This window comes from Neolamprologus brichardi, chromosome 8 (assembly GCF_056152115.1).
Source record: "Neolamprologus brichardi isolate AB-2024 chromosome 8, ASM5615211v1, whole genome shotgun sequence".
Classification (NCBI taxonomy): Eukaryota; Metazoa; Chordata; class Actinopteri; order Cichliformes; family Cichlidae; genus Neolamprologus; species Neolamprologus brichardi.
Genome location: NC_142111.1, coordinates 16,048,385 through 16,599,532, shown reverse-complemented (window position 1 = coordinate 16,599,532; position 551,148 = coordinate 16,048,385). Strand labels below are relative to the sequence as shown.

The following is a 551,148-nucleotide window of genomic DNA, read 5'->3' as shown; positions in this document are numbered from 1 at the left end:
TCGCTCCAAATCTTCTTTACTATAAGACTTTATTATAAGATTAAAGATAAGATTATAAGATTTTACATAAGATAATGCATCTGAAGGCCTCTGCTGTCACTGTGGAAATTCTGCACTATAAAGTCAGATGAAATGTAATTAGATGTCATAGAGACTGAAAAGTGAAATCGTACATGTCATGTCAGGCACCGCTTGATTTTTTTTGTTTTTGTTTTTGTTAATTTACAGGTTCATTTGTTCTTGAACACATTCTCTTAGAAATAAAGGCCAATTCTCTATCAGTCCGCACTATGAATACATAACAACTGACTTGCGATCACATCTGTGTAAAATTTTGTTTTTGTTTTTTTCTGTGCAAGAGACAAAACACAAGTTAATCTCTTGAAAGAGTATCTACTTGTTTGTATTTATATAAATGTTGGGGGTTTTTTTGCACAGCCATATCTGTACTATGGCTCATGCACAAGAGCATAATACAGTATGTTTCTAATTTTGTTGAGTTCTATTCAGTGCATGCATGTATGCATTAACAACAATGAAGAATACACAAATAATAGGTTTCTTCAGTCTACCCTGCTGTTTTCTCCATTCTTCTTGTTTGGCTAATAGCTTGCAACCAAGGTGCGATACCTTCACACAAACATGATTTGTGACTGAGGGTCTTCTCAGTCTCTTCTGTAGTCCATTCATTTGGCTATCCATAACGTCTTCTGAGAAAATGTGGCTTTTGCCAGTAGTTAGGTAGCATGTTTTTGTGAATTACTGAAAGAGCTCTCATTTTAACTTTAATTTATAATGTTGTACTTTAAAGTTTGTCAGTCTTTTAGAACCAGACCTAGAAAATTGTCTAATTTTGACACAACTTCTAAAAGTGGCTAAAAAAAAATAGAAATGGCATAAAATACTGTTTTGTAAGGAAAGTAATGAAAATGGAGACAACTGCAGACCATTATTACCCTCCCAGATCTGTTATGTTCACTGGTTCATCAGTCCAATTCAGTCTCTTAATAAATCAGGTTGAAGTCTTCCAAATGATCTCTTCTTATTGGGATTAAGTTGGCTCATGCAGTTAAAGTGACGCAAGCCCTTGGGGATAATTGGTAAGGCGTATAGCTATGGGATGCTTGAGAGGTGGTTTAAGTTTTAATGGACTAGAGAGAATGTAAAAAAACAAAATTTGAAGCTCATTTTGGCCAGAGCACTAAAATGTGTCCCTGAAACACAAGGATTATAGCTGCCTTGTAAGGACAAATGTCACGCTGATAAACCACAAGTGGTCCAATCAACAAAGATGATTTGAACATAACGGTATGCAAGAGGAGGTCACAAAAGTAGGGCAGCTTTTATCAACTTAATCCTCTCTCAACTTGAGTAATGGTGCTGTTGATGGTTTTTGAATCCACAACTAGAACAACAATGGTGTTTATGACAGAGATGGGAGGAAAAATCTGCTCTTTACAAGGAGTTTACAAATAGTAATTTGCTCCTTAACACTTTCCATGTCCACGAGATAGCGAGACCACTCCCTATAACATAAATTCCATCATCAGACAGTGACCCCAAGGGTTGGCGTGGAAGTTCCTGTGCCTGCCAGTTTTCTGTGACCACTAATCACCACCGACTAGTCCACGGATAGTTTACATTACAATACATATTTTTTAAGACTTGGGTCCACTGCATGTCAGTGATATGTCAGTGATATGTAAGTGATATGCAATATGAGATTATTTCATTTCATCATCATCACCATCATCGTTTATTTGTATAGCACTTTAAGAACACACCAGGCAGACCAAAGGGCTGAACAACACAGATCAAAACTACTAGCAAAATTAAAAATGCAATAAAATTATTAAAAATACAATACAATTAATAAGAAAGATGTCAGTTAAAAGCAAATGCATTTGGAAAAAAGTAAATTAAAGAATGCAGTGCTTCACTTTCATTTGTTCTTCTGGGCTTTATTATTCTACATCTGGAACTTGTGTTAAAATCTGACAAGCTTTAGATGATTTTAATGCAGAAGTACAGAAAATTCCCAATTCTGGATCAAGACTATAGACAGGTCTTTTTTTGAATGTTTATTTTTTTTTAATGGTGAACACTGTATGTTTAAATTCAGTGGAAACGTATTTTATTTCATCACTCAGCCTTTCATTGACTCATTGATTTTTTTTTCAGTCAATTCATCTTTACCAGCACCTATTTCACTGGGAGTTGTTGTATAGTAACCATGTATATCAACATTGCATGTCTTAGTACATTTTTACATATTTCGAAAGAGCATCAGTGATATCAATCCTAACCATTGCAGTTATCTTGTCTGTGTATTTAGTTTGAATTATTTTATGCATCATTAAAACACTGGGTCATAGTAGATGCCAGAAAATGTTGTCTCTGTGCATTGATTTTATTATGTTTAATTAGTTTTAATTCCAGCAATTTACTCAAAGCCTCAAAACTGCCTTTATTTTCAGGGATTTTCATATTCTTTCTTCTAAGTTGTCTCTTTGGGATGTGGGAACTTCATAATCTCATATTAGAGGGGGGCTCCATCTGTCTCTCATCTTATGATATGAGTTACACTGGTGAGGTCTCTGTGGATTCTGTGTGGATGTGTGTGAGTGAATTGCTTTCATATCTGTAAAATATTTGGCAGTAGGCCCAGTGTCTCCCTCTCTTCTCAATGCTGCCTTGCAGTGTTGCTGATAGAGCACTGGCAAACAGCTGCCTCTTATCGCTCCAAGCCAACAGGTGTCCTTGTGAGAAGGATTGATGACGTAAATGCTGAACTTCTCCCGTTGACCAGGCCAGCAACCTCAAACTGCAGTCACACCACCAGGGAAGATGTGGTATATGGTTGTAAATTGCATGGATGACCTTGGAAAACATCCAAAACTTTGTTTTCAAGATTGGCCTTCATCACAATTTGTGTGCTATGCCAGAAAACTATTTCATTCAGATACTTTTTGACCATGAAGCGATGCTCAAAGGTCTCTTTTGGCACAGTTTATTATTTTACACACGTATTTTCATGATAGATACATAAATGGTCAGTTTGCACATAAGACCTGTACTCACCAACCAATCAGTACTTTCAATCCTCAGGTCAAAGGGTTTTTTTGTTTGTTTTGTATTTTTTGTCTTGTCATGCATATTGAGTAATATAAAGAAAAACAAAGGTAAATTTTAGAAAACAGAACATTACGGCACAAAAGCAGAAGCTTGATAAGCTTGAGACTCACCAGTGGTAACTATGGCAACATATTGGTATGGCTTTATATTAGTGATTTATGCATACATTAGTTGCACTGTTTATTTCGAAGCCTTTGTTCCACTTTCCTAGCTCTCGAATTTTAATACAATAAAAGGAAGCTGAAGTTAGATTTTCTGAGTGTCTTCTTACATTCATGTGTTTCATTTTTTGATTTGAAATAATTTTGAAGCCACTGTTCTGCGTGGTTATGGCTGGTCTGTTTCAGTCAGGATACATCCACAAAGAGATACATCTCCTTTTCATGAAACTCATATACAGTTAGGTTTTTTCTCTTTCATTTTTCCATTGTGCATCACTGCAGAAGATTTTGAAAATATTAGGCTGCGAATGAAGTGCGACTTCCAGCTTTAATAAGGGGTTTAACAAAGGTTTTAAATGTACTTTTTAGGAATTACAAATGTTTTTATACACTGTCTTCCATTTTTAAAAGCTCCGAAACATTTAGACAAACTAATAGTTTTAAACAGAGAAATTGTTCTTAATATTTATAACAAATTTAAGAGGAAAATACTTTGAAATACTTTGAAATCAGTGACTAAAATGTGGAACGAATGAATCTCCCTTGAGATACTCTGTTCAGTTTTGTCTTCAGTAACTGAAAACCAGCTTACATGGGTTGAAATTAGATAAACCGACTGTTCCACTCAAGAATATACCATATTCTATATAACATACCATTTCATTTACCTTGAGGAACATTTGGTTCGCTTTTGCAGTGTTTCCATTTGCACTGGGGAATGAGTGTATTCCACTACAGAATACATGCCCCAAAATGTATTTTGTAACCTATTCCATTACATTACTCAATGAGAGTAACGTATTCTGAATACTTTGGATTACTTAATATGCTATCATACTTTTTACAACTACATGAATGTACTATTGCTGTGTAATTTCTTACTTTTGCTGAAGGTTATTCGCCATAGTAATACCAACTAGATTTTTAAATCTTAATTTAAAATGAGTAACAGTAGGGTGGACATTAGGTAAGGCTGCACTTTTTGCAGCAATCTCATATAGAAAACTATTCGTATATAAAACAGGTCCGCGGCTCCGAACTGTAAAGGCATAAAACCCTAAAGGGACCTCTGGCTAATATATCGGGTTCTGTGTCGGCCTCGTAGCCGAAAACTAGCTTTACTTTGTTGTCTGGGTCAACTTTGCTAGCGAGAGACAGAGAGAGGCGTTGAAAGGCTGCTCCAACGGACCTTGTTGTTTTGGAGGAAAACACAAACACAGTGTACAGTCGAGTCTTAATAGCTTACTTACAACTGGGCTCGAGGCACTCTTCTTGGCTGCAGTGGTTATTATTATATTTACATGCTTCCAGCTCCCGTTTCTACCGAAGCGTAGAGCTGCCACCCAGGCAAAAGAAAAATAGAAGTATATCACGTTATAACGTGGAAAGTTTATTGTTCTAACAAGATACTTTCCATGTTTGTACAATATACTTTTCACGTTTGAACAACATAATATCACATTATTACAATATACATAATTATCACGTTCGTACAATATAAATATTATATTGTATATTGTATTATATAAGATACCACTTTAGCAATTTTTAAGCAATAAGTGTGATTGTACAGGATTTTGTTAGAGCCTTTTTTTTTTTCCTGCCAAAAAGAGAATGCAAATATCCCAGCTGTTATTTTTGAATTTTAACATGCACTTAATCTCCAGCCTACTACTGTCAATCATATGTAGCAAAAGATCAATATGGTTAAAAATTCAGCCAGGCATTAAGGATTTTTAGTCAGGTTTAGACTGAAATATAACTCAACGACTATAGGGCAGGTTACTGAAAAATTTACAGTAATACAGATGTTGACTGAACTGACTTCGCCCTTTCAGCCGGCCAGCTTTTTTACTTAATCTGTAAAAAAAAATCTACAAATTGTTTTGGGAATTTATATTAAAAATATTATAAATGATCTTTTAATCTACTTGTGAATTTGTTGAACCTTATTTTAATGTGGCACTCGGTTTGGAGCAGAAAGTGACCATCCTCTGGAGCATAGTCAGAGACTCTGTAGAGATGAACAGTGTAATAAATCACTTTGACAGAGCATGCAAAAGTGTCCTTGAGTCTGTGTTTAGCAATAGTAAAAATTCTGTGTTGATGTAGATTTATGTCACTGCTCCAGCTTAGGAGTGGTACTGCTAGGGGGCTGGGTCTGTGTTGAGATTATTTTGTGTTTATGTTTTCTTATGTTATATTGGACTAATGTTAAATTCTTGGGTTGTTATTATTAATTGGGGTCTAGTTGAGTTTTAGTCTAGTTTATGTTTAATCTATTTCTCATTGTTCATAAGTCTTCTTCTGTCCTCTGTGTAGTCTGTCTGTTGCGTCTCCAGTATCTGTTCTCGTGTCTCTCCTTGTGTCTCCCCAGTCTGTCGTCTTATTCATGTCTACATGTTCCATGTTGTCAAGCTTGTGTTGTCTCGTCAAAGTCCCATTATGTTCCTGTTTTATTTTGAAGAGTCTAGTGTTTCTATGTTCAGTGTGTTTAGTTTTACTTCCCTGTGGCGTCAGGTTCATTTGTATCAGCGGTGTTTCTCCAGGTGTTTCCACTTCCCTCATTACCCTCCTGTGTATTTAAGTCCTCTGTCTCCTTCTGTTCCGTGTTGCTTCATCTGTCCAACTCGCTTCATGTAACATCAGGTCTCAGGATTTTCTTAGCTGCTGTTCAGGTTCATGTTTAGATTCCTTCACGCTAAAGTTTTACATGTACCTGTTCAGTTTCATGTTCTCGTTTTTATGTTTAGTTTAGCTGTCCCCAGTTTAGTTTAGCTTTGGTTATGCCCCTGTTCGCCTTGTCTTGTTTTCTTTTCTTGTATTCAGCCTAATAAATGGCTCGCTTTGTGTTAAACTTAGTTTTTCTTTCTTCCGTGTCCACTTTGCAAACACACCGGCCGCCCGGCCGTAACAGGTAGGTTAAAAATTGGTCTTTTAAACCTACTAAGTACTGAAACTGCAGGGGGGTTTGCTTTGTTTTTTGTTTTTATTTGAACTATTTGACCATCAAATTGTCACTACTTATTAATCAAGATCACTTTTATCACTGTGACTTACACTGAGCTGAGAAATTTCTGAACGAAGGCACTCCCGATGGAATCCAGTGTTAGTTCGTAACAGATCTGAGTTATTGCTGTTATTGAAGACCAAACTCTCACTTCAGGCGTACAGGGACCAAAAAACCTATAATGTGCCCTATGCCTCCTACTCTTGAATCATCCTCACAAAGGTGACTTCTTGAAGTCTATACGTCATATGGTTGAGCTAATTCTCACCTACCCCACAGCATCCTTGAGAGGGTAAAGAGCTTTTCCAGTTTAACACAATCATGATGAAAGTAACACTTTCATTCCTGAATCACAGTTTTGACAAACAGGCAGGCTAAACTCCAATAATTATGATCTCCCTAAGGTTGGAACACACTGTATGCTCCTTATTGTTAAATATATAAATAGACATACACTCATCAGCCACTTTGTTAGGTACACCTGTTCAGCTGCTTTAGATGGCCTGCTGTGGTTCAAACTGAGCACCAAAGGGGGAAAGAAATGTCTTCATGGCATGGTTGTTGGGTTTCAGCGCTTTGATTCAAGATGCTTTCAAGCTGATATAAAGTAACTCAAATAACTACTTTTTATAGCGAAGGTATGTAGAAGAGCATTTCTGAACACCAAAAATGTAGAACCTTGAAGCATATGCACTACACTTCATATGCGCTCACCAAAACTGGACAATAGAAGAACGGAAAAATGTTGTCGGGTCTGATGAGTCCTGATTTCTGCTGTGGCATTCTGATAGTAGGGTTAACATGAAAGCCTGGATCCCTTGTACCAGTGGTTCAGGCTGTTGGCTATTGTTTAAACACCACACGCAAGTCAAGTATTGTTGCTAACGTGTTCATCCCTATATGAGCACAATGCAACAATCTTCTGATGGCTGCGTCCCCCAGGAGAACGCACCATGCTACAAAGGTTAAATCATCTTAAATGAATCTCTTGAACATTACAGTACCTTCACTTTATCCAAATGGCCTACACAGTTTCAATTCAATAGCACTACTTTTATGAACAAGAGATTCACATGAATGTACAGCTGATTAATCTGCAGTAACTGCATGATACCTTGAAAGCACAAAGAATTCAGGCAGTCCTGAAGACAAAAAGAATAGACAGATGAATTCAAAACTAGCAAAGCGTAAATAATGAAATGGACAGTGAGCGCAACGCAGATCTGTTGGTCCACACTGGTCAGATAAGGTGTTAGTAACGTCATTGTCTCAGAGGATTAAATTAAAGGTTAAATCACATGTCGTTGTGACTTAATTACACAAATTGATCTTTAAAGTAATTTGTAACTGTAAGCAATATGAAACCTAAATTGAAAAAATATTTAATCTGTTAGCTGCATAAACTAAAGGCTTTGCAGGTGGGGGATCTATTTTCTTTTTTTCTTAACTTTTTGTCTATGTTTTCTTCCCCTGTGCTGTTACAGTTAGGTTTATAACAGATGAAAAACAAAATTAAGGCAACAGGGAGTACTTTGTTGGTTGCTAATGGTTTCAGAAAACATTATGCAAGATTTTATAATGGGCTTCATTACACACAAAAACTTGTAAACATGACAAAATGCAGGCATTCACCACACAGCGTCAATTATGCCTTAGGGGGCAATATTCTTGGGCATGTAGTGTTTGGTAGACACAAAGAGGAGCGAAAGCAGCGGCACTGAGCTGCAATGGTGAATGTGAAAACTCTGACTTCTTAGAGCTTCTGAAACTTACTTTCTTCAAAGTCCTTGGTTGAAAAGGAAAAGCATGGCATCTATGTTAGTTTTAAAAGAGGAGATATAGAAGAAAGGCTGGTTCAGGACAGAAAATCTTATTAAGCATAAACTGTTAAGAGTATTCACTATCATATCTATATATCATAATTTTTGTTGACCAGTTAATGACTCTATTGCCTTTTTTTGCTGCAAAAAATAAAATAAAAACAGTTGATAGTTTTGTATATCACTTAAATGTATTGGCCTACACATTAGCGGATAATTTAAAAGGAATGCAGTACATTATGTAGCGTAATGTATATTAAAGGCTAAAATTATGATAATGATGACTTAGTCATAGGAGTAGTTGTAAAAGATCTTTGCACATTAATGCAGCAATAAATATTTTGGTATATATAAAATTACAGGCACACTTACCAAATAGGTACTTTTACACATACACATTATTTTGTCTGGTCAATCCTATATGTTTATATGTTTTATATATAAAATCAGGATAGCTAGGGTAAGCTCTTTGACTTTTTTCAAAAAGAAGAAGATAATTTCTGCTATATCTCCATTTATGGAAGGTTTGCCACCCTGCCAAAAGTAAACATAATTTTTATTCTTTACACAGACATTTCCTTTTTTATTGCTTTATTTGAAAACTAAAAAAAAAAAAACTGATCAAATCTTCAGATTTATATATATATATATATATATATATATATATTATTTATTAAATGTTGCTACAATCAGTTTCTAACCATGATACCTTTGAAAGCTAATAAGCAATTATGTAACAGTATCCACAATTATTACACCACACAATCACATCGACAGTATATAATCCTATTGATTGACAAATGAAAATAAAGATAAGCTAACTAGGTATTAGGCTACATTTCTCATAGCACAGAAATAATACAATATAGCTAATTTCTAGGAAGATTATTGAGCTCTATGCATTATCCCCCTCCTGAAGTGAAGGAACCTGAACACTTTCGGCCTCTGAATGGACTGCCAGGACTTCTGCATCACCAATCCGCTCTGCAAAGAACACTCCAGTCAGATTCATGCTAAGAGAGTAATTTTCCACATACTCCAGATCCACATATCGAAATAGCAGATTTTAAATTTGCTCTTATTTGAGCTGCTCAACATTAATATGAATAATTGGATCCCTTCTAAAATGCATTACTTATTTCCGCAAATCCCTTTCCCTTGTAACATTTTATAAGAAGTATCTGCTTTAAATAGGGCATTATGTTTTAACTTTCACAAAAAGGAATCATTTAAAGAAGCCTAAGTCAAGTCAATCAAGACAAAATCACTGGAGGAAAAGGAGCATTTATAAGAAAAGGCTGGCTGAGGATGTCAGTCCAAAAAACTCATGCCAGCAAAAGAAGCTCAGAGAAGAGCTGCCATTCAAGCCAAGGACAGACATAAACAGTGTGGCTTAGGGTGGCTTTGTAAAATGTAAAGGCCAAACTGTATATTAAATATACTCCAAAAGACAGGAAAAACTAAACTGCGCAAAACTTTACACGTTAAAATAATTTTAAAAAATACATACGTAACAGAGAAAGTCAAGCATAATCAAATTACCTGGTTTTTCATCAATGGCAGTTTGATTGACTTGGTGTGAACTGTGGAAGTGAATAAACAAGATTAAAACACATTTAGCTTGAAACATTTCTGCACCAAAAAAGAGAGAAATCTGACACTTCACTCTAACCTCCTCCTGTGTGTTTTTCCCCATGGCTGCTCAAATGATGCCGCATACACAGACGGAGACGCTCCTGGATGAAACGCCTGCAGCTGCTGGAAGTTCCGCTGGTTACGGACAGAGAGGTCGACACCGTCCAGAGCTTGTCTGATCATCCCCATCACCAGATCTTTTTCTGCAGTTGAGCAACAGTACAACAAGAGTAAAAGCAAAATTTAAATATTTACCGTAAAAGTGAATTAAGGTAATTCTATAACCATTATTTTTGTGCTGTCTCCTGCCCCACCCTGAGCCTGCTTCTGTCTGAGGTTTCTTCCTGTTTAAAGGGAGTTTTCTCCTTCCCATTGTGGCCAAGTGCTTACTCACAGGAGGTCGTCTAATTGTTAGGGTTTTCTCTTTATTATTGTATGGTCCTTACCATATAATATAAAATTCCTTGGGGCAATTATTGTTGTGATGTAACACTATATCAAAAACAAGTAAATTGAATCGAAGAAAAACAATGTATGTACCTTTAAGCACCAGGTGGTTGTGTGTTACAATCTTTTTCAACAGCATTTGAAAGGTTTTTAAAGCTGATCATCAGGCTGGATCATGTGACTCTAAACCATCCCTTTGCTATGCTGCAATAGCCCGAGTCCACCAGAGAGGCTTCCAAATGTACACTGAGCATTTCTTCCCAACTAACTTTCCCTCCACTACTGTATTTAAACATTAGTAATCATTCATCTCTGGCTCTCCTACAGTGTGTCTGTCATCCTGTCTCTCTCTGCTCTCTTTCCCCTCACCCCCAACCGGTCACAGTGGATAGCAGCCCCTCCCTTGATCTCGTTCTGTCAGAAGTATATTCATGTCAAAACAAGCTTTTTGCCCCTCTCATCAAGTAAATGCTCATAGAGGGTCATGTGATTATTGGAGTGCAGCAGTTTCTGAAATATTCAGACCAGCCCGTCTGGCACCAACAACCATACCATGTTCAATGTCAAATAAATGACCCAACTCTGATGATGAGATATTGGCATTACTAAGCAGTTAAAAGAGCAACCTAAATAAGTGGCCAGTGTGCATAGAAAAAATCCAAAGTGACAAATGAATTGCTAAAAAAGTAGGAGGGGGATGCAGTGCCAGACTCTTGAAAGTGCATGTATTAGGAAATGGTTTAAAGAACGCTTATTTTTAACTGGAAATGGTAGTGTGCATATCTCCGCTGTGTATGTGGAATGAGGATTTTTACCCCTTTGGCCTGAAAGAAGAAGCCACTGCTGCACTGTGGAGAGAGAGTCTGTCTGCAGGATCTGACAAAGTATCTCCAAAACCTGACAAGAAAGCGACAGACCGTCACAACAGTAGCCCAAAGATCACATGAAGTTTTATTGAACTTATTAGTGAACTTCTCAAGAAACTTGGTGACAGTGTTTTGCCAGAGGATATTTTTCAGATATCTAATTAAGTGGAACTTTGACCAAAAGCTGTACCCTCTGTGATGTTGGATCTTGACTTTTTAACCCTTTTTGTTTGTTTGTTTGTTTGTTTGTTTGTTTGTTTTAACCCTAAAACACCTCATATTATACAGTACAACTCAGGATCAGTTAACCAGTATTTTACCATGAGTTCTTGATCATGGAAGGGTTGAGGATGGCTCATGCGCTGGTATTGAGATTTGCGCAGGTAGGACTTGGAGGATGGAGGAATAAGTCTGCCAGTCTGAGCTGAATATTGAGTCTTTCGTCGGACAAACTTTTCCTCTGGTTGTTCCTGCAGTACATGGATACATTTTTCCAGTATGAAATCTTCTTGAGTTAGAAAGAAACTGAACAACTCTACAAAATTAACTTAAATTAGAAAATATGTAAAAAAAAAATAATGAAAAACATTAAGGTATTAAGTAGACTGTCCATATAGTGTCACAACCAATCTCTAAATTCCCTTTACTATCAGGCACTGGATAGCCATAATCAAACAAAGGATTTTTTACTGTGTGTCAAGTACTGTAAAAATACATGAGAATTCAACTATTAATACCTCTCTTTTGTCCTTTTGTGTTTGGGAAGTTAGACTGATTTTTGCAGCCATTTCTTTGAGTTCATCTCTCCAGGCATCTGACAATAGTGCTGTGAAAAAAGAAACAATTACAAAATGATTAAAGCCATTACTCAAAATTGGCTTCTTTGGGGACCACTAGAAAAGAAATAAAGACGTTTAGGTGTCATATATGTTAGTACACATACCTGATTTAGTTTTGTCTCCGCAGACTCCATAAAGATTTTGAGCAAGCTGAAAAGCTGGCTCTGCTGCTTTCCTGTTTATGTGGCTCTTGAGAAGTGGATGAGGAAATAACGACGACGTGACACACCAATCATCTCTTACCATGCAAATTGGTCTGCCCGTGAATCCTGTGGGAATGAGAATGCTCAGTATTCACCCTGCTCACAGAAAAGTGCTTTAGAGGCACAAATCCATCGAAGCAGTACCATTTAAAAAAACTGGAGCCAGCAGAATCCCTGCTGAGAATAAACGTGACAAGTTCATGGGAACCTCAGGGATGTAACCTTCTTTTCTACCAGTAGTGCAGTAAATTGATCTATTCATGTTACATATTAGCATTCCAGGTGCCCAAACAGCTGCTTGAAATATTTCATATAGAGCAGGTTGTAAAAGAAGGAAGACTTCAAGAATGAAGACCTTGTTAATGGCTTTAGCTCATATATTAACTTTAATTAGCTCTGACAGGTAATCACCTCGAGCCAGAATTAATTAGTACGCAAACAGATTGTTATTCAGTGTGTCCCAGGTAGATTAGATAATAACCTCTAAATTAATGCAGCAAAGAGACTTTGTAGTCTCAAGTTGAAAAGCATTTGGTAATGACAAAGGGAAAATGCTAATTGAGGACAGCAGAATAAGATGTTAACACAACATTATCACATTTAAAGGTTTGTAGGAGATACACTCTAAAAACGCTGATGTACTATAGCTAACTTGCAAGACACAAAAAATATAATTTGGTATAGTTTTGTTTGTTTTAATCATATTACATTTGTATTTATGATGCAACTAAATTTTACTTATGAACACGAGCTTATGAAAAAGCCTCACAAACCACTACACACTTCTAACATGTTGTGGGAGAAGTTTGCCTCCAGCACTTTCTGCCAGGCTTTCTAACACATGGTAGACACGGGAAAGGGTTTTACTGAACCTAAATTTGGATGTTTTTTTTTTCCTTTTTCCCCAAACCTAACAACCTGGATCAAAGTGGAAAAAGATGAAAATAATAAGCCAGCACTGACTTTAATTAACAAATACAAACTCCAGTCTCCTGGGTGAAAATATCTTTGAGCAATTATTCCAGCACAGTCTCCTACCTTCGTAGACTTTATTACTAACTGAATTTTAGTGATGGATGGATACTTTCTTGGGCACACTTAATTTGATTCAGTTAAACAGTTATTCAGTTATTTGCTATGATTTCTTCAATAAGTTGTTTACTTCTTGTTTGCATAAACAGTGCAAAGCATTAAGCTAAATATCACTGACAAATTATATATAGTGTGTCCAATTATCAGGGCAGCTTTAATAAAAGCTGCCTCTAAAGATAGATAGATAGATAGAATTCAGTTTTATTTATATGGATCACAACAACAGTTCTATTAGGGCTCTTTACTTTGCAATGGAAAGACCTGACAAAAATACACACTGTGCCACAAAAGGCATTTACACCTATGTATGCTAAAAGTGGCAAGTCAATTGTCCATTGTCTAATACATAACTGACTCATCAACCAGATACTGTCCACTCCCATAATGAAAACATGGCATGCAAAATTTGAATATACGGTGCACCCATGCACAGTTGTGGTCAGATTACATCCACTGGTCACAGGCATAAATTGGTAAGTTTGGGCTTTAAGTGAATTCTTTGAATCATTCATTCGGGGTGGAATGATTGCACAACATACATATTTGATGATGTTAATAAACTAGAATTAAGTGCACAAAAATCTGGGTGATTAAATGTCTAAATTAAATGGTTATATGCTTAGGGACATTTAACCAGATATAATGAACAAATCATTAAAAATCGAAACTTATCACAACATTACATAATAAGTTTGTATAACATTTTGACCAGGACCGCAGTACAAAACACCTTATTGTTTACCTATGCTTAACAGCAACATGCACCTACAAAAATGCATATATAAAATGGCATGTAGGTAATTTTGTAGACTGGACTAATTCACATAAGGTCCCTTATGTACATTTATACACTAAGTTATCCTATATTACAATTTTGATATAGTTGCTAAACACAAATAATACTGACATGGGAAAAATCACAATTTGACATTGTTACATCAAAAATGTGTATATTCCATATTTGTTAAATTATTTTATTATTATTGTTATTGTCTTTCACAGTCACACCCAACCCATCCTCTCTTGGGTGTGGCTTTAGGAAATCCCAGACAGGCACCCCTGTGTTCCATCCATCCTGTTGGATGCTGCTGTAAGACATACCCACAGACCAGCCTGACCCACTCTTCCCCACCTGACATAACCACTTACCTGCCAGCCTGTCTGACCCACTCTCATCCCACTTGCCAAAGTCACTTACCTTCATAGAGCATTAAAGCGAAGCTCTTAGGAAAGGAGACGAGCCAATTCTGTTTTTTAGAGACTTACCTCAACAGCTCTGGCCAAGGAAAAAGAGACACAACTATTTGGTAAATTCTGAAGTCATTTATCTGGGCTTGTGTTTGGTTCCTGCTGAACAACTGCTAATAGACTGATTCAAAGACTTTATTGAAGTGCCTTGTAGTCATTTTATTTGAGAATACTTAGCATGAATACTTAATATTTAATTACAATTAAATTATTTTATCATAAGGTGTTTTAAGTCCATAAATACTAAATCACCTGCAATTTAGTCTGTTAGCAGGTAATTGCAAGGCAACAACATAAATACAACATAATATGTGTGTTACAGTTAGATCATTTGAATCAAGATGGGAGCTAGAGTATTGTCTTAATTTCTTAAAGATGCTTCTTATTTATAGCACCTCAAACACACATGTAAAAAAACATATCTTAGGCTTTATTTGAAAATAATACATTTAATAAAATAAACAGATATCTTCCGCTTACCCAGATGTTTGCTCACCTTGAATATGCCTCATCCTGTGTGGATGAGGGTTGTGCCGGGAGAAGAATGAGTGGTGACTCAAGGCACCAAAACATGGACTGCTTTTTGTAAGCGTCTTGGTGAATTCAGGAGTGAATGGGAAATGGTTAATCTGAGCGAATTTCCCTTCAGCTGTCATCCCCCTCGATTCCAGGCTGTGTGCTCTCGACATGTCTGGGCTGAAAGCTTTGTCTCAGTCTGTATGAATGAAGGAAAAGTTGTTGAGTAAAGTCCTATTTTGAAATAAGGTGACAGAATGTCAAAACCCCGACATTCAAAACTACTTTGATTGCAAAGTTATGAACATACATGATAAACATAATTAAATAAATAAATAAAAATCAAGAACTGAGACCGGTAGAACCCAAACTTTCCTTTGAAACCCACCTCCCACGCCCTTAAATGTATAACATGAAAATAATTAAAACTTTAGCCAGAAAATTGCTCAGAAGAAGCACCCTACCTCTGAAAACAGGCACCAGCTTACAGCCTAAGGTCTGCAGTGCTATGTGTTGTTTTTGTTGCCAAGAAACCTGAACTAAACAAAGGTGTCTGAGCACTGCGACACTGAGCCACTTCATTCAGACACCGTTTTCATATGCAAAGCAGAATATATTCATGCTATTCTGCAGTGATTTATGAAAATCTCAAAGAAAAAAAAGGGGAAAAAAAGCACCACTTTGTTTTTACCACAAAATTGAATTTACTTTCCTATCTTTGACAGCTGCTTTAATGTGGTCTTGCTGTATTGTTCTAGCAAAAGAACTATTCACTTTAGATTCAGATTGTGATGTATACAACCTTCTCAACACTCGTAAATAAAGAACTGCGAGCCAAGGGTCATGTGACCTGATGTAGGCGCAGCAGTAAATCTGACTGCAGGACTATTACTAAAACTGAAACTCTTAGTTTTGCAAATTGAACAATAGCAACTTGTTGCTGTACATGACAGTCACATTAAAGATCAAACATGAAAGACAAACCACTTGCATTTCTTTAAGTTAAATTATCTTTCACTTCTCTAATAATATTTTTATTAGCAGTTCTACTGCACAGTTCTCCCCTGCAGGTAAATCTGTTGCATCTAATAAGACGAGCATCAGATTAGTTTACAGTAGCTAGAGAGGCATCCCATGGGCACTGCTTATTGCCAATATTAGACGGATATGAGAGTTTTCAGCAATCAGTCCCTCCTAAAATCTTGCATTTTTGTTTTATTTCTTAGAAAATAAAACTCATTCTCAGCCAGTGCGGTCTATTAGTGCTGAACATCTTGCATAGCCATAAATAATTAGCAGCCTTCTTTTAAATTCACAGTCTCTTGTATATATATGACACATCTTTTAGAGGTAGAAGTAAGTGGGTTGGTCTGTAGAGTGAACCTCAAGGCAATACACAATGTGCACAATGCTTATTATTCCTTCCTCTTGTTGTTTGTAGGTGAGGTCATAGCTCTGTGTGCTTTGCTTTGTATTAGCTTAATTTAAACTACTTAGGTGAATATGTTGTCCGGTCTTGAGAATGATCCATCAATGGAGTTGTCATTTTGCAGCCTCAATTTTCAATAAACAGTTGAAGAAATGTGATATAACCCAATCCATATCTCAACTGTCAGTGCAAACTGTATTTGGATACGCTTCACTGAACACAGACAATGTGCAGGGGTATTCAGAAACATTAGTGATTCATACCACTGCAAGAACTTTAAGAGAAATACAGCAACCTTTTATTCCCGCCAGGTTACACGGGGCAGTATTTCAACAAAGGCAGTTGAAAATATGTCTAAGCTTCTTCCTGGACTCGGGGTCAACCACATAATCCAGAAGCAGGGTCAAAGTGCTGTTTGATGTCCTTTTCAAGACTGAGTTAGATAAAATAGAATAGGAAAGATACAGACAGTGTAGGACGTTTTCACAGTAAAGCAGGTGTGAACCTTGATCAACCGATCCTCATTTATTTAGAATATAAGGCAAAAGACAAATAGTGAATGAGTATGCTTTTCATACACAATGGAAATGTTTTTATATTGACCATATTTATTTATATTTCCACTTATATCCTAGCAGTATTTACCAGCAAGTATAGCGTGGGTGGTCACCAGCTGACAGCAGAAATGGCCTGCACACGTGCATACAGACATATTGATTCTCTGGAGCGTTTAATGATATTATGTGTTGCAGATGAGAAAATCATTTGCAATTTTCGATTGACTTACTGTTAAAATGCAGAAACATTCGTCTTTCAGATGGGTGTGTTCATGTTTATGTTACAAACCTAATTCATTATGAGATGCTCTAACACACACATTGTTTCAAGGCTTTGCTTGACCATGCCTCTATCTTTTTCAAACACGTTGATGGCATCAAAATTACTTATCAAAATAGGAGGAACAAGCTACCTCGGCAGCTGTTGCCTCCATGTTTGATTTAGCAGATTGTTTTTATGCTGGATGACCTTCTTAATGCAACCTCAAATGCATGTGTGTCTCCTCACATAATTAAAGCAGGGATCTTTCGGGAATGTTATGGGAATGTTACCGATCTATATTGTGTTGTGTTATGATAAATGATTTCTTTTTGGTTCCTATTACTGTTGCTTTACTGTAAGCTGCATTTTACTGCCAGATTAAGTTAAAGTGCTTTGAACTTAATCTGGCAGTAAAATTTTTTAGACTACCTGTTATAAAAACAAGAAAACACCATTTTTTTTTTTTAGAAAGCATTCATGAGAATTGTTTAAAACCGAAAACTATTCTTAGTTATCAGACAAATAAGAAAACAAATTTACTTTTTTATGCACAAATTTGAGCTGGCCCACTGAATTTCTGTGAGAAGTCAGAAATTAATCGAGCATAACATTCAACCACTAAAACATTTTTTTTATGTTGAGGAATGCCAGTAAAAATGCAAGTAAACAACTGTAATTTGGCACAGCTTGAACATACAGTTGCAGTAACTATTATAGAAACATTAAAATTTTAATTTATTAATTAATTAAAAAATTATATGGCCAACTTATGGCTGAGTATAACAAAAATGTAATCCCAAATAAAATGTCCACCACTGCAACAAATCACTCAGCACAATGCGACATATCACTGCTGTCTAATGTATAGGTTTTGTGTTTGCTTTCCATCAGATAGAGATGCAGTTCTATGGGTTAATCTCCTGTCTGGTTGGTGGATGGAACTTAATAAAAACTAGATATCGCTCTCTGAAGGTAAGGGCATTCATCATCACAGGCCTCCAATACTTGCTGAGACATCTTTTTTTATGTAAGTCTGTCCTTGAAATAGTTGAACGAGGGTGTACACCAAACTAGGACTCAAAAATCTAATCAGAAATCTTATTTCTATCAGTGGGTATAGATTCATAGATTGAATTTTTTATTTCTTTTTTTGGCTGATTTGCAAACTATGCAGTATTTTATTGCATGTACTGACTTTATGCAGTACTGGGAGCAAATATTTCCCCCTTCCTGATTTGGTTTTCTTTCTGTCAGATAAAATTCCTCCAAAGCAAAATTAGACTTATTGCCACTTATCACACACACTTTACTCCTACCAACGGTGTCACAACCAGTTATGACATTTAGGGGGCAGTTATTTATTTATTTTATTCCGTTAATAAATGACTCAGGAAACTCAGGAAAGGGGGGCAAATACTTTTTCACAGAACTGTAGAGAGACATCAAAATCATAATCTGGTTGGTAAAGTCGTCAGGAGAGCTCAAAGTTATTTTTACATAAATATTCAACAAGTCAGTTAAAAATCCAGTCAGACAAGATTAGAAATGAATCATTAATCAGTATTTGTTTCATCCCTGTCTGGTTTGAATAGGACAGTTGTGTGTTTCTACTAGAGATGGACCGATCCGATATTACGTATCGGTATCGGTCCGATACTGACCCAAATTACTGGATCGGATATCGGCGAGAAATAAAAAATGTAATCCGATCCATTAAATATCAAAAAAGCACCTCACAAAGCTTGCTACACGGCGTAACTCTGCTCATAACCGTAGCACGTCGCAGCAGTATGCCTCACGTGATAGAGCCACTGTGTGTATTTGTAGTCTTGCTAGCAAACCAGCATTTCATCTCCGAGGAAGTTTTCCCAGAGAGAAGTAAAGCAAGTGTGTAAGTTCATCTCTGAATGTTTGTAAAGCATTCCCACGTTACAACAGATATATGGAGCGACTGCCTCTCTCTCTCTCTCTCTCCTGCTGCTACTTCAATCGTGAAACTGATCAATGATCAGCTGATCGGCTTTTCTGTCGCGAGTCCGTCTCTCTTCTTAGTTTTTGGCCCACTTCTCACCAGAAAGAGGAAACCAGCGGCTGAACAACAGCAGCACGTTTAATCTTGATAAGCTGTTGTTAGAATGTATTTAATATTACTTTCTAGACCAGGATCGTTTTCTACGTAGCTGACGGCTGGTAACTGTGCAGGGGCGGATCTAGCAAAGTTTAGCCAGGGGGGCCGATAGGGCATGAACAGGGAAAAGGGGGCACAACGACATACTTTTCTTTCTTATTCTCATTTAAAATATCTAGCTTTTAATAAATAATTATCTGACTCTTACACCCAAAGTTTTAATCTGATGTAAAATATATAGAAGTCCATTACTGTATATAGTAACTATTAAGTCTAATATACCCTAGTAAGCTATACTACTTTTTCCTTTGGGAAGATACCATCTGTGAATTCTGCAATTCTGTTGAAGAAAGATGTTGAATCTATTTAATTATTCTTGAAAAATAATTTCTTTCTGTGCATTTTTCCCCCTGCATCAAATTAAATTTGATTACATCGATTAAGCATCATGAGCTGGAGGGTGGGGGGTGGTTCCCTATTTTTTTTTTTTTTGCTGGGAGTTTGCAACCCTATTAGTTAGGTTGCTTGATATTTCTGCTAAGTACTCTTTAAAATACCAGAATAGGGAGGATGGAGCAGGTTTAAGTTTATTAGATTGATCAGTGTTGCTGAACTATGAAATATTTTGGGCGCAGTGTATTTTTTACATACAGGTATAACAGAATAGCTTTAGTGTTGTTATTTATTTAAACTTGAGTATAAACTTATACAGAATGCAGCAAGATATTAAAAAAACGTTTTATTGATTAAAAAACACACTATATCGGATTCATATCGGTATCAGCAGATATCCAAATTTATGATATCGGTATCGGTATCGGACATAAAAAAGTGGTATCGTGCCATCTCTAGTTGTTGTAGGAAGTTTGCAATGCCAAACAAAAAACTTTAAAGGTCTTCACTCTGGAAATAAGACAGTGAAGTTCACAGTGAAGCTTTAAAGTAAAGCTAGTCTAAGAATGTGTTAGTAGTATGAATTCTGTGTGTGTCAGTCTACAAAAATAACAAAGGTACTGAGTGGTGTTCCCTGAGGAGACTAAGCTTACTAGTGAAACTAAAAATGGTGTTAGATGAAACAAATAAGAACCAAAAAATGGGATTCCTCTGAAATGCAATTCCCAAATTTCATTTCAGTTCATTTAAAGCTAATTTAATAAGAGAAACGTGTGAGCAGATCAAAGTAATGCCAGAGAAAAAGTCATTAGGTGATTAGATGACATTGTCTTGAATCCACAAAGGTCTGTAAATCCATCCATCAACAAAATCCATCTAGAATTTCAGGGATATTTCAATGTGGACAAAAGTATTGCATTAAAGTATACTAGTTTCCTGGCAGCTGATTGTGTTTTAGTTTTAAAAAAAATTCTTTACATTACAATTCCCTATTTCTTTTTCAGCACCAAAAAAGTCAGATAAGATTTCCAGGTTTTACTGAGAATGATCCAGTAGAAGAGTGAAGGATGGTATGGAAGTGGATCATTTCAACTGAGGGGGGTTGGGGGCAATCAGAGAAAGCTGTGCAGGGGATGCAGGCAAGCAGGCAGACGACAGAAGAGTTGTACTGAGGTTGATCTAACCACAAGAGACTCAAAATAGCTAAGATTGTTTTAAAAATGAAAAAACATTAACCACACTTAAATTATGAACCGAATTTCAAATAAAATGTTGTGAAACTGTGTAAAATACGAATTAAATAAATGGAATAAATTGCAAATCTCATTTGAATTACAATGAAACATAGAAAACATATCAAATCTTATCCAATCAGAGATCTGAAAGTTTATTTCAGTAAAGCAAAAAGTTAAAAAATAAAAATAAAAAAACACACTAGCATCCCCACAACAACAGTGGATGTGGACTTTTGCTGCAATTCCCAGCTCCTCAGCAGGAAACAGAGGCAGCCAAGGAAGCATTAAAAAAACAGACACAAGTGGCTGAGCTGGACAGTGAGTTATGACAATGTTGGCTCAAGGAAGGTGGGAAAGGCTGGTTACGGTCAATCACAGAAGTACAGCCCCAGAATTTGGTTGGCATGTGGTCTTAGCATGTTTAGAAAATCTGTCAACAATGGAAGTATGATTGATTAGTGTCGCAGGGGGGCAAACCCCTGACAGAACAATGAGCACTATGTGACCACGGTAGATCAAGGTTGGGAAAAGGCGTAACAGGCATGCAGGATTAATATAACAACTTTTGCACAAAATCAATAAGGAATGTTTGCTTTCACTTACCTGCCTCTATTCCATTTCATTGCTTTTACCTTCCCACATTGTTTAATTCATCACTCTGGTCGACTAGTTTTCTTGCCTATCATCTGAGAGTCAATCGGTCTCTGTTTTCTGTGCTGTTCTGTCACTTTGGATTTTGGAACCACCTCCCAACCTGGTTGCTTAGAGTTTTCTACCCATTTCATCACCACCCCATGTTTTACTTCCTACTCCTGTCGGGATTCTCTATGCTGCTTCATCAGTGTCTAGTTGCCAAATAATTTATTGTAATAAATTTAGTTCAGTTCTTTTAAACAATCTCTTCTTACTGTGTTTATGTTTTTCTGTGGCATTATTGGATGATGGAGATTATAAAAGGCAGAGTTACACTATGCTGTGAAGTTTGTGAAGCTCTGCCCTTACTTTAAACACCCAGGGACAGTAGATGGGCAAGAAAGGAACTCTGTAAAAGCGAAAGCACAGATTGCAAACAGACAGCTCTGTCAGTGGTCTTTGAAAGTCTTTGATTCCTAGAGACCAGTCATCCTGATAACCCTTACATACTTTCTGCATTTTCGAACTTTGTGTTCAAGGTTGTAAAAAAGATTGTTATTAAAGATAAACGTGTACTTCTAGGAAATGTGTGTAAAGCATGAGGTATTTTTCACCATCACAACAAAACAAGACAAATGTAATATTTGTATGCATTGAACACTTGAACCAAGACCCTGATCTCAAGGCTGTTTCTTTACAAATTAAAGAAGGAGCTCAGGTAAGGCGTTTTTATATCTGCCAGTCATAGCCACCTATGTGATTGTTATGTAAAACAAATACATGCTTGTAGCTGTAATATTTGTAGCACTGGGTTAGCATAAACCCCAGAAAGCTTACTAACATCTAAAAAATTTATAATACACTGCTCGTCCTTTCAAACAAGCCCTGTTTCTTACTCACACATACTAAAACACAGGGTTTTTTTTGTTGTGCTGAAAGTAGAGAAGCACCTGCTGTGTATTTTTAGTTTAGTCTTTCTAAGCTCAGCTTGCCACATGTACCCAACACTTTCATTTCAGCCTTCACCGTTACTCCACCGTGCATGGATGTGTTTTTTTTAAATCAGACTATTTATTGGTGCTTGCATCTCTGCTTTTCTATGAATAAAACAAAATCATTACCATCTGGGGATTTAAATTATGCCGGTCTTATATTTTGTCAGTTTTATCTTGTAAACAGCACGACTACATGGATGACTAGTGTGAAAGCAGTTTTTTTTTCCCTAACACCACCAGCATTGACATTTCCAAATGTTGCATTTTTGATTAGCATCATTATTGTTAGCTTGCTAGTTGTCCAGTATTTTTTTAATAAAAATAAATGACATTGTCATCAGTGCATATAATTAGCATAATTGGCATGCTGAAAAAAATAATAACAATCTAAGATGATGATGATCATTAGTACCACCGGATTCAAGTACTATTTTACATCATATACCATAGGCCTCTAAATGTACCGTCCAAATTTATGTTCACCAACTGGCCTAACCCCACGAATGTATAAGGTATTTCTAATATTTCATGTTGTGCAGACCACTATAGCACAGCTCAAAGTGAAAACAAGAATAAAAACTCATATTCTTCCTTACACTGAGACTTGAAAATTGCCAAGTAGTGGTTGATGTGTCTGTTAGGTATGGCAGTTTTGAACCCAACTTCTTCTTCTTTCAGCTGTTCCCACAGCAGATAATCTGCCTCCATCTCACCCTTCTGTCGCACCAGCCCTCAGCATGTCCTTCACAACATCCATTAATCTTCTCTGTGGCCTTCCTTTTTCTCTCCAGCCTGTCAGTTTCATATTCAACATCCTTTGAACACCAAACCCATTTATCCTGCTCTGCACATGTCCAAATCATCTCAATTTTGCCTCTGTCCTTTCTGGTCACAAAAAAACTAAAAATGAGATATTAGTTTTGCTACCCCCAGCTTTGCCTCCTGTCTTTCTATTAGTGCCACCATACATCAGGTCTCATTATTATCTTGTAAACCTTCCCTTTCACTCTTGCTGCTATATGTCTGTCACAAATCGCCCCTGACAGTCATCTCCATCCACTCCACCCTGCCTTCACTCTCTTCTTTACTACTCTTGTACACTTGGATGGTTAACCACAGGTATTTAAACTCATCCACCTCCTTGCTACCTGGTTGTATCTTCACCTTCACAAACATATTTTGTTTTGCTTCTACTGGCTTCATTCCCTTTCTCAACAGAGCATGCAGTACCTCCAACTCTCCTTTCTCTTCTTTCACCTCCTGCCTACACTCAGTACTGCTCACAATGCTTTCTGCAAGCATCATAGTCCATGGACACTCGTGCCCTTAATGTTCGCAGACAGTATTGTGGTCTGTGAGCTAGATTGCTGTTTTATGTCCAAAAGGTTGTCTTGCTGAAATAAGCCTGACCTTTCATGAAAAGATGTTAGCTAGATAGCAGCACATATTGCTCCCCCATCCATATTTATTTTTCGCTATTAATGGGACATTCTGGGATGTACAAGTGTCATCCGCACTGATGCACAGTCCTGCTCCCTTTTTAGCTTGGAGGAAGCATGAATTTCAAATTTTGATCCATCAGAATGTCTTATCACTTCCCCTCAGTCAATCTTGAGTAGAGATTACAATTGTGAATGCAGTGGTAAACTGTGATCACAGACAACACTCCTCAGAAGTGTGGTTGAAGAGATACTGTTGTTCCCAATCAGCTGTGTCTGTCTCCTATGCACTGCTGTCTGAAGAGCTCACTGATAACAGCTGTTCAACAATGTTTTTGTCTCTTTTCCTTGCTTCCAGAGATTTCTCGTAACTGTCCATTATTTTTAATGGCTTTATGTAACCTAAATAATATATCCTGGTCTTCTTTGCAGCCTTATGGCTCATATTTTCTCAGGCAGTCTTTGTGAGTGGTGAAACGTATTTACTTTTAAAAGACTCCAGAAGCAGCAAATGGTTTGCTCCATCCCCAAACGCCTTTACTATGTTGTGAAGAAAATGCAAGACCGTGTTAAAGTTTTTTGAAATCCTTTTCTGACATCAAATTTCCAAAGCAATACAGTTTTTCTCTATGAATGTGTTGGCTTTGAACTATTTTCAAGCAAATATGGGGTTTCACTGAATTGCAAATGACTGTATTTTGCATCTGGGTTTTAGTTTGCTTCATGGAGTTGCCAAAATGGTTTTAAAAATGTCCAATTAATTTTCTTAATTAGCTCCCTGCATGGAGTGTTAACTAAAAAGAGAAAGTTATAGACGGGTTAATTGTTTTAAACTGCGTGTGTTTATAGTTTAACAGGACTAAACGATCTAATTTGAGGATAGAAGCATTCAGAGAGCCTATGGTACAACTTCGTCCATTGGCCTGTCACTTTGTCCTCTGACCAGCTCGTTTCAGACGGACGGGCGCACACACTCACCCGTACGCACACACGGAGCACACATCTGCAGCAGCAGCAACAGCATCGGGGTCTGGTGGATGAACGAGGCGAGTCAGCAACACCCAGATGCGCACCTGTAGGTTAAAAAAGCAGCTTTCCGCTGAGAGCTCCCGCAGATTGATTTCTTTATTTTACTTTCCCCGTGCAGCCAAGTTCGTCTCAAGGTTGAGGACACAGTTCAGGATGGCCGCAGCTTCGACAGATTCGGGGCAGGGCTCCACTAAAATAACTCCTGAAGTGCTGCAGGAGATGCTCCAGTACTACAACCTGAGCCGTCGGGACTTTATCAACGCCTACAACATCCAGCCGCTCGTCTACATCCCCGAGTTACCGTACAGCGCCAAAAGCACCTTCGTGATCATGTATGTGGTTATTTTCGTCCTGGCTCTGGCTGGAAATAGTTTGGTCATCTATATAATTGTGAAGAAACGGACGATACAGACGGCGACAGATATTTTTATTTGCTCTCTGGCGGTCAGCGACCTGCTCATCACTTTCTTCTGCATACCGTTTACTTTGCTGCAGAACATATCCTCTGAATGGTTCGGCGGTGAGTTATGAACTTATATCAAGCCGCCAACTTTTTTTTATAGTACCTCAGGCACGAGGATCGTTTTCTCGATAAGAATAAGATTTAAATATTAAATCGCGAGACTGCTGCTGTGAGGGATACAATGTGTCATTAGGTTACACCTCGGATTATCCATGACTTTAACTAAGCGCACAAGCTGAATAATAATGATACACGCTGCACCTCAGAAAGATGTCCCTTTCTTACAATAAGCCACAGTACAGCTTCAAAAATGCAATGAATGAAATCTAGTACAGCAGCACATTAAAAAAAGAAATGTGCACATTTCAGGCACCAGAGAGAGTCAGAACAGGGTGGGGAAAACATCCTCGGAGGAATGAACTTTTAAAGAGATTCTTGGAACCCCACCATGAGCTAATGCCTTTAAATGACAGCTAAAGACCTCCTGTCTCTTAAAGGCTAAAAAAAACCCCAGATGGTTATGAGTCAGAAACCTGAAGGGAGTCACAGCGGGAGGCAAGTGAAGCACCGCTGGCTCCAGACTGCCAGTTGATCATATTTAGTCCCCCAAACCATGCACTGAAGTATTTGTGGATAAGTGGCTGTCGATGTGGACATTTAAATAATTAAATTAACACACTTACATTGTATAATGTTTTATTCTAAAATTACAGATTGTTTTCTTGATATGTCCACTTCTTTTACAGCATAGATAATGAAAGCTCATGCTCATATCAACATTTATTTAATGCAATGGATACTGAATGTAATGAATACTGGATAATGGATATAACTAGAACAATTTGTTGTTGTTGTTTTTTTATTTTTAAAAGTGGTGATTCCATTTGCAGAGTCTTTAAAGTGCTGTCTCCTCACAGTGTGATAGGGTGATTTCAATGTCTTATAGTATCTTAAGGCTTGTACATAACTGTATTAACTTTCAGTGATATGAAGCATTAAATCTACAACCTCTAAAAACACTGTATGAATCATTATCTCTTGGGCTCGATGTTAAAAATCAGCATGTGGTTACTAAGTGGGAGCTGTTATATTAAACAGTTTTTAACACTGACCTGCAGAAATATTGGTAAAAGCTGACAAACAACCTATCATAGCAAGAACATAGCCAGGTCTGAGCTTGTCATTTTAATAAATAGTCGTCATAATTTGTAAAATGTTTCTTCTGCATGCTGCATTATATTCATTATTATTATTTTTTTTTACTTGCAGGGGTTCTGGTTTGCAAGACTGTTCCGTTTATACAGACTACAGCCATAGTGACAGGCATCCTAACAATGACCTGCATTGCCATTGAGAGATACCAGGGCATTGTATTCCCACTGAAAATGAGGAGGCAGTATTCGTCCAGAAGAGCATACAAGATGCTAGGTATTGATTGTTTACCAGAGTGACATGTTGTACTTATACATCCTCTGTTATGTGAGAAAGCTCAGAATTCTGCATGCCAAATTGACAAGACACTTATCAGAGATTCAAATAAAGCAAGTGTTACTCTCTCGAGCAAACATGCGTGTGAAATCTTTAGTTCCACTCACTCTCAGTTGTAAATGGAGTTAGAGTAACCAAACAGTTAGCCTGCTCCCTGATGCACTGTTGAGTTGATGGGTTTTGCACATCAGTTCCTCAGCATGTTTTTACAGTGGTTACTCATCACCTTCAGCTAGTTTAAGCTGCCAAGAGCACAAAGAATCTTTACAATTTAATCAGAGAAAATGACCATGCAAATGTCTCTGCACACCACCTGTGCGTATTTGAGTGAGGAATTTGTTGACGCCTTAAGCAAATGAACTGGGGGGGGCGGGGGGGCTACAAAAATAGTTATATAAATGGAAAGTAGTGGACAGAGTAAATTTGAGTGTGAATGCAAAAGTGAGTATGAACTAAGAGTATAACTTGTACTGGAATGATGGGAAAATCAAAGTATGAAAGAAGGAAATGAACTGCTTTAAGTATAGCACATTGCATAGGGTGCCAGGTCACTGGTGTTTAGTGATGATATGATTGCTGATAGAAGTATCAGGATGAATTCTGAAGTGCACGGGCTGTACTCTCTTCTCAGATTCAGCCAGATGCTGAAAAATTGATCAAACAGCACTTTGTAGCGCAAATGGATAATGATCCAAAGTACACTGCAAAAGCAACCCAAGAGCTTATGAAGGCAGAAAATGGGATATTCTTCAATTGGCAGGGGGCTCACCTTATCTCAACTCAACAGGACATTGCGTTTAGTTACTTTAGACAAAACTAAAGGCAGAAAGAAGCACAAACAACTGCAGCAACTGAAGATGGCTGCAGCAAAGTCCCAACAGAGCATCTTAAGGAAGGAAATGTAGGATTTGGTGATGTCCATGGGTTCTAGATCTCTGGCAGTCATTGACTGTAAAGAGTTTTCATCCAAGTATTAAAAAATAATCCTTATATCTAAAAGTGGGTACCCTGTGGGACAGGGTATAAAAATATCTGTAATTCAACAACAGTTAATACAAATCCTTCCTTAAACCTGTTGAGTTAAACCTGAAAGTATGTACACCAATCACATCCTGACTGTTTAATTTAAATCTACTGTGGAGGTTTACAAAGGCAAAAAAAGGCCTCCACAGTAGCATGCTTTCACTAATTTTTAGGTTCATTGCTGTAAAACGTATATTATTAGCATAGTTTCTAGGGGAAATAAATTCCCACAAGTCTTCAGTGTTGAAGGTTAAGTATTGCCTGCCATTATTTTGTTCTTAATTGGTTATTCTAAATTGGTCACAGGTCTGTAAGTGCGGTTAAGTAACAACCCCCCACCCACACACCCTCTTTAAGAAATACTCCTTTTAAATTTAAACCATGTCTAAAAAAGTCAATACATCATGCCATACAATGTCTGGTGTTATGGGTTGGGCTTTGCATTATTGGAATAAAGAAGAAAGGAAAATGCAGGTATCTCGCAGAGAGTCCACATGATTGACAGATTATGAATTATGTAAGAGAGGTATTTAATTGTAGGGCTACTGCTGTTTGTCACTAAAAAGTTGCTCTCCTTGAAATGCCTTAGCAGACAGTATTAAAGTTATAGGTTTTCTATTTGATGGTATTAAATACTTGTTTGTTTCTTGCAGGACTTGTATGGATTGCCTCAGTGATAGTGGGCTCACCAATGCTGTTTGTGCAACAGTTAAAGGTAAGTGCCCTTCAAAAAACACATACGATTGCCTTTTTTAGCTTGAAGAAGGTTTACATTCCTGGTAATCCCTCTGAACACAACAGATGAAAAGACATGTTGGCTTTATCTTAATTTTCCACCTGAATCAGGCTCTAAATTCACTCACAGCAGAGCCATAAATGTTGTGAATAGATGCTTTTTAATTGAGATTTAATTAAAATTTTAAACTACCCTAATTTTAATCTTGTGTTTGGGGTTTGGTTTTATTAAAGCTGTAAAAGTAATTATTTTTAGTTGGTGGGATGGCATAACATAATTATACCATATGTTATGTCCTCTCAGGGAAGCCTACTACTATCAGATGGCCTCCTTGGCACACCAAACCTGTCAGAAAAAAAATATGCATCAGTGTGAATCAAATGTAGCAAAGCATTGGATAAAAACCACCCTGTCAGTCAGACCTACTTCAGCTGTCTTGACCGTTCTTCCATGACTAAAAGCTTTTCTTTTTCCATATCTCAGGTGAAGTACGACTTCTTGTACGATCACTACCATGTGTGTTGTCAGGAGAGCTGGAGCTCGGTGACTCACAGGCAGGCGTACACCACCTTCATCATGGTGGCCCTTTTCCTGCTCCCCTTGGCAGCCATGCTATTCCTCTACACATGCATTGGCATAGAGTTGTGGATCCGCAAGAGGGTGGGTGATGCCTCAGTCCTCAGCACCATGAACCACAGGGAGATCAGTAAGATATCAAGGTGGGTTAGACGGAAGTCTGATGGAGATATTTAACCGCCATATTTATTTGTAGATGACATTTCGTTTCAGTTTAGCCTTGTTTGCATTCCAATTAACAGAACTGAACTGTCAATAGTTGAGGGTGGAAGGTCAAGAGTGGGGTCACTGTTGTTGCATTATTGCCCTTGCTGCATGGTCTAGTCATCTTTACAAAACGAAATGAACCTGCTCTTCAAAAAAAAAAAAAAAAACCCCAAAAATTTCAACTATAAACTTTTATTTTATTATTTATTATTTATTTATTATTTTATTTTTATTTATTTTATTTTTTTTGGTTAAATCAACAGTTAAGCAAAAAAAGAAGAAGAAAAAGAACACCTGTATTTAAAAAATAAGGAGATAGGTGACATCTACTTGCATGCCACATTAGTTGTTAATTTTATGCTATTAATATCAGTGCAAGACTGACAGAAATCCAAAGAAATTACAGTTAGATTTAAGGGAAGGACAGAACATTATCTTTACTGACTGAAACTAACATTAACAGGTGGTTTGCAAGAAGATGCAACACCTGCTCTCCGCTGTACTCCACTCTACTCTCCCGGACATAAACTATTAGTCATTTGAGCAATGTTGTTGCTCTTGTGGAGAGAACATGTGAAAGGCAGAGACTGAAATGGGTATATGTTTATACATTTAGGGCCAGGAGAATCGTTAGGGCACTGCGCTTAAGATACTTTTGCCACCTGGTAGCATAGTTTGGACCTGCAATATGTGATACTGGCTGAGTTGATTTCATTAAAGATATATTGTATTGTGAAAAAGAAAGCTTTCATAGGACTCTAAGTAAAACTTTAACGCTTCCATCAGAATTAAGAGATCGAGCAGCAGCCAAGTACTGCTAATCAAATACACTTGATTAACTGACTATCAGCTATGTTCGAGCACCTTATAAAAGATGAGGTTTTGGGAGTTTGGTGTTCTAAAGTGTTACAGTGCCGATTTCTTTACAGCAAATGAAACCCAAGGTCAGACTGTGCAATGCTCAGGGAAACTAGAAAAGATCAAGGAACTACATCTCAGGCTACGGGCCTCAGTTAGCATGTTAAATGTTAATGTTCATGACAGTAGAATTAGAACCAGATTGGATAAATGTGGCTTGGTGGAAGGGTTGCCAGGAGAAAAACTCATCTTTCTAAAAATAAGTTAGGTTAGTTTTTCCAAGGTTTCATCTAAAGAAAGCACAAATTTCTAAATAATGTCCTTTGCACAGAGGAGAACACACAGATGTTTGGCTATAATGCACAACACCACATTTGGCAAAAAGCAGAGCATATCAGAACAAACACATCATACCAACTTTCAAGAACAGTGATGGAGGGTTGATTTGGCCTTTTTTTACAGCTACAGGATCAGAAAACCTTACAGACATCAAGTCAACCATGAAATCTTCTGTATACCAAAGATGATGAGATGAGATAGCCTTTATTTGTCAGTTGCAGGTCTTTTGCCCACAACCGAGATGACAGACCTTGCCGACCGTACATACAATACAAACATCACATTGGCGACAGGTCAAGTATTCTAGAGTCAAATTTGAGGCCATTTATCCAACAGCTAAAGCTTGGCCAAAACTGGGTCATACAACAGCACGATGATCCCAAGCACAGAAGCAAATCTCCAACAGTTTTGCTGAGAATAGAAATTACTCAAGGTGTCGCAAATGCACAAAGTTCAGACCTCTACCTTACTGGAATGCTGTGGTGGGACCTTAAGAGAGCTGTGCAGGAACAAATGTCCAAAATCCTCAATGAACTCAAACAACGTTGTAAAGAAGAATAGGCTAGAATTTCTCCACAAAGATGTGAGAGATCAGAAAAAAAAACGCTTCTTCGAGGTGCTGCTGCTAAAGGTGATTATGCAAGCTACCGAATCATGAGGTGTGCTTAGTTTTACACATGACTGCATGCAGATTCAAGTAAAAACCCTCTTCTTCATGTGACATAGAAAGAAATGGAGCCTAAGATTTACATTTGAGAACAGGGAGCTTGCTCTAAGCAAACTTTTAAGCACGTCTTCTGAAGAAATTCACACAAACACAGACTCACTTCCACAGTGACTCACTGTTGCATCTCTCTGGTACATTCCAATGCAAGAAGAGTGCCATGATTAATGTTCCTGGTCACACCTGCTTTTTCCCTGCAATAAGACATGTGTTACATTTGTGTAGTTTACATTTGTTTATATAACGATTTTGATTTTTTGATTTATTTTTTTTTTAACCTTCTACAGGAAAAAGAAAAGGGCTGTGAAAATGATGATCACCATTGTTCTGCTATTCACAATTTGCTGGGCACCCTTCCACACAGTCCACATGCTGTTTGAATACTGTAAGCATTGCCTGGTGCATTAAGGCATCTGTGGATTCAGGAGTAAATAAAAAAAAAATCTTGCTTAAGTTCCATTTATTAAAAGCCTCAATCCTCTTTATGTGTAATTATCCTGTCCTCCAGATGACCTGGAGAAGAAATACAACGGAGTCACACTCAACATGATCATCGCCATTGTTCAGGCCATCGGGTTCTTCAACAGCTTCAACAATCCCATCGTCTACGCCTTCATGAACGAGAACTTCAAGAAGAGTTGCTTTTCCACCCTCTCCCACTGCGTTCGAAAGCCTACCCAGCAGAGTGGCGCTGTGGCGGCGCCTAGACTGAGTGTGCAGTTCATCAAACCCCAAAGTAGAGAAGCCTTCCTGGAGCCAGACGAAGGCAATAGCCTGGAGCTGCACTCAGCAGAGAAGGGCCCTTCGACGTCATCACACGGAGAGAGCTCCCTGGAAATAATGGGAGAGAAAATCCCCACCATTCAAACGGAGCTCCCTGCAAACAGCTCCTCTCAAGTAAAATGAGAAGGAACTGTCCCAGATCTGAGGTGTTTTAACTGCTTACCTTGGATTGCCACGCTTGCTGTCAATTACTTTCACTTGAGGCCAGCAGCTGCAAGGACATCAAATGTGATTTCAAGTTTCACTGATGTGGCTGAAAGATGCAAAAGTCCAACAGCTTGATAACTTATCTCTGCAGAGCAAGGAGTTAGGGAATGTATTCCCATGCTGGTCAGGAGCGCAGAAGAAAGATTGTTAACGAATATCACAAAGAGACACTTTAACTATAAACTGAGTATCATTTCCGCTTGTCTCTAAAATCTGGAGGACATTCAGCAGTTCTTCGTGAAAGCATAATGATGCATGAGTGTTCAATGTCACCCCAAATGACCTGAAATTGTATTAAGGCACAGCAGGAACTGTTTGGAAATGAAAATGTAGAGGACTTTGCAGAGCTATGCTTTTAGAAGAGATGCCTAATCTTTCACCGACAGCTAAATTCGCATTACGTTGGCATTTGCATTCAAGTAAAAACACCTCGTTTCAGGTTAATTCACTTGAAAACCTTTAAGATCAGAGATTAACCTCTTTCCATGAGTCACCATCCTTTAGCCTATTTTGGACTATTTAATCATAAGCTGAGTAAAATCATAAGAAAGTAAATATAGCCAATGTACAGTTTAATAAGATAAAATCTCACAATACATGAAGGGATGAATACTAATTTTCAAACCTCTTCACACTGTCGGCTTTCTTAATACACTACTTTGCAAGGTTGCTGCTGCATACAAAAATAATCTTCGTCTGAGCTCACAACAATGGGTGCGTCAATCAGAACACACAAACATGGCAAACACAACACATGCACAACACATTATGTCAGCATTTGAAGTTGAAGTTCCTTATGTCTTAATCACTGGAAGAAATCTGCACAACGTGTTAAACACCTTTGAAATACAAAATACAGATCTTCCCCTCTTTGTAGAAACCAGCATCCTACAGGAACAAAGTCACAGAAACGCAGCAGGAAAGGGATCAGTGGGCTTTGCTTTGATGCTTTGACAGAATGAATCCCCGTTTACACAACTGTTCTAACTGTGGAACAGTCAGACTGGGCTGTATCCCCAGTTCAGTCTCTCACTGGCCATTGTTTACACCATGATCCATTATAGTTGCCCTAATCTAAAAGGTTCTCTCTTCACCACGTCTCCCTCTGTGAGCCGTTTTAAATCTTCTATCTTATCCAGCCACTACTACGGTAAACAGAATTCTGCTTTGAGGAATATAGATGAAAATATGAACAATAGCACCTGAATAAGCCTGCAAAGTGTGTTTTAACAAAACATACAGTCATATTTAATTTCCTAAATGGCTGTCCACATGACAACATCAATGAAAATTGGAATGGAAGTGGGTGGTCATAAATTTAAGGCTTTCTTAATGACTCAAAGTGCTTTGGACTACAAGCCAAATCGACTCCATTTAAGTGATGCAGACAGAGTAAAACATTTAGAGTAGGGTAAAACATACTCCACGTTTATTCACAATGTAATGTGTGAAGGCTGATGTTTTTTGTGCAAAAAGTAATGCAAACGCGAACACAAAGAAAGTGATCAGTGGCTGTTCTGTTGAACGTCTGAAGAGTTTTAGATATGCATACTGAATGCTGAACAATGAATGTAAACAAAACGAGGTGTAATCATGACAGGAAGTCTGTCTGCCTTTTATTTTATTTTATCACTCACCGTGGAAGAATGAGATGTTCAAAAGAGTGAAACAGCCTAAACCTGCTGGATATACTCGAGCGAGTAAGTGAGGTACAAGTTGTGACTGTGGACTTCTTATAAAAATACAAACAGAAGAGTTTGTAAAGTCGGTCTGTGTAATATTTTTGTGACTCTGATGTCTTTAGTGTTAAAGTTTAAGTACCTGTTCATTTTGGTGTTAAACTTTCTGTCTTTCTAAGGGAAAATACATATATATATATTTCTAGGTTATCTATATTTGGCCTAGATTTGATTTGCACATTTTTAAGTATTTCATTCAAAAGCCTTAAATAATCCCTGTCAGCGCAGAAGATAATGGTACTGTATATAGACAGGGTCTGCAACGAGACCAGGTTTAGTCTTTAGTGCAGCCCCGGGTAGGGGAGGAGCTTAGCTTCTCTTAAACCATGGCTGTTACCGGTACTTACCGGTGTACTCTTGTGAAACTGTGGAAGCTTTAAAAATATTATCAATATGCTACTTTTAGCATGCATTTTGAGTTTTCATGAATCATGCTAAATTTTGCAATAGAGTTCACTACTGTAAATAAGCAGCATCTCTCCGCCTCAGTGGTACTGAACAATCAGACAGCCTTCTTATCTCATTGCTGACAACATGTTGGATATAAAACTGCCCGTTTCTACTATCTAACACACACAACCTTTACATGACAGGATGCGCACAATCCACAATCCTAAACACAAGTTTCATGCTACATATGAGCGTGCTCACCAGAATCAAATCAGGGTTTCAGAAAAGTTTTAATAGGAGCTCAAGTTGTGTTTATTCCTTGCAGCCACTTGTAAACGTGTCAGCTGTGGTTAAATCTGTGAAACTGGAGACGGTTATTAAACTCTGAGGAAAGACTCCTACAGCAGCGTACAGCAACACACGATTTCAGCTCCTTTTAATCTTTTATCAAACTCAGATTACATGAATTATTGGTGAATCCCATTGATAGCCGCCTAAAGGTGCATAGTATGTGCCTTTTGTGTTCTCTGAGCATGAAGTTCAGGCTTTGCTTCAGTTTTAGTATTTTTCTGATTTTTGACTGATTGTGATTGCCCAGATTATCAAATGTAATTGGATGATGCTTTGTGTGTGCTTAAAGCTATGTTTAGTTTAAACAGCTGGGCCCTAACGATGCTTTAGGCTGTCTGGATAATTTTGATGTGTTCTGCAGCCTTTTTCAATCCCTTCAGCTGTTGAAACATCACTGTCTTTGTGTCATGGGACCTCTTTATTTACAAATTTACACAGCACTGAGCAATGCTCTGATTGATAAAAGAGTAAATCAGGAGAAAGCCCTTGCTGTTTTTCTTTGGAGAGTCACAGACAGAAATATGCTGTTCATTTTCAGTAGTATTTCCACTTTATATCTTATTATCCTGTAATTTATGGCTTTGAAGTAAAAGGCTATGAATGTCTGTCAAATCTTAGCTCTTGGAGAGAAAGCTCACATAAGCAGTAGTATTTTATGCTCTTGATGTAGTAAAATATTCCTCTCTATGGTTACTAAAGCGCTCTGTGGTAAGTAGTCTGTGCTGGTAACAATAGATTGGCTTTACTTTTTACAACTGTGCAGGATTTAAAGATTGCATTGACAATCAACCCATCGTTCATTTAAAAGACCGTGACTGGACTGAAGGATGTTACCAGACGAAGCTTAAAGGAGTGAACGGGAATTACAGGAAACAGGTGTGTGTCATAAAGTTTGACTGGCAAAATGCTAGAAAGAGACAAAAGGAGGACAGACACAGGCTGTCAAAGAGCATCCGGTCAGTGTGGTGCTTCACTCTTTGTGAGAGCAGATGTGAACCCTTTTCATGCTGTGAGCGACATGTTGTCACATAAGCCCGAGGGGGCTATATTTGTGTATGAGGAGACCGGATCGATTACAGCTTATTTCATGAATTATCATGAATTAAAAAATACATAACATTAAACATGTTAACAACACAAAAGCCATATTAAACGCAGACTACTTTAGGCCCGGAAGTAGGATTCGTCACGTCCCGGATAGTTCGAAAGGTTTTTCGAAGGTCTTTTGGACGTATCAGGACACTGGCTCCCTTTTGACTCTTTTATAGTCCAGTCCATGAAGCTAAATATTTCTGGAGGAATGTTTATTGCTTGTAGAACCAGTTAACACTTACCTATGAATCATTCAAGCATAAATAAGGCTCCATAGTCAAGGCATGAACCATGGTTATAATTACACACAGCAGACAACTTAGCAAAAAAAACAAACAAACAAAAAAAAAACATTTTAAATTGCATCTTTAGGCACTTAATTATAAACAGCTTAGATAGATAGAAAAGCTTATACATAGATTTAGAAGCAAAATAAGTAATTTTCATAGCAGTGTATTAAGTTTTATGCTTAAGTCCCCTTTTCAGTGCTAAATTTAGACAGTGTGAATAATACTGGAGAGAACAGGCTGGGTATCAAAGTGTAACTACTTTGTTTTCACCTGTTGCTTGAAGAAAGGAAACACCTACTTGTGATCTCAATACAAAGAAACGCAATGATAAAAAATGCAAGGAATTGTGTTACTGTGAATATGTAAGCAAAAGAATATGAACAGTGAGACCTTATTGTGATGTTTCAGTTTTTTCTTCCCCTTCTACTCAGAAGAACAGAATTTCTCTTCCAGAGTACTTATGTGCTTAAGGACACACGCAGAGGGGCAAACATTTCTGAAAGAGGTTATTAATGGGACTCATCAGAATTCAGCTCAACCTGATATCTTGCTGTAGCACCTGTAATGCTAAGCAAACTAACAGATGCCTTGCAGCAATATGAAATACGCAAGTGCTTAGTTATATTTGAAGAGTCAAAAAGAATATGCCACCTAAAATTAGTCTTTTAAATATCAAATATTTACCCCATATAGACAATAAATTCTGTTATTATTAGTTCTCAATTATTCTATTCATGGAAGCCATTAAGGATTCCAGTGTTAACCCAAAGTCACAGCAGGGGAGGGGAGAGGGGGTGTAATTGGTCATCGGAGATAAAACGATAAAGATTTCGCCTGCAAGCTCCAGGGATCTTCTGAAGTTCACAGCTGGGCTTCCAATGAATCGGAGAATGTGACTGGCATACACTGTTACGGGCAAGAAAAAGGTTAAACACAAACCTTTGGTTGTTGCATTCAGATTAAAAGAACTTTCACTGGCAAAGGCTGCCACAACCAATGACAAGTTAAAAGGATAAAACAAGCCAGCTGGGCCCCAAAAAGCATTTTGACCATATTACTGTATTTTCCATTATAGCACTCCAAAAGCCTTTTATTTCCTAATAGCACAGAGGTAGGAATGTTTCTTTTAACTACTGAGCACACAAGTACTTACCGGTGTATTGGACTGAACTTTGATCTGAACATCTCTATATTTGATGTCAAACCTCTTTCTACCAACAACATGAGTAAAATTCGAGGCTTTTCCTTGAAAAACAAATTTAACTACATGGGGAAAAGCACAAAGATAACTCATTAGCCATTACACATTAGTTTCAGGGAATGCAACTGCATTCAAATTCTTAATTTAGAAATATAAGGAGGCCATTTAAAAGTTTTTTAACCATGAGCTTTTAGGTTATAGTCATATGAGTGCTTATTTGCAGCTACTTCAAGTAACAGACATTCAAATGAAAGAAACTGGGGATCAGCCAAGCTACAGCTGCCATCAGAGCAGCTTGAGTGAATTAATCAGTTAAAGGTAAACTAATAAGGAGGTGCCAATTTACCTCACTTGTTCAGCAGGTGACTGTATGCGTTAGGTTATCTGGTGAGTCTCAGTGGGCTATAGCTTTAAGTGTGAATGGTGCAAAGTGGAACTTCTTTTTACCTCTCCTCATATATAATGCTTCCACTGGATGGCTGGACTCTGCACTAGATACAATGAGAAAATACTAATAAGGACTCTAAAAAGACACAGTTGTAAATTGATGCTACTCAAATAAAAAAATAGCACACTAAATTGGATGGTATGACCCTAAAACACTGCTGTAGAAATCACTGTAAATACCAAAGAACATGGCTTTGAGTAATTTATTTATTACATTATTTACATTATTATAAGAACAGGTTTCTTACAAGATGTAAAAAGATGAACAAGCTGAACTTCTCTTGAACTGAATGTTGAAGAAAAAATAAACCCAATAAAAATGTCAAACAACCAAATATGAGCTTTGCCATGTGGGAGAAGCTGCAACGCTAAGATGCAAGCAGTTCACACATTATGCAAAACTAAGTACCAGCACAGAAGAAATCCATTCTGTTTCATAATTAAGAGGTAATCTTTCTCATGTTAGCAAGACACCTGTTTATAACAATGTTTTTCACAGTGTGATCAGTGCAGTAACACAAGATTATGACTTTAAAGTTTAAATGTTTGCTTTTTTTTTTTGCTGTTACCCAAAATTTAACTTAAATAAGTAATTCTATCTGGAGCGCTGCTAGCTTTTTAAAATGAAATTCAGTCTTCTCACAGTTTATCAACCAACAAAAATACGCAATCCCATTTTCTGTTAAATCCCCAAACAGAAAATGATGTGACACATTGGCAGGCACTTATGTACTAGTTGAAGATAATATTTGTCAGCTATGAAAAAAAACAACAACCTTGAAACATCCCTGCTGTTTTGTCATTTGATGCTATGTGATCAAAGGTAAATGGAAGTCTGGACTGTCAAAGAGGAGAGGCCTTTTGACTGGAGAGGGATCTCTGTCAGCCTTGTGAAGCAGTTTAAATAGTCCTGTTCCAATATTCATTGGAATCCCCATGATGATACACTCAGACACACCTGAAATAGGAACACAGGGGGATGTTAACAGGCCAGTCAAGCCACGAAGATCAATTTCATTATGCAGATGAAACAGCAGTTTACCACAAACTGAGTCCTTCTGTCCAAAATAGGCAGCATCAAAGAGATGATCGGCTGTCTTCTCAAAAGAAGCCAGCATGAGGACACTCTCCTTCATTTTTGCTAAACCAAACCTGGTGATTCCCAGGATCTCACCCTTTAAGGATAGAAGATGGTTACATTAGTTCCCCTACAAGGAGATGAAAGGATATTAATTCATGTAATGTATGTAGATCAGCGGTTCTTACCTTATAGGACATGAGATCTGCAAGAAGCATGACGTGACGTCGGTCAATGCTCATTCCGTGGTTCACCATGGTGTACTGAATTTCATTTATGATTGTGGATCGAGCAGCCTCAATGCCCAAGGTCTTCTCGACCTATCAAGTGCACAGAAAAGCTCGTTTAAAAAACAAACACATTTTAAAAAGCCCTGGTGCAGACTCCCCACAGCCAATTGAAAGTGTTCTCAGTTCCTGCAGCTGGCATCATTTATGCGATTGTTTTCCTTCTTTCTTTTTTTTTTTTTTTTACAGTTGACATTTTAAAATGTGTCCGTTACTTCATGCACTTTGAGCCAACAGGTTCATCATAGAAATTCATTTATTTATTTTAAACGCACAAGAGTGGATGTATTAGAAAACTTAGTGCTCCACTTGAGTGATGGAGATATCAAACACTGCCAGCCTACAAGGACAGCTGAATACTGAGTGTAGCAGCAGCAACAACTTCCAGCTCTCAGAGTCCTTTTGTCTCACAGCCTGTGTGTCATGGACCAGGCTTTGTGTCGTTAGATAAAAGCATTAATGCAAAGTAGTGAGAGCTGATCTAGGCTGAAACACTTTTAAACTAGCTTTGCTTATCTTAAATAATTAATTAATTTATTTATTTAACTTGTATCATATAACAAGAAAACTTGATGAGCCTCTAACACATATTTCTACTCATTTCTAACCAAACGATAACACTTAGGGACAATATTAGATACAAATATGATGACAATTTAATTCAAAGTGAATGAAAAACTGCAAATGTTGTTGCCCATCAATGACAGCCAAAATGCTTCAGTTTTGCAGTTAAAGCTTTTCTTTGTTTTTAAATCTTCAGCTTCGATTTTCAGAGTGATCCTGCTCTCATCATGGGAATGAATAGCCTGGTAATTTTAGGCTTCTAATAATTTTTTTCACTTGCTATTTTTCCAGGGTAAATAAGTGTTCAAGACACATCTTTAATAACTTTAAAAACAAAAGGAATTGAGCACACAAACACCCATTTCTGAGCATTTAACCATTCCAACAACAAGAAAATCAAAGAGCGCTGTAACAGCTGACAGGTGGCAGCTAACCCTGGTGGCATAATGGCTGGGTCTGTGATTTCTAAACTGTGCTTAAATGTAGGGTCTGTGCAGAAAACCAACCAATTTCAATCAACTCTACCAATTCTCCCAAGAGGCAGATATTCAGCCAAAATTGTGGTCAAGATGCAATTTGCTAAACGTTATTTTACCAAAGGTTTTTTGGTAAAATAACTTATAGCAAATTGCAAAGGTTATATATACACAAGCCCCTATATTGTATAAGGTGGCTCTACCATCGGCTCAGATAGTAGAGCAGATCAGCTACTGATTGGAAGGTTGGCGGTTCGATCCTTGGCTTTCCCAGTCTGCATGACAAATATCCTTGGGCAAGATACTAACCCCAAGTTGCCCTCTGATGTGTTCATGTTCATTAGTTTGCACTTTAGAAGTTTAGAAGTGTTTGTATGAGTTGGTGTGAATGAGGCATGTTGTATAGAGCGCTTTGAGTACTCCAGGAGAGTAGAAAAGTGCTATATAAGAATCGGTCCATTTTACAAGCCTGTGTATATATTTGAGCCTGTATGTATACTTTTGAGCCTCCTGTGTGCATAAAAGAAAATTCACCATAAAACTTCTGCACCCCGTTCTTCTTTTTTTATATCAATAAAAATGTATGATGTACAATCATTTGACACTGGGGGGAAAAAAGAATCATACCTCATAAGTATTGTTTGAAGTGGTCCTACTTCCGTTCACGCCATGTGTTGCCATAACCGCTCTCAGGTTGTCCCCCTCCACCAGGAGTTTGTACTTACTCTTGCTGCTCTGTTCGTCAATATGAATGACAGCTCGGGCAACCTCCGGTATCCCTTGAACCACCACCTTTCAAGTGAGTAAGTGCAAACAGTTAAGACAAGAAAATACACAGGACTCCATGTTATCCCTGCTTTGAGTGCACTTTAAGCATTAAACAGTTCAGAACATGTACTGAAAAGTATTTTCTGTCATACATTCACAGTGATATGTTAAATCTTTACCAAAATAATAATGGAAATAACAGCCAAAAAATTCAATTATATATATATATATATTTTTTTTTTAAACCGAGAGGTTTATTGAGCCTTCAGGTAAAAACAAACACAGAAACAAAACAACACAATAACAACATCAACAATGAAGTTAAATGCATATATTGGTTTTATGGGTCAATTTATTTCTCAAAAACATAATGGCGGTCACAGTTAGGGTTAATAAATAATCACACTGATGATGTAGGGGCCTCAAAAACCCAAGACATGATATGAAATATGATACACTTTATGTTAAAGGTTTAATATGGTTATCAGTTTCACAGCAGCCTTCCCCACCTGCTGCTGAGACTATCTGTTTACAAGGGTAAGCCAATGATAAGAAAGTCAGCTCAAAGGGAAGGAGGAAGGCAGAGAAAATAAAGTTGATTTTTGCTCTTAAATAGAGGATGAACTAAAGGTTTCCACCAAGGCCAAGAACACAATAAATATACTTTAATGGAGTAACGCTGCATGACTCAGTGCTTAAACCAGAGTGAAAAAATAAAAGTAAAGCAGTGAAAATGAGCACAACAGGTCCACTGTAAAACACTCTTAAATATTTTATTGAACAGAGCAATTAAACTACTGCTCAATTTACCTATGAAAGGCAATTCAGTGTAATTTATAAAGCCCAGTATCACAAAGGAACAAATTTGCCATTCAGTGTTCAGCTGCTCCACATCCATACAGTATTCTCAGACATCGGCAGAAATCACAGTGCAGCATTTGTGCTTTCTAAACATGAATTTTCCATAGGTAAGAATCCCTGACCGGCCTTGACCTTGAATTCAATTTGCTCACAGAAAGCATGTGTGCACAAAAAAAAAACCAACCATTGCACATGTGACATTCTCACCTTGGGAAGTTCTGCTTTTAGTGACTGCAGCACATAGTACATGGAGCTTTTGCTGTTCTCTCGAGGAGACACGCACACCACCGCCTCCCCGTGTACAGCGATGTCTGCCGGTTTGACTCGCAGTTTAGACATGCAGATGGAGTAACGCACCGTTTCTGCATTTACCTGAGAAGAGACGAGAAATCAAAGGCACAGCTTGTTATCCACGCCGCACAAAACGCACTTATCTTTAACCTACAGACACTCATGAGTCAGAGCACTGTGCTGTAGCTGCTACTATTAAAGAAATGCAGTGTTATCATATTTTAGTAGGTAGAGAAAACAAAGAATTCAGTGTTCCAATGGTTTAAGCTATGCAGACTTATCTGTAACTGCACATAAAGCAAAATATGAGAGTATAAAAACATACGTTTTGATTTTCCCTTATTCTAAAGCAGTTCAACCAAAACCCCAACATGTACTGAAAATATGCAGGATGAATTACATCTTGAAATCAACCTTGAAGGTATAAAAATGAACATTATTTCTTCTTCAAATATAATTGAGAAGCTAAAAATTGTAGAAATGAGGACACAACGAAGTCTAAGCAGCGCTGGACAGTCCGTTTTAACATTATCCCCGAGTTCCCAGGCCTCATATTTACTTTTACAAGCACAACGGTATCACAGCTGACGTAAAACGACAATTAAAACTATAGATTAATATCCCAGGTGCACTAATTCAGAACTAATCTAGAGGTGTGAAAGGAGGGGGAAGTGTCTGAGATGTTCACACAAAGTGGGAATAAAAGTAATAAAGCTGTGGTACCTCCAGTCGCAGCAGTCTTATTCTCTCCAGTGACAGCTTCACCAAGATGAAACAGTCATCTGGAAGGAAAACCTCTTCTATGTACTCAGAAATCTGTAAAGGACAAAATGAGAACCTACCTTATTACAGCTCTGTACAGCTTGTTCTTTTCTTTTTTAAAAAACAACACCTCTACTTGAACCACTGACACCCCTTAGTAATGATTTCAAAGCTTTGATTTGTAAATAAAAGGGGGGCAAATCTGATTGGTTCAGGTTACCTCTCCTAGAAGAGTCTTCTCAATTCTCCCCTTCACCAGCCTGGCAAAGTCAGCATCATCTTCCACATCCAAATGAGCCGTGATTATAGGAGTGCTGAGTGGATTTTCAATAGATTATTCAAAACAAATTAGGGATGTATTCACTACTGTGACACAAAACACCATGGGCAAGCATAGCTCACTCTGCTAACTGCTCTAATTCTGTGTGTAAGCCATGGATTGAAGCAAGTGATCAAATATATTCTCACAATAAAAGTGGAATAGGCAGCTTTAGAGCTGCAAAATCCAGCACTGACGTCTGACAGTAAATGTCAAACAGAAGAATTGCTTCCATTCAGGAAGGCGGAGGTCTTGAAATCGTTCTTACTCCATCTTGCAGCAGTAATTTTCAGCGATGTTTCAAAGACATCAAGACAAAGCCCCTGGCCAACTTTGAATTGTGAGGTATATTTGGCTTTTTGTCCTTGGCGCAAATGACAGAGGGAATATAATGAGACATCTCTATAATTGAATGTCATACCTGATGTTCTTGGAGGCGTTGATGATTTCTTTGATGCGAGGCACTCCTAGAGTGATATTCATTGATGCAACACCGGCAAAGTGAAAGGTTTTTAGTGTCATTTGAGTACCCGGCTCTCCAATGCTCTGGGCACAAAGGGCCCCAACTGCTGATCCTGGCTCCATCTGAGCTCTATCGAGAAATGAAAGAAAAAATATATATATATTACAAGACAGAGTCTCTAAGCCGAATCAGCTTTCATCAAACTGACAAGTGAAACTGGAGTTGCACTCAAACTAATGTCATTTTAACAGCTCTCAGAAAAGATGAATGATCATTTGGGAAACAAAGTCAACCACTTAAAAAAATAAATCTAAATCTTAACCCTAGGCTGATTCTAAAAACAGAAATCACAAAAAACATGGTTAACACAGCACGCTATTTCAAGCTCCAGCAGAGTTTAGCGCAGTGCTGTCACAGAACAATGATGGCCAGTCACTCCGTCCATCACAGTGGTGCAGATTAAATTTCTCAACAAGTATTGGATGAATTACCAGAAGCCTGCACGGTTTCTGATGGCATAAAGCCTTCTGACTTTTTCTCTAGTACAACCATTATAGTTTGGTTTTGAGTGAATATTTCTGGCACCTCCACATCCTTACCAAACCTTCAATAAACCTTTCAGTACACTTCTAAGTGTTTGTTGCATTGCCTTTTCATTTTCTTAAAATAGATGAGCTGTTCATTCCTCCCCAGCTTCAACTACTTTAAAGCTTTTTGAAGCACAATCAGAATTGATTACAAATTTCCTCTCAATTGTTCTCTATATTTCGGGCTGCGTATGTAGTAACAGGGACATTTTTTATGATTAAAAACCAAAGATCAACCATTTTTGGCTCCGTGGTTACATAATCGAGGGATGGACGGACAGATGGAGCCGAGAAATAAAAATAAGCCTCAAACTTGGATATGAGTCTTGTACCTCATGTATTTGTCTCTGCAGGTTTCAAGAAACTTCTCCAGCTGGGTAGGAGTTACACGATCCAGCTGATAAAGAACCTTTGGCTGTAAATACAAGACAGAAAGATTACCAATTAGGATTCAAATGCTGTGAGGCTGAAATTTGTTAAGCCTTGCGTGACACCTACCTCACTAGTCCCATTGTCATTGATGCCGTACTTGTCTCTAGTCTTCTTGATCCTTTCTGAAACGCTCTTAATGAATTTCTTTATCTCCTAAAGTAGAGAGGAGAGAATAAATTCCACCTCCAAACTCAAACATCAAATGTGGCTGTCATGCAGCTGTTAGAAATCACAAACTGTTAAGGAGTGGAGAACTCAAGCACCCAGTAAAACACACTGACAAGTCTTTTTTTAAAAATCAGCAACACTTTAAAATGAGCAATCAGATGTTGGAAAATCAGTACAGAACAACATCAGGCGCTGTTTTATTATACAACAGCATCAGCAGGATTATTCCATTAATGATTTCCAATTCTCACTGACACGCCATTCAAAATTCACCGCATGCTTGATAACTGTACCTCCAGGTACTTCTCTGCGCCTGTGTCAGTTAATTCCTTCATAAAAGGGAAAAGAGTCATGTTTGTTACCATCAGAAAACCCATTAACTGCATGCAGCTGGCTTTGGGTTTGGATGACAGCATGTCTCTGTATTTAATTAAAAATTATTATTATTCATTTGTGCTTCTCTTTTTAGTTTTAATACTGTCAAAGGGTACTGAAGCCCAAGTGAGCTGAATCGATTTTTTATTGTGTGGTTAGTTTGTGGTAGCGGTGCACCATGGCCGCAGGAGGTGAAATACATTTTCTATTCACAGAGTAAATCAGATTCTTAAATTAATGATAGGCGACTAATACATGACCCCGAAAATAAACGGAAGTTTCATCAATAAAATGTATTATCGACAATAATCATGCATTTTAAACGGCAAAACTTTTCGAATTGTCAAACTGCTTTAATAATTTAAACACTCACTATTATAATTGTTGTTATCCACAATCATTTGTCCTAATACCAAATCCTATAATAACTTCTTTGTTTCAATCCCACTAAAAATACATTGATTTTTTTGCACAGAAGGCCATAATAAATGAATAAAGAATAAAACAAGACTCACAAAGGCATTAACTGAATTATTCGGTTAGTCCAGGGGTCAGCAACCTTTAACACCCAAAGAGCCATTTGGACCCGGTTTCCACGCAAAAGAAAACACTGGGAGCCGCAAATACTTTTTGACATCTAAAATCAAGATAACACTGTATGTATTGTTTTCTACCTTTATGCTTTGTGTGAACAACTAAGGTGTGTTGCTTATGAAATCCATGAAGTGCTACAGAGAAAATTACATTTTATTTATGTAATTAACACATTTGGAACTCTTAAAGAAATATAACAAAAGGAAAGACACCCAGCTGAACTAAAATGATCCATGTAGCAAAGAAAAACTGTTGTGAGGCACCACCCTTATATCGCCTTTGGGCTTTTGGAGCCTGACTTTTAAAAATAATTGGAAAAAAAGCCCTATGCTGCTACAAAATGCACCTGCGCCGCTGCAGGGGAGGCGGATGCACCACAGCAACACCCGCAATCACGCCTCGCCGCCTTTACGTCTGTGCTATCTATGCTGTTGTGTTGGTGTGTGTCGGGCTGTGAGCTGCAAAGCTACAGCCGGCTGTATGCGTCAGCAACCATGTGTGAAAAGTGGTCAGTAAAGAGATGCTGAAAAGCATGTTCATGGAAACATCGTCGGGTCTGCCGTGATATGTTTACAATGGGACTTCTGCTCCTGAACCTCTGCGCCCACGTCTGCAAATCGGGGCTTTCATCTTTACGCAGGACTGTAAGCTGTCATCTGTGAGGCGTGAGCGGTGTTTGTTTTTAACAGAGTTCACGGTGGAGAACAGCTGCTGACATAATGTGGATCCAAAGATCCATAATTGGCCTACCTGGAGTTGAAAGTCTCGATAAATGCACGGCGTTTCGGCGGGGACACCGGCTTCCGCGAGTGTGACACTTATTTTGAGCGATGAAAAAATAATAGAATATAATTTTATTTTTATATTTTAATATCACAATAATCTTCCAATTTAGAACTACAAGTTAAAATGCTGTGTCTCCGGAGCCGCAGGTTGCCGACCCCTGGGTTAGTCCACAACAAATTAATTATGCATTCTCATTTGGTATCATTTGGTAAAAACTACTTTTCAGCTTTTTCTGGAGAATACTTCATTTTTTAAAGACTCAGGCTGTTAAATATTAAGGCTCCCTCTCACTTCCAACAGTGAATGATTTAATAATTGATCAACATATTGATTCATTTTGTCTTATAGGGTTACACCTGGCTGCAGAACGAGGAACAGAGCAGTTTAAATGATTTGGCACGCCTGACTCATTCCAACCGTCCGACTCCTCTAAGCACAGACTACAAAGGACAAAAAACACCAAACAAAACAAAAATAAATAAATAAAAACATACTCTTAGCCTCTCATACCCTAAATAAAAAACACAGTTTGTCGTTGTTTATTTTGAATTTTTATCTCAGTGTATTTGATATTGTGGCCTCCAAGCGTTGTGCTATATCATATCAATCCACCATAATACCAGCATAAATTCTTATGTTTATTCATTTAAAACTGTCATATCACGATATCACAAGTGCTATAGCAAGGCCATTTGCCTAGTGCACAACCTCAGGCATGTCTGCGAATAACAGTTATGTGTCAGCCTCTGATAATAACTTGGTACCTAAAAAGGGAGCTTCTTCAAGAAACTCCAACTAAGCATAATACTTTGTAAAATACGCAAGTAACCTGTTCTTGCTAAAGGTGGAAACAATTTCTTTCCATCACCTGACGAAAAACAGACTACAAGCTAGTGATATGTGACCCAAATGACTATAAATCGGGTGGTGCAAAAGCCAAGGATGGATGGAGGTTACTGCTGCAGTTACATGGCAGAAAAGTGGTAAGTAGTCATGATTTACAGTTCCCAAGAAAAACACAACCCATCTACTTTAGTGCTTATTTTAACATCTAATATAACAACTAAGCTTACTGTGAATCAGTTTCAATTGAAACTCTATTCATAATAAGCTACGCTATAATAAGCATAATAAGCTATGCCATAATTTCCCAATTAAAAAAATCTATACAACTTTGTTAACCAAATACTGTGATGGGTTTACCTCCAAGAAGCTGTCTCTACAGCATAAGAAGTCGGCTCTTTTCATGATAGCGTCTGCAGTGAGGACCAGCTCGTTTTGACTCAGTGCAGGCTCATCTGGACACGTGTAGACCGCCTGGGAGGAACAGAGAAGATCAGAAGCACTCACTCACAGTTCAGCTGTAAAAAGCTCATGATGGTTGATATTAATAGCAGCTGAAAATGCTTCAAAGTGAACATGAAGAAAATGTACTATATACTTTCTGTCCCAGTTTAAGGGTCAGTGCTTTGAGCATATAATATCTAAAAGACAGCCGCTCTAATTATTGTTTCATATTTATTCAAGCTCCTTTAAAAATGTGTCTACAGACTGCACAGCCCTTGGGAATGAGCTGGTCAAATCAGAACACCTTTCCAGTAACAGATTCATATTAAATGCATTAAACTCATTAAATTATCGTAATTATTTTAAACATTACTGACAAAAAGCTGTATTTATTCTCTGCTGGTTATCCTAGTTAAAAAGACCTCGTTTAAGAGATGTGGAACCTCTAATGCTGCAAGTTTGTGATTTCTATTTGGATCTTAGAATGTGATTTCAGAAAAACAACGCTTTTAACCTCAATGACAAGCAGCAGATTGTGTACACATGAGACATGACCTGACGGTGAATCGAGTAATTAATCGTTAATCGTACAGGTCAGTTCAAAAATTCTCTGCCCGCTAAACTGCCTCCCACAAAGTAAACTGATCTGAGTCATTTTAAACACTTACAAGGTCAGAAATGATGGAAAATATGTTAGCTGTTTGTTTTTTGCCTCTCTAGCTCAAAAGCAGACTGTTTACAGTAGCAGGAAAAGAAAACAGCAACATTTTAATATTTAAAGTTTCAGCACTGCTGAACAAAACCAGTACTCCAAACCATAAAATGTGCCTTTTTTTAATTAAACTATGTTTGCTTTTTGAGACACTGCTTTTTTGTGTGTATATTTGACAAAGTACACATTAAAGATGGACGTAGCCAATGTACATCCACTGCTTTGTGGAATCATTTTAAAGTCTCACAGTTTACACTATGGCCGACATTACGTTGAGTTCTTGTACCCTGGAGTTACCATGTTTAGTGGGTGGAGTCTCAGCTAATTCGCTGAATTCAAGTGGTCAGTTGAGCCTTTAGTTTGTGTAACACCCAATTTCCCACAAGGTGGTAACAAATTACCTGCACAGTCAAGGTTTGGAGAGCAGAGATCAGACTAGTGTCATTTGACCACAGCCCATCTGTTACCTTTACATAGTTTGCGCTTTATCTCAGTGCAAGACGTTTTTTCATTACTTGAAGGACTTTGATAAACATTTTCTGTCATAGTATTTGGGTTTGCGTTTCACTTTTGTCTGTATAGTAGCCTATAACATCAAAGTACCTGTCTTTTTAAACAGATAACTTGTAATTAGTAAGATGTTTTTCTGTGGTAACCTGTGGGTGCATTACTGCCACCTTCTGGAATTAGTAACACATCATACCAGTCACCAGGTCCAAGAAGGAGTTGCAGAAACCATTAGATTTTTCAGAAACTTCATGTCTGCTTTAATATTAAAATATCATGGTCATTGCTACAATAAAGCAATGATATTAACACTGACAGCTGTAGGAAGGAACAAGCAATTGTTTTTAAAAGTTTAAACGGTTGAAGAGCCAAAGTAATCTTTATCAAGTTGAATACAATGAATAGAAAAGGCTGATTCTAAATGGATGATGTCCTTTACGCAACCCTAGAAAATGTAGCTAAAATAATGACTGTGGGGGGGCTGACAGTTGTCAAATATACTATGTCTACATTATTGACTACAATAAAATAATAAGGTCCCAAAAAGTTGATTCTGTTCATCTGGACGTAGCATTTTTGGTAGGAGAAACATTTCGTTGCTCATCTAAAGGACGAGTGATGAAACTGGGCACGAGCATGCGTCAAGGCAAAACAATTAAAGGTTACATTACATAAATCGTATCACTGCTTATATAAATGCATGAAATCATCAACACATATCAGATTGAGATTCTAAAGGCTGGGACGTGCTTACGCCTTTTTTACCCCATTAATTCCTGCACTGAATTTTTTAGCTTTACCGTCAGCTAGGAAGATAAATGAGAAGGACTCTTGTTTATCCAGAGTAAGTAAGCATCTTAAAATTACTCCTTGAAATAAACCAACTGAAATAAGGAGATCTTCAACTATATGAAAATGGCCAACAAATATTAAATTAAAATGTGACTGCAACAGAAACAAAGAGTAAGGGTTATTTTAAGGCTGAAGAAATTAACTTCTACTCTGGTTCGCACATATTTTAGTGCATTTGGTGTGTTTCATACTAAAAATGAGTAAGACTAGAAACACCGTTTGTCAAGCTGTCGATTTCTGATTAACTGACCCGAATGTTGTCCAGGACTCTCTTAAACTCCAGCGGCTCATCCTTCCCCTCCATTGCAGCGGGGTCCAGGCCATCACCACCATAAATGAACTGGATGATGTCGCCTGTTGAACTGCGTACTGTGAGGTCATACTGTGAGCACAAATCCTCCAGAGACTTCACCAGACGCCTCTATTAAAATACAGAGAAACGACACAAAATAATAATGACACTGACACGTCTGATAGAACTGCAAATTGCATCAACACTGCACTATGAGTGTGTAACCACAGTCCGCGTAAATGAATAAGAAACCCTAATAAGCTATGATGAAAGTGCTCCAGATATGATTATATAATAATATTACATACTATGAAATCTTAATATTTAATGTGCAAAGTTAGACTGATTTAAAATATAAATTAAATTATGGGAATGAGGCTTTTTTAACATGACGTACTGTAAGGAGAATGTCGTATGACATTTTTCCTTTTTTCACAATTTTATATGATCTCATGGATTAATAAATAAAACACTGAAACAGGCAATATTACTTTGTGCAATAGGAAATTTACTGGAAAAAAAAAAAAATCAATAAAAACTTAAAATATAACACGCAAAAAAATGCTAGCATCATGGGGACAAAGTAAAGACCTGCAGTGATTCAGTGTCAGCAGTAGTCGTCAGAAGTGAACTGTGTGAAAAGGCCCAAAAAGCCTTACCTGCATGTACCCAGTCTCTGCAGTTTTCACCGCAGTGTCCACCAGACCCTCTCGACCAGCCATGGTGTGGAAGAAGAACTCTGTGGGCGTCAAACCAGAATAGAAGCTGTCGGCCACGAACCCTTTAGCAGCAGGCAGCTGTAGAGAAATTATCAGTGAGCTATTAACAGAGCTTTGAGTACTCTAAGAAACTGTTATCCAGTTGCACTGTTATTTTCTCAGAGACTAAACATAATGAGACTAGAATTGATGAAAGCTTTTGGAGCATAGGATGCAGGAGTCGCACAATGAAATAATACTACGAAATAATCAAAGTGTATCAGAGCCTTGGATGCAACACATCAGGTCTACAGTCAAACACCAAAGTTTGTAGCGTATAATCTCCAGTTACAAGAACAAGCCTCAACAATTAATTGATTAATAAATCACAAAAAACAGATCCAGAACTACAACATGAGTGGCACTTGAGGACTACATAGTAACACAATTACAACAAATAAATAAGGTCTTACTTTTGAGTGTTTTTCAAAGTGAGGCAGGGAGCGATTCTCAAACCCATTAGGTACTCGAGAGCCGCTTATGGCCTGCTGGCCCACACAGGCAATCATCTGAGATATATTAATGAAGGATCCTGCGTTACAGAGCGGGGACAGATGAAAAAGTGAGACACACTAAACAATTTAGCACTTAACAGGTTGGCAAGCCCTGAAAAATAGAAACACTGTAGTTTAACGGTCTCTTTATTAACAGCTTATCAAGCCTACTGAGTTTTGTCATGCAAACAAGAAATATAGCAATCTTACATCCACCTGTTCACATGGTGACGCAGGGCCTAGTTCATGAACAGTGTTATAAAATGTTAAATGTAACTGATGCTACTAAAGTTAGTTCAAACATTAAAGATTAGGGCTATAACAGTGCTGTGACAGGGCTGTAACACACTTTATTTGAAGACAAAGTGTGTCATTATTTCCAATGCTGTGTCTGCAATACCCAATATATTGGACTTTGTTTGAAATCATATAGTAAGAAAAGAAAAACCAAAACACTCAACTAGAGCCAGCGGTGGACAAAAGTGTCCTTGAGCCTCGTATTTATGCTCAATGCGAGCTCCACTTTGTGATTTTTTGTAGCTGATTTGTGAAGAGAGAACAGTCGCAGATTCTGGCTGTGCAGTGAGGCCAATTAAAACTGTCATTTAAAATGCAGTGTCTGTTAGCATATCGCACATTTAATAAAACTCCTGTGTCTGCCCACCTTTCAACGCCATCCTCGCTAGAATGTTGTAGCTAACGGACAACACTGCCGGCATATTCCTGGATTTTATGGTGTATAAGTATGTTAACATAAATTGTCTTCTGACAGTAACAATCAGGCTCAGAGTGCATATGAATGCAGGAAATTTTACTTCTTTATTGCCTTTGAGTTAAGATTATGTTTTCTTGTCCTGGCAGCAATGATTATGAAATTTCAATCATAATATACACATAACTGTATAACGTCTATAATAGCTTTTTGTCCTTTGAGTCCTTGAGTGTCGTTGTAAGTCTGTTAGTGCTAATAAGCCTGACAAAAATGTGACTGTTGTGGTATTATCTGATTATGTAACCAGGCTCTTTTGGTTTCTGTCTTACAGTTTTTCTGTCAAGTCCTTCACTATTTACCATTACAAAGAGCTAAAAAAACATCCATCCATGTAAATATTGTATTGACAACAAGAAGAAGACACTTTGTGTCTCAGAGCTCTTCAAAACATTTTTTTCCAGCTGCACATAGACACGGCAACACCTTCATCAACCATTTATATGAAGATTTTACGATTTGTTTAGTTTGCTTTCCAGTTAGCTTACCTTTGGACCCGCAGAGAGCCATAATTAGAGGGCTGTTGCTCTTGTCCAGCTCCCTTAGACAGGCACTACCAGCTCGGTCTCTGATGACAGACAGCTCTTTCAAGATGAGAGCCTTTTAACAAACACACACAAAATGATCTTGAAAGATGGCACACCAACATCTATACTTTTTTCTTCTTCTCTTATACACAAAATAAAAATTTTATATCACACTTCCTTTTCTTCAATACCTTCAATGAAATCTTGTGAAACTTTCTGAGCCTATAAATATGAACAGAACAAATCACAGCATTCAACATTACTTTTTAATCTTCCACAGACAAACTGGATGATTTCGTGCTGTACTCTCCAAAAACTACCCCAGCCCAAACACATTGCTCTTTCTCAGTCTATGAAAACCCCGATGATTGGACAGATCATCGTTGGAAATGGCCCCTCTGCGATATTATGACTATCTGTCAGTGAAGATCTTATTTAAGGTCAGTGGTTGCCAATGTGCAGCCTACTACAAGACTGAAGAAAAGTTTTGGGTTTTACTGGCAGTGCTTATAATTAATAACATGAGAGAAAATAATGAAATCACCACATTTGGATGATGTTCATTCAGCTTTCTTCTCAGGTTTTTAGCAAATAAATAACAGATATGACAAAAAAGGACATTGGTTTAATAACCTCAAACAAATTATAATTTAGATGTATCAATTAATGGTGTGTTCATTTCCAATCAAGCAGAGGAAGAAAAAAGGAATAGGGATTCATAAAAAACAAAAGACTTTGTTGCTCCTCCCTGGGCTTTTATAATGACCTTAACTGTTTGAGTTAAGGCCTTAATCAAACTGATTCCAACTTTCTCAAACAAAAGCGGTCAGTTCAAGCTTTGCAGGATGGAGCCTTGTCATGGACTCATTTTTTTTTTTGGTAGTTTCCACATCTGCTGGATTGAGAGCCAGACTGCTTGTTCGCCATGTCACTCTGTTAATTTGCCAGTGCGGAAGAAAAACTTTAATACTCAGCAACATGAATTGCACTGAAAATAGCATCTTTGTCACCAAACCTACTTTCTATCTATTATCCATCAGTGGAATGAGAGAAGACTAATATTTCTGTGTGCATCTGGGCCTTTACTACTGAGGTAATGATTGCCATCCCTCTTTGGTATATTACCTGTAATGTAAACCCATAACATAAATGAATTGAACAATTTGCCTCTTTTCTTTGCACACCCACAGACCACTTTGTTAGTTACATCTGTCCATCTTCTCATTAATGTAAATGTCTAATTAGCCAATCATATGGCAGGAACGTGATGCATTTAGGCATGTAGAAATGGTCAAGATGATCTGCTGAGAGGAAAAGCAATTTAAAACATCCAGTGAGCTCCAGTTCTCTAGCTGAAAATGACTCTTTGATGTCAGGACAGAGGATGGCCAGGCTGCTTCAAGCTAATAGGAAGGCAAAATAAACTTTACATTACAACCAATGAAGGCAGAACAGCATCTCTGAATGCACAAACCTTGAACCAGATTGACTATAGCTGCAGGGGACAACACCAGGTGCCACTGATGTCAGCTAAGAACATGAAACTGAGCCGACAGTTCACACAAATACTAACCAAACCACAGCTGTAACACTTGATTAATTCTTCTGTTCTTCTACAACAGCTCTACTTCCAACAGCACATGCTCGCTTTTGGAAGATGGAGTTAAAGACTTATTATTATGCTAACAGAAGTCTTCATTCTCAGACTGCAGGCTTACTGGTGGCTCCTAGAGTTTCTAAAAGCAGAGTGGCAGGCAGACCCTTCAGCTATCAGACCCTTCTGCTGTGGATAAATCTCTAGGTTCAGGAGACACACACCCTCTCTACTTTTAAGATTAGGACTCAAAACTTTCCTTTTTTGATAAAGCTTATACTTAAAGCTGGATCAGGTGAACCTGAACCAAACTGCTGCTGCCGAGCATTTCTTCTTCACTGAACTCTTCACTCCCCAGGTGTTTACACACCACTGCAGCATGTCACAAAATGTTTGTTTTGTCCCATCTCGCTTAGCTCTTATGTTTCTTTACCTTGCCATATAAAGTGCCTTGAGCCAGCTGTTGTTGTAATTCGACACTATATAAATAAACCTGGATTGAATAGAACTGAATGACTCACAACTGGTGTGGTGTTCAAGAAGTAGTGGGAAGGTATCAATTAAATGAAAAAGCTTTCATCTCGTGCGGTGATGAAATGTTTCAGCAATGATGCAGATTGTCCATGCCTACCTCCAGGGTTTCTTCTGCTGTGCAGCCTGGCTGCTGCTGCAACTTGCCCGTGTCCAAAGCTTCGATGTATTCGTCACACTTCTTGTAGCCATCATCCAACAGGTCCTGCTTAGCCTTCAGCAGACCCTGGCCTGGTGTAACATCCCCGATTCCAATAGAGAAACCCCTGTTTGCTGAAAGTTGAGGTTCAAAAAATAATTCTGCATTACTTCAGGCTGACCCTTCTGTGTTATCTTTTATTGTTCTTAAAGGGTTTTGAATTTTCTAATATAAACCAAGACACTAGAAGATATCTTGGCATATATCCGACCTAAGAAATAAGTAGTAAATTCCTTGTAGACCACCTACAGAGATACACAGGAGCAAGTCTTGCCAAGCGAGACATGGCGTTGGCAGCCTCCAGCTGTCCCCAGTCCCTCAGCAGGATGTAGAAAATGTTATTCTTCGAGCCAGATCCCAAGGTGCCCTTATCCATGCTACCACACATCAGCTCACTGTTGTGAATCACCACAACTGGGGATATGACACAAGAATTGGACAAACAGCGATGCTATTAAATCCAGAATAGAAACACCAGGTGAATAAAACATCGCACCCTGTTCGCCTCAAGACACCTGACACCTATCTGACGGGACATTCTCAAACCTCAAAGGAATTTCAGGAACGTGCTTACTGCTTCTTGTTTTTGCTACATTATCTGGAATCACACTAAAATTTGATGAACTCTCCTAGCGACGGGCAGTTACTCAATTTTATTTTTTGCTCATATGTTACTGCTCATACAGGCTTCATTAAACGTTTCTAGGTAGTTGCTGACAAACAAATGTAATCCATTAAATGTATTTCATTTCAATCACAATCAAACTTTAAAGGCTCCTCCTGAAACGTCATCGCTATAAAGACGTGTTTGTAATGTGAGATGTAGTCAAACAAAAGCTTTACAGTTGGTTTCATTAGGTGGACGTCTTTATTTAAGAAACTCACACGAATCATTGTGACAAAGGTCCTCTCCCTTGCCGCAGTACTGTTTGCCCTTGGTGCGTAGGTTGGCATTGACTGGACATTCCTTACTTGGCTTCAGGATTAGGCTGAAGATTTGCTTTCCTGTCCACAGAGCCATGGGCTGACAGACACAGAATAGATTATTAGTGCTGGGTCACAAATATGGACTTATATAACCAGCTCAGCAGTGTGGAGTACCTTTATTATGGCCGGGTGAGGGAGAGAGATCCTAACTCTTTCATCTTTACCCACAAGGATTGACGCTACTATTTGGCAGGCTTTTGATCTGTCAAAGAAGGTGTCCTTCAGCGTCAAGAGGTAAGCACCTAGGCAGTACAAACACATTGTTAATTCACGGGAAATTAAAAAACAGGTGCCTTTCAAATATTGCAAAACTGCACACCCATCTGGTAGAGAATGGATTTTTTTTTTTTAAATACCTCCCGATTTTTTAACTACTTTCTTAATATTTCCATACATTATACATCTATGTATGATGCTTTTGAGAACCGGGACACTCGTATCATACAAAAACATCTACAGTTGGCTACCACACATCACTGCACTGACCTGTCAGGAAGTCCTGAATAGCAGCAATCAGGGGTTCGCCATTTCTTGGAGTGACAAGATTAGCTTTGGTCTGAAAGAAACGATAATGAGTTGTCTAACTGCAGTTTCCTGTAGACAGCTTTTCATGTGTTCAAAAACACATCGGTCTGTGTGCAGTTTGTTTAAACACCATGTAGTATAATGACACATACCCCCATGAGGATAAGAGCCTCAGCTTTAGCTTCTTCAGTTTGAGGTAGATGGAGATTCATTTCGTCCCCGTCAAAGTCAGCGTTGTATGGCGTGCACACACACTCGTTAAACCGAAATGTCCTGTGAGGTTTGACCCTGGCCTGTGTGTGAGTTTGAAAAGTGCCAAAAACTATGTCATTCAAAAGGATCCAACTAAAATATTTCTCATTAGTCAAGTTTTTTTTTTTAAAGTAGAGAGAAAACTAAAATGCAAACCATGTTCAGGAACCATGTTTTCAGTGTGTAACAGGTAATTATTAAAAGAGAGAAAGTGCAAATAGATTATTTTGACTGCACCTGTAATCTACTTTGACTTTGACTTGACTTAGCACTGGGTTTAAAAGAACCTTTGCAAGTAAAAAGTAAGAAATAACGTCAAGTAAACTATACAAAAAACTACAATCTTTGTAGATAAAACACGAGGAGTCCTAAAACCTAGTTAAGATGTTTTGTGTGTGTTTGCACACCAGCAAAAGAAACGTATGAAACATTTTCAATCTTGTTTTCTTTATCATTTTCATTAGAAAAACAATACGTTAATAATTCTCTGTGTGGCTGTGAAAATTATGGTTACAATACCAGTTTAACAAGTATTTAGGGGGAAAACCCATCTTACAATGTGAGCCATGATGCTGAGTTTGTGCAGAGAAGGCTGTCGATTGAAGAGGACGATGTCTCCATCTATTAGGTGCCTTTCCACCAAATCACCAATCCTCAGTTCCTGGGCAATCTTTTCACGGTTTCCATATTTTAAAAACCTGACAAACAAAATGATACTGTTGGTTTCCAAAAAACAGTAGATTCGCACTTCTTTTTCACCAAGAATTATTTTATCAACTAAAAAAGATTAATTAATTTAAAAAAACTAAACAAAAAAGGGAAATAAAAGGAAATTCAACAACAATTCACAAGAAAACTTCTCAGCTGCAGTCATTAAATGAAAGTTTTCTACTCAGATTACATTTATGCCTCAGTTCTTCAAAGGATAAGTTTGGAAGATACAGATCTTGAATTCTGACAAGCAGCTTGTCAGCCGAAACTTTACATGCAGGATCTGCTCTTTCTAGTTAAACAGCCCTCAGGCAGCGATGCTGAAACACTTTGCTCCTTTTTCAGACATTCTCACATCATATCAAGTTTTAATCACATGATCATAAATTAGATTATTACTGTTTTTCCATTTTGTCAGTGTATAAACATTTGGGAAGTGGTACTTTTAAACCATTTAAATTCCACGTGTGCCCACTAAAGATTATCATCACATAAAATAAATAGAATAATGAACTTGAGCTGTATAGACTAATAAAAAGAAAGGATATTTTAAATATTAAAGCAGAGAGAATACAACAGAGTATGGTGTAAAATAAATACAAAGTCCTAAGCCTCACCTTTTTATCTGAGTGTGTCTGTTCTGTATGAAGTTGGCTCCAGGGTGAACATCAGGACCATTACGGACCAGTTTCCTCATTAGCTCCAGATTGGCTTTGTTTACCTTGAGATAAGCCAAATTCAGATCCAGTATTACACACACAAGGATTAAAATCAAAAATGGGTATTTAGTGTTATTTCTGCTAATCATGGGGAAAGAGTTACCCTCTCTGGGTATGTCAGGATTTTGGCCACATGCACAGGGACAGCCACCTCATCAATCCTCAGGTTTGGGTCTGGAGAAATGACAGTTCTGCCAGAGAAGTCCACTCTTTTGCCAGAGAGGTTTCCTCTGAATCGACCTGAGTCGCCATTAGAGTAGACAAAATCAGTCATTTAGATACTTAAACTCTTCATTTGTCAATGTGATGTACAAGCAACGTAAAAGCAAACATCTGCCAAGTGCCAAAAAAAGTAAAAATTAAATTAAATGTTGCTAAATTAGCCAAAATTTTATTACACACTATACCTTGCTTTCCCTTGAGCCTCTGCACAAAGCCCCTAGTCCACTTTTTAGGTGCCATATTGAGGGGGATACCAGAAAGTTCACTATTAATGTAAAGGGCACACTGCAGCTGGAGGAAGTCCCAGTCCTCCATGATCATCTGGGTTTTTGCTCCTGTCATACGATGCTGCAAGAGAAGAGTTTGTTAAGTGGGACATCTCCAATTAAACAATACATTTGATAACTCTATTACAGACAGACTGTTTTTTAAAGGATTGATGATTTGAAGATGAATCTTAATTGCCCCTGCTGTTAACCTGTACAGGTGAAAGATACCTTTTTAATGACATCGTTAAGGAAGATTATCTCTGTTAGCTTCATAGTGAGGTCGTCTTCATTGGTGCCAGACTTGAGGTCGCTGACAACAGACGGTCGGATGCAAAGAGGAGGCACAAGGAGACGGGTGATGATAAGGTCTGCGGGTTTCCCTGCTTCGGGGTTCATCAGCAGCAGAGGGATGTCCTCATCGGGAATCCTCCTGAACAGGTTCAGCACCACCAGAGGATTCAGGTTTTCCTGAAAAGGGAATTAGAAATGAGTTCAAAGAATACATCAATTTTTCTTAGGAAATAAATAAATACATAGAAAGAAATTTTAAAAATCCCTTACATCTAAAATAATTGCTTTTAATATTTTTCTAAATTATCCATAAACCATACAGTGACTGTAAGCCACAGCCATGTCGATATATTAGGTCTACTTTTTGGTCCTTTTTAAAAATAAGACCCATGTGTTGCCATATGATGAAATTAGTAGTACAAAAAACTTCACCTGTGCTCTGGTCAGCAGTGGTTCAACCAGTTTGTTGTGTTCAATGGCAATATCAAAGGACTGCAAGAAATCTGACACAAAAGCATCCACCACTTTCTTGGTCGTCTTATACTTCTCATGGATGATCTTAAGTAGGCCACACTTTTTGACTGGTCCTAAAGAGTAAACACACACACACACACACACACACACACACACACACACACACACACAGATTGATTTAGCAATCAAGTCAAACAGTGGGTGGCTTTTAAAAAGAGCCAGTTATGAAATGGAAAGGTCTCTTCTCACCATTGAAAGCAGAACAATTTAGACAGACTGTCCTTTTGCGGCATTTATCAGAGATTTTCTTCTTCAGCCCACGTTTCTGGAGGTAGGCCAGGTTAGGCCGTTTCAAGTGATCCATGAACTGCAGCTTCTCTTCTTTCGTCAGCATTATCCTTGAACATGTCTTACAAATCATCTGGATACACAACCCGTCAGAAAGAGGGAACTGAATTATCTTTTAAATTAAATTAAATTATGAAATGTATTGCATATCATTTCACCTTTAACATTTGGCAATACAACAAATGATAACTCAAGAAATAAAGAATCTCTTTATTTCTCGCCTATTTATGGCACTCTAGTGACACCTAAAGGAGAAATACAATTTTAAAATGTGCCTTGCCATTCCTTAAACATGTACTCTTGGAACAATGAAAGGTTTGTAAGATATTTTAGTCACTACAACAAGAAAACACTGGATTTACCTGTAAGATTCCTATCGTGGCTTTGAAATAACCAACATGAAAACAGGGCAGCTCAAGATCCAGGTAGCCATAATGTCCTAAACAATCTGCCAGATTCTTCCCACATGTCAGGCACGGTCTGTCTTTCTCACTGGTGCCCTGCAGGAAGCACGAGATCGGAGAAATAAGGCTGAAATAAATATTTCAATATTATATATTTAAAGTTAAATGTTTAAAGATGTCATAATAAAGAGTGAAAGCTCTTAAAACAATACCATTATGTTCTTATTTATTCATAAAGTAACTTTCCTTTATTTAATTTTAGAAAAGTAGAGACAAACTATATAAATACAAGTGTATACACACGTGTACACAAAGAAAATGTCTCTCTCATATGCATGCCTTTATACCACAACTTCCATTAAGCCTTGAGCCTAAATCTCAAAATGTATATTTAAAAAAGTATAGTATAAACGATATCTTATATCGTTTATGGAAATGGAAACTGTAAATTAACTTTCACATAAAAGGCCTTTTAGCAATCCCTTCCAAAAAAAAGTGACATATTTTATGGCCATGCCCTGTATTTATGCATTTCTCAGGTGTTTTCTTGAGTCACTGCAAACAGAAGTAAAAAGTCTTCCATGTCATACCATACGGTGGTCCAACACTCCATAGGCCAGTGGAGTGTGTTTGGTGTCCTGGCTGTAGAGATTTTTACTGACCACCTGGATGTGGGCCTGCTGCCGCATCTGCTCAGCAGATTTCATGCCGAAGCAGATGTGGCTTCTGTAAACAATGACATAAAATAAAGCAAAAACAAATTAAAGAGTTTAATACCTCCAGTTGGTAACAAGAAGAAACATAAGCAGGACTGCTTGAGCTCTGGTCCAGCTTTGGTCAGAAGTTTATAACCAATGTCATAGCCATAGTAATCTTGAACTTTAAATGATTTCTTTGAACTGTTCTTTTTCCAGGTGATAATGATTATACAGGACGCATCTTTAATGGATTTAGTGGATTTAAAGGCTTTATTACTCCATCCATTTTGTACATTGTCAAAAAGTGGATGAAACTAGTAGCAAAAGGTTCTAGAACATGATGCTGCCATTATTATGCTTGACAGCTGGTACCATGTTCGTAGGTTTGAAAGCCTCACCTGTCCTTATCCAAACACACCTTTTGTCATTCTAATCAAACTTTTCTCCATAAAGTATTTGGCTCGTTCGTGTTCTGATCACAGCTGTATTGTTGTTGGAACCACTTTTTCTAGCATATCACAGGCAAAGCTTACAAGAAAACCTATAAAATCCCATCTTGAACTTACTGAACTATTGGGTGACGCAAGCTTACAGGGTGATACTAGCGTTTACGTGACACTTAGTTGCCAGTATGCAGATTCAATGAGGCATATTTACTCATTTATCACACTTTTTAAATGCGTCCATAAAGGCTTTCAACTCTATTCCACAATTACGTTATGTAAGTACGACTAAATTATCCGGCAATTCAGAACTATTCTTATATTAACTACCTAAACAACTTGTGTGGATAACCGGCGAGCTAACCAGGCTAACAGGATTCCTCTCTCGGTCATACTCACATTTTTTTGGCCACATCTGTCTCTCTGAACTGCTCCTTCACCATTTTGGCTGCTTCTACTACATTAATAATATTACACGAAAGTAAATTGTTATGTTGTCCTCATTGCAGGATGCTAAGCTACAGAAATAGCCAGCATACTGTCATGTTGTGAATATGCTAGCAGTCAGCAGCATGCAATGTGTTGATAGCATGCATGGGGAGCCACCGTGCAGTGCTGCCTTCAGGGTCTATTTGAAATTTAACAACACGTACTCTGATTTTTTTAGTCCTTACTATATGACAGATTTAAAAAGCAAAACTATATGAAACTTACAAAAAGATGCTTTCACCGAATATTACTGGATATATTTAATTGTTTAAATATGTAGACATAAAAATCCACTTTTTTTCTAAGCTTCTTAGAATATAGACATAAAAATACGCATAGTATCTCCTTCTTAAAGAAATGTGGCGATCATATGCTGAGTTAATTTTAATTAACAAAGGCTAATTTTATAATATTCATATTGTGGGTTTTTGTTATTAAAATTTACACTCGATTTTCTTCTCAGCTTAGTCCCACAAAGCTTGTTTTTAATTGCCTATTTATTAAAAATAATAATAATAATACTAATCTGAGTATATAAAAGCCATTGAAGGCATCGTAAGCATACAACCAACAACAGGCGGAAAGAGAAGTCACGGAAGTACGGATACAGCTAATATGACCTGTATGCTGACACCTAGCGGCTAACAGGAGTACTACTTCCAAGGGGATTTGTGGTGAATTTAGCTCATCTTCAAAAATGTAATTAAATTAAATTGAAAAACACTATTTCTGAAAAAAAAACTCCTTAATTTAGAACTATGACTTTTTGAATGGTTGCTTATATGATGAAAGGGAAATAAAGTAAATGAAGAGAAGTATATTAATGGACTCCAGATGACTGTTCAGAAAATTAATGTACTCTTAAATGTTTTTAAATATAACAACATAGGGATTCTCATGTAAATCCATCAATCCAACACACACACACACACACACACACACACACACACACACACACACATATTTTTATATATATGGATGGATTTGCATGACAATTTTTCTCAAATATTTCCTCAGTGAAAATGCATCAATCTATGCTCTTATATCACATAATGTATGTTTAACAATTCAGCCTCTAGATGGCACCAAATGCTTTTCCAGCCGCTGGAAACAGTGTGAGGGAGGCAGCTCGGGCTAAACAAACCTGCTGTTGTACCTGTGTGCTTTGATGCGTTGCCATTGAGGCACTGATGGCGACTGATGACTTCCTGATGAAAATTTCCTCCCACAACATGCTTGCGTTGATTAATTGTTCTGTCAGCTTATAACCACTGACAGCGAAAATTGCCCAACTGAATCTGATTTGCAATTTTCTAATTCTGCTGACATGTGAATCTAAGAAGGCCTCTAATTGAACCTCTAACACAGTGTTTAACAAGGTCTGCCCTTTTTCAATCTGCCTTTCGTGACAACAGCTTCCTGAAAAGGTTGGTCTCTAAAAGGATAGTCCAGTACTTAAAACATATACATATACGTACACAGCATGAGAAATGATCCAGATAAACACTTGAGGGACTTCTGCTAACAACGCCTTCAGCTTAAGGGGTAACACAGTAATCGCTCTTTAAAGTGCCCCTTGAGCATCTATGTGTACAAAACTGTGTATGAAATAGAGTACGGTTGGTTAATCGTCCAATCATGAGCAGAAGCACAACCTCACAAACGCAGCACTCCCCATGGAGGAGTTGAATATCTCAGACTACTCAGATCCGAGGTCTGCTCAGGGAAACCATCTCTCAGGAGGGAGGATCCAGGGATTTGTTTATTGTCACTGTGCTAAATTGTGATAGATTTAGTTTCAGAGAAAGGCTTTTAGATGAATTATGCAACTTTTTCCCTTGTATATGCTGAAGCTCTAGGGTCTGTAATGACCAGATAATGCATTTTGCCAATTTCCACAAAATCTGCAGGATTGATGTATACTAAAGTTGAGAGAGTCCCTAGATTATTATGTATTTTATTAAGACTGAAAATGGTGAAAAGTCTAACACAATGAATTGACGTTATTAGTATTCAGTATTCACAGCAACAGTCGTCTCGAGGCATTTTGTACTGTAAAGTAAACCTCATACAATATTAAAGCGAGCGCTCCAATGAATAGGCAGCCGTCTTTGAGCAAGCACTCGGGGATGGTGGAAAGGAAGAACTCCCTTCTAACAGGACGAGACCAACAAAAAGGTGGGGGCAGCCATCTAACGCAAGCAGTTAAGAGGTGAGGGTAAAGAGGAGCGAAAAAAGGAAACAATACAGAGACCAAGGACAAAAATCCTAATATGGTGAATACACTATATAATTCAATTACATCAAAGCTAAACAGACGTGGTTAATCTTTACATTTAAGAAGCTGATACAAAGCAATTTCATATATTTTTATTTGATGATCTAAATATTAGTAATATCCAAAAATATCTAAATTATTTATATGTGTAAATAGATGATTACAAAGCACTCATAAGCCCCCCTATAATACTAATTCTTGAGCGCCACACGTATTTGTAGATCAATGTAGCCACCAACTTTGTGTAATTAACATGAGTAATTACTGTGCTTAATTTACAGAGCCACCCAAGGTTCATAATCAGGCTACAAAACATTGACCCAAGACAATTGATTGATCCCTTCCTCCTTTAAAACCATGCCCCTGCTAATGACTAAGTAATGAGGAGATAGTGTATGGCTAGGGTGGCTAATACAGCTTTCACTCTCCATATCCAGACTGGCTGGTGCCCCTCCCTCCACCCTATCCCCTGTACTCCATCTCCTCCTCCTCACCATGTTTTCTGCAACGGTGTCATCTCTTCGCTCAGAGGCCCCTCTTCCTCTTTCCGCGTGTGTGTCTGCACGCGTGTTGTGTGTACTGCTCGGTAATCAGCCACACAGACTCGCCTTTGGTGGCTGGAGACTGATTCAATATTCCACTGGGTAATTTATGCAGAACTAATTCTCTACAGGAATGGAAGGGCTTGGAGGAAGGCTGAAAGAGAGAGGGAAAGAAATGCAGGGAGGAAGAAATCTGTGGTGAAATAATTATCCTCGGTGTCACTGTAGCAACATTCTGTGAAGTTGATGTCAATAATATATTGAGCTACCCAATCCATTTCAATTTCACCTCAAAAAGATGCTGCAGAGGGCCACGCGGCCGCGGGAATAAGGAGAGCGCATGCACATCGACACACACACGCGAGCATATTTCTGTTAAACTCACAGCAATGTGGCGACTGCCGACGTGTGCTGCTTACAGACCGGCTGGGAAGCACATCATTGCCTGTAGTCATTTAACTTGTCAAAACAGCAGGGCTCCGTGTCTACTCATATTTGGATTTAGTAGCTTTGAATTACTGAAAATAAAGTGAAAGAGGATGATGTGAAAAATGAAATGAGGGGAGAGAGCTTCCCAGGAGGGCCATTGGGAGAAGAGTATAGATTATGGTCATTTGTGACTGACGGGTTTGTAATAAGAGCCAGGTGTCAGAGTGCGTTTCTGTATATGTCTGTGTATGTACCAAGGGTGGGGATGGGGGCAGGCTTCATTGTATTCTTCTCACAACTCTCATTGATCAGCACAGCGCACACAGAGCTGCATATCATTACATTTGAAAGACAGTAATGCTTGATCTACAAGCTCTGGTTGACCATACGTCAGTATGAATCAACACATACTGTAGTTTGTGACCCTTAGTATAGGCTATTACAGTGTACAGAACTCTATGTGAGATTGAGCTGTTAATGTAATCGCAGGGTGGTCCAGGAATACCATAAAAAAGACATTCTGGACAGCCATTCTAAGTTCAAAGACATACAATCATCTTTCCTCAGGTAAGTAGTGAACTCTAGAGCTGAAAACTGAAACCAAGGTCCATGTGCCATATGTGCAGTTCCCCTACTGGCCACTTGAGGCTACATCTAAAACTGAGTAAATCCCCATAGACTCCAATGCTAAAATGCCCAATTTTGCACCACTAAAAATCATGTTTACAGCCTGACAGAAAAATTGGGTCTAGCCTCTATGGACGGTTACCCCTTTTAACCAACGCTACAGGGTGTGATTTTATTAAGTCATCAATGTGGGTAATGCAGTTAGGGCATTACGGCTTAGATTGACAGACAGTGTAAATGATGGATGTTGCTGCCTTGATGTCATCCACTGGTTTCTGGAATCCTCTTATTTGAATCCACTGTCATCATCTTGGCTTCAAAAAAACTAGATGTGATTAAGAGGCGCAGGTGTGACTGTGAAATCACTTGCTCGTTTGATGATTGACGGCCAGTGAAGCACAAGTCAGTAGCCAAAAAGCATACCAGAGATACTCGTCCTTTTTTAAATACAGTATGATCAAAATTTGCCAAATGAACTTCATTTTGTAGTGTAATGAAGTGTATTGAACCAAAAGTCTTTTTACAACCACGTCTGTCATCTTCTGGAAGCCTTCAGCTAAAATTCAGTATTAAGGCTCTGCTGTATTGACTTAATTTTTCTGACCAGGAAGCTACAGCTATGTTATACAGTCTATGGTATGTATAAAACAATGTAAAGGCTGCTGGAGCCGATGTGTGTCTGGTAGTCTTCACTTCTGTTAATCTGGAGCTGCTGGTGACTTGGTTAACATGGTTGACAGTCTGCATGCTGCGAGGCAACAGTGCTAACGATCGCTCCATGCCAAGGCTTTTCTGTGTGGAGTTGCATGTTCCCCCCCTATGTCTGTGTGGGTTCTGTGTGGGAACTTTAGCTTCCTCCCACAGTCCAAAGACATGCATCAGGTTAGAATAACTGGTGATTCTGAATTGCCCATACATGTAAATGTGAGTGTCTACCCCAGCTCTCATCTTATGGTAGCTGCAGGCCCCATCCCCATTGCAACACTGCAATAAGGGTAGGCAGAAGAGAATGGATGGATGGATGGATTTGTACCTGCCTGCTGAAAACAGTATCTTATAGCCAGCAAGCATGATTGTGACTCCTTATGACTGATGTAAAGAGTTGTTGCCTAGCACTACATGTAATAATATAGCATTAGTTTAGAACTACCTAGACCACAAGTGACTCAAGCCAGAGTCTTGTCTCATTCCCAGTGCTGATTTGGGAATGAGACCACATTGTGCCAACGCTAAAATGACTAACACTGAAATGTATTCCCTTCCAGCCAGAGTAATGGAATATAACCTTCTGTATTTGTCCTATTTCTGTAAATGGCACGATAGCAAACAGGTAAACGTGACTAATAATGTGACATTCTGATTCAGTTGTCATCACATATTAGTCAAGCCATCAGCTGCATAACAGTTTAAAAATGTTAGGACTATTCAACCCTGAGTGCATGGTGGATTGCTGAAACATCAAAGAATATGACGCAAGTAAACAATGATTAAAATTCAACGCAAAATACTTTAATGATTGTACAATTTGTTGTCAATTTCACGATATTACCAGCTACTATTTTCGTGGCATTCTTTGTGTGCACACAGAGGTCACAAAGACTCCCCAAAATGAGACCATCACTCACTATAATGACTTTACACGTGACACTGCAATTACTGATGTTCCCATCAATACATGCGCCAAGTCTGAAGTAGATCAGATGAGCCATTGTTGATATAGGTGAATAGAGACATAGCCACACATGCAGTGGTTTCATGAGATACAATAGTGTGGTGTCACAGCCATGCTAGCATGAGCATTGGTGCATGCTTTCACAATCAGTGATGTTAACGTAGCAGTTATGTTGCTAAGTTCATTTCACTTTACCAAAGTTATTGCAAGGTCGCAAAGCAGTGCCCTCACTCTTCAAGCTTGAACTTACAGAGTTACTTAGTAATACAGTGTGTTAATTTCAGTTGCAAATGTGCATCACTGGGTATTAATAAAAGGTAAAAATGTAGCAGAATTTGCTCTAACTGCCACACGCTGAAGAATAATGTTACTTTCTCTCGTCCTCTCAGTGGACATGTCTGCACTGCTCCCAGACATCTCATTATTTTGCATCTTCGTCACTCTTATTAAAGTCATATATCTTAACTTGAGGCCAGTGCCCATCGATGTAGCGGAATACATACATGCCAAAACATCTGCATGTGTGAAACTGCGCTCTGTCCTGCACTCAGGAGGGCCATGTGCAAAATGAATAATTTATCCAAATGAATTATAATAGCTGCATCTCCCTGCCAAGGCTTTTGTCTGAGTGAGATTCCTGCTCACATTTCAGTTCATACAGTTGGTCTTGCATAAACTAGATACTTCTCTAGACAGATTTGCATAGAAACACCCTACACTGTGGCGAAAAGGGAGCAATTAGGATTCATGGCGGCACCTCCCCTCTGGATGCTCTGCTGCCATGTGAGACAGCAGCAGCTGATTGAAATGGAGGAGCGTGGCCTTGTTCATGCGCCTCTGTCTTCCTTCTATCTTTCTGTCCTCCTTGAGGGAAGTAGGGCCGACTCCAGCCTCCAGCACAGATCTGGTCTTCCTCCTCTCTCCCTCCATCAAACCTTTCATTGTCCAAAGCACAGATTAGCAGTTGCTCAGGGCTGGCTGTAAGTTAAAAAAAAAAGAAGAAGAGGAAAAAAAGCCCGAGGCTGGGAACCTCACAAGGAGTGGGTTAACAACATCATCAAACATGGTGTGATTAGTAGTTAACGAATGCAGCGGGTCACATTGTGCAGTTGTTTGAAACAGGTGATGGAGTCCTTGCTGTTGGTGTCTGGCTCCTCGGAGCATGTGGGAGGTGTTTGACACAAACAAGGCTTCCAGCTCGCAGAACCAGGAACAGATGGTACTGGAAAATGAGGCACCTCTCTGAAGCATTGAAACCTCCTCCAACGACCCTCCACACACTTCTCCCTCACTCTCTTACTCCTGAATGCGCAGTCTATTTTTTCCTCTGTAAACGATCTGTGCTCGCCGAGATTCCTTAAAAGCTGTCGCTGCTCTGTATATAAGTGTATTTTTTTTCCTAATGATAATCAAACTCATGCAAAAAGCTGCTGGGAGATGGGAATGTCTGGCATCTTATCTTCATAACACCAGGTGCTTTGGGTCATCTGCCGGTATGAGTTTTTGTTCACCTGGATGGAGCCAGCAGATGGCAGGGTTGGGTTCGGGCATCTCCAGGGAAGGACGGCAGAAAGGCGAGGAAAAAGACACTTTTCTTCACTGGCACTCGCTAGATGTGTTGCTTTGATCCACCACATAGTGTGGTGGCCAGATATTGTAAGAGCGGGAGTATGGAAGCATTTCAGTGTATATCTGTCTGATTTGTTTAGGTCACAGTTGTGGTGAAGGTTGTTGAAGTCACAGTAAAAAAATGAAGCTATTCATGTAATTGCCCAAGAATATCTGGGGCATATGGAGGCACTCATTTCAGCAGCAGCACAACACAAGAGATGGAGGCTTTGCAGGGGATTCTTAGGGTTACTCTCAATTTGTCATTAATGAAAAAGAGACACACACATAATGGACTATAGATAATGGATATATACAAAGTCTTCTAACACACTGTAATAAATGTATTATGGAAGATTTAAATTTAAAAATCTGATCATTTTATTCATTATTTTGTGAGTCAGTGCAGTCTAGGTTGCTAAGTTCATGTAAAATAGTTTGTTTTTTGTACTCCTCATAGCCATAATATAATACTAATAGTAATATATGCACATGGATTCCTTAATGTGTCTTCACTCAGTATATCTGCTTGTTATTTACTTGCAGCAATTATTATCTAAAATAACCTTGCTGACCACTTCATTAGGTACACCTTCCTAGTACCAGATTTGACCCCCTTTTTCCTTTAAAACTGCCTTAACTGTCCGTGGCATAGATTCATGGCAAGAATAATAATCAACAATAACAACTATAGTCAGGGAGGCTGTGGCATTTAAACAAAACAAAAATCCCCCATGTCATTACAACCCCTCACCAGCTTGAAATGTTGATACAAGTCAGGATGGATCCATGGTTTCATGTTGTTTATGTCACATTCTGACACTATGTGATTTATCGCAGATTAAGACTCATCAGACAATGCAATTTTTTTCTGCTTTTGGAAGTGTGGCCTCAGTTTCCTGTTCAGAACCGCTACCCGGTGTTGTCTTCTGCTGCTGAGGCCCATTCGCTTCAAGGTCCAGCATGTTGTGCTGTCAGAAATGCCTTTCTGTATACCTTAGTCGCTTCTTCTTATTAGCTTCAAGCAGGCTGGCTATTCTCCTCTGACCTCTGGCATGAAAGTGGTTCCCAGTTGTGTGGGAAAATCCCAATAAATCAGCAGTTTTTGAAATACTCAGACCAACCCATCTGGCACCAAATACCATGCCATATTCAAAGATACTGCATAGATTACCTTTCTTCCCCATTCTGATGCTCAGTTTGAATTTCAGTAGGTTATCTTTACTTTTTTACATGCCTAAATGCGTGCGATTAGCTGATTAGGTGTTTACTATTCTATATCTATATGCAAGAACAAACATGTCAAGAACCTGATGTATTCATTTGGTTCTTTATTTCACTGTCTCAATGAAATATGAGCTTAATTGACATATATGAATCTTTTGCAAAACAAAGACAATAAAAACTGGTTGATTAGCAACAAGGAACCCATATAAAGAGTCTAATATCAATAAAGCAGTTTGTTATGTACAGTATTCATTATGCATTTCAATATTTAGCTCAGACTGCAATGTTTGATCTGCACACCTTGAAGTCCTCAAGAAAATGGAACGCTGTGAAAATGATATTTGGTAATGGTGTCTTGCTGTATAATTCAATACGGGACTGCATGACACTCACTGTAATGGTTTCACATTTATATTATGCAAATAAGGTACAGTAGCAGTTTAAGGAGTCAAAGATACAAAGTGGTTCACAGTTTCTTGTATAATTGCTTGAATAGCTGTGTGCGATAAATTAAGTGGCTCCACAGTGTAGCAGTCTACGCATTCACCTAACCAGTTAAAGATCCCTGGGTCGATCCCGGGAGGAAAAACAAATGCGTTTGTGGTTGCATCAAGAAGAGCATCCAGCGTAAAAAAAAAAAAAAAAAATCTGCCAAATCAAACATGTGGTGCTACCTGCTGTGGCAACCCCTTGTGAATACGGGAGCAGCTGAAAGTAGCTTTGTGTGCAATAAATGAGCAACTACTGGAAGCTCATTTGAGTGAACCAGTAGTCATGGTACACCAAAAACGAGCTGCGCTTGTGAGAGTAAAAAATTTTGGTTATAAAAATGTATTTTCCTCAATCTTGGGGGGATAAAGGTTTCACAAATGTATAAAAATTACTATTTTTGCTGTGTAAAAATATGAAGTGACTGCAGCTTTCTTTATGGCCTGCCCTGTGGTTGGCTTCATTCAGCAGAATATGGTTTGTGTTTCATTCCAGTCGTGTTTGCTCCGCCCCCCCCCCCCCCCCAGCCCCCCCCCCCCCACACACACACACACACACACACCCACCCCCCAGAGCTCCTGTCTCCTGCAGCAATCTGTCTGAGAAATGCATACATAACATCCTGTGAAAATAGCTTTCTGCAGGGACTCCACGAAAAAGCTGCGCTGCATCAAATGTTACTGTCATTCTCCGCTGGGTCGAGTCGATGGCAAAACATTTGCATACTTCACAATCTGAGAGATCAGAGTTGTGTGAAAGTGTATGCGTGAATCCGCATGTGTTTATTAATGCGCACAGCTCTAACCTACAGTATAATCTCGTTTTTTTATTGCACGGGGCATTTTAAAATGTCCACTAATGTCCACTAATAACAACCAGTTTCCCCCCCCCAAAAAAATCCTCATAATAACTGTTATTAACATCTCTGGTTTCATTATCCATATTACGTAGCTGCTAAGTTTTAAAAACTCCATCTCCTTGTATCACTGTCATTGCAGATAATGACGAGGCAGAGACCTCTAATACCTTTGTAAATAACTCAAAACTACCACCGTGCCTAAATGCTACAATATAAAAGAAAAATAGGATTTAAAACGTTTAAAAACATCTAAAGTGGCATGCACTTCCAAATCTATTGATAGTATCAAGCCTGCACATTTTTTTGGCTTGATTAATTAGAAGCTTGATAACACATACCCTCGTCGAGATTAATTAAATCATTTTCCGTAATCCCAACATTGAAAAAACAACAATAACACCACTTAAATCTGTATGCCACTGGCCAAAAACACAATTAAAGCAGGGAGGAGGGCTGTTTCTTTACAAACTCTTCTCCCTTGTGGACCAGTAGTGTGGGAGATTTGATTCTCTGGCTGTGATTACCCAGCCCTCAGCTATGAGATAGATAACTATGAATCAATTGTGTTCAAGGGGATTCTCACTGGAGCGCTGCAGTAGTTAAAGACGAGAGGGAGTCTACTAAAAAAGCAGCCGGCCTTGGTTAAACAGACAATCAGGTAGTTTCATTGACTGCGTGCAGCATTTTAAATATTCATGCGTGAGGCCGGGGTACTCAAGCAAATGCTCTTTTGCTTTAGCATCTGCCGTGATTAAATGAGCAATCGCTACGACCGGATGGGAAATGTTTAGTCTTGTTCTGTGTCATCCAATCAGGACTTAATAGGTGTCCAAGATAATACTAATCACGCCAGGCGGCTCCTCGTTACAGGTTTGCGTAATGCCTTTGAGAGAACTCCCAGCCATGTTGCTGCTATGTTATAAACCGGAGAGCAGCATATAACATCATGTCTACATGAGAGACTGTGAAAAGGTGTGTCTGTTGCTGTGGGGCAACCATGCAGTGCAAAGTCACACCACGGATGCGCTTTTGGGTTCGAAACTAGCATTTCTTTTTCTTTTTTGGGGGGGATGAGACAATATTTCTGACTACCTCTTGACTCATCTTTACTCTTGCTTTCTGCCCAGCCGTGCCTGGCCTTGATTTTTTTTCTTCTGTCTTGGAATGGATATATTTGGCCGGAGGAGACCTGGATCCCATCCTCTCTGCCGCCACCACTCCACCTCCCTGAGTGAAGTTCTTTTCTTTGACACATTCAATACCACCAACACTATTGACCTGACATATTGATGCGAAGGGGCTTGGCTGCTAAGAGGCATCTGGCCGCAGCATATTGAGCATGCAGTTGGCTGAAAAGAGAGGACTCACGCTGCAGTCCAGGAGAGAAAGATTACCACACACACACGCGCGCACACAAAATTTAAAACAAAAACGGCAAAACAGATTAATTTCAAAAATGTAACACTTGTGACTACTAACAACAGGTGGCACTAGTTCACCAGTCATCAAGTTCATATCAGCCCTTCAAGCTGACACACTGAGCAGCATCAGTGTGTTATGATGACACATGAATGAAAACATGGACTGCTACACTAGGAGCAGTGAGAAATTGCATATTTTTCCCCCTTGCTGACGTACAGAAGCTGACACTGAAATGAGCCATACCACCTCCCAACACACACACACACACACGCAGACACACACACACGCACCCAATCCCATCTCCTGTGGAGCTTTCTCCCTCCCCCATCCCCTTGAGGAATAAGAGGGGATTATGTCAAAGCAATTCAATTGTATGAGTGGAGGTAATGAACTCTTTCTTTTATCTATTCATTTCTGTATTTAAGTATTGTTTGCACCTCTTATCTATAGATATTAATTAGAAATGTGAGGGGAAGATGTTTTTGATGACAAAATAATTGGCAGGAATTTCAGATCAGATTTTTTTTTCCCTGAAAAGAATATATATTGAACTCTACTGTTCTTCCATTTCCATTAAAAGTGTGCCTTGAAAGTAGAGACACAATCTCAGTGAACTACTCTCAATGTGCATACACTTTACCCGGACATTTCCCACTTTGACAACAAGAGAGCTACTCCTTGTTTAGAGTCGTCCTTTTTTGTATTTAGGTCAGTGGTCTCCAGTCCATTTCATGTTCTGTTGCCTCTACAGTGCTGAAATTGCCCAGCAGGCAGGTGCCATTAGAGCAGTTTGTTTGCAAGGTAAGCAGCTATGAGAGGTGACAGCAGTTGAATTACTAATGCACTTTGGCTGTCATTTCTCTCTGAAAGCCCCTGCAGGGAGGGACTGATTAAATTGATATTCAACCTTCTGCATGTTGTGTGCCCAGGCTTCATTAGCATTGGGTTTAGATGACACAGAGAGAGGGCTGGCATTAGTGATGTAGGAAGCAGTTAGACGCTGTTCTGTAACTAATTTTCCAATTACAATGGGTGCCTACAATGTAGCATATTAATGATTCAAAGCACATTATTAACAGAGCATGTATGTTTAAAAATCAAGGGAGAACATGTTAGATTGCAATTCACTCTGTGGTGGTTCACAGGAAGCACCTACACACGAGCCCCGTGCTGCCTGTGATAAATAGACAGAAATATCCATTATTATTCCGCATAGATGATAGGAAAAACTTAACTAAGGCCTTGTTGACCAGAAAAGTACCAAAGAAAATTTGACTGCCTAAATAGTGAATAACACAAGGTAAGCTATCAGTGGTGTTAAACAAGAAAACAATTACAGTTTAGAGACGTGTGTACTGCTCTCTTGACAAAAAACAGAGAAATTGTGATCTGTGTTAATGTCCGAAAAATCCACTTCAGGCGAAACCTTCTTGTTTTAATGATTGAAGGGAACCAGTCGTCCCTTCTGGTCCTTCTAGTCACAAGTTTGTCACTTGTGCCAAAGAGCCCGTGTCCCTTCCTGGCATTTCTGGCAGTAATTGTTTAGACTTCCAGTGTAGACTAGTTGTTAATTATTCATCAAGACTGATTTTCTTGGTTGCACAGCACACTACTGCACTGTTGCCTTGTGGTAAGAAGGTTGTGCATTCAAACCTGCTGCTAACCTCATCACCCCATGCCTGCGTGGGTTTTCTCCAGGTGCATCCAGCCTCAGTCCACTGTGGGAGGCATTTTTGGAAGGTTAATTAGGGATTCTGAAATGGCAGAAAAGGTGAACGTGAGGATGGATATTTTTCTGTCTCTTTCTGATGGCCCTTCAGCAGAGTGTTAACCTGTCTGAGGTGTCAGCTGGAGTAGCCTTTATAGTATCCCGTGATCCTCTGACGGATGGACAGCTGATGGACGGATGGAAAACACTGTATTCTTCAATCTTAAGAGGATATTTTCCAGATAAGGGTAAAATCAACTCAACTGTGCCTTTGATGTTTACAAGTTTGTGAACTGAAGTTCAGTTACCTATAGTTAAACTTATAAGCTTAGTGCTGTGTCACATAATTTGGCATAATGTCCATGAGAGGAAACTTCATGTGTGCCATTTGCAGATTATTTGTGAAGTTTTTACAGTAGCCTTTCCCATACTCACAAAAAGCTAGATATTAAAAAAATAAATAAATAAAATTTAATTTTGTCAAATCTGTCATCACAAATTAAATGGTTTAACATCAAACACTGGCATCATGTTAAGGTGAAACAGCATTGCTACAAATCCACTAAAGGTTTGCCACAAACATCTAAAAATGTATCTAAAAACATCACCTTGCACAAAATGTGCATTAAATTGCAGAAGATTATTAACAAATAAACAATAAAAGGTGAATCAAATCGACCATTACGGCAAGGCTTTACGGATTACGGATGGTCCATTTGGTAAAGTAAATCCGTTGGGCATCTTTCTTCGCCTTTAGACAATAATTCTGATGGCAAAAGAGCCAAACGGGACAGGCAAGAAACTGTGTTGCTATCTCAAATTGTATAACTCAGTAATTTGGAATAAAGGATAAATAATAAAAAAAAAATTCCTATCCTGTTTTTTTATTGCTCAGTCCTTAAAATATTGTGGATGCATTGACTGATGGGTTTACTGAACCTGACTGTATTGTTACTCTTTGGTCAATGTACACCTTGTCCTCTAACTTGAACCTTGCCACGTACGGCAATACGCTGCAGTGCAGTGGGAAACCTATTGCTCGCTGACCTCTCTTTAACCCGAGTAGTTGTTTTACTGGCCGCACACTGAGACAAGCTGTCTATCAAGTGTGCACTCAGAGAGGACAAATGCAGCCTGACCCACCCAGCTTTTAGGGGTGGACAGAGCACAGGTAAGACTGATGTTGTTTACAGAAGATTTACTGTACTGTTTATCCAGTTTTCTGGCAGCACAGATACAGATTAAAGGATTTATGAAGAAATAGAAGCAAAAAAAAAAAAGTACATGTCGAGAGTGTTCATTTGTATCTTATGATATGTATGGCTTACACTCTGTTTACTCTGTTGATGTATGTTTTGCTGTGTAGCATATTAACAAATCTTTAAAAAAAAATCTTAAGTCCTCCAGCATTAGCGTGTTAACATCAGAAAACGGTGATGAAAGCTGCAGTTAGCACTGAGCAAATATTTAAAGTCAGTGCTAAAGACATCATCACCACTGCAAATAAATGAATTGAATTCTGCTTATAGCCCAGCCCCCCTTTACCTAAATGGATATTTGATCCCTGGGGAACACCTAGTGCTTTGCAATCTGTGCTGGCTTCCTGGTGGCGCTTCCTCATCGCTGTGAGAAGCAAACACTGACTTTGAAGTCTGTGAAGCTGATGATAAATATGCTAATGTGTCTGGAGGTGACTCGACGTAGCAGATAGAGCTATGAGGGGAAAGTGCCACCCCTCGTTTAATATATGGAGAGCGGCAAAGACAGGCGGAGGATGGAGGATGATGCTACTGATAAGGTGTAACAAGGATAAACAGTTGAAGTGAAACAGGACTTAAATTGTTGTTTTGTCTGATGAAACTATGAATCTATGAATTTAAGACTGTTGAGCCCATGCCCTGCTGAACATGAAGCAAAGATTAATAAATAAATACATAAATTTAAAAACTTTTTTTTTTTTAATGTATCTGTTTGAGCTAAATTTGACCCCATGATATGGACTTCCTGAGGTTACTTTAAAGGTGTAACGTCCAATGGGGCAGCCAGGACAACATAGGGGGCCAAGAAGGCAGGAAGGTGGGAGGGACCTCGCCAAAATGTCTATTAAACAGTACCTTAGCACCCTTTTTCGGCACCCTTAACTTTTCTTATACAGTATGCAGTTTCCCTATTAAATGTATCTTTGCTGCAAATATTTACTTATCCATTTTACACCCCATTGACTATTCTGAAAGCTTTTTATGGTGGAGTGGTATGCCTAGAAATATATTACTTGTACTTCCTGACGTTGCTCCCTCTCATTTTAACAAAATGCCTGCAAACCTGATGACGTCAAATATGCAAGTATTTATTGGCGTGTCTTATAGAGTAAATTATGTTTAGCCAAAAGAGGAAAGACAGAAGAGAGCAGAAGAAGAATAGGGCCTGGACTTGGGCTTGAGCAGTGTTGTTAATGACGTTGCTGAGCGCACTGCCTGAAAAGTGAAGTTCTGATTGGTGGGTAGCTGCTGGTGTTTTTGTAAAACATCCATTTGATGTCTAGAAGCTACTCCTCCAGAAGCAGCAGTTGAATGAGGAGATCTACAAATGAGTGTTTGTTCGGCACCGTGACCACGCAGTCAGTCTGTGAGGACTCCTCAACCCCCGGGGATTATCACAGAGTTGTTACACCTGTTTTTCTGATAGTAAGAAATACCAAAATTGCAAAGCGCTAAATTATAATTGTAGGGATGCGATATTAAGCATCAGTGATGTCGCAAAAGTGTCATGAAGAAGTTATTTACAAAAGAAGTTATTTAAAAGCACGTGTGAACTAGAGTGAAAAAGGCATATATTTCAAAACAAAAACTTTCACTTCAACCCGAGGCTTAAAAAAGTACATGTGCTGGTTAATGGAATTCTGCAATTCACACATTTTATGCCTCTGGGGTGTTTTTTTTTCTATTCTGTGTGCTCTTACCACTGTTTACATCTCTGAGAGAGACCTTCTACTTGGCAAATACATGCAAACTGTCTCCTTATGTCTGTAGTGCAGAGCACGCCAAGCTGCTGTCTTTCAGCCTGAACACAGATTTGATACCCTCAAGGTGACAGCACCAGATCTGTTGCAAGTGTCAAAAGCAGCATCAGGGTTGTCAGAAAGCATCTCTGCACATGACTCAGATCTCTGAGCAGCTCAGACATATTTAGGATACAGGAAAACAGGTAAACACTCCAAATTCTGGGCACATTTCTCAATAAACTGTTTGGTGATGATAAAATAAGTAGCTGTTTTTAGTGTAAAATCTGCCTGCCTTCATCCGTTCTGCAGAGGGATCTCATCCCCTATCAGCTTGGGTATCTCAAGGTGGCATTTGATAGTAATCCCTCAAGAACAGCTACTACTTTAAGTGTGTGTGGACAAGCTGTAGGTGTCACTGTCGACGTGGCTTTGAGCTTTACCAGCCATGGCTGTTGGGAGTCCAGAGCACCACCCAGCCCCCTTTGTGGGAGACATCGTAAGTCAGATGTTCAGAATGCATGGGGCATTGTCTGCCTGGATGTTCGATGGGCTGGCAGCAAAAGGTGACATCTGGTGACTAATGTGCTCAGATGTGAATGCTGCTCCCTCAGTTCTCTGGGCAGCAGCTGCTCTGCAAAGGCATAAATGAGACAGGGGGAGCGAGAGAGAGACAGCCAGGGAGAGATAGGAGAAGAGGGGGTGGTCGCTGGGCCAAGGTGGGGGGTAGGGCTCTGGGTTTAAGGAGCATGGTTTTTTTTTTTCATGTGAGATGGTGTGCATGTTCACCACGCCAGCCGTCTGACTCTGAAGGGTGTGTTTTGGGGGGGTTGGGTATGTCATGGGAAAATCAATGACTTTCTGTCTGATTTTCGAGGAGGTGAAACACGGCAACCTCCCCCCTCGCTCCCCGCTGCCTCACCACGTCCGCCGCTCCACAAAGAGACCACACAGATCAAAAAGTGCTTGTTTTGATTTGCTTTGTGTTTCCTGCAACCAAGTGGCTCTTAGTCACTGTGTCAGTGGCTAGTTGAGTCACAGCTTCTCCACAAATACCGACTGAGTACATGTTTGAGGCTTAGCTTGTTAAAAAGAGGTAAAGGATGTGATGTGGTTGTTGAAAAGGTGACAACGCTCAAATGGCTTTAAAAAGGGCTTTTTTTTTTCCTCTTAACTTGCCTCTAGTGGTATCTAACCATGTGGATCGGATAGGTTTTGTGCGTTTCAGCTCCATCTGTCAGCTATCTTTTGCCAACTCACATAAATTGAGATAAAAGTGGATTTGATTTAACATTTTCATCATTGTGGTACTTCAGTTTTATCTTTTTGCCAAGAGGTAAGCCATTTTCACTGCAGTCAGAACTTTTGCAGACATCACTGGATGGAGGTACTTTTTACAACTCAAAATAGCCTTTGAGCAGACATTTCCCTGTGATGATGTTTTAGTTAACTAAATTAATACACTACTAGCAAGTGTTCGGCCTCCTGCATAAGCTATCGTTGTCTTACCCAAATCAAGCAGTGTGTTTCTGAAGCTGTTGCAACTATTTTACTGTTGTGCACTACACAGCTTTGAAAACAGTTATTCTTGTATGCAAGTACTTGCTAAGTATAAATTAAGCGGTAGTTATACTTGAAGAAGTGCAATTGTCAACCAGAAAGGATAATATTCATTCAGTTTCTGGCTTGTGTTGCACTTTTCACAGTTTCACTGCTGCCCGGACAGAAGTTGGAGACTGTGAGCAGTCAGTCAGTATCTTCCCTACAAATTATGGGCAACTATGTCAATCACAAGGAGATATTAACCAGTAATCAGTTGGGTAATACATATTTTTACCTAGCGAGTGGTGGTTTCCACTCACTAGTTAACCATTGTTTTGTGTCTTTAGGAATTGATTTTACAGGCGCTGCCATCAGCCTCAAGTAACCACGCATCAACCAACCAAAGAACATAAATTATTCCCCTCAGTTGCAGGATGATAAGGGCCTCTATCTCAGGGGTCTTATTCACTTAACACTATATTGTTACTCATCCAAAATGTGATTGCAAAACCTTAAAGGCTGGTAATTGTTTGATTAAGTTTGGCACAAAGACTGAAACAGGTGGTAACATTTAGTTTGACTTTGCCCAATTGAAAAAGAAAAGGTTTCTAAAACTGGCTGTTCCAGCTTGTTAAAATCTACTCTTTTTGGTTTTACCAGGGTTATGCTATGCTCCCTATTTCCAGTTTCTATGCTAATGAAGATAACTTTCTAGCTCTAGCATCCATAATAAAAAGTGGAAACCGTAAAATAATCCATTACCACAGGTTTTACTGCTACTGAAGAAATCCTAGCACTAAAAACTACTGACAGTGAGTTTTGTAGCTCATTCAGAGTGACTAATACTGTGTGTGATAGCACAATGCTGTATGATTTGGCCACTGAAAATTAAAATTGAATCAACAGTAAGTTTGTGGTCAAATAAAGGCAGCACATTTTCAGTCATTTGAATGAAGTGCACATTAAAATAATAGCTCTTATGTGACAAAATGCTTTGAAGTGATATAGCACATTTAAAACAAGATGCTAATGAAACAGCACCACTACCATCATGGTGTCCATCCAACATTTCCCATTAGCCACTTGGATATAAAGTGAAAATCTACTGTATGACTTCATCCTTCTGTCTTTGAAATATCTGCATATGATTGACAGCTGAATGATTCCCAGTCCTGTGTTTAAACATGCATGTTTGCCATGACCCTCACAATGTTATCCCGTGTGTTTCTTCAGTGCAGAGGTCCCTTGATCTCTGGGCTCCTTCACTTTTCTAAGCTTGAAATTGCCCCTCAGCTCTGGAATGCCAAAGAGCAGGGTTAAAACATCGAAGACGGAATAAGCTATGATAGAGAAGAAAAACAAAACCAAAAGAATTTATAGAAAAATACAACAGGAGTTTGATTTTTGAGACACAGTTAGTTAATTGGTGCTAAATGTTTGATAGTGATGCGCGCATTTACATCGTTTCTGTGTCATAATCTCGCCAAAATGATTTGTATCATTTCTTTCTCAGGAAGGGATCACACGAAACTGGTTGTGGATCAACACCCTTTAACATGTGGTCATTTGTGGCATTCATATGGACATGCTGCTTCTTAGAAGACACTTGAGCCCCACTTAAAAGGCGTCACGGGCTGCTTTTGATTAGAGAGGCGGTGGGCTGGTTTGGATTTGATGAACAAGAAGTGCATATGCATTCCACAAAGAATGTTAATAAAACACATTCCTCCCAGTTTCTCATGGAAACCAGCTTGGATTTAGGGATAAGAAGGTGGAGAGAAATGAGGTCCTGCATACCACTCCTCAAAAACAAAAAAATCAAAAAACAAGATGCAGGAGGGAGTGACTCCTCTGAGAAAAAGGAAAGGAAAATGCTGTGCAATGAGAGCACACTGAGAGGTTGGATGAAAGCATCAAATATTGCAGACAAATGAAAAGATGATAACTTTCTTGCAATTAATACATTTTTAAAAAGTAGAAGAAAGAGGATTGTGTTAGACACTTTGCTGTCAGCTCTCGTCTCAGAGGTGCTTTTCTGTTATTGATGATTAGCTGTCCTTCCATCTCAGCCACTTTGTAGAGATGGGTCAGCTCTTAATTTGATTCCGCATAATGTGTTTAGCCATGAATGTCCAGTCCAGACTTTTGTGCCTGCTGCGGCGATATTTATCCTAATCATAACGACTGGAAGTGAAGGCAGGCTCTGTCAAATTATCCATCAAAAGCCGATGCAAATTCACGTTGGATAAAAGGTGCTTTTGAGAAGAGCCAAAACATATAGGCTACGAGTCACTGTGCATAAAACAATTAAAAGTAATGTGAAGCTGCATTAGAATGGTTATCTTGCTGCTCAGAACATTTTATAATCATAGACTTTGATGACAGTAACTAGTCTTATATTTTTTGCACATCACACATCACATGCGAGACCTCCTTCATGCATGGGGGCTACAGCAATCTTGTTAATTAGAAAAAAATGGATAATTCCAACTTACATAAGAGAGACTCTTTTAGCTCATTAAATATTAGTCATGCAATTCAAGTTTTGCCAAAATTCTATTTCACTCTCACACATACATACACATCATGTTTCTATATGTGCAGACATTCAATATGCTGGTACATCAGTATTTCAGATAAATAGAACTGTATATGCAAAACTACTTATTATGACAATTTAATAGAATATTGTTTTTGTGTTTGCATGAGCGGGTTTATGTAGTGCAAAAATTACAGCTATTTTTTATTCATGCCATACGACACAGTATATATACAATTACTATGCACTGTATTTCTGCTAGTCCTACTGCATATATTTGCCATCATCTTGAATAATGGCAACAGAATTTGCATTAAGCTGCTGTGCATTCATTTTATTTATCACCAAAGAAGTGTGTTTTCGTTACAGGCAATCACAAAGGCTCCTGGACGATGCAAATGAGACTCATTGCCAATGAATAATGCTATTGGTTTGAAAAAGGCTCAACATCAACCAGCAACACTATACCTATGTTTACATAGTGCCTAATATTTTGATTAGTATTGGTTTAAAAGCTCAAACACAATACAGTTTTTCTATATTAATCCCTCTTAAGAAACAGGTACAAACTGAATGAAATCAGTTCCAGAGGAGAGCATCAATATTTTTCATATATATAAATTAAAAGCAAGAACTGCTTGTCCAGTGAAATCTAAAAATAATTCAGTAAAAAGGACTAGATGTTACAGTCCTTGATAATGCATTGCTTTAATGTAATATAATATAATATAATATAATATAATATAATATAATATAATCTCAAACAGCATTCTGCTTAAACAAGTTTCTCCTCTTTGCATTCATCCTGTAAATTTCTGCCATAGTGTGGCGACAGTTGGCTATTGTCTCTGGAAGTAGACTTGAGGCATTGGAGCTTCTGTCATGGACATGTGGATGCTGATTACATGAAAACACGTAGTTAGGTTCTGACATCCCTCATTGGTTTCTGAAGTCCTATTTTGAACCCTTATTAAGATGAACATTTCTGTACCCACCATCGTGATTGCAGAAAACATGTGAATCCGGTTGTTAAGTGATGACATGACGAATCCTACTTCCGGGCCTAAAGTAGTCTGCGTTTAATATGGCTTTTGTGTTGTTAACATGTTTAATGTTATGTGTTTTCTTCTATTTACTCTCAAAAAGCTCCTAAAACAGTCAGTGATCACTGTTGACCTCCCTCGGCTTTTATTACCGCTAATCATTTATTTAAGCTCAGTTTTTAAAACCTTAGGATGTAACTACAGCCCAGCCCATGCAGCAGTATATGAATGACTAACCTCGTATTGTGGATGGATTATCTCAGTTGTTCTCCTGGCTGAAGTTTGGTCCTTTTACAGCATCCTGCCATGCGATTACATTTGTTCCTGACCACCGAGAACACTCACGTTAACTTTTATCGAGTGGAAAAAAGTTAGCTTGTTTATATTATGCTAACATAGCTGTGTCGCTAGCGGTCACGTAGCACATCATTATATACCAGCTAGCCAAACTTCAGTAACCCTACAAACGTCACTGCTGTTTAGTTTTCTGTCTTCATTTATGTTGGAAGTGATAACAGAGCTGTACGTTTTAATTTGTTTCCAAAACCCCGCAGTCAGGACATGCTATATTGTATTTAGATAGAAGCTAGCGAGCTAACTTCCTGCTAACGTCTAACTCCGTTAAATGTCATAAATTCCGTTTTCATGGATGCCTGGATGTTAAACTCAATTGTTACACCTGGTAGAGCAGAACGCTGATCATTTTATGAAAGATGAAAGACTTTAGACAGTTTTTCAACTCTCAGTAATGCGATAGTGATCGTTTGACATATGGACCTGCAGCAGAGTTTAGGCCCAGACACGGCTAGTGACGTCAGACTTAACGACCGGATAGAAGGGCTAATCTGACAGTGACACTTTATGTCGTTAGCCAATGGGATTGTAGGGTCATACCAGATAAAATTGTCAATTTTTTTTATAATTTTTGATTCAATATGACCTGAAATGAGAAATCAAGTCTATAAACTCAAATAGCAGGAAAATATTCACATTGCAGCACAGTAGACAACATGCCGCTGGAACTGCTTTCAGTCCTTGCTGCTAGCATTAGCATGAAACAAGCCCTCTGTCAATTCTCATCATACCAGGTAAGTTCCTCTTATAAAGAGACATAACAGGTAAGAAACCACTTTGACAGAAATGTGCGATGGAGGTAAAAAAAAATGCAGAAATTTTAATAACTCCTTTAACATGTTAGCAAGGAAAGTCTTGATGATGGAGCAAGGACTTTAACTCCTTCTGAGTCTAGTTTAACATTAATAAAACAAGCAGGTTAAACGGGTGCAGGTTTCTCCAGCACAATCAGCTTAGCATCAACTATGCTTTATAGCATAGTTGCAACTGCATTCACCTTGTGTTTCTCTGTCTATTATAATAGCTTCATAACTAAAATCTGGTCCTGAAGACACCAGCTGTAGCACAAGTGCTACAAAGGTAGGTCCAAACACTTTGGAGCTCGAGAGTTGGCCAGATGAACTCTTGCCGGTAGAGCTAAATTTTGCACTGGTACTTGTTTTATATTTATTGATAAGTATTAACACTGTAAAATAAATGTAAATTAAATGTAAATGTGATTACAAGTCTATGTCTGTGGGTGGATTATGTCAACATATTGGCAAGATGCCAGCATGCTTTTCACAAAAGTATAGTTACCATTAAAAAAACAGACAGACCTGGATGATGGGTGTTCTTGGAGAACTCGCTAAAGTGGTCCCATTACTAGATGATGTGTAGTTTTCTTTCCATTTCACTGATATTTATGCTAAATATATAGCCATGCCATTATGTACAGCTTTAGTACTTAAATCCATAACTCATAAGGTCATTTGTGTGGCGTGTCCTGATCGTAATTTTATTTACCAGAGCCACTGTAATGCCGTATTGATTGCCAAACCATTAGTATTATACAACCATCAATAGTGAAAAGTAGTGCTTCTGCCCTCTGCTTTATTCTACCATGTGGTAGCAGCTATAAATGGCCATGTTATTGAAAATTCCCTTTTCCTTTCAGTGCAGAGGGGAGAAGAGGCCAGCCAGATCTCTATTAGCAGAGTGGGATTTTCTCCCATGTGTCACGGTGAGTGTAATTGCAATGTCACACTTCAAGGACTTCATGGGGGTGGACGGGTGGTCTACCACAAGAGAGAGGACTGTAGTCAAAATACCAATTAATGAAGGCCAGAGAAATATGACCTGGAGCGCTTCAGGTCTGTACCTACCAATGACTGAGGCTGTCGATTGAAATTGTATCCCATCAGACCTTGGTTGTGGGTCAGTGCTCAGTGTCAGTGCTGGCAGATTACACTTTCCTTTGCTGGATCCTGACTCATGGCCTTGAGCACACATCCAGCAGTTTATCCCATACTTATTTCCTGATGATGAATGCAAAACTTTAGAGAAAAAATAAACTCTAGCTCTTCAGAAATTCTTTGTAATATTATTATACAAACCGCCAAGTCAAGCTGTACCTTGACATTTTTTTTACTGGGATATGGCAGTCCTCTCCTGCCATTTCAAATCCAGTTCTGTGCAGGGGCGCAATAACCACTTATACTGAGCTCGCTGAATGAGCTTGTCTGTGGTTTCTTTGATTCTTGTAATGGTCAGTTGTGGCGTATTATTACTGCTATAGCCCTGGGCTGCAAACTGTGGCTACTCTTAGACTATCTGACCACACATGTGAGCCCAGAGGCGTGGCACATCCAAGCCATGTTAAGATACAACTACAACACACTGCAGCCAAAATTAATTACCAGAGCAGGCTGTGACCTTGCCTCGCTCCGGTACCATTTGGAGATAACTTCCCATTTGCATGTGGCGCCAAGTGAACCTCAGATATTCAGCTTGCTGTACACAAACTGACTGGAAGCACCCTGTAGAGTGAACAGACAGGGAGGCCCACTGATTCACTTCAGCACTTTACAACATTGATTGTCACATTTGTCCTGTGTATACCCACAGTGTGGTAGCTATGCAGGCAAACAAGGGTTGTGACTAACGAATAAGACATCCAAATATCCAGCTCAAGAATGATATATTTGTCACAGACAGAAGCAGAGCTGAAAGGAGAATAAAAAAGCTTCACAATATGGCCAGAAAGGTAATTCTTCTCCATGGTTGCTTGGTGTGTAAATCGGTGTTATCTAAATTACAGACTGTAAACTGATTAGCTCATTGTTCTCTGCTTCCAGTCAATGTTTCTTCAGGGAAACACTGACTAGAAGCCCAGGGGCTGTTATATTTTAAAACTCATCATACAAAATGCTTTATTTTTTATCAATACAATATATAAAATCCTTAACCACAACAAAGGAATTTAAAGTTTTGGAGCTTTTCTCTCTTCAGTGTACTCCCACCTGAACTTTGACAACCGCTTCCTCCCTCTCTCCGCCTCTTTTGTCCTGCAGTCAAAGCAGACAAGACATTAGACCTAGACTTTATTAATCCCATATGGGGGAATTTACCTGTTACAGCAGTACAAGGGTAACAAGAAAAAGTTCAAAGACAAAGTCTCAGAAAAAAAAAGTAAAACAAAATAGTGTACAAATAATAAAAACAACAAACTAAAAAACTATACAAGAGTAATTTCTATTTTTTTAGAAATGGTTGCTATGCACTCATAGATTTCACACATGCACATAAAGCGCAATGGAAGAAGTCCACGGGACTGTCCAGCACAGAGCTGGCCCTTTCTACCAGTCTGTTAAGCCGTTTCCTGTGTCTCTCCATGCTGCCACCTAAAAGAAAAATCTATTAATGCAGTTTTAAAGTTACTTTTAGCGAGTGGAAATTTCCTCCTGTTTTTAGTATTTTCCTGTGGTTCTGCTCTGAAATGTTTGGCGTGCAGAAAACTGCGATTTTATTACCTGGTGGTTAAAACTGCGTCACAAAATAAATAAATAAATAAATGTAAAACCCACAAGTCAAATCCTTATAGCACAGCAAGAGTCACTTTTACATTACACTTTTTTTTATAGACCGGAAGAGTGATACACATTGAAATAGCTTTTCTAACCGGTGTTATTCAGTGTTCAGAAATGGGCAGCTTTTACATTCAACAGTCATGGGTGTGACTTACATTGGAACCAAGGGAAAAATACTTTCGGTGACAAAAAGTCTGGATTTTGTTTCTGACAGCTGGGTCCCATTTTGATATGAAATCAGAGCCTCCTCGGAGTGCACTGTGAGGACTCGCACTGCCCACTTATCAAAACACAGCAGGGAAATCACTTAAGTCTCCTTGCTGCCCACGATTCCAGCAACCACATGTAAAATAGAAAATACAGAAGTGGCGGGAGGTGATGAAGTGATAGAGTTGCAACTTACAAAAGCAACTAAAATGAAATGGCAAAAGGAAATAGATGGCAAAACGGGAGGCAGTATTTTCATTTACGTGCAGAGTGAAACACAACCTTTACAGAAATATTCTGAATTAGTGTTTACATTGGAAAGATGAGCCAAACAAACATTTCAGCCATCACTCTGCTTCCTTAATACTGCACAGGGAGTTTTGCTTATATAGCACGATAATAATCATGTGCAAATACACTAAACGCATGTCCCTTGAGATTAATACATTTATTTTGCGAAAAGCCAACCACACATTTCCTGAGCAAACAAGGTTACATATTCCATGATGTTCCAGATTTCTTTACACAGATTTACAAATCCAGGTCATGGCTGCGACTCACAAGAATGCACCATCTAATGATTACGTCTAATTAAATTAAATGTCACTTAGCCTTTCCGCACTCTGCGTGGCAGCAAGATCTGACAATAGGAACTACAGAAATTTTAAAAAGCCTTCAAGATGCTGTGGAAAAGCGGATTTCAATTCATTGTAGAAAAAATTAAAGAAACCTATTTCTGCTTTGAAAGACGGTGAAAATTTTAAAGCACTACAGTCTGACCTCAGGTGATCCTCTGTAGAGACCAAGATACTCAGATATATAAATGATGCATGCAACTGTACACAACACTGGAAGGTCCCTGAATTAAAATAACTCCCAGGAGTGTTTGAGAGAAACCAGCGGGGACTTTTCTTTGGAAAGCAGTGATGAAGATTGCGGTATCCATGATTGGATGATTCACTGAAGCCAGTGATAGTCTAACTGTGTGGGAGGAGACCTGGCGCTATCTTTACCCTTCTCTACACCTCTGCCCATGTCTCACACTTCTCTATTTATGGAGCACTGCAGTGTGTACGGTAGTTCAGCACTGGACTGGAGCCCACATGGAACCTTTTTAAATCCGTACAGCCTGCACCTTTTCTGCACAAAGGCCCCTGGGAATGATAGGGTTAGGCAGAAACAGGTACGGCCTTTTACACCCAACGGCCCACTGGTGGCAAATTACTACAAATACTTAACCCGCATGTACGACATACATTCAGATGTGCATACAGAGTGTAAGATGTCACAAGACTCTTTGTTTCCTTTGCCTAACAGAAAAGCCATGTAGCCGAGAGACAAATTGCTGCGTGGCATTAGCACTACAGTGAAGGATGAAAGTGCACCGAGCAAGGCAAACAAGCATCCCATTACAACCGCCACTTAGCAACAAACACATCTATTACAGCAGCTGAGCAAAGCTGGAGGTGAGCCTGCACGCACCTCCAACAAGCTGCTATCCAGGGCAATGAGATTCAGGATGCATCATGCTGGGAATTTCAACAAGAATGAGAAAAAAGAAAACAAATAGCCCTCCCACTTTCTCTCCCCACTAAGGAATCAAGGGCCGTAGCCAGTGTTTACATACTCGAAGAAAGAGCCTCTTCATCAGATGATGTTTTATGATTTTTTTTGCGGCCCTGCTGAGACTCAGAGCAGTCCCTTTTCCACCATCATTTTTTACTACAGACATGGGCATGACATCACTTCCACCGAGAAGGGCTGCTCAAGTCATTGCTTCCACTGTATCACAGTGATTAATGGAGATCTTAATACACTGACCTAGACTTCTGCTTTTCTCTTTGTGTACAACTGGAGCTCGGATAGTTTTCACTCCCTCATTTCTACCCGCAGGTTCGTCCCTGGCGTTTCACTTCACACGCCAATGTGTGACATACCAGTTCTCATAGAAAACACATAATTTCCTCAATTTTTTAAACACGCTAATTACTGCAGTTCAAATTTTGACTGCTGTTGTCATGGTAATTGCCTTTCGGGGATTATGGCGCCACTTAAACTCAAGTGACTTAGAGTGAGAGAAAATGAGAGCAAGTTAGGGGGAAGATTGTGACGGAGATCCACACCGCTCCATTGTGTGCCAGCATATTTCATGTTTCATCTTGTTTCACGGCGTGTACTATTGGCAGTTTACCTTGACTCAAAATGATCTGACCATGGTGCTGCCTCGCGTCAATGCCAGAAAATGAATTTGACGTGGGTGAGTGGGGATAAGTGTTCCTTCAGCACCGAGCCGAGTGCCAAGAGGTCCCAGAGCAGAGACCTGCTACCCACCATTTATCCACCGCATTAAATGGACGTGTTGAGTTCAAGGAGGGGTCAGGGAAATATAGGGGACAACATATGTCAAACAGTACAAATTGGAAGAGAAAAGTAGGATCATAAAAAGCCTTTTATCATTTGGCAAACAGGGATCCGAGCAAAAGGAAAAAAGACAAAAGCGTCGTGGATTGAAGTACTTGATCATCATTATAGAACAACAAGCGCCACCTCTGACAGTTGGCAGAGGCATAATGCTGAAATGAGGATGGTTTAGTTTCTCCAGAGTCTTGAGGTGAGGAGTGAGTGTGTGCGCCTGTGTGAGTGTGTGTGTGTGTGTGTGTGTGTGCTCGCTGTAGCTGTTCCAGCGTCCTCAGGATGTCCTTGTGTCGTGTCAAGTGTCCTGCTGGACCTCAAGCATGACTGGCTTTCTGCTGTTCACTGTTGTTATTTAGACGCTTCATCATAATATTTGTGCTATTAACACCTTAACTTTCTTTCTCAGCAAGTTTCAGTTTTGTACAGCATGTGCTCATTTATGCATAAGATGACGTGTGTAGTGCAAAAATAAAACTCAAAACAAAGGTGAGAAATAATAAAAACAGATGTATGATGCACACGACGCACACAGATTAAAGGCGAGTTTAAAACGAAAGAATTAGCGCACTGAAATAATAATAATAATAAAACAAGATTGCACTGGTTTACCTTTAATTAGCAAGTCTTTAAGCTCTGAGTCTTCTGCCCTCACCACAATACAGCTGAGATAAATGTACATTTGATTGTCATAGTCAGAGCACCAGTATGCCTTTTAGATATAGCTGAACGATTACCATATTTTCATTTTATTATGTGGCAATTCATTTTGTGCTTTTATTATTATACTTATAATTATTTATAATTGTTATCAGTATAATAATTTGATTTTTATTTATAAATATTGTTACGATTACCAATACGAATTAACAATTTTTCTCTTAAAATACAGCCTGTGCATATTTTAGCTTGTAGGGATTTAGGTGCTATTTCTTGGCAGAAATCAGTTTTAGTAAAGTCTAAAGAGCCATTGTCCCGACCTAGTTTGCACCCCTCTCTCACATTCTTTTCAAATTTGCTGGTTTTCTTTGATTAAAGTCCGTGGTTAAATACATTTTCTGTCTTCCGTATCTTATAGTAGACAGCTGACATATTGCTGCACTTATAGTCTTACTTATAGTCTAACTGTCATATTATTAAAAAGATTAAACTATTAATGGTACGGACCATATCATTAATATTTTATTCTTTATAGCGGGACTTTTAAGGTCATTTCCTGTGTCACATTAGCACACGTTAAGCCAAATGACCAACTTGAAAGAAAGAAAAAAGTTTCAGTTCTTAACCCTGTAGACTTCCAGATAGCATCTTCCTTTATTAGTTTATTTTAGCCAAATATTACAAGCGCTGTTTACATGACTAAGCCGTTACACACAAAGAGATCTGTCCTCTTTATGAGTGTTGTAAAAATCAAAAACAGAAAAAAAAAACCTTAAAGTTGAACTCTGAACCTTCCTCGTGTTAGTAATAGCTGTGTCATTGCCAAACATGTATGCACCACACATGCTAAAGCAGTGTTTCAGCCACCATTTGTTTAGTCATGGACAAACAAATGGCTGTACTGGCAGCTTGTTGGATTGAATGGGATTTATTTCACTGCGTTTGAAAGGTATTGTCAAGAAGGTATTTACAAATCAATTCTATACACAGAGGCTCAACTCCGTGACAATGCACACACACAGCACTCTAATACAGTTTTATGGCTGGCGCAACTTCTGCAAAATCCTTGCAATCCATGGCAGATGCTATAGTGATGTAACTATATGGTCTTTGAAGTTATGTTGATGTCATAAATAATTTGGTTTGTGCCCCGTGTGCAGCATGAAGTAACTTAAAGGACTGTGTGCATTTCTAAATCCTAAAGTAATCATCAGATTTGGAAAATTGCTACAAAGTACTTATAAACACATAACAGGGGAAAATAGAAAAAACTGCCAAGCGTTGAAACTAAAAATTATAGAATTTACCGCATCATTAACATGCTGTTTTTAGGCTTTGGCACTGCAGGCAATAACATGTTTGTTATTGCACAAGACAATTTTGTGATTTGGGGGCTATTTGCTCCTCCTTTTTCATGCCTTCTTTTACACTACTGGAATGAAAAATACACAAAATCCAAAACACACACCTCAGGATTTATTTACAGTGATGTTTATTTAATGAGATATTGCCTTCTTTGCATATTTGCACATATTTGAGAAAACTAGATTGTAGTTAGTAGTTGTCCTAATGTAAGTAATCACCTGGGGAACCTTTCATGGGAATATCTGATAATTTTCCTACCAGTAAGCTGAGTTTTCCAGTACAATGTATCTAATTTAAAGTACAGGCATAAAGGCTGTGTGAAGGTAAATATCTTGCAAAATGTGAGAGCTTGTAGAAAACAATATGGGACATATTTTTCCTTCTCCTTACCAGCTTTATTCTTTACCATATTCTAAACATTTTAACATTTTATTAATGTATATTCAAAATCTATATTAAACATTGACAGTTCACATTACTTTCTAATACTCTCTTATTTGTGATAATTTTAATAAAAACAGAATATTAAAAAAAAAAAGAAACTGTGTGAATATTAGCACATATTTACCACGCATACACCCCACTGAAATACAGAATTCCAGAAAATTTGTAATGCAAAAGTAGGATCTCAGTGCAAATTATCTACTGGTGAAAGTTTTGTAGCTACAATTTTTTTTACCCTGCTGACCTGAACATCCAGACAGTATAGACACATTTGCATAAAATGTATTCTTTAAAAAATATCGCAAGTGAATATAATGACAGTTTAAGCTGAAAATATAATGAAAGAGTTAAAACTGTTATTTTCTAATAGGCTGGCCATACCGTATGTCTATAGTACTTTTCCTTTACTTAACTGCTTTTCTTAGTTTTTACATATTTGTCGTGTCATGTTGTAAGTAAAATAATAATAAGTGCAAAGTGACATATAAATTTTGTCTTTCACTCGTTGTGCATGCCATTAACAGAAGTGGGGGGAAAAGGCTTTGTATAATTAGTGAGTATTGATCAGACCCTAAAGTGTCACGGAGCTCTTGTTCAAAAACCAAATAAACTTATAAATGATTAGTTCCACAGAAAGTTCCAGAAAGTTCAACACATTAAGAAGCACCTCTAAATCTCATTAAATTTGCTTTTTATTCTGATCTCTATTTTTAAAAAATGCATAACACTGTATTATAAAAATTGTCATAAATGCCAACCAGACAGTAAGCTTGATTATTTTACCTATGACACAAAAACTGGCAGTACTGTAGAGTATACAGGCTCACACCTATACAGGCTACTTATATTCATATACACCTGGAGCAACAACCACATCATGTATTATTTTCTTACCGAATTAAGATATTGCTGACAAGTTCGTTTGTATGTAATCTCTGTCAAAACGGAATAATCACTACAGCCACTTTATTGAGATATGAAATTCTGCAAACGCATTCAGCCTTCATGAACGTTTTGACAATGTGTTAGAAATAGAGGCCAAGAGGAGTGTCAGCCCTCACAACTGCCTAAGCTATCTTTCTCCCCATGTTTTTCAGATTAATTCAAAGCATCCCACTGCCTGGGAAATGACAACACTGCGGAGACAGCCTGAAGTTACACTTTGATGGACACAGTGGTCTATCTCTGCCGTTGACTTCAGTGGTGAAATTGTGACCCCCTGGTCATTCTGGCGGGGCCTTATCAGTGCCAGCCAAATGCAGGGCGCCTGATGGAAGAGCTAAGGAGATGATTTTTAGACAGTCTAGCACACTAATGGTTCTAAAACCGTGTGCTATTCACATTGTGGAAGCAGAATACATCGTGGAAGTGGGATGGACGATGCACCTAATTTAATCAGGCCAAAAGGGAAAATACAATATTGTTGTTGTTGCTTTTTACTCAATGAACTAAAAAGGAGCAATTCATTAACATTAGTTTTAGTGTTAGAAAACAGGATTTCAGGCCTACTACAAAGATAAATGTCAGCTTAAAGTTTATATAGTGCAGTGTAACCTTTTATCCTACAGAGCACAGAAAATCCACTGGTTGCAACCTTTAGAAGCAGAAGATCCTTGGCCCATCCTAACAGCTTGAATCAGTGGCAGAAAATCCATATCCTCTTAAAGAGGAGAAGTCACATCAGATAATAGATATATGAAATCCATCTTGTTTCTGAACTCTGTCCTTTGTAGGAAACAGATCAATGAAAACCCTTCCCTTGAATCATCCATAACACAAAAACACAAAATCAGGTTAACAAAAAGTAAAGTGTACAAGTGGTCAGTAGCTAATTATTTATGGGAATAAATGTAATAGATTAAAAAGTAAATAAACAACTAAATGCAAACCCCCTATATTGATCATATATGACCACTCCAGTGTTTTTAAAACTCGTGTTAATTTATCCAGGAGGTAATTAGCAAATAGCTGTATACAACTGCATGACCATTGTGTGTCTATAGGGCAGATTGGATATCAGAACTAAATAACATTTCCTACATGCATATCTTGAGATTGCTCAGTAGTAATTCTACATCTTTTCGGCCTTTAGTAGATACATGAATATGCAAATCTTCCACCTACCCTTCTGCTGCACATGGGCAGCTTGAGCATACCTTCTCATCTTACACACTGTTAAACAACCCAACATGAAACAAAGGCAAAGTTGCAATAAATCTGCCAAACGTGTAAAAACCAATTTTTAAATGAGGGGTGCCAACATATCTGTGTAACAGAATAGTCAGGTATTTTATACAATTTGCTGCTCTCTTTAAGGGTCGCCCCAGCAGATGATCTGCTTCCAGCTCACCATATCCCCATCATCCTCCTCTGTCACACCAACACCCTGCATGTCCTCTTTCACTACATCCACGTGTCTTATCTGTGGTCTTCCTCTTCTCCTCCTGCCTGGCAGCTCCATATTAAACATCCTTTGTCCAGTATGTCTGCTCTCCCTCCTCTGCACATGTTCAAACGATCTCAGCCTTGCCTCTCAAATTCTCAACCGCTCAATGTGAGCTGTCCCTCTAATCCTGTCCTTATTCATTAGTCCCAAAAACATCTTATCAGCTTCAGCTCTGCCACCTCCAGCTCGACCTCCTGTGTTTTTGTATTAGTCCCACCATCTCTAAACCATACACCATAGCCGGTCTCACTACCATCTTCTTTCACAAATCACCCCTGACTCTTATCTCTGCCTACTCCACCCTCCCTGCACTCTCCTCTTCACCTCTCTTGTGCACTGTCTGTTGCTTTGATTGGTTAACCCCAGGTACTTAAACTAATTTGCCTTCACTACCCCTGCTTGCTGCGTCTTCACGGTTACACCTGTCTACCCCTCATTCAAATGTATTCTGTCCTGCGTCTGCTGACTTTCATTCCTCTTCTCTCCAGAGCATACCTCCACCTCTCCAAGTTCACTTCCACCTGCTATACCCTCCTTTCACTACAGATCACAATGTCAGCGATGACCATCATAGTCTCCTCCATGACTTCATCTGTCAACCTGTCTGAAAGTGCAACACAGTGACGTAAAGGTCACAGGTCACAAGATCAAAGGTCACATTTTAACACATTTTGCAGACTTTTTGCATTTCCAAGATATATGAAAGTCTACATAAAGTGTTATATTTTGGCCTGAAGTAGTTACTCTTAAAAGTCTCATAAACCACAAGCCTGACTAATCTCATAATAAACTGGCATGAAACCCACAACTTTGAGTATTTTCCATTTTAAAGTATCAGAAGCTCCTCAATATCCAATATCAGTGTGACAACATTTAAATACCCGAACTACAGCCCATGTTGCTATCTGTGATAAAGTTATAAAGTATCTACCACTGCACAACCTCTAACCTTCATTTGTTCTCTCTCACATGAACACAAATAAGGTCTTAGATACCACCTCTCATCTATTAAAACTGTGCTACATGTTGCATAGGCAGCACAAATTATTTGGATATTCATTTCCCTCCTTGCCCTCATATCTTTTACCAATATACTCTTTTGCTATTATGAGTTCAGGATGGTGCAGTACACTGTAATAGGACACTAACGTGCAACTTAAAAACACAGCAACATAGTTTGTATCTCCATAACTGCTACACGGCTGCATTAGTCCTGACAGTTTAATATTTCCAGACTAGTTCAAATTCTGTGAGCTTTTTTTACTTTTTATTTGCTTGTTTTCTTGAACTTTGAATTTCATTTTTACTCTTTTATAACTGTGGTAAATCTTCTTCTCTAAAACACAGTATGTAACATGTGTGGAGGCTATAACTGCATTTTTCTGCTCTTTTTGCGCTCTTTACATGATAATAAAGCTGCCCCCAACCTTGATGTTGAATAAAAAAATGGAAATACTGAAGTGATTTACACTCTGCACTCATAAAGTGTGTGTCTGTGTGTGTGTCTGTGTGTGTGTTGAGAGAGAGCGAGGACAGGGATCTGTAAGCACATTTCAATAACATCCATGCATTGGAATAAAACCTGTACTGTTGTGATAACAGGTCATTTTTTGTGTGTTTTTTTGACTTAGATTGGACATAAAATTCAATTATGATGATTCAAACGTTACCTGTTACTGATGCTCATCTATTTTAAAACACTTGACATTGATGACTTTGAGTTATTCCAGCATTTATGCAAATTTGTAACTGTACCATGTGGGCATATAGGAGAGTTTCATTTTTCAGCATGATAAGAGAATGGCTTGTTGCTCTGTCTTTCAGCCTGTCAGGTGCCAGGTTTATGTAGCCTGTTGCCCGGCAACCTCTGCCAAACAGACATGTGGCTAAGAGAAGCTGCAAAGCAGCAGAACTATATCGTGTCATGGGCTTGTTTGTACAAGTGTGTGTCTGCGTGTGTGCACATATGAATAGGTACTACTGCTGCCCTCCATGGGGCTTACCAAGGTGCTGCACCTTTTGAATTTTTAACCTCGCATTATCTAATAAAACACTGAACATCATAGGGTTGTATTGTATTTAGATTGCCTCTTGTTAGGCAAAGTTTAATTAAACTATTTTTGGAATAAATAGAATCAGGGTTACTCATACCAACATATGGTCAGATTCTTGGCATTTTTTTTGTCTTGGGGATTTCTCTATGAGACAGTGGACTAATCAAAGTACATTTAAGTGTACTTGATGTGATTTAGAATTGCCCTGCCTTTAATCAGGAAGAAACAAACAGAATGTATACTTATGTTGCATGACATTTCAAGTGCACTGTCAAAGAAAGTACAAGCCAAAGCCTGTAAAGGACTGACACTCTCTATTCTTTATTAATGGCAGAATTACATAACAGACAGTGCTGTGCAAGTTACTTAAAATATTATTTACATGTTGCTAAATGAAGCAGTTTTCATAGACAATAGCTGCTATTTATTTTCAGGCTGGCTCAGGGTAAAAAAGCCTTTAAACAGCCCTAAAGTTTCCATACCTATTCATTACATCTTCTCTTGTTAGGGCTTGTGAAAATGAGACAAGTCTGTGGTTTAAAAGTTCTTTACTAATTTACTGTCTGACTCAGATTTAGCAGATTTTAAAAATGATAATGCACTGCAACAGTTGTCTTTTTTGTTACACACCAAAACCTGTTGGTCACATTACCCATGATGCAAGGTGGCGTGCAACAAGTCAGCAGAGACTCTGACGTTTTATGATAGTGGCAGCACATGAAGCATTCTGTTTTCTGTTTTTTGTCGTTTTGTTTTTTTAATCAGATAATACAGTTATCAGATTTCACAAACCTGCATTTAGAAATAGAAGCGGTTCTCCACAATCTCTGTAAAACTTCCCATCATCAATTATGAACCAGTCTTATCCCAAAGCAGGGGCGTAATGACGTAACCACCTCTATTGTTTACAAAAAACACGGTGATGCAATATATAGTCAGGGTTTTTCCAGCATACAAGAGATGCCGGGAAAATCACTAAGACTATGATAGAAACATTTTTTATCTAATGTACAAAAAGTAACTGGAAAAAGTGTACAGAAAAAAACGCTTAAGTGTTTGTAAGGTAAAGTAACACACACACTATGCTTATGGGAATAGTCACTCCAAAAAGGTTCATTTTGAGCCAGGATTAACTGTGCTTGGTTACAAGTTTACTGCAAAAGTAATTGACGATAACTGTACAAATCATGATATATAGTTCCTGAGGCTACTGACAATGACTATTCCAAACACATACATTCACTTAAGAGACATTAGCACTGATGAATGATTGAATCCCTCAAATGTTTTCATGAAAGCACGCAAGAAGCTTTGGGGCTAAATTTAACTTCAACTTAGGAAGTGTGAAGATCCCATAAACCACAGAGTTGCCATTCTGCTGCTGTGTCCACAAGTACATAAAAGGAAAGAGGTGCTGCCCTCTCCAAGAGCAGATGGATGCTCTGAATGTTTGCTGAGAAACATGACCACTCCAGCTGAGAAACAAAAATGCTAGAAAACAGAAAATGGGACTTATTTGGTAAGATGTGCCAGCCCTACTGTTTATAGGTGTTTCTGGTTTATCCTTATATGTTGCACCAGCACCTAATTACCAATCACCTCTGTGTATGTGTGTGTGTGACCACTTCCTTCTCTTGTGTTCCTCCTGCTTCACATGTTTTCTATTTTGGATTCATTATAGAGTAGCTTGAAAAAAAGAAGAAGCTGTGTTTTGTGTCCTCTCTCAGCTACTCCACACGTTTTGGTGATAAATCACCATTAGCACATCCCCTTTATTTAACACACAACTGTTATATTTTCCATTTCAAATCTTCTCTTGCGGTTTCCTTGTGCATTTTTCTTGTTCTGGTAATTAACTGGCCAAACATTTATGCAAATACCCAGCAGCAGACGTTTGTAGAAAAGGTCTTAAACATCAGAGGAAAAAGGAAGCTGTTAGTGTCAGTTCCCTGAAAAACAACAACAGCTTCTTTGTGCACTCAATAACACTGGGGGGAGATCTCCATTATAGAAGAAGCAGAACCCTAGCTTCTCGGGACACTGTGATGCAATAAAGCAGCACAATATGTTGAATTTCCCGTGCTTTTGCTCTAATGGAAAAGCTCTGCTACATATATTGCTTTGTCACCTACAAGCAAGACCTATTGCAAGTTCACAAGTTCACAAATGGCGTTCTGGTGCGACACTATGAAAAATGAAAAATCACTAACTGACAGTGGATGCAAGCAGGTGTAGAATAAGGTAGGCATTCTGAGAAACACTTAATCCGTCACATCTTGGCAAATCTATATCAGTGTAAGCATATCCTGGGTTGTATTTTACCTTTTGAATTATGCTGTAGATCGGCACCATCTCAGTACAGGTATGTCGATAATGTAGACGCACATTATCATAAGAGAGAATCACTAAGCTCTTTTGATGAAAAATAACTGGAGAGATTCAACCTGACCTTAAAAAACATGTGACATTTCCCAGTCGAGGAGCTGAAACCCATCCGCTATGATAAGGAGAGCATCTTACTTAAATGTCACAGGGCTGGACAGACTGGCTCTGATATTGTTGAGAAACTGCCATCATGGTGAGATACTGGTGTGTATGAAACTACAGTGCAATTTGCTCTGGTATCTCATTAAACCTTGTAATGTCTTGCTAATAATTAAACGCCTGCACTTAGCAGAAAATGATTCAGCAGGGTATATCACAAGCATGGGATTCCAACAAACACAGTATGCTTAGACTATAATTGACTTTTCACTCTGCCCTGGAGTTATAGAAGAATAATGGGGCTGGAAATAGCTAGTTAACCTCCTGTCAGGTAATACATAAAAGGAAAACAAAAAAGTCTCCATAGCACTGAAATACACCTAAACTGTCTCCTCTGAGAGAAACAGAGAGATGTCAAGGTGGGAGTTGTTATACTAAGTGATTTTATTAAGTGGAACACCCGCTGTGAGCTCAGTCAGCCACGCAGGGATTGTTTGACGCAAATTAAACATAATTCCTACTGCATGACAAAACATCTATATCCCACACATATAGTATGGATCGACTGCATGGCACCGGCATTAAAGAACATAAAGCACATAAACTGAATTAAATCCATAGTCAAGTATTAGTTTTAGTTTATTAGGATTAGTTTATTAGGGTTTTGGTGTATGTTTATTTTTCAATACTTTGAAAAAGTATCTTACTTACTTTGCTAAGAGGAGTATGCAGTGTAGTAATATTACTCCTCACTGGTTATTCTCACGCTGTGGTGACTCAAGATTTAGAGCAGCTGAACCCCAAGTACGAACATCAAAAATGTGTCTATGGATGCCACTTGTAGATTTAAAAGTGCGCGGAGTGCTAGGTGAGAGCAAAAGAAGCACTATATGAAGTGAAGTCCATTTACTGTGGACAAAACTAGGAGAGGGTAGAACACAGAGAACACAAAAATCACAAATTTCACAGTGTTCTTTGATTAGTTAAATGAGTTAGCCAATATAACAATAGCTGGGCAGCACAGAGGTGCATCGGTCACCTCGCAGCAAGAAGGTTCTAGAGTTCAACTCGTCCAAAGACATGCTTGTCAGGTTAACTGGTAGGTTAAGTGGCTGTTGGAATGATGGTAAATGGTTATCTGTCTTCCTGTGTTACCCTGTTAAAAATGCCAGGGTCTGCCAGCATGAGAGAGTTGAGCCAAGGATAAACAGTGAAATTATAAAATTATTGAATCAAACAGTCATAAAGTGTTGTTAAATGACGATTGTTTAATGTTTACCTAAGTGTATGCGTCAAAAGGTTAAAGGGTAATCCCTTGAACTGCTTAATGGTGTGAGGCAACAACTGCCATTGGACCACCGGAACAACATGTTATACATTTAGTCAAACCATATAATTGAAAATTAACACCCCTAAAATGTATAGAGTGGTTGTAATTATCTGTTAAATAGCATTTTTCTAAATTATTGTGAAGTTGGAAAGTTTTAAAATTTTTGAAAATTCCAGAAATTACATTTTCCTCTTGCCTCCACCAGCAGGGGGCCTACAAGAGCACTTGAAATGTAACCTCAGACTGGTAGATAAAAAATATATATATTTGTACATATGATATATGAATCATACAAGCGATGATGAAATATTTTCTAGAAACCTAACTTGTTACTTGTTTAATCTTTTTCACTATCATAGACGGAGGAACGTGTACACTGTAAGTGATGATTGCAACAAGTATGTCTCAAAGAAGCATTTATCCCTCTGCGGATGAAAAGAAGAAAACACAAAGGAAGTAAAAAACTGCAAAATAAAGGTATGTGTCCGTGAATAATCATTTATCAGTTATTTATCATTAGAATTCACTAATCATGACATTAGTTAAACAAAAGCATCAGGCAAGCCTTCAGTTCAGTCAAGGTTTCGTGAGATTAGGTGATGTGTGGAAACAGGGGGAAAAAAGTGGATGGTAACCTACTAGTAAATAAATAAATAATAATAAAATTTTATTTATAGAGCACCTTTCAAGATAAAATCACAAAGTGCTTTACAGAGGCAGAAAACAGACATTAAAATCTAAAACAAAACAAAATCAACCAAAAGCGAGTTTAAACAGATAGGTTTTTAACTGCTTTTTAAAAGACACGACTGAGTCCACAGATCTCAAACTCAAAGGGAGTGAGTTCCAGAGTCTGGGAGCCACTGATACAAACGCTCTGTAGCTGTTACTATATCATTTATTTAATACTGCCTGCTTTTACATTTACATCATTTTGTTAAAAGGTCATATTTAGGCCTAACTTGTTTTTAAAATGCATTGGCTGCTGATTTCTTTCTTTCCAGCACACTAATAAGCCATGATAGTGGTTGTGTTAGATGTGAAATGCACAAATGTTTAAGTAAAAGAAAAGTTATTACTGGCAATGTAAAGGAGGGTGGTTAGCGGGTCCCCAAATCAAATTCTGTTTAAGACCCTGTAAACCCTCGGGCCATCTCTGTCTACTGTTCTATTTACAAGTTGCCCAGATGATGAGAGATTTCACAATCAAAATCTGTTTTATTTGATAATGTTAAAGGACAAAAAGGAAAAAACTACAGTCCTTATTAATCAAACCATTAATAGCTTCTCATTCTTATTATTATGATTTTCAAATATCATTTGAATGATTAGTTAAGTCAGACAACACAAGTTTGAAAACATTTATTTAAACAGCAGTAGCAAGCTTGTGAGTTAATCACTCCCAGTGACTCTACAGAAACTGAGGCGTAATGAGTAAATATCCCCCCCAACCTACAGGTGGATGCCGGGTGGTGGAGGGGTCGGAACAGCAGGCAGTAAAGCAAGGCAGCACGAGCAGCTGCGCTGGAATGTCAGATAGAGTGGTGGGAAATGGTTTAAATAGGCTGCCAGAGCGTTTGGTATATATGAGGAGAGCAAGTTTGTCAATTGGCAGGAAAATCTTTGGACTAAACAGGAACCCTTCTGGCACTTTTCTCTGTTAAATATCATTGTAAACTGAATATATGTAGGTTTATATATTTTGTGTTTTAGACTGCTAAACAAATCCTACAAACCGAATAAATAACTTTTCTTTATGCATCTGGTTATCAAAATTGTTTATTTAATATAGGTGAATTTTTAATATAGGTTGAATTATTTATTGCTGCTGTCTTATTGTAATGCTTTTAATAACCCCTATGTCGGTGCAATGAACAGTTGTCTGTCTCACAGTGTTATATTTGCTGCACGTCACTGGTGCAGTGATCATGTTATTCCTCTCAGTATAGTAGCAAAGGAAACATGTTGTCAACCCCCTTGCCTGCACTGTCTGCCTCTGTCTATCCCACTTCTTCATTGCCCATGGCCTGGGGGAACAGTTGGCTTTCTGAATACTCTTCCCCCTTTGTGAGCACACATTGATTGGCCCTCTGCTCCCCCAAAGCAGAGCAGCATGGGGTGCCAGCAGCCAGCTTTCTGCTGGTGCTGCTCAAAAAAAGTCTAAGGGAAAAAATGAGGGGAGGAAATTGTCAGGAGGCTTCACCACAACCTGTCTAGGTATGTCTCTTCTCTTCCTGTCTGCCTCTCCTGTTGTAATGAGAATCAATGGGGTTTAACACATTTCCCTCATGCCTTTTTGTCAAATCGAGTGCAATTGTCTCCTCTGTTTGCAGAGCCATGTCCTCTCGCTCCTAATTGCCCTGCTGTTTCCTTCCATCCTTTGCATTCCTATTTGTTGAGCAGACTCTACAGTTTAACAGTCTGCAGTGCTGTCATCAGGTCACACAGAGCCCCAAAGAACCCCAGTAACACACACGAGGATGCCTATGATAAGGGCTCAGAAATATCAAAGTAGCGAATCTGTCATCCACAGCAGTCATTTTTAAGATGATCTAAAGGAAGCGACATGAAATATGCAGGAACAGTTGTCGAACACTAGCGTTTGTATGATTCCAAGGCTATCCTTTCTCTCCATATTTTCGGACATACCGCTGAGCAGCACAAGCTCATGGTCCACAGTGGAGTAAAGTGTGCACTGAGAGCACATTTTGACTGGAAGACAGCCAGTGGTTGGTCTGTTGCGGAGGATGTGGGCTGGTCTCTGGAGCCCGGTGGTTGTTCATTCATAAACCAGGTGGGAACTGTAAATGAGAACACAGACATCTCCCTGCCCACGCTTTCAAAGATCATATTGTACTGTTTTTATGTAAGGAGCAGCAGGACGTGGAGGAGTCCAACATCAGCAACGTGTTTTGTACTTCATTTGAAAGGTTCAGCAGCATATACGTCTTACCTAGAAGGTTCATAAAAAAAGATGTCAGTGGGGAAATTAAAAAATATTTAAGCCATTTAAATCAGGTCTTTAAAATTTATCTAGCTTTTTAAAGTTAAATTAAAATATGGCAGGATTTTCCTCCACCTATCAGTCATTTAGCTATCTTTATGGCAGCCATATGACATGACTCGAGTCTTTCTCTGACAAATAATGGCTCAAATAAAATTTTACATGAAAAAAAAAATGAAATTCAAACAAACAAAATCAAATTTCTCTTGCCTCCAAAACCATTTGTTTGTATGCAAAACCCTGTGTGTGATCGGCGCTCGACTGCGGTGACAACACTGGAAAAAAACACAGTGTGTTCGTATTACAAATGTGAGACAAGCCCGTCTGTTGTCACCACTGTTGACATTATTTACCAAGGCGACAATATTTTCCCCAATATTAACAAGTTATTTCACTACAATTGTGACAGTTTGCAGACAGGTTCAGCATGAACATTATGCAGCTCTATGAATTCATGCATTTGAAATATTTTGAATATTTTTATATATTTCATTGACAACAACTCATTTATTTAAAAACATGTTGAAAATTCATCATGTGAGAATATGATTTGCATGAGACATTTCCTGACACAGACTAACCAACAGAAATGTACAGATATATGTAATTAAGCTAAGATATAGCTAAGATATATTTAGTATTTAGTATTAGATGAAGAATCAGTGGAGTAAATGCAAAATGCAATTTTTCAATGATGATTTCATTCATTTAAGAGAAAAAAAACTGCCAAAACTTACCTGGCTTTAAATGAAAAAGTTGTGGAGAATTGATTTAATTCAACCACACTGACGTTTTCCAGCAAGAACTGATTGTTTAAGGTCATGCCAAAGAATCTAAATCAGATTTAAGTCCGGGCTTTGACTAGGCCACTCCCAAACCCTCATTTTGTTTTGTTTTTTGAGTCATTAGGACTTGCTGATGGACTTGCTGGTATCATTCAGATTATTGTCTGTGCTCTTCAGGGCACGAGCTAATGCCCAGGCATTCTCCTTCAGGACTTTCTGGTAGAGAACAAAATTCATTATTCCACCAATTATGACAATTTGTCCAGGTCCCGAAGCAGCAATGGAGCTCCAGAATCATCACACTACTATCACCATGTTTGACTGTTGGCATGGTGTTCTTTTTAAGATAGATAGATAGATAGATAGTAGGAGTGCAACGATACACAAAATTCACGGTTCGGTTCGGTTCGATACTTTGGTGTCACGGTTCGATATTTTTTCGATACAAAAAAAATGTTCATGCCTTTTTAATTTGTCATTTATTAAATTTTCACGGCACATTCTGCACCACATCTCTGTGCGTTCATCATTTGTTTAAAGCCAGCTCACCTCCTGCAACCACTTTTCCGAGAATACGCGCTTCTTTTGTGGTTCGGACTCCTTCTGACATTTCTTTGGAGGTGGAGGAACATCACAGTAATTGCTTAAAGGAGCTTCTTCGACATCTTTAAGAGTTCTAAACAATTGTCTGTCCTCCTCCTGAAAATCTTATGTATGCAAACACTCGTTGCAAATTCTTATCTTGTGCGCGTTTTTTATTTTGACAGCGAATGCGCACCTGCGGACCACTTATGTGCACCCCTGGTTATATAGCTTGTCAAATTGCAGCCAAAGAAATTCGTTTGTCCATGAAACCATAAAGCTGCACTTTCTTTTTGCCTTATAGTCTGATTTGTCATAATTTTTCCGTTTTGTGGTAAGCTTTTCTTTGGCTGTCACTTCTTCACCCTGACCTGTCTTATTTGGCTCAGCAGAACTAAAATATATATCCTGCTGCTTTTACACACGCACTCACATAATGCTCAGCGATTCTCTGCGCGATCAACCTCTCACATGTTTAAGCTTGCTGCAGGAGATTTCACTTGTCATGTTTGCATAGTAAGCTAACGATTGATAAGACGATGTCAGAGGAATTGGTGCACAAATTATCATCACTCACCAATCAGTACTGTCGCTCTATACACAGTTTGCGCGATTGCAAAGTGAAAGCAAAAAACAAGCGCAAAAAACAAGCGCAAATTCAAACGCGATTTCAATATGTCACATATTGACAGTGGCTCACTGATGCCAATGACATAATTACCCAGCTACATTTCCGAAAGAATGCAAAAGCATTGACATATATTTTTCCTTCCTACGATAGGCCGACGGGCAGGGCAGAGATAGATTTTGGTAGCCCGACTGGAAAAATCGCTAGCCCGACGTCCCGGGGCTAGCGATTTTGCGAGCCCTGTATCTGATTGAGGAATCACTCATCTTTGGAAAAGAGAGTTTATTACAGAGAAATGGCTCTTTCCAAAATAAAAGCTATACTATACCCTTCTTCTGGGGTATATTCTCAGCAGCATATTAAACATATCAGGTCCCCATAAGGAGAATCATGTGCTAACGGCTGTCTAAATGACTCGGGTAAAGTTTGTAGCATGTGTGCTTGTTGTTTTTGTCTGCTTCCACTTGTCTTTGCACTAGGATGATGTCGGCGTAAATGTGCAGTCATATTCGTTGTGTTCCCGCTGTCAGCGTAAATCTCGTTGAAATGACGTTAATGCCACAACACGGCAAATCTCCGTTAACGAGCTACCGCGGATCACCCCGTGCATGGGGCTGGACGGCCAACACGTTAACGAGCTAACTGCGCTAACACACTAGCTCCCACCCATGTAAGTGAGCATTGCTGGCACATCCAACATACTGTTTTACTTTAGTCCATGACGTGCTTACCTTCAGGGTCATACGTCACATGAAAACCAAAATAGTTCCAAACGCCAGATCTGAATGAGGGTGGGGGAGGTTCAATTTGCCATGTTGCAAGGAGAGCTTAACTTCTGTCTCCCTAGCTTGCCCTGCGCTCAGTGAATCTGCATTCGACTACTCCGCCTAGGCTGCACTGTCGAGCGCAGATCCACTGAGTGCTCAACACAGACACAGCACCGTCAGAAGGAAAGTTGATAAAATAAATTAAAAATTTTGTATTGTTCGATACATATGCGTACCGAACCGAAAGCACTGTATCGAATGGTTCAATATCGATACGAGTATCGTTGCACCCCTAATAGATAGATAGATAGATAGATAGATAGATAGACTGATGTATTTTTATGGTTGGTATAAAAATGTTGATTCATGTATATTTAACTCAGCAAAATTTTACATGATCTCCACTTCTGCTGTCCTTAGTGCCTCCCTGAGCAACACAAGCTTTATACACCGCTGACAAGAGAATGAAACCAGAGCCAACACAATGGGATACAGAAGCTTCATTCAGAAAAATCCAGCAATCAAACCTGTGTGTGTCTCGCTGTGGTGTGACACTGTTAACTGCTGGACCAGCACGCCCCTGCCAGTAAAGCATATCGAGTAAATCTGATGTCACACAGAGTCTGCACTCAAGCCAGATGATGCTGCACCACTGAGCATCACTTTGCATATGATTTTATAAGCATTTGCAGACAGACCGTGCTTGACTAGGTCTCCTTGAACCAGTTGTGATGAGGAAAATTCCCCTCTAATTGGATCAATGCTTCTGTCTTGCACCGGCGTTCGTCGGACCATCTCTCGGGAGGTGTTACAACATTGAGATCACAGGTCTGTGTGGTCGATTCCTTTTAAAAAATCCCAATCATTTACCAGAGTAAAGATTTAATATTATGATAGCCAAATATTAATCTACAAAACTACTGAGAATTATAAATAATGAAGTCAGAAATTCAGGGTGAAATGTGAATCACGCTCCACATTTTGATGGAGCATAAATCTGCTGAATTTGGTAGCTCACGTGCTTGAAAAAAAGGTAATCACTGCATACTTGTAGTTCTTTCAGCTGGGTGTGACTCGCTTAACAGAATTAGCCTCATTAAAAGGTAGCAATTTAAGAATTCAGCAGGGAGGCTCCAAAATGCACTGGATATTACCTGAAAATAATGATCTAAAGTATTAGAACATTTTCAAATCCCATTTTGGATTTTCAAAAAGTAGCATTTTGATGATTAGAAGTCAACAAGTATAAAAGAATATAACAGCTGAGCACTAAAATAGCTTAAAAACCATTATCTGGCTGGGCTGGCTTTAATCAAACCAAACTGCTAGTGATTTGCTTTGCTTTTTGTCTGCTTGCCAAACAGTTGTTTGTTACACACAATCATTTAATAAAGTTGCTTTTTGTATATTAAAGATCTTTGCTGTTTATTGTGCACCTTGCAACAATCACGCATTGAACACTAGAGGGCTTTATTGCAATTAACATCTCAGTAAAATTGATGGAGCTTTGTTATCCTGCAATCAAAACTTTGATCCTGTTTCCTGAAGTAACTGCTGCTAATCAGCTGTCTACGATCTCCCTTAAAGGGATGTATTCATCCCTGGCTAATTCACAGTTGGCTTACAAGCTTGGGACAGACTGAAATCAATGCTTCCTGTCACCTTTTAGCAGGACACATGGCGCCTATTGTTACGCCCATCCCTCCCTCTAACTTAGACAGCTGGGGTAGACAGACTGTCCAGATAGATGAAATGTTGCCTTTCTGTTGTGTGATGACTTGTAATTATAATACAAGTGCGATCTTAAGAAAACTCGTGTCTGACCATGATCGCAGGTGAAGAGTCACTCACAGCAAGCAGGGCGCTGTATTTCTAACTTTTGACATGGCTGCTTCCAAACAGGCCACAGTGAGGAGCAGCAGGTCAGTGTGTGTTTGTTTGCGTGTGTGGTGGCCGGGAGTCTGGATGCTGCTTGGCACAGTCATGGCTCCTTGACGTCAGCTCTCAGCCCAGCCTGCTGCTGCTGCTGATGCCGCTGCTGCTCTCAAACATGTCTTTGTTATTCAGAGCTTTCCATCAGAGAGCGGCGACCTGCAAAACATGGAGGGTGGCGTCAGCGCCGGAAAGGATCGCTGCGTGACAGCGCGCGTGTGCGCGAATGCGCTCGTCGTAAACCGTGCACGCTCTTACTGCTGTTTATTAGATCATTAAATTGGCACTAAACCCATTATTAATTATGTTTAGATGTTTATCTTATAATAATGCACCTGATAAACTGACAGATTATGCTACAGAGGGAATTATTATTGTCCTTGCATGGTTATTTTATTTATTTCACTGCCACTGTTATTATTATTATTATTATTATTATTATTATTATTATTATTATTAGCATCAGTGGCCAAGTACTTGCGGAAGTAGTTGCTGTCATGTTTAAAAACATATATTTTCGTCTATTCTGATCAGTCTAAACCTAATTTATTAGAGGCCATTAGAGTTAATATTTCCTTAGAAACTGTCATAAATAGCATTTGTTAAATCAGCATCGAAATGCAAACTAAAATACCCAGCAATGACGCTTTAACAGCCTCATTATTTAATCTAAATCTACCTTCCTGTTTAAACATCCCCAAATCATAACTACACAATGCGGTAGACCAGAGCCACAATCAGAGCGGGTCGCTCCAGCACATCCAGATACCATATGGCCGCTGTGCTGAGCGACAGTCCGACTCCGCTCCCGGCTCTCTCCTGATGGCTTCTCCGCGTGTATAATCCGCGACACATTTTGTCAGCAGCCACCGAGCATGGGTCCCTTTGGTAATAGAATAGCCAATGTAATTTGACACTTCAACTTACTGTGCTCTCTCCGAGTCTATTCAGTTACTCACCCACTGACGCCGAGCCCATTCTCAGTGGCCGCGAGGGGGGAAGATATTTAAAAAAAGCAAGAGTCGAAAATTACCGAGGACTTTCTGCGCTTGATAACCCGGTGAGTAGCTGCAAACTTAACGTTGCTTGTTCCCGGTGTCGCGCTGCGAGGCTCTTGTCTCGGAAAAGGTTTTGTTTCCACTTTGGCTCAGATTGTTTCTCAACAATAGAGTGACCACTTGAACTGGCACCGAGCGGCACGTCGGAGCCTGTAATAATAAACCGCAGCTTTTTATTTACTATCACGCCGCTTCGTGGCGTCGGGACTGAACCGGCGGGCTGTTAATAAGCAGGTTGTGCATTTCGTTAGTAACAGATGCCGCGTTGATCTCCAACGCGCTGGGGCTTGGAGGCTACACTGTAGCAGGCTGTATGGATCTCGCTCACAGAATGAACCGTGTCTGGGTGCGCGTGTGTGCGTAATTTCTTGATGTGAGGTTTGCTTTACCTTCAGCTTCTTGATGCGCACAAAGCACATGGTCTGTCTAAAATGGGTTTTTGGGTGATGCGTGCGAGCTGTAGAATAACTGGACGTGGTAATAACGGTCACAGCACTGTTCGGGATTTTTCAATGAATGTCACATAAAATCATAATTTTTTAAAACTTTGATAGCAACAGCACATGTATACTATTAAATGATAATGGGGGAAAAAGCAAGCATGTCTGTGACAGCCTGCAGTTATCTTGTTGCTGTAGGTCATTAGCGCTTCATAGAGGTTTAACAAGTTGACTCCCAAAATTCCAGCTGTCTGAATATATGGAACCAGTTGGGGTTGGAGGGAGGGGGGGCTCTCTCATTTAGAACTAGGTTGCCTTTCACTTGCAGTACATCTGTCCAGGAAGCAAAAAAGCATGGCCAAGTGGAAAAAAAGTAAGCTTGACTCTGCTCCTGTTCTACTTCCTAACCATTGTGACTGAGAGAGAGAGAGAGGAGAGCGAGTGAGAGTTTCTGTCATCTGTAATTTTCTTTTCTGTTACAAAATGCAAGTTTTGGAGCATCAAGCAAGCAGACATATCTATGCAGATGTTTCTCGTCCCCCTATTAAGATGCACAGGAGAGCTCTTCCTGCTTTTGTGTTATGCTGTTGAAAAGTTCATTCGGCTCATATCTACTTTTAGCTGCTGCAGCATCCAAGTTTGTCCTGCGAGCAGAGTGTTTTGCACCGAGCCACATATGGGGGTCATGAAAAACCTCAGTGGGGACTGCAGTTATTAAGCAGCCTCGCTTGCTTGTTTACATTTTTGCCATGTAATTCAAGGGTCTTGTTGAGTTTCATCACTTTGCTGTTTTCGGAATTTGAGATAACGGCTGAATGAAAGATTTGAGATGATGTCAAAGAAGGAGGCTATCATTGGCTGATTCACAAGCACTTGATGGCACATAAACGCTGAATGAGTGCCTGTATTTGGGAAAATTAAAACTTTCAATTATTGGAACAGTTTTGGTGTTGTCAGACAGAGGAGGTCCTGTCCCCTCCTTCCCCATCACCCCACCTCTGTGGGGCCCCAGGTTGGGCTCCTGAATAACCACAGACCCCACCAGGCTGACCTTCTTCTATTCAAGTTGAGGATGTTGAAACACCAGCCGTCAAACAAAAGACACATTGAAACAGAGATCTGCAACCCAGCACGTGTGTCTGAGTGCTGAAGTAGACCATTTATTAACTCTCAGCTTCTTGCTGACCAATGGAAACTGTCGACACAACAAACTAAAGTCGTGAAAAGGACAAGTTTCTGCAGATACACGTATTAGTGAACAAAATCTAAAAATAAAGAGAAGCTAAATATATATATATTTTTAATTAAATCATACATAAAGCATCTTCTACACACTTTAGCAAATCTTTTCTTTTTGTCCAGACTCCAGGCTGGCTTAGGTTTGCATGTGGCACCGTAAGGCTGACAATGGCAACACGTTGTCAGCGCAGGGTGGAGGGTTCTGCTCTTGCTGTCCCACCCGCCCGACGGGCTGAGAGTAAAGGCGGAAGCTGGAAATGACTGTGCCACATGGGAAATTATTCAACTCTCAGATCAGAGAGGACACACAAGAGGCCTCATTACCTCCAGCAGCACTGCTGGTCAGCCTGTGAGAAGACCGAGAGCTGGTGTGTCTTAACTAGCTGAGCTCACTTACTACAATCCTGTGTATCATATGCTTCTTTCGTCTGAAAGAAATCCAACGCATGACACATGACGCGTGACACAGAAATACACCCAAAAACATTAGGAATAAATGCTGTTTTCAGAAAGGAAATATGACCACTTTGATCTGTAATACAACAGTAAAAGAAAAACAGTCCCAAAGGTTTGCAGTCTAAGCCTCTTTTTACCAACAGTATGTACTTAAATAGCTGGTAAATAGGCCTGTTAGCTTGTGTGTAATATCATAATGTTATTGATTCAGCTTGGGAATTCCACTTGCAGTGAGCGACTCCTGTCTATGGCAAGCTCTCTGAAGCACTCTAACAGGAAAAAGGTGAACGAGTAAGCAACCGAAAGCTCTTCCTCCGCGGTCAGAGCCTGTGGGAGGCTTGTGTAGGTTTCGCTCAAGGTCCTTTTTGTGTTGTCTTTACTCAAGAGAATAAACTCTTGGGATGAATCACCCTGCTGGTATGGCTATTTTCAAATGGTAAGGAGAGTCGAGGGGTAGGAAGTATGTCACTAGGTAGATATAGCAGTTTAATCATGAGGTTTACCTTTGTGTCAAACAGCGCTTAATAGTCCTGTTATGTTAGTTGTGAGTAATTACAACCTTGTGCAGTGTTGCTGTGACTTTGAGATTGTAACTCGTGCTGGAAAGTAACTAAATGCATTACTCAAGCTACTTCGAGTCCTCTGCAGATATAAATTTTACATACAAAACTGATGAAAAGCAACACATTGTTACAAATGAAGCCCTTATTGGTCCTCTCGGCTTATTGTGACTAAGTGGAAGCGCCAAAAACGCTGCACCCTGTTAATCTGTTCAACAGGTAACATTTCACATACGGTGACCTCTAACTTAAGACAGTTTCATTTAAATTCATTTTACGATTACTTAGTATGATCAGTGAATGTGGTGAGGAAGAAATCCATTTTCTCACTTAAAATAAACAGAATTAACTGTATGGGAAGTTGTTAAGAACTTCAGGGATCTGCTGTAGCAATCGCATGGTGAGAGTGGGGAAAAAGAATGTCCTTTTTCAACACACAGCAAAAACAGACTTGGGGAGGGAGCAACTGGTTGGTTGTTGATAAATAATCGATCAAAATAAACAAAATAGTCTATGTAAGACACGATGCTTCAGATTGGAGTCTCATTAAAGGATCCTGACCCTCAGGTTGAGACACATTAATCACAGGGCAGCATAAAGGCTTGAAACTGACTTCCAGCTTAGCCAGCTACAACACAGAAAACACATTTTAGCTATAGTATCTTTTTTTACACATCTTGTACTGTTTCGGTAAAGGGAACTGAATGCAGCTGATCTGAATAACAAAATAACCATTTGCTCTACATCATACCAGCGTATTCTTCTTCCATATGTTATTCTGCATTCCTCGTGTGTATGTGATGATTCGCGACGCTCCACCTCTGTGACACGGAGCTGCAGTAACATGTGTACCGCGCAGATATTCACTGAGGGGTTTTATGGTGGATAGAATGCTCTGACTGTACCTGTCAGCTTGACTGTTGACTGTTAATATGAAGCTTCTATTTTCAAAACACAGCTCAGGGAAAGGGAATCTGTATGTGTGTGTGTGTGTGTGTGTGTGTGTGTGTGCGTACTTGCTTTGTGCAGGAGGGAGATACAGAGCATAGCGAGGGATGGGAGAGGTGCTGGGAGTGACGCCAGACCACACATCATTTAATCATGTTAGCGTGTGCAACCACTTTGTGCATATTTTCGGTTGCATTGGTGATAGGAGTTGTTATTGTACAAACTGTACTCACACCGAGAGAGAGCGAGAGATGGCTTGACAGGAGGGAAGACAGAGATGACAGTTTGATGCAGGAGAGGCAAAATAAATAGCTCTTTGGATTTTTTAGATTTGTGAAATTTCAGTGTTACGGCAGAAAGCGATAACACAGCCCGAGTCTGATTTTCAGTTGCCGCTGCAACTATTAACATCGCTTGAGAAATCCAAAGTCGCCACGTTTGAGAGCATTCAAATGTTGAGCCGGTGGAAGGATGACCATTGTGCATATTAGCATTGGATTTCAGCATGCTCTTTGGGCTTAATCCCACTGTTGACTTGCCTGCTAAGTACTGAGTGTGTTATTTTTGCTCTTTTTAAAGAGCCCCTCTACATAATCTCACCTAATCTAATCTATCCCCTTTTATAATAGACTCGGAACGATGTGACTTTATAGAAAAAGCTTTAGTGTAGATCCATACCAAACAGACCAGTGTGCTGCTTGCTTCCCCAACCCCTCTGGCAAAGCTCTTGTGAAAATGCATGTGACCTCTGTGCCCCTTGTTAGTCTGAACAATAGGCCTGCCTCCTCTTACAGCTGCAGCCATGCTGGAGGGGAAGTTTGCCAGAACAGAAGACACACACCGTCTGATTAATAGGTTTAAAGACAGCAGGTTTAGCTTCATAGAAGGTCATTAAAAATATAGATTACATTCAAGTTTTGTTTAGTTGTTTGTGCTTGTTGGTAGGCATGGGAAGCAAATGTGAAATTAAAACACATTTTTTAAATCTAAAACAGATGAAAGGGTTAATTGATTAACTGATTTTCTGCTTATTTATTTTTGTTAAAAGTTATACAAATACTTTCTGCAGAGCAAATTAAATATTCAGACAACCAAATGGACAAAACAATCTCCTTAAAGATGTCAGTCAAATCTTTTTCTAAGAATTCCCAGCATTATAACGGTTAATTGATTATGAAAACAATTCCTTCCTTTTATTGCTCATAATTAAAGTGCAATTAAAATCTACTAATTCTTTGTTTGCATGTTTGTTGTTGTCAGCAGGGTTTTAGAATTTCAGTGGACAAATTAGAGCACAAACTGAAAAGTAGCTGTGCAAAAAGCAAAAGAAAAAAAAATGAATACAATCTGCGAGTCTTAACCCATGCTGGATGTAATTGGAGCTTTGTGGGGTCCCCACCAGTCGTAGGCTCATGCATGTTAAATGTGACATGCTGTGAAAAACAGACGTGGATGATGACAGTGCATCGTCGCAGTGTTAAGTGTAAATGAAAGGCTCTGGATCTTGGAAAACATCCGGTTTCTACAAAGTCTCAGCCTTTATAAATTTAAACAAGGTCCAACCGAGGATCCCGTCAAATCTTCCAACATGTGATAGTGTTGCATAGCAGGCATGTTCCCCTCTTAAATGTGAGCAAAGACCGAGAAACTAGCTCTCAAAATTTGAAAATGTCTCAAGAGGTGTAATCTCACTATCAAGAAATGGGCACCGGGAAGGCTCCCGAGAGGGCTCTGCTGAAGCATCAGTGTCTAGTGTGCGCTCCAGAGGATTTTTTTTTTTCTTTTTTCGGGGAGACAGAGAGATCTACATCTCTGATGAGTAATGAAGGTGATTCTGAGCAAGTGGTGGAATTACATTCAACAGAGCCCACGGGGGTCCATATCTTATTGTTCTGTGACAGGGAAAATTAACTGGGATTTACTAATACACAGGGAACGTCCTTCCCCCATTCTCTCCTGCGCTCAAAGAAAAGGTCTGAGGGTAATCTCTTTCCCAAGCACCCCCACCCCCACGCCCCCTCCCTTCCCAAACACAAATGTCAGATCTTTTCAAGTTTGCTATCGAGATGTAAAACATAAGTAGATAAAATCCCTGACATGTTGCCCCATCTCTCATTCATCTGTTGCCGTATGTTGACACAAAAGACGCGTTCTGCTTAAGTGTTGTTTTGCATTTCACCTGTTCTCCTTTGCATAGTCACTGCGGCAAAGCGTGCAGGTGACCCAAAGTACATAGGGCTCCATGGCTTTTATTCTCATGGGATCTTTGAGTATTTGTGAAAGTTTCACGCTTCTAAATTGTCATCGTCGGTACTGCTTGTGTGCAGTTTGATTAAATCTGATTGATGCTGGCATAAGACAACAACCCAACAACAGACTGTCTTAAATATAAAATTTGCATTAATATATTTTGATTGGTGGGTTATAATGCATGCTTTTCCACTTCATTTAAAGCACCGAGACAAGAATAGACACATAAATCTTTGCAAGCCTTTTGCCTGCTGTGCATGTTAAGAGCACTTGTGTACTCACTGTGAGGTTAACTTTGTAAAATTAGCATGTATGAAAATCCTGCCCTTGCTTCAAAATATACAAGATACTGGATATATTATTACAGATGAACAGGTAGAACTTGACTTCAATAGCATTATCACAAATTAGCCAGACAAGACCCCAAATTTATAAGCATGACAAGGTAACAAAAACACATGTGCACACACAGAGAAGCAGTGCAAAACCATCAGCAGCCTTCATAAAATCTGAACATGGCAGATCACAGCAGTTATAGCCAGATGTGTACTCTGAGTAACTGAGGATTTTTTATATTTGTGCAGTTTTTGTCAAGAAAATAAATTAATAATAAAAAAATGTTGATCTTCTCTTTGCTCCTATTTAAGTCCTTTTTTTGCCCTGTTTGCAAACCCATCTCACCAAAGACTCAAAAGCTGATTTATTTATTCATTTATCGTTTTTTTCTTCTTGATAATTTAACGTTTGAATCTTTAAAATTGGCACAAATAGAAAAAAACAGCTTGCACAAACTGCCGAGGTCCAAGGTGACATCTTCAGATTGCTTGCTTTGTGCAACCAACAGTCCAAAACCAAAACACATTCAGTTTTCAATTATAGAAAAACAGAAAAAGTCATCACACTACAGAAGCTCTTTACAGCTGCTGATCAACTGTTTAATTGAATAATCCTTTAAGCATCTGTTTACCGGAGCCACAATTCTCTCGCTGCGTTTTTAATCCATAATGATTTTTGTTTCTTTTGTGACCCAATCATACTTTATTTTCTCCTCCCTGCTCAAACAAAGTCTTTACTGATGATGAAGTGTGGACAGCCGTGACACCGCACCCACAGCCTGTGTGTCAGCTTACACTGTACCCTCATGCTAACGCCGTGTCTGTGTGCGGTCGGTTACCCAGGTGCAAGGCATGCATCACAGACCGGAGCTGATACACTGACGTGACAGCTGTCGGCAGAGAAAGAAGATCACGAGAGAGGTCTCGGTGCTGGATAGGGTGGAATATGTTAACCCTTAACATGCGACTGATGCACTTTAGGTCACAAAAGGCACACCTTCTGTTCTGAGTTTGCCTTATTTGTACACAATTTTCAGCTGATTGGGATTTAAGCTCTGTAACTTCCCATCTCATAATCCTCAAATCTCAGACCTCTCTTCAGTGTTAATATGAGGCAGACAAACGTTGTCAGTAGTGTAAACAGGCACTGCAGAAAGCTAAAGTCTGACATTTCCGTGGTGCAGATTTGCTCCAAAGTAAGCAAATATTTACCAAAACACCAGGGTCAGGTGTAGCCCTCAGCTAATTTGGCATAGCTGTGAGAGTACACCTGGTTTTCCTCACTCAAAGCATGATGTAGCACAAATCCAACATTTCTATAAGTTTACATTACTATTACTTTTATCTGCAGCACACAGACATTTCATCATATCTGAGATCTCATAGGCAAAGATCCTAGAGAGCTTTAAATAACTCTATTGTAAACATGTCCTCCATGTTTCTTTACGTTCCTTCATCCTTTGGCTTTTGCAAATGAACCGCGACCGCAGACAATAGATTTCTTTCGCACTAATAGTAATCAGTGATATCCTAACAGCCACCACTGCTGATGATGAATGCTAATTAATTGGGCAGTGTTCCTGAATGTAAACATGCAGTGCGACACATATGCAGAAACACTTCGCACTCCTATTTATAGGTGCCGATTGCATAAGCTCTTTTGCAACAACAGGGTGTTCTCACTTTGTCAGTATCAAACCGAGAAAAAGTGTAACTGACCAGATTATTTTTACACGCGCGCACACGTATATTGCACGTCTTCCTGGCAAACCGTGTGTGGCCCAATGGGTCCCACGGCTTACAAAAATGTTGACAGTGGACGCTATTTTTGACCATCTGCTCCGAAACGAGGGCATGTTTGAGTCACAGACGCTGTGGTGCGAGGCTGTGCCCGTGATGTGCCTGGCATGTGGAGAGAGTCAGGGAGGGAGGGAGGGAGGGATAGAGAGAGATGGCTCACCCGAGGGCCCAGCATCCTCCGTGTCACTGTGGAAGTGCACAGTGTGCGGCTGGTTTCACTAATGTGTATTACATTAGCATGGAGGGTGATGGAAGGGGGGAGGCTGTCGAGGGGTGCCAGGGAGTGGTTGATCCTTCGCATCTTGGAGGAAGAACAAGAGAGGAGATATCCTTGCGCTTGACTCATGGCGTAAACATCGTCAGTGAGATGAAATAGTGCGAGGTCAGAAAAGTGTCTGCGTCTCATCTCTTTTTCTTGTGTGCGTCTGCGTTATCTGTGAGGCAGGAATGCGAAACCAAATCTGGGGTGTTCTCGGGATGGGTGGGTGGGAGTCACAGCGGGATTCTTTCAGAGAATTACCCCTGCGTGTCGCCACCTCTCACAAAGTTTACGACTTCTTTCTTTGGAGAGTAGTCGGGCCGTTAAACTACTTTGTAAAGTGCTATTTGTTTTTGCCTCCCTTTAAAGCTGCCTATATTTCTTTAGCTCTTCGACAGCATTTGTGCATATCGACAAATGTTTATCCTCTTTGATGTGGAGATTTCTACCTTTCTAGACGTCTTTAAGACTAAGTAATCGCGCGCTGTCTTGCTGTCTCTCAGCATCAGCCATTCTCTTGATTAAGTGATTTAATTATTTAGTCCATAAAATGCCAGAGAAGTATCTATCCCAGTTGTCAGAGAGCTTCTGATGGCATCTGTAAGTTCTAAACCGAATGATGTTTTAACTCAGAAATAAAGTTTAACCTGCTTAGAGGGGAAGTATTTCAAGCTCACTTTTAACAGTTAAGCAATTATCCAAGTAATGGCTTAATGACAATAATTTTTTAATTTGGGATGCACAGATATATTGGCCAGTATCAGTGTTTTTCTGAGGTGTCACATTAGATATGTGCTGGCTAAATGTTCAAAGACTTTTAAGCAGCTCAGCGAGAGCTAAAGAAGTGAGCCAAAGTATTATTTTAACCATCAGCATGAGTGTAACACCGCGCCTCCTGAACTCTGTTTAAACGCACTGATCCCTAAACAGGAAGTTGAAGAGTTACCGCTTTTACGTTAACTCTGAGGTTTTGCTTGAGGTCAAACACCACAACGTGGCTTTGCTGTAACAAGGACCACCTGAGTTCACCGTTAAATCCTCAGCACTTTGTGGCTTTGCTGCTCTTGATTTTATTTTTCTGGCACCAGCTGATGTCAAGGAGCAAATTGAAAAAGCAAATTACCGCGGGCTGCGTATCCTTCGTCGTCTTTGTGTGCACTTCCTTCGGAGGAGGGAGGTGGAGAAGATCATGTGAGCTGTAATTATATTTATGTTGGGCCCCATTCAATCTGTCACAGTAAATTTTGCCCGACTTGTCATATTGTAAATCATTACAGCGGATTAAATGCTGGTTATGAACTCAAAAGGCCGGGAAAGGATTCTTTTTATTTATTTTTTTGTCCTTGTGATCGCTGTATTTGTTTGTTTGTGACAAGCTAGTTGTGCCTGATATTGGCGGTACAGTGTTTTCTACATGTGTTCAATAAATTTTAATTGGGTGCAGAATGGGTAATGTCACTGATGCTTGCTTTGAAGAAAATCCCTTTCAAAAGGGCAGGCAGCCTTCCAAAAGTGAAAGAATACCTCTGAAAGGCTTCGTGTTTCACAAGCCGTCCTGCGCATTTTGTTTTCTCATTTGTCTGGGATCAAAGACGGCGATGAGCACCGATGGAAAGTTTGACTCTTTTTCTGGGAAGGGGCTTCTTTCAGAATAGTGCGAGAGAAAAGTGTATGTGAAAAGTGTGTGTGTGTGTGGGGGGGGGATCCTTTTGATTCATGTCAATCAGCTGCTGAGTGCCAAAGCAGGAGAGACTGATGAAAGAGTAATTGGTTTTGCATGTTTCACATACACTCGGTGTCCAAACTACCATAGTGATGGACTGTACTCTTGCCTATGGCAGGATTTAGCTGCCACAGTAAGATTCATAAATATCCTCATGATTAGCAGGGCTCCTCACTCATTAGTAAGTGGTACGAATCGTTACTCCCAAGTCACTAAAAAGATTAGTTCAGAATGAATAAACTTTTCATGCTGCCTGCACTTCGGCTGCTCTCAGACAACAATAGTATTGTTAGGTTTCATTTTACTCGTCCCTCATGAATTTTCAGCAGTTAAATCAACTTACAGCAGCGAGTTGTCATACATGCGTTCTGCCACTCTTGAGCACAAAGACTGGATGCAAGCCTCACATGTCGGAGCAGTTGCTTCATTTGTCTAGAAAATCACTTGTTTGGAGAAGCCCTGAATGTTGCATCCCTTGATTTGTATGCGAATAACATCTACCCAAATAAAGCTTTGGAAATTTCCCTAATGTTCACTGCAGCAAAATCACATTTCAGCCTTATTTATGCTGCTGTCTATACCTGAAGACATAATTTCATACCTATTTTTTTATAGACTCTCTTAACCTGCTATATATAATGGATTTTAGCTTGCCAGGACCTCTAAGAAGGAAACTATGAATTATTTGTGCCATTACTTTTGCTGCTGATAGTTTGAAATGTTTTGCATAATAAACAGCCGAGACAACAAGTGAAAAATTAATGAGCAATATTGTTCAAAGATACAGTTTATGATGCATGTGATGTGATGCTTGCTGATGACCAAAAAAGAAAAGAAAGAAAAGAAACTCTATTGTTTTTGGAATGACTGTCAACCATCAATTTTCATAACGTCATTGTTCGGCTACGGAGTATTTATTTTCATTAATCTCCACAGTTTGTATTGTCATGTTAATATACTCGACAAGTCTCACTACAGTGTGAGATTTTAAGAACAATGAGGATGAAAGCCAAGAAGGCAAGGCTCATATCAGTCGAGGAGGATATTGGAGAGGAGTAGTCTACACTTTGCCGAACTCCCAAAGCTTCTTTTTTAATATTTAGCTCCTGTCAGTTAAAATCAAAAAGTTTCTCACTTTCTCTAAAGCTCGCACAGAAAGAGGGAGAGCGAGAGGGGGAAGCTGCTTCACGGGTGAAAGCCCTCACACATGAATATTTAATGGTTGCATTTTAACCAGAGTCATAAAATCCAAGAGGATGTGGCTGAAAAGAGAGCAGTGAGGAGTGTGCAAAGTAGGCTACATTGTTTCTTTATAGTCTGAGCTGGATGCCTGAAAGTCATGTAACTCTTCTCAGGCTGCAATAGTGAATCAAATATGTGGATCGTGCCGGGCTAATTTAAAGCCTGGGCCACGTTTAGCAACGTGTTGCGGCCTGTTTTTGCAGGGTAAGCAGCTTGTTGTACAGCAGGATGAAGAAATCTTGGACCTTAAGGGGCTAAATTGAAAATGTTTCATTTTGACACTTCCTCAATGCACTCAGGAAAATGAATTTCATACACTTAATCCATTTGGCCAGTTGACCAAATTGTGAGGAAACATCTATTCAATACGCATCAGTTTTAGCTTAATGGAGCTGGAGCCAAAAAAAAGAAGAGGAGATGAGGGTATCTGTGTGTATTTAATATGCAACCTCTCCTTCTTCCTCTACTTCTAGTCTTGTCATGCATTTTTAAAATTCTGTTCAGCCCTCCGCTGAGCCAGACTTGCAGCCGACAGACACTGAGCTGATTGTTAAGTTTGATAAAGCTCTGCGTTTGTGTGTAGCTGGGGCTATTTTTGTGTACGTAAGCTTTACTTCACAGAGGTAATCATTTGTCATCCAATATTGAATCAAGTTAAATGGACTCATAAATTGCAATCACTTAACTCAGCCCAACTATTATGTTTAATATTGCTTTGTGGGAAAAGGTCAGCCGGCAGTGGATCAGGTTCCAGCAACACAGATAATTCAGCTGCCTTTTATGAGTCTTTTAAAGCTCCGGAAGGAGGAAAAAAATCAGCACCCAGGAAAAAACTGACTGTACACTACTTAACAGCGGGAGCGCAGGATACGCAGCAGCTCCTGTTTATGTTTTCTATTCTTGAATATCCTTAATGCTGTGTTTAAAGTGTGTGTGGCTGGCAGGTTGCAGATAAAACACAGTGGATGCCCTTAAGGGAAACATAATAAAAGGCTTTCCCCTCTGAAAGGTCCAAAGTGCAGTTGTCCACTCTGCACAGCAACAATGGAGCGCTTGTGCAAACGGAGCCATCAGTGGCACTGGCAAGCTTGGCAAACCAGCTTATCAGGAGGCAGGGTGCACTGAGTAGTGGGGGGGTGGATAGAGTATGTGTTTTTGTGTGTGTGCGTGTTACTTTGTTTTGTCCAGAAGCACTGACCTCTTAATTAATTCATGGCTCCTCTTGTTTTTCTTGCATGTGTTTGTGTGCATACACGTTTATGTATTCGATCATGTGGAGCATGCTAACGGCTAACCAATACCGTTAAGGGAATACTACACCAAAAATCTTACCGATTAACACAGTGAGTGCTGAAAACTACCTGGTTTTAGCAATCGTGCCACCATCATGTGATATCATAAATCAGTGTGGCAAGTGGCATTTGCATCTCCTAGACCAGAAGGTGATGAATTCAGCGAAAATTTTGTTTCCTTGAACCCGTGTCCACAGCACAAGTAGCACTGCTTCGCTGAAAATGCGCCATATTTGCAGGGTATCTGCTGATCAGCAGGTTGTTGTTCCGAGCCATGCCTCCTTCAGTCTATATGTTGAAGTATTTTCAGGCACGACACTGAACCCCGAGTTGCCCCCGAGGAATTTACTGGAGTGTTTATGTATTTTTTAAAAAAGGCACTTGTAGTAAGTAAGCTCTTTGAGTGCTCAAATTGAGCATAAAAGTATATAAGTACCAGCCCATTTACCATTTATTACAAATTATTGTATAACTGGATTTGGCTGGAAAGGCTTAAATCTTCTTTGAGGAAGCCGAAGAATTCAAGTAAGAAATCTGCAGAGAGCTAATCTCGCATAAATGTTAACATGATGTTAAATCTTAGATCAACAATATTAGAGTTTACCACACGAGCAAGAAGCTGGGCTGGTGCATCAGCAGAGTAATTGGGAAAGAATCTGAGGTTAAATGAAATGCTTTACTAATCAGAGTTTTGATCATTGATATTTGAAGTCTTAAATATTGTTGTCCTAACAAATAGTTTAAAAAAAAATTCAACTTAAGGCGTAATGAGAAGTGTTGCATAATTGATTGGGTCTTATTAGCCAGCTGGTAGTCACACAAGTGTGAATGAACCAATGATTGTGGTGTAAGAAACAAGCGCATGATGACAATCAGGGAATCCCAGTACTGATTTACTGTCCAATAGCAGGCTTAAAAGGTAGCTCTGAAAAGTCTGGAGTTACAGTTTCCATGCTTTAAAGTCCCCGAGCATGGAGAGAGAGATGCGGAAAATTGTAGTCAACCATCTATTTAACCCTGGAATATTACTGAGCAGATGTTAAATGGCTGTCATCGGTCAGGTCAGCCGGATAAGCACTGGTGAGCACTATCAACGTGTCAATATTTACCTTACTTTACCAATTGCAGTAATATTTTTGCACCACCTTTTTCGGCATCAAAACTGCATGCATGTAACCACATGAATTCTCCTCCTGTCTCACACAGGTACAATTTCAAGAAGTGCAGTTTGTTGGTGGCAGATTTTTTTTCTTTTGCTTTCTCAGAGCTGTTTGAGTTGTTGGAGGAATGCATCGTGTGCTTAGTTTACTCACTTGCCAGATAGTCTGTAGTGCTTTCACTGCATTTCCTTTGGGACACAACACTTGGGGGGGAAAAAAAGGAAGTCTCAAGGTGCCTGTGTTCGGCTTTAGATGTGACTCTGGGTTGGTAAATATTTAGAGAGCAAACATTTTGATACCAGCAGGGATTATAGTTGGGGGAAACATGCTTTTCTAAGAATGGAAATGTCAGCATATTGCAAGGTATCATGCTACAATTTTTATTTTAATGCCAGTCTCCAAAAAGTAGCAATTTAGCAACTCAAATCCCACTGAGGAAACCAGATTGCTTTTCTAAGTCCGGCTTATTTTGATGTAGCTCGCCCACTGAGGCTCATTCTCTTTGTTCAAAAGCATCCAATTCATCAGCAGGGATTGTTGCCGCCTACCAACAACCAACATATTTGTTCTGCTGCTTCACCTTGTTGGCTTTGCAGAGAGAAGGTGCCAAAGGTGGATGTTAAACATGTCAAGTGCTATCTGCTTCATTTACTTGGTCACTGAATATTCATGTGCCTTTATACTGGTGTCAGCCTTCAGCCAGCCGTGCAGACAACCAGCAGCCGTCTCTACAGTCATCAGACAAGCACCATCCCCGTGTCGTCCGACAGATCCTCTTTAACGTCATCTTTTTTTGTTTTTTGGACTTTTTTTATCGTTTGAAAATAATGTGGTGATTGTGCCCGGAGCTGACAACCATTTCCTGTTCCAATTTGTGTGGCATGCGAGCAGAGCTGTGCTGCTTTTCGCTTTGACGTGCTTGGGGACGAGTCAGAGTGGGCACCCCACGAAGACGACGAGGGAGAAGGAGGGAGGGAGGGAGGAGAGCGAGTATAACCCTGTGTACTGCAGTCATGCCCATTTACTCTCCCTGACACCTCCAGGGACACGCTCTGACCTCTGCGGGGATCTCGCCCCCTCTTTACTCTCACTCATGCGTTTCCCCTCCGCTCTGGGGAAATCGCACCAAATTCCTTGTGCATTACAAGAGCTTTCGGGAGGCCCCAGTTGACGCTTGGCCTCGTCTAGACTGCCGTGACTGTTGTTCGGCAGCGCTGCCGAGCTGCGGTGCAGGGTCAGACTCTTTGCATGGCAGCAGAGATTGCAGAGGTTGTCTCATTAAATATATGCTTCCTGGTAAGATGAAAAGCTCATGCTCTTTGTTGGTTCTTAAGATGAAAGGCCCCCCTCTACAGGCTGTACTCAGACAGAGCTCGATAATGTAAACACGGTCTGTGCTGTAGATTACTCATTTGCATGGTGTTGCAGTGAGCTTTGATCAGTGATGGATTGCAGCTAAGTGTGTTTGTTAGTTAAATGGTTACATTGGACTAAGTTATAGAGGTTTATAACTTGAAAGTCTTGTTTGGAGCTTATTCTGAAGTATTTGAGATGCAGCTGATTTTGATGGGGAAACTTTAGTTTGCATCATGCGTGTTCAGCTGTTTAGTGATCATAGAAAAATAAGAAAAATAACAATTTTGTGGGTATGATTTGAGTTTAAAGAATACTTCCTGCAGGAATACTCGAGGAAAGGAAAGAATAAGATATATTTGAGTAGGAAGACTCAGTTATTTGAGAGAGAAGAGCCTGTGCGCTTTACGTTGGCTGCAGCAGAGGGAATTTCATCTCCTGTCATCTCCCTGTTGATTAGTATTGATTGGTGAGGCTGAATTGGCCTCTTGAGTGGAAGTTGCATCAAATAATCCCTCATTCGACTTTCCCAAATCCATTGTGAGGGCTGGCGAATGATTTCATCAGAGGTTTTCTGAGCGTGCGGCACTGAGCTGAAACATTTCCTGCGGGCGACAGAAAAAGGCAGTTGTTTTAGCCTCCACTGTTTTACCTCTTAATGAAAGTATGGGAAAGCTGACCTACTGAATAAACTGCGACAAACAAAACCGAGGGGGACCTGAACGTTACCCCTGCCCCATTACGCTGTTTTTTTTATTTTTTTAAATCACTTGCACCTGTGGTTTGTATAGACATGAATCTTTTCCCCCCAGACAAAAACGAGGAATTCTCTGCAGCTTGGAAGGATCCCCCTGCTGTGCACGGATGACACGGTCTGCTGTGTTGCTGCCACTGCCGCTGCTGCCGGTTGGCTTTCGATGGGGGCAGCTTGAGTACAATAATGAAATGGAAAAGTTCCAGAGCAGTGAACGCTTGTACGCAGAAGGTAATTGGAGATTGCCACTGAAGAACTCCGCACGATATGCTTTCGATTCAACTTCACAGAAGGGCAGACCACAAAGTTTGATTATGTTTGCTGTTAACCAAACGCCTGCTGCAGTACAGAGAAATGGGATCTTGTTCAGACAGAGAGCGAGGTAGGAAAGGGAGAAAGAAGCAGCTTTGGCTGAATACACATTTGTTTTTCCACCCATTTTTTTTTTAAAATCTCCTAAAGAATCGACATGAGTTTGTTTTGATTGAATCTCAAGTTTTCAGTGTTGACAAAAACCAGAAGGTTGTGCAGATACGAGTCAAACCGATAGGCAGACGGGCTCTTAATATAACAAATGACTCAGAGCCCATTTGTGTGGCACTGCAAGCAAGTGTTGGAGGTTCACGGCCTTGTTTAATTAAAGTAAAACCTGAGATTGGTGGTCCTTCAGCCACTTTAAGTCTGATTTGACACTAGAGAATCAGAGCGTGTTCAATGGAAAGCAGATGAATGATTGATAAGAGAAGCAAAGCTGCTTCAAATGCTGCTCTGAGGACATTAATAATGAAGGGCACTTTGAGTGCCTTCAGTGGCATATGGGAGACAAGAGATTTCATTACCTTCCCCATTTAGCACAACTGTTTTTGTATATCTTTTGTTTGCTTTATAATTGTGTTATTATTTTATCAACTTTATGCTTAGAAATGCTGATAATTTAGACACAACCTCATAAAATCATATGTGGCATATGTTTGTCTTAACTGTTGCCACAAACCATGGTTTGATTTAACTTATTTATCATGTTATTCCCTGTTAAAACATATTTTTTAAATAAAAATGCTGGCTCCAAATTAATATGTAAATCTACTATAACCATATGTCCCTTTCCATGTGCCCTTTTTTTATATCTTTTCAAGTTGTCGAAATAGTTCCCTGAGGTGGAGAAGTTTTTCTATTAATATAGAAAACAACAACAACAACAGATTGCAGTGGAAACAGGCTTAGATAATTAATAAAATATTAAAAAATGTGGAAGATGTGTACATTTTAAACATTGACGTGAGGTTTCTCCACACTGGACAGATGGAAAATTGCAACAGATGTTAGTGGACCACCAAAAACTCTGTGCTGTTCCTGAAATGAATACAGTAAAAAGAATAATAAATTACATATTTCCACTGGTTTCTACATGGTTTCAAGGTGTGACAGATGCTCTTATACCTTTGTCATAAAGTTGAGTCCTTCTCTTCTGCAGACATTTCATGGCATCCAATTGGAAAGGCTTTGGGTGGTTTAATTCTAAAGCGCTCAAAGACTTATATTTGCATCAAAGTCTTGGTTGGAAATGTCTATTTTTTCACATTTTCTTGTGAAAATTTCCTGTTAAGTTGGATAAAAATATGCACTGCGTTTGGATAGAAACTGTTGACACCTTCCCGTGAAGATTTTTGTTTTTTTTTTAGCTCACGCCCAACTTTTAAGCAGTGACTGGCTCATTTCAATAGACAAGGCTGTGCTCACAGTGCTGCTTAAAGTTTGACTGCTCACTTTTGACTTATGAGTGCCAGAGGTGCCAGAACACATAAAAGATGTTGGAAGCGGAAAAAGGAAGATGAGATGTTTTTTGGCAGTGTTTTTACTCTGTGAAACTGCTTCTCCTGTCTGCACTGTAGATCCTGCTGCTCTGTGTGTCTTTGTCAGGCTTCATGTCATCCTGCCATTGTTCAGGCCAGAAATCAGCACATACTTCCATTGTTCTACACTCAAATCTGGAGCTATACACCCTATTCTGCCCCACATTTCTGAACCTTATATTTGTTAAATATACTGCCTCGTCTTAGTCGCGGTAACCGTTCCCTACAGCTTCTGCCACCTCTCTTTGTGGTCTGCAGCTTATATAGAATCCTTAAATGTGAGAAATTGTAGACACTTATTTAATTTAGGCTCAAAGCACCGCAGCGACAAAAGCATTAGCCTGAGTATTGCCCATGAGTGGAGGCACAAGTGTGTCCTCTCTCCCAATCCAAACCTAAAACCAGCTCTCGACAGTAAAGGAAGACATGCCTCAAAGTGCATCAAAGCAGTCCCCCATCCCTACCGTCTAAACAAAGCAACTTGTTGACATGGTCCCAGACACAAGCTTGGTCGTTTGTCAAGAAGTGGAGGATAGCCGTAGCTCGTGGGAAAGGACTCTGCCTGAAAAGACGGCCTGACATTTGTTTTCGAAACAGCCAATGTCTGGCTTCACGTTAAAGGGCACCCAGGACTTTGGTGTGTTCAATGCTTTTTCTGTTCTGCGGGGGTGTTGATGCGGGCCAACTTCTTATGTTATTCTATGCGCTGCTTTCATGTGGTTTTTACTTTGTAAGGCACCTAGCTTAACACTTTTACTTTGCCGCTCCATCCACCGGCTGTGTGGCAGCACAGCATGGCTCCTTGAAGGGCTGCAGAAAGTAACCTTTATTTGAGAAGGGGGGAAAAAAATCATTTTTCTCTGTACGGCTTTATGCCACTAACGTTTCTTGGCCCCAGCAACGTTTTCTTTTTACGCCGTAGTCTAGGAGCATTCTCACGTAGGGAGAAATAAATGATTGTGTTTGCCTTAAATACTGCGGAGCTGTAGTCGATTCTCCACCGGAAGAAAAGTGCAATGTAATACAAGCTGTATTTGTTCAGTAGTGATGAATGAGAAGTTATTTAAGCTGCAGGCTTGAGAAGTGAAAGTGACTGGTTATCAATTTTCTGCAAAGAAATATTATGAAACTTTTCCAGCTGAATGATCAGACAGCAGCCTGCGATGAGCATTAATAAATGTCTGTGTTATTGCTGGAAGAGCACACCAAAATGTTACAAAAAAACAAACCCAAAACAATTCGCTAAAAGACGGTAAAACTATTAAAGAACTGAGATAAGCTGCTGGACTTGCATATGCATGTGGCATATCCAAAGAACATTCACTGGCTTTCCTTGTATAATTGTTTGAGGTCTTTAAATCATCAGTTAATTGAATACTTAATTTGTCCTTGATGGATGCTGAGTATGGGAAAAAAACATATGGCTCTGGTATATGTAATAGACCGCCTGGTTCTGATGTTTTGCTACAATAATCTGGCAGACAGTTCGCTCTGCTGTGTGACATGAAGAGACCACAGATGAGAATCACCTGTCTGTGGTAAGCCCCGAGAAGCAGAACCCATCTCCTCTCAAGGCGGTTTGTCACAGCAGCTATTAAGACTAATAGCTGGAGCCTGTGATAAGCACAGTTAGCTGAATTCATGACCCGAGTGGCCTGAGCAGCGCTATCATTTCCACTTGTGTGTTTTTCTGCTGATGCGTTTAATTTTTATCCTGTCCGGTGCTATGACACGAGGGGAAACGAGAGTAAGAGAGCGAAATAGAAATGGAGGGACGGGGCCTTGGGTGAAATATTGATTGATACGATCTGGGGGTGAAGGCGTTGCAACAAGGAGGAGAGATTATTTGGGTCATATTACTCAAACAGTACTCTGTGTGGTGTTGATTGTGTAAGAGTCGAATCAGAGCAAACTGACATAAAAACTACAGATTATATCTAAGATATTTATGAATCATCCAAAGAGTTAAACGGGTGACTTTTTTAAAGGGTCATTCTGTCAGAAAATACAATGGAGGCAAAACTAGTTTAGGCTGTGATAGTCAGAGCATCAAAATAGATAATTAGGCCTGTTTTCAACTGATTTTTGTTTTATGAAAGTGAAAAAACAGATAGTTGCACATAGCATCTCAGGTCCCACACCCCAGTATCCCACTCACATAGACTTTTTGCCTCTGTAATAGCATCACAACCTGCAGCCACAAGAGCTTTGGGGATTGACCAGGGATTAAAAATGTAGCTATGGGTTGTAATGAGCAGCTTGCACAGATAGCCTATCGGGTTATTTTCTGTGTGGGTTGTGGTTTTATTGAACTAATCTTTTAGGGTAATATGGCTCACTCTGTGCTCTGTTCTTACCTTTTTGATGCTTTTCTTTAAGAGTAGCGCCCAGTAAACACCAGCCAAATATTCAACAAGCATCAGATGCCGCACCCCACAACCCCGACCCCCGCCCTGCCGCCACATGGCATGCCTGGTATTAGCCGATTTCCTGGAGATCACTGAAGGATGCTGCTGGAGCACTTGTGCTCCTCTTTCTCGCTCTCATTCGCTCTGTGTAGAGTGGCCCGCTTAATGCATTGTAATGGTTGACCATTATTTACGCTGGGGATAAACAAAGAGAAGCAAGGAATTGATGGAGTAATCCACTCTCGCAGTCATTAGGCATTGAGATGGAGGAGCTGGTGGAAGCAGCCTCCTCCTTATGCCTCTCGAGTCGAGCAGCTAATGGAAATGGGACTCATTAAGACACCTTATACTCCGACGCACCCAAGATCATGAGGAATTGCTAATTGATTGTCGTTAGCGTTCTCGCAATGAGACGCTCTGCCTGTTTTCTCATTTGTTATGAACGGCTTTGTTTTCTTCCTCCCGTCTCCTTCGCTTCATTATTGATGTTGCTGTTTTTCCTTCTCTTTCTCTTAGCCCGTTTCGCCTCGAGAGGCCTTTGCAACCGAGTCATCGTAACACTGTTAGACCTGGTTAACTGCAACAATCAGAAGCCCACATGTGCAATTCTGTATCAAATCTGTAATATTTTCAATAATTGGAAGATAGCAGTGCCTTACAAAAAATCAATATTCAAGGACTTCTAATGGTTGGCTGTGTATGAAACATACATGCCATAAGCTAGTGCAAAAAGTCGGATGTAGAAAATGTGCTTTGGCCAGCACGGTCATGGTTGAATAACATGAAGGCAGGTCTACTTGTGATGCTTTGCTTATTGGTTCTGGAAATTCCTTCCCTTTTCCTCTGGAACCAGCAGATTGTGTTCATCTTACCCTTTAATCATTTTTCCCTCCCAATAGTAATGTGCTCTCTTTTTCCTCCCTGGATTCCTCTGTGTATATGCCCCCCCGCCCCCTCACACATTGCTTTTTCCTTATTATGAGACGGAGGAAGCAAAGATGAGGGAACGAGATGAAGAATGAGGGCTAAAAATGCAAATACAGGTTCTTTCTTGTCACACATAAGGGCTTGTCACATCCACCTCTAATTTGCTGCTGGCTAAAGGATCTCCTTCTTTTTCTCTGCCTTGCTTGTCTTTATCACATTATGAAGTCTTTCACCTCTGGTAAACCCTTCACAGGCTGGTGAAACAGTAAGAACAGCCAGGTGACCAAGGAAGAATCTATGGCTGCAGGGCACGCAGTTTGCTTTGCAGATGAAGAAGGACACGGTAAAGGAGGCAGGAGGGGCATTGTTTTTATGTCGCTGGTCAGACGGTGCAGCATTTCTTTGCTTTAGCGCTCTGCCAGCAGTCTACAACTCCAGCTCTATCTCCCTTGTGGGAGTTGCTACCACCTTCTCACTCTGATACAGAAAGACTGGAAACAAAGGAAGAAAAACACAAGCACCCTCTTGGGCTGCTCTCGCCTTTGAAACAAGATATAGTATAGAGAGAGGAGTAGGAGGAAAAACAGTATTGAAGCCATCAATTCATGCAGGACTCATGAGCATCGTCTCACTCTTTGGAAATAGAAAAACAGTCTGTTAAAGTGACAATCGGCTTTCATAAATGGGTCTTTTCTTGATTCGGGCACCACTTCTGATGCACTGAGTGAAATAACCATTTACAGCTTCAGTAAACACACAGTAAAGACCACATTTGATCAAACATGTGCCATTGTCTACTTTGCAACCGTTTAACTTTTCCCTGTGACCCACTTGTTCATAGTTTCTCTGTGAGAGGAGCGCTCATTGCTGAACACTTTGGAAGTGCTTTGTTTTAGTGACTGAGATTGAGACTGTTGCCTTTCCCTGATCTCAGCAGACATTTAATTGAGTGAATCAAGGTTCTTAAGCGATAGACATTACAATCCCTTATAATAAACCTCTAAATTAACCTTTAAATTATTCTCATTTGGAAGATCAGCTTTTTTGGAAGGGGGGGGGGGGGTGACTTCAATTGTTTCACTTGTTTAGGTGATCTAGCAATACAGACAATTGATGCTAGAGGGCAAACACATTGGGAAGTTATGCACAGCAGGAAGTAAATTACCTGAATTTGCATAAATAAGACACATAATTGGTAGTTGCTGTGATCCTGATCTGGTAGCACGCAGTATATATACAACTGCACCTTTTTGCTCAAGGGTGTCTGTTGTGGATACGTGTGTGTGTGTGTGTGTGTGAGAGAGAGAGAGAGAGAGAGAGGTTCCATGTAATTGCAGCAATGGTGGTTAACTAGGCACCAGCATTTGTGTTAATCAGCAGAGAGTGAAGATCGGGGAGCTCACTGAGCAGGCGTCTCATGCCCTGTAAATGTATCATGGTAAAAACCATTATCTCTAAACCTGTAATCATCTCTACGGCATTCATTCAGTGCAGCAACGTGCTTCATGTTGATGGCTTTTCCCCTCTAAAAAATGGTGTGACTCTTTGTGCATTCACTCTGTATGGATGTCCTCTGAGGGAAGCATTATGTGTGTTGGGATAGTGTCCAATTAATCCTCCATTAGGCACTAAGCTACAGTGTGTACTGTATCTACAATATAACCTGTAGGATAAATTGACAGATTAAATTCATTCTCGAGAAGAGCTTTATGTTGTTTATACAGTATTTTCTAACTTACACTGAGTACACTGATTCAAAATGTATTAACTCAAAACATTTATAATTTACTAATTTACACTCAGAGTTCTCTGTGTAACACCTAGAACAGCTTCAGTTATATTAGTGATGAGAGATACACCAGACTGTCCCAAGTTGTTGAAACCTGTTTTGCTAGTTTAGGAAGGTAGCTGTTAGTTAACGATAGATGGGTAATAGCCAACTTAGAGTCAGATTTGCTCTCCAAAACTAAGCATATTTTCAACCGCATTCCCATCCCTGCAAGTATTTTGACACTAATTGTCTCTTTTCTTCAGTGTGTAGTCATGGTTCCAAAATAAAAGCTAAACCAGCATCATGAGCTTTACCTCCACGTACATTTAAGGTACTTCTAGACGATTGTCTGAACATCCTGTTCAAGGACATCAAGGAGCACTTTATGGACTAGAATAAAAGGAAATAAGCACAAAAGAAATCTCAATCAGGGGGAAGAAAAACAACTTTTAATGGTCAAACTCTTGATCCTAAGATTTCAAGCTCACTTCTTTTCTTACAAAGCTAACTGAGTTCACACTCAAGACGTTGCATCCTTGGGTTCATAATACTGTCACTGAGGGCAATAATTTGATGTTAACCATGAAATAAACTGGACTGAATTTAATATAACAGAAACAAAACAGGCTATGCTAATAACAGTCTGTGTATTTGTCTGTCATTGAAAAAAAATCACAGATGCACTTAATTCTTTTATTGTAATCAGGAAAAGTGTCAACAATTCTGGAGAGATGACGCTAGGGTGTCAGCCATTTTTGCGGGTGTTTGGTTGGCCAGCTCGACTAGATAAAACTGTATAAACCATTAAATCTGCAGATGTTAGCTAATGCTAGTGAAAAAATCAGTAGCCACCACGCATAGATGTTAATAAGCAACTTGGTTTGTTGCTAAGGTTGTAATTTGTGAAGCAGCATCAGTTTTCGTGGAGTTTGGTTTCTGTTTTCTCCATAATAATAATTTGCTCACACCGAGGCTGCTGGCTTGTGTCTGGCTCTGAGCTCTGGCTAGCTTTAGCTTTAGCTTTAATGACTTAGCTTCTGTAAAATGGGCATTTTCCTCTGGGTGAGGGCAATTTAAGTACCAGATTAGGTTTTGCTGTTGTGTTTTCATGGTGCTTCCCCTGCAAACATGGGTAAACGTTGTGTCTTCATGCACACTGAAGAGCTTCCTTGGTAATGCTATATTAGCGTGTGGCTGTGAGTATGCATATGACTATTTGCCAGCAACACTGTGAGCATGTTGTTATTCATGAAGTGGACCACAAATAACTGGACATATGTGAGGCAAATAAAGCTGGAAATTGTTATCTATCAGATCTATTTACAGAAATAGTCATGTAAACCCATCAATTTATAATTTAATTAGTCTTAATTTGTTACCCTACTGTGGTTTATATGAAAGAATTATATTGACTTTTAACCTTAATTCCACAAAAAATAACATAATTATACTATTACATGACAGCTGGCAGAAACCTCAATTAATTTGTCTCTAATTACAATATTGGTGTATACGTAAACAAACTCACCGTGCTGCAAAGTGAGGCGATTGCCTCTGTGTTTCCCGTGCTTAATTTTTTATAGTTTTTATTAGCTTCGATTCTGAAAATCATTGCAAACAAGTAGTCTGCTACTGTCTGTTTCTCCTTTGACTTGAAGTGCCCTTCTTTAGAAAGCTTGTGAAAAGAGGAGATGCATATCTTGATTGATCTTGCATGTCTTGACTATATCAACAACAGGAAGTGGTCTAAAGCAGGAATGGTGATTCATGTGCCAAGGTAACACTAAGTAGAAGTAAGGGAGGTGAATGGGAGTTCAAAAGTTTCAAAGCTGGTATTTATTAAGAATAAAGTTGATTAAAACTGTTTTTCTCTCCTTTTTAAGAATTTTAGTTTCCAGTCACTGTACATATTTGTCAGAAGGAAAGTGATTTTAAAAAAAGGGAAACAGCTGCTAAATATACTGTGGATTTTAAAGAAGGCTCACCCATGGCATAATTAATTACACTCAGCATATTCATCACTTTTAATGCTAAAGCAACTCTCCGTGTTTATGTTTTTGAGCTGCTTATCATTTTCACTAATTGTTTTATTAAGACCTAAAAATCTCTTTAATCCTTTTCCTCCTCCATTTGTTCGCATGCTTTCATATCCATATGCATTTAAATCCGGCTGTATTTACCAGTTAAAATGCAAATGCAGCTCACTGGGAATAATGGCCCCGGAGAGCTGGCTGGATAGACGGACACCCTATGGCTCTAGAGAGCTTTCCCCACAGCGTTGAGAGCAGAGCCAGGTGAGTGCTTCTCTCCAGGTGTCCCTCTCATGCCATTGTCGAGGCTTAGCGGGTGGCACCGAGAGCCCACCGCCTTTCTGGCTCGCCAGCAGGTTTCATGGCCATTTTGCACTGAATGACTGTTCATTGACGCAGCCAGTAAAACCCGCTGCTGACTTGGGAGGAATAAGTTTGTCCAGCTCCAGTGGCTTCAGCAACAGTGGGGATTTTGACTCCATGAGGACCCAATTAAACCTGGGAGGCCCTCTCTGAAGGAATAATAACAATGATAAATGCACCTCTGTGGCCAGCTTAAAAAGCAGCAGGGAGAAATGTTTTATTGTGCTGGCCTGTCTTGACACAATTTACTCCAGGCTTCTGGCTTTTGCAGCATCAGGACGAAAACCTCACCTTGTGATTTTTTCCCCTTTTCCCTTGGAGAAGCCTTAATGTCATCCTGAAACATTGTGATGACTCGGCTTTGTGTACCATCAAACCATCCTCGTGTGCCCTTTGAAGTGACTTTACTTACTCAATGCTGAAAGTACAAATTATTTGTTTTTAAGTTGCAAGTCAGTTCAAGGACACGTTTGGGGGTATTTGTCAGAATAAAAGCAAACATTTTTAAGTTACTGATATTAATTTGACCTCGAAAATCTCTGAATTCCTCCGGATACGCCATCTCATTTGAGAATATCTTCTGTTTTTCACATTTTGAGTAATCTTATTATGCTCTTTATTCGTGTTTACCCATCTTAGAAAAGACATTTAGTCATCACGTATTTTCCTCTGTCAGGTGGTAATTTTGAGAAAAACTCCTTTAATTAGATAACAGGCTTCTGTATTTCAGATTTGCACTTTACCAGCAGTTTATCAATTACTGCTTGTGGTTTCATACTGCCAGTCAGTCTTTGTCTGGGTGCTCGAGCCTCCTCCTCACCACGCTGCAGAGCCGTGTTATTGTACTTAAACAAATCAATTCTCTTGCAGTTGAGCTTTTTTTTCCCCTCCATCCCCTGTCATTATGAACTGTTTGCAGTGCAGAGCACATTGATTTTTCACAGCCCTGGAAAAGCTGTTGATGAATAGCACAGAGGTATCTGGGGAGAATCTGGCTTTAAAAAGGAGGCACCCAGCGTCAAACCCTCCTCCTCCTCCTCTCTCCCGACCCATTGAGCCCCCAGCGCTCCTCCACTTTCTCTTTTCAGAGAGCGGCACTTCCAACAGGGGAGAAATGCCGCCTGAAAAATCTTCCAATCATAAAAAAAGGATTAAAAAACTGCGAGACACAAGGGACCACCCTCTCTCGCTGAATGCTAAAACACACTTTGTGGTTAGACAGTTTTTAGATTTTGGGTATTAACCTTGTCCTGTCAACCAAAGCATGAGCTCACTAAAAACCTGCCTGGGAACAGAAATGGCTAGTATGCTACGTGTCACCTGATGAAAACGCCATTAAAGTTGTTCTTTTCTTCTATAACTCATTCAGCTCCTTGGAATTTTATACTTCAACATTTTAAGAGTGACAAAAACTTATTTTTTCTTTGGACCTGACTGAGCCTCATTTCTCTGAACAAACTGAGAAACTGCTACCTTAAGAGATGACTATTTACAAGTACTACCTTGATGTGGCCCTTCATTTAAAGCAGGGAACTTAAGTTGCACTCTGCACCCTCTCATGGCCCTCTCTCAAGATCTGAAGGACAGGCTTAAACATCTACAATTTGTCTTCGCATTTGAGAGTTTGTGGGACAACAAACTGCTGAGGTCATCCGTTTGTCTGAGCACTGACATCAGTGTTTGCTGAATCCCAGTAGTCGGACACCTTATCATGATGAATTCACAAAGGGAACTAAAGCTTCTAAACTTAATTGTGCGAACAAACAAAAGACGTGATTCTGAACTGTGTGGACCCTACACGATAAGCAGTATGTTTATATATATTTTGGTTTAAAATTAGCTGCTGGTTACTTTCTTCCCTAACTGATTTATAGGTTTTGTACTTCACCAGTCACCCTTAAAGAAAATATGGTCATTTTTTTAAGGGTCTGCATATCACTGGGTATATGCAGGAGTTCTGCCTGCCAGACTGGGTGCCAAGCTATAGTAAAGAACCGTCCTAATAGGCTTATCTGTCAATTGGGAGTGAATTGTGAATGCGCCACGGCAGTGAACTTACCGCGTGGTGGATGTTTATGATGCCATGCTGGTCGTGTGAAGTGTCGGCTGCTCTTTTGATTTGTCCTTTGTGGGCACGGGAGCGTGAAGGAGCTTATCCGTGCTGGGAAGAAGTGTATCACGTTAAGCGAGGCGCAGATGGAAGCCACTCAAAGCCCACAGGAATCTGTGAGAAGTGAAATCACTGAATGAGATTGAGTTTCAGGAGAATAATGCAAATGTAATAATTCAGTGTTCGGAGATTGGTAAATAATACTGCAACGACTGATGTATTTTCTTTCTCTGATTTTTCTCAGGGGCAGAAGAATTGAGACACTGGAGTGTTTCTCCTCCTGGTGTGTGAATGGGTGGGGGGGAGTCAAGGATTGAAAATAACACAGGTGAGTAATTTATTTTTCTGAAACATATATGGCGGAGGTTTACATAGCCAAGCTCAGATTTAAATCTGCGCCACAGCAGGAAGTGTGAGCGCTCTGCAAAGAGCTCGCTGCTGCATGTTATCATTACACAAATGCACTCATTAAATTTGTTCCCAGCCTTCTTTTTAGGCTGCATTTGTTTGCCACTTGAAGTTTTAAATTAACCTTGTACATCCTGATGGTGTGCTTACAGTTACCATTTAAATTGGCTAAACTGTGTGAAAGTCAAAAGAGATCGCCTTTGTTGAGCGAATCAGAGAATTCTTAATGGCGGAAGCTAACGCGGGTTAATTGCTCAGTTGCACTGTCCACATTTGTATCTATGCATTTCTGTTGATTTGTAAGCAAATAATATATAGTCAAATATTTTGGAAAACACTGACTTTTAAACTTTGTTAGGGGCTTCATGGTTATGTAAGAGATCCCTGGAGGAGGCACAAATCAAGCCTCAGGGGCTCACAAGTGTACTCCTAGTGCTGGTCCTAAACAGGGAGGGTTGTGTCAGGGAGGGCATCTGGTGTAAAATCCACTTCACATCCTGGGATATAAGGGAGCAGGTGAAAGCTCCCATTTTGGAAAAATGTGTTGCAAAAATGAAGCTTGCTTACACAGAGTTAACAGGCTAGCAAGGTCAGAGAATGTCAATATCTCTTTTTTGATGTGGTGTTCGGGAAACAGGAGTAAACACTGCAACAGATATAGCATAAAATAGAACATCTGGGAGAGGTGTTCCGACTGACTTGCATTATTATTGTATGATTTCATTTACTTTGTTTCCTATAAACATAGCTGATAAAAATGTGCACCTCGTGAAGTTTGAAAGCCGAGTGCACAACTATATGTGTCCACGTTATTTTTAAAATCCTAAAATTTAGCTCAGATGCTGCTTTGTGTGAAAATATGTATCAAAGCAGGAATCAAACAAATCTCGTTACTGGAAAGCGATATCTGCCTCCCTTGTCACTACAGTGATATAAAGACCACGGCTTTGTTTGCACTGGCATGCGCTGTCCTCGAGGGTCTTTAGTAAACATGTGATGGCAGCAGTTTGTGTGTGGCCAACATCAGCTCTCCTCTCACAGAACATGTTGATTTCATCAGGAGCTCCTGGGAGGCTCTGTGTAACAAAGTGCTTATGTTCCATATGCAGTCCGAGCACAGGCGCGCACACACACACACACGCAGAAGGTCACAACTATCCTCTTCATCAGCGAGCCACCAGCTCATCCTTATGCAATATGGAGCTCAGTGTACATCCCGCTGAAGGGGGAGAATTATGTTGTGGAAAGCGAATGTAATTGGTTTGTCCACTGTATTATACAATGCAGCTATGGATTAGGAATTGGGGCATCCAGGACACACACGCACACACTGAATAGATAAGAGTAGTTAATCTTGATTAGAGCAGTGTGAATGCTGAGAAATACGGTGCTGTGACAAGCATCTGCCTGCCACACAGCTGAGTGGGATAAACCAAAGTGATTATTGTGGAAATGTCAGACGAGGTAGACGGTGATAGCAAGTGAAACGAAGGGGGATGTGACATGAACGGGGACATGACATGAGTGCCTCAAAGTCAGTTCTCTCTCATTTTCAGTGACAGACTTTTCCCCTCTCACAGTGCCTTTGTGGAGCGATGGATTGGAGGGGGGTTGATGATATGGCTACAGCCATGAGAAATAGCAACAGTCTCAAACAGAGGAGTGTAAATAGCGGCTGATAGCCACATAAATCAGCTGGGAGTAAATCTTGTTGGGTTGCAGCTAGTAGTTTTTACAGCATAACTCCTTGTTTACTAAATCAAAGTTGTTTTACAGCCATTTCTTTAGTCTGTAGACCATCGCAAAAAAGTAAAAGCTTAAGGGGATATATTCAGATTTCTTGTCTGAAAACAGTATCAAACCAAACCTTATTCAGTGAGGAGGAGCTGGTGCTTCTGTCTGGCAATTTTTGCTGCATAAACCAGTGTAGAAATTCTTGGCTGGGTGCATTCTGTTTTACTAATTGATTAATCGACTAGGTCTTTCTCTACAAAGCAGACTAGGCACCCGCTTTCATTTTACCGGGTTGATATCTAAAGGTTGCCAGGTTGGTCTTTTTCTCTGTACTGCCAGTGTAAGCTCTAATGAGTAATTGCTTTCCTCTGCGAAATCCGAAGGTGCAGACATTCTGTTAACTTCGCTAAAGGAGAAAGGGGGAGGGGGGGAAAAAAATCTCCTTCCTGTCAGTGGTCTGTCTTTCTCTCTGTTCTTGTTAGATCTGGAACTGATAAGTGAGAGGCCTCTGGTAACTGAACAGGAAGGATAGAGGGCCTGGCCTCAGAGCCCCTGCCTCTGCACACATGTCCACCTCCCCCTGCTCGGGCAAACAAAGGGAGCAGAGCCTGCCACTTAACTTCAGGTTTGAAAACATTCAAGCCTATTAGAAGGATAATCATCACTTATTCGAGTGAACTCTTATCCTGAAGAGATTTTTGTTGACTATAACAACAGAGAGGCATTTTGATAAAACAGACCGAGGGCAAATTAATGCTTCGCAACCATTTCACATCCAGGCCCAATCACAACTCCCTTGTTCCCCTGGCTGGTGTTAAGTCAAGTGGAAGTACTGTATTAACCAGTCACGTGGCAGAGCGGTCAGGATTTATTGTTCATCCCAAATACCCACAGGTCTGAATGAGTAGCTGTTAAACTGATTAGTGTGATGAGGCTGTTGTAGCCTATATACCCTACATGCTAAAAGCTAGCTAGTATAAAGTAGAATCTAAATTTCTACTAGTGTTTGCTATGTTAAAACAAAAACAACAAAAAATACAGAGATTGCCTTTAAATGCAGGGTTATACACAACAGATTTCCCAAAGTCAGCGCGAGTTAAAATGGCCCAGAAATGAAGATCATGTGTAATCTTTTTTTGATGATAATCTTTTAGGGAAAAGCACCAAGCTTAATTAGAAAGAAAACATAGGAGTATAGTGGAAAACGTGAATAAGCGCTTGTTAAAGTACAATTTAAACTGTCCGTCACTGTCTGCTTGGTTACAACAATCTAAGCTCGATGTAAACAGTGCACTACCTTGCTTTATGGGGCCATTTTGCTGTCTGTAATTGCATTTTATTCCTCTAGATAACAGAAGCAAACTTACATGATGTGACATGACAAGATATTTCCAGTGCAGTAACCATGGAGAGTGAATATTTGCCGTACTTATCTAAACCATCAGTACCAAGAGTTTAGTGCAAAACTATTTTGCTCTCTGCAGAATTCAAGAGACAGGTCACCTTAATGAAATTCTGTTTCAACGCAAGCTTCTCTGAATAAAATCCCAGTTCTCTAAAAATATTACTCTGCTTATTACCAGCAGTGGGATTGGAATGTCCAAAAGCAGTCGGGGGAAGGCTGGATCGTATTTGACTGGTTTATAATGACACGACTTGTGTGAAAGCGGCTACAACAAACATTACTTGATCTCGCTGAGAAACCTTGTGGAATTACTTGAACAACATTTGTTGTCGGCGAACAGTTATCCAAGGATTTTGCACTTAAAGCTTTGTGTCAAGATGACTGTTGACTCAAAGGTGCATTGTTCAGATGAGTGCATAGATTATTTTCCTGTACGGTACCGGCTGAGTAACTTGGCGTGACAAGATAGCACTCGAGGTTTCATTCTTGCGGTGTGCTTAAGATCTCTCTATCATCTTATCTTTTGGACTTTGAATTTGAATGCTCATTTGAATTTTTTTGTTGTATTCTTTTTTAGTTAAAATGAAGGTTGGAAATGTTGGACAAATCCCTTTTTCAGGCTGAGACTGCGGTGGGGTGGTATTCCCAGGAGAAATTGTAAGATAGCATGCCAGTGTGACAGCTGACTTATTAGCCCATTAGTCATTGGAGAGAAAAAGAGGTGGATGAGCACAGCATCCGTCAAGAAAGCATCTCTTCTTTCCAGATAGCCTCCCCCAACGGCCGCCCAGGAATCTTGTAAGTGTCTCCCACTGATGTAGGAGCTGGAGTGCCGGGGTCAGATAGTACGGCCAGATCTCTCCATCCCGGCGCTGTCTGTTGCTGCAGATGACCTAGCTGCCTGTCCTAGGAACAGACCAGCGTAACAGAGGCAGAGCTCAGTGTACTGTACTAAAAATAGATGTAGCTTCATATCCCCTTTCCCAGAGACACATGCAAATGTAGATGTGTCAGCTTATACGTGCATATATCCTCAGAGGTGGTCACAACCACTGGTAGCATGTCAGTGACTGCCTGACCGTGTGTGATTGACAGGTCGACTGTGGCGGTACAAAGTATCTGTGTACTCGGGGCAGATGTTCTCCACAGCTTGCTTGAGTCAACGTACATCAGGAGGAAGCTGTTAACCAACACTTGGCTTTGAGACGCACCTCCCCACTGCTCTGTGACCCCGCCGAATCGTCCTCTACATCTCATCTGTCTTTGTATAAGCTATCAACCCGACTCTGCTCAAACAAAGAAAAGCAGATAATATTAAACAAATGAAGTAGTGCTTGCTTCCACTGCTGCAAAATTGAAGCTGATATCCCTTTGACATGCCATCCACGGAGAACTTGTCAATTTCCTGCTCATGATGAATAGCCTGAATAAGCCACGCTTCACGAGTCGACAAATTAATTAATGACATGCTGTAATATGTTTAAGGACACTTGGCATTGACATGTTGCTGGCTTGTGAATGGTCTGCCTCGAAATAGGACCACATTAACCTTTCTATAGCCTCACGCTACTGTATTATTGAATCCCTCTTTGTTAGAAAGCTTTACTAGGGCCTCATCAAATTAGTACATTTTTGTTGTAAAATATGACCAAGACCCAACAAGCTAAAGCTCCACACAGCTTAAATGTTCCATTTATAAAGTGTCTGTGTAAAGCTAATGAAATGATTATACTGGCACCACTGCAGGGCCTTGAATTAGCACATCAGCTGATCTGACTGCCATTCAGATTACCCGTTTTAAAAATCTATTCACAGCAGGATGACAAATATGAGCCCTGAACCTATGTGCTGTAGTTAAAATTCATCAAGTTACATCAAGTGGCCGTAATTCATGCAATATTTGAAACGGTCATCGGAAAACAAAGTAATAGTGTGATAGAGGTTGTAGTGCGATCGTAGTGATGCCCCTCAGTAATTTGATAACAAGGTACGGATATATTTGTCGACTTTACAGGGCAGTTCAGAGTTTCATTGCACTGTATAGGCCCCAGTCACACAGGTCTAGAGACCAGTCTGTGCATCTGGAAATCACTGGTATCTTTGAAAAATCGACCCTAATTGCGTGGGCCTAGAGATCGCTCAATGCCCTGCTGATAGCAAGGAAAAAGTGTGTATTCTGTTACTAGTTGATAAGTCATTGTTGGAGGTTGCAGGCAGTCACTGGCGTAAAATTTGTTGCAGAGAGGTATACGACGCTGCAATAAATACCACTTTGAAGTTGTTTTTGGTTGCTAGCTGGTTGTCGCGGTCACCATTAGTTTGCATGGGAAGATTGCGATCTGTTTGCATAACACTGGAAAACTGCTCGCCAAGCTGTAGTAGATCTGTGAAGAATGCAATGTAAACTGGTAAAGGCGAGCATTGTACTTCAGAATTAAAGTTGCACCTTAAGCAATGTGTCGGTTGCAGTGGTAAGAAAAATCTTGTACTTTAAAGACAAAATTCTCCATTTCGAGTTCTGGTTTCTTTATAGCTCGGAGAATAAATGGTGATTGCTTGCAGATAAGTCAGTCTTTTAGGTGAACTATGGGCAACTGCAGCAATCTGCTAGCAACCGCTCACAATCACAAGCAGGTTTTGGGTGCATCATAGTCAAATAATTTCACCTGTTGACTGCGAGCTACACCCAGTAACTACCAACCAGATAGGAAATACACATTTTCCCCAGTCCCTAATGACTATGTGACCAACACCTTAGTTGTATGATTCACTCTCTCATTTTCACTCATCCTCACAGTTGACCTTTTGCTGTTGCAAGGAGCTGTTCACCTAAAAACAGACTGTCTTCAAATGTCTGGATAGTCAAATAAACCAACAGAAGATGGTGAAGACCAAAAACAGAGCTAACATGGATTTTTAATCTTGCACTTATCAGGTGGCCACAAACAGCTCTGAATGAATAATGATGTTGCTCCTTAACACCTGCGTTTGTACATAGAAAAGGAAAAGTTTTTAACCTTTAAACGTGAACAAAATCCATAAAAGTGCAAAAAGTGGCCAGAAAAATGAGCGATTTAAAGGAATAGTGTCCTCTTAGCATAACAACTGAAAAGAATGCAGAACGCCTAGCGTGCCTCTTTAGAAGTTGAAAATACACCTACTAATACCTCTAAAAAGTTAATTGTTATTTATGTGATCCAATGAAATGCTTCAGAGGTGTGGTTAGACACACTTTTCTTGTTTACTACTTAGCAACTGGTTCTCTGCTGGCACTAGTCTTATGTTGGATGGGCCATAAATAGTAATGATCTAGAGCTGATATCTTAATATTTATAGATTTACGACAAACACAACTTTGTCACATTAAAGTGTGAAATGCCTTAAAGTAGCTTCATACTGGGTACGTTTCATACTTCAAATGTATAATGTAGCATCTGGCACGACTGAGTGTTATACAGCGAAGTCCGATCTTTTTGACAACTTGTGAATTTACGTCTGACAGGCTGATTGTCATCAATTTCAGACTTGTTTGGTAATTTTGGGATCAAAGGCTATGATAAAGATGATGATACTGATGCTAATCCCACTAAAGGGGACGATTGAGTCATCAAGGCAAAACAGCTGTCTTATGTGCCGCCTCTCCCCCTGGCTGCTGATGACGATAGCAGAGTGTAAGTGAGTGCAATTGACAGTGGAGTTTGAGCTTCCTCAGGGAGGAGGGAGGAAAGACTGAATCTGAGCAGAGGGAAGCAGGCAGCAAGGGTGGCCATGAAACATTCATGCACCTGGGGACTCTTTGCATAAGGAGAGCAAGCAGAGCCACTAATGAAGTAAAGAGCAGAGGACTTTCAATGGCTCTGTTTGTCCTTTTATGAGATTAGCGTTAGTGTGGCTTCTTATATAAACTGCATTAAAAGCTGATATAGTGACACGTTGGTACTGCCTTGTAGAAAACATTCTTTTTGGAGTAATTAAATTATGGTTAGCTGCAAGATTAGTAACACCACAGGTGTGTGGCTGCTTATAGCTAAACGCCGGACAGACAACGGTGCCCCAAATGTGGACATCTACAGTTGCGCCAGTTGAACATTTGTCCCTCCTAAACTCATCCTGCTCAAAGTCTGCGAGCTCACACAGGGACAGAAAAGGCAAGAGAGGAGCAAGATGAAGAGGAAAAAAAGGAGAAGTAATATTTAGACAGCTGTAATGCCGTGTATCACTGTCAGTGGAAGGGGGGCAGAAGAAGTGGAGAGATATTTTGGTGTCCTCAGCAAGGCCTCAGACAAACTCCCGCCACAGTATTGATGTCACTGCGCCCTCTTGACAGCAGACTGTAAATCAAAAGTCACAGTTATCTATAGATTTACAAACACCTGCTATATCTTCACAGTATGTATCCGAACTGCATAAACTGAGAAAACCTGTTCAAACATGTTTAGATGGTAGTACACTATCTAAGAGCTCACTGTTAGTGTTGCAGTACAGTAACAGCGGTTGTGTGAGACATCTGGTCACATGTCTGCAGTCCTGTGCTAGACTGCCTTGTGCCTTGAGGTGGTGGATGGCAGCTGACTGCTCTGATTCACTGGGAACTAGATTTGTGCGCTGTACGCCTCACAATGGCTTGACTCATAGAGAGTCGACGCTCAGTTGCACGAAGTCCGTCTCATGGTCATTTTACTGGAAGTTTCTGTTTGACTCCTTTGTTGCTGTTGTGTTCGGATGGAGATAGCAGTCTTCTCTGTGACTGTATTTGTTTTTTTTCTGCACGGTGGGAATGATAGTTTCTCTGCAATTCCGATCCTCAGTCGATACCTAGTCACACCCTTGTCTTTCATGGGTTGCGAAGCGGTCATCGGCTCATTAGCAGCTTCTTTTCACCTGACATGTTCCCACATTAGCATCCCACCCGCATCACCCTTTGAACGTCTTCAACCCGTCTGGTTTCCCAACAAACCCTGCCACTGACTCTAAGGTTATGGTTAATTTTTTTTGCTTGTGCAGCTGTGATTTTAACACAACCCTAAAGTGTTTTATTCAAATCCGAGGCTTACTTGACTCACTGTAGTCTTCCCCTAAAAGATAGGTGTTGCTATTCAGAACGAAAGAAAAATCCCCCTTTGATTTGCTGGAATTTGAATACAGGACAGGAAACCAAACATTTGTAGAGATTTTTCCACATTTTTCTGTAGAACACCTTTTCCAGCTGATGTAGAAGTCTCCCTCTGTGTCATAGTAAAATCCCTCCGCTCCTGCATTCATGTATCACCTAACTGCCTTTAGAGATCTCTTCACACACCTGGACAGAAATAGTGAATGGTGCATGATAAGCCAAAATAACACCAAAGCGCACCAACCAGCGGTAGTTAAGACGTCATTTCTGTGAGAGAGGACACCCTCATTTCCAGGGTGTAAAATGCTGATGGGCATGGTAGGTATTCTACCAAGAACTGCCATGCTCACATTTTAAGCTGTCTCTATTTGTTGCACTCCGCATCCTAGGATCTGCTTATTTCCAGAGCTTTCCAGAGTTTTTGTAATCCTGCTTCCTTTTAGAAACAGTGTTTTTATGCGCTAGCCACTTGATTTGTGCTTCATTTTGCCTGGTGACAGCGTGCAGAAACATAACATTAAATCTCTACCTGCGGTCACTCTCCTTCCCCTATCACATAATAACATGTGCAACACCCGCACAGCAGCCACTAATTGCTGCTGGATATTAAGAGCAAGGTCTCTTAAGACACTGACCTTGCTTTAGCCAATCATAACAGAGTGTGTTACCAGGTTGAGCTCTGATCAGAGTCCCCGCAGCTCGAACAGGAGGAATTAATTATTCAGACTGGCTGCTTGCACCTTTTGCTGGACACAGCATTTAATGACATTATAATGGCATCCATGTGAGATGTTACTGCTGATGTGAGAGTATCAAAGCGGGAAGTGCACAAAAGACCAGCCAGAAAGCTCCCTGAGTGCCAGCAACCAACTTTGACAGGCCGAAGGATGTAATGAATCTTCCACATCCTCTTTCAATGTTAATCTAATTTATTTGCTTCTAATGATGACATGCAGTTAATTAAGAGATAAGGTAAGAGGCTAGATACTTTGTTCAAAATACTCAAAAACCCTGAGTTTCATAACGATCCACGGCTGGGTTTCCAGTGACCTCCAACAAGACAGGGCAGGACTTAAATTACTTAAAAAATGTTTTGATGTCAGCTAGAAAAAAGAGGAAACTGTTTTTTAGCTCCAGTAACATCTTAATCATGCACAACTCAATTTTAACTGCAAAAAAAGTCACATGGCTATTTGTTACGTTAAAGGGTGCTACGTTTCCCGCTCGTCTTACCTCTCTTTATATAAACAGAGGCACTAATGTATTAATGTATCAGAGGCATGTAGCCAAAGAGAAACTGTCAAGCAGTGCAGCTCTCACAGCGCTTGTGTGTACACGCTGTAAATAGTGCTGAGCAACAGCAAGGTTACCGACTCTAAATGCATTTGCATTATGCTAATGTAATGAGAACAGGGAGCCAATGGAGGCTGACTGCACTGGATCGCTACGGGGACACGAACGCAAGAGTCATCGCGCAAATTATCAGGGTGGCTGATCGCTCAAAAACAAAAGTTTAACGGGAGATAAGCAGCCAAACCGGACCGCTTCTTTTGGTGCGAGGCCAGATTCAGATGTCGAGTTCTGCTTTGATATTTCTCTCTAACCCAATGTTCTTATCACGGCCCTCAAGCAAACATGCAAACAATCTGGCCTGTGTGTTTCCAGTCACATGGGCCCGAAGTGCTGGAGAGTCAGCATGTCTGTCCTGGTATTTCCTGAGGCTTCGTAAACACACACACACACAAGCGTTCTCTCTCTCTCTCTCTTTCTCTGTCACACACAGAGACACGCTATTTAAACAGTCAACAATAATACAGTATAATGATCGCGCGTATTTGTATAGAAGGCAAAGGGCAGAAGCAAAGTAAAGTCAGCTCCCACAAAGCGCGGCGATGAGAAAACAAGGAGGAACAAATTAGAGTTAATTTGCATATTAACAAATCAATAAATCAAGTCTCTGTGCGACTCTGTAAGTCTCATACATATTGGAGATGTGGTTGTCGTAGGTGGAATAACTGCGAATCTGTTTCCAACTTGTGGTTACTCTAACCTTAAAATAGTCGAGAAAAACAGAAGGAAGTTCAACTTTATTCTGCACTTCTCCTTTTTAATGCTCTGACATTAATCAACAAAGAAATAAAAGCCTTAAAACCGTGCGCCTGAAAGTTTCAGCGTGGCCACTTTAATCGATATTTTTTACGCATTTAAATAACTGAAAAGTTCTGGGGGGGTTTTTTGTTAGTGATTGCGCTATCATCGCCGAAGCCGTTAATGGATGTTGTTTGTGTGCGTGTATGATTATTGGACTGGTCGTTGCTAGAGGATGCCCATGCATTAAATCATTATTGGATTTAAACAGCTGAAATGTGCTTGTGTGTGTGCGTGCACACTAGTTCATCTAATTGATTTAGAGTGTTAAAGTGCAGGGTTCGGTGAATACTCTAATCAAAGCTGCAGAGGCTGCTGCTAAATGGTAAAGAATGATTTAATACAGCCTGCACTTTTTTTAGTCGTGGGTTCTTCTGTTTGTTTGTTTTTAGCGTCGCAGTCAAATGTAACTGCACGTGTTGATTTTCTTATCTAAAGCTGTCGAGTTAGAAGAGAATAGAATCAATTGAAATCATGAGCCCTCGGCCTTCCTTTCAACCTTTAGATTCATGTGAGTGCTGTCAGTATCTCAAGCTACTAATCTCCCTTTTTTGCCCATTTAGTTGCCATCTAACACAATTTCATGGTGTTGATACAGAATCTAAAAATTCAATAGCTGAACATGTATGCTCGGATTATAATTTGGAGTCTCTTTGGGGGATGTAGGTCAACTGAAAGACTCTATTTCCTCAAATATTGTAATCCCCATTTGTTCTGCTTTTTCACCAGAAACACAGCTTTGAGGTCTTTGTCTGACTACAATGCACTGGGCAGGACAGTGGGTTTTAATGCTCTTGTCTTGAATTTTCCACTCGTGTGCCAGTTTGCTGTTTATTGTTATTATGAAATCACTTTTTAAAGCTTTACCTGTTTTATTTTTATTTGTGCTTGACATGCTGGGAAAAAAACATCCTCGGTCTTTTACTTTCAGCTTGAACTTTTCCTCCAGGAGTCGACCAGTCGGCTCGGCTGTGAGCAAGAACCCGAAGAAGGTCAAGTTTATGGTTTAAGTGGGGAAGAGGGTCAGCAGGATATACCCATTTAACCTTTCTGGAGACCAGCAAAGAACAGAGAAAGGAAGTCATTCATTTAGTCTCCAGTGATAAAGCCTGGATGAATAGTTAACTCTGTTTGCCTTCTCATTGATAAAAGGAAAAAAAAAACGTATTTCACCATCCCTTTTCCCAAATGGTTCCCCCCACTCGCCGTATTAACGGCCACGCTCAGCCAAACTAATTTTGTGCCTGTTCCTCCGGGCTTGAGGAATAGTTTTGTGAAACCATGCATGAACAGGAAAAATTGATTTGTTTTTATATCATTTCAGCATAATAGCTTTCTGCAGTGATTCAGCGACAAAACCTGATCTACCTTTCAGAAGAAAAAGAGGAAAGGATTATTTCACTCGCCGGCATGTTCATATTCCATCCCTGTGTTGTCTAAACCTGATAACGAGTATGGCACAAGACAAGGCTGTCCATTGTGGAAAGAGCTTTTTCCACAAAAGTCATTATGCGGGATCAATGCTCCCAGGAGAAACGGCAGACTCGAACGCCACACACAGCCGTGGAGGATTGCGTCAAAATATCTTAACAGCCCCGAGGCCTCTTCTTGGTGGGCCAAAGTACAAATCACATACGTGCAGTTTTACTCAGCTCGCCTAATTCATCTAATGTGTGTCACGCCTTCATGAAAAATGACTGAAAAAACATCTTCCGTGATGGGTGACAAATTAAAGGAAAGCCCCATATAGCATGTCTTAGTGAGAAGCTGCTCGCCAGAAGAGTTTCATGCACCTTGGCATTTAGTTTCCACATCTCCGGAACTGTACTAGAGGGAAGAAATGCCATTCTTCCTAAAGGTATTCCCTAAATGGGCATTTTGAATATGGTGTGGAGAGCACTAAAATCTCCCATGACTACCCAGGCCTAAGAATATGATTCACATAATTTCCATAATCACCGAACCATTCAGCGACCCCCCCCTCAATGCCGCCATTGTTACGCTGAAGAAATCACTCAGGATAGAAATGTTTCATTGCAGGATAAAGGTGATCGCTCAGAACAACTTTGTATTGATTTGCAGTGACCCTTTTCTCTAAAGGAACAAGTGGACCCAAACCATCGCCAGCAAAAAGCCCCCGGAGCATAACGGAGCCACCTGATCCCCTCACACAGGGGGTCAAGGGTTCAGGTTTTTCTTGCCTATATTTTTGCACTTGCTACTAGTAGCTATGCAGATGCTCTTGATTTTACTTGCCCAGTTTTTGAGTTCATCACGGGGAGTTGGATTTAAAATGCATGCACAAGGCATTAAAAGATTTATGTGGATAATCTACAGGCCTGTCTCTATAAGTAGATATAGGAATAATATGATAAGAGTACAATAAAAAATTGAATGGCAGCAACGTGTGCCTGCAGAATACAGCCAAACAGTCTAAAAGTTATACAAATCCAGCTAGTCTCTTTTAAAATCTTTATAAAGTCTAGTTTTCTTTATGGTGTCTTTTTTTCTCTATATATTCTTCAGCTATTGCCTGCAATATAAATTGTTTTCTTGATGCAACATGATATTTTTGCTCCAGTCCACCGCAATGAACTTGAAGACTTAGTAGAAGTAAATAGCCAAGGGAAAACAGCTTACAGCTTTATGCATAAGTAAAATTCTCCAGAATGCATATATTAAAGCCTAAAAAATACAAACAAAACCATCTCAGTGTGACTGTAACTCTGGAAATAACCCTCATGGTTTGTCTAAATTAGAATGTTGAAATCAGGCTGGGTTCTCTCCACAGGCAGTATGGACGGGGGGAACAGTGAAGGCAAGTTATTTTAATGTATGGGTGGAGTTTAGAGATGGTTAATGTGCACCTATTCTCTAAATGAAGAAATATATTTTTGTCATTTGCGAGAACTAACCCATCGAAAAAGGGAAGCTTTATAACACAATCCCAAGGCACGTGTAACCTAGCGTCCTCTAGTTGTTAAATCATGGCGACCTGTCTGTCTTTGTCATCCGCCTGCAGTCTGTCTGGGGCTGCGGTACATGACAGCTGCATGTGTATGTATGGACAGCTCATTTACCCTCTCAGTCTCCTCTGTCTCATGTTGACTGTTTGTACCCACAGGTCAAATGAGGTCTCATTTAAAAGATACACTCAGAAGTATTTCCTGGTTTTGGAAGACTAGAGCTTGATCCTCTGAAAAGTCTTCGCCATGTGTCTGCATGAATGCATGGTACATGGAGCTGTGTGGTGGTGGTGAATCTGCTTGAGGGGGTTGTAGAGGCGAGTCGAGGGGATCAGGAGAAGGGGGGGGGGGTTCTGTAAATAGCCCACCCTGCATTAAGAACTGGCATGCAGGGGCTGCGCTCTGTGTAGCCTGACCTCACCAAGCAAGCCGCCACTCACATTTCCTCACAGCGCGGGAGGCTGTGGAAGCCAGCGTCGACTGTTTCTTCAGTTTATCCAGGTCAGCTCTGAACTACTCTCACTAGTAAAGCACTGGCGCTCGTGACCCCACAGGCCCCCCTCGCTGCCAGCCAGTGTCAAAATAACACAAGCAGCTCGGCGGAGGGCCTCGGCTGCTCTGCCTGCTTGTTATGAAATCACGCTGCCCTTATTTGGGTGTCTAAAAGTCTACTTGCGGTTAAAATTTCAGATCAAAACAAAGTGTCGGCTCGATTTGATTTCTGTCTTTCTCCACATTAAGCTGTTAAAAAAGAGTTTGCCTGACAGCATATGTTCAGTGGATATGCGTGTGTGTGTGTGTGTGTGTGTGTGTGCTTGGAAGTAGGTCATTGATTTGGAACTTGGACACTGATTATGTGCTGTCCTAGAAATGGGCTATAATCGGTGTCTCTCATACCAAAACAGCTTTTCATAAGTGGCAGTTATTTCAAGGTCAGGAAATAGTATGCATCACGTTGTTACACATGCACACAGATTTTATTTATCTCTTTCTCAGTTTCACCAGATTGTTGTTTCTAGAGTCTGTTCAGTGTTGTGAGACTGCTCATTTTTAAAGCAAAAGAGAAGAAAGATTGCGTTTATCTTTCTTTTTAGGGATGAGAACGTACCAAATCTACTGGCATGCCCCGTTCTGTCCTTGATGACGACGATGATGTAGTCGCTTCGAATGCCGTTTGAGCCAATAATGTAAATATTCTTGGTCTTTGAACAAGACAGAACACGATCTGATCTGTCTTTGACGCTAAGTCTCCGGCACACTTACACAGGGGAGTTTTTTAACATGACCGTGTTGGAGTACATCAAAGCTGGGAATTAACTGTCAGCTAGCATCATCACAACTCCCTCTATATGTCTCCCCTCATAGCTTAAAGCAAGTGCTGTATTCGTTTCTGCCATGGATTTTCCTCAAGCACCCCCAGGATTAAGCCTTGATATTGTTTTGCAAATTTAACTTCAACTGAAGTTAACTGAGCTTAATAGTGGTTGTAGGAAGTGAGTAGTGCATTGGTGCTTATGGATCGAGAATAAAAAAAACCGTTGCTTGTATGAATGGAAAGGCCGCATGACAAAATGTTTTACTGTGTTGTTGCATAGTTAAGCGAGCATCTTTTCATGATAATACCAGGAAGAACTCGAAAGAACAAATCTATATTTGCATGTTATCCCGAGTTTGCATGAGAGCAGCGTTGCGATCGCTCCTCCTCCACCTCCCCTCCATGTGTCCCACATGAAAGATCCTCACGCTCGCAGAATGTGCCTGTTTAAATGAGCCCTCACCGTGTTTGCATTTGTTTAGGCAGAGAGGCAGCACCCAACAAGCAGGCACAGACAAAATCCTATCAAAAAATGACATCAGCTGCAACAGCTGCAGGCTGTAGCACTTGGAGGAGAGGAGGGAGAGAGAAAGAGGAGAAAGAGGAGAACAATTGACCAGAAGCGACACGGGAAAGAGAGGTGACCTGATTGCTCAGCTGGCCAAGAGCACGGGAAGGAAGCAGCAGGAAAGGCTGGTCCCCTCAGTCTGGCCTTACTCTGTGCTGCTTCTGGTCGGTCCCTCTATGGCCTTCCTCTCCTCCCTTTTCCCCTCTGCACCCCCACCCCCTAACCTCCTTCCCGCACTGCTGCCTGTCACGGCTCACTACATCGGAACAAAATGATCAGCTCTCACCTCCTCATGAACACGGGTCATCATGGTAGCCACGCAAAGGCTGGGGCCTTTGTATTAGATAGGGATCACTGATATGTGGGAGGAGGAGCTGCTTCAGAAGACTGGAGAAGTCAATATTGTATTATTATTTTTTTGTTTGTTTTTCTTTTTTACAGCACACATATGCAAGGGTGTTTAATTTTTATTATTTTATTTATTAGCAATGGCCTTGAGGTTGCCAATTTTGTTGCGCTATTAATTTCATCTCGCCGCTCTCGAGGAATTATTAGATGTGTGCGCGTTTATGATTCCTCTCTCTACAAGGAGGCACATCAAGTACCTCTTTCACAATTCCTGTAGCTCGTAATGTAATTAATTCTAATCGCAATGATCATAATAGCTTTTCAGATCAAATACCCAGGAGCAGTCCTAACAAAATCATCCATCCCTCTGAAAAACAAACACCCAAACTCTCTCTCTGTCTCTCTTGCTCTCTCTCTCGCACGCTGTCTTTCTCCCTCCCTCTGTGTTTGGCTTTGGCTCGGAGAGAAGAGCAGTCAGTTGGTTTTTTTGGGGGGGGTGGTGGTGGGACACACACACACACAACAGAAAACAGAAGGACCTGCACATTTGCATACCTTTTTAGCATGTGGCTGAGGGAGCCTTTATTAAATTCAACCCCCCTGTAGGGTGGGTCCTAAACTGTGAAGGGGGGAGGGGTACAAGAGCTCACAGGGAGGGAAAAAGGAGGGGGGGTGGGTCTCATCCTAGAGACGGGAGGCAACATCTGAGCCAGCAGACAAATAATGTTTCCAGTCACGAGAACAAGGTGGCAGCAGCGGCCAAGCATTTTCTTCCTGAATAGTGTCCTCCCCCCACTCAGTGCGGGTAAGGGTGCGATGCTCACTCATTGTCTTAAGCCCCAAATTAGCAATGCTGAAATGACTACTTAATTAATCAATTAACTAAAGAATTAATCTAAGACGAGCGTGATCATCAGTTAATTGTTACGGTCTAAGAATAAAGCTCCTTAAACTTACAAATTTGCCAAATGTTATGAAGATGTTAAACTGCTTCGGTCATTTTCAGCAACTTTTTACAAGCAATTCTTTTTTTTTTAAAAAAAATCAAGACTTTTATCATTGCTTTTAACAGTCACTGTTATAATTGCTCATGAATAATCTAACCATGAACATGTTGCTATTAGCTACACTCGTGTAGTCCTATAAGCGCGTAACAGATGTGAATAAGCGTCTTAACATGGCTTAATAACATTTACTGGGGCTTGCATATTAGCATGTGCACATTGTATAATGAGTTGAAAATCATATGCATTTTAAATCTACTATTAAACTTAAACATAATATATATTTGTTTAAAAAAAAAGTAAGACAAACTGCCCCATTATAGTCGCCTACAGCAACTATTTGTGTTTATTAAAAATCCCAGGCATTGCATGGCTCCTTGTTACATCCACCTAAAGAAAAGCCCTATTAACAAGCGATAGGGCACAGAGGTTTTGTGTATACCTGTGTGCGAGTATGTAATGTATCTAAGACAAAGTGGGGCAAGCCCACAACACGCTGCAAGTATCTGTTCAAGCAAGCTGAGGCATTTTGCGGTTGTGCTTTTCCCAGAGAGGAGGCTGAGATAATGAACCAATGTAGTGGAGTAAAGTGAGGTTTTCCCCCCACCGTGGACAGAGGGATGAGCTGTTAGCACTCTGTGCTAGTTAGCCTGTTAGACTCCATTTATAAACAACTCAGCAATGGCATGTTGACAAAACATTGACAAATATCACAGATATTCGTGCACCTCTTACTTACTAGCAACAGTTGTGTTCTAGGGCAATTTTCATAATTAGCTTGTACTTAAGAGAGCAGGAGTGGGAATGACTGTACAATCTGTGGTGACGCTTTAAAATATCATTACATCATAATTTTTTCAGAGACTTTACTAAAAGTCATATAACAATAATAATAACAGTAGAACTGGTTTCAATTCAATTCAGTTTTATTTATACGCCGCCAAATTACAGCAACAGTCGCCTCAAGGTGTTTTATATTGTAAGGTAAAGACACTACAATTATAAATACATTTACAGAGGTCAAAGCAGAGAGGTGAAGAAGAAAAAATAATGGAAATTCATATTTGTATTTTTATTCTGTACTTCTACATAAATTCTTTTAAATCTGAGTTTTATATGTTTATGTTCTGCTTCAGATTTGTAGGTCTAAACAATGAAGCGTAACAGACATGAAACCAATAAAGAAATATACAGCGTGTTTGGTTAATCATCTGATTCATCTTTAGAAAGTGTTTTTTTTTTATTATTTCTTACAGATGAGTTAGTGCACCAACATCTACAATATTATTCAAGGTCACAAAATCAACCCAAATTCACAGTTTCTGAAATATCCAGATGTCTTACCTCCTTGCAAGTAGCTTAATACCACAGAATCAGCTAAACTACAACGCAATCACCTGGAAATATCAAGTATATTTGCATGTTTAGTGTTTTCTGTTGGAAATCGAGCGGAGGCCTTTCAGAGCTCGCTGGTCGTGAAAAGGTAAATGCATATAATCAATAAGCTCGCCTAACCTTCTGCTGAATTTGCAAAATAGTGTAGCAATGAGCTGTAACATCATTCTCGTTCGCAAAGCAGCAAGAAACCACGATGGAGATAAATAAGTTGCATGTAACTAGGGATTGCAAATAACAAAATTTATATAGTTTCTTTGACTTTAATAGTAGGAATATAATAACGTTTGATTTATTGATTTATTTTTTCAAACTCTAAGAATTTACGATTACATGTGGCCATCAGCTCTATTCACAACACTCACCAAAAATACTACACTCACACTTTGCTGCTTTTGTAAGCCCCACCTTAACATTTGGCACACGCAAAGAGGGGGGGGGATGGGAGAAGGAGTATGAAGTGAAGAAATATCACAGATGTTAGTCTGCATGAACTCCTTCCCCTTTGCAGCCTTCCTGCTCAATCTGGCCTCTTTAGCCTCTCTTTTTTTTCCTCGTGCTCCCTCCACCAAAGACAAATGACTTCTCCTAACCTAATTTCAGTTGCAGCATGCAAAGGTCTGCCTCGACGCCTGCAGGTCAACAGAGCTCAAGTAGACACTGTGCAGATTCGAGCAAAGAACTGGGTGCTAACTAGGCAAATTCTCATTGATAAGTTGTTGTTTTTTAAAAAAAATAATAAAAATTCATGTAAACGACTTAGATTTTCTCACTTTAGCTTGTATTTTTGTCTTTGTGTGCACTTGTTTATTCATGCACGAGAAAGCGCTTTTCACCACATGCTGCAGGGGCCAGTTGTCTGTTTGAAGAGTGCAATGGAAACAGCAGGGTTAGTGTTTCAACCAGTGCTACAGCCACACTGTGTGTGTGGGTTGTGACTGCGACTGGGGTCACAGTTGTGTGACATGCCAAACCCAGGCTGGTGCTGGTGGTGGCTCTAGCAACGATACTGCTGTCATTCACCCGACCACTCAGTGGGTCAACTTTCACTGCCATTCAAAGTTTAATCTTGCTTATGATAAATTTGGTTAAAGCGAGGCCCTAATCACAGCCCATTTAGATTCTTTGGGCTGATAAAGAACAGGAAGTGGTGGATTGTCTTTGATTATCTTGCCTCTCTCTATTTCCCTGGAGACATGTTGCGGCTTCAAGCCTGACAGAGTCTTTGCCATAACTAGGACAGACCTTTGATTGGTTTCTGATGTGTGGACAGCAGTTGTGTCTCGAGGGTCCAAAGCAATTTATCCAGAGGATATTAAATGACCTAATGGCCATATTATTTGCAAAGAACTAGCCCAGAGGAATATCCAGGTGTTTTTAAGGTGCTGAGAGGTCTGCCCTTTGACTAGCATGCAATTGACTGCACCGCGAAAGCTCAGATTCATGCATGCAGCTGTATATTTTCATTTTCTGTCTCAATTTCAACAAAACATACCAAAATGGTTTCTGAAGCCAACATAAAAGAGTAGATGAGCTTTGATTCTCTCCGATTTTGTCCGAGGGATGTAAGAGAAGCCCGAGAAGCATCGGCGTAAAAGCTGTGTTGCATTGATACTGGCCTTGTTCGGCGTTCTTTCTTTCTTTTCCCCGACAGGAACTGGCTAATTTCCTAAACTTGATATACCATTTGGTCAGCACAGAGAGAAACATCTGAGAGAATGGATATCAGAGAATTCTCCACGTTAAAACGCTTAATAAGTGTTCAAATCTTTGGGTCAAGGCTTTTTAACGTTTTACAGGTGGTGAAGGAACTTGGGAGGCACCTTAAAAGGAAAAGCAAGGAGTCAGGAAATGAAAGTGGAGGAACTGTTTTTTGGGGTTTTTTTTTAGTTCATCAGATTCCCCATATGCCCATATGGTCGTTTATGTTAGTGGAAGGCATTGGATCACCTGCAGACCCTTCAGTTTGTAGCTTTCAGTGGCTACTTCAAAGAAGCATATGCCTATCTTGACTCAATCTCCATTCATGGAGAGTGACAGTATCTGTTTCTCCAGCTTTTCTAGAACTCAGTGTCAAAGGTCACAGCTTTAGCTGGAGGTCATCTCTCTGGTCAGCTGCTGATTTGCAACATGACCCTCTCTCCTGATGCCTTAAACCCCTCCCCCATCTCCTCCTCCTCCCTTTCTCTTCCAGATGACCGTACAAAGTGGCTAACACATGTAACTTCCCCAATTGATTTAGATGAACCCTTGACCACACGGTGATCTGCGTGCACCAACTGCTTCACCAGTCTCAGACTTCTGGTCATCGGCGTCCTGGGTATGCTTTCTTTAAACAGATCTAGTTACTTTTTTTTCGCTTTCAAACAGCAATGCCACTGCAATTTAAAAAAAGGAATAATTTCCAGACAAAGCAGTTGTCTGCCTCTGTACAGCTCAAGCATTAAACTTGTGCAGAGTATTACTTGAGCCTATTGATTGGAGTCCTCTGCCTTAGAGAGGGCGGTGTGCAAAATCAATGCTTTATTTTCTCTTAGGCTAGCCTTCCCCGTGCTCCTTTTTTTTGCCAGTGAAAATGAGAGGAAAACAAGGGAGAAACCATTTACCTCCACTGCATTCACTCTTTTCTGTTGACTTTTGTGACTCATCTGGACAAATTCAGCTTTGTTTCCCGTCATCTCTTCAGCCCACATTGTTTTGTACCCCTTATCTCAATCACATACACCAGCATGAATCGACCTTTTTACTGTGGTGGGTGGGCGATATCATTCTTGTTTGTGCTATGGTAGTTCTGTGAGATTGTGTGTGTGTCTCATAATCCATCCTGGGGGATGTACAGTATAGTGTTTGCTTGTCCTAAGTTGTCTAAGGTTGTCTATTACTCTGAAGATAAGGTTTTTATTTCCGTTATTTATACAAAGAAGGTCTGTAACACAGTGATTTTCTGTAGGGACGATAAACCTGAGTGCTTGAAACTGCAGGCATCATGAGATTCCTTGATATGTCAAATGGCAAATCAAATGACACTCTCTTGTTAGAGTCTGTCTAGACTTTTTTGCCCACAAAGCAACTTCTGTGCCGAAAATTTAGTTGGAGACTAAGATGTATTTTTCCAGTAGCCTTGAGTCTCTTGCTTCAAGGATCGGGAGTGGGCCAGAGAGGTCTGTGTTTTTAAACTCCATACCTTGTTATTCTTCAGTGCCTCTGCTCCAGTGAGCCGGTGACATTGTTTTCCTGTGTTGTCTCTATATCCACCCACCCAATATTAACCTCATATGTCCTAAATGCATCGAGAAAATTACTTCAGATTTGTTACTAACCTGTACTTGGACCCAAGGATGAGCTGCTCATATTTTTTTCTGGCCAGAGGTCAAGGTCACTGGGACCTCAGCGCTGTCTGAGTCTTGTGAAAGCAATATCTCCGGACGCACCCGGAGAAAATCCGATTGCAGCACAAACGTTCACTTAGAATTTAACAACGGGCCACAAAAATGAAATGCCTGATTGGTTCAAATTGTCAGCTGATGACATTTGATATCCAAAAGGTTAAAGGTCAGCCTCACTGTGAAGTCGTAGTGCTGTACAAAAACAATTTTCTGGCCATCATCTATCACGGTAACTCGTGATATGTATCCGCATCTGCACTGACATGGACTGCATGTCTGAACTGCAACTTAAGTGGCTTGGACTGGACTATAGTACCATTCAAAAGTGCTAACCCATTCAAATATGCACATGTGCACAGCAGATTGTTTCATTTCGTTTTCACTCTTGTAATCTTAACCTCAGTTCAAGTCGAAATGTCAAATCCAAGTAAGGCTGCTGTCTACTAGTATGCATCAGTCTCAAGTCCTCAAAAAGACTAAATGCTTACTTTTAATTCTAGTTGCTATACTGTAAAACTCCTCCATTGTGCTCATCTGAGGTGCAGCTGCTGTCGGACATGAAGTCCGACAGAGGACAGAGAAACACAAAAGGTGGTCAGCGAACAGGAACATGGCTGGTGACAGGCTGCCTGCATGTGGGGTGGTTTCGCTAACGAGAAGCCATTGTGCCCTCGGTGAAGGTTAACTCTCTGATTCAGGGAGGCAGGAAGTGTTAGCTGCCTCCCCTGCACTTTTCCCATCCGCAGCCTCTGCCAAGCCTCAGCAGAACAATCCAGCCCCTGTGACTGAGAGGCAGGGAGGGAAACAGAGGGAGAGTCAAAGACAGAAAAAGGGAGGACTAAGGGGAGGGGGGGGCACTAGAGGTCCAAATCTGCAGGGTAACATCAGGCTCCTACGTTATGCAAGTGTTCCTTTTTTGTCTGCCTCACCCAGGGTTTTGATACGGATTGCACGAAGAATGATGGTAATGCCGAGCATTCACTCTGTCCCCTCTTCACCAAAACAGCCTCCATTTATGGTTACTCAGACATATTTTCCCTCACAATTGGAGCTGAAAAGTGGCCAGCTGTAGCCAGGTTCCAGTAGGTTTACGCTCTGCCCACACACACACACACACACACACAAACAGGCAGGCACACACATACACACGCCCATAAGCACACACACCGTGAAATGGATATAACTAAATGCACTCAGAGACAAACATTCGCATAGAAAATAGATATCTCAAAACGTCCACACACAAACACACTCACTGAGAAAATAGATATCTCAAACTATGCACACAAACACACACAGACTCATAAGTCACACAACCTCATACCGAATCAACAATCGCATCTTTGTTAAATTATCCAGGAAATTGTTTGCAGTGCTTTGATAACACAGGTGTTTATATGGTAATAGCTTCTGGAGGCTGGATAAGAATGAAACAATAAAGTCATTAGGGTGTTACAAGAAGAAATGAAACCAGGTTTCTTCACACACTGCAATGCATCACCTAAACACACACGCACACGCACATAGTCTCAACAAGAAGAGGCTGAACGCTTACACCCAGATTCATTAAAGAAAAAAGCTTTTGTCAGCCACCTTAATGACCCTTGATGTGTGTGAACCTCTGCCAAGTTGTCCATGGAAGGGCCATTTATCTCTACTGGTGTGGTTATACAAAAGATAAAAGAATATCGAATACACACAGGATAAAATGGATCATTCATAGGAATGACACCTGTTTATCTCACCTGAGCCGTTAAAGGCTTTCATCTCAAGTGTGGTGGTCCACAATGTACGTAAGTAATCACTGATATGAGGTGATCCCCCCCTCCCCGTTCAGATTTGTTATTGACATCAGGCTTATTTCCCATCTGTCAACATTTCATATCCTCAGTGATCTGCTGGAATTCGCTCCATCCTCACAGGTAGCGACCTTTGCTGACTTCTCTCTGTGTTCTGAAGTTGTGTGGGATGTCATATACACATCTGTAGGCGTTTATCAGCTCTGCTGCATGTTTATGTTCTGTTGCACCCTGACACAGCGCGACTTTCCCCTTCACCTTCAACTTTGAAGATGATGTTTCTGTTCTTTAAAGCTGCCTGAATGGAAAGCTTTACATTAACGATGAGGAAAATCACCGTTGTGCTTATTTTGCTCATAGTGACAACTCGCAATTATAATTAGAATCCATTGTTTCACACAAATACATTTTACCTATGTGTTTTATCCCTCCAATAGAACAACAGATTCCAAAATTGATTTTCTAGCGTGCGATCTCCTGCCTTTTATTTTATTTAGTTAGAATTAAGTTGCTCCCCTTCTCCGTCTCATGTTTTCTTCCACCAGCCACATTGCAGCTGTGGTGCTCTTTGATATCATTTAGCTGTATGAGTCTCTGGTCACATGAACCAAGAGACTCCAGCACCACCATCTTGGACTGCAGCTGGCATTCCAAGATGTTCTATCCTGAATATCCATTGCAAGCTGGAGGGCCATTCAAATTAAAGGTAGAGAACAGGTCCATACGCCGCTGTCACCAGATGCCTTCAAACACCTTTACCAAGTCTTACTCTGGGAAGAGGATATAGAGGTGGTACTATCATTCTGTTATTTATTCTTTAAGCAGTTGTTATTAAGGTCTTTGCAGAGGCTCCGTATAAAAATATTATTTCACAGTTAATTTAGGAAATCTGTATGTGCCTACTTTAGCATCCATGTGTGTGCATATATGCACAAGCACATACCCCCCACCTCTCACAATGTCAAACTAAATCTAAACAAGAAATACATGAAATAAGAGCCTTTAAGTCCTCAACAGATGAGAAGAAAATGGCAAGTAAACGAAACATATGTTACCAGACAACATATTCCCCCTCCACTGGGGATGTGCTAGCTGCCTCCCACCCAAGCTAATGCGACAAGATGCGTATTTATCGCCCCACAGAACTCCCAGAACGTAACCATATGGAGAGGCACTTAAATGTTTAGTTGTGCGATCGTGCCTTTGTGGAAATTAGCAATTGTACTAGTCTGCGTAGATTTCTTCAGCTGCCACTGTTCTGGACAAGTGGAACTGTCTTTATAGCAGGGAAAAATCATAGATGTGTTTTGTCCGCTGCGAAGAGCATTGCAGGGTGACAGGCAGGCAGTGTGTGAACAAAGATGTGTATCCACAAAGGTGCCCTCTTCCCATCTGATCCCGACACATTTCCCCTACAAAAAGCAAGGGGTTGTGCACAGCGTGCAGATGCTGCTAGCCTGCCTATGTTGGTAAATAATGAATAGGTCACACCTGGTGGTCTCTTAGAGGTTCAGTGCAGCCTCTGTCCCTCTCTGGTGGTGGTTTGGGAATATGTGTGCACCTCTGAGTGTATGGCGGAGGTCTAGCATTAATCAAAATTCTCCTGCAGTCTTCATATTTGTTGTGCTTTCTTTAACCTTTAGCAACACTGTGTCCTCTCGTGTCATCTCTCTAAAGTGCTTGAACAGTGCTTGTGCTTTTATCATGTAGCGGTGTGTGTATGTGTGCGAAGCAATGGCATCGAGAGCCAGTAAGAAGCATTAGCCGAGCCTCTGCGTTGGGCAGGGCCTCGTAAGGATGTGTTCAGCACTACCACAAGGTGACAAATGACTAACTTAGATCTCCACAGGGAGCTAAGAGACTGCACTTAAAAGTGTCCAGCAATCCGGTGTCCATCACAAGCATAAATGATTTCTGAAGAGTCTTTTTTTTCTTCTTTTCTTTTTGCCTTGGGACCACAAATGACTAAAAGCTAATTCATTATTTGCGATCACTTCAAAACATAAAGCCTCCCACGTAAAAGATTTCTCAAATACCCAGTTGAGATGTAATGCATCATCAGTCATGCTAGCAATCTCGCTCTATCAAAAAGGCTTGTCTCATTAAAAATACATGCGGTGTATTGAGCTGAAGTGTACCAATCATGCAAGCTTTCCATGAAAACTCCTTGTGCTGGTTTACAATCAGCAGGTAATGAGCAGCTAGGGGCTGAAGTGGATTTTCTACATTTTTCAGCATCCGTGGTGAAAATTTGGCTGCAAGAAGGGATCGCTGTTATTATCAAGCAGTCTATTTGGGTTAATAGTTTAATGCTAGAGCCGTAAGATTTTTAAAGATAGTGCACAAGTTCCAAAACAAGAAAATGTTTTAGAAGTTATGATGATTATTAATGGATTTGTTAATTGATTTTAGCATTTTTTCCAAATGCGCTTGTCTTTGTTCAGTGTTTGAATTGCTGTCGTTCTCTGCGCTGACTATCAGCAAAGCACCTCAATACTGTTAATAGAGATTTTCTATAAGTGGCTCATTTATTCAACAAGAAACTCTTCCGGAAGTGTTCGATACGAGCGGTTCTGCCTCGCCTATCAGCAGCACGGGTTGTGTGTGGCAGAGATAACGTATGGCCATTGCGTCATAGGGACGGCGCGATTGGAGGCGGATTCGGGAGTCAAACAGCGTCTTATCTCCTGTATATCAATCACAGTGCACTGAGGAGTGCCAGAGCTTACTGCTTTGTTTGTTGTAGCAACAAAACTGCTCTGAAGTGGTATTGTGGTGCCCTTGTTTTGTTTTGTTTTTTTAATATTTTTTCATAAAGGTTACTTGCTGTGTTGTCAGGGAAGCAGGAGAACAGAGTCCCCAGACTGTAGGTTCACAAAGCTCCGCAACAGCAAGAATAGAAATCATAGGATTTCTATTGACAGCAGCACTTCCAGTCAATAGTCTTTACAGGGTTTTGTGTTAACACAAACACCACGCGAAGCACCACAGCACACTCTATGAAACGCGCTCCACTCTGCAAGATAAACTGTTGTCATCAAGGAATTAGAGTAACTATCTGCTTTGTGTGTTTTCCCTGCGAGCAAACAACACAGCAAATCAAAAGAATGTTTACAGGGGCTGCAGAGGAGAAGAAGTGGAAGTGAAGAACAACGCCATGTTTCCTGTCTAGTGATTTGTAAAACTCTTGAATTAATTTTGGCCCGGAAAGCTGGCTCAGCTTACAGGGAGTTTTCCCTATAAACAGTGGAACGGAGATTCCTGCCCCTCAAGTTCTTTCCATTCTTTCCACGCTCTCTTTGTGTGTGTGTGTGCTTGTGTGTGTGTGTGTGTGTGTTTGCACATGTTCACAAAACTAACACTAATTTACAAGCATGCCCGTTATTCCCGATTTGGATTTTGCGTTGTCTGAAAATTAGTTATGCTTGTTGAGTTTTTGCTACTGTTTTCAGCAGTAACATTAATGCAGGAAGTGCTTAGTTAAAGGACTATTCCTAATTATTACAACTTGGGTGTATTTCCACAGCTTTGGCCACTGTGTCTGCTGTGATGACTATGGTAACAGTATCTTCAAAAACTGTGAGAGGTTTTAAACCAGCAACGTTTCTGCAGCGAGGTCTGAAAAACCTGCTGCATCATGAAACAAGTAAAAAAAAAAAACCTAATTACTTTATTTAGAGATACGAGAAAACAGGTGTTGCATATGATGTTGTATCTTAATTAAAAATATCTGAAGAAAACTGACTTTCTTTAAAAGTAGTTCAGCTACGAGAGCTGCACCAGCCATCGCCCAACTGGTATCCATCAGTCCAACAATCAAGAACTGGTGATAAATTTGCTGTGTTGTGTGTTACCCTGCACCCACCACCTCCTTCTAATTCTAAATATCCCATTAGGGTAAAAGACCTAAATGTAGAAATCAGATGAAATAGATGCCTGGTAGCCTCTAAAAGGTCAGACCTTAATATTAAGTTTTAGGAGGTCTGTATATATTAGAATGGAATATAAAATAACGAGTATAATAAGCAACACAATACCTAACATGTCTGAATAATTTAGGCCTGAAACCCAGATTTAATTCTTTCTTTTGCTCCAATTAGTTCTCCACACTCTGGCCCAGTTCAGCTATGGTTCCCCTGTTGCTCTGCCAGCAACCCGCCCAGTTCCCCACGCGTCCTGTCATACACTCTTCCCCACTCTGCCATGGCTCAACAGCCCATCCCCGACCTGCCCAACCCTGCACTGATTATATATATTTATCTATCAATCACATCGAGCTAGATCGGTCTCATTTTATAGCAGCCATCACACAAAATGCGTGTAAACAATACGTGTTGCTAGGCAAGCAGGCACATCAAACGTTGATGGACGTCTAAATGATTCTCTCTGTGGTTCTAGGTATAAGTGGTTATAATGTTTTGGGTTTTTTTTTTCTTTTTATTCCACACACCCCAATATTCACTGTGTGCGTATTATGAATAAAACCTTTTGGGAAAAGTCATAAAAAATGAAATGAGAGGCTTTTATTTTAACAGTGTTACATGAGCACTAAAATGCCAAGGGCTCAAAATGACCCTGTTCTAGTGTTAACTAGCAATGTGCTGGTCTGCTGCCTAGCTTGAGCACTGGCGCTAGTTTCTTAGCTTGTGATCTTTACCCAAACAGATATGGAAACTTCCACATTGCTTTTTTTCTTCTTCTATCTTTTTATGGTGCTGAATATCAATCAAACATTGCCAGATCTCTAATCGGTACAGTTGCTAGTCATGCATAGTCAGAATCTAGCATGGTGCTTGTTTACAACTCTCACTGCCACCTCAACTAAACAAACTGGAATGAGGCACCACCTTGTGGCACTATTTAGCAGTTGTGTGAAAATCTCTGAATTCTCAAAATAAAGTGACAAAGTTGAGAGATCATTTAAGAAAGCTACTATAGATGTCAGCAGGTATTGGTTTCTAGGAAATTTATGATATGATTGTTAACAGAGCTGTTGGTTAAAACATGAAAATAAGTTCCAGATTTTGTGAAACTCGAAGAATCATGTAAAAAGTTTCAAAACAGCCTAAACTGCTTAAAGTCAGCTAAAATCAACGGGGTATCAAATACCTGCGAGAGGCAATTCTTCTACTTTTCATTTGCCTGCCTCTCTTTTTTCACTTTGTGTGATCAAGATACAAATTTATTTGCCTGTGGCGCTCCTCTGTTCTTTGATGTTTCTTCTTACTACGCTCGTGTCCACCGAGGCCAGAAAGAAAAACAACTTTTCCAAGTTTAGCTGTCGAACATCAAATCGTGAACATCGGTATTGACTCGCGTCCCACCAGGCCAATTTAATCTGTGATTCAGGTCGCACAGTTTAGCCAGCAGAAGGAATCGCGTTATTAAGCCCCCTTAATGAAACAGTCAGGATGGACTCTCCATATCTTTGTGCACTAAAAAAAGCTCTTCTAAATGGAAAACACATTGTCTTCATTATTTGCAAGTGTACAATGAAGGCAGTTGCCATGACTACAGCCATCGGAGGCTGAAGCCTGGTTTGAGGCCAGAGGGGCTACAGGAACAAAGTGGCTCCTAATGGAGAGATTGTACAAATGACTCTCTGAGAGGGTTATATATCGCTGGGATTTTCATGTTGGCCAACACAGTCGCGGCGCAACAAATGATCGGTTTCAGATCATATCCTCGTGTCAGTGCTGGTTCTGTTTAATGAAACAAGATAAATCTCGCCAAGTTATTTGCTATTCCCACCGAACAGTCTGCTAAATATTCTTAGAAATGCATCTCTAAATGGCTGTCCTATGTTGTTTTCCAATGTATCGGCTTTTTAAAGAGCCTTGCGGAAACTTCCAGTGTACACCAATCAAAATGCAGATTGTCTACACAGTGGGGTGTCCACCCAGGAGAATTAGAGCTGAATACTAAGCAGGAGAAAGCTCTCAGTTTTGACTGCTGTTTATGCTTTGGAGACAGCAAGAGGGAGGTAAAACGAGAGCGAGAGAAACGGCATCGCTTAATTTCTTTTCTCGTCTTGAATGTAGGTTAAATTACCTTTAAATCTCACACAGAATTGCACATTGCAGGTAAATGAGTCACTTGGCAGCTGATAAGTAGCTGCAAAGACATGCTGGGAATCAGAGACAAGGCGCCTTTTTGCTGGAAGAAAGAGACATTTTGCTAATAATAGAGGAAACGGTCGTATGGGACCTCTCTGCTCTCCGATTCATGTCAGATAATAATTGGTTTACCTGATACGATGCCCTGTGTTTGGTCGGTGATGGGGCGGCGGCGAAACAAATTACTTGGGGGTTGACCTTTTGTAGCGCCGTGCTAACCCCAGGCAGGGAGGCTGCATGACAGGAACACTAACACACCACAGTCTGGATATTACATACAGGGGTGTAGGTTTAGTTATTATACTGTCTGCAACATTTATATAGAATTGTATCATCCTAGCAAATTACGCTACAAATTGCACACATATGTGTTTTATGAAATGTTAATTGCTTTAATGCATTGGCCTTTTTATTTTGGCTCATACTCTGCCTTATACGTGAGCATACATATACATCATTTCTGAATAAAATGTAGATAAAATAATCTAAATAACATTTTTCAGCCTTAAATGGTGAGAACACATTTTACACACAGGCTATTCAAAGCTGTAACACAATCTACCAATCACAGGGCAGCCTGCATATAGCCCAAGGCTAGTGCAGTGTCCCACAGATGTGACAGAGAGTGTTTATGTTGATTAAAATCTTTTATTTACAGAGATAAAACAAATTTTGAGTTGTTTGGAGGTCGTTTATCCACTAGAGCGCCTTATCCTATTAGCTCTGTCGCAGCACATGTAGCAGAGTAGCATCTCTAAGGAAGCTGTTTCAACCAGTTAAAAAAGCAATTGCCATCCATAAGTCAAAATTTCAGGCCAGTAATTTGAAATTCTGAGTTGCATATATCTAAATTTTTACTTAAAAGCTAACTAAGTTTTCAAATTTGCAGGAAATGCAGATATCCTCTGTAATTTTTAAGGCTTTTTTAATGGCAATATATAACTTTTAATACTAAATTAAGAACAAATAATTTGGCGCAGTATAAATAGATTTAGTTATTTATTGATATATTTAGTAAATGTAATTTACTAAATAAATTATAAAATTCTAAAAAAAAAAAAAAAAAGTATTAACTTATAAATTAACATTAAATGTAATGTAATAACATATCAAAGCAGTTTATCATGTGTAGCTGTCTTGAGTGTTTTGCTGAGTTTTCTCGTGTTTTTAGTTTTGTTCCTTGTTTTTTCCAGTGGCAGAAACACACTTCCATACATCACAGTTAGGCAGATGGTGGTGAGGATTTTGTGTGTGTTTATTTAGATGCTAGGTTAGCTCTAACACACAGTATGTACAGTATATGTATGCATACATGTAAGTGAAACCTGCAGGCATATGGATAACAGCATTTTTATATTGACTTTGGCCCCAGAAAGTCAGTGTCAGTTGGGATCTAATAAAATTTGCCAAAAGAGCACTTTCTGCTGCCTGTAAAGCTTATTGTGTGAGCCAATTGTTTAAAAAAAAAAAAGGGAAAAAAAAGATGAGTGAATTAGCATTTTTGTCAACTCAGCCACTCGTCAATGGGATTATAACTGCAGGATAGTAAGTGATTTTACTGAGTAAATTGGACTGGAACTATAAAAGTTAAGGGCCGACCAAGAAAAAGGATCTGTCTGAATCTAAATTATCTGTGGTTATCGACTGCTAGGTGCCATTCAAAGGAACTTTGACTAGATGCAACATCAGATTTGTTATTGTCGACATTAAAAAAAAGCAATTGAGTTGCACTTTCAAGTTCCTTTTTCTTTAAGTCTCTCTTGTAAATGCATGAGGGTTCTGCACAGTGGCGGCAGCTCGCTGTGTCGTGTTTGTGCAAGGTTTATTTTACCCTTGCGAACAGGTTGTTCACACGTTTGAAAGGAGCTCTGTTTGTGCTGTGGCTGGCCTTAAAGCTTGTTTCATGTCTTTGTTTATCTGAGAAGAGAAGAGTTCTCAACTCTCAAGACTTGTTTGTCCTTCCTGGGCTCAGACACTCAGCAGTCGTAGATCTAGTAGGACTGTTTTCTTTCGGTGTTCTCTACGGAGTTTTCATTAATGTGATGAAAGAGATCCGGGGCTTTCGAGGGCCCGGCGTGACGTCCGGAATATCCATTTTTCTGTAGATCAAGACTAGATATACTCCCAATTTAAATTCAAATCCTGGTGAATTGTCTGTGGTCTGCAAGGCACGTCACTGTCTCAAAAAGGCGCCGCTCGATATTATAACGCAATTTGTATGTTAAAAAGGAGGCCCCTGTTGTTTAGATGTGTTTGGAAGTGCGAGTGTGTTTGTGTATGTGTGTATGCGCGCGTGAATATTGACGTGTCACTGACAGGGACGGCTTCTCCGGCCATTGTGTCAGGGAGGGGAGGCTGCTTGCTTTCAATCCATTATTGACTAATCTCATTAGCCGAGGATCCTAACGCTGAATGAGCGGCAGAAACGGACTCATTGAGATGCGACAATCACGTGCGCACACACAAACACATTCGGCTGCAAACTCACACGCACACATATTGAAGCACGCTGCCACAGAGAAAAGGAGTGACTTGTAATTATAGACAGCAGTTTGGAAAGAAGTTTTTATTGCCCGTAATTAGTCATTTTAATTAAGTGACTGCCTATCTGGGATTTCTACTGGAGCAGCTAATTATATGTTCAGCACTTTTTACTTGTGCCCGGACATGTGTGCGTGTGCCCTCTGTCGCCTTTGTCCCGTGGCTGCCTGTAATGTTTGGTCCGCCACTCGTGGATCGCACTCACCTGTGCGCCTGAAACAAAAACATCTGCTTTGCATGTGAGCTCGCACCGCCAACATCGTAAATGTCGCTGTGATGGAAAAAGGAGATGCAAAGTGTGGGCGCGATTTGCACAGTCTTAATAGGAGCTGCAGCGCCGCGTAGCTTCGTGTCTCCGTGTTTGTTGCAGGCCAGGTGACTGGGCCACACACCTCTGCAGTATCAGCCAGCAGAGAGAGAGCAGACCACTGCAGAGGGAGATTCATGACCCAGCCAGCCTGTAATTGCTGATGGTTCAGCAGTTTTCAGGGGCTGAAACAGGAGGATACAGAATTTCTCAGCTTTTTCCACTTCTTGCAGCACTCATTTCCTCAGCCTTTCTGATTCAGTGCTTCTCTCTTTCTCCCTCCTCAATGTGCCGCCGCCTCTCAGACCTTCCCACTCTGTCTTTTTGTGCATGTTTGTCTTTAGCTATGTGCGTGTCTCTGTGTGTTTCCCGCACACTTCTGGAAATGCTACTGCAGGCAGCTTTGTTTATGTTCACCTGTCACGCTACCTCAACTTCTCTGATGGATGATGTGGAGCTTGTTGTTTGCCAACAGCTAGAGACAAGTTGTTGCTAAATTATACCCCCAAGCAACATGCCCGTGTACAAAACTAAGGTGAACTACTGCTGGGAAATTGATTAATTGACTGGACTTTCAACCAAAACTGTATTCATTGTTGCCATAATTCCCAAATGTGATGTTTTGCTCTCAGTTCATAACAAATTCATTTTAAATGATCAGCAGTTGCACCTGTATGTTTAAATGTGATATGGATATATTATGATATTGCCCAATCTTTATAAAGTGATATCTGCATTTGAATATGCAGACGAATGTTGGCAAACTCTTCTGTTACCAGAAGCCTTTCATTTGTAGTCCTTTTGTGATACAAGTTGAGTTGATCAGTTTGTTTGAACAGTCTTTGGTTGCATGGAGGTGAGCGGTCTGTGTAGAGAGCAAAACGAGGGATTCCACTTGCCAAAATGCACTCTCAGAATCACTGCCTCTCATTTAGCTTTTTATTAGCTTTTTTCAAATGTATCTGGATTCATAAACAATGACCGGAACAGGAACGCTTAGCCTGGATATCCGCTGGCTACACTGGAAGCGCCGAGAAATTGGCTGTTTTCCCCAGAGGCTAAGTCAGCAGAGAAGCTTATGGGTTTCCAGACCGACCACTGGCCCTATTTATAAAGAGTTTATATGCAGGCATAAGCTTTAAGTACTTCGGTAGGTCCTCACATTTTAAAGTTTGTTAATTGGTTGCTTTTTTTTCTTTTGTTAGGGGTGTATATGTAGATGATGTTTATGCATATAAAGTGTATATGTCCATTTTAAAAGCTAATTTTATGTTTTATATCCATTTAATGTCTCATAAGACTGTGATTTATTTACGAAACGGGCTCCTTTTGCATTTTTCCCTCATAAAAATGTAATTTTAAGAATTATGTATGAATAAGTAAACATTGTGTTGTATGAACAAGGGGCCACTTTCACAAGTATAAGAGCTATATATGAAACATAAACATTTTACTTCAGAGGCGGTGGGAAATTCCTAATAAGTTATTTCTTTTTCACATGGGTGTGTTAAAGGATAGACTGTTATCGCTCCATATGACAGCATATTTCCATAAGCTGGAACTCTGCCACGCCTCTCCTACAGTAACATTCAATATTAATTTGATACTATTTTTAGCTAGCAGTAGGATTATATAAAATGAGACCATACTGTTGTGCAAGCATCTGATCTGCATCGCTGAGACTCCTTGCATGCGATTCGGTTTGCCTTTGGTGTTTTTATGCTGTAGTGACTCCCTAAAGAGGGCCGCACACAATAGGGAAATAATATACACTGAGTGAAATGATCCAAGGATGCCTGGATAAAGAAAGAAAGATGAATAAATGAATAAATGTCTTCAGTGCGTGATCGAAGACTCCACTAAGTCTTTTTCTCCCTGGAGAATCTCCTTTTTCTTCCCTGACACATTGGAATTCTTCACAGCTGCACGTGAAATGAGAGGCTTCCCGATTCATTTACACAAAGGCAATCAAAACATAACAGCCCACGATATCTGGCAAATTAGTGCAGCGCAAGCAGTGTGGTATGGGCTCCAGAAGAGGCCGAGGAGGGGAGGCAGAGGTCTGCGTGTTGCATGGGATTCATCACATGCTCGCGTGTGTCCCCCCACGGTTCCATAAGGAAGATTTGTGACACGGATTTACTGCAGCCTGTGCTGTCTAACCTCTAAATCAGCCCCCTCCTACACGTCAGACCCATACTCCCTTTTTACATGCAGAGACACTCGGACTCACACGCACTCTGCGTGGTCACGGAGGGGGCGGGTAGGACGTCGAAGGTGCAGGGGGCGAAAGGGAAAGGAAGAGAGGTCGAACTGCCCTAGTCAAAAAGCCTCCTCTCTGCAGATCAAGCATCCGCCTGTCTGGTAATGTGTTGTCATTGACCAATTAGGAAATCCAGATCAAACGGGCGCAGGGAATGGCCTCTCACTGGCCCTCTCTAAGCACTCTGCTCTTTTTAATTGAGCACATTTGTGGAATGAGAGGCTTCTCCCCGGAGGGACCGATGGCTGTAGATACTAGCAAGCTGTTAACACGGGATCAGTCCGCCCAGCAAGGTTATCAAACAATCTGCAAATATTAAAAAAGAATATATTTCTATGAGCCATGCCAGCTAGATCACTCCGATTCAGGTCTGTGGACTGGAGGAGAAAATGTTTTTCTGGAAAAATGGAACAAAAAAGATGAAGTAAAATCTCAGATGGCTTTTAGTGTTCAAAAAAACAAAACAGAAAATGGTTGTGAAGGGAATCGTTGCTTTATTGATTTGTAAGATGAAGGTTGTGGCATTCCTTCTTTCAGATGTCGACTGTATTTTTTATTTAACTATGAAACTTTCTCTAAAAATGTAACATCTAAAATAACTGGTCACAGGGTCACATTTGCTGTTTTCCTACGTATATTTTTTTATTCAGGTTTTGGACTTTTGATGAATTAAATCAGGAATTTTAAGACATATTCTCAAGCTTTAGGAATTTGTAATTGGCACCTTAAATGCTGAAAAGGAAAAGCCGATATTCCTGCTGATGAAATTTCCAAATGGAGATGTTAGCGAGGTCATTATAAGGTCTGGCAGTTTGATGGTATGTCTTCACAGACTCCTTTGGTGAAACAGAGAAAGCTCATGTTGCCGCTGTCCATCAGTGTCTAGGCAGGTTGAGCTCATGCACTATTTAAAATCCCTCACTCTCTGTTTCTTTCTGTTTCTCTCCTCCCATTCACTCAAAGTCACAAAAGGCCAAAGGTCACTGGCACAATGGAGACAAGGAGGTCCTCCATCCCCCTGCCCACACCAACAACTCCTTCAAACACACACACGCAAGCTAACAAACACCCACAACTGCCTCTAACTTATCACAGCTACTCTCGCGTAGTGTATGCTTGTAAAGCAGCGAACACACAAACACGCACACCCCTCCTGTTCTGCTCTCAGCCTTCTTTGAATTCCTTCCCATGTATCTTGCAGCTCGCCTGTCACTCCTCCCCCCAGCGCTATCAGTCTCTCTCTCCCAGACCTCATAATGGCTCCTCTTGGGTAGCGGCTGCGTCTGCGGCTCCCGCTATTTCAAAGTTTTAGCTGGCCGGATTAAGCATGGTATGTGGAAAATGAACAGCCACTCACAGGAGGGACACATGAGCTGAATGCATAATAAACCAGGAGACTGGCAAGAAAAAAAACTGAGAAAGGAAGGCGGGGGGGGGGGGGGGGGCTCAGAAGTTGTCTGAGGCAGTGTCGGCACCTTCGTGGCAACAATATCACTCACAGATATGGAAATAAAATGCCTCTTTGACTTTTCCTCTATGCTCGCAATCAAAGGCCATTTTTAAGACAAAGTGTTCCGAGGGGTGGTAGTGATGGCTCTCTTTTGTGAGACTGTGAATTTACCTCATATCTCAACAATGGCTGCAGGTTTACACTTTGGCTCACTGGTTTCATCATCACCATCATCATCATCGTCACATGCCTCCGAAATTCCAGGAGGATTGTGAAGGAGAAAGGAGCTTGGCAGCGAGCAGTGTGGCTGATGGAGCACCACAGGCACAGGGAGACAGAGCGGGGCTAGCTAGCCGTTTCACCTCACGCTGCTCTGCATTTGGTGGGGGCTCGCACAGTCATGTGGCTCATCTGTGCTGCCTCTAGCGCCACGGGGGAATTGACCCCCCCCACAGCTCTCACCTCCCCCCTTGTCTGCTATTAGCGTAAGGGTGGAAGGAAATTAAAAGAGTAGCGCTTTGGAAGTGGCAGTGCACAGCAAACAAGAGAGGGAGGAGAAACAATGATGCTACTCGTGTTTGCAGGTTCTCCTCTAGTTTTTGCCAGCTCCATGAGGGAGGTAGGCTAGCGGATGGATGGTGGCTTGGCAGTGAAGAGAGACTGGCTCCCATTTGCCTTTGTCCTTTCTCTCTCTCTCTTTTTCTTTTTTTAATCGTAGTCAGAGATCAGCCTCTGAGACTTGGTGAAATGTTACACTTGGTTAGAGAGGAGATATTGCTAAGGCCCCTCTATGATCCCAACCCTCTGTTTTCTTCTTCTGCTTCTGCTGGTGGCCATGAAGGGTGGGTGGGGGGTGTCTCTGCCACCCCGGCCTCCTGCCTCCAATACCATGCTCCCTTTGCTTTTCTAATCATGCTGCAGATGTGCCTGATGGCTGAACAATCTCTGTGTACTGAACGTGGGGCTCCCGCAGGAATCCAGGAGGCTTGCTTATGTGAGTTGTCATGAAAAAAAAAAAGTGAGAGGGCAAAAAAGGAGGGAGAGAGTGAATGTGGGTCTGCGTGAAAGACAGAGCGAGGGAGTGGAGTGAGTTAGAGGGAGAATGGGAGATGGAGAAAGACAGAGGGAAAGAGGGAGAGATCAGTGAACAGCGACCAACACAGCAGGGCTCCTTTGGATTGAGTGTGTGCGCGCGCGCACGCACGAGAGCGAGTGGCACAACTGCGAGCCCGCCCTCGCTCACGGTTGCCTCTGGAGCTGCAGACCAAACCACATTAAATAAAAGAAATCCATTCCCAAGCCTGTTAAGGAGCCATGTGGGGAGGTGTGAGCGTGTGTGTGCACTCGAGTGGCTGCGTGTCCATATGTGTGTGTGTGCAGCAGAGACGTGGGGGAAGGGAGGAGGAGGTGCTGGAGAAGGGCTGAGGGGAGGGGAGGTAGAGCAGGGAGGTGGGACAGGCAGGAGGCAGCTCATATTATCCTCCGTGCCAGCTCTGGATGGAGCCTGCCGGGGATTATGGCACATTCTGTAAGGCAACAATGGAAGAAGCACTGTTACGTACACATTTCCATCCTCTCTGCTTTTTCCTCCGTCGAACAAACACAGCTTTGTCCTCGCTGCCTGCCTGGCCACTTACCAGGCAGACACCTGGAGTCCTAGAGGTGCCCTCTCTAAACTGAACGCCCATCCCTCAGTGCAAAAAAACCCAAAAACGGTCTTCTCTACAATGTTGAGATAATTAAAGGAGAGCTTTCACGCCAGCCTCAGCCGACAGTCGGAAGAAAACAAGACATATCTCGGAATCAAAGCTCATTAAAATCATGAGGGTGAAGAGATGCTTCCTCCCCCTCCTCCTCTTCCTTCTCTCCTCCTACTCCCTCATCTTTATCACCCTTAAGCAAGTGCTGCAAACAGCAGACCCCTAGTCAATGATGGTGCAGATTAGTCCTTTATTGCCTAATTCACCTACAACAGATGACTCACGGAGACGTGATCACCTTGAGTCTTGACATGTCCCCATAAGGTATGAGAATGATGCTGATTTCTTCACTGAGGCCACCTTGTTCAGATTTAATAGTGTCAGCAGTGCTTAGCTTAGTAGCTTTCGATTAGCGAGGCGTGTGTGCGTGCATGTGTTTTGGTGTGTGTCGAGAAGAGGGGGGGTGTTTCACACTGCTCTGCGGAGGTGTAACACCCTGCCTGTAGTGTTGTTGTAAAGCACATTACGAGTGACTGAGGGTGTTGTTATGGTATCATGATGCCGGCCCAGCACTCAAGGGAAGGTGAGAAGATCTGTGTGCTTGTGTGCGTGCGTGCGTGTGGTCGGGATGGTAGCCAGCGTGGTTTGCTGTCTTTCTACACCTGTAGCCGCACTCACTCTCTCACCTTTTCATGTCGACGAATACTTTTGAGCGCCTCGGGAGATGCGCTTCAGAAAAATGTCTCCATTCAAATGTGGTACACGAGTCAGGAGGGCACGAAGGAAACGCTCTCAGGCGATTGTATAGATTTTAAGCAAACTTCCACATGAGCTAAAATTATTACCCCGCCTGTGTGTTATCAGCATCCATCATAGTTTAGTGACTGATGTTCCAGTTCAACTTTGATTCACTGCTCTTGCATTATATGTGCTGTTTTCTCTGTGAAGTAAAACGCTCTAATCCATATCATAGGTATGCACACTTTATTACCTTCAAATATCTTTTCTGAATTGATGGCCTGTCGACTTGTCTGACATCTTATTTCTTGCCCTATCGCACTTTGTAGTTGCGTTGTCACTGTGCTTCCAGATCTCAGCAATTACTTTGGAGAGCACAATATTATCACGAGCAATGGCCAAAACTACGGAAATAAGAAATGTAATAAACTGGAAATATCCTTTAACAAGACTGCTCGCTCCCAGAGTGGCCTGACTGTTTTGGTTCACAAGCCATTTATATGAATAAATTAAATCTGTTTACCACTTCCCTGCGCCTCAACAGCTCAGTTGAGAGACTGTGTAAAGCGGCGCGGGTTCGTGATCCATTTGTTCTGCTGTGATGGCGGGATAAAGCTAATCATTGTCTACTTTTCTCCCTCTCCGACTGTTTTTATCCTGCAGAGCGGAGACGCACAGCTCATCTACGTTACATTAACAAGCTAGAAACGCTCTTTGAAGGTTTTTGGGTGTCTGAAATAATGTTTAGATTCCAAACTGTGCGATTGTGACAGTTCAAAAAGCAATTCCCTCTTACTTACTGCAGATAATGTTGCGCTTTAGTGTCTTCATTCAACATTGTTTAGCGTCACCCTCTTCCAGCCCTTCCTGTGGCACAGTTTTGTCATCAAATTAAATCCGCAGCCCTTTTCAAGGTACGCTTACGTAACATGATCACGTAATGAGACAAACATGGACCCCGTCTGACAGGAGACGGTCCTCTCTCCGCGGGGTGCCGTGCGAAAACAAAGCTTTAAAGTAGTGTTACAGGGGGAAGAAAAACATTGTTTTACCCTAGAGGTGGGCTGATAGCACTGTGAAAAGCCCATCTGAAGAGGTAGGCCTCATCTGTCACTGGGCAATGGAGGAGGCAGCCATGCAGAAGCCCCCTGATTATAAAGAGATAATTTCATCCAATCCTCCGGTGGTGCTCCATCGCCTTGCCGCCATACTCCACTGCCTTTCATATTTGTTCCCAGCCTGCATCTCCTCACCCGTTTCGTTTTATTACAGCTCCCACTCAATACATATATTTTAGCTCCCCCTTGAATAGGAGAGGGAAGCGGGTCTCCCTGCTCTCGTCCCACTCTCCGACTCCCCCCACACCCACGAGTCTTTTGTTGTGCAGGAATCCACAGCTCAACTTGTTGTGTAACGCCTGCTGTGCAATTTGCAGTAAATTAAGCTCAAGTAAGGCACATATCTGCAGCGTTTTCCCCTCACACGCTCAGAAGCGTCAGGCAGGATTGCCGGAGTTACTATCTGAATCAAGGCAAATAACGTCACGTAAAGGTAGCAGCACAGAGAAAATAATAAGCGATAGCATCTGTAAGATAGATGAGAGCTTGTAAATAGAGGCGGGCTCATAATTGCCACTGCTGTCATATCTCCGTAGCATCATGGGTTTAATCTGTAAATTGGCTCTTGTTAGTCATCAAAGATATAACAAAGGACTAGTGTTTAATTAGAACAAGTGAATATCTGGAAATTAAATTACACCTCAACACTGCCATGCCATTTAAAAAAAAAAAAAAGTCATTATCTTAGGAAGAAAATGCATGTAAATGTGTGCACACGTAGGCTTTACAGCGATTCCTGCACCGTGTGTTTAACCGGTTAAAAAACGGAGGAGGTGAATGGCAGCCCAACCTTTCTTTCCCCTCATTTTAACTCACTGTTGGAGGTAAGAGAGATGACAGAGAGAGAGCACGAGTGAGAGAGCGAGAGCAAGGGGAAGGGCAGGAGGGAAGAGAACGAGAGAGAGTCGGAGGGAGCAGGTCGACTCGCTCATCAATAACCACAAGGTCAGACAGGCAGTGCCGGGCTGAGTGGGCCCTGTTAGGAAGCAGCAGCTGAGGATTTGTAGAGCTTGTAAAGGCTTAAAGCAACACTGCTCCGCCTTCTTTGTGCCACTAGCCAGGCCTTTGAAGGGCCAGGGAGACACCTGCTGGTGGCTGAGGAGCACAGTGGTCTGGGGACACCCTTGCCAAGGATCAGCTCACTATCAGCTGGCAGAAGGAGGTGGCTGGGGGGAGTATTATAGCAGCAAACACCTGATGGATGTATAAAACATGTGTCACTAAGGAAGCTGTTGTTTGACAGGAGTATCCGTGACCACATGTTATAAAATGTGAATGTTATTTGATTAAGCTGTAGATATCTGAAAGTCACTTAAACCCATGCCCAATCGTTTTTTTATGCTAAATTCCTCAAATCATTATCAGAACTCAGCCACGCCCACTTCAAATGTTTCAACTGAGGATTCAGTAAGTCTGTGAGACATCAGACATGTCAACAAACAAAACACTTTCCATGTGCAAAGAGGAGTGGAAAAAATACTCGGACATCTCCCCCCCCCCCCTTTATGAGCTTTCTAATTTATGGAGAGGAATGCACTAGTGTGCCCTTCTCTCCTCTCAAGTACAGGCATGACCAGCTCCAATAGGTAGCATAAAAGCTCTTTAGCTGTCTAGTGGAGTAGATTACTGGCCCTGCCGTTAAATCCAGCTAGAGACCCCTAAGTGAGCATTATCAGTATGGTGCAGCATGCTGCCTCCTCTCTCTCCCGCTCTCCTTTTTTTTTTTTTTTCCTCCCCTCGCTCCCTCATCTCTCAGGTACTTTGTACGGCGAAATTTCTCACTGTGTGATGGTAATGGAGAAGGATGGCGTGGAGAGGGAGGGGTCTGAAAGAGCGTTTGAGTGAGAGATGATGCACCGCAGGACGAGCTGCCCCTGCAGTAGCGAGAAGGAAAGATTGAGACAGGATGAGATAAAGGGGGAGTGAGGCGGAGGAGAAGATGGAGGTTACACTTTTCACCACCCATAAACGCGCTTATTAATTCACTAAACCTTCCACTTCGAGCTGCAGGTCACTACGAGTTATGGCCGACAGCCTTGTGTAATATTTATTTGACACTGAATGCAACATTAAATCAAACCCCCTAGAGGCGAAATTGATAACCTTTAATGTAGCCGGTGATACTTTTTAACTTGTGATAATAGTATGTAGCATGTCAGCTCACAGCCCCATTGTTTGCCTTCCATAAAATATTATTCTCTCTGCTAAAAGAAGAAGGTTTTCTATAAGCTGCTACTCCAAAATCAATAGTGCGCTGTAAGGGGTTTTGTTAGAGGAACTCTTATGTAGCTGGAGCGAGAAGGGAGGAGGAGAAAGGGGAGTAAAATGTAGAGCAAGTCTGGGCCCAGGGTACAGATAATTGTTAACCAAAGATTACATAATGGCTAAGTAATGTAAACAGAGAACCACATGCCAAGTTAATGTTCTCACAGGCCAGGATGGAAGGGTTTCGTGCAGGTTTCTGAGGTAATGCTGACAGACTGAGGTGCTACGACTCAGTGTGTGTGTGTGTTTGTGTCCCTCTACCTCTGTTCATTTTCACCCCAAGGTGCTTTAAACACAGTCAGACATCCTGTCTACGTCCAGTGTGTCATTTCCAAAGGTGTATGGCACCGTTCGGGGCAACCGCCAGGGCTTGTTAAGGGTGTCACAGGAGCTGAGAGGAATGTCATCCTTTGGGCTCTCTGAGGTGCTTGTCACCTGCCAAATCAATATCTCCCTGCTCAGCTCACAGCACCCAGCGCACACACACACACCCACAAACACACTATAACAGCAATATCCTGGTGGTGATGGAATTGGCAGCTTCCCTTGGAAGAGGTGAGCCTTAACATTTGTCTGTGTTTGTGTTACAGAAGTCTCCAGTTTAATGGCTGGCAGGTAGAGGCCAAAGAGGGACAATCAACATGAACTCGATTCCGTCGATGGACAGACACATACAGCAGACCAATGACCGTCTGCAGTGTATCAAACAGGTGAGGAGGTGTTGGCTCTCAGACATTAATATTATATTTCAATTAAAAAACCAAATAAATAAACTGCGATGATGACAACGACAGCGATTAGCGTCATCACAAGTTGATATTTAATAACTTTTTCCACAAATAATGAAGCGTCATTATTAACGTATTTGTTATTTTCTTAAATATAAAATGACCGATTTTAAATTATATACTGTAGGCTGTAACTTCAATTGCATATATGTGTGCTTGTGCTATATTTGTTAATGGTTAGTAAATCATCCAGTCGTTTTGTAAAGGACTCAGTTCTCATTACCAGGGCCTCGATTACAACCATTTAGTCCAGCGGTTGTAAAACTCTTAATTGTCGCACTAATGAAAATCTCACCCTGCACTCACACACGCACAATTTGTACTGACTGCTAGCAGTAAAAAAAGGATCCAAGTTGAATGTGAGCAAAATAAAGATCAACACAATAGCATCAGCAAACTCTTGTTTGTTTTCTTCTCTAAAAAAGATCACAACGGTGCCATGCCCCTGCAGTTTGAGAGCTTCTGATTCAGTCAGAGTCACTGGTGTGTCAGAGACATGCACATCTGTGCGATACTGTGACCTATTCCTATTTTGTGACAGGGCCCCTAATTTCTGTCTTTTTAAATGTGGGTTAATAAAGGGAAGGGGTGCATTGGAATCCAACATTTTTACTCCGTAGACCCAAAAAACTGCTAGTGAATATGAAAGTCTATGGTGGGTGAAACAGCACACAAGCAGCAGCCTCCAGGTTCACATTCATGTGATTTACAGCACATCTGTTTATATGCTTTTAAAAACAAGTGTTATACACATCTGTGAAAGCTTTATAAACACACTGCACGGTATATTATAAACATTAGCTGCGGTTTTACAGATGAATTACATAAATGGTTTACAAAAGAATTACTAGCCAATAAGTAAACCTCCTGATTATCATGTTGTGGTCTGTTAACAGTAAAGTAGCTCTTTTAATTTGCCATTTATTAACACTGATTATGAAGTTTTATAGTTCATTTAAAGCCTGCAGGCTAAAGCATGTTCAGTAAGTTAGTAATGTACTGGACTTTTTGCTGCTACCGGTGGAAAAAACACAAGCAGTGGAAAAAAACCCTCACCAGCACTGTTCACCTTTCCAAGTACACACATGTAGTGAGTCACATCCACGGTGAGACTGCCTCTCTATCTTCCTGTTTGGCCACAGTTAAGTGACTAATCTGTTCAGCTCCTATTATCGGGACTCTGGTGTGACTCAGGTTACCGGCCGGGGTCAAAGAGCAAAGGCTCCCCTCCCTCCCTCCCCCCCCCCCCCCCCCCCGTCATCGCCCTGCTTTCTGCCTCCACCGCTGCTGACTCCCAGCGTGTCCTTTTGTTCTCCTCTCAGCACCATTTACTGCAGGACGAATCTTCGGCAGAATTAGGCAGGCATACTTGTGTAACCCCAGGCTACAGGGATCTTCCTTTGATCTCTTCTCTTAACTGCTGGTCCATTTTGTTTCTGGGCTCTGTGCTGCCGAGGTCCACCTCCTTGAAAAGTACATCAGAAAGCCTCCGGGGGACAATGTATGGGGGCTTGCACTTAAATGCAAATGTGGACGTGGTAAACTGCTTTATCCCAGCTATCCAAATTTAAGGCAAGGTGAGGCGGAGAGAGAGACAAGGCAAGCATTTGGGGAGTAAAAAGAGCGAAGCTTCTCTATGTGTAGAAACAGGCCTTTTGTTCTTAAGTAATAAGGTACAGAGAAAAGGAGAGGTAAACACTCTCTGTCTTCAGTCTGGTTACCTTCTTCACAGCAGGCTATTAAATAATTCAATTTCCCCTCCTTTACTTGTAAGAGGAGAGAAAATTGATTCTATTAAAGCGCTGTATTACTAATAGCAGGTGAATTGGTCTGTAAAGGAAGTTGACAGAACTTGAAAGGGAACTTGTGTTTGTCTGAGAGTAGTTTACACAATCCCAAATGCTGCGGGGTTAAATGTATTGACCCCTCAAGTCAAAAATTTAAACAAATACATCCCAATGTTAGCACCCAGGAAAGCAGCGCATGGGTAAACATGCCAATTAGAGAGATCCATGGCGTACAAGGAGGCCTTCAGTCCAACTAATAAATGGTTAAGCGCTGGGTCATTTCAAACCAACCAGTAAGAGCCAGCACCCTGCTAATAGAGGCAGCTTTGTGCCGCAGACAATCAGGGTTTGGAAGGCCCGCATAATAAATACCATTTATGTCCTGCCAATTAGACTAGCAGCGAGCCCATTCAGCCAACCGTCTATTCTCCTCCCCGCACACAAAGATGATCATCAGGGGAGATCAGAACAATTAACTCACTATCTTCTCCCCCTGCTCCCCATTGTCCAATATCCAAGCTATTAAAATAATTAAGGAAATATTGTAAACCAATCCAGCTGTTTGCTTTAATTGAAAGTGTGCACATGCTGAAATTTGGCATCTCGAAGGCAGTGCCGACTTGGAGCAGGAATATAAATGAAGCCTCCTCCATTGTGTTGTTGTTTTCTGGGAGATGTGACATGTCTCTCTGAGTACTCCCAGCCAGTGCAGCGGACAGGGGAACAAATTGATTTTGTTGCTCAAATGATAAATTACTGCTGAGCGCGATGATAAAGTGGAGGAAATTGGAATCCGTCAACCTGATTGAATCACGGGTTGAAAGTTAAATCAGAAAATCATTACTGTGGTAATTTTTAAATTACTGTCTTGTTGTAAAATTGCAATAATATGATTTTTAAACAAACTCGACCAAACACTTGGGGGATTTTTTTGGTTTCTTTCGTTCTTTTTTTTTGCCACATTGCGCTAAATCTGACTTTAAAATGAGGGACTTTGTTTTGGTTTCAGGTTATGCAGTTAATGGGAAAGATAAGGGACTAATTAATAGGTTGGCAGACAGAAATTTGCTCGGCAAGACTGAATATTTGTTTTGGTTATTATTTATTAAGGAGAATTTAAGAAAACAGCTTCCAGATGTGAGAATTTGCCTGTTTCGGGTCTTGTGGTTACAAAGACAAAATGCTTGAGATGTTGGTACAATATAACCCTAGAATATAAATATATATATCTGTATTTATTCGAAAGTGATACAGAAAAACAAATGTTCTCTTGTTTAACCTCCAAACAGACAAGTATGCTTATGCAAGTGATTTATAAAAACAGTTATCTGATTTTTCCCCCAACACGTTTTTTCTCAGAGCCTGTTTGTTTTCCTCCTGCATCTCAGAACTGCACCATTGCGAGCACTTTGGGGAAGATGGCTTGCCTGATAATGCTGGTATCTATTTCAGAGACAGTATTTTCCTCTCACGGTGGGGAAGCCAGTTTGCTGTCAGACTCTCCTTTCGCTGATACATACAGGGCTTCGCCAGAAACTATGAACCATCCTCTCGCCGCAGGAACACTTCCTCACATTCTTAGTGGTGATATTTCAAGACAAACTGGAGGACTGTCCTCTTTGCACCGCTCCTACACTGCTTGTGCAGCTGTTTCTGTCTGCCGCTGCGTTCTTTCCAGTGTTAATTGTCTCCATTAACGTGTTTTCAGTGCTCTGGGGGTGTCGATGAATGTAGAGCAACAACAGCAGCAAACTAAGAAGTGTGATTCTGAATGGAAAGAGTCTTTGCCCGATCACTTCTGATACATAAATGAAGTTATATCCAAATCCAGTTGTGTCAGAAGAAAAAAGCTATGTTCTCAGGACTCTGCAAGTGCCGTCTCTCTTTGTTTCCCTTGAACTGAACCGAGCATTAACAAGAGTGTACGTGTTGGAGGATCATTCTTACCCAGAGGACGGGGATAGGAGAGTGTGAGAGGGTCTCTTGGCCACTAGTTTAGGTTTGATTGGTGGGTTTTGGCCAGAGAAAGGGGAACATCTGTGGCGTGGTAGTGCCAAGCTCTCCGTGTGACAGCCACACTGGTGGGACCAATTGTTCTGAGTGCAAAGAACAGTAATCACTTCAAGTCCAAGTGGTGGTGTGTATTTTTTTTTCTTCCCTCTACATATTCTCCCTCCCTCCCCCTTTTCTCCCTTTTTCCATCCTTGGTGCACTGATTGCGTGTGTTGTCTAGCTTCCAGACTCATCTAAATTTAGCATCTGGGGATGTGTGTGTTTCTCCAGGAGACTTTTTATCCACCAGTAGAATTTGAATGCTCTGCTACCCCACCACATCTCCTTTTAGTCTCCCCCAACAAAGACATATCACAAGAGTGGGGAACGGTCTTGGACAGAGTATGAAATAAACAAGACTGGTTTCATCCACTGCTTGTCAAACACCAGCTTTGGAAATTGATATGAAAGCAGCCTTATCAAATCCTAACCTCTGCTGCCCCCTAAAGAGCAAGCAAGAAAAAAGCACTGCACAGCAGTGACTGTACCCCTGTCACTTCCTCTTCTTCTTCTCTCTCTGACAGTGAAATCAAAGCACGCCGACGTATTAGGAAGGCAGCCATTCACTTTAAGCTGACAAACCGCTCTATTTACCTTTGATGCCATGGAGTGGGAGTCCATTTGTTCCTGTTTTGTACAAGTGCACTACAAAAGCTTGTGTGCATAATCTTTCCAAAGGCAACAGATTACAGCAGAGTGGTGGTGGTGGTGCATCTGCTCTGCTATGTATAAAGTGATTTGTATTGTGGTTCGAAAGCTTTTAGAGGAGAAATGACCAACAGTAAGGTTGATACGGAGACCCAGAGAAGTCCTTTTTCAGTTTTCTGTGCTGCTCTACAGCAATACAGACAATGCAGGTTAGTGCTGGCTGCAGGAGGGGAACGAATGCCATAAAAGGGTGTCTGTAGGTCAAGGAGTTTGTTGTCAGATAAAGTCAGAGAACAGCCAAGGGTTGGCTACTGAAATAAGGGCTTCCTCGTGGATTCATGCAGCCATACAAGGAAGATTTATTGCAACAGAAACCTGAGATAGTAGCTGAGTGGAACTGGGACATACTATCAGCCTAGAGCGGTAATATTTTAACCCATTTAAAATAATTAATCCAAAGCATCATAAGCAACATTTCAGAACATTTGGTCATAAAAATGCTGTTGTCATTTGCTCTACTTCGAGAGCTCATAATTAAAAGTTAAATATTAAAAGCTTTTTTCAGAGCAGGTGGGAAAACATGTAACTGCACACATTTTAGACAAGCAAATGCTTTTAATGAATTCTAATAAGATAATACATTTTATTAATGACTAAATAAACATAGAGGACAGCACTTATTAATTAAAATTTTTTATTGTCATGCTTCTATTTCAAGCATAACATCTTATTTGTTTTATTGTTTTGTTTAATGCTTATTACTTACAGCAGTTACCTGTTTTCTGTCCCATTTTCTTAAAGTATTTGAATATTACTGGAATCACATTGATTTCCATCTTTCTCCTCTTCTGCATAGCACCTACAAAATCCAGCAAATTTCCAAACAGCAGCCACAGAGCTGCTGGACTGGTGTGGTGACCCCAGAGCCTTCCAGCGCCCCTTCGAGCAAAGCCTGATGGGATGCCTAACGGTAAGTCACCAGTCGTGAGCACCTTCCATAATCTCATGTTCAGAGTTTCAAGAATGAGGAACTAGCCGCTTGAACAACTGCTGCACTCTTTCCATAACCTCCTCAGGGATGCAAGAATACTCATGTTTAGCCTGGTGATCATCCGTGAGGTCACTGAAAATGTAAAATGTGTTTAACCTTGTAGAAACTGCTCCCATTTAGCCACATTTCTGTTGCTTTAGTTCCAGCCTTTGATATAAAATCCACAACGTCAAAAACATTCTCAAACCACAAAGCAATCAGCTCTCAATCTGTCTTCTGTGTCTTTACCAAATGCCTATGGATTTTTGATTGATTGAATAATTACTGTCCTATGACATCTGAAATTAAGGCTTCTGGAGAAAACGTTTAGCCCAAAGTAGTCAGGGTTTGTATATTTTCAACTAAATTTAATCAGACACAGCCAATATGTCAAGAGCTAAGTTCTTAACCCTGACTGAATATCGTTTATACTAGTGAGTTTAACGTTCACTTAGTAAAATGCTCCACTGGGAATAATAGCTTAATCTTGAATTGAAAGCAATTAATTTTTTGAACAACTACATAGTCGTTTATTGCTATGACCCTTAGCCAGTTAGCAAATGTAGCTCTATATCAGGGGTGGGCAATCTCAGTCCATGAGGGCCGGTGTCCCTGCAGGTTTTAGATCTCACCTTGGGTCAACACACCTGAATCACATGATTAGTTTGTTACCAGGCCTCTGGAGAACTTCAGGGCATGTCGAGGAGCTCATTTAGCCATTTAAATCAGCTGTGTTGGTTCGAGGACACATCTAAAAACTGCAGGGACACCGGCCCTCGTGGACTGAGATTGCCCACTCCTGGTCTATATGATCATGATAAACTGACATAGTATACTCATTTCTCTTGAGAAATTGTCCATTTAGCTATATGTGGTGTTTATTTGTTTTTGTTTTGTTTTGCATTACATATAGAATTTGAAAGCTAAACTTAACACACTGCTTACACAGCCTGTTTACTTTGTCATTTGCGGCACTTATCTATGCTAGCTTAGATGTGTGAGGAACAACTACCAGAGCTAACGCTATATATACATATATATATATGAACCATACAAGGCAAATGCGTAGGCAGATTTGTGGTATGTGAAATTACACTTGAAAGTTTTTGTTTTTATGACATTTTGCCACCATTAAAACCAGTATAATTATAGCTGTCTATGCCACGTTTTACAAAGCAGGAACTCCAGCAACACTTGAGGGAAGAAGAACAACTTTAATAATAGACCACCGCGTTTCAGCTTGTGGCCTTCATCAGGGTCATAGTAAAACATTGTAAAAATTGCTTAAATACAAGACAGGAAGCAGAAAAAAAATTCAAAATAACCAGTCAAAACTTCATAGATAGGTCAGCTGACATATAATAGGTAGGTATTGGTTAATTGGCTAAGTCACGCCCAAGTAAATACCGGACTAGATCATTACTGATGAGGAGAAGGGGGGGTGACATAACCCCCATATGTCTGAAAATAACACATGCATGAAATGCATAAGGAGGATGCTATAAATATACACACAGGTTAAAAAAAAAGGGGGGGGGGGTCTTTAATGGTAAAAGCACGTTTGAATTAGAAAACACGATTACATCATCACATGGGAACACATTTGTTAAATATGTTGCCACGTTTTAACCAACATTCACCATTGACTATTACAAAAACCTTAAATGCTCAGAGCTGATGCACTGACTCAACAAATTTAGCTAATCAAGTACCAAGAAAAAGAACAGCCAAAAGAACAGTGAATAGACAGTGGGTGTGTCAATCACCTGTCACAGTGGGCCTGACTGTGCTTTAACATGCTGCCTCCAGCATTACATAACAGACACACCTGTTAGGTGTAATTTGTATCCCCATCAAGTGAGCTCGGCTACAGCAGGTGAAGAAGCCTGAGAGGTTTGTGCTTGTGGACCTCAGCGAAACTACTGTGACACGTCCTTCCATTCAAGCGATTGTGTTCCTGCTTTAATGTGCAGCAGCAGGTACCTTCTCCTCCATTTCGCCACTTCAATTTGTTTCCCGCCGTGAAAATCTCAAAGCTTTTCCTTTTAGTTTATAGGTTGTGTAAACCTTGGTGTGAACCACACTGGGAGGGAGCACAGAGAATCTGATGTGATTGTGAAATTACCTGGTCACAGACTTTAATGATAAACACTTTACAGTTTTGCCTGCATGCTTGCACTTAAACACTGGTGAGTGGCAACACTGCAAAAGATTCTCCATGCAGGCGATAACATTTGTAGAAATTTGCTGCTGTACCAGTGAGAAAAAAACAAACAGGAAATTACAGGACTTAAAAAAAAATAAATAAACGACTTAATAAGGTAACAAGGAGATGGGTACTCAAAACTAGTCTTTTAATTAATCTCAATGTAAGAGTTAATAAGGCTTTTTATGTTTAATTATGACTGGAGCTTCTGTTGGATGTTGAATTGCTTTTTCTTGAAAAAAAAAAAAACCCAAATCAATTAAGCTATCATGTTATAACTCTAAAATCGTATTTTTAATGACAATATATAGCATTCATGTATGACGCAGTATTGATTTTTTTTTTAAGCTTGTTTCAAGTTGATTAATCTCCAAAATATTTAAGAGGGGAAAAAACAAGCAAATTTAACAAAAAGATTCATTTTATCGAGCTTGAAACTACAGAAAAATGTACAGTTGAGTAGCAATTCCCTGCTTTCAAGCCTTGCAGTGCCTGCTTAGATGATTGCCTTATGGTAGACAGTTCACCGCAACTCCTCTGACTGTGTACAATTAAAGTCCTGAAATTAGAACTGTAACTTCTTACACTAAAAATACCATTTAAATGTCCCTCGCAAGTTTAGATTCTAATTAGGCAGCCTGTACTCTATATTTCTTCTTCTTAATGGGGGATTCCCATAAATAAAGGCCAGATATACATAATCTGTTTTGGTGTCACGTCCAGACTATACTTACAGAAGATAATGATACGGTCCCAGCAGCAGTGCTACCTCAGGGCTTGTACTGAAGTTTGGCGTGTGACAGTGGGATCGCTGCTATGAAAAGCCAGGCAGCGAGGGGAATCTAGTGGGGCCCATTGGTCCACACAGACCTTAGTATGTCCTAAAGGTCTAAACGATTTGAGTGGCTCTTTTTGAGCTGATAATGATGACGGCAAATCAAAGCAACATGTGGGATGTAAGGGTGATTTACACGGCCTCCTGTGGCATGTTGATGCTTCCCCTTAATGTTTCCTCTCAGTGGGCATCTCTGGACTGGAGGCAGTATTTTTTTCCTCATCTTGCTGTCCACTTACTCATATGGAACTGATAAACTTGTAGTGAGGTTATCCTTTAACAGTCAGATTCTGGGAAAAGCCGTCATGTGGTGGATTTAACTACCCAGCACAGATCTGTATTCAGTAGATACGATGCAGTCGTACAGCTTTGCGAGTGTCTGTCATTAGTTTTTAGCAGGATTTTCAAGATTCAATTGTGGAAATTTTAGAAGGAAAGAAAGAACTGAGCAGATTATGATGGCGATCTGCAATATTTATCATGAAAACAAAGCTTGTTGCCATCAGCTGCTGCGCTGGAGTGAGTAAAAGGAGGCGTGTGCATGAGGCCGTGATGCTCTCTCTGTATGTGGATGTCAAAGCAAATGGCGCTGCAGATGGTAAATCAAAAATGTAAACATTTTCTGTTCGGAAAATAAGCACATTAGAATGTTTGTGTGGGCTTGGAACAAGTGAGGAAATTTCTCATAGTTGCCCCCACTGTTATTCAGCTGGCCTTTTTAGGAACTCCCTGCTAGAGACAAAGGGAAATATTGAGTTTATGCAAATTTCCCAAAATCTGCTCTTAAAATGTTGTTTGTGAGCTGGAAATATAATGAAACAGCCTGCAGAAACACCTTTTTTGCAGTAATGTCCCTATTCAGCACTGTATGCTGACCTCTGCTCTCTTCTGTTGACCTGTATGTAGGTGTAAGCTATCATAATGCTTAGAAAGTGAAGTTTTCTGAGAAATAAACGAGGTTTAGACTTTCGTTCAGCTTTTTCTTCAGAGAAAACATACCTCAGGCCATACTGACTGTGTGCTGCATGCTGTTGTTGTTTTCAGGTGGTTAGCCGCGTAGCAGCGCAGCAGGGCTTTGACTTGGACCTGGGCTATCGGCTCCTGGCTGTGTGCGCTGCCAACAGGGACAAGTTCACTCCAAAATCAGCAGGTAAGACCGGAGTTTTCTCAACCGCCGTCTCAGGCCATCTGGCCATGCTGGCCCGCTCAAGTTTATTTCTGCATTCTTTGCCGCTTTTCCTCCACTTATTGCTTCTAGACTAGATCCCCTCACAGATGTATGGGCACTGATCTTTTTAAATTCATTCCTTTAACTCTTGACTACTTATGACTTTTAAGATTAAACAAGACCAACAGTTCAATATTCAATATAAAGAGCAATCCAAGAAATTCCCTTCATAGTTTTAGTCCAGGTTCAACTGAACATTACCCTTTAATATCTACTTGACCTCTTTTCTTTGAACTTGTTCACAACATTGGGAACTACAACTCAATTTGTTACCTTTACTGGGGTTTTAGATAAAGTGCGTACAGCAGAATATTCCATTTGTCACATACGACAAGAACTACTGTATCAGTGATGACGAGTTCCTGTTTTCATACGCCTCTATCATCTCGGTCCTGTGATGGATTATTGGAGCAGATGCAGACTGCTAAATGTTGTTATCGAGCTGGCAAAAGCATGCTGAAGTACAATGAGAATGAAGACGCATAGGCTGTCAGCAGCTCAGAGGAGATAACAGAAATATTTTTGTGCTGTTTTACAGTTTGTGATTTGTGGTTTCCACCTGTCTTGGGTTACGGGGAAAGCTGGGTCATGCATTTGCTTCTGTGTGCTCGGCCGCTACACTGAGCCCTCTTAAGTGTGCCAGGACAAGGAAGTCAGAGGCACATATTGTTTGAATTTTCACTCATCTTTGCCTTTTTTCTATTATAAGAGGCTTCAAATCATGCAATGTCACTATTATGTCGGCATGGGTGGGGAATCCTTCCCTGCCTGCAGTTAACTCACATCGCCAAATGTTCTAATTCTACTTAATGCTAAATCAAATCTCAGGGCCTACTTTATGGGCTTAGATAAAATTGCCAATTGATTCCCTGTCTGAATAATTTCCTGCAACAGTAGTCATTTGGAAAGCGGCAAGTTCTCGAGTCTAGGCAGCATCCCAAAGTACATTTCATGGACAATTATGTACCTGTAAATGCATGAATATTTCCAGAGGAGAGGCCTGCAGAGAGGTAGAGAGAGCAGTGGAAACCAATGCAGAGGCATTCTCCTGCAAAGCTCCCAGGTCCTTTAGAGAGGAGGCCCGGGTCAAGGAGGGTGTTAAAGTGGAGAGAATACCCTCTCTGGCAGCCAGGGGAGAAAGCTCTTAAAAGACACTCCCACGGGGCCCCAGCGAGAACCTGCTCTCCGACATCCTGCAGCGGTGTTGCTGAGCGACAAACGAAGGGAGTAAGTCACATGACGGGGGCCAGAGTGGCAACAGGAGGGTCAGCCATACAAGACCAAAGACAGACAAGTTAGTGTATGCAGAGGAGACTTTGGGAAGCCTTGAACAGCTGAGAACAAATCTGAAAAGATTTTATGTGTTGAGAGGATATGAGGAAGAGCTGAAATAAATATAGTCTCCTGTGTTTTTGCAGAATTGTGTCCCTGGAGGTGAATGTTCATTTTGTACTGAGGGTGCTTTATAAATTCTCTGCACTGTTTTTTATATATATATATATATATACACACACACACACACACACAAAACAACCTGTCTAGACCAAGCCCTGAGAGCTTTCAAGGAATATCCTGTAACTGCTGGCCTGCTCAGTCTCATCGTGCATTTTGTAATCTGCTCTGAAATGTCTCCGTTAAAAGTGGGCGAAAAACACGATTTTTGGTGGTTACGAGCTGGGCTGTTTGCCTCAGAAAACATCAGGTCAGCGGATGAGTGCTAATAAGTAAATCAGATTTGGCATCCCATTTTAACCAGACCTAACTTGTCTTGGCTCTGACGCACGGCGCGGTCAAGCTATTACATTTCTGTTATGTCATCTAAAATTCCTCTCCTGAACATGTTAGAAAATTGAGCGGAAGGGGAGGCTGAGCTGATTTCAGCAGTAGGAAATCAATGTTCACAGTCAGCTTACAGCTGAAATAGGTTGTAGCTTTGACAAATTGATTAATCATGAAATGCCTCCAACAATTTAAGGCATTAGTTTGTTCTTTTTTTTTCCATCTTAGGGAAAAAAAGCTTAGGAAGGCAAAGCGCTAAAGAAATAGACCTTTATCTTCATGACACCTGAGCAAAACTTAGCTATAATGTCATATTGATTTCAAAATGTAGCTGTATAAGAAGTTTAGACAATGTTTGTTAGATATTGTAAAACTATCCAGCAGACTGGAATTGGAAAACCCATCATGCAGTGTGATTTTTGTGAGTTGATCTCTGTAATGGATGGACTCAGGGGGGTTGTCCGGTTGTAGTTCTTTTCCCTTTGTGGCCCACAGTGTTGGAACAGATCTGGGGGAGGGGCGTCTGTCTGCTAGTAGTGACCTCTTTGTCAATGGGATTAGCCTGCTCTATTAATCTGTGATTACTCGGACTGTCTTACTGCAGGGCAAAGCGATGCACGTGGAGCTCTGAGGACTTCAAAGCAAAGACATCACTTGCTCAGTCTGCAAAAACTCATCAGGGCCTCACCTCTCCCCTTCTCCATCCACAGGGTACATTACAAGCCCCGTTAGGCCTGTTTCATCAGCGTCACCGGCGGTTCATTCCGGTTCGAGAGCCTCTGCAAAATGCTTAATGACGATTTTTCCTGCAAGAGGGACAGAGTGGCACATTCCCAATCGTTTGCGCTTCAGCAAACTTTGGGAATTCCTCAGCTCTAAAGAGTGAAAGGAGGTTCCAGCTGAAGTTTTTCAGCCCCTGAAGCCTTTCATTCTCTCATGTAACAAACGCCTGGTGAACTAGCTATTCAGCAGATAATTAGTTGGGCTTGTTACACTCATTTTTACACCTTTTTGCCAGGCTGTTTTTCAAGTACGATCAGTAGACATTGCTGGTTTTAGTTATTAGTGTCAGCTTGATATAGAAAAAAATATCCAAGCAATTTTAGCTTTTGTTTCATCGTGTTTAAAATCAAAAGGTGGTTTCCCGGGTTTTTTTTTTTTGGTTTTTTTAATCGGTTCAAGCATAAACAAGCAGGAGACAGTGTAGGAGGGGTGTTGGGTTTGTTTGCTATTGCACATAAAGACAAGGAAATGTGGCCACGTGGTTAACACTGTAGAAAAGTCAAAGCTCTGTTTACATTTTCTATCACAATTTGTAAGTCAAGTCAGTTTTATAGGGAATAATGTAAACTTGGCTTGAAAAAGCAAAAACCTTCAAGTCAAATGAGTTGAAAAGTTTGCAAGTCTTCCCCCCCCAAAGCTGTGTTGCAAGAGTTAAATGAAAAGCGGAGGATAATACTGATGCAACGACTGTAACTTATTTCAAGTGAACTTTGTTTTTTAAATGGAAATTCCCCTGAATGGGATATTCTTTTCAAAGAACAAAGACGAAGAAAGACAAAGCTAAGGTTAAAATGAACATGTCTAAGACTTTTATTCTAAGTACTGACTTGGTTGAATTCCTTTGTATCCTTGGGTGCATGTGTAAATTTCCTTTAAAACTGTAGTTTCAAGTGCTGATCATACGGCAGCTTATGGCTTCCAGTTAAGTGGTGCTTAAGATGAGGTCAGATATGTTGTTGGTGAGCTGTGGAAAGGTCTCAGTTTCTACACATAATAGAGAAGTTGAATATACACATGCCTTTCTGCAGGGCTATAATTTCTACTCTTGGAGCTTTCCACACCAAAATATTTTTTTCTGTCTCCTTTCGCTCAACGGGTTAGTTGACAACATATAGTTTAGCTGTGGCTTTTCCTAAATGGAGATTAACACAGAAGGCTAAAAACATTGTTGGTGACCTTGTATGACTCAGAGGTTAATGGGTTAAATGAATCCAACCAACAATCTATCCAATTAAGATCACTGGTTGGCAGCACGGTGGCACGGTGGTTAGCACTATTGCCGCACAGCAAGAAGGTCCTGAGTTCAATTCCACCACAACAGGCCTGTGTGGAGTTTGCATCTTCTCCCTGTGTTTGCATGGGTTCCCTCCGGGTACTCTGGCTTCCTCCCACCGTCCAAAGACATCTAAATTGCCCACGAATGGTTGTCTGTCCCTATGACAGACTGGCGACCTGTCCAGAGTGTACCCTGCCTCTTGCCCTATGACAGCTGGGATAGGCTCCAGAAAAAATAGACCCTGAAAAAGGATAAGCGAATGGATGGATGGTTAATCAAACTGAGATGTCAATTCAAGAAACAATTGGTGTTATTTCAGGGTCTTGGTGGAGCTAAAAAGCTACTTAAATGAGCTTCTGCAAAAAAATAATGTTTTTCATTATTACAAATATGAATAATATCTTGATAATAAATATGATTTAAAATAATTCAATTCAATTTTATTTATATAGCTCCAAATCACAACAAAAGTCGCCTCAAGGCACTTCATAGGTACAGAGAAAAACCCAACAATCATATGACCCCCTATGAGCAAGCACTTTGGCGACAGTGGGAAGGAAAAACTCCCTTTTAACAGGAAGAAACCTCCGGCAGAACCAGGCTAAGGGAGGGGCGGGGCCATCTACTGCGACCGGTTGGGGTGAGAGAAGGAAAACAGGATAAAGACATGCTGTGGAAGAGAGACAGAGGTTAATAACAGATATGATTCAATGCAGAGAGGTCTATTAACACATACTGAGTGAAAAAGGTGACTGGAAAGGAAAAACTCAATGCATCATGGGAATCCCCAGCAGCCTACGTCTATTGCAGGATAACTAAGGGAGGATTCAGGGTCACCTGGTCCAGGGTCACCATCCATGCTTTAGCAAAAAGGAAAGTTTTAAATAACACTTGTATACTTTAATTTTTCTGAAAAGAAATCTGATTCTGCCGTTGAAATGACAGGAGCCTGCTAATACTTGCTGAACAGTTGCTTGACGATACATGCACTGTCAGTGGCACGAGTTTTCAAACAATAACAATTGTTAGAAGCATGTTTCATGAATGAAGTTGTGCTGCGTTCTTTTTTCATTTGGAAGTCAGCTCTTGGCACTGGTGGTGATTTCGTACCCAGGGTAACAGTGTGCCAGTAATAGAAGTTGGAAAATGGGCTTTGTTTTTCTCTCTAGCAAGGTAGAGCCATCACTACCATTACCTGAGGGACCCGTGTGCTACAAAGCTGGACTAATGGGTTAGCAAGCTATGGCGACCTTAAAGTCAGAGATTTCTGTGCCAGAAAAGTGGCTCTTTCTCTCCTTTTTTTTTTTTTTTTAAACCTGGCTAACACACTCGGGTAACTTGTGCTGAGTGCAGCCTGTCCAGGCTGGAAGAACCACATTTTTACTAATTGTATTATTTTCAGCACGTTATAAGTGCAATGGAGTCACTAGAACTATAGATTTTCTGCAGAGGGAATACATTTTAAATGCGCAACTTGATTAACCTGTACCTTAGTGAAAGTAAAGAATGATGCTCAGCACTGGAGTTTGTATGTGTTCACTTGGTGACATAGAAAATGTATAGATGTTGTTTACACTTGGTTCTAATCTGCTGCTAAGTCTCCTTCACACTGCTGAAATTACAGGCACTAGAATATATGAACATATGAAATAACTCAATTTAATCAATAAGTTAAATTTCACTTTGATCTGATGACATAGGAGATCTAAACCGAGTTCCACATCTCCTTAAGTAGACTATGAGACTGTAACAGTTTCTAATATTTAAATACGTGAAGAAATCTGTCCAGTCGAAAGTTTGAGAGCTGTAATGTGCAGCCTTCACAGTAGAAATGAACAGCAGCACAGAGAGTGCACTCAGCATTAAAATAACTATATTAACTGAAATTAAAATGTTTATTTTACTGCTCTGTGCACTACATTGCATGATTAACGACTTTCTGCTGCGTTTATCTCATATTATTTGCATCAGCATTGCGTTTTACTGTTACATTTTTTTTTATGATTTTTTTTTTTTTTTTGTCACCATTTTAGTTGATAATCTCTGATTGGAGGATGCAGCACTCATAGGCATTATTCTGTGCAGAAGAAGAGTCACATGATGCATGACATACCCCTTTATGTGCACAGATCCTAAAGCAGGTAGCACTGATAAACACTATTGTGATACCTAGTCTTCAACCCATTATTGTTATCATTCTCAAGCAAGCTAACATAAACATAAAGAAAGCCAAATACAGATTCGGGGAACCACATTAGACTTTTGGGTAAAATAATATGATAAATGGATATGAAAACAGACTTTAGCTCCAGTTATTGTGGTATTTTAAAGAGTTTTAAAGGCCCGGTTACAGAATCACTAAATCCACACTGTATCCACTTTGGACAATCTGTGTGGGGGGTTTTTTGTACTTTGTAATCACTTAGACGTGAAAGTCTTCCAGCCAACCGTGATTGATGTGTTAACTTGCAGCAGGGGTGCTGGGCTGTAAGTCACCCGCCGTGCACTTAGCTGATAGTAAATACCAGGAGAGCAAATACAGACAGGAGAGACTAGAGATAAGAGCTGTTGAGCTTGTCTGTCCTTCCTCCTTTGTAGTTGTTGCAGTTATTATGTCTGTGGCAGCAGGAGGTGTAGCATCTTCAGCTATGCTCCATATGGCTCAGTAATTTACTGTACAAGAAAGCTGGTTGTTTGCATACTAAAATTGATTTACATTGTACCTTATGTCTCTAATTAAATGCTTATTGCAATTTTTTTTTAGCAAGAGATCAGTTTCATTAATTTGACACCCGATTTGACTCGCTTGTGGTGAGCGCAAGTACTTTTATTAGCGGATGACAATGGAAGCCCCTGCGTTGCCTCAGGTGGCTTGTGTACTCACAGTTTACATGTTTTATAAGTGTGTAATTATTTATCCAAAAGCTTACCCGGGCTCATGTGTGCTGAAAGACAAATGTGGTCTAATTGGCCCCTCCCTCGCTGATACCAACCCTCTGCGCATCAGGAAGCCACAACGCCCAGCCTCCTCCCCCCCTCCTCTTCCATGCCCCTTAATTACAATGACTAGTTTGATGGATTAAGTCGACTGTATTGCAAAGAGAAGGTTCGAGGGCTGAAACCGCAGATTCGTGTACCTGCCTGAACCGTTTCTGACGGGGCCCGCAGTGTTCCTCCACTGCAACAAATGTTGCTTTAAATGAATTGATTGAGGCTTCTTTTACTCGTTGCTCTGGACTCAGGCCAAGATACAGGCTGTCTAGCACATTAGGCACCACCCCCCTTTGCAAGTTTGAAATGTGAGCTGCCTGCATTTTTTTTTTCCCCTCTCCTCTCCTCCCCTCCCCTCCCTCTCTCTCTCTCTCCCTCTCTCTCTCCCTCTCCCTTCTGGCGAAGTGGCTGTGGCTGCTTCTGTGTGATGTGTGTATTGGGAGAGCAAGCAATGGATCACTAGACAGAAAAAGAAGATACATCAATAACAGCTGCATACATCCGAGGTGAGGAGATAAGCATTTGGTTCTCTCTCTCCCTCTCTGCCTGTCCTCCCACCCTCTCTCTCAAGCTCTCTGTCCCCCCCCACCCACCACCACCACCATCACCCCTTCCCCACCCCCTTCTCAGTCTTTTAACCCTTTCCTGCAGCAGAAGCCGGTTCCTAATTTTGGTGATTTTTTTTTTTTTTTTTTTTTTTTTTTTGGTCACGATACGTACCTGCATTCTCCTCTGACCACAAACGCGTGTCCTCCTCTCCTTCTTGTTGCTGTTAGTGCTGTGTGAAGTTGCTGTTTTTCTTTTTTTAACAGCTTATCCCTGTTTTTCCTCTCATTGTCTCTGGGGTATTTGTTGCTTGAGTGCAAAGAAGCTGGTGGCAAGTACAGCAGGAGCCCATTAGCAGTGACTCCATCTGTGATTGGTTTTGCCTGCGAAACAGAGAGAGCAGCCATGAATAATTGATGTGTATTGTGCAGTCAGTCACTGGACACGCAGGGAGAGAAGAGAGGAAAACAGAAGCTGCTGCCCTCAGACACCGAGGGAAACAAGGGGGGAAATGAAGGAGGGAAGGGGAGGAGAGGGGTTCGGAGAGAGGAAGAATGTTATAGAGAAGAGAGAAAGGTGGGAGGGATGGAGAGAAACACAGAGCAAGAGCTTTAAAATAGCCCCTCAGTAGTGCAAAGATTAGGCTGCCTTTGTTCTGCTGTTGCAGATTTGTGCTCAGAAGTGTTTCTAGACACATGAGTTCCCTTTTTTTCTGTTCAGTGAAGAGTGAGAAATAAGCAGGGACATTGCTGGAGTTAGTCTGGTAGAAATGTGGGTGGCATTTTAGACATGGAGAGGGGACTGAGGAAGAGTCTTTGCCACAGCGAGGAGGACCGGGCTGCAAAGCTGTGAGCTGTCAAAAGGAGGAGACAACAGATAAAGACTGCTGTGTTTGTAGAGGGTGTACTCAGTGACAAGAGGGAAGGTGGATCTGCTGCCACTGTTGCTGCTGCTGCTGCTACTCACAGGAACTTCACATTATTTCACCCCTAGGGGGGCAGATAGAAGGCTGACTCCTGCATTGGTGGGTGCAAGCAGGCACCCTGCCATGTCTTAAACTAACGGAATGGGCTTTGACAGTATGACGAGTGCCTCGCAGCGCCCCGCGTGATAGAGTTGCAACAGCTGACTGCTGCATTTGACCCACTTACAGCTCACACAGAGGGGGTCAAAATGGCCTTGATTATCTCTCTCTGAGTTGCTCTGACCTACTTGAGGCAGCGTTTTTCCACGAGACTCTTGGCAGTTTATCACACCCACTCCCCTCAGTGCCACACAGTGCAACCAGCCAGGCTCACTGCTGAGGCACATGAAGGAATTCACTGGGTTCAGTTCACTGTTCGGTCACGGTCCAAGAGTTTAAACGGGAGCAACAGGTTTCAGTTTGAAAATCTGACTGCAGCGACTCAAGTGAGATACCAGTAAAAGCACTATTGTGGGTATCGCAGATTTCCCATTATCCAGTATCAGGCACTGAAGGGTTCTTGGTGTTATTATTGTAGGATCATAACTTACAATATAAAGCATGAGACAGCTGTTGTGATTTAAATTAATAAAATAATACAATCTAATATCAAATTACATATCTATTAATTTGGTGATTAAGTGGTGTCCTGTACTATATTTTGTTCTGCGTCACCTGTCGAACCCAACGCCGTGTATTTAGCATAAACTGCAAAATGAAGTTTTTGTTACGATTAAGAGTCAGGTGTAATTATTTTCTCCCACTGACCCCAATCGAACGCTTCGGTCTCCGAATTTCGGTTGTTTATTGTTGGCTTTCTCTCCACTGAGAGGGTTTTTGTTTAGCAGTACAGCAAAGTCAGTCAGTCAGTACAGCATTTGGGCAATTATTCAAGTAATTCTTTGCTAAAAATGTGTCTTTGGGACAATTACCAACATGGTAAGACAAAAACTAGGCATCCACACTTCCAACTGTTCATAACTGTTGCTTTGTCGCCTTCAATGAATCTCTTGTTCTCTGTATTGAACATGTTGGGGGGGGGGGGGAGTTCACACCAAGTTGTGAAATTGCATTGACTTTTTTCTTTGAAGTTTTTCGAGTTCCAAATCAAAATAACAGCACGCTGGAGCATGCCGATTGCTGATGCCATTTGTATACTCGTGGAAAGTGCAGGCCCCTTTTTTGCTTTACTTTAATCAGAGAAAATGCACTGTAGGTAATTATAGGCTGTAGTGTGTTTACACTTCTCGTTATATTGTGAAACCTCAAATGGGACTTTGATCACGTTTGATATTAAATCTTCCAAATAACAGATTTTAAACTGTGACTGAAGACGGAATGAGGAAAAGAGTCTCAAGTTTTGTAGTGGTTTATACAGTTTGTGATATTATAAGTGCTGCTGAAGGAAAACACTGGGTCTCTTATGAAAATAATTAGACTTTTTTTTTTTTTTGTACTGTTTTATAAAACCAAAGCTTATTTCGTAGTGTGATCCGCACCTGAAAATACAGATAATCTTAGTTTTAAATTTGCATGTAGTTGCCAGGTGTTACTGTGGGTGGATTCTCCTCCTCATGTCAAAGCGGGACACGAGGGCCTCCGCCTACTTGCTGTTCTTTATCTGACAGAACAAACAGGACCAACTGAGAGCAGACTGCAGCAGCTAATTTTATCATAATTTTTGATTAGTTCCCCCGAGTAATCATACATTTGGTCCTTTTTAGGGAGTTGTGCGAAGGTGGAAAGCACTTCATCTTCATGTACTGAAGAAATTAGGGAAATGTCTTATTCAGGTGGGAATGACATGACGTAACAGTAAGAAATGTCCATAATTTTCCTTACAGTAGTATTTTCAGTCATAGCTGATTCTCAGGTAGTCAGTGGCGTACAAGATATATTTTACCATCTGGTCACTGACGTGTGTTTTTGTTTGAAAAGGGGAGCAATTCACAATCAAATGTGTGTCATATAATGAATATTTTGTGAAGTAAATTGTAAAATTTGAACCCTACAGAAACCAGCTGCTGCAGGAGATGTCAGTCTGACTCAGGTACTTGCCGTATATTAAAGTGGTGCACAGAAACCCATTGGCTCAGTCCAAGCAAACATACTCATGTTGTAGCTGCTGTTGTGTTGTCTGTCTGAGTTTTACAGTATGAAGCATGTCGCACATGTATTGCCATCTTGCTTGTGTCACAGTTCATGTTTATGTTCTCGGCTTTTTGTCCAAACCATAATCAGCTGTTCCTGAAGTCATTATACCTCTCCATACCCACTTTTGTAAACAAGTTAGTAAGACTTGGGTAAGCTGCGCGTACCTCAGACTACTTCAATGAAACTATATCGATCAGAAACAAGCATACTGACGTTTTATATATAGATAATAGTAAAATGGATATGAGTAGAGGACATGTGAAAATAGTAATACAAAATACACTTTGTGAAATAAATGGACTGTATAGAATAGGATAGATGAGAAAAGATGATAAAATTGTTGCAGGAATCTAGTTTAAAATTCCACACTATCAGTAAATTGTACAATACTGGTCTTGAACTACCACCTATCATTTCTTTATATTTTGTTTCCAAGGAGTCAGACTTTCTTGTAAGGGATTTTAAAAGGTTTTTTAAAGTAGTTTTTCAGGCTTTCTGAAGGTCTTTTGATTTTTCATTTGGACTTTTTATTGTTCTGTCATTCCTTTTCAGTCCAATCCCTGTACCTGACTATTTTCAAAGGAATGTTTTTTCTTTGGTAAAACACACCACTGGCCTAACTGTTCAAACATGAAAAAAACACCTAACTCAACGCTTGTGTCTAAAAATAACAGTCAACTAAAAAAAAAAAACAGTTTTGAACTGTATTTTAAGCACTTTCTTACTATCAGCCTGTCACAGAACACGTAATTTGTTGCCATTTCTTTAGTTGAATGTAAAGAAAACTGTTTGATAGATATAAAGAAGTATTTTGGCATCAACAAGCTGATTCCTAAAGACCTATTACCCAAAAACTTGACATGGTGTGCAGTGCGTCCTTAAAAAGTTTGAGGAAACTGGATAAATGAAGGGCAAAGGACGAAGTGGCACGACTACAAATCTACAGCAGGTGAACAGTATCTGAAAGTCATGTCCTTAAGAAATAGGGAAAAATCCAGCAAAGACCAGACACAGAACATGAGAGATGCATCTGGCACTTTAGTTGATCCATCTACAGTTCACCAAAATCTCAACAGAAATAGTCTTTGTGGAAGGGTAGCTACCAAGAGGTCATTCTTAAGGAAAGGAGGCCAAATTACATAAGAACTGGACTGAAAATCAGTGGCAACAGGTTTTATGTAATAATAAATGCAGATTTGAAATTTTTGGTTCAAATTTTCCTCAATATGTACTGAGGTCTAAGGAGAGGTAAAAAGTGAGTGCCTAGAGCCATATGTAAAGCATGGTAGATGCTTGGGGCTGCATTTCAGTCAGTGGTTTTGGAGCTCTTGTCAAAACTGATGCAGAAAAGTAGCATCAGATTTTCTATATATATCGATCGATCAATCGATCTATCTATCGATCATATAGAAAGTGTCTGGCTTCATTTTTCAGCATCACAATGATCCCACACACACTATTAATGTATTAAACCCGCGATCATGTTCTCAGAGAATGCAACAAAAGAGTCCACATCCATAGAAGCACTACAGGATTATCCTTCAGAAAGCCTGGAAAACTTGAACTTTTTTATTGTCATTGTACAGTTGCCTGCACAGCGAAATTAGATATCAAGACCACACAGGTGCAAAAAAAACCTCCACTATATACACAATGTATAAGTTACAGGAAACATTGTGGGGGTGTATATAAGGGCATCATAATGTAATATAATAAATAAGGGTGGAAGGGCCATGGTCATTAAAGATAGGGATGGCAATTGCACATCTGCCAAGATATTGGACAGGACACAATCAGTAGCAATAGCAGCAACATAGCCAATCAATAGCAGCGACAGAATGATTGTATGGGAGAAGTCTGCTCACACTCTTAATTAACATTAAGAGCTCTGACAGCCCACTGTCAGAACGCCAGAAGCTGTCAGAAGACTTCCCAGAGAAATTATAAGGAAGCTTGCATAAGAGGCTGTGTTAAAGAATAAAGGTGGCCATACCAAGTATTGACTTACAAGCTTGTTAGAATTGCCCTGTGTACTCTATTTCCATGTATATGTAAATGTGTCAGTAAATCACAGGACCCATTTTGCATTTTCCTAGCAAAATATAAAGAAATAAGGGGTGGCTCAAGACAGCACTGTATAATATTTTAAAAAATATCAAAAAAAATCAAAGACCAAGAAGCACCCGGTGTCAGAATAATGTCAGCTTGGATCAGGTTTGAGTTTCATTGTTTCCGTTTGGCTTGAATGTTTATCATGAGGGGGCTTTTTATTCAAATCCTGATCTGTTGCACATATGGACGTCTCTAATGAGCCTAGAGGGGTGCCAAGACCAGACCCAGGTTCCACTAGTGTCAGCTTCTACTGTATTTATAAAGAAGCTTTGACCCCAGGCCTACTGTGTAAAGGTCACAGGTGAATCAGCCACCAGCGAATGCAGTCGTGACACTGCCGGCCATGCCCAGCACCCTGAGGTGGGCAAAACTCCAGGCACATCTGCTCCATTGCTAATTAGTATCATTGTAGACAAGGGCTTAAGGCTGGGCCTTTGTTAATAGCAGCCTGTTGCTTGGGGAAACAGTCTGGCCCCTGTAAGCTGCTTCTCTGCAGGTCTGCTCAACTGATAATCTGGTTGGAGAACTCTACAGTTAGATCAACACTCTGTTGGTATATTGGCCATTTTTGGTCAGTGAATGCGTTCTTCAGTTTAGTTAACTTATTCACACAGCACAATACAATAGAATAAAATTACAGCATTATAACTGTGATAATCTAGTCCTGAGTATTTGTTTCTGGCTAAGCAGCCATGCAATGCAAGTGTGACTTTAATAAAATGTTGGGTTTTTGTTTTTTTATAGCACAAGATTGATTTTTAAAGAAAATGTCCACATTTTTAGTTGTGACAGATCTTAAGAACAGTTTTTCAAAAAAGCTATGAAACTTGACCTCAGGCACTTTGAGACACAGTTGCCAGACCTTAACTCCCACATTAAGGCATAAAGATGTAGGTTTGGAAGGAATTTTGCTGTCAATCAGCTTAATGTATATTTTAACAGCCTAAACACTGAAGCTGGGGAGATGTTTGGCTTTAATGCATAGAGTACTAATCCTCAGCAGGGGGTGCAATGCTAGATTCCCACCTTTGTGCTTAAAAGAGACACTGAATGGCGTGCCCTGTTTTAAATGGAAGAGATTTGTTGCATGTGCCGAAGGAGATTATCTTTTAAAACACTGCCCTGCTTAGGCAAGGGTTGGTTTCTGTGTTACCATGACCAAGAAATGACAGTCCCACTGATGAGATCTGCATTAATCATCTGGAGATTGTGGCATATATTGTATCTTGTTCCAGTTGGCATCCAGTTAGTCCTAAATCATAATCCTATCTGAAAATCCTTATCTGAAATCTGAGAGCACTGCTATTATTTTGAAGATACATGTTTTAAATTTCCTGCATTTTCTATATAGATAGATACATTTGCATGTCAAAGTGGTTAGCTGGATATTTTATTATAAACATTTTTTTTTTTTTTTTAAATGTACTACAGCACCATTGGTGGGACATTAAGGAACACAGGATGTTAAAACAGCAACCTCCTTGTCTTCCTGCCTCCACATGGCCACATATGCTTGTGGCCTCAGTAAAACCTTTTTGGCGGGAGTCCAAGCGTCTTTCCCCCCCCCCTCTTCACTTCGCCGGATGGACATGGCACGACATTGTGGCCATGTGGCCAGCAGGAGGCTGTGTTTAAGCCAGGGCAGCTCTGAAATGGGCCATAAAACCTAGCCAGCAAGTCTGGCTCCCCGTGAGGCAGCGGGCCTAAGTACTCATTGACAAGACTCCAATATTACCGAGAGGGAGAGTGTCAGAGGGAATAATGTAAGAAAAAAAAAAAAAAGATGAGGTACAGACAGGAGGCAGTTGTCTGGCCTACACAGACATGCTGTTTTATAACTGTTAGCACTAATACTTTCAATCCACATCAAAGCTGATCTTGCATTGCTAACACTAACTTTCATCTTTCAATGAAAGATGCATAGCGGTCATGTGAAATCGTCCCTTAACTTTGATGCCGTGTAGCAGCCATGATACCAACATGTGCCTACTTTATACATCATCCCCACCTCTTCGGGTTTATGAAAACCCTCAAATATGTTGCATAGCCACCCAAATTTAAAATCTCAAACTAGTTTGACAGCCCCCATTTCGAGTTTGCCTCTAATGTCAACAGTTTAAGGGAGTGAAATGTGCACCATGTGTTTAAGGTGTTTCACCTGTGAGCTTCTACCTAATTATCCAGACATGGATGAACAAGTAGCAATCTTCTGGCCTGTCGTGGGGTGACAGGTCCGTAACCTGTTATGCACTCGCCTTGCTGGTGAAAAAGCCTGCATGACGAACATGTCGCTTCCATTTCATTATCAAATTGGCATCAATGAATAATTCGTGGCATCTGTGTGAAGACAAAGAGAGACCTGATGCCTGCCAGGTTGGCATCCGTGGCTCTTTGGTTACTGTGTGCATGTCAGGCAGAGCGGGAGATGATTTACGATGCAGCAGTTTACGCAGGAGAGCTCAGCGGTGACTGGGCCTTCATAAGCGACGCCATAGCAACTACTTATTCATTTAGTTTTCCATACATATGTTGAAGAAAATCCCAGAATTTTATAGTTCTGGGAAACCTACATGAGGCACATAAGTGAGGGATTCTTTGGCTAAAACTAAACGTGGTTGTTTTGCATGGCTTCTTAGGTGCTTTCAGTAACCAGGGATACCGGGGCTCCCTAGACTCTGTCTTCTTTTAATTGACTTTGGCCTGCAGGAGGCTTGTGTCCTTTCAATCCTTTCTGGGCAGAGGAGGGAGGGTGGGCGGAATCGAATGTGAATAGAGCGCTCTCAGAAACCAAAGAGTGCAGCCCACTAGAGCTGCTCTTGTTAGTTTGCTCATGGTCTTTGTTCTCCTTTCAGCCCTTCTGGCTAAACGTCTTCAAACAAGCCATTTAGGGGTCGTGATTCTCTACGACAGGTTTACTGCAAAAATTGGACTTCACTCTTATGGCTAGTAAGGGAATAAGCGAGGAAGTACTGTCGATAATGTGACTCTGACGTGATGACAGGATATGTGCTGTGCGTTTGTGGGGAAGTTAGTGACCAAACCATGTGGGACAATGCCAGGTGGGACTCCAGGGTTGACAAGGGAGCAGGTGTCTATTACATACAGAGCAGAGGGAGGGGGAGGCAGAGAACGGGTGCGGATGAGGATCATAGAAACTCTTGGCATCTGCGTTACCTGCTGCCTCCCTTGCAGCGCCCTGCCAATAATGGAAGGAAAAGGAGGGAGGTAGAAAATGAAGAGTAGAGGAAACTATTCTTGAGGCAGCAGCAAGTGTAGGGGTGACCTTTGTAATAGCAGCTATTCATGTGTTTAAGGTTATATTCTCCCTTGTAGCACATGGCCCTTAATCATTATGGTGCTCAATTTTGTTTTGTTTTTTTTAACATTTCTGCTGTCTTAAAAGCACTCATATACGGAGCACGCTGTGTAATGACATACAGTGTTAATGTCTGTAGCATACATGAAGTCTGCATGGAAGTTTTTGCCATCCAGTAGCAACTGCAAAAAAATATGTATTTTGTTCTTATTAATTTAATATTATTTTTCATCACGGTATTTGTTTTTGCATACTTTGACTTACTTTGTAATATGAGTGACAGTTGGTAAGTTGGTACTGTCTGGCGGGCAGAAGCTTTGCGTTGGGGATGATTTTACTGGATGAATGATATTGACACAGGAACATCTGCCGAGTTTATTTCCAAATTTTGTAAATTGATTGGTCTGTGTTGTATTTATAGATGAGTCCATGGTATGTTAGGCATGGGCATCACCACTGTGGTGGCTACAATGGGGCAGCTGTGCAAGTGGAAAGATGATGTTTCAATGTCTGAATCCTCCAGTCTGCATGTCAGTGTGTCCTTGAGTAAGATGCTGGACTCCAAATTGCTTCTGATGCATAGAATAATGTGCTGAATAGAATAATGTGCTGAATAGAATAATGTGCTAGAACTGAAGAAGCCTCTCGGATGAGAGGTGAAACGTCTTCAAGTAACTTAAAGAAGTCCAGACGCTTTTCTTTGCAAGCTCCTTTGACTACGATGACCTGGATGACTGAGAACCTTCACAGACATGTGCTGTATACATGTGTGTGTGAATGGGGAAAAATGCCTTGTGGTGTAAAAGCACTGCACGTGGTAAATATGGCTAGAAATGTACTGTGTAAAATCAATACGGTTTACTAAACTGAGATTAGAAGGTAATGCTGGCTAGCTTGGTTAGCAGCAAGCTAACTTACTAAATAACCGACCTTTATTGGTTTAACTGTGTTAGAATATTTTGTTTAATTACCTTGTTAGTGCAGAAAGAAAGTAGACCTTAAAAATAAGCTAATGTTCCAAAAGCAAATAACTTTACACACAACTTTAGAATAGAAATTTTAATTGAGATCTCTCTAGCACTGATAGTCACATGTTAAGGTACTACAGTGCAGCCACTTGGCCTACATAACAGTATATGGTAGTCACTGTCAGTTTTTAACACATGCCTATAAAGCTGCCTTGTTGCCTACAGCAAACTGATACATGAAACTCTTAGAAATGAGCAAAATTTTAAGAATTTTTTAGCAGCACAAAATAAATTCTATCAACCTCCATACAGATATCTTGAAAGATGAACATCTCAATTTGCAGTCAAATGACAAAAATATTAATGTTGCAATCTGGGTTAACTGACCTTTTATTAAAAGCTCTTTGTTTTCGGGAGAGCACGGCAGAGCCCAAATCAGAGTGTTTAATCAGCACAGTTTATCTCTCTGCCTCGTGTCTGCATGGGCCATGGATGGAAGGTTGGGGGAGCATTAGGCTATCATTGGATAGAGCATTGAACAACTGTCAGGGATGAAGTCCATGTCATTTGTCATGTCTCCCTGGGGCTTTATGACAGCAAGTGAAGCTGGAAGCTACAGACCCAATCACTGAACCACCCATCTAGTCCCAGCAGATGCGTTTACCACCCTTCGCCATGGTTGACCATCAGGCTGGGCAGCTGAGCACCAGAATATCAATACGGCTCAGACTCAGCAGGGCCCCTGGGACCATCTACGAGGCAAACAGGATAACCTTCTCTCCTTATGGAAGGCAGAGACTCGTTGCCGCCAGGGAGACCAATGTAAACATGGCAGAAGGATGCTCTCTAGCACAAAATGCCAGTTTGATTCACTCCAGAATGGTCTTTGAGATTTGGAAGTGCAACACCTGAGACAATTATCTCCAGATTTGGCTCTTCTCAGAGAGGGAGACAGATGAGTCTATTGAAGGGCCGTCTGTGGGAGGAGTGGAGACGAGAAACAGTAATCCTTTTGTGTTCCTCATCTGCACTGTCCTGAGCCGTGTTTGGGTGTAGGAAGAGTAGGAGGGAGCGACTGAAGAGAAACGAGTTGGCTGTTCCTCCTCCCGTCATCTGAAACCTGAAGTTTATCCTCTGAGTCAATGACAGGGCTTCTCCTTTAAACCGGTTGGTGCTTAGTGGAGGTGGTAATTTTGTGCAGAGATAAGCCCTTTATCTAATGATGGGGTAGAATAATTCTTTAAGTGGCAACACTTGTGATTCCTTCTCTCTCTTTTTTTTTTTTTTCTTTCTCCTGTTTCTCTCAGATAGCCGATGTTTTGTCATCTTTCTGCTATGTTCCACACGGTTGTTGTTTATGTCCTGCGGCTGTTGATGTCGGCCTCGGCGTGAAACAGGGATGCTGTCTGCTTACCCAGACGGCCCCACAGTGGCACAGCTATGGGATAAATTGTGGAGACATGTTTATCAACATAGAAGAAGTGCAAGTTACCCCTTGTTGGAAGAGAATAATGGGACCTAATTGAGCTGTAACATGCTGGCTGGTCGCCAGGCCCTTGAATTGAAAACTCTCTCCATCAGAAGGGGGTCTGAGGAGAGGGAGGGTGCTGTTAAAAACACTGCAGGACGTACTAACATAGATGTGAAACCCGTAAACCTATTAGCCACACTTGGATCCGGTTTTTATCAAATTAAAAGTAACTCGGGAATCTGTGCCTTTACCTTTGAGCGTGATGCTTTTAGCAGAAAGTGCACCTGAGCGGCCTTTTCCGTCAACTAAAGCACAGCCGTGGTAAAGTCAGATAAATTCTCTGGAGGAACAGCACAGCCTGTCTCCTGGCACCTGCCTTGCCAAGAAGAGGAGGGGGAGGAGGAGGAGAGAAAAAGAGAGGGAGCGTGAGCGGGTGGGAAAGAGGAAAAACCCAGCTGCCTCTGTGCCTGAGCCCCGTGCTGCTTTTAAAGGAGTGGGAGGGAGAGGAGAGGGAGAAGCAAGGAGACTGCTGGCACCATCTGTACATGTCTTTTGTATTCCAGCCCTCATCTTTACACAGAGTGAGGCTGGTGTGCTCAGTGTTCAAATGAAAGGATAGGAGGTGCCTTTTGGGGTGCAGTGCTCTGAGAGGAGAAGGTGTGTGTTTGTGTGTCGAAGCAGAAACTCAGTTTTGTCCTCGGAAAATTCGCCACACTCAGAGGACATCTTGTGTCCTATTTATTTTACGCCTGTGTGTGTGTGTGTGTGTGTGTGTGTGTTATTATAAGCTCGTGCTGTTTCTTTCCTTGTCTGAGTGTGCTGGTAAGCTTGTACGGTTTGCAAGCAGCCATGTGTGGTCAGATGTCTGGGTTGCCATGTTTGTGATGGGAGTCAAAAGCTTTTGTTTGTTCTTCCTTCCTGTCAGCCCCATTAGACTGATGTCTCCTCTCTCGCTGATTCATTCAGCCTTCTGTATTTTCTTTATTTTTAATCTCGGTTGTTTCTCTCTTGTGCGTCTGCATCTGTATGTGTGCGTGTGTGTGTGTGTGTGTGTGTGTGTGTGTGTGTGTGTGTGTGTGTGTAATATGTGGCAGCCCACCCTTGCATGTGGCAGCAGGGTGCATCTGCCTGCGAGGACAGCGCGCACTGTCTGCTGTCATATTGACGTGGCTTTTTTGCGCGAACCGCAGCTGAAATCACCAAGCACTCTGATTCACCCACCCACCCCTCCCGCTCCTTACTCAGCCTAGAAGTGCTGTGAATCATAAGAGGAGGTGGCTGCCCTGCTCTTTGATTGAATCCACATTCCCTTTCTCCTCAGACAGCCACAGAGAGAGGCTAGAAGGAGGCAGAGGAAGTGAGAGGGAGAGAAAAGGGAAAAGTGAGTCTTTTGTAGTTGGCACAGTACAAACACATGCACTGCAGATGAAAAGCATATGATTCGATCAAACGCACTCTGTGGTAGCTACCTAACCAAGTGGTAGGTAGGTGGGGAGATGGGAAGGACTGGAATTCATTTGCAGGCCCAGAGTGAACCCTAGTGGCCATGAGCTACAGTGGCATGCAGGATTTAGGCTGATCCTTTACATTGCAGCTTAAAGGTACAGGCTTTGGGTTCTTAAAATGTTCCAACGTTTCTTAGAACAAACACAATCATGATTTAGAAATTTCTGTCCACGGGAAGACTTTTCAATCTAAATTAAACTGAACAAAAAGTAACAGGATAAAAATATTTTAAATAGCAGAGCCTGTGCATGTGGGTCGCACATGGCTATTTATGTAATGACATTTAGGTGTGGTTATGTGAGTATTAGTGTAAATATAAGCACAGTTGATATAAATCAATGGCCCCAGTGTGCACTTGTGTGAGGTATGAATATAAGCTGTTTAGTGCATTTCCCCCAAACACTCCTGTTTTTCCTCACATGAAATATGCTTATTCACTAACTACAAGTGCCAGAAAATAAACCGCCCTAATTTTGAATTAAATAATTTATTTAGTAAATAAATAAATCATAACAACCTGTAAACATATCACTCTTGAGCAAACATTGTTTTTCACATCTCATGAATGATAGGATGTCTTTGTGTTTAATGTTGTTGCACTGTTACATACTGTTTGCTTGTTCCATTTTGCAGGTACCTTGCACAGAATATAGCTCCACAGTTGTTCCATAGGGTACAATGCATATTTATTTTTGTGCACTTTTTTCCAGTCAGGCCATTGCTTTTTGGATTTTTAACATGAACTTTTGCTCAGAAGTTTTTTGCTTTTTTTGTTCTTAAGTGCTTGCAATAGTAGGGTGGTACCTCTGTAGTTATTTCTAACAGGTCTCCAACAGTACTTATGTACTCTGCTCTCTTTCCAGCCCTCCTCTCCTCGTGGTGTGAGGAGCTTGGACGCCTCCTCCTCCTCCGTCACCAGAAGAACAGGCAGAACGAGCCTCCGGGAAAAGTGCCCATGCAGCCCCCCATGAGTTCCATGAAGCCCAGCCTCTCACATGGGTCAGTGTTCACTGCTGTGCTTTTTGGCTTGTGTGTGAGATGTGTTTGTGTGTGTTGGGTATGCGAACAGACAGACTGGGCCCTTGGGGAAAGCCCTTCCTCTCTGTGTGAGGCCCGTTGTTCCTTATGGATCAGTGGCTAGACAAACTGCCAGACAAACTGCATATAGCACAGTCAATAGTGGCAAACAGTAACTCAACCATTTGCCTTTCAAGAAGAAGAAGACGCATTCATATTTTTTTTAAGCTTAATCACATAACTTGCCTTTTCCTGTCTTTCAGCAGTTGCAAACATACTTACTAGAACTATACTGTAAATACTTGTGCTGCTTGGCAAACCATTTTGTTTTGCTTAAGTGAAATGTGTTTTCTATTCCCTGCAGAGATGGGTCTTTTCCCTATGACTCAGTTCCCTGGCAGCAAAACACCAACCAGCCTCCCGGTTCAGTGTCTGTGGTGACCACCGTGTGGGGTGTGACCAACACTTCCCAGAGCCAGGTGAGATCCCCTTTTTGCTTAAGAGTAAAAATGTGCCTGTTCCAAGTCTTTATATTTAATAGCTGTAATAATACCACCTGCAGATTTTTGTATTTGGCAGTGGTATTCTGAATTGAACCTCATCTGAAATCAGTGAAACATTTACATGTGTTTTTCCCTCTATTCCTAATGTGGAACAGGTGTTGGGGAATCCCATGGCCAACAGCAACAATCCCATGAACCCTGGTGGTAACCCTATGGCCTCGAGTATGTCTGGTAACACTCCAGGTATGAACTCTCCTCAGTTCCCCGGTCCGCAGCAGCAGTTCCCCAACAAAGGCAACTCAAACCCGGCCTATATGCAGCAGGGGATGTACGGTCGACCCAACTACCCTGGAGGAGGAGGCTTTGGTGGCAAGTAAGTAACCAGTAGATGGATTGCTGATGGTCACTGGAGTGATTAAAAAATGCTTAAAGAACTAATTCAGACAATTACTTTAATTCATTCTCTTCTCTAGAACTTCTTTAATATCTTTTTGCTTATTCTTATAGTTACCCTGGAGGGCCGAATGCTGGACCCGGTGGAATGGGCATCCCTCCGCACTCCCGTCCTCCCTCTGACTTCACCCAGCCTGCCGCTGCTGCCGCCGCAGCTGCAGTTGCTGCTGCTGCTGCCACCGCAACTGCCACTGCAACAGCAACTGTAGCCGCCCTGCAGGAAACCCAGAATAAGGACATGAACCAATATGGACCGGTAGGATGACGCACAAACTGATAGACTGAATGCAAACTGTTGCATTTTGTGCACGTGTCAGACTACTTAGAATTCATCAACTTTGACTTTTGGCTCTATCCCTTTAATGCTAACAATAGCAAGCTGGAGTACCACATTTATTTGCAACAGAAGCAAACAAACTGTTTCTCAGACTTTAATACCATTTTGTTTCTTTCTGGTGGAGTTTTTTTGTGTTTGTTTGTTATCTATAAAATTTTTTGATTCAACAGAAACTGCGTAATATTGACAGTTAAGTCTGAGGTGGTTGATCAAATTCATTTTTGTCTCTCAGATGAGTTCCTCTTTCCAGATGGGGCCAAATCAGGCATACAACAGTCAGTTCATGAACCAGCCAGGACCCCGCGGCCCTCCATCCCTTCCTGGAAACATGGGCACAGGCATGAATGCATCCAACATGAGCGGGCCTCCAATGGGAATGAACCAACCCAGGGGCCAAGGCATGGGGCCTTTTGGGGCACACGGTCAAAGGATGCCTCAGCAAGGCTATGCAGGTCCTCGGGCTCAGGGCATGGGTATGCAGGGCATAAAAAGACCGTACCCAGGGGAGGTGAGTGGATTCAATAGTGTCACCTTAAATATGTAGCTCCGTTGCTATATGCTGAATGTATGTCCCGGTCACTGATTCCACAGCCAAACTATGGTGGGCAGCAGTATGGACCAAACAACCAGTTCCCTAACCAGCAGGGCCAATATCCCACACCAAATGCCTCCAGGCCGCTGCCATCCCCCAACTACCCTGGCCCGAGGATGCCAGGACAGCAGCTGCAAGGCCAATACCCACCACCCAGTGGTGCCATAGGCCAGTACTATAAGGTGCAGTGTTAAAGCTATTCAATAAAAATGTGATGGTGTATTTCATATTGAATATGCAGTTTTATCAAAGTCTCACTGACATTTTTTTAGCTAATAATGGTGTAAATTTGACAAATTATTTGTTTAATTAAAATCACAGCAAGAGCCACCTTTCAATGGCCAAACAAATAACTTCTCTGGGAGTGGATATCAGTACAACCAGGGAAATATGAATGGGGTAAGTCTACTTTGGTACCAGTTTATTAAAATTTAAAATTATACACTTGAATGTACTCTTTAGTGATTTAAGTAGTTGATTTACAACTCAATTTGTGTTTTATATAGCCTCCAAGGCCAGTGGGGAACTACCCTCACTCGCCTGTGCCAGGAAACCCTACTCCTCCAATGACACCAGGAAGTAACATCCCGCCGTACCTGTCGCCAAACCAGGATGTGAAGCCACCCTTCCCTCCTGACATTAAACCAAATATCACCGCACTCCCTCCCCCACCAGGTCAGTAATTAATCAATGAACAGTAAGGTCAAGCGTTTTTAAACTTCTTTTTTTTTTTTAAGTCTGTGATTTAAGGTTGGTTCTTATCTCCAAAAACAGCAAGCCACAACGAGGAACTGCGTCTGACGTTCCCAGTGCGGGATGGAGTAGTCCTAGAGCCCTTCAGGCTAGAACATAACCTGGCTGTCAGCAACCACGTCTTCCATTTACGGCCCTCTGTACACCAGACACTCATGTGGAGGTAATGCATATTTATGTACTACTGCTTTTTTTCCCCCATCCACTTTAACAATTATATGGGTCTTTTAGGCTGTAAATATTCTCTTATTAATTTTCATTACTTGCCAAGAACATTAGATTAAAAAAAACACAACCCTTTTCCCAGGAACGTGACAAGTAAGGATCATTAAGGCATTAATTTTCAGAATTTTCTGGAGTATTGCAATTTCCTTCATCACCATCTTAAGTAAAAGTCAATTCAAGTCAAGAGTCCTGATATGAGGATTTCTCCTACTGCCAAGCTGAGATTATATGCTAAGTTTAGTCTCCAATTAATGTTATATATTACCTCAAAGATTTTCCCTGTTATTGTGTGAGAATGAATTGCTGTTATTCTAACTCATGTATTGCATACAGTAACCCTCCAGAACCGTTACCGCTTTATATTTTATCTGTGCAGGTCGGACCTGGAGCTGCAGTTTAAGTGCTACCACCACGAAGACCGTCAGATGAACACGAACTGGCCGGCATCTGTCCAAGTCAGCGTCAACGCCACGCCACTCACAATCGAGCGGGGAGACAACAAGACCTCCCACAAACCCCTGCACTTGAAACATGTATGCCAGCCTGGAAGGAACACGATCCAGATCACAGTCACTGCCTGCTGCTGCGTGAGTACACACATTTCCAGAACTAATGAAAAAAAAATAAACAAGCTCATACAAATCCACTCAGGTAAATCAAAGTGAAATGCAAAATGTTTCCCATCAGATGATATTTAATGCTAAAAGCAAGAAAATAACAAAAGGGATCTGTCATGTCTCTTTTTTTTTTTTTTTACACAACTGATGAAACAGTAAAGAATGGATAAAACAGATACACCTTAGGAGAATGTCTTTGATAGTCACTTAGATGTTTTTTCCCCCCAGTCGCACTTGTTTGTGCTACAACTGGTCCATCGGCCCTCAGTTCGCTCTGTCCTCCAAGGCTTACTGAAGAAGAGGCTTCTGCCTGCAGAGCACTGCATCACCAAAGGTATTCACGTTCATTTTGCACCCTTATGTCCTCATTGCTCTGTACTTGTTTACTCACTGTGTTTCTTCTCCTGCCTCACAGTAAAGAGGAACTTCAGTAGCGTGGCAGCGTCGTCGGGCAATACCACATTAAACGGGGAGGATGGCGTGGAGCAGACAGCCATCAAGGTTTCGCTCAAATGTCCAATCACCTTCCGGCGAATACAGCTTCCAGCAAGAGGGCATGACTGCAAACATGTTCAGGTAAGACTTCAAGGATACACCATCACAGTAACAGTGACACACAAATAGAAATATACATTAAAAAAATCTATTTTCTTGTTCTTGCAGTGTTTTGATTTGGAATCATATTTACAACTGAACTGTGAGCGGGGAACATGGCGATGTCCTGTATGCAAGTATGTCTAAGGAGTTAAAATGCTAAGGATGCACTTGCCTTATTTAGATGACTTTTTCTTAAATACTATTTCTCTTTTTTCCTCAGTAAAACTGCGTTGTTAGAAGGACTCGAGGTGGACCAGTACATGTGGGGAATCCTGAATGCTATTCAAAAGTAAGCAGAAATAGGAACATCAGTGCAATCTTATATGCATATGTATTTTTCTTTTAACTTAACTATTTGATTTCATCTACATTTTATCAGCTCTGAGTTTGAGGAAGTGACAATTGACCCGACGTGTAGTTGGCGGCCGGTGGCTATAAAATCAGAAATTCACATAAAAGAAGATCCAGATGGACCACTGGCAAAGAGGTTTAAGACGATGAGTCCCAGCCAGATGATCATGCCTAATGTGATGGAGATGATAGCTCAACTTGGCCCCGGACCCTCACCATACCCATCGCTTCCTTCTGGGCAAGGAGGCAATAACAGCGAATACGGAAGCCAAGGTAGCTCAAACACGTACAAAAAGTACAGTAGCACCCAGAATTATGCAAACAAAGCAGAGCAACAACAAAAATTTTTAAACATATTCTGTCTGTGTCTAGGCAACAGTTACCAGAGCCATGGGAACTTTGATTTTCCTCACGGGACCCCTGGTGGTACGTCGATGAATGACTTCATGCATGGTCCCCAGCTGTCTCACCCACCTGACATGCCCAACAACCTGATGGCACAAGACAAGCCACTGTCCCACAATATGCCTGACACAGTGAGTTTACCAACAATTCCTATTATACTGACTCTGTCATATTTTGTTACATAATGTATTCTTTTTGCTTTACTTTGTAAATAGACTATCTATAAAAGTGGGAAAATACTGGCAGCAACCAGTTAGCATAGCTTAGCATAAAAAACAGTTACTGGCTACAGCTAAATTAAATATGCAACTTGAGTCAGAATGACTAAACTTCACAATAATTGGCTCCACTTCCATATAACTTACATATTAATAAAGTTAGCCAAGCTAGCTGAGCTAGCTAAATTATGGCTTTAGCTTTATTTATAAAGTGTTTGTTGGAGGTTGTTAGCAGTCACAAAATGAAACGGGTTGAAAGACGTATATGGCTATTCTGAATTATTCCCCCTCTCTTACTCTACAGATACCTCATTCTGTTGGCAATGACCAACCGCATGGTCCACTGCAGCAGAGTTTACACGCGTCTCCACACCCTGGGAGCCAATCAGGGCAGCAGCTACACCACAGCGGGCCTCCTCAGCCCTCACGACAAGCTCCTCCTCCTCAACAACAGCAGCAACAACAGCAGCAGCCTGGCCCCAACAACCACCCTCACAGCGACCTGGCCTTCAACCCCTCCAGCAGTTTGGACAGCCAAGCAGGGTCAGACATGCCTGAGCCGTCCTTAGACGTAAGTCCTCTGAAACAATCAGAATCTTCACATCTGTAATCTGACATATTTAACAGTTGATGCAAGGAGATTCCTTGAATACTTACTTAGCAAATTTTTGTTGTCCTTCCTTCTACCATACAGCTTCTTCCAGAGCTCGCTAACCCAGATGAACTGTTGTCCTACCTGGATCCCCCAGACCTCCCCAGCAATAGCAACGATGACCTTCTATCGCTCTTTGAAAACAACTGAGGCGATTCAGAAACATATAATCACTGACTGCTGCAGTTTCCCTGAGAACCCAAGGTGGTCACTCAGTACTTGATAAACACAAAGATGCACTCCCTTTCTCTTCTTCCTCTTGTACAACTTTCATTCGCCAGCACAGATTGACTGAAAGAGGTTACAACTCAAAGACACGGCAAGGGTTTTCCCTGCCCTCTCACCCAGAGGTGATAACTTTGAACTGTGCAGCTATACTCAGTTGATTTTTTTTTTTTAATGTCACACACATGTGTATGTGTGCTTATTAGGAACGTGTTGTAGCATTTTTTTTTTTATTCGTGTTTTGTTTCCTTTTCCGAAGAAAAAGGAATTCACTGTAAAAAAACAGAAAAATAACTGAAAAAACCTGCGCTATCTGGCCAGTGCGTTTTATCTTATTCCAATCTGAGAGGCTACAGCTTCCTGGTGTCGCAGCTCCATTCCCTGACTGGTCTGGTTAATCGCACTTTTTTGTCCACCACACATCATTTAAAAGCACAAGAGATTCTGACAACGCAAAAACACAAAAATCTGCCTTTCCAAAAATAAACAAAAAATAAGATCAACGTGCCCATCTTTGACAAAATGTCTTTTCTAAAACAAATTTTTGCTCCTCTGCCAAGATTTTAAAAAATATTTTTGGGACTGATCGGCATCCACTTTGTCTACGATTGTGCTATTTTTTAAACACATAGATGTCCCTCCTTTTTGGTTTCGACAGCAGAAAATGAAAAGAAATTGCCCCAATTACACCAAACAACATTCATAACAGAGTAGCATATCTGTCCATCTACATATTGTAAAGTTATTGTCCCTTGTACAAAGAAGGGATTTCATTGGAAACGTAAGGTACAACGTGCGAGGTTTAGGTTCCTGTGACGATCCTGCTTTGTCGCTTCCTGCTACAACTCCTTCCATCAGCTCTGCATGAGCCATCGTGTTTCTCTTGTCAGCAGTTTTGCTGAATTACATCTCTCTTCCCGGTTAAATGATGTTGTTTAAGTAATCTACAAAGTGCATGTGTGCCAAGCCCTTGTCTAGTGCTGTTCCAAGTGGTGATAACAAAAGATAGTGTGGTTTTTATCAGTTGCTGTTTCCACAGATCTTCTTTGTTTGCTTGTTTTATGATTTTCTGTCAGGTTTAGTATGATTTTATTTAACACTAACATTGAAGGGATGATGTTGATGTCAGCAGTACATTTATCATGTATTTGCTGCATATACTGTGTTATGTTTATTATGTTTTGTTTTTTTTATTGTTGCTGCACAATTAAACTATACATAAACCTTTTGGGAAACTGCTCAACATCACCAAAGTTAGTGGGATGAGAATGGAAATGTTTGTGCTTGCTTGGTCCTGTAAAGACTGAAAGTGTGTGCACGCAAGTGTGTGAGTGTGTGTGTGTGTGTGTGTCAGCGTGATTGGATGTAATATTGGTTTTAAAGATAAAGTAGAGGACAGTTTATCCATCACTGCTGTTCAAGAAGTGGTTTTCAAAGCAGTATTGGTGCAGATTTCTTTCTTTTTGCCACATTTGTTTTCATTTTAATGTTAAAAAAAGAGTGCTGTTCTGTATGCAAATGTATTATTTTTTAAGAAATGCTATTGTACTGTAAATATCATTGTGAATATTTTTGTATCATCTTGATAATGTTTGTCCTTCGATCATTAGTCGTCCAACTTAACCACATATGCTCCCAAACCAGCATACGGCTGTCTCGTCTCCACGCCGGGGCGTAGCCAGCCCAAGCATTTCATAAGCTATCGCAGGTCATCGTCGTTTCCCCCGAGTCGCTTTCCCACCTGTTCATGTCCTAATATTTGTTGTCCCCTTCCTTGCATTAGCTCAAAGTGCTTGTGTATCATCGTTTCAGTTTTCAGACGTTGCACTCAGTTCAAAGCAATATTTTCCCTCATGCTACGATGTATTGATTCAAAATGATCAATGTTGTCTGCTCATGAATTTATGTTGACCTTTGTCAGTGATGCTGAACAGTAATGGGTTTTCGAATTATGTGGTGTCAGCTGGCTTTCAGTGTAATTAGTGAGCTATGTGAATATCATAATTGTTGCTAATTGTCAGTGGTATTTTAAAGATATATCACAACCATATTTTAAAGAAATTCATGATATTGTTTATATTTTTGTTATAGAAAAAATGTGGCTTTTTTTAAAAAGCATGAGACCATATACATTTTTATCCCCCTTTGTTCTTGGTAAATTATTTTGTACTGGTTTTCTTATTAATCTGTAAGGCTAGAAATCCAATTTCTTTCAATTGTAGCATTGTGCTGAATCAACCATCCTGATTTCATGTACGCATTATTTTTAAATGTTATAAAAGGAATTTGTTTTTTCCTATTCAGAGCCCTAACTTGTTTCATATTTTAGTCACAAGGAAACATCAAATCAAAAGTCTGTGCTTTCAACAGTTCACTGGTGTGTTTTCATTCTTCGCGATCTGAATTGAAACTTTTAAACAATCCCACGGAAGTCTTTATCATTTCAGTCTTTTTCTTCTTCTTTTCAAATTGGTGAAAAAGGCAGCACCCCTAATTTGTAGTTGCACAATCACAATAAAGGGACATTTCTCTGGGGGGGATGTTGTTTTAAAAGAAAAAAACAGTTGAAAAAAGAAAACGAGTTAATAAAAAATTTAAAAATTAAAAACAAAAACAAAAAAAAGGAAGGGCACGTTCACTAGTTTGACCTGGAAAGGATTTTAAGACCAGGTCAAACATCCCAAGGATGCCTGTATATATGTAAATTAATATAGAGACATGTGAACAGAAATGTATTCATTTTCCCTGGGAATGTGCATTGTTTCTTCAGAATAATAAAAAGCTTGCAACCCCTCTACTGGAAGTGGCTGAATATGGAAAATGAAACTTGTTAGTTAGTGTCTGTGGGTATCGCTCAGCATTTTGTTCCCACTCTGTATTATACTTTCACCTCTTTTGTTACGGGAACTGGGACAGCAATGTTTTACATGTAATATTTAGCCTAAGTGTTCTAGTCTGTCACCTGCATACTCTGAGGTGCTAAAGCTAAAAACTTAAAAAACAAATACATTTAAAAAATAAAAAAATACATACAAAGCAAAACAAACAATAAAAAAAAAAAAACGGTTACAAAGAAAACTGCTCGGAGGTGAGGAAGAAGCACGGTGGGAGGGACGGGTCCAGAAGATTGTAACCAATCCATAGTTTGTACAATTTTTAATATCATGAACAGTTGGAAAAATTATACAATCTAAGGTGATTCATGCAATGTGGCCATTGTCTCTCTGTTTGTACATTGTATGTACAATCATTTCATATTCTAAACTGGTGAGAAAATAAAGGAACTAATTGTGATTTTTAGTCTTGCAGAACTGTATGTAGTTAGATGATGTGACAACCTAATATTTATCTAATAAATATGTATTCAGATGATACCTGTATGTCACTGTGATTTTGTCTTTTGTGCACTTGTGATGCAGTCTGCGAGATGCAGTCTGTCTGACTCGCGTGCTGTTTACAAAAGCACGAGGTGTAAATTGTGGATTTTTACTCAGATTTTCATTGAGTTGGCTCAAGGTCGCCTTGCCATTGAGTGAAAAGTTGACAAACTAATAATTACTGACACGTCAAAGTAAGGCTCTCATGAATTGCAATCGCCAACTGACCATTTTTTGAGAATCAGTCAACAAAGTAACGGAATTTCTTTAGAAAATATCATTATTGAACACTCTGTTACAGTCCTTTTTTAAAAAGTACTGTACATTTTATTATTCTTACAAGATTGAAAAAGGAAAGTGAGAAGTTGAATTTCCAGTTCTATTGTATGTTGATACCAATTAGATGCCTTATCATAGTTCTCCAGTGTGCAACTTCAGGCCATACAGGTTTCAGTTTTTCAGACACAACTATTGGTTCAGTAGCTAATGTTGATTTGAATGTTATACAACCATGCATAGGTCGATAGAAGTCACTCCCTAAACAATTATGATTCATAAGCTGTCAAAACTGGTTTTGTCTAAACATACAACCAGTGACTGACTGTTCAAGAAATATACAAGGTGGGAAAAAGACCGGTGGCGTTAATGTGTAATTCCAGTCTCTTTTTACTGTGAATGTAACTAAATAATAACATTAAAATATTAACACACTACAAGCTAACATTTAGCATTTAAAAACTTCATTTAAAATGAAAAAGTCTTGAGGAGTTTATGTTTTTGGTAGCAATTGTGTGCATGCATAAACGGTTGTTCTGTCCTGTATGTAAACATGATAGCATGAATTAATTATGTACAGAGGGTGTACACAGGGGGGAAGTTAACAATCCATTAAAATCCATTAAAAACAAACAAAAAAAACCCCTTACAACCTTATAATTTTAACTAAACTATAATTCTTCTGAGGATGGTGTGTAATATCAACACAGATCAGGTATAACATTGAGACCGCTAAAAAGGAGATGTGAATAACACTCATTATCTTTTCATCATGGCACCTGTCAGTAGATGGGATCTATTAAAGAACAAGTTGATGTGTTGGATGCAGGAAAAATGGGCAAGCGCAAGTATTTGAGTGAGTGTGAAAAGGGCCAGATTGTGATGAGAAGACTGGGTGAGAGCATCTCCTATAGTGCAGCTGTTTTGGGGTGTTCTTGATTTTCAGTCACGAAAGGGTCACGTACATGTGCTACCTATCTAAGCAGTGTTGTGGACAATACAAACCCTTCATGATTCCCTGACGGCTGTGGCCTCTTTCAGCAGGATAACCCGCCCTTGCAACAAAGCAAAAATAGTTCAGGAATGGTTTGAGGAACACAACAACGAGGCTGCCTCCTAGACGTCAATCCAGTTGAACATCATTGGGATGTGCTGGACAAACAAGTCCAATCCATGGAGGCCAGACCTCACAACTTAGAGGACTTAAAGGATCTTGGTGCAAAGCACACCTTCAGGGGTGTAGTGGAGTCAGTGTTGCCAACTTAGTGACTTTGTCGCTATATTTAGCGAGTTTTCAGACCCTCTTAGCGACTTTTTTTTCTAAAAAGCGACAAATCTGGCGACACTTTCTGGTGTTATTGGAGACTTATTTATGTCGACTTTTTGATGTGAAAGCGCGTATCGCTCTTACTCTCAACAAGCAGCGGTGCCGCTCACGGGCGGAGGATAGTCCTCCCCTAGCTGCTATCAGGGCAGGAGATGTTCACACCTATGCGTCCAAACTGCAAATGAATTGCGCATGACTGAAGCCGCTGCTCCCGCACTGACTGTAACGCAGTCAGATCTTATTTTACTGTTATGCTGTTTTGTGGATCACAACTTTTAAAACTACTAATAAACACACACACACACACAAAGTAACTCTCCCAGAGTGCCAATTTCGGGTCACTTTTGTCGGTCCAAGCCCGGGTAAAGGATCAGGGTTGGAATTGTGACATTAAAAAACAATAATTGCTAAAAGAAATTTAATTTGTAGTTCTAAATAAATTCTAAATGCATTTAGGACGTTTTTTTTACTCACTTTATGCCTCTTCCACGATGTTATTTCTCTCTCCAAAAACGTAGGTTACAATTACATTAGCATGGCCAATTATTCAAATTAGGTGATGACATCATTTAGCGACTTCTAGCGACTTTTAGGACAACCAATAGCAATTTTCCCTACTGAGGAGTTGGCAACACTGAAGACAGGTTCAACCGTCTGTTTGTTGAAAAATAGTAACGCAACCGCTCCGCATTTTCTTGGTAGAAACGGTAACGGCGTTGTAACGATAGGAATAGTAATTAGTTAGATTACTTGTTACTGAAAAAGGTAACGCAGTTAGTAACGCCGTTGCTTGTAACGCCATTTCAAGACGGTTACAAGAAGGATCTCAGTGCCTTTAAACTTTAATGCTAAGAGAACCATCTCACCCTCAATGTCACAAAAACAGAAGAGATGATAGTGGACTTCTGGAGGTGTAGTAAAGCACATACCCACATCACCATCAACGGCGCTGCTGTAGAAAGAGTGAATAATTTCCGTTTCCTAGCTGTACATCTGGCAGAGGATCTCAAATGGTCAGTTCACATGAACAACATACCCCTTCATAGACGGCGCAGTGTGACAAGAGTGACAAACCACGCTAGCCGTTAAACTGCGCTACCTGTGAAACTCCGCTGCCTGTGAAAATGCCAGTTAAACTACGCAGGCAGCACAGTCTGGTGGGTGTGACGGGCAGTGTGACGGCAGCGCGTTTCTAATCTGTGTGACTGATGTGATGTCATACAACCTTCGCAGGCAGCAGCGAGGTGCGACTGGTGTGACGGCAGCGCGGTGTGGCCAGTGTGGCGTGGTGTAACGTCAAGCAGCCTTCGTAGACGGCAGCGTGGTGTTACGTCAGGGGTGTATATTGAACTCTACACCTACGACTGCACGGCAACTAGTATCTCCAATTTCATTGTGAAGTTTGCGGACGATAGTGGTGGGTTTAATACCCCGGTGTGATCGATGTGACGGCAGCAAGATGTGACCTGTGTATCCGATGTCACTGGTGTGACGTTACGCAGCCTTTGTAGACGGAAGTGTGGTGTTACGTCAGAGGTGTACACTTTCATGTACTCACACTACACCTACGACTGCACGGCCACTAGTATCTCCAATTTCAATGTGAAGCTGGCGGACAATACAACAGTGGTGGGTCTTATCACCAAAGGTGAAACCCGGATGTGACGGCAGCACGGTGCGACCTGTGTGACCGGTGTGGCGCGGTGTAACATCATGCAGCCTTCACAGACGGCAGCGTGGTGTTACGTCAGGGGTGTATACTGAACTCTCATGTACTCACTCTACACCTTTGACTTCACGGCCACTAGTATCTCCAATTTCATTTTGATGTTTGCGGATGACACAATAGTGAGGGTGATGTTACAAGAAGGATCTCAGTGCCTTTAAACTTTAATGCGAACCATCTCACCCTCAATGTCAGAAAAACAGAAGAGATGACGGTGGACTTCTGGAGGTGTAGTAAAGCACATACCCCGATTACCATCAACGGCGCTGCTGTGGAAAGAGTGAATCGCTTCCGTTTCCTAGCCGTACATCTGGCGGAGAATCTCAAATGGTCAGTTCACACAAAAAACATACTTCCATACCCTTCAAAGACAGCGCAGTGTGACAGGAGTGACAAACCACGCTAGCCGTGAAACTGTGGTACCCGTGAAATCTTGCTGCCCGTTAAACCGCGCTACCCGTGAAACCGCGCTACCCGATAAACCGCGCTACCCGTGAAACCGCGCTACCCGATAAACCGCGCTACCCGTTAAACCGCGCTACCCGTGAAACCGCGCTACCCGTGAAACCGCGCTACCCAATATACCGCGCTACCTGTTAAACCGCGCTACCCGTTAAACCACGCTACCCGTGAAACCGCGCTGCCAGTTAAGCCACGCAGGCAGCACGGTGTGATGGGTGTGACGGGCAGTGTGACGGTAGCGCGGTGTGACTTGTGTGACTGGTGTGACCTGTGTGGCCAGTGTGGCGTGGTGTAACATCATGCAGCCTTCACAGACGGCAGCGTGGCGTTACGTCAGGGGTGTATATTGAACTCTAATGTACTCACTCTACACCTATGACTGCACGGCCACTAGTATCTCCTATTTCATCTTGAAGTTTGTGCATGAGACAATAGTGGTGGGCAGTGTTGAGCAAGTTACTTTGAAAAAGTAATTTATTATAGTTACTAGTTACTTCTTCAAAAAAGTAACTGAGTTAGTAACTGAGTTACAAGATTCTAAAAGTAATTAATTACTTGAAAAGTAACTATTGCATTACTTAGGAAAAAAATTAACCCTTTGGGGTCCAGGGTGTAATTGGCCATTTTTCACTACATTTGGTTTTACCTCATTTCACTGTTAAAAACTATTTACTTTACCCTGTTTGGTATCATTCTTTTCAGCACAACCTCACGTGTCTGAATTTATATTTATATTTTCATTTTGACATACTGTATTAACACAGTTGATCTAAAATCAGACGAAAAACCACAAACATGTTTACTGAATCATATTTCATGACTTTAAATGCAAATATAAGATGCCACACAAATTATTTGTGCCACTCCAAAAAAAATAATTTCTGTCCACTATAAAGGAGAACATCACAAGCCTGACACCTGCAGAAAACTATCTACAACACTACACACTAACTACACAAGACAACACATTAACTACACACTCCAAAGATGCTAAACATCACAAATCTCTTACATCTCAAAACTTGCTCTCTCTCTCTTTTTCTGCTCTCTCTCTCTCACTGTCACTCCTAAAACTTCCCCCTCTTTCTAAACAACCAAATGTCATGTTGCCATATCATTTTTTGATTGGTCGACATGGTGCATTTTTCCACCAACATGAAAGGGGTGGGTTTTTTTTGTTTGTTTGTTTGTTTGGTGTTTTTTGGTCATAGCAGAGAGTGCTTGCTAGTGCTGTCCTTACACAGTAAACGTGACGAAAATATTGAGGAAAAACACTACATATATATTGTTTATCATGACTCTGGTTTTACGTGGCCTATCAACACAATTAAAAGACTGGTTTAAATATCACCTTGTTGCTTTGTCATCTTGAAGTGGTCATGTGATTGGCTTACCACGACTACTTTATTCTTCCTCAGGCAAACAGCAACACTCATGCCATTGTTTTGCCCCCTAGTTCCAGGTGTTGTGCTAGAAAGTGATCGTCTGGCAGAAAGTGATTGCCGTCCGCGGGAGCTACTTAAAGCTGTAGCGCCCAGATTATGTAGAGCTACTTCTGTGCAACTGATATAAGGTGCAGTAAGCTGAAGACAGCCAGTGTTGCCAACTTAGCGACTTTGTCGCTATATTTAGCGAGTTTTCAGACCCTTTTAGCGACTTTTTTTTCTAAAAAGCGACAAATCTGGCTACACTTTCTGGTGTTATTGGAGACTTATTTATGTCGACTTTTTGATGTGAAAACGCGTATCGCTCTTACTCTCAACAAGCAGCGGTGCTTTGGCACGGTGCACCTCACCCGTGCCAAAGCGCTCACGGGCGGAGGATAGTCCTCCCCCAGCTGCTATCAGGGCAGGAGATGTTCACACCTATGCGTCCAAACTGCAAATGAATCGCGCATGAGTGAAGCCGCTGCTCCCGCACTGACTGTAACGCAGTCAGATCTTATTTTACTGTTATGCTGTTTTGTGGATCACAACTTTTAAAACTACTAATAAACACACACACACACACACACACACAAAGTAACTCTCCCAGAGTGCCAATTTCGGGTCACTTTTGTCGGTCCAAGCCCGGGTAAAGGATCAGGGTTGGAATTGTGACATTAAAAAACAATAATTGCTAAAAGAAATTTAATTTGTAGTTCTAATTCTAAATGCATTTAGGACGTTTTTTTACTCACTTTATGTCTCTTCCACGATGTTATTTCTCTCTCCAACAACGTAGGTTACAATTACATTAGCATGGCCAATTATTCAAATTAGGCGATGACATCATTTAGCGACTTCTAGCGACTTTTAGGACAACCAATAGCGATTTTCCCTACTGAGGAGTTGGACACTGAGTGGAGTACATGTCTTGACAGCTCAGGGCTGTTTTGGTAGCAAAAGGGAGATCAACACAATATTAGGCAGGTGGCCATAATGTTACACCCAATCAGTGTATGTTTGTATTAGGGGTGCAACAATACTCGTATCGATATTGAACTGTTCGATACAGTGCTTTTCGGTTTGGTACGCATATGTATCAAACAATACAAAATGTTTTATTTATTTTATCAACTTTTCTTCTGACGATGCTGTCTGTGTTGAGCGCTCAGTGGATCTGCGTTCGACTACTCCGCCTAGGCTGCACTGTCGAGTGCAGATCCACTGAGCGCAGCGCAAGCTAGCAAGACAGAAGCTAAGCTTGTTGCAACATGGCAACTGCCTTCACGCTACCCGAAAATGAACCTCCCCCACCCTCATTCAGATCTGGCGTTTGGAACCAGTGTTGCGAGTTTTCAGACCCCCTTAGCGACTTTTTTCTAAAAAGCGACTAGCGACAAATCTGGCGACTTTTTTTGGTGTTATTGGAGACTTATTAATGACGACTTTTTGACGTGAAAGTGGGTATCGCTTTTACTCTCAACAAGCAGCGGGTGCTGCCGTGGGCACCTCGCCCGTTCAAAAGCGCTCACGGGTGGAGGATAGTCCTCCCCCAGCTGCTATCAGGGCAGAAGATGTTCACACCTATGCTTCTGAATGAATCGCGCATGAGTGAAGCCGCTGCTCCCGCACTGACTGTAACGCAGTCAGTTTTTCTTTAATGTTATGCTGTTTTGTGGATCACGAGGTTTAAAACTACTTATAAACACACACACACACAAAGTAACTCCACCATAGTGCCGGTCCAAGCCCGGATAAAGGAGCAGGGTTGGAAGTGTGACATTAAAAAAACCCAATAATTGCTAAAATAAATGTAATTTGTAGTTCTAAATAAATTGTAAATGCATTTAGGACGTTTCTCTTTCCAACAACGTAGGTTACAATTATATTAGCATGACCAATTATGCAAATTAGGCGATGACGTCATTTAGCAACTTTTAGGACAGCCAATAGCGATTTTCCTTACTGAGGAGTTGGCAACACTGTTTGGAACTATCTTGGTTTTTATGTGAAGTATGACCCTGAAGGTAAGCGCATCATGGACAAAAGTAAAACAGTATGTCGGATGTGCCACGCAATGCTCAATTGGTGGGAACTAGTGCATTAGCACAGTTAGCTTGTTAAGGTGTTGGCCGTCCAGCCCCACACATGGGTGATCTGTAGTAACTCGTTAACGGAGATTTGCGCCGTTAAGGCGTTAATGTCATTTTAACGAGATTAACGCTGACAGCACTAGCAAGAACACAATGAATATGACTGCACATTTACACCAACATCATCCTAGTGCAAAGACAAGTGGAAGCAGACAAAAACAACAAGCACCCATGCTACAAACTTTACCAGAGTCATTTAGACAGCCGTTAGCACATGATTCTCCTTATGGGGACCTGATATGTTTAATATGCTGCTGAGAATATAGCCCAGAAGAAGCATAGTATAGCTTTTATTTTGGAAAGAGACATTTCTCTGTAATAAACTCTCTTTTCCAAAGATGAGTGATTTCTCGACCAGATATATATTTTTTTGTATTATTTTGTTGTTTCAACAACATTAAATTTAAAAACTGTACTTTTGAGTTAAAATATATATTTATAATTTTAATAAATGATAAATTAAAAAGGCATGAACATTTTTTTGTATCGAAAAAATATCAAAAAATAAAGAACCGAACCGTGAATTTTGTGTATCGTTGCACCCCTAGTTTGTATCTATGTATCAGTTTGCTAGTGTAATCAAGGTCAAAACAGGTACAGTTCAAACAGATATCAGGGATTTTGGAAAGCTGTATCCGTCTTTAGATTACAAACAGAATGCTGTCTTAGAGCAGCCACATACGGTCTCCAAGAGCAAGTGGATAATTGCTGGAAAACACCCACTGATCGTCTGAGAGGAGCAACTGACCAGCCAACAGGAGCAGCTACTTGTGGGGAAAATACACTTGAAGAACCACATTATGACAATTTACAACAAAATAATCTACAACATGATTTTCCATTCATTTTTTGTATGTTTCATCAGTAAAAGACACAGAAAGCCATGGTGTGAGAAAACAGCAGCATTATTAAGTGTTAAGAAAAATTCAACTGCCCACATAGTCTGTCCTTTATTAACATCGATTAGAAAACCTTGGTAAAAGTAACTTTAACAACATTATGTTGCACAAGAAAGCAAACTTTAAATGCTTCTGATATTTGTGTAGCCCTAAATCTTGTGCAGTGGAATAACAGATACTTTTTTTTAGCTGTGAATGTTTAGATCTGAGTGTCTTTCTGCAGCTCAATAACACTGGGATTTTAAAGAAACAGCAGAACTGAACATTGTATTTTTGGTGAAACTAGTGGAATATTCCATTCTGACAACTCCCTTGAGCAATAGCACAGTCTGACAGGCATAAAATAGTATTTTTGGCCCAATGAGGGGATTCCCAAAGAACTGTTAGCAGAAAAGTTGATGCATATCGGCATGGTGTGTAATGTGTAATTAAAATGTTTTAGGAATCTACAAAAACAGAGGACAGAATAAGAAGAAGTGCCAAGGCCTAAAAAAAAATCTACAGCGGATGAATAGTATCTGAAAGACGGGTCCTTAAGAAATGGAGAGAACAAAATCAGCAGTGACCTGACACGAGACCTGAGAGATGCACATAGTCTACTGAAGAGCCACCGATCAGTCATTGCCTGATCTCTCCAAAAACCAGACCTCAATATTGTTGACAAAGAGCAGAACAAAAGGAAAAGAAGAGCCTTGGATGTCCTTCAAGAACTATTAATGAAGACCAGCTAAAGAAATTAACAGAAAGCTTGCCTAGGGTAGTTCAGGCTGTGTTGACTAAAGGTGTTCACACCAAATATTGACTCTCAAGTTCAATAGAATTGTGCAAACTATGTTTTGCTTTATGTACCGTATTTCCATGCATGTTAGCAGTTTAGACTAAATTGCTGCTCCTGCTTTACCATTTTACTTAAAAAATATAAAGAAGTGAGGGTTTGGTTGAGACTTTTGCAAAGTACTATATAAATAACTTATATTACTAATACTGATCAATTGATATCTGAGTAGAAGCTTTCTGGTAGCTGATATTTAAGTTCCCAAACCAGGCATACAGCACCTCTCAGTAGGTCACAAGATAAGTCTGACGTAACACGAGATGAATAATGAGGAGAGTAAAACTGTTTCTTTAAGAATAATTTGTTAAATTACAGTTATTTACTTGGATCAGTGCCAGATAAGTAAACAACAGTCCTTTTTGGGTTATACCCAGTGTTGGTCAAGTTACTTGAAAAAAGTAATCAGTAACTAATTACTGATTACTTCCCCAAAAAAGTAATCCCATTACTTTACTGATTACTTATTTTCAAAAGTAATTAATTATTTAGTTACTTTTTAAAAACACGATTTACAACCTGAATAGGTGATAAAGCAATAGATCTTTCAGCCCAATTCTACTTTTTCTGCATAATCCATCATAGAAAATGTAATTAAATGGAAAAGCCTCTTTTTAAAACTTGTTTTATTAGTTTTAATCTTTTAACTTTATGCATCAAGCAAAAATTAAATTATATGCAACATTCTCTGACTGGAAGAAATTTGTTTAACATTTAAACCTATTTTCTGCACATTCCAGCACATAAAATAAAATATTTGTTTATGTTTACACTCAGGGTTTCAAATAAATGCAAGTGAAACACAGCAGAAAATAAATAAAATTAAAGACTCGGCGGTCCTGTTGCTCTATTTTCACCTGTAAAGCAGGAGTGGGGTAGGCGGAGGTTTGCCCATATTCTCTCTGCACTGATATATTATCCATTGTTGATCTGCACACAGCTGTTGCCACGAACGTCGTGTCGCACTCACTTAAATTAGTTGGTAAGCCATTGTATTGTATTTAAAAGTCAAATCATGTGTATAAGCTAACTCACAATTGTGCTGAATTACTTTGACTGCTGCAAACACCAATGAGATATCCAAAAATGTCGCACAGGCTGGGTGGGCAGAAAGTCAATAACATTTTTATGAAACGCAACAAACAGGTTTTAAAGTAACTTAAAGTCTCTAATGAGCTAATGTTTAAAGTATATGTTCTGGATAATTCTAGCCATGGTCACATGGCTTTTTGACACAGCAGCCATTTTTACACAACACGGTAGTAAAACAGTTGTTCTAAGGGATGTTAATTAAGCCTCTCAACATCATTAGAGTAGACTATCCGGTTCTCTAAGCAAACGTCCCACTTCGTATTTTTAAGCTGGCTCTGGGTGGTTGCTGACATACTTGAAGGCAGTAGCTACACAACATGACTTTTATTAGGATGCTGCTTTTACCAAACAGGAAGAAATTCTGTTCTGTGGTGTTTACGGCCGCACGTTTGTGCAGCAGCTGCCCACCAGCTGCGTGCAAAAACCCGGTGGTTTACTTTGATATTGCTGCTGACAACGAACTGCTCGGCAGAATTAGCTTTGAGGTGAGTAGGTTAAAAAAAAAAGAAGTATAACTTTTACTTTGAAAATATGCGTTAAATCGCTGTGAGCCGTTTTCTTTTTCTTTTGCAGCTTAATGCAAACGTAGTGCCAAAAACAGCAGGTAACTACTGTTTTCATCATTTGTTTTGTTTTTTTAATCACAGATTACAGCAAAATATCAAGAAAGTGCTGTTATCAGAGCTGAGGGATGGATGAGATGTTTTGTTTTGTTGGCTTCATAATTGTTTGGTCTGTAAAGCAGCTGTCACAAATCCATTCAGGACGACCTAAACTAACAGTAACAAGTCACTGTTCAAACATGAAAAATTACCGAAAGCTGTGTGTGTGTGTGTGTGTGTGTGTTTCGTCACCCGTGAGAAGGAAAAAATTTACATTTAGTCTATCCTGCAGAAAACTTCCGAGCGCTCTGTACAGGAGAACATGGCTTTGGCTACAAGGGATCCGTTTTCTTCAGGGTGATCCCTCAGTTTATATGTCAGGTAGGTTTGTTTTGTTTTGGGGTAATTGATTTTCCCCAATGGACTATTGTGATATTACTACAGTGATGCGTTTTTTTTTTAGGGTGGAGATATTATTTATAACTTTGGAGGTGGTGATAAGTCTATCTATGGAAAGAATTTTCCTGATGAGAACTTCAAGCTGAAGCACACTGGACCAGGTAATTATCCCCCTCTGTCCACTGTTGCAAGTGAAAATGAAAACAGTGTGGTGCTACTTATTGGTTTTCAGAAGTTTCCAACTCTATAGTGCAAGTCACTTTGTCAGATTCCAATTTAACTTGGGCCATTTGTGTGATTTTCTCAGTCAAATACTTGAAAGCATGTCAATATATAAGAAATGTCCATAACTCGAAGTCAAACAGATGGAGCCAACAGATTATGTGCATTTTAACTTAAATTGTAGGAATGTCCTGAGTTTCTTGCACATTTTTGTAAGGATTACACACATGTTAGTCCTTCACTGTAACATTCACTGTCAATCTTTTTTCTTCTTTTTTTTAAACCAGTTTGCATTTTGAAAACTATTCACATAATATTGTTCCATTCTTCGTTTTTGTCTTGAGATTTCAAGGTCATGTTTATTTTTCTTTGTCATGCTTCAGTTTACCTCATTGCTCAAAGTTACTGCCTAGTGAAATCTATAAAGAAGCCTTCTCTGCACAAGAACTTTTGCTCCCATCACTCTGGGAGGTCCCCACAAAGTTTGCCACCAGATGGCAACATTTTAACACTTTTTTCTAACATTGATACTTGAGTGTGCTAAATAATATAAGCTGTTGTGTGCACCTGTGCCACAAGTGGAAATACTTGGTATATTCAAGGGTTATTTTAATCTAACTGGATATGAGTTTGTTAAATTTTAAGGTATCCTGTCCATGGCCAATGCCGGACCGAACACCAATGGATCCCAGTTCTTTATCTGCACCACTAAAACAGATTGGTACGTACTGACAAACGTAAACATATTTATAACAGCTGATACCAATGAAGCTGTGTATTTCATCCAAACTGGCTTTAATTCATATCACAGTGATATTCAGTAATGGCTTGAAGCCATTAATTGTAAGCAGTTTCTTTTTCTTTTAGGTTGGATGGCAAGTATGTTGTCTTTGGAAAAGTAAAGGAGGGAATGGATGTGGTCAAGAAAATGGAGTCTTTTGGTTCCAAGACTGGGTACACTTCAAAGAAGATCACGATCACGGACTGTGGAGAGCTCAAGTAGATTTAATGTAGATATGGTTATTGTGTAATCTCATTTCCTGGTGAATTTCAATAAGATGACCAAAGTGAAAGAGGTTTGCCTAGAGTGCTTCCTCTTTTGCTGAGTGTAGATAAATGTCGCATTTTACATTGTATTATTAGCATTTTTCTGTTTCAATGCCATTTTATGGGTTTTTCACATGGAAAGCTGCATTCCTAGCTTTTCATTTTCAGTGTGAAGTAGCGCTGGTACATGTACTGTGAAAAGATCGGGGTAAAATGTAATTTTTGCCAGTGGGAGACTACTTCCAGCTGCAAATTAAAATTTGCATGGGCATAAAACTGAATGCACCCGCATTCCAATCAGTTTGTGAGGTGTTCAGCTGCATGGTCCTCAGTTTGAGAACAGGGTGGGATGCACATTCTGGGGGGGTTTACATCAGGAAAGGGCATCTGGTGTTTAAAAAAAGTCTGCCATATCAGATATTGGCACTGTGGCATCAACTGAGAGAAGCTTTTTATCTCTCTGCCTGTAAAATGACCAGCTTTATCACACTTTTGTACTTGGTAATATTCTGGTGGCTGCTCTTTGAAATTTAAAAAAAAAAAGAGAGAGAGAGAGACTGTGCATCTGCCCTATTCCACAGCCCCGCGTTGCTGCAGGTTGCGAAACAACATATAAACCAAAATCTAGCTTTTACAAACTCACTGTCCAAAGCTTTGCTGCTCCCCAGCTCTACTGCTGATATCGTCCAATATTTGCAGGTTTGCAGTTTCATGCACATGGCCAGAGTTCCGTGAATTAGCTAAAGACCCCTACTCTGACATTTGTGTGTATATTCTGCTTATAGCATGATGCATGTATAACATTTGGTTACATTACACAGTGACAGCAACACACTTATTCCATGCAGTTTATTTTTTATGATTGGGGTTTTAATAATAAAATAATAGACTTTTTATCCTGGTGATGGGTGGGGATTGTTTATGGTTAAGTCATTATACAAAAAAAAAAATAAAACAATTGACATGAAAAACTGATTAAATACTGTCTGTTTTACTTTACGAACTGATTGTCTCCAGTTTCAAATTTTTAAGTTTCACGTGGTGTAGATGTTTTAGATTTTGAATTGAATTTTCAAAACGTTGTTTTTGATTGGGCTGTAGCAATAGCGCATTCATTCAATGATTCATTTTCATTTTAGACGAACTCGATATGGTGATCAGATGAACCATACAGACTACACAAACCTTTCTTTTACGTATGACGTTAATGACATGAGCAGCACGCAGCATAATACTACTACTACAACAATAATAATGATCATAATTTGAGTGCATAAAAAATCTCGCGTAATCTCGCGAGAAACGTAGCAGAGCTTCCGGTTGCGTAGTCAACTTCCTCCTCTCGCGCATGTAAGCGTGATTGTAGGTCACTGTTGGTCCACCTGCGTTGAGTTATTGCATCAGAGTGAGTTTATAAAGATGTTGCTTCTGTCAAACAGGATAAAGTTTTGCTCTTTAGCGTTTACAGCCGCACGTCTGTACAGCAGCGGCCCAGCAGCAGCGAACAAAAAACCGCTGGTGTACTTTGACATTGCCGCTGACAAAGAGCCTCTTGGCAGAGTTACCTTCGAGGTGAGTAGGTTACAAATAAGTGTTGACACTGCTTGTATTAGTTTGCATGTTAATGTTTCAGTTCGATGTCCTCAGCGGACAGTTAAAAAAATTAAAAAAAAAATCCCTTCAGGCTGCTTCTTTTTCTTTTGCAGCTCAATGCAGAAGTCGTGCCCAAAACTGCAGGTAACTGATGTTCTCTTCCTCCTTAAACACCAAACAAGCTGGAACGAGTATCTGATCTACTCAGACCTAAAGAAAAGATGATGGTGTGCCTGAACTTGACTAAGTTTAACTTGACACACCAAATGTGTGTGTGAATCGACAGGTTGGCACTTTGATTATGTTAGAACAGGTTTTTTTTACTTTCTGCCAAAGCTTGCCTATTTGGTTTGTAAACCAGAAGAAACATTCTAAGAGAATAACAATGTGTTGTCACAATAGAAGATAAAAGATTGTTATTCACCTTTTTTATGTTAAAACCTGAAAAACAGGAGATTGCCACATTTAAACTAGAACCACAAATTTAAAAGGTGAGACTCATGATCATCAAAAAGGCTGCAAATTTTATTCTGTTCTGTTGATAACTGAGCAGTTTGTGGCATTCTTACACTGTTGCAGGCACACTTTTTCATCTTTTAGGAAGATTTCATCAGGAATATTTCAGGGTTGCTAATAAATATTGAAAAGACTAAGAAAAAAATAACTCTGCTGTATAGGATTTTGCTTGTGCTTTATTCTAATGTAACTGTTCTGTCTGCTGTGTGGACTCAAACATAAGAAGGCAGACACTGACATGAAGGCTCTCTTGCAGAAAACTTCCGAGCGCTGTGCACAGGAGAGCATGGCTTTGGTTATAAGGGTTCAATTTTCCACAGAGTGATCCCTCAGTTTATGTGCCAGGTAGGCTTTAATGTTTCTCTACTTTTGTTTTCCTGTGTCCTATGAGGGTCCAATTACAGTCACACGTTTTGTGTTTTCAGGGTGGAGACTTCACGAACCACAACGGAACTGGAGGAAATTCGATCTATGGAAGGACGTTTCCTGACGAGAACTTCCAACTGAAGCACACTGGGCCAGGCAAGTATTTACATCATTTCAGTTTTTCCTTTGGAAGCAAAAGAACGATGGGGTTGTACAAAACCAAATACACTCTTACAGGTTATAATACATTGCATCTAATATAATGCATACACAGCACAATGTGATATACTACACATGATGGTACAATCTCAGGCTACAGTGTTTGTGACTGGTGTTTTGCTGGTAGTAAATGGAGTAAATTGTAATTTTCCAGAGCAAAAATGAGATGGGCCATGACCAGATTAGATATGCATGCATCTCAAGTTAAATTTAGCAATTCTGTAAATATTATGGCTACTGTGATTGTTTTTTTTGGTTTTTTTGTATCAATTTACTGGAAAATTACCCAATGCTGTCCTCCATTGTGATGTGGTATAGTCACATTTGTCTTCTGCCACCAGGTGGCAACATTTTAAATGGTGGATTTTCTAATGGTGATATTTGAGTGTGCTATATAATATAATATAATATAATATGTTGTGTAGATGTGTGGCTTAAGTGAAAATACGTACTTTAATGAATGAATTTGTTCAATTGTAAGGTATCTTGTCTATGGCCAATGCTGGACCTAACACCAATGGATCCCAGTTCTTCATCTGCACAGCTAAAACACAATGGTACGTACTGATAAACATCATAAAATGCAGGAGATGAAGCTAGTGAAGTTCTTTTTCATCAGTCTGTGGCTCCACCTAATAAAATGTGAGTCGGTCAGACTCCGTAGGTGCTTCATGGATCATGTCATTATCCAGGGCAGCTATATTAAAATAAGCGTCTTCTTCATTTAGGCTGGATGGCAAACATGTTGTCTTTGGCAGCGTGAAGGAGGGAATGGATGTAATCATGAGAGTGGAGTCTTACGGTTCACGGACTGGGCGAACCTCCAAGAAGATCACTATCACAGACTGTGGACAGCTCGACTAGACTCCGTGTGGACGTGTTCGTAGTCTCATCTCCTGCTGTAATTTCAATAAATGCAAGAGTGAAAGAGGGTCTTTCTTCAGTCAGCGAACAGGGTGTTATCTCTGTTTGCTGACAGTAGATCATTTCAGAACATTTTTTGTTTAGGTTTTTGTGTTGATATGCTGTATTACTTCAAGTAATGGCCGACACACGTGTTTGCTTTAAATGTGAACTTGATGCATCAAAAATAACGAATGATCCTAATATGTGACAAAGCTTGTGAATTTAGCAATATAAACTTGAACTAATTTCGCAAAAAAGGGGCATACATTTGTAAAAACAAAACCCTTTTCTGAACATGTGATTTTTAACAAAGGTGTCAAAAAAATGTAAAAAAAATTCCTTAAAAATTAAATTTTGCACATCAGCAAACTGGCTGAAATAAAACTATTTGTAGCAGTAGTGCCTACCTTTTATTGGAGGTGTTGGAAAAAATATTCTTTCTGAACTATCCTGAGGAGAAGTTCAGAAGCAGGTACAATTTGTATATGTAGAAAAATACAATGAGGTACAAAAAGAGGAGCTATGGTATTGTATGAAGAAATAAAGAGTAGCAGAAAGTGTATGTGGGCAACAAAATGACTGAGATGTGATAGGAATGACAGATGAGTTTAACGTGAAGTTAGGATTAACTTCACGTTAAACTACATTGATCTCTTGTATATAGTGTAATGGACAGGCTGACAGATGTTAGACATGAGTTTCGGTGGACTGATGTTCACAGAATGTGGAAATTTAGAGTTGTTAGGCAGGAGGAAAAGAGGAAGAACACACAGGCTTGGTGTGACAAGAGGATACAAAGGATGGATGGAGGCAGATCATTTTATTTTTTTAATTATAAGATTACCTGTGATTGTATTTGATGATACTGAAGCCATATATCATTAAGTTATTCTCTGTAGTCCCCCCTCATGATATGATGTGCTTACATCCTTACTTGAGATGTAGAAATGACATCAGAAACCGATCACGTTTAAATAAATTTTAATGCAAATATTTCAATAGAGAAGCATCCATCTCATGGGTTATACAAATGAAGGCACATTAAATTTAACACAGTTTACAAGTTAAAGGGTATTTCTGTTCCATACTCATTTATTAGCAAGTCCAGTGAAAAATACCCTGAAAAGCACCACTCACATGCAACCCTTCACTTATCACTGTTTGTTACATTCACTTTTTTTTTACTGTCACATGTTATATACTACATTATGACCATAAGCACTTTGGCGAGTCTTTTAGCACTGGGTGCCAAAATACAGTTGCTGTAAGTTACTATTAGAAAAATTTCTACACTGCATATTTATTTAAAACTTTGGAGCGACAAACTACCTGACGAGTGTTTTCCCCATAAACTAGCACATAGTATAAAAGAACTTAATGTTAGTTGACTAATATATTCCTTCACAAAGAGTAATATTCAACATAATAGTATGGCTCAAAACATATATTAGAAAAATGATGTACCCACCAATACTAATAATACAGAGGCAGATATACATTATTACTGCATAACCGTCTTGGCAGACTTGCATATTTTATACAAAAACATTTAAGTTATTTCTGAAATATACACACATGTAAAAGAACCTCTATATGAAAGCTGTTCCAAGAAGTTGCTCACAAGTGAAGAAAGTAAAGTTTCTTAATTCACAGTTGGCTCAAAGTTCAGACTTCAAATGAATATTCACATAATGAAAACCGAGTAGCTTACAAGAACCCAGCAAACACAAAGTACTCATCTCCACTGATACTACTGGAACCAGAGTCAGAGGGTATTTCATGAAAGCGTGAGATGCATTACTGCACTATAGATGTTGTAGCTTTAGTAACTAAAACATAGCTGTCGTAGCTATGTGTGTTTCGTGAAGCTTTGGAGCAGTGTGTTAGGCAAACTGAATGTGTTATTGCACTCGGCGGCAGTAGTAGCCAAGGACTTTGCATTTTTCACACAGGTGTTGTGGATGCTCTTTACTCTGGTCAGACACATCCAACCCATCCGGCTTCTCCAGAGGTCTCTGGAACAAAGAAACCGGAAATTAATGACCTGCATATACAGAAATTGCCAATTAGTCCTAGGTCCAAGAAAGACATGAGAAACAGACAAGCTATGCCATTTCTAAGCGTATATAAGGATAAGACAGAGGTATCTGCAGCTAATGTATCCAAAATTTGAACAGTTCACCTAAAAAGTCAGTCCTTGCCTCAATGGTCAAGCTAGAAAAAAGTGGATTTGATTGCATAGATTGAATACATGTAAAGATTTGATGTGCAAGACCAAGGAGCTGTCCCAGTCTCCTGATGCCCTGTGTTCTGATGCATTACCTGCTTGTGAGGGTAAACGTTGATGTGGCACTTGATACATTCTTGTCCCATGTTGGCCCAGGAGTTCCCGCTCATCCACTTCCTCTTGCATTTTGGACATTTATACTCTCCAAAACACCTCTTTTTTCCCTGATAAGGGGTCAGGCCCTCGCCTTTGGGTCGAGCCTGAAAAGAAGAAAAATTATACATGCCTATCACCACTTTTAACGGAGAAGACCTATGCAATGACGTATTTTTTCTTTGCATGGCAGCCAGTTCAAAGCTTCATGTAATTAGAAAACATCCTGATAGCAGAACTGTTGGTGGTCAGGAGAATTTATGGAGAAGGGTTTTTTTTTTCAGCAATGGGATGATTATGTTTTGTCAAATCATTTGCTTTGGTGCTTTAACAATCCTAAAAGGATTGACTTATATTACAAAGTAATCTAATCAAAGAAAACTTATTTTAGAGGGATAGTGTAGGAAATTACAAGACTCTTGGTTCTATGAAAGCAAACAGAAAAGTTTCAGTGGTTAATTCCAAAGATGTTAGATGATATTGTATGTTGTAATTTATTTGCTGGACACAAAAAGAGTCTCAGCTTTCCCATTAGAAATGAACTCCCTCCCTCCAGCTGTGTTCCCAGGAGACTATAAAGGAGGCCCTAGCCTGCGGAGGGACCAATTGGAGAGGGCTTACTTCTATAGGACAAATACCTTAGGCTATCAGTCATCCCTCCCAGCTGGCCACAATCCTCCAATCAGAACACAAAGATCTTAGCAGGGAGGAAATAAAACCCAGATGAACTCTGCACTGGTGTAACATGACAAAATTCTAAGCCCATCACAGAAAAGAAAAAAGAAAATCCTCTCGACAAGACTGGTTTGAATTAAAAGCATCTTGGATGAAAAGTAGGGCAAGTCAAAATTAAGATCGAATCAGGCCTGAATCCACAACAACAGAGAAGTTCACATAATGCTTTGCTTTTATTTCACCGCAGAAACATATGTCAGGTTCAAAGCTTCTCACTGATCATTTCCAATTTTATTTATTTCCAGTCCTTAATATGTGAAACAAAACAGGTTGTGAAGTTCCATCAGCCAAATCTGCTAAATGCGCTGTGAATCATTTTGAAGCATGTGTTTGTCTCATTCGGCCACCAAGGGGCACTGTGGGAGATCGCTTTTGATGCTTGCCCTTGTTCTCAAGCATACAGAGACAGCAGACAGATTATCGTTTTCCTGAAGAAGGAAACAGCTTTCACTCTTCAAAACAAGCAAAACAAACTCTACCTAAAGTCTGGAGCCCACAGGGCAGCGAGGGGCACTGCACACGCTGTAGTTTCCACTGCCCTGATCAAAGATGTCACACTGACAGCCAACAAATGAAAACACACTTTTGACCTGAAAGTGAATGGACACTCTCAATGGAAAGCAGGAAAGATTGACTGAATCCATCAGATCAGTGGGCCATTTTCGCATACATATGACACTGTATATACACACATCAGGTTGAACTCCCTTAGTAAGACTTTATTCTTTCTTGTAATTTCTTTAAGTAAGTTTCAGGAATAGTTCTCCAGGCTATCTGAAGGACATTCAAAGCTCTTCTTTAGATGTTGGCTGCCTTTTGCTCTGTTCTCTGTGAAGATGATCGCACACTGCTTCAAAAATGTTAAGGTCTGGGCTCTGGGGAGGCCAATCCATGACTTACACTATCCCACTGTGTTTTTTTCTATCCAGATAAGCTTTTACTTTATTGGTAGCGTGTTTGGGATCACTGTCATCCTCAAAAATGAAGCCGCTGACAAACAGATGCTTTCCAGATGGTTTTGCATGGTGGATAAATCTTTGAAAATACATTTCTGCGCTCTTCATTTCATCAGTTCTGACACAATCTCCAACACCACTGACTGAAATACAGCCCAAAACCAGAGTCTCCACCATGATTTATAGATTACTGTTGACACTCACTATTCCACCTCCTCATTACATACTGATGCTGTTTTGAATCAGACATTTCAAATTTAAATTCATCACTCCACAAGACCTGTTGCAACTAATTTTCAGTCCAGTTCTTGTGTAATTTGGCATATCTCATCCTTTTCCGCCTGTTTCCCTTCCTTAAGAATGGCTTCTTGACAGCCCCCCCTCCCACTGAGACCATTACTGATGAGGCTTAAGATTTTCAGTAAAAAGCCTGTACACAGTTGTGTCCATGTGTAAATAGTACATGTAATTAAGTTACGCCTTCCTATGCCTTTCATTTCATTTAGGCAGCATTTTTCCAGCAGTTACAGGCCATTTGAAGTAATTCCCTTTGAAGCAGTTCCTGATATAGCACACAGCAGAAGCTATCTTCTCCCTCTGATGTGTGCTATATCAAAATCTGCATTCCTAATATGTAGAAAAGTTAAGGACTGCAGCAATACTTCCAGCGAAGGCAGCTGGGATTGGTCTTTGTTTGCAGAGGTTACTTTACTTCCATTGCCTGTGTTTTTTTAGACTTGGTCAAGTGCAGTTTCTGAGAACAATTTTCATTCAATTCAATTTTCTTTGTCATACACAGAAAATAAAACACAGAAACAAACAGCAGGCCTAAAACCCCAAAACCTTTCAGTCTGAAACCACATGTGAGAAACTCTTTTAAGATAAATAAGTTGTGAAATTCATTTATTATGTGTATTACAACATATTCAGTTTCACAGCCAATACTTATGTTGTCTTATTTAAATTAGCCCCGGACTGCATAGAGGGATGTAAAGCCAGATTTGTAGGCTGCAGCAGATAAGCTTGGCCCAGATCCTTGTAGCCTGGTGAGAGAGACCCAGGAGGAGGCTGCCTCCCTCTGCCATCATCTGGAAACCATCAGGATAAACAATGGAGTACTCCAAATCCACCCCCCCTCCCCCGTCTCCATTCGCCAGTCCCTCATTCACTCTCCCCTACTCCCATACCCCCACGAGAGAATTCATCCTGGAGAACTCAGCACAGCTAAGCCTACTGGATACCATGTGGTCAATTACTCCACACTAACAAACCCACCACACTCTGTCCCTCGCTGGGTTTAATTTGTGTCAGACCCCCACAGCATCCATGGAGAAGTCCAGCTGTTAAGCAAAGCAAAACAACACAATCATGCCTGGGCTGACCACCGCAGCAAAAGGTCGCCTGTGTTTTAAAGACTCTTGTGCTGATTTAAGAGATAGTTTTCATTATCTTGTGAAATCAACTCTCCAGGAGGGTTAAGAGCAACAAATGCCTCAATTCCCACGAGCCCCAAAGAGAGACTATTAAAACAGCTGCGTTTTTAAGAGGACAAATTTGATGGCAGCAGTAAACCAAAATTCAACTGGTTACAGATTCTCAAATATGACGATGTGCTGCTTTTTAGTTTTATATGATTATCAAACAAATATTTAGGGCTTTAGCAGCATTTGTCAAACAAAACGAATTAGAAGACATCATCTTAGGCTGGATTCTAGTTTGTTGAGCAGCTGCTTATTTTAAAAGTGATAACATTACGACATGCATACTTTTAAACCTAAGCAACTTTTACAAGGCTGTCTTTTTCACCATAGTGCATATTTTAAAAACTGAAACAAATGTTCCAATTCATAAATAATCAACACATCTGAGTAAGTTTGGATGCCCTAGGGGTTCACAGCTGTTATGAAGAAATAATGAAATAATAATTTAACATCTGATACATCAGCTGTAGTCCAGCTAAATAAAAAAAAGGATAAAAATATAACAAACAAATATGCCACAGTCTTTTGCAAACCTAGTGGCGTGCCTACCACTTAAAATATAGGATGTGTCGACTTATGCACTGTTCTCTGAAGAATTGCTCTAACTTTCTTTACTTTGACACGTTTTGAATAGATGAAGCTGTTTGGTTTGTGCGCTGCTGCTCTCCCTGTGTCATAGGTCCTCAACTCAAAACTTCTATTCTCATCCCGAGTTTAATAAAGTTTTTCTAGCAGCTTCGCCACGACCGTGGGCTCGAACCACAGAGCAGTGATTCGAGGAAATAAGATATCAGTCTCTTCCTGGCCAGTAGATGCTGACTTATGTCTTACACAATGGTGTTTCCTCTTTTCCAGAGCAAATCAAGGCCAAATGTTCCACTTACGGAAACATCAAGATGTCAAAAGATTATTTTATGCAGATACAGCCCGAAGCTGTGATCTTTCTGCAAAGCTTTTTTACAAATGTTGCACATTTGAAACACAGAGTGGATGAACTTTTCTTTAATCCAACATGAATATGATTAGATACAAACATCTGGAGGCCAAAGAGCAGATGACTGGTTCTGTATTTTCCGTCGTAGTGCTGTAGAGTTTTAATCAATCAGACCCAGTGTTGAAAGCACACAGAGCAAGGAGAATGATTATCACACAGACATATGGACATTTTGTATGCATCTTTCTCAAATGCAGGAGTCTGGGGGGACCAAGCACTTTGATTGGTCTAGAATCTGACTGAGCTCCACTGAACTATAGGTATTATGTTTCTCAAAAGACTGAATGACAGGAACAGATGGTGGGTTGGAACAGCAAAATATGTCCAATTTCAATTCAATATGTGTTTGAGTTACATTTAGGAAAATATTAAAAATATGGAACCATAATAAAAGTGATCTCTACAGCATTTTTCCTATATGTGTTCCTTAGCCTTGAGCCGACGATACTCTTTATCATATGAAGGCTATCTATCCTGAATTCCAGGGTTTCCCCTATCTTTTGCATCATCCTCAGCAGATGTTTAACCAGAAGTGCCAGGCAGGATATTGTGTGTAGATAAGACAGTTATCACCAGTGAAAACAAAAGGACCACAGCAACAGTAATCAGACAGGGTTACATGAGATTGTCCAGTTCAGTGTCATTCACTTTATCCAGCCCAAAACGAATCTGATACTCACCTAATTTCAGTCAAATAAAAACTTTGTAAATATTGAGATCATCCTCCTGTAATTTCATTTTATAGTCAAATTACATTTCTCAGAAGTACCAAATACAGTTGAATACTGTTTTATGTTTAAACTTTTGGTTTTTTGGTAAATGCATCATTGCCAAGATCAAAATGCTGACTGGCCTGTATGCCTGTATGCATAAATATAGATCTACATCTAGCTAAAAGACTTTAAACACAAGCAAACAGCTGGACTGTGTTGATCCAAAAATAAAAATAAAACATCTGCCTATCATTAGCTTGCATGATAATTATTAACACTGTGTATCTTGTCTTACATCTAAAAATAGAAAGTGCAAACACAACAAATTAACATTATGCTAAATGTTGGACTTTTAAGTGGCGCAGCACAAACTAAAAAGACTGAGAACTAAAAATATGTTTATGTTCAAAGGCCAATGATCAGATCAAGAAGTTTCTTTTGTAATCCCTGCAACTAATTTTCAAAGCAGACTTTTCCCCTCCATTCAAGTGTGATTAAACTGTAACAGTAAAGACCTACATGCACTTCCTATGTTACCCACAAGTTTGCAAAAACGGATGCAGTCCTGTCAGTGTAGCTAGAGTCCGATCGCCACTGCCCTGCACTGACAGAAAGGCGAGAGAGACAGAGATGACTCCAGCCAAGCAGCACTGTACGAACAATACAGCCTGACTTCCTGACCTTTGGTTCCATAGCCCCTCTGCAGAAACAATGCTCTCCTTATTTATCACAGGCCCTTCCCACCACGCACCCATTTACTGTCAGCACTCTGTCACTTGTGTACTTTCTTTACTGTAAGCAGGTCGAGCTACTTAAGTGGGATGAGGACATTAAAATGTGACCCTAGGTTAAAGGGAAAAACCACGTAAACCCTCGATGAGTACCTGTCGTTTGCTTGGAAATGTGAATCTTAAAGACAATATAGTATGAAGGATTTTTAAACTATTTTTCTGCAATCCTAAGACATCAAAAGCATACTAAAAGCATACTAAACTTCAGTTGGCTAAAAATGCCTCAGATTCCAACCAGCGAGAACAAAAAGCAGTTTGTTGATTAGGCACAGCTTCAGACGAACGTTCATCACAACTTCGACTAAAGAGACCTTTTGTCATGGCGACAGCTCCGTAATCATCCCTTTGGGTCTGAAATATTAGCAACACATGATAAAATCTGACATCATCTTTCTAAAGCAGAGCAAGAGTGGCAAAAAGCCAGGAGGAAAAATGGTTTCCAGATTTTGCATAATTTAAAGAGTATAGCAATAAAGCAGAATCGTAAATATCTCTGACAATTCCTTTGACGTTTCAATCGTCTCATGAAGCAAGTAACCCAACGCTCCACAGTGCTGTCAGCAGGATGTTAACTATTGAAATGCCAAATGGCAGCATTAGCATTTTCTCTTATACCTAAAACTTTTTTTTTTTTTCATTACCTGCCATGTATTTGTCGTATAATTTTAGACTTGATGTTCCAGAAAATGCTTTTAAGGCTTCAGGCACAGACTTCCTGTGTGGATCCTTCTCTCATCTTACTGAGCCATGACATCCTTTGATTCCTATCCACTGCAGCTCCACAAAATGTTCCCTGTCTCCCAGCGTCAGACTCAGCCTAAAGACTTACTCACAATACACCAAGGTACAAACAGATAACCACAATTTACAGATGAAGATTGTGACGCAGCTTATCTCATAAAAATTCTACACCTCAAGTTGTGTAAAGCACAACGGCGCAATAGTTACTGCTGTTTCTTTAGAGCTCCACTAGTAGCCTGTTGTGTTAAGTTTCTGCATTTACCCACTTTCACTGGTTGCTACATCTTCTTCCACAGTCCAAACACGTTCCTGATTTGTATTTGTGAATCTGATAATGTATAGTTATCTTAATTTCTGTGTTAGCCCATGCTTTTTGCCCACTGTCAGCTAGTAAAGGCTCCAGACCCGTTTTAAAGGAGTGCTTGTCAAGGAGTGAGCTTTTTGTGTTCAATTTTGGATAAAATCACAAGTGAAAAGTTAGAACTAAGTTTTCATATAGAACATCTACGAAACATCAAAGCTTGTGAGATGATTGAGTCAGAAGCTTGTAGAGGACCAATAGCATAACAGGAAGGGTTGTCAATATTTCTACCAAGTGTCTGTGGCTTTAATGTGTGGTTAGGACCTTCTTTGATACACTTAGATGAAGATGTGATTCATGACACCAAAGAAAAATACAGAATATACACCTACTTTTCATAGCAATTGGCAGGTGTTCACAGATGTGAATGTGCGAAGAGCTATAAGGTCACTGCACATATGCTGTCAGCATTCCTTACATTCCTATATGGGCTGTATTCTGTGCTAGAGTACACTAATCTACCATGTGTTGGCAGAGTCAAGACTTTAGGAGAGAACGATCAAACTCAAGGGAGAAAAAAGAGATTCGTACTCATTGTTTTTGAGTGAAAGAATGGTTTACAGAATGTGTTTATTCCTTATATATTATGAAATAGATAAGAAGTTTGATATCACTCTCACATCAAAAAATGTAGGTCATCTGGAATGATAGCTTAACTTAGCTTAGCATAAAAAGAGCAACAATTGGTGTAGGGTAGAATCACTAGATTCCCTACCAGCTCCTCTAAAGCATAGTAATGCTATCTACAATGTTTGATTTTTGTAAAAAGCATAAAACCAGTAATTATAAGCAGTTGTGTTCTTTTTGACAGAGCTAAACTGGCTCTCCCCATTTATGGGCTCTCCCCATTTACTGGCTCACAGTCTAATAGTATTTCTATGCTACTAGCTTTACAGACATAAAGCTAGCAGCATTCCCATTCACAAGAAAGCAAATGGGTTTAAGCATACCTAACAGATATTTGTCACACAGTTAAAAAAAAAAAAGGCTACCTTGTGTTATTAATAACATGCTTTAAATGTTTTATCTAATTAACTGTGATTTAGCATCGGTTAGCATAGTCTTGGTTCAGTGCAAAATCTCAGCCTAAAATCTTGGTAGCTGTTAAAAGGTGATCACATTGGGTTTACTATTTAATTAACTTTAACCTGCTTATAACTACTTCAAACCAACTTTTAACCCATTTTTATTTCCCATGCTGTTTGTGCTTGAGGGTCTGCTGTTGCTCTCCTCATACTGGACTTTCTATGCACATGGAAAGGTGGGAAACTCCCAGAACGGAGCCAAATATGATTTGCTGCAAATGGAATAGCAATCTTCTTTTGACTTTTTCTGAAAGTCTCAAACTGCTATTGTTATATGTCACCCCCAAAAAGAGATTGATATTCATAAAAATATGTTTAACTTGGCTTTTCTGATAGATGGAACTTGACAAACACTGAAATAACTGAAACTGATCACCCAGTATTATAGTCTGTGGTATTATAAAAGGAGGTTGCTGCTTTCAGATTTTGCAAAAGAAAGCAATTTCTACTTTTTTTTAAAAAAACTACCTAATCACTAGCCATGTTTGGAGAGGGATATCCTGTGTGACATGGTATGACAAGATATCTATCTATATATCGCTAGACAGAGAGTGTTTGTGTGTGTGATCCAGTTGGATAAGCAGAAAAAAGGATGGATGGGTAGATGGATATATAGATACATTTGATTAGTAAAAGTTGACCTGCTATTTTAAATTCAAGTTTTTGCTTCTTTGTTTCTTGGACACATCCTATCCATCAGTCATTTTATTATTTCCATTACACCTAACAAATGTCAAGCATTTCCTTCAGAACATGATCAATGGGGAACCACAGCTGCACATAAAGCACTGGTAATATTTCTTTCATGTTTGGAGTGGAGGTCGTGCCTAGTTCCACAGAAAAACCTATCATCTTTCATTAAGGCCAGCACCGAGATCCAATCTGGCATCTGCTGCTCATTACCAACCTGTGGTGGTACACCTAATTCAAATATGTGCTGAGGACTGTATTTCACACTAAAAAAAAAGAATAATACAAACATAATACTCTAACTTGGAATGTAGAGTTTAAATTGAGTGCAGTACAATTGTGGAAGAATACCTAGAAATGTGATGAAGAAACTGGATGTGATTTGTTGGATTTGTCATCACATTTACTTTACAAATGTATTATTAATGCAGCACTTCACATGCGTTTGATAGACAGCTCAAATGAGCCACATATTGTGCAGCTGTTTGATGTAAAGTGTCACTGTGTCTCACCTGAGGGCAGTCTTTGATGTAGTGTCCTTTGTTGAAACAAAGGTGGCATAGGTAGTTGGGTGGCGGCCTTTTGCTGGGCTTCCGTGTCTCAGGAGACAGGGAAAGGTCTGAGAAATGGTCTGCCAGTGAGCTCAGGCCATCCACAATATTGTTGAGAGATCCATAAGGTGAAGTCCTCTTGTAGAAATTATTGTTCAAGCTCTGTCAGAGAAAAGCAACGCCCCCCACCCAAACAAATCATGATTATTTTTCCATTGATACGCGCTCTTAACTATGTCTACAAATGTCCGAAGCTCATAAGTAATGCCCAACATAACTTCCAAAAGGCCAATGTAGTGTATTCAAATAGCTTCAAAATCAATCAAAACACAGAAATACTCAACTATCAGAGGTTTTTACTTTGGAGTTAGCAGATTTTGGCTTTTTTGTTTGTCAGATGATTGTTTAATTTTTGATTTTACTCATTTCATCAGTTTCAGCTCTACACAAGAGTGTTTGCCATATCCCCAAAACACAGAAAGTTACAGAAGGTTATTGTTGTGACTCTGCTATAAAAGAACATTTCACGGGGTCTGTCAGTCCATCACCCTGATTGATTCTCCTGTTTGTCTCCCTGACAGTAGCCAACCTTATTTGATTTCTGCAGATGTGCAGTCCTTACTGTGTGAACCAATAGTGTCCATTTCCTCATTAGAACAAAATGCCTTTGTCATGCATTCTTACAAATGGTTCTTCTGGCACGACATAATCAGCATCATTGTGCTTCTAGAGGAGATGGGTGCTATGGCACTGCAGGGCCAACCAACATGAAGAACAGCCTGCGGACACTGTTTACTCTGAAGGCATTGCACAATAACGAATTGTGATCAGATGCACATGTGCTTTAGAGCAGTGAGATCTTATGCAAGAGACAGCAAACCACTAGATATCTTGGCATGCGTGAACTTAAAGCACACATGCCAGATATGTGAAAATGTCTCATGTCTCAAGTAAAAACTTGTGGATTTAGATGTCAAAATTTAAAGAAAACATCATAAAGTACTCAGTTTGCTTTTTTTAAAAAAAAAAAAAACATTCCTTATCCCTTTCTTCAATTAGTCAGTAGTTTATTAAGCACTGAATTAACACTGTATACTGCTCTAACCATGCAGAGGCCAAGGGGCTGGGGTGGCTAACTCTAACTTTTTGAAAGCTTGTGAGAGGTCTTTCTCAACCTACCATTCCCCCGTCTGGCTGACACCAGAACAGTCTGAACACACTCAGGCACTATATCTGGGTACAAAACGCATATTCATATGCTACCCAGTCACCGCAGGGCAACCCAAATGAAGGCATGCAGGTGAGGTTTGCAGTATGGGCAGCAAAGTAACCAAGGCTGAAATATCTGAGTAGAACATTCAGGGAGAGACTTGCAGCAAATAAATAAATAAAAAAATAACATTAAAGATAAAGATTTAATCCAAATACAGAGATAATAACCTGCCATCGCAACTTAATGATTGAGACAGCATCACATGCGTTCTACCTCACTGCTCAGATGGAAGAAGTTGTTGAGATAGTTGGAGCTCAGATCAGCTGCGCTGCGCTTGGAGGTGCTCACGTCCAGAGGAGAGGAGTCCGACTCGACTTTGAAGCCGTCAAAAGCGCTACTCGGCGTGTCTTGTAAGGACATGTAGACCCAGCTGAGAAGCTGCGCGGGCTGGTACACACCAGTCTCTACGGCAGACATCATGGTGTCTTCTGGAGGTCTGCGCCTCTCCTCTTAAAACAGCACCGTCAGAACCGCCGGTTTCTCTGGACAACCCAACTTCTTCCAGTCATCCCCCTGCAGCGCCTGACTGGGCGTAATCTCTGCGTGTGTTCACCTGGGGGAAGCCCTGGGAGGAGGACTCCACTAACAGGAGAGAAGTCACAGGAGGGGCTCGGTGTAAGTTTGAAATGGAAAGGCTGTATGGCAGCTGGAGGACTGGAGCAGCAAACAGGCAAGGACTCTGCGTTGCGTCACAGAGAATAGGAGGGCCAACATGAGTTTGCATCTCTTTCTGATTACCTTCGCTGGCATCTGTATTAAGAAGGGAACTTCTCTGTACTTGTTTAATCGTCTAAATATAACACAAGTGATCATGATAATTTAAAAAAAGCCACATTAAACTTCTTATATGAGATTTCACATATTTACAGAAGTGCTTTATATTTCTTTTGTTTAATATCGGGTTTTCAATTCCTTCATTCGTGAGAGTGTCGATAAACTTCTTCATGTTTACTATAATTAATGATTTCCAAATATAAAACGCACACAAAATTGCTTTGGTGTCAGCTCAAAGTGGATTTGAGCTGATGAAAAGCCCAGTGGATTCTATTGAGGAAGTGGGCTGCTGCCATCTAGTGCTTCATACTGACTAATTCAGTAAGAAAGCTAAAATGTCGTGCTAAAACATGTAATAACCCCATGACTTGTAAAATAGTGGGGGTTTTTTATTGCCCATGCGTGGTTTTTTTTAAATAATGTGTTTAACCATTCATTTTTGGAGGCTCAAAAATAATCTAAATTACGATCCAAATGAAAGTCCTGGGGATGTCCTACCCGCTATGATTCATGCTTTTTTAAATAACAATTTGTATTACACAAGAGGTCATGTGGCCCAGAGACATGAAAATAGAAATTTAAAAAGTAAATAAACAAGTGTGATGTGGAAGTTTGGGGCATTTGCAGTGCATACACAGAAAACCCCTGTTTGCATAGATACACAGGTTTCATTGGGGGGTAGATTCATTATAAAACACTTTTAATGTTTTGTTATTAAGTTACAAATCATCTTTTGGTTTTTGTCCCTGTATGGAAGCAACTTTAATTAATTAAAGCCAAACAATGTTCCAGTGCTCAGTGTGGAGAGAATGACACATCACAGCCCTCTGACTCAACAGTGGTCTCTATCTCCAGCGGTAACAACAAGCAAAGCAAAGGTTATTACTGCTAGCACGGAAACTAGGACCCACCCACATTCAGGCTGGTTTCTGCCTTCCTGGCTCTTCCTGGATCTGACGCCCGCATCTGCCAAGTAAGTAACTCTAATCTGTAGTTTTTTTCCACTGCAATATATTTAAAACAAATATTTCTTTACGTTGCAATAAACAACAGCGAGGAACTTGCAGAAATGTAGCGGCTCATTTTTGCTGTTGACTTATTTTTGTTTCGTTTAGCTTCGCCTGATCAAACAAACAGCCGTTTAATGGTGACGTTACCAGATAGCAACTAGCAATTACCTTTCTGCTTTGGGGACGTCACAGCGGCACGCTAGCGCTTGTAAAATGTACGTAAGGAATTAAAATAAATATTTTATCAGTCGCCCAGGGCGGATGCTACATGCTAAAGCAGTAACTCGGTTTGAAAGTGTTGTGTAACGTTAACGGACGGCTGGGTCGTTTCTGCTCTTTTGCGTCAGGGCACACGGTTAAATCACTTAATGCTTCTTACCATCACGAACGGGCCAAGGTTTTTATTATTATGCGTTTATTATTGAACAGTAAAATCATAGCTGGTTAGTTGAGAAAATGCAGGCCTGTGATGCTCTCACGCAGACTTGAGTGTAAGGACTTTGGTTTTACTGCTTTTGACGTTAAAAGAGCCTTTCGACGTTCAAAGTCGAAACATGTTCTAACAACAACAGTTAGTTGTTTTTAATTACTGTAGGAATTTATGTGAGTTCCCCCCCGCTTATGTATTTTTTCTGTTGCCTAACTGGTGGTATTTGCTACGAGTGCCCGAGGCATTGTTTCAAAATACTGAGAAAATAAAACCTGAAAAGCAAGGGAGTGTCAGCAACCAAATCCTTTCCAAGAACTCATTTGTAACACACCCTCGGTCTTTGTGTTCAAACTAAAATCAGTAATTTCGAAAAATTGTCTTTTGTTTGGCTGTCGTTAACTTTTTAAGTTGTGTTTACGCAGTTGTTCTTGCAAAATACATGCATTCCTTTTTAAGGAAGAGCTGTGTCTTTTATCTACACATTGCAAAATATGAACAGATAAGGAATAACAACGAAGTAAATAGTTATATTCATTGAAATTCAAGCATTTTTGTCTTCGTTATAACTCATAAAAATGATATCTTTGGACAACTGTCTGGACATTACTTCAACTTCACACTCAAACTAGCAGTTCATTATCTTTTTGCCCTGAACAAAATTTGTTCTGTTTAGAATTTCTTTGACATGCTGACTATAAGATTCAGGTATTAAACCACTCACCTTTCACTTAGCAGATGATCCGCTTTACTTCTAATTTTTTTCTAATCTGCTTTGTCCAAATAACATTATTACTTATTAAGATTTGGCAACTGTTGTTTGTTTGCATTATTGAGGGTTTATATTATAGTGTTTTCTGAGAATGGGAAAGCAAAAGTTGCACAGTTTCATAAACAGTAAACACATTGCAATGTCATTATCATATGACAGTGATACAGGTCAGTGGAAGTGGTGAGAGACATTTAAACAATTTCCTATTGTCTTGGGGAAAATGTTTGTTTTGTTTCTGCTCTATATGAGATTTAACGAGCCCATTTAGTAAACATTCTTTAGACAAAAACATAAATTCCCTGAAAAAGTTTTACATAAAAAACAAATATTTACACAGTGATAGTCTCCAGCTTTATTTCACCTCCAGGTTTTGAAGATGAGCTACCCAGGATACCCTCCTCAGTCTGGAGGATACCCACAACAGGCGGGAGGCTACCCGCCTCAACCAGGGGCATATCCTCCCCAAGCAGGTGGCTATCCACCAGCAGCAGGTGGCTACCCTCCTGCAGCAGGTGGCTACCCACCTGCAGCAGGTGGCTACCCACCTGCAGGCGGAGGCTTCCCCCCACAGGCAGGCGGATACCCACCCCAGGCAGGTGGTTACCCACCAGCAGCAGGGGGTTATCCACCCCAGGGGGGTGGTTACCCTGCTCCAGCTGGAGGCTTCCCTCCCCAAGCTGGTGGATACCCTGCTCAGCCTGGAGCAGGAGGTTATCCATCCATGCCTCCAGCAGGTGAGGCTCCAAGAAGAAGGCATGACAGATTACATTTGTGAGGTACTATTCTTTCTTTAAGCCAATATTTTCTTTCAGGTGGAGGCTGGGGTGCAGCACCAGGTGGCTATGGAGCGGTATGTAAATTCTTATCTCACTCTTCACCTCTTACGTGTCAGCTCGCTAATACTATATGGACTGGCTCAGGCTAAATCTCATTTGCTTAAGTTTCCTTATCTTTACCATTCCTATCTGAACCTTATTTGTTTAATATGCATTTGTCACCATGTACTTAGCTGTCCTTCATTTGCAGCCAGGAGGAGCTCCGCAGGGATATCCAGGAGGCCCTTCCCCAGGCCAACCCATGCCAGGTTACCCAGGAGCACCTGCCACTAACCCTTCAATGCCTGGATATGGAAGTGGGGGTCCCTCCAACCCTCAGGCCCCTGCCATACCTGTAAGATGTGGCAGGTGCATGCTGTGGTATTTAACACGAATAGAATTACCACAGCATACACACTTGTTACTGTGTTGAATTTTATCATGTCAGATATATGTATAATTTATTTATATATGTGTTTATTATTTCTTATGCTTTTTAGACAGGGTACAGGGGTTCTATTAAAGACTTTCCAGGGGCTGATCCACTGAAGGATGTTGAAGTTCTTCGAAAGGCAATGAAGGGTTTTGGTCAGTAAAATATGCATTTGAGTATGCTAAACCCATCAGATATAATATTGTTTCCCATTAGCAGTTCATTTGCTCCTTCTCCTTTTACACATCATAAATTGATTCTAACAAAATAACATCTTGACAGGCACCGATGAAAATGCCATTATTGAACTTCTGGGAAATCGTTCAAAAAAGCAGAGGGTTCCATTGATAGCAGCTTATAAAACTACTTATGGAAAGGTACTTTCATAAATAATAATGCTTTTGTGACAGTTTTATCTTAGCTGACTTTGCAGTCAGATGTTTCTGTTTTTCTGCTTAGGATTTAACCAAGGATCTGAAGTCTGAGCTAACTGGAAACTTTGAAGATCTGGTTCTTGCCATGCTGAAGACTCCAGCACAATTTGATGCATCTGAACTCAGAGAGGCTATAAAGGTTGGAAGCTCATGCGGTTGTCTCAGTAAATGGTTTCAGTTTTGGTTTTCCTGCCCAAACCACAATATCTCGCTCATCGTGCATTAGGAAAATAAGTGAATGTGAAATGGCTGGCTACAAATTAATGTTGATCGCATTCGCTATGCTTTTCTGTAATTGTTTTAGGGTGCAGGAACTGATGAGGCTTGTCTCATTGAGATTTTGTCATCACGCTCCAATTCAGAGATTCAGGAAATTGTCAAAATCTACAAAGCTGGTGAGTTTTAATGTTGGCTTTTCTACTTTTTATTCAAATTCTTGTTGGAAGACATTATTAAGACCTGTTTGTTTGTTTTTGTTAAATTTATTAATATAAGGGTATATTTTGCTTTAAGCTGAGCAGGCTTATTTGATCAACAGGTAAATAATGAATTCTGAAAAAGTCAGTGTCTGAAATGTCCTATGCAAATATTATGGAAATGAATATATTTTCCTAAAAAGCCCCTCCTTCCTTCCAGAGTACGGGAAGAGCCTGGAGGATTCTATTAGCAGCGACACGTCTGGACACTTTCGCAGACTCCTGGTGTCTCTCTGTCAGGTAGCATCAGCACATTTTGCTGGACTTACAAAGAGCTTTCTCATAAAGGGAAGTTCTGACCTAACTTCTGCACTGTGCCACATAATGTTTTTCTGCGCTCAATGCTACTTCCTTCTATTCTCTCTAGGGAAATCGTGATGAAAGGCCAAATGTTGACATCTCTTTGGCCAAACAGGATGCTCAGGTACTTGTTTAAAGATGGCTTTGTGTTCTCAACGCTTTCTGAAAGCAAATGCAAGCCATAATTATCCTTCTCCTTCTTTCCTCAGAAACTGTATGCAGCAGGAGAAAATAAGGTGGGAACTGATGAGTCTCAGTTTAATGCCATCCTGTGTGCTCGCAGCAAGCCTCACCTTAGGGCAGGTGTGTAGCTCAGGAAGTTTACAATTTTGTTTTCAGTGTCATAAATAGAATCGCTTTAGCACATATGCTTTTAAACCTTTAAAGAATTACATTGTAACTGTCATGCTTGTGTATCTTGTCTTTGAATAGTCTTTCAGGAGTACCAGCATATGTGCGGGAAGGACATTGAGAAGAGCATCTGCGGGGAAATGTCTGGCAATCTTGAGTCTGGCATGGTGGCTGTGGGTACGTTCTTTGGATCTCTTTTTTCCAAGCCCGGACCAAACTGAAGCGACTTTCCAAAGACATGCAAAAGCTTTAAGTATATATTAAAGCCACTGGTTGAGGTTGTTCTGCAAGACTTTCCTATAAATACTATGCAGGTGCAATACAGGCAGCTGTTTGACCTAAATACATGATTGAAAGCAAATGGTGGCAAGACAGACTGAAGACTACACATTGGTTTTTATGAGGCATTTTAAAATTAGAAACTGATTTTTCAATCTGTTAAATGTCAGCAAACACTTCTTGAGGGCTTTGTAGAATCGACTAAGTTATATTTCCAGCTGTATATTAAAGCTAGAAATATAAATGAGGTAAAGACTTAAACTGAGGAAGAGGATACGACACCCTCATTCACTGGCGACTTTCATCATAAAGTTGAAAGTGTTGATTGGCACCATAAGCTCGCCAAGCAAGCTCACAAGTGAAGTAAAGCGTAGTTTGTACTTTTGTGTTAAATGTATGTAGCATCTACAACATGCACTTTTATTTCTAGGTATGTATACGTCAGGGATCTACACCAGGTTAGACTTGACAGACCTGATACATTGCAACATTTAAACAGTGCTCGGTTGGTACTGTGGAGCCCACAGTCTGCCAAGAAAACGTTCTTCAAAGCCTTCACCAGCCTGAACCGTTTATGCAAGGCCCGATTGGTCTACACTTTTATGTTATTTACCTTAAATTCAGAACCTGCCATTTGAGTACTGCAGCAGAATCGAGACTCAGACGTGAGCCTGCACAAACTGTAGCCTTAGTTTCCTGTTCTTAGCTGACAGGAATGGTCTTCTGCTGCTGTTGACTTGTAGATGCTGTAGGTCTCATGTTGTTTGTGCTCTGCATTCATTAAAAATAACCAAGGTAGTAAAACCACAAATTGGGTCAGTTACACAACCTTATTGGCAGACACAATATAAACTAAATATGTACAGAAGTGTCTCATGTTCCATCCATTCAATTTTCATGGTCTTTTCTTTTTAAGCGTGCTATGTCTTGTTGGTTTATATGTACAACAGCATCCTCTGCTCCTTTATTTATCTTTCATTTGACTTTTTTTAGTGAAGTGCATCAAGAACACCCCTGGTTACTTTGCAGAGAGGCTCAATAAGGCCATGAAGGTACATCTGTTGTCTGTCATCCCTCGGATAATTAGTTTAGTGCTCTGATTTTGTGAAGAGAGAATGGAGAAGACATAAACGAGGTATTACATTGTGCTCACAGGGAGCAGGAACAAAGGACAGAACCCTCATCCGTGTCATGGTGTCCCGCTCCGAGGTAGATATGTTAGACATCAGGCAGGAGTATCTGAAGACCTACGGAAAATCACTGTACACTGATATCTCAGTAAGTCCCACTGTTTTTGTCATTTTGACGATCAAAGCTTAATCACCATGTGCTTGTTATGTGATGCATTTTCTCTGGATTTCTCAGGGTGATACCTCTGGGGATTACAAGAAGCTGCTGTTGAAGCTGTGTGGAGGCAGCGACTAAAAAGCACCAAGACTCCAAAGGAGCGTGTCTCAAAAGGACATCATATACATCCACACTGAAACAATGTTATATGACCTTATATCCCATGTGATGCATGCATTTAGTGCCACTTTTCTGATTATTATATCAAATCAACATATATATTTTTGATTCTCTTAAATTACATAGTTTTTGCTACTGTATTGCATTTATTCATATTTTAAAGGTGCATTGATGTTTTCTTTTTACACAAAAGGTAGCCAACAAAATGTGTGTGTGCCTGAAATTAACTAAATTACTGCAATGACTATATTACACAATAATATTTAAAATGTACTTTAGTTTGTAGGAAACCTATTTTGGGGTAACAGTAGAACTTCACAAAGTAAAAAGAAAGTAAGATCTGAAAAAGAGCTAGTGTGCCATGTGACTAATTTTTGCAATCCATATAGAGAGAAATATTTAGTACAGCGCTTTGTGAATGTATTGCCAAGCATCGCAACTGTGTGTGCCTACTTACAAAGGTGTATGTTATTATTGTATATGCATATGATCATATCCCAATCAATCAATCATTCTCTGAATGTAAGAATAATATTTGCATCTCTTCTGTAATGGGTGTTTGTTTTAGTTAACTGAAATTTAACTCTTGCTTCCAAGTCTATGCAAATTAGCTTATTGCCAATCAACATTTATTTGCCTTTCACTCAGTGCTGAAACGCCAAAGCCTAAAGACAGATCATATTGTGCCGTTCGAGTAAGCCTGTGGACCTACGCAATTATTTTCTTTTGTTTTGTCTAGCAAACATTCGATAATCTTAGTTGTATGGCTACAGGAAGTTATCCATATTCTGTTTCTCAATATTTTGTTTAGTCTTTCAACAGTGTCCTTTGCTGATTTGTATGCTTTACTGCCAGCAGAGGGCTCTTAGTTCACACAAACTATCTCACCTCTGTAGAATTGATCTGCCTGAACTAACTTTTGCTGAGTATTTCCTGCACTAACTATTTTGCTTTGTAACCTAATAATTGTCAAAATTCAGTGGATGCCTTAAGAGAAAAAAAAGGAAAAACAACCACCTTTGATTTCAATAAAAAAAAAATTGGCACGTTTTCTTTGTGAAATGCGATTGTGTGTTTTGCATGAAAAATGACCGCGTGTGGATTTTGTGCTCTAAGCAGATGCACAATGAGCGATTTGCATGTCAAAGCCAGTCTCATTTGCACCACCTAGATCTGTATTACAGCGAGTGGGTAAGCCCCCTCCACCTCTGAGCATCATGAGCGGCAGCCTCTTGTCAAAAGGTGTGAATAATGTGGCTTACATAAGTTCTGTTTGTGCGTGCGTGTTTGCTTTATAATCTGAGAAGGGGAGAGAAATTCATTCAGGTGTGCTTTGAAGCTCGAGTGATATGCAGCGGAGCTTCATAGAGCTTTTCTCAAGGCTATAAATAGTGTCCATATTGGAGACACGGGTGTCCTAAAGTTGTCTTTCTGTTGTGTTCAGTGGCCTCGAAGTGCAGCCTCAGAGGGGATGTTTTCGTGAGACAAATGGCTTCTTTGCGAACCTCGCTTCTTGTACACTTTCTAACTTTTCATATACACCCAAAATGAAAACAGTCCACCAGCCTGAGGACAAAGAATGATAAATATTTGATGTTGCCATTTGTGTATTTTCTCTCTAGCTAAGATTTTGCACTGATATCTCGTGAAAGATATAGGTCAAAGTGAAATCACACGGGGGAGAGAGGAGGGCTTCCATTTGGCTCGCTTTTACTTTAAGAGGAGAACAGAACACTTCCGTGATCCTGATTTCTAGACAAAGTGCTTTAATTATTAACTTGTGATGGCATAGTGGATGAGGCACTCTTTATGGAGCTTGGGACACAAAGACGTCTGTCCACGTCACTGGGCCAAATGGAAGGTGCAATAGCTGTGAAAAGCAGTCTGAACTAGGCCTTAGCAGGAGGCTTTTTTTTCTTATATTACTTGTAAAGAAATTTTAAGATCTTCTCTTAAAACTTGTAATATCACAAAACAAAGGTCTTAGTAAAGGTTTATTTCAGACGCAGTAAATCTGCAGTTCATCACCAGCCTTTTAATACTATCATATAAACAATCAGTATGAGTAAGTATTGAGCAATTTTTTTTTATTTGCAGTGGATTTTCTCCAGCCATCCAGTGAGGATTGTGCAGCTAAGTGACATTTGGTTGCCAGGGACCTAATCCTGCTTTAAACTTCATGAGTGCATATAAGCAAATTACAAACCCGAGGATTAGATGAACAACACATAATGAGATGTAGCAGCAGATATCACTATCCAGCATGCAGAGTGGCAGCCTGTGGGGCTTGAGGCTCTTCCTCTGATTTTTGACAGAGTGAGAAAATAAATCCTGTCCAACCGTATGCTTTTATTTGTGTGTCAGGAGAAGCAATATACCAGAAGACAGCGTAGAACTCTAAATTGTTCCCACTTAATGTTAAAAGCAAATGCAAGAGTTCAGTGTTTTGAATCTGTTTGATGCTTTTAGGAATTTACATAATTCCTAAACATTGCAACTTGTTTTCTCTGTAAGCTGTGAATAGATTTCCCTGCAGGGCAAAGAAATTAGTGCAGTTGTTACATAATTGTTAAAGCTGTTTCAAATTTAAGAGGGGAAATGTATAGGCACACTGTGTACCACGTTAAGCTTTAGCAAGCTCTAGCTAAGAGTGAAAATCCTCATAAAGGGAATACGCTCTATCTCTATGTTAAAAAGTACTAGCAATTATCATAAACAAACTTTAAGTAGATTTCCACACATCTCCAGTTTAGCTGTGAACACATATAGATATTGACATATAATCTTGCATTTAATATTGCTGTCTGATTCTAAACAATTTCGTTTTCGTAAGGATTTTATCTTTTTGTGACGTCTCCCTCCTTTGAGACCTGATGGATTATGTGGAGCAGAATAAAGCTTGCAGAGCGGGGCAGTTGTGTCAGGGGACAATCCAGATGAGAAACAGGCAACTACAATCTGGAGGTATAATCTCCTCACAAAAAAGAGAGATCAAATCATGAAATAAGAGCTGCTAGATTTCCCTTGTAATCAAATAATAGCCTATTCAGATGCCCACAATGTATGTGTGGGATTTTCTGAGCAGACTGGGTTTTAAGAAGATCTAGTAATATTTACATTTAAAACTGCTTAAGTGTTAAATGTGTTTGAATTTGCATCCCTAAAATTGCTACCTAATCATTAGCTGTGTTTTGGAGAGTGATGCACTGTATTACATGGTATGACTTGATGTGATAGTATAAACCTATGATAAACTCTTATAAAATGTACAACAAAGTCATAATAAGTGTCATCCACCATATCTAATACAATGTGTGCACTGGCATATAGTTGTTTTTTTTTTTATTAAAACCTTCAGCCAGTTAGTAATTATCATTAGAATAAATAATAATAAGAAAATTTGGAGGAGAAGATCATCTGGTAATTTTGTGATTTTAGAGCAGTGCACAACCTTTCGTCAGTAGGCTTTACTGATGACCTGTGATCAGTGACTGTTTCACCAAAAGTACATTTGTCGGCCAGAAACAGTATTTCACTAGAAAAACTGAGAAGTGAAAAATGATCTTGTTCAACAGAATATATATGATTTTTATTTTATCACCCTTCATATTCTTCTTGCTGCACAAAAGGGTTAAGGAACCACCAGTCACAGAAATATCTCTGACTTTTTGTCACCTATGAAGACAAATTTCATTAGACACTGAGAACCTCATGTTATCTTTTGTAAAGGATGCTGAAAGAGTCATCAAAGCTTCCCAACTAAGGTTTTAAACTGTTTATATACTTCACTTAATACAATTACACTCTGGAAATGTTTAAGGTTGATTCTGTTATTTCTAGACTTGATATACAACACTTTATGAAACCACTGGGTGGATGAGGAAATGGTTCACCTAAAGCTGGAAAAAAATAAATGCTTACCCAGTGCTCAGCTAATAATTTAATAGTAACACTTTGTCATATAATCCCTGCAATATAGATCTCTATATAGCAGAAAATTAAGCTAAATGCCTGATATTGCAACTGTGTAGACTATAAAGGTGACTTCTTAATTTAACTATGAGGTCTCCAATATCATCAATCACATCAGAAAACACTAGGGGAAGTAATTCAGGAAGTCTCCGGTACATAATGAGCTACAAAAAAGGTCAAAAGCCAACAATGAATGACCCTTGAACAGCGCTGTATTCAAAACAGACTGAAAGCACGTCACTGGTTCAGAAATATTTCTCATTCTTAGTAAACGTAGTTCTTCACGTCCACCAAGGAAAAATATCTAAACTAGATTTTTAATTCTTTACATTTTTAAATATTATGGATAAGATGTAAAGGAGTGACCAATACAAAGGTTTGTAGCAATACAAAAGCCAACATCTTCCATGGTATGGGTGTGCATTAGTGCACATGATATGAGTTATCTGCAAATCTGTGCAGGTTTTGCTGCCCTACTGGCACTGTGGTCTTTTTCAGGGAAGAAGTTATTCCACTACACTGTGCATGTACTACAGAAGCATGATCAGCAGTTAAAGTCTACACAAGCCTGCTAGTTTTCCAACAAACACTGAACATATTTGGCACACTGGGAAACTAGTTATACAACAAGGGAAGTACAACGCATTTTTTCTTTGGCCCCAAAAAGTAAAAGCTTAAACCTAATACGTTATATTATTACACTTATTTTTCAATTAAATGTGGGGTTTATATAATTTGCATCATTTTAGCTTTTTGGTAGGGGTGTGTAAACTTCCAAAAACTGGACATAATAATGAAAATTAAATCGTCCTCAGCTAAAAAATAAAAAAAATAAAAAAATAAAAAAACTTGTGAGTGCAAACAAGCCTGTCAGTATTGTTTTTGTGTGTTTTTATTGGCATTGTTGAATACCTTCCACATAACTAACTCACACAGAAAGCGCAGAACCAGTATTACATAAGTTGTGGTAATAATTACAGCGGTAATTATAGCGGCGGGAAGCCAGGTGCGTCTAAAAAAAAGCCCCGCCCACGTTTACCTTAAATGTCCATTGCACGGAAATATGATTGGCACAGGGTTACAGCTGCTCGAACGGTGAGACATGGCGGAGTTTGTAGTCTGACTGAGAGCGCTCCTGGAGAGTTTCCACACTTTTCAACATGACTAAAGAACTTGATTTGACGCCGAGGTTGTTTCCGTAGCGCAGGCAAAGCGGGGCTTAAAGAGGCAGAGGCGTCATTTTTCCGAAAAGGATAGAGAGCGGCGGTTGGGAAAATGTGTTGTCATCTTCATGCAGTCAACAGCCTTGGGCAACAAATATGGCTACTTCTTGTGTATCCGTCAATTCGGGTTGAAAACCGTCCTGACTGGGTCGAGCGGGGTAGTTTCGCAGAGTCACGGCAGTAGCCCGAAGTTAAGTTGACTACCAGAAAGATTAAAAGGCTGGGTTTGTCCCCAGCTGGTAAACAGCGGAGGAGCGAAGCGGAGAGGAGATGGAGCCCAAGCACAAAGAGTTGTTGGAGAAATGTTACCAGAACTTGGTGGAGTCAATAACAGATGCGGACAGAGTTGTGGACGCGTTGGCTCACTGCGGGACCCTAAGCCAGCCAGAGCGCTACGAGCTGGAGCACAACTGCACCTCCAACTCGGAAAAAGTGGACCTTCTGCTGAAGCTACTAATGAGTAAAGACGGGGACCATTTCGCAGAGTTTTGCACTGCTCTGGAGACAACGCACCCTCACCTGCAATCTTTATTGCTGGATGGCATTGGACCAGTGGATCATACGAGTGGTGAGAAACAATTAAAGTGTTTACGACCTCCTAATTAAATTGTTATAAGAGTATAGTGTTTATGAAGAAGGGGGAACGTGTCAGAAGTTAGGGCTTTACCTAAAATACAGTGAAACTGTGTGTTTGGGGCCCTTGCTTTTGATATTGCTTATGATCCAACCTGTTTTCGATCCTCTCCTGAGCATTATCTAACAAACATTAGTGCTATTGACCATATGACAATTTGATGAAGGGCATGACTTTTCCTTTGGGCAGAAAGAGCTGCAGTGCACAATCATGTGACCTGATGCCTATTTACACTCTCACTACTGTGCTTGTTTCATTTAGCATGTCACCAAAGGTACAGCCTGCTAGCTTTTTTGTGAAAGCATTTAATGGACCTAAAAAGACTCAATCAATGTAGGGAGGGACTGACTGTGTGTGGGAATCAATAACCCACTGTCATAGTCAAACGAATGAGAGATGAGTCAAATGCGTTTTAGTGCGCACTGTGCAATGAATTACTCGAGGGGGATATAAAGGGCATCAGTTTGATTTGTTTTTGGTGTGAAACTAACTACAGTTAAGATTATGTCAGCACCAGTAAGTAAATTACCTTTTGAATAACTAATTGTACTGTCTTTACAATGTTGCAACTTAAAGGGATTCAGCAAACTATTGTTTTATTATAAACTTGTGAATGGATTCAAATTGCTTTTGTCCACCTACTGTAATACTCCACAGCAGATGTACAGAAAATTAGTTTCTCTGTGGATTTGTCAGTATAGTATAGTTTTACTACTAACACGATACTGTATAGTTTAATGGTGTAGTGCTTGTGGAACTGAAATTATTTCAGAAGTATGACCCCTGGCAAAGAGTTTCTGATTGATTCAGTTCGTCTGGTTTAGTGGCAGGTTTATTTAAACATTATGGAAGGATTGGGAATACTAAGTGACAAATTTTTGGATTTGATACACGTAAAACACCAGATGTTACAAGATACTGCAACATTGGATTTGGGATGCACTGTCTTGATATTCTTAAGTATCTCAACCTAATTCAGATGCAGTTATCCTTCCGAATCTGAATTAGCTGGATGATAGAGTAACTTTTAAGCCTTACCAGAAACACAGGATCTCAAAACTCTTTTATTTATCAGTGATCAGATACACTTTTTAGAGAATATTCATCCTGCCTGCTCAGGATTCATTAATATATGGACTGTTGCCTTGTCTTAAGAGGTGAACTAAAACTGCATCTTACACAACATTTAATGTTCCAAGGTATCGGGGTTCCACCTTCTACCCTTATTATTTAACCCTTAAGTTTATCTAATGGTTACTAAATATATCTTGAAATAAGGATAAGCCTCTGAGATAATATGGTCTCATAATGTCACAAATCACAGATTAGTTTATAATAACTTTATAATAGTTCTGTTTTCTATGTGGATAATCACCCTTTTTCTAACTAAGTGATAAATGCATGCATGTGATTTTATTCACAGATAAATCCACAAACTATAGATATATTCTCTATTTTTTTGTGTTCATCATAAATCTCTTATTGCATTCTTTGTATGCTGAAACAGTAATGATGTATTCTCTGGACTTTACCTGACATCTTACGCAATAGCATAATGCATGCACTCTGACATATGGCCCTTACTCAGCACTTCTGTTGCACTTTGACATTTGAAAAACAAACAAACAAAAAAAAGGAACATCCATCCAGTTGCTTTCTTGTTTGCTATCGTGCCATACTCAGTTAGCTACCAGGTGTTAATTATGCATTATTTTGGCATAATTCATAAGAGAACACAAGCTGGAGACTTCTGTTAGTTTTTCTGAGCCTTCTCATTTTTGCGCTGCATTTCACAATTGTGCAGTGGGTCTAGAACTGAGTACTGATAGGCTCTCTAGTTCCAAAGAGCTTTGTACATGAGCATGTTCTGGGCTAGTCATAGTAGTGTGCAAATCCCTGTTGGTAGTCACACAGGACACAAATGGGCTGAGCTGTCTTCTGCTACTGGGCAGACAGGTTCCTCCACTGTGTGGCCAAAAGACGGGCCTTTCCAGAGAAAAGCAACCTATGTTTTTACATAATATGCACCATCAGGAGCCAGACACAGTAATTGACAAGTCACCCCAAAAAATATGAGAGCCAGATATTGGTAAACCCTGCCTGTTCAAATGCTTATAACATGAATGCTAAATATGTCCTTTTATCACTGACCTACAAAAGGTTCCACATGATGTAAATATGATGCCTATAGTACCGAACGGGGTGTGTATTGCCGAGGGCTTAGTTGTTTGTTTGTTTTTATTTGTTTTGTTTTTTTTAAATAAAGATGCTTTGTAGTTTCACATAACTATAGCTCTAAGGCTTGTCAGCGGAGACCTTTCTGTTTAGATTGTTCTCATCGTCTCTTAAGGAAGAATAACACAATGGCTGCACATTATAAGGGTGTGTATCATGGGAAGTTTTGCTTTGTCACTGCAAAACAAGAGCAGGTGTTTTGCAGTTAGCGATTAACGAGTGTTAGGTAGCTCAATTTCTTGGTTTCGTTCTAGATTTTATTAGGCGGAAAGAAGAGAATCTAGTTGTCTCCAGTGGTTTTGAACTGTTGACACAGAGGGTAGTTATTGCAGAATCGGTGACTCATTAACTTTATACCACAGTACATATCAGAGTGTACTTATTTATAGAAGTAGACTGTAGAAGAAAACTGATGTCTGTGTTCGACATGCTTTTCAGTCTTCTAACATCTATCTCACGTAGCAGACTTCTACTTTAATTAGAATAGCTTCTCCACAGGGACATATGTCATTGTTGCAGTACCATCATAAATGCATATTGTGGTATTTCAAATAATTTGCAGTCTTTTACATGTATCTCCAGAGAGGAGGTTAAGTGGGATCAAGTAAAATTTCTGCTTTCCTACTGACAGAATTTATTTTTTTTTTTTTAAGTTGAATGCTATTTGGTTTATTTGTCCAGTTAAAAGTTTGTCTACAAAGTATTAAATCAACTGAAATGTTGTTTGGACAGAGTGATAATAATCTGTGTTCATGTATGCAGAGGAGCTCTGAGTTTTCATGGTGAAAGTTTAATGTCTGAGTTTATTTTAGAATAGAATGTGAACAATTTAGTTATGAGAAACTCCACTGATATGAAGGTAATTTAAATAAAAAGTCTAATTTTTACTTAATTAATATATTTTGTATTGTTTAAGGATGTGTTGTTGGCTTTGGTAAGATGATGACCATTACACAAATTTTTTTTTTTCTCATTTGTTTACTGGTAACATTTTAAAATCAGGTCAAAGACTTGGTGGGCTTACTGGGATATTGAACAAAGCAGAGTGACTACAACATTAAAACCTGTGCTTTTAGTGCTATATTTTAAGACTGTACCATGACTGTGCTATGATACTGGAGTAAATAAGTAACCCCAACTTAACCCTTCTGTTGACAAAAAAAGGGCCTGAATTATATCACTCATTAAAAGCTGTATTTTATGGTTTTCTGAAATTCAATGTTGATGGACAACACTCCGATCTATTGCTTAGAAAGTAATCTTCCCCTTTTTGTCAATTAATTACTCATTATATACAATATTTAAGTTAGAGCTTTGAGATGCAAGTAGAAAATGCATAATTGTTTTTAATGGAAAAGGGTAGCATTCAGAATATCTTTCATTTATTGTTAGTGGCACATAGTACCAGATGTGATTTAAGATCAGCACTTTACGTTGGAGCGCCTGTTCTCACGTTTAAAAGAAATGTTCAAGTTGAGAGAAAACTCCTACTAAAGACAGTCTTCCCACTTTCCACTTGTTCTTGAGAAGTGGTCTTCTTATACCATAAAATTGTGTACAGATGATCAAGTGGCTGTGACCGTAACTACGAGATCAACCTAAATGAAATGCTTAAGTGGTCAGGGTCAGACCTCAGGTCACATGACTTCCACGGAGCAGAAAAGTAAGTGAGTTATGACATTGTGCACCTTGCCTATTGAGGCACTCTCTGCTCAGAGTCATGGGAAACTTAAGCTAGAGTGAGAACAAAGAGAGCTCAAAGAGAGATCGGTCTCTCCTTTTTTCTTTCTTTTTTTTGTCCTTCAGTGGGAAATAGAGGGTTGAGCCATGTTAGCTGGGCTCCTCATAGTCTCAACTCATTTAGTTAGTGGGAACACGGCCAGTCAGGGGTTGATTTAGAGTAATGGGACGTGGGTAAATAGAATCGTTTGTCATGCTCTAAGTCTACACTAGACTTTACATCAGGAGTGGAAGCTGCTGATGTAACTGAACTATAAGCTGGTCACTCCACAGCAGCGCAGTAAGATCTCAGGAAAGGTGCACTGCTGGCTGTTTGATCAAGCAGTGTGCAGTCAGGCATCAATAAAATTCGAATCCTTCTTGTAGAGGATAAATAACCACGTTTGAAACAACTTGATTAACAAAATATAGTCAATGGAAAAAAAAAAACAACTATTGCTAAACATTTCCTTGTTCTACTTTTACTGTAATTTATACAGTCAATGCCCTCTGATATTTTATCAATGTGTGCTTTGTGAGGGATATGACAATTTCTAGCTAAAGATTAATATTTATTGGCTGATTTTCATATGTTTGCATTTTAATACCGATCCCTATTACCATAGTTTTTCCATCTTTATCCAAATATACTGTCATAAACTTGAGCATTTAACATGCTAACTGAGGCCTGTAGAGTCGGAGATGTAGCTCAGCATTGCACGCTCTGACCTTGGGCTGAATTTGCTGAGAAGTCCACTTCTGGGAAGAATTAAAATGTTTTCATTTTTAAAAGTGTACCAGTTCTTCATCTCACTGCTTTAGAACTGTTGGTAGTGAAAACATAATGTACTGTAGCAGATAAATATTGGCCACTCCCACTGATAAATGGCGTCTTATTTGGCAATATACTGAAGGCAGTCAACACAGTCAATATATTGGTACATCTTTTTGTTTTTGCTTGTTTTCTTAGAAAAAGTGACAGTGACAGACCAGACTTAATGACAACATTTCTAATTGACTTGACCATTTGTGTAACCATTTGTTTCTCTGTTGTTGTAAAAAGCTAATTGTTTCTTCACTGTATTTTCTGAATCTGTTGTGAAAACTGCACACTCTGGTAGATCGTGACACACACAGATTGCATCAGTTATTTCCCTTTTAAATACTTTTCTCTTTTAAAATCTACTGAAGAATTACTTTTACATTGGTGTGTGAAATAACATCATCTTCTTCATATTGTTCAGTGGTGTACATAAAGCTTCCTTTCTGTAACGTTAATTATGAATCACTGTAAGCTATAAAAGAGGGCCTTTCACAAGGGGGGGACTGTGTGATGTTGTCAGAGGAGATAAAAGGAGAAGCTCTAAGGCTGCAGCCTCTTTGGGGCCCTGGCTAGTATGTATTCAAGCTCCCTGCCCAACTGGTAATTAGCTACACTCTGTCAGCCCACAGGCCCGTCATCCCAAGTTGGGGAAAGTCCCACCTTATTATTCCTCCAGCTGGCTTTTTTCAGTAAAGGCTCCCGAATGTAACCCAAGCTGCACTGCCTTGATGTACCATACAATGCTGGAGATGATCATCTGACCATAAAGCAGACACGGTCGAGTACGCTTAGACCTGACTTTAATGTTTCTGTTCATGCTGCAGGGTCCACTTACAGCGTCTTGTCCACCATGCCATCGGACTCAGAAAGCAGCAGCTCTCTCAGCAGCTTAGGTGAGTGTGGTACTCGTGATGACTAACGATTTAAGGTAAAGATGGGTCCAAAAAATCTTCTTTGGAAAAAGGGGGGGGGGAGAAAAAAACAGTTGTTCTGAGGAACCAGCCGGCTTCTAATTGTTTAGACTCTAAGCACATGCAAGTGATTACACAGATGTAACAAGGATTTAAAAATACACACACGAGAGAGAGATCTGTTTCTACTCTAGAAGAGAGGATTGGTCTGTGCTGTTGAAGCTGAACCAGTCTTTATCACTATGTTTATTTCTGTGGTATATTCAAAACTGAATGAGTAGATCAATGATGACAGACAATATTTAAGTGACTTTGGCTAAACGATTATATAGATTAAATAAAATAATGGTCAAGCTCTTTACCCATAACATAATCATGAACTTGTATGTTTGTAATTTATTTCTTTAGCCAAGTTTGCAGCTCAGATGAACATAGACTACATTTTTACTGAAATATAGCTCTACACTCTAGCTGACATAAATAAAACTGCACTGAACCCCGTCACTCGCATCATTTGAACTTTGCGATCGGCACAAGCCACCAGTGACATGCTGACTCACACAGGTACTCCTGCTCAAGCGTCCTCCCCTCCACCTGCCCACATGGACAGCCACCAAGTGAATGAGAAAATGGAGACCATTCTGTTAGAGTTGAGACAGGTGACACGTGAAAGGGATGAGCTACGCAAACGTCTCGCCCTCTCTTCACCTGGAACCACCTTTGATGACTGCAGGTAGTGTTTTAGTCTCATTCTACAGCCTGTTTTCCAACACATTTGCAGAAAAGCAGAGCAATCTTGTTTCTACCTGCGCTCTTTAGATAGAGGTATTTTGCATTCTTGAGCATTTAAAAGCCCTGCCAAAAAAAGCAAGAGCTATTTGTTTTGTTTTAGAGTTGAGCATAAGATGTGAGGATACAGTCGAACTTTCTCTCTTTCCTTACGCTCCCAAAAGTACAAAGTTTGCATGTTTATCTCACTTATGGCTCTCACATTGTCCCATGTGGCATCTCAGAACTTGGTTTTTGATGCAAGTGTGTTTCCCTGTTTCCTGCTCTGTGAAATAGACCGAATGCAAAAGCAGGTCATGACTATGAGCGTCTGAAGCTGCAGTGTATGAAGGCAATGGCAGACCTGCAGTCCCTGCAGAACCAGCATAGCACCACCCTGAAGAGGTGCGAGGAGGCTGTGAAGAAAGCAGACTTCTACCAGTAAGTGGAAAGCCTACTAGGGGACTTTGTAAATTTTTTAACAGCCGGTGCATTTGTGCTGTATGCATTCAAACTCAGCCTGCAGCATTTTTAGCCAGTATTCTGTTCTTCCTCACATATTCACAGCAGATTGTGTAGAACAGATTTTATTTTTGCAAGAGTGATAGGGATGAAGCCTTTATATCAGTTCAAAATCTCAGTTAAGCTATAAAAATCCTAACAGGTCTTCTTCAATTTGATTTAATCTTTGGGATTGTTTAAGGGGGGGAGGAAACCATTTGTATTATTTTGTAGCAGGGCAAGTCATACATTTCTGGCCTAAGGTTGAGGGAAGAGACTAAAATATGCTCTATAAGTATTACCCTTTTGTAAAGAGTTCACCATAAGCATGCTCTGTAATCAGTATGTGAATCCTGTGTATGCGGCACAGCATCTTTGCCGTGAGGATAATGCTGCGAACGGAGCATTTGGTGTCTAGTGAAATAAGCTGTACTGAGTTGACATGAAGGGAAGGCTAGTCCATTTGTATGATTTTTAATGATGCCGTACAGCCTCTGAAGTGTAGGGAACCAACATCTGGCCCCCAATGCAAACAGACAGATGAAGGATTATGTCCGTGTTTAAGCCTGTACTTTTGAGTCCTGTTTGCACATCAGAGAGAGTCTTTATTTATCAATGTCCTCTCTGCCTCTGTACTCAACCATTCACTCTAAGCAGCATGTTTTGTCAATGGAAAATTACATTCATGTCTAGCAGTTATATATTGTACTCAAATTAGTAAGTCGCTAAACACTTAACCATTAACCCTTAGTAATTCTGAAGAATTTTAATTAGTCCTATTAGTGATTCATGTTTTAGAAAATTTCAAGTTAAAGCTTTATTACATAAGAGGTGTTTTTTTTTTTTTTTTTTTTTTTTTTTTTTTTCTTCCCCCTATTAATGTTAATATAGTGACAGGAAGACCACAACAGCCCTGTGGCTTTAAAGGAATTAATTAATTGTTTTTAGTGACAGCACGGTGGTGTGATGGTTAGCACTGTTGGCTCTCAGCAAGAAGGTCTTGAGTTTGACTTCACCTCCTGTCTGAAGGGCATGTTCTTCCATGTTTGCATGGGTTCTCTCCGGGTACTCCGGCTTCCTCCCACAGTACAAGAACAGGATTAGGTTAATTAGTGATTCTTAATTGCCTGTAGGTAGAACACAGTAAAGCCATCTGTAAAAGTTAACACACAAAAAACAGTTTGTGAATGTGAAATTATGTCAAGACAGGGTACTTTGTGCACCTTGTGTAATTTAACTTTTAGGTAGTTCTGAAATGATTAGTTTGACCACAAACTGCAGCAGTTAATCATTTCCAGTTGCAACAAAAGATTTGTGAAGCCTTTACAATTAAACACAATCTGACTAAACTAATATACCAGTTCTAATCATACTCATAGAGCGAGCTGGAAGAAGTATGCAAACTGTTGTGCTGGCTACTTCAAAACCTGCTTCGAGTTGGGTGTTCCAGTTAAGGAGATAAGACTGACGTGATTGTGCTGGAAAGATGACACCAGCAGAACAATATGTAATGAAATCCTGAAAGAAGAGGGCAAACAACACAAGAGGAAGTGGAAAGCACCCACAGAAATCTCATCAACATGATGTATCAATAGAAGAAGGCCAAAAAGGAGACCAAATTGCTCTTGACTAATAAAATATTTTTTTAAAAAGAATCATAAAAAACAAAAAGATGGTGCTTATGTCTGTGAGAATAATCTGTAGACCAGCAGTAAGGCATGGCAGAAGAAGCGTCATAGTTTGGGACTGCTGTTCTGCTTCAGGGCTAATATACCTTGCAATCATTAATTTATGCAGTTTACTTTGAAACTGGACCGAGAAATTGTTCCAGGAGAATGTCAAGGCAGCAGTTTATGACCTGAAGTTTGTAAGAGTTTCGGTGATTCAGCAAAACAATGGCCTAAAGCAAATCAACAACAACAGTAAATCATGTCCCAGTGGCCAAGTTAGAGTCCTGACCACAAATCAGCAGAGCTGCAGTGACATGACTGAAAGAGGGCTTTTTAGTTAAGGCGTCCCTGAAGTTTTAAGCTGAAATGCTTGTATATGGAGACTGGTTAAAAATGTTTCTTCATCTTGTGCAGGTTTCATAACCGGCTACAGCAAACATTTCAGATGTTTTTAAGAAGCTGCTTTTAGCTACTAAATTCAAGTATTAACTTACTTTCTTCATCCTACACTGTGGCTAACTGGTGCGATCCAAATGACAAGACTGTGTGTGTGTGTGTGTGTGTGTGTGTCTTGTGTTTTGTCCTATTAGACTATATCTAATGAATAAACAAATGCTCAGATATTATCTCTCAGTATGATGGGTTGAAGACATTTACAGGGTTCTGGGGAGTTGTACAAGTCAAGCCAAATATTTTATATATTTTTTTGATTTATGATTTACTAGCTGAATACATGTTGCCAGAGACACAGTAGATGGAGATATATATTCAGTGCTGTAAATGCTGATTTTAAAAATCGCTGGCAGCACCCATGGTTTGATTGTACCCATTCTGCTATCTCCACAGTACACTGCACAGCCGTCTGGTGAGCGAGCACACCCAGCTGAAAGAGGAGCTCGAGGTGCTGAGACAGGACAACATCCAGCTGGTCAGGGAGCACAACCATGTGAAACAGGCCTGCGAGGAGCTCAGGAGGCTGCATGATGATGATCAGAGGGAAGTAGCTGATATGAAGATGCTACACCAGCAGGTGCCTGTGTAATTTTTTAGTTCTGTCACCATTCATCCTTAAAAATGGGACACAAACAACATACAGACACAAAAACATAAATAGGTATATACTATCTAGACACTTGCAGACACCCCTTTCCATCTCTTGTTGGCCGCTGACATAAAATCAGTTGGATCTTGACATTTGAGATGGACATTAATTTGCTCTTGTCTCGGTGACCATTATGTCCAAAAGGACAACGTTGTTCAGACAAATGGGGTCAGACAAGCTCTGTCCTCTCCATGTCTCCATCCATCAAAACATTCTTTCAGATTACAAAAATGACTTGACCTGAGTCTCTCACCATTACTCAGTCTGACATTCACCGTGACTGCAGTCACAAGACCATATCATTAAATGTTAGCAATGCCTTATATAACCATGGAGAATGTGTATAACAGGGCTAGTTGATAGCAAGGATACGTTCCCCATTGTCTCTAGAAGTCATGTCATCATTGCATAAACTACTGTTCAGCCTCAGTCAAATTAGTTGTCAAATTAGTTTTAAGTGATGCCAGCCCAGAGAAGACATTTATTGTACAGTTGTTAGATTCCAATTACATACTATAATTTTTAATGTCTAAATGTGTCCTGGTTTGTCCATTTTTGGCACTCTGTTCATGATTTGGATTGGATTCAATAGTAATTTAAACGTTACAAACAAAATATTTGTAAACATGAAGCCAGAATGAGTCCGTTGCATGTCATTAGTGCTTAATTAACTAATTTAACTTAATTAACTTACTGGTAGCAAGTCAAAATGTTTATTCAGCTGATTTGACAGCAATTCTGTCTGTCATGTCGACTGTACTTATTGTACATTTGAGGGTCTTCATCTTTTAGCTGTGGTTGCTAATTGGTGAAACTGTGGTAACATTAATCACTGTTTCGACCACAGTCGCCTGCGATTGCTTCCTGTACAGTTCCCACAGCCAGAACTAGTAAAATTGAATGGCAATACATTTTTAATGGTAGTTAAGCTTATCCATTCACGTTAAAAGCATGTAGTATACCCCAGTTGCTGCTTGCATCAGAAGCAGACTGCCCTATAGTATGTTAAGAAGCTAGACAGTAGCTAGATACAAGTTATCATCTGGTTCACTACAGTTCAAGTGATATTTCAACACAGTTTAAAGTAACGTTTTGTTTAATCTACACTGAAACGGGTAATTAAATGATTTAGGCACTTCACTTTAGATTTATATCAAACAGCACAACATTTCAGCATCTACAGAGTTGAAAAGTATTCTGGGTAACTTTTTCCAAGTGACTGCATCAGCTTTTATCTTGATATAGTCCCATTTTTGCCCTCTAATTCATTAAATAACCGGACTTAATGCTATTTGCAGGTAATGAGAGAGGGCTCCTCTGATGTCCTTAACAAGCTCTACGACACAGCTGTGGACAAGTTGGAGGCCGTGAAGAGTGACTATGAGACTCTGAGGAAGCACTACAATGACAAGTTGGCCAGTCACAATGCCGATTTGAGTCGTTTGGACCAGGTTGAGGAAGAGAACCACCGGCTGCAGAAGCAACTTGACATGCTGCTGAAACAAAGAGATGCTGCCATCCACTATCAGCAGCAATACTCTTCTTCAATAAGAAGGTAAAGCTGGAATTATTAGGTCTACAAAACCAGCAGGGCTACATACTTCACACAAAAACTGAGCAACTGTTAAAAAAACTAAACAGCAGTTGCAGCAAATTATACTACAAACTGAGTACTTGAGTACAGAGCCAAAGTCCGATCTGCACAGTGCTTAAAATGTGCTTAATCCAAGGCAGATGAAGCTTTGCGGATGTCCTCCCAGTTATAGTTTTCTTTTTAGATGCTTAAATTCCACATTTGATCAGTCTATGATCTTATTGTTCATGATTTTAATGTTTTAAGCACAAGACAGAGTAGAAATGTTTACCCTTTGGAAATTAATAGAGGCATTGAATCTACTGCATTCCTTAATCCCTGCCTGATGCAGGTTTGACAACACCCACCAAGAACTATCCAAGGCCACAGCCCACAATAAGGAGCTACAGCGAGAGATGGAACGGCTGCAGTCTGAGGTGACGCGGCTCAAGACTCAGCAGCTCAAGGCGGCAAAGGACGGCGAGAAGTACAAGGAGGAGCGGGACTCTGTGATCAGTGAATATCGCTTGATCATGAGTGAGCGGGATCAGGTGATCAAAGAGGTGGACAGGCTCCAGACGGGTCTGGAGATGGCAGAGGCGAAGCTAAAGAGCACTTCGTCGGAGAGACGGGTGGCCAGTGAGGAGCTGGAGGCTCTCCGACAGGTAAAAGCTAAAATGAGGGATCATGAGTGAGAACTGAAAACGGTTAACCATTTCACAGACGGGATCAGAAAGCACTGGTGGAATAACTATTGTGATAAGAGACATTTGGAATTATACATGCACTATAAAGAAATTAATTACTTCAGATTTACAGGGCTCCTTTTAATTTAAGTGAAACTGTTAATGAAGAATGACCATTTGCGTAATATCTGTGTCTTAAATATCTCTTGTCATTAAACTGCTGAAGTCATTCTTTTTTGGCAACAGTCAAAGGTTTAGGTTGGCTAAAAAGTAACCACGTCATGATCACTGCTATTAAAACCCACAGTTCAGGAAGATAAATTTGGTTATGCTTTTTAACTCTTCTGTGTAAAATGAACCTGAGAAGCTCTCCAAAATAAATACATAAAAAATCCTTTTAAGAGGAGCAAAATTCTTTAGTTCTTCATCTAATAGGAAGTTTGTCTGGCAGCATATCTTTGTGCTGAGATAAGAATGTATTCCTCCCCAAGGAGGGAATTCCAGAATCACAGTGATGTAAGAAACAAGTCGGCATAAAAGGAAATGTACAACAATATGCAAATCAATTAAAATATTCCAAAATTCTCAAGGTAAAAATTTAAAGAGATATAGAAATTTACTTTGTTTTTTTTATCACCCACTGGTTTTCTTTATTTTCTTTATTTATTTTTTGATGAAGGAGCTGGCCTCAGCGCTGGTGGACAGGGACCGAGCAATCTGTGAAAAGAATGAGCTGCTGGAGAAATACTGTCACGAGGTCAAGGACAAAGCTGAGGCCCAAAAGGAGCTGAACCAGGCCTGCAAAGACATCGAAACAGTGCGTGAGGAAAGAGATGTGGCCCGGAAGGAGAGGACAGAGGCCATCATCCAGAGGGACCAGCTGTTGCAAGAGTATTACCAGGCCAGACAGGTAGCCAGACGGACAGATGATTTATCATCACAAATGGAGGGATTGGTTTATTTCTCTGACAGTAATCCCTTCATCCCATCTCACATAGTAGTAGTATTTTTTTTTTTTTTTTTCTGGCTGGTTTCTACATATTGATTTCTGTTGAGAAATGTGTACTCACCCATCATTCTGTTTACAGTGATTGTCAGATTAATTATAATAAAAGTCAGGGATGCCTACATTAGGAAATTACCAATAATTGTAGTGACAGGCCTCACCCTCACTTCCAAGTACACCAGAAATCTGCACTGCGTCAGAAATGGATTGTTAAGCAAAACTGTAGACTAAAATGGAATTAATGCAACAGTGATGCAAGCGCTCTGGATACACATCAGACTGAGTTTTACATTTGTTTTATTATATCTGGTTTATATACCTAATCCAGTCTATGGCTGTTTTATACATCATAGATGGAAACAACATCTTAGTTTACAGAAATTTGTTTTTGGATGGATGGAGTCAGCTAATTTGAAAGTTTTGTTTCTTAAAAAAGCAACAAAATGTCTTCATAGCATGTAATTAATACCTTGTATTAAAAAAAAAGCACTTTATTTAGTCTATTGATTAGTATACAAGCAGAAAAAAAACAATCTATTATTCAAACAAACCTTTCTCACAGCAGCCATTCTGGTTGTTGCTAGAGGTAAACACAGGTGATACTAATCACATTAAAGCTTCACCTCAATAGAGGACAAGCTTCATTATTCTAATTTGTAACATCTGTGTTTGTGCCATGTCAAGTCAAAATGACTGCTGTCAAACGGGTATTTACACCAATGAGCTTTCAAGGCTTAACTCGCACCAAAATGATGTAAAGCTGATAATTAAAAACATGTGTTGAGTATAATATTACTGCAAAGTTAGTGTACAGAGTGGGTGAAAGATGAAGAAAATACTTTTTTATGACACAAATTTAGAGGAATTTGCCACATGTTATCAAATACCATATTAGACTAAAAGCACCTTCACTTCTCCGGTGACATTTATCACCCATCAATTTGATCTACTCCTGCAGGAACAGGACTCTGCCACCATGAACATGGAACGAGCCACCAAGGAGATCGAGATGCTGAGGAAGCAGTATGAGGCCATCTCGCAGGAGCTGAAGGAGGCCTTGCAAGAGGCTGAGGTCGCCAAGTGTCGGCGGGACTGGGCCTTCCAGGAGAGGGACAAGATTGTAGCAGAAAGAGAGAGCATTCGGTAAGAATTTGTTTTTAAAAATATAGATGTAGATGCATGTCATTGCGAGGAGACTTGGGCAAAAATAGATTGTTTGTATTTTATGTGACACCTGATGACAATATGTGCATCACTCAGTACACTGTGTGACAACCTGAGACGAGAAAGGGACAGAGCTGTGAGTGATCTGGCAGATGCTCTGAGGAATCTGGATGACATGAGAAAGCAGAAGAACGATGCGACGCGGGAACTCAAAGAACTAAAGTGCGTTATTTCTCCCAAAAGTTGTTTTTGAGACAGCTAAATGTCTAGTGTTCTATTTTAGGTAAACTTGAATATTATTCATTGATTTATATTTGTGTTAAAAGTGCTTCTCTTCCTTAATGATTTTTTGTGCCACCCAGTGGATGAATTTTATTTACACAGGACAGTTCAAATTACTTTGAAATACTTACTGAAGAGCTACATATTTCATGTTTCCTGCAGAGAAAAGTTGGAAGATGAGCTGGAAAAGGAAGCAAGATATCGTCAGCTGATGGCCCACAGTTCACATGATTCAGCCATAGACACTGACTCAATGGAGTGGGAGACAGAAGTTGTAGAATTTGAGAAGCACAGAGTAAGGATCATTTAGAGTTTTCTTTTTTGTTTTTTAAGAAATGTGATTTGCCTTTAGAGAATTGCACTTAATGAATGAACTAATTCAGAATCAAAAAGTCATAATATTCCTCGTGATTTTTCATTTTTGCAGGACATGGATTTGAAAGCACTTGGATTTGATATTGCTGAAGGGGTAAATGATCCCTATTTACCAGGGGACTGTGGTGTATTTGTAACTAAGGTGGATAAAGGAAGTATTGCTGAGGGAAGATTAAGGTAACTGCCACTTTCCACCTCAGTGTATATAAATGTTTTGATTTCCCTTTGTCATTTGACACCTGAGTTTTGGTTCTAATAATAAGCTTTATTTGGAGAATAGAAACACATTTTCATATTTTCACTTGTAAAATTTAGTATGCAGCACTCGGAAAATCAGATTTTTGATACATGTCAATTTACACAATGCTACCAACACATTATAGTTGGCTTCTCTTTCATTATTATTATATTCTCTCTTATTTCTGTTCAGGGTAAATGACTGGTTGCTTAAAATAAATGATGTGGACCTGACCAATAAAGACAGGAAGCAGGTGATCAAAGCTGTGTTGAGTGGTGAGGGCGTGATTAATATGGTGGTTCGCAGAAGAAAGTCACTGGGAGGACGGATCATCACTCCAATCCAGATAAACTTAGCTGGACACAAAGGTCAGCTTCAATTTCCAAATAAGTAATAAACTTTACCGTTATAATGTCTGCCTTGACAAGCTAGTAATGACATTAAAGTGCAAAGTATTTGCGTTTAATTATCTGTATATGTGATGGTAATTGGGGTGTGTTTTTCTAATTGTTTTTCCTCACAGACAGTGGGCTAGGTTTGGAAAGTGGAGTGTTTGTTGCCACTTTGGCTGCTGGCAGCCCAGCTGCTAAAGACTGCAATCTCACTATTGGTGACAGACTGTTAGCTGTGAGTATGATCACTGAAAGGTTTATCATTTGTTTGATAAAAGCCTGTTTGTTATCAAGAGATGGCTGTGGTCTCTAGTGCCCTCTACTGACCACATTCAAGTTGTTTTAAGACAAGCACAACTGCAGCATGTTCCAACTACTTGCCTTCAAAGTACAGTGTTGAAACAGTAGAGGAAATTTGTTGTGTATATGCATACATTTCATAACTTGAATGAACATGAAATAATGCAGCCAGTTTCACTGTTATAGAGAGAGGATATAATGGAGGCTGTGCGCTTCCAGTGAGGCTGACCTCTGAGATGAAGTAAAATCTGACATTACTAAAAATTCACTGGAGGTACCGAAATATCAGTTACAATGCAAAGATGCTCACAGCACACTGCTGCACACTATTAACATAGTTTTGTAATTTTCATATGTCAGATAATATAAAATCTGTCAGTTAAACTAGGATTAAATGTTAGTGAAAGTAAGCTAGCACATTCCCAAACTTGGCCTTTTCAGACAAACCATACATACAGGCCATAACACAATTATATAGTCTACTTATCTTTTGATTTCAGCACTTTTTTTTTATGTTGGATAAAAAAAAGAGTCATGACTGGGAATCATTTTTGGCTTGACTATATTATACTATAAGTTTTAGACCACCATATATGTTACACTTGATTGGTCTGTAATATGCCGGTTATTCCAAACGGCTTCCATTATGATCTGAATCTGTCTTTTATATTGTAATTTGCCCTTATGCTATAATTTTATCCCTGGCAGCTTTAACACTGCCCAGGACCCAAAATTCATTAATAGACCATCATTTGCTGATAGTCTTACATCATGCACTCTATCATAGCTGGCTGCTTTGATCAATAACTGTACTGTAAGCTTTGTTTTTGGGAGGTCTCAGAATCCTACTTAAGTCCTGAATTGTCTTGATGTCCTACCTACATGTTTGAGACAGGGAATTCAGTATGATCTCACTTTGTGATTAAAAACAGCTTGCATTATTTACAGAAATCTGATATTTAAAAAAATAAAGTGCCTCCATAATCCTAATCAAGAAATTTGAGGGACTTGATTACTTTTAAGGGCAGGTGGCTACTATTTTGGTACCCAAGTACACGTCAGCCATCATTTTAATGGTTAATGTTGTGTAATGAGGATGTGCACACCTCAGATACCGGTAATCTAAATTCTAACCATAACTAGCACATTTGCAGACGCCATTTCAAGATGGAGTACGATGATGATGATGATGATGATGATGTCTAGGTAAGTAAGCTCTTATTTACGGGACTTTTTTTCTCTCAGATCAATGGAATTGCGCTCGATAACAAGTCGCTCTCTGAATGTGAGTCTCTGCTGAGAAACTGCCGAAATTCTCTCAGCCTCTCCCTCATGAAGGTAAAAACTCCGTAACCCAAACACATACAGATTCCTCTGTTTTACTTCTCACAACTGTAACATCACACACTGCTGTTTCTTCTAAAAGACTCCCAATAGTCAGGCTTTGTGCTAGTTGTACAATGCTTGCTTCGTGCAAATGCTCATTGGGTTAATGGACAATGCAAAGTCTTCTTAAACCTTAATTACTACCAGTATCTTTAATTTTTAAATGCTATCTCAAGTTCTTGGTTAAAAATGTCAGTGATCGTCCATTTAATCGGAAGCTATTTGTTGCATTTAAAATATTATAATGTATATTTATCAACATTTCTTCCTGCACAGTTCTTTCCCCAAAGCTATTCTGGCCAGAGTTTATATGAAACTTTGAGAGACTCTGAAAAGATCCCGCGACTCCAGTCCTGCGAGGTCCACACGAGAAACTGCAGAAACTCTAAGCACAATTGTTCCACACAAACTGACATTTGTAGCTGTGACTTTGGCAGCAGAGGGGAGGAAGCATGCAAGGATACCGGTGACTCCCTGAATAGCAGCAGTGGCAGCACTCACTCCCACCACAAATCCTTTTCCAATGGGTCCCCGCATTCCCGTTCCTTTTCTGCCTCACATAGTCCTTCGGAACCCCACCCAGAATTCTGCTACCGGAGGCAGGACCTCCAGCATCGGCCTTTTACCTTCACCCCTCTTCTGTCCGACTGCAGCTCACCACAGGCTGCTGTGGACCGAGTGCAGAGCTCGCCAGTCAAGCCCAGTGGAGGCACATGGCCTAAAGTCATAGTGGGAACTGTTTCAGAGTACACCCAACTGTCCATCTATAAGAAGCCCAAACAGAGGAAGTCCATTTTTGACATGAATGCTTTCAGGAGACCTGATGCAGCCCAAAAACTGGACTACATGTCCCTGTCTCACTCACCGCAGAGCTCAGTGTCTGAATCTGCTCAGACACCCCCCACCCCACCAGCAAGAAACGACTCGTTTAGGTTCAAGCATCGGCAGCAGAACAGCTCCGCGTCGGACTCCACCATTACCACCGGCACACCACCAGCATCCCCTGCCCAAGCTACGAATCCTAAGGACAAGGGAGAGGTGGGAAACCAATGCTATTTCAATGATGGCCCTCCAGGAGAGGCCAAGGGCAGCTCCAAGAAACCTGCTGAGGAGGAGGAAGAGGAGGAGAATCGATACAGGACAGAAGTGCAAGGAAAAAAGAGATACCGGCCAAAATCAGCTCCAGCACTACGTCGAAATGTGACTCCATTGCACATTCCTGTTCCCATTCAGGTAACTGAGTATTTAAAGAACATGTTGAGGAATTTACTATTTGACATTTTATAGATGCTATGGTTTGTGTTATTTTATGTCCCTTATTTTCCTCAAAAATTAAAAGGCTTACAAGCTGTACGTTTGCTCCTTGCAGGTACAGAGTTTCTCTAACGATGAACACTCCCCAGAGCCAGTGGACTTGTTACGTTTCTCTCCTATACGAAGCAATCGGTACAGCATACAATATGCACCCAAAAGCTACAGTAGCATTGCATCACGTAAGTTATGGGAACAGCTTAATGTGTTCACTTTTTTCCATTTTTTTCACATTTCCAAACACTGCATGGATCACTAATAATAAAAATAGAAAGTTGATTTCGATTTGTTGGGGTTTTTTCTATTGAACTAATAAAGGCTTGATATTTATAGGATGGAAGTGTCACATAACTACTACTTTTGAGTTGATGTCTAATCCCACTATTTGTTCTCCAGACCCTGCACAACGAAGTTTTGCCCCTTGCCCTGCTGTGACGGCTGTCATGAGGAACCCTGTCTACACAGCCTGGAGCCATGAGGTCCAGGCCAACAACCCTCCTCCAGCTCCCAGCTCGAGCAGTCATCCTCGTACACACACAAGGTGTTCTGTCAGTCTTTTTAACATTCATGAGTCCAACTCTTCTTCACGAGCCTTTTTACTGTTGTGAATCCTAAAAATAAATCTTCTTGTCATTTTGCCATGTGATTATATGAATTAATGAGTATACTTATTTTGCATATAGTGTCAAGTAAAATTTTCTGTTTCAATCACACCTCATTCACTGCAGACATTTAATAGGAAGAAGGTAGCGGAGTCGACTAAACCACTACAATTTTATTTTAATCATTGATTAATTGAATTATTCGACAGGTAGAGTATCTTCAGTGCTGTTTTTGTCTGTTAGACAGATAATGCAGCAACTAGTCAAATACAACTTGGTGGAAATGTGGAGCAGGGACAAAGAAAGCCACCAGATTTTGGGACAGAACCAGGTCACGTCGTTAGGAAATTCTGAGCTAGGTCATCGGCCTCGTTGGAGAAATGTGTTCTCCAAATGCTTTTTAAGTTTACTTTTTTCCTTGTTACGACATCTTGGAATATCAGTTTTCTAACAGATATAGATATTTTATCTCGACTGTTAGACTGTTGTCTCTTTTGAAGCAGAGAGAGAGATTAATAAATAATTATTCTGTATTCTTTTTTTGCTGTGATTGTATTCTGCATACTTCTGGTTTTTGGTGCATTAGTTAGAAATGAAAGACAATTTCAGATGGGTTTTTTTTTTTAATATAGATTTAACTGTTTATTTTGATGCTTACTGCAAAGTAGACATTAGTTCTAGTAGTACTGTTTTTTCATTTTAACCACAGATTTGCTAAATCCTGACTGGTGTATTTATAGCAGCGAAACAACTGTGTATCCTGCCCCAGATCTCATGGACAGATGGCATGTAGCAAATTATATCTTGCCCTGGGTTGAATAATTGACTGCCGGGGGACTTACGCAGGCCTTTTCTTTTTCCTGCCCCCCCTTCACTCTTAGCCCCCAGCATCAAGGTCGCCTCAGTCTGGACCTCAGCCACAAGCGCACTGGAAACATGACTGAGCGGAGCTGCAGCCAACCACCACACAGTACTAACTCCTTGCCGTGCAGCAACAGAATGAGTATGTATGGTGCCCTAGTTTTATGGTAATCACGACATGTTTAAAATTTGAATAATGTTGTTTAAAAATTTTTAATTCATTACGCACTTATTTAGCCCACTATTTATCATTGCTAGCAAAACACCTAACTGGCGTCGAGTTGCATTGTTGGCAAACACGGACTTCTGTGACACAAAATTATTTAACTTTAATTTTACTCTTAAACTCATTATATTTATGAAATGTCAGTGTTAAATGCAACTCTCCTGTAATGAGTGTTTAGAAAGTCTTGTAGCAGTTTAATTGGCTCAGGAGACGATGGTGATTAACTGACTACATCAAACATGTGCTCTGTGGTAAATATTTAGATTAGCAGTGTCGGGGAAAGGGGCTTATCACAGTTGTTCATATATTTCCTGGGGAATTCCCATATCAACATGGTTGGATACCCTCAGTTGTGTAAGAAAATGTTTCTTGTTTTTTTTTTTTCTTTCTTTTTTTCCAGTATGGGTCAACTGACCCTTTTTAATAAATTTCCTGTTTTTTCTTAGGCACCTCTGGTACTCAATTTAGAGCGGAGCGGATTAAGATCCCTCCAATTCGTTATCCTCGCGCCACTGGATCTGACAAAGGTACTGTTCAGTCTGGGAGCAACATCTACTGGTACCAAATGTTACTGCTGTAAATAGCAAGAATGAATACTTCAATTTTTTATGTCCTCTGTCACTCCAGGCTCACTTACACATTCGGAGGGTAGCAGCCCAACACCTCCAATGTCCCCTGTCAACCTGGACACGTCGTCTTTTACTAGCAGCCAATCGCAGAGCTCCATTTCCACCCAACCTAGGATATCAGTCAGCCCTGCGTCGATTGGTGACAGGCGAAAGGATGGGTATGCCAACCGAATTCTCGTCATTGTCCGAATCTTTATCTTTATCCCACCATAATTCAGCACCACAAGACATGTTTTCCACCATTTGTCTGTACTTTTTGTCTGGTTCATTGTGATTAAATGCTTGCAAAGCAGTAAACAAAGCCTCAAGCCTCCATCCAACACTGTCACCACAATCTATCATTTTATTATCTTCACTTTCTTCTCTGCTGCTGAGCCTTGTAACTTGAAATCTTTCTGTCTTTGTCTGTTTTTATTTTTTCCCTGTCATTCTGCTTCTCAGATTTGTCTCTTACTGCACTTCCTCTGTTAGACCTCCACTTGGAATTAAGCCCAAGTTCTTCTCTTTAAGAAGCTTGAGGTTTGTCTTGTGCTGGTAGCACATACAGTATAAGCACTGTCTGTGGGACTGTTGGAGCACAGATCTTATCATTCTGCCTACACTCTGCATATATAAATGTTACAGTCTAGACTCACTTTGCAGCAGCGGTGCTAGATTCTTTTGAATGTTTAATAATGGCAGTAATGAAATGGATGTGTATCCTTAGGTTGTCATCTTCTCTGCTCATTATTTATTCAGAATGCTGTTAAATGTTGTATGATTGCATGACATGAAGTGGGATTTGAAAATGCACGCTTGGCACATCAGCCACAACATTAAAACCTTGTTCTTGGTACAGTGTGCTACAAAAACAGCTTGGACTATTAGGGGCACAAACATAAGACCTTTGGGCGTGTCTGGTATTGTCAGACATGAGGCTACAGGCTCAAGCATCAGATGCTTGATCAGATTGGGATTTTGAGAGGTTGGAGGCCCTGACATTGTCCAGTTGGGGACTGTCGTTGCCTTCATATGGTGCTGCTGTTTTTGTGGGTGGTATCAGCCACATACCAGGATCGTGATTACTGTTATTTACTTTACCTGCAAGGGGTTTTTAATGTTGTGGCTGGTTCGTGCATATTATTGTTTGAATAATACACATTTGTGTGTATTGTTCAAACATGTCACATGTGAAACATGTCACATGATTCGGTGATTATTTGCATACATGACATGCATGATAGCATGCAGACTCCTATTGTGTAGGAAACCATTAGATTGAAGGGAGGAGCTTATTCTAAAAATTTTTTTCCCAAAGTTGCATGCTTGCAACCTTTCTATAAGATGTCAAAACACACAAATGTTCTTTTTTTTTCCCCCCTGAAGGCCATACCTGGGGGAGCCACGAAATGTGACGGTACAGAAGGGAGCAGAACCGCTTGGTATCTCCATTGTGAGTGGAGAGAATGGCGGAGTGTTTGTGTCCAAAGTGACAGCAGGTAGCATTGCTCATCAAGCTCGATTAGAGTACGGAGATCAACTTCTCGAGGTACATTAGCTATTTTACTGCATATGCATGATTTATCTTTTTTTTTTTTTTTTCCTGCCTCTAATGAATCCCTTCTGTTTCCAGTTTAATGGAATCAACCTTCGCAATGCCAATGAGCAGCAGGCACGGCTGGTGATCGGGCAGCAATGTGACACGGTCACCATTTTGGCTCAGTATAATCCACACATGTTTCAGCTGGGGAATCACTCTCGCTCAGGGTAAGAGGGAGACGAGAGCTTAGCAGTGCCCTTTTCTGTATAAAGCACAGTATGTGCAAAGCAAACACATGAGTACACAATCGTAAAGACTTCATACTGTAGCACAGGAATAAGAAATGGGTTATGTAATTATGATTGAGTAACAAATATTAACACTAAAAAGGAGATGGCACGAATGTGCTATAACAGTAAACAAATCCTAAAGTGTCTATTCTCTAAAAACCAGTTATTTGGACTTTAGGGTAAAATATTAAGTGATTAGAAAAGATTCTGACTTTGTTTCTCATCTTTTTAGTTCTCGGATGGACTCTATCAGCAACCAGCCGTCACCCCATGACAGCGGAGCCACCACACCGGACAATCACTCCACTGTAGATTTACTGAGTGAGCAGGATGAAGGCACGATTACTCCTGCATCCAAACAAACGACTCCTGCCACTAGTCCACACATCTCCTCCAGGTAGTAGCTTTATATCTGCTTTTATGTTCGCTGGGTTGATATGGTGTTTTAATACAGCCCTTTAAAATAGACTTTGAATCTATTGGTCGAACTTCTTAAAATGTATTTTTCCTTCAGGCTTCCTGGTTCAAATCCACGCAGGGTTCCAGAGTATCGGTTGGTGAGGCTGAAGAGGATCCACGTGGAGCTGGGAGTTCAGATCTGTGGAGGGAACCTTTATGGCATCTTTGTGGAGAGTTTAGATGATGACAGCCCTGCTAGGGGTCCTGATGGTTTACTGCCTGGAGATTTGATGCTGGAGGTATCTTTCATATTTGTCAATAACTATTTGTCATGTGTTCAATAAAAAGAGTAAGTTGCAGTAGCTGTAGTGAAAACAATACTAGACATAATTCTGTGATTTGTGTACCTGTATTATAATGCTCTGAGGCTAGAAGAAAAGCACATTAAAGCAGGTTTAGACATAGAATCTGACTGCTTTCTGTCTTATAGATGATTGTCTTTATAGTTTTAATTTATTTGTTTTGTTTTTTTAAACAGTACAATGGTGTCAGCATGAAGAACAAAACTAAAGAAGATGCTTACTTGGAATTGTTGAAACCAGCTGAAACGATCACCTTCAAGGTCCAGAACTATGCAGACAACCTTGATGCAGTAAGAGAGAGTCCCGGAGATGGATTTTTCATAAGGTACCCTGAATATTTATCAGGCCACTGAAATTAAACTGCTGAGATGACATGAATATTGTGCCTTTTTAATTTTATGTTAAACAAAATCCAAAATGGAACCTAACCACCGGAAAATGGGCAGTAAAGTTTGGGAACATTGAGCTAACAGAACAGACATGTTTTGGTGATTTGTGTGTCAGGTCAATAACTCGTTGAAGCTCGTAGAGTATAGCTTGTAAGACTTGTCTTTATAGTCTGCAAAGTTTTGTTTATCATGCCATTGACATCTTCCCCAACTACTTTATTCATATTTGGCAGAGCACTTTATGAGAGAGTGGCAGAAATGGAGCAGGAGCTAAGCTTTAAGAAAGATGACATCCTTTATGTTCAAGACACACTACCAAATGGTAATTTTGGCTTCTGGATGGCCTGGCAGCTTGATGAGAGTGCACAGAAACTAGAGAAAGGACAGATTCCAAGTAAATACATGTAAGTACAGTGTAAGAATTTGTGGTTTTCTGATTTAGAAAATCTGATGAGAAATTCTACATTCATCAATCTTTAATGTTAAAGAACATTAGTTTGATAGCATGTTGATATGGATTGAAATATTATCTCAATAAGGATGGACCAGGAATTCTACAGAAGGCACAGCATGGCTGATATGAAGGATGAAAACGGCACTAGCAGGACGCTGTCTGCTGCTGCTCGGAGGTCATTCTTTCGCCGGAGGCTAAAGCACAAACGGAGTGGATCCAAGGATGGAAAGGACATGACGGCTTTGGACGCCATTAGCACAGATTCTTTGCCCATCACAGAGGGTGAGAAACCCTCTTCTAAACAAAACTTTATTTAAAAATGCACAAAAAAGACATAATTGTATAAGAAAGGTTGATTCTAGAATAAGCACATATTTGGATTTTCTTGAGCGCTTACTTCACCAGCATTGCATTATACTGTCATCACTTTGTTAAACTTACAAAGGACTGTTTGAAATCAAAAAAGTTCACAGTGAATACAGCAGAATCTGATTATTGTTTTTCACACATTACTTCTCAAGAGTTGGACCTAAAATTACCCACAAATCTGTTCAACCACAGCCAGATTTGTCAGAGGTTTGAATGTGGAGCACGCTGCAGAGGCTTGCTCACTTTCTAAGCATCCAAGATTTAATTTACTGGCTATAGTCTTGACTTCAGTCAATTTATCAGACTTCACACAGCTGCATCTGGAGGTGCAACAAACATAATTACATTTCATCACAGACACCACAGTTTTCCAAATTACCAAATACATTTTAGTCTTTGGTGTTTTAAAATCAGTTCCCTTTAAGTGTTTAAAGAAAAGTTCTTACATTTATTTATTTTATTTTATTTTATTTTTTTAATGAAAGCCTTTTCCCAATTAAGCCTAATCTCTAAGACTTAATAATACTCTCAAGTTTGAAAAGTTCAGATTTTATTCTTTAGGCTTGATACTAGATAGAAACTGCTACTTTGAATGTCCCTATTAACCTTACATGATGATTTGTTGCCAGATTTGTGAGGCAGATCTCAGTCATGAAGATGTGTTTATATAGCTGGATTTTTCTTGAAAGAAACTGAAGCTTTCACATGACACAGAAACCACGGTTAAAATGAGCAGCAGTGTCTCTCTCCTGTTATGCCTTTGGAATAAATTGCTTTCGTTTATTCCCTGCACAGACGGCATGAGCCTCATGTACCAGCGGGTTCAGAAGGTGGAGTGCTCTTCGCCTCGTCCAGTGCTGATCTTGGGTCCATTAGTGGAGGCCTGTAAGGACATGTTGGAGAAGGAGGCTCCTACCAAGTTCTGTCGCTGTTTGCCTGGTCAGCTTCTGATTTGTGTGAATTTATACATGAAGGATGTGTGTGTCCATCAAACTTGTGTTATTGCGCAAGGAAGATTTCACTGAGAGCTACCTAACATGAAACTCAAAGATCAGACAACTTGACGTGTATATTAAAATAAAAAATGTTGCTTTTTTTTTTTCTTTTCTTTTAGAAATTATGAAGGCATCTCAGCAGGCAATAGAGCGTGGAGTAAAGGATTGTGTGTTCATTGATTACAAACGGAGGAGTGGGCATTTTGACGTGACAACAGTCGCCTCAATAAAAGAAATCACAGAAAAGGTAAATTTAAAATAACCTTAATCTGCATTATTTAGTGATTTGCTTGTCCAGAAATGACACATTTATGACCCTGCACCAATAGCAGTTGTATCTTGAAGTTTTACAGCTGCCAAGTTTATGCACTGCTGTCTTTACAACTTTTCTTACAATCTTCAGAGGAATTTCAGCTGCATTCCAAATAATGCAATACAGCCAAACTTCCAAACTGATTAAAGTAACTTGATTGGCTACATATTTTCAAAGAACCTTTATTTTTTGATGTTGACATTTATGTTGTTGTTGATATCCCATAAACTGCTAGAAGTCTTTAAACGCACAGAGTGTGAAAATAAATACTTGATATTTTCTGCAGTGTTCTTTTTTTTTTTTTAAACATCTCCCATTTCTCATGTTGTCTTCTCTCATAGGACTGTCACTGCTTACTTGACATTGCCCCTCACGCCATTGAACGTCTTCACATGGTTCACATCTACCCAATCATCATATTCATCCGCTACAAAAATGCCAAGCAGATAAAGTGAGTAATTTCATGCCTGCTTTGACTTTTAAATTTTTTCTTTTATTTCCACCTGTCAGACATGTTGAGCATGCTTTGTGTTGTGGTATCAGTTTTGTTTACCCAGTTATTTGTCAAGCTCAAAACCTTGAACAACATACAGAGAGAACTCATCCAAAGCTTTTGCCTCTGGAGGCTGTTTCTGAGAAGAAAGGGAAAATGTGGGCCATAGCATTTTCAAATAAAGCCACATTCATGAACAAAACTCATCCGTATATTCTGAACTAAAGTAATAATCTGTTTCTATTTTGCAAATAACTACTTGGGCATTAAATCAATATGTAATCTAAAAATGTCAGGTCATAAAGAATTATTTAAAGATTACTTAAAGTTTCCCCATTTTTAAAGCCATTCTCGCTTGAAGGACTGATTATTCTTGATTATGCTTAATTTTATCTGGCTTGAGACAGTTGCTTGGGAAATTGGCATCTTGCTGGTTTTATAATCACATTTGCCCTCCATCCATAACAAAACGAATTGATCAACCAAAATTTGATCAGCATCATTAGTTGCGAAGACACGACGTGCTCTCTTCCACCACCTGTTTTCATCGACTGATGGTGATGGCTCACAGATCCTCTGCTTTTTCATTTGTAATCCGTGGGAAGATTAAATCTTCTGAACCTTCGGCATGGTGCTTCATGCACATGCGCACACAAACGCATGCAAATCAGGGCAAACTCGGGTCGGGCAGGAACAGGCTTTTTCCACCACGCACGTACACACACGCGTCCATAAATCTATGAAACGGTGCAGCAGGCAAACATGGTTCAGATTGATTCCTGCTAAGCCTTCGCTGTCATCAGCTGAGTGCCAGCTGTCCTGGGAGGGGCTCACGAGGCCTGTGGCTCCGCTTCGTGGTGTGGGTGGCTAAAAACACACGATGCCCTGCCGGCCTCAGCTTCCATGTACACAAAAACACACCTCCCACTGCCTGCTGCAGCAACTGACAGGAGCCCAAGGTTTTTCATGGGTTTCTATCCTCTGAGAAGCATCAGCAGACCAAAATGTTGACTGCATAATGAGTGAAAGGAGAGAGACAGTGGTATTCTAGGTTAAGTCAGAGGTAAAAGATGAAGACTGGTAAACACATGAATTCTCAAGGCTGTGTGCGGTCGTGGGTACTGAGTGGGATGGATGGGTTTAAAGTAGGGAGATTTCACTGAAGCTGTTAGATTTGTTGGCAGAAATGAGAATTTTGCTGTAAAAACTAGTAGAAATCTCCTTTAAATTGCATCTATAGTTACTTTAGTCAACTTCTGAGTATTTTTTTATTTTTATTTTGATAAAATGTTAATAAGGGTAGTTGATCCTTGTTAACTTTGCTGATTTATCCAAAAAGACTTTCTTGTCTATTACTGCCAGTAGAATTTCCAGGAAAATGGTTTTCATTTAAGTTAATGTTGGCAGTAGCAGCCCAGAAACATGAATAATTTATATCCAGTTGAATTGGGATAAATGTATTCACATTTTTTGTATAAAATAAATTCACTCTAAAATTTGTATTTAGCAATGTTCAAGATGTATTAAAATATCCACACACTATTATTACTGTTATAAACATGTCTGCAGATTTTTAGTAATCCAAAATATGGAAATTGTGACCGTTTTGTTGACATGTTGACATCAAGAATCTGACACTTTGAGTGTTTGAAATGAGGTTTTGTAGCAGGCTGACAGGGCTGATGTTTCCTCAGAGAGCAGAAGGACCCTTTGTACCTGCGGGATAAAGTGTCTCAGAAACATTCCAGGGAGCAGTTTGAGGCAGCGCAGAAAATAGAGCAGGACTACAGCCGCTTCTTCACAGGTTGGTGGGATAGGCTTATGTTCACTCGATGTTAATTTGTATACAGGCTTTATAATTCTAATTATTGTAACCTTAACCACACCTACAGTACACAGAAATGTGTAACTGCAAACTGAATCCCAGTTTACAAAGAAAGGTGTATTTTTGTAACCATTTTTTCACCTCGGGCTTAAAACTCAGTTCATCAATAATCAGACACAAACTGTTTAATGGCATTTATTGCTGTATGTCCAAAATCTTTGGTGATAGTCTCTGAGATTTGTTTTTAAGTGTATTTATTTCATGTTATTCCGAGTTTAGTCTTAAAGAGGAGGTATTGGGAGCACTGTATGTGTGTTCTTTAAGAAATCAGAGTTAAAGTTCTGGTATCTGGAGCAGCAGACAGTCTGACACCCAACTGTCTGCCTGATTAATGACTAGAAAAGGAGGCGACTTATACACAAGGGCTTTTGCAATGAACACATACCACAACTGATCCCTTCTATTAGGGAGAGTTGGCCGGCCAACTTCTGCACACATGCCACGATTGTGATTATATTTATCAGCACTTTCATTAAAAGTATCTGTTGATAGACAGCTTATACCAGTTTGTCTTCACAGTTTACAACTGGAAGTCTTTTATTTCCACAGCTCTGTAGGGTGGTGTCAACATTAGTCTCATTACATGCTTGATATAATTGAAAATCGGTAGAGCTTGGATTATGCAAAAATAAGAAAAAATCACATTGGTCTGGGAGCTGAGTGACTGAATGGAAAAAATCAAAGAACTTTCAATGGGATGTGTTAACCACAAAAATACTACCCTCTTCCCAACTGTATTGCAGGTATTGTCCAGGGAGGCAGCGTCTCCTACATTTGCACTCAGATCATGACCATCGTGGAGCAGGAACAGAGTAAAGTACTGTGGATTCCAGATGGAGCACCGTAAAAGTATCTCCCCTTGTTCATGTCACCCAAAAACATTCCAGGATGTAGCGAAGATGTTCAAATCCAGCAGTTCACAGCAGACTCGATAGTTAACATCCAATACTTCTCACTTAGAGCGATATCAGCACACATGATCATTTGCAATATTCCTACTACAGTAATTATGTAGTACAGAGACTTGTTTACACTAGTCTTCAATACTTGAATTGTGTATTCCCTCATATTCAGTAGCACTCCTTTAATCCCTTGAATTGTCAGACCACAGGGACTCTGCATCAACTCCAAACTGAAGATGGACCACTGTGTTCCCTCCTTTATATTTATGTCTTCTCTTGCCATTTAATTTATCTAATCAAGTCAAAGATGTTGGTTATGATCCTTTGTTATACAACTATAGCTCTCTAGTGAATAATGTTCTTATTTATAGTGGAGAAATTGCTTCCTTCACATTATGTCAGTCTTTATTTTGATCATTTCACTCCTCTCATATAATATTGTGCCAAGCTAAATATATTTAATACACCACACTTATTAACACTGCAATTTTCCTTGTAAATCACGCAGCAGGTTTGCTAGTTTCTGCCAATATTCTTTGTCAGGTGGATTTTTTTTTTTTTAATTTAAGAAGGGATTTTTTTTTTCATCTGTTGGCTAAACACATGTATGTGTTCCTCATTGAATTTTCAGTCAATCACGTTGAGAGCATTTCATCTGGATGTCAGATAAAACACTTTATGTCAGGCTTTCTCCAAATGAAGGTTATTATTTCTTTAAAATATTAAACATTCAGTTAATGGAGTGCAAGTTGTCTGTGTTTTCTTTGCACATCTAAATGCTAACATCAGCTCACAAATAGTGGGCTGGTTATTTGTCAAGAAAAACTGGACTCAAGTTGGACCTCAATCAGTGCACAGTTTGTCCTCGAGGGGGAGTAATTTACCACTAGACGAGAGAAAACAAGATGTCCTGTTTAGTACTTTTCCTTACCATGTTTTTATAACTGCCTATATAAATACTCTTATTCCAATATTTGGAAACTTTTTACAATTTGGGTTTTCTAAGCCTTTAATGCATGATGGCGTGGAAACAATAAAAATGTAGGGTGTGTTCTCTGCTGCAATGTGGGTTTTTTTTTTTTTTTTTTTAAACTCGTATTTCCATCAGTGCTGGAGAAAACGTCTTCTCATTTAAAGGCTCCAGACAGCCTTAGAGGGATGTTAAAGCTCCATATAAAGATATAGGACACCAATAAGAGAATTTCATTTTCGTCAGTTTGCCCCACCTTATTATGGAAATACAGTTTGAAATTTGATTATAGTTTAGGAACATAGATCTAATGTACAAAACTAAAACGTCCGTACAAAATTAAGGGTTTAAAAGCACGGTGGCTCTAACCATAAAGTTACAACCATCAAAAATTGATGAAGCGGTCACTATAAATAACCAGACATCAAGATAAGCATCGACGTCTGCTATTGATGGCTCCTCCCCCGCTACCTGTAAATCTGCGATGCCATCTTCCAACAAATGGATGTGACAGAGGGAGTCGGAGAACGAGAATTGCGTACAAGAATAAAACGGTCATTTTTTTTCCAACCCAAACGATATATCCGTAAAGGAAACGACAAACTGCGGCCTTTGACAGGAGGACGGCATTCAACAGTGCGCGGTGCTGAGCTCAAGTAGCGGACCTGCTGAAGGCTACGCTGTTAAAAAAAAAAAAAAAAAAACAAGGTGGAGGAGTGAGTGAATCGACTGGCGTCGACAGCACGCCTCTTCAGTGTAATCATAACGCCGTTGCAGTTTCATCCATCGGATCTGTGAGAAAACCGTGAGTTTTGAGGAGTTTGAACAAGAAATTTGATTTTTACGCACACGTCTAACGGATGACGCGCAATCCCGGCCACAAACGCGCATCGTGAGGCGCACGACTGAGATCTTAATTTCAAAAGAAGTTTGGGGGTTTTTTGTGTTGTTTTTTTTTTTAATTGCGAGTGTGGCTCGTGTGGACTTGAACTTTTACATCTTTGCTTAGAGTGAAGCCAGATGAGATGGAAGAGGAGCGGAAGGTGGTTGGCTGAACATGCCTGAGCCGTTGTGGCATCAGGGGGCGCTGGCTGGAGCTCCCCAAAGGCCCTGAATCCCAGTTGAGTTTGTTTGTTTTTAGGGGCTGGCAGGTGACCAGAAGTCGGTAATGCCGAAAAACAGGGAGCGATTCAACCCGGACCCATCCATCCACATATCCAAGATGAATGTGATCATCCCGTTCTCACCAGATGTGCCCTGTGATAACAACGGCCAGCGGATGTGGTGGGCTTTCCTCGCCTCCTCCATGGTCACTTTCTTTGGGGGTCTCTTCATAATCCTGCTGTGGAGAACTCTCAAATACCTGTGGACCGTATGCTGCCACTGTAACGCCAAAAAGAAGGTACGCCAGCTCATTTCATAACGCAGCACTCCTCCATGAAATCATCATAGAGGGGTTTTTGTGTAGCAGCCAGTTTGATTTGGGCTTGTAATTAAATCTGTAGTAGGTCCAATCACAGTGCATGACTCTGAATAATGAACTCTGCTATTCTTGGCTTAATGTCACATACAATGCGAGCCTGTTATAATAAAACCTCTTTGATCTTGGGCTGTAGGCTGTTAACGAGGAAAGTTGGTCCTCGTTAACAGCAGGTTTGCAGTTGGAGCTACAGCTGACACTTGTTGGTGCACCGCATTCAGTTTGTTCCTAGTTGATTTGAAGGTGATCCAGCGCACAAGTAGCCTACAAGTATTGTAAAAAGCTTAACTATCATATGAATTTAACATGTTGAGGAGCTTAATTCCCACACAATCAGAAAACAATTTGTGGGAATATTATTAAGATAGTTTGACATTCGTACAATGTACAACCAATGCTTGTGGTCATACATTGAAGGTTAGTGGAAGTTAAATTGTGCTGCTAAAAATAGGGGGGGGCAAAACTAAAACCTGGTGTTTCCAGATATCATGTCCCGCTTAATGTGGATAATCCACCGGCCTCGAACGCAGGACATTTTGGATTGGAGCTACATTCTGTTGAAGAATTTCTCACTGTTTGTTCTGTAAATTATCCAGAGTAGCAGAGGCAAAATGTGCTGCTGAATCTTATTTTTACAAACAAAAATCCATCCAGCTGCATTTTATTGAGGGCAAGGGATTTTTAATCTTCTGTAAACAGCAACTTAGCGTAGTTTCCCCCCTTTTGAGTTCTTGTCAACATAATCTGAAGTCAGCATTATTTTCTTTCTGAAACTGTCCAGCTGAACATGCCGTCCAGTTTGTTTAGTGTATTTCATAAAGTCTGGAATACTTGTCCTGTTGAGGACATGTGGAGCTATCAGGGGCTGCTACATGGGTCAGATATGTTGTGTCTTTGTGTAATCTCCAGAGACAGCAGCAGTAGTATTTAATTCAACTGCTACTACATTTTCGGCCTCACAGTAATGACATCATCTGCGCAAGGCCGTCTGCAGTCGTGTGTTAGAAAAATAAAAAATCTTTCTGTTGTGTTTTTCCATAAAGTCTCATTTTAGAGTTTCCGCCATTACGCATATGCTTAAGGACAAAGATGGACTAGCTGATAAAAGTGCAAGAGATGGAGCAGTTTGTCTTATTGCATGTGCATTCATTTCTCAGACAGGCAGTCAGGGTGGAAGAGAATCGCTAAAGGCTGCATGCAGGGTGGTGCTGACCTTTTGAAGGGAGACGTCTGTATCATTTCCATGATTGGGTTGAAGCTGCTTACAATTAAGGCTGCACATAACAATTAGAGTCATGGGTTATTTAATATGTCCATGTATCTTCTTTCTTTAAAATACAGAAAATACATCTTCCCAGCACCCAAATATTAACTACCTACAATTCAGCTATATTAGTTGTCATGATACAAAGGGACAACTTACAAATATTTCAGGTTTTTGCTTCATAAATGAATAAACCTGAAAAACGGACACATTTTTCTGACTAATATTTAAGAGGATCCGTTTGTTTGGTTTGGTTTTTGGCCAAGATTTATTTATAGATGTAGAAAATTGGAACAGAAATGCTTTCCTGAAAACGGATCATGCCGAGGTTTGTCGTTTCAGGGTCCACAGCTGAACACTGTTTATGTGCAGATATAAGAGAGCAGTCAGGTTTTTTTTGTGTGTTTTTGTGGAGCTGCCGAGCTCCACCAACCTGTTGTGCTACTCTGTGGGAGTCAGCCAGAGACGGGTCATCCTTTCACTTCCAATCTCTCCCTCTCTGCCTTTTGCTCTCCTGGCATTCATTTCATAACTCCTGCCCTGTTTTCTTCTCACCCTCTCTTCCTCATCCAAGAAGCAACCTTCCTCCAAAGTGTCAGAAATGCAGTGTCAGGCGCATACCGTATGTGCCATATGAATCAGTACTTTTGTTGCTAAGCAACTGGCAAGCAAAGGATTTCATTAGAAGAGTAAATCTCTGTTATGCAGTGGCTGTGAGATGTGGCAGGTTGTGTTGGAGGAACACCTCCCCACCCCCTCCCAGTCTGTGCATGTCATTAGCAGCCCAAACATGGAGCGTTAAGTGCATTGTTCATAGATGGGAGTTGATAATCTGTTTCCTTCTATTCTGATTTTTTTTAAAACTTTGTTTTCCCCTCTGTGGGGCTTTCACTGCCCAGCTCTGCTCTGATCTGACAGCTCTTATGTCTCTGAGCCTCCATCTCTGTGGCTCTGTTCTCCCAGACTGATGGAAATCGATGAAACACGTCATTTGCGAGGTTCTGATGAATGGCTGCTATTATCCGTCTAGGAAAGAGGAAGAAATTGTTTTCATTGTAAATGGCACTGTACTCACAATGGGAGGATGACAAGTTGTGGCAGCTCCTCCGTCATGGTGCAGACTTTGTGAAACTTGCGCACACTTCTTTATTAGCTTGCGTTGAGTTTTGAGAGACCACATCTCCACTTATCCACGGACTGACTAATGTTCAGTGATAATGTTTCATTGGACAATAAGAATTCCTGATGCCCCAAAGTGTCCAGAAGTTTATTACAGCAGAATTTCTGCTGGTTTTGATCCAGATACAAAAAACAGCAATGGATGGATTGTGATGAAATATTTCTGGAGACGTTCATGTTCCCCTTTGTTATGGATTTTTTCATTAGGTGAGGTCTGAAATGTCGTGCTCAGTGGAGCCTTTTTGGGACACGATGACGTAACATCTCTGCTCACTCTTCATCAGTCTTGTATCTATAGGGGCCATAAGGCCAAACAGCATTTTCTTTTTTGTTTTTTTAATCATTTGACTCTTATTTGGACCAAAGAGTAAATGCAGAAGGGAGCATAGAAACTCTCTCAAATGATGTATTTCAAAAGTAGGTTACCCTAAATCTCTCTGGCTTATAGGTCTGTTCATTTTTGCTCTGATGGTACCAAGAGGCAGTAAGGTGTTACTTCTGCATACATTTAAACCTGGTATCACAAGAACCACATTACCTCTCACAGACACACCTTCTATAACATAAATGGTGAAGGAGCAGTCTTGATATCGATTTAAAGGAGTGCTGTGAAAACTTAAATGTATTATACATCAGTAGAAAGTAGACAGGAAAGCAGGGAATGACATATACCAAATGGTCAGATCGCCTGCTCACCTAAGAGATCTGTAGTGGTGTCAAAGTATGACATCTTTGCTAGAGATGTTACATTTGTTTTGTTATGAATCATTTTTGTTGCATCATACTTTTAGAAGAGGTCCAATCACATTGGTGTTAATAACTCTAGTTTTAATTTGGCTAATTGGGCAGTGGTCTGCCAAGGTGCCTCTGTGATTATCACTGTGGCCTCACAGCAAGAAGGTCCTGGCTTTAAAGCTGCAGGCTGATTGGGGCCTTTGTATGTGGGTTTTGTTTCTGTGTGGGTTTTCTCTGGGTGCTCTGGCACATTAGGTTAAAATTTGCCATAGAGAGTTTGTCTCTCTATGTTAACCCTGTGATAGACTGGTGACCTGTCCAAGATGGCCTTTGGACTTGTGACAAGCAGAATATTTAAAATTGTTCCACGTGTCTCTTATTCATTGAGCTCAAATGTTGCAATTTTGCTGTTACAGTTTTGCAGCTGTTGGTGACAATATTTGTGGAGTTTGTTGAGGTGGAAATGTCAAACAGCAGCCTTGGGCTTCAGGGGTTCAGTGTGATTTTAATACTTAATGCTTGCAGGCTACAGAAGGACACTGAACATCAGCATGCTGGTGCTGTCACTGCATTAAATCTGAAGTACCTACAGCTGGGTTTTATCTGTTATTAAAATTTGATTACATTTAAATACATGTTGTCTCGTACCTAATTTGTGATGTTTTATTGGCTAAAAAGGATTTAAAGGATTGTTGTTCTTCTTACCCCCTCTTACGCAGGCAGTTCAACATGACACCTTAGATGTGTCAGGCATGGAAGGGTGTGGTTGCCGGGGTGTTGAGTGGAGGACTCAGGTAAAGAGTCGTGCTCATGGTGCGTTCAAGTGCTGTCTGAAACATTGTAATTATCAGCCGAGGGCTCGTGATCGAACAGTAGCAATTACAAGTCAGTAAGTCGGAACAGCTGAGCGGCAATTTTCTGTTGTCATCTTCACACACAAAGACATGAAGACTTGCATATGCACGCACAAAAAGCTAGATAGTCAGCCAGGCAATACAACACAGCATCAATATCAATATCAGGGTTCATAAATGACATTGAAAATAATCAGTTTTTGCTCTCTGTTGCTGAATCATAACTTTGTTTTCTGCAGCAGGATTTGGTTAGTGTCCATTTCATTTTTTTCCTTGGCTAAGAACTCTTGAGCACATATTGCACATCCCAGTAATAAGAAGTAGCACCTAATGGCAGCATAATTTAACAACTAGACCCTAAATCCTCTGACAATGTCCTCTGCAATTTAGCCTGTCGGTCTCGTTTTTAACTAAAGGAAATGTATTCATTCAAATGTCTGTTTAATTGGCCGTGTAATTAGTTGGTTAAGTATAAGCTTGCTCACATTGCATAATATAAGCAGCAAGGTGGAGCTTGGCTGTCACTGCACCATCTGGGATCCAACAGGTCTCAGATGAACACAGTTGTTAAACATCTCAACTATCCCGTAGCCTGCTGCCTTTTTTCTGTTCACAAAGACAGTAGAAGGTGTTTGGTTTCCACACATGTTATTTTTGCATATCAAATGGAAAGCTAGCATTCTGATCTTAAGTATTATCTTAATCATTTGAACTAAATGTCCTTGCTACATTTCAGTGCATCTTTATCCATTTTAAATACTGCAGTTTCTGTTAAATAACAAATGCATTCAAAGGCCTGTAATTCCTGGACAAATTTCCTCACTTTGTCTATACAATCACGTAGAAAATAAATACAAATCGAGTCCAAAATACTAAATAATAATAATAAAAACAGAATGCAATGATTTGAAATTTTCAAACTCTGTTATAACCTTGCTCAAAACCATAATGTGGAGTTGAGACTGACACCAGAGTTTTTAGAAAGATTCATTTTATTTTAAATTACAAGTTTATCTCAGTTGTAGACAATTGACACTTTGGACTCTTGCACTGCTCTGTAGGTTGGGTAGAGGTTGCAAAAAGCTGTAACACGACCCCAGTTTCCTCCAGGGGCCTTAAAATACTAGAAAATGTCAGTCAGTCTTCTTCCAGACCTGAAAGATCAATGCCGAAAGGACATGTGTGGCTGGCAACAGGAACAAGTATGTGTCTGACCAGTGCCCATCAAATGCTTTCAAATAAGTAGACTTCGCTAAACATACATGAATGCCCCTACAAGAGGATCATACAAGTTGTCAAATTGAACACACACACACACACACACACACACACACACGCAAATAGAAGAATTAGTCCACACACAAACCAAAGTGGGAATCAATAATCCCAACCAAAAGTGATCTGTTGTCTCCACAGCACAAATGGTTACATGCAACCTGTTCTTATACAACACGTCACTATATCCAAAAAAGTGAGTAAAGCAAGTGTACTGGTGACCAACCACAAATGGGGAATCATGCCCATGACACAATCTCAACAAATGTGGCTCAACCGGGCAGCAACATTCACAAGTGATCCACCAGAAGTGGGCCAATCTCTTTACAACACTAGAGGTCAAAGCACAAAACACTCATGTCATCATTAGGCATCCATAACCACTGATAAAGATGCACACAAGCATGTCCACACAAAGCTGAAGCTGAACACGACATGCCTGCGCAGCTAAATGCTTTCCTGCTACAACCACTGGGCCATAACTAATAAAACTGCCTCGACTTTCTCACAAAATTTCCTACAAAAGTCAGTGTTACTGTTTTAACTTTGAGCAACTCTCAAGCAAATATACAATAATAAAACTGAAAACCCCAAACTAATTTCACCTAGCTAACCTTCAGTGGTGTACCAAGCTTAAAGGAACTTTAAACATAAAAATTATGAGCAGGCAGCAGACCAAAGATGCCATTCACTGCTGAACACTGAGACTTAGCTCCACCCAGGACAACCATCAAACATAATAAACTAAGACAGCAAAGCAAAAATAAACACCTGCTTTAATAGAAGGGCAGTACAACCACCTAGCTGAAACACACCTGCTAAAGAGTATTTGCGCAGTTCTAGTGAAATCCTTAAGTAAACCATCACTCATCTCAGCAAAAACAACTAACAGAAAAACACTTGCGTTTAGTCTCGCACGAAAACCCCATTTATGTTACCACCTGGCTCAAAAGCAGCAACATAGAGTGGAGACTGACAGTAGAGTCTGTAGAATTACCTAACTAGTTAGTTAGCTTAAAAAACAACCAAAAAAAAAATGGTCGGTAATTAAGCCTTGGCAACACCTACACTCTTGCCCTGCCACTGCAAGGTGGGTAGGGGTCACATAGGGGTGTAACACGATAGAACTAGAAATCAAAGGTTTAAACTGAGAAAATATACCACTTACATTTATACAATCAAAAGATTCAGAGAATCTGGATAAATGAACATTGGAAGCTCGTGATCTTTGGGATGTACGACAGCGTGGCTTTGTTGCAGAAGAGTGCACTGAACTGGCTTGCCTGCACTCCAGACTTTTCAGCCACTCAAAATATTCGGAGCATCATGAAACTAAAAATGCAACAAAGAAGATCCAGGTCTGTTGATCAGGTAGAATCCTGTCAGACAAGATTGGGGAAGAATCCATCAGCTCCCAGAACTTTTTTTTGAAATCAAAACTGCCATCAAATTTAAATGCAGCTTATATTTTTTCCTATATGGTCCATTTTCTCAGTTTAAACATTTGATATGGTTTCTATGTTATATTATGAATACAATTTGGGTTTATGGAATTTGTAACTTAGTGTTTTTTATTCGGATTTAACACAGCATCCCAACATTTCCAGAACTCATTTTCTAATTGTATTCATTGTGAGGAAGAACATTGGTCTACAGATAATCTTTCATTACCCCAACATATTTCAGGAAGGCTTTCTCTCTTGGTTCATTATTAACGTGATTTAAATGAATGTATGTTTAAATAATTTAGTCATTTTTTTTTGGAGAAATCGTGTCCCCACCACATGTTCTATTCTAGTTTAATACTCTCACTTTGAGAAATGATCATGGTGCATCCTGAGAATAGGCCAGCCGTTTTGATTAATGACGTTCGGCGTCAGGAAGACTAGATTTAGGTGAGATAGAGAAACCTAAATTTGGAGGCTCTGACTACTGATCAAAGTGACAAAGAGGAGCTGTGCTCTCTGAGCTGCTGTAATGATTGCATGTGCTTTTCTGCTGCTATTAAAAATGGATGTAAGCTATTTTCGTTACATTAAAGTGAAGTCTAGTGAACGATTGTTTAACCCTCTGGTGTTTGGATAGCCATAACGCTTAAAATATTGCACTTAGAATAGTAAACGTGGCATGGACTGTACATGTTAAGGCTTGCTGTATCTGGTTTTTTTTTCTTCATGCAGGAAGGATTTAAATGTCAAAAACACGGCGCTTTAGTTTCTCATTGACGGTATCTTCCTGCGTGTGACCTTAAGATAAAGTCACTCATCTGACCCTTTTAAAGAATAATTGGACAGTCATGAATCGCAACTCCATAATCTTTGAACTCTGCTTTTAGTGTCATGGCGACGTGTTTTCAGCTTACATTTTTAGATTTGGTCATTAAACTGGTGGGGAATAGCAGCGTGATGCCAATTAAACCTACTTAACGGCTATCACTTTCCCCCACTGAAGCCTGCGCCACTTTATTCATTAAAGCAGAAAAGTGCGGTGTCAGAGAAATGCATTAGATGAAATGTTTAAAAAACAAAAGAAAAGAAAAAGAAATAAACGTTCACATAACTGTGCCATTATTCCAAACGGTTCTGGAAAGAAAACAAAAGTGATGCACCGTCCATCACTAATACTCACTTTCACTACAGACACTTTGTTCCCCCTCAAAAAATTTGTATTGTATATAATGTGCTGTATATGAAAAGCATGATTTCAATGATATCACGCTTTTCTTCTTTTGGCTGCTCCTTTAAGGGGTCGCCTCCATCTTACTCTACCTGTTGCATCCTCTGCTGTGACACCAAACCTCTGCATGTCATCCTTCACTACATCCACGAGTCTCTGTAGTCTTCCTCTATTCCTCCTGCCTGGCATCTTCACATTCACCATCCTTTGTCCAATATATCCAGTATCCCTTCCTCTGCACATGTCCAAAGGTCTCAGCCTTGCCTCTCTAACTTTGTCTCCAAACCGCATAACCTGAGCTGTCCCCCTGATGTACTCGTTTCTCTGATATACTCATTTCTAATCCTGTGACAAGCGATGAGGCAGGGTTAATCTTCTAAACCAAAATTCTTGATACTTGAGTAGACAGACGAGTATGAAATGAGACAGGAATTCAAGACAAAAATTAAATTTCTCCTGGTGGAGAAAAGAGCTCTCTGAGTGATTTTCATGTTTTCCTTTTTCTATTTCTTTCCTTTTTTTTTTTGTATATATGCTTTTTTCAAATAAAAAAAGTTAGAAATAAGTATTTCCTTAAAATCTGAAAAATTGCAGGAGATTAGGAGACAAAGTTAAGCCTTCTTGCAAAGATTGGCCAGGAAATTCAGTATTCCCAAAATGTAAACGGATAAAATTTGTAATCATCTGTGAAACTTTACACTTCCAGTTTATAAAGCAAGCTGCATTAGCCTCGTGGTTAAATCAAGAGAAGGTCACTGAGCTGCATAGGGACATTTCTTTCCTCAGCCTTGTTGGCTCAGTTGCAAAGCCATTTTTACAGGCTGAGCGTCATTCTCCATAACAATGTGCCGTTTTTATGCAAAGAATTTTTCCTTTCATATACAGTTTATGGGAACACTCTGTGTAGATGTTTTAGTTGTTTTTATAGACAAATAACATGTTTAGATTTGGCCAATAAACGAGGCTCACGCTCTTAATGTTTAGTCAGACTGCCGTTAGCTTTGACGATAGCTTGCATTTGCTGTGTCACATTTATTTATGTGCGGAGCTGCATTAACTTTTTTGCCAAGATGTCATATTGATGATGGGAGAGTCAGACCGTTACGTAAAGCATTAAACTGCACATCGCAGCGGTTCACAATGGGATTAAGGTCTGGACTCTGTGGTTGCCAATCCATGTGTGAAAATGGTGTCTCATACTCCCTGGAGCGCTCTTTGACAATTTGAGCCCAAAAAATCCTGGCATTGTCATCTTGTAATATGCCTGTGCCATCAGAGAAGCAAAAGGCATTGATGGGAAACCTGATCATTTAGTATGTTCAGATAGACAGCTGACCTCAGTTTTGAGCACATAACATTGCTGAACATAGAGCTGACTGATTGAAGCAACCTCAGATCATAACACTGCCTCCACACGCTCGTAGGGTAGGCATTAGGCATGGGCGCATCACTTTATCTGGCTCTCTTTTTACCCTGATACGCCCATCACTCTGGAACATAGTAAATTTGGACCACACGACTTCTTTTTCATTGCTACGAGTCCAGTTTGTTGAAGTGTTTCTTTTAATCCAGTTAGGCTCACTGATAAATGGTTTTCTTAAGGCTACACAGCTGTTTCGTCCACATTGCTTGTGAGATGATGGCTCACCACTATTGTTCCAGTATGTCTGCGAAGGTTCTCAGTCAACCAGGTCATCAAAGTCTAAGGAGCTTGGAAAAGAAAAGCGTCTGGGCTTCTTTAAGTTTCCTTAAAGACGTTTCACCTCTCATCCAAGAGGCTTTTTCAGTTCTAAGAGCAATTGGTGGAGAGTCCCAGATTTTAAGCCCTATGGGAATGTCCTTACGAGGGTCATGGACCCCCTATTGAGCCTCTACCTAATCACACAAGCCAAGGAACGGGTGTGGGTCATAATCAGCCAAGGTTTCAGGTAAACTCATTGAGCCCACTATCCTTCCAGGTTTTAATAATTAGCATATTGGAGAGTTCTAACCGAATTTTTAGCTTCGACTCTTCTAAAAGGGAAGCCGTTGGGTGACAGTGGGTTGTCTTCCAACATGGAATCATGCAGTGATTATCCAATGCAAAGTTCTTATCTCTTTGATTAGTTAAATCCAGGTAGTAACTTTTTTAGCCAGTAAGCATATGTTTCATATATTTACATACACTTACACTTACGATATACTTAAACATGACTGTTGCTAACTGGGAAGCTAGGATGCTGTTTTACAATATTAATAAGCTACTTGTACTATCAGTTGTTGTGGCTTGGAGGTAAAGTATCTGAAGATAAGTAAACTGTGTGGCAGACTACAGTAATAGTTCCTTTAAATAACTACCATTTCTATAAATAATAATTCTTATTTTGCGCCACATTAAACTTTAGACTGTGATGTGACACATTGTGTTTCATACATCCTAGAGACTCATAGCTATTGTGACCCTTGGTAACCCAAGCTTACAGCTTGCGTCCAATCAAAGTCAGTCTTTAACTTTGATGAAACCAATAAAATCTATACCTATTCCAGAGTTTTCATTTAAACTAATAAATCACAGGTTGCAGTCAGGGATACCTGGACGTTTTAGCATTTCCTAGCCAAACAATTTAGACTACACCACATTTTTCAGTTTACTGCCATGGCCTTAGATCTCCATAGCTTTGTTGCTTAACACTTTACTGTAACACTAATTGAAGAGGCTGCTGACTGACAAGTGAAACAGCTTTTTCTTTTCCCTTTCAGTCCCTTACCCAAGTCTTATCCAGTCACCGTGATCTCCTTAAGGCGATTCAGAAGTGAGATTCAACTTAAATTCCCCTAAAGTCTCTGTTTCAAGACCAATCTGATAAGATTTTTTTTTTTAAATAAATGATGTAACCTTGGAAAGTGTTGGAAGCTTGGCTTACAATGCAAGACCCTGCTGCAGAAGCGCCTCTGTAAGAAACTGTCCACTGATAAAGCAGAATGAGACTCGGTATCTGTATGAAAACAGCTGATACCTGTTGGCTGACATTTCTAAACTGGAGTTTCACAGAATTGGTTGCTGGCTGCATTAGCTGCTAAGTGAAGTGGACATGTTGTTGTGGCGTTATCAGGTTAGCTGCAGGGCTCTGGACAGGCTGCAGGAAGTCTAACATGGGCTGACGGCGGTTTAATGGCTGTGTACATGATTGAATTTCTTTGCTGAGCAAACTATTCAGTTACGATAAGAAGGATGATTGAAATGTGTGGTCTGAATATAGGCAGAAATTATGTAAACTGCACACGTTAACACAATTAATACACTGCAGATGTTTGAAGTATCAGTACTTGACTTTTGGCTATTTTTTTTTATGACTAAACTTGCTTGAGATTTATTTCTAGGGGCACTTGTGCTACTTATTTCTCCCTTTTCCTCAGTATCTCACAGTTACGTGGGCCCGATGACACCTCCTATACCAGGAACTATCACATAGGCTGTTTTCACTTCTTTAGTAGGTGTTCATAACAGAAAACAGTGATTTACTAATGAATTGCCATTTAAAATAATAATAATAAAAAAAAACGTATATTAAATGTCTATGGTGACTGTTTTTACAAAAATAAATGCTTTGTTACTTTGATGACAGCCACAGATTTCAATGTGAAGGACAGGGCCAGTTACATCGTCTCCTGCAAGAATTGCCTGCATACAGCCTGCGTATATGCTGAAGACAGCCAATTTATTCTGTTAAAGGATAAGTCAGGGTAACTCACTCTTTTACATTTTCAATCAATCCAAACAAAAGACAAACAACAAAGCCTAAATGATTCTTGATTAATATCCTACCCTCTCTGCGACACTCTGACTCACGGTGACTGAATTCTAAGGATGTAAATCTTTAACGAGCATAATAAAGCGCAAGTTTTTAAAAAGGCCTCAGTAATTGCAGCTGGGGTTTTTTCCCCAGGCAACATTACGCAAATTGAATTTACAGAATGGCTGTTTGGGACTATTTCCAATCGTTGATTAATATACATCCGTCCTCCACTGAGTATTTATGGCAGCAGTGCAGTGGTGATCATAACGGGGGTGGGGTGTGCACCTACTTGTCGTGCGCCTCGTTTTCTGTGTTACTGGACCACCAGTGAAGCTTGACGTCAGGAAGGTACACAGCATACTTGTTAATGGAATGAGCTCATTGTTAGTTTTGGTCTTTACTCAGGATTTCTGGCCAATTTAAAAAATGTCAGTGGATTTTATCCCCTGAAGAGACATGCCTCATCAGTACGCTGAGCAGGGACTTTTTGGTTTATTTTTAGTCAAATGCTTGAGTCATAAGGTGTGATTTAAAAACTCTTATTAAAAAAAAGGCCCTTAATGAGGTAGTCATTTGTTGATTTGAGAAGTCTGCAGCTCTAAGCTGATACACGTAGAGTATTAATGATTGGCTTTAACCATTTAATTACCTATTTTTATCCACATACCTCAAACCTAGAGACTCTGCTGCTCATAACAATATATTTTTTGTTCTCTTTTTCCCTCTAAATAATAGCAGACAGTTTCCACTTAATTAGTTTTTTAACTGTAATGTAAAAATGTCATGCCCATTTGCCCACAAGAACAATGAATAGTTAACTCTCCCCAACTCCCGTACATGCGCGGCATCAGCAAATTGTATTTGATGAGAACAGCTGAAGGGAACGGGCCTCAGAGAGTGCGATGTGTGACACCATTAAGGTGGAAGAGGAGTAGGATGTCATAAGGTAAAGAGTCTGAGCTGTATTGGCCTCAGGGCTGTGGGGTGTTTCATCAGGGAGCATGGCTAACCTCTGCATCCTGTCTCGATTTCCTGCTCTGTGAATCATGCCAGTCCCAGCAGACAAACAGACAGATGGACAGGCAGGCAGGCAGGCAGGCAGGCAGGCAGGCAGGCAGGCAGGCAGGCAGCCCACTCAGTGAAGCAGAAACACCAGGAGCTCAGTGGCTGCCATGGATACACTCCTGGAGTCTCTTTACTGCTGTCTGTGTATGTTTACTGTATGCATGTGTGCTTAGCTTTGTTCTGAAGGCCTTGCACCTTGTCCCTAGATTAGAAATGATGTGTTTTACTTTTTGTAACCAAATTCTGTTCCGTAATATCTAATGTTATCCTATTAATAATCAGTGTATATTGTAAAAACTTGCCATCACAACACACCATGCATTGGTGTGGTTTGGTTTCCATAGAGGTTTCTTCCTGTTAAAAATGAGTTTTTCCTTCCTACTGTTGCCAAGTGCTTGCTCCTATGGGGTCATCTGATTGTTGGGGTTTTCTCTGTGCTTTTGTATTATTTATTTATTTATTTATATTTTTTACAGATTTTACAGTTAATCTAATTAATGGCAGCAGCTAGAAATTGTATATCAAAGTTGGATGTAGCCTCCTGGTATTTTAAAGCCCAGCAGGATGTGACCCCTCTAGTTGCAAAAAGATCTTTTGATTTTACAAGTGTAAGAAAAATAACTTCTCACCTGATTTACTGGCTCTGTAAATCTAATCACTGGATTCTTTCTTCTCAACTCAAACAGCATAAGTTAATATGCAAATTATTGTCACAATTATTGTAAACTAAACAGCAGGGTATGCTTAAATGTGTGGCTACCTTATGAGCACGCAGTGTCCTTGGTTTTCCATTGACATATATGTGTTTGCTTTTCCTGATTGACACCCAAAAGAGTTCAAAGCTACACTTGTTATAGGTCAGAGCATTGACCTACAGGGCTCAAGGGCTCAATTACTGTATTGCAGCAATTGATAACCAATACTGGGGTTTGTTTTTGTCTTTTTATTTCTTCAGGAGGTCCATCGGATCACCACAGGCGATGGTATTAAACGCACAGACAAGGATGATGCTGCGGCCAGCGAGGTGGGCTGGATGACCTCGGTCAAAGATTGGGCCGGAGTCATGATATCTGCTCAGACGTTGACAGGAAGAGTCCTGGTAAGCTCATTCTCAGCCATCATCCTTTGTTCACTTTTTGATTGACATCTTCAGCTACTTAGGCTTACACGTAGCAGGCCGCTGGTTAAGATGTCGGTGAGATGAAGCGTGACAGCCAATCATAATCATTCCCAGGCTCACTGATGACAGCAATTCACTTGGTTGAGCTCCCTTGTAGTATTTTTGTCTTGTGAAAAACATTTGTTATTATAGGACAAGCCAGAGGAGCCTGCGTCAGACCAGGCACAAACTGGGCATGTGTGAATATTCCTTGCTTTTATTTTTGCTTGTTAAACCCATAAATGTATCATTGGGTGTATCTCCTGGTAGGTTTTCTCTCAGACAGTGAGGCTTACACATCCAAACAAAGCCTGGGCAACAAAGCAGAGAGATTTAAGGCATGTATTAAGGTCATACACCCCATAATAACCTCGGACAGCAGAGAGAAACAGATGCCAAAGAAAGGAAGGAGGGAGGGACATGTGCAATTTTGCAATAGCATTTGGTCATGCAATGGTGCCTGGTGTGTCTGCTCACAGGGTTAGATGGAGAACACATCCCTTAAACACCTGTTATCATCTTGTGTACTGAACTATGTTGCCACACGATATCCAATCAGGGATATTTTTGCTGTGGTGTTTTTTATAGGTTTATTCTTATTATTTCTCAACACTGTATAATGATTTGGCTGTAAATGTTCAGCATTTAAAGTACTGCGACTGTGGAGTGATGAAATGAGATGATATGAGTGGGAGCACTGTGCCAGAGCTTGACGCAGTGCTTCGGGCTTGATCCCACTTTCAACTACCCCCTTAAATGCGGTGCAGCATCTCCAGTTGGCTCGACGTGTGGAGGTTGTTAATCTTGAACGCCGGGCGAGCTGTACACTAAATTGTTATGATGGGATGTGGAATATTAATGATCCGCCTAGTTCATATTTGTGGGCTAAAACTAAACTGCTGATCATGTTTCAGTTGATTCAGAACACTTTGTCAAGTCTTTTTGTTATAAAGTGTGCTTCAAATGTGTCGTGCTTACAAGAAAATGTTCCTTTAAATCTAAATAAAAATATTGACCCTGGATTTGAGTTGATGTACACACCCATCAAGTGGCAACATCTGGAAAAAGATGCCAAATCAGAAGAACCCAAGAAGAACTACTTAGAATTGAGACTTGAGGCTGGGTCCACAAGCAAGTCATTCCTATAGACTCCCATGTTTAAATATACGGCTACAGCCTTGAAATGACCTCCCTCCCTTTTACAAATCACCTGTTTATAATTGTTTAAGACATAAATGTCTGCAATATTAGTTGTGTCAAAATGGGACTTCACGAACAAGTGGATGATGTCACGGTGGCTTTATCCTTCTTTTACATACAGTCTGTGTGAGTGTGTGACAGGTGATAAAATCACGTTGTTTTGCTCCCGGCTTGAGCAACAAGGGGCACATTTTTTTCATCTTCCGTCAAACATTATGAAACTCAAATTGTCCCCACAGTGGACTGAGTGCAGAGACTAGTGGTGGTGTATGTTGACAGCAGCATTTTGCTAACAACATCTCCCCGTTCTCTGTTTCCTTGTTTTTCACTTTAAAACACCAACGCTTCCCTCTGCTTGCTTCTTTGTGTGTGTGTGTGTGTGTGTGTGTGTGTGCACAGCTCAAGTGCTCTGTCTCAATGATGGCTTGACACAACTGTTTAGCAAGTGCTCGTCTGTAACCATGGCAACTGCAGCTTACCTAAACAGGGCAGATGTGTGTTTTCTATTTCAGCCTTTTCAGGGAGCGCATTAAAGCCTATTTCCAGGCCATCTGAGAGCAGTTTTACTGGGGAGTAAGAGCAAGGAATAGCTTAAATAAAAGTGAGTGCTTCTGTGTATTTATTTGTTGTATAAAGATCCTATATTTACATGTATCTTGCGCTGCTATTTCCAGCTGTTTTCTATTTGCAGTCTTGTTTAATAACAGCCAGCAAAGAGTAAATCTGCCAATTTTAAACTTGAACCTCTCCAAATAAATAAATTAATCAAAAAATCAATTAGTGGTTGTGCATATGAATCCAAATGAACAATCCAGTGTGCTGTGCCTAATTAATTTTGGTAATTAAACCTGACTACATTATTAAGTGTAAATGTGGCTGAAGTTGAAGTGGATAAATTGAGACAGTTGAGGCATGGATTATGCAAAAAAGAAGGCTCAGCTGCAGGATGCCTGCAGCGTTTTGCAATTTTAATTTAACTTTCTGAATCTCAGTTTAGCAGATTGATACCTGCTGCTTGGAGATTCAGTTGCTTGTGCCGTATAGCTCTCCAAAGCCTTTTTACAAAATGTACAGAAGAAGAACTAAAAGACAAATAAACAATCCAAAAAAATTAAAAACATGGACACGAAAATACACAAATATGCGGACCACAAGTTAAAAGTTAAAAGACCAAAAAATTGATCGCTGAATTATATTTGATACGCCCAAGGCCAAAAATAGGGGGCTTCTGTTCAATTAGCTCTACAGTACAAACACAGAGTATGTCAGAGCACAAAGGTTACAAAGCTGGTTAATGTTTAAAGTACATGACAAGACATTTGGTTTTCTGAGTGACTGAGTTTGATGGTTGTGGCTTTTTTTCCTCACTTTCTATGATCGGGCATTTCAACTAAGGGGCCTTGACATCTGTAGCACGACACATTTTAGGTAAATGTAACACATTACACAGAGGAGACGAGATCACTGTAGACTTAGCTGAATGTTTACCTCTGACTGTGACTGTTGAGTGACAGACAGGTGCAAGCTGCCCTGCGGAAGCTGAGGAAGCCCAGTGTTCATTTGCCCAACTGGCCTCAGCAGATTGTAAAAGATCAAACCTTGCCATTAGGGCTGTTTGATTAGCAGAGAGGACACTTCCTGGTGACCTTTTAGTCTGTAAAGTTTTTTCTGCAGGAGATCTAGTCTCTGATCTTTAAGCGCTCAAATAAAACGAGGAAAGGCGAACTCTCTTGTTTAGTTTTCAAAATTCAGGTCAGCAACATGTATGTAAAGCTGTGGGTTTCCTCTAGATTGGGACCACAGAAGGATCCCATCTGTCAGTTTATTTATTTTTATTGCATTTTCCCTCACCGTATCCATTTTTGCATCACACAAGACCACCCTCCCTATTCATGATAAATGTCATCACGTTGCTGTTTGCAAACGTCAAAACAAACTCCCCTCGGGGCCTGAACAGTTGGTTGCAGTTTATACTTATACCAAAGAAAAACCCAAAAAGGATAAAGAAGCAGGTTATGGATGTATTTCTTATTTGTATTTCCCTTGAGACTAGAATTTTCAAGAAAGTTCAGATAGAAAGCATGCACCACAGCCAGGCCCAAGTTTGTGTATTCTGAAGGAAAATCTGATTTCTCTTAAATGACAGGACCCTGCTGAGTGACATTTAGCCCATGTGTGTTTGCCTCTAGAAGTCCACAGGGGGGGCTTGGATGTCACAAAGCTATTATTCTGCCAAGAGAAAGGTTTTCTATTATTGGACGCCCAAAAATGACCTCTGGTGCTTTTAAGTTTTCAATCTTTGCGCTTTAACCCCAGTCACAGGTTGAACAGAGTCGAAGGCATTTAAGTTAGACTTGAATGAATTCTCTGACTATAAAGTACTGCAGGTAAACACCAGCTGTTTTTGCTTATTTATAACTCCTTTTTTTGGAAAAGTTTCTTACATACAGTAGCTACAAGTCTCTGTTTGGCATGCCATATGTTGTTACAGTCCAATAAGCTGAGCTGCCAAGACATACCAACATTTGGCATGTGAGTACTACTGTACTTCTTGCACGTTCAAAAAAACCCAAAACACACACACAGACAAACCACAGTCGTGCATTTTAAAACTCTTTAAACAGTCATTATTGGAAGTTTGAGTTTAGCATATTTTTCGTTTTCGTGAGCATGCCTGTGCTCTGTTGACAAAGGGTGGAGCTTGGTGAGCTAAGAGGTGAGTGGGAGAGACCGATGGGGGTAGTAGCTATACTCAAGTGTGCTGGCATAGACTGCACAGTATGTAAAAGATTTCCATGGCTAAAATGGAAAAAATACTGCTCCCATTAGTGTCAGTTACTGTCCACATTACTAATAAACCGAAGTATGGCTTTTGGTATGATTGGCAAGTAGCTAGCATATGTATGCGCAGTATCACTGGGTTGCTCAGTTAGCTCCACCCCTCTCGGATACCTAAGTTGTGGCTGGCAAGCGGAAGTGTATGATGGCTAATTTTTTCCCATCTTAAACCTCTACAAGTTAAGCCGTGAGCAAAAGGTGCTAGCTTCAGCTAGGTCACTTCTAATTTTAACATCACCAGCTGTCAGACAAAAAGTTCTCACAATTTGGAGTCGTCTAGGTTTTCTGAGGTCAGCGTGTGTGTAGAGGAAGTCATATTGGGTGACAGGGTGAAAGAGTTATTTTCTGGCTCGACCGCTAGATTTGATATCGCAACCGCAAGGGGAGAAAGCAGCACTGAACGAAATTACAGGTGGGCCAGAAGGGCATTTTCATCAGGCGGACACTTACCTCCTCCTCTGAGAGGGTCGTGAGCTGCAGCAATTGAGCCACTACATGGAAAAGCTTTTTGTCTGATGAGAGTTAAAAAGGGGAAAGAGAGAGAGAGAGAAAGACTAAACACTTTCGTGTGGACTTGCTCTTTTCTCTCATTGCCGATTATGGTGCCGCTCCAGCAGAAATATTCAGAGTGCCTTTCAGAAGTCATGGGCGCGCTTATCCTTTACATGACTGAGAATTCATTGTTAGCGCTGATTTATTGTTACACATTTTCCACGGCTCAGCACGAAAGGAGTCGGCATTCACTCTTCGTGCCCTTTTCTTGACATTCCCAGTTGACTCTCGGCTTCAGGTTAGGATGTTGGTGCTGTTCTATGTAACAGATATTCTTCCAACACGCCCATGGCCTTGTAGCAAAGACAGGACGCTGTTTGCCACCTGTGGACTCTGGTGCCAACGGGATCATGTGTGACTTTCACCGCACCCAGTACAACAGAGTGAACAACGTGGCAGCGTCACTCGGCTCTCTGCCCGTCTCTAAGCCTGCCGCTATTTTCGGGTGACAGCAGCTGCCAGGCCTGTTTTGTCAGGCCCCTACAGAAGGAAACAATGCCATGTGAGACCGAAGTTATTTTGTTTCATTCCTAGTTAAAACCAGGAACATCTTGGTAAGTCATTATTGTATATAAGTGAAGTCAAACTAACACGCCACACTATGCACTAGTACCATCTTGATTCGAGTAAAATCTTTTTTTTTTTTTAAGAATTTCCTAGAAATTATGGACTAACCTCTTGCACACACAAACATAATTGGGTACACCTTGCTAGTCCTCGGTTGGACCTTTTATCGCCTTCAGAACTGCTTCTATTATTTGTGGCATACATTCAACAAGCTGCTGGAAACATTCCTCAGAGATCTTGGTCCATATTAACATGATAGCATCACACAGATGCTGCAGCTTTGTTGGCTGCACATCCATGATGTGACTCTCCTGTTCCACCACATCCCAAAGATGCTCTGTTTGATTGAGATCTGGCAACTGTGGAGGTCATTTGGTATATAAAGTTGTTCTCAAGAATACAGTTTGATATTATTTGATGTTTGTGATATGGTACATTGTCCTGCTTTAAGTAGACATGAGAAGATGGATACACTGTGGTCATAAAGGGTCAACAACATGGTCAACAACAATACTGTGGTAGACTTTGCCTAAGGATCTCAAAGTGTGCTAATGATCCCCTACGCCATTACACCACAACAGCTTGCCTGAACCTTTGATACAAGGCAGGATGGATCCATGCTTTCATGTTCGCACCAGATTCTGATTCGAATAGACCAGCAGAATTCAACACTCATCAGACCAGGCCATGTTTTTCCAGTCTTCTGTTATGCCGGTTAGGTTACCCTCTGCAAATTGTATCCTTAGTTTCCTGTTTCTAGCTCTCAGGTGTATTCTGCTGCTGTAGTCTCTCATGTTTTGCATTCAGAGAGACTCTTCCACATAGGAAAGCAACAGTAAATCAAACCAACCTATCAGGTCGAAGCAGTCTTACCATTTTCCTCTGACCTCTGACATCAATAAGCCATGTTTACAAAGACTCACTGCTTACTTGATATTTTCTGTTATTCCTTTGTTGTTTCTTTCTGACCATTCTCTGCTCGGAAATAGTCAGACCAGCCAGTCTGAAACCAACAATCATGCCACGCAAGCGTTTCTAATTTGGAACCTGTCTATGTTTGGGCACCACATTTTCAGCAGGCTCTCATTAGGCACAAACAATCAGTCAAGTATAATGAGTTTAGCGAAGTGCCGTGGTATTTAAAATAGTCGAGAAGGGTTTTATGATAACATTCTTCCCCCCAATCCCTAGAATCCATTCAGCGAGCGGTTTCATGATGAGAAATTCTCAATTTGGCCAGCAGATTCCATTAAAAATCATTAGCTACACAATGACTAAGTGGCTGCTTGTTGAGCTCACTACGTCTCCATCATTAATCACAGTCCTCTCTTTCCTGTCTCTGGAAAGCCAGGTGTAAAAGAGGCATGAAACTCTTGATTGATACTTGAAGTAGTTTTTCCCTCGGCGAGTTCAGTTTAATTTACTACTGTGGCCACTTAAAGAAAATGAGTTACCTACTGATCATACAACATGTTGGAACTTTAAATGTTCACTTTAAGATCAGCTCCTCCAACCTTTAAAACACAGGACTGCTGCAGTTATTGTATGTCCAGCCTTTCGGCTGCAGCACAGGCCATGATTTACATTTTAACACGTGAGAGGAATTTTCTCAGTGAGGACCCCTCCTCTCTGAAGTGCTGCCTGAGAGTTGAGTCATCACTTGTGCTCAGCAGCAAGATTTTTTTTCTCTTACACCCACAGCAGCAAAGACGATTTGGTTATTCTTTTTTTTCCTCGTTGTCATTTTCTCACAATTTTAAAGCAACAAACTAATATTTCAGCTGAGACAGACAGCAAGAAGCTGGGAGGGGGTGAGATACATCCATCCACGCCTACCCTAAGCTCTTTACGCCTCACTGTGAGAGTGGTTGGGCTGCTTCCAGGATGGCTTAAATCATGGCTAAGCCACTGTGGGATTTGGGGTTCCACGCTGCATGTTTTGATTGTGGGTATTTAATATCTGAATAATGGTGCAAAAATCTCTTATTCATTACAGGACAGAACATGCCGTTTCTGTCTAACAAGAGCAGATCACGTTTTTGTCACATCAAAGAATCATGAAATGCAAAATAAGTGCAAATAGATGAGCAGGATGACAGAGGGAGATGTTCCCAAGTGGCTTGATCCCAAAATCCTCAAGGATAGAAGCATTGTTTTCAAAGCTCAAAAAGGACATTGTCAGTGCGCTCAGATCAGATGCACACGGACCAGTGTCAGGCAAACAGAGGATCAGGTTTCACGCCGCTGGTAGTTACAGGGCAATGTATACAACACAAACTGAGCACTTGTGTGTAGCTGCCAAGGGTTTAGGAGAAGATCCAGTTTCTACGTGCTTTAACCTCCATGATTATTTTAACATCTGTGCAATACAGCAGTGGGCAGAAGCCAAAAAACTGAGCTACTGCCTTATAGCTTTAAGGATGCTATGACCTATATTCTTTAATCTCTGCTGGGAAACACATGCCACTTCTAAAACTACTACTTTTGCAGTTTTTACTGTAGTCTTGCCAATATCACCAATCCTGCAAACATAATGCAGATTGTCTGTTTACAGATTTAGAAACAAAGTGCTTCATGAGATGGAGTAAAAATGAAATTGTGTTGAGGAAACAGCAAACAATATATTTAATGAATTAAAATGAAAATGTGATGATTAAACTAAAAAGTAAAAAAATAAATGCAATAGTAGGGGATGAGGAATAACCAGTAACCCCCAGGGCTGGAAGATTTGGCACAAAACTGAACTTCCTCCAAAAGCTTCTTGAGATAAACTCCAGTCAGTCCCCCAGAGGCTGCTTGTTAAACTGTCCAATTTTAGAGTAAAGACGTTTGTTTTGAGAATGAATTAAAAAATGTACTAATTTACCAACAACTGTGCGGTGGATTGATTTTTATATCATTCACTCATTTAATTGTATTTTGGGCTAAATTTACATATTAGTTAAATTATTACTACAGCCTGAATGATACACGACTTTTAAAACCGATACTGATATCGGGTGTTTTTAAAAATCCGATATTCTGATCTATCAGTCGATATTTTTGTTTCATGTGAAACATAAACAGAGTACTCTAACTTTTGTTATGTGTAGTGATTTATTTACTCAGATGTGGTCTGCCTTAGGGCTGTGCGATATGACCAAAATCTCATATCCCGATATAAGAATTCTATCGTCCGATAACGATATAAATCACAAAAATGTAACATTTTCTGTAAATTCTGTGAATCTCGGCAGCTCGTCTTGCGGGAAGTGTTTCCTGCTGCGCGTCATGTAGCTGGAGTCGAGTGTTTTAACCGATGCATAAAACTATACATTTTTAGACATAAGTTGTAAAGGCCGCTGTTTTATTAGTATTTATTACACGGCGTGCTGCGGGGAAAAGCCTGTTCTAACGTTTGAGTCTAAGGTTTATTTTTTAGCACCTGGCGGCTCTTTTTTAATTCTCATCCGTAAATAATCTGCTCTTTCACGTGATTCAGCTTATTTTGAAAAGTCTCAACAGGATCTTGAGCTTTATTGTGAAAGGTTTATGTGGTACATAAACAAGCGGACACGCGATGGTGTTACCGTCGTTGTTGCTAACCACAACGCATAAAAAAAGGCGCTTGTCCGTCCATAGTGTGGTTATATTAAATATAAGAGAAAGAGAGAACTTTAAGAAATTAATATAGCCACTACAGTGACCATCAAAACGATGAAAAAATATTGCTGTAAACAGTTTATTTTGCGACACCACGAAACAAACGATAGAGTAAAATGAAACGATAGACGTTTTTATATTGTCATCCGATATATATGGTTATATCGAACAGCCCTAGTCTGCCTGACTCTTGTCAGATCAGCTGGTTGATCTTCAAAGCACATTTGTTGATGACAGTGAAGTTGCAGAAGGTCCTCTGGTGGACAAACAATACAACCTCAACACTCGCAGCATCACTGAAGCGTGTTTATCCGCTATTAATTTTCATCAATCATCATAAATGCAGATACCAATATATAAGCAAATAGCTGATGTCGGCTCACACATAATATATATGAGCTTGCTAAGATTATGTGATAACTTTACGTTAATTTCTTGCTCCAAAAAACACAAACATGACAACGCCCATAATTCTAACTTTAAAATGACAGTGCAGAAACTAATGTCACAGTGTCCATGTTTAGATACAGTCTGTGGTGTATATATTTTAATCATTAATTAATTAATTAATTTTTATTTATAATAAAATTACTTATTAAATGTAATAATGGCTCTTCTCCCTCTTTTCCTTCAATAACTGCTAAACATTGCTTCTGTTTTTTTTAATTAATGATTGATTAGTTTAGAACATTTTACAAGTTCTCTTAAATAACTGTAACTCTGTTACTGTTTCTGCTTGAGGCAAAATTCAATTTTTTTTCAGAAAGACAAGAAGACAAGCTTTACTATGATATCCAAAGTATAATATCCAATGTGAAGAGATTCAGAAGGTGCAAGCAAAACTGGGAAACACTAAGTTATAGCAAATGTAAAAATCTTTCTCTGTGTTACAAGAAAAACATTCACATTCAAAGCATTTAAAAATGTTTTCTGACTTTCAGTTATTTATAGTAGGTCCTAGATTATTACAGTGTTAAATTCCGGAAGAAAACCAGGATCATGTTTTGTTTATTGAACTTTATCAATATCAGATGAGCTGCAAAATTACAGCAGTGGATTGAGAAGTAGCAACATTTTCTATGTTGTGCACCTCTGAAAAAAAATTGCAGGCTCTTGAGTAAATATTCTCTCTTAGAAAAATGTTACTTGAATCCTGACTGAAGGAGGATTTTCGAGAGAAATAAAGCACTTAAAATGCTTGGGAAAGTAACTTGAGTTGTGGCCTTCAAGTATCTTTTGTAACCTTTCATGTTGTTGGTGATTTTTTTTCAGTGGGAGGCTGGAAAAATGTTTTATCAACACGGGTATTTCAACAATATTTAGTGCCATGAATTTTTCATTCAAAGAGAAAATGGTTACTTATCACGAATTTCGCACAGTGTATGAAGAGTTTAAAGGTGATCTAAAAGATAGGTTTAAAAAGATCCATTTACCCACTCATTTTAAGCGCAACACTATTTAGGCCTCCCCAGGAGAACTCTGTGATTCACTGCTTTCATGGATTACTGCACGTCTTTATACTTACGCTGCTCCTGCTGGACATCTACATTTAGTTTTTAAAACATAACCAACACATTTCACAGCACAGCAGGCATGTTCTTGACCCATTACACCTGGCTGAGGAGCCTTAAAATTTCTATTTCTTAATACACTCTAATAATACACTCACAACCCATCCATATATCCATTTTCTGCTGCTTATCTGGGCATGGGTCACAGAGGGAGCAGTCTAAGTACTCCTAACTCCTCTCACCCCAGAGACCTCCTCCAGCTTATTCGGGGGGGGACACTGAGACATTCCTAAACCAGCCGAGAGATATAATCTCTCCACCGATTCCTGGGTCTACTGCTGGATCTACTCCTGTAGGACATGCCCAGAACACCTAACCTAGGATGTATCCAGGAGGCATCCTAGTCACATGGCCAAACTACCTGTCTCCTTTTGATGTGGAGGAGCAGCAGTTTTACTCCCAGTCCCTCTCGAATAACCGAGCCCCTCACCCTGTCTCTAAGGGAGAGCCCAGCTGCTCTTCGAAGGAGCAGCTCTTTTTGCTGCTTGTGTCCACAGCCTCACTCTTTTAGTCGGTACCCAAAGCTCGTGACCATATTTGGTTAGGGTAGGAACGTATATTGATCGTTAAATCAACAGCTTCACTTTTATGCTCAGCTCTAATTTCTATACAACAGAGAGCTGAGCATAAAAGTGCCACTCTCCCCTCACTCGTTAACAAGACCCCAAGACACTTGAATTCCTCCACTTGGGGCAGTAACTCGTCCCTGACCAACAGTGGGCACTCCACCCTTTCCACTAGCAACCATGGTTTCGGACTTGGAGGTGCTAATTCTCATTCCCACCGCTTCACACTTGGCTGAAAGATGAAATCCTGAAACCACTAAAGCGGAGACCTTCCATCACTTGACTACCCATAAGTATTCTAGCCATAAAAACTGTGAACAAATGGCAGCCCTGGTAGCGTCTAACACCCACTGGAAACAAGTCCGACTTACTGCCACCAATATGCTACTTCCAGATCAACAGAAACAACCAAGTCCAACCAACAATCAAGACAATATGTTTGGATACACCAGCTTTGTCCAACATCTTTCCCCGCCACCTGATCCAGCTCAGCACCTCTCTTCACTAGAGTGTCCAAAACATGCAGCCGCAAATCTGATAGCATGATTACAAAATTGATCATCCGCCTACGACCTAGGGTGTCCTGGTGCCATGTGTACTTATGAACACCCTTACGCTTGAACATGGTGTTTGTTATGGACAAACTGTGATAAGCACAAAAGCCCAATGATAGGACACCACTCGGGTTCAAATCCGGCAGGCCGTTCCTCCAAGTCCCTCCCAGCCACGCCAGCGTTGAAGTCTCCCAGCAGAACAATAGAGTTCCTTGGGTGCAGCACTCTCCAGGAGCCTACCCTGAGACTCTAAGAAGGCTGGCTACTCTGAGCTGTCATTTGGCCTATAGGCACAAATGACAGTCAGGACCCGAAGGCGCAGGGAGGCAACGCTCTCGTCCACTGGGAAAACCCCCCAAAATACCAGCAGTGAACCGGGGGGATACAAGTATACCCACCCCTGCCTGGCGCCTGTCACTGAGGGTACCTACAGAGTGGAAAAGCCTCTCTGTTTGTTTTCCTGTCTCTGAAAAACAAACAGAGAATCGAAAAAGTTAAGTTCACTCACAAACCATTGAACCTGTTTTTCAGCCTCTCTGTGTTTGTTTGTTTTATTCATTTTTTGGACGTTGCATATTTTGAAGTTCACTGAGCAGCACACAGCTGTACTGATGTGTGTTGATGCTGGGTTGTGGAGTGAAACAGGAAGTGTTAGCGACTGAAGAAACACCGCAGGCTCTTCCCCAGGCAAGCTTTAATTCTCAAGAGTATATTGCTTATTGCAGACAACAACAACAAGCATTTTCCTCTCTGGTGTTCCCTGCACGATATAGTGCTGATGCTCCTTTGATTTTCTGTTTCTATACAACACAAAAAAAAGATCTTAATTTATTTCTGTGCCCACAGTTGGAGTTTGTTTGCATCATGTTGCATTAAGTAAAAGTATTATTTATAATAAAACATAAATCAGTGGGTATCAAGCTGCCACATACTGTAATTTGGACAGCAGCTGGTGCGAAAGTTCACTGGTTATTTTTGACCTGCTGTTTTCAACACCAGAGTGTTTGCTAAAATGGTGTTAATAATTCTAATGCCATCATCATACACACATCATACATCATACACACGCATGTGGTTGTATGTGTGTGGAGAATATGACACGCTATAATTGACACATGATCATAAAAAAGGCTTTTAAAATATTGTAAATGACTTCAAGTGTAAATCTAAAAATACGCGTTTCACGTCTGTGCGCTCAGATGTAACAGGTTATGACTCAGAAATGAGTACAGCTAAGACTGTAAACTGTTGTGGTTGATGGCACAGCTGCTGTATGCAAAACGCACACACTTCCTGTGGTTCCGGTTCATGACTTGGAAAATGTTGCATTCGTTAAATCAGTGTTTGGGACACACATGTATGTATAGTTTAGTATGTTTGGGTCAGATGAAATAGTGAAGCATGTAGCAAGCATATGTTGATTCTGAGAAAACTTTTCTAATTTTCCATCCTGGCATTGTTCAGCTCCCTCTTGGGGTCTCTCGTGCTGTCATCGCCATGAGTGGCTGTTAATTTCCCTCGGCTTTGTCCCTCTGCAGTGAAGTTGCAGTGCTTTGCAGGAGCTCTTTGTTTCCCAGCAGGAATGAAAACTTTTAATGAGCTACCAACGTACCAGGAACCGATGTCTTGTACCTCCCATAATTTCCAAAAACAATTTTCTAATTCTCCACACAGTGTAAAGTTGTTTATATCAACTGTGGAAACCAGAGGATGTGTCATATGTAACAACAGGATCTGCAGCTACAGATTGGATACACAGTTGCTGTAAATTAGGTACTTTTTGACTGGATAGTTGAGTCTTGTTAAATAGACACAAAAACCTGTGTCTATTTAACAATTAGCTCTTGAAAATAACCACAGTGTCTATAATAGAAATTTAAATAACACATAAAGACAAAAATTCTTTGTGTCAGCATTAAAAAACATTTTCTAGATCTATTCCTAAAGTTTGTAAGTTATGTTGCTAATTTCACCTTGATAAAAACTGCATTTTTTTTTTTGCATTTGTAATGCATCTGACAAATTACTATTTGCGTTGTACATTGTACTAAAGATTCTTTCCAGAAATGCGTGATCTGCTTTTGCTTTCTTGCATTTTATTTTTGTTTCTTCTCAATCATTAACAAGGCTGTATATTAGCTCAGCGGTACCGGTCCGTGAGTCGTTTGGTACCGGGCGGCGAGAATTGAAGCTCGGGTGTGAAATTTATGGTTTTCAGGGTATTTATCGGTTTTTATCGTTATTTTCTTAGCGTTTTTATCGTTAACTTGGTTTTCCTGGGTCTTTTCCCGTGTGTTTTGAATAAATCCTCTTTTTTGGGGGGGGTACGGTTTTTTTTGTTGTATTTATTCGCAACACCTTAAAGACCGGTCTGTGAAAATATTGTCAGACATAAACTGGTCCGTGGCGCAAAAAAGGTTGGGGACCGCTGTATTAGCTGGCTGCTAGCTTTAGCTGGTCACTTGGGACTCCCCCTCCTTGTCCATATATGGTCATTTCTGTATCTAAAGTGAATCCACAAACTAGTCGGTGATATCCTGGTGGTTATGTCTAGGGCTGGGCCATATTATACCGTTCACGGTAATACCTGTAAATGTTAGGCAATGATAAGAAAATGAAATATTGCGATAGAATATGGGTAAATGCGCATGCGCAGTGCCTTTGTTTTCATACGCACATGCCGGAAAAAGCATGGCGGCGACGGAGAATGAGAAGGGCGAAAGCGGATCGTTGAATGAAACAGATGAACCAGAACTGGTTTGTAAAAACATGCAACTTCAGTGATGTGGAACTGGTTTGGTTTTTGTCCGTCAGATAGCCACCAAAGCATTTTTTTTTTAGAACATACAAACGGTCGTCATTATTACTGTATTTTTTGGACTATAAGGCGCTCTTAAAAGCCTTTAAATTTCTCAAAAATCGACAGTGCACCTTATAATCCAGTGCGCCTTATGTATGAATTCTGGTTGTGCTTACTGACCTCAAACTGATTTCATGTGGTATATGGCGCTCAAAAATCTGTCAAAAAATGTTTTAGTACAACTTAAGCTACGAAGCCGCATTACAGCTACCGTAGTCAGGAGCCTGGCGGAGTGATACGGACTGTGCTTCAACATAATATTACCGTATTGTGTGTGTATAAGGACCCCAAAATGGAACCTGTTAAGAAACATGCTTATAAAGTGGATTTTAAACTCAAGGCGTCACGCAGTAGAACAGAGCAGCTGCAAGAGAATTCAGCAACAGCTGCTTGTTAAAGTGAAAATAAATTGATGGGGTTTTTTGCACTAATAAAGTTGTGCAGTTGTAAAGTAATTAATTATTGCACACTTTCTGTAAATCCAATAAACTTCATTTCACTTCTCAAATATCACTGTGTGTGTCTCCTATATGATATATTTAACTGACATTTTTTTATTGTAACAACCAACGATTTATACAGGAAAATAATGACTATTAACAAGGTTACCCCAACTTTCAAAAAATCTTTGGGCCTTTCACCTTTGGATCCATAGATAAGTCAAATGAAAAGACTGTCTTAGTCTGGGGTTTATGACTTAGTAGTAAAGGTCTCTTGACAGCCAAGATATTTATTCATCAGCCCAGGAAACTCAAAGAAGCTACAAGTAAAATATTTTGAATACAGATGTTTTGTATATGTTGTTGCATGTTTTGTATACGTTGCAAAGTAGTGCTTAATAACCTGTAAACTCTGCTGCTTTTCAGTGTACGGGCCGGGGCACATTCAGATTTGGCAAAGATGATGTTATAATAATAATAACAGCAGGTCTATCCCTCAGGATCTGCTGTAATGTGCGTAGCGATCCCTGATGTGGAAGCAGCTGAATGCAGCACGGCAGGAAGCCTAGAGGACAAAGGAATAATCTGCTTTTATTGACAAGATGAGAGAGAAATCCCTTAAACCCTCTGGTTTTACTCATGAGTGCGAAACTCGCAGGCACAAAAGAAACTGATGAAATCCTGCTCTGAATACTGTGCTGTCTGTACCTTGTACTCATACTGGGAAAGGTTTCCGAGTGATGCAGTACAAGTCTGAGTATTACATTCAGCCAATCCAGACACCCACTGCATCTGTAAGAGTTTCCAGGTATTCCCAGTAAATTTAAAGAGCTGTACATTGCTATTCTGTTCTTAGTGCAATGCCCCGTAACATGTCAGAATTTGAAGTGTAACCAATATACAGTTCAGTGGTTATGGCAGACTCATTTTTGTTTCTAACTTCATTAAACATATCTAGTAGATTAAATATCTGAAACAAACCATTTAGAGCACGGTTTTTCCCACAGTTTTTCCCACTGTCGGGATTGCTTGTACATGTGCGGATCTCATTATTTGCATCTTTGATCGTGTTTAATATGAGCAACTACCTCTGTAACAGTATAAATTGTTACAGTGAGAACGGATCCATGATAATCAAAAGCTTTATCTAACTTAAATTTGGTCAGTCTGGGGTTCAAGGGCATTTTCATGGCATGTCCAACAGCTCCCAGAGTAGCTGCTGCTTTAGCTTGTTTCCTGGAAGTCCCGTTCTGACCTCTTGCACAGTGTGTTCTGCAATTTCTCGAACATGTGGAGCGTGCAAACATCAATTCCTCTTTCAAACCCTCCCAGGTTGTGTGTGTGGGATCATCACTGGTGATGCGAGCAGTTTACACCATAGCTCCAGCATGCCATAGCTCAGGAACAGAAGGGACATTGTGACCATAGTTCACATTCAGATACTGAGTTGGGGACACTAATCTTAGAGTGCATTGTCTACAAATTGCAGGATTGGTGGCTCAATCCCCTCCACAAGAACCTCAAGTTTCTCTCGATGACAGACTGATCACTGGTGATCTAGCTGTTGCAATAATCCCCGTTTTCAAGCCCAAAGGCAACCCGTCGGGTTCAGGAGTGAGACCTGGAACATGGTTGTCATTTTGTCAACATTCATTGAATTCTGAATTGTAAACTGCTACAGCATGTGGGACTGCAGATCAAACAAGTCCAACAATTTAAATATCTGGGGTCCCTCGTCGAGGAGAAGAAAGTGGCATCATCAGTGGAGATAAGCTCCAGAATTGGGCAGGCGGCGGCAGCATTCGCTTCCCTGCACTGGTGCGTCTGGAAGAAGAACAACATCTCATTGGCGACAAAGATCCGCCTTTACCGAACCCTGATCCTGCCCATTCTACTTTACAGCGCGGAGACGTGGACAATGCTCAAACACGACTTGAACAAGCTCGAAGTTTTCCAAATGCGTTGCCTAGATGCGTTCTCAGCGTTTTCCTTCGCGACCGTCATTCGAATGACACCATCCCCACCAGCTACGGCAGCCAACTGACGATCGGCGACCTAATCCAGCGCCGCCGACTCCGTTGGTTTGGCCACATTTGTCGAATGGACCCGAGCCGCTACCCCCATGGCCTACTCTGGTTGACCCGCCCCACCGATTGGAGGGTGCATCGAAATACACCAACGAAGACATGGATGAAACAAATCCAGGATGATTTGAAGGCCCTTCGACTTGACCTCGAGCAGGCAAGAACCATCGCCTTAGATCGAAAAGCGTGGAAGATAATCGTTGGTCAAGCAAGAGAACCTGCGGCACCTACAGCAGCGTACTGGTTGCGCGGCAGTCCCGCTAAGAACAAGATGTGGGACTGTCAGAGTAGACATGATTCTACTGTACCGTCCCGATCTGAGGGTGATTATTCATAGGGAACCATCTGAACCGTCTCTATTATGTCAACTCAAAGCACACCGAAAACACTGACATTTTTGGCTACTTAAACAAAATGTTCATTTACTGCTTTTGGCCTCTTACCAAATTTGACTCTCTTAAACTTTCTACAATTCCTTGAAAATAATATTAAACTGAAGGATTGCTTTTTATTAACACACTGGAGGAGAGCCAACACAAACTGTAAGGTCGGGGTCACTGTAACCATGCAACACATTTTTTTTGTATTTTACCATAAATAAAGCATTTACCTGCAAACTATGGAGAAAAAAAAATCTCACAACTATTGAAAGCCTTAAACTTATGAAGTGATTTCGTATCTTAAAGGTCAATTTCACTGCTCTTATTCAGTGCAGTAAGTAAGGAACAGAAGGAGACACTGAGACCATATTTCACATTAAGTCAGATGCTGAATTGGTGACGCTAATCTTAGATTATCTTGTCTACAAATTGCAGGGTTGGTGGTTTAGTCCCTGGCCACTCCACATGCCAAGTGTTCTTGGGCAAGACACTGAACCTCAAGTTGTTCCAAGTAGCAGATAAGCGCCTTTCATGGCAGCACAGCCCCAGCTGGTATATGATGAGTGTCTTTGAATGGGTGGAGGAGAAAGTCATGCCAAGGTTCAAAGACACTGCAGTGTATACGTGCAGACCATTTAATCTGTGGCGGTTATCTAATCCATGAGTATCTTTACTACATGTATTATGAGTCTGGACAGGTGTGGAATTAAACTGCAACTTGTTGGCAGAGGTGTACAGTACAACAGCAAGGCGTTAAGTGTAGTCGTTCATTGTTCTGCAATGGCTAAGCAGTAAATTTACAATTTCACAGTATAAAGTGTGGAGGAATATGTGTTTGCATGTATCGGATTTGCATGCACCATCATTTTTCTTGGTGACTTGGATTATTTTTCTTTATCTCTCTTGCTTTGTTTTTTCTAGTATTCCGTTCTTTTATACAGTACTGTGGAAAAAGTCTTCAGCTAGCTCTCGTTTCTTCATATTTTTCTTGCTTGGTTCCACCATCATGGAGTTTGCATGTTCTCCCCGTGTCTTTGTGGGTTCTCTCCTGGTACTCCGGCTTCCTCCCACAGTCCAAAGGCATTTGGTTAGTGAGGTTAAGTGGTGATTCTAAATTGCCCTTAGGTGTGAATGTGAGTGTGAATAGTTGTTTGTCTCTGCGTTGGCCCTGGGACCTGTCCAGTGTAACCTGTTCCTTGCCCTATGGCAGCTGGGATAGGCTCCAAGTGGTCTTGAGTAACAGTAATCCAGGCGTTATCCAGATGTTTTTCTTTGGCTGCTTTTTCACTAATTTCCAGTTCTTGTACCTATCTACTTTCAGGGGAAATGTTAGTTGTTTTCTTGCTAGCTACTTAACCCCAGCCTATGAATCATTAAATTGTATCTTTAGGCACTTTGTTACTAGCAGCCTGTTACAAAAAAACATGATTTCTTTCAGTGAATCTGTGAAAAATTAAAAAAGATAACACAGTTTGGCAGTTTTTGCACTAACGAGGTAATTTGGAGAGATATATTAAGAAGGATAAGAGAAAAAAAAGCATAGGGAGCATAGTGTGTCTTCTCTCTCCAATACAATGTTGCTAAAGTTGCTAAATGTGAGTTGACGTTAGATAAGCTGGACTTACAGCAACAGAAAGAAACCACCGGGTGTTGTATTTATCTCTGGATGGGAAGATGACCTACAGTAAAATTAACTTAATGTATTTAATTTTTAAGCTAAAGACTAAGCAAGGTGGTTTTATGTACCATCCTTCCTGTTTTTAGAACATTTGAAATACTCTTATGAGACAAAAACCCCATGTTTTAGTCATTCTGCTCCTACTGATCAGTCTGTCATAAGCAAGCCCAGAGGGGGGAAGAATACCTTTGGCAGAGCCACTGATCTCAGGACATTGAACCTGTCCAGCTCTGTGTCCTTGAGCCTTGCCTTAGTCATGAATCACCGGACTGACAAAGCTCAAGGCATGATCAGAATGACACATGATGAGCTAATTTCTTACCCCACACAGGCGTCTGGGGATTGTCTGTGCAGCGCTTATCATCCTTCTGCTGATGTCGTCAGTGGCTTTAACCCGTTATATAAATCCGATTGTTTTCTTGTCACACGTTATGCCAAACGCAGATTCAAGTTTTCAATTAGATGTGATGCTGTGCATATCTCGGCACATTACTGCAAATGAAGTGACCGACAGTGTTGACGCTAATGAAGGCAGCCCACTCAGGCTTCACTTTGTCTTCATTATTTCTTCAAATTGAAAACTGAATGTAATCAAGTTCTTATTATTTGAGAGAAAATTTAAAAAAAAAAGGGACTGAGTAATATGAAAATTAACAACGCATTGCGCATAATGGAAGATTGTAGACTCTTATGTCGTTAATGGTTAGGATGCTGTCAAAATGTTACAGTCCAAATGTGGGTTTCCTGCTTGAGCGACACAAAACACAGGAGAGCGACTTTCTTCTCCTGCTATAATTTAACCTTCTAAGACCCGAACTCTTCCACAGCATGCATTTTTAATTTCTCTTTGATGTTTGGGCTGATTGGGGCCTGATGAATGTAAAAACAAAGAATTACCTGATTTGTTTTTTACCTTATTTTTGTTTTTAAGAAAAATAAGAGATCAGTAGCAGCATAATGTCCTCGTAAGTGGATATCAGGCCCTTGTAGAGCAAAATTGAGTATTTTGGTCTAAATAACCCAAAATGTGATGTCCACATATGTAAACGCCAGGTCCTAGGAGGTTAAACAGTTTCATCATAAATTCAGGCAGATGAGGCAGTGGACTGTTTATGAAACACATGCTGGATAGGTTATATTAAGATCTTGCTAGAGGAGGGTGCTGGGCTTCAGGAGCACTATCCAAGACCACATCAGTATGCATGTTGTGTTTTTGCCTGTCACCACAAGCATGGGGCACATGCAGGCATAGGCAGTGAATACAAGGGCAGAGTTGTCTCTTCAAGTCCCTATCTGTGATTCTTTAATATGCATTATTTCCAGGTAGAGGTGACTTTTTCTTATTTAGGAACTATTTTGATGGGTTGATGGAAAGTATTCTATTTATGAGCAGATCATCCTTGCTGTTTACAGGCGTAAAGATTCTCTAAGTCCATGATTTGCTTCGTACCTCAATGACGCATACCTTGGTTCATGTCTGTTAGTGGGGTTGAAGAGCATGAATGAAAAAAAAGGGACAAAATAAAACCTTTTGATCACAGGTATCGCCTATTTGATTGTGATTGGTTTTCCAACTCTCATGCTTCTGAGGTGTAGCGTGCATTTTCCTGCATTCACATGCTCTCATGCTTCCTCTGAAAATAGCATGCTAAGTTAGGAGAAGTATTTTTATACACTGGACCTAATGGTCAGTATGGAAAATGCATTTTATATGGATAAGATTAATAAGATACATGGTGTGCATCTCCAAATGAGAATTGTCCACATTTACGGACATGGCATCACAGTGGAGGCTAAATCTACTGAACTTTGCTGTTCATGACACACACAGAGAGAACAGGGATCAGGAGCTTGTGGTAAATCAGTCTAATTTCGTAAAACTAAGACAGTTGAGCTCCCATTGGTCACAGTTTAGTGGTCAATGTAGACCTCTGCGATAAATCTTTGCACAGCCTATGACTTAACCTACACCTATGTCATTGTTAATGTGTTTATTACCTTGTGGTTGTAGCCCAGTGTTTTAAAAGCAGTGCCAAATAAAAACAATACATAGAACCAATTTCACCTTTTGTATCCCCAATCTTCATTTTTTGGCAAAAAAACATATTTGTCCAGTTTTTGTAAATTTTGCGATCATTTCAACAGTCTGCGTTCAGGAATGTGCTGAAATCTGTGAGTCCGTATGTTGAGGCTATGGTTATCGTTGCTTATATTGATGTCGTGTTTGTTACTCTCTCACTGATAAATTCCAAAAAAAGAGTCAATTGGCCTTTTCACAATGATTGCAGGCGGCGTTGAGGCGACATGTTTTACATATTTCCAAGGAGGTGCATGTGAGGTTGTAGCGTAGGTTACAGTGTAGGGTTTCAAAGGGGTTTGCAGTTATGGCATTCGTGCAGTGTTCATTTGACAGAGACGTACAAACGTTACTGTTGTAATAAATCATTTGTTACACAGGATCAGACGTCCAGAGCTCCACACAGCTGTCAGACTTTCTTACATTTTTTTAATAAGTTGTTTTTACTCTTATTAAGCATTGCTATCTGTTTTCTGAAGTCAAAAATATTTTTTCTTTAAGTTTATTATTTTTTTAAAGTCAATATTTGTGGTAACAATTTGGCCTTACACTCTAAGGAGCCATGGTTCGAGACCGGGAAAAGAGAGAAATTCCTGGGATGTTTGCACCTGAAAGGGCATCCTATATAAGACTGCTGAACTGTGTGTGTGTGTGTGTGTGTGTGTGTGTGTGTGTGTGTGTGTGTGTGTGTGTGTGTGTGTGTGTGTGTCTGTCTGTCTGTCTGTCTGTCTGTCTGTCTGCGTGTGCTTGTGTGTGTGTGTCTGTGTGTGTATTTTAATTTAATTTAAATATATTTAATTGTGTCTGCTGATGCTTGGAAAGTTATAACTACTCATTGACAAAATTTTAATTGTAAATCACTAAAATACGAATAAAACTTTTTTATTAGCCTGTCAGTGATGAACATGTACAGCAGATTTCGGGTGATTTCGCGTATAATTCGGTTTATTATTGTTGTTGTAAGAGTTTATTTTCCCTTCCCATTTGCAGTGTCACCTCTAGACTATTCAGATGGCCATTTCAACCAGATTCAGCAATAACAAAGATGTTTTTAATAGAAGATAGAACATATCAGCTACTTGCTGTAATGAAAATACAAGATAGAACTAAAACTGCAGATATGGCCGTGGTTTCTAAACTGTTGCTGGGTACAAACATTACTCAGAAATCATTTACAGCTACGAGTTGATCATCAATCAGGTGGCCAGTTATAACATCTCTCTAATCTTGGGTTTTCCTACTGCATGCGCTGCCCACTGAAACAGCACTGTGTCAACAATGACACTGCAAATGTCTAAGATGTTCATCTGTTGTCTGTGTTTGTCAAGGCTGCACTCAATCATGTTTACAGCTGTTGTTGTAAGCATGCTAATTTGCTGTTATCACCTCGGGAAAAGGATGAAGCGTAGTTTTTGAGAACAGTCATACAGAGTCTACAGCATTGTTCACAGACCAAGGCTGATCTCACAGACTGTATTTTCCCATCTCACACAGAAATCCTAAATCAGTTTTCAGTGAAGTAAAAAAAAACATAAATATATATTTATATATATGAGACTGCAGCAATTTTAATTTTGTGCTTTGTCCTTTAAGAAAACTAATCTGAAGTTTAAAGTTATCTTACCTTGTGCATTACAAATACTTTTCAGCTCAATGATAGCACATCAACTTATTCAGTCTCTCTTGTGCCTTTCTGTATTTTTGTGGTATGCACGAAATACCTCATGAATCAATGTAGCATTTGAGGTCAGACAGATGGGCTGGCTGGAGTTTCCCGGGGTAGTCCTTAGGTCATTTTATTTTGGAAAGCATCACCGTGTGGTGGTTGAAGCTGCTGTGGGACAGTCATCCATAAGGAACATTAGGTCAGAGATTTCTGCTCCCATAAACAAATGGGATTAAGCATTGCTGTGCCCAACTCTCAACGCATCTACTGTTTATCAAGATCCTATATTTACTACACGCTTTAAGAGAATGTGGGGCAAACTGGTTACTGGTGGTTCTCCCTCTCCTGTCGGGGGAAGAGAGACTTCCATTGCAGAATTAGCACATTTCTTCCCCAACAAAAATCTTAATGACCATTCAAAAGATCCAGATCCTTTATTTGAAGTTATTTATGGGTTTCTTAATGGGGAAAAATTAATTTATCGCATTCTGAATTTCTGCTACTGTCAGTCTTCACCTCTTACATTTCCTTTTACCAATTTTTTACAACGTTTAACTATTATTAAAATAGAAGTTTTTGTGTTAGATGCCAGCTCTCGTATGTACATGATGATGGTGAGTCACACTTCAGGAAGAGTGGAGGAGAATGAGTGGGTTTTTTGATGTTTGCAGGTTGCCTTCTGAAGGCTTGAGACCTGCTTGTGCACTCTGCAGCCCTGCACACCATAGACAGCATCACTGATGATATTGGAGTCAAAAATTAAATTTGTTATTTTCTGTCTATTTATTTCTTATTGAATTGGTCAATTATTTATGCAGATTGCTTCACAGATAGTTAAGCTTTCTCTTGTGAGTTTTCTTTCAGATTAAATTCCAAGTTTTAGTGTTTTTTCTTAAAAGCCTTAGACATACAAGTGATAAAATCTTAAAAGCAACCCTACTTAAAACCTTTTTTACATTTAAATCAAGAAACACTTGATAACCATTAGTCATGGGTACAGCGCAAAAGCCAAACCTTGTCCAAAGACACATTTACCACAAATGTGTAATGTTTTTTAATTCACTTTTTATGCCAGGTATTCAAAAACTAAATAAGTAAGAGGTTTAAAGATTCCCACCTCTTTATCACAGTCATTAAACTCTGCTGATCCAATCCAAGGTAGCTGTGGGGGCACTGGAGCCTATTCCTGCTGTCGTAGTGTGAAAGGTGAGGTACACCCTGGACAACATGTAGACTAATAACTATTCATGCCCACATTCACACCTACGGCTAATTTAGGTTGGCTAATTAGCATAACCAACCCACTTCTTTGGACTGCACCCAGAGAGAAACCACTGAAGCACGGAGAGAACGCGCAGACTTCACACAGGAAGGCTCCAGCTGGTTGTAGCCGTAACACCGTGCTGCCCGTTCATCATACCGTCTCTGACAATGTAACCATTTACAACTGATGCGACTCAGTGAATAAATATCAACCAGTGACAGCCGTGAATGTCATCTCATTTGAAAATAGGCCGATAATAGTCACCGAGGACAATGTTTAGATAATATATCTGTGCATCATCAAGTGCAACATGAAGACCCAACTGAAAAATCTAACACCAAGAGATCAAAAGTGCTTCCTTTCAGCTGTGTAACAAAATACTGATTTAAAAAGGATTATTTTTAAATTTCAAAGTTCTTGGATTTGCCTCCAGTGACTTGTGGCATGACTTGAAACCTGCCCGTAAAGATGCAACGTTTTTCATCCTGGCACTGAACAGTTGTTTAAATTTCTGGGAAAATGATGTCTTTTAATGCAAATTTCTTCTTGACTTGCAGTCTACGCTGGCATTAAGTAAGAGTATGTTGTCAAAACATAAATGCAAATTTGAGTTGAGTATATCGTGGCAGCTCCCTTGGTTATCATGCAGGAGTGGTCAGTCCTCTCTGTGAGCTCTGTGCCTCCTTGTGGGTGGAGCCATCTGCCAGCAAACATCCGAGGAAGGCTGAATATACAGATGTGATGCATCATTATGGGATGACAGAGATGAATGATGAACGCTGGCACTGCCTGATGTCGCTTCATTGACAAACCGAGTCATGACTGCCCAGTCATTGTAACGGCCCGAGTGTGTTATTTACTGCCGTTGCTGAGTCGTCATCTTCTGTTGGGATTAGCATTTCTAGGGTTGCAGCAACATTGTTTCCAGTTTCTAAACTGGGACAGTCAGAGGCATAAAGAGATTTCCTGGCTTTGAAAGAAGAGGGGATGATTAAAAATGCATGCGGGTGCTTTTTGTCATTACAGAGCCATCAGCGGTTGCAGGTTGACAAGACAATTTCACATCATGGAAATGAATTAACCAGGGTTCATTCATTATGCATGCCCATTGGTTTCTTGTTCAGGATGGCCATTGTGTCATTTCTAAATAGATGAAAGCCAGCTAGGCTTGCAGATAACCTGCTAGTGTATTTCGGGATGTAGAACATTTGTTCTGCTGTCTGGCAGAAACCTTTCTGTTCTTATTTGTGTCTCTCGGGGTCGCGCCCTCGTCTACATTAGCGCTGGCTGTAAAAAGGAAAATTAGGACACACAACGGTTTTAATAAGCTGCTGTGCTTTTTGACTTATAAATGTCAATTGATGATGCTGTAGCATTAACATTATGTTTAAAGGATTAAAAATCTAGGTCTTCCCCATTCCAAATGGCAGAAAACTGGTTGTGCAACAGCTGCATTGCAAAATGTAAGATTTATAAACTGGTTTATCTGCTTTTTAGCCTACTTTCCTTTTTAAAAAAAAAAAAAAAAAAAAGTGCTGTAGTTAGAGATTTTAGAGGTTTTTATCTTCTGGCCCGTATTTCTGATAATCTTCAGCTGCCTTTTTTGGTTGGACAAATACAGGGAGTACTCCCTGGTTTTCACTGTTAGTAGTTTTGTCAGGTGAGAACACGGGTAGACTGAAACGAAGGCGGATCAGCTAATCTTGGTTTCTCCATCACTAGATATGCTGTCGTTATAACTCCTGTGGGGCTGGCAGAAGTGATTAGGTTTCACCTAAGCTCACTCCGTGTCAGAGCCATCACTGACAGTCATATTTATTGCCCCGCAACCTGCTTCCCTCCTGGCCTGGGATTCTATTGGCCACTTCCAGACTTGGATCTATTCATCAGTGTCTTCTCCCTGCAGAAGAAGGCAACGTGAACAGAGTAAAAGCGACACCCTGGTTTTTATTATCGCGTTGCTTCACTGTCAACGTCGAAGCTTCAGGCTCAGCTGCATCTCCGAAAGCTGAAGCTAGGTTCTGTCACTCTGCCCACACCTCCACTGCCAATTTACATGATGAGGCAAGCTCTTGCGTATTTATTTATGCTGTCAGATATACAGTAACACTGTAGTCTGTTTGTGACACTGTGACTCTTTCTTTTTGGTTTATATAACACAATAATAACAGGCTGGCAAGGTGCATCAAGGTCTGCTCATTAATAGCCATCTAATATTTGCTATGTATAACATTTGTTATGTACATGCTGCGTTTCAGGGTTTTCTGATGTCGTGGAATTAAACAATCAGGAGATATTTTCGGTTTGTTTTGACATGACTCTGAAACCCAGATGATGATCAGTTTATGGTGAAGTTGTTACCAAAACCGTTTGGGGATTTTTGTTTTTTCTTTGTTGGGCAAAGACAAATATCCATATGGTGTAAACTGTACAGTATTTAAATGTATTTGATTTTTTTCAAGCTTGCTAATATGTCATCGTATTTCAACCTAATCCACTTGTTTTTCTCATTTTCTAAAAGTTGTTAAATCAGTTAAAATAGTGAAATAAATGAAATAATGAGAGACAAATGTGGCTCGTGTCCATTTATCAATACATCTTAAAGATTAAAAAACTACTGTCTAGTCCAGTGTGCATGTGTATATACTGTACTGTACCACTTCAACTTAAAGTAAAAATATATATTTTTTCCCATTCTCTGCAGGTGGTGCTCGTTTTTGCACTCAGCATCGGAGCCCTTGTGATATACTTCATAGATTCCTCTGAGTAAGTAATTAGCTTTAAACTTTTTTGTTTTCCCCTGTAGCTCACAGTTTTTTGAGAGTTTAACTGATATGACTCACTTTAAGATCAGTAACCTCATAGCTAGACGCAGTCTTCATGGAAATGTAACCTCATAGCAGCTCTACCAATCAGAGCATGTCTGTAGATGGATTAATGAAACTGATATCAGAAGTTTGTTCTTCAGTTTTGCTGTCCTTGGCCTCAAAACCTGTTTTCAGTCATGAGCTCCAGGAAATTTTCAGGTCATCGTCTGAAGTCGTCTTGTTGCCAGCCTCATCCTTACTTCTGGAAGCACTCCTCGGTGTAGTGTGCAGAAGGCAGGACATGTAATGGTCACTCACCAGCTGTGAATTCACCTGAGAAATACCCGCGTCACTCGCATATGGGTACAAACTGGTGCTTTCAGACATTATGTTGACTTTGGAGCAGGTTAATGACTGTTTAACGTCTGATCCAACTAGCTAATGGTGGAAAATTTGTAGGGGAGCGCAGTGCAATTAGAAAAAGTCAGTCAGGTTTGAATTAGCTTAATTCAGTTTACAAAGAACCGCAGTTTAGTTCCAGGGAAATAAATATAAAGTGTAATAATAACGCTGCTGATATTTCTGTTACATTACAGTCTAAATTGCTAAAATCTATTGTAGTTCTATTTGTAGTAGTGCAGACACATGAATGTGAAGTTCATGTAAGGTAGCCTTAATAACACTGAGTGCTTTGTCATGGTTATATGGCATTTAGAACACAGGCTTGCTATTTTTTGCTTGTTTGTTGTTTAATCCAATCATTTTCCAGGTAAACTGCTCCGGTCCTCCTTTGCGATCTCCGCTGACGACCAGCTAGAGCTCACAGATGAAATTTGCTTAATCTCTGTAATGAAAGGATCAGACTTTTAAAGAGGCAGGAAAGTCCAAAATTTCCTGTTCAAAACAATCGCCATCGGTAATCAGACTAGAGGAAGCGGAAGGCTCTTTAAGCTACATGTGAGGCAGTATACTGTTACTGCGGCCTTGTGGTGTTTGGACACAGTGTCATTAAGAAAGTGGGGTAAAACACGCCAGGATAAAAGCCTCTATCAAGCCCGCAGTGAGTCTCCACTGGGAGTAATGTTAAAGCAGAGAAAGGAAAATGAGCTGTAAACTCATATAATCAGCCTCCTGCAGGCACACGTCCAGCTTATTTGTTATTGCATAAGAAGACGTACAGCTGAGGGCTTGGCTTGCTCTGATGTGGTTTGCAAGCATGATCTCATTTCATTATCTGGACAAGCTCAGATAGAGTTACATCCTTACCGATGCCATCTGTGGCCTCCTGTTCTCAGAACTTGCCTGTAGTGTCTCCGAGTGCCTTTTCACCTGATGGAGGATGACGTTCAACCTCTCTCTCTTTAAACTCGTCATGCATAAGAAGAGGCTTTGTTAAATGTAGAAGGACTGATGCCCTAGCACCTGCTTGCTGACTTATCTACATATTAGTCCAATGAGGCTCTCTGCCTGAGTTTTCAGTCAGTATTATCCAGGTCTTTCTATTATTCAGACACCATTTTTTCACTACTTGGAGCCAAAGAGCAGCCAGTTAGCTGCTCTCTCGCAAGTGGCAGCAGACTGTAACAGATATAGCCCTTCCTGTAATTAGTGCAAGCCTTGCCGAGGCTGTTATATGATGGACAGGCTGACCTAACTTAAAGTGACATGGAGAGAGATGTCAACATAGCAGACCCACTTATATTCAGAGAAGAGCTGTGAGCTGCACAGAGGAGGTTTAGGTCTGTACATGGAGCTCTAATTCATAAATCTCGAGTTTTGTCTTACTGTGGACGTCATGGTTCTATGTAACTGTCATTTGTAAGTCTGGATCACCTGATCAGCTGGAGAGATGTCCCATACTAACAAACTATTACATGTTTTCATTTTATCTTCTTAGTTTTAAATAGTTTGGTTGTTTATTTCAATAATGACTTTAAACACTCAAAGATTCTAGACTTCATATACAGCTAACAAACTTAGATTGTATATAGAAGATGGACATAGCTATCGTGCTGTCAAATCATATCCTGCTTTTCCTCCTTTTTGACCATATTTACAAAATGGACCACCTTTTTTTTATTCAGTTCACACCGTAAACTCATCAGTAGGCTCTTTAATGATGAATTTATTAGAAAGAATGCAGATCCAAGTCCCAGTCACATAGCCCTAGAGACCAGTTGGCAACCACCTTGCAACCACTGTTCACTAGGGAAAAATGTGTGTTTCCCAAATAAAAGTTACCAGTGGTTACCAGTGATGAAACTGAATTGCAATCAAAAGATGCTGCAGCAAAAGCCTCCTTGAGGTACTGACATCACACATAGTTTGCATAGAAGATGCAGACTTATCTGAAAACACTCTGCAACTAATCGCTACTTTTTGAAACATGTTGGTTTCAGTGGTACAGTACAACTTGTAGGTTTGTGTCGCAATTTTTCAAGCTTCACTAGAGTTCGTGGATAATTAGTGAGTGTTTGCAGACAAGCGGACATCTTCCATGCAGACTATGGGAAACTATGCCAATCTGTTAGCAACCAAAGCAATCAGGAGGAGGTCTTTGATGTATCACCATCTTAGACTGATTTTAACTAGCTCGCCAACCTGTTGAGGAATACACATTTCCCTGTAGCACCCAGTGGATACTATGTGGTTGCCGGCCGGGTGACTGTGTGACTGAGGCCTGCGCACCTGAACACTGACTTGGCTTTTTTTAGACCTGGAATCTACGTCCATCTTTTATATACAGTACATGTGACAAACCAAAACCCAGAGTTACCTTTAACAGGCAGTAGCTGATTTTTTTCACCACTTGTGAAGAGAACATTAACACTGACAAAAAGAAATTATGTTGGATTTGAAACAAGTGGTTATGTATACATCCAGAATCTCCTCTTAGCTCTATTTTGATCTCCAACTGATGTAATTATCTGTCTTTTTGAGCTGGTAGAAACAATAAAAGTCTTAAATATTCTCAGAATTTGTATGAAAATATTCCTTTACGTTGCAAAATATATGCACATACAGTATCGTCAGACAGCATTAAGCCCCATTACATGCGAGCTGGTCCATCTTGATTGATCTGAGCCTGAATTGAATGAAGGAGGGAGAGACCAGATCTGCTGTGGGCAGGGGCTGTTTCATGATCCATAACACTCCTAGACATCTTCCAAACCAGGCCTGCTGGAACTCAATTATTTAGCTCTGCAGATCTGCCTGTGTGTGGTCTGTCATCCTGCAATGATGGGGATTTACTGGACCGATGTGTCATTACGGTGAACGAGGGCAGAACCATCCAGCATGGGCTATTCTTAGAGATGCCATGGAGAAAATGAGTTAGGATTTTATTTTTCACCACCTTCTCTGTAAATTTTGAATAGATAAAAAGAGGAATGCAGACATTAAGTACTGTATTGTTGTACACTGAGGATGCAAACCATTCTAGGTTTACTAAGTCTTATTTTAATTAGAATCACTAAATATCTTAGTGAGTCATTGAAGGTTGTAGAAAAAAATTAAGCATTAAAATTGAACAGAACTATAATGAAGTCTCTATATAGCTAACGTTTAGAGAATAGATCCTCAAATAGAACTGGGATGAAACCTGACGGCTATCAGTCATCATCACATCAGTGATGCTAAAGCTAAAGATCAAATGGGAGTCACTGCTCTGTATCGGATTGGTTCAAAAAAATAATCACTTTGTGTACTCCACGGGGATAGTGTTTTATCACAGGGAGGCTATTAGAGTTTTTTTTTCACGTAACAAAAGCAATTTGCCTTAATCCGAGTGGTATTAAACAGCACAGGGGAGAACTGCAGCTGGTGAACAGTGTGCATTAGCGAAGCTTGTGAATTTAAGTGTAGGGGCCCTGCAGGTAAAGAGAGCCAACAAGCTAAATCCATGAGAGATACCTGCTTGGAGCTAATGTGATTCAAAAGAACTCTATGTGCAGTCTCTGCTTGCAGGAAAAAAACCCAAAAGTTTATCAGCCAATTTTGTGGATGAAATCAAAAATAATAAAAAATCATGATAAAAAAGTTCTTTGAGCTTAGATAGACAAATATAATTTGTATGATGAATGGTCTAAAAAATCAAAAGTTTTCATCTGTGGCTAAAAGCAGCAAAATTGTCGTACATGAACTTGCTCTAGATTGACTAACCGATTCATTACTACAGTGCAGATTCCCACTTTAACACAACTAACAGTCACTGTTTGCATAAATTATCAGCTGTTCATTAAAACATTTATTAATCAGTTAATGCTTTAACTCCTTACTGTTTCTCAGTCTTGTTCTATTTTAAATGTGCACTAAGCCTGTGTTTTCATTTTAGGTGTTAGTAATAATAATTAAGGCTTTTTTTTTTTTTTTACTTTCAGGACATGAATATTGGTACGCAATCATACTAACCTATTACATTTACTTGGTTAATTATTTCTCTTTATTTGAATTCTTTGTGCCAGATACAAGCTTATTAAGGGTGAGACTTCACTACATTGCTAGCATTTGCTATGGCTGCTTGATTTCATTAAACCAAAAGAGAGACATGAACCCTGCATGCATTTAACCCTTAAAATACTGCTTTGCCTCTGCATTTCCATCACGTTTGATCTAATATTTATGCGAAATGTTTGCATATCAGATGGGAAATGCAAGACTCATGGGAACGGGGCACCGTTTCAATGTGAAATATTGCTCTGGGAATTCAACATATTCTTCAGATACATTGCTTTGCAGTTATTTAAGGGTTAATCAGGTACAGCAACAAGTTACTGCTTGTGTGACAATAAATGCATGCCCTTTCTCAACAGAAAAAAACATTGGAAAACACTTATTATTGCACTTTTTTGAGCACTTATTTTTCTCTTCTTTTTGGAAATCTTAAAAATGCATTTTCAGGAAAAGAAGAATGCATCTTTTATGTTTTATTTTTCATGAAACATTTTGATTTCAAAGAAATGACCTTGTGTTTTCACACTCCATTGTCAGTACCTGCCTTTGGACATGAGCATCTTTTGTTTTTGTCTCTGTCTAACAGTCCCATCGAGTCCTGTCAGAACTTCTACAAAGACTTCACGTTGCAGATTGACATGGCATTCAACGTCTTCTTCTTGCTCTACTTTGGCCTCCGTGTAAGTAGAACTCAGAGTCCCATCTCAGTTAACTCTTTCCCCGTTGGATGCCTACTATATGTAGCCCTTGTTTCTCTTTTCCAAACTGAGCAGTTTGTGTCATGTTTGCTTCCAGAACAAACTGACTGCGTGCATCAGAAGTTAGTGAGGGTGATCTTTGCCTATACAGCTTAACTGGAGCTACCCTGGGAAAAACCCAGGAACCTATTCTAATGGTCATCAAACCACATCTTTGCTGATATATATTAAGGTGTCAAAACTTGTTAATAAGGGTAAAGAAGAAGTCATGATTACGTCCTTATTGGGAAACCGTTAAGGGAAGATTTATGAATTTTCCTCTGTGATTTTCTCTTGTGTTTTCATTTGAAAGTAGCAAATTTCTCTCTTTTTTAAATTTTTACTCTACTCTTTGTATTCGCAGTTTATTGCTGCCAATGACAAGCTGTGGTTCTGGCTGGAGGTGAACTCTGTGGTGGACTTCTTCACCGTTCCTCCAGTGTTTGTGTCAGTGTACCTGAACAGGAGCTGGCTTGGTAAGAAGGCTCTCTTTACTGGCAGTGAATCAATGAGCATTTAATTACCAGCGGCCTGCAGTGCCCCCTGGTGGATTTAACAAGTCTAACAGCTGTCGTTTGCACACCAGATAATCTCAGCACATCACTAAAGCTGCAAAGACAGACATTGGTGCGCCCCTATTGTTAGCCATATAAGTTTGATGCTTTTGTCATGAAATTAACTTCAAGCTGACACATTGCATGACGTGCATGAGGAATACGATTCTCACTATCATGATGGAATTGTGCATCATTTTCAAAAACCTCTGGTACAGCACAGCATGTAAGTTGATTAGCAATAATGACTCAAACGCTTTGTTGTCTTTGTTCACTGAACTCATGCTGGCTTGCTTTAACGTGGGATCAAATGTTGTATGACTGAAAAGGTGTGCCACTTGAGTCCATGTCTTTGGCCCGGTCTTGTGCTTAGCAGGCTTTATACTGCAGTTGTCATTCACATACCCTTCACCTCTCCAGCAGAGCTCTCTGCGGCACCGTTAATAACACTCAAATGAAATCACGGTGTGGCTGAAAAGTACACGAAAGGATAAAAAAAGGTAATAGGCTTTGTTGAGGGCTCGAGCGCAAGAATGCAAGTCAATCTTCTAAATGTCTGAAGCTCATCACTCGGAGAGGTCTGTGAGAAATTAGGGGATTAAGTTGAGGGGTTGAAGAACAAACCTTCCATATAACCAACACCAGCTATGCTTTCAGCAATGAAACACTTCTACCCTCTTAAGTTAGTAGAACAGCCTGATTACTACACTTCAATAATGTGCCTGTGCATTCTCACTGAGCAGGTGTTGCTGCCATCTGGTGGACACATGGGAGTATAGCGTGCGTTTTAGCTGATCGGCTGTCTTTTGGATATCAGATTGTTATTTTATTTATACATGTTGTAGACTTGCTTGGTAGTAGACTGTCTATAGTGTTATATACATTTACATATAGTTATTGTGTTACTCATCAATTCCTTAATGGTATTTGTACTTGTACTTGATGTCTGGTCCAATTTCTGTGTTTTTGTTGGATTATTTAATCTGCAAAATTTCACAATGTGTGCACACTGGTTGTTGCTTTGCTTTTGGAACTCAGTTAGCATTTATGGACAGTGCATCAAAAGAGAAGAATATTTATTTAGAGATGATGTAAAAGTCATTCATCCACGTAGCAGAGCAGAATGACACTGTAGGAACACTTCTGTTCAGTTTCAGCGTTGGTTTTCCATCTATCATAGCAGTCTAAGGCTTACTAACACAACAAATATGTCTGCTTGTTGTCAAGAAACACAACAGCCATGTCACAGTGATTAAATCACTATTATCCACATAATGTTAGAGTGATATTGTGGTTCGGACACACAGTTTGTTTCATTATCAGTCGATCGCTTCTAATATCTTTATGTCTAAGAAGCGCAGATTAGCAAATGACTCAAATCATGGTCATAATATCAACATATATTTTGATACGCCTCTAATAGTTTACATTATATGACAACATTTCTCTTGTCAGTACTCATATAGCCAACAGGAGCCTTCTGAGAATCTGCCTATGTACATAGGTTTGTTCGGTTAAGGCTGCATTTGCTAAATTGTCAAACAGCGTGAGCAGCACTGAGATTCGGTTATTACTGTTAGCACCCCGTTGTTCCGCTGTTACTGTTTGTGTAGGTGTTGTTGCTTTTGTTGTTCGCTCAGCCCTGCGTGACTCATTTCACTGTATTTCATACAAGCCAAAACAGAGCGCTTCCTGTCACACATCAGGTGCATGGACAGGAGACAGAAGGATGTCTAGAGAATGAAATTACACATGCGCAGGCTGTATGCGGGATATTATTTTTTAATATAGTACTCGTAGGCTACTGTCAAGGGTTTAGAACAAAGATATTCGGGCATGGTTTGCGAATTAAAAGCAGAGCTGTAAATAATAAAATTGTTGGTAATTCATACTAAATTATTCCATTTAACTGCTTTAGTTTTGAGGGTGTCATCCTGCCCATGCTGGCTCACTGGGACACTTATAGAATAGAGTGGTCTATTTAATTTTACAGATGAAAAAAAATGATTTCTGCTGATCGCTCTTAACTCCAAGCATAAAAATCTATTGTTGTTTTTTTTCTTTCTTTCTTTTTCAATGGAAAGCATCTTAATCTCTTTCAGTATGGTCGGTGCAGTTGGTCATGGAGGATTTAGTGTGTGGCTGAACTGAGGTCAAACAAGTGATGAGGTCACATCCGGCTCAGCTGCTGTCGAATTGCCTCTTCCCTTCGAAAGTCCAAATTTCACTGAGTGCTTAGCTGAACTGCCAATCTGCCAGTCCTGCTGTCTGAACGCTTTGACACAAATACATCCAGTTTGCACCAATATTATCACACATTAACAAGCTCATTGATGCATGACAGGCTTCGGGGTGCGAGCATGACACACATTTTGGATGTTGCGGAGAATATGCCTTCAGATATTTCACGCAGAAACAAACTGCAGCAGCTGAAAAGATAATAGCTTTTGGTTCTGGGTTTTTATGCTTTGTATGCAGTCACTGGACAGTTTATTAGGTACACCTTACTAGCACTGGGTTCTGCCCTGTTTTGCTTTAGAACTTCCTTAATTCTTTGTGGCATAGGTTGAACAAGCTGCTGGAAAAATGCTTTAGAGATTTTGTTCCATAGTGATATGACAGCATCATGCAATTGCTGCAGATTTGTCAACTGCACATCCACAATCTCCTATACAACAACATAACAAAGGTGCTCTGTTGTTGTTTGAAATGATTTGTGCTTTGTGACATGGCATGTTATCCTGCTGGAAGCAGCCATCAGGATACGGTTACACTATGGTCATAAAGTAATGAATATCATCACCATCAATACTCAGGTGGGCCATGACATTTAAATAATACTCAGTTGCTACTAAGGGGCCCACAGTATGTGAAGATAATATTCCCCACAAAAACAACTTAGCTGAGGAGTGGAATCTGATGTGGTCTTTTCCTGTGGGAGCCCATCTGCTTCAGAGTTTGTCCACAGATGCTTTTCTGCATATCTTGGTCTTTTTATCACTTTGAAGCACTCTGCCATGTGAATGGCTAATCACATATTTGCATTGACAAGCAGTTGAACAGGTGTACCTAAAAAAGTGGCTGGTGAGTGTAAGTTGACATGCATATTTGCTCATAGAAAAATGTCATATTTTGCATGTTTAGTTTACTGATCTGTGGTTCCAAGTGTTTTTGGCTTTTGGCGCCTTCACTTACATCTCTTTGCAACACTTCGTGGACTGATATCTGAGTCATGAATTAGTAAGAACAATGAAGTCCTGAAGTAGTAAAATGAGCTCAGATTATTTTTTACAGCTCTGTTATTCTTTTACGTACCTTTCTAACTGCACCGATGTGCACCAGTGTAACCGAATTTAAATATTTGTGATATATGTTAAATAAATAAAGAGGATAAAGAGCCCAGATACATTTCAGTTAATTACAGGACCTGTAAAAAAACCCTCTTTTTAAAATTTCACTCTTTTCTCAGTTAGTTCTCTTCAGATTACTCTTAATATCACTTAAATATTAAAACGAGTCCTTTAATTGAACTGCTCTGTATTCTGAAATGCACTAAAAAGGATGAATGAATGAATGAACTTCAGTTCATGTATTTTCTTTTGTATAACTACAATAACAGCTATTACATCAGCTACGATTAATTTAGGGATTATTGTTGAAGCACTAAATCCATAGTAAAACACAACAGTGATTGCCAAAGCTTTTCATTTTTCCCTACACAGCTTTACTGTTCACATGACATCTTGTTTCCTGCTCTAAATGTGAGACTACAATACATTCTGTGCCTTTCCAAGATTAGAGAATGAAATTTGGTTTGTCAGCAGCAGTTGCCGTGTTATTGGGATGGTTACATTGTGAAGCCAGCTGATGGACAGACTTGCTGTCTGGCCTCTTCCTTTCCCTGGATGATTCCTAAAGGAGCTTACACTCTAATATCCTGATGGGAAAAGGGTTTGCTTTAAGCTCGCCACGAGGATACTGTGAAGGTCCGAGGTAAATCAGATCAAAATGCTTCTTCGAAAAAAAGACCTGTTTTTGAGCCGGTTGGGTGCAAATATGAACCATGAAAGCACCTGGCTGTTTTTGTGGATTTTTTAAATTTTTTTTAATATTCTGGAGGAGATTTTTAAATTTTTTTTCATGTGAAATATTTGGTAAGGCAGACGAAGAACAGTGAAGACGTGGATGTGAAGTAGATTTCGGACTAAAGCTGAAGACTTTCACCCAATTTCTAGACATGATTCCTACTAAGATGTTAGTGTACAGGGGGCCTGATGGAGGCACACACTCCCAGAAGGTTTCTAGTACAAGAAGACGGAAAAAATCCACCGGGGAGCTCTTCCAGAATGGCTACAGGGTGAGGATGGGCCACGGCCAGGTGATTGATAAAGAGGACCAGGACAGCATTTGCTACAGCTTCGGTGCATGCTTCCATGTAATCTCCTACTGGGGTAAGATCCTCAGGACGTGAGAGCGGAGGGGAATCTCTTTCTAAAGCCCTGTGCTGGATGCTGTGGGTCAGCTGGAGCATGTTCAAAATTTGCTCTGTGCTATGCTCTCCATCTGGCAAACACTCGCTTGGCAAGGCATAACACAGTTGTTATAAAAAAAGAAAAAAAAAAGATGATTTATTTTTATTTTCTCTCACTGAATGATTGCCTGTAATGTCTTTGATTTGTGTCACTTGGCATTCACACAAATCCACTCCAGCAGGAGAATTTATCATCCCAATTAATGCAGAGGGATACGGATTTAACTTGATTGCTCTCTCTTGGCTGAGGTGGCGTTTAATTTTTTTATGCAGCTCAAACACTGTGAGTGGTGCAGCTTTTTTTTTCTTTCTTCAAAACGAGTGAGTTCTATGAATCATTTAGATTTCAAGCACAGATATGAGGCGCCCTTTAGCAGGCTGTTTGCTGCAGTGCGGTGACGAAGCGTAGCGCAAATATTTGACTTTATCAGATGTGATTTTGTGGCAGATCATCTGAGCTTATCGACAGTAACGGCATTAAACACGCGATGACACGGTCGTCATTTAACCTGAATGTGAATACAGCCAAGTGGTGATTATGAGCAGGAGCTCAGGCTGGCGTTTGTTGGTGTTCTGCCGTCCTTGGACTGTTGGCAGCGTGCACCGGCTCCATTTATTTCTCCCAACAAATAAATACCCTCAAATTTAGGATTTGACGTCACATCTGTTTACTCATTCAATTTGGCGGCATCCACCTGTCTTTACTCTAATCCAGGTTTTCATCTCGTCCACGTTCAGTTTTATCCACTGGGAATGACGCACGTATCAGGTAGATGCCGGTGCAGAGCGGGGCTCCTGAGATTAAAACACAGTGTTATGAGTTGATGAAGATCTGGGATGCCGAGCTTGTTTTGTGTTTTTTTTATTATGCTTTATTTCCCCACAAATATTTCAAATATTTTCTTTTAATATCCTAAGTGCTTAGTACCTGTCGATCTGTTGGACTTTACTTTTTGTCAATATGAATCCAATGAAGCTTGTAAACATGGATGAAAGTATGAAAGGTACGGTGTTGTTAAATGACGATCAGATATCACTCACGATGCCTGACTTGTTGCTAATCAGTGTTTTATGTTTATTTTCTCACAGGTTTGAGGTTTTTAAGGGCCTTAAGATTGATACAGTTCTCAGAAATTTTACAGTTTTTGAATATACTAAAGACAAGGTAAGTTTTTTGATGCTTTTTCTTCTTCTTTTTTGTTCATACAGCTGACAGTTTGTTTTTCACCTGCCTTTCGCTTCAAGCGAAGAAAGAATGTAGTTTTATTTTGACAGCAAAATAAACACAAGCTTTCATTTGGCGAACGCTGACATCAAGTGTATTTCTCTGCACTGCGTTGTGCACACTGAACTATATCACCGTACCATATCATGCAGTCGTGAACAAAAGAGATTGCTGCTGTGCCCCTTCTGCTTAGAATTAAAGAGTTTTGCACAGATGTCACGTCAGAAAGAGCTTTGAGTATATCGACATGCTTTAGAATAATCCTCACTTGACAGAACAGACAAAGAAGTGGATAGAAGTCAAACAGGGACAGCACTGCATTAACATGCAATACTTAATAAATCCTGATTATAGTACGCATTAAAGATAACAGACTCTTTTATAATGCATTTGTTTACACTGACATTAGGTTTAACTTTCAGCTGTATATGATGAAAATATCTTGGAGCCTGCTTGGATTTTTTTTTTTTTTTTGCAAAGCCATATGTAACAAGAATAGCATGACTAACCATAACACAAGAAAAAGTACAAGCTATAAATTCGAGTAGGAGCTACGGTTTTAAGAGCTTAAATCTCTCATGTTGCTTATTTTAATAGTTCAGGTTGAACCCTAATTCTGATTTCACTCTCAGACTTATGTGTTTTAAAGCATAGACTGAATTTTTGTGTGAGCTAGGGCTTCCAGTTTGGCTGTACGTACCTTATTATCCCGGTGTAACAGCTACAGTTAATACTTCATCTTCTGTTGTCTGGCTCTTTCTAACATAGCAACTCGATTAAGCTGGTGAACCTGTGTTCAATCTTCATAAGCACATGGCTAACTGCAGCAGGGTTCATTCATTTGGTAAGTTAGGTGAAAATGTGGTGGTGCTGTGTAGCAACTGGATGCCTATTATCAGTAATTATTTACTGCTTCATCAAAGACCTGTGTGTTTCCGTGGTCGTTGTGTAAATTCTGATCTTTGTTCCAGGTGGAAAACTCAGGGGATCCTTGGGAAAACTTCCAAAATTCCCAGGCACTTTCCTACTGGGAATGTGTCTACTTACTCATGGTTACAATGTCCACTGTTGGCTATGGAGACGTGTATGCAAAAACCACCCTGGGCCGCCTGTTTATGGTCTTCTTCATCCTTGGTGGTTTGGTAAAAATCCCTCTCATTACTTATTCCCGCTTAAAATCCTCCATCACATAAATGCTGGGACTTAAGTCGAGACGCCCGCTTCACCCGTTGTTCACATTGAAGTGTATTTGTGGCTCACCACTTCACCACAGTATGTTGCATGTCATGTACTGTATGAGTTGTCCACAGTGTTGCAGCATTGATTTTGGTATAATGCTGAAGTTTTGATTTAAATGACATGTAGAATATTTGAGAATTTTTGCATCTGTTATTAACTGTAAAGGTACTACGGATTTCAGGTGGCTCCACCCTCCTGCCTTCCCTCCCTCTTTCCAACAAACACAGTGAGATAGAGTTGATTCATGACAGCCCAGCTTTATATGGATGTAGCAACATTGCTGTCCTCTTCCTGCACAACTTTCAGAATAGTCTGGCAGAAAATATCCCGTCGGGGATTTAACACAGACCCGAATTACCTGATAAAGAAAATAGGCAATGACAATTTAGAGGGCAAAGTTAACCGGATTATAAAGTATTATTCAGCGTGGACATACAGTACTTTAATATGATCAAATACCTGGATTTAACTGAGGTAAGACTGAGGTATATTAAAGCAACTTTTCAGTCGTCTAAACCTGAAATGTTTTCGTTTTGCTCAAAATTATGCGAAAAAACCATAAAATAATGTTTCAACCTGAAAGAAAGTATTGTCTGATGACCAGTGTAAACATAATAAAGGCTAATAATAATCTCTGGTGAAGATTTTTTCCAAATATTTCAGTTTTCATTCACCTGCACAGTGGCCTGTAAAATCACCAGTGTGAAACAGACATCAAGCCAATTGCAGACCTTCAAAGGGTGTAATCAGGCCCACTTTTCCCTTCGATTGCATTTTGCTTTGTGCTACACGTCATTAAGAATGAGAGTGGTTATCTATACTGTTAGTTAAATTAGAGCCAGAAGTCTTAATCGACATTGTGTAGTTTGCCCACTGGAGGGCACTGTGCAGCTTTATTTCTCTATTATTGTAGGGCAATACAATGAAAAGCAGAGGTCTAAATGATGAATTGATTGGTAATTAATTTGAAGGGTCAGAACAACAAAATACAAAATATATTTTATGCTGATAGATTTTTCTAAGCTTGGGGAAAGGGGAAAGGCTGAGGTGTTTTGTTAAAAACACTGTAAAAAGAAAAACAAAAACAAATTTTATACTAATTTCTTGGATCTGTTGTAAGCTGGCACGTCTGCCTCCTCCACGCAGGAATATTCAGGTGGTTGGGCAGTGGCGTGCAGCCATAAGTTGTTTGCCATCCATTGAGCTGTGCTACTGAAATCAACCCGACGTGTGTTTGTTGGGCGAAACATGGCACATAAGGTTTTTTCTTAATTTTTCAAATTTTTCTTTTTCTTCAACATATCGCTCATCTGCTTTCATTTTTCTCCTTTATTCTTTCAGTATCTGAAAATATTAGCCTTTAAACTGGATTCCATTGTCATACTTTTTCTCTATTGTGAATGTAACTGTGACATAACTTCAGCTTACATTCACATGATTTTCTTCAGTCAATTTGAATAATTACACGTTTCTTTTTCTCTTTTACCGTTTTCCTGTTAACACATAAAAAAAACCTACTCGTAGAGTAGCGCTCCTCTTTCAGACTTCACAGATTTCTCTAAAGTTAAAATAGAGGACCTGCTCTTCTTTGCTTGTCTTTTTTTTAGTCTCTTCTTCTGTCTCCTATCTTCTCCTTAGGCCATGTTTGCAAGCTACGTCCCTGAAATCATAGAGTTAATAGGAAACCGCAAGAAATATGGTGGTTCCTATAGTGCGGTTAATGGGAGAAAGTAAGTATTCAAGGAGGCTCTACTGCCTCCGCCGCAGTAGAACCTTCTCTGCATGCCCTTTTCTTTTTCTTTTCCATGCATGTAGGCCATGTTTGCTCGCTACGTGCCAGAAATTGCTGCTCTCATCCTTAATCGGAAGAAATATGGAGGGAGTTATAACTCGACCAGAGGCAGAAAGTAAGTCAAACAAATAAATAAAATAGAAAACAAACAAACAGACAGACAAAACAGCAGATTTGTAATGGTGTGGTTTTGTGTGACTCAAGTGGCCCTCTCATAAAGAGGTGACATGATTATGATTTGAATTGTAATGATCTCAATGAGCATTAAAGTCACACTGTGACTGAAGAACTTGGCCATGATAAATGTGTATTTATTTCTGCTGCTTTTAGATGTGTACAAGCTGTCATTGCTGGAGTATTTTTTTTATTTTGAATAAATGAATGTCTGGTTTTACGCTGGAAAAAAATCTCCATTTAAGCAAGTGATTGTCTGTTACTGAGTCCTAAAAGTCATTTTCATAAAATAAGTGACCTGTTTTCAGTAAGTATTTACAGTTATTGTAAAAAGAATGCCCTTTGTCAGTTCTAAGTTTTTAAATACAGGCGATAAAAAAAGGTCCTAAAACTAAGTAAAGTATTACACCGTATCAAAAACTAAGCCAAGTTGCAGAAGCAGTGTGTGAAAAACTCAGTACATGTCTACAGCTTCCATTGGAATTACAAGGTTGCTGATGATCACAAGAACTTCATTAACGGTCAAAAGTGCGTGGCAGAAGTTTTGGCAGTTTGCTGGTCTGGCCCGTTCAGGCGTGTGTAAACACAACGCCAAAAAAGCAAGAGATCAGCAATGAGAGAGAGAGAGGGAGTTGTTGGTGCCCAACAGTCTGGGGAGGGTTATAAAGCACCTGCTAACAATTTGAAGTCCATTATTCTGCAGTGAGGATGAAGGGGAAACATCCAAGACAGCTGCCAATCTATGAAGGAGTGAACGTCCCAGCAAATTCACCCCCAAGTCACACTGTGCGATGCTCAAAATGCAAAAAACAAACAGAAGAGCTACTTCTCAGACTCTACAGGCCTTAGTTATCATGGCAAATGTTAAAGTGTGTGATAGTACTATTAGAAAAAGACTTTCATGGCTTCCCTTCTCTCTAAAAAGATCATGGACGCATGGCTTGGTTTTGCAAAGTTGCATCTGAACAAACTGCAAGTCTTCTATTGTTTGGACCGAGAGGACCAAAGTGGCCACAATGCACAGCAACACAACATACCCAACTCGCTCCAACTGTCCAGCAAAGGTGGTGGAGGAGTGATGATTTTAGGCATGAACCTGGACACATTGCAGCCTTTGAGTCAGCTATGAACTCCTGTATACCAAAGAGTCAAATGTAAGGGTATAAATAAATAACGGCATGGTGTTATATGTCACTGTGTCATCCCAGGTTGTATTGGCCTAACTTTAAAACATGTTAAGGGCTAAATATTATTTTTGTTATGCCCTGATATGTAAATCTTTAGAATTGACAGAGGGTGTACTTTCTTTTTGCCTTGACTGTATAATAAAAGGAATTTATAATAATAATGATTTGGTAAAGATTTTCCAAAATCCAAAATTGTTTTTTTAGAAAATATGACTTTAGGAATTCAAATAACAGCCACAAATATCTTGAAAAGGCAGATATTTTTCAGTGTAATCATATCGATGTACTGTTGTCATGCTTAATAGTGGCATTTGTAGGATTTTCTCACTGTGTCATAAACTGTGATTATCCTGTTGGGAATTGTTTCATTGTAACAAAAATGGGGAGAGGCTGTGTAGACTCCATACCAATGACTCAAAAGGTCACGTAGCTTAGCGATCCCTTTTATGGATTGAAGTGTAAATTGCGTCATCGTGGTTCAATACAGTACAGCAGCAATATAACTTCAAAAAAAAGAAGAAAAAGTAATCATGTAATGTTAATAAGTAGCAGTATCTATGTCAAACTCATCATAAACCTCTGGTTACCCCACAACTATAGTCAGTTGAGCCAATTTAATAATATTCAAATAATATGCTTATTCAAAGTTTTAATACATACTTATGTATGTCTGTGAAGGTTCTCAGTCATCCAGGTCATCGTAGTCAAAGGAGATACTTATGTATTATACTTATACATAAGTACTTATGTACTTATGTATACTTATGTATTTAAAGTAAAATGCAATAGTGTGATGGGTTAAGACTCCATTATGTGTAAAGTTTATCCCCTCTCATAGGACATCTAAACTCAAGCATCAACATTTTACATAGAAAAATTCTTGAATGCATAAAAACATTCAGATGGCCCTGCCCCTCCCTGAGTCTGGTTCTGCTGGAGGTTTCTTCCTGTTAAAAGGGAGTTTTTCCTTCCCACTGTCACCAAAGTGCTTGCTCATAGGGGGTCATATGATTGTTGTTGTTTCTTCCTCTGTATGTATTATTGTAGGGTCTACCTTACAATATAAAGCACCTTGAGGCGACTGTTGTTGTGATTTGGCGCTATATAAATAAAATTGAATTGACATTAACTTAATTTTTGCTGTTTAACTTTTAGTTTATGTAAAAGAGGAAAGAATTAATTTTAAATATTATTTTTTATGTTAAGAAGTGAAAGACTGTAATGAAAATGGTTACTACCAGTTTTTGATACCTCAAACAGTGATCTGGACAGCTGTAGCCAATCAGAAGTTCATGTTATCCATAGCTAGGTAAAATAGTGATTAATAAATCACTATTATTGTAAAATAGTTATTAATAAATCACTATTTTCATCTATTTAAAATCTATCTATCTAAAAGTTATGCTTTACTTTGAGTAATCTTGCTTAACTAGATTGATATGACTAAAGGTTTTACTGGTATTGTTATGCACAGACTCTCCTCCCCAATACAAATAGTTACTTACATTAGAGGTTGCTAGGGAACAGACTAACTACCAACCCAGTTAAAAGGGACATTAATTTTTTTTTATTTCTAAACAAAACAGTGGGAACAATTTCCTTCTTTCCAGATTTCACAGTTTTGTCATGATTGATCATTTTACTGTGAGAAAATCCTGGATGTTTTTGATGTAATTAGGCTGCTTATTGTTAGTGTGTGTGCGCCAAATGTGTGTTTGTTAATCAAGTGTTTCCATTTATTCTCTCTTTTTTTACATTTTGTTCACCCATCCTCTCCTTCATCACTCAAACTCCAATTCATGTCAGACAAACAGTCTTAATAAGATAAAACGAGAAAAACAAATTACTTTGGCGCTAACTTAACACAACACAGAAAGACCAATATGGATGTCAAGGACGCACAGTGAGAAATAATTATGATTTTTAAAAGTTCAATCATTATATAATAACATGCAGTAATAATATAATTCGGTTGAAGGGCAGCCATTTAGGCATCAATGAGTAATTCTGAGAAAATCATATACTTTAGCTCACCTGCATTTTCAGCACTGAAGAAAATGCTAAAGTCATACATTTTGTTGTGTACCATTGCTTCATGCTTCATAGTGATTTTTCTTAAGATCAGTTTTTGTATGCCTGGAAACACTTTGATTGCCCTGCTCCACTTGTGATGTTTCCACGCTTTGCTATTTCAACAGTCTTGGCCTTAATCTTCAGTCTGACCTACACCCTGAAGGCGAAGTTTAAAAGATGTGCTTTGGCAGTTTGAGGAATATTCTTATTAGCTTTCTTGCCTCAAGTTAAAGGGGAACTCTTACGTTCATTTCTTGTCCCATGTGTTTTATTATTGGACTTTTTGCATGATTCATAGTTCAAATTCTCATTTATGTGGCATTGGTCATTGGTGCAGCCCCTCAGTTGATCTGTTAGCTAAAATAGACTGTTTTAGCTCTGTGTTCACAGCTAGAGCTTTGTGCCCAAGATGACCATATTAAAGATATCCCCTCTCAATGACTTCATGCAGAATGAGAAGTAAAAAAAAAAAACACTGTGAAATATTTGCAGTAGTCTGAAAAACTGAGTTTTTGTGTCACATATTACACATATGCTGACCTTTGAAACTTTGCCCACCTTTATCATCAGCATCCAACTTTGCAACAATATGACAAATAACTAGGAAAAGCTTAATAAGTCTCCTTTAAATAAATAAAAACATACAGTGCTTTTCTTTTTTGTCTTAAATATGAAGCTACCCAGGTTGCAAGAAGTATCTGGGTCTATTCTGTGAGAGGTCAAGTAGTTTCTGGTGTGCATGAGGCACCCACTGTGTGGCACTCCAGTTTTGCTAATATGATCTGGCCTTGAGTAAGCAGTAGGGCAGCTCATTACTTTTTCCACTTTGGCCCTGTGTGGATGAGGAAATCCTCATCCAATATAAAGGCCATACACACTTTCAGTCTTATTGCACAGTGGTGTGGAGGCTCCACCACATTAAGTGAAGTTCCAAAACAGCTAGCCTTGCATGGTAGTGGGTTATAAAGCCTTCCAGCACTAAGTTTGAATTGATGCAGCTGCACCTGTTTGTGCTACAGAGAGGAAATGCCAAAAACAAAACACATTTCCTGATGGTTACTTCAGAAGGACTGCCTCAAGAATAAAGTAAACAAAATAGTTTTCATAAACAAACTAAAAAATTAAAATACATGAAAAAGGATAAATTTATACTTAATAACAATAAATGTAAATGTTCTTCCATAGCCAGAAAACCAAGTTATACTTCTAAATTCATAGCCTGCACTTCTGCAGCATTTTTTATTGTTGCGCTATTGCTTATAATACCAACAAATGTGAAAAGAATGAAGACAAGTGAGAGCATCTCGGAAAATGCGTTACTGTCTGAGTGCAGTGGAGATGGAGCCGATGTGCTTTCCAGCAAGTGATACATGGAGGGCGTGGTGCAGTACATCAGTCCATCTGACAGCAGTATAAATCAGTGCAGACTGAGATCAGAAGTTCCTGTTTCCAATGGAGAAAGTTTCGGGCACCACGAGGCTCACCGCTGTGTTTCTGTTCCCTGTGCTTTATTGAAAACCCTGAGCTCTTGTCCTTGCCCACAAAATTCTACATTTGAGCTTGTTTTTTGTTATTTTTTTTTAACACAGAGAATGCTATTGTGTACCACTAACTAATAATACTACGTATTGAATTAAAGAACACAAAATAAAGGCGTCAATTAACGGAATTAATTAAAAACAAATGATGTTATTGCAGCTGAAAAATACACGCAAGTACACAATGCCTTCTGAAAAAAACAAACGAACAAAAAACTACAGCCTGTATGAATTTGTTTAATTAATTAATACATTTTTTAAGCAGTTTGAGAGGTGTTGATTTCTTCAACTCAAACTAGAACCAGGGCTGCTGGTTTCCCCAGCTAAGGAGAAGGCAAGCAAATTGTACGATGGCATATTTCTTTTGATATGAAAGTAAATAAGCGTATTCTCCAAAATGCCAAACTACTCCTTCAACACCTTTTTAGCCATAGGAGCTAGCCTAAAGACAGGGAGATTCGGCTAGATGCCTCGGAGTTTGAAGTTTAAAATCGTGGTTTCTGGTAGCATGCTTTTGGTACGATTTGAAAGAAACCAGACTTGGTTTGGGAAGTTTTCTTAAACCAAGTATATGCTTCTTGTTTTTTTTTGGTTTTTTTAAATTTAAAATCGCAAAAAAATTGAGAAGAAAAAGTATCACATCATGCTTATTTTGCATTTATTACAATTTTTTAAAAACATTTTTCTTATTATTGTGGCGATTTTAAAAGCTCGATAAAATTGTCGGCATCATTGCTTTTTTGTATCTTACAGGAAAGTATGTGTTTTTCTTTGAGTTACTTATTGTTACTCTAGATTATTAGAAAACAAGTGGGTTAGAAATAAAAGTGATACTGATGCATATTTTGTACTTTAAGAACCACTGCAGTATTTCCAGCTGTGACTGTTCTTGCAAATCGGTGCAAAATACAAAATAATTTACACAGAATAATTAAATTAATAAAGATATTTTAAGCACAGATGGAAAAAAAAAATCTGAACTGGGTTCTTTATATAAAGGGTTTATGATATGTAGGGATCGACATAGACTGTGCGCTCATTTCATAATCTTCATCTAAGTAAACTGATCCTTTATAATCTGATACTGAAATTCAGAGAGCTCTCTGGGTTTCATCCCTCCTCTATCATAGTTTTTATCACAGATTCTAAATCACTGACCTAAATGTCCGTTACAGGCCCCTCGTCTCACATTTACCTTTTGATTTCAGCTCAAAGATGAAGATGGAAAAGATGAAAGATGTGTGCTTTTGTTCTGAGTTTCCTTATGGTTCTGCACTTCCTTTCTCTAGGCACATCGTGGTTTGTGGTCACATAACACTTGAAAGTGTATCCAACTTTCTAAAAGACTTCCTACACAAGGACAGGGATGATGTCAATGTAGAAATTGTTTTTCTCCATAAGTAAGTACAAAACTTTGTGCAAATGTCATTGTTTAAGAGGAAAAAACAAACTAAACTTTAGGAGATTAGAGAGTTCTCTGATTTAAGAGTGTTTGTTTTTTGTCTCTCAGTATTTCCCCTAATCTTGAGCTGGAAGCCTTGTTCAAGCGCCACTTCACCCAGGTAGAGTTTTACCAAGGATCTGTCCTAAATCCACATGACCTGGCCAGAGTCAAGGTACCTGACTGTCAATACTTCTTCCTCTGTAATACTGTCGGTTATCGTCTGACTGAATACTTGATGTGATTGTTCATTTTTGTCTTTGCTATTTGCAATTTTGTTTTAGATTGAATCAGCTGACGCCTGCTTGATCTTAGCCAACAAATACTGCGCTGACCCCGATGCCGAGGATGCATCCAACATCATGAGGTACTGCATAACCAAATCATGATTTATGTTTTCCTGCTTTCATTGTTTATTCAATTTGTTTTATGAACAATCACATTTAGCTGGATTCTGAGAGAAAAAGACATTTTCGGAGTGGATTAAGTCGTAGTTTTGGATGTGGAAACTGCACTTATTTTAATGGGTTTAAGGGATTATCAAGTGGATAATATATGAGAGTACAACATATTTTAAAAGTGATGGGAACAGTCTGTTTTAGGGCGAGGCAAATAAAATTTGGTTAATAAAATTGTATTATTAATAGCTCTGTTTGATAATGAAGTCTGAGGATTGGAGGTTTTCCACTGAAGATTAAATTGCTCAGCTATAAAAAGTCGGAGAGTCATTATGTGACATTTCTTTTCTATCTAAAAGGGTTAAGACGTTTAAAATGTGCTGCAGAAATCATCACAGCTTGATTCTAATCTAAACACTGTGTGATTAATACATAATCATTATAGTAGAGCCGTCTTGTCTGTCTGTGTCACAAATGTCCACTAGGACTCAAAGGAAATGATTTGTATTTTGTGGTCAAACAGTCAAAGGTCCCCTTCTCCTTGAACTCTATGGTGGCCAATCCGTGTATTAAAATGATGTCTCGTGCCGGACCAAGTTTTGGGCACGCAACATTGCTGAATGTAGACGCAACCAAGTGAAGCAACCCCAAATCACAACACTGTCCCCACAGGCGTGTACGGTAGACATACAGAAGGTGTTGGCAGAAGGACCCAAATGCAGGACTCGATGTGGCTCTTAATAAATAACAAAAACAACTTTTATTTAAGTGGAGTAAGGAAAGTCTATAAGGAAAGAGAATAAACGAATCCAAAAATTCACTGAAAGAATTCTACTGAAAGAAAACAGGAAGACCTAAAACATAGACTTAACAGCAAGAAACAAAAGGACACAGTGACAGTGGGATGATGACTCAAGGAATTAAATATAAACTAGAACTATAACCAGAAACAGAAACTAGATTAAAAGGCATTAAAGATAAAACTAAACTGAGAATCTAGTCATAAAAAAACAACCAGATACTATATGCTACTCAAAGGAAAACAACATTGAAAAAGAACTCGAAACACAATAAATATATGAATCCAAATATTAATGCAAAAGCTCCAAATTCAAAAGGCAAAAAAACCCTAGGACACTAGGCATGTTAGGATCACCCCTTTTTTCCACCTCTCTTCTGGCTGATCATCCTGGAACATGGTAAATGACCTTTTTCTATTGCTCCAACAATCATCCTCACTGATTAATGTTTTTTAAAGGCTACTCAGCTGTTTAGTCCCAATGTCTCTGAGTGAATTCTCTTCACTTTGCTATTTTCACTATTAAACCTACCCGTGAGATTTACTGTTGTTTTCTTACCATTTGATTTCACCAGATTGTTTCCCTTATCAAGATCAAGTAGATAAAGTTTTGGGGTTTCTTTTGTTTTCCAACCACATTTCTTCCTTAAAGCTGATGGTATATTTGATAATGCATTGGACCGTTCTTAACCCACATTTAGTTAGGCTAATAATGCGGTTTAGGAAAAGAGAAACTACTCACAACTGTGGTTAAATAACTTGCTGCCAGCCAAAAACTGACTTTTTTTTGTGTGCTTGGGCAGTGTATGACTGCCCACAAATGTCTAAGAGTGACATTTTATATCCAAATGTGTAAAGGTCAACTTCCCTATGACTTCAAAAAAAACCCTCTTGCCGTTATCCAGTGAGAGATTCTGTATGTACGTCTCATTTGGTTGAATAGTAATTTGAAATTGTTAACAATGGTACTTTTTCCAGGTTGATTTATTTCTTTTTTTGGTAGAAGTTGTAGGTTTGTAAATTCGGAGAACAGGCTGAACTGGTAATGGTCAAATTGACATCAGTTCTTCCCAGACAGAGAGAAAGTCAGCATTTTGTAGCTGGATCTAGTAATATGTTACTATGCAACTCTCTTGTTCTATTTTCTTGAGCCTTTAGTTTAAAATATTAAACTATAAAATAAAATGCAAACTTAAAATTGTTAAAAGCATACAGTCGACTACGATACTTAATTTCTATAAAAGGAGAGTGAATCAGATTTTTTTTAAAAATCTGTGTAACTTTTGAAAGTGCTGCAGTTATTCTTATATTGCTTTCTTTTTGTCCTTTATCAGAGTAATATCTATCAAGAACTACCACCCAAAGATCAGGATAATCACTCAAATGTTGCAGTACCACAATAAGGTTTGTATTTATCAACTATAAAGCCTGCTGGAGTCACTTAGTTACTCCGTTATAGTTAGTTATGTTTCAGTGTATGTTGAAAAGATCTCACTGCTGAATCATTTGTCTTAGTTTCTAACAGCATGCACCTTGTAGCCTGACTTCCTTTTCCTCTTCCCCTCAGGCCCACCTTTTGAACATCCCAAGCTGGAACTGGAAGGAGGGAGATGACGCCATTTGCCTTGCAGAACTCAAGCTCGGGTTCATCGCCCAGAGCTGCCTGGCTCAGGGCCTCTCGACCATGCTGGCCAACCTTTTCTCCATGAGGTCCTTCATCAAGGTAGCTGCAACTAACACTGATCCATCTGTGCTCACTGGATTAAGTTCAAAAATAAAGTTGGCCAAGAAACAAAGTCTGAATAAATAATAATGGTTATCCCAGATGAGGCCCGTATGCAGCATCTGGTGAGCGGGTGGTGATGATCTTAAACTTGCACCTTTTTATATTTTTGTATAACCTTCTTTATTTTGTTGTAGATTGAGGAGGATACATGGCAGAAGTATTACCTTGAAGGAGTAGCCAATGAAATGTACACAGAGTACCTGTCCAGTGCCTTTGTGGGTCTGTCCTTCCCAGTAATTTGCGAGTACGTAAAACTAAAACATTTTATTTTACCCCCTTTTTTGGTACTTGTTGTTTTGTCATTCCTGGATGCAAGTAATTTAGATGTTTAAACTGCAGTCATTAGAATTTAAAGATCCAAAGATAATTGTTATGCAAGTATTTAATAACCAGGCTTCTGGAGATGGTAGGTTAAATTACCGTATTTCCCGGACTACAAAGCGCACCTGAATATTAGCCGCACAAGCTAAAATCAGGGGAAAATCCTGTTTTGTACATACATTAGCCGCACCTGACTAAAAGCCGCAGGTGTTTCAATGTTAACTTATCATATGTAAGAGAATATGCACAAAGGGAATTGTCAGGAAAGAGATGGCTGTTTGGAGACACACCCCTTTATTAATATTTTGAAAAACAAGTTATGGGTACATATTTGCATAACTTTTTAGGTATATGTACAAGTAGCGGTAAGTACGAAACATGTACTGTGCTTCATAAATGAGTAACAAATGTAGTACATAACAATAACCTACAGCACACCAGAAAAATAGATTCGGACTACCTTTTAGGCTCAGGTGCAGTGACACGGCTTTAACAAGAAGAAAAGTCAGTCATTCACCACCATCTTCCTGCGCACTAAAACCACCAAAGTCCTCTTCTCCAGTGTCGGATACGAACAGGCTCAGGATGGCTACGTCCTCCACTCTCCGCTTCTCTCCTTCGTTGTCACTTTCAAAACCAAACAAATCCTCGTTGTCAGTGTCAGAGTCGAACACCCTCAGAAGGGCCGTGGCGGTGTCCTCCTCTCCATCATGCAGCAGTCCAGCCCTTCGAAATCCGTTGGTGATCATGGATGTTTTCACACTTTTCCACGCTGTCAGATTCCACCGGTGGAGTTGAGCATAACTTGCTTTTCGCAAGTTTATTGCCGCTCGTCATCCACGCCTCCTGCTGAACGCGTAGCGCTACTTTGAAGTTTGTTTTTCGCGCTACTTGTACGGCACTATGTTGCCTGGTGGATGGACATGTGACCAACATACCACTCTTGAACCCTGATACTGTGTGTCTGATCACATGCCCTTCCGCCAGGCAACATAGTGTCGTACAACAGCGGAACTAACAAAACAAATCGTCTTACGATATCACAAAAATCATGGACAATCCATAGAAAAGCCGCACCCGACTAAAAGCCGCAGGGTTCAAAGCTTGTGCAAAAAGTAGCGGCTTATAGCCCGACAATTACGGTAGTTATAGAGAGGAAGCACATGGCGTTCACATAAGGGCTCCATACTTTATAGGCTGTCAAATCCCATATTTATCCCATATTAAAATATTTGAAAGTGTAAACCTAAATCTAAGTGTAAATAATTTAGGGATAAACAGGTTCTCATCCTCTAAAAAGAAAAAAAGAAAGTGGCACCCTAAGCTAAGAAGATTTCAAACTAAAAGTACTTAGTGTGCTTCAGGTCTAATTATATTGTTATTCCCCTTTACAGACTCTGCTATGTGAAGCTAAAGCTGCTGCTGATAGCTATAGAGTACAAGTCTGATCAAGGGGAAAGCAGGTAAGTCGGGGCATTAAAATTCATGCATGCAAAAACTTTAATACGCAGGTGTCAGTATTTGCTTTCAGCTACTGTGAATCAGCTCCCCTGTTTGACTGCAAACACAAGTGCTTTACACAATGTGTCTAAATTGATGTCTAAATGGGTTTATTCACAGACATCACAGGGCTCTCCGATAACATCGTGACAAATTAGTGGGGAAGGTGGCAGTTGGTTTCTTTGAGCACATCAGAAGCTTTGTTTTAGTAGTTTCTCTAACACGCTGATGCTCATTTATACTCTTTGAAGTGCTATCTGCTTTCATCAACTTAATTAAATAAACAGGGGCTATCCTGCCAAATGAGTTGTGAAAACTAATCCCTGCAGCGTGTGCCAGACGCAGTGATTAGTGCAAAGCCTTGCAAATTCTGTGATATAACTTTCTGCTTTGACATCTTTGGTCTACAAATCCTCACAGCACCCTGATAAACCCTGGAAACCACGTGAAAATGCAGGAGGGGACCTTAGGCTTCTTTATTGCCAGCGATGCCAAAGAAGTAAAGAGGTAATGAATGACCTGAGATTCAATCGTTTGATTAAATTCCAGTCTTGTTTCTGCAATAGTGCCTTTGTTGGTCTGCATGTCATACCGTTTCTGTATCTTGAGCTATTACATGTAGGAAAATTGAAAACGCTTGTTTTGTTAGTATCACCTACATGTTGCCAGGGCTTACAAATATACTCACTCACTTTATTAGGAACGCCTTTCTAGTACCAGGTTAGACCCTCTTTTGCCTTCAGAATTCTTCATGGCATAGACTCAACAGGGGTCTGGAAACATTCCTCAGAGATTTTGGCCCATGTTGACATGATAGCATCACACAGTTGTTGCAGATTTCTTGGTCACACGTCCATGATGAAATCGTAAGGCAACTTGAGTATATTGAACTCATTGTCTTGTTCAAGAAACCAGTTTGAGATGGTTTGAGCTTCTAATGGCTGCTTGATGCACCTTTGCTGTCACCTTCCAGCTTGAAGGAGTCTGGCCACTCTGATATCTGACATCAACAAAGCATTTTCTCTCAGAGAACTGCCATACACTGGATATTTTCTCCTTTTTGGACCATTCTCTGTAAACCCTAGACTGTGGGAAAATCCCAGTAGGACAGTAAATCCATCCATCTGGGACCAACACCAAGATTCAAAGTCACATTCTCTCCCATTTCTTATGCTCAGTTTGAACTTTAGCAGGGCCAACCATGTCTTCAGGCCTAAATGCATGCAGTTGCTGGCATTTAATTGGCTGATTAGATATTTGCATGAACAGGTGCACCTAACAAATCGGCCAGTAAGTGTATTATTGTATATATTGGCTTTTGTGTTTGCTCTTAGAAAAATGCCATATTTTGCATGTTTAATTGACCAGACTGAAGTGATTTATCAGCGATTCAGGGATCCTTGAGTTGCACTGCTAAGGCCAAAGAGGAATGTTGGCTGTTAGCTTGTATCTGCTCATTGCTTGGACAAAGATAACATTCAAAGACAGATTAAAGGTACATATGGTCGAGGTTGGATGGTGATGTTACCTGCCAGAGGGGATCAGAAGATTTATGAGGGCACAGCATGAGACAAACTGCTGGGCCCTTATGAAAGATCAAAGCTTAATTTAAAACTGGTCCTGAACTTCTCATAGAGCTGCACACTCAACTTTTGGCACATTAAACATTGACAGATGCATTGGATGCTTCATTAATTTTTTGTTAATAAACTGATTGCACACAAATTAAAATGACTTGTTGCAGATGTTGTGCAGCCATAGTAAAGACAAAATATGTGTACACAATTTATTGAGCACTCATGCTGTTCTTGATTTTCTTCCGCAGGGCACTGTTTTATTGTAAGGCCTGCCACGATGACATAACTGATCCCAAAAGGATAAAGAAATGTGGATGCAAGAAATGTAAGTGTGATTGCATGCAAACACAGGATCTAAGTTAGATTGATCCCATTCATTTTCTTGCTCAGATGAAACTGAAATATAATGAGTTAGCATTCGAGTAGCTGGGTGACAGCGTATTTACATGACCTACTATACATAGCCATTTGTCACAACCACTTATTTCTTACATTAGTTATTCCTTGAAATGAAGCCTTGTAAGTTGTGCATGAAGAAAGGTCAGATTTCTTTCTGCAGCCAAAACAAACTGAAGCACTCCAAGTTTCCCCATGTAGAACTACATGTTTGGATCTCTGTATGAGATGAATACCTGCTCTCATTTAAGGGTCAGTTCCCACAAATTACATGAAAATTGCTTTCCAACTTTCTCATCATGCAAATAGTTTTGGTTTTCCCATGCTGAGGTTTCAGATATCCTTCAAAATGTATGCTTTTTGTGGATTTGGATGAACTGATTCCTTCAGAGTGTTTCAGATAGACGTCTCTTCTAACAGACACACTCATACATAGTGTTTATAGCATGCTATCTTTTCCATGTGATTCCCAGCTCTTATAAATACACATAGTAGACCTCTTAGTTCAGTCTAAATGTGCATTTTGTTTGTTTTCTGTGTAGTAGCTGTGTTCGCTGTTGATAACTTTGTGATGTTAACAGGCATTCAGAGACACTGTTAACACCACAGGTACCTGGACGGATCACGTGTTTCTAAAACCTTATAAACATCACGTGCTACATGTTCTTCTGCTTGGATAAACCACAGTTTGTCTCTAGTATTAAAGCTAACACCTAACATTGACATGTGATGTATTCTTTTCCTGCTGCTTGGGAACTTGGCACACATTTCTTTAAAAATCTGCTTAATAGTGATATATTGTGAGTAATGTGGATTTGTTTCCCCTTCAAAAACACAGCGTGCTAGTGTACCTCAGATTAAAGTGACCTGTTTGAATGTACTCTAAATGTTGCATGTACAATGGTTGATGCTGCCTGGATCTCTTGTTGTTGTCATGTGCACGTTGTTTTTTGTTCGTTCTTTTGATAGAATTTTATAGCTTTCAAAAGAAATTCGCAACAGTATAGATTTTGCAAAAAAATTCCAGAGCAGAAGTAGATTTTTTATTTTTTTTTGCTCAAATGTAAACACTGCAGCATTCGTGCCTACTTGAGTTAGTAATTCACCACATCACCACCAGATGGCCCTGCTGCCCTTTATTAAGCACAAGACCCCTGCATAAAGACCACAATGAGAAACAGACTGGGATGAAGACTGGAAAACCCTTTTCCTTATTACTGTTTTATATTATGGGAAAAAATTGGCATCCATACTAAAGTGACGTAATCCACAGAGATGTGTGCAAACCTTTCTTCCAGCATATCTTTTAGGAGAAATATTTCAGGAAAAAATAGCAAATCTGTCATGGAATATGGATTATCTAACTTATGTGTGCTTTTATGCACTATAAACGCTTTCAAGTGTTTGTTTTTTTGCCTTTTTGTCTTTCCTGAAGGCACTTGCAGGTTTTTCTAGAAGTGATTCAGTTTTTGTAAAATACTAGCACCTTTAATCTTTTGTTTTGGAGATTTCTGTCATCTCCTGTTCTTAATAAGCATTAGTAACAAATGCAAATATTTAAGAGCTGTAAAATGAAATATTATTGTCCTTATATTTCATATGACTCAGTGGCTCTAAGAGAAGAATCCAGGAACCCCCAGAGATCCATGACACATAGCCAAGGTGTCTGCAAAAACAAAATAGCTCTAAATCATCAAATTGTGCATATATAAATGTTTTATTTATTCCAATTAAACATGCATTATGTGTCTTTAACCTCCGCTTATGTTATCCTTGGGCCAAGATTGGCCTTTGTACGACCAAATTTGCCATGATGTTCATGCTTGGCTCATTAGCAAGTTAATTAGTGAACATGGAAAAACATTTCATCACATAGTAAAGTGACACTAAGCCCAAACAAGCTAATTCTGTGTTAGCATTATTAGGATTTTGTTGGGTAAAAGTCTCCAAGAAGTCTGAAAAAGTTAAAGAAGCCATATTTGAGGTCACGGGGTCATGTTCACGTGAGGGGAAAGGGTGTAGGTTTACAGCATACCAATACTAGTGTAAGCGGCACAACAAAGATTAATCTTGTACATCCCAGCAGCAGCCGTCCTCCATGCCCTGTTCTTCCTCTATCCCCTCTTCCCTCAGAATGACCCTCAACATTAACCTGCTCTTCCTCTCCTCTCATATGAACCCTTGACTGTAGCCAAGAAGCCTGCCTACAAGAAAATGAAACTGGCATGTTGTTTTGATTGCGGTCGCTCAGAGCGGGACTGCACTTGCATGCCGGTTAATGTGCGTTGTAACATGGACTCCCCTCAACGGGACATCCCACTCTCTGCTGTCTCTGTTAATGATTGCTCAGCCACTTTACGTGCCTGTAAGTTGTCGCCATGACATGTGCTCTTCAGTGTTGTAACATGCACCGTGTGTCTTTACTTCTGTGTGCTTTCAAATTTAAGCACCCGTGTTGTCACCGTTACAGATGTAGATGTTGCTTTGGTGTTTTAGCTTTTCTGATTTTTGGTGCTCTTCTCTGTCTGTTGCTACGTTTTGCAGTGAAGCATGCTGGTCTATTGTTTTGCTGGTGTTTTGTCAAGAGAACGTGAATTCAAATTGAAACGTAGTTTAAAATTAGATTGACAGTCACCAATGCAAACTTTTTGCTGTGTACAGCAGTATTTGTTTCCCTCCAGTGACCTCATAAATATATTAAAAAAAAAGTCAAAGCCATGAACAATGTACAGCTGTGCATCCCTGCAAAAGAATCTCACAATGCACAGTTACTGTGCATTTTCCCAAATAATTATTCTGATAGGACTGTCTAAATCTTACAATGTCACTGGAGACATAACATAACATTAAAAAAAAACTTCCAAATAATATCTCACCACTGTACCCTGGAGAAATGGGTGAACAGGATAGGATTTGAGGTATTTGTAAATGTAGGCGTCTCCAACGATTAATTTTTCTTTTTTTTATTAGTAAATAATGCTCTTGAGAGCACCTGAGGGGATATTGTGATGATGACTATTACAGTACATATTGAAGTTAACATATGGGTTTTATTAAATTATAATCAACAGCTTGAAAATCTGCAAAGCAGACAAAGTTATTGGTTGTTTTTGCTGATTTGTGATTAAATTTAAACACAAAGCAGTAGACTTGGAAGATAAGAGGAATAAAAGACTGTAGAAGAGTGCTGGATCATATTGGAGTTTAACAAGCAGACTTTAACAGATTGAACTGCATATGAATTCCTAATTCAAGTGTGATTTCCCTTTTTAAGCCGGGGGGTATGTTAAATGGTACTGATGTGTCGCAGGAGGCACGAAGAATGTGTCTGAGGTTGCAGAGCATTGATACAATTTGCTGGAAAACATTGCAGACTGTCATAAATTTTTAGTGAATGACTCTTGATCAAAAACCATTCGTATAGCTGAACACGTCTGGGCGTTTTTACCCCTCAGTGTGTCTCCCGGGGTTGTGTGCTGTGAGCGTGGCCTGGCTAGAAAAGCTCGAGCAAGAGCTCCAGAGTTGCTGTCGACACGGTGCGGGAGATGCGTGGAGCGAGGCCTTATGCGGCCTGACGTGGAAATTATGTTTGCATTTTCATTTTTGGAGTGCTACCGGTTGTCATGAAACTCAGCCTGACAGTTCCTAACCACCAGGCAGCCGAGTGCCCCCGCCCCTCTCCTTTTCTCTCGTTGTGGGACAGATGCTAGCCTGTTAGTCCTGTGACTCTGCTCGCGCCCTCCGATTGCAGGCGACAGATGCCAGGACCAGCACGGTCCCTGTTTGAACATTGCTGTCACTGTCCTGCCTTAAGCTCAATGCATGACCTTTAATGTAAGCAAGGGGTTGAAATAAGTTACTAATGAGCATGTGTGGGACTCACCGAAAGTTACACACATCTGGGCAGGTTGTCTCAGGCATGGGAAGGCAAAAATAAGACAGTAACACTTCTTAAGTTTTATGCGCTGTGCGCTGGTGAGTTTATTGTAGGTGGTTTTGATTGAACATGTCAACTGATACTAAATAACTGCTAATAATAAATAATTATCAGTCACACAAACGTGGTAATATTTCAGTCTTAAATTCTTAATGGGAGTAAAGAAGCTTTTCAAAGACACCAACTTGGACTTTAGGAACCGATCTACAATTTTCATCTAAATTTAAAGGTAGCCAAGATATCTGGTCCTTTTTTGACTTGAAAATAGCCAAATCACTGCTTAGAGTGACACCGTAGATATTTAACAGATGACTACAAACATAGACAGCGAGCTACTCTTAAATTACTGCCCACATCTCTGAAAATCAGATTTCTAACTGACCTGTTTTACTTCTCATTGCTTTGTCCGTGTTGTCTCCACGGCCTCAATTTTTTTTAAGTGCCTTCAAGAGAAATCCCTCAGCTTTCCGTTCACAGTCGTCACTTATAATTTGCTCTCATTACGACCTGTTCTTCTCTGTAACCTCTCATCCGTCTCTGCATTTTTCTCAGCTAAAAATAGCTATAATGGATATATCAAATCAAGTAAGTTTTGATTTCCATTCTCTCTTTCTCTCGACTCACTTGTGTCTAACCCCTCCATTTGTGCATTGTCAGCTATTAATATTTGAACTGTCCCTGACCTGCTGTATTTCACTGTCCAGTCTATCATCATCATCCATGACTGTGTGTCTTATGCATAGCATTAGGAAACAGTTTTGAGTTGATTCTTTGTGTTAGGTATGAGTTAGGGCTCAGTAGCACACTCATGGCATCTTCACCATGACTGTGGATAAACCAAGTCTGGACAAAATCACTTAAAAACATTCAAATTAAATGTATGCAAGAAAAGCATTTCAGCCTCGCATAATTGAGTAAAACATATTAAAATGCAAAAAGCCGATCTTAAACTCTCTCAGCTCTCGTCCAACGCTTACAGGAGTGTGAAACTAGTGGGTAGTCCACTTTAACAGGATCTGTGATAGGCAGCAAATCTGCCACATTGCGTTGTCCTGGAGAAGTGCTGTGCATGTTTGACGTGGGGCAGATGAATAGTGGAGGTCTGGAGCAGGAAGGATAATCTGCTAGACAGCTGACTGTTGAAATAATCATCTCTCTTCTCCGGTTTTAGCTCCCAGACATTTTTGAACTAAGGAAAACACAGCTCTTCTGTCTCTTTTTATCTTTACCAGCCTCACCGCTATTATATCGCTAGTATTAAAATGTATATCGAATTCATTCCTCCCTCCTTCATCAGGCATAAACTGCATGTAGCAGCTAGTGGCTGCTGATTCACACTGTCACCTCCTTGTTCTGGTAGCATAACAATTGCTAAAACACCTGAAAGCATATTTATTAATTCATGTTTATTATAAATATCAAAGTAAATGTCAAATCTAGCATTTCATTGGTGGCTACAGGAAGTGGTTAAGTGGTGTTAAATAAAAATGAGCTTTTTTTTAAATTATTCAGCCATTAGCATTCTTGTGCCAGAAAGAATTACCCCCCTAAACCAGTGACTGTCCTTTAATTATGATAAGAGTCACAAGATGTTTTATTAACATACACACTGCTGGTCTTACGGAAGTCGGTTTATATCAAATCCTACCTTGTGTTTAGCTTCAAGAATTAAAGGATTAGTTTGCTAAAATCACAAAGAAAGTGCCATATTCTGCTTTCTCATTTAGATAACTTGAGCTTTTTTTGCTATCGTGGTTCTCACGGCTTTAAAATAAGATAAGAAAAACACCACCTATGTTTCTACAGCATCCACTACGAGCTGTTTCTATTCTTCAGTATGGTATGAAGATTATCCCAGACCACGGTAATATCATTTGTCAGTTTGTTTTTCAGTGTTTCTTAGCATCACAAATGAAATTTTATTCCCTAGTTTTGCACTGTCTCGTCAAACCTTCTGCAAATACTACCCAAAGAGACAGATACCCAAAGAATTAACAGGGGAACTGTGTTTTCTGTGATTTGAGTGAACTAACACCTGAAGAAAAAAACACAAGTATTGTATAGCTGCTGACTTTGACTCCTCTTCATTTAGCAGTAAACAACAGTCCCTTAATCCAGCCTTATCGGTACAAGTCAGCTAAACTGAACCACACCTCAGCCAGTGAGGTCTGTAAGGGGCCGTGTAGCGGAGTTGCTGCTTTATCGGTCCGTTTGGTAAACAACCGCAAGGGAAGCCTGCTGCCCCCCGCTGAGCCCTCCGCTCTGAGACTGAGCTTCGTGGGCTCCGAGGACTCAGGCCAGGTAGGCCGCCCGCCAGGGGTGACAGAAGAGGTCAGCCGGCTCCAGCGAGCCCGTAGCCTGCCGGTGAAATACAGATACCACCCCGGTCACTCCAGTAACGCCACACTCAGTCAGAGGCAGTGTAAGGGCCACATCCCCCCACATCCCTCTTACCCTCAGCGTGTTTGGCAGGCCTGCACTCAACAACAGCACAACCAAAGCATGTGCTTGCCAGTCTGGAGTGGTTGCATGTGTAGCATTCCTTACTAATGACCCAGTGTGTGCAGCTGTCAGCTGTGAAACATTAAATATTGAACAGGCCGAGCGAGATGTGAAGGGCCAGTGTGTTGGAGCATCCCTCTCGACTGGAAAGCCCCCCCCCCCCCCCCCCCTTTCTTCAACGTTTTCCATTATGTTGTCAGTCTTCGACATGATTTCAAGCAGTCTTCGGTGCTTGAAATCATGTGTTCGTCGGCGGAGGAGCAAGATCTTTGGGACTTTATTAATTTTAATGAAAGCAATTGCAGTTTCTTTGTATAAAAAAGAAAGAAAGACAGAAAAGACTAAAAAAAAAGAAAGAGTTCACAGCTTGAACCATCAGTTATAAGGTACCCGAGTGTATTTTCCATGACCTGTAACAATCTATTCCCAATGAACGATGGCTGTTAAAGTGCTATTAGTGAAACACTTTTCTTGCCGCTTGTATTTATTTTACCAGCAACTGCCACAGAGTAGAGTTGTTTTCTGCAGCTGTGATATTAGCTTGTAAAAATATTTGCCTGATTACTTTACTCGGGGGTAAAAGTTATAACTCGTTCCCTACAAAGAGCTCAGTGCAGTTTGCTGAAGTGATAAAGACAATGTCCAAAGGGCATCTCAGCTGTACATAAATCACTCTGGCACAAGGACCAACCTAATTGTATAAGCCAAGGGCACCACTCTCAAGACGAACAAAGACCAGAAATCCAGGATTCAATACTAACTCAAAGCACCTTTGCTTGTAGTCTTAGATGCTTAATATTTATAGGTTATTACCTTAATTAAATGAGAACATGAGTGATTAGGTCTATCTGTAGTACAGTAATCTATGATTACGAAATCACAGCCCTCTTAACAGCCCTTCACTTATTTGTGGTGCTACATTATCTGAATGATAAAACTGTTGACAGGTGGATTACAGCAGTTCAATGGATTAGTGCGTATGGTAAATAAAGCCTCCCAGATTAAACTTCAGCAAATGGCATGATGGTTGATAATGGCACTACTGCATGTTTGCATCTCCATACACAACCATGCCAATGATGTGCTAATGTATCCTGTCTGCATTATGCTAACATTGGACTGTTTCCCGCTACCCACTGGTTAAATTGTCCTGTCCCACTCCATCTTGTTCACCCGACCTCTTTCCACTCTGTCCCTGTATGTATATTATCTCTTTGAATTCACTGACCTCAAATTGTGCTGTGCTGTTCTTTTGTTGTCCCTGCTGTGTGGATCTTTGCTCGACTTCTGATCATTTCCCGCCATCATGCTGTTTCTTTGGCATTTTGTTGCAGTTCAAGAGGACCAACAATCAGCACTATCACCCAAAAAAAAGCAACGTAATGGAGGCATGAGGAATTCTCCAAACTCCTCACCTAAGATTATGAGGTAGGTACCACAAGGAGCTATCTGTCTTTGGGTTTTTACACATATAAATTCTCTCACCATAAAAATGCAGATAGCTTCTTTAATAGCCAAATGTTAAACGCCAACAAAACACAACAAACTGTAATCACCGCTCGGTTTAGTTTAAACACAAAAACTACTTGGTTAGGTTTAGGCTTGGTTTAAACTATGCTTTATCAATTCAATTCAATTTTATTTATATAGCGCCAAATCACAACAAACGTCGCCTCAAGGCGCTTTATATTGTACAGTAGATACAGAGAAAAGCCCAACAATCATATGACCCCCTATGAGCAAGCACTTTGGCGACAGTGGGAAGGAAAAACTCCCTTTTAACAAGAAGAAACCTCCGGCAGAACCAGGCTCAGGGAGGGGCGGCCATCTGCTGCATTCATCATAACATTAACCCTACATGTTGAAAATTAATGCCTTCAGGTTTGACACCAAAGGGGTTCTTTAGCGTTGTCTCTATGCTATTGCTTGCTAGATGACAAATAATGACCTTTAATTAAAAGAGCAATTCAAGTCATGTTATCCTGATTGGTTTAAAGAACTATTGTCCAAAATACACCCTTTTGCTTCCTTCACAGATGGTTCTTCAGTCAATGCCTCCCCCAGTGTTAAAAGTCTTTATGTCATTAGGGATAATACTCTATTATTTACATCAATAATGTCTCACATTTAGCCCACATAACAATTAGGACAACAAGACGGCCTATACCCTTTCCTTTTTCAACACAACACACAAGTTCTTGTTTATGCCCCGGTCACCTGTAATGCCGTTCTCTCTGGTTTCCTCAATGAACATCTTAATCTGCTCCAAATGGTACCGAATTTGACAGGAAACATCATCACCTGCATCAAGTCCACCAATTATATAACACCCCTCCTCATCCAGCTCCAGTGGTTCATAGTTCTTTACCAATACATTACAAGATTCTGCTCTTCACTTTCAAACCTCTCTCTATGACCCGTGTCCTCCCACATATTGTCCAGATTTCTTTCAACCTTTCTTTCATGTGTTCTATGGTTTTCTGATTAGTTCTAGGTAGTTTTAGACCTAGAACAATGGGTGCCAGAGCTCTCCGCTGAACTGAATCCATTGCATCATTGCGTCAATGCCAAAGGCCATGTTGTGTGCATTTGTGAGACACCAGCAGCTCTGACACAATGGGAATCAGAATGACCTGGTTATGATTAAGGAGTAGGAAAATGATTGCCTGTATACACAACTAGTAAATACAGAGAAACCGTTTGCATTCACTTGATGACTCAAAGAGTTACTCTCCTGTTAGCTGTACATGGGTCTCTGGGCGAGGGAAATCTTAAGGCTATTTTCCAGCAAACTATTCCAAGATGTTCAGCAGCTAGCTGCTAACTTTGTTGATATTTGCTATAGGGCTGTGCGATATGACCAAAATCTCATATCCCGATATAAGAATTCTATCGTCCGATAATGATATAAATCACAAAAATGTAACATTTTCTGTAAATTCTGTGAATCTCGGCAGCTCGTCTTGCGGGAAGTGTTTCCAGCTGCACGTCATGTTGTTGGAGTCGAGTGTTTTAACAGATGCATGAAACTATACATTTTTAGACATAAGTTGTAAAGGCCGCCGTTTTCTTTGTGAGTATTTATTACACGGCGTGCTGCGGGGAAAAGCCTGTTCTAACGTTTGAGTCTAAGGTTTATTTTTTAGCACCTGGCGGCTCTTTTTTAATTCTCATCCGTAAATAATCTGCTCTTTCGCGTGATTCAGTTTATTTTGAAAAGTCTCAACAGGATCTTGAGCTTTATTGTGAAAGGTTTATGTGGAACATAAACAAGCGGACACGCGATGGTGTTACCGTCGTTGTTGCTAACCACAATAGTGTGGTTATATTAAATATAAGAGAAAGAGAGAACTTTAAGAAATTAATATAGCCACTACAGTGACCATCAAAACGATGAAAAAATATTGCTGTAAACAGTTTATTTTGCGACACCACGAAACAAACAATAGCGTAAAATGAAACGATAGAAGTTTTTATATCGTCATCCGATATATATCGTTATATCGAACAGCTATATATTATATTTGTTGCTTAGTGTTGGGAGGGTAACATACAGACTAGCTTCCTGCTCATCATAAGAGTAATGAAACCAAAACAACTTGCCAGACGGTATAAAAATACTCTACAGGGATTTCCAGTCAGGTGATAATCCTTTGTTGGTTTATAACTACAAGCATAATCAAACAATCTCTTTCACATTACACATATCAATTTAACCTCTTAGGGACATAAATATAGTCATTAATGTAGCTTTAACAAAGCTTTGATGAAGAAAGTACAGATACCTGTGCTTTAGGAAGAAAACTAGTACTTGTTGGATTAAGCAGTGTATTACAAAGAGCATCTGAAAGAACATTTTTCTATGCTCTTTTTTTCATGGAAAATATGTCAGCCTCTGAGATGAGCTCTATGCCACAAGGTTTCATGTGACACCCACAGACTACAGTTCTTAAACAGGCCTGGCACTAATGACAGCACCAGGCAGTCAGAGGGGCTCTAAAGGATAGATAGCCCAAGGCTATTCATCTATTGTCGGATCCCTCTGAGGTCTTTTCAGCACGTAAGGCCACAGATGATATGTATCATCACAATGAAAGGCGAATTCAAATGCTACCTTGCTTTTATCTTGTCTCGTGAAATTAAATCGTAGCGTATTGATCTTGACTGGCGATAACACTGTTATTCAACAAGAACCCATTAGAGGGACGATAATAATAGTAGTCACTGTCATTAAGTGCAATGTTATAAGGAAGCCAGGCAACAGGGAAGACCTGCAGCCTGATGTATACAAAGTGCAACAGCACAAATGAAATTTAATTAAGCCTGACAGATGACTTTATGTTCTCACTGCTAATATGGCTGCGATCTGCTTGACATTTGGAATTCAAACCCACATGTGTCTGTATTGTTTAATACCATCAGATACAGTACAGATCAGCAACATTCACTATTTCTGGAAAAAAAAAATTGCTTTGTATTATAACTAAAAGTGTCGGTATGCATACATTACCATTTCCTTTGATGTTTGGTCTCTGTTTTTTCCAGGTGGGCGTTTGCCCTTTTTTTTTATTTGGTTCAAAGTGGTTTGAAAGTTGAATCGCTCCAGGTGATTTCCAGGCTCTTGGGTAGCAAAACCAGGCTTTTCCAATGCTATCAGCGAAAAATCAACACACCAAACCAATCCATCTACTTGCCATGCTAATACTGTGCAGTACAGGTGGATGTGATATTTCGTGTAGCGTCTGCTGCCTACACGCTAGAGAGGGATTCGCCGTGGTAGCCTAAGGGATACTTCATTGCAACAAGCAGAGAAAAAAACATCTGGGTGTATACTATATCAAATGTGTTTTTACAGGACCCGCGGCCTCAAGGCCTTTGTAAATAAGTAATGATCAACAGATTGGCTGTGGGTTTTGAAGAGCAGGCCTTTGTCAGTTTTCATGATGTGCCGGGTTTTCAAAGACTTTGCCTGCTCTTAGTGCTTGTGTTAGAGAAAACTAGTGCAGTGCTGCCGAATTAGAAGATCGACATAATGTGCGTGTCTGCCTTCTTCTTTATGGCTCTCTCAGCTGTCATTACGCTCCTCCAGAAAACACCTGGCCTTATGTTTCGGGGTAATGATGTGTGAAGTCTTGTCAAACGTGTCATCATAAAGCAGTGAATTATGCTGCTGATCAGTTTGAATCTTTAGAAGTACACAGAAGTGACACTCACGGACACTTCTTCGCTGTTTAACGAAACAAACCACGCAAGAGGGAAAAAAAAGCGATCACGTTTCCACGAGACAGTTCGCTTCTAGTTCCAGCAAACTAACATGACCTGTCTGGAACTTAGCAATGACGACCTCACTGAAATTAACACCATTTCCACGGGCTCCTTGATGGGTCATAAGACACATCTAACTGCGGGATGTCATAACACGTTTGGTCACATCGGAGTGCCGTGACATACACGTCATGTCTGTTACAGAACTGCTGAGGCAATTGGCAGTGCAGGGTAGTGACAGGCCGTCATGGCTGACAGTGAGCGATAGCTATCCTGGCAGAGCTCTGCCTCACCAGTCATCTTCACAAGGACAAACTGAAGTGACAGCGGCTCCACTGAGTGAGTGGTGAAACATTTGACTTTTGATGGAATATTTAGCCAAGGTGTAAAACCACTAAATGCTTTCACTCTTATTAGAATTTGAATTGCACTCTCATGTGGATTTTAAGCACCGTAATTCCAGTTTTTTATGATCATTTATGATTGTCCTGGCTGTAAACCTGTAAACCTACAGTTTATCAAAGCTGCCGCCTCCGCTTCTTTTGATTACACCAAAAAAAGAAAAGCGGCGATGTCTGATTTCATGCAACCGACAGTCTAGAAGCAGCAAATGGGAGTGAGTCTCATTATTTTTAGGACCCCCACTTTCAATATATTAGAGTGTATTTTATTATTTTTTATTTCACGTTTCTGTTAACATTGTACCTTAAAAAAACAAAAAAACAATGTGCACGCTTTGACATCGAAATTTTATCGTACACGCGCTTTTCAAAGTGAAGCCGCATCGACAGAGAGGTAGAAAAGACATTTCCCTCTACTGCTACTTATATTCTTGAAAGGACATCCAGGTCTTGCCTGGGGGTATATGAGCCCAAAGGCGGGTTTTTTTCGGCTTCAGTCTCTTGGAGCCTGAGGGATGGTAGTTTCAGCTGACACTTTCATACATACTTAACATGTTACTTAAGGTGCCCATTCTTTTGAGGTACTTGGATGGATTAAAGAGACGCTCTTGTTACGAGGGGAGGACTTGAACAATTTAAAAGGTTTTGGACAGAGACCGAAGACTGTTGTCTGGATTTTCAGAAGATAGCATCTTTAACTTTGATCTGAATCTGACAAAGTTGATTTAGGGCAAAGGGATTTGTGTTGAGCAGTACTACTAATGTGGCTGGTCATGTATATCGGTTGGCTCGGACAACCTTTATGTGAGTTCTCTTCCGCAGATAAAAAACTTTTCGTTGGGATCAGCTTGATGAGATGTTAAATTTGGGTAACTTACAAATTTCTGTTAATCTTTTTCATACCATAGATCATGTGTTTGTTTATTCCATTCTATTCTATTTAAATTAACTGTGTGACTTCATAAGATCATATCCCCCTGACCAGAACAAGCATGATAGAAATGCAGGTACTCGTGTTGGGAGACAACTTTTAGTGGTCAGCGTTAATGTTCACCAGTGAAATTAGTTTATATAGTTCTGATGGTCTGTTTAAACATTAATACCCTTCACTTTGGAAAGCAAATACGGTTGGGCAAATTGCTGAAATATTTAAAGTCTGGTCTGTTAAAGCTTTTACCACGCAGCGCACTACGTCAAAAGCTGTATGCAGTAAGGGGGCGTAATTGCATCTCCGTGCTCATGCCAGTCAACGCAGTGTGTTGCTGCCATCTTCTTCCGCCTGGCTGCCGCTGCTGATGTCACTCTGCTTGATGACATGGCAGTTTTGTTGGCATTTCTGCAGATGGCCTCTGACAGGAAAACGAAAAGAGGAAGCGGGAAAAACTAGGAAGAAAGCAACCTTTTTTTTTTTCTTTTTCTTTTTTTAGTAAAAGCAACTTATTTGCAGATTGCCAAATATTCTTATGGTTAATTTATAAAATGTATGAAAATGAAATGTGTTTTTTTTTTTTCTTTCTCCCTCCCATCTTTTTGTTTGATTAGACATGACCCACTCCTCATCCTGGGAAACGAGCAGATTGAGAGCATGGACGAGAACGTAAAGAAATATGACTCCACGGGGATGTTTCACTGGTGCCCGTCCAAAGACATTGAGAAGGTCATCTTGGTGGGTCCTGCTCCTTCACTCGGTACACGTCATTTGTCCCGACACTCTTCTCCCTGGTGACAGATGTGTCATGTCACAAAGCACTATCAGAGGTTGACAGGGCACTTAAACACTCTGTAATGAGGTGTTTGACATGTCATTTGCTACAAGAGAGCCCTGCACTATGGAAAATTTCTTGTACTAATACATATGCCATTTTTCAAATTACTTTCATTGCAGTGCAGAACTGCATGATATATTTTACAGGGGGGGTAGGCTCACTGCAAAAGGAGAAAGCGCTAACATTTGTTGGAAATGCCCATTTATGCAAATTCCAGCCAGGAACATATTGATCCCTTATCCCTTTCTTTTCCTCTCAGACACGGAGTGAGGCAGCCATGACTGTTCTGAGCGGTCATGTGGTCGTGTGCATATTTGGAGACGTGAAATCGGCGCTGATCGGTCTCCGAAACTTTGTGATGCCCCTGAGAGCAAGCAACTTTCACTACCATGAGCTGAAGCATATTGTGTTTGTCGGCTCCCTTGAGTATCTGAAGCGGGAATGGGAAACTCTGCATAATTTCCCCAAAGTCTCCATTCTGCCTGTAAGTAGAGAAAAATCAAATGTTTATCTAGATCACGTCAAAGTGATGCCTTTGTATTTCTAAACTGGTGTGCATATAATGCTCATTAACAAATGTATTTTCTGGGAAACGTGATACTGTTTCATCAGTATAAAGAGCACATTGTTATTTTGCAAGCTGTCCTGCAAAATGCTCATTGTTAACAAATCTTAAAGCCATCAACAATTTGTCGTTTTCGGTAGAATATTAAATCCTGGACATTACATAATGATTAATATTTATGTGGTTATGCTAGCAAAGGATTTGGCTAGGTTCATGGGAACATTGTGGATTTGATTGTGCGAATTTCTGCCTGGACTTTATTAGGGAAGCTATGCATGACTCCCAGAATAAGGAATCCTTATTTATCTCATATTGGACTTAGTTGCATCCTGTCAGTTCATCTGCTAAACAAGCTTCAGCGCTGTTCCTTCACCTTTTAAGCCAGATGTCTACTGATTGGCTACAAATTTCAATCAAACGGATAGCAGGTGGCTCACAGCTAAACCTCTGTACCTGAATTGATTATATTGAGGTTATTCTCTCTTTCTGACATCATACAGTGCCAGAAGGGGAAAAAAAGTCAGAAAGCTGAGCACCAAGGGACAGATTTATAAACATGTTGCATCAGCACAAACTGGGTTTAGGTGTAAAAAAAATAATAAAAAATTGTATTGTATTGTTAGTATTTACAAAGAGATAGCAGTGAGAAGATTATGCGTAAGAGGTGACAACTTAAAGACGTATGTTTCTGAGCGTTCCTTCAATAAGATGCAAAATATGGGAGGAGAATCTCCAAAAGTTGATTCTTTTCATCTGGATGTCCACATGAACAGAATCAATCAACAGTGGCTCAAGAGTTGGCCGGAAGGTTGCCGGTTCGAGCCCCAGCTCGGACAGTCTCGGTCGTTGTGTCCTTGGGCAAGACACTTCACCTACCGCCTACTGGTGATGGCCAGAGGGGCCGATGGCGCGATATGGCAGCCTCGCTTCTGTCAGTCTGGCCCAGGGCAGCTGTGGCTACAACTGTAGCTTGTCTCCACCAGTGTGTGAATGTGAGAGTGAATGAATAGTGAAATTGTAAAGCGCTTTGAGGGCCCCGGAAAGCGCTGTATAAATGCAATCCATTATTATTATTATTTACTGCTAATTGCGTTGATATTTAACACAGAAAAAAACACGTCTTAACTTGTGCACTTCATATGAACTGACTGTGCTTGTGTTTATAGGCACAACCATTAAACTAACCACACCCATGAGCACTATGAGGATTTCGCTCACAAGCTTTTTTGTCCCATTTAGTAAATCTGGCCTGAAAAGTCTTAAGCTCGAGCTTACAGTGATTACTTGCATATTCACTGACCTCATTATTTGAAACTTTGTTCATGTTTAATATGAGCATCCACAATTTTTTTTCTTCCACCATTAAAGGACTTTGTGAAAGACATAATTAGCAGTAGCAGCATTTGTCAGGACTCGCTAGCAGCGCGTAGTATAATTTGGAGCATGCACACGAGGCATAAGTTTCGAGTTTGCCTGCCGTTCAAAATTTTGATTTATTTCTTGTACCTTATAGGTGAGATAACAAATTCTCTCCTTCACTGGTTCTCAAAGGGCACACCGTTGAGTAGGGCAGATCTGAGGGCTGTCAACATCAACCTCTGCGACATGTGTGTCATTCTATCAGCCAATCAGAACAATATTGACGATGCATCACTGCAGGACAAAGAATGCATCTTGGCGTCACTCAACATCAAATCTATGCAGTTTGATGACAGCATCGGGGTCTTGCAGGCTAATTCTCAAGGTAAGGAGCGCCCTATCATAGTTCACTGCACTGCCTGGAAGGGACAGGGCCCTGGCACAGAGAATATTCCTCAGTGGGTGCTGCTTGGCTGACCTGGTGTCACTGTGTTTGACAGTAAACCCAGCTGACTATTCCTCAGGTTACTGTAACAACTGGTTTCTTCACAAACTTAATTGGTGGCAACAAGCACAGCTCTGGCACAAGAGATTTGCCTGGCTTGCACATTGTTATTTTTCAATATCTGAGACTACTTTCATAAAACAAATGTGTGCAATGTATTAAAATTGCATGTTATAGCTTTCTAAATGACACTTGAAGCACTCAGTTAGCTTCAGATGGTCTTCAGTAAGGGGCCATTATTTGGCACTGAGAGAAATCCTTTTAGAAACCTTTTGGCCTCGCGACGGGTGGAGGGTGTGGTGGTGGTAGGGTCTCCAACGATTTCATTATTCCTCTAATACATGTATGACCTCGCATGGTGCTGCTTAGTCAGCAGTAAGTGATGGATATCACAACATACCCTATGTATTATACATGCAGCATCACTGATTTAATGTGCTTACTTGTCAGTCTGAGGAAAGCAAGAAATGTCAAGTCAATTTGGATTCAATCTTGCGTCACTGATTTTCTATTTCATGACTCCATATTGTACATGCTTTTTTTTGCATATGTTTGTAAAATGTTTGTCTCCATGCACACACAATCAAAGGGAAATAAAATGAGCTGTTTGTCACATCTATTATATATAAATCAATACTGGCCGTTGTCAAGAATATGGTAACACTGCACTTTACACCTTACTCGCGGCTGCAAATAGATGAAATAACCCCGACATATTAGTTCTGCTGATGTGCATTATCGTAACCTCTAAAATCAAGCACTGAACCTAGTATTAACTGATGTGCTTTGTGTGACATGTATGTCCATTTAGGCTTCACACCACCAGGAATGGATAGATCATCTCCTGAGAATAGTCCAGTCCATGGACTGGTGAGGCAGACCTCTGTCACCACTGGAGCAAATATCCCCATCATAACAGAACTAGGTATGGTTTGCTGCTACGTGTTGATTGATATGCTAGCTCTGCTGTTTTATGTCCTTTTCAGTGTAGTAGTTGTAAACAAATCTCAGAAAACACAAATTATGCAATTAGAGGCTGTCATCACTTGATTAACTGTACTAAAAGTGGAATTTGTTTATGCTTTTGTTTTGTCCCTTGTTGACATGTACCAGTAACTGTTTTTCCTTAACACTTGTCTAGCGCCATTAGCAAAGCCAGGCAAAAAACTGCCTGTGATTTCATTCAGTCAGGATAAAAGCAGTGGGACCAGCATACAAATGATAACTGAGCTGGGTAAGAAGAAGTGCCTCTGTCCTGTACTGCAGTGTTGTAACTGCTGCTGCCTCCATATCAGCTTTCTTTTGATTTCTCGTGCTGCACAAGAGGCTCAGTCCATTCCCATGGCATCACTTTGAGCACATTTTACCCTTGGTTCTGGTTGAAATTGCCTGTCTTGTTTTGGCTCCCTATCTCAAAGCAAAATTTCTCCCTTTTATTTTTCTAAGAATTACAGGGTCTTTGATCCCTCAGAAGTCCTTGTGGCTGTTTTCATAGCATCTTCTGTCGGATCACATTCTCTGGCCCGTGCCCTTCTTTCATCTCAGCCCTGTCGATATGACTGACATTTATTTCTGTCCTCACAGAAGAAGCAGTTCTCCAACTAAATTTTACATCATTACTTTCTTCCAGCTACTGCATGTGTTTTTGTGCTCAAAGACATCTTTAAAGAAGGTTCTGGGGCAATGGAATACTTTCATTTGACTTGACATGCAAGTACAAGTAATTGGAAGTTCTGTCTTGGATTTACAAGACAAACAATGGCATAATGGTGTTACTGATAGTGACCTCAGGAGGACTTTAAGTTAAGGCCTGGAACTTTGACAATATGCATGGTGTCATGAGTGTGCATGAATGGCCTGGATATGGAATGTGGCAGAGGCAAGTTGGCCACAAGGCTGGATACAAACACCAGACACATGTCATTTTAGTTCTTTTAAAGAAACTAAAATGTGGTCCAAATTTGGAACTAAGCAAATGAGGAGAATATGCGAAACTATTCACCAATTTCTAATACAGTCCATATCTGCTGCTACTGACTGTTGTGCACAACCGCTGTATTGTTGTGTCCTCCTCTTCACGTGAATCAAGCATTTGCCATGTTGGACTCAGTGTGCAGTAAAAAAAAACCAACAAAAAAACAAGCTGAACTGAAATAGCTAATAAAATGAACATGTTTACCCCATAGTGAATGACTCGAATGTTCAGTTCCTGGATCAAGATGATGACGACGACCCAGACACAGAGTTGTACCTCACACAGCCTTTTGCCTGTGGGACAGCATTTGCAGTCAGTGTGCTGGATTCCTTAATGAGTGCGGTAAGTCAAAAAATCGAATTTCTAATAACATCTGTCAATTGCAAAATAGGTCAACTAAATAGTCGCGATATTGACTGATATTAGCTATTTACTGATAAATCTGTATCAGCCGTCTTAAGAGCTTGAAAAGAAGAAGATTGGGCTCTTGTTTGTTTCACTTCAGTCCAAGAAGCAAAACGTGGATAATCCCAGGTATTTAAACCCTAATAGGGCTCGGCTAAGCTCATGTGATGATACACATGTGTTCATCTCCAAAGGGGAAACTCCCACTAGGGTTTAAATACCTGGGACTCCTCAAACCTTTTGGTTATGGAACTGAAGAACCCTCTTGGATGAGATGAAATAAAAAATATAACCCTTAATAATGACACATAACAAATGTTTTTTTGTGTTGTGTGTCTAAAAGAAAAAGAATAACCGCTAATATACTGAATTTTTTACTGCCAAATATCGGTATCAGTATTGTATCGGTTTTAAAAATCCTATATTGGCTGAGCTTTACGACTAAATCTAAAAAAATAATAAAAATAATAAAGTAGGCACATTCTGGTCCTCTGTTAAAAGAATGAATGACAAGACTGGAACTTGTACAAGGCATGATGGCTTCATTTGTCTGCCTTTCAGTTTGAGTGAGGTTAGAACAAAGCTGCCTTCAAGTGTGCTCCAGTGTAGACAAAGGTAATGCTACCTAATGGACAGCCCTCATCCATCATCTGAGTCAATAGTGCTGTCAGCAGCCAAGGGAGATGTCACCATGCTGTACAAGCAGGGGGAGACAAGCGACTGCAGTGAAAAGAAAAGGGGAGACATTTGCCCTTGTTAAAATCAGCAAAGCAATAACTGAGGAGGGATTAGAAAGATAACAATTACAGAGAGGAGTATATCTTCAGGTTTAGTGTGTGGTTTATAAAGCGGACTTTTTTCTTTCTTATATAAAGCTAAGTAATAAATCCTTGGACAAGTGTGAACATGGACTCGCTGCTCTGATGGAAGTAGGTGTGTCCTGCAGTAACTGGATTCTCCTGTCTTTTCACTCCATGTTCAGGCCAATGTGATGCGACAGAGCAGGGTTAGATAGCGCCATTCAATCTGCCTGGCACGCTGAGAAGGTTCAGTTGTGACTTTGGGAGTGTTTGCTTAAGGACTCACCCCCCTCTAACTTCATTCCTTCAGACATACTTCAATGATAATATCCTCACCTTGATCCGGACGCTGGTAACGGGCGGGGCGACACCGGAGCTGGAGGGGCTGCTGGCAGAGGAGAATGCATTAAGAGGTGGCTACAGCACACCACAGACCCTGGCAAACAGGGACAGGTGTCGCGTGGCACAGCTGGCCTTGTACGATGGGCCCTTTGCCGACCTCGGGGTAAGTGATTGGTCTTGTCACCTGGGGGCTAAGGACATTTTTGTCAGCTTGCTTTGTGGGAGCTGCTGTTACTGAAGGATGCAGAGTAATAGGGATGGGATGGGGATGTAAAACTGTGTTGAGTGATTGTGACATAGCTGAAATTGTATAATGAATAGAAAATAAAGTTATATTCATCTATAGAATGAGCATCAAATAATTTTGGCATTTATTTAAGATGTTAGTTTTAATAGCATATTGACTGATTGTTAGCACTTACGTAGATGGATCAACCGAAGAGCCAGATGCATTTCTCAGGTTGTGTTTCAGGTCTTTTCTGGATGTTTCCTATTTCTTAAGGACACAGCTTTCACACACTGGTCATCTGCTGTAGATAGATTTTAAAGCCTGCCACTTTTTCTTTTGTCCTCTACTTGTTCAGTTTCCTCAAATTTTTTAAGGACGCACTACACACCATGAGATATACTAAGTTTCAAGCTAATATATTTTGGGAATTTACATTTGTTGGTCCAAAAATACTATGTTTGCTGGTATTTTTCATAAACCCAAATCAACTAAAGACATGGGAACAAATGATGGGTTTTGTGACAGGTTGCTAGTAATGAAGTGACTAAAATTTTAATTTAAAATCTTCTTTTTTTTGTTTTCCTAACTCATCCCGTCTGTTAGGTCCCTTTATTTATGCTTGAATGATTCATATGATTTAAAAAAAAAAAAATCCTCTGACAGTGGTCAGGTACAAGAACTGAACTGAAAATGACTGAAAGCAGCCAATGTCCAAAGAAAAACTAAAAGCCTTCAGAAAGCTTGGAAAGCTATTTCCGAAGACAACTTAAAATTTAGCCTGACTCCTAGGAAGCTAAATATAAACAAAGGAGGGGTGGCTCAAGACTCCTGTACAATACTATAAATGGCAGAACAAAGCTAATGAGCCTAGGAGGCTTCTTTTATTTTGTGCTATGGCTCTCTTAATATTCCCTAATATTCCATGAAATCCATCATTGCTTTACCCTGGTGACTGAATCCTCTAATTGTGGCAGTTCCACTTCAACTGGAATGAGTTAACTGTGTGCTGTAAAATGTTGTTGTTGAATGCTTGTGTTTCTTGTCGAGTTTGTAGAGTTATCTGCTTAATTTCCACGACTTTCTGCTTTATTATCCAGCTGTATCAGATAAAGACGTAATGCTATCACTTTTGATGCTAGAGATCTATTTGGTGATTTTATTTGAGTGTGGTCAGGAGACAGTTTTGTCCTTCATTTAACAGACAACAGTAAACAAAACAAAGAGCATGCAAGGGAAAAGAAAAGACTACGTTGTGTAACACAGATTCTATTTTTCTATGACGTTAATATGTATTTTTAGTGTTGGTTTTACAAAATACAAATTGTGTACTCATCAGTTTTGTGTTGCTCTCTTACAGGATGGTGGTTGTTATGGTGACCTGTTTTGTAAAGCCCTAAAAACTTATAACATGTTGTGTTTTGGCATCTATCGGCTACGAGACGCACATCTAAACACACAAAGCCAGTGTACCAAACGGTATGTGTTCTTGCATTTAACTGAAATCCAAATAATAATAGATTCATGTATTACTTTATTTATAACTGGCCTCACATCTGGTCCCTTTTTCCTCTAGATATGTCATAACCAATCCACCGTATGCATTTGAGCTGGTGCCCTCAGACCTGATATTCTGCCTGATGCAGTTTGACCACAACGCTGGCCAGTCTCGAACCAGCCTCTCCCATTCTTCCCATTCATCCCATTCTTCAAGCAAAAAGAGTTCCTCCGTCCACTCTATCCCCACCACCAACCGCACCAACCGAGCCAAAAGCAGGGACTCGCGAGACAAACAAAAGTATGTGCCCCTCTAAAGCTCTGTGACTGTCTATGTCCGTGACCGGTGCCTGCCGACAGCGTTTGTCTTGTTTGTCCAGACAGACTTTCACACGTCTGAGTGTCAAAGTATGTATGTCCGTCTGACTGTGTATGTATGTGCCACTTTTGTGTTTAACAAAGCATTTTAGTACAGATTGTTTTTCCTCTTTAGCAGGATTGGCTAATATTGCAGGTCAAAGAATAACTGGAACTCCCCTGGACTGAGCATTTTATTTCTGAGTTTCATTCCATCCATTAGCTGTTTTTTCCCCACATTCTTGTGCATTTGAAAGCCAAGAACAGTAGTAACATCCTGACTAGTACACTTTGAGTCAAGTGCAAATATAGATCAGGGTTTCTACAACTAATTCTGTCCAGTTAACCGCTTACCAACTTTTAATTAACTACGAAAGCCTTACCTATACACACAGACCCCTCTCAACCTCCATCTAATGTGGAAGAAAAGGATATTATTATATATGTGACACTGGCAAACACATCATAGAACATGACAAAGTAATTACCCTCAGGGTAGTAAGTGACAAACATTGTACAACCTCCATCTTTCCTTTTTGTTTTGCTAATATCCGGCACCTCTGTGATTATGGCCACCGTCTCTTTCCACTTGTAGCATTCCAAGTTTTGTTTAATTTCGAATTAAAGCTGAAACGTATTGTACTAAACTGCACTTTTAAAATTACATGTCTTAATGTCTCATGTCATGTCAATGAATTCTTGCACATCGTGTCCTCTCAATGCCTTTTGATTTGCGTTAGAAAGGTGCGCTTTTAGTTAAATGTTACTTGCCACCCTGAACTATTAGTTATGTCAAGACAATTTGCAAGCATAAAATGTTACGGTTGTTAATAAAGTTTGACCCGCACAATTTGAATGTCACATTTCAGTTTTATTCTACAATTGTTAAACTTTGTGAAGAGACATTTTCATGTATTATGATTACCACTTTTATTACCAGTAATTAGACTGGTAAACTGAATCAGAATTTCTATGCACCGCTACAAATTGGGCCCGTGACTGCTTAAAGTCAAGGTTCAATAAAGCAGTGAGTACTACACTGTTAGCATACGGCAGCAATAGCTAGCATTTTTTTCTCTACAGAGTATTCGACCTGCAACCAAAGGCGCTGGAATCCTTATATCTTCTTATTGCCTTTGTCTTGATTTCACAATTTAGGTCTTACTTCAGTTTGAAGCCTTACTACACCTGTGGTCTCCACAGATGACACTATAGTTGGTGTGAATCGCTATAGGGAGGTGTTTCTGCTGTGGAAATGTACATGGCATCCTATCTAACTCTTAGCTAGAAGCAGGGATAGTTATTCAAAGTAGATTTCGTACTTCCAGATTTTATTACTTTGGCTAGACTTTCCCAATTCAACATCATGTTCGGGCTTACCAAGTCCCCGACCACATACACTTTTTTCAAGTGATTGATAAGCTGACAGCTTCAACCATAGTGTATTCAAGACACAAGCAGCTGACTGGATGATACCACTTTGATCAGTCATCAATCTTTTATAATGGTACCACGTATACCTACAACCCAGTGTTTAAATATGGCAGTAAGTTTAGATTGTGTAAATAATTCTTCACAGTTGGCCCCAGCCCATTTTTAACAAAAGCAGTGTCCTCAAATGTATTTGGCTTTTCTTTCTCTCGATAACTCTAAAAAGGTAAAGAATCCATTTCCTATCCATAAGCTTTCAACTTGCAATTTGCAATATAGAAACATAACATCTGTAAAGCATTACACTGTACAAGAAGACAGAGCCTCTAAGCTACACTTAGAGTTTCAGGACTTATCTGTACACTATGGTTGTTCTCTATAGGCTGTACCAATGTAGTGCAAGCCTACCAGGTCCCATAATGAAATAATGCCTTTGTTAAGTACACTTAACCTGTACTTTTAGTGCAATATACCCTATTATAATTACACTGTGGTGTCTGGCAGGTGTTTGTTATAGAGTGCCTGCAAGTTGGCATAATGAATCAGGTGAATCATCTAATTAAAGACTGTAAGATGGATATATAAAAGGTTGTTGATTTCTTGGGGTTTTGAAACCAGAGAGGATGGAAACCGAAGACACTTCATCGCATTTGCCATCACAAGTCTTTAGATAATGAGCATTCCCTGTAAATCCTCCTTTATGAGTCGAATAACAGCCATAATTTCCCAAATAAACCATATTATCTGAAACTATTGATTAAAGTCACCAGTTGCATATTTACTGAGTTCACAGACTAATGAAGCTTAGAGCTATTTTACCATGTACATCTATACAACAGGAAGTCTTATTTGGAACCAGGGAAATAATTCCCTGCTGGGCAAAGAACATTAGGACACTTCTGTATCGGCTCCACTTGTCAGGCTCAGGACCGACATCCATCTTTTATACTGTCTATAAGTATGCCTCTGTGCTTCCGAATAACTCATTTTATGTCTTTACTAATGTATGTTGGACCATAAAGTACAGACTTGTTTGAATCACAAAAGCTTGTTTGTGCCATGTGCAGTATTTGTATTTGCATTAATTACTAAATGTTGTTAATCAGGCCTGTCCCCAAGAGTCCTGATGAACCTTAAGTTCATGGGTTCGGTTCATGGGGCCGGTTATATTTATTGAATATATTCCCGGTATGGATGGGGTCTAAGATTGTTTGGTTTACTATAATTGTCTGTCTCTGAGTATATATTGATTACAGGTATCTCAGTATTTTACTGTTATTAACACAGTGAAGGGACTTTGCAGAATTGACAGAGGTATGCATTCTACAAATAATAGCAATATCATAATATTTTCACATTCATTCAAAGGGAATGCTCATGTGTCACAGCTGCTGAATGAACACTACAGGCTTTTTATGGTTAACAATACTGCTCATGCTCAGTTAATATGATGCATTGCACTTTTTTACAGAGATCCATTTAACACACCAGTGTATTCGTTTGATTTAAAAACATCTGACGTGCAGCTGCATGCTGGTATTTCCATCTGAAACTTGGAGATAATTTTTGAAAACTGCTTTAACAATAGGCATGGGAAGATTATGGCTGTCTGACATACATTATTGTGCTGGATGCATAATAATGGCACTTAAAGATATTTTTACATGACCTATGTTGTTTTCCATTATCTTTTTTTGTGATTAGTGGCAACCTACTGTTTAACCTACTCCAAATCCATACGCAATGAGATCATCTGCTGGTTTTATGCCTCCGATCTTCCTGCTCTGCCTTTTCTGTTATTAATGGTCACATTAGTATTTTCCCACTTAGCTTACACGTAGTGTACTACTTTCTCTTTTCAAAGTGCAACAAGGATAAGTAGAGTTGGCCAAGGTATGGAAGTGAATGAATATGCATGATATTACATACTTGCACTGAACACGGTCATGTCCCTGCTGACATGTTGCCCTCTGAATGAAAGCCAAGGAGTTTAGCATTTCCAAATGACTGCTTCAGGAGAGCATGGTTGTGACCTAAGCAGCACAGTTCACAGCGGGTTTGACTGTAGAATGTGTGACTGCAACTGAATGGTTTGATGCTACATTTTACTGTTGTTTAATGTTTTGTTACTGGCACCATGTTTCTGCTGGCACATGTATTAATGCACCACAGTATAACAGCCTTAGGTCATGACCATGGACTTTGCCAAGCAGAGGAATCACATTGTAGAATGTCAGGTTATCTATTTCCTTCTTAACCAAAAAAGTTGCATCAAGCCAAAAGTTTGAAGTCTTTTATAAATAAAAGGTTAGAAAATATACGTATACATATAATAATTATGAAGGTGGAAGTCCTGCATTAACTTGTAATTTGGTAAAGAGATTTTGCTTCACTGGAACTTGCATGTCTTTAGACTCAACAAAGCTGCATGCTTCATGGCAGTATATTTTTTAAAAATGGCCATAAGATGAATGGCATTATGCTACAATCACACTAGGAGACAAAAGTAGAGACAGCAACACAATCTAAATTATTGCAAATGTGCTCGATGAACCTGAGATCTGTTGCCTCCGACCACTCGCCGTCACTTGTCCTCTTTAAAATGAAATTAGTGTGTCAAGATAGCAATCAAACTGCACCAAGAGTCTGCTCTCAGTTTGCAGTTGAATGGCAATTATGTGGGATAAATTAGTGAAAATCACAAATCTTTTGCTACTCTTGTCTACATGCACAGAAACATCTTAAATTCTAACCTAAAGCAGAAATTCCACAAATAGTTGCTATGGGATGGAGATTAAAGTGCAAAATTGCACAGACACTAGGCAACCTTGCTTTCTAGATTAATAAATAGGGCAACAGTTACTTGCAAATATTCACCAATCTGTGTGAGAGTGATTACAGTTATTAGAAGACAGTTTGCCTCCCACCAGGCGATCTGTGCAGTGCCATTGCGTGCAACACCCTCAATCCAGAGGTGGAGGGTGTTGCAAGCTCAGTCGCTGGGCAACCAGTTGGCGACCATGATTACTTGTAATAGACCCCTGACAGCAAAAAAATTAAATCCAATCACTGGGCAAATGCTAATTTCTCCTAATCAGAAGGAGGTTGCTGTCCTATTTTTACACTAGCGTGATTGAAATATTAGAGAGGGAGGTAAAAACATAATGAGTGATATTTTCCCACCACTAAAAACTCACCGTGGAGCTTAAAATACCTTCGTAAAGCAACAATTTAGGCAAAACATATTTTAAAATGTTATTAGTGCATGTAAAAATACATCATATTAATGCAAAATATTTGACCTCCATGTAGCATTAACTGTCTGATGTCCTCCCTTCTTGTCTTTGTATGATTTTGACTCTTTCTCAGAAAAGACATGGTTTACAGATGAGCAACAGAATACCCACCAGAGGACCATAAAGCTCAAGCCTGTGAATACTCTCGCCGTCAATCACATCAGTCGATATACTGTACATCCGCAAGCAGCTTGATTCCACCCATCAGAGAAGCAGAGCACAAGCGCCGAGTTCTGGACGCGTGCTGGTTATTGGACTCCTAGAAGACTGTCCGGAATCTGAGATATCGCCTCATCTGCAAACGCAAATCATCATTTTTTTCATCGTATAAGGCGAACATGTACTGCTTTCGTCACCTCTGCAGCAAGTTTATTTTACGTAATCTTCATTAAAGACAATCGTTGTCAAATATCACAGTCACTCAGCTATTAGTTTGCACAGCTAACCTTTAGCAGTGGCCAGACTCCATGACTTTTTTGTTTTATTTTGGGGAATGATGGTCACGTCAACAAGAAAAGCAATGTTAAAAAAAAAGAATAACTACTTCTAATACTGCTAAAAAGGGTGTTTATTAGGATAAATGGATCAAGTTTTGCAATTGTAAAAGTTGCCTTCTTAGCTGTGTATGAACAACTACTACTACTTCTGCATTTACGTTAACCAATGTTGCAGAGTTAGTCTGTACAGTATGTTTAAAATGTGTATTTTACACCCAGCTGCAACCCCACCACAATGGCATTGTTAGTGACTGACTCTCAGTGATTCCTTTGCCATTTGGAGCTAATTCACAACATTTGTGACAGTTACGACGGCCAGTGTCCATATGTAAATGGCATTTGGGTCCAGCCTTATCTGAATCCATTTATGTTTGTCTTATTTTTTTTTTTGCCTTTTTTCAGGTGTTATAAATGTTTTCACGTTGCTATTTCAAGTTGTCCAAAACCCCGGAAGTGTTAACAAGTATCTGCATCTGCAAAATTTCTTTTTGTTTTTAATAGCCAAATATGATAGAGCTGTTTTTTGTTGTTTTTGTTGTTAAATTATAAAACAACCAAAAATCCAAAAGTTTGTTCATTTATCCATTTACTTAAGTTACTATAAACAGCTAAGCCAAATGCTATGACCATATATGATATACTTGTAGGTAAGATGAATGTAAAAGCCACATATCGCATAAAGTGGGCATCATTTAAGTCCTCCTTTGGCTGTAAGCACTGCCTGACACAGGATTGTCTTGGAGGCCATTAAGCAACTTGTATGTTCTCCATGACCAATCTTAATGCCATAAACAGACATGATTTTTGTTGATGCATGAAGAACAGCTCTATCATAAAAAAAAAAATCTGCATTTTTGGCTATTTGTTTTTTTTGGAATACTTTCTGTTTTGTTTACCTCCTCAATGACTGATTACATATCTTGCATATCCAAAGCACCAATCATTTGTTTCTGTTTGGAAGCACAGAATAATGTGTGTGGTGTTATTAATCATGTCTTATTTTAATAATGAATCACAGCTATACTGGCACTGTTGTCACTTTACTTTAGGATCAATGAGGGGGAAGGAAAGGTTTAAAAAAAAGAGCAAAGAAAAGCACATATTGCTCCGTTAATTTCTCGATCCATATATGATACATAACAGTCCAGCCTAGGATTCATGTTGGATGTAAAATGAGAGAGGTTGTGACATTTTTACTGGCACAGAGGAAACCCAAGCTGTCCATCCCTCAGTGCCAGTAATGTGCCAGGCAGTGCTGAAGCCAATGGAGGACTCTAGGAAGACCCACTGCTGCGAAAAGAGGCTTCTAGTTTAGCATTCTTAAAAATTCACTGGAGATAGCTACGACTGTCGCAAACAGTCTGAGAAGTCTTAAAACTTTTTTTCTTCTAAATCCATCCATCATCAAGAGCAACGCCTGAAAGCAATTCAGTTGTATGTAAATGTGTAAAGCTTAATGTGAAGTATTTTTTTCTAGTGTTTTCTCATTTGACAGTACCTGTGGGGTTGAGAGACATTCAACATTGCAGTCTAGTCTGTATTATTTTGTGCTTCTTTTTTTTTTTTTTAGCACATCGACAATGCCAGTGCTAAGTTGATATTTCTGACTATGTCATCATACACAATAATAAAAACTGTTTATTGTCTTGTACAAATAGCCTTGTATATAAATTGTACATGATTTCATTTTGTATTTTCACAAATTAAAAGCAGATGTATTGTGTTCTATAATATGTCTTGTCTCTTTATTTTCTCAGATCTTAAAAGGATGTTAACGATGTTTTACACACACGCGCGCACCCCAAAAAGGAGAAAAAAAATTACACTCTTTGATAACGCTGCACAATTTTGGATCACGTGACACAGAACACCTCGTTGTACCCTCTTGGATAATGGCTGATGTAAAAACACACTCCACATTCTCACCTGAGGGATGGAGAGAGCCCATCATCGTGCTTGTTAACGATTTTTACACAGCATGGCTCTGTGGGAGACTGTCAGCATGCCAATAATATTTACAGTCTAACACCTCGCAGAGAGGCCGCTGATTTCCCTTATCCTCCTGCCAACAGCAGTGTCACCTCTTCTTAGTAAACAAACACGCCTAACTATCGAACTAAAAACAGTCTATGACCACTATACATGTGTATTATTTACAAAGCAGTGATTTACTGTGTCAAATTATAAATGAGCCGACACTTTTTACATTATCAGCTATTATTGCACAAAAGTCCCCCCAGCACAGCCGACTAGCTTGAGAATTTACAGAAGGTCAAAAACTGATATTTGACCTGCTATAAAATCTAAATATTGTATATTAGGTTTTTTACACCCTTACTAAAGTGCCTCAGATCTCATGACATTTATAATCAAAGTTTCCAAATATTAACCTTTCACTGTGATTCCCGATCATTTCATTTAATGCTGTTTTAATTCGCAAACGTTGTGTCTATTTTTAGGAGGAAAATCTACATGATTTTAAACTACGATCATCAACAGCATTAATGTTGTAGCAGAAACCAGAAAACCTTCAGCTTTCCTCTATTCTGAGTCAGTACTACTCCATCCCAATCTCATTAATAATTACAGATGTGATACTTCATTACTTGGAATCAAATACTTTACAGATAATGTTGATTGATTAAAAAATATATAAATGCTAAATTTGGGGTTAAAACACTAAAAGTTAAGTTTTGAGTTTTGTGCCTCTCCTAAATCACATGACATTGCTGATTTGTGTCACAAAAAAGTGAATAGTTGTTACATAGTCAGGTTTGTGACAGAGAGAGGAAAGTAACACAATTGTACTGTAAAATATTCCATTTTTATATGCACTATTAAAATATTTTTCTTTTTTTTATTTTAAAAGGGCAAATATTTTGAAAAAACCCAAAATAATAATACATTCTCACTACCAGTATAGCTGAAATTTTGGTGACTGTGTTTCTGTGTAAATGTCAATTTAAAAAATGGTCAGTTGTCTTAAATAGTATAAGTAGCTCCAGCTGGAGGCACTGAGAAAGCTCGCTTACAAAAACATGTCTTTAAGACAGATTTAAAGGACGGCGATAGGAAGCTCACCAATCTGACCTCCTGGGGGAAGCTGTTTAAGAGAGGGGGTGCCCTAACAAAAAAAAATCTTGAGATTGTGGGACAGTAAGGTTAAAGCTACTTTTGGCTGCTCCCTTGGCAGATTTTTACACTGGATGCCCTTCCTGTGCAACTTCGTGGAATCGAACCATATTGTGCTTGTTATTGGAAGGTGTAAACTATTACTGTTAAAAAAAAAAATCCCATTAAAATAAATGAACTACCAAAAAAGCAAATGATCACAGAGATGCAGAGATATGATGTAAATCTATTCGCATTAAAGAAATACCTTGACTGAAACTTTGCTATGCTGTGAGTGCATAAGCCTATTCACAAACACACACTCAGCAACACAGAAATCCACTGTAGCCTCTGAGGACAACTCTTGTCCAGCTGTACGGGTGATAATAGTTTCCATGACAATGCAGCACTCCAAGTGCATCAATGCCAGCTCGGATAAACAGTGATCCTTTACCAAAACAAGGGGGTCATTACGGCAGCTTGTCAAATCAATGTTGAGAGTGTCCTGCCTGATTAAGGCGTCCCCTCTCAGTCCTGACACAGTGTCAATACTGGCTGGCCTGTGGCGGCACACTCCCATGATTGGACTGAAATGCCTATCAGTCAGGCAGCTGAGCTGGACTAATGATTCCCTGTGCTGCCTATTAGAGGGACATGACAATTTAATCCTGTGGGCCAGGCAAGGAAAAAGTGACCTTGGTGCTTTATATTGAGACTGAGGTAAATTGACAAGAGCAGATAAATCTTTACCTTGGGCTATTAACAGAATTAAAGAACAACAAAGGCAGAAGGTTCTCTCTTTTCTTGTTCTCTTTGCTCCTGACTTTCAAAACCTTCCACTCCTCAAAATTTAAAAATAATCTAGCGAAAACCAATCGTGGTTCCGCAAAACTTTTCAAATTTGTAGGACTATACTTTTACAATGTATTTCCACTATACAAAGGCGCAATCGAACCAAAGCTTGGAACAACAAAAAGTCAAATAAACGCCACAGTCTGAATTCTTCTATGCTTTGCTGTCAAGCTGGAACATTGAAAGTGGATATTGCTTGAAGCTCAAGGTTTTTCAGATGTTCAAAGCCATTCCAGCATGGCCCCGGGGCAAGGTATATTGCCTTGGACATCTATCTTAAGGCTATGAGAACATTGTCTACATGGTTGGAAAAAAGCCATGTGTTTACACAGATGTTTCAAGCTTTTAGCACACAGATCTTCCTGTACTGAGCCTCACCACCATCCTTTGTGCCAAGGGACATATACATTTTGCATTAGTTTACCCTTTGATACAGAAATGAAAGGGGGCAGGGGAGCTTGCAGACTTAAGCGCAGAGTCAGAAACAAAGTAAAGATTCTCTGCACAGAATTGGCTTTAAATTAAAAAGAAAAAAAACCTTTGCTGTTAACATTACAGGTGGCATTTCTTCATCTGTTCCTCGTTTTTTTTAATATAGCTGCTTTGATGTGGCCTGTACACAAAGACAAAACAACATGCCTTTCCACATTTCTCCAGCAAAAACAGAAAACAAGCGGCAAAAAGATAAGAATTTCATCCCTGTTGCGAGGATAGATCAACGGCACTGGGAGGCTATTTGCCTGCAAGGCACAGCTGTAACACTGACCCTTTATGTTTCCTCTAAAGGTCAACATTTCCTTTCTTTTGTTTCACTCCATGCATGCATAAATCAAAGCTCTTGGCTATTTTTTAAGTTTGAAGTGGGAAATATCATTGAATAAAAGCAAAATAAATCCTACATAAATATTACAGCTTTAATGAAAGATAAAGGAAAAGACCATGTGGATATTTTGTCAATAAATTACGCATTAATCAATTTTTGTTCTTTGGTTTGAGATATTGCACAAAATCCCCACGTACCAGAAAATGTGCATTAGAGGAAAACACTTTGTAAAGCACCTGAATGGATCTCCTGTACGCTGTAAGCATTTATTAAATCACAATGCCGACCTTCATCGGGGATGTAGGCAGCATCTCCACATACTCCATGCACGTTGCTTGATTTGCAAAATAGGAGCTTGTTGCAAATGTCATTTGTTTCCATATTAGCAATCAAACTCTCCCATATTTACTGTGCTAAATTATACTTTTGCCCATTTAAATCACCTTCTCTTTTACTTCCATGCAAAGAAATTAGCAATAACAAACAGCAAACAGATGGCAAATCCCATAACATCACTACTCAGCCCAAGTTGTAAACATGATTTACAATTTGCGCAATATTATTTACTGTGATTCATGTTTCTGTCAGTTCCACACTGGAGGTTAATAGAAATGCCAGCAAGCTTGCTGATTTACTTAGTAAAATTTTCATCTCAAGGTTCAGGTTCAGAAGATTGGAGTCAGAGAGAGTTACAGGATTCATGCATTATGCAGAAGAAGCACGACCTTCAGCCATCACAGTCTTCTCTATATATCACACTGGGCTTGACCCTCCCAAGGCCAGAAGGAGCATTTGATATATTTAACCACTACAGCCATTAAATTACTCACATTCTTTATAAGCTGAGCCCATTTTATACTGCCAGCAACATGAAGGCAGTATCATTCTGATTAAAACTGGTTTTACACTTTGTATTTGCCTTTTACCGTGGGCGATGCTTCAGCAATGAGGACGACACTGATAAGTCAAAGGCAAACGAATCAACAAATAAATCTCTTGCATGGCCCTTCTGATTTTTATGCTTCACATTATGGCTTTGCCATATGTTGGCCATATGTCGAAATAAAGAAGAACTCTGCTCCTGCTATTTGATACAGAACACTTCATGAAATGATAGGAAATAAAGTGCTGTTTTAGAGTATGAGGTCCATTTTAATATAATTGGCTTTAGAATTATTTATAACATTAATTGCCACATTATCGACTTGCTGTCAGCTCCTTGGGCCCGTGGTCCATTCTTCTTCACAGAGAGCGCTAGCTCAGCCTAAAGTAGACAGACAAGCTAATTATACCATCTTTCCTCTCAATGATAAATGCCACTAATGTGAATCTGGCCTAGAAATAAGACTCCTTAGTCACCTCAGCTACAATAGTCTCTCACTATGTCCAGGATCTTTAGATAGAGATACTTCATTTCCTCCTGAATCAAGCATCTTAAAGAATGTATGCCCCAAATTGCAATATTGCCCTTGTTAGGTCATTTCTACCTAGTGCTCAAATAGACTGGAATATACACATATTTGTATTTAAGCATCATCATAAAGTTTCAGAAAGAGCTACTGTACCAACCATACAACTCAGATATTAGATTTCAGAAGGTGTGTGCTACAAATTTTGGTAAATTCATGGTTAAGTTATGCTAGCCAGCGGTTCTGAAGAGACACTGTAAATTACATTAAAATACATTTTTGTAAATACAGCTAATGCCTTTTTGGGGAAAATGTTAAGAGCAAGCTACAGTACTGTTTTCTTTAGGGACTTAATTTGAACTATAAATGTTTAAGATCAATTGGAAATTTGAAATTTGAAAGTTGTTTTCTGTTTTGTCTTTATTATTGTGGATATGTGATGCGGTTTCCAGTGTTTGTGTGACAACACCATCACTATGACGACTATTGCAATTGTTAAAATGTCATTTTGCTCAACACAATAGCATTCCTGTAACCCTGTGTAGTGTAAGGAACAGGTAAAATGGCAATGCTAAATTTTTGTAATACATAATTATACAAGAAAAAGCAGATAGTTATATTTTATATTAACTATAACAATAGCAATATTAGATATTGGATGAGTCATTTCAGTCCATTGGTAGGTGTTTGCGAAGGATTTTTAGCTCAACTTTTGCAGCTATTGCTAATTGCTAATGCTGTCACAACCTGGCAAAGCAAAAACACTCATAATTTTAGCCCGCTGCTAAGTGGCTACCAGTTAGAGTAATAGTGGCATATTACATCATGTATATTTCAGCTTTAGTGGCTATAAATTAAATGTTACTGTCATAAAGAGAAAAAAAAGTAATTTTAGTTATTATTTTTTTAAAATATATTAACATCTGGCAAAATTGCCACCACTTCAAATAAAGATTCTCTGTGCTGACTTGGATTGAAATTGACTGAATTTAATTAATTAATCAAAATATCAAAGGTTATCAGGGGTAAAAATCAATCAAACAATTTAGACTTAAAAAAACATAACACTGGTAAACTAACATATGCAGTTAAAAGGGGGTTTGGCTCTGTCCCCATTCATTTAGATGAGGACTTTAAAGTAAGTGCCTCCACTTGCTTCCAAGCAAGAGGCTGTGATTGTACTGCCATTCATGTCTGCATAAGGTTGTCTTAGCTCCATCAGTCAAATAAGTAAATGGTTAACACACTCACAATTAGCACCATGTATTAGCAACAATATATTTTATTGTTGAAATAGTTTATAATTAATAGTATTTAAATAATTTCCCCCATCTAATCTCTAGGTGTTTAAAGAAGAACAAGGGGAAACATCAAACACATCTTCCTGTCACCTCAGTCAAACTGTTTCGTATAATTCCCTCTTTAATGATGCTGTTTACATATTCCGACTTCACATTGAATGTATCCTGACAACAATGAGAGCTGACACATACCAAACTTGGTATGTCCCAGAGCCATCTTCAATGGCTGGGATGCTGTCAGCTCCACCTACATCAGTGGCGGTGTCTCAATACTAGTGCGACACATGTCAGAAACTTTTAAACGTCTGCTCTTTTCAGCACAGTGCTTCAGCATCCAAAAGATGGCATTTCATGTGCAGTAATATGTGTATGAAATTCCAGGAGCAGTTGCTGTAATATTGACATAGTGTCAAGTTTGAAGCTTGTATTCAATACATGATACATGATACTACGGCTCTCGACACATGAGCTTTTTGTCTTTGTTTTTTTATATTTGTTAAACTCCAAATAATTAATGACATAATTCCTCTCCAGCTCCATCAGGCAGCTATTAGTTAAATAAAAATTCATGCACACGCTTGGATATTTTGATAGGAAAAGCCATCTCTTGTAATTTCGCATGCCTTCTGCAGCCAGACACACATCTGAACTTTGACCTCCTTTGATCAGCAGTTTTGGCAAGGCAATCCATCATGGTGCTCTTACTGTCAGAAGAGGTGCCTGGCTGCAGCTGTGTGTCACTGGCTAAGAGGGGCTGCTTAAAGGCAATCATGTCAACCTCCACACGACTGCTCAGACTCCCAGATTGAAGGAGGACTTGACAGGGCCACAAGAGTCAGCTGAAGACACTGGAGGGCTGTGTCTGACTGCTCCATGGCCAAAAAATGATGGCTGATTTTATCCTCTGAACAACTGACTGAATAAACTGGGGATAAAAAAAGTAGGAAATTCATCCAATGAATAGCCAACCTCTCTGCTAAACTATTGATTTTACCCTGCTTTGCTTTGAGATGAAGGAAAAGTAATGCACTCTTTTTCCCCCTCATCTATACACAAAGAAATGCATCGCAGCGATCTAAAGCTGCTCTGTTTAATATTACACAAAAAGCGTGATATGAACGTTTTTCTGCGTCTGACCTTCAAAATATGTTTCTGCCTCAGGACAGTGTCTAGCCAGACAGATTGAGCACTCTTTAAAGGGATTACTGGCTGAACAGAGTATCACGCTGCTGAGCCATGATCTTTGCAATTAGAAGAAATATAAAATACTTTATTATTTTTTTTCTGGCATCTCTCCAGCAACATTTCAGGGTGAGCTGACATTAGAAAAACAAACTAAAAACAACAAATCTAGAGGGAGTAAAATACATTTCGTTTCTCTGGAAAAACAAAATAAAAATGCTGGATGAATGCATTTTTTTGCCCAGGGCTTGAAACTTGGCTCTCTGGCTCTTTTGTGCTGATGTATACATTATAGATAATTGGGGAGGGGGGTCTCTTTTCTTAGATGAAAAGAGACCTCCTGTTAAATCCTTGCATGCAAAAAATGCCACGTAAGAGATAACGCACCTACATTTTGGTGTAAATAAGGAAGGTAGTGAGTGATATTCTAGTTGCACTGTCAATGATTTTCTGACAAGGAAATCCACAACACTTTTACGCAGGCACCAAGTGCATTAATGGCAAAAACGGGCCTGACTTTCGGACAAAGGAGCTGAGTGACGGCTTGCTGACTGCACCTCCGAGTGTGCAATAACATGATGTGAAAGGACATTGTCAGGAGCCGAGGAGACGAGCCCAGATTGTACATAGTGACAGAAAACAGAGATGAGGACAGAGATACTGGTGCCATATTAGTGGCCAGCATATTCAAACACCATCCTTGAGTCTGAGCAAACTTGACATCACCTCCAATGGCTTCAAACACATACACACACACACACACCCACTTCTGTCTGCAGCCAGCTTTCCCCTCTGATGTGTCTCCACACTCCGCTCTCTTATGTGGAGAGTTACCAGCAGGCCTGTTCTGTCAGGACAGGAGGATAGGGGCGCAGCGGCCTGCGGATACCCTCAGTCAATCTACATTTGGTCACCGCGGTGGGAAGTGTGCTCATTTTTTCCGATATCTGAGCTACTTGAGGTGATCCGAACACTGAAGTGTGAGGAACTGTCACCTTGCATGAAACTCTGCACCAGCGGATCCTGATATGTTACGAGGGGGGAGGGGGTGGAGATTTCTCTGTCCTGATAGGCTGTAAGGACACTGGGGACCCTATAAGAGAGAAGGGTGAATGTATTCAACTCTGTCCGCCTGGGGACAAGAGGTCGGCAGGGAAAGAGGCAGCTCATCACCAGGCCCCCCGCACTCTAAGGACAGATTTATGCCGTTACCGGGCCGCTCACGGAGGAATTATTTTAATGCCGTATCAAAACATCAACAAGAGGCCAGCAGAGAGAAGAACCTACATTATGCATCGCTCCTTTTGCAAAAATTTGGAAGACAAAAAGAGCACTGTTAAACTCTGCATGACAGGAACTATGCAGCCGGTACAGCTGTGAATGGCGCTGTTTGTTTTAGTGTAGTGTTTTTACTGGAAGGTGTGCTGTAAGCCTGCCCAGTGGCAGTGGTGGGCACCACTGTTTGTACTCCACAGGCCATTAACAGTTCACCGTAACTCCACCAGCAGGGCAGCAGCTGGAGAGAAAGAAGCATGTAGCAGCGGTGTGGGATCATCACAAAAAAAAAAGGAGAAAGAATGAAAAGAAACATGGCTAGAGGCAGGGAGGCTGGAGCATGCTCGGAGTAAAGTTGGCAGCTGTGCGGCTGTGTGTGATAAAGTGCAGCTCAGCGTAAACACACTCTGGGGCTCCCTGCACAGCTGGCGACCATAGGTTACAGTTCTGAAAGATGGAGAGCAGGAAAGGGATAGTGGGAGGAAGAGACAGATGAGGGAATCGCAGAGCTTGCATCCACGTATCATCTCTCTGAGGTGGAGGAGAAGGATCAGGGCTAAATTTATCATAACATGGAAGATGAAGGGAAGGTAATAAAATGTTATTGTGTCAGAGTAAGAAAAGAAAAGTGCACTTGTGTGATAGTCACAGGCATCTGCATACAATCAAGGAGGCATCAGCATGAAAGCAATGCGGGAACAACACATACTGTACACAGAGTATGTTGGTACCCAAGAGCACAGTTTGCCGTCAGTGCAAGCTTCAGTTTTATAATCTGTTTTTGAAATACACAGAATACACACTGCGCACAGGTGGGACAGACAGATTACCCATGACCTCATGGAAGAAACAACGCCTTTCAATGCGTCAGAATGGAAGCAATCGTCAGCGTCGAGCACATTTGTGAGGTCGTCGTCGTGTCAAAAGATGACACAGCCAAATGAGTCTGAAATTTCTGGAGGCTTGTTAGCAATCATAAAGACTGCATTACTTTGCAACAGCAGTTACACTTTCCTAATCACTTAAAGCTTCTGCAAGACTGAGTTTAAACCACAAAACGTGGAGTTGATTTAAATAAAATGATGACAGACATACAGTTCAGACCCTTTTTTATCTTGTACAACAATTAACGTTGCCACGCAGCTCTTATTTAAATTAGCTTTGTGCTGTAAAATTTTTGTAAAATAATAATTCATAATTTGGCATGCGTGTTTGATTAGCTGAAATATAATTAAAATGTCACAACAGAGTACGTTGAGTGCAAGTTCAAATGAAAACTGATTGACATTTAGATGTTTTGTGGACATGTTGTTTTTAATTAAATTTCAGGATATGGAGTGCTCATTTCACCAGTAGGTACATCATTAACACAGACAACCATCATGAGAGGACTTGAGTGGTAGTTTAGATAATAAATCATTCATTTCCACTGTTGTTTTTGCTGATATTCTCCCGAAGGAAACATGGAGTCACAGCTGATAAAGTTATGCAGAGATTTATTTTTCACTTCTAATGATTTAGCGTGACTGTGCCTGTCACCATGATTTAAAGGAGGCTGCAGTCTGCATTCTGTTTGTTGTGACCAAACAAGTGCAGCGCCCGCACGCTTTCAACGTCAGGGTTATTGATTAAAGTTTTAAATGGTTGCCATATTACCCAGGGACTTCTGGGAGATTAATTTGCGCTAATGTTCATCTGTAATTCATTAGACATTTAGACAGCTCAACCACAAGGGCTCTGTCTTGAGAGAAAAGGCCATTTCTCAAACAGTAAAAATATGAAGCCAAACTAAATAATAATGGCATACAACTTGTTTAATGTTGTACACGGGATTTCATGTTTGTAAGACTGCGTACAAAAGTGGAAGCGACTTTGTTTGAAGCTCAAGCGAAAGAGCTGTAATGGGAAAAAAGATCAAAATCTGTTCTTGTACTAATAATAATCTAGCTCGTGTTAAAAACAAATAAATCTGAACATTTTGTATAACAAATCTGCAATTGCAAACCTTTCAAGATTCACAGCAAGCATGGAGGTAAAAGCAAAAGATTAGCAACTGCTAACTGGTGAACAAAGTCCAACGTCTAGCAACATAAGAGCTAAAAATAAAGTTTTTGCAAAGTGGTGACCAAAATTTCAGAAGCTTTTTTCTACCACTGAAAAAACAATAAATATAACAAAATTGCCAAGCAGCACTAAGTCCAATTCCAGGTAGGTTATTATCTCAATGTTCTTTTTAGTTATTTTTGCGATAATGACCTGAAATCATAACTTATGGATGGTGTTTTTTCCACTGAACAGTTAAGCCTCCATACCAAAATACAGCTGCTATTAACAGAAGGTCAATATTGCACTTAAATTTGTGCAATGTTGCAATAACATGACTGCAATTTAATGCTAAAATTGCTCTAAGCAACTGGTTGCTAACTGGTTGCGCCATGGTCCTACGCTGAGCCTATGCGCAGCTTTGCAGACAGCTGTGTACATGGTATTGCTGTTAGCTGTCACCACGGAGCAGTGTTAAAAATTTAACGTTTAATAATATTGATCCTTCTGCCAGCTTTAGAGAAGATCGATGTTATAACACAGAAAGTCTTGAAGTGAAACCAAATGTTAGAAACAATGAAAACTGTCCCACAGCCACTTTCTGTGCTTCTCATTCTGTTGATCAAACATCACTTGATCTTTGATTTAACCTCATCGCCAGAGGGAAAATACAGTCAGAATCCCAGTTAATGTGTACTAGATACTGAGCTGCTGTAAAATATGGAAAGAGATTCACAACAACACACAGCATTGTTTCATGACGACAGATGAAGGACAAGCTAAATGTAAGATTTTCATTGAAAAACTGAAGTTACAGAGACTAACTTGAATGTAACATGACATTCTCTAATGCTAAATAGCTGGACAAATGACTTCAGAAGGTAGTATTATAGAATTGGGAAAGCTTTAAATTATTTTCAGAAACAAATTAAAGACAAAAAAATGGGCAAAATGGACAAAGCCTTTAGGCTTTAACCTTCACACTTGAAGGTGAAAACACAGGAGTAAAATCTTAGTGTTTTTTCTCCTGACATCCTATTGTGTTCTGTTAGATTAAGCAGTATATTAAGGCATTAAGAGCAAAAAGAGCAGATATTTGTATTACACAACTGAAAATTAAAGCCTCAGCTGTAAGATACTGCATGACTTGTTTTCTTCAAAAAAATAAAATATTGCCATTCACGTTTGATGTGACGCTAAATGAAAAATAATAAATAGAACTGCGAACATTAAAACTGCAAGTTGTGTCCTGAGGCTTTGGGTCAGCAGTCAATTAAATTATCACACCAAACTGAAAGACTTGTAAAATCCCCTTACTGAATAATGGTTGTCAGACACTCCATGATCCTCCATGATGTTCTGCAAAAAAGGTTGCAGCAATGGGATTAGGGCTTGATCCTCAGCTACTGCTGTGCCCAGTCTAAAATGACTATCCTCTTATCTCGAGGCAACAGAGCTACATTATGTTATGTACCGACTTCGTCAAGATAGAATGGATGTCATTGAAATTAATTTAATCTTCCTTAAATTAGCTTCTGACTATGATCTCTCCCAGTCAGAATTTATGTCCTCCAGAATTCAATTTCCTCCACACTGTGATATGCTTTTATCAGTTGGTAACTATTCGGTGGCCTCCAATAATGAGAGCTGTCACGGACCAGCAGCAGATAGTATTTGATGGCGACCATCTTGTGACCACTGGATTCGTTGCCCACATCTAGCAGGCATTAAACAGAGAAGAAGAAAAAAACACAAACGCTTGTGAGTCCACAGAATTTCCAGCTCTCATCAACACGAAACGAACTTCAGGACGAGATGCAGATGTAATGGAATATCATTTGATATTAATGATCCGATTACTGATCGCTTGGCCGTAAAAGTGTTGGTCTGTAGTCCGTCTGATGTCGGGAATGTTTCGAGTTATGACTCTAAGACAACAGCTGCTGGGAAAGATTAGTTTAATTTTCACAATACAGAATTAAGCAAAACATTAGTTAACTGAGTCAACTCTATTGAACTGTAATATTTACATGAATTTAAAGAATGTTATTATGTTGTGACTAATGAATTCAATTAATGTAAAATTGCTGGAAATGCTGAAATAACTGGCCATTAATTGTGAAGTCACCATCACCTCCAATGACACTTAAGAATACTGGTTCTTATTGGCTGTTAACGATTTGTATTGTTTATATAAACCATAAAAACAAACAAAAAAACTGTAGCTTTACACAGTCACAGACATCCTAAGTTAAATATGGGATGTTAACACTGAAACGTCTGTAATTTGTATTGATAACACAGTAATTTAACATGTAATTAGCTCAGTGCAATTCAGTTTTATTTATACAGAGCCACCTCAAGGTTCTTGATATTGTAAAGTAAAGACCCTATGTAATGGTGATAAGCGATTGCAGTGATAACTGAAGAGGAAATGCTCAGTCCATCATGGGAAAGCCCCAAAAGCCTAAGACCACTGCAGTATATCCAAAGGAGGGTTCAGGGTCACCTGATTCAGCCCTAACTATGAGCTTTTTCACAAAGGAAGTCTAATCTTAAAAGTAGTGAGGGCGTCTGTCTCCCAAATCTTGGAGCAAATACGCTCCAGAGAAATATGCTCGTTCTCATTCTAGTCCCTGTCAGTACTTAATAAAAATGTGTTAAAATAGTTCAGCCTAGAAGTAATAAATACACAAACTAGCTTTTTACCATCACTCCTAAGAGAAGATGTTTTTGTGATATTACGAAAATGCGAGAAAGCAGCAGCAGCAAGGACACTGAAGGACATATCCTGGTTACAAATGAAATTGAAGATTCCTCACAGTGTGACTGGAGGCCAAGGTAACGCCATCCAGCAAAGAATAACCTCAGTTTTAACTGAATTTAGAAGTAGAATTCTCATATTGTTTCAAAAAACCCCCCAAAATTGACATTTAGTCACCCACTTCAAAGGGTAGGGATAGCTCAGTAGGTAGAGTGGTGGCCCCATGATCAGAAGGTCAGGGGTTCGACTCCACTGAATGGTTACCCTGAGGTACCCCTGAGCAAGGTACCATCCCTACACACTGCTCCCCGGGCGCTGCATTGGTGGCTGCCCACTGCTTCACTGGGTGAATGGGTTAAATGCAGAGGAGCAATTTCCCTACGGGGACTAACACATACGCATTATTATTATTATTAAGTGTTCACTGCAGGGCTTCCAGGAAGCTAAATCAGCAGGAGGGCTGAAAGTGGTCTGGCACTGCAAAAGAAGGCAACCTTAAATTGGCAACAGTGGCTTCGTATAACCAGAACATCTTAATGTTTACCATTGTGTTCATGTTAGCTTGAAATGTGGCAGCAAACATTTAGCAGTGAACTTGATGGAAAGGTCACTACTTGGTTGGCATGCAAAGATGCTAACAATGATAATGACACAGAGGTAATGTACATGGGCATTTTAAAAAAAAAATGTCCACATGCACGCTGTCTTAAAACATATCTATCAAGCCAATCAGCCAATCTGAAACCTAAGCAAATAGCAGTGTGCACAATCTAACTTTATAAAAGAACATAACAACCCACAACTTTGACATTGCAAGACAAAATCTTTGCTAGCACATTACTGAACCCTGAAATGTAGCTTTTCCAAACACTAGGAGCTACACTCAGAGAAATCGGTTGACACACAGGAACTTCTGTCTGACAACTTGACAACGAAGATGCATTTTGAAGCCACAAACGCTCTGCCACGAATTTCTTCTACCAGGAAAAACTAAAATGTCACTTCCTACCTGGGATGCTAGCTGCCCACCCAGCTGTCTGGCCTCCATTATTACTTTCATCTCATCTCATCTCCTGAAGCTTAATAAACTACTACCTGAGGGTTCTGTCTCCATCTCTAAACTCTGATTTGATGTGGCAAGGAGACAGAAAACAGGGAAGAGGGGGGACAGAAATAAAAGAACAAGAGATCAAAATAACTGTGCCTGGGCTGGCTGAGTGGAGTAGGGCCCATCAACACCAATAACCGTTAGCCGTGAACACGTGTGTCGCAGCGAGACAAGTGTCATATCACTCAGCCCAATGCTTCATTTGACTGGAACACATCAATCACTCAGGGAAATCCGCACAGACGTGCCGAGATAGGCCTCACCTCTGGCTTCCTCATTACATTGCGTCAGTGTTAGTGAAACCGCCGCTTGTCAGGAATTCAGTCCTTTAAAAGAGCCTCTCTTGTCCGGTTCTTTCTATCAACCTCAGAGCAAGAAGGGCAGGGCGCAAAGCAACAGTGTATGGGAATTTTACAGCTATTACATATTTGCCAATGTGTTTGGTGTTTCAGCTGACCTCTGTTACTACCCGAAATGCAAAATGTCTGCATGGCTGCACACGTCTGTACCCATGGGCAAGAGTTTAGTCTGCACAAATTACTCATGACAAAGAAATGTCAATGTTCGGGAAGAGGTTTATGGTTGCAGCAAATGACTATTATTGACTGCAATATCATGTTTTAATCCAACTTTTAATTTAATGTACAAAATATGTAAAAAAAAAATTAAAGGTTCAATTGTCAAGGTCCGAAAATTGCTTATTATTATTACTAGCAAACATTTTCAGGCAGTGTTCATTCTGTATTTAGTGGCAATTGTAGATTTTGACTGTTGTGTTATGTTATGTGACACGTGAAAGTAACGCAAAATTAGAATGTAACATTGCATTTGCACGGGAACACTCAAATAGATATAATATATATAAAAATGAAAGGAATTATGTTTTCTTATAAATCTTTAAGAAAAACCAAATAAATGTTAATACTGAATGTATGTGGGAAAATTGTCCAAAGTTTGATTCCGGGTGGATCAGTCGTTAAAGAGGAGATAGGTTACATACAGACATATGTGCAACAATCAATATATTACGATTGTTGCTATTTTCAAGCATGCAGACAACTCAGTATGTTAGCTAAAGTTTGTTAGCTAAACCATATCTTCCTGTTAAAAGGGAGTTCTTCTTTCCCACTGTTGCCAAGTGCTTACTCATAGTGGGCGGGGTTTTCTTTCTAACATTGTAGGATCTTGACTTTATAATATAAAGTCCCTTTAAGCAACTCTTCTTGTGGTTTGGCACAATATAAATAAAATTGAATTGAACTGAACTGATGTGGCGTGTGGAAATAAAGCTTTATATTCGCCTCCTGCACTCCTTAAATTAAATGACTAAATTTTCAGTCAAATGATGACTCGATTTGTGGAAAAGCCCACTTTTCTGGACCATGTCACAAATGCACATCTGTTAGCAGCAAGAATAATCAATTCCAACAGAGTTACTAGTGAGATATCTATAACAATGTAGCACTTTCATCGTAAAACTTGTTACTTCAGCTCCAAATGTACAGAATGAAAATGAGAACGCGTCCCTCGGCGGCGGGCTTTAACGAAGGATTAAAGGCTTATTAACAAAGGCCTCCCTTGAAAGCCCAGCTCTCTCCCCGGCCACCGCCATGCTGCGCCCAGCTGTGTATACTACGCCGACAGGTAGAATAATAACGGTTATACATCACTGCACCTGAGAGCCCAATCATCTAAATCTTCCCCTGCCACTACCTCCCAGACTCCATTACTTTATTGACACGCAATCTTAAGAAGGAGAGAAATATTGCACATGTAAGGTCACTTGGTTATGAAGACATATTATCATATTATCTGCATGAGGGTTGTAGGGCTCAGGCCTGACAAAGCTAATTATAATTGGACATGATACAGAGCTCAGAGCATATTACGTGCTTGGCTGCATGACAAAGTCGCAGCTGAGATATGAGCGAGAGAAAAGGGGAACATGATCTGAAACTCAATGAGAAGAGGGTGAAGCTGTACAATAACAGCAGCTCGCTCTCTGATGATAATTTATGGATACAACTACTATAAGCACCAGGCCGAACCTGTTTCTGCTTGTTCACGAGGCACGAGGTGGAAAGAGCCAGTTGTTCAAATCCAAATTTCTTATGCACGCTGACTTGAAACAGCTCTAATGCCCAAATGTCACATTTTGTTAGTGACAACAGAAGTGGCCCCATGGCTTCTTATCTCCACTCCCAAGGTTATTTCAGTATCGTGGAACATAAACAACTGCTCCTGTTTTTCTTCTTTTAAATGACTAAATCTTTGTGCTGCCTTCTTGGAAGCAGCCATTTACCTCCAAACAATGAGGCATTAGTTGTGAAGCTGGCTCACTTAAACTTGAAACAGTAATTGAAAAATCAAATCATACTCTCAGAAAAACAGGCATGAAAGCAAAGTCAGCTGATACTGTACATCTGCTCTCTTTTAGCTTCCATCCAGCAGCTTCGTAATCTCATCACTGGGTTCATGATCAGTGATGCATCGGCGAGCTATATCTTGTGAGCAGACCCATAGGTCAGATTTAAACTTTGTTTTAATGGTATTGGGCACAAAGATAGTTTTTCCTACTTGTCTGTAAGGATTCATTGCTTCAAAGTTCTCTTAATGTAATATGTATTCACTTATTCCCATGCATATGACATTTTCTTTTTTTCTTCTTTTTTTTTTTTTTACAACTGCTGAAGTCCATTACTGTAGTAAAAGCACAATTTAACTTCCCACTACTTAAATAGCTGTCGTCTCGGCACTAATGGAAATGTACTGGAATGGAAAAAGTGGTGATCATTTCAAAGAGATGACTTTAAGGTTAATATTTAAGAGTTAAATCGGCATAATGTATTATCCTCAGTGTAACCCTGAGGAATCGGGGCGATGCCCAGTGAGCTTTACCGGTGTTTTTTTTCTTTTCTTTAATTCCAATCCGAGGGTTTATGCAGAGGTTTTGAGATACAGCCACACCACAGTGTCAGCTAACCCATCCATCCATTCATTCTGCTTGTTCGTATCAGGGTCATGGGCCTTTGCTGTCCGTAAAACATAATTTTCAGTAAAATGTGTTGACAGAGGTCCTTGTGGATAATCAGAACAGGCAACCAAAAAAAATGTAACTACTCTCCTAAATTTAAACAAGTAAACATGCTGTTCCTGCTCCTAGAATTACATACCGGTGTTTCATCATCTGTTTCATATATCATTGTCACTGTAGAAGAATAAACATATTGTGGGTTAAAATGACTTTTTTGGACTTTTTTCATTAAATTACAGGACCTTCATTATCATAGTTAAAAATAGCGAAGGCCTCAGTCACACAGGCTGCAAGACCAGTCGACGACACTCCTGTCAGCCTCTTGCTGGTAGGGAAAAATGTGTATTCGCCAACTGGTTGGTGAGTGACTGCTGGAGGTTGCTGGTTGTTACTGGGTGAAATCAATGACAAAGAGGGTGCTGCACCAGTGATGGTTTCCATTGTGACCAGTTTGCTGGGAATACCCATAGTATACACGGAAGGTGGTAGCGAAACTTGAAAAAGCGTTATGCAAACTGCCTCGGACACCTACAAGGGGTAATCCTTGTTATTCTTTTGAGAACTGAGCAGTTTCTGTAATATTTCAGGGCTGCTTCCAAAATAAAATGATTGGGTGTGCATCAAAAGTTAGTGAGGATGATCTCTGCCTTGGAGTAGGGTTCATGGCGTTTACTAGGGCTACCTTTAGAAAAACCCCAAACCTACTGTACTATAATGGTCTCAAACCACGTCTCTACAGATATATATTGAGGTGTCAAACTGCACTATTAATGGTGCAGGGGAGGTCCCCAAATGTTGTCTTTATGGGGGAAAGAGTTAAAGCAAAATTAAGGTTGAACACAATACATTTCCAAAGATGCAACTTTTACTTTGAAGGCTTTGGACACTTCACTGTTTCAATTCCATTTTATTTGTACAGCGTTAAATGGCAACAACAGTCACCTCCATGCACTTTATATTGAAATGTAGACTCTATAATAATACATACAGAGAAAAACCCAACAATCATGTGACCCCCTATGAATGAGCACTATGGCAACAGTGGGAAGGAAAAACTCCCTTTTAACAGGAAGAAACCTCCAGCAGAATCATGCTCAGATATGGGTGGCTATCTGCTGTGACCGGTTGGGGTGAGAGAAGAAAGACAGGACAAAAGACACGCTTTGGAAGAGAGCCAGTGATTAATAACAGGTATGAGTCAATGGAGAGAGGTCTAAGAACACAGAGTGAGTGAGAAAAGTGACTGAAGAAGAAATATTCAGTGCATCATGGGAATCCCCCAGCAGCCTACATCTATTGCAGCATAACTAAGGGGGAATTCAGGGTCCCCTGATCCAGCCCTAAATATATGCTTTAGCAAAAAGAAAGTTTTAAGCCTAATCTTAAATGTAGAGATAGTGTCTAGGAACTCTAGGAACAACAAGTAAGCCCACAGTGCGAGAGCAAAGTACTCTAATCGGGTGATACGGTACTATAAGGACATTCAGATAAGATGGGGCCTGATTATTCAAGACCTTGTATGTGAGGAGCAGGATTTTGAATTATTTTGGATGCTCTCTCTTTCTAGTCCCTGTCAGGCTTTTCAGGGAGTTCTTAGGACATCCTGATAATAATGAATTACAGTAGTCCAGCCTAAAAGTAATAAATGCATGAGCTAGTATTTCACCATAACTCTGAGACAGGATGTTTTTCTAATTTTAGAGATATTGCGCAAATGGAAGAAAGCAGCCCTGCATATTTGTTTAATAAAAGCATTGAAGGACATCCTGGATAAAAATGATTCCAAGATTCCTCACAGTATTTCTCGAGGCCAAGGTAATGCCATCCAGAGTAGGGATCTGGTTAGAGACCATATTTCTATGAATTTTAGGGTAGAGTACAATAACCTCAGTTTTATGTGAATTTAGAAGCAGAAAGTTAGAGGTCATCCAGCCATTTCAGTACTGTTTAGTGAGCCATCGGTAACCAGTGGCAAACCAGTGTCTTCCATAGGAACTACGACTTAGACTGCAGAAAAATGCTTCTTTGCGACCAATTTCCCCTGGCAAGCGATCACCTGCAGCTACTCGATGACTGGTCAAGGGAACCCAAATTTTTCTGTAGCAACCACTGGTTCCCAGTGTGTAACTGGGCCCTAAAGAAAATGAATGTTGGGTGGACTTTTCATCCCAGACTTTTCCATGTGTGGACAGTGTCAAAACACTTGGTTCATTCAGTCACCGCTTGCTATACATTAAACAGTGTTGATATAGGCAGTGATTGCAGACACAGCCATGGTATTTGTTGTTCTATAAAACATCACCTTCTGCTTTTTGCTCCCAGCAAAATTTCTTATGGCTGCTAGAGTTCGTTGCAACTCCACTGTAAACATTTGCTATTTGGGGGCGTTTGCTAAAACAACTGATTTGGTCTTGTTATTATTATTATGCCTTGCATATCCGCGTGTATGCATGAGCTCACTTGGGTAGGAGTGGCGTAAATATTATCACTGCATTGGAGCCTGTCATGCTCGGGTCCCTGAGACCAAAAATGTTTAATAAAAACAACTACACATCGGTGGCTTTTACAACTGTCGACATGTAAGGACAATATCGAGAGCAGAAGATCCCAAAGCCTGGGAAACTTGCAACTGTCAGCATGGCGAGGTCCGTAACCACGTTTTGAAATGTGTTTTTGTTATATGGAAAGCATTGCTATTTATTTGAGAGAATTGTAAGTTATTATGTAGAGCAAATGGAGAGAAACTGAAGTTCTGTGCATTTAGCTTAATTAGGACAAAAACTCTCTTTAACAAATACTGCATTCAAAACTAATCAAGCCCATATGTTTCTCCTTAGAAATGAAAATGTCTACAGCACGATTGTGGTCTAACATTTAAAACACACTCTTCTTCTGGAAAAGATTCTCAAAACATCTGGAAGTCCATATGCCAATAAATCTCTCTGATAAACGATGGTGCTTCAGAAATCCGAGGAAAATAATGAGTGGTGCAACGTCTTGGCACAACTAAAAACATACTTGAAATACGAGACTACATCTCAGATGCTCGGCTCAGAGACCACAAATCACCAAGGCTCGGTGTATTAGGAATTTATTTCAAAGCACATCATGTTACACACACATTTACAACTGTATATCTTTCCAGATTCTGGCAAAAGTTGCTGGAAATCTGGTAATGCTCATCTTATTCTGCACCATCACATGGCACTATGGCGTGTATTGTTATTAACAAACACACTGGCTTCTGTACACGCTGAGTTTTCTCAGAAGCGCTCAAGAAACACGAAAAATTAAGCTATAGATCATTTTCCTGCTTGGAGACCGGTCAATATGTCTGAAATTAAGCAAGAATAAACAGGAACAAGCAATCTGCTTTTATATTGCTCAACCATTAAGCCATGCTATGTGAGTACGATGATTTTGCTTTAAATGATTACTTTTAATTAACAGCTATTAAGCCCGGTGTTTTTGGCCTCCTCTAGCCATCCAGTTTTGTCATCTGGTTACAGAAACTCGTCATGACAGGCCATTTTTCATGATTTCTCTTACATTGGAAAAACACCAGTGTTTTAATTAAGAGGCCTGAATGTCCAGATGCTTACCTTTTTTTTTTAAATGATTACTGATGAGAAAGCCATTAGCAAAGCAGCCAAACATCGATGCTGGTTGTGAGTGAGAATTCTCTTGTGTGGCTGAAAATTGATGTTTAAAGCATTTGAGGCTGTGAGAGTTTGCTGTTTGCGCTCTCGCAGCTTCTTTCATATCGCTAAGATGCTTGAGTCCCTTAAAAACCCAATTAGATAAGATGGTTTCTCTTAGAGTGTAAAAATGTATGAAAGTACTGCATGCAAAAGTCTAGATTAGCATAAAATAAATTAAGTTTTGTGAGAAAACGTGGTGATAAAAAGGTCAAATGAGGGTCAGGAACCAGATGAGTACCTGACTGAATATATGCTGCTATGTGTAAACAATCCAACAGGTGGCATGAGACTCTTGGCCTGCTCTTTCACTTCTGCCTTCAACAGAAAAGGAGACACAGCTGCAGGAGCCTGCATATGCCTTTTGTTCATGGTTGTCCTGGATGGACACTTATTCCAATTTTCACATTTCATGTTTGATTATCTGAAAAAAAAATCTGCATTCTGTGTTTTTTTCACTCCAAGAAAACAACGTATTTCACTCAGTGTCGTGGGAAATATTTTCCCTTCACAAAGTTTTTGTCTTCGTTGCATTCACATTAGCACAATGAATATTAATAATATTGGCCTCTCAAGAATGTCAACAATTTTCTGCCTACTTATTTCAATATCCTCTTTCCACAAGACTTTCATTTCCTTAGGTACGCTGGTAAAAGGCAGCTCCAGCCTGCCCTGACTAATTTCCTCTCAGCCTCACAGATCACAGGCCTTTCCCAACCAGTGCTCCCTTTGCTCCCACAAAGACCCTCGTAATCCTGCTGCTTGTCCACAATTAATCTTCCCAGTTGCCACATTATTAACACAACCACCCACGGTCAGAGGATGCAAATGCAAAGGCAGGAACAGGCTTCTCTGCGTGCACCCCCAATCTCCAACCAGCCCTCCTTTGGCCCATAGTGCAGTGGCAAAAGTGTCAATCACTCTGGGGGGTTAAACCACTGCCCACTATCAGCATCAAGGGATTTTCAGCCTCCTCCCCCCCACTTTCTGCTGATCAAACAACACAGCCCCTCCCGTTCCCCCTCCCACTTCACCTTTTCTTTCCACGTACCCCCTCTCTCTTGTCAGTCTTTCTTTCAGTCTGTTTGTTCTTTATTATTTTTTCAGTGTTTTGCTTCAGTAGCAGTGAATTCACAATTTTTTAAAAGAAATGGTTAGGAAACAATTTAAATCTAGTCCTCTATTTGTCAGCGGCATCAAGCACAGCTTCAAAAAATAAATATAAATAAATAAAAATAAAAACAGTTGTTGAAGTTTGCCATTTCCTAGCAAAATGAAAACCAAGACTCCAACAAAGTAAATGTAAAAGACCAGAATCTCATGTGTGATTGCCTCTGGTTATATACATATATATATATACACAGCTTTCTACAGTGAAGATTAAATTAGATTATACAGCAATTAGCTGATTATCATTTCACTTGCAGGCCCATTTCAAAAGCTGCTACCTATGGAAAAAGCTAGAAACTCTGAGATGTGAAGATTTACACTGTATATACATTCATTTGAATAGCTGCATGTTGAAATATTGCAATGTCCGTTTTGCCCATTTTCTTTTATTTTTCAGACTAAATCGAGAATTAATCTGTTGAAAACATCTAATTAAATCATTCTTAGTAATGAATATTAGCAGCAGCCTTTGCCTACCGCCTGTGTATGCTTATGGATTTAGCTTGTTAAATGTGATTTCTTTAACATCAAAAACAGGCAGAAAAGCAAAATATTTAACCCGAAAAACAGTGTGATAAGATTTAATTACACTCCCCGCTGTGAGACGTCAGAACATTAATATGTCTAAATGAATGTCCAGGAGCAATAAATATAAAGTAGATAGAAAGTCATTGTTTTTTGTCTTGTTGTATTAAATAGATGTGATTACTGTTACCATATGCTAGGGAGAATGCTACCAGACAGGTCTAAGCCATTAGCCTATACCCTACAAATCACAGTGTTGATCAAAGCGGATGCTGTGTGAATAGCTTGGCACCACTTTAAAAGAATATGAAATAATGTCCCAATCCAGCCATTTTGAAAGACCAGATGAGAAAAAGGGAGAGCGTAAGAGCTGAATGCGTGGAGGCTTTTTTTTTTTTTTTTTTGAGAACTTGGTCACTCTATTGCCTTCAGTGTCACTTGACATGAAAGTAATGCCAGTTCTATGGAGATCCAAGCTGTTCCCTAGTGCCTGAAATTCTATTGTGTGTCAGACAAAGGGCATGGTTTCATAGCACCCCCTTGTTTGCATGCATGACCAACACTTTCAAATAAGGTCTTTAGATCTAAATCTCAGATTCCACTCAGCACAGAAGGCAGCAGGCTGCTTTGTTAGTGGTGAGAAATTACTGGGGATGTCCAAACTGAAAACTAGGCATTCACATCTCCAAACAAGAGCTTTGATTATCCTGAGGTCTACAACGGAGCCCCACTGCGAAGACGGTCCCGCTGAGCGGAGGCATCTTGTTTATCAAAGTACCATACTGGAAGACACAAGACTGTCTTCTGCTGTCTGCCCTTTGGAGATTAAGTATTGAATCATCACAGGTTTAGTTAAACAAACATTCCTCAGATGCAGAGCTGCACTCTTTACAGAGTTCTGCATAGGACACAGGTTTTAAAAATAAGCTGTGTGGTGAACTAGAAGGAATTTAAGGGAAACATTTTAGGACCTCTTGTTGCCTGTTTACCTTGTTACTATGGACTGTCCTTCCTTAAATATAATAAAAGAGTAATATAAGCAGCTGGATAAATATTTGTACATTGTCTGTGGTTCACATATACCTGAAAAGACAATTCACCATGACAAACCCACTGGTCAACAGAACTGCACATTACTTAAATGTTTGTTTCACTTTCATTGCATAATCTATACAATTAATCTGTCGGCTACCCCAAAAAACAGTCACACAGTTAGCAACTACCCTGTAAACGAGTAGGCCTTTGAAAAGCACCTACTTGTTTCTGAACTTGAGTTCTTCAGTGTTTCTTAAAATAAATGACTAAGAGGTCTGCAAAGTGTTTTGCTATATATATAACAGAATTGTGTTTTTATTAACTTTGTATTTATTAAAATGTAGATCCATGCAGATGGGGAACATTTTTCACAAAAAAAGACATATTGTGTCCAATATCCCCTCCGTCACGTCAGGGCCGACAGAAACTCTGAATGATCATGACACGTCACTTCAGTCTGTCATGAAATCACATGCTCTCGGCATGTAGCATTTGTAGCCGATGTATCTTGGTTCATGAGCCAACTAGCTAGTTGAATAGCATGTAGAAATATTTGGGTAAGTCCAAATTGTCAAATCGGAGCCAGTATCCAGTTCATGGTTGACTCAATGGCTCCAATATGACCAGGTCCTGTGTCTAACTAAGGCTACGTTCGCACTGCAGGCGAAAGCGCATCAAATCCGATTTTTTTGACCCTTTGCGACCCATATCCGATCATGGTATGACAGTGTGAATGGCACAAATCGGATATTTTCAAATCCGATCTGGGTCACTTTCGTATGTGGTACTGACTCCGATACATATCCGATGTTTTAGAAAGCGACTGCTGTTTGAATGGTCATGTCACATTAAATCCGTCTTTTACGACACAAGACAGACGCCAATTATCAGCGCCCGAGAAGACATTGCGAACGCTTCCTGGCCATCCCGTGTAGATGTTAGTGAAACTGTTGGGAAGACAACGTTGGAGAAACGTGAACATTTTATTTGTACTGTATAATCTGCAGATTCTGACAGAAATCTGCAACTATCCTTTGAAGCACCGCTCCTCTAAAACAGCAATAAGGATAATTATTAGTTTATCTACATTATTATGTAAATAACAAAATAACTTAAAGCAAAAATTGGGAAACGTAAAGCCCGAAGTCTTTATATTAAGGGCCGTCATTCAAACAATACTGTTTGCTCTGGGTCTAAACAGAGCGCGTTGTGTGTGACGTCTTCTTTTGCGCATGCGGCAGCTTTGAGCGTTCACACTAGAGCGCGTTTGCTGTCGCATTTTATTTGTAGTGTGAACAAGCAGACAAAAAAATCAGATTTGATCAAAAAATCAGAATTGAGCATTAAGACCTGCAGTGTGAACGTAGCCAAAGAAACCCAAATCATCACCCCTCCACCACCGTGCTTGACAGTTGGTATGAGGTGTTTGTGCCGATGTCCTGCTTTTGGCACTGTGCATTATTGCAAAACATCTCCACTTCGGTCTGATCTGTCAAAAGAAAACTTTCTTAGTAGTCTTGTAGTTTTTTCAAATCCAACTTTGCAAACCTAATCTGTTCTGCCACACAGTAAGGGCGGACTTGGGTTTTCATAGGACTGCATAATGGTGAGATGGGAATTATAATGTTTTATTTTATTTTATATAGACAACAGTGGAAATCTAAATGCACGTGATCACTAGAGAGACATGCTCAGACACAAAAAAAATCTATTTAAATTAACATATTTGTTAGTAATAAAAAAAGAGAATGCTGTGGTGAGAAGACTGGATGCAAACTCAAGTTTTATTTGTTCAGATGAAAACTTCACATTACTTTATAAGACGCAGTGAAATGCCACTTCTCGTCAGTTGTCAGAGTTGTAGACATACATACTATCATTAAATCGTGTCTCTAGCTGGCTTCTACACGTCACAATGAAAAGATGTTTCTTTCTCTTTTCATGTACAGAGAATTTTCACATAAAATGAGGAAGCCAGGCTCGCTCGCTGTCAGCGGTCAAAGTTATTATCAGAGTGAATAAAGAAACCATTTTTCTGCAGCAAGAGAAATTCTCACTGTGATATATCACGGCCTTGGATTTGGAGAAAGATTGTCTGTCAGTAAAATACTAGATGGTGCTTTAAATTTGAAGATGCTCCTGGGAACAGAAGGAGACCGAGCAAATGACAAATGTATCTCAACTATTTGAATGTATGATGGCCTACGCTGAACCACAATCTTAAACTCTGAGGCAAAAGCGAAATGACGTCTGGTTTTGTAGAAGCCTGTGGGAAACAGGCTCATCGCTCCTGGTCTCCGTAAACACTTTGCTCAACTGTTTCAATGCTCGTTATACAACCTAATAATATCTGTAAAGTAGTGTCCAGAACAGGAATCAATCAGGATATGCTTTACTAACTTGCTTTTTGTGGCTTCCCAGTGGTCCTAACCAACAGCTGATTGAAGTATAGAGGATATATATCTATCTTTTGACATGTCAAAGCCTTCAGAATTTCCCTTCACGTGTACATCATCGATTTAATATCCAAATCACATTTTTGTCTAATTCAAAATGAAGATGGAGAAGGGTTTTTTTTAATCGTTGTTGCCAAAGTGGTGCTAGCAATCTACCTAAAATATGTATTATTAGATTCCTGGTTCACATAATTAGTCATCTCAAACTTAATTTTTGTGTGAAGAACTATTAACATGACAAACGGTTCATTGCACCCAAATTACCTCCGCGGTCACCTGATCTCAGTCTAACAGAGCACACTTTGGATGCGGTAGAACGGGAGATTCCCATCATGTGTGATGCTATCATGTCATTATGAAGATCGAACAAAATTTCTGAGGACCCTTACTGAATCTGCGCCCTGAAATATTAAAGCGGTTCTCAAGGCAAAAGCAGCCCCAAGCCGTCACTATTAAGGCGTACCTAATAAAATGGCCGGCACATTGTTGAAAACAAACACATTTTTCAGTATCAGCATTTGTTGAAGTATTACCAGGGTTACTGAGTTTTACCAGACAAGAAGAAACAGAAAACTGGATTTTTAATTGATTCTTCAAATACCGTTTGAAGATATTTGCCTGTAGACACTGAATTTATTAGGCTAAAATTCCTCTGTCCCAGTTTAATTTATATACAGACAAGTATTAAACAAAATGAAACAGACGACTATTTACTAAAACATCATCCACGACAACATAAAAAGTGCAACATTAATCTGTGGGTTTAAGTTAAAAACAAGTGGAATAAGTTAAAATCATAATGATGCCTTGAGTTTAACTGGTGAATGGGACCGAGGCGATATTGAGACTCGTGTATCCTTAACTCGTGCACAGACCTTCGTCAAACACAAGGACAGGGGTTTGACTCTCTCTGGTCCCTTGAAGGAAGTTCTTGGTGCTTTGCCACACTTGGACATCTTCCCCCAAAGACATGTAGCTGAGGACAGAGTGGGCTGTCTGACAAAACACAAAGAACAAGTGCTTTTCCAGCTGCCTGATTCCCATGTGAGAATGACGAGAACACACAGAGGGTTAGTCAGAGCTCACTGGAGACATGCAGCAGGAAGGCTGGCCAAGAAGACGTCAAGTGTTGCTTTGCAATAAGCTTTAAACACAGCGAGGCCTTTAACACCACTGTATTAAGAGTTCCTGTAAATACATATGTCAGACAGCAAGTAGCTAGTGAGTGATCTGAAAGCTTGCGTTGTTATTTTCACAGCTATTATTTACTTTACAGCGCGACCGAGGGCGTTTCAGTGTCACGTGTGATGAAAGAATAACCTCCCTCCCTCTGCTGCTGAACCAGCAACGACTGAAGTTTTGTTTTCTTACGGGAATTGTGCAGATAAAAAAAGAAAAAAAAGTTGCACAATTCCTATTCTAGCTCTCTGAGCAGGCACTTATTAACATTGCCCGTGCCTCAGCTTCTGCGGTCATGAACAACAGCCATCAACTTGGCCTTAAAAGAGCCTGACATCAGCTTTCAAGTGTCAGCTGGTAAAATCAAATTAAGCTGCTTTGTCAGACCTCCCCCTATGATCCGCCAGCATGTATGTCTCACATCACCTGAAAAATCCTGAGCAACACAATTTAATTACAACTAAAAAAAAGTGTAAACATCACTCTCTTTCATCCCTTTATGTATGTGGACAAGAAGACAATGTGTTAAGAGGAAATAAATCTGCCTTGACAGCCACATCAAAGGGTGCAGTGAGGGGCTTACTGCTACTTAAGGCATAGGAATGCTGTTGCTAAGCATCAGTCCAAAACCTATCAACCCTTTAAGGACTTTACTATTTTTGAGAGGGGGGCTGAGCAGGTTACTGGAGGCCAGAAACTTTACTGTGACACCGACTTGAAAATTCATAAATCTGCAGAAACAACTCATGTGGATTAAAAGCAGACACAAGTCAGAGTTTAATGAAAGAGCCTGCTCTTTACTGTCTAGATTGCTATCACCTAATGGGGTTTTTAGGTCTTTATACATAAACAAATAAGTATGTGTTGTCCGCCCTTTTAAGGAGGACATGTTTGTTGATGAATTAGGACATGGTCCACTGCATAAAGGCCATGAGTCAGTGCTAGCTGCCACCTTCCTGTGAATAAATTCAATTCCCTCATCTTGCCCGGGTGAGGTGCTAAATCACTGGCAGCGTTTGGGAGCAGCAGGATGTCACTGGATGGCTGGGTAGCCAGACTGTTATAATTCTGTCCATCAACTTAATTCATTATTTCAGCAGCTGCAGATTTCTACTCTAAATTAAAGAAACTGACAAGTTTGAGTTCAGTCCAAAGGCAAAAGCTTTCAAGTTAGACTTTGGCAAATGAGTAGCGTGTCGACTACACCCCGTCATTCACCACTTTGACGAGTAGTAAATTTTCATGTCTGGGCATGAAAACGAAGTGAAGCACCGTAAGTCTCATTTGTAGGAAACAGAAGTGATCGGTGACCTCTCACTAACTTGTAATCCACAGAGTATTAGTCATAACAACAGTGGATAAATCCCTTTGAGAGAGCTGAGCCGTATAAGCATGGCATGGGGCTGCCTGGCCAGCAAATCTCCTTTTTCTATCTCATTGTTGAGATGAAAGAGAAATAGTACTGTGGATTACAGGGAACAATCATGCATTATTAGCAGTGAAAAAAAAGAAGAAAACTACAGAATTGCCTTTGCGAGAGGCCACTCATTACCAATTCCCCCTTATTTTTGACAACCAGGAAAAACGTAGCCACTGTGAGACATATTCCAGACATTGCAGATGTTCATAAACGACAGTCGACACTTCTTTTTATATAATATACCTAAATGTTGAACATAAATGTTGACCTGCTGGTGGTCATATAATAAGGGTAAAGCAATTAAGCCTATGAGACACTAAATTTCACAGAAATTCATTCAATATTTTTCAGGAGACTTTACACAAAACACAAATTTTACTCTTATGGCAATGCTAATATAGAAGTCAAGGGATAACTCCAGTCTCTGTGTCCTCCTTTGTGGCTCAGTGAGACTAAGATGCCAACCTGCTTGTGGATAGGAAAAATCAGTAGTTGCATTAATTTATTTTTACTGTCGACAACTGACTGTAAGCTGATGGAGTGGCCAACTAACCCTGAATACTTTAAATTGCAAGAGGATTGCATGAGTGAGCCAACCTGTGAGCCAACTTGTCTCCAGTTGCATTCCAACTTGGTCTGACTGCAGTCACTTTCAAACTGATCAGCAAAGGTTTGCACTTAATTGTCAGGTAACTTATGCTGCAATCTCCAGAGAGATAGCGGTTGCCATTGATCAGAGACATTGTGCGCCAGTGAGCACAACTGATCTGAGATGTGTCTCTCTGGCAACTTTAGCTACCAACTGGTTGCATTCTGTGTTTTAGTCCTATGTAAAAGCAAGGTTTCCAGGCAATTGTGTCATTTTGCATTTAAATGTCTGTTCTGCAGCAACTATGTCTTTATTTTTAGATGAATTTCTGTTTCAAATCTATGAGGTTTTGCTGATTCTGAATTTAAGTTTAATTAAGCCTAATTAAGTTTCCCTAGTGTCACTATAGCATTAAACATGACCATCTGTAGGAATGAACATCTATTCGGCAGTTCCTAAGGTATTTTAATCTAGACCAAGGACAGACTGGCAGTCCATCCATATGATGAAGTTATTGATGTTGTGATTGTCAATCCACACAATGACAAATCAGGTTAGAGGTAATTTACAACCCTGACTCCAAGTAAAAAGCTGGGATGCTATGTGAAGTATGCTCATTTTGAATTTTCAACACATTTGAACAAAAAGCAGAGACTTACTCAGTAATCAAGTCAATTTCACTGACCCTAAATTTAAGTATGTTTCTTTACCGCAGTTAAAAATACATCCAGTGGAGCCACAGAAAGATATATCAGTGTTCATTCTTTTAAACTCAAATATAATTTTATTGGTATCACCCACAAAAATCTAGCACAACTCAGGATTCTAACAGTTTCTGCTTTCTGCTAATGATCGCACGAAGAACTAATGTTACCTTTAGCTATAGCCTTCGATAGATCACTTCTTAACACTCTGAGGGTTTTATAGACTGATAAATTGACTGACTGACCATTTATTTGAAACTATTAATGTAAAGGCAGATTAGACTAAATGGCAAACTTTTTGCATTCATAGCAGCCAAGTTTGTCTGATGAAACCAGAGAATAAACAGATTTAAAAAGCATTTAAATACAATTCTTTTTAGCATTTTTTGCACATGCTTTTTGCTTGTTTACTAACTCCACTGGCTTGTTCACATCGTGGCATTCAGTTGGTAGAAGCTTCCCCCTTTATTATAATCAGCTTTCATTCCAGCCCTTTTGATCCCTTGCTTTCTTTTGTGCGACACACCTCATCACCTTTATTTTCTACTATAATTGCATGGGAAAGATCTCCCCTTTGATACTGCCTGCGTGCCAAATCACTATCAGGGAAAGAGTGTCGAAAAGTGCCATGTGCGCTGTCTGCTGGAAGGAAAAAAAGAGCTCATACACCTGTGGAAGACAAACAGGGTTTTCAGAGATATGACATATCTATCAACCTGGCGCAGGATATGAACTGTTCTGTCATCTTAATGGTGAAGGGGTCTTTGCATAGTGGAACAGTAGGTGCTGAGAGGCATGTGTTGCACACGGTGAACTGTCTGGCAGCTGGCATTCCCAGGTCTGCAGCCTCCCCCCCATCCTCAAACCCTTCCAGGCCCCTGTCTCGTCTCCTGGCTCTAATCTGCAGACACAGTCCTCTCCTGCAGGCTCATCACCGGGCTGCTGAGTGGAGCTGAACAGGATCCTCTGCTCCCCCTCAGGCCTCCTCCTCGTCCCCCTTCACTACCACTGCAATGTCAACACCCACCAACACCCATCGCAAGTGTCAGGTGAGGTTGTCCACCCTCTCCTGCTAATGCTGCTTTAAACAAAACAGATCGGTTTCCCGAAAAAGCATAAAAATCTGGAAAAGGGATTATTATCACAAAAAAGGTGTTTGTTTTTTTTTGCATTAGAACAAAGAGACTGTTTGTTTTCAACAGATAAAGATGAAAATAAGTGAGGAAAAAACACTAACGGGTTGATTTTTTGAAAGCTATTAACTGTAGTACCTGCTACGATAATTGCTGAGTGATTGCCAATACTGAGTCACCTACATGCTAGTATTTCAATGTTATATTTGCATATTAAACTTTCCAGCTTTGTAATTGCTCCTATCAGTTAATTATTATTATAACAGTGTTAATTACCTTTTATACATGTTCCTTATCGTCAAGAAATTCTGGCAACATTTCTCTTTAATTGTGCTCTGAATGAGCTCTCAGAAGTCTGCAAAAAAAATGCCTACATTGCATCTCCCCACACAGAAAGGCAGGCGTAGTCTAACAACACAGAAGCGAGATAAGCAAGGTGGATTCTACTGAGAGAATCTGTTATCAGGGATGGTGCTATGCACTGACATTAAGGATAATCATATCTATCAGCACACTGCCAAACATCCCCAAGTGAGCCTGGCGGAGAACAAAGCCTGCATCATCTCTTGAAGCTAAGGTTACGGGCGGATGATGATGTACTTGTCACTGGGGTGCAAATGATCCGCTGCCCGGCCAGCTCCAAGTGAACAAATAGAATCCAGACACAGATATGGATATCAGCGGAGCAGTTTAGATGCCTGCTCATTCCTCTGCTTGATAGTTACAGCTGGCTTGCTTGTTGCAGTTCTGAATCAGAGAAGTGTATGGACACTCCAGTAACATTTAATGACCTGTCTTAGTGACATGCAAAAAAAAAACAAAAACGAAGCGTTTAGAGAAGAAAGGGAAGCTGGATAATGCGATCCTTCATCGCCTCAGCAGACACACCTGTCTGGGTGAGGTCTTCTCAAAGTCCTGTTTGTTCTGGATTATGGCTCTCTTATTACACACAAGATTTAAATATCATCCTTTGTGTGTGCTTAGAGTCACTTTTTTTTGTTATTCACACTCACCTTACAGTGAGGGGACAGAAAATTCAGTTACACAAAGGACAACATTTATAAAAAGCTCTATGTAAGCAGAAACAAAGAGCGAGGTAAAGGGAATAGTAATAGTCTGGGCACATACAATGCTACGATTATCAGTTTTTTGCTTTTTGTTTTCTAGAGCTATTATACCAGTAAGACCTTAGGCCGGCTATTATATCTGCACTCTCATTCTCAGCATCTCATTGCTGATGAGGCACTGAAAACCGAGCAAAACAAAAGCAGGATGAGCAGCTTGACTTGGCAGACGCGTCAACTGCTGCAAGTGAGTGCATATCCCTTGTTTTTAAGGCCATGGGAAAACCAAAACTAAAAGAGTTGGCAGGACAATTTGAATCTGACAAAGTAGTTGAGGATGAGTCAGTGAATAAATCACTCTCAATATCACAGACCAAAGCACAGAAAAATCCGCCCCGACCACAGAAAAGCTCCACGAGAGGTGATATATTGCTTTTCCCTGCAATGTCTACCACATGGTTCCCATCAATATCCCATTCATTATGGTGTATTGAGTCTCATCATAGGTACACCAATGTATGTTTTAAGATAATAGTTTTAACATGCCTTAGTATATTTTCAATATACTAACACATAGTTATTAAAATTCCAATTCTGATGCATGAAGGAGCGTTTCCACGGGTCCTTCCTCCCTGAAGCTGTCAGACTGTACAATCAAAACTGCTCCCAACAAACATAGAGTTTTACATCAGCGCTGTAACTTGAACTAATTTATCAACAGATTCACACTATAACCTGGGTTTGCCTCTTAACTTCATTTAATTCTATTTAATTTAATAACAGTACAGTACTCTGTTTTTGGTAACCTTTGTCCTTGATGTAAATATGTAAATATTGTGTATGTTTCTGTTCTGTGTCTTGTGTACTCTTTGTTTGTATATGTGTCTTTCTTGCTGCTGTTACACCCAAATTTCCCCTTGTGGGACAATTAAAGGATTATTCTATTCTATTCTATATTGGCTGCCAGTTTAGTAGTTAATGCAACGAAGGGCATAGTTAGTAGTAGTGTAATATTTTACTAGCCTCTGATTTGTGTTGGCATGATCCTTAAAGTCTTCATTAGTAACTGCTGTCATTTCAGTTGATGTGCAATGCCAAAAGGCTCATCTGTAACTACAGGTATACTTAAATACTCTGATAAGATTGATATCAGTCTAATCTCTGTGGGCACAGAGCTGGAGTTGAGCCAGAGCCAAACTTTGGGTCTGTGTGAGACTCACTATGTGAAATCAGTGTGAGCTTTAGAGCTGTCTGTTTTCTCCTTCTTCCAGCCGCTATGCTAACTACTATAGCACTCATTCATTTGAATCCACACAACCAAAAGAATAACCTTAAATAAAAGCAACTAATGCTGTATAAGCATATTTGTGTTTCATGTCTTTGTCACCTGCCTCCCAGAGCCAAACACACAGCCAGAACAACCTCACGTGGCCCCTAAGTGGTCACCACAAACGCACACTCACACAGTCAAGGTGTGGGTAGACTGAATGGCTGTGGAGTGCTCAGAGCCAGACAAGCCTCTGAGCTAGTCTCGCTCGCAGAAACAACTATCAGTAGGATCACTCCACTTCACTCCACATGCTGGAGTCTAAACAAGTCTCTGTTTTCATTTCCATAAAGCCGCGTTCTGTCTTTTGTTCTGACGGAGATAAGATGTATAAATTATGAGCAGCTGACAAAGTATACCGTGGCGCCTCGGGCAGCTCATCAGTCATGCTCGGCCTGTCAGCAGGTAACTGATGGGGGCCCTACAGGCACAAAGCCCCCTTTTAAGCAAAGGAGGGGGAGGCAGAGGAATTAAAGCTGTTGTTGGAGTCCTGAGCACAACAGCTGACTCATATTTAACAGTCTCTTTAAAGAAGCGAGGCAGATGCCAAAAAGCTTCAGGCTTCAGAGTGTGTTTTGTGGCTCTCTCCTCAGGAGTGTATGTCTTGCCGTTGTGCTCTGTCTGTGTTACACAATGGTCGTCAAGCAGGAGGCAGGCACGGAGAGAAAGTCATCTTGAGAGACCACCCAAGAGGAGCCGGAAAGGGGTCTCTTGTAAGAGCGCTATATCTCTGTGATAATCTCCAGCTTAATCAAAACTACCATACTGTAAAATCCTCTTGATGTATCTACAGAGAATTTAACCAAACCCCTTGACATTGTAGCCCATTTCCATAATGAATCAAGAGAGCACCATTACATTATTAGAGCCCAACCTGTAAAAGAAGAGGATCTGATTTACAGGACTTTTAATGCACTGTATGTATATGCAAGATAACTGTAATGAGAAAATATACTGCGGGAAAAGATGATAGGTAAGAATTGATGTCTCTCCCTGCAGTCATGTGGGTGGGAATGAGATCGCTTTATTTCAGTCAGCACCACAGGTTCCATCTTAATCAGTCACTGGCGTGCTTTGTCTTGTCGACTCTAACCTAACTAGGTTAACTAGGCCTAACGTAAGAGTGATAGGACACTTTAATGTGTGGGTTATAACAGCACAGCGAGGTCTATGTGCAGTGTCGAGAGGAATTAATACCACCGAGACGGCATTCTTTCATCAGTATTGTATGCGTATTGCCAAATGGCTCAATAGCAAAAAGAATAATTTTGTAGCACACTCTTTTTAGGACAAGAATACATAACACTGCTTTATGTTCCACTTGAAGAAACATCTTCAGGACAAGAAGCTCACATGTAAGAAAAGGGCAGCAAGTTCAGTTGGTTTATGTCCTCTCATCATATTTCTGCAAACCAATCTCCACAGCTGTCCGATGCCTGGAAGGACATAAAATATCGCACCTTCATTTAGGTCAGACAGGTACTTTGCTGTATCAGATGATTGGGTGTATAAAATTCTGTGAATAGCGTCCTAATTCCAGAACAGGACAGACACCACCACCGCCGCTCAGGAAACGTAAAATAATACAGCTTATCTCACGATGCCCAAGAGGGAGAGACGTGTCCGCCAGTTCCAAATGGTGGCAGATTTCCACATGAGTCATTCAGTGCGACTGTTTAAAGCTTAAAAATATCTTTGGCTCTGCTCAGGCATGAAAGAAAAACACTTAAATATTTACTTGAGGTTTTTGTTTCAAGAAACCCAGTCCAGAAATGTGTCATTAAACAAACTTCCTTTAAAGGTTACAAGTGCGTTTGATCAATATGAGAAATTTTTACTCATTCTTGTAATTTCACGTGTTTCAAAGCATCTGGAAATCTTATAGGTGGATATAATAATAACTAAAAAGTCCCGAGGCAGGATTTTCAGAATCAACACTTCAGTTAGATGTGTAAGATCGGCGACATCTGACCTTTCTGCTGACCACGCCATGACCACAGGTGTGTCGGTGTCAGCCGGAGGCCACGCGGCATGAGCGCACTCGCAGCTGTGTGAGAAAGTGCGTGTGTTTATGTGCACACATCTGTCAAAGTGTGATCATCCGAGTAAAATATCAATACAAACAGTCATTACATCAATCAGGAAGGGCTAAGTATAACTCCTGGGCTGATTTTGATTGATTGCTTTGGAGCACAATTACCAACCTGTCTGCATTAAACTGATGTATGAGTGTTTTAGGTATTACAGCTCCTGAAGCTTTAATACATTTCTCATTAGAAAGGGGTTCTCTATGGTAAATGTCATTTGTAGGCCTAATTTAGAGGTGACAGAGGAAAGCGAGAGAGAGACTAAAACCTACAAAACTTGAGAAGAACATCACTTTAGTGCACGCCTTTGCTCTGAGTGCTGAAGAGACAGAATAAAGGTCATTTGTGTCCTTTCTTCACGAAGGTGGAAAACATGCTGTCCAAAAGGTACTTCTGCTACCTCAGGACATGACAGCATTGTTAGAACAAACCCATAGTTGGATATATTTGAAGAACTTTCGGCTCACACAATAGCTACTTCCCACATGAAGCCTTATACTCCAATTCTAATCAGAGTGCAAATGTGCCATGTAAACACATCAATCACGCTGAGTGGGACCCAAATTAAACTTCATCAGTTTCAGAGGGGTGGAATAAATCGTTTCAGGAGCCAATCAGAAGAAATATTTTAACGTGTAAACTAGGGTTGTGAAATTAGTTGACTGAGAAAAAAAAAACCCCAATGCTAGTTCCAGAAATATTAGTCAATCAAATTAAATATTTATATTTTGCTATTTTACAATGCCAGTTAACTATGGGTTCTAAAGATGTTAGGCAGTGACTCAGCCTAGCAGCCTGCTTGTTTACGTGATGCTATAAATGAAGCTTTTAATTTTCCTTTTTCGTAGCAGTTTTGTTTTAAAATAAGAAATAAAGATATTTCTCATTTAATGACTAAACCAAACCTAGTTTTAACTATGGCTGTGTTAAATGTGTCAAAACTCTACGCCGCTAATTTCTAATTGTTTGCGAGAGACTGATATAACGAGGCACTAATAAGAAATGCAATTTGTCAAACCACTCTATATTCTTCCATGTTCTGGGGCATACTGGCAATACAAATGCACCCACACACAGATATAGGATTTCAGGCACCTGGCACCCTCACAGTGTATATATTGCTGGAGTGTTTGTACAGAGAAAGAGAGAGTGAAAGGGACAGTGCCGAACTGCTGTGGAAACAAAATGGGAAAGCAAACAAGCTTGAGTGAATTTGTACTACAGCACCCACTCTATTCAGATTCAGCCCAAAAGAGTTGTCTCAGTAACAACAATAGCGGGTAACATGATCTTTCATTACACATTGTGTAAACAGTGTAACCCATCAGTGCTGTCAATCAAGATGATTGATTGTGGCCTGTCACAGAAGAAGAGTGACACATTGAGAGGGAAAAAAAAAGTTTTTTTTCTAACAAAGCGCAGTGCATTCAGGCTGCCACAGAAAGTGGTGATTAATGTGTTCTCACTGGGTAATCCCACACCCCTAGCTAATGAAGGAGGAATCTATCATCCGCACTGCTGTGGCAGATGTCGTGAGGACAGCAATCCAAGTGCCTGGGAACAATTTACTTTCTTTTCTCTAATTGTTTCTGAAATATGTGACGGATTTGGAGAAAAACACTTGAGTCGACAGCTCCTCCGGGCAGACACAACAACACATAACGACCACCACTTCAGCTTACAAACCAACTACTCTTGACCTGAAAGTATCGCTTTGCATACTGGAGACTTCCAGAGAAAAGAAAAGCCATCTGAACTTTTTCTACAACAACAGAATATGTTGATATTTTTCTCTGTGCACATGAAATTATCTAGTATAGTGTACTAGATATAGTGTTTGCTGATTGGCTCTCACCCCATGAACTTTTCTTTAGTTGGACAATCAGCAGTCTTGAAAACAATGCACAGTTTCACAACTTTACACTAAATCAATTCAATTCAGTTTCATTTATATAGCACAAAAACACAACAACAGGCGCCTCGAGGTGCTTTATATCGTAGGTTAAGCTCCTACAATAACACAGAGTAAACCTAAACAATCAGATGACCTAATTTGAAAAAGCTCTTGGTGAAAGTGGGAAGGAAAAAATCCCTCTTAACAGGAAAAAACTCTGTCAGAACCAGGGCCATGGGGGGCATATGACTGCCGTGACTGGTTGGAGTTGATGGGATCATTCCCATGATGATCTGAGCTAGCCCAGTCTAATTGAGATTGCTGTGCATAACCTATTAAAAGTTTATGTTAACTGAATGTTACTCAGTATCTACTTATTGACACCATGTGAAACAAGTAATTGATGTGGCAGCATATTCAAATAGCTTCCAACTTTAATAACCAGATACAACATGCAAAATGGATGAGCTTGAGAACATCATCGGCCCCACCTACGAGTATCAAGTTGCATAAGTGATACTGGTCAGATAAGGTATCTGCACAAAGCCCAATACCACCCCCCCAATGAAACCACCACCATCATCAAACTGGAAAAATAACAGCAAGAGAAGACATGTGAAATTTATTTCTCTCTGACAAGTTATTTTTCAATAGTTTTTAAGCTGAAGTCGGTGATATAGTTTAATTCTTTCTAAACTATACTAATATTGATATGTAAAATACTGTGCAAAAGTGATGACAGCCCCTAAGTCCTTCATATTTTTTCATCCAAGGAGCCAGACATTCTTTTCATTTTTAAAAACGTTGTCTTGAACAATAGTTCTCAAGGCTTTTTAAAATGTTTTCTTTGGACATGACTGTTTTTTCACTCATTTTCAGTTCACTTCCAATATTTTCAGAATCCAAATGTTTTTCTGCAGCAGCTGTCTGAGGCAGATGAACGATATCTGACAGACATGTCCTTGTGAAAAAGGGAAAATCCAGCAAAAAACCCAACACAGGACCTAAGAGATGTATCTAGCTTTTCCATCACAGCATACTGTATTTCCATGCATCCTTCCATGTATCCTTGTATGTACCCATGTATCCTTGTTTCAATAAACTGCTACACCTATTATGTATTTTCCTAGTATAAAGAAATGAGGGGTGACTCAAGACTTTTGCAGAGTACTGTATAAACATAGTAAATGATATCTGCATTACAGTTATTTAACGTGCCACAGGTTTTTGTTAGGTTAATAAGGCTTAGAGGTAAAGTGCAGTCATGACCCATTAATTAGCTGAAGAGTAGATTTCAGAGAAAAAACGTTTTCCTCGGTTTAATACATCCATCCATCCATTCGCTTCCGCTTATCCTTTTCAGGGTCGCGGGGGGCGCTGGAGCCTATCCCAGCTGTCATAGGGCGAGAGGCGGGGTACACCCTGGACAGGTCGCCAGTCTGTCGCAGGGCTAACACACAGGGACAGACAAGCATTCACACTCACATTCACACCTAGTGGCAATTTGGATTATCCAATTAACCTATCCCCACAAGCTGCATGTCTTTGGACGGTGGGAGGAAGCCGGAGTACCCGGAGGGAACCCACACAAACACGGGGAGAACATGCAAACTCCACACAGAAAGACCCCGGCCTGATGTTGGAATTGAACTCAGGACCTTCTTGCTGTGCGGCAACAGTGCTAACCACCGTGCCACCATGCTGTCCGGTTTAATACAGCTCTAATAAATATTCCATGTAGTCTGAATTCCTTCGTGCTTAATGTTCAAAGATCATAAACACTTCATCAGTTCTTTGTTAAACTGGCTACACCTCATAGAGGGCAAAGCAAGAAATCAAAGAGCTATTAGAGAAAACGTGTCGAAGGTCTGAAATCATCACAGACGTCTTCAAAGTAAATGTCTTAAGAAACAGTCGGTAGTGACCACAGGAAAGCCGCTTTGGATTTAGTGTTGTTCACAAAGCTGTTGTTTCCATTGGCTGTTTTACTGTTACGATTTACTTCAGGCAACAGGCAAAGGCAGAAAAGCACTTTAAAAGTTTCCCTCAAGACGGTACTTTAGCGAATCCCTAAAAACACCGTTAGACAGACCAGAGCATCTCTTGTTTGAAACATAAACCGCTATTAGCACAAACGAGGGAAAGCAGCAAAGTCCAAATGTGTCACAGCTGTCTGTCCTCACATCATTTAATTTAATCTGGTTTCATGCCTGTTCACATTACAGGCCCGATAAAACGGCAACACCTTCAAACATCTGCTTGCTCGGGGAGTCTGTTGATTATTAATTCAGCTGGAGGTCAGATGGCACTTAGCTCACACAGCTTCACAACAGAGCTAATAAATCAATTTCTGGTGCAATTATGAGTAATCGCACGTGCTTTAAAGTTTAACACTCTGCTTTACAAGGTGCAGCTTTCCGTAACTTATCTGAGAAGATTGAGTCATTGCACTAATTGTGCTTGGTTTTGTGAAAGGTGACCTAGGTGTGACCTCTAGACATACAGTACACTCCTCCCTCTGTCACTGTGTGTTACAACATGTGCAGGGATTAAAGGCCCAAGCTGCAGCACAGACCAAAAATCTTCATACATCCATTAAAGAGGAAACGCTCCGTCAGGTATTCTGCTGACTTATACTTGATGATGTGCTGCTCTACATGTGTTTGTAGTGACAGCCTGATTAACAAAGGGAATCAGTGCTGGACCACCTGTATAGATCAGTATACAATTTATAATCTGGAGCCCAAAATAGCGTCACCATTTTAATATCAGGTCATTAGTTTTAGAGAGCAGAGACTAGAAATTAAACATTCTCCAACCATCTGCCGGACTGCAAACACACCACACTTCACTACTGTGGTTTGAAATACTTTCAGCTCTTCATCATGGACTCAAATAACGTTCTGTTTGCCAGCAGCACAGACTTATATGTCAAAATTCTGTATTTTTTATTCCCATGAATCATGTTGTAGAGTTTGCCTCCAGGCTACAATAGACACAAACACCAAAGACAAGTCTGTTGGGCAAACTAAAGAAAAAAGTACGCCTATAGACAATGCAAAAATGTACCGAAAGAAGAAACTAGGGCTGAATTTTTTAAATAAATAGATAAGTAAACAAATAAATTAATAAAAAGCACAGATACACTGCTTGCAAATTTCTTGGATGCAGCAGATTTTTTAAAAGTCTGCCAAGTATGACTATTACTCGCCGAACTACAGTTCACCTAACAGGCTAAAAATCCCTTGTTTGATCCAGGAGCTACCAACTGTCATCTATTGATGACTTTCCTTTAATGGAAGTTTCAATGTATGTTTTCCATAAAACGTTGACCATTTAAAAACTTTTACATTTTCTTCAAATGAGCTCCAGGTTTTTCCAGGGCTTCCAAGTTACTATAGAAATGCAATCTAACTGTAAGTTACTGCAGAATATTCACTGTCATTAAATATTAGACACTAGTTGGTGGTGGAGTAACTATGCCGATGTGTACATCTTCTTTGTGTACCTCAAACACTGCCAGCTAAACTGAGCAGACCAAGCTAATAAAGATTAAGCTATGTTTACTTTAACAAAAATGACTGAATATGACTAGATGATTGGTGCATTTCTATATGAAAGGCATAATTAAAACAGCAATTAGCCAAAAACTTTATACAATTTTCTTAATCTTTTAAATGAGAGTTAAACCAATGTGTCCAAGGTGTGAGAAAAAAAAATCTTTTGGTATATTTTCAAAGGGCTGTTATTGAGTAAATGTGACTGAGCAGTGAGGACAAAGACAGGAAAATCCGTTAGTGTCCATAGCGATAAATATTAAGTGAATTTGCGTTACGTGCTACCGAAACAGTAAAGAGAGGATAAAGATGAGGATGTAGGTCACTTTTGGCTGTGAACATGGCTTACACTCCGTTGTTATCGTATCCAAAACAACTGGACGTGCTCTACTGATGACCTCATCAAGGTTCAGTCACATAAACACTCCTGTTTAGATTAAGCATCAAAGAGCTGCCACAAAGACAGAGTACCTGGCAGAGGTCCTGAACTGTGGGCTTGTTGTTGGAACAGAGAGAGCAGAGTGAGGTCAATAACTAACTTCAAAAAGCTGACAATGTTCCCACAGAGCAAGCAGGTGGTGCTCACATTATAGGTTTAATAAAGCCCGAAATGCTGCCAAATCCAAGACGTGATATGATATAAGTCTGAACTTGAAACTTCTCATTAAAGGTAAGGTAATGATTTTTCACTATAAAGTGAACAGTATGCTTTAGGGTGCTGTAACTGCTTCTTCAAAGTAAGCCTCTCCTTCTTCTCTGAAGCAAATTATATATATAAACCAAACAGTAACAGCATTACCACTGCCTACAGAACTTTGTACCAAAAACATCTGTGAGTACTGAGCCATGGTCCTCTGTTGGGTGCATGGTGGGGCCTCCATTGATTTCACTTATTCCCGTGCATCAAGCATATGTATGACCAGATTGGGATTGTAGAGTTTGGAGGCGGGGTCAATTTGAGCTCATTCTTGTATTCTTTAAACCATTCTGGGTGGGATGGGTTGGGGGGGCTCAGTGTCCTGCTGGGAAGTCCTGCACTATCAGTCAGGGAGTACAGCTGCCATGAGGAGATATGCTTGACGAATATTTAGGTGGGAGGTAAATGCCAAAATAACATTGACATTCATGACGTGACCAAAGGTTTCTCAGCAGAATACTTAGTGTAATACTTAGTATTTTTTTTTTTAAGCTACCAATAGTCTGATTGTTTTTTCTGATCACACTAAACTGAAATGGGAACTTTTTTCTGCATGTCTAACTATTTGATAGGCAAAACGATATATCATGCTTGAGAAAGTGAAACAAGTTTAAATAAATTATTTTGCTGAACATTTTATTTAAAATGTTATTTGAGATTTTGAATTTAGTAAAAAGTCAAAAGTAGTCCAGTAACAAAAGTTACAATGTTACATTTTTAATGGTAAGGTATGTCCAAAGCAACAATTCTTTACTTTAAAGCAGGGGTCTCAAATATAATTCAAGTTAGTTTTTTGTTAGGGCAGATTTGTTTGGTGTTGAGTAAAATGTTAAAGTAAAGTTCTTTAAAAAGCAAAAAATGAGCAAAGAGTACAAACATGTTGAAGGATTGGCTGTGTTAGCTCAGTGAGAGGGTTATTTGTAAAGACAACAGTTTTCACTAGTAGTCAAAAACTAATGTGTACACTTATGTCTGCATTTTTATTATGTTAAAAACAAACAAAATTATAGCAGAAGTGCTGCCACGTGTCTGACAAAAAAGAGAGTACCAATTTCTTTATTTGGTAGTTCAATGAAAGGCTTCAGTTAGTTAAGATTGAGGGGGAAAATGCTTTCAAAAAGATGAAAAACAAACAAAACCTCACATTTTCTGAAATATTTGTGGGTGTTTTCTTGTTTGTCTGGTTTTTGTACTAAAGTGGCCCTCCAATGAGATGAGAAAAAAGTAATCAGAATAGTCAACTAGACTAAAAGTTACCAAGATACCAAGAAAACAGTCAAAACATTGTTATACAATGACTATAAAAATATTAAGTGTAAATAAAAGAGCGACATGAAGGCATTAATCATATTTCTTGATTATCAAATATCGTTTTTAATTTTGCTGAAATTAGTAAAAGGTTCTTTGCCACACACATATACACATGTTGTCAGATTGGTTTGCAGAGTGTGGCCAAGGCTGATATGTATTAATGTGGTTATTACATCACTCTGGTCAAGCGGTTACCTGCCAGTGTAATTACACAGCCAGCAAACAAACCACTCATTTTCTGCATCAAAGAGCTACAAAACCAAAATGCTTCAGGGAGCTGAGTGAGGAATGGTGCAGCAACATCACTGAAAGAACAGGTAACTGCTGTTGTACATTAAAAAAATGTGACACGATAAAGAGCTGCAAACTTTTTATTTGCTGTGTGGTTCAAACACAAAATATTATTATGCATTATAATTATTATCTAGTGTTTAGGGTATAAACAAAACCAACTGCTGGATTTTGGATCATTTTCAAACGACTACTTAATCTTCACCTTCCTAACAGCATTCACTGTTTGCCATCCTAAACTTTAGACTAATTTACCTTCCTCTTATGGATAATCTGAATTTATACATCTGGACTTCATTTTTCTGTTTCTTTTTTTTTTCCCTTGTTTGGTGATGCTGTTATTAAGCAATTTTTTGAAAGGTGGTGTATAAATAAATCGCTACGTTGCTGATGTGAACATCAATTCTGATTTGATAAATTATAAGCCATTTAACTTCCATTTTCTAAAGACTTTGAATAATTGACTGAATCATATGGATGCCTTTTCTGGTAGTAATGACAAAATAAAATATGAAAATGTAAATTGTAAAACATACAAGGTCAGTCCAAGGTAAAACTGCATGCCCTGAACCTAATTAAGCAATTATAAGCTCCATGTATGTGCTTTGTCATTCCGATGTGAAAGACTGTCAAGTACAAGAGCGCTGCATAGACTGGACAGATGCTGTCTACTTTGATGTAGGCTTATGCATATGAAATGAGGTCAGATCCTGGTCATTAAAAAGAACTCCTTTACACGGGATATCACGCTACAAGAGGCAATTTCTTCAAAGGGCTTTCACTTTGGAGATTTATAAAGGATTATGACAGGAAGGCATGTATAAACAATGCAATGTGAGAAGAAAAGGAAAATGGGTCAGATAATGCCCTCTGTCACAGTTATTACACGTCTCAATTACTCAGGCTGAGCAGAACGCTAGAAGTTACAGGGATCGTTTGCCAAAGCAAGAACGCGGGACCAGTCCCACAGCCGGTCTGCTCTTGTGTCATTTTGTGTTTCCCGAAAGATATTTGAACGGTTTCACTTTGCTTTCAGTTTCTCCACGGCTGTCAACAAAACAGGCCTTTAGCCTCCACAAGTAAAATGTTAAAGTAAGTTCTTTAAAGCAAAAAATGAGCAATATAAAGGCAAAATGAGCAAAGAGTACAAACATGTTGAGGGATTGGCTGTGTTAGTTCAGTGAGAGGGTTATTTGTAAAGACAACAGTTTTCACTAGTAGTCAAAAACTAATGTGTACACTTATGTCTGCATTTTTATTATGTTAAAAACAAACAAAATAATAGCAGAAGTGCTGCCACGTGTCTGACAAAAAAGAGAGTATCGATTTCTTTATTTGGTAGTTCAATGAAAGGCTTCAGTTAGTTAAGATTGAGGGGAAAAAATTGCTTTCAAGAAGATAAAAAACAAACAAAACCTCACATTTTCTGAAATATTTGTGGGTGTTTTCTTGTTTGTCTGGTTTTTTTTGTACTAAAGTGGCCCAAAATTGTAGGACTATGTTAAGTGCATGAACTTTTAAGCGATTTTTCCCACTGAAAACACTACGTCCAGATGAACAGAATCAACTTTTTTGGGATTAATTTACTTACCTTGATGATAGATAATTAGGTACAAATATACACTATTAGTCCAATTTTCAACTCAGTTAACAAAAACTAGCTGGTGCTTTCACATTGCCGCTATTCTTGCTTTCCTTCACTGGCTTCCAGGGAAATTCAAATTAATTGTACAATGTTATTAATCTTTTATGAAGCCATACATGGCCAAGTTATTGTCTATGTCCTTTCTCAAGCAGTCAGCCTCTCCAGTCACCTGAACAGGGTCTTTTAACTGTTTCACTACCTTAAACTTTTCCTTACTTTTTCATCCATTTTTAATCTACAGTTCACATCTAATATGTGTATACGTTTATTCACACATGTATCACATTTTATCTGATAAATTGTGGTGGGGCACTCAGAATACTATTTTTTGAACAACCCAAATATATTTATGACACAAGACAAAAAAGAAAATCATGTGAAAACGCTATGTTGAAAAATGACCCAAAAACAACAATTTTTATTTCTGTAAAGAGCTTTTAATTAATTTAAGCTGTCTAGCTCCTTCATCCTTTCACTAACTTTATATCCAAGTATAAATGTACAAGTTCTTCACATGTACCACTGCTGGTTTCAAACGTTTATTCTGTTCCCGTATGTCTAATTGTTCTAAAAATACTTTTATGGCACGCACATTCGCGCATTGTTTAATGACTAAAGGTTTATATTTTCTTTGGCTGAATTATTGCTGTCCTGCCTCTGCCCAACCATTGTCAGCCCTTACTGCACAACATGAAAACAATGGAGCGTTTCTGGCTTAATGCGTGGCTATGTGACATATATTAAATATTGCATCAGAGGAGCCCACGATGCTGTCACTCAGATAATGCCTTTTGCCAGCATCAAACCAACCACAAATGTCTCCGAAGCAAATGATTCCTTAAAGGTATTCCTGTATGGTAAATGATTTATAGTGACTGCATTGTTAAAAACAGCACTTAAGGGGAGACTGGTTAAAGTAAATGTAAGTCATGGTGAAAAAGCTTGTAGCATTATCCAAGGCTGTCTCAACGCATATTAATACCAAGACTTGTTAATGGATACAGAGGGCTCAGGAGGGCTATAGTTTGAAAACAGATCAGTCACGCTCATTCTATAAAGTCAATATATATGACAAAGTAAGTCATACATCTATTTATCTATATGCATATATCTATCTATCTATATATATGGGGGGGTGGGGGTGGGGGGATGTCATTTTTGTAAGTATTCTGAAAAAGATCACTTCTATGAAGGTAAAACACATGTTGTGTGTTGTTGAAAATTAATCGATGCTTCAGAGTGAGAGTTCATTCCATTTTGACATCGCTATTCCTGACAGGAAATCAATACGTCTCTCATAATATTTTAGTATAATGCACCTCAACTACTGATTACAGTTTCATGAACTCAATAGCATCAACTTTCATTAGGTGTATAAAGTTACCTGATATACCATTTTGATATAACAGCCATCTAATCATCTGTCACTGGAACAAGAAAGGAAGCAGTGGCTATCTATCAGCCTTTGGTTTGGCACTGGTGACTTAACAATGCAATAATACTAAACTCGAGACACAGGTATTGTTCAACCCATAACATGTTTCCTTCCATTCAGCTTTCACAAATTATCTCCAAACAGTGGTCACAATCAAAATGAGGGCGGTACAAATAGTTGCATGTTGTGAAAGCGACTGACTGCTTTGTCCGTCTTACCTTCCTCTCTGAGCCGAGATTGTAAAGGTCCAAAACATTAGCGTGTTGACAAAATGATGGATGGAGCATGGTAAAGTGGTTAGGGATTATAAAGGCTGTGAAAACTTCTTCCAAAGCACAAAGTCCTCCGCGCTGAATTCAGCATTGATACATCCTAATTGGAAAATCAGACCCTTGGTATCAGAACACAAAACCACAGATGCAATGTGTTGAAACACAAATTTCCCTCAGATGACCGTACAAACAATCACGCTCTAGCCATGAATTATTAAATCTGCAATGATTGTCAGAAATATATAACATATATTATAGCCTTAATATACAAATTATAAATAAATAAATACAATTATAATCTAACTATTTTAAAATAAAAACTATATTTTAAATTACCATTAGATTTTTTTGTAAAAGAGTCTTCTAGTAAGTAAGTCTAAATCGATTAACTTGAAGCTGTCACTTTAAATAAAGTATAGAAAAAAAACTCAATAAGGATCTGTACACTACCCACCCAGCTGATAAGATGGTTATCAGATTGCTGGGATTATTAAAGAAATAGTCATTTAAACTTGCTGTTTCCACATGTAACAATTTAGGTTATTACATGTCATCACTGACATGAAGACCTGGGCTCCTAGCAGTCCGGCAGCAAAGCTAGCTAGTTTGCTTTAGCCCACAGGAAGATGGCTCAGGTGTTACAGAGTTGTGTCTTCCTAGGAGGAAAATCCTAACAAATTAGTTGCTAACTAACCAGTGTTAGTTTGTTACGACCACTGTAATGATTAAACATGCAAGCTTGCAACCAAACCTACTTAGTTAGCTGCCTTCGTGACTAGCATAAAAGGCATCTCTCTCCTGGGCTAACACTGGTTGCTAGGGAAAGATATGTATCCCCTGACCTGCTGGCGAGTGGCCATGGAGGTTGTTTGCTGTCACCGACTGAAATTAATAGCAAAGAGGTATAAGGTGAAATAAAAACCTCCTGTGATTAGTTTAGCTGCTAGCTCCTTGCCGGGGTTCACCCATAGTTTTGATGGATGACACAGACTTGCTAGCAAACACTACTCAAGAGTAGTAATCAAACTGTGAAGAGTGCCACTCAAACTGGAAATGAAGACCATTTGCCTTCAAAGTAAAAGTTGTGTCTTATAATTGCACCCAACATGGATCAAAAGGTGCAGCTTTTAATATGAAGGAGAAAGATCTCCGTTTCTGGTATGCTTCGCAAAACATATCTTTCTCTTAAAAATTGGAGGTGAGCAGTTGTTATTATTACTTTGGTATTACTTTATATTTTTATCGTTCAGAATTAGTTTGCCATTGTGGCTGCTTTAGCCCACAAGCCTGGCAGAAAGGAGATGGAGCAATGGTCACTGACAGTTAATGAGACAGTGTTGGTCTGCATAGGTTCTCGTCACGTACTCTGGCTTTCATGAACAGTCCAAAAGCATCCTTTTAGGTTAATTGGTGATTCAAACTTGTGACTGTGAGTGTGAATGGTTGTGTGTCACTCTGTCTTGGCTCTGTCATGGTGACCTGTCCAGCATGTACTCCACCCTTCACCAAAGGAAAGCCAAAATACCTCCAGCACTTCAAAACTGTCTTACAAGGTTCTTCACCAGAAAGCTATGTATAATGTTAAGTGAATTCATTAAAGTTCACTGTGAAATCAAAGACTCTGTGTCGTGGAAAATAAAAATGCTAACAAAATGCTGATAGGTTGAAAATTATGCATAATATTACAGAAAGGAAAGTCTTGTAAAATGTGCAAATCTCTAAATGCACATATTTTTAGAGCTACTGATCAGTAGCACTATATTTATTTATTACTCTAACTTCAAGGTTGCTTAGATAGTTGATGAAGTCAAACTTCATAAGGATTCTTCAGTCTCCACTAGAGGTCTCTGTGGCTCACCCCCTTCTCTATACATCATATCCCTTCTTAGACACATGTATACACATTCCCCTGTCTCACTAGTGTAAACACTGAAGATCCTGCAGGATAATTGTCACCAGGACTGTAAGTAGAAGCAAACATTTGTTTAAACAATTTATCTATTTAAACTTAAACTGTACCAGATCAGATCAAAGCAGCCTTTAAAGCCAGTCAGGAAACTTTGTCATTAAGAATATTTCAAAATCCATTTGTAACTTTGAGAACATAAATTAACCCAGTGACCCAGAATCTCTCATTTTCTGAATAGCCCGAACAAGCGTGGTTCAAAATGAGTCAAAGACTTAGGTCTCACAGAAGAATGAACTACAAGCTTGAGCAGAGGTAGGATGCCTGGCGTGGCACAGCATTTTTCACACACTGGCAGCATGAGGGATGTGGGTCACTTAGCGAGTGGCCAGGATTCAAAACAAAGAAAAGGCCCAAGCAATGGGGTCCACAGGATAAATTTGTCAATGTCTTGTGCCTTAAGGCACCCAGCCTCGCCTGACCCCAACCTCCATTCTCAAGATAAATACCTCTGTCACCATTCACCTTCAGTCCCTGGACACAAATTTAACTTGTCATCCATCATCCTTGTGCAGAGGTATAATTTTCCCCCCTTCCAGTAATGAGTTTAAGACCTCCAAACAGGCCAGGGATGGGACATAGCCGCAGAACATGACAAAGCATTTCGCAAACCAGATTTTTTTTTTTTTTTTTTTGCGTGTGTGTGTGTGGTTGTTATTTGTATAAAATGACTTGATCTCACACTCCCCACCAGAACACTTGCCAACTGGATAAATGATTGACTGTGACATTCATTGCAACTGTGGGTCCATACAAAGTTCAAGCCGTGTAAGGTGTAAAGCTCCGGGTATTTGTTTCTCTCAAATGGCCACGGCTGACAACCTTGTATGATAATGTGCCCACTGTACATCAACTTAATTGACACTTAAATCTGTCAGTAGCCTTACAAATGCCGACCTTCTTTGGGGAACAAATCCTTTTTAATGTGCATTCTTTGTGAGTGATCGTGCATGTGTGAGTGTGGTGGGGGTTCATGGGGGAAGGGAATGAGGGAGTGAGGATACCGAGGAGATAAAGAGAGAAAGCTGTCAAGATAAACAGCACAGTAAAAACAGAACTCTTATCTCGCCTGTACATAAAGCAAGCAGCATCTTTAGCACAAGTTCTAATACTGGTGAATATTTCTATATAGAGTCCTCTAATACAGCCACGGCTGCTGGCCAAGAGCTTGCGCTAAGCAAGAAAATCAAATTGCTTCCAAATCCCTTTTCACCTGTCTGATTAGGATATTTTTGCCATGTAATGTTATTAGCAGCCTGGTTAAAATGGAGCCACTGTGCACTGGGGGTTGGCTTATTAATTGTTGTTTTCGTGTCACCACTGCTGTGTGCACCCAGTGATTTAATCAGCTAAATTCACTGCCATGGGAGCCGCGGTTCGGGCCAGGTTTGACGCTATAGGTGTAATAATAATATATTGCCAATGAACCTGTCATTACAATTCATTTCTGAGAATGATTTACATATATGTAGGACAAATAACCCTGATTAGCCAAATGGCAAGAAGCTATTATCTCACTGCTTCATTGCATAAATGCAGGCGTTTCATTAATTCAATCTTCACTTGCTCCTCGTGGCCCCTGAATGTCTGTCATCGAGAAAGACTGCTTTGACTCGCCGACAGTTTAGGGCAAAACAGCAGCCCTGTTATTCAATGGACATTGATAAGCACTGAGCTGTGTGCGCGCCTTCTGCTTGATGCTCGAAGGGCAATAATGACCTGGGGGTAGCAGCTTCTTTCTATCTCCCTCACAGGTACAATCTTGTTTACCTCAACCCCCCACAGACTCAAACCTTTCAATCCTCAGAGACCTGATCTGGCTTCTTTATCCTCACCTAAGTCACCTCCCTGGCCCCTTTCTCTAATCACACAGCATCTCGCTACTCTAAAGCTCCATGTTATCTGAAGGGACAAGGCCTCTGGTACTCGCCACAATTAACCTGGGGCCTTGTTACCAAAACACTCAGTGCAGCGAGTCAGTCTCCATGGGCGAATAGTGCAAATGAGGCCTGGCTACCTTGCATTCATTAATGATGTTAATGCTAATGGAAAAGACCCAACACGGCATGCATACGCCTGTAGTGTCTATTTGTACGCTTCCTACAAGGTGCTAAAGTGCGAAGCTGACTGACAAATTAAAAGGCATATTTCTGTTTTAGTGTCCAAAACAGGTGAGATTTGGGTCAGGTGAGATATCTATGTGATCATAAAAAGATTCTCTTGTTGTTATAAATCCCCTTCCCAATGTGGAAGGATTGCAAATTCAGGCTTCTGCAGCAATATTTCCTCACAGCCAATCCGCTGAATGACAACAGACAGCCTCAGTGATGCAGAGAGGGGCGGACAGAGATGGATGGATCGATAGACGACTGCATATGCAGACGTGCCTATTGATAAACTCCTGCTGACAACAGGCGAACACTTTGGGCTCATTGGTGGAAATGTCAGTCATGCTGGCCATTAGTTTGCATGCATTTCAGGTCGGATGTCCTCAACCTGCGACCATGGGGTACTAAGGCCAGCCCACAAGGCCCGTAACATGCCAAAACACTTTTTTATCACTTGTCAGATTGAATTCCACTCGGTGTCAGTCCAGGCTTCTCTGCTACTGTACGTGACAAGGAGTGAGACAGCCTTGGTATTTGACAGTGATGAACAGATAGTGCATACGATCAACTGAAATAGGTCTGATGTTGCTCTTCTCGGAACTCACTGTACAACGCAACATTGTTGTTGTTTTTTTAATTGTGTAGCCAATCGAGGGTTAATTTCTTTCATTTATGGATCATTTGTAGACTGGCATCTAAATCTGTTTTGTAACATTGCTGACGACTCAAACCACACAGTTAGTCGATAAAAAGCTGAAGCACAAGTTGAAGCTGAGAGAATGTCCTCATATATGTTTTATCTATCTGCATTCAAACATTCAAACAAAGTTAATGAGTACCTGGTAATCAGTCTGGCACATTTAGTGCTACTCTAATTTCACACAAGAGTTCGTGGAAACTAAAATCGAGCCACTCCTGGTCATATATTTACAGAACGAGAAGAAATGTGACTCCAATCAGCCACACTGGACTGCAGTGAATTGCTATTGTTTGTCTACCAGCTGTAAATATTGTAGTTAAAGGTCTGATTGCTTGTGTAAAATAAAATATCAGACTTGTCTTTTTACACGTCAAATAATGCCAGATGCATTTCTAGTCGACACTGTCTTCGATTTGACAAATCAGCATAAACTCTAGGTCATGCTCTGTTCACTGACAGGTAATGGCTCATCACTGTAAGAGCTCCCAACAAGCTGGAGACTGGAGAAGTCATGTTTGTATTCTAACAAGGCCGTTCTGGGTTGGGAATGGCAGTTGAATCTAAATTCTGCTCAGGGAGCACAGAGAAAAATGCCTGATGAATTTGTCAATACTGCAGGAGTGATGGGACTCATATGTGTGTAATGGACTGGATGCTTCTCAGTACAGATTGCCCGTTGAGATAGAAAATTATAATGAATGGCACGGAGGAGCATGGCTGTAGAAAAATAAGGTTTCACCTTCTATTTAAGGACATGACATTGTTGGTTAAAGTCTTTTTTTAATGATTTTGAGCCAAATTAAGACATATGTTGCAGAATAGTCATTTAAGGTTAGAAAATAGTCAATGGCGCCTCTAAAAGCTCATCATAACTGAAGATTTAGGGTTTGTTTCAACAAAAATGTCAATACAAACAAATCATAAGCAGTCCCGTAGAACATCTAAAAAGTATTTACACAGTAATCATAAAATTATCTGTTTATTCTGTGTAACGGCCAGCAGGGGGCGACTCCTCTGGTTGCAAAAATGCGTTTGATTTTATAGATTTTATGATTATGGAAAACCAAAGTTACCACATATAAATATGTGTGTAGAGGTTAACACATTTGCGTGTTATTGGAAGATTCCTTGTTCAGGACTGCGAGGTGATAAAAAATTCCTGGAAGGGTTGTGTCAGGAAGGGCATCTGGAATAAAAGTCTGTGCCACATCAAATGTGTGAATCTATCTGATGTAGTCACCCCTTGTAAACAATGGAGTAACAAAAAGAAACTTTATTGAATACAGATAAGTAGGCAGTAAAGCAAATTATAGCCCGATTCAGAGTAAAAACAGCAATAAAGCAGGAATTCCTCATCACAAGTTGCTACTGATTGATGTTCAGTGTGTCCTTGCTTTCTCCGTCAGATCCATGCCTTGTCTTTCACCTCCACCTTAAAAGCACCAAGTTGCATTTCTATATTTACCATCTGAGCCAAGAAGGAGATGGCCAAAATACTTCAAAGCTAACTCCAACAATTTATTATGTCCATCTTTCAAGTTTGTCTTGATTAAAAATATGATTAAATCATTTGACATTTGTTTGGTTATGTTAAGATATCTTGATAACTATTTAAGAACCAATCTAACTTTTTTATATTTTGTCACTGGGGTTGTCCCTATCTACATTTAACTATCTATAAATATCTATAAATATCGATATATAATTGATATTATATTAAAAGTGCTAAAAACATACACAAACAATACACCTTTTCATACTAAACAGCTATTCTAACTTTATTTATCACATTTATATCATTATTTTGATTGTGGGTCATCTTCTGTTGTTTTAAAATGAAATTCACTCGACTTGGACCTCATGCAGCACTTCATTTTGTCTCCATCAATCTTTTTCGGCTTTACCTGAATATTAACTGTGTAACTGTGGAATAATCTCTGGGTGTAAAAACGTAGTCAGACCTTTTAGATTGTATTTTGAGAAAAGTAAAACTACAGCTGTGCAAACCCTTTTTACTGAGAAAACACTTTTGTATTACATGGTTTTACATGTCGTTGAATAAAATAAGTACTGTTGGGTGATGGTGAAGTAGGTGAAGTAATGTATTACTGCAATCACGTTACATTTTTCAGTAATGCAGTAGTGTAATGGGTTATTGTACGAAATTCAGTGATCACATTACACTTACAATTATGTTATCTACATGTGTAGATTCATTCCAAACAGTTCTCATGTTCCCTCATTTTTCCAAACTCGTAATATAGGGACGTGTTGGGTGGCCGAAAGCGTAATATACCGACGATTTGTCACCTAGCGTAAAATAGGGCTGTTCGATATAACCATATATATCGGATGACAATATAAAAACGTCTATCGTTTCATTTTACGCTATCGTTTGTTTCATGGTGTCGCAAAATAAACTCTTTACGGCAATATTTTTTCATCGTTTTGATGGTCACTGTAGTGGCTATATTCATTTCTTAAAGTTCTCTCTTTCTCTTATATTTTATATAACCACACTACAGACGGACAAGCGCCTGTTTTTATGCGTTGTGGTTAGCAACGGTAACAGCATCGCGTGTCCGCTTGCTTATGTTCCACATAAACCTTTCACAATAAAGCTCAAGATCCTGTTGAGACTTCAAAATAAGCTGAATCACGTGAAATAGCAGCTTATTTACGGATGAGAATTTAAAAAGAGCCGCCAGGTGCTAAAAAAAATAAACCTAGATAAATAAAAAGAACAGGCTTTTCCCCGCAGCACGCCGTGTAATAAATACTCACAAAGAAAACAGCGGCTGTTACAACTTATGTCTAAAAATGTGTAGTTTCATGCATCGGTTAAAACACTCGACTCCAGCTACATGACGCGCAGCAGGAAACACTTCCCGCAAGACGAGCTGCCCGAGATTCACAGAATTTACAGAAAATGTTACATTTTTGTGATTTATATCGTTATCTGACGATAGAATTCTTATATCGGGATATGAGATTTTGGTCATATCGCACAGCCCTAGCGTAAAATGTTACACTTTGAGAGTGAGAATGTGTTGCAGCCATCTTACTTAGGTTACAGAGATTACTCTTTTAAATTAAGGGCAGACAGAATTCTTCTTGCACTAGACTACAATCATATGATTTTGGTTCATGTGCTGGGACAAGGAAAATAGCAGAGCAGTCCATAACTTTTAAGGAATGGAGATATGGACATTTATTTTGCTGTTGCACAAAAGGACAGGGGCACAATGGTAACACTGCACTGGCTTTTTGCAAGCATCTGGACAGTAACAAGTAACAAAGGCAGTTAGCACAGCATTCAAGGCTCCATTTCTATCCGTACATGTTTCTACACTAGAATCATTGTTGCGATCACTTTGAAGTCTGGTTTTGAGCTGGTTTTCAACTTTGCTTCGTGTTGCCAGTTTTGTGATCATACCTAACACCTAAACAAAAAGAAATCATATGTGTGACGGTGCATTTCAGGTCATCTTACAGGGTAATGTGAAAGTAATAAAATGAGCAGTGTTCCATTACTTGGAAGAAAAGTAATGTGTAATGCATCATATTTTTTTTTATTACAACCCCATCACTGCAAGTAGATAGGCAATAAAATAAATTATGAGCATAAGCAATAAGGCAGCGCTTCATGTGTGAAGTTTTTATGTTGTTTTTCTTTTTTTTTAGCACTGGATGGTTTCATAGTTACAACTTACAAGTTACAAAAGGGTTTAACACAGAAGCAGGGCTGTAAAAAAGGTTTGAGTGAAACCTTGGATGAATAATAGACTGCTTCCCAAGCAGCAGCACTCTTGGTGGTAGGAGGTTAATATTCTCACATGTCATTAGGTCTGCTGGCTCGACTGATGGCTCATTGAATCAGGCAGCAAATGATTTCCTCATGCTGCAGAGGACAGAGCACTTCAAAGGGAAGGGGCTGAGGTCAGGACAGCACTCCGCTTTGATTAATGACCGGGGCTCAGCAGAGGTTGCCTGTAGGTAAGAATGTGACGGTGAATTGGATGTGAAGGGGACCGACTTTTGAGCTAGATTTGACCCACCTCCAGAAAAAAACTTGCAGATACCATCACACAAGTTGGTTTGATGGGTTGTGACTGGAAAACCTCCTCTGGCTTATACAATCATTAAAATTAAACACGCTGAGTGACAGGATTAGCTGATATCATTTTACACTTAAATAATGAATACAGAAATATCTGCTATCACTTTTAAATGTAAATCTTATGTATGTCTTTAGAAAGACACATTGAATTAATGCTTTAAAAATAACTATGTGATTGTTTTAAGACTTCTCTGGGACTTGAACACACCACCACCTGGGTTTCCAGTCTCCTGGGCCCCATTATCACCCTCCTTATGAGTTTTTGACTCAGCAGAACAAAACGTGACCGCCTCAATCTTTGATCTCTCACACGCTGACACAAATCCTTTCAAGCCTCTTAACGTTCCTCTGCTAAGGTAATTAGCACTAATTAAAAGGTTTCCAGCTGCCTTGTGTGCATTTTTTTTTGTTCCTCCGTAGCACATTGTCCTCACAGGTGCATTTCCTATGTTTACTGTGGGCACGTCATTCACATTCCTGCCCACTTGTTCACAGTGCATGATCAAGGAGATTAGGACTATTGTTTGGGGATGATAAAGGAGTAAAATACCCAATTTACTGCCGAGGGGAAGCCATTATATGAGTTCAACACATCTGAGAAAAGACTTTTCAAGGACTCAGTGAAGATAATCCAAGTGAGAGGAGTGACTTGACAGGAGCTTAATTTCTGTCTGTATTTGAATCAGTATGTTTGCTTTCTCTATTTGTTTAATAGCCACAGTTTCCTTGTTTTGATCATAAAAAGTTTTACTGGCTCACTTTCTCGCAATCTAATCCTTTTATTTTCAACGTAGTTGCTTGCTTGCAGTGAGAACAGATTATACTTCCTGAGTGACTAAGTATTTCCTGTTGCCTTACCTCTCCATTATTCAAAAAGAACCAGCTAGCCACATGACGGCCAATCTTGTAAATTCACTTGCAAGTCAAGGAGCCCATAAACATCATTAACCATCATTTCCCAGCCCACTTCAGCTACATGTGAAGTGTTCTTTATTGTGTAATGAGCCAAGAATCTGAAAAGATTGCCACTTCAAAGCCTCTCTTGAAAGCTGTCGCCCATGCAGCCTGCTGACATGTCAAGCTGGGATTAAACGTCCCCCATAATCATTTCTTTGTTTTCAAATGAGCCTATTGTTTATCTGCACCTTGGGTGACAGCCATCAAGGGCACACAGCACTGCAGCGGCACAGGAACTGGCGAAACAGATACTTAATGTACTTGTAAAGTATTAACTTCAGCCAATATTCAAGTTTTTTTCCCTCTAGTTTGGACATGTTTGTAGCTCTTGGAAATTCTGATTTAGATTTGTACTACTGCCAGGATTTTCTGCCAAAAAAAAAGGCAATTTAGGAGATTTAGGAGAAGGAAATATTGATATGCACATCATTTTGGAATGGATGAGGTACTTGTTGTATTTATTAGTTGGCGTCAGAAAGGGACGAAAAACTCATGTACATCATACAAAATTAAATCATCTTTACTCTTTTTCGCTTTTCTTTTACAAGCCATTTTAAGTGTTATTTAGAGCACACAAGAGCGACTATAAGTCTTATTCAAGTCTTAGGTCTATTGTTATGCAGGGAGATGCTCCCTCCATCGAGTCTTGGAAAAACAGGTCTTTGTCTAAGACCAGCAGTGTGTCATCAGCGCTGGGCCTCCAGTGAGGCAGACATATTGAGCCTAGGCAGCAGGGGGACACTTCTCAGAGCCTTTAAGAACTACAGTAAATCTTCAAACAATTTATGCAAACAAAGGCCGCTGTGTAAGGAGGGAGAAAAGACACAGGAAACAGATGAATAAGCAACATCAATTACCAGGACCTGACCTTGAGAGGCCTGGACCAAAGCACACATTTCACACCAAATGACTGCAGATTGGGTCTGACAAGCTTGCAGAGGAGAGGTGAGGTGAGCCCTCACAAGGTTACCCCCCATACATTTCTTGGGAGGCGAGAAAAGTTGTAGAAGACAAAGAGGATGATATGAAAGGAGGTGAGAGGTTAAGAAGTTATGAATGACTTATCAGGATAACAGATGTTGGCTTGTTTTATCGATCCATCCATTTTTCTTCCGCTTATCCAATTCGGGGTCACGGATAGGGAAGGCTGGAGCCTATCACAGCTAAAACATAAGGTGGAGACCAGATTATTCCAGGCAAAGATTCACACGTACAGCCAGTAAAGAATCAACTTAACTTACATGTCTGAACTTTGACTGCAGCCTGTGGTGTTTGCATGGAGACAACATGTAAAATTCACAAAAGACCCAGCCGCCGGATTCAGACCTTCTTGCAGTAAAGCAACAATGTTAACTACTGCATCACTCTGCTGCTTTGACTTGTAACGTGAGGCGAAATGCCACAGTCTGAGCATCGATGACATACAAGAGTAACATGGAAATGTATGGCTAATTAAATACTATTTAGAAATAGGGAAAAAGATCAATAATAAACAGGAAAATCCTGGTTTTCACACAGATCTGTGTCTTTGAGAATTATACCACATTCATGATATCATACAGACTCAAACTATAGCTGTAATTTTGAAAAATCACAGAGGAACTCTACAGTGTCTATAAGAAGTAATAAATAGGTTCACAAGTGTAAACAGTTACCAATCATAGGCAGTTCAGTGAAATTCAAATACTACGAAGAAAACATCAATGCTGCTGCGTTAAGGACCCTTTAAAGTTTGCTTATTTCTAGTTAAACGTGTAAGCAGTTTGCTAAAAACTTATTTGGGCTACATTTCCTGTGAAGATAACAGTCTTCTAATATAAAGGCAGTGCTACTCGCATATAGGTGTACAAAAAGCAATCAATCATCAAGCAATTCAATGATGGCTATCATAATCATCTCCTATCTACTCTTGTTTGCATTCATGTTATCAGAGTTGTGAAAAAATGGAAGCCATTGTGGTTAAAAGCACAGGGGATAGCCACACTGACTCAAATAGCTCCCAGTAAACACTTAAAATTGATCTCCCTACAACATAACCTGAGTGATGACGTGCATTTGTACAGAGCAAAATAATAGATTCCTCCTTTTTGCATACCAAACACATGACACACAATTAATTAAATCTGAGTCACCTCCGATTAGCCGGCAAAGAAAGAGGTGCTAAGCCAGGTCTGCCTACTACTGACAGCAAATGGAAATGGACAAGGGCAGAGTGCAGTGAAAGTTTTACATCAGCATTACCGTGATCAGACCACTAATGCAACAAAGTAATTTATGCTATCAAGAAGAAATGCTGCTTTTCTGGTTTAAATCGTTATAAATTGAGCACTTTTTGTCAAAATATCACTGAGTACTAAGAAAACAGGGCAAAGAAACACAATTCACAACAACAGTTACTTTGAGGTGCTTTATAATGTAAGGTTAAGACCCTACAATGATACAAAGAAAGCAGAGAAAATGACCCCCTATAGGTAAGTGCTTTGGTGACAGTGGGAAGGAAAAACTCCCTTTTAACAGGAAGAAGCCTTCAGCAGAACCAGGCTCAGGGAGCAACCCTACTAACTGTTTAGTTCCATTAATACAATTTTAAGGAAATAAAAAAGATCAATAAATGAACAGTTTGTCTTCTGATATACATATCTCACCAGTATGTATTTATTTAGAGCAATGGTAGCAAGGACCAGTGAACAATGCTAATAAAAGTGCCTAAACACAGGCCACTAACTGGGAGCTATTAAAATATTTGTTCTCCAGGAGCATAACTGAAGGCCTAACTGAAGTATTGAGCCTTTTAATTAAAAAAAGCACCTATGAGTTTTTTCCATGAGTAACTTTTCTATGCTCTGGATGCTGTTGCAAGAAAAAAAATGTGAAATAACAACCAGCCTTTTTCTGCACCGACTGTCACAACATTAAGAGACACTGCAGAGTTTTTACTGCTGGAGGGGACCGAATTCTAAGGCATTACTCACAATAATGCATATGTTATAATCACAGAGAACTTACTTAAAATTCAATTCACTTTGGCATCATTATCATGTATCAACATAATGAATGACTCCTTCAGAGTATGGTAATTATAATTTGATAAATCATCAGCAGAAAATTAACTAGATGTCAAAACATTCATTGGGAAGGGTGATGAATCGAGGATGATTGTGGTGATGAATTGTGTTAATCTGCGCAGTATGTATCCAGTGAAATGGCTAAACAGCCCAAGATGGATGGAGCACAAAAGCTGCAAGGTCAGACCACAAAGCTGCAGGAAGAAGAGAAAAAAGGAAAGCGGTGCCTGCGTGAATGTTTTATTATAGTCGATAATTTTCTCGTTTTTGTTTCATTAATACTAATCTGTTGCGGGTAGTGTTGAAACAATTAGTCGATTAAAATTAGGAATCCATGGGTGGATCAAGAGGAAATGAATCAACATTAAATTTAAATGATCTGTTTATTATTTTACATTATTTATGACACAGAGATGAACTATAGCGAATCTACTTGAGTGTGAGAATTAGAAAAAAATAATATTATTGGGTTTTAGAGGTAATGTCACCTGGAGGTCTTGGGACTAACCAAAATTTTATCATTTCAAAGATCTAGTTGACCTGTTACACTGCAGCTATAGATGGACCGTGCATTTAACTGGGTTAATACTAAAAATACTGGCAGCAAAAAGCCCCCCACCCCCATCTTCCACCCAGCCATAATCGTGATTCCCTTTTGGATGTGAAAGATGTGGCTGCTAAGTGAGAGAGGTCAAACATGAGTCCAGATATTTATTACATGTGCCGAAACCAGATGGAGGCAACACATTCATCACAGCACCGTGTCACTGAGGTAACACCCGTTCCACATAAAAAGCGGCTCCCTCTTCTCAGCACGGCCACTGGCCTCTGCTGGTATTTACAGTGACCAAGCCTGCGTTGGTCCGGCAGCCAGTTGCCTTAATCATCTCCACCTTGCGCCGCCCGGCTCTCACTGACTGTGGTTATTTTTAAAACTTTTGCTTTTATCAATACTTTCTGCTCTGCAGCTGGAGATATATTAAAGCCACAGCAGGGCAAAGAAGGGCGTTTCTGACACTTGCTCCCTCATTTATCAGTCCCCTTCATAGGCCCCGTCAGTGACAATGAAAAGATTTCACAATACCGCTAGGCAGAAACTCATTCCACCAGTCATCCATCACGCTCAGCCCAGCGGCCGTTCCACTGACCTAATCGGTAATGCCTGGCTGAATGCTGGAGACTTCTTGAAGCCCCCTCCCCTTCATTAGGCCTAGTTAGAATGAGGCAAGTCATAGGGCTGAGTCTTGTTACTGGGTGGGACCTGCATGCTTTGCAGTCTCTTCCCATTTTGACAATAGAAGCCACATCATTATTTTAAAGCAACTGATGTCCATGGCCCTTAAGCCCAGGAGAGGCTGCAGTATTGCCATCCATCACTGCGATGCTCTTGGAAAGGCAATCATGATTTCAATTTTTAGCATGATAAAAAGATTTATTCATTCGTGTATCCTTGAAAGAATAAAAAAAGGAGTACAACAAATGAGTGGAAAATACACACCATTAACTATCCAATACACAAACGGCACATAAAACCACACCAACTGAAACAACAGCAATAAATATTTCACGGCGCTCCCAACAGAGATAATTTGTGTTTCATTTCAAAGTTATATTTTAGCTGGGAGGGGGGTAAATCTGTCTAAATCAGCCTCTTTCTGGCTCGGAGGACTTCTTCAGCAGTTCCCCATCTCCCACTGAGGGGCGGTAGGTTCAGGTTCATCCAGGTCACAGAGCTGCTGAGAGTTCGGTTCCAACTCTGTGGCTCTGCCAGCCCCGAGTTCAGGCTGCACTCTGTTGAGCGTTAGTTAACACACAGGAGGACAGCGGAGGGTGTTGGGGTGGTGGTGGGTGTTCAGGACTGCTCTCTGACCCAACACTGGCTTTTATAGAGAGATAATTCCCTAACCCCCACGGCTGAGTTTTCTGGCACATCTCCCTTATCTGCAACACTCCTTTTGCTGCTCCATCTATTACAGCTGTCTAATGTGACCTGTCTCTTTTGTAAGTCACTCAAGGAAAACTGTGTGTACATCTCGCCAACATTTGGGTCAAATTAAGTTTGAACAAAGATCTTCATTGTCTTATATCTAAAAAGAATGTAAAACACACAACACTTATCCTCTCAGTGCGGTGCCAATGCCATTAGGAAGGGAAATCAAGAAGCACTTTGGGCAACAGCGCAACTTCAGAGAAACACTCTACATCGGCTCGTTCAAACTAATTGGGCTGAATGGTTTTAACCATGTCCAAATTAGCCTTGAGACAGAACATTAAGAGACCCCAGATGAACTCCCAGACCAGCTGCGATCTGGGGATGTGAAGACTTTTCTTTTTCTTTTTGGAAATCTTGTCAGTAAGAAATCCAAAACAGCCAAAACTTGACATGTTCACTGACTGCTGCACTGTGGAGGCTACAATTGGCACTAGCAGTGGATTAACCAAGAAGTAATGAGAGAAAAATAACCTTTGACTTAAACTATAGAGAACTGAAACTCCTGATGATTTTGAAACGGTTCTGTATTATTCTCTGATGTGCCTCGCCTTGTTTGTAGCCACAGGCAGAGTTGTTGTTTGTGGATGCTGTTTGGCAGAGGTGTTGAGGCTGTGAGAGCCCTGCTGATGGGCCAGAGGGTTTTTGCCTGACCTGTGTATATTCAGAATGACATGCAGGCGGATGCAGCGAGGTGTGTCACTGGTAGTGCATGGCAAAAACATTGTAATTTCACTTCTGTATGTATGACTCTGCATGCAAAATCAATTATATAATTTACCTCTGCACCATAACACCTGTCAGGCTGTTCTTTCTTGTACTTCTTGTGTTTATTTATTTAGGTTTATTTATTTACTTGGAACGGGTGAGCAGAAACTAAGAATCAAATGCAACCAAAAGCTGCAGTTCCTCTAGTGGCCACTGGTGTCACTCTTCATTAGCTGACATGAAATGTCCCTTAGAGTAGAAATAAACACGTTTACTGGCTGGTACAAAAAATAATTTTAGCTAATATAGCTAATTTACCATTTTTTACACTTGTAGCGGGGGGAAACCTTTATTAGTAACCAGTTTAATATGTGTGAAGTTATGGCTAACAGCTAGGTTTCACCTCTGCTAATTCCAACTCCCAACTGGGCCTTGACCATGCTAGTGGTGCTGGTTTCTTCTGAAACAGTTTTTGAATGGGTTAAAGTTAATTTATAAGTTACAAAGCCATAATTAGCATGTATTTATGTCTGTTCAATGCACCCATACAGTGTTTGGATGCTGCTTGTTAACCAAGCTTGCGCATGTTAGATAATAACTTAGCACGTCACCCCGTCATCTATATACAGTCACTTATGCCACAGAGAAATCAACATGGTTCCCCAAAAAAGGGGTGTCACATTGGCTTTGTACATGATAGAAACTCAAAGCTATATCTTAAATTGTTAAGAACACCAATTTATTTTAGCACTATAATGACAAAGAAGTGCTAGCATGTTTAGCTGTCGTGTCAGAGTTGGTTGTTTCACCCTGATTAGGTTGAATTATCCTTGTGTAAACAAAGTCAGTACTGAAATGATGAAGGAAGTTATGTTCCAAAGAGTGAGCAACAAATACTCCCTAAACCCTGTGAGGCTAGTAATGCGCATATCCTATTATTCTGCTAACTATCAGCAATTATCTCCCTGTCAAAGCTCCAGGTGACAAATTCTCTCCATATCTCGCCTGGCACTATCATCAACCGGACATGAGCTTCATGTGATGGAAACTAAATCACTGGCTCTGCTCACAGCCCTGACAGACAAATGGGATGCCTTGGAAAACCGAGGCCCATCACTCTGGGTTGGGAAAGGAAAAAAAAAGTCTCTCCCTCCCAGTTGACCTTTTTTTTTATTCGCTGAGAGGGGAGATTAAATACCACAGATTCTGTATGTATGGTCTGTTTCCAAAATATGAGAATTATTAATGGCTTTTGCAGAGGGCCCGTTTAATCTTCTGCCAAGTTGCAGTCATCGTTTTTACTTTGGGCTGGTTTTTTCTTACAGATGGTCCCAGAAAAACAGGAACTGTGCTTTATCCTTACAGCAAAGGCAAAGGAAGTGTGTGGGCTGAGTCTGGGCGGCAATAATATGACAGAATAATCATCCCTCTCGAGGCGACATAGCGTTATGATGCAAACATTATTTTAAAAATTTACCACTCTGCATGAATAGATGTGAACATTCTATAGAACTGGCAAGGACGCCAAACACACTTAGCAACAAATTCGCTTCAGGGGACGCTTAATTGTTTCACACCTCCACCAAGGTTTTTCTTTTTGCCGCATGATCATTTTCACCAGCTGAGGATTCATATCCCATGTTGTTATCAGCAGTGTGCTAGTTTGGACCAGAGATGTGAGAAAGCGCACCTCCCCTGAAGTGAGCATACCTACAGCCACATGCCACTTTTCACAAAGAGGCCACAAATCAAGTCCCAAAGCCAGAATGACGACTCAATCACAGGGGCTTGACACAACTAGTAAATTATTCTCTTGTCTTTTTGACCTCTTGGCCCATTGAACCTTGGCTGAACAACGTGCTTGCTTGATTTAAAGAGATCCAAAAAAAAGTGCATTTGCAACTGCATAACAGTATTTGCATCTCACTGAAATGAACCCTGCTGGCTTTGTCAGCAACTTTACATTTTGCTCCTTTTGCATTCTACTTAAGCACTAAGGCCACTAAGTGATATGCAGCCTGCTAAGCCTAAATGAAAAGAAAGCCAGCTCTAATGATGTAACTCTTAATTGCCTCAACTACAAAACAAGTCAATGATTTCATTACAGATAATGACTATACAAGATGGCCAGAAGGGTTACCTGAGGTATAAGGTGAACAAACTAATACCATGTTTGTTAATTTTTTTTTTAAGTATTTGAAATATTGAGATATAGCAACTGTAGTGGTTTGAGGACAAGGCAGATACCTATTTGTGGTTTGTGCAAATGAGACAAACTATTCAGAGGAATCAAAGAAGTTTCTTGACTACAGAACTGTGAATAAATTATTTCTCAAACTTGAAAACAAAAGGATTAATTTACTTTTTTTTAACCCACTAACACCTAGTGTATCATATTTGATGCAGGAGTTTTTGAGAGCTCTAAGAACCCTGATGTACACAACCACACACACTCCAAAAAAGGATTTATGGCCAAATTGAGGACTTTAAGTAAATCTGGTTAAATGACAATGTCAATTAAATTTACTCGATTGGCATATCTTTAATTTATACCAAGCATATTTTTTAAATGATTAACTATTTGTACAAACAAACTGCAAATTGCTATTTAGTTTCTTTTTAAAAAGAGTGGTAAAAGGTGCAATAAATATTCCAGTTTCCAGGAATTGTCTGGCAATTATTTCATGGTTCAGGCTTCACATGGTTAATAGCAAGGTCATAAATAATAAAGGTTCGCTAGCAAGATGTTGCTACAGTCATGATACATGGTTGACAAAAATAAAGACAAAATCAGTGCAGAACAAGGACTATTTTATTACATTCTGCTAATACACCATTAACACACTACCTTCTCAAAGTCTGGTCCTATATTGTCCAAATGCAACTTGAACCTGTGTATTATATAATGTTAGTTCGACTTGAAGTCGAAGTCTGAATTTCCAAGTTCCCAGTCAGAATTTTCAACTAGAACACCCCTCAAGTTAGGATTTTTAACTTGGAAAGTCTGAGAAGCCAACCAGGGCTTAACAATCCAAGATAGCGACTGTGAACACAGTGAAAACAGTGAAAACAGCAGAAAAACTGTTAAACCTTTTGATCTGTACTGCCACTGCTGTATATTTTTGACTTGCTAAATAAGCCACATGGAGACCATTGACCAGGCTCTAATAACTAATAACGTGCTGCAGCAGTGACTTTAAGAGTTAAAAAAAACAAGCACTGCGCTGTTTTGCTAGTGACGCATGAATGGCTCTACCTTGCTAAGAAGAAAAACAAATCTTGTTTTACCTTGCTTTTCCAAATTTACCACAGGAGGATTCTCAAGTAGTAAAGTTGTCTGTGAAGTCACTCCCAGCTCCAACATCCAAAGCAAGCTTGTAGCTAAAAGGAGAAACAATACACACCTTATGTTCATTAAAAAGCCTCACTTTAGGCAAATTATTATACTTTAGAGCTTTCTGTGGAAAGAAAAGTTGGTTTTATATAAGTTAAAACAATGCAGCAGTAGTTCTGATCATGTTATCTGTAAAGTGACTGGTGTTCCCCCTTTAAGGCCCCAGACACACAGAGCCTATAAAGACCAGTCACTAAGAAAAAAATGTGTATTCCCTGAACAGTTCCTGCGTTATTGCTGCCAATTGCTACGTGAATCTGGTCGCAGAAGTATATGACACTGCACCCTTTTTGCAACCAATTTTACCCAACAACAGCCAGCAACCAACCATTTGGAGAATACACATTTTTCCCAAGTGAGATTCACAGGGAGTCCTAACCAGTTTAGGCCTGTGTGACTGAGGCCTAGAAAAGGTCACTTAGGTCACTGTACTGGATAAAAATGTCCCTCACAATCTCTCCAGTGTGTGATATTCATGAAGATAACAGTCAGTTTTCTGAGAGATGTCTTCACCGAGATGTGCGTGCATGCAGGCAGAAGTGACTCAGCGCTTATGGGATGATCAACATGTGGTGTTGTTTTTGTGTCTTTAACTGCACAAATACCAAAGGTAATACGTTACATTTTTTTTTATTATCCGAGAGTAATACTCTGCTGGTTACCTAAGAAGGCAGAATTAGCTGTAAGGTATAATAATCTGGTAAGAGCTCTGGATTTTATAAAGCAGCTTTGTTGTTGTTTGGGGATTTTTTTGTTTAGTATTTTACTGAAACTGTACCAAAAACATCTGTTATAAATGAAGACAGCACACAATGTAACTGTGTGTTTAAGGCTTTTTAGTAAAGAGATTTGTTTTCCCGATCAGTCTATAACAGCTGATAGAGCCTGATGGAAAATGCATCACATTGTTAATCCGAATAATAAAAAAAACGTTTAAGGTGAAATTTTGTCTTCTCAAACGAAAAAAAAAGTTTAATCCATCAAAATGAACAGCGGAGGATGTCAAGGTTTCATGAAGTATTTATGTTAGTGGAAATGGTTTGGGAAATTGACCAGAAACTGACCAATAATGCAAAGTTAGTTACTTTATCTAGCAAGAATTGGGAAACCAAGAAAAGATTAAGACGCGAACAGAAATAACAGCCTTCATAAAACTCTCAGGGGTTTGTCTGGTCCATAGCTAGTGCAAAATTCAGCTATTGGAAGGGTTTCTTGTATTCAGTTACTGTTCCATTAAGTCAAGAGAAGTAGAAACAGTTTAAAGTCCATCCAGGGCTTCTTCTCTTTGGGGGTCAGTCACAGAACAAGAGGTGCTAAAGTGCATCTCCTAGTTGGCAAGTTGCTCGTTGAGCAGCTTCGCCCACCACCGCAAACCCGACCGGGAAAGGTGACTCCAAAATGTTCTCTATCGCTACAGCTTGAACCCACATCAACGCACACCTGTCGTGAAACGTGATGCTACCAATTTTGCCTTGTTCAGGTTTCCTTTGAAAAGAGATTGAGTTATTGATACAGCAAATCCATCCACCAGCTCCCCTGCGAGGAATCAAAGCCATCAGAAACTGTCTGTTACATAATGGTCTTTTTGCCCTTGGCATTCAATCGGCCCTTGCAAAGAATCCATACTGAGGGACATTCACATCCCAGTGGGATCCAAAACTTAATTAGTAGCTTCTACCTTGCTTTAAAGGCTGCTCCTCCTATCTTTACCAATATATCACCTGGCAGTGTCCACTTTCAGACAACTTCAGTAGCCTTTTCTCTCTGACCTTGGCATTTCTTCTCAGCCGCTGATTATTGATAATTTTCTGGCTGTGGTGCCTCTGCTCATTTGTCATGATTATTGCTGAATTTTTAAGCTGTCATCCATGAGCATGGATCAATGGTTGTCGACTTCCCCTTTGTCATATTGGCAGCGCAAACAGCCCTTCCTCTCTAAATGAGGCTCCTCTTGCTTCTCTATCTATTAGCTGTCTGTCTTACTGGGCACTTGATCCTTTGTTAGGTCAGTCTATACATCATTCCCCCAATCAAGGCATGACATTTTTATATCATGCATGAGAGAGAACCAAGCGGATGAATGAGCGTCATACTGTTTATGCTCTTTTTATATGCGGTTATATATATTTTCACTAATAGTTCAAACATTTAGGCACCGCATCCCTCGCACAAGGTCAGTGCGGGGCTCCTTATAGATAACAAGCTTCTCTAAATTACCACAAGAGAGCCAGAATTCACTTTGAATTGCATTTTTAATAAGATGCAGTAGACAAGCCAATTGCTCAAGTGTCAAATATTCCATGTAATAAGGCCAGATCTGTCCAACTGATTAATGAATTGTCACAGCAAAAGGAACCAGTCGTAACTGGTAGCAGCCAGCAGCGGCTGACAATCCGTCTCCTTCGTCTTCTTGGTTTGTACCTGCAGCCAGGCCAGTGGCATGCCGGCTTCGCCCAGCTCTGCCACGTCTCTACCTATTCCACCATATTCCTTCTTCCTCCCTCGACTAGCTGAACAGGTCTGACAGGCGGATTCCTTTTCTTTTCAATGTATTAAAGGCACTTTCCTGCTCTGACAGCCTGCTCTGTTCTGCCACCTTCTAGCTGGGGCTTCACACTACTCTGGGCAGCCACTGTGTCTTGACAGACCACTGTCACTTCCCATCATCCTCTCTGTAGATCCTGCTCTCCCCCTTCTATGCACGCAGACCCACTTTCCAACCAGTGCAATTATTTTTTTTGACAAGCCATCCATCAGCTTTAACTTTAAAGCACTTTCCACTGATACCCATTGTTACAGTTCTGTGCCTTTTTATGCAGGCGGCAGGAGAGAATATGATACCAGACATTCAGACTACCCAACCATGTAAATCTACTTTGTTCTCTTTTTTTATTTCCAATTTTATGTTCAATTTTTTGCCAAATTATGCATATTTGTTGTGCATAATATGCCCTTGTCAAATCCAATTAACATGTCCTCGCTTGCGCAGTGAGAAAATGTTCAAATTTGCAGGTTACTTGAGGAGTGGGGAACTAGTCAGACTTAACTGTGCAGCTTAACTCTTCGTATGAGTCATGACAGTGAGTGCAGCGAAAGTGAGATCTACTTTGTTCTAGTCTGCGAGCCATAGACGGATCTAATAACACTTAAATAGCCATAGAAATCGGGGGAAAGATTATGGAGCGTCGTCACCTCTGTCACAAACCTTTTGTTTTTAGTACCTTCAGATTTACAGTGGACAGTCGTTTGGCTTGGAGCAAAGTTACCACCAATAACTGACATCGGTATCAACACCAACCTGATTCATCTTGCGCTGGACTTATAATTAGAATGACAGCTTAGAAAATCTGGTCTGATGCAGGATCTGTCTTATGCCGCGAGGAGCCTTAATTACTATCTCAGTGTGAGAGTTAATGATGAGAGGTGGGAGCAGCATCTGGGAGACTCGAGGGGACGATCTCTCCCTCAGCCTGTGACATTTGGTATGTCCTAACAACTGGGCCACCTATGGCCCTCAGTGGTCCATCCTGCTGACACACACTGTGAAGGAGTGATGTTTGGTGCCAAATGAGGTTGTAGCCTCTTGTTTATGTTGTGATTTTCAACTTTGATGAAAGTAGTGTGCTCATAGAAAGCATGGAATAACTGTAACTGTTTACAGCTTGTTATTTAGGGATCATAGGTGAGAGTTCTTGCAACTAAGCTAAACCACCATGTAATTTTAGGTGGGGTAAGAATCATCAATAGATGACTTTTATGAATTTAATCAATGTTAAATTTATAGTAAACTTAGTGTTACAAATGGGGAAGAGAGGACCAAATCCTCAAATTGCTTTGTTATTTTGTGTCAGACATATATAGATATTGTTACAATGGCTCATATTAAATATGAGCAAAGTTTTGAATAATGAGGCCTGGATTTGTGCAATTAAACCAAAATGTGAGCCAAATATGAATGATGCAAAGCTGCTCTAGTAGGTTATTTATTAAAGTATCAGAAATGAGCACAATAGGTCTCCTCTAATCAATTTACAATCACTTTATTCCAGATGTGAGGAACGACAGTCACAAACAACCTGGTGCTCAAAACGCCAGAACCTGTGTGCTCTAGCAAACAAAAAACATTCCCATGAACCTGTGCATCAACAACAAAGTGTGAACATATGGCTCTGAATGACCCAGATGGTCCGATCACTCCTGAAGACTGTTAACTTATCTCCTCTGTCATGAGACTTCTGAGATGTTCAACAATTAAGCAGGTGTTGATTAGAGATGATGAGAAAATCCTCATTTCAGCCTCAAGTCTATGATTTGCTGTTTATTGGCTATCATAAGCATTAAGCACTGTGTGTAATCACACCCTACAGATGCCGGCACGTTCGGTCTGCGCGTCTGCATAATCAGCCAAGGAGTTAATAACACGCAGGTTGTCACAGCTGTTGAAGACGGAGCGACAACGCTGCCCTAAGTGACAATATGTCAGTGATTGTGTAGCAGATGAATCCGTGGATATTAATAAATCAAAGTGACCCCTACCTGAAGCCAAACAGATGCAACACCTGGACATGTAAATCCTCAAGTAATGGATGCCATAAATTTAAATCGGAAGACCTCGGATTTAATAACCCCGCAGACAGCTGCAAGTGGGAACAACCATTTGGTTTAATGTAAAAGACAGTTTTGGAATACCAAGTATCATCTGCTCCTATCAATCAAATTTAAAAGTGTCCGGTACTGGGCAAATTCTTTGATTATACAGTGCAAATCAAAGAAGAAATTGCAGTGTGGTGTAGTCAGGTGCATAAGGTGAATAGTGTGTGTGTGTGTTTGTCAGTAAAAGTAGCTGGTGGGCAGCAGGGGGTTAACCTCCTGGCTGCTGTCAGTGTATTAATCACCACTGATGTCTGTTGTAAAAGGATTGCTGCAGGAAATAAAGACACCATGGTGTCAGCTGCAGTGCCCTGATGTGACTCCATCAGACAAGAGGATGCTTATTGACAGGGTGAGAAGGGGGAACGGACAGAGAGAGAGAGACAGACAGAGGGAGCAATCAGTCCTCGAGTCAGTCACCTTGGCACTGACGCAATGTCATGAAAGTCCACACCATTATTCCTCCAACTGCACAGGAACATTATTTAAACTCAAACATATACCAGAGGCTGAATGTCAGCAGAAGGACGCCCATTACCACACATGCACACGTGCTCTTTGTACAAGTATGCACACATGAGACAGCTATTGATTAAGAGAAAATGAATTGACAACGTGAATCCTTTTATTCCGACCAGTCGTTTATCAAGTGAGGAGTAAAACAGTGGGGGGAATCCATCTTCTCAAAAGCAAAAACAATACAAAACCTGGCCCATGAATTTGCCTGATATACAGAAATTTCGACAGAAATCGTTTTAACATGGAATAAATCTGTCAAACTATGCTTTCACTCTTTGTTATAGTTGATAGCAAACTGAATTTACTGGCTTGGATTGCAAGCTGAACCGATAAATAGCAAGTTACATAAGAGCAGTAAGCTTCCTAGCTAACTAGATCCTATGCAGGTTAGCAGCTACTGACAACATGTCCCTGCATTTGGTATTACTGACATCAAAGCTGATTCTTACACTATAAACAAAAAAGCCAGAAAGGGGGGTGGTAGGGGGGTTACAATAGGTATTTGTTATGTTCTTCTTAGATTTAATAGGATAAATATAAAATATGAACAACTGGTGCCCATCAAACTAAAATCCACACAGGTTTTCTAGCAGAATATTGTAACAAGATGATCGGTGTTATTCACTTCACCTGTCAGTGGTTTTAATGATATGGCTGATTGGTGCACACGTGCCTCCTCTGAACTGTCAGCAGATCAAACACTGCGAAGCCCTTTATCACGTACACCCACATCAGAGAGAACCACAAAGTCATACACTATTACAAGACCGGTGGCATTTAAGGCAGCACACGCAATTTAACTTAACTGCATATTCCCGCTAAATACCGTGGAAAGTCTACATTTCACGCTAGATGATGCCCACTGCTCAACAAATACGAGCTAAGTTCCTAGGCCAAATTCACACAGTTGTACTTTAATGAGCAATAGTTCATAGCTGCCTTGATATTCGCATTAATTATATGCCCCTTGGAGAGCTGATCATTTTTACATGCTTCTGAGTTTGAAGCAATTTTATTCATCCCATTTGATTTTCATTTGGCCAGAAAGAAACAAAAAAAGACATTGCTAGGAAATATTAACCTGCACAAGAGGAGAAAGGACTCCAGAGAGGTAGACACAAATAAAAACTGTTTTAAAGTGTGTTGGCAAGTATATGTAAAGGCAAGGATTTAAAGTCAAATTTCTGTCAGGCAAGACAAGCTAATTGAGTTTAAAAAGGGATCAATATATTGATTAAAGTTCATCAGTGGCCTGGTAGTGAGTGCAAATGAGTAATCAAAAAGAAAAATACACAGTTTGTATGGATAGATTGTTACTATGTCTTCTTCTTATTGGTTATTTGGTCTAGTCAGTGCTGATGTTGTCTGTCTTTTATGTATATAGCACTCGTAACAGCAGTTAGTCAGAAAAAAATGCATTTTTTATTATATTATCTTTGAGAGGCAGGAGCTCTAACTTCCTTGACCCTTCTCGGCAGACTACCTTTCCAACCTGCCTCAAAAAGGTGGGTTATTTAAGAAACAATTAGGAGCATACACAAAGCAATTTGCAGGCAGTCTAACTCCTCAGGCTCAGCCAGTGAAGGGCCTTTCAGCGCTGATTTATCACGCTGTCGCCTTCACAAGGCAACATAATTAATAGGAGCATGGACTTCTAATTCCACCCGCTTCCACGGCCAGTGGATTCCATTTGATTTATGATGGCCGAGGACTTTGCATTTTATCAGTTCATTCGCTCGTTATTTATGCTGATGACCAATTTCAATGGGTCGCCATCATCTAACTCACTACTAATCAAAGAGAATTAGGGTTCACTGCATTATTTAGAAGCTGCTAATTCATCTTCGAAACGAGGGAAAGAAACGGTGGCACAGCAGTTCAGCTTGCAGTAACCACACAGCTCTGCACAGAGCTGCACTCCCCAAGTAAACATGCTCACCGACGATGTGTGTAATCGGACAATGAAAACTGTCTTGTTGAAATAATTACGGCTGAAATTCATCCGCGCAAACTATCAGTATTGATTACTTAGACTGCCTACAGTGACAAGAAATTTTCAATATGGTGATTTATGTGTCTTGATAAGAATGAATGGCTACAGAAAATACTCAAGTCCAAATCGCAGGCAGCAATCAATCCAGAAAATTCAAGTTTTCAACAGAGTTACTCACAAGAGCCCATTTTCCTCACCATAACACATCGTAATGGTTCACGGATTCTTGAGCAAAAAGCTACAAAGGCAAACTCCCACAGATCACACACAACAGCTGCATGGTAGAGCACTAAAGCACAACTGGACCAAAAAAGATTTCCCCTAGTAGTAAGACTGAACAATCTAAGTGAATTATTGTCCCGCTGAAATAATGGGTTATGAATGGCCCACAGATTAATACGATACATTATAAGAAGCACAGATAAATAGGGTCACATTGCAGCTCCGTTTGTTGGAAAAATTACACCTGTTCCAAGTGTTATGAACCTGCAAATGCTATTCTGAAGGTTAAATTGTGTATTACTATAAAACAAATTGAGACGGAGAAAGCAGTTGGCAGTAGGACATTATTTAACGTCCTTGCAGGCAGTGCTACAAAAGAGTAGGATTAAGATGCAATAAACCTCAGAGTCAAAGAAAAATAGGCCTTGTAAACAATGCAGTAAAGAAACGAGTTGCTTCACAGCTCGTGCTGTAGGTTTAAGGCTTTACATAAGTCATTTTAATGCTATAGCAAACTTTCCAGACAGCAATATTAGATTCAAAAATAAATTTAGATTAAGATTTGACCTTCGTGGAGGAAGCACAGCAATGAATAAAATCCTCTGTAGTCATTCCTGTTCATGCTTAGCCAATGGATGTTATCTTCTGTCAGTGTTATTATGTTTAATTATTCAGCACAGTGGCTGATAAGGTGTTTTCTGACAAAATGGATCATGCTACTTAGCAGTGACACCCGCCACTGTAGGAGATGTTCAGACGCCGCCATCGACTGAGCTACCGCCTCCTTGTTCACAAGGTGTATCATTTATCCGAGAGGGTAATAAGATGCACAATTTACACAGGCCTGTCAATAGGCATGTCGATAGAAGGACACTTAGCATCTATCATCCGGAGAATCGATGCCATTTTTCAGCCATGAATCCCAGGAAATGATAGCTTTCAAATAAACGGTGGAAAGAGAAACACGACACTCCTTTGGGAGAGATAGATGTGGAGCGGCTCAATTTTCCTCTTTCTTGGTTCACTTACAGCTTTATACACAGCTAACTGGTTTAATGCAAAAGGTCAGAAAACGTTACAAGAATTGACCCCTAAGCAAGGCATAAAGAATCTCCGGAGGATCTGAAGAATAAGATGGCAAACTATGGAGAGTATTTCTATTAATATCTGAGTTTAAGAAAACAGGGCTAATTATAAAGCAGGATTGAGATAACATATTAACACAATAAATCTGTTTCCCTCTGTTATACATATTTTAAAAAATACACCAATTTAATTAATTTAATGTGGAAAAAGTCGCATCATGAGGATGGTAGTTACAGAATCTGGTAATGAATGGAACAAAGGCCATCTGTTTCTTCAGCTATAAACCGATAATAGCAAATTCAGTTTAAAATTCAATCTAAGCAAGCTCTTGAAATGTACTCAAAGGACCTCCATGGTTACCAGATCATCTTTGGGATGTGGTGGAATTGAAGATTTATATCATGGATGTGAAACTGACAAATCTGCAGCAACTGTGTAATGCTGTCATGTCAATATGGACCAGAATCTACTAATCTGAACATCAATTTTGTCTATGTACGTTTCACATTTCTGTTTTCAGACTCTGACTTGAAATGACGTTTAGGAACATAATCGTTGGCAACATATGTGATGCTAACTGTTAGCTAGCTAACAAAGAGCTAGCCTCAGGCTCATGTTCTATACTTTCTGTCCTGTCTCACTGTGGCTTTATCTAGTAGTATACAACAAATGATAATCAAATAGAGAGGCACACTAAGAAGATAAGAAAAACCTGGAGGGCTAGTTAAAGAAGAAAATTAAGGAATTAAAGCAAGGTTATTAAGCTAGCCAAAACTATACAGCAAATACAAAAAAAGGACAGAACTGTGCTAGGTTTTAAAGACTTACCTCAAATAAACTACATACAGTCTTGTAAGTTAACCAAGACACTTAAACTTATGTAAAGCAATAGCTGTAGGATTTAAATGTTCAAATAGTCCTTGAGAAAATAGATCCAATGAGTAACGGAGGGTGTTAACTTGCTGAATCAACATCTGAACCACAGAACATTAAAGACATGATGACATAACAGATTTTTATCCTTTGTATCATCAGTCTAGACATGATTTGAACTCAAGCTCCTCTTAGTGACAGTTGGGAATGCTGTGGCACCTCATTAATCACCAGGACAGCCTGGAGGAGCTATACTTAATCCCATGATGGTATCCTCACCATCCTCCACCGCTGCGGTTGCTCATAAAAGTAGGTGAGAGAGCAAAAAAGAAAATGATTTATACAAATCAATCATTCAGAGCGAGCTCTCATTGGCTGTAATGCTGACAGCCTATCTTTACAGCTCCATTTTAAAGGGCGCCTGCTGACAGCTACACTTGATTAAAGGCTGTGGCTTCCTAACCTTTCGTGTTAAGAAAGATTGTCACTGAGTGACACAAACTTTTTTCTTTCTTTTTTCCAGGTCAGTTGAAGGCAAGAATATTGGCATTCAAATTTGTGACTGCTACTGTGAACAGATGTCACCTCTGGCAAGTAAGGGTAATGGCACCAGCAGGCCCACCCTGGCTCCTGGGGCTAAACAACATACCACCACTGGGCTTCAGAGGGGGCAGAGGCAGGAGGGACAGCTTCAACAAGTGAACGTTTCACAAGCATGCTCTCCGCAGTCCTTTTCCCTTCCCTGCAATTATCATCAAAGAACATCTGTTTGTTGTTCCTCAGGCACCCTCCCCTCACAAGTGTCCTAGCCTCACCTTGACCCATACTTTCAATTGTAGTGGATGTTATGACTAAAAATAAACAGTGTGAAGGAGTGAGGCTACCCTTTGCGTTAGCAGGGCGTTCTCCCTCTCTGCTGCTGAGAGGAAGGATATCCCTCAACGAACGCAGCCACTTCCTCGATCTCCTCATAACCCTTGACAGGTACATGGACACCAACCACAGCATCTGTGGTGGATCAGACGTGAAGCTGAGTTGCCAGACTCGCTTTGTATCCGGGCTTTTAAGTTGATCCCACTGTCATTTTGGTGCTGTCACAGTCTGAATGACCTGTCAAAGAAAAGTTCAGTAGTTCCTGGCGAGCAATCTGATACACACAGGGGTTGTGGTTTTGCCCACGAGGCTTTATATAGATGAGAAGAAAAAAACAGCCACAAAAGGCGCATATTTCAAATATTCCATGTGTTACATCGGCTTCTAACGAGTGTGCACTCATTGTAGAGGCTGTAATTCGTCCAGTTCTCGTCGGTCACTCAGTCAATTAGCAGAGTTATGTGAAATATGGCGCTCCTTTGCTACAGGGAACATCCAAAGTGCACCATGATTAACAGAATCTGATGTGCACTGTGAGCGTGCACACACAAGAGAGCAAATAAAGCATCCTTTTTAAAAGATTGGAGACTAAGCATTAGGCAATTTGCATATTTTTTGTCTTCAATATTTAAAAGAGCAGATTTCCATTATAAACTGTGCTGAAGGGGTTGTTGAACCTGCAATGTAATTTTCGCATGAAATTAGGTATACTAGAAGATGTCTGCATTGGTTTCCTCTTGCTCCCTGAGGATATGTCTGTTGATTTATGTGCTTTCCCTACCTAATAGCCATACCTGGCACTGTGTAACAATGAATACTATACTGCAGCTCAAACCAACAAAGTTTAATTCTTGTAGTTTTGCCAGAAAAAAAAAACCTTAATTCCTAATTTGAAAGACTAAGAGCACTCCAAGACATTTGTGCTGTGTACAGTGCAGCTGATACACCCAAAGGGGCTTTAGACATCTAAAAAGACTTTTTGTAATGAATGAAGATAATACATAAGTGTGTCCTGAGGGAGGGCGCCAGCTGCGAGCCGCACAAATCGCAAATAACCTCTGAGCCACATGTGACGACTTTTCTTCCAGGAAAGCCGGGAATCGTTGAATGACACTGCATACCTCCGTGATTATCTGTCCCCAGTTATAATTACAGTGGCTCAGTTTACGACCCATTACCTTTGGCGAAAATGCTCGCGTATTAGCGTCCCTGATTTCTGTCACAAGGCTTTTGCGAGCAAGACTTTGTTTAGTATTTTGACAACATGCTACGCAGCTAAGGTGGAGTCAAAGTGACAGCATTACAGATGACTGTAATTAAATAATGCGTAAGACTATTGTGCTTTGTGCCATACTTTTGGAAACTGGACAAACTCCAAACCATCTGTGTTTATCGAACGTCAGTGCGTTGCTAATGTGTAAAAACAAATACAGATATCCTGAACATTAGATATGCTTGTGTTATAGCTCTTTGTTTGGAAATCCCAGGAGAAATTTGATGGCTGTTCTAAGATTATTTCAACCACACAGTGCGAGACGGATATATGTGTCAGAGAGCCCAAACACAGAGTTAGTCATGCAGTTTTATCAGTGTCAGTCACTGAGTTGGAACTCGCTCGGCTCCAATCAGTCACCAGTGGGCAGGATCTGCCGCAAGCAGTATCAAAAAGTTGGATTACAGCTTGGAAAAAAAGCAGAGTATTAAAAGCTAAAACATTAAATGGGAATCCAATTACATCTCAGTATAACAGTTGTGTGAGTCACCTGCTTTCTAGGGTGTTGGATTTTATAAACAAGAAGGCGGATTGCTGTGGGAGTGACGGCTCACATATAAGATGGTCAGGCTGCTGGTATGTGGTCCGTGATGTCCCATAAATCTTCCTCTATCTTCTCTGTGGTGATGGCAGAAAGGGATGAGTCCCTCTCCAACCCCCTCCATCTCATTCACATGTCTATCTGCCTGTTATCCATGCCCTTGAGCAAAGATTACTGATGCCCTACCTTTGATATATGGCACATCATGTGCCACAACATTTCATCCCATGAATTAACCTGGAGAAGAGGGCAAAAAACGCGCAGCTGAATCACTCACTGATCCTTTTTTTGTGTCTCGGTCTTCACTGATATTCTGCCTGTGAGTATTATGGCGCAGCTGGTTCATTGGTGAGGTGTTATCTGACCTTTGAAGGACTAACCATTATGTTGTCTGGTGCGTGTCACCTTACATACATTTATGTACAGAAATGTTTCAATTGATTTTTATTTTTAATAGATATCAAATTGTGTAATGTAAAAGAAATGGTCAGTTTTGCCATTTGTTTTTGTTTTTCAAAGTGTACCCATCAAAATTTCAAAGGTTACATCAAAGTGGACTAGGAAGGTACTGACTGAGAAACATCCCCTGCTCCATAATTGGCACCTTCAAGCTCAATTGAAATTTGCAGCTACCAACATGATCGAGCCAGGTGCCTTCAGGAGAAATATTTTATAGCAGATGAAAGAAAGATTTAGTTATTTTGCCACACTGACAAGAGATATGTTTGAGTACAGGTGAGGCTTTCAAACCTAAGAACACTGTACTGACTTAAGTATTTGTGTTAAATCACCCTCCCGTGGTACTGGTACACTGCACAAAGTGGTTAGAATAATGAAAAAGGAGGAGTACTTCCAAATTCTTCAACTTCACCTCAATTCAAGAGCTAGATGGTTGAAACATGGGCATAATTGGGTATTCCAAAAAGACTCTGATCCGGAATGTACTTCAAAACTGGTTTGGGAATGGATTAAGCAGCCAAACATTAATGGCATTTTAAAGAGCTGACCTCAACCCTATTGAAAATTTGTGTATTATATTTAAAAGTCAGTTGCCAGGAAACCAACCAAATAAATGAACTTTACCACTTCAAAGATGATATCAAATTTCAAATATTCAGTCAGAAACTTGTTGATGGCTAGAAAAAGTGCAACTTGTTAAGTGGCATTTAACCATATACTATAGCAGGGGTGTATGTGTACATTTGCCAATGTGATAATTAAGATTTATGCTGTAGGATCATTGCACCCTGGTAAAAGAACAGTTCAAAGAAACAATTAAAAGTCCAAACTTCTCACTTCCAACATAAATGAAAACAAAAAACTAAGCAGCAGTGACTTTTGTAGGGTTACTGAGGGTTGGGCTAGCTGGTGTCGCTAGCTGATGTGCTACATGCTTGCTAGCGACACAGCTATGTTAGCATAACATAAACACAGTGAAGCTGGAGGATAAATGCTAACTTTTTTCCACTCGATAAAAGTTAATGTGCGGGTTCCCGATGGTTAGGGACAAATGCAGTCGCATGGCAGGATGCTGTAAACGGACCAAACTTCAGTCAGGAGAACAACTGAGATCATCCATCCACAATACGAGGTTAGTCATTAATATACTGCAGCAACACGGGAACAGAGTAGCTGCGAGAGAAGTCAACATTAATGAATCAATGGTACGGAAGTGGAGGAAGCAAGAAGAATGAGCTGAGTAACGTTTGACTTATCTGACTGTTTTGTTTCGCTTAATGCGCCTTGTAATCCAGCGCGCCTTATAGTCCGAAAAATACAGTAAGCATTACCAACTATCCCATATGATCCCATAATGCTGCCTGGCAACCACCTATCACAAATTACACATTTTTTAATCATCAAACTCTGCCACTCATACATGTTGACCTCTAGTATGTTTACATATAGCAGTTTTCCAACAGCAAAAACAGGTAAAACAATACTGTATAGGGATATACTGGTGCTTTTAAAATACAGACGAATCTGGATTTGGCAACCTAGATATTTAAACTCAAGGCTTAAAGGCTTTGGTGTCTACTTTTGTTCCTAGTTATTCGTGTCTTGGGAAGGCAAAAGTGATAGATCAAAAAGTATTTCTTTGTAGTGGAGTGAAAGTTGAGTTTTAAAAAGACTCACAATGGTGCTTCATCAAGTTTCTTCAATCTTTCTTTGTCTTTTTTGTCAACTTGTTTGTGGTGTTCACCTTTCTGGTTTAGGTCAACCTTTAAGCCACTCAGGAAACAAAAACAGGTTTATAAGCCAAGGGCAATCTTGCATTTTGTAGGACTGTACATATGTTGGTTAAGTTCCCATAACGCTACAGTGTTGGTATAGAGTTACACAAAGGTACAAAGAACCATAAATCACTCTTGAGAAATAAGTACCTAGGTTTATTTGGCAAAAACAAATGTGAAACTTATCCAATATTCAGAGCAGGAATGATAAAAGACTTAATTGCTTTATAAACATTTACAACCTAATGACTGCAGGTTTGCCAAAAGTTGCAAAACTATCTCATAGTTTCCTATATGTCAGCCTAAACATATGAAATATACACGCGTGCACTAACACATAAAATGTCATGAGCTACAGAAAGCGTCCTCATAAATGGTGACAGAAAGCCGATGCTGGAAAAAATATGGAGAAAACTGCGTTACATGCAGTGCAGCAGTAAATCTTATACAAGTCTCTGAAAACAGTTTGTATCCCGCAGAGTGATTCTTTTTACACTGGAGTCACCTGCCTGATACCCTTCAGCCATTTTCCTCAGAAGCTGTCACACACGCCAGCTATAATATATGGCTGCACCAATGAGAACAGCTGTAGCCAATCTCTATCCTCTCTCTCCTGTAGCCCATTGCCTGTCCAGCATAAAATAATATATCAGGATTAATTGATTTCCTGTCAGTCTCATGGAAAGGAAAATAAAACTTCGTGTAGTCCATTTCCTGCAGCATTATAATTTTGTACATGACATGTAATTTAAGTTTTTTAATTATGCATGAGACTGAAAAACAGTGACAAACTGTGCTATCGCCTGGCCCAAGGCCACAGCTCTGGCCTTTGTATTCGCTGAGACAACAATAGCAATAACTTAAGCACACATAAATAATATATTGATGCATTTAGAGGCTACGCATCCCTGCACAAAAGCCAGTACAAAGTCAGAGAGTCAAGGTCAAGGGTTGGCTATTTGTCTTCGAGAAATGACATTCATTTCGAGCACATGAATCATCAAACGCTCTGTCTGATGTCAAAAAGTCAAGAACAGGAAAGTCAGGATTCCCAGCCTGTGACAGGAAAACAGATAATGCTCCAACATAACTCTGAAACACTGGAATAATCTTCTCCCGCAGAGTACAGCAGCATTAGACAGAGAATATATTTCAAAATCTGTTTATGACAAAAGCCCCGGCCTCGTAAAACAAAAGGACAGAAAAGTAAAAGCCCAACATTAAAGATTTACGCACAACAGCGTTTGTGCTCAGCTCCTTTCATTGTTCACTGGATTAATGAGTGGTGGAGAGAATGAGCAAGCATTTCCCTAAGTCGAGCTAAACTAAAGCCAGAGATAGAGCAGGGGAGGGAGAGAGCAGCAAACAGGGTCATCAGTAGGCCAGGGTCTTAAATCAGACCAAAGGCCGGCCCCGGTGTCAGCCCAGGACCAGAGGGAGAGGAAGCTCTTGAAAACAATAAGGAGGGGCTGAAAGGAGGCCTATTTGTTGTGGATTTTTTTTTCTTTTTTAGCCATTACCAGCTGGGCCTGAAAAAGCAGCTGGACAGAACGAGGCTAAAGTGTGCACATGCCTCTGGGTCATAATGAACTGTTGGTTATTCTCATACAAATGGCATGAGTTTAACGAGGTATCGTGCTGAAAATGATTAGAGACTTTATTCATTCAAAATGCTCCAAAAAAGCTGTTTCAGTGATTTATTTGATAGCTGTTGTTTTCTTACCCCCGCAACGGCTTCACATCTGCAAACTGTCTGACTCAAACTGTCCTGTGGCTAAAATTACGATGTGATAAATTGCATCATGAAAGATTTAACTGCTCTGACATTAAACAGCGTTCACAGCATAATGTAGTGGTATTTCACCGCGGATAAATACAGCATATCTCCCGCTTTGTGTGACATCTGAAAGCATTTTAGGAACATTTAGTGCAACTCTCACCATCCTTTCTGTGCCGCGCAGACACATGCATCATCTTCTCTCCGTCTTTCCCGCTTGGTTTTATCTGTTTGTTCACAACTACACTCTACGTTCAATGAAAAATGCATGCTTGTATCAAGAGTGCTCCCTCCTAGAGGATCAAAAGGATATGGTTGGACAAACAATCCGATATCCAAGGTTAAGAATACAGGGATAATAAATCGTTTGAGTGTCATGTTCAATTTTCAGGATGGCATTACGCGGCATTATCCATAACAGGATTTAAATTGTTATCAGGACACTGAACAATCCACTTTGCGTCCGGCAAGCATCCTGCCTCTAGTGATTCATAGAGAGGAAACTACTATCGCATTTTCCAGCATCCCGCTGCAGCAGCAGCAGAACATCGGTGCACTTCATGTACTTGGATGATTGGTTGAATAAATTGCTTCCATCCTGGCTGCTGTTGACACTCATGTGGACGAGTGCTATCAGTTTTAATTGTCTTTCTTCCCTCAGCCTCACTCAGCTTGGCTCTGCATCTCCTTCCTGCTTTTCTGGAACGCAAGGCCAAAATAAATTAAGTTCAGTCTGAGATTTGGCCCGAACACGCTGCACTACAAGACTGCGGGCGAGAACTCGAACTCACACATCTGCTGGGAGTTCATGGGATCTGCAGATAATTAGGTAAATATTATCAGTAAAAGCTTCTCTGAATAAATAAAGGAATTGACTTTATTTATTCATATTATTTGCATTTGTAGCACTTTTAGAACTAACTCTAAAACAAATCATTTTTATTACAGAAACACTTTTCAGTCCACGCACTCGTTGGGTGCTTCAGAGACGCCAATATTCTCCGGTCACGTCCTTGTTGGTGGAGCAAGTGTAACATCTTCCCCCTGTTTTACATAGGAGGTCAGGCTGAGATGCTTTAACTAGCCAGCAGCTGGTCTGCACAACTTAGAAGAAAGGGAAGAATTTCTTGACTTGTTAGTTTTAGTAACTCAACTATTTATGTTCTAGTTATTACTAGTGGTATGGCCTCTGTGATCTTAAGGTGGATGTCAACACAGGTAACTACATCTTTTGGCAAACTAATCATTTAGGGGTGGCTATAGCTCAAAGTTGGCAATTTTTTCTGTTATGTGTAAATGTTTTGAGCAGTGCTTCAAACTACATATTTACATGGTCACTGAAAGAGATGGTGAGCACGGGGGTCACTGTGGGACGTCCACACACCTGCCTGTTTTTTTTAGAATTTACATTACAATGTATCAACTACACATGCGCATATAGCAGCAGACTTCAAAGAAGTACTCGATTGTTGGGTCTGCAGCTGTCTGTGTTTGCAGTGGAGTATTTTCAAGGCTAAGTACCTCCTTCTTCTAGTTTAGCCATTTCAAGCAACTATGAACAGCTAAAAAACACATTTTATGAGGCAATACTAAAAGTCCATAACAACAGGCCTGTAGCTTATATAGTCATTTATTTGGTTTTATTTATGTGAGCTTTTACAGCAGGAAATGTTTAACTCTGTTTGGTTTTCATGACAACCTAAGCTTCATATTTACCTTGTAAAACTACTATCTTTAAAAAGAATAGAAAATAAAATACATTTATTTGCTATGGTAGCAGTTCTGCTGATGAAAAATTTAAGTTAAAAGTGTAAAAAAAAAATTTAGTTGGGAAACAAAAAGGGTGAGCATACTGCAGGGAACAAGGCTATTAAAGCTAATTTTAGGCTTAAGTAAAAGGAAGGAAGCTGTAGAGGAGTATTTAACTACTCTATTTACTAAAACTACCAGTTTTAGATAGACATTGAAGCTACACTTGAATTCATATTTTAGACTTGAATGGTTTCTGCATGAATGATTAGGGACCAAGCAGTCACAGGATAAGCTAGTGCAGGTTTACTTTTCAAAAGCTATAACACCATAAAAACAAAATAAAAAACATAACTAAATTAAAAAAAAACTATGGCTATGAAGCCAGCTGTGGGGATTGATGAAATTGAGACATTTTTTGTGTTATAAACACATTTCACTTATTAAGTGTTCCTGTATTACCTAATTGGCACGTCTTGGTAGGCATGAACCACTGGCACAGCATAGCATTGATTGACTGTGATATACAGTATCTGCTGCCTTACCTTTGTGTTAGAAGCCCCTCGGTTTATTGATTTAACAATCGGTCCAGTTTTCCTACAAAATCTGAAAACAATCAGCGTGCAGAGCAACACAATGCTGGGGTATTAATCACAAAAGGCAGCACTTTATTCACACAACCACAGAATTGTTGCAACAGCTGTTAAGCATTCTGGTAAAGCGAATGATTTATGGCTGTGTAGCAATAACGATGAGGCAGAGTCATTACCATATCGACAGCCTCCCAGATGGATTATCTTCATTGATTACTTCATGGCCTGTTGATAGTATTTGTTTGAAAGGCAAGGGGAAGAAAAATGTGCTTGATGGCCCTGCTCTGCAGCTTAAATGGAAGAAGCAATCTATCAGAAATACTTCTAACCATCTATGGGCTTTTCTTACCGCAAACTAGCATCATAGCTGAGGTTATTTTGAGCTTTTCATACTCTGACGCTCCACAGTTGCCAGATCAAACGAGATGGGAGGTAAATAGTGTGGATGATGAGCAACAGCAAGGAGAGAGTTCACATGTGTAAGATTTCACAGCTAATCACGGGCAGCTCTGATTCATAGAGCACTTTGTTCCACTTGCCTGTATATCATGCGATGCTTTTTCCCCCCCCATCTTGCCACCCAAGCTTCACATCCTGTAACCTTGCCAAGGTCAGCTGAAGGAAATGATACCGCTACAACACAAGATTTATGAGAGATTCACTCCTGTTTGTATCTATGTTTACAGAACACATTGACTCCCACCAAGGAGCTGCTTCCTTCCCCAGTGGTTTACCAAGCAGGAGAGCCCATCTATTGGGTGTCACTGGGTCCATGAGCCCAACACCTTGTCTCCTGTGACAGGTGCTAATTGAGAACCAAACACTGGTTGTATCCAGTTTAAACTTCAAACCTTCCTTTTGCCTTTCTGTTACCGCACAGACGTGGATAACCTTGTACACTGATGTAAACCACTACATCTTATGTCATAAAAATGCACTATGAAGATAAAAATACTAATAAATGTTGTATGTATTACATGTCAGATGTAAATACAACCAATTTAAACACTCCACTGTGGTCACGAAACAACAAAGACCAATAATAAATCTTCTGATAGATCTAGTTTTTAGAACTAAATATCTGGTGTAGCCATTATCTGGCTATAGTCAGAATTGCAAAGGCTTTTCGCTAGCTGTACTTCCAACAGATAAAAACAAGGACTATAGGATCAAAAATGTGGGACTGAAAACCAAACAATGATACCAAAGGGCTCAGAAGAACCAAGGATAACTGCAGAGTGGTAATTCTCTGAGAGTTTGAGATTAAATTGCATCCGTTCACAATAGACTGGACAAGGTCCGCATTGATTATTATATGGCTATTTCTTTTTAAATAAAAAAAAAGTGAGGTAAGGCAATTTATGTGTAGAGCATCTTTCAACAACAAGCCAACGGAAAGTTCTTTTAAAAATATTTAAAGGATTACAGCTAAATGAAATGGAAAATAGAAAAATAGGAGGAAAAAAGAGAACCAAACAGGAGAAAATGCACGTTGCTTCTGTGGTGGAGTTAGAAGTATGAATAAATAATCTCAAATATGATTTAATGATAAGAATTACAACCTTCAAGCTCTGGTTTAAAACAGCTAAGAACTAAAGTTTTGTTTAGGTCTTAAAGTTTGTTCTCCATATTTACTCTGACTCTGGGAGCAGAAAGCAAATCTGCTTAATATTCTCTGAGAGGCTGTAAAGCTCACAGAGTACCTGTGGAATAGAAATGCGTTGTGAGTCTAAATCTATAGTGTAGACCAATTCAGTGCTTTTAATCCAGAGGCATTATTATTAAGTATTTTAAAGTATTTGGCGCACAAAAAGCCAATGTAAAGATCAGAGAACAGGACTCCTGTGATCTCTTGCTTGCTCTTAGTGAGCACCGTATCAGTACTCAGGCTTATCAACACTTTTTAGAAAGATCTGTCCCCCTGCAGACAAAGTCACTGATAAGTTTTGATAAATCCCGTTGAGATAAGGACTTTAATTCTTAATATATAATCTTAGTTTGATAATAGTCTGATATATTAGTTTTCTTAAAGTGGTTATTAAACGCTGAATCCATGAGACCAAGATTTATGGATAAATTAATTGTATTTTATTATGACAGAAGCTAAGCAATCATTTTTAATCATTCTTTGGCCGATCCAAACCTTGGCACATGCAAACACTGGTTTTCACAATGTGCTTAGCTGGTGCTTGTATGAGACTAAGACCCACTGGGGTAACAACTACACAGATCTTTGCATCATCTGCTTAATTACAAATTATAACATTTATTTTGGGGATCCGTAATCGGGTTTAATAGATGTTGAATAGAAGTGGCCCCAGAGTGGCGCCTTGGGGAACTCCATAGTTCACTTTTATCTGCACTGATGCGTTCACTACCCATTGACAAAAACGTAGATTCTATTGTTTTGGAAAGAAATCAAAGCAGGTTAGTAGTATCCCAGAAAGCCTGTTTATTATTTCTGCCTACTAGTCAGATGAATGCTTAAGGAGATAAAAGACTTTTGTACATTTTTATTTTCTTAAATGTATCATATTGACCTAAATCTAAAAATGACTGAGTCATAAAAACAGATATAAAGTTTAAAAGAATACATGTAAGTTTTCATCTGGCAAACTGTGAGTGAAAGGTGATCATCCATGAGGAGATAAAGTAATAGTAAGGATACAGGGGTGACTGGCCTTCACATGTCCTTGGCATTGCAATAAAGGGATAGCGAATGGTTGCGAGTGCATCGCCCCTTGTCATTGACAGGGTGCTGCCCTGCCCCTTGCTCGGAGAGGACCGGGGCTTTAAATTGCTTCCATCTCCGAGACTCTGATTAATGAGAATAGTTCTAATCGGAGTTCTTGAGGCCAACAGCATTAGTCTTAATCTTCCAAGCCCCATCCAGCAGCAACACTGACATTTAATGTAGTGCTAGTGCAATGGTAATGAGAATTCATTCTCCAACAAGGGAGCAAACTCTTCTACAGAACGCCCCACACAGGTCTTGGATTCAGGAAGGTTATTGGACCTGAGTTTCAGGGGTTATTAGTTCTCTTCAGGCCATGAGTTACCTAAAATAACTTGTGTTTTACAGTCCACTTTGAGGCAGGACAAATTAAACCATGCATGAGCACACAGAAGATTTAAAGCTATTATACATGGCCAGGACACAGTCTGGCAAAATGCTGAATTCAACAAAAGGACAACAATATGACAATTTCCCAGGAGGTTTTCTGAGCTAAAATCCCAAATATTTGGTTTCCAGTTTCTCACATATATAAAGTTACCCTGCTGGGTTTTCCCTTTTTATTTATTTATTTTTTTTACTCATTGCAGAAATTAATGAATTGCAAGGATGATTTTTCACTATTTTTCAGGTAGAGGTTAAAAGAAATTAATAACAAGACAAAAACCACTTATGAGTAAATATGTTAACAATGAATTGATTACTTGAAATATTAACAGCCCTTAAGTCTAAATGTGTCATCAGTACATGTGCATCGTTTTTATGAAAAAGTATATTAAAGTAGTGCATATGTGAAAAACAGGCAATCATAGAACAATAGAGTAAAACCAGGCAACCTCTATCAACTGAATAAAAGCCAATCCCGCTGTTGAGTGCTCTTGTACCGATGCAAACAGTCCTCCTGTGCTCAGTTAGCAGTAAGTAAATTGCTCTGGGATTTGTATTGCCGGAATGCTTTAGCAGGTAATTCCTCTCTGTCTTTCATTTTGTTTGTCTGTGTTAAGTTCCCACTCTGGCCCCATCCATTCTCACATCCAGTTCCCGGCTTTGTCCATCCATCAATGGGCACACTTTGTCAGTGCTGACTTCATCCTGGCGGCTGCAATCACATCCGAGCAGGGCCCGACTGCCACTGGGGAGCTTTTTCACCTCCCATCTGCATCTCCCCGATCTGCTGACAGAGCCCCTGACGTGCAGTGTTTTCTATTGCACAGGCAAGCAAAAAAACACTAATGCTGCACCTCATTTCTTCAGACCACTCTTGGCCTCGCATGGCAACAAGAGAGGAGAGAGAGGGAATGAGTTGAGATTGAGAGAGGCAGTGAGTTAAAGAGGGGGACCAGTTTCACGAAGGATTGGCTCTCAGCTCAGGCAACGGCTCAATTTGCCTTTTCTTCTCAAACACATCAATAAACATCACAATCGAAAATGTATCACTAATTAAGGCCTGAAAAGCTGCAGGTCATCTGTACTTTGAGGTGGGAGAGAGACAAAGGAGACAATGAGAGAGACAGGGGTGGCACATGGCACAGATGTCAGTGGTCATTGCACTGTAGAAGGTATGTCAAACATAGAGTCGGAACAGGATTGCAATTAGGAAATCTGGAAGTAATATAAAACATGCTTAGCATATTTCAATCTTTTCATTTTTACAGATCTATGTTTGATGTTTGATTTCCAACAATTACTGGTACTCTTATTTTGAGACAGGGTTTAAAAACTCTGGAAAGTTATCATGGAAGATGTAAAGTTCACAAGGTGATGCAAAAAACAAAAACAAAACACAGCACACACAGTACACACTGTATACACAAGTATACACTGTTGAATCAGTGTACTTGCAATAGTTAACTACAATGAATAGCCAGATTATATTATGCTACGTAGCAAAAACTGGACATCGTTATACTCACTGCCCACTAAACTCTGCATTTTTTATGAGCATTCTTGTTGTTACTATAAGCCGGTTAATCGACTAGCAATGGCAACTAAAACACAAATTAGGATTTGGGATTTTAAATCAAAACTTGATGTTTGATAATTTAAACCTGGATATTTTGTTCTGATTTTTGCTTATGAAAGACTTGATTTGTAAGGCTCAGAGCCCATAACATCAACTTGCAAGAGGATCCGGTTACACTGACTGAACTCTTCAAAGACAATATATATATTTAGAGAAATGTATCATACTTCTTGGGTTCATTTGTTGTCTGGGCGTTAGGTTAACAGCTGTAAGGACATGGATAATGCCACTTCAAATGAGTATGTAATATTAATCCATAATATTGGCTTGTGTGGTTCCGCTGTTTAAAAGAAGCATGGATGACACCAACAATGATCTTAGTGGAATAAATTCACACAGCGCCATAATTCAGACTCGTTTACATCAGGGAACACTAATTAGACTGCAGTAGAGGGTTATTAATAGGCTGGACTTTCCAGAATGATCTTGTTATAAATGGGCCCTGTCAAGACTTTCCTCAACCTCCAAATGAGTATTCTCACTTCACTGCCCCCATCCCAAGCATCAGCACCGGCGCCAAATAACAAATGATTGCTATTAACTGCATTGTCAGTAATGATGCCTCAGAACAAACAAAAGTCCATAAATAACAATTTGCTGGGAAAAAAAATAGCCCTTAAATGAGACAGATATGAAGGTGAGTTGAGGGCCTGGAGAAATAAGGAAGAGGCTCTTATTTGGGCAGAAAAGAGCACTTGCTGATAATAATGTCTGATCTAGAGAGTGAACATTTGGCTGTTCTGAACCTGCCTGGTCTTTCCTGCATGAGGCTCTAATGTTATTTGCAGATTACAGCTTACTCCACACACACACACACACCCAAAAAAATCCTCCACCCCACACTCAGCTGAGTGGGCTTAAACAACAAAGCAGCTCCTGCTCAAGTCTTTTACCCGGACACAAAGGCAATTCCTCATATTAATTAAGCCCTGTCACCGACATGCTCGCTCCCTCTCGCCAAGCACATGTCCGCAGCTCTGATATGTGGGCTAAGTGTTTTCCCTGATGCCTCACTCTTAGTCTGCTTTTCGCATAAAGCCTCTAGTGGGAGCCGCTGTTTACAGAGTCAGTTCCACTTACGCAAATCCCCCTGCCGTGTAAACAATATCCACGGCAACTAAACAGAGTGCGGCGCTGGGTGTTTACGGCGTGAAAAATGTTTATCCAATTAAGTGACATTTCAATAACATAATCCTAAAACCATGAAGGCTTTTAACAAGATTACATGACCTACAGAGAGGCAAGAGAGTCACCCGCTCTGCGACATGTGGCTCAATAACATTAAAAGCAGCAGCAAAATATGACCATAATTACTTGGAGTCTCAGTAGCCGGTGCCAGTGGACAGCAGTGAAGTGCGCTGCATGTCTGCTACTGTGAAATACGACATTGCAAAGCCCATCATTGAAAGAAAATGAGCTTATTTCTCAGTCAAGGGAATTTTTTGTGTGAACAATGTTAATTCAGTTGCTCAAGTGTGAAAAAACTCCCAAACAAATAAGAATACAACTAGAAAAATATTTGATTCTCTTCATGTTGAACTCAATGAAAATGTCAGTTGTTCTACAATAAGTCCAAGGTGTGCAGCTCGGGCTAGTACGTCAAAATAATGGGACACATAAACCCGAGGCCTCACGTTATGCACAGAAAACAAATATAGAGAAGGAGGTATCAAAATAATGAAAGATTGTTTATGTATTGTGGCATGAAATGGGAGGGTGTGTGAGAGAGGCTGCAGCGGGGAGAGGTGATGGTGACGGATGGACAGAACTGACAGTGCGGTATTCATCCTGCACGCTAGAGCGCACGTCCTGCTAGTGGCGGTCGACAGAGCAATAAATCACAGGCCCTCCATCCTGTATCTACAGCTTATTACATCCACCATGACAAATAAATAATAATCCCTGTCAGCACAGCTCTTTGCTCAAGGATTGAGTCTGAAAGCGTTTGCTCATCACTCCTATTCCTGAGTGAAAACAACAAAGTAGGGGAATTGAAAGGCATGGTTTACTGGCCCTCTGAAACTCTGAAAAACACATGGAGAAGAAAAAGGGACCCAGGCGGCCAAAATAGTCGAAGAATGGAAGGGTGTGGCTGTGTACAATAGAAACACAAAATCTTGTGCCGCTCCCGATCACCGTGGTATAAACATTATGGTATGATTCTCAATAATGGTTGGGTTTATTTTGGCTACTTCATGAATTATCCGGTCGTTCAGTCTGACGTCACTAGCCGTGTCTGGGCCTAAACTCCGCTGCAGGTCCATATATCAAACGATCCCTATGGCATTACTGAGAGTTGAAAAACTGTCTAAAGTCTTTCATCTTTAATAAAATGATCAGCGTTCTGCTCTACCAGGTGTAACAATTGAGTTTACCATCCAGGCATCCATGAAAACGGAATTTATGACATTTAACGGAGTTAGACGTTAGCAGGAAGTTAGCTCGCTAGCTTCTATCTAAATACAATATAGCATGTCCTGACTGCAGGGTTTTGGAAACAAATTAAAACGTACAGCTCTGTTATCACTTCCAACATAAATGAAGACAGAAAACTAAACAGCAGTGATGTTTGTAGGGTTACTGACGTTTGTCTAGCAGGTATATAATGATGTGCTAAGTGACCGCTAGCGACACAGCTATGTTAGCATAATATAAACAAGCTAACTTTTTTTCCCACTCGATAAAAGTTAACGTGAGTGTTCTCGGTGGTCAGGAACAAATGTAATCGCATGGCAGGATGCTGTAAAAGGACCAAACTTCAGCCAGGAGAACAACTGAGGTAATCCATCCACAATATGAGGTTAGTCATTCATATACTGCTGCATGGGCTGGGCTGTAGTTACATCCTAAGGTTTTAAAAGCTGAGCTTAGATAAATGATTAGCGGTAATAAAAGCCGAGGGAGGTCAACAGTAGGGTTGCCAACCGTCCCTTAAAAAACGGAATCGTCCCGTATTTAGAAACAAAAGTAGACGTCCCGTGTTGAGCTGAAAAGGGACGCACTTTGTCCCGTAATACAGTGAGAATCAAAAGTAGTCTATAAGTTTTAATGTAATTAACGCTTTGTTTGAAAACATAATTCCCAGCCCCGCTCCTGCTTTGTGACCAATGAGCTGACAGCACACTTATGACAATTCGAGTATGACAATTCAGATTACCACTCATCTCATTGGTTGAGGAAAGGTCGCTTGCGGAGAAAATACCGGAAGACAACAGATGACCACAACAAAAAGCATGGCCAACAGGGAAACAAACGCCGACACTGCGGTGCAAGTCTCAGACGACAGTACACCTGAAGCTGGGCAAACACTGTGCGATTTTCAAACTGCACGATTGGCTCGCATGGGTTATAAGTTCGTAGGTCACGATGCAGGGTCTCACACTATACCGCCCGATGCTCTGATGCGACCTGAGTGCTCACACTGTGCCTCCATAAAATGAAGGTTATAACAGAAAATCTGTCGTTCGCTCTCCCTCTCTGTCTTTCACTCACACAGACACACACCACCATCAACTTTGCTAAATTGCTAATGAAAAACACTGATCAGGCAGCTGTGATTGAGCAGCAATGTAAATCCAACTATTTTCACGGTTGTTGTGGTCGTGATAATTTGGTGATGCCACATCGAAAAGGCTCGGATGAGCTTTCCAAAGTTCTACAAGTTGTGCCTCCATCGCTTGTGTCCAGATCACACGCTGCACAGCCGTGCTGCTCCGTCTTTTTCACCGACGTTTACGTGTTTGCGCGTGAGCAGTGTGAGCGGCTGCGGTGACACCCTCACGAGCGATTGATGATCGGGAGCTGGTCGTGAGGTGTTAATCGCTTCTCGTTACCCCACGTATACGACACGATGCACGATGAAGGCCAAAATCGGGCCGATCACCAAATTGGTCGCACGACTCAAAAATCGGCTCAAAATGGGCCACAAATCGCACAGTGTAAGCCCAGCAATGTTTGTTCCTCTCAGAGAAAGAAAAAAAGGCTGCAAAAGTACAGGGAAGATGGGAAAAGGAAAACACCTGGCTGGAAAAGTGCACGATAACACCTATAAAGCGCACTGCACTGTGTGCCGGTGCACTTTTTCCATAGGCATGCTTCTAATGGTGGGCACATGAAGAACATGAGGGGCGTGAAAGCTCGGGGAACCCTTAACCAATTTTTGTCCACCAGGCCACGGCAGAAGCAGATATGGTATGTAAACACGGGTTTGTTTGTTTTTAAACCCTCTGGTTAAGGTTAAAATGGGCATGTGCAATGAATATCAGCGCTATGTGGCCAGAAGTGTGATAATATAATTTATTTTGTGTAATAAACAACTGCAAGGATAGATGATTACAACAAATAGATGAGTAATACATAAAAGTAATACATAGATGAATAATGATGATGAGTTATGATGCGTAATCATGGGAACAAGTGGGTTTACAAACGGGAGCAAAAGCTGAAATAATGCCTCTACTGAAGCCAATTGCACTAAATGCACTAAATGTGCACTGTTACAAGAATATTTTTCTTTCTATTGTTTTCTATTAATTTATATAATTTTAAGTTAAGCAGCACAGAGTTCTTTTAAAGAAAGATTTACTTTTATTCTCAAAAGTTAAGCATGACAGGCTTCTGTTTAAGAAAGAGACCTGTTTTATTGTGTTAATGTTGTCATTTTGAGCTAAAAATAAATGGCTAAATGATTTTTGTTTCCCATGTGTTGATATCACAAAGAATATGCATCTACTTAAATCAAATTCAAGTCAAATGGTTAAAAAATAATAATTTCACACACAAAAAAAGAGCTAAAAAATTCGCCACACTGGGAAGGGTGAAGACAACTGGGTCGCCCGGCCCTGGCCACGAGGTGTCCCTTATTTATTTCTCAGGGAGTTGGCAACCCTAGTCAACAGTGATCACTGACTGTTTTAGGAGCTTTTTGAGATTAAATAGAAGAAAATACAAAACATTAAACATGTTAACAACACAAAAGCCATATTAGTGGTGGAAATCTTTATATACATCCCAGTGTTGAGTGAAAGCAGCAATACATCAGTGTACAAGTACTCCACTGGAAATAAAAAAAAAGGTACAAGTAATAAGGATAGTGAATGGATATACAAAAATTATTGTATTACTGAACCCATTTAACCAAATTATAAACATTCAAGTAAGTTTAACTTTTCAGATAAACAAAAAAAAAAGAAGTAAAATATGACTTGTAATGTTTTATTTAATTGGATTTTTAATATTTTGACCAATTGTCGACAAAAAAAAAATATCCTATGAAATACAATATACCATCTTTACAGTATTATAGTTAAAGTGAAGACAGACAAATTCATAACTTGGCATTTACCCTTGAAGTAAGGATGAAATAGCTCACTAGAGGACCCACTGTGCAACATTTCTTGTTGGACCCGTGCTGTCACCCAACTAGAGCATTATTTAACTTTATTCTGTTACATTTAATACAAAATGTACGACAAAATCCCCATTAGTTTTCAGGTTGGGTCACTAGTGGACACTTGAGGCTCTGGGGCTCTGTATACAAATGTCAAATGTAAGTCACTGATATTCTTCATTTGGTTGGCTACTTAAGGCTAAAACAGAGACAAAGAACCATTGACATGCACAACCAATTTAACCAATTTAGAATTACAAGTTAATCTAACACGTGTGTCTCTGGACTGAAGAAAGAGTACCACGTACAGTCCACAAGGAAAACATGCAAAAAACAGGTTCCAGTTGGCCAATGGGTTTGAACTCAGGACCCTCTTATTGTGAGGTGACAGTGGTAACCACCACACAACTGTGCCACCCATTAGAGAGTGATGCATTTATATTAACAAACTGAAGGTCCATCTATCCATCCTAATCACTCATCCAATTCGGGGTCACAAGGAGGCTAAAATGAGCACAGGTACTAACACCATACAAATACACAACACTACATGAAAGCCAGACTAAATAAGTGAGTTCACTATGTACACTCTCTGCTACATCACTTCTAGTCTTTTCCTATGTGTACACCTCCTAAAGGTTCCCCAGTAAAGCAGATTATTGAATATTATATTAGTAGTACCCTCCCAGTATTCAGTAAGGGGTCCTGGCTAGGCCCCCCATGTCAAACACCAAACCCTGGAATGGCGCGGCTATGTCTGCAGTCTGTCCGCAACTCGGACACGACACATTTCACTGCATGTTGTACTCTGTATGATTGTGTATGTGACCAATAAAGCTTGTTTCAGTTGATTGGTAATCCACTGTTTCCTGCATTTAAGTAGTAATAATGATAGCCAGATAATGTAGTGGAGTGAGACATAAAATATAATGTGGCAAAAAGGCAGATCCATTTACCTGCTCCATCACAGATGGATGAAATGCAATATAAATAAGTGTAAGCCATCATGTCTGACAATAAACGGTAAGGAAAATACTTCTGCATCAGTCCTGGTATGCAATTTGCTTTCACTTTGTTGCACTCCGCATACTGTACAGGAAGGATGAATAAATCATGAGGCTTATAGAAAGGTTTAAGGGCAGAGGACATCAAAGTAAAAACACAAGGCTGTCAGGTTTTAGCTACATCAAATATAATTTTTTATTGGGATACATCTAGGAGTTATCTAATTGTTTAGTCAATGAATGTGCAGAGCTGCTGGCTGTATTGTTGGGATCAATATAAATTGATTTACATGTGTCTGCAGAGAAACACATCCTCCTCCCCGCTCATCTCCCTCTGCGCCTCCTCCTCCTCCTTTCACATTATTTAGAGGACATGTGCTGTAAAGCTCATTTCAGGCCTTTGTCCCTCATGCCCTCGTGTTTCTGTAAATTGTATAAGACCATTTAATCTTCCTTAGATGAGGAACCATTTACTTTGCACCATCCTTCAATAAAAATTAAAAGCTCTCATAAAAACAGGAATGAGAGTGGAGCGCCCTCGACTAAATCAAAGAGTGTTGTTCTTTCAAAAGGCGAGCCTGAACACTTCCCGGGCCTGTTTTATTTTGACATTTGTAGATTACTTGAAGTGTTAAAAAGAAAATAAAATGCAGATGAGAGCGCGCCGTCGTAAAGGTTAGTGAACTGTAAATGGAGCTCTCCATCTTCCGTCGTAATGGCTGCAAAATTGTAAACACGCTGAGGGATGTGAGAGTATGTCCTGCAGCTCCTTTCGGGATTGCATAAACATTAATCATAGAATCACTCGGCCATGATTAATCACGAGTACTTGATCACGATGATCTCTGAGAGGAAATAAGGACCTCATTATTGCTGTCTCATAACACTGACTATCACTATAAATTGCAGCTGTCACATACACAACTAATTTTAATCTCAGAAAAGTGACTTTATAACTATGTTTCCCATACGACAGGTGAGAGAAGAGATAAAAGTTTAAGGGTTTTTCTGAGGAAGGAAATCCAGTAAACAAAGTAACTCATTTACTGTTCTCCATTATCTAAATTAACCAACTGTATTGGCAACTGACAGAAAACTTCTTATGTCAAGATAATTACAATAATTGCTAATGATTGGCAGCAAATATCAATATTTCTTATTAGAACATGCAGCTGCTCTGCTGACTACCAGAATCACTACTTCATGACTTTCAAATCAGGTAAAATGAACAATAGTCGAGCAATTTGCAGTGAATGAAAGAAGAGGAAAAATGATGGATGGCAGAATAGACGAAATCAGACATTTAACAAACACAACACACAATTAAAACGGAACAATAACAATACACACACACACACACACTGGGAGAGCAAAGCAGTGAATACATGCATAGATTTTTGCCTTCTTTGGGCTTTTTTGTTTCACTGTGATGCGCAGTATTAAGTATTGCAGAATGACATGATACTGTCGCTGTGTGATCATGCTGTTGTATTATCATATTGTAAGTGACTCATTGTTTATGGTGAGCTTCTGGTGAGCTGGGGTGTGTAAAATTTTCCGAGAATACGTCCAATGATAGGGATCCATCCATTCGCTTCCACTTCTCCTTTTCAGGGTCGCGGGGGGCGCTGGAGCCTATCCCAGCTGTCATAGGGCGAGAGGCGGGGTACACCCTGGACAGGTCGCCAGTCTGTTACAGGGCCAACACACAGGGACAGACAACCATTCGCGCTCACATTCACTCGCACATTCACACCTAATGGCAATTTGGATTTTCCAATTAACCTATCCCCACAAGCTGCATGTCTTTTGACGCTGGGAGGAAGCCAGAGTACTCGAAGGGAACCCACACAAACACGGGGAGAACATGCAAACTCCACACAGAAAGACCCCGGCCTGATGTTGGAATTGAACTCAGGACCTTCTTGGTGTGCGGCAACAGTGCTAACCACCGTGCCACTGTGCTGCCTGGGATAGGGACCAATGCAATTAAGAGACCAACACATCAGTATTGCCACCATGTAGCATGACGCAGCTAGCATTACAAATAAATAAATAAATAGTAACTTCTCTTACACTCCTCAGCTATATGTGTATAGGGCAGGGGTCAACAACTTTTAGCACCCAAAGAGCCATTTGGACGCGATTTCCACGCAAAAGAAAACACTGGGAGCCGCAAATACTTTTTGACATCTAAAATGAAGATAACACTGTATATATATTTTACCTTTATGCTTTGTGTGAACAACTAAGGTGTGTTGCTTAAATCCATGAAATGCTACAGAGAAAATTACATTTTATTTATGTAATTAACACATTTGGAACTCTTAAAGAAATATAACAAAAGGAAAGACACCCAGCTGAACTAAAATGATCCATGTAGCAAACAAAAACTGTTGTGAGCCGCCACCCTTATATTGCCTTTGGGCTTTTGGAGCCTTGACCTGACTTTTAAAAAAATAACTGGAAAAAAAGCACTATGCTGCTGAAAAATGAAAAATAGATATTTGCAAAATTCTGCCTAAATATGTATTTTACCTGGTTAATGTGTGTGGCAGGGCGTGGTCTGCAGCACCTGAGCGGCACCCGCAATCACGCCTCGCCGCCTTAACGTCTGTGCCATCTATGCTGTTGTGTTGGTGTGTGTCGGGCTGTGAGCTTTAACACCGGCTGGATGCGTACAGCAACCGTGTGTGAAAAGTGGTCAATAAAGAGACGCTGAAAAGCGTGTTCATGGAAACATCGTCGGGTCTGCCGTGGTATGTTTCCAATGGGACTTCTGCTTCTGAACCTCTGTGCACAGCGTCTGCAAATCGGGGCTGTTCGAAGTGACTTTCATCTTTACGCAGGACTGTAAGCTGTCATCTGTGAGGCGTGAGTAGTGTTTGTTTTTAACATAGTTCACGGTGGAGAACAGCTGCTGACATAATGTGGATCCAAAGATCCATAATTAGCCTGCTTGGGGTTGAAAGTCTCGATAAATGCATGGCGTTTCGGCGGGTACACCGGCTTCTGCAAGTGTGACGCTTATTTTGAGCGATCAAAAACTAATAGAATATAATTTTATATTTATATTTCAATATCACAATAATCTTCCAATTTAGCCCACAAGTTAAAAAAGAAAGAAAGTGAAGCTTTCAATCAAATAGATTACTTTAGTAAATAAACTTCTAGGTCTGGATTTGTGGTCGGGCAAAACAGCAGACGGGAAATCTCTGCGTTTACCTTGTTTTCTTTTCTTGCTTTGACTGGTCTGAATCCAAATCTAAGCATATCTGGTGACATAATCCGCCTGCCAGGTTTAGTTTCGTGTCAAAATGAACCACGATCGCAGTCGAGCAAATGCTGAGGGCCTGACAACCTCTTAGCGTGTGAGTTAAAACAGTACAGTGCCCAGAAAAACACAAAGCCCAATTAACGTGTTTTTGGGAAACCATCAATCTTTTCCAAGCAAACGTTGTACCTGAACTCTCAGGAAAGAACCAAATTCCACACAGCAAGCGGGTGAATATTTGGACCAGCAGACCACAAGTTACGTGCGCTTGACACGTATCTCAGTATACGGTTATCATTAAATTGGCCACATTATTAAAATCTTACTGGATTATAAATTCCTAAATCCTCTGACTGGAAAAACATGATAGCGATATGAGGATTTCAGAGACTTTCCATGTCATGGGATGGACAGAGCAGAAAGCTCTTGGGTGGGACAATCCTGATAAGAGCTGCTCACCCTGTTACATTAAGGGGGTCAGGAGTTCACAACCCTCTCTTCAACTCTTCAGGCCAGGCTTTGAACTCCTGACCTGCTCGAAAGAGGGAGGCCCTCCATGCACAGTAGCTGCATTTACGAATGCATGCTGACTCTATGCCAGCACAGCGTAATCGAGAGAAATCTGATAAGATCTCGCTTCAGAAGGAGCTGCTCAGCCAGCCCTTTGTATTTATGGGTAAGTCTCATGGTTACCCCTGACCATAAATCATGTTAATTGGTTTACTGATAAAATGTCTGTCAGGCCCTATTCACATAGTGCTGTGGCACCCCCAGTTACTGTTTAATCTTTGTCCTGCAATAGTTCATCTGTTTAACTGACTAGAGGTGCGGAGGAGTGGAAAAGGGAGTTCTTATCCATAGATGCAAATTTAAGACACTGCTTGGTTGGTTGACCTCACAGATAAATGACACAAATTTCACTGAAACACAACTGACAACACATTGTTAACACATGAGCAGATCACCTTTCCAGGTTATCAGAGGTCTGTATTTTTCCCCAATTAATTCAAATACATTACTTGATAAACCTCCTGGTGTCTATTTCTTACATAAATCTCCTCAGTATACCTCACTGATTGCTCTGATCTTTTCAAAGATGGCTATATCTCATTCTACAGGCTGGTGGTGATGAATAAAAATTGTCTGTAAAGATGTCTGCTTTTAGACTTCTCAGTAAATTGTATTGACTTTCTGGCAAGGACATTGAAGCCCACAGGACTAAACTGTCCCTCGTCAACAGATAGACCACACACACAAACGTTCATTTACCTGTCAGATTAACATTAGGAGCGACTCTGCTCCAGGCCATATGGCAAGGTACCAGGAACAATACTTGGAGAAAGAAGTATTTGTCTTCAAAAATGTCAACAATCATCAATTCACGAAAACCAAGACACTTTAAAAAGCAAAGGAGTACTAAGACACTTGTGTCTAATTTATATACTATAAAACAGGAAGACTTGTTCAGTTGTATTGAGCAGTGTTCTGCTTTAAAACTTTCCCCAGCGCTAGTATCTTTAGCGCAACTTAATTCTGATAGTTCATAGCGGCAGATAATTATACACAAGTTTCTTTCCAAGTAGATCATGTGCTTCCATAAGAAGCTGAGGCAATGCAACGCAATCTACTCTTATTTGGCTGGCGTTGATCTTTGCATGATTAATGGTTTGAAAGGATCCAGAAAAAAGGTCAAATGCAGGAGCTGCTATACGGGGTAATTAAGACAAACATGATTAATAACCCCAAGCTGCCACTGTGTTCTGTAAACAAGATGCAGCCAGATGGGATGCATATTTTGAATATCATACATTAGTTTCCCAGAGCATAAGGGCACAAAGCTATTGAAGGCACTCTGAAATAAGCTTTATATTAATGTTGCTGAAACACAGCTAATAGCTTGTGATGTATGGCGAGAACGCATTAATGTAACAAACTTTATACCTCATTGAAACTCTACAATCGCTCTAAAAATAGCATTACATCAATGATCGCATTAATGGAATAGAAAAGTCAATGGACTTAATTGCTCCTTAGCTTTATTGTCTCCAGAATATGAGCTGTAGATAACACGAGTACAGTATAATAGCTCCATCATGGAGACTTTCAAAGCGAGCTGTGATAACGGTCCTGACTGAGAGAGTTAAAGTCTCCCACTCTTATTCAGTCCATTATCTTACTTACTCCCCTCTCTTTCTGCCCACCAGTGTGACTGACAGTGTAGAGGGATCAGGTCCAGCTTCCAGGGAAAGCAGGGAGACAGGTGTCAAAATGGTCCAGCAAGCAAATCTAACCCTCGCTAATCAGCCCTGTTGTTCCTCTACAATCCACGTCTAGTCAGCAGCTCTCATTCCGTATGAAAAACAATTACGCCGGTTTGAAGTTGAGTGCGCACTAACTCACCTGTCTCTTCTGATAAGTGTGAGGATGGAGCAGTGGGAGGTGAGAGGGAGACGGTGAGGGCAGTGGGAGAGAAGAGAAGCAGGAATCGGAGGCAGAGATGAGTCTGACGTGAAATGTGTTTGGATGTATCGCTTCTCAGGCTTCCCCAAAACAGCAGGGCTACATCTGAAGATATGTCAGACACTTGATTAACAACTCAAGTGAAGAAAGTCAACTAGAAAACACAAACAGCCTGCAATATTAAACGATGGGAGAAAAGATGAAACCAGAAGGATCAGAAGTGCTATTTTGATAAAAGAGAGGTGCTGTCTTCTTTCGTGAGACTGTTTGCTAGTTAGATTAATATTTCAAAACCTTAACAGATTTCAATGAAATCTACCCCAAAGTTGGGAAGATCCAGTGAGTGGTTTAGGTAAAAATTCAAAAAAGATTTATAAACAACTAAACATGGGGTAAGTTAAAGCAAAATTTGGATATTAAAAACATATTATTATATTGTAATTTTTTAGTAAAGTCAAACAATGTTCCTAGTCTATGTTCTGATATTTCACCCTGTATGTCAACATAATATTTCAACCTCATGTCACTTGCCCCGGAAAAGTGGAAGATGGATGGATGGATGAGTTTTTTTTAAAACTTTAGCAAACATACATTTAAATACATTATCCATCCATCCATCCATCTTCATCCGCTTTATCCGGGGCCGGGTCGCGGGGGCAGCAGCCTAAGCAAAGAGGCCCAGACCTCCCTCTCCCCAGCCACCTCCTCCAGCTCATCCGGGGGAACACCAAGGCGTTCCCAGGCCAGCCGAGAGATATAATCTCTCCAGCGTGTCCTGGGTCTGCCCCGGGGCCTCCTCCCGGTGGGACATGCCTGGAACACCTCACCCAGGAGGCGCCCAGGGGGCATCCTTGTCAGATGCCCAAACCACCTCAGCTGGCTCCTTTCGATGTGGAGCAGCAGCGGCTCTACTCTGAGCCCCTCCCGGATGGCCGAACTTCTCACCCTATCTCTAAGGGAGATGCCAGCCACCCTTCGGAGGAAGCTCATTTCCGCCGCTTGTATCCGCGATCTCGTCCTTTCGGTCACTACCCACAGCTCGTGGCCATAGGTGAGGGTAGGGACGTAGATCGACCGGTAAATTGAGAGCTTCGCTTTTACACTCAGCTCCCTCTTCACCACGACGGACCGGTGCAGCGTCTGCATTACTGCAGCTGCAGCCCCAATCCGTCTGTCGATCCTCCCTTCTCCCATCACTCGCGAACAAGACCCCGAGATACTTGAACTCCTCCACTTGGGGCAGGACCTCATCCCCGACCCGGAGTGGGCACTCCACCCTTTTCCGGCTGAGAACCATGGCCTCAGATTTGGAGGTGCTGATCCTCATTCCCGCTGCTTCACACTCGGCTGCGAACCGCTCCAGTGCGAGCTGGAGGCCCTCACCCGATGAAGCCAACAGAACCACATCATCCGCAAAGATCAGAGATGAGATCCTGAGGCCACCAAAGCGAAAGCCCTCCGCCACTTGGCTGCGCCTAGAAATCCTGTCCATAAAAATTATGAACAGAACCGGTGACAAAGGGCAGCCCTGGCGGAGCCCATCACCCACCGGGAACGAGTCCGGCTTATTGCCGGCAATGCGAACCAAGCTCTTGCAACGGTTGTATAGGGATCGAATGGCCCGTAGCAATGGGCCAGACACCCCATACTCCCGCAACACCTCCCACAGGACACCCCGAGGGACACGGTCGAATGCCTTCTCCAAGTCCACAAAACACATGTAGACTGGTTGGGCAAACTCCCATGCACCCTCAAGTATCCTCGAGAGGATGAAGAGCTGGTCCAGTGTTCCGCGACCAGGACGAAAACCGCATTGTTCCTCCTGCATCAGAGGTTCGACTAGCGGACGAACTCTCCTTTCCAGCACCCTGGCATAGACTTTCCCGGGGAGGCTGAGGAGTGTGATCCCCCTGTAGTTGGAACACACCCTCCGGTCCCCCTTCTTAAAGATGGGGACCACCACCCCGGTCTGCCAATCCACGGGTACTGCCCCTGATCTCCACGCAACATTGCAGAGGCGTGTCAACCAGGACAGCCCTACAACGTCCAGAGCCTTCAGGAACTCGGGGCGGACCTCATCAACACCAGGGGCTCTGCCACCAAGGAGTTGTTTAACTGCCTCAGTGAACTCGCCCCCGGAAATTGGCGGGTCATTCCCCTCATCCCCAGACTCTGCTTCCTCCTCGGAAGACGCGTCAGTGGGATTAAGGAGGTCCTCGAAGTATTCCTTCCACCGCCTGACAATTTTCTCAGTCGACGTCAGCAGCGCTCCGCCAGCACTATACACAGTGCAGGTAGAGCACCGCTTTCCCCTCCTGAGACGCCTGACGGTTTGCCAGAACCTCTTCGAGGCAGTCCGAAAGTCTTTTTCCATGGCCTCTCCGAACTCCTCCCACACCCGAGTTTTTGCTTCAGCCACTGCCCGAGCCGCATTCCGCTTGGCCTGTCGATACCTGTCGGCTGCCTCCGGAGTCCCACAGGCTAACCAAGCCCGATAGGACTCCTTCTTCAGCCTGGTGGCTCCCTTCACCTCTGGTGTCCACCATTTGGTTCGGGGGATTACCACCACGGCAGGCACCAACCACCTTGCGGCCGCAGCTCAATGCAGCAGCTTCGGCAATGGAGGCGCTGAACATGGTCCATTCGGACTCAATGTCCCCCGCCTCCCTCGGAATGCTGTTGAAGCTCTGCCGGAGGTGTGCATTGAAGATCTCGCGGACTGGGGCCTCTGCTAGTCGTTGCCAGCACACCCTCACTACGCGTTTAGGTGCACCAGGTCTGTCCAGCGTCCTCCCCCGCCACCTGATCCAACTCACCACCAGGTGGTGATCAGTTGACAGCTCAGCCCCTCTCTTTACCCGAGTGTCCAAAACATATGGTCGCAGGTCTGGTGATACGATTACAAAATCGATCATCGACCTACGGCCTAGAGCGTCCTGGTGCACTCTTATGTTCGAACAAGGTGTTCGTTATGGCCAAACTGTGATTAGCACAGAAGTCCAATAACAAAGCACCGCTCGGGTTCAGATCAGGGAGGCCGTTCCTCCCAATCACGCCCCTCCAGGTCTCGCTGTCGTTACCCACGTGAGCATTGAAGTCTCCCAGCAGGACAACAGAGTCTCCAGGTGGAGCACCTTCCAGCACCCCCCCCCCCCCCCCCCCCCCAGGGACTCTAAGAAGGCTGGGTACTCCGAACTGCCACTCGGCGCATAAGCGCAGATGACAGTCAGGACCCGTTCCCCGACCCTAAGGCGCAGGGAACAAACCCTCTCGTCCACCGGGAAAAACCCCAACGTACCGGCAGCAAGCCGAGGGGATATTAGAAAAAAATACATTATATAAGGCAAAATTATGTGTGTGTTTGGGATCATTGTTATGCTGATGAATTAAGCTGTTGCCTAAATACGATGGACCCAAATGCAGTGGACCCAAATCTGACTGGACATGTCTGTGTTCATAATTTCATCAATCTGGACAAGATCTCCAACACTGCAGTCCAAACAATGGCAGAGCTTCCACCATGATTTACAAATGACTGAAGACAATCAATGTTATACCTCTCCTGATCTCAGGGAGCTCCTTGCAAATTACCTTGCTGATGCAAAAATTAGTATAAAAAAATCTCTGTCAAACTCTGTCCTCTTTGGCATGTTTTGCAATTTCAACTAAGGAAACATAGAGTGGCTAAAGATATGACGATACAATTTAAAATGAGTTCTTTGCTAAATTGTGTGCTATGTGTTGACACATGTTTTGCACAGTACATTAAAATTAAACTGTCAAAATGTCTTCTTTCCTTCAAATCATCATAAAATCTGAAAAGTCATCTGCTGTCTGTTATCGCACATTAACAGGCCTACAGCGTTGGTGGACATGTAGCCAGAGACAACACGCATTAACACATTCATTAAAACGCGCATGAAAAGATGGGGTTAATTAACTGACAATATACAAGAGATTATTCCCTTACTTCAAAGGAGAATTGCTCCAAGAAGGAGGAGGATACGCGAGCTGGGATGGACGAGGCACCACACAGTCATGTATTGAAATAATAGCTGACAAAGATCCTCAACATTTGTGTCAGTGTAATGCTCAGTGGCACCAAAAGCAGCGCCACTACCAGGGCCTCCGGTTTAATTCGTGGTGATGGGCCTGGGACTCTCCGCGGGCCGAGGAGGCCCACTGATGCGGTCGGCAGTCGGCCCTAATGCACCGGCTTGATGGGAGATGAGCGGGGAGGGGGAGCGGTCGCAGCCAATGGGCACTTGCTGAAGTAAGACCACAGTGACAGTAAGCAGCTGTGAGAACTTTCATTCTCGCTCAACAGGAGTCGGCGCTAAGTAAAAGCGTTTCAGAGGTTTGACAGAGGGGTGTTGCAGAGCTGTGATTAAATGGCAACTATGTGCAGACCTCTGCAAGTAGCTGCAGGTGGACAATAGAGTTTGACCAGTCAGATGAATGCTGAGGTCATTTACGGGACTCTTTTATCCATCATTCCCGTCTTTGCTTTTCATCCAGCCAAGATGATTACTTTTCTTTGACTACGAGGCGTGAATTGAAAAAAAAAATGTCAGCTGCGATTCTTTTAATTATTTATTTGACTACATGAAGTTGCAAGTTTACACATTTCAGTGTGAACCAGTTTATCTTGCAATATTAAACATAGAAAAACAGCAAAACAGCAGATTTAAGAGGCAGGAAGCAGGATATGTAAATGAAGTTAGCCAGCCTACGTGTAATCCTCTAGAAAATTGGTGGACTAAATGTTTCAGGTTTTTAGGGCTACGTTATCAATTGATATAATTAAAGTTCAAGGATGCGGTCTAACAGGGGCCGTCATAATCTTACTATGTCGAATTCCATCATGCAGTCTAAGCATTGAATATTCAACTACCATTAATATTTACCATCATGCAGCTATGAACCTCTGCCAGCTGGTTAAGATGCTGTTTACATCATATCTGTATAAAGATAAAGGTATAGTCTATTTGTCATTGTATTTTCATAGAACAACAACAGTCACCTGAAGCTCAAAATCAGCTAAACCAATGAGCTTCTGTTACTAAAAGAAGAGGAGGTCCTATGTCCATCTGTCATCCAGGGACAGGAAGTGAGGACAGTGGATCAATTAAAAAGAAAAAAACAAAACTGGGCTCAGAACACTGCAGCTGTCTTCAGGAGGGAGAAGAGCAGACTCCTACTCCTCGGCTCCTGCTGAGTTATGTAGTTATGTAATTAATAATGGCCAGAAAATTGTTTTTGCTAAACATTCTGATGTCATACTGAAGTTGAACTTTGACTTTTAAATATGAAATGTCATCTATTTATTTTCATTATCACAATTTGCTCATGTATTCTTTAGTTATAGCCAAAAAAAAGTGTTTTGCGAGGTCACAGAGACCCAAGATTCAAAAACTAGAATGAAAACTTTCCAAAGTGAGGGTATGTGCCAATTTTAGCTAATAATCTCAACCTGAAAATATATCAGGGACAGTAAAACTCATATGTGTTAAGGGTGCTAGCTTATTCTGTAAGATTTAATTATAACCTCACTGTAGAAACCTGAAGACTGCAGAATGACAACACCATGAGATTATGAATTACAATATAAATTTACAGTCGACATCTATGATGACGATGCTAAATTGCTGTCTAACTTTACTCAGCAGAACTACTTACAATATATTATTAAGAAAAGGTAACAAATTGCAGTTGACTGCACTTCAGTGCGTGCAATCTGACCCTCTCAGGAAAACGAGCAATAAAAAGAACCACAACTCCCTGCGTGGGATGGTTTCGCTTTCAGGGTCAGTAGACTTTCCAAAGTAACAAGCCGAGCATATGCCGCAGCAGTTCCCCTTATGTCCCAAGAAAGACCCAATTAATTCATCAATCTGTACACCTCTGTCACTGCCTAGTGCATTTTAGCCCCTTGCCAGCAGAGCTCTATCCATTACCGGCCAGGTTGTTGAGCTCTCTCCTCAGCCTGCCTGCCAAACAGCCATCCAGGGTGGCTGCTGGGTAATTACACATTGCCTTGACAACACACGATTGTTTTCCTAGCAGTATATTACTTCATTAGTACTTTCCAACATGCTGTATTTCTTTTTAAATGTCACATTTTTTTCGCCCAACTCAGTCCAATCTCAACTCGTCTGTATATCATAACAATCATTAATAACTGTCAGTCGGCAGCATCAGTTCAGCACACGGGCTGCCTCATTAGCATGGCCCAGCATTTGTTCTGTGGAGAGGCTGATTATTTTCTACAACAGGCCAGGCCAATTACTTTAGTGAAATGGTATCACATAAATCAAAACTTAACAAGGTGGCAAATTTGAAGTTATCTGATTCCAAGAGATACTGTAACTAATATGTCACTGTCACAAGTGCTCTCTGCAGGTATGCCGCCGCCATACCAAATATATAATCCCACAGGATCTCAGAGGCTTTCTAGAGGAAATTACCATATTCAGAAAAGTGGGTATGAAAATGGGAGGGTTCAAGCAAGCTGGCTTTGGGCAGTGCAGAGGGTGAAGTGGATGGAGAAAGACTGATTCACGCTCTAATGTCTTTTCAGGCCATCCCGAGCAATATAACATTTCGGCTTTTCTTGGAGCTCAGACGTCTCCTTTTACTCTTTACATGATGATGCTCATCCATCACGTCATGACAGCTACATCAAACCAACAACAAACACGCAAACCCAGCAATCTAAAATATGCTGACACCACACGCAGACACGCAAATACTGAACACTTAAGCTCTGCTCTGAGTGGCCTTTTTGTCTGTTTAAACTATATTTTCATTCTGCTGGGAATTCCCACAACCCAGAATGTGTGATAAAGTACACTTCTGTCCGCTAGGCACTGACACGAGAGCTATTGCAGAAGCTGTGTAAATGGGTTTCTGTTTGTTTGCCCTTGTTTCTTCTCCCTCCACCAACAGAAGCTGCAGTATGCGCTGCACAATGACTGGTTTTTACTCGCTGTTAGTTAAAGAGAGATTACCTCTCACTAAAACATTCACCTCATCTTGATGTCATTTGCTCCATTTGTTTTCCACTGTCTGCAGCGCTGCCTCTGCTCATTTCTCATTTTTAAGTGAGGATTGAGGACAGATGGATGCGAACTCAAAGTTTCTGATCTTTAGCAGAAGTTATGGAGGGTTATCTTTGGCTGTATATCTCTGCTCTGGCAGCGCTCCCCTGGTGATGAAGGATTAACCACCGCAGCTGTCTCTTCCCCAGGATGATGCAGTGCACTGCTCCCCGACACGACAGCATCACTTAATCTTAATGTCCGCTTCTCCAGAGCGGCCGCACAGGACAAAGCCAATCAGCATCACATGCCATGGGGATGGACCTACAGCTTGGCCCTGGAGTTTCTCACCCTTGCAGGCCTATTCATCAACTTCAGCCACACCAATCCCAGAGTTCTCCCCTCGCAAACCACAGCTGAGCCGCCCAGTGATGTATAGGACACTCAGGGAGGGGGGCCCAGGCCTGCCGTGCGCAAGAGAACACTTATCAGATTGCACATTATGCACTGCTTTGTGTTACTGAATGGAAAAAAGAGGAAAGAGAAGTAATGAATGTACTCAGCCTTCCTTCAGCCCAGACCACCTATTTGCTGTGTTTAAAGAGATATCTGTTCAATAGTGCTCTAGCATTAAGGATGAGGTAGATCCAGAATAATGATCACTGTTCATTTAGATAAATTGCACTCAGAGAATCCATTTGTAAAGATCTGAATTCAGCTGGAAGCAAAGAGAAGGGGATATTTGCTCCACATCCTCTCCAAACTATTGCTGGTAATACAGGATGCGCATGCCTCACAGTATGGGGGAAGCTATCTCATAATCTCATGCAGGTTGCAGTCTTTATGATATGAAAACGCACACAGCGACTTATGCAAGACACGTGTTACTCATCGACTTGAAAGCGAGGGCAAGCTTCGTTTTCTGGCCATGCGATGTTTAACATGTAATACTGCTGAAAGGGGGAGGGTTGGGGGCCATGCAAAGCGAAGCACATGTAAAGCATTCGGAGCTGATCACTGAGAAGAGCGCGCTGCATTGGTGCAATATCAAAGAACAAAGTACGAACACATACAGCTAATCCTTTAAAGTCAAAGACGTTTGATCGAGGGATAATCGTGACCCATCCTGATAATATAAAACTACGCTAAACAATATGATGATAGCCTTCCTGTAGCAATGAGAGCACTTTGCCAACACCAGCCATCAACCCCCATTGTGAACCTGATAATAAAGAGATGACACTTTTATGATACCATAATTAACAGTGCTCTAGGATGAAATTAAATCAATATGCCCATCTAATATCATTTTCCCTAGTTATGCAAATCAAACATTCAAAGCCCTTGGAAAGTGATATGAATTGCTTTCACATTTCAGTTCACACATATTATCATATCAGACCTCTTGGGTTTGATGACATGGAGGGGGGGGGGGAGAGACTTAACGATGTGAAGACTGCGCTGGGGAGATGAGAGCGACTCTGACTGCTGATTAGCTCGACGAGACAACAGGATGATAATGTGAGCGCTAAGATTAAAACAGTTCTACTTATTTCTAAGATAAAACGGTAAATCACGCCGTAGTGGGGATCAGAGTGGAAAAAAGAAATCTGGAGAATGTTACACATCAGATTTAAGCACCTCTGCTGCAGAGTAACAAAACGTCTACCACGCCATAATGAGATAAATTATAACTTTTAATTCCCCAGAACACATGCTAGCACCCTTTTTAGAAACGCTGTATCTCTGCAGTGGGAGGTGAGGTGAAAGTATACGGCCTTTCCCTTTATGGATATGAGACAAAGGGGAGGCTGTGATGGCTGGGTGAAGACAACGCTAGCAGCGGCGGAGGGGGTGGCTAATGGCCGTGATTAATGACAATGGGCCAGAGGAGAGCTGGGACACCGGCGCTACATATATCATCCCTTCTCATCAGTCTATGCACCTCTGTGGCCTCTTCTCTGCAAGCCGGCACACTACAGCAAGAAAAAAAGAAAACACCTCATCTACTCCCAGTCAGCATACCACCGAGAAGGTTCCAGCGCGAGTCTTTATGGGCGTCGTAGATGATAGCTAAGCAGGGAAATGACATGTAGAATAAGATACAATGAGTAAAGGGGAGGTGGCCGCGTGTGTGATCACTCATGTTTTTCATGAACTGAATACTTCCTGTGCTTAAGTCGGATTTCCAAGGTCTAATCTTCCATATGGAGAGAGATGAGTTATTGGCTATTTATGAATAGAAGTGATGATGAATGGTGCTGCATTTATCTGCATAAGTAACTCCAAGGGCTGGCACAGAAGTTCAGGCAGCTATAATAAACATAGTTTGCACTCAGGGGCAGCTCTTTATTTATGAGGCTCTGCGAATAGATATTATGTGGCCATCATAGTTCCCTTCATTCCCTTGAGGACAGGACAGGAAATAGCTCCTATATATGGAATAGATTTAGAGTTTAAACTACTCTGACCAAGCTCAGCACCATCACTGTAATAAACTCTACTAAGGGTTTAGTTATGGCCATTTAATGAACTGCATTCTTATGGGAATTATAACACACTGTGGGACTTGTGGTTTTAATTAGGAGGCACCTTGTTGGATCCTAGTTAATACCTCTGACTTACTGAAAACATGGCAAATTAATCCCCAATTAATACTACAGACAGATTTAGCCATTATGAAACTGCTTTCACATAAAGGGATGAAAATATCCCATATTTTAATAGTTTAATCTTTTTTTCGGTGATGAGAAAACCATCCCCGCAGAAAACAAGTTCCGCTAACTCTTGACCTCCACTTCGCCTCCTTTAGTACGCAACAAACTTCCTACCTGTACTGGAGACTAACTTAGTGGATTTATAGTGTGAAACAAAGACATTTATGCTTTTACTTTAATTCAATGCATTTCAGTGTAAATACTGGAGTTTCAACAAATGGTTATTGCAGTGCTAAGATAATTCAAGTCATGTAATAAGCAGATCAATTAAGCTAACCAGCAGTATATAAAGGAGCTGCAATTAGTTATAACTTTAGCCAAATACGCGTCTTCTACAAAACTGCAATAATACTACTGCTGCTACTACTACAACTTCCACCACCAATAATCTCAGCATAATGATCACAGTATATGTATACACTACTGTTCCCTAACTTCTCCTACATCCGCTAATCAAATTGGACAAAATGTACTATGTAAACTGCCTAGCGTAACAGGATCCTCATACATAGCTTTTGGGAAATATTTTTACAACTCAAATTCATTCAAAAATTATATATTTTATGCGTAGCAGCTGATTACGAAATGAACAGCGACATTATGACACATACACGTAACATAGACACGCACACGTAATGTTGTTGACAGTACTCTGAGGTCATCAAACAGTGATCCTAATAGTGCCTGTAACTGATCATGTCTTCAAAAATGAGTATACAGCTTGCAAAGTAGAATAACAATAAATATGTGCATTTATTATTCATTTGTTTGTTGTTTACGAACAGGCGTTTTTGCCACCATACTATATAAAGTGATATATTCTGAACATAAAAAGAAGAGTTAACATACATGTCTGTGTTTTTATACGTGAGCAAGGGAACAAGCGTCACAGGTCTGGAAATAAATGAACATGAAAATGTATGAAAAAACACCTCAATTTCTTAACTAAATGAACATTTTTCAGACTGAACCACTAAAAATATCAAGTTTTTCCAACTTTTACAAAACGTCCTGGAATTTTCTATAATCTATATGTAAATGTATATGCAATCAAACATAGATATCCATATATTTAGCTATTGTTTTACTGACAACTGTTTTTTGGTCTTACATTTGGCATTTTGGCTATTTTCACAACACAAGACATTAGACTAGAGGCTTGTCAGGTAATGCTACAGTTTTAGCATTTTTAAAGCAAAATTGACTAATTTAGGCCAACTCCTTAAGGTGTTGTCAGTGCTAAACACAGATAACTTTAAGTCTCCATAGGAAAGAGTGAAATAACAGCTAAAAATATCCCAATTTCATTGTACAAATTACAGCACATTTATATTTTCTTGCATAGCTTTCTTCTAATTATTTCTGAAAGCTCTCTACTCTAGGACATTCAAACATTACAGTGAATTTAAATTCTTGCACTCGAACAGCATCGGGCTCCTCTTTCTTTTCCTGAGGGCAATTTGTTCAAGAGAATGTTGCCTTTAAACTATTCCCCTCAGGAATAATTTCTGTCCATCACACTCAATTCTTGTTTAATTTTAGAAAACAAGCTGATAGGTAATTAGTCATTAATCCAGTCTTCTGTGTTTCAAAATTGCTTGCTACTGGCAATAGTTAGAATTTAGCTCTTTCCTTTTGCTCTTTATTGCTTATTAAATGCACAAACAAGGCATCTTGGGAGAAAACAAGGCATCTTTTGTCTCACCAACTGTTCTCTCCTATTTTCCATGGGTGCTACGTATAATTAATATCTCAGCCGTGCCGGAGGTTGTCATTTTTCAAATGGTTTCCCTGGAAATGTTCTACACCTCTTAATGGCCCTGCTAATGCTGTAGCTGTCATGTCTTGGACAGCTGCACTTTTACAAGACAAACTCAGCTGTGCCACGGGCTTCTCTGTGGACTTACTCACTCAAAGGTTTAGAGGCTGGTGCTGCCAGCTGGCAATAGAACACATAACACTTGATTAATCTTTACCTTGTGTCTATGAATGGCAAGTCACCTTCCAGTAGTGTCCCTGGTGTGCAAAATATTTTTACAATTTTCTGATGGATGATGGGTTGGACAAACAGCCACAAATTCAATTGAAACCAGATGACTACTTACTGGTGGCCTCCAGTGTGTTAAGAGCTGAGAAGATCTGTAAAACATACTCAAAGCATTAAAAGTGCAAAATCAAAGAAATTGTAGGACTAATATATTCGGTTGTGAATAAAATACTCCAGTTCAAACATTTATACACTTGTAGAGAATCAGATGTGTAGAAGCTGTTTTTAACAATTAGTGGGTCAGCATCTACTAAACACCCATAAAATGTTCTAAATTGTCACATGTCATCAATCAATACAGAGCATTTTTTTAAAAAACAAAAATTACAAACTATTTTTTGTGAATGATCTATTTAGGAGGAATAGGTACAACTGAAGCAATGTAACTAGATGCCAGTAGAAGGAAACTAGCAGACAAACAATTGAGTAATTATTGTCTATGTATATTATAAAGAAAAATAACTAGTGCTGTCGGCATTAATCTCGTTAAAATGACGTTAACACCATAACCGCATTAACGCTGCAAATCTCCGTTAGCAAGTTAGCACGGATCACCCCGTGCGTGGAACTGCACGGCGCTAACGTCAACGAGCTAACTGCGCTAAAAATAACATGGCTTAAAGTAACAATCACACAAGGTTACTAACCTTGGCAACCACAGGTAAAAATGTATATTCCCCAGCTAGTTAAAGAATTATTACTGACAGTTACTATGGAAAATCGGTGACAAAGACAATGCTGCACTAAGAAAACCTCCTTGATTGCTTTGGTCGCTAGCATAATGCTGTAGCTGCTTGTGGAAAACTTATCTGGAAACACATGCCAACTGCTCACTGAGCGGTGGTGAAAAATTGAAAAGGTGCAACCAGATCCAGAAATGGACAACGTTCGCTTTAAAGTAAAAGTTGTGACTTATTCCTGCATTGTTCAAAAGGTGCAAATTTTACTTTGAAGGAAACAGTTCTCTGTTTACAGTTCACTCCACAGTCTTTGCAGTTTTGCTACCACTTGGTGGGTAGTAAGCAAGTGTTTGGAGACAAGTCCATGTCTGCTACGCAAACTATCGGAGACTGCACAATCTTCTAGCTATTTTCAAGCGCCTTGAGGTGACTTTTGTTGTGATATGGCGCTATATAAATAAAATTGAATTGAATTGAATTGAATTCTAGCAAGAAAAAAAATCCCAAGAGGTCTTCAGTGCAGCACCATATAGCTCTTTCTGTGCAATTTCACCTACCAAAAGCCAGCAACCTCCTGAAACCACTTTCAAACTGGCCTGAGAATACATGTTTCCCAGTGACTTCTGGTTGATCACTGTTGGTCACTGGCAGGGTCTATCTGTCTCTGAGTTTTAGCGGTCAAATTTCACAGCAACTGCCTGGGACCTCTCTCAACTAGTCTTGTATTATGCATTTTTTCCTACTGACTTTTTGTTGCTGGAGGGTTACTGACCTGTCTCTAGGCCTGTGCAACTGGGGCGTTAATGGTCGTAGCTTATGTCAGAAAAAAATCTTATTAGAAAACATTCCCTAATGATTGTTCTCAATGGGAAGTCATTTTAGGCCTGACAGAAATCCTAGCTTAAAGATGAGTAAAAATAATAAAAGCAATGTTGTGTGCGATTCACGGGTAACTGGCAAGCTAGCTCTGAGGATACCTATGTTCACACATTAAACTCTTATGAAAGTAGAACACATTATGAATGAGGTGAAAAAAATCAGTTTTGAATTTAACTTAAGGCCCAAACAGCATTTATTCTGCTTTGTGAAGAAAGGATGTGATCATACTCATCCTCTGTGAGCTTTCTAACTGTCCTCTTTGAAGACATTTTAAGTGATATATTTAGTGTTTTTCATGCAAACACAAAAAGAAAGTTCAGTTAAAATTCCTCCATCACAAAAACAAAAGATCCACTGAAGTAAAGATGTGCCAGTCGTGATAAGTAAATCAACATGATGTGTGATATAATCACTGGCTAAGCACAAGTGCTGCTGTTTTCTTCATTTCAAACACTGTCTCTTTATTCCTTTCCTGAGAACACATATTGTTGACTGTGAGATGGTTATCATAATTCATCAGAGTTCAGCTCGAGTTCAAGACAAACACTTTATATGCTTGTTACTTCCTAATAAGACAACACCGACAAAGCTGCTGCTTGCACATGTGCGTCATGCATGCGCTGTGTGTATGATCAGTGGGGAAAACAAAGACCGCATACAACCACCAGGTGCTGCTTGAAGTGAGAACACCACGAAAAAGCATTCATCAAGAAAGAAGAAGTGTGTGGTCACAGGACATATGATACTGCACAAAAACAAGCTTGCCTAAAGGACAACAAATGTAAAAAAGACAAAAACTGCAAGCCCCAGTTGGTTTACATCTCTATCTTTGTTGGAAGCACAGCATGACGGTGGCCCTTCAACCCCCATTTTCCAGAAGCTTAGACCTGGTTGTTTGATGAGGGCTTATCCCTCAGCTGACATATTATCGTTGGACAGGCCTCTGGCTGCGCCAAAAGAACAAGCTACGCAAAGGATTAGCCTCCACACTCGTGCTAATGCAGTCAAACTGTCAGAGAGATCAAAGCTGCTCACTCCAGATTAAGACCAATTAAAGTAGGTGGCCCTACACAAATTAATAGCTGGAGCGCTCACCTGTTAAAAGGAGGAAAAACAGTAAGAAGCTTTGTTCTCTCGGCTGAAGTGAAAAAATGCAGAGCTTTCCTGTTGTCAGTCAGTTATGTGTTATGGCAGGCAGTCAGCAAACAAAATCATTTGTTTCATGAGGTTATGAAAAACTGCATGTGTTTATTGCATGGCAGTTACACCCACACGATCTCAAACCACGAGACGAGAGCAGTTACGTCCCAATGCTAACATGGCAGTTGTGATTGCTTCCTTTAATGGAGCAATTTAAAATAATTGGCACTTTGCTTTGAAGGCCACCTTCTCATTATTAGACTTTGATTTGGCTTTTACAGGGTTGTACATTTTGTTACATAGTGCACATACTGTGTAGAGTTTAGAGCAGCCGCCAAATCCATTAAGCTAGGCTACCGAGAGGACTTCTTGCCTCCCTTTTAAAAGGTTGGAATGACTTAAAAAAAAGACACTTTGTCATTTGTCAACAGCGCTGGTAGCAAACCCCGCACACAGACTTGGTTTTCAGTGCCAAGGTTTTAAACTGTGGTACATAATTTTTGAAAATTTAGGATTATTTAGGGCAACAAGTATGACTTATTATAATCATATTTCTTCATATATTATTAGACTACAGTAAGTTTGTATAATTCACCGTTCATTTATATTCACTGTCTGAAACTCCTCTTTACTTTAAAGTCAACTTTCTTCTGATTGGCTACTCCTTTCAAACAAAATCAATAGCAGGTGGGTGGGGCTTCTGTGCTCACCTGCATATAGTGAAAATATACAGTGCTGTGAAAAAGTATTTTTCACATTTATCACACTTCAATGTTTCAGATTGTCACATTTTTCACAATTTGTAATATTAGATAACCAGAGTAAACACAAAAAGCTGTTTTTAAATGAGGCTGTAAAAAAGGTTGTAAAGTAGCCTCAGTTGGCCAAACTACCACCACCATGCTTGACTGTTGGTACGATGTTCTTTTTATGACGGCACTCAAACCTTACAAAACTTAAACTTGTGTCTCATCTGTCAACAGAATATTTTTCCAAATGTTTTGGGGGATCATAAAAGTGTTTTTGGCAAATGTGAGATGAGTTTTTGTTTTCTTTTTGGTCACCAGTAGTTTACATCTTGGAATCCCATGTCTTCTTTTCTTTGTTGAGTCATGAACACTGACCTTAACTGAGGCAAGTGAGGCTTGCAGTCCTTTGGATGTTGTTCTGGGTTCTTTTGTGACATCCTGGATGAGTCTTCAAAGCACTGTTGGAGTCATTTTGGTAGGCTGGCCTCTCCTGGGAAGGTTCACCGCTGCTCCAAGATTTATCTATTTGTAGATAAAATCTCTCACGGTGGTTCACTGGAGTCCTGAAGCCTTAGAAATGGGTTTGGATGATGTGTTACTTTGTTTCCTTTTGTCAGACAGTTTCTGTTTAAGTGAATTTATTTAATTCAGTGTGTCTGGCAATAATCCAGCCGGGGTGTGGTTAGTCAAACTGACTACATCTTTCCAAAGAAATGTATCTTGGGGATCAGCACATGATGATTTAAGAAGGGGGACCCTTTAAACAAAGGTTTGGATAGGTTTGAACTTTTTCTGTTAAAATTCAACTTGAACATCTATCATTGTAGTATATATATGAGAAAAAGCCTAAGTGATAACCTTTAGAGTTTATTCCAAATATCCAGACCTCAAAAGCATTTGCTTTTAGAACTGAAATAAGAAACAAAAAGAGTACAGAAGGGGTTAATGGCCTCAGTTATTACAGCAAGGCGAATATCTGAGACTGAGGCATCTGAACCACAGCTGGCCAGATAGGCTGCAGGTCATCCGAGGGCCAACGGAGGCTCTGCTGATCAAGGCCTCTGCTCCTGACAGGGGGATGAATGATGACTACAGAGTAAATGCCAAAACTATAAATTTAGTCCCACACTGACCCAGAGCTCCTCTAAAGTTTATTTACATTTTCACGTAGCGTCTAAGCTTGAACGTCAGTGTCAAAAGATCTCAAGGCCGGATGAATTAGCGATTGCAGTGCGAATGCTCTAAAGCACGCATTGCAGGGAAAGTTCATTTCACTCCGACATGTCCGTTGCGAGCACTGCTGAGGAGCAGACTGAAAGAATCTTTCATTAACTTGTCTTTTCTTGTTACTTGCTCTGAATCTTGCTTTTGACTCGATCCAGCCGAGCTGAGTAGAACCGGGTGTAGTGTCAAAACCGCTCTTGAAATACGGCTTTGTCCCGTCAATTACAAACACTAATGAGTGAATTTTGCTTCCAAAAAAAATAAAAAGAATCTGAAGCCAGACACATTTTTATATGTGGAAAATAAATAAATAAGCTCAGCACCCCATGGTTAACTTTCCAATAGGCTTCGCAGAGAGCTCTGTTTGATGTGGATGCCTAGAGTTGACTGTGTTTGGACAGTCATGGGGTGGAGCTGCCAGGCTTTTAACTGCTCCAGAGAACACAACCCACCACAGAGCAGCACATAGGAGTCCCTCTGTCCCGAGGCTGGACACAAACTATCAACTGAGAGAATGAGAGCGAGAACCACAGTGGGATTCATTCCCGCACAGTCCTGGAGGCTAACGCAGCGGCAGTGAAACACCTTGAAGACCTTTGTAGTGCGATTCTCAAAAAGCATTTCATCTGCTCCACACTGCAGCGCTAAAAGAGATTAATATTAAATCTTCTATTCAAAACATTTTATTTCTCAACACTTGACAGCTACAGGTGAAGAGACGGGGCAGGCAAAAGCTTACTTTGTGAATTAAATCGTATTTAACTCACATCTGTCAAGGCAGGCAAGTATAAGACATACATTCAAAGGAGGTGGAAAGAAGTCATTGCTCCTATTTTGTGGTGTGGGAGGCATGCAATGCCTAATTTGAGAGAACGAACGTGCTTAAGTTATTACTGCAGGAAGGCAATCTGTCAAAGGCAGGCTGTTTTGGCATGTTGCATACCGCTGCTGAGATCATAGAGTCAGATTCTGCTTGCAATTACTGCTGAAGGACCTTGGATGCAGGCAGACGGCCATTAATCCTACTTCTGGCCTTGCACACTACGACATATCAAAATTCCCACTGTCCTCCATGCCACAGCTCTGGGAAAATGTACCAAAGCAGCCAAACCGCACTAGTGGAGTAATTGATGCCATCATTAATGTAATTAGGTACATTTAAATCAGCAGTATGCTATGGCTTTCTTTGATCTGCAATGTATGGGCATTTACAGGGGAGAGGAGACCACTCAAATGTACTCTATTAACAGAACGTTACTAGAGCCGAGGATGAAAAATGAGTTAGCAGGCCGGTAGCTTGTTAAGCGATCAGAGAAGCAGAATTGCAGTGTAAAAATTCAAATGCCCTGCATCTACAGCGTTCCTCAAATCCAGACAGTTGAGCATTTGAGAAGAAACAATGCAGTCTTCCGTTTAAAGACAGAAATGCTTCATTTACAAGTAATGAAGTCAGCTATGCTATGTTTGTGCTTATGGTGCTCAGCGCTAGCTAATTTCACTTTAGCTGTGTCAGTCTGCTGACTTTATTAGCCCATTCTACCAAGTTCACTAAACGTTATCCTATAATTTCTATTTGGGATTGTAATTGTAGCCACTGTTCAAGAAACATTATGTTATCTCTTGTTTTAGGTAACAGGGAAAAACGTATTATAGAAAAACACCAATATATATGTTGCAGTGTTGTACATGGATTGGATTTTAAATACTTAAATACATAGTTATACATGGTATATGTGTATAACTATGCTATATTTATATATGTTATATTATATTTTTGACTTTCTAATACATCATGTGTTATTTGAATGAATGTGTTATTTCAAATCTTTGAATGACTGATGTATTAATTGTTGTCTTTGAATATATTTGAAATTAAGTTGAGCAAACAGTAGAAAATATATGTCTGAAATGAAAGAGTTTAAAAATAAAGTAGCATAAAATTAATTACAAGTATGACCAAGCATGAATTCATTTACATGCTGTTAACCACTGTTGAAAGCATGATAAAGTATGATGGTCTTTGTGAAATAAAGTGCATTAGTAAAGCAGTAACACATGGAAAAACCCCAGTATACAGTTCTTACCACTAGATTACACAGCTTAGTAAATACACGGGATTCTGAGTGTGTTCAGTTTCTTTTCCACTGACATCCATATGTACAATGAAAACAGGCTCCCTTTAAAAGTCTGCTGCCTCTTTGTTGTCATCACCAAACCATGTTGTTTGCTATACAAAGGCTGTGGTTTCATCTGAGTGAAAGCAGCACACACACTGAAGAGAAAAGGGCTTCAAAGAGAGAGATTCATCATCGTGCCTCGCCCCTCCCACTCACAATACACCTACGCATCTCTGTGATCAGGTCATTGGGCTGTTTAATGTGGTATGACATTTTATCCCCACCTTAACTGTCTTAAAGCAGTGGGTTATGCATGGAGTCACTTCAGTATCGGCGAATGCCTGAGTTTCTTTAACCCACTGATAGGTTTAGTTGGGGAAAAAAAGGGAAGTTAATGTCCCTATCAAAGGAAAACGTTGACACTGCCATAACTATAGCTGTAAATGGCTTAAAAAGAGAAACTCAGAAGAGGATAAAGGTAATTTCATGAAAAGAAAAAGGAAACTTGAACTTTGTGTCCAAAAAGCAACCCTCAATGAATCTGAAGAAAATGCTGGCACGGGAGAATCCAGTTCCACGAACTGCAGCGGAAGATTTTGTCACGCGTCCAAATATCTGCATAGAGTGTCATGTTATGCCCGTGCATCTGCGTGTTCTGAATAACTAGCATGACTTCCGTGCAGATGGTCACAGGATGTGACCACCTCGTATCGCCTGTTCCCATCCATCTACCGCTAAATAGCTCCTTTGACACCCCGTGCCTGCGTCTCGCCTCACATGATAACCACCATTTTGAAAATAACACAAAGAAGAGATGAGCAGAAGTCTTCCTTTCTTTCACTTCCAAAACATCGCTTCACATGCACAGCGCACCCCACGAGAACTTTTGACCTGTTTGTGGCAGGCTGTGAGTCACGAGTTAGTTCTCTTGATATCACTCCTTTGAAATCTTAATGTCCAACTGCCCTTCTTCATGCCCCCCGCTCAACAGCTAAATCAGATTTATAACTACTGTCAAAGGCAGGGATGACAGATAAATTAATCTTCCCTTCACGAGTTTACATCTTGGGCATCTGGACTGCTGATCTTGCCCTAACAAGCGCAGAGGTCTTGGTGAGCTGTCTTTTAATGTTGATGTGTTCATGGCTGGAGATGAATGGCTCTGTCATAGGAATCTATTTATACAGCAGTTATATAGCAGTGCCACCAGATCCAGGACATTGCACTTGCCTAAGATGAGCAACAGCATCTGTTAGAGGAAGTCAGCAAATGACACTTTCTTTGGTTTTGGAGCACTGGTCAGTGTAATGTGTGCCTGTTACTGTCAGATTAAGCAATAAAAACGAAAACAAAACAAAACAGGAGAGCCAGCAATGATGGAAAAATGTTCTTTTCTTCATCAAACAAAGCACTCTGAGAGTTTATAATGTTTTTCGTAGAATCAAATATTTAGAAAAAGATGTATCTGGATATGAAATTGAATCAAAATATATTGTTTTTTAGCTGATGACTGCCATGATCTTTTATTATTCATTTGCACAATAATGAAAGGTGACACATTTTCAGAATTAATGCATCACAATAACTCACAATATTTTCAAGTGGACACAAATAACAGAAACCAACAACAAATCAACTGAATGGAGTCTAAGAAAAGATTCTTACATTTACTTTATGGACCATAATCCATTAGGACAGGCTAACATTTTGGTGTAAGGAAGATATTATTGAACAAAAAATGAAAAACAATGCTCTTCACACAATCGTCCTGTAACATAATGTACATTACTGTCTATGAATTCCAGGGAAACTAAAAATTGTAGCTTTCCACACTGGATCAAACTGAAGATATCTGGTGTTTAATAACTGAGCACTATGTCAGGTTCTAAACACAGACATTTACCAACAGGATTTGCTGACCATAGCAGCAAATCTGCATTTTTGTACCAATAGGAATCATCATACCAAACAGACACAAACAACAACGCACAACCGATAATGAAAACAGACTGCGTGATGATTCCACAGGAGGTCGACCCAAACACAGGACACAAGGAAGCGGATTATAAAGCCACAATCTTTTAATCCAAAAACATGCGATGGTCACAGACGTAAAGGCGGTCAGTCAAGGCAAATGATGAAAGCAGGAGGGACGCAAAAGGCACATGGAACTACATAAAAAAAAAATTTAAAAACTACTAGAAATCCTACAAACTTGACTACAAAAAGTACAAGAGCAGAATAATCAATTTTAAAGAAAAAACTAACAAAGACAGGAAGTGTCAAGAAATAACCAAACTACAACAAGGAAGGACTTCTCTGTAGAATAAATAGGGAAAAAAAATCTGAAACCATGACATAATGTGCTGGTGAAGTAAAACAAAGTAGACTGCTAAAGGTTGCTAAAGAAGTGACAGCTCAACCTAAAGAGCTGGCTCGCTTTCTCGCTTAGCTAGTTCACTTCTGAAATTCTGCAGCATACAAGCGTTTTCAAAATGTGCTGTCCAATTGTCGGTAAAGTGTCAGTCCATTGTTGGCAAATGCACTGGCTCTTATATAGCACTTTTCTACTGTCTTCACGCACACACTCACACTGATGGATGCATCAGGGGAAACTGGGACTTCAGTAGCTTGCACAAGAATTCTTTAGCATGCCTGGGATTGATCGACCAACATTCAGACTGGTAGATGACCCGACCTTTCAAAAAAGGATGATTATCCTTGGAATGCTTATTATCTAAAGATCTGTAAATGACAACTCAACTCAGTATTTTTCCTGTTAAAATGAAGTTTTTCCTCCCCACTGTCACCAAGTGCTTGTTCATAGGGGTTCATCTGATTGTTGAACTGCTATGTTATGATTTGATGATATATAATAAATACAGGGATGGGTGACTTTTAAAAGCAGTGGTCAGCCAAGCGAACTGGGTGCAACGGACAAAAGACGCAACCAGTTGGACTGATGTTCAGCCGCACCATTAGCTTGGAATAATAAACTAGGCATCTTCCAAATTTCAATCATCAAAATATAAATCAAAAGAAAAAAACAACACAATCTGAGATTAACATGGTACTATCATATAATTGGTGGAGAATTGTAGCCAGCTGAAAAACAGGACCACCGGGACTGCAGAACTCGAGCTTGTCATTGTCAGCCCACCCTCCTCAGTGCCTAACACACCTCCTCACCCCATCACATGAATCCCAGTCACCACCCTCCACTGCATCTGCAACAAAAGATACTTTGAGGTCATGCTCCTCTTCTTTGTGCCCACCACAGCGTGAGAACAGAACCACTCAAGACAAGGATGACTTAAGTGGCACTAATAATGAATAAAGTCCATCATATAAGGGAAAACCAGTAGTGCTCCGGAAGAAGCTCCAAAGCGATGCGCAAACAAATCAACTGTGAAGAATTTAATATTTTGTATAATTTTCCCGGCCTTTAAACTGAAATTATTTGACTTCCCTCATCAAACTGCGTAACGGACTTCATTGATGATAATATGTCTGAGCTTTAAGCCGCACCCCTCTCTATATTCATCGCCCCGAGAATCCTCTGTGGGGGTTTAAAACTTCAAACAGTTCCTCATGAAAAAGTCAGAAGGTGTCAGACATGTGTTCCCCCTCCTCGCACCCCTACCCTGCCGGCTTGCCAACACCAAAGGCCAGAATTGATTTTGTGTGAAGCAAGACCAGCTCCACCCCCATCAGGGATCACCTGCCTTACTCCCTGACTGTGCCTCTCACACAGCACTAACAATCAGGGGAAAACATCAAAATACTGACAAGATATCTGTGGTTATCAGAGTATATTTTGCTAATCATGCATCACATAGTGTAGAAGAATTGCAGAGCGCGTTTTGTACAAAGTGATTTCCTGTCAGAACATCTGACGGACGTTAAATTGTTACATTTAATTTCTTTCTACTCTAATTCCACATGGATGATCCTTGTGTATGAGCTAATAAAGTGAGGTTTATGTTAGATTCACGGCAGATTATGTGAGATAAGAGCATCGTCCTTCGACTCAGAAGGCTATAAAGCTAATCTAGCTGTAAATAAAAAAAAAATGCAGCATGAAAGGTCAGTCAAGAGCCAACAGAGATAAAAGTCTGAGATGGCTTTTCATGTAGGGTGATCCATTCACGATCCCCTTTAAATTAAACATTCCTTCCTGTTTGTCTGCATGTGCTCATCCTGGAAGGCACCGGCAACATAGAGCGGGTCAGTTTCTGATTTGTTTTGTGTTTTGAGTTCCTAAATTTGTTGTGATCCATCATCGCAACATCAAAATCTATTCTGATAAGTTGTTTAAGGAGAATTCAAAAGGTTAATCCAGTTTAAGTAAGCTATTTTTTTTTCCTATGGAAGACATTTTGACTTGTCAGAGCAGGTGTAGCACAGCTGTAGCCAACGCCATTGTGTATTTAATAACATTACTAATGGCTCGGTTTGTTGTGCGTTCCAGTAAGCCAAGCCAGCAAGTGTGTTTAATAACAGGACCGGAACAGCTAAATACAATGCAGCTATCATTAATGTAATGGCTTGCACCTGCTTTCTTCCCACTGTGACAAGTTAGCTTCCACCAATAGCAAAAAATGTTGTGTTGAGCTGATTGCTCAGCTTGCTTTTGTTTACTGACCGATTCAATAAATGAGTTGAAAGTAAATAAAAATGTAGTAAATACACAGTTTTTACTTAAAATGATAGTTTTGTCCGTCAATGGCAGCCATGAATTCCAGTTGACTGTTTGTTGACATTATCTGATAAATGTTCACTCCATGTCTCGTGAACTTCCTCTCACAAGTTGGATAACAGACAATTCATTGAAGGCACTGAGCTCCAGTGGCTACTATCGCCACTCCATCATAGACAGAATTACAGCTAACAGCTTCTTCTCTAAATATTTCTCGTCTGGCTGCGCTTTGGGTCATTGTTCTGCTGCAAGAGGAAATTGACTTCAATTATTTGATAATGTTCCTCATTCCTAGATCTGAAATCAACTTACCATAAGCTAAATTGTTTCAATGGTTTACGGTATAAAAGGCATGTGCTAATGTAATGCCTGCACCTCATTAGCAGGCTACTCGTGAACCATGCTAACATTTCTGTCTGTGTCTTTCAACAAAATAAAATGTTGATATTTAAGGACATAGGAGAATCTCTTTGGGTTCCTTTGTTGTGGTGTAAAACTGGATATTTAAAATCGTGTAATTCTACTGGTACGGATACTTGTTTCTAAATTTCTGGCACGGTGGCATCCCTAAGCTGTACTCGTTTTTTCTTATCTTTCTCTCTCTACAGTTGAAATTGTTGAACTTCCATCAAGAAGACCCGCACCCAGGTGTCACCTCTTCACTGTTGCTGTTAGCTCGTGTTTCGTACCTACTTTTTAATGAACCTGCCAGCTGAGGATCAGTGAGGATCCCTTTCTTAAGCGCTTGTTAGTTATCCACCGGGGTCTTCCTCTTGTCTTTATATTCTAATCAGAGCCACTTTGAGTTGTTTCATGAAGGGAGTAGTACACGCCTTTGCATGAAATTGTTTTCATGTTTTTAGCCAGTTGAAAAAAAGTTCTCGTTTTGTTCTTTTGTAATAACCTTGTAACATTTTAACATGCTAAATTTGCAATAGGTGGCACGATGTGAAATCTGTACACCTACATAGATTCCACTAAAAATATTTACTGTTATATATAAACTTAATTCATCATTTCTGATCATTTTAACAAACAAGTCCAATTTCGAAAGTCATCTAGAAATTATCCTAAACTTCGAAGCAGTAAGGTAGTAAAGCTTTGTTATTATTGCTGGTTGATATTTTAGAGAAAACTACAAGAACACAGTTTGAAATAAACCCAAACACTCACAGAAGTTTAAGTTCTAGCATTGTCACAGATAACGCTTACCTCAGCACCAGCAATCAATGAAACTGCGAGCGAGTTGTGCAGTACTTTACTAAAAGGATACCTAAACACATTACAAAACCAAAGCTGAACATAAAATCCTAATGGCAAGCTAACATTTAATGATGTGTTTAAGTGCTAGGGAAGTTTATGCATTATGATAGAGCATCCATAAAAACTCAGTTTAACACAGCTGACTTCACTCATTAAATATTAATGCATTTTAACAGATTTGACATAATGTTATTTTCCTACCTACTAACAACATGTGTCATTCATGCTATGTAATAGCTTAATAAAAGCATCTATAAAGCAGAAGGGAAGCATATGAAAGGCCCAGAACAGGCAGGGAAACAAGCAGCCATGAATGTGTTTTGGAATGGAGGTTTTAGGAGCCTGGCGTCAATGTGACGCGACTTCCTTATTTTTAACACTGGGCACTTCAACCACTGGCTTGATGTCAACCTCTCATTCTAATGGACAGCCACAAAGCTGACAGGCCGTAAATCAGAGGAACTATAGAAAGCCATTAGTCCTGGGATACACAATAAAAAGCGGTAATGGTCTCATAAAGCCTGCAACACCACAGCAGACATTCTGATTCTGTCTATTAAGGGCTGCACAGAGCCTCGGATGAGTGAAAATAAGGAAGCCATTTTTCTTTTGTGCATTGTTGCCTGGGGTCTCGTGCTCATGATCAATGTACAGCAAGATGCACTGCGCTGAGAGCTATTTATTTACACTGTACTCCAGCTGAGTGAATGTTAGAGGAGAACATTGTGATTATGAAGTGCTTCTATTGAGCCTCTATGCTACAGATGCCTCATTGATTTACTGTGAGTTGATTATAAATGCCATATGTGCTCAGAGTGCTGGTTATGGAACCAAGAACAACAGTTTACATTAGTTTTTTTTAATGAGCACGATGTCATACTCAAATTGTAAACAACAACATGCTTACCTTTAGTGCTCTCCTTTAGTCTTGTATGATGGGTGGGAGTGGAACTTCGTGTCTACTGTTAATAGCAGCAGTAGTAGTACTCCTCTAGGAAATATGAACAGCTTTACCAGATTCATGGTAATCTATCCAATAATGTTGAAATATTTCAGCCTGGGACTAGATCTACAGACCACAAACAAACTGGCATTATCATCCCCATACAGCCATGACTAAAAATGACATAGGACTATATAACAGCAACATCTCGTTCTAGTGATCTTCAGTCTTTATCTTTCTAAAGCTTGCTTTTGTTATTTGGTGTCAGACAGAGATATCGCCATGAAAAGAATTCTTTGAAACTGTTTTCTACTGATAAAACGTCCCATTTAACTTTTCCACTGTTTAAACTATTACTAACGCATTTCTACAGGACGTCACGGACTGTAACTCCAAAACCACGGCAGAAGTAATCTAAACTTTGGGGATGGTCGTGTAAGACTTAAGGTTTGTGTTTTGTTTTACATTTACTTTAACTATATCTGCTTTCCCTATTTTTGGGAAGGCTATTCCAGAAGTTTAAAGTTAGACTGTTTTATCCATTACCAAAATACCAGTTTTGATGTGTACTGGGTGTCAATGTCATGCTGGAACAAATAATTGTGTCCAAGTTTCAGGTTTTGACAGTTGTTATGCTGTTCTTAGGTTTGGAAGTCTCGCTTTTACTCCTTTAAAGATATCTTATGTCCTTGAGGCCAAATAGCTCAGTTTATGTCTTGTCTGACCATAAAAGCTTTCTTCAGAAGGTCTTTGGTTTGTTCCTATGGGCAGCTGTTAGTGTCACTAAAGTTTGAAGGTGTAGTTTTTGGAGGAGGGACGTCTTTTTCATGGACAGTTAATGGCAGGCTAGAGTCTTGGTGGTTCATGGGTTGTTCCTGAACATCCTTCTGTCATCTGAGGGTGACAATCTGGGTCTTCTTTCAGACACTGAAAAAGTGGCAACATATCTGCATAACTTGGACTTATGATGATTAACAGTTGTTTGAAATGATCTTTGAATCTGCAGTTGTTTAGAAGTGACTCCAAGAGACCTTCCCGACTCGTGTAAATCTACAAGTCTCCTTCTTAGATCGTTACCGAGTTCCTTGGACTTGTTCTCAGTATTGGTCAATCCAATGACTTCTGTCAAACAAATCTTTTTTACCCAGCAAAGCTGTAGTCAATCAAGTTAACTAATGAGAAGTTAATAGGCCTCGGCCTTGTCAAGTTAAAAGCCACTGTAGATATGTGCTGTACAATGATTCCACCTGAAAAAAGAGCAGTTCAAAGAAATTGTTCAAACCCAAAATCTAGCTTGACATGCCCATGATGGATGGATGTAAACCTCTAACCACAACTGTACAAAGTCAGTGTAGTTCAACTGAGTTCATATAGAAATAGAGCAGATATTTGTCTGTGAATCCAGTATGCTCAAACTAGACTCGAACTCTCGATGCAATCGTTTCCAGTTTATGTTGCATTTGAGAAAGTGTAATGTTGTACATAACTGGTAAAAACGGCTCTGAATAGTCGCCTTCCAGAAAAATTTCAAGAATAAATACAATGTGGAGAAACAAAATGCCAAAATTTTAGACTGATGATTTTAAATAAGCTTCAAATGAAGGCTGGTGGCTCATGATAGCTTTCGATGTTCAACATAACAAATCTAATTTACCAGAAAGCATCTTTTTGAAACCGCGCCAACCTTATTTAGCTATTCCAAAACCCGATGCCAGATGTCTAAATAATTTCACCAGATCAACCCAAATTTCCCCTCTCAAAAGATAAGAAAGTGTTCTGAGTGACATTTCAACAGGCTGTTCCCAACTTCCAGCAAGATTGAACTTGCCTGAAGACAATGACAAGCTCCTCTCTGTCTGATGTCACTTCCCATTTCCAGGCCGACTGCTATCTGCTACTGGCTTCTGCCAATAATAGCTCATCAAAACAACACAACCCTTCTTGGCACCAAAATAAAGGCTGCGGTCCGCGTCTGTGCCACTCAGTTGTCAATTAAGACTCCTCTTCACACTGACACTTGTGACTTAAAAGAAACAGTCGAGAATGTGATGAATTTGAGCCGACAGATGAGAAGGCAGTGCGCTGCGTTGCAGTACCATAGTGCGCTTGAGATATGGATAACAACTGACACAACTGGCAGGTCTTATGAAGTTTGATTTCATTTGTCAGGCTTGCTTGCTCCCTCACTTTTCAATCATCGTGGTAATAGCTCATTCTGATCGCCTGAAGACACTCACTCTCACTTCCATTTAAAATGCAAAGACATAAATATAGTAGGTGCCGCTATGGGCTGCACATCAAGATGGCATTTGTTGTATCCGAGATTCTGTAAATTCACATGTTTAAATGCGTGTAATATAAGTATCAGCGAGGATACTGAACCAGGTTTCGGGTGCTTACAAAGGTGTCGTGATCTCTAGAAGTGACAAGGTTTTGCAAAAGAAAGAAATAAAAATGAAAATACATATAAATGAACACATATCACATAAACCATAAATGACAAGGAAATAACCATCAACCTTGGTATTTGATCGCTAAGTAGACAAATGTAGCAGTAAGTGTCCAAGCCTGTCTTGGCGAATACCTTGCATGCTTGTCTCCAGCCGACCACATGACGCTAATTCCCGACTGAAGCGCTCCTCCTGTGCAGCCCTAATCCTGCCTGTGAAATGTGACAAGATCATTCTTAAGGCCTACTTTAGTCTGAATAATCTGCCCATCACAGACATTCATCCCAACCTGCACAGTGCCTCCAGCATCATAACACGCTACCTGTATGTTTTCACCATGACTTAGGCACCATAAATTAAATCTCCGTATGTCCATGTGGAAATTTTACATTGATTGCACTGCAAACATTATGAACAGTGTCCAGAAGTATTACTGCAAATGATCAATTAATTGCGTCAAAACACAACAGGAATTCTTAAGTTATGATAAACAATTCATTAAGCTCTTTTCTTGGTTTGTTTGTTTGTTTTATATCCTTGCAAATGCATTAATATCTTGATTTTTGGAAATGGTGATCCGACAAACACGAAATTCGGCAAAATAAATAAGCCCGATCAAGTTGCATGCCATAATCTCATGAGTGCTTTCCTTGTTTTCTTAAAGCTAATAAAAGTACAGTACAGTGGATCTCACAGGCGCTTCTTGAAGTTTCCACAAAGTTCTGTACCAATAATATGGCAGCTGTCAGATTGAATTGAGCGACTGGTTCCCGACGCTAACATGAAGGTTAGGTGAAGTTAACTCTTCTTTACAGCATGACTACAAGCTGCCAGGATCCTCACCTTCCCGATGGCAAGTGGACGACAGCATATAATCTCCACGGGCTTTACTTTCTACTCCTGACCAGCTTTAACTAATTGAGAAGACAAAGTGAAAAAGACCCTTCACTGCCACGATCTTGGCTGCACCTCAACTTTTCTAACTCTCTCAGTCATGCTGCGCTCCTGTCGTCTGACTTCCGGCGAGACGGCATAAGTTCTTCGTGTCAGCTCCGAGTTGAGAGCTTGCAAATGAAGTCAACGCTGCAGTATTTGACACTCAGATTGGGGCGTGTGTGTGGGTGGGTGGGGGCGAGGAAAATATCTTGGGTGTAGTCAAGGGGAATGGGTATGACTTCTAAGTATCTGAAATGTCCTGTCTTAAACACATAATATCCGTAATACTTCCTGACACATTCGCCTATAACCTCTTATTCTGTGCCAGCTTCTGTGGGTCCCTTTTTTCTCTCTCTGGGCGTAGAAGAAAAGCAGTCTATTTTCTTGTCATATTTGCTTGAAAGGGGACTCTCAACTTGGAGTCTAATTTCCTGCACTTTAAAGACAGTCCACATGCAAGGTGCATTACCATGCTATCAAGGTGATGGGAGCAATTTCAAACTGTCAGTCAGTCATGGAAATATCAGAGAGACTTAATGTCTAGTGCAACCTGTCAAAGGCTCCTGTGAAGAGGTGGAGAGCATAATCTGAGTTTTATTCACTCAGTACCATTTACTTGTCAGTGTGGCTCTCTGTTTCACTCTAGATGGTAGCTCATAAGGAGATGGGGATATAATATGCCCATATGTATAGAAATATATATGTATAGAAAGTGGGAGAGAGCTACTTAAATGAAGAAGTCACTATGGCAGGTTTAAAAATGTATAAGAAGACCAAAGACAAAGAAGGAAAATGTAGAGCTGCTGCATATCAACAGAGAGCACTTATGTACCAAGTACCATAGCTTCACCCCGAGTATAAAACTGCTCCATCTCGTATGATCTTACAGCGCTTGCTTCACAGACAGCAGTTAGTTAAGGCTGTTAATTTCCCGATAGACGCACCACTCTGGGTGACACACTGGGGCTGTACTTAACCATTATTAATGTGACAGGCCTCACTGCAAAGCAAATCAATTAAACAGGAGCAATCACCATAGTCTGGATAACGGCCCTTTTAAGGCTGTTTTCATGTGACAAGGAGGTCCTCGATCCAGGCCTCTGCGCCGAGACCTGACAGGTCAAGAAAGCGGCATGAAACAATAGCACCTTCTAACCATCATCTCCCCTTTTTACCTGTCAGATCCAGTCCGCCTGTCTGGCTGCTGACGCGGCGTGCCCTGCGCCGCCTGCCACAAGGTGAATTTTCATGTCATGTCGAGGGAATTTCTTATTCCATTTGCTCGACATTATAATGCCGCATTTATCGACCATATCCTCTTTTTGAAAGCTATATGTCAGGGCGCATGGGTTTTTGTCATTTTTTCCAACAGATTCAGTTACTTGTCCCTCGTGATTAGCTCAACGTACACGTGCAAGCATAAAGGGAGCATAATATCAAAAGTGGAGCACGCACTTACCTTAGCGCTTTTCAGGCGATTCTTTCGCTTGTGACCTCTGAAGTGTCTGAAAGGGTGGAAGGAAAGCTGCTTTCAAAAAAACACCACTTTTTACACTTGCTCTCGATGTTGGTTGTCGTTCCATTTTTTTTTATAAAAAGACAAAAAATTATATAAAACCAGCTGAAATATATTACAACCATGCTTTTGTCTAATCAACCCTGTTGTGCAGACCATCCATCAGCCCGCAAAACTGAATTATGCAATACCCATTATATAATTATACATTATACAATACAGTCATGATAGAAGCTCCTGACAGGGTGACCCTAATTGCCATTGTTTTCCATTTTTAATAATCCCCAGAGATAAATTGTCAAGTCGTCTCCAGTGCTTCAGCACAGAAAAACCACCACCTGAAAATAAAACGAAGACTAAAAGCTAAACTAAAAACACAAAAAGTGCCACAAAGAGGACAGAGGAAAGTCTTCACCTCTGATCTCTCTTATTTTACTTCCATATGAATCCTCAATAAAAAATATTTTGATGGGCAAAATGTAGAAGCAAATAAAAATTGTCAAAGCGATGTGAAAGATGCATTTCTTTGTATTTTCTTTGCCCATTAAGGCAAAAGATAAGCGTGGTCCTAATGGTTAACAGAACAGAACTCAGAAAAATAGAAAAGCTGTTTCTAAGGATCATTACTGAATGTGTGTTTCTAAAACACATGGATTAAATATCTAATTTCAGATGATAAATTAGGGCTATGTTTTTGGATATTTTTAATAATAAAGGCCAGAGAAGATGCTTTAATGAAGAAATGGATGCAAAAAGAACGGGGTGAATTAAACCTGATTTCTTTTTTTTATTTGCAGAACTTAAAGTTCAGACATTTTTGCTGAATTCGTTATTAAATGTGAGCTGGAGGGAACTTTTGTAGAAGAAAACGTGAATTAGTCCTTTAAAAAGAAATAAACAAACCCTTAATATTTAATGGTAAAGCCCAGAGATATGCTTTCTTTCGGTGTAATCACCAACTAGAGGTACCCAGCCCTGCTTGTAAACGTTTGTATTTGCATGGATTCCGGGTGATTCATAAATGTGTCCTTGTGTGAAATACTAGCGGGAGATTTCAAGCTTTCTGTTTCAAAGTAATGAATTGCGGCGACGGAAAAAAAATGTGAAGCCATTTAAGGATAAAGCCGAGAATTTGGTGTCTGCCGCTGCGAGCCATCCATCACGTCCACAATAAAGGAGCTTTTGCCTGACGGTCGAAATTTATGGTCGCCCTTCTCTGCCCTAATAACTCAAAGCGCTGTGTCAGAGCCTGACAGCCGTTGCCGAAAACAGCACCCCTTTTATCAATCAAAAAACACTTGCATATGTTTAACTTTCGCCTGATCAGCAAGACATTTATAGGCTATTGAGTAATAAGATAAGTGGGTCTATTTCGATGGGAAGAAATGTGGACGCTTTAATGATTAATGGCAGCCACAAGAGAGTTTTTTAAGCGCTCTTGGAACAAAAAGAAGGATTTTTTGGCATGAGTGCGGAGGAAATGTGGAGGTGTATTTTTTAATTTCCTACACCCAGAAAAAAAATATATAATAATGATAATCACTTGGAAAAAATTACATGCTATTAAATCAGTGTCTGTAGCAGAATTACAGCGCCATATAAAAATACCTTGGAGCTTATCTCCAATTAAACAAATTGCTGTTTTTAGTTTGACCAGACCAGGCGGTGTAAAGCGGCCCTGTGCGGTGATGGAGCGGTTAGGGGAAATAATACAACACGTATTATCTGCCCTTCTCGTGGATTCACTTTGCAGCTTTTGACCTGAGCATGGCTGAGAAGAGGCAAAAAATAAATAAATAAAATAAATCTGCAGACAGTTGACTGGCAGGACAGGGAACTGACAGATGACAGGCTGTGATTGAGGGAGAAAGTTGCCGAACATGTGAAACATGGCGATAGATGTCGCACACTGTAGGCAGGGGATGTGACCTTACAAGTCCCTCGCTTTATTACTTTTTATTGTTTTGAGTAACTGGGTCCAAAGACCGTCTCCTCTATTAACTGCAGTCTAGTTATGCAAAGAAGATGCAGATTTTAAAGCAGATTTTAGCCGCAGGTGATAGTTTGTCCACTCCTACTCTTCTCTTTAGGGGAAATAAATGTCGGCTGTACAAACGTTTCAAAACAAATCTTTTCATAATCTTTGTCATCTTTATTCCATCCCCCTCCCCCCCTCCCCCAAATTTTTTTTCTTTAAAAAACCCACACACAGGATGCAGGTGCAGCGCATGCGTCAAAGTGCCAATTACGCAAAAGGCGCGTGTAAAGTCTGGAAATTAAAAGCGCTCGGAGTGGGGGAAATATGAAACAGACACCCGTGTGAGCAGGAAACGTCACATTACCTCGACCCTCTGATCACATCGGCATCTCTTTTTGATTGGGGGGCTGCACGGGCAGCAATCCGCGGACTGATTCAGATGCTGCTAGTGAGGAGGCGGAGTGATCCCTCCTGCCCGCAACCCACGTAAACCGTGCCCGCTCTCGGACCCACAGCCACAGTGTTAGAGCGACGCCGGAGATGAAGCAGCGAGGCTGAGAAGCGCACGGATTCTGCTCACAAACTCCGCGTCTCTTCCGAGGATTTAACAGTGATTTTCTTTTATTTCTGGCAGCGGCTCCAACCGTCAGACGTTTTGAGTGCTGGCTTTCTTAACCCTACCCATGGCATTTTTCAACCATTTATAGGAGAATTGGGTCATGATCACATCGCCCACGGTCTCTGTCCTGAGAAATAGCACAAATCTAGCGTGGGAGAGCGGCTCCTCGGGGGAGAAGGGAGCAGTGAAGATAAGCCAACTATCCGTCTACAACTCCGTCTCTCCCGCAGACCCTACTCGACAAGCCAGTCGTCTTCCCATAAAGGTTTTGAAAATGCTTACGGCACGGGCAGGACACATTTTACACCCGGAGTACCTACAGCCGTTACCGTCCACTCCTATCAGTCCCATCGAGGTAAGCGCTACAGCGGTTAAAATAAAACACGTTATTTTTATTCGCTTATTCTCAAACTACTCCGAAATTGCAGGACACCAGAGCTCCCACCCCGACACGAGTGGACAAACTGTGGTCAAGATTTTTATTTAGGCTATGTGTTGAAATACAGTAGAATAAACTGTACTCTCGATGTTCTACTCACTTCAGACTTTAACGACCTTTTTATGCAAACTGATGCCAATATTTTGAACGTCATTCCGTCGTGTTGTACAATATTATCTTCCACCTAATGTAGATCAGCTACGTGTGTGCGCCTTCCTCCTTTACATACCTATTATGCTGAGTTGTTTTGAGTTTCATCCCGAGATAACTTTATGCGCAGTGCGTAAAATGCGCGAAACGGTCATATGTGACTATTTATCGCAAAATATTACATGTACGTGTGAGTGTTTTCGTGAATTTTTTTAACGTTGTGTTTGTTTCGAATTCTCAGCTGGATGCCAAGAAGAGTCCGCTGGCCCTTCTGGCCCAAACATGCTCTCAGATCGGCAAACCGGATCCGCCGTCCTCCTCCAAGCTGTCCTCTGTAACCTCCAATGGATCTAGCGACAAGGAGGCCAAATCTGGCCCGCTGAAGATGAGCGACATCGGAGCCGACGACAAATCGAGCTTCAAACCTTACTCGAAATCATCAGAGAAGAAGGACTCGAGCAGCAGCCTCAGTGGAGATAAAACCAGTTTCCGAGTGCCTAGCGCCACCTGCCAGCCGTTCACCCCCAGGACAGGCAGCCCCGGCTCCTGCACCTCCGTTTCTCCTCTGCCATCTGAAGGCAAAGCGGGGGACAAGGAGGAAAAGAAGGAGTCTGATAGCAATAAAAGCACTACGACGGAGAGCAACGGCAGCCACGGGATAAGTGGGATTACCTCTGACGGCAACCAGCAACAAGAAAACACATCTGGATCCAAGGCTGTTACATCAGACTCCATATCTGTAACTTCGTCATCATCATCCGTCCTCGGCTCCGGGCTGGTGGCCCCTGTCTCCCCCTATAAGCCCGGTCATACAGTTTTTCCTTTACCGCCTGCTGGTATTTCCTATCCTGGAAGTTTAGCCGGTGCATATGCGGGTTATCCGCAGCCGTTTCTCCCTCCTGGAATGACCCTTGACCCCACCAAATCCAGCAGCCAGCTTTTAAGCGCACAGTTTGCTGCTGCCAGCTCGCTGGGATGCAGCAAAGCGGGAACGAGCCCCTTGGCTGGAGCATCCCCACCGTCTCTAATGTCTGCTAGTCTGTGTCGAGACCCCTACTGCCTGAGTTACCACTGCACGAGCCATTTGTCCGGCGCATCCAGCGCTAACTGCGCACATGACTCTGCGGCAGCTGCGGCAGCTGCCTCGGCGCTCAAGTCTGGATACCCGCTCATGTACCCGACGCACCCGTTACACGGCGTGCATTCCACGACCCCTTCTTTCAGCGGACATCCCTTATATCCTTACGGGTTTATGCTGCCCAACGACCCCCTGCCGCACGTGTGCAACTGGGTGTCGGCGAACGGACCTTGCGATAAGCGCTTTTCATCCTCCGAGGAGCTCCTCGGCCACTTGCGGACTCACACGGCCTTTGCCGGCACGGAGAAGTTGATATCTGGGTACCCGGGGTCGTCTTCTCTTGCTAACGCTGCTGCTGCTGCTGCTATGGCTTGTCACATGCACATGCCTCCAAACGGAAGCCCGAGCAGCCCGAGCACGCTGGCCCTCAGGGGCCCTCACCACCCCCTCGGACTCAGCAGTCGCTACCACCCGTATTCAAAGAGCCCCCTGCCCACTCCCGGGGCCCCGGTGCCCGTGCCCGCGGCTACCGGACCATATTACTCCCCGTACGCCTTGTATGGACAAAGACTGACGACAGCATCGGCCTTAGGATATCAGTAGTGACAGAGAATTACACATTTATAAAGGAGATTTAGGCCCAATGAGTTTTATATTGTACTTAATGCAGGGATTGGATCCAGGTGGGGATCAGTGTATTTATTTGCGATAGCTTCAAGCGTGACTAAAATAAAAAATAATTATAATATAAAATTTCAAAAGCCTCAATGTGCATTATTTTTACACAGGAGAAAAGCGTCTTTGCAAGTTAAATAAAGTTAGGACCCTTTTTCTTTCTTTCTTTTGAGTAATGTGGAGTTTATTGTTTATTTGATTTATTGTCGACTGGTGGGGTTTTGTAAAGCAAAAGGTTATTTTAAAATGTGCCTTACTCAGAGGGATTAGGGGGCTGCCAGAGCTGAGTGCGTGATGGAGTGATGGACGTGGAAAATCAATCAGAGCAGTTTCTTACAGAACTGGCATCGATTTATTTTATTTTATTTATTTATTTTTTGGTGGGAGAGATAAATGTTTCATGAGGGCGTTTGATTTACCTGAAGAGTATAAGACAGCTGTTTGGTGGGTTGTTTTTTTTTTTACATTTATTTATTTTATTTTAAGGCTCCCTTTTTATTTTTAAGTATAGGACAGGGTTAAATCAGGTCAACAGTTTTAATTTACAATAAGAGCATTTTTTTTGTTGTTGTTTTTGCTGTGTTAGTTTGACTATATATATATATATATATAATTAATTATTTAACTTCCCCAACTTTATTTTATTACTAAAGTTGGGGAAGATGTATAATATCTGACTGACATTTATGGCAGAATTTTGAATATACTCCCTTTTATTCACAACTGTGTTTTTGCTTCTGGTCTCACCATGAGGCTCATAATGGGGTTTTTAAACGGGCCCAAGGATAGAGAAGCAATAACTGCAAAACCTTTGAAGGCTTCTATGAGCATCTGCTGTTTTTATTTTATTAAGTTTTAGTAACAAGAAGCAAGAAAAAAAAGAACAAGAAAAAAAACACCACTTTGTGCTGCAGCTACAGTAGGTGTGTGTGTGTGTGTGCAAATGTGTGCTCAGATACAAAATCTTTTGGGCTCATCAAAACATGCTGAATCTTCTCAATCACGCGGTCATGGATTATTGTTTCATTAACGAAGACAAATGAGCTCCTGATACCAGCGAGGCGCTCGCTAAACAAAGATTTACGATGACACCAGATGTGGGACGTTTCCACAGCTTTTGTGATTGCTGTAATGAAGCCATGAAGCAGAGAGCATGAAATAAAGTGAGGCCTAACTATTTAATCAGCCCCCTTAAAACAAATCAACTAAATCAAGCCAGCAGTGTCATTATCCATCCTCAGTAAATCAGGCTGTTCTCCAGCAATAAAATCACCATCATTAATGGTCAGATGTCATATTCATCAAATCCAGCAATCCTTCATGTAGATGAGGCCTAAACATAGCTCAGTGATAGATGGTAATAAAGCTGCTAACCTATATTTCAGCACCGCGACCAGTCAGCCACGGAGTCGGCGTAGATCATATGTGATGCATCTTTTTTCATTTACAAACAGCACATTAATATGATGTGAACAAATTGGGTCACGATCTGTGAACTTATTGCTCGAAGGCTGATTGATGTTTGACTCTGCTGAAGAAATTCACACATCTTCACAAGCATATAAACCCGCTAATAAATGATTCAGTTTCAGTTCAATTTTATTAGCAGTGGTTAATGAGCTAGTTTAAATTTAAGGATGGGCCTAAAAGTCTGTGCGTGTGACTAGATTAAATGTAGACGTGCTTATTTGCTTTGCGTTGTTAAGTTGTTTTTCCTAACTAAAAAAAAAAAAAAAAAAAAAAAAAAAAAAGGTGGCTTAGTGGTGTAGTGGTTAGCCCTCTCCCCTCACAGTATGAAGGCCCTAGGTTTGAATCCACTGGCCAGCTGGGAAGTGTGCCTGTTGTTGTCCCTCCTGATATTCGTCCTTCCTCCCACAGACATGTTTCTCAGTTTAACTGATGATTCTAAATCGGCTGTAGGTGTGAATGGTTGTCTCTCTATGCTTGCAACCTGTCAAGGGTGCACCACACCTTTCATCCAGTGATAGCTGGAACAGGATCCACCCTGAACTGTACAAATGGATGGACTTTCAAATAATCCTGAACCAATGAAGTGAACAGCATTTTGTTGCTATCAGAAATGATACTCTATTTGCCGTCTTTGGTTTGGAATTTAAATTAAAAGGACAAAAAACAAAAACAAAACATACATTAATATGTTGTCAACCCAAACAGCACAACCCTGGAGGTGTGTGAATGGTCCGCAGTGCTAATTCACTAACAATACTGTCGATTCCACAATGTTTTCTTTCTGTTTTAAGAGGAAGAAACAAGCTAATATCTAAAGTAGCGATTCCTTTTAAGCTATCTGCATTATGAGTGTTGTAGCACGATCTCCAGCCTTTGTGGTCTCATACAGCATCAGTGTTTCTGTCAGCGTTTTGAATCCCTTATCCTATATTTTCTCTGGACACAGATTATTGATAGGCTATATTAGTGTTTATTACATTAACCGTGTTAGTGGGCTTCACATATAACAGTTGCAAATTAAGTAAGCCCGATCAAAACTGATATTTTCCTTTTTCAGCAGAAATGAAGAAGCAAACATTTGATCCTATTTGAAAGAGTGCTTATTAATAAAAGGTATGAAACAAATAGCTAATCTTCCATATTTAAAACATTTTTTTTTAAAAGCATATCAGTCACATGGAGAAGTACACTCGTGCATTCAACAAACCTTCAAAATCCATAAAATTAGAATCAGGGGTTCCAGGTCTGTGCCAATGGTAATAACGTCTTTTGGGAGTGACAGGCAGAACCTGCCTTATTTAAACCTCAGACATGTGGTGTTCTTGCTATTGAAGTGTGTGGTGTCATCATGCCAAAGTCTAAAGAGGTTGCTTCAGAAGTCTGAGTCTGGGAAAGGATTTAAAAGGATCTTCAAATTATTTGCAATAAATCACTGAATTGCCAAAGACAAATTCATCCCAAAAACAGACTCTTTGCAAAAAAACAAAAAAACAAAAAAAAAAACCAAAAAGTCTCCAAGAACTTCCTAATCTGCTGAGTTTGCAGGTATCTCTCACAGCTGTTGGTGTCTGCGATCAGAAACAGAAAGCACAAATCTGACCTGCATGGAAGGCGCACCAGGAGAACAAGGAACGTTAGAGCAAGACTACAATTTGACAGCGAACAATTAAGCAAAGATCAGGCTTTTTGGAGTAGTGTGCTCCAGACAAATGCATTAAAGATGGAATTCTGTGGCTGCAGTAACAGCAAAGACATTCGGCACAGATCGAAGACAGCCTCTCAGGAGAAGAACCTCATACCACCTGCAAAGCATATTATGATTCGGGGTTGTTTCACTGCCTTGAGGTGCAGGCGGCTTGCAGTCACTGATTCAACTAAAACAAGTGTTTAAGATCACGTGAGGCCAATCAGTCCTGAAGCTGAACTGAAAACTGACTGTTCAGCAGGGTAATGATTCTTAACAAATCCCCAAAGAACATGAGGAACGACATGCAAGAAAAAAAATTTGCAACTAGGAATCTTGCCATTTTGCAAGGAAGAGTGAGCAAAAGATTTACCCGACAGATGCCAAAAACTGGAAGACAAGTATGCAAAATTAGTTATTTCTGGTAAATGGCAAAATGATTACTTCTGATGCCAAGATGTAGCTGCTTTTTTCAAAAATGAACATTATCTCTATTTAGATATCTTCTGTCCAAAATTTAAAAAATTCCTAGTTGCAAAATGAGCAAGCTGTGGGTCATCAACCAGTTGGCATGTTGTTGTTTCAATCCCTGGCTCCATCAGTCTGTATTTTTAAGTATCCTCAGGCAAGACAGCGAACCCTAAGATGTGCCTGATGCACCCACTGAACTGTGAGTATTTGTGTGAATACGGTTTGAAAATCACTATAAGTACCAGTCCGGCTATTATATAAACTCAGTGATGGAATCGGCTAATTTTGTGGTTGTGCTGAAAATTTCCATTGGATGTACTTATTTTTTTTCACATAACTTTTTATCCCACCATGATGAAGTCTACCCATCTGTTTCCATGTGACAGATGATGTCTTTTCCACACGTCTGAAAGAAAAATGCAGCCAGGAGACTCTGGCTTAGTGACTCCGTGCTGAATCACGGAGAAGGGCCCACCTGTTCTGCTTTGAACCACACCAAAATCAAGAGCTACAGCCTATCACCTAAGGAGGAACAGGCCGGCACAGTACACCCTGGGAGACACGCATGCCAAAAAATGGTCAACTCAGCACAGCTGCGCGCCATGTGTTGCACTTTCCGTGGCAAGTTCTGGTTGAAGGCAGTGGACGCCATCGCTGCTACGCCGAGCTGACGTTCCCTCACAAAACGCCCACAGTCATGTATGAAAATGTCTTTTTTTCCCCAAATCAGCTCACGCAGATACATAAATCAACCAGCCCTCAAACACGTGTTGCCGTCACATAATGAATTTAACACCCTTTCGTCAGCAATATTAATGATCCAATCAAGGGATTTCCCCATCGCTACATAAACATTTACTGCTTTGAATAAACCTTCCTCGGTGCTCTGGAAAAGCAAGCAGGACTCCGTTTACAGGCACGAAAGGAAAAACCAATGACCTTTTGCGTGTTCACCCAGCTGAGAAGTGTGTCTTCCATCTTTCAGAGAAACACGGTGGTTTATTTTTGCAGGAGAAAGGCTTTTGCCTCTCCAAACAAGCCCCATATTTATCATCACTCCATCATTTCCTGCCTTTGACAAGCAAAGTAAACGGTAGAAGCACAAAGTTAAAGCTGAGTCTTTGTGAGCCTTTGACCTTTGGAGCTTGTCTTCTATTATTAACCCTCGAGCGACATCACAAAATAAAGGAAATGAGTTGGTACGCTGAGATTATCTTAATGTGGAAGGCTTGGCATGTGTGTGTTCTATACTCACTCACACACACACACACAAAAAAAAAAATAATGCGTGCCTTTTTGAGCTAGAAGCCAGCCAATGGGAAAGGGAGAAAAGGGGAATTTTCCCTTGAAGAGTCTGTCAACACACAAAGCAAAGGAAAGAGCAACAGTGAGTTAAACAGTGGGCTCTTGTCTTTCAGCACTCAACATGCTCTATAATTTACACACCACTGACAGGGGCCATTTTGAAGTCTGTCATAGACGGCAAACTTTTTGTCTCCATACGTCTTGCTCACAGCGAGTCGACTTCTGCCGGGGTCCGGGTGATTAATCACTTATGGCCTTATTGTGTGGAGGTGGCTAATTAACTGCAGGCTGACTGAAGAGACACGCTATAAAAACCCGCCTCTGATAACCCCAACTTTTCCCCTCCTTTTTTGTCTTGGCATGTGGAAGCTCTTACTGACAAATTTGCAAGAACCAGACTAACATTGAGTAAGATGAATGGCCTCTGCGCACAGTAAACAGCCTTTAATTTAACCATGTTTAAATGTATGACACACTGGCATTGTGCTTCCTCGCTGTTCGTGCTCTTTGGTTGGGAAACGCAGCCAAAAGTTCCCCTGCTGTTGGTTTAAAATTAGGCTCGGCGTATTCACGGAGGGAGTTTCTGGGTGCTCGGCCTGGCAAACATGTGTTCGTTGTCTCTTTTGGTTTTCGGCCTTCTCTTCAAAGTGACATTCTGAGACAAAAACAATCAGTTTCTTCATCTTTTTCTTTCCTAAACACATTCATCGGGAAGATCTGGCATTAATTTTTATTTATTTTTTAACTTATTTGGCGAGCAAACAGAGGAAGACAACAAAGAAAGCATTAAGTTGTGCATTAGCAATAAACTGGAGCTGTTCCTTAAGGTCAGCAGCTCGTATCAGACACGTGGCCGGCCAAAAATTGTGCAGCCATGCCTTCCACTCCATCTCCCCCCTTCCACATTATTAGGTTTGTTAACATACTGTATTGCACTGTTTGCAGTCATGTCGACAGGCTAACTTAATCAAGTTACTATTGAACTTGTGCGCCTTGCCCAGCATGACAGTTTTAGTGCCAGAATTATTGCCGTGACCTATGAGAGGAAATTAGCAGCGGACACAACACGGAGACTTTTCTTCCTGGTGGAAAAAAATAAATCTATCCTATATATTTACAAGAACAGCGACAATGATAGAAAGTAGGGAGCAAAAATGTTTGCTCGATAACGCCGCAAATGAAAAATGCCGCGTGGACCCAAAGTGGTGCAAAATGCATAATGCCAGCTGGCAGACCATTACAGGTGATGGACATTTCACTTACCTAAGTCAAATATAACAGACTGCTGTTCATTAATATACAGGCAGGCCTGCAGAATCGAGTCTGCCATCTGGTTAAATCGACAGAGTAATCTACAGCTCGTAATTAGGGCTGAGGAGCAGAGTTTCTCTTTAATCTTTTTTCGGCTTTCAACAAAATTTCCATCTGCACCATGTGGCACATCATTTTTCTTTAAGACAAATCGGTTGTTTTCGTATGATCCAAAATTAGATCAGCAGAAAACAATCAATCTTGTAAAGGGCCTGGGAAAAGAATTGTGATTTTGGATACTGTTTTCCCTCCTCCTGTCTTTAGCATCTCAATTCTCACTTTCCCTGCATGACTGACTTTGCAGCCATCAGCATCCCTCCCATGATGCTCTCTGCTCAGCGCCGTCACATGGCATATAATGGGGACCCGGGCTAACGATGAATATGAAATCGTGCCTTAATATAGTGATCTCTCCTCAGCCGCTTTCCCTGTGGCGTTCCACAACAGATGGTGACCTGTAAGAGTCTGTGACACCAGAACTAAAATCCACACTGAGGTAAGAAAGAATACTTCGTGTCACCCTGTCTGCAAATTAGTGAGATGACACAACTGTCAGGTGCCAGCCTCCCGTGGCAGTCGTCTCCCCCATTACAGGAGTGTTGTGTGGTGTTAGTTCAGCAGGCATTACACACACACGAAGGTAGGAACAGAGGATTACCGGAGATAACTCCTTTCTTTATTTTTTCTTTTTTCTTCTTTTAAAACCACAACCAGAACAACATACTCACTAGCGCCCTCTAGCGCTTCTGGTAAATGCATCTACAGAACAAATGCAATAGTATGTGTGGACACAACATCTCCCCCTTTGAACAAGGATTTCTTATGTGAACCTGACTTCATCATTCTGATGTATGTCACCTAATACACGTTTAACATATTTCACATTACTCAGTAACATTCACTTTCCCATGACAAAGTCTTGGGTCCAGCAAGGTGGGTTCCTCATCCTGGTGGGCCTAAGCCAACTATCAGGCTCAGAGTTAGATGCTAGATCAGCTCCTGGTTTATGACAGTCCATTGTTGTGTCAGAATCAGTACCTGTGTTCAGCTCTGACAGAGCCGATAAGTGTGAGGCGTTCCAGGTCCGTCCATCATCCAGCAAATAAGTGTTTGGTCCTTTCCTTGTCATGACAGTCCTTGGTTTGGAAAACTTTAACTCGCCTTTCTTTACCTTCCATGGCTTCCTAACCCGTACCTTGTCACCAGGCTGAAAGTTGGATGGTTTGGCGTGTCTGCAAGCATCAGTGTATTCTTTCATTTTCATTTGCTTATTCTTAACTCTTTCGCACATGGTACGCCTCTCTGTCTGAGGAACAGGCATATCCATTACCTGTAACTTTGTTCTCATTCGTCGTCCATGGAGCAGTTCTGAAGGGGAAACTCCAGTTGTTGAATGAGGGGTTGCTCTGTAGTCCATCAGGTAAGTTCTCAGGAACGATTTCCAGGGTTGTCCTTGAATCGAGGCAGTCTGTAGGCAGTCTTTAACGCACCTATTGAATCTCTCAACTTCCCCATTAGCTCTTGGGTAATACACTGAAGATCTCAGGTGTTGGATTCCCCTGCTTTTAAGGAAGTCAGCAAACTCAGCAGAGAGAAATTGAGAGCCATTGTCACTTATCAATGTCTTTGGATTCCCTTCACGAGAGAAAACTACAGAAAGGAACTGAATGATAGTAGCTGCATCAGCTCGGGAAGCAAAAGCTACTTCAGGCCACTTACTAAAGTAATCTACCAATGTGATGGCAAATCTACAGTCAGAAGGGGCTATTTCAAAAGGGCCTATGATGTCCACAGACACCTTTTCCCAAGCAGCAGCTGGTAAAGGAATGGGTTGGAGTGGAGCATCATGGGTGACAGTGGACTTATCATTCTGTCTGCACGTTGCACAGTTCTTTATCAGTGTCTCTGTGTGACAATCCATTTTGGGCCACCAGTACAATTCCCTCAGGCGTTGTTTGGTACGTACAATGCCTTGGTGAGTTTCATGAGCTATATCAGTGAGTTTTTTCTGCAACGACTCAGGCACTAGCAATCGATGTGTACCTCTGACGATGCACTCATTCAAGACCGCGAGTTCATGGCGGATTGGGAAGTACGGCTGTAAGTCAGGTTCCAGTGACGTCTTCCTTGCAGGCCAGCCTTTCTGTATCTGCACACGGAGCTTTGTGAACACTGGACAGGCTTTGCACTCTGACTGGAAAGCATCCTCAGACACAGCACTAAGATCAGTGAGGATGGCTGCAACCGACTCCACATCCTCTGCACATGCCATGTCTGTCTCGGAAAGTGGAAGCCTAGAAAGACAATCAGCAACATGGTTCAATGACCCAGTTCTATATTCCACTTCATAGTCAAACTCCAACAGGCGAGCTGACCATCTGGCTATGCGTAGACCAGCTCTGTTATTGCCCTTAGTAGTCAGCAGTGTTGTAAGTGCTTGGTGATCTGTTCGTAAGAGGAATTTTCTGCCCCAGAGCCATGTGCGCCATTTTTCAGCAGCCCAGACACAAGCTAGGGCTTCCTTCTCAACGATTGAGTATTTCCTCTCTGCATCAGACAAGCTGCGAGATGCAAATGCAACAGTCTGTTCTGCATCATTACTGTCAAGTTGAGTCAAAACAGCACCTACACCGTAGTCTGAGGCATCTGTCGAGACTATGGTTGGCTTACTGGGGTCGAACATCACCAGGGCAGGGCTGTGCACGATTAACCGCTTGACTTGGTCAAACGCTGCTTGAGCTGCTTCGTTCCAGTGGAATGAACAGTCCTTACGCAGTAGAGCTCTCATAGGTTCAACAACAGTCGCGTAATTTGGCACAAACTTGCTGTACCATGCACTCAAGCCAAGAAATGAGCGCAGGGTTGCAGGATCAGTAGGGGGCGGAGCATGCAGGATAGCAGTGACATGAGAGTCATCTGGCAGCAGACCTTCTGGACCGATCTTTTGACCCAAAAAGCTCAGGGTAGTTTGACGGAGTTGACATTTGTCAACATTGAGTTTCAGTCCTGCATTGTTGATTCTGTGTAACACAGCACGCAGGTTGGCCTCATGTTCGGCTTCTGAAGTTCCGTATATGATGACATCATCAAGATAGCATTGCACCCCTTTCTGGCCACGTAGGATTTCTGTCATCATCTTTTGGAACACTGCAGGTGCTGAACTCAACCCATAGGGAACTCTGCAGTACTGGTACAGTCCTTCATGTGTAATGAAAGCAGTGAGCCCTCTACTCTCTTCATGTAGTTTCAGCTGATGGTAGGCGGATTTAAGATCCAGGGTGGAGAACATGACAGCCCCACGCAGCTCAGACAGTATGTCCTCTATCAGTGGCAAGGGATGACTGTCAACGACCACCGCTTTGTTAGGCTCTCTCAAATCAACGCACATGCGTATGCCACCAGTCTTCCTTCTAGTGACTACAATCGGGGAGACCCATTCAGATGCATCGATTTTCTCTATGATGCCATGTTCCTCAAGGTTCTTGAGTTCTGCGGAAACAGCATCACGGACTGACAGGGGTAAGCGCCGAAGTTTCTGCTGTATTGGCTTCACCTCAGGTCGCACCTTCACTTTATGTACAAAGTCCTTTGCACATCCGAATGCAACTGGAGACTCACATTCCTGTTTACATTGAGTGGGCAGAGCAGAGGTTTGCTGAAGTGTAGCACAGACCTTGGGACTGTCAAGAACTAATTGTCCCCCTTTTATGTGTAGCTGGAGGGCAGTCACCAAGTCCATTCCCAGTATGGGTGTTCCTGTTCTCACAATATAGAGATTTGTGGAGGCACTCTTGCCATTGTAAGTAATGTCAGCTCTAAGACACCCTAATACATCCAGTTTCTCTTTTGAATATGTAATAAGTTGAACAGCTGGATTACTTAACTTAACTGAGCCAAAATTTGTGCTGTAAACATGTTCAGGCAGTATGGAAACACCAGACCCTGTGTCTACTAGTAGCTTAACAGTACATGCCTGTGCAGTATTTGGTACAGTGACAGTAACAGTGCACATCAGTTTAGCCGGATCACCACTGACACAATTGTCAACAGTTAAAACACACATTTCAGGCACAGTCACTTCATTAACAGGCTTATGAGAAGATTTACACACTCTCGAAAAATGTCCGATTTTCCCACACGTATTACATTTGCAGTCTTTGGCGGGGCAGGATTTATCATTGGCTTTGTGATCAGCTGAACCACAACGGTAGCACGTCGGAGCTGTATCCGTTTTTTTAGCTGCTTTGTATTTTGGCTTGCGCATCTTCTTTTGTACTTGAACAGCGGCAACAGGCTTTGTTTCACCAACAGCAATGGCCTTTGCATCAGCTATTGCAGCCTCTGTACGCCTAGCAATTTCCAAAGCTCGATCGAGCGTCAAATCCTCCTCCATTAGCAGTCTTTCACGTATACGAGCATTATTTGTCTTCTCTACAAGTTGATCCCGCAACATTTCATTCTCCATAGCCCCGAACTTACATTGTTTCACGAGCTCACGCAGTGCTGCAACGTAGTGATCTGTAGACTCACCGACAGCTTGGGCTCGTTGCCTGAAACGGTATCTCTCGGCGACAACATTGACTTTAGGATGAAAGTACGTTTCCAAAGCCTTTACGGATCCCTCGTAATCATCCGTAGCGAGTGGTAAGGCGCTGTAGATTCGTTGTCCCTCCGTTCCCAAGCAGTGAATGAGCAGGGCCCTCTTCCTCTCCGTAGCAAAGTCATTACCCCCGATCGCCAGCAAGTAGTTATCGAACAACTTTTTCCACGCAGCAAATGGAATTTTCGGTTCGCCCGGACAATCCAGGAACACAGCCGGGGGTTGCAAAGAGAGCAGAGCCATAACTTGATCACCACTACTCTCGTCGCCACTTGTTGTGTGGTGTTAGTTCAGCAGGCATTACACACACACGAAGGTAGGAACAGAGGATTACCGGAGATAACTCCTTTCTTTATTTTTTCTTTTTTCTTCTTTTAAAACCACAACCAGAACAACATACTCACTAGCGCCCTCTAGCGCTTCTGGTAAATGCATCTACAGAACAAATGCAATAGTATGTGTGGACACAACAAGGAGCAGCGATGCTTTCCCTGCACGACAAAAGGGAAATGGGTGAATGTTTTTTTTTTTTATAGGAGACCTGTCTGTCAGCTGGCTCTCGGGTCATAACAAATCACCAGCACTCAGCTGAGGCTGAACATTCAGGACGTCAGGAAGAAGACGAATGACCTGCAGGCCTTTGAAGTGCTCTGGCAGTTCAGATGGCTCAGCGGCGCTGACAGAGAAATATACACAACAGAGCAACCAATAATGAGAACATTAAACATTCCAGCCACCTGACAGGCTGACAAAAACAGCCTGGCCCCACATCAATCATTCACTGAGTCATAACCTTGACAATTAGTCCCCTCTGATACCGCCCGTAACCCCTGGGCCCCGCACTGCAGTGTGACTCCACTTAAAGAAGAGAAAACCAAAGGGCTTAATCTAATTTCTTAATTCTGATTGATAAAGACGTAGCAGCGACAGAGACCGCAATATATCGGTTCAGCACATGATGGATTCGGAATCGTTTGGCGGGCTCTTTGCAAAGTAACGACTCTCCAAAGATGGATGTGAAAATAGAAAAATGCACATACTGTAGTTCAATTACTTTTGCTGGCTGCCTCTGAAGATGTTTCTAAGACCACAGAAATGTATCCAGCACATGTTTACGGCCCTGCCTGCGCAAATATGTGTTTTAATGACACCCCGCAGGCATTTGGAAGCTATATAAATAGTTGCAGGGGAGCCAACACTTATATTTCAATATAACTCGAGCCATAAGATCACTAACACGAGCAGTTCTTTAATGCGTGCCTAACGAGGTTACATATCCTACATCTGCATTAGTGTAAACATGTGCTAAATGTCAAGCCTGCTTTTAAGAAGCTCCATAAATTTTGCTCCCTAAAAGACTTAATATCATTAATGTTCTCTGAAAAAAGATGAGGTTCAGCCCATTTTTTACAACAGAGCTCAGTGTTAAGACTCCAGTCTTCGCTCTGAATCCAAAGCAGTTGACCCTTTGAAAATAGCGAGGGGGCCATGTTGTCATCACTCCATTCACTCTAACTCTGCAGTTGCCATATGACAAATGAGCCATGCGACATGACATTTCCCTTTTGCCTTCACACCTGTAGAGTTAAAGCAAAGCGTCTGACAGAGGAATTGATGGCAGCACCTCAAAACTACTGTATCTCCTTTTCATTTGGCGAAATGGAAAGAACCGGGCCAGTGGCTGTTTACAAAAACTACCTGAGACGGAGCTGCACAGCTCCAAGCCCCGAGGATGATAAATGGCTCTGCTAACCCTGTGGGACTGCAGACCCAAATGAGGACGGAGCTAATTGCCGTGCGAAATACTTTGGCATGAATGGAAAGAAAATGCAGGCGAGCCACAGCCAAAAAAGGGCCCAGTTGCTGCTGTGAACTCGGAGCTGGCTTTTGCTTACAAGAGTTCATTTGGTGTCCATAAATCATGGACTGCTTACAGCTGAAACTGCCCTTAGTCATCAACATGCAATAGACTGAGTGACAGATTCCATCCTGACTACATTAGCCGCCGGTTCAAACGAGGCTCCTTTTTTAAAATCTCCTACCATCTTGAACCTCGCAGGAAATGAAAACCAGATGGGTAAGGATTGCTGTGTATAACATAAAGCTGAGCCTGTATGAGAGAAAAAGACACAAGAGTCTAAAGAAGAAAAAAAAAAGTGTATACATTGTTGAAGGAAATGACAGGGGTCAATTTGAGGTATCCTGGGTTTTTGATATCCTTCAAGTACAGCTTTAGATATGGCTTTACCCTGAGGCTGTGATCTGCATCACATTACTCATTTTCAGCTGACAGGAGAATTGAAATGTGGTTTCAGTCTGTGTTACACCCACACAGGTGAACACAAGTGCAGACTCCACAGTCAGGCTGAGTGATTTGAATTATAAATCCCTGTCTTAGGCTTGCTCAAAGATTCAAAAAGTTATCCTCACTAGAAAAAAATGTTTTTTATTGCGCCAGGACCGCAATCTGTTTGGGCATAATAGCAGTAAAAAGACAATAATGAGATATTTAAATAAAAGAAAAATATCTGGCACATGTGAGAGGAGAAATCAGGATGAAGTAGATGAATAGGTGCGAGCATTAAAAGGAAGATTATTTTTACGATGCTATAAAAACGTCGTATTCTTACTTTTTTTTAAATCCGTGGATATGCAGCAGTAGTGTAACCGCAAACTTGACAATTTTATTGAAATCAGTTTTGTTTTCTTAGCAGGTTTGATGGGTTGAAGTACTGACTTAAAGTCTTTCATCAAGAGAAATTAAAGGATAAAGCTGGCGATATTCTATATTTTTGTTATTGTCTACAAATCCCAAAGAAAAGACCAACACTAACAATGACTCGCTCGGTCTCATTCTCAGACACTCACCACCGAGGAGAAAGGTTCCCACTGAAGATGTAAATATTTAACAACAGGACAGGAAAACATACTTTTATTTTTAAAAAGGCTAAATTATTTCGTAAAACAGCAGGTCGGCGTGGCATTACTGGATTTCATTTTTAGTCAAAGTTTTCATTTTGTTCACTTCAGAGTATTTCTGACAGTGGAATCAGGTATGTGGGGATGATCCAGAATAAAAAATAATGCTGTTGTTAAGTTAAGTGCAAAGGCATGGTGCATTATTATGAATCTAAGATTGTTTGGACAACAGTGAAAGTCCTGTAGAAGAATAATGTGTGTGAGGTTGTGGCTGCACAGGACATGCTTTTTCATAAGAAATAAGATGTTACAATAAGAAAAAAAAATTGAGGTAGCACTTTATAATATGGCCCACAACTTAGAGTTCAATTGAAATTTAATTATTTACTATACATATATATATATATATATTTACTTGCAATTGCTTCTCAGTGGATACACTAGAATAAACGGGTAATTCAAGTTTGAATGAAGAAATAATTATACTGTAAGTAATTTTAAGTAGTGTGCATCTTTGTGATATAGAAGATACAGTGTTTTCCTATTTAATAGTGTTAGATGGGCAAATTGTGTTGTGTTGTGAAGCTACACACTATCTAAAGTTACTCAAAGTATAATAATTTCTTTTTAATTATTATTTTGTTCTTTCCTGTAAAAAGCTGAATCTACCAGTAAGGATTTGTAGGTAAATATGATTAGATCACAATTTCAGCTAAAATATAGGGACCATATTATAAAGTGCTACCAAAATGCAATAGATCATTTAATAAATTAAAAATAAATGAATAAAAATTGATGGTTATGAAACCAAAGCGTGTTTTCAAAAATCACCAGCAGATAAAAGCTTCCACTTATTCACTTAATCAGTGCCAATGTTAGGATTCAGCTCATTTGAGCTAAATAGTAAATTGATTTTGGTAATCTGATACATATGGAACCAAAACTATCTCACTACATACGTCTAGATGCTTCATAGCGTTCTAAGATATTAGCGAGGCGAGGTTGTTTAGGTTACCTTTAATCTGGGAAGTCTTCTGGGTCAAGACTTTCTTTTTTTTTGTCTATGTTTATGAATGTAGAGATACATTTTAAAAGCATAAAAACCTCAGTCGTCATCAGTGGATAGCTGGTGGTTTTGAGGTTGCATTTTGCCAATGACTGCAATTTAAATGGAACCTAAGCTTGGTCAAGCATGACTGGAAAATATCATTCAGACCACAAATTGAAACCACAGACATTCAAGCATGAAACATCTCTCATTCTATATCTGTTTAAAAAGACAAGGATCTCATAGTTTTGTAGACAGTCTTAAGAGTCTTAACCCCCAAGAGCGTTTGATGTGTCATCATCAGAAACTTTACTTTTGTATTACAGGCCTGACAATCCATTAACCCATCCATCCATCCATCCATCCATCTTCGGCACCAAGAGGGGACAGCAGTCGAAGCAGACGCACCCACACCTTTTCCCCCAACAATCTCCTTCTTTCAGCTCTTCCAGGAGGACAACAAGATGCTGTCTCCAGTGAGTCCTGCTCCACCTCCAGGTCTCCTCCTGGTAGAACATGTCTGGAGCACCTCACCTAGAAGAGCCTGTCAGAAGCCTCAAAGAAACCTCAACTGCTTCCTTTCAATGCGGAGGGGAAACAGCCTTATTCCGAGCTTCTCACGCCATCTCTGAGGAAGGCCTTTTGTAGGTCCAGAGCTACCCAGAGCTAATAAGTCAAACAAACCAGTATTACACATCATTCTTACTCGATAATAAAACACTGAAATGTCTATATAATGATCATATTTTTACCTCAGTGGTCTAAGCTTCACCCTTTAATTCATTACCAAGAATGCAACCAACATCTTTCACATAACTGCATTTATTTATGATGTGTTTTGTTGGGTCGAACTCGGCACTCTGGAAATTCTTCCAGTAAATACTTAATTTATGAGAGGTAGCTCTCGTAGCTGTAAATACTTGGTGTTAAATGTTTGCTTATGTGCTTAAGTACCAGCATCATTAGACCTCTAAAGCGTTCCATTTGTTGATCTCTAATGTAAAGGCCATGACGCACAAGCTCAGATGGCTAAGTAAACATCAAAGAAACACTACAAAGGCAGAAAGCTGAAGTAGAGAAACGGATGGATGCTAAGGCAAATTCCTATACATTTAATCCGGGAATCTTAACTTTACAATCAGTTGTAGTTTCTTTATTGTTGTTTTCTTGCCACCCTAAAGCAGAGCTATGAAATACTCCCCCCTGCCCTTCACGTTAGAACATTATTTGTGTTTTTCACTTTATGAGAAAAGCTGCTTGTGACTCATTTTAATTCAACTGCATGAACCAGAGGCACAATCTGGTTTTCATGTTCTCTGGCTGAAAACACCTGCCCTGTTCTCACAGCTAATATATTAAGTAGTAAGTGCCTGAGCAGATGTTGTGAGGTCAGCAGGGAGCCTGGGGCCTATAGAGCACGCAATATTTATTGGACTGGATCAGAAGGCAATGACATGGGCCGTCTTCCCTCTTGACAAATCACATTTTGCATACAGGTTGAAGCCAGAGCCTGTTTCCTTCCTAGAAACACCTTTTCCAATTTGTCAGACTTCTTAGAGAGGCCCGATTGGGTCTTTCTACTTTTAAATGTGTGCTGCCAATCACAGAGAACGCCTTTTGGAAAACATTCGTAAAACAGTCAAACTTTCTTACTGGAAACCGTAACACGCCCGAATCTTTTATTTGTGTTTGCTTTGCAATCATCCACGGAGATCAAAGGCCGTGCTTAGGGCCTCGGTGTCAGCGCGAGACATCAATGACATCTCCCATTCACACCGCATCTTCTCCTCACATCTCGCATGCACTCAGTCGTCACATCCCACAACAAAGAGAGACGCCCCGAGTTACCATCCATCAAACCAAGCCTTTTATGGCCCATCAAAAGACAATGAACTGCCAGAGTGAAAGGAGTGTTTGCAACATGAAGTGACAGCGAATACTCCAGACACAGATTAAACAGTGGGAGAAATGAGAGAACTACATAATGTTTGGGTAATTTGTGAGAATTAGACGCTATGATTCATCTTTATGAAGGAAACTAAGCTCAGATATAAGCTCAGCGCAGCTCCGCGCTCTGATAGTTCAGGCATCTCAATTTACTTTGGTTTTGAAGTATAGGCTTCTTATGGTTACAGACTGGAGCAGTTTGTTTTCAAACATTGCCACACATCTCACGCCTTGGTCGTGAGGTATGAGCTACATGTTAAGATATAAAACAGACCTTCAAGGCTTATTTTCCCTCAAAGGGATCCCATTTATTCCATCTACTGTCAAAGCACGGAAGGTTTGAGAATTAAGGGAGCTACTGGCAACACAGTACATCATTGTGTACAATAAAAGACTTGCAACGTAAACCATCAGCAGCCCTTTGTGTGTTATCTCCCATGGATTATTCCTCTCAAGTCAACCATCAAGCATTGTGGGTATGGCAGCCTATGCGGGGTGCAGCATGCACCATAGAGTTTGCTAAAGTGTTCAACAGAGGTTGAGTGAAACGGGACACTGGCATGATTATACTGTATCCTGTCTGTTGCTGATTTATTGTGACAGCAGTAACTCCCTGCAGAACCATGTCGTCAGGTGCTACGACTGGTGCTGTGTCAGATACTTGATAGGCTTCGGGCTTTCAGTAAAGACCTTGTGAGAAAGTCTCCAGAGACGCTGCTGAGAACACACAAAATCTTCGTTTCTAAATATACAAGCGCATATCCACTAATGGTGAACGGAAACAGACGCTCACGTTTGGCCTGCAAAGAAACAGCTGCAGTGTTTTCAGGAAAACAACCTCAGTAAAATGTGGTAACGTCACAGACTGAGAAATGATACTACTGTATATTACAACACTTAATATCTCCATTACTGCTGTGCAAAAGTCTACAGCCACCCTCTCATTTCTGTATACTTTGCTAGGAAAAAGGGAAAATGCTGCAGTTATTTACTAAAACATAAACATGGAAATACAGTATATAAAGCAAAAACAGAGCAGGTCAAATTCCGATTACAGTACGCATCCATAATCTGGACCCTGATCAACTGAATTCACAACGGTCACCCCAAGGTGCTTTATATTGTAAGATAAAGGTATGCATAAGGAATATTATAGAGGAAAACCCTGACAATCAGACAAACATGTATGAGCAATTATTGGCGACAGTGGGAAGGAAGAACTCCCTATTAACAGGAAAAGACCTGCAGGCTCTGGGAGAAACTGCCGCCTGCTGTGGCTGGTTGGGAAATATGAAGAAAGAGAAGAGGAAGCAGGAAATGAAAAGAGGGAAGTGGAGAAGTATTACATCATGGGATTTCATTATGGGAATACCTCCAGCAGCCTATAGCTGCATAACAAACAGAAGGTTCAGGTTCACCTAATACAGCCCTAACTATGAGCCAGCAGCCTAACTTGCAACCATCACTGTCATTGTGTACAACACGAAATGTCTGTCTGCTATGGAAAGCAAAGTACCCTAACTCTTCCTACTAACATTAAGTAAAAATACTCAAAAGCTAATGCATACTATGGGGTCAAGTGGGGCCAGGGTGACTCTGGGTCTTGTCTTCCTGTTTAAATCTTAGAAATCTTATCAACTCCCAGAAGTGCAGCTGGTGGATTGACGGTGCAGGAGCTTGGAGAGAGAGATTACGTTCCACAGCAATCGTCTCTCTGTGTTATTCACTGGAACTTCTTAATCATTGCTGACCGCTCCATTGTCCCACATCACATGATGTCATTCATATCCCTTTAAGCTATTTCAGAGACGCCAGAGCACCTTTTTTCCCCCTTTTCTTTTCTATTGTTTTATATACGTTGCTCCTATGTTTCAGGAACACTCTACCCTCTGCTGTGAAAATGACACTAAAATGTTTTAATTAGACGCTCTGCAGCAAATTATTCATGATAAATCTCAGTCTGTGATCCCCTTGAGGAATAATTGAAAATATACTTAATTAATGCTTTCATTATAAGCTTCCCTGAATATTGTGTGATTGTTGCTTTTCTTCTGTCGTTTACAACACGATTTCGTTCAATATGTGTTCGTCTGAGGGGGGGAAGGGACTTAGAAACAGTTTATAGCGGTATCACCTGACCGCAGCACTTTGAGCATGAAGACAGGCATTATTCAGAATAAATGGATTATCAGGGAAACCAGCATAAATGACTCAATAAAACTGTTAAGCAGCCAGCCAGCAGTGGCCAACGTGATTAATCGCAGGCGTTCCAAGATTGGATTTATTTTGTCTTTTATTTCTCCTTTAATGACTAGCTGCGAACACCACTCTTAATACATCGCCCATGTTTCTAGATTACCGGTGACTAATGAGGATTCAAAATGGCTGTTATCTACATTAATGTCTTTTTATTTGAAAAGTCAATACTGCCCGCGTGTGTGAGGAATATTATTAAGCGAGGGCGACTTGCAGTGATCTGTCTAAGCCTCCCAATTAGAAGGGTTTCGGGAAGCATTAAGGTACGCTGGCATTTATATGAATACACAGGTGCGTCATTACATTTATAATTTTCTACCGCTCTAAGACTTTGCTTCTCCAATTATAGCTATATTTACTATGCCTCCACATAAGTCTGAATTATTAAAAGGCTCCAAGAATACGTTGTCACCCACTCTCCCCGCAGAGGATCAATGTCCTGCATTCGAGGGATAAATGAAGCTATATTTTACATGTTGCTGTTTTCAAAGCACATAGAGACACAGTTTATTCTCTTGGCGGAGGGCTCTTTGAAACCCTTGTGTTTAAGCAGGAGGCATTGTTCAATTTAATGAAAGAGTCCAGAGCAGTTATGACCCCGGTGATTCATATATTCATAAACGAAATCAATCCTACATCAGCTAAACGCAGAAACAGAAATCTTCTGCAGCCTTAAATCTTAGCATTTTGTAATATGCAATAAACTGAGTTTAAACTGGAGCGTGTCATTGATGTGCACAATAAGACAGATGAAGTTTATTATAGAGCTAAAAACAGGTATGAAGGAAAAACACTGACTGCAATAACGGGCTTTGAAGAGAATGTAAAATGCAGGCCCAAGGCGGTGCTTTGTCAGACTGGACTGTTGTGGCACCAGACTGTTGTTCTTTCTATCTATGATTTAGCACAGCTGAGCCTGACTAGATGGCACCCAGGAGAGAGCTTGATTTTCATGTTTGCCAATCTCCCTTTATACCTGCCCGTGGTGACCATAAATACAGCTTTGTGCCTCCCGGAGAAATGCTTAAAGAAGCACTTTGTCCAAGTCCTGTATGGACCCGCGTGGTAATATTCTTGATTGATGACAGCAGCAAAGTTTAGAGGACGCTCCGGAGAGTTTTCCAATCTCATTTGTTTGGGAGTTTTACATTTTGAACATAAGTCCCGCTTGGCTGTATTTATGTGGTTCTGAGGCCTCTGCTTTCAGCCTTTTGTTTCCACAGTTCATTAATGAGGGGCAGAAACACTAGTGGCCAAAGTCATCTCATTCTGGGGCACTTTGTGGGGGCACATGGAGACTTGGTCACCCCTAAACTAATCTCCAGAAACCCATTTATATGCCTGGCCGACCCCTAATAGATAAAAATAGCTTGTGGTCTATTCAGAGCCGCTGGTCTTTACTCAGATTTTTAATGACTTCCATTCCTTCGTATCGTATTTCGGGTGAATATTGTCAAAAATCTATTTAGTAACATGACTCATATGATAAGAAATGTCAAAAAGAGGGAAAGCTTTTGTGTTTGAAAAGTTAACCAGGAATTATTTGATGCATTTAAATCATATGAAGTCACTAAACTAGCTTTTCTAAAAATCATCCAGTGTTTGTGTCCTCGTATCAGCTGAAAGCTTCCAGATGTTTAATTATCTTGTAAAAGCTGTTTTTGTGAATATTTTTAATTGATGCATGTTTACTTTTGCACAGCCTCTGGAACAACACTGCTATGTCACATTATCATCAGGACAGTCTTATCGTCATATTCTACACCTGCGTCGACGCCCAATCAGTGCTCTATAGTGCCGCTGCTGGTCAAAAAGCAGACAGAGAACGGCTATAACTAACAGAAAGTGTAATTCTCCTGATTGAAACACTAATATCGAGTTTTTGTCATATATTCTTTCCTCAGAGTGACAGCTGTTTAATGCAGGTGTATTTTGATAACACAGTGTGCCTCGACCATCTCGTCCTGACAAACTGGAAGGGCTTTGTACAAAATTAAAGTACATGAAACTACATATAGGGAAGTGATGCTTTAGCTTTTTCCTGCAGATGATATGTCAGAGTATGACAGAGAGAAGCTACACCCAGCAGCTCTAAACTGTCATAAATAATCACTGAGTGAGTGCTGGCTTTGGTTGATAAAGTTTTATACAAGCATCGTGACATTATACTACAATACCGATACTTGGATCTGATTACTTGCCGATACAGAGTACAAAAAACGATACTTCTAACACACACACACACACACACACACACACACACACACACACAAATGCAATGAATTGGAAGACAGGTTTTATTTTATTCTCTGCTGATAATAAATAATATCTTAATAAAAATGACCACAAAAAAATTTCAAGTGAAAAATAAACACTTCTGTTAAATTATTGCAGAGTCTCCACATTGTAATTTAACAAAATATCACTGAACTATTGGCACTGTCTCGAGCTTTCGGAATAATAAATAAACACTTCTGTTTGGAATAAAATAAATACAAATTAGGTTTGAGAATAAAATAAACTTTTAAATTGTTGCAGAGTGTCCATATTGTAAACAAACAAACAAAATAACGAAAGTATTTGGCGTTGACGAACGAACTCCCCATCTGCCCGTGGATCATCAGTCCACTGTGCCGTTAAACCAAGGACTGACATCGCGCACACACTGCTTGTCTTTACCTCTTTAGAAAGTTTTGGCACCATTATCTCCCTGATGTATGGGCGGCTGGGAATTTCATATCGCAGCTCGAGTATGCTGAGAAGAATCCTATGATTTCCACGACCGGCATTGGCTGGTCATCCAGAGCGATAAAATGAGTCAGAGCCTCTGTTATTTTAACTGCCCGTGGATTATCTCTTGACATTTTTCATCGCTTTTCCAAAACCTGAGTTAAAGTTGGCTGTTCCGGTCCACACTGCTGACATTTTGTTTAGCCTAGCTACAGCAGCCTCCAGTTTCTCTTTTTTTATCTGGAGCTGCCAGTCTGACTCGTCTAACCCTGTGCCTGTTTAGCGCGGGATGTCCCCCTAGTGGCCAATCTAAAAAACTACAACAAAAATGACAAGCCACCCTCTGATTAATGAAATAAGTTAGTATCGGTTCATGGTATCGGTTAACTTTTACAAGTATGAGTACACACACATTTTGCAGTATCGGTCCCGATACCAGTATCGGTATCGGTGCATCCCTACATTATACACTGTAAAAAAGCAGCTATATGTGTTATCTGCTTACTTTTCCCAACTGTATTTGTGATACATGCTCAAATAAAGGATAAATAATATGTTCTAACAGTTGCCGGATGACGAGTTGTTGGAAATTAATATACTGAAATCTAATGCCAGAATAAAAACAACAAATAAAAGTGTCACTGGCTGAAAGAAAGTCATTCTTTTTTTTAGATGCTGATGTTTCCACGTCTCAGAAACAAATAACAAACTTTCTGGGTGTTAACCTAGGGGTTTAATTGCCCTATAATTAGGCGTGGGCTGCATTATAAAGTGTAACCAAATCCTAAATCCAAATCCTGACTGAGTTTATTAGAGAAAGGAAAAATGATGATTAACATTCTCCTTAGTGTGTTTGATGCTCAGAAGGTTAGGGCTGAGGTATCAACTTTCACATGCCAACAAATCAGGAAAAATAGGTCTTGGGAATGCAAAGTAGAATTAGGATAAACTCACCCAACAACCAACACTCATTATTTTCTTTTAGCTGATGTTTGAACAATATAAAAAAACATCACAGTGTTATTAGTTTTTCATGTTTTCAGATCCACTGAGATAAGAAAAACAAAGATCCCCGGCAGTGATGCCTGCGTGGACCCCAAGTGTAACCATCTTAAGACTCAGAGCAGGAAACAGGACAGGAGACAATTTAAACAAAACAAAAAAGGGGGGAAGAAATGGCGGCAAACATTTTTTTTCTGGATTTGGCAAACACTTGCAATTAGTTCTTGCAATCACGGTCAAGGTCACTACATAGGTCGCTTCTCACCAGGCAACTGGTGCAGTGACCCGTCCAACCTGTTTTCAAACGATCGCAAACCCACTCAGAGAGACTGCAATCGCTCTCAGACAGATTGGCAAAGGATTGCAAATGATTGCTGTCTAATTTATAAATGCAGACAAAATGCCAACAATCAGACCATTTGCGCCAATTAGAGCAACTAATCTATGATGCATTTCTCTGAGGACCCCTCAATAGGGAGCTCCACTCAGCTGTTTGCCAACTAGTTGTATTCTGTTCATTTTACTATATAAAATGTGTGATTTTGCAGAATTTCTGAATTTCAGTTTAAAATCTATGAGATTCTGGCTGGACTCTGAATGTAATAAGTTTCCTTTTAATGTGAATATCTGTGTATGTAAACGGCAATAATCAGTTAATTGCCAGTTTCACCTCTCATAGGAGACGGATGCTGTCTTATCATCATCTTATCGCCATTTTGACGCATCAGTCACTTTGCAGAGGGTCACAGACCTGGTCAATGTCTTGAAAGCATCCATTTCAAAGGCAACAAGAAGAAATCACCGTTCTCCATAGTGTGACTGTAAACATGCAAACAGGACAGCAGTTTTGTGGGAGGTTAAATCTATAATACTCATATAATAAGCAGTAGATTACTAAATATGATCAGCCTAAATCAGAAAACACACCCTGACCAGTCTGATCAACCCAAAAACTGCTGCTGGGATTTTTGCAAGACATAGTAAAGCAATCAAGCAGGGAAGTCAGTAGCACTTTATAATATTAAGGTAATAGTAAGTGTTTAATTCACCATTTATATGTCACTGCTCCTACTTATTATGTCAGTTATAAATACAGACATGTTTATCCATCTTTTACTTTTACACCAGGTACAGCCATCACTGCTGTACATGGTGTAACTATGTGCATCTATCACTGCTACTATAACACTGATCATAATGATCATAATCATATATCTATATTTATAACTGACATACTAAAGAGGAGTAATTCTATATAAATGATGAATTAAGCACTAGCTAATACCTTAATAGTGTGACATTAATATGAAGTGCTACCAGGAAGTCAGATAGATATTGAAAGGTAATCTGCCCAAATACCAACTTATGCAAAGCTTCTGTGGAAAGCTCACTAAGCATAAACAAACAAAAATACAGTATCAAAATTTCCTTTATAATCTGTTCTTCATACCACAACTTCTTTTTAGAGCCATGCTAGTTTAGAAAAACTATGTTAACATTTATGTAATAATTATTCCCAGTGTCGAATAAGCTCCAGTTTAAAATAAGGGGAAACAGATTTGGGACTGTGTTAAGCTCATTCGGCAGGTTTGTTTGAGAACCCACTGACCTTAAGCTAATTCCAAAAAAGTAACGGCCATTTCTAAGGACTGTTATTTCCATGACTAATAAAACCATTGACACAGTCCGAGAACTGCCCAGACGCCTGTTGTGTGATCCGGTCTAGAAA

At 40.1% G+C, this 551,148-nt stretch overlaps 11 protein-coding genes across 26 annotated transcripts; 8 read left to right on the top strand and 3 right to left on the bottom strand.

Moving 5' to 3' along the window:
• Positions 1-8,813: 8,813 nt before the first annotated feature.
• On the bottom strand, positions 8,814-25,564 carry tbata (thymus, brain and testes associated). 2 transcript variants are annotated; one of them, XM_087844712.1, is made up of 9 exons: positions 25,022-25,564; positions 14,953-15,171; positions 12,018-12,182; positions 11,812-11,900; positions 11,395-11,544; positions 11,024-11,105; positions 9,799-9,964; positions 9,669-9,709; positions 8,814-9,110 (listed from the first exon to the last, which is right to left on the bottom strand). In XM_087844712.1, exons 2-9 carry the CDS (start codon positions 15,143-15,145, stop codon positions 9,022-9,024), a joined length of 975 nt encoding a protein of 324 aa, XP_087700838.1. In that variant the 5' UTR covers positions 15,146-15,171; positions 25,022-25,564; the 3' UTR covers positions 8,814-9,021. The 2 variants fall into 2 exon arrangements, with proteins under 2 accessions (XP_087700838.1, XP_087700839.1); XM_087844713.1 differs by lacking the exon at positions 25,022-25,564 and adding an exon at positions 15,437-15,479.
• On the top strand, positions 25,041-33,562 carry qrfprb (pyroglutamylated RFamide peptide receptor b). Its single transcript, XM_006791111.3, has 6 exons — positions 25,041-25,592; positions 26,805-26,963; positions 28,700-28,761; positions 29,266-29,501; positions 31,774-31,871; positions 31,995-33,562. The coding sequence occupies exons 1-6, from the start codon at positions 25,109-25,111 to the stop codon at positions 32,390-32,392; spliced, it is 1,437 nt and encodes a 478-aa protein (XP_006791174.2). The 5' UTR covers positions 25,041-25,108; the 3' UTR covers positions 32,393-33,562.
• A 4,594-nt stretch (positions 33,563-38,156) lies between these two features.
• polr3a (polymerase (RNA) III (DNA directed) polypeptide A) lies at positions 38,157-62,263 on the bottom strand. 2 transcript variants are annotated; one of them, XM_087844710.1, is made up of 32 exons: positions 62,062-62,263; positions 61,112-61,247; positions 60,480-60,617; positions 60,019-60,190; positions 59,728-59,882; positions 59,233-59,472; positions 58,921-59,083; positions 58,617-58,753; positions 58,412-58,515; positions 57,640-57,781; positions 56,984-57,124; positions 56,793-56,862; positions 56,421-56,548; positions 56,205-56,343; positions 55,569-55,733; positions 55,221-55,393; positions 52,957-53,068; positions 51,619-51,737; positions 51,107-51,244; positions 50,406-50,576; positions 48,001-48,114; positions 45,336-45,371; positions 44,941-45,027; positions 44,775-44,857; positions 43,814-43,984; positions 43,294-43,387; positions 43,035-43,127; positions 42,228-42,392; positions 41,019-41,183; positions 39,253-39,384; positions 39,029-39,161; positions 38,157-38,944 (listed from the first exon to the last, which is right to left on the bottom strand). In XM_087844710.1, exons 1-32 carry the CDS (start codon positions 62,103-62,105, stop codon positions 38,796-38,798), a joined length of 4,209 nt encoding a protein of 1,402 aa, XP_087700836.1. In that variant the 5' UTR covers positions 62,106-62,263; the 3' UTR covers positions 38,157-38,795. The 2 variants fall into 2 exon arrangements, with proteins under 2 accessions (XP_087700836.1, XP_087700837.1); XM_087844711.1 differs by lacking the exon at positions 45,336-45,371.
• A 46,755-nt stretch (positions 62,264-109,018) lies between these two features.
• LOC102780220 (zinc finger MIZ domain-containing protein 1-like) lies at positions 109,019-219,334 on the top strand. 3 transcript variants are annotated; one of them, XM_087844707.1, is made up of 23 exons: positions 109,019-109,217; positions 136,733-136,816; positions 179,166-179,285; positions 184,707-184,820; positions 188,966-189,071; positions 209,879-210,014; positions 210,397-210,511; positions 210,691-210,908; positions 211,043-211,244; positions 211,558-211,833; positions 211,917-212,099; positions 212,239-212,316; positions 212,424-212,592; positions 212,692-212,833; positions 213,272-213,482; positions 213,741-213,846; positions 213,928-214,088; positions 214,176-214,243; positions 214,330-214,398; positions 214,489-214,733; positions 214,833-214,996; positions 215,388-215,654; positions 215,778-219,334. In XM_087844707.1, exons 3-23 carry the CDS (start codon positions 179,217-179,219, stop codon positions 215,883-215,885), a joined length of 3,207 nt encoding a protein of 1,068 aa, XP_087700833.1. In that variant the 5' UTR covers positions 109,019-109,217; positions 136,733-136,816; positions 179,166-179,216; the 3' UTR covers positions 215,886-219,334. The 3 variants fall into 3 exon arrangements, with proteins under 3 accessions (XP_087700833.1, XP_087700834.1, XP_087700835.1); XM_087844708.1 differs by lacking the exons at positions 109,019-109,217; positions 136,733-136,816 and adding an exon at positions 157,124-157,212; XM_087844709.1 differs by lacking the exons at positions 109,019-109,217; positions 136,733-136,816; positions 179,166-179,285; positions 184,707-184,820; positions 188,966-189,071 and adding an exon at positions 196,345-196,484.
• A 10,408-nt stretch (positions 219,335-229,742) lies between these two features.
• Positions 229,743-232,692, top strand: LOC102787652 (peptidyl-prolyl cis-trans isomerase A-like). The gene is made up of 6 exons (XM_006791114.3): positions 229,743-230,013; positions 230,102-230,132; positions 230,423-230,511; positions 230,594-230,690; positions 231,397-231,472; positions 231,619-232,692. Exons 1-6 carry the CDS (start codon positions 229,846-229,848, stop codon positions 231,752-231,754), a joined length of 597 nt encoding a protein of 198 aa, XP_006791177.1. The 5' UTR covers positions 229,743-229,845; the 3' UTR covers positions 231,755-232,692.
• Positions 232,693-233,126: 434 nt separating this feature from the next.
• LOC102787957 (peptidyl-prolyl cis-trans isomerase A-like) lies at positions 233,127-236,388 on the top strand. The gene is made up of 6 exons (XM_006791115.3): positions 233,127-233,370; positions 233,505-233,535; positions 234,164-234,252; positions 234,333-234,429; positions 234,974-235,049; positions 235,221-236,388. Exons 1-6 carry the CDS (start codon positions 233,218-233,220, stop codon positions 235,354-235,356), a joined length of 582 nt encoding a protein of 193 aa, XP_006791178.1. The 5' UTR covers positions 233,127-233,217; the 3' UTR covers positions 235,357-236,388.
• LOC102788233 (zinc finger CCHC domain-containing protein 24-like) lies at positions 236,363-248,804 on the bottom strand. Its single transcript, XM_006791116.3, has 4 exons — positions 248,363-248,804; positions 246,838-247,038; positions 237,721-237,885; positions 236,363-237,413 (listed from the first exon to the last, which is right to left on the bottom strand). The coding sequence occupies exons 1-4, from the start codon at positions 248,567-248,569 to the stop codon at positions 237,300-237,302; spliced, it is 687 nt and encodes a 228-aa protein (XP_006791179.1). The 5' UTR covers positions 248,570-248,804; the 3' UTR covers positions 236,363-237,299.
• A 959-nt stretch (positions 248,805-249,763) lies between these two features.
• anxa11b (annexin A11b) lies at positions 249,764-256,737 on the top strand. Its single transcript, XM_006791117.3, has 15 exons — positions 249,764-249,896; positions 251,500-251,866; positions 251,945-251,982; positions 252,159-252,302; positions 252,448-252,535; positions 252,663-252,757; positions 252,840-252,953; positions 253,119-253,209; positions 253,451-253,530; positions 253,658-253,714; positions 253,800-253,893; positions 254,023-254,118; positions 255,214-255,272; positions 255,376-255,498; positions 255,586-256,737. Exons 2-15 carry the CDS (start codon positions 251,509-251,511, stop codon positions 255,643-255,645), a joined length of 1,497 nt encoding a protein of 498 aa, XP_006791180.2. The 5' UTR covers positions 249,764-249,896; positions 251,500-251,508; the 3' UTR covers positions 255,646-256,737.
• Positions 256,738-260,740: 4,003 nt separating this feature from the next.
• On the top strand, positions 260,741-291,329 carry LOC102789010 (disks large homolog 5-like). Of its 4 annotated transcripts, XM_087844706.1 has the most exons (34): positions 260,741-261,450; positions 267,118-267,186; positions 267,769-267,937; positions 268,270-268,413; positions 270,990-271,173; positions 272,544-272,800; positions 273,171-273,483; positions 274,184-274,414; positions 275,469-275,653; positions 275,771-275,896; positions 276,119-276,251; positions 276,384-276,508; positions 276,762-276,937; positions 277,093-277,196; positions 278,507-278,599; positions 278,924-279,880; positions 280,017-280,140; positions 280,355-280,499; positions 281,442-281,563; positions 282,094-282,174; positions 282,275-282,434; positions 282,718-282,795; positions 283,642-283,804; positions 283,889-284,022; positions 284,318-284,482; positions 284,600-284,783; positions 285,023-285,171; positions 285,469-285,639; positions 285,775-285,971; positions 286,854-286,997; positions 287,173-287,300; positions 287,708-287,817; positions 289,554-289,663; positions 290,488-291,329. In XM_087844706.1, exons 1-34 carry the CDS (start codon positions 261,153-261,155, stop codon positions 290,589-290,591), a joined length of 6,033 nt encoding a protein of 2,010 aa, XP_087700832.1. In that variant the 5' UTR covers positions 260,741-261,152; the 3' UTR covers positions 290,592-291,329. The 4 variants fall into 4 exon arrangements, with proteins under 4 accessions (XP_087700832.1, XP_035763739.2, XP_006791182.2 ...); XM_035907846.2 differs by lacking the exon at positions 282,718-282,795 and having other exon boundaries at positions 267,784-267,937; XM_006791119.3 differs by lacking the exon at positions 282,718-282,795.
• A 1,228-nt stretch (positions 291,330-292,557) lies between these two features.
• On the top strand, positions 292,558-390,396 carry LOC102789302 (calcium-activated potassium channel subunit alpha-1a). Of its 9 annotated transcripts, none has more exons than XM_087844702.1 (31): positions 292,558-293,018; positions 306,876-307,019; positions 333,723-333,784; positions 338,864-338,957; positions 339,379-339,490; positions 345,189-345,264; positions 346,093-346,168; positions 346,296-346,466; positions 348,379-348,470; positions 354,617-354,727; positions 354,838-354,943; positions 355,053-355,135; positions 357,300-357,369; positions 357,533-357,688; positions 357,886-357,995; positions 359,467-359,535; positions 359,993-360,079; positions 361,398-361,474; positions 363,737-363,910; positions 366,035-366,067; positions 369,319-369,412; positions 375,193-375,316; positions 375,676-375,900; positions 377,533-377,725; positions 378,657-378,770; positions 378,987-379,079; positions 380,032-380,162; positions 381,336-381,530; positions 382,954-383,072; positions 383,170-383,391; positions 388,248-390,396. In XM_087844702.1, the coding sequence occupies exons 1-31, from the start codon at positions 292,785-292,787 to the stop codon at positions 388,267-388,269; spliced, it is 3,669 nt and encodes a 1,222-aa protein (XP_087700828.1). In that variant the 5' UTR covers positions 292,558-292,784; the 3' UTR covers positions 388,270-390,396. The 9 variants fall into 9 exon arrangements, with proteins under 9 accessions (XP_087700828.1, XP_035763742.1, XP_006791184.1 ...); XM_035907849.2 differs by lacking the exon at positions 348,379-348,470 and adding an exon at positions 348,202-348,293; XM_006791121.3 differs by lacking the exons at positions 348,379-348,470; positions 363,737-363,910 and adding an exon at positions 348,202-348,293.
• Positions 390,397-524,027: 133,631 nt separating this feature from the next.
• LOC102790377 (zinc finger protein 503-like) lies at positions 524,028-526,754 on the top strand. Its single transcript, XM_006791125.3, has 2 exons — positions 524,028-524,689; positions 525,165-526,754. Exons 1-2 carry the CDS (start codon positions 524,435-524,437, stop codon positions 526,602-526,604), a joined length of 1,695 nt encoding a protein of 564 aa, XP_006791188.1. The 5' UTR covers positions 524,028-524,434; the 3' UTR covers positions 526,605-526,754.
• The last annotated feature ends 24,394 nt before the right edge of the window (positions 526,755-551,148 follow it).

What these genes read in the sequence shown, in the direction of transcription:
- tbata (XM_087844712.1), bottom strand. Translation starts at nt 15,145, where the DNA reads ATGTCGAGAGCACACAGCCTGGAATCGAGGGGGATGACAGCTGAAGGG. An exon ending in CACAAAAGGACAAAAGAGAG is followed by an intron (nt 11,545 to 11,811) that starts GTATTAATAGTT and finishes CATGTACTGCAG; the next exon opens with GAACAACCAGAGGAAAAGTT. An exon ending in TGCCATTGATGAAAAACCAG is followed by an intron (nt 9,111 to 9,668) that starts GTAATTTGATTA and finishes TGTTCTTTGCAG; the next exon opens with AGCGGATTGGTGATGCAGAA.
- qrfprb (XM_006791111.3), top strand. Translation starts at nt 25,109, where the DNA reads ATGCGCACCTGTAGGTTAAAAAAGCAGCTTTCCGCTGAGAGCTCCCGC. An exon ending in ATCCTCTGAATGGTTCGGCG is followed by an intron (nt 25,593 to 26,804) that starts GTGAGTTATGAA and finishes TTTTACTTGCAG; the next exon opens with GGGTTCTGGTTTGCAAGACT. An exon ending in CCACATGCTGTTTGAATACT is followed by an intron (nt 31,872 to 31,994) that starts GTAAGCATTGCC and finishes CCTGTCCTCCAG; the next exon opens with ATGACCTGGAGAAGAAATAC.
- polr3a (XM_087844710.1), bottom strand. Translation starts at nt 62,105, where the DNA reads ATGGTGAAGGAGCAGTTCAGAGAGACAGATGTGGCCAAAAAAAT. An exon ending in TTAACGATGTCATTAAAAAG is followed by an intron (nt 59,084 to 59,232) that starts GTATCTTTCACC and finishes CTTCTCTTGCAG; the next exon opens with CATCGTATGACAGGAGCAAA. An exon ending in TAAAAGCAGAACTTCCCAAG is followed by an intron (nt 41,184 to 42,227) that starts GTGAGAATGTCA and finishes CTCACTTGAAAG; the next exon opens with GTGGTGGTTCAAGGGATACC.
- LOC102780220 (XM_087844707.1), top strand. Translation starts at nt 179,217, where the DNA reads ATGAACTCGATTCCGTCGATGGACAGACACATACAGCAGACCAATGAC. An exon ending in CACCAGACACTCATGTGGAG is followed by an intron (nt 212,834 to 213,271) that starts GTAATGCATATT and finishes TTATCTGTGCAG; the next exon opens with GTCGGACCTGGAGCTGCAGT. An exon ending in CAGCGAATACGGAAGCCAAG is followed by an intron (nt 214,734 to 214,832) that starts GTAGCTCAAACA and finishes GTCTGTGTCTAG; the next exon opens with GCAACAGTTACCAGAGCCAT.
- LOC102787652 (XM_006791114.3), top strand. Translation starts at nt 229,846, where the DNA reads ATGACTTTTATTAGGATGCTGCTTTTACCAAACAGGAAGAAATTCTGT. An exon ending in GCTGAAGCACACTGGACCAG is followed by an intron (nt 230,691 to 231,396) that starts GTAATTATCCCC and finishes TTAAATTTTAAG; the next exon opens with GTATCCTGTCCATGGCCAAT. An exon ending in TGCACCACTAAAACAGATTG is followed by an intron (nt 231,473 to 231,618) that starts GTACGTACTGAC and finishes TTTTTCTTTTAG; the next exon opens with GTTGGATGGCAAGTATGTTG.
- LOC102787957 (XM_006791115.3), top strand. Translation starts at nt 233,218, where the DNA reads ATGTTGCTTCTGTCAAACAGGATAAAGTTTTGCTCTTTAGCGTTTACA. An exon ending in TCCCTCAGTTTATGTGCCAG is followed by an intron (nt 234,253 to 234,332) that starts GTAGGCTTTAAT and finishes TTGTGTTTTCAG; the next exon opens with GGTGGAGACTTCACGAACCA. An exon ending in ACTGAAGCACACTGGGCCAG is followed by an intron (nt 234,430 to 234,973) that starts GCAAGTATTTAC and finishes TTCAATTGTAAG; the next exon opens with GTATCTTGTCTATGGCCAAT.
- LOC102788233 (XM_006791116.3), bottom strand. Translation starts at nt 248,569, where the DNA reads ATGATGTCTGCCGTAGAGACTGGTGTGTACCAGCCCGCGCAGCTTCTC. An exon ending in ACATCAAAGACTGCCCTCAG is followed by an intron (nt 237,886 to 246,837) that starts GTGAGACACAGT and finishes TCTTCTTTTCAG; the next exon opens with GCTCGACCCAAAGGCGAGGG. An exon ending in ACGTTTACCCTCACAAGCAG is followed by an intron (nt 237,414 to 237,720) that starts GTAATGCATCAG and finishes TCTTTGTTCCAG; the next exon opens with AGACCTCTGGAGAAGCCGGA.
- anxa11b (XM_006791117.3), top strand. Translation starts at nt 251,509, where the DNA reads ATGAGCTACCCAGGATACCCTCCTCAGTCTGGAGGATACCCACAACAG. An exon ending in TGTCAAAATCTACAAAGCTG is followed by an intron (nt 253,210 to 253,450) that starts GTGAGTTTTAAT and finishes CCTTCCTTCCAG; the next exon opens with AGTACGGGAAGAGCCTGGAG. An exon ending in CAAGCCTCACCTTAGGGCAG is followed by an intron (nt 253,894 to 254,022) that starts GTGTGTAGCTCA and finishes GTCTTTGAATAG; the next exon opens with TCTTTCAGGAGTACCAGCAT.
- LOC102789010 (XM_087844706.1), top strand. Translation starts at nt 261,153, where the DNA reads ATGGAGCCCAAGCACAAAGAGTTGTTGGAGAAATGTTACCAGAACTTG. An exon ending in CATCCTCGTACACACACAAG is followed by an intron (nt 280,500 to 281,441) that starts GTGTTCTGTCAG and finishes CTTCACTCTTAG; the next exon opens with CCCCCAGCATCAAGGTCGCC. An exon ending in AAAAATGCCAAGCAGATAAA is followed by an intron (nt 287,818 to 289,553) that starts GTGAGTAATTTC and finishes ATGTTTCCTCAG; the next exon opens with AGAGCAGAAGGACCCTTTGT.
- LOC102789302 (XM_087844702.1), top strand. Translation starts at nt 292,785, where the DNA reads ATGCCGAAAAACAGGGAGCGATTCAACCCGGACCCATCCATCCACATA. An exon ending in TCCTCACCTAAGATTATGAG is followed by an intron (nt 369,413 to 375,192) that starts GTAGGTACCACA and finishes TTGTTTGATTAG; the next exon opens with ACATGACCCACTCCTCATCC. An exon ending in CCCCATCATAACAGAACTAG is followed by an intron (nt 378,771 to 378,986) that starts GTATGGTTTGCT and finishes ACACTTGTCTAG; the next exon opens with CGCCATTAGCAAAGCCAGGC.
- LOC102790377 (XM_006791125.3), top strand. Translation starts at nt 524,435, where the DNA reads ATGATCACATCGCCCACGGTCTCTGTCCTGAGAAATAGCACAAATCTA. An exon ending in CTCCTATCAGTCCCATCGAG is followed by an intron (nt 524,690 to 525,164) that starts GTAAGCGCTACA and finishes TCGAATTCTCAG; the next exon opens with CTGGATGCCAAGAAGAGTCC.